The sequence below is a fragment of the Equus quagga genome, chromosome 7 (genome assembly GCF_021613505.1).
Source record: "Equus quagga isolate Etosha38 chromosome 7, UCLA_HA_Equagga_1.0, whole genome shotgun sequence".
Taxonomy (NCBI): Eukaryota; Metazoa; Chordata; class Mammalia; order Perissodactyla; family Equidae; genus Equus; species Equus quagga.
This window is the reverse complement of record NC_060273.1, coordinates 83,921,843-84,415,298: the sequence shown is the minus strand read 5'-3', so window position 1 is coordinate 84,415,298 and position 493,456 is coordinate 83,921,843. Positions and strand designations below refer to the sequence as shown.

Here is a 493,456-nt window from a genome sequence, read left to right as displayed (position 1 = left end):
GTTTTTTCTACATGCACTTTAAAATATACTGGTCTACCATTCAGTTAAGACTTGGCTAATGCTTGGGGAAGAGAAAGCTGGAAACACTTGGAAAACCATCTCAATGGCTCAGTTTTTGAGATGTAAATCCCAGCAAAGCATTTCTGACAAGCCCAATTAGTAGATGTCCCAGGAAAGGGTGGCCCACGCGATTGGGTACCTTTCAGCAAGGCCAGCAGGGCTGCTTCTAGGACTTCTGTGATGTTGCCATGAGGAGAGCTGCGTGGCATAGGACTCAGAATTGAGAGGGCCCCTGCAGTCGAAAGGAAGCCCCACGCTGGGTGAGGGGCCTTTCCTCTGTGCCTGGTCCTGTCCTTGTCTATTCTACATCCTGCAACTAAGGATGGACTCTGCCTAGTTCACAACCGCCCTTCTGCAGCCAGCTTTGAAGCACGGAATGTAGAAGGCGCCCAGTGAACACTTGAATACACAAGTGCAATATTTTCAATGAGTAAAAAACTCCAGAACACCAGAACTACAGTACCTGAAGTCATATCCAACCCTCCACTTTCTGGGTAGGAAAGGGTCAAAGCAGGAGAATCTCATGGAGCAGGTGGACGACAGAGCCAAGAATCCTGACTCCAGCTGTTTTGCAGAACATTAATCTTCTGGAGAGTTGCGTTGCTAGAATATGGAGCTTTTGCCTTCCCCAAAAATCCCTCTGAATATAGCGTTATTTGGGGTAGTACTGGCTCCCTGAGAATCTGAGGGCTATCCTCCAGCCAGTTCTGACTAGGCCTTGTGTGAGCTGCAGTGTTTAAGCTGCCACACGAGGGCGCTATCATTCTTCCTTTGCCTTGGGTCAGACCAGGACAGGCTTCACTCCATCAGGAGTCCCAGAGTTTGGAGAATACAGAGGGTCATCTCCTTTTCTCAGGATAGCTAAAAGCAAAACAGATATGGTTTAACAGAGACCTCAAGCTAGAAAGCAGGAGTTCTTTTATGGGGGTTTGCTAGTAACCCTTTAGGTGCTTAGCACTCAAAGTATGGCATCACTTGTTATAAAAGAATATTGGACTGACTCCAGATCTTGGGTAAGTGCCCACGCCAGTGCTTCTCAAACTCAGCCGGCGTTCCTGCTAAAAGGCAGATTCTGACTGGGTAGGTCAAAATAGGGCTCGAGAGTCTACAGATCTAAGAAGCTCCCAGTGATGCTGATCTTTGACCGTATTTTGACTTCAAAAGAACCTTGAAGGAGCCTCAGTTTCTTCATCTGTAAGATCAAGATCACACCAATTCTGTCCATCACGTGAGATGATGGATGCGGAAGCGATCCAAGACAAACAAGAAGGATAAAGGTATTGTGAACAGTAGGAGTGTAACTTGCCTTCTGAAGCCCCACTAGCAGTGCAAGGAGCAGCTGACCCAGGTATAAGCAGTCCTAGGGCTGCCAAGGAACCTTCTTTCTTGTCCTTACCCTGCTAAGAATCCAGACTCCTGAGGAGCAGTATTAGCTAGGCAGCTTAAAGAGCAGAGAGACCCTGCCCGCCTCCTGGGGCGCGTGGCCACTAGCCCCTGGGTGGGCGAGGGAGTGTTGTTTCCTGCCCCTGGACTGACATATGAATCCTGTTCTGCCTAGTACTAGAGGTCCTACCATTCCTTTTGACTTGAGCCACTCCTCTTGACTCTTGGCGGGATCCCATTAGTAGCCCCAAAAGAGGGCTGACACGAGCTCTGTAGAGGGTAGGGATCTCTAGTGATGGATAGAAAGTCCCAGGAAGCAGCTGTTTTGACTCTGAATCGTGGGCTCTGCTGCAGAGGAGGGAAGACCAGCTTCAGGACAACTGGGGTAAAAGTGAGCCTCCTGACACCCATTTAGTCTCCTCTTCTTGCCTTGTGGTAAAGATCCCAGTTCTGAGTGCCGTGAAAGACGCAGGGTTCCCTGGTGTATGAGGGCCCCCAGCCCTTCTCCACCCCCATCCCTTGAAAGAGGATTGTCTCTTGCCATTGCCCACCCTCTGTGAGTTCTGTCTTGGCTGACTTGTTTTCCTGATTTCTGTAATGCCAAATCAGGAGAATGGGTACAAGAGTCTGAACTGAAGTGGCAGGGGAGAGAGGGGTGGGGAGGACCCCGGCTTCGAATCAGCTCCTGGGCTCTCCTTTGAGGTAAAACGGTGGCTCAACTGTGCCTCTGAATCCCCTGGGGGCCTTGTTAAAACACAGGTTGCTGGCCCCACCCTGAAGGTTTTTGATTCCCCAAGGCTGGGTCCGAGGATTTGCACGTCTAACAAGTTCCCAGGTGGTGCTGATACTTCTGTTCTGGAGGTAGAGAACCTGAAGTAAATGAGGCTGCTGATGGATGTAATAAACAGCTGAGGCTGAAGGTTGTTGTGGGTGGAGGTGGGAAGGGAGCGACAATTGTGAGGAGTAGGAAGAGACGAAAACGCAGAGTTCCATAAGAAATGCCAAGTCTGGCTTGGAATTTCTTTGAAACTACTTCTGAGGGCAGGACTATGTGTCTCTTTGAATCCTACATCCAGTCTACGTGGGCCCTGGGGGTGATTTGGCCTACATGAATTTGCCCTGACTTGCCTGTCACTAGTGTGTGGTGCTTCTCTTCCCTGGGGGACTGGCCTTGGGCTCGTCTCCATGGTGCATCCCGCTTCCAGCCCTCTCGGGGTGGGTAGGTCTGTGGCTGTGTGGGTCTTTCTTGTGGCCATTTGCTGAGTCCAGTTCCCTTCTCTAATTGGGCCCACGGCCTCGGCAGCCCAGCTGCAGGGATGCACACCCTCCTCAAACTGGAGGAGAAGTCCTCACAGCTCAGGGGAAAGGCCTCGGTGTCTTGATGTTCCCGGGTGAGACAATGTCATGCAATTTCCATTAAGCCATACTCAGCTCTTCAGGCTGCTCCACATGGCTTTTAAGGACACTTTAAGTCTTGAATTGGAAGAACTCATCAAGGAGCACTATCTGTTAATGAAATTGCTTCCTGTTAATTTGAGTTTACAAAATAAATGGTGCCTGACAATCTGGCATTGCTGTGATGGCGCCTACCTCCCAGGAATGGACTGCGAGTAGTGGCAACAGGAGGACTTCATCTGGGAGCCATGGCAACCCTCTGAGGGGACCCGGTGGTTGCAACAAATGGGGAGCCCTGAGCAAACGTTCTCTGAGCAGCCACGGGCTGTGCCCTGGCCTGGGGATGTAGACATCAACAGGGCCCACAGCTGTGTTCCTGTAGCTCTTAGTTTAGTGGGGCCTACAGATAGATAATTAACAATCAACACAGCCCGAGGACGTGAGCCAGGAGCTGAGAAGTGAAGGATGAGTGGGCGGTGGCTGCACATGCACGTAAAAAGAGAGGGCTTGGTGAGGGCGCTCAAGATGGAGGGGACAGCTGGACCAAAGGTGTGCAGGAACCGACAAACAGCTCGGGGTGGAAAGCACGGGGCAGAGAGTGACCAGGGATAAGGCCAGGGGCCAGTGGATGGAGTCACATAAAATGCACCCCCACCTTGGCAGTCATTATTTTATATAGGAGTTCGGGGCCTTTAAAATTGAAGATGATAAACACCATCAGAGTTGGGGGTGATGGTAAGCAAGGTCAGATCATAGGAAAGGCCACAGGACCCCTGAGATGGTCTAAAAAGCGAGTTGGAATCTGGCCTGGCGATACAGCCTCGAGGGAGGAGGACAATGCGCCTAGCAGCTCAAGGGCACCTGAGTGTGTGCTTGGAGACAGTTGGAGGGGCGCTGTTGGCTGAGTATGGCTTTCTTGAACAGGAAGGACAGAGGGCCAGGCAGCTCAGTAGGTGTCCCATGTCTTGGAGGCTGCCTATGGCTACAAGCCTGGCCTCAGGGCCTGTGCTGACACCTGGTACCCCTTGCAGGGCAAGGCAGGTAGTTGTCCATGCAAGCGGCATCCTGGAGGAGGCCTGAAGTACTTGGGGAGGGAATTCCTGGGACTTGGGACCCTTGTCTCTTTCATACTGAGGCACAAGAGGCCTTGATATTCCCCTGATGGTGTTGATGAGCCCAGATAAGTTTTTAAGCTAGGACACAATGTGATCTGATTTGCCTTGCAGAGACACTGGGCGTTTGGGGTGCGGGGGAGGGCCAGGCTTGAAGTAGGGCTGGTGAGGAGCTGTGACAGATGTGGGGCCAGAGCAGGGGGCTTTTTCTCTGGCAATAGTGACTCTGGGGCTAGGTGGTTCACTGTGAAGAAGGAGGGTGGCCAGAGATTCTGGCCAGTTTTCCGTTGTTTAAATAGAGGATCACGTGCTATGAGTAGAATCAGAGAATCTGCTTTTTAGGAAAAACACAGTTTCCTATGTTAAGAAAGGCACGGCATATGTCCAGAGTGGGGATCCTGTGAGCCTCAAGCAGAGTAATCCGTTTGGGAAGTGTCTTCTCTCCACAGCCCCCACCTCCTGCAACTCCTGGCCCTCAAAGCACGGGCAGTTGAGGGTGGTGGGGTAAGGGGAAGGGGAGCTCAGGCCTCTGTGGTCTCTGAGCGCTCACTTGAAGACACGTTGGCCATTTGTTGTCCATGTTCAACCAGGCTCCCTGATTTCCACCATCCAGCTATAAATTGCATTTGGCTGAGGTTTCTCTGGAGGGGCTGGCTCCCACTCATCATTGTGGCGATTAAGGTCGTTCACTGGCTCTCTGACAAGTGAGTGACCTCATCTTTTCTCTAACACAAGGCGGGAAGAGGAAGGCCCTGTCCTGATGGCCAGGAGAACGGTCCAGTGTGGTGGCATCAGGGACCACAGGGTTGCCGTTCCTCGTAAGAGGACACATGGACAGTCTTCTTTGGGGCGGGCATTTGTGTCTCTGCTTGGCCATCTCTCGCTTTGTTCCTAGCGGACAGCTGTGCTGTTCATGGCCATTTTCTCTTCCTGGTGAAAAAGTGGATTGATGTCCCCACCTTCTTCTCACTCTGGGCTCTTGGAGAACAAGCCCCCTTCATGCCATCTCAGGCCTTTTTCTTTCTTACCTCATAGGCCAACTTGATGGTGATTAAATGTTTCTTTACCGGCTGATCTGGTGGCGCGGTGGTTAAGTGCGCATGTTCCACTTTGGCGGCCCAGGGTTAGCCGGTTCAGATCCCGGGTGTGGACATGGCACTGCTTGGCAAGCCATGCTATGGTAGGCGTCCCACATATAAAGTAGAGGAAGATGGGCATGGATGTTAGCTCAGGGCCAGTCTTCCTCAGCAAAAAGAGGAGGATTGGTGGCAGATGTTAGCTCAGGGCTAATCTTCCTCAAAAAAAAAAAACAAAACCAAAAATAACCGTTCCTTTCCTTTCAGCCCTATTTGTTTTAAAATGGCTCAGTTTACAACTTCACCAAAAACACAGGACCACATGAACACCTTGCTAGGGCCCTTCCTGGGGCCTAGAGGAGGCTCAAGGTAGGTGGTCTCCCTCTGCTCTGGACCTTTGATGGGCCAAGGACAAAGCCATGCCCCCTAAAAAAGCCAAATGGTCTGTTTCTGGCTTTGTTGTTGCTGTCTAGCATGGCGTCCCAGGGAGAGTGGTGTATCGTTTCCTGGGGCTGCTCTAACAAAGTACCACGTGGGGACTCACACAACTGAATTTATTGTCTCACAGTTCTGGAGGCCAGAAGTCCGAAATCAAGGTGTGGGCAGGGCCGGCGCCTTCTGAGAGCTGTGAGGGAGCATCTGCTCTGTGCTCTCTCCTGACTTCTGGTAGCCTTGGGCGTTTCTTAGCTTGTGGAAGGTGTTCTCCGTGTATCTTCACAATGTCTTCCCTCTGTGTGGGTCTGTCTGTATCCAAACTTTCCCTTTTATAAGGACCTCTTATAAAGTCATTTTATAAAATCATCTTGGTTTTGGGTCCACCCTAATTGATGAGGATCAAGGCTGCCCCAGGGAGCAAAGCCCAACGTGTCCTGCCCTACATACCGATGGATCTATATCACCCTCCGGGAAGCCACAGGACGTCCAGACCTGATCTGATTCTTATCTAAAGTTATAGGACCACCCCATAACCAGACCCCACCTACACTGATACCATTTCAATGACTTCTTTACGTAATCTTTCCTTTGTCTTGTAAAGAGATAACTCATATACCTATGCCTTATAAATTTAGCCCTACCCTCAACCCATGTTTGCAGCTCTTACTCCCCATGGGTACTGTCCCCATGCTGTAAATGTTCCCTGCCCATGGGTACTGTCCCCATACTGCAGCCCTTCCCTGCCTATGGGTCCTGTCCCCATGCTATTCTCTGAATAAAGGAGCACTGCTACCAGACCTTGAGAGTCCAAGAAATCTTTCTTTCGACTCCTTGGCTCACGGAGCCGACATCACTAATGAGCTCATTTTACTTTTAACTCTGTAAAGGCCCTATTTTCAAGCAAGGTCCCATTCTGAGGTACTAGGGCTTACGACTTCAACATATCTTGTTTTGGCAGACACAACTCAACCATAACAGGCCCCTTTATGTGTGGGTTTCTCAGAAGCTTCCAGAGCCAACATACTCAGAGATGGGGCTGGGTTAGGATTAGGGTTTCCAGGATTGCCCTGTGAGCAGGCCCAGGGTCTGGTCTGGGCTTAAGCGAAGATGCCAAGAAAGTTGTTGAGAACTCTGAGCAGGGGAGCTCCACTTTCTCAGACTCCCTTCTCTGAGTCCCTCCTGCCTCTACACCTCCCACTTCTGTCACTGACTAGTTACCCCAAGGAACTCAAGGGTGGTCTGGGATATGTTAACTGTTTTTCCAAATTGTTCTTTTTCCTTTTGTTAAGGAGATGCAGTCACCAACCTCCGTGATCCAGACCAAGCCTCACCTCGAGAGCCAAGCGTATGACCTTTGCCTTATTTTTAATGCTGAGATCTCTCCAGGAGGAGCTTAGCCCTTATTACCCTGACCTGCAGTGTATGTGGAAGCGTGTTTTCCAACGGAGCCTGTGCAAGAGAACACCCACTTCTTCCTTTTGAATATTTATTCCCCATCCGACATAAATGTCCCTGCTTTCCTTTGTTCGGGGACGCCACGACTCTGGAAATGATTCTGCTTGGTCTCCTATTTGCCGCAAATACACTTCACTTTGTGAGACAACTACTTCTGGTGGAGAGTTGGATTGAACTGGCCAGGAGGGAACCCACTTTGGTTTCGGTAACACTTCTTCTGTGGGCAGTTGTGTGAGGAGGCTCGTGAGCAGAGATGACTGCGCAGCTGGCTTCCTGGAGTCCATGCTGTGGGGTCCCAGAGGACCAGGTATAACCCTACATGCAAATCACGCCCAAATGTGCAAGAACTCACCTTCCTTCTCGGGCTGTATAAATGTGCCAAGTGTCAGGCTGATTTGGGTTCTGGAAGGGTGGGAGGGGCCCAGTAGCTGGTCCAAGTTTGAGTCCTAAAGTATAAACTCCAGAGGACAGGGGCTGGTGACCCCTTCTACCTGTCATCCAGGACCAGGGCTTTCAGGGGTGAGCCGTGAAGTGGTGGCTTGTCCTCTGCCGCACTTTGTGCCAGGGAACAATGAATTTGGTTCTTTTCTGCATGTTGTTCCTGGAGTTGCAGAGTAATTACCAGGATGCCACCAAATGTAGCCTTGGCTTCAGAAACGTAGGACAAAAAGGCAACCACTAACTTTCAGATGTAGCTCTCACCGCATTTAACATTTATGAGTGGCCATAAAAGGGAAGGCTGGAATTGCATCTGCAGTTCCCAAACACAAGCCATAATTTTACACACTCAAACATCTGTTTTAAGATCATTGTAGAGAATGTCGGGTAATTGGCTCCCTTTTGTCCTGGGCCCATCAGTTAGGCCCCATCAACTTTAGTATAAATTCTCAGGGATTTATTAGTAAACAGCATTTGGGGAGCCCAATGCTGCCACACTGCAGTCGGGGAGCTTGAAGTCTCCCAGCTTGGGCCTCTCTATCAGCACTTTCCTGGGCAGCCGCGGAGTTTATAATCTGGAGAGTGGCTGCTCTGCAAGGAACCCCAGGGTGGGAGGTCAGGGAAAGGAGCTAGAAGGTGCAGCTCCCTGGGAAGGAGGCAGTGAGGGGTGGTTCCCACCACCCGATGCACCCTGGGGTCTGGTGCTCTGGAGATTTGGGGGCAGAGATGTCCTGTGGAGCCTGGAGGCCGAGGGAAAAGCTGGAAGGCTTTGGAATGGTGCAGGCCTGGCCTCAGTCCCAGCTCTACCACACGCAAGCTGGGTGACTATGGGCAAGGCATTTAAGTTTTCTGTGCCTCAGTTTCCTCATCTGTAAAATGGAGATGATAACAGTCCCATCTCCTGGGGTGATTATCAGGAGTAACAGGAATGTGTGTGAGGGCTCAGCACCTTTCTGGGCACATGGAAAGGCCCCACAAGTGGGATCTTAGTCCTGGAGAAGTGAAGGGGGAGGGCTGAACCAAACAGCTGGGGAGCAGACGGCTCTCACAGACGCACCCAAGGGCGCTGGGTTTGCTGGGTGGAAAGAGCTGCTTCACCCTTGGTTCCATATGGCTTCTTTCTCTATGGCAGGTGTGGGCCTGCACAGGAGAGGGAGGGGTTGCTGATCGCACACTGCTGTCTGGGCTGGGAGAGAGGGCAGTGTCCCTGTACTGCATGGCCCTCCTGGCTTGTTTGGGACTCCATTCTAGCCCCAGGGCTATCACGTTGTACTTCTAGTCCTTTGGCCAGACCCCACATCCACATACTGGTCCACCTGCCTTGCCTCAACTCCCACAGGAGCAGAGGTGCTGAGCAAGGCCCAGTGTGGGCTGTGGTTGGGTAGAGGAGACCTGCAGGGGCGGGGGGTCCAACCTCAATGTCCTTTGTTTAGGAGTGGGATTCTGTCCAAGCTCTCTCTCTGTGTTCACATGGTGGGGCATTCCCAGGACACAGGGATAATTGGGACCCAAGAGGTCTGCAAGCCTGTGCTTCAGGGTTTGAGGTGCTTTGGGGAGAGGGATTGCCTGGCTGGGGGCCTCTCCTTTGGGTCCGTTGGCCTTGGCACAGCTCATCTGGCTGGCCTGCCTGGGGAGTGGAAGCTGGAGCAATTCCTCTGGGGAGTGCATGTCCCAGGACGGCTGCTCCTCGCCTGCCATAGACAGGCTTAGCCCTCCTCATCATGACTGAAAGCTCCGGTCTGGCCTCCCTGGGAGGGGGATGAGGAATCCCTGACTCCAGTCTGCCCCAGAGCACCCCAGGGTAACGGGTTCCCAGCAACAAACACATGACTGGTCGTGAAGCTCAGACAGTCCTGAGCCCAAAGGCCTGCTCCCCTGTGACCCAGCCCTGGAGCCTATAATTAGCTTCCTAATGTGTGCAGTGGGCGTAATGACAGAATCTACCTGCAAGGATTAAACCAGATAGTGTGTGTCATGGGTTTAGCACCACACCTGGCACCTGGGTAAATGTTAACTATTGCTATTCATCAGGCTAGCCGAGGCGTATTGGCTCTAAGTGTGAGATAAACCCACTCTGGGTCTCTGTTATAAAAAGATCCTCGTGGTGAGGCATAAATAATACAGACTCTGGAGTCAGATAGGGCCCAGTTCAAACCCTGTCTCTCTCACCTGTGTGACCTTGGCAATGTTACTTACCCTTTCTGGGCTCCACCTCTTCATCCACAAATTGGACTTAAGAACACTGCCTACTTCAGCAGGTGGTTGTGAGGCGTCAATGAAACATGATCTGTAGGCGTCCGGCTCAATGAATGTCAGTTTTATTGTTGTTCATATGATTACTCACATTTAAGGGAGCTGGTTTTTTCCGAACGCTGTTCCTCCACCCTCAATCTCCAGTGCTCCAGTGTCTGTGGAGGGGCGAGTGAGGAGGCCAACGCTGTCCGTGTGAGGTATGGGCAGTGATGATGAGATGAGGGCAAAAAATTCACCCCTAACTTCCCTGTAATCAGCATACATCCACGTTTTTCTCACTGTAATTCTAGACTGCCGAAGAAAACCTTGGATCTCACGGCGCAGAACCGTGGTGTGACTAGCTCTCAGGTACTTTCAGGTCTGGGAGGGGAGAGACCTGTTTTGCCCCAATGGGAAACTAGTGGCAGGAGAGGCCAGCTTGGCAGGGGACTTGTGCCAAACTGTCTGCCAACTATATTCAGAGCTGCCCTCACTGGCAGGGCTCTGACCTCACTCAAGAAATGAGCCCGCACTTCCCACCCCTCACCCTGGGGCGGGCTCCAGGCTTCCTTCTGTCGTCTGGCAACCCTGGGAGCAGCTGCCCTGAGAGGCTCCCAACACCTTCCCTCTGACCCCGGGACAGTGCAAGAGACCTCTGTTTCCCACCAACAATACGGCTTTGTTTTATGTGCTCTCCCCAAAGGCCCTAGAAGGGCCAGGGCCCCACCGGCAGATGAGGAAATGGAGCCCAGTGTCCAAGGGCCTGCCCCCGCCACCTTCCACCAAGATGAATGACAGCGTGTCCTTCCCCCGGCTCAGGGCATGCTCACTGTGGCTTTGAGTACTTCAAATCAAACTCTTCCTCTTTGCCAAGGAGAGCTGGGTCTGGCCTCCTCTGCGGCCTCACGCCCTTCCCCTGCCTTCCTCCTGCCCTGGGCTCCAGCCTCCCAGCACTCCTTTCACGCCTTGATTGTGGCCACACTTGGTTTGCAGCTGGAGCTTTGTGTTAGAGTTTCTGCTGCCTGGAAGACTGCTCCTCAGGCGCTCCCATGGCTCCAGGGCTCCCTTCCTTCAGCTCTCTGTCCCTTCTCAGAGAGGCCAGTTGGTTTCCCTAGGTAAAAATAGCTTCTGCCAATTGCTCTTCCCCATCACTCTGTTTCCTTCACAGGTCTCAACACAAGAGGTGCAGAGTGAGGGGGCTGAGAGAGGACTTAGAACCAGACACGACTGTGTTTGTTGTTCTTGATCCCCCACTTACTGGCCATGTGACCTCAGATGAGTTACTGAACCCCTCTGTGCCTCATGTGTAAAATGGAGATGATAACAGAACTTTCCTCATAGGATTAGATAAGTTAATACACGAGTTAATGCTGAGAATCATACCTGCTGTAGAGTCAGCGCTTGGGAAATAGAAGCTGTTTTGATTATTGTCACAGTCTGTACTTATCTTCCAGCGGGGCAGGAACCAGGTCTAACCTGTTCATTGCTGTGCTCTGTCGCCTGTGACACACTCAGGGAGTCAATGGTAGTCAATAAATTCTCGATGAATAAACCAATGGTACCAAGGCCATCACAGGGGGTGGCCAAGTGGGGCCTCGGATGCGAGAGGCTTGTTCCAGGGTCTGAACTTTGTTCAGTCCACACTAATGTTCCCAGGCAAAAACATTCCAAATTACTTTAACTCAATTATTCTGGCTCAATTTTATGCCTTCCCTTGGGAAAGTAATTTATAAGATAAAATAAAAGGCTGTCCTTCCTTGCAGACTCAAGTGTGGCATCAGCTTTGCGGTAGCAGGAGAGTGTCTTGGTCACCAGTGGGGAGGTGAAATGGGGGTGGGGCAGAAGGCAGGCTGGTCCTCGCCTTTGTCCATCACCACAGTGGTCCTAACAAGAGAACCTCAGTGATGCTGGGTGGGGAGCTCTGCCTCACCCTCACCCCTCTGGTGCTAGCATTCCCATGGGGTCTGAAAAGGCTTGGCCTTTCCCTGGTGTCCACTCCAGCCTAGCCTGGTGCTCGGGGCCTGGAAGATGAGTGGGGAGGGGCGCTTGGGCAAGGATGGAGGCACCCTGAGGAGTGATTCAATGTCCAGTTCCCTCTGGGGAATGCCCTTAGGGTGTGCCCAGCCCATGTAGGGGGACATTAGGAAACGCTGGCATCTGCCACCTCAGCAGGAAGTGAGGCAGGTGGCTGAGCCCACTGGCCACCTCATCTTGGATAGTTCACAGAAGCTCTGAGAGCCTCAGTCTCACATGGAAAATGGATAGAGGAATTCTGTCTTCTTCTCCTCTGTCCTCCCACCGCACTTCTAGGCCTGGGGTGGCACCAGGACCGGTGATTCCCCAGTTCAGGGATCATCCAGGAGGGTGAGATGAGGTCTCCCTGTTGTCACCTCAGCCCCTCACCAGTGCACCCCGGAAGTTCCTGAATGGACTTGGGGCAGAGCACCCTGTCTCCTCCTCCTCTGGGAGGGGATCTCCACAGTTCGTTTCCCCTTCTGAGAAGTCCCTCTTTCTAACAACCCTAGCTTGCCTTCTCTGGGCAGGAGGGCTGGCAGGGTGGACAAGTGAAGGGCCTGCTTGACCACATTTGGTAAGTGGGCAAAGCTGTCCTTTTAGGAATGTGTGGGCCTTTCTTCACAGTGACCTGAGCTTTGGGGCTCAACCCAAACTCTAAAACAGGCAAATTCCATCTACCATCAGTTACTCCCCTTCCCCAGCAGACTGGCCTGCTCTAGGAACCACTCTTTTGGGGCTTTGATCCTCCCTCTCCCCACCCTGGCTGGGGGCCTTTGCCAGGGTGTGCAACCGCAAGGACTGCCAATAGTGTCACATTCTGCACTCCACAGCATTTACTCAGCACCTGCTGTAAACCAGACTCTGTTTCTGCATTTCCGAGCCTAACATCCAAGGGTAGAGGGGTCGAGGTGGGTCTGGTTGGGGTCGAGGGGGAATGAAGCTCAGGCCTTGACCTTTCCCTGTCTCCTGCCCACTCTGATCCAAGTGTCCATGAGATTTCAGTGCTGCTGGCCCTTGTCCAAGTCTCCTCGTTACTAATGGGGCCACAGTCTCATTTGTCTGATTTATGTCTAATATTCTCCTGGTTTATACCTTTTCTCAGCAGTTTAATAATGATCCATAAACCTGTCTGCCTGGACTTAGATTTGGAAAGTCTGGGTCTCTGGGGACCATTTTGATTTTACAAATTTTGTAAAGTAACTGGGGGATTTATTCTATCCTGGCTGGCACATGTTCACACAGGTTTCTTTGACTCTCAGCCCATCAGAACCAGTTCTTAGCATAGTTCTGATTCCCCTTTATGTCCATGAAGAGGTTGAGTTGGGGACCGTGGTGGTATCTGGGGTTGTGTCCCCTTCTCTTGCCCCAGGTCCATCTGCAGGGTCCTGGTACGTCCCTTGGGTCCTATTGACTCTGGCTGGGCCCTTCTGGTCCTGAAGGGCACGATCATCTCTTCCTGGAGCCACTTTCTTGGGTATTTCTGGTTCGTTACGTGGCCCTGAGCTCATGCAGAAGTAGAGAAGATACCTCTTCCCTTTTCATGTTCTCTTCACTCGAGGGAACTACAGCCAGGCTGCAGGGATGGCCCTGCAGTGTTTGTAGGAGAGGGCCTCTTTGGTTTTGATTTGTAGTCCTCTCCTCCCTTGCGTCCACCCCGAATCACCAGGGACAGAGATGGTCACACCACTAGGCTTTGTCCCTGAGTCAGGTTCATTACGCTTGACACTTTTTCTCTCAGGGCAGGTCCTTTCCTGGGAGATGCCTCAATGTCTTGGCAGAAGGACACCTGTGGGCCCATCCTACGAGACTGTAAATCCTGTTGGTCATAAGCCCAGCCAGCCTCAGCCTGAAACATCTCCCCATATACACATTTTTTTCTTGGGATTGTTTAGGGTTGATGTTTTCCTCTGAAAGATGTTGAGGGGCCTGCAAGATGAGGGCTGCATATGGGAGTAGAGAGAGACAAGGGAAGACGGAGATGCCAATGGGTGAATAGGCAGTTCTGGTTTAGTGGACCCTGAATTTCTGAGAGAAGCCTATGGCTAATTGTCCTGTGGTTGTCACTGGTGTTCCTCAGAAGGGCCTCAAGGGTATGTCTTGGAGAGCTCTGGAGTGTATGTCTCCAAGTATATGGACAAGTCGTTCTGAGTCATCCATACTCTCTCAATCAAGGGAAGAATAAATGGGGGGCTGGTGTCAAGAGTTAGTTTGTTGTTGGGGTCAAGGGTCAGTCTAGGGCCACTGAGGGCTGACATTTGGGGTGAATCATGTGGAGAGTATGTACTTCCTTTGAGAAAAGATGCTTGGCCCATGGTATTGGAACTCTGATCTTGTTCTTATTCATTTATACAATAATTATTCACCAGAGATGTGACGAATAGACTCTGTGGTCCCTTCCCTCATGGAGCTTAGATTCTAGTGGGTTAATAACCCACTTAGAATAATAAGCCAGTTAATAACCACACATATAAAAGCATTATCTTAACCTGTGATGAATGCTTTGAGGAAAATGCACATGGTGGGGAAAACTGCCATGGGAAGCCAGGTTTAAGTTGAGAGCTGAAGGATAACCTTGAGATAATTAAGCAAGAATGGTGGGGTGCAAATGTATGTAGGGCAAAGGCCTTGTGGTGAGAGGAATCATGTGACTTCAAGGGACCAAATGAAGGTTGGTGGCTGGAGTGAAGGGAGCAAAGGGCCATGGTGGAGGTGGAATGGGAGAGGCAGGCTGGAGCCAGCCCGTGCAGAGCCGTGAAGGCCAGAAGAGATGTGGTCTTTATTCTAAGAGCAATGGGATAGTATTGAAGATTTTAAGCAGAGAGTGACTTACTGTGGCTCCCGATTGAGAATAGATTGCACAGGAGCCGGAATGGAAGGAAGGAAACTAGTCGGGAGACAACTGCAAATGTCCAGGGGAGAGACAGTGGTGCCTTGGACCAGGGTGGTGGAGGTGGAGATGCAGAGAAGTGAATTTAGTTGAGGGATATTTAAGAAGTAGAATCATCAGGACTTGGTGAGGGATTAGGCATGTGGTATGAGGAAAGGGGAGGTGTTGAGGGTGGCTCCCAGGTATTTGGTTTGCCCAGTGAGATGGCTGGATGGATGAAGACGCCACTCCTTTAAGTAGAGAATGTCAGGTTTGGTGGAGAAAATCACTAGCTCAGATTTGGATGACTGAGTTTTAAATGTCTATTGCTTTGCCATGGTGTTGAAATGTGTGAGAGGAAATGTCAAGGTGGCAGTGGTATTTTAGTCTGGCACTCGGAGCAGAGAGCTGGCTGGAGATAGACATCTGAGAGTCATGTGGTAACAGAATCCACAGGGGTGAGAGAGAGGGCCTAAGGGGAGCATCTAAGGGAGGAGGGATCAACTGGCTGAGCAAGGGGCCCAGTGCCCGGCTTTCTTCCTGTCTGTCCATCCCAGGCTGTGTAAGGCTGCTCACTGTGGGATTCCAGAACACAGGCATGCAAGTACTGGCATCTGGGGGCTTTTCCAGGCACCAGGAGTAGGTTCCTTCAATGTGTGGGCTGTGGCTGAAGAAGGCCAGTGGCCCTACCTCCTTCTTTCAGTGACCGTGGCCAGCCTCTGTGTACTTTGATGTCTAGACACTCCCAGAGTCCATCTCTGTCTGGGATCTGGCTCCCCACTCCAGCCAGGCGCCCTTCAGCACAAATACGCCTGGACTTTGAAGACCAAGGATGTTGACCCCCAGAGTCCAGGGCTCTCTGATGGTCTGCATGAGGAACACTGCCATGCTCACTCCTCTGGGCTGGTCCAGTGAGGGACATCTGGCCCTTAACCCCAGCAAGAGGACTTGGTGGCTTTCTCTGGGGATGAGGGAGGTGAAGCAGTGTGGTCACGCAGTGTGACTGTGGTCAACCCCACTCATCATTTTAGGTGGGTTGTGGCCACTCTGGAAATGATGCCCTGCATTTTTGCTTGTGGGGAAAATCATTAGTGTTCAGAAGGAAAAATTTCTCAGCAGGGCTGAAGATATCCTTTTTCCTCTTCTTTATTCATTGTTATGAATTCCAATCAAAGACAGTTTAATGGTAAAATTGCTATAAAACGGCAGAGAAAACATTTCTTTGGGTATTAGTTTTGTTTCAGTAAATTACAAAGTAGTGATTTAACTTGCCACCTTCAGGATTATTTCTGCCTCTCGGTGGGGTAATGTAATCAACAAGATCTACTACAGCCTTCATTTTCTAGAAAATCCAGATAAATAATCTCCCAATGTGGTTTTGAGCAAACTAAATTACCTGTGACTTTTGATATCTTCCATTCAGAGCCAAGGGGATGTCACTTTGGAGTGTGTGGGTGGGCAGGGGGAGATGCTACAGATTCATGAGAAGTGTGCTGCAAAGGGGACAGAGAGTTAAAGATGGAAGCTGGGACCCCATGAAGAGTCATGTCAGGAGGGGCCTTGCATGTGCAAATGTGTGCAGGGGTTTCCCAAAGGTCCCGCTGCACCAAGGCTATAGGTTGATGCTGGCTGGGTTCCAGAGAGATGGAAAGAGGCTGAGTCTAAGAATGGGGGCGAGCCAGCCCACTGACTATTAGAGCACCATAGACACCATTAGACACAGGCTATTAGTGCACCATAAGCTTCTCACCTGGTTATTTAATAAACATTTTCTCAGTCCCTACTATGTGCCCGTCCCCCTGCTTATTGGGCACTGTTTTTGTTCCATATCTACCCTTTGGAGAGCTCGGAGTGTGGATGGGCAGTGAAACATGAGTACCAACAAGTGTCTTGTTATAGAAAAAAATGCAGGTGGAGCAATCGTCCTGCCAGGGGCTGTCAGGGAAGGCTTGTCGTGATGAACTCTGCCTGAGCCTTGAAAGCTATAAGGATTTTTCAAAGCAGAGAAGAGCAGGAAAGGAAGAACACTGCAGGCAGAAGGAGCAGCATGGGCAAAGGCACAGGGGTGGGAAGTCCTGGAACTGGTTGCAGGCAGCTTGCAGGCTGGGAGGAAGGCAGGACCTGATGGTAAAGGGTCTTGAATGATAACTCAGTCTGGACTCCTCTTTATAGGCCCATCTTGGAGGTGGAATGGCTCTGGGCCCTTGGAGGAGACCCTCTGAGACCCCTCTCCTCAGCCTGGTCTCCTTATCTAGAGGGGCTGCCTGTGGGAACGGGTAAGAGGGAAGGGGGAATCAGAGTGGGCAGCAGGCAATCTGGGATCTTATCTCCTACATCACTTTAAAGTCATATACTGATACCCTATGTGACTTTGGGAAGTTGCTTAGCCCCTTTGACCCTGAGTTTCCTCATCTCTACAATGAGCCAGTCTTCCCTACCCACCTTAGGTTGCTGGGATGGTCTGTTGAAGTCATGGGAGCCCCAAGTATGTAAGAACTGGGCAGTCTCTGTTGTGTGGATCCATATCTCTATAATTCTCCAGCCTTATGTGCTGGTCCTGGGGAAGAGAGAATTTACCCTAAGAGAGAAGACTCAATCTGAGAAGTGATAAAACTGGTTAAGAGATGGGTTGGCTGGGTAGCATCCCAGAGCCCCATCTCTGAGAGGAGCTAACAACACCTTGAACAGGCAAGATGATGGAGAGAGCTGCAATGACAGAAAAGCTCTCACTGCTTATGGTTGGGGGGAACTACCTTGAGGGGCTTCCAAGAAGCGGGGACAGCCTTCCAAGGGGCACAATTAAGTAACAACCGAGGTGGCTAGACTGTATTTGGAGGAGGCCAGTCTGGCGACTGCAGGGCCTGGGTTTTGCTGAGAGGGTGTGCAGGTTTGAGGCTGGACCAGAATTGCTCTGGACAGCGGAGGAGGGGTTGTGTGCGTCATATGTGGTGGCCTTTGTTTCCTTGTCCTTCCTGTCACAGTGCTCAGCTATTCTTCTGATTAACTGCTAAGCAAATATTTAGCAAATACCAATTTGGAGAGGACCCAAATTATTAGAATGGCCTCATGTCTTGATCTGGCTTTAAAATAGCATCAGTAAGGTCTAGAGCTGCACTGTCCAATACGGTAGCCGCCAGTCACCAGTGGCTACTGAGCACTTGGGAAATAGGGCTCGTCTGAATTGAGACATGCTGTAAGGATAAGATACACAGTGGATTTTGAAGTCTTTGTACAAAAAAATTGTACACTATCTCATTAATAATTTTATACTGAGTACATGTTGAAATGATAATATTTTAAATTTATTAAGTAAAATAAAATTAATTTAACATTAAAAAATTTTTTTTTAATATGGCAACTAGAAAATTTAAAATTAAATAAGTGACTTGTATTATATTTCTATTGGACAGCGCTGGCCTGGAGGCTGAAGGGGGGACGTGATGTAGATGAGGGGCCTTCTGCACCCATAAGGAGTACCCCTCCTGCCTGGTCTGGGCACTTGAGTGGCCGTGCTCTGGAGGCTGGGCACTTGGTTCTTGGCAGCTCCATGTGAGATGTTGCTCCCCGCTTCTGCCTTCTGGGCCTGCTAGGAAACATCCCTGGGCCATGCTGTGACAGGGCTAAGCCTGGGGCAACCAGAAATGCTGCTTGAGGATCCCAGACAGAACACCTTCCAGAGGAGAACACTGGATGGGCTTTATTCACAAAGGCCCCTCTTCACTGTCCCTAGAGCTCTTTATGGGTGGGGGTCAGCTCACGTTCATTTCTGTAACCACAGAACTTAGATCTCACATGCAGTAGGCTGGTTGGATGTGTGGGGGATCAGAATTGGCTGCGCCAAAATGTGTCTCTTTGGCTTGATTATTTTTAAGGAAAAAATACTCTGAAAGAAACTTGACATTTCCCCTAACTGCGTAAAAGAATTTAAGATAGGAGGCTTGTCCCGGGACAGGCCATCACCATGAAACTCTGGGTACGATAAACTAAGAGGATCCTTGCTGAGCCTATTTCTATCAAAATTCTCTCTCTTGGGTCACATTGTCTATAGATGGCCCAGCAAACATTTTTTTTTAACCAAGCATTTGCTTTTCCCTCTCCATGTGAATTGCTTTCCTCCCTTTTGAAGCCCCAAACCACTGCTTCCAACATCCTCCTTTGTCCTTAGCTGAAGATGGTATTTAAGGTGGTGGCTTCTGCCATTTTGGTGAGTCACTCAGATTTCTTGGGTTTCTTCCAAGTTATACATGTTATTAAACTTTGATTTTCTCCTGTTATTCTGTCTCATGTCAATTTAATTCTTAGACCAGCCAGAAGGACCTAGAGGGTAGAGGAATAGCTCTTCTTCCCCTACAGATGGGTAGATAGATGAATGAATGGATGTGTGGCAGGATGGTTTGTTGAGGATGTAAATGAATATAGAGAATGAAGACAGTGCAGCTGGATGAGTGGATGGCTAGATGGAGCTTAGACAGATGGACAGATGGATTGTTGGTGGAAAGATAGATGAATGAAAGTGTGATGAAAATAGAGGGTGGTGAATCTGTGGATGGATAGATGAAAGGAAGATGGGTGGATGATTGAATGGATAGATGGATGCATAGATGGAGTGGGGAAAAGGAAGATGGATGATTAGGTGGATGGATAACTGGATGGTGGGTTGGTGGAGGATTGAGAAGGGACGAATGAAGGGGACTCACTTCAACACATGCGTTGGTCAAGGCCTGCTGAGGACATCACCTCTTATGATCAGCCTGCACAGCACTTCCCCTCCTTAACTCTTTCTGTCTTGCCCAGACGTGTCTGGAGCTTCTCCAGGCTTTCATTGTATTCTCCAGAGAGTTCTTATTGCTGTGGCTATGCTAATCAAGTTTCTCTCCCTAATTAGAACTGTCTGCTCCCTGGCGACCCATCTCTGTCATTTTTGGGGCGCAGGCTGGGACATGACGTGTGAAGGGGTGCAGATGACGTGTTTGTTAGACTGTGTGGAATTCTTTATGACTTTCCAAATAATCAAGGAATCAAGAGTGTGACTGAGAGAAAAAGGAAGGAGAATGTGTCTCAAAGGATTTTGAGTTAATGGGATAGGGGAGAAAAGAAGGAAAGAAATTTCTTTTTAGGATGCTATTCCTGACCCATGTGGGCATAATAACTGGCCTCATATATGCAGATGAGGACCTTCCAGAAATTGTGTTCTCTGATAGCCCATTCCCCTTTCTTAGCAGTCCTAGAAGGCCGCAGGGAAAGCCCATCTCCTTTGGGGAAAATGAGTCTCAGTGACTGCCCAGTATCTCTGGATTTGAGTAATCTCTACAGAGGTGGCAAGAATGGGTGCCACCTCTGGGGAGAACAGAGTCATCCATCCTAGTCGGGCTGCATCACTGCCCAGGACATATGCTAGGTCTGGCCCTTTCAAGGTTCCGGATTTTCTGCATCAGCAAAGGCTTTAATCCTTGTGAGCGGCAGTCAACTCATCACCATTAATCGAGTTACTTTTCAAGCAGGATTCCTGGAGAGGTTCTGTTGCAAGTGGTGCAGAAGGAGACTGGGGCCTTCCCGCACCCCATAGTGCGTTCTGCACTCTGGGGAGCTGTCCGAACGTGCAGTCACCTGCGGTGCTTTCCTCAGAAAATGCACAAACCTTTCTGTGGCTCCCTTTCCTCTTATTTTCAGGATTACACACACCAGATCTCATCCTCCATACTCTAAGTAGTGCATGGCTCATTTTCTCCCCCTGTGAAATCAGAATAAAACTGGACCGCCTTTCATTAAGACAATCTCAGTGCAATTAAGCATCCAAAAGAAATGCACAAGGCTCCAAAGGCCTTGATGAGGGTAACGAAAAGCTTTCCTGAAGGTTTTCTTAATGGGACTGCCAACCAGGAGCTATACAGCAAACTTCTTAAATGTTCTCTTTTACCCATTCATCTCTTTGAAGACTGGATCATCTGGCAACTGCTCAGATCTCTGCTTTCTCTTCAAAATGCCCAATCTCTGGATTAGCTTTCTTCCCCCACTACTGGCTCCTTCTGGCTCTGGCCAAGACCTTTCCAACAACTCCCAGCTCCAAATTTCTGCTTTCCTTTCAGTAAAGACAAGTCCATTCTTCCATAGATGGCTTTAGGCTCTCTTGCTCGCTTCCATCCTCCTCAGGTCCCCTGCCGTGACCAGCCCAATGAAGGGAGCTAGGAACTCACTGTCACCAAGCTGGTTTGGCCAAACTTGCCTGGGGTGATTCTAGCTTGGTTGTGCAGGCTGAGGTACAGGTTCAGCCTCTGGGAAGGTGAAGGCTGAAATGGACAGAAAAGACATCAGAGATGCTGAGGGCGAGGTGCCCTCAGATTGCCCATGGCACCCTGCAGTTTCGCCTTCAGAAACGTGTTAGTAAATCATCCTTGGTTCTGAGTATCAGAAACCCACTCAAACTAGTTAGTGGCAAAAATTATTATGAGGACATCGGAATTTCTTTCAGAATCCAAGGACAAGGAGGGAGCATGGACTTGGGAATAGGCTGAGACTAGAACCTGGAAAGTTTCGTGCTCTCTCCCTCTCCCCTTCTCCCCCTCTTTCTCCACCCACTCCCTCTTCTCTCCCCCACCTCCTTCCTCTCCCTCCACTCTCCTCTTTCTCTGCAGGCGTGCTTTCTCTGCTTCTTTGGCCATGAAGAGGAGGATGGCCATCTCCACCACTTGAGGTCTTGCTTGGCCCTAAGTTCCAGTCACATGAGGAAACTAACATATACATTCTGAGTCCAGATACTTGGAGAAGATTCTCACTGACTCAGCCTGGGTCAAGTAGTCTCCCCAGGTCTAGTCAACTGTGATTGGGGGTGGGGGTGGGGTCGTGAGGCACAAACATGGCTGCCAGGACCCACACTTGTCATGTGGGGAGGCGATTCTCAGGGAAGACTGGATGACTCCTGGGCTGTGCTGACATCTCCAAGCTGTTTGCCGTAGGGGTACTCATTGGACAAATAAAAGGAATTGTTCATCCAAGAGGAGGAAATGCTTACGGAACTCTCATTGCTGTTAATATGGCTATGATCAAACTACTTATGGTTTTGTAGTATTGCATTATTTTCTTAGTTGTTTTCCGTTTTATTACAAATATTTTATAGACTTCAAGTGGCTTTATTACAAATTACTTGATAATTTTCTCATTGTGGGACATTTAACTTGTTTTAAATTTTTTTTTCACCATTACAGATAATATAGCAATAGTCATCTTTATGTATAAGGCTCTTTCTGGGTTTTGGATTGTTTTCTTTGGAATAAATTGCTAGAGGTGGAATTATAGGTTTGGGTTCTTGTTTGCAAATGAGAGAACCTGCTGTAGATATTTAAGCGGAAAGGAATCTTTATGTAAGATATTAGGTAGCTCTGGAGAGTGGGAAAGTGATGCAGAGAACTAGGCTTGGATGCGACAACCAGGAACAATGCAGCTAGGATCACTGCTCCATCCCATTGTGGAACTTTCTAGTGAAACACTATTGCTGCCGCTTCCTGCTGCCTTGTTCTAATAACCCCAGGTTCCGGATTCCAGAAGCTCTGCCACAGATTCTCTAGAAGGACCAGTTGCCTCCAACAGCACACTACTAGAAAACTGAGCTCCTTGCACATGGGTGTCATTTCACCTCTCCCTTCTGAATTCAAGTCCCATATGGCTAGGTCTGATTGGCAAAGCCTGGGACACATATCCTCAGCCTAGCAATAAAGAAGTCTGATAAGAGATTTTTGGATTCCTAGTACAGAAAGGTAAGACTTGTGTGAAACTACCAAAATATCTGGAGGTTATTAAAAAGATGTCAGATAGCCATGAGTGATGGATGCCAATTATGTGATCAGATGCGTATTTAGAGGAAAGGCTCTACAGCCTGGAACAGTGGCTTTGTGATATCATCAAAAGCCCAGACGCCTTCTATTTTTCAGCATATTGACAATGTGTTCCCTCATGGTCTAAAATAGCTGCCACAGCTCCAAGCATTGCATCATTATTTGATAGAATCCCAAGGAGGAAGTGAATGGGTAGGAGCAAGAGAGATTTCTCCTTAAGAGCTCTTTCCAAGGATTAAAGTGTCCAGGGGACCTTCCTTTACATGGCCTAAGTCAAATGCCTACTCCTAGACCCATCACTGGCAAAAGGTAACAGGACTATGATGGCTGCCTTAGATCTGGCCTGAGGACGTTGCTCCCCAAGGTTTAGGTTCTCTTAATAGGAAAGAAGCAGGAGTAGGTTTTGGGAATGCAAAAGTATCTGCCATAGGGATATTAACTTTTAGTTATTTATTTTTGTGTAAATATTTTAAGATTTCTGACACAGATAGCCAAGTCCTCTCCAAAAGGGTTGTACCAAATTAAACTCTTACCAACAGCATATGAGTATGTCTGTTTCATCACCCCCTTGCCAACTAGTGAGTTTTGCATATTTATTTATAACCTTAGTACTGAACTCTCTTACTAGCTCTGATTGTTTTTTAGATTAAATTGTCTTGAATTTTGTAGAAATACAATCTTATCATGAGTGAATGAATGAAAATGACAGCATAGTCTCATTTTTAATAGTTGTATTTTAAAATGCTGTTTCTTATGGTGTTGATCAGGCCTTTCAGAACAGTCTTAGATATTAATGGTGATAACGAGATCCCTGTCTTGCTACTGATTTTAACGTCAAATCTCGAGTGTTATGCTGGTAGGTGGAATATGAGCTGTTCATTTGAGATACATCTTATTTCCTCAAATTGAAGATACTGGTTCTAGGATGCACCAACTTGATGATAGCTTGATGGGAAGGCGTGGGGAAGGAATTAATGTCAACCATACACATTGATTGAAAGAGATTCTTATTTCAACAATGTGAAAAAAATGTGCCTTAGAATATATCTATATCTATCTATCTATCTATCTATCTATCTATTCTTCCCATCGATATTGTCATATAATTAAATACACAATCATTTGCTATAACCACTATCCTCATAGAGGGTAAATTCTTTATACAATATGTACTTTATTATGTTCAGCAAATATCATTCTTTTCCCAGGTTTTAGAATTTTTATGAGGAAAAGATGTTGAATTTAACAAGAGTCTAAGTACAAGGCTATCACTAAAATATTGATTCCCTGATCTGAGAGATTATATGACTAATTTCCCAACGGTAACCATTTCTGCAATCCTAGGATAGACCCTACTTTATTGTTCTATATTACTCTTTTAATATTCTCTTGAATTCTATTTTCTGGTATTTTATTTAGGATTATTATACCTGTTTTCATAAGTGAATAGGATCCATAGTTTTTTGTTTACTATTTCTGTCAGATTTTGGTGTCAGAGTTATGATAGTTTCATAAAATAAATTAGATTGTTGTTCATCTTCTTTTCATGTGATAGAACAGTTCACATGACAAGAATTAGCAGTTTTTTGAAAGTTAAATTCAACATGGGGACTGGAGCCTTTTGTGAAAGTAAAAAATTGGTTACTTTTAAAACTTTTTCCTTGATTATTGATCTTAAAATATTCTTACAGGGTCGGTTTTGATCATTTATATTTTCCCTGGAAAATCATCCATGTCACTGAGATCTTCAAATTCATTAGCCAAAAATAATAGCTAAGTACCTTACAATTTTTAAGTCTCCTCTGCATCTGCTTCAATTTTTATCATTTAAAATTACCCTTTTTGGTTATTTGTTAGGCATTTGACTATTGTAAGTCTAGTTTTCCCTAAAGAACAACCTTGAATGCATTTATTAATGTTCTTGTTTTATCATTTTTGAATTAATTTATTTGATTCCTCTCTGTTTTTCTTGAAATAATCTCATGTTTTCAAGCCAAGTCAGTGTCACCTTTTTTAAACACAAGTGGTGCAAGTTTGGCTTCCTGTGTGGTCCGTGACTATTCTGCTGCTGAGTTTGGCATTTCTGGATTGTTCCACGAATAGATGCTACAAGGCTGGGATCTCTGCCCCTTTTCTCTCTGCTGTATCCCAAGTCTCTAGAAGAGCTCCTGGTGCAGAGTTGGGGTGCGATACAGATTTGTTGGGCAAATTGAAGAATGAATCTGGGGCAGTGATGGGAAGCTGCCAGAAGCCTCCTCTCCTGGGAGAACTCCTAGGGGATGCGGAGGAGGAGACAGGTCACAAGCCTGATGGCAACAGGCTCTTGCTCCTGGTGCTCCCTGCCTCCCTACCCACAAGCAGCTCCCCTCACAGCGCAGAGGAAGTTCTTTCCTGGAGTTATGGTAGCTAGTGCTAGGGGCCATCCTCTTTTAAGCTCCCTTCTCCCGTGTCTGTGACCGCAGGTGGTGAAGTCTCTGGTGGCCACAGCTGGAGAGGCTGGCAGGAGTATGAAGGTGTGGAGATAAGGCTGTCTCCTGGGAGGTGGAGAAGGTGAACCAGGGCAGGAGAGGAGTCATCTGGATGGAGGGGCTGGACAAGGGGCAGGACCTGAGGCAAGACGACACAGTTGTTTTGGTGAAAAAGACCTCTGAGTAAAGTTGCATCTCTGGTCCTCAGAGCTCCCGTATTGAACCCAGAATACCTGACCTGTGGCTGCTGAGGATTGGGGTGACCATACAGAGACTATGCCTCAGGAATGAGGAGACCACCTGCATGGTCGGGGAGGCCCTGCAGATGGACACCTGTCTCCATCTCATCTCCGTCTACAGCTGCCAGATAAAGTACAAGAGAAATTGGCATTTCAGATAAACAGAGAATACCTTTTTTTAGTGTAAGTTTGTCCCACGGATTTGAGGCCTCTCAATTTATCCAGATCTAAGGTAGGAGACTCCCAGAACCTGGGAGGGACTACTCACCAGGGAGGCAGTGAGGCGTGCGTCCCCTACACCCCAAATACACCCCGAGCTTCTCTCAGCAAGAAGCAAAGTTTTTAGGCGTGAAAAAGCGAAGTCCCTAATCCCCCATCCAGTCTTTGTCCTCACGGGCGAGTGCCAACTAAGCAAGCTGTCTACACTGTCCTCCACTTGGTAATGGCCTTTTGGACTAGCCAGGTCTGGCCTCATGGGCTCTGCTGGACACAGGGGTAAGTGAGATGAGCACTTGCCTTCCAACGGCTCCCAGCCAGTCATCGGACATGGGCCAGGGCCCAGGAAATGGGAGTTCGGTGGCTCTGGTGGCTTATGTAACTGAGGGTTAGGAGCTCGGCCAGGAGGTTGGGCTGGCAGGGTGAGAGGAGTGGGAGGGCCCTGCAGGAGATGACCCGAGGCTGAGGGGGGCAGCCTATGGCCACAGGGGGAGGTGTGGAGCTGGTGTGATCATAGGACCCTCCCTTCCAGGTGCTTCCTCGGTATCATTTGCTTCCAGGGGCTCTGCAAAAGCTGAAGGGCGAGTTCCAAGTTTCTGGGCTACACCATAAGCTTTGGGAAGTAAGTGTCCTGGTGGGAGATAACCTCTAGGTATTCTCAAAGTTTGCGTTACCCTTAGACTAGCCTCATTGATTTCTGGCAGAAGGTTAAAAACTATACAAATAATTTTAATGGACATGATTATGTTCTCATCACAAAATAGTGTGGTGAAGTTCCATAATTACTCAAAAGTGATCATTGTGTGAACAGCTATTAATTAGTGAATAGCTTTGGAAAAAAATTTCAATAGATTTGGGAAGCATTGTTAATAACCCATTACGATATGTCTGGGGGTCAAATCACCATGTCGTGTCAAAGCATAGATTTATGGCTCCGTTTTTAATCATTTTGAAAGAATTAAGAATGTGCCGTGCATCTGACTGGGCAGATCTGAGGCACAAAAACCATACATCTGTATTCGGAAGGGAATGGATCATTTCCGGCCAAAACGGAGATCAAAGCTCTTTCGACATCCATTTGGCAAGAGCATGCACATTTTATAGCTTTTCAAAAAGTATTAGTGATTTTAGATAAATAGCTTTCAGCTTTTCTTTGTCTTTCCCCATAGTCTTCTCTCAAGCCAAGGAAGGAAAATCACAAATTGCCAGGAACTTCTGACCTTGACTTAGAATTTTGGGAGGCCAGCCATACGCTGTTGCTAGTAGAGTTGGGGGTACTTCTGCAGGACACGTTGACTTTCCCCAGAGTGGGTCTAGGGGGAAGCAGCTCTGCCCTGCCTCTGAGGGCGACCCTACCCTTTTGAGAGGTGGGGTGCCGGAATCCCTTTTAGGCCAGCAATCTACCTATCTCCCTGGAACCTGGACTATTAGGTCATTTGCAGCCTTTGGGCGCAGCCCCCCTCCTGGGCGTCCCTGAAATCTTTGTTGGGGAGAGGGAAGGCAGTTGATGCTTACTGAGTGTTTGCGTATGCCTGGCACTGTGCTGGACGCTGTATGCACATCATCTCAACCCTCCCGTGGAGCAGGTATTCCAGTGAGGAAACTGAAGCTCAGAGAGGTGAGGGGATCCTGCAAGATTATTTATCTTGGGAAGAAAGCCCAAGGTTGGAGAGAACCTTTGGTCTAATATGCCATCTCCCTTTGGTGACTTACCCATGAGGGGGTCATCTAGCCTAGGGTTCACCACCTCTTGCAGAGGGGTGCTCACTACCAAATGACCTGTCCCATTCAGTATGCCTAATGAGTATACTTGCTTATTAAACCAAACATGCATGTAAAGTAAAAAGATGATAGCTCCCCCTATGCCCCTTCTAATCCTAGTCATCAGAGTAAATCATTGTTAGTCGTTGAGTGTGTATCATTCCAAATGTCTTCCTATGCATGTATAAATATGTAATTTTTTTAGCGTAAGTGGGATCATAAGTACTGTTCTATGTTCTTCTTCTCACTCAGCAATAAATTGTGGATGTGCTTTCAAATATGTATATGCAGCTACTTCATTCTATTGATCTATCATCTGTCAGCTCTCCAGCTATCATCTATCAGTTTATCTATGCATCTTTGTATCTATCTCTTTATCGTTATGTGTCTAACTGGTTCTACCTTCAAAATAGATCTGACCACTTTTCACCACTTCCACCTCCCTGTCCATCTCTTATTTGGATCACTGTCACAGCCTCCTACCTGGAATTCCTGCTTCAGCTCTTGCCCTGCCCTATAGCCTATTCTGAACCCAGCAGATGAGCGAACCTTTCAAAATGCCAGTTGGGTCTTGTCACTGCTCTGCTTGAAACCCTCTCATGGCTTCCCACCCGTCAGAGTAAGAGCCACAGCCCTCACATGGCCTCGGAGGCTCTCCACGGTCCGCCTCCTTGTCAGTTCTGCTCCTGCTATGCTGGCCTCCCGGCTATTCTTTGAACTTGTCAAGCATGCTGCTGCCTCAAAGCCTTTGGATTTGTTAACACTGCTTGGAATGTTCTTCTCAGAAAGCCATGTGGCTCCCTCTCTTTCTCCCTTTCAGGTTTGTGCTCAAATGTAGTAAACGGCTTCCTTGACCACTCCTCCATAGATTGAGATCGAGAAGAGGATTTAAAAAAATCATGTACACATACACTCCACATCAAAGCCAGCATTATACTTACTGATGAGATAATAAAAGCATTCAAATTTACATGAGGAAAAAGACAAATCTGTTTAATTGATCTGTCTGTTAATGCACCTGCAGTACACTGATGAATTGGGAAGAAAAAGAAAGGATGAAGAACTGAAGGTCCAGGACTGGCCAAAGAATGTCCCTAGAGGCACTAGTCTCACAGGCTAGAAAGAGAGGAGGGTGTGATCAGAGTCTGATATTTGAATCAATAATGTTGACCAGGGAGTACTATCAGTAGATGACAAGGTCCAGGGAGTGACTCTGGGTGGCCGAGATGGAGCGGAGGAGGAGGACACTGGAATGAGGTGGTCAAGGTAGTGGAGGTCAGGGTACAGGATGGGTCATTCATGTGGACACTGGTCGCCTAGGAGGAGGGAAGGAGTAGGGGTGCAGGGGAAGATAGGTGCCAGGTGCCCAAGTCTTAGGTGAATGGGTTACCAATCGTTGGGCGACACCATGAGGAGGCTATTGGAGGTGGGGAGTATTGATGTGACAGCAGAGAGGAAAGGGGCTCCAATCTGCATCCCCCAGAGCCTGGGGGGGTGGCATCCTCCATGAAATCCAGCCTGCAGAGAAGGCAGGAAGGCTTTTGAGCAGAGGCCGAAATGGGAGACTTTTTAAATTATGGAGTTGTAGTTCTAGAAGTCCCAGCAGAAGGCTGGGGTGTTAAGAGAGCTCTGTTTTAAAGAACTACAAATATTAAAATTCCTAATTGACAATTTCAGACATCTTTAATAAAATAGTCTATTTCTAGCATTTTATACTTATTTCTCTTCACAGTTTACCAATTTAAGAATCATTAATATCTGATTGAAGCCAAGGAAATTGCCACTTTCTTTCTAGACATTAATGATTCCTCCATTGTCTCAGCTGGTGTGTCATCTCCCAACTCTGAATGAAAGCACTCTTGGCTCTGACTGCATCCCCTCTTTCCATAAGCTCACACCCGAGTCCATGAGCCCAGCTGGACAGTTTCTAGCTGGATTCCCTCTGCCCAACCATCCTCTGAGCAGCAGAGCCTTGGCACAGACATCAGCACCATGCAGAGGGCACTGGCAGCTAAGGCAGGGTCAGAGTCACCTGCCACCAATTCTTGGCTGTGGACATCAACCAGACTCTCAGAGAGGGCTGTCTGAGCTCATGAGAGATTTCCCCAGAGACTCTGTTTTGACTCTAGTTCCAGGGAAACTCCGCTTACTCGAGGATTCTATGGGAGAGAGCCTAAAAATGACCGGTGGGTTTTCTGGTGCACAGTAGGCTGCTTTTTGTTCATCAACAGGCATTCTGGGGGCAGCAGGGTGTCCACGCAGTTTGCTCAGCCTCTGTGTTGTGTGGATGCTGCTGGCGGCAGGCCCATCTATCAGAGCCATTGCTGTCGTGGAGGAAGTTGCTGATGCACAGCCATGAATCATAGTGTGAGAGCTGCTCATAATTGCCTTATATGTGTTTTCAGTTCTCAAATTTAAAACCATTTACTGCTGGGAACAGATGTTAAATTCAGGACGCTTGTCAATTGTTGGCGCTATACATAAAAAAGATGCTTAAAATTAGAAGCCTGATTGAATTTTAAGTACAATGATCTCAGTGGTTGGAACTAAAATAATTGAAACAGTAAACAGCTTATTGTGGGAGATAAGAGTAAGCAACAGAGAGAGAAGCTGAACTTGAATTTGAAAACCCATGTTGTAGAGTTATAATGGGGATTCTACAATGATTGTTAAGTTAATTATTACTTAATTGTAATAGAAACTCTCTAGCAGTACTTAAGGAATATTAATACCAAATGCACTCATTTATAACTTAGGTGATCACAAGAAAAGCCATGTGGACTCAATAATAATAACAAGAATGATTACTGTCATGTACTTGGCAGCTACTATGAGCCAGACGCTAAACTTGAATCTTCATATATCCGGTTAATGTCTAGACTGTTGATTATTTTCTGGGGTCACAAAGAACTGGCAGGTTAGGTTATCCTCAACTTTGGTCAATTTTTAAAAATTTGTGGTAAAATTACATAATGTAAAACTTAACCATTTTAACCATTTTTACATGCACAACTCAGTGACATTAAGTACTTTCACATTGTTGTGCAACCATCACCACTATCCATCTCCAGCACTTTTTCACCATCCCAAACAGAAATTCTGCATCCATGAAACAACAGCTCTCCATGTCTCTTTCCCCCAGCCCCTGGTAACTTCTGTTCTACTTTCTGTCTCTGTGACTTTGCCTTGGCGACATCTCCTAAGTGACATCATGGGGTTGTGATGTCACCTCTGTCTCACCCCCGACTCGAAACTGCTCACTGATGACAAGATCTGCTATTCTGATTGTGGTGAACCTTTATGGGATGCAGGGCCAGACAGGCTGCCTGAGACACCTCTGGACCCCTGGAGCATCATAAGGAGGGCGTGCTCGGAGAAGGCTGGGTCTCGGCAGCCGGGCTTTGGTAGACCTGCATTCCCCACAAAGGCCCCATGCCAGCTCCCTGCTCTGCTCCTCATCCTGTCAGGGCTTGGCATGGAGCGCACGCTGCATGCCAGCTACAGCAGTCTTGTTTTAGTTCTTTGGACATATTGGTCCTTTCAGGAACACTGGCCCCTCACTGTCTCCTCTGCTTTACCAAGCTAACCTCTAATCCTTCAAGTCTCAGCTTAAAAGTTCCTCCAGGAAGCTTTCCCTGATTCTACCATGATGCCCCTCCTCTGCTGGGTCTGGTGACCCCCTGTCTTCCCAGAGGATTCTGCACATCTTGCATCACAGCTCTGAGCACACTGGGCCATCAGTGTTTGTTCACTTACCCATCTGCCCCACTAGCCCATAGGGTGGGTGAGGGCAGGCCCAGGTCCCACTCAGCTGCAGCCCCGGCATCAGCACTGTGCCTGGCATGTGGCAGATATTTGGTAAGTAAGTGTGGGACGAATCCCCTCCACAGCTTCCCAGCCCTGGAAAGAATCACAGTGTGCAGCCCCTTCGCTGCTCTCTTTCACTGGCATCTGCCTTGTGTTTTCCCTGGTTCCTGTGCTCGAAAGCACACAGACGACTGGGAATAGGCGTGTTCGGAGGGTGTGTGGAGGAGGTGGGATCTTAGAGCTGCAAGAGGCCTAGCCCAATCTCAGCTGCCAATGTCCCTGGCTCAGGGGGACCCCTGACTCCTTGATGGGGAGACGTGTTATGTTGTGTGGAAACGGGTGTTTGTTGAAATTCAAGTGCGTTCAGGTCAGCATTCAGTTTCCCTGTTTTGTTCTGAGGTTTGCTCCTCAACAGGAATTCCTGGCTGTGCTCGAGGGCTGTGTACTTCCCAGGCCAGCTTGTTTCCTGTTGCCGTCATTGGTGGGCTAAGAGCAAAGTGGATTTTAATTGTCCTAAACCTCCAAGTGTTGTTTTAGTTTGAAATGAAACAGAGAGACTCTATTTCTGCCTTGTGATGTGCTTCGTGGAGAGATCACGATAATCATTACACCAACACTGTGTTTTAGGCTTGGATCTTGCAAGATGAACTCAATGCAAAGCACCAAGAGAGTTCCAGCTTCCTGGGAAAGTCCTTGGGGATGTTGCAAGTTAGAGATCAAGTCTTAAGCATGCGGGCCTTGACGTGGAAGAAGCGTGACCAGCAGTGTGCTTCGGTATTAACAGAGGAATGACGTCTAGCTTAGGAAAGTTATGGCCCCTCACATCTGCTTCCATTTAACGCGTCCTCTCACAGGAGTACAACTTAGAGGTGTGTACGTTCCTTTTTAATTGCTGGAAGGTGCTTAGTGACGAAGACCGAGCTAGATTTGAATCCAGGTTCCGTCACACACTGTCTCTGTGACCCTGGGCATGTCACCTTCATTTTTTTTTTTTATTAATGTTATGATAGATTACAACCTTGTGAGATTTCAGTTGTACATTTTTGTTAGTCATGTTGTGGGTACACCACTTCCCCCTTTGTGCCCTCCTCCCACCCCCCCTTTTCCCTGATAACCACAGATCAGATCTCCTTATCAGTATACTAACTTCCACCTATGAGTAGAGTCATATAGAGTTCGTCTTTCTCTGACTGGCTTATTTCGCTAACATAATACCCTCGAGGTCCATCCACGTTGTTGTGAATGGGCCAATTTTGCCTCTTTTTATGGCTGAGTAGTATTCCATTGTGTATATATACCACATCTTCTTTATCCAATCATCAGTTTCTGGGCATGTAGGTTGGTTCCACGTCTTGGCTATTGTAAATAATGCTGCGATGAACATAGGGGTGGAACGGACTCTTGAGATTTCTGATTTCAGGTTCTTAGGATAGATACCCAGTAATGGGATGGCTGGGTCATAGGGTATTTCTATTTTTAACTTTTTGAGAAATCTCCATACTGTTTTCCATAGTGGCTGTACCAGTTTGCATTCCCATCAACAGTGTATGAGGGTTCCTTTTTCTCCACAACCTCTCCAACATTTGTCGCTCTTGGTTTTGGATGTTTTTGCCAATCTAACGGGTGTAAGGTGATATCTTAGGGTAGTTTTGATTTGCATTTCCCTGATGATTAGCGATGATGAACATCTTTTCATGTGTCTATTGGCCATATTCATATCTTCTTTTGAGAAATGTCTGTTCATGTCCTCTGCCCATTTTTTGATTGGGTTGTTTGTTTTTTTGTTGTTAAGCAGTGTGAGTTCTTTGTATATTATGGAGATTAACCCTTTGTCGGATAAGTGGCTTGTAAATATTTTTTCCCAATTAGTGAGCTGTTTTTTTGTTTCAATCCTGTTTTCCCTTGCCTTGAAGAAGCTCTTTAGTCTGATGAAGTCCCATTTGTTTATTCTTTCTATTGTTTCCCTCAACTGAGGAGTTATAGTGTCCGAAAGGATTCTTTTGAAACTGATGTCAAAGAGTGTACTGCCTATATTCTCTTCCAAAAGACTTATTGTCTCAGGCCTAATCTTTAGGTCTTTGATCCATTTTGAGTTTATTTTGGTGTGTGGTGAAAAAGAATGGTCAATTTTCAATCTTTTGCATGTGGCTGTCCAGTTTTCCCAGCACCATTTGTTGAAGAGACTTTCTTTTCTCCATTGTAGGCCCTCTGCTCCTTTGTCGAAGATTAGCTGTCCATAGATGTGTGGTTTTATCTCTGGGCTTTCAATTCTGTTCCATTGATCTGTGGACCTGTTTTTGTACCAGTACCGTGCTGTTTTGATCACTGTAGCTTTGTAGTATGTTTTGAAATCGGGGATTGTGATTCCGCCGGCTTTGTTTTTCTTGCTCAGGATTGCTTTAGCAATTCGCGGTCTTTTGTTGCCCCATATGAATTTTAGGATTGTTTGTTCAATTTCTGTGAAGAATGTTCTTGGGATTCTGATTGGGATAGCATTGAATCTGTAGATTGCTTTAGGTAGTATGGACATTTTAACTATGTTTATTCTTCCAATCCATGTGCATGGAATGTCTTTCCATCTCTTTATGTCATTGTCAATTTCTTTCAAGAAAGTCTTGTAGTTTTCATTGTATAGATCCTTCACTTCCTTGGTTAAGTTTATCCCAAGGTATTTTATTCTTTTCGTTGCGATTGTGAATGGGATTGAGTTCTTGAGTTCTTTTTCTGTTAGTTCATTGTTAGTGTATAGAAATGCTACTGATTTATGCACGTTAATTTTATACCCTGCTACTTTGCTGTAGTTGTTGATTATTTCTAATAGTTTTTCTATGGATTCTTTGGGGTTTTCTATATATAAGATCATGTCGTCTGCAAACAGCGAGAGTTTTACTTCTTCATTGCCTATTTGGATTCCTTTTATTTCTTTTTCCTGCTGAATTGCTCTGGCCAGCACCTCCAGTACTATGTTGAATAGGAGTGGTGAAAGTGGGCACCCTTGTCTTGTTCCTGTCCTCAGAAGGATGGCTTTCAGTTTTTGTCCATTGAGTATGATGTTGGCTGTGGGTCTGTCATATATGGCCTTTATTATGTTGAGGTACTTTCCTTCTATACCCATTTTATTGAGGGTTTTTATCATAAATGGGTGTTGGATCTTGTCGAATGCTTCCTCTGCATCTATTGAGATGATCATGTGGTTTTTGTTTTTCATTTTGTTGATGTAGTGTATCACATTGATTGACTTGCGGATGTTGAACCATCCCTGTGTCCCTGGTATAAATCCCACTTGATCATGGTGTATAATCTTTTTGATGTATTGCTGTATTCGGTTTGCCAAAATTTTGTTGAGGATTTTTGCATCTATGTTCATCAGTGATATCGGCCTGTAGTTCTCCTTCTTTGTGTTGTCCTTGTCAGGTTTGGGGATCAGAGTGATGTTGGCTTCATAGAATGTGTTAGGGAGTACTCCATCTTTCTCAATTTTCTGGAACAGTTTGAGAAGAATAGGTATTAAGTCTTCTTTGAATGTTTGGTAGAATTCTCCAGAGAAGCCGTCTGGTCCTGGACTCTTATTTTTGGGGAGGTTTTTGATTACTGTTTCTATTTCCTTACTTGTGATTGGCCTATTCAGATTCTCCATTTCTTCCTGATTCAGTTTGGGGAGATTGTAGGAGTCTAGGAATTTGTCCATTTCTTCCAGGTTGTTCAATTTGTTGGCATATAGTGTTTCATAGTATTCTCTTATGATCTCTTGTATTTCATTGGTATCTGTTGTGATTTCTCCTCTCTCATTCCTAATTTTATTTATTTGCAATTTCTCTCTTCTTTTCTTGGTGAGTCTGGCTAAGGGTTTGTCAATTTTGTTAATTCTTTCGAAGAACCAAGTCTTTGTTTCATTGATCCTTTCTATTGTCTTTTTTGTTTCAATATCATTTATTTCTGCTCTTATTTTTATTATTTCCCTCCTTCTACTGACTCTGGGCTTTGTTTGTTCTTCTTTTTCTAGTTCTGTTAGGTGTCGTTTGAGGTTGCTTGTGTGAGCTTTTTCTTGTTTAGTGAGGTGAGCCTGTATTGCGATGAATTTCCCTCTTAGGACTGCTTTTGCTGCATCCCAAATGGTTTGGTATGTCGTGTTCTCATTTTCATTTGTCTCCAGATAATATTTGATTTCTTCTTTAATTTCTTCAATGATCCATTGTTTGTTCAGAAGCGTGTTGTTTAGTCTCCACATTTTTGCACCTTTCTCTGCTTTTTTCTTGTAGTTGATTTCTAGTTTAATAGCATTATGATCAGAAAAGATGCTTGATATTATTTCAACTCTCTTGTATTTATTGATGTTTGCTTTGTTTCCCAAAATATGGTCAATCCTTGAGAATGTTCCATGTGCACTTGAGAAGAATGTGTATCCTGCTGTTTTTGGATGAAGAGTTCTATATATATCTATTAAGTCCATCTGGTCTAATTTTTCATTTAATTCTATTATTTCCTTGTTGATTTTCTGTCTGGATGTTCTGTCCATTGGTGTTAATGGTGTGTTGAGGTCCCCTACTATTATTGTATTGTTGTTGATGTCTTCTTTTAGTTCTATTAAGAGTTGCATTACAAATTTTGATGCTCCTGTGTTGGGTGCGTATATATTTATAAGTGTTATGTCTTCTTGTTGGAGAGTCCCTTTTATCATTATATACTGTCCCTCTTTGTCTTTCTTTATCTGTTTTGCTTTGAAATCTACCTTGTCTGATATTAGTATAGCGACACCTGCTTTCTTTTGTTCATTATTAGCTTGGAGTATTGTTCTCCATCCCTTCACTCTGAGTCTGTGTTTGTCTTTGGGGCTGAGGTGTGTTTCCTGGAGGCAGCATATTGTTGGATCTTGTTCTTTGATCCATCCTGCCACTCTGTGTCTTTTGATTGGGGAGTTCAATCCATTTACATTTAGAGTGATTATTGAGACGTGGGGGCCTACCACTCCCATTTTGTGTCTTGTTTTCCGGTTTTCTTCAATTTCCTTTGTTTCTCGTCCCATGGTTTAATCTGTTCTGATGAAGAGCTGCTACTCTCTGTTGTTGTCCTTCTACTTACCTCCTCTGCTCTTGGTTTTGTAGCCCCTTTCCTTTTTTGGATTTTTCAGGAATGAGGGTTTTTCTGAGGATTTCCTGAAGAGGAGGTTTTGTGGCAATGAACTCCCTTAATTTTTGTTTATCTGGGAAAGTTTTTATTTCTCCATTGTATTTGAAGGATATTTTCGCTGGGTAGAGAATTCTTGGCTGTAGATTTTTGTCCTTCAGATTTTTGAATATATCATTCCACTCTCTTCTAGCCTGTAAAGTTTCTGCTGAGAAATCTGCTGATAGCCTGATGGGGGTTCCTTTGTAGGTTAGTTTCTTTTCCCTGGCTGTCCTTAGTATTTTCTCCTTGTCGTTGACTTTTGCTAGCTTCACTACTATATGCCGTGGAGTTGGTCTTCTTGCATTGATAAAGTTTGGAGATCTATTGGCTTCTGTCACCTGAAGATCCATCTCTCTCACCAGATTTGGGAAGTTCTAAGCCATTATTTCTTTGAATAGGCTTTCTGCCCCTTTCTCCTTCTCTTCTCCCTCTGGTATACCTATAATCCTTACGTTGCATCTCCTAATTGTGTCTGATAATTCTCGGAGCGTTTCTTCATTTCTTTTTAGTCTTGCTTCTCTCTCCTCCTCTGCCTGCAGCAATTCTATATTGCCATCTTCCAAATTGCTAATTCTTTCCTCCATATTATTGGCCCTACTGTTCAGAGCATCTAGATTTTTCTTAATCTCCTCTATTGTGTTCTTCATTTCCAATATTTCTGTTTGGTTCTTCTTTGTCGTATCAAACTCTTTTGTGACATAGCTCCTGAACTTGTTGAGTTGTCGGTCAGAATTCTCTCTTAACTCATTGAGTATTTTAATGATGGCTGTTTTGAAGTCATCATCATTTAGGTTATATATCTCATTTTCTTTGGGATTGTTTTCTGTGTATTTGTTATTTTCTTTCTGTTCTGGAGATTTAATGTATTTTTTCATATTGCTTGATGTTGTTGAGTTGTGCCTCCGCATAGAGATAGAGTTTAGTTGCTCCTTTCACTTGTTTCAGCTGCTGCGGTGGGGGAGCCGCTGTTTATACTGCACCAACCAGGAACCCTGTCCGCAGTTGCTAGCTGGGCCTGGGCCCCTCCTCATAGTCACAGTGGTCCTTTGGATTCCCTCCTCTGCCGTGGGGGCCGTCACAGGGGGGCTTCAGGCTGCTGGTGCCTACTGTTGCAGCCCACCTAGATGTGCTCCTTCCTTGGGGTCTGCAACAGTGTTATGAGCTTTTCCAGCGGCCAGGGGTGGGATCACTTATATTTGTCACTCCGTCGCTGTCGGCACCCACAAAATCTCACTTGTCCACTGTGGGTCGCAGGAGAGCTATTGGCATCTTCTACAGTCTGTGGTTAGTTCACCTAGTTATGCTACTTTTGTCCCGGGGTCTTCCAGCCTTGTGGCTGCCGGATGGGTGCTTTCTACTAGTGCTGTGCAGAGGCTTTCCCTGAGGCTGCTGTGAGCCTGTAGGGTTTCCCCCTAGGCTACGGAGCTGGGTCACTGGAACTCCCCCCAGCCCCAGTCCTGTTCCCCAGGAACTCGGGGAGCCCTTTGCCCTGTCTTGGGGGATAGCCAGAGATCCTGATTTCAGTGGTAGCTGGTCAGCTGCTACCCTGCCTGATATTCTCCTCTCCGGGACCCTCCCGGTATTGTGGATGCTGGGTGTAGCCCCTCCGCTAATAGCAGACAGAGAGTTTTGTCTGCTGCCCGGGCAGAACTCTGGAGCTTCCCCTCTGGGGCACGGAGTGGGCCTCTGGAGCTTCACCCTGTCCCAGTCCTCTCCAAGATCTCCTGCAATCCCTAGCCCCACGGGGCGGGCAACGGCAGCTGGGGGTCGCCCCGCCCTCTGGGATTCTCTCCGGGACTTTCCCGGAGCCGTGAATGCTGGGCGTGGCCCCTCCGCTAATGGCAGACAGAGAGCCCTGTCTGCTGCCCGGGCGGAACTCCGGAGCTTCCCCTCCGGGGCGCAGAGCCGGCCTCTGGAGCTTCCCCCAGCCCCAGTCCGCTCGGAGATCTCCGGCAATCCCTAGTCCCACCGTGCAGGCATTGGCAGCCGGGGGACCTCCGTACCCTCAGCGACTCTCTCTGGGACCCTCCGGGCACCGCGAACACCAGGCGGGATCTCCCTGCCAATGGCGGGGAGAGACTCTCCCCGCGGGCCCAGGTGTGCAACTCCAAAGTTTCCCTCTGCGTTTAGGAGTAATTGCGGGGGGGTTCGGTAGGGTTCTGGTCACCTGTTTCCACCATTGCTCCTCTGTTGTGTGCTCGCTCCTGCCCTAGATGTGTGTTGATCTTCTGGGGGCGTCCGTTGGAAGAAAGCCGCTTGCGGGTACTAGGCTGTTCGGTCGGGGTCGGAGAGTTTTCACCTATTTCCACATCCTCCCGGAGGAAAGTCTGTCCGCCTTCGGATGTATAGTCACGTGGGTCTCTCAGACGTCCTGAGATGCTGTCTGGATATCCTTTGTTAAGCAATAAGTGTCCAAATAATTGTAGACTCGAAGGGGGAGAGACAAAGAGGACTACTCACGGCGCCATCTTGGCAGTTCTCTGTAAGCCATCGTCACTTTCATTTTTAGGCCTCAGTTTTCTCATCTGTGAGTTGAGTGACAACCCCGGCCTCCTAAGGTGGCCATAAGGATGAAATGAGATAAAGCAAGGGATCCCCAATAGACCTGGCGCTTCAGAGAGGTTAAACAGAGGACAGGTGTAGTTTTAGTTCACTTGTTATTTAGAATCTCCAACACATAATGAATTTGGATTTCAGTCTTTCATGTGCTACCGGACAGGCTCTGATCTCTCTAGTCTCTCTTCTTCCCAGAGTAGAATCATCCACGATTCTGAGAGTAATTTCCTCTGTGGCCCAATAAGACACCTGTGAGAGGGGATCCCGGGCAGCTCTATGCCTCTTGCTTGGGAAAACTCTCTTCCGCTTCAGGTTATCTCTGCCTAAAGGTTCGACAATATGACCATGAAAGAAAAAGAAATCTTCGGTGTGGTTAAGGGTTCTGTGCATGGTTGGGGCAGGTGAGACAGGATCTGCTGGTGGCAATTCTGAGTGGCTGTATTGTCAGCTGTGCTCTCCTCAGCAGAGAGGTGCTGTGCATGCGTGGTGCGTGTGTGTGTGGCCCAAAAGTCTTCTCTGTGCCTGGTAGAGGCCTGGGGTTGGCCCAGCGGTCTAATGTTGACTAAACTGCTGCTGTGACAGATGTTCTTCTGTTTAGAGATTCATTTTGGGATATTTAGTACAAAAACTTGAGGTAAACAGTTACTGCTCAAAGATTCATACTCTACATTAAAACTTCTTTATTAGCAATCTGATTTAATGGGAAGATAACCTAGAGTCCTGAAGATAGTCATCTGCCACTGATTCAACAGATTTCATCAGATTAATCATGGGAGGATGGGCTGGGCAGCAGCCCTGCGAGGTCTCAAGTTGCTCTCTGAGTTCCAAGGATCCGTCAGAAGCTGTTTATTGAAGTGTCTCTCGGCACCCTCCCCTCTCCATCTGTCTCAGGCCTGCTGGTTTTGATGGCGCACAAGCAAAACCCCAGGTGAGAAGAGGTGGAGGGAAAGCCGGGCCTGGAAGTTAGGCTCTGCTGGTTGTTTGCCCTGTGACTACTTGTTCTCTTTTCCTGCCTCATACCCATGCCACCACCACTCACTGTATGGTATCGAAAGTTCCCTCACTGCCCCTCTGGATGTGAAGTTCTGCCTTCATGGAGGAGAATGGGTGATCCATGGCCTGTGGTGGAAGCGCTTCAATCTCTAGAAGATTTCTCTTCGTCTTCCAAACACCCAGGGTGATAAATCCTGTGAGAAGGCTGCTGCCCAGGTTTGGCTCTTCTGGGGCAAGGAAATTGTCAATGGAAATAAGATACGGTGTTTATCAAAGTCCCCTCATGTTTTGCCTTCCGGGGTCTCACTCTTTCTCACTGCTGTTTTGTCCTTAGTAGTTTCTGAAGAAGTCTGAAGGATGGTTGGCAAATGCAGCTGCAATGCCCATCATTTCCACAAATATGTTCCTTCCTCGGGACACTGGAACTGGTTTGCTGGTTAACCATAGAGCTCCTTTTTCCATAGAAAACACTATTGAGGGGAACAGCATTTCTCCTCAAAAGTCTCAATAGCTAGTTTTCTTAAAACAAACAAGAAAAAGAAAGATAATTAAAACAAGCCAAAGTAGAAAAAGTATAGATGAGTGAAATCTCCATCTAGTTTATCTAGCTTTGAAAGTCTTACTTATCTTGACTAATATTTCCATATTTCATCTCATTCTTCCTTGTGTATTCATACATCAAATCAACATAGTATGACTTGCTCTAGGAGAGTGGAACAGAAGGTCAAGAGGTTCAGTTGCGGGGGCTGGCCCCGTGGTCGAGTGGTTAAGTTCACGGGCTCCGCTGCAGGCGGCCCAGTGTTTTGTTGATTTGAATCCTGGGCGCGGACATGGCACTGCTCATCAAACCGCGCTGGGGCAGCGTCCCACATGCCACAACTAGAAGAACCCACAACGAAGAATATACAACTATGTACTGGGGGGCTTTGGGGAGAAAAAGGAAAAAAATAAAATCTTTGAAAAAAAAAAAAGAGGTTCAATTGCCCCGTAGCCACAGGGACACTTTTTTGTGTAACACCTGACTGGTTAACAAATGGAAGTCTGGTTATGGAATCTATTAGGGCGTGTGGTGGTCTTCACAGTAAGTCTCACAACAGAAGCACGGCTGCTCATCTGTTAGACCCATGCCCACCTTCACTTGTTTCCCAGACATATCCCTGGACTTGAGGAGCTGGTGGCAGGTGTGTACATCTGCTTTCCCTTCCCCTGTGTCAGACCTTCTTCCTGGTATCAGGAGCCATGTCCTGGTCCTTAGTGTGAGGAGTGGGCCCAGCAGAGTGGTGTAGACACTTGCCAAAGATCAGAGAGTGTTGTTGGCTTGGAAAGGAGTTGTACCAAGTCACTGGTTATCCCCCTTCACCTGGGCCTAAGTCTACAGAGGTATGCAGCCTCTTGTGGCGAAGTTTGAAAAGGCACCAGAAAGGTCTCTGGTTTCCCAGAAACACTGGCTCCACCAACTTGCGTTCGTGTTTAACTTCCTAGAGCTCTGTCCTTTTTCTGTTAAGGCAACCCCCACTCAAGGGAGTACCTGTAAAGCTATGATCATGGCACTGGAGGGCATGGATGGTTCAATTCCTTCCTCTGTGCTCAGGGCTGGGCCCTGGGGCCAGAAGGACAGAGGCCCTCGAGCCCCACAGAGCCTGGGAGCTTTGTTTGGTGCTATACCCATCATCCTGTCTCAGAGTGAGGCAGCTCTTACCGTGCTTGTAAAGGACTTGGACACCAGGGCGAAGGTGTTTCCTAGGGCCCTGCAGTGTGAGCTGCTTGACATGGGGCCAGTGATACAGTAAATTCTGGGATTATAAGAGCTGAAGAGAAAAACAACAGATATTTACCCCCGAGAAGTGACTCTGAGAGTGTCTCTTATGTTTCTGGATTCTCCATGGAGTCTGTTCATGTTTGCTCTGGACTTAGCCAATTTTAGCCCCAAAAGTCTCATGTGTCACCCTACCTTGGGGTGCCCAGAGAGGGCTGGTTTGCACTGTCACAGGGCTGTGTTTGACCTTGTGTTAAGAGCTATGGCCAGGATCCAAGTTCCTGACAAACCTTAAATTCCAGAGATGGGAAAGTGATCACCGGGCCAGGGGCTGGGCATTGTGTGGAGACAGCAAGCCTCTGCTCCCTGACCCCTTCCTGAGTTCCTTGTGCCACCACCTTCTCCGGTCTCCCTTAGGAAGATGACCGCACTGGCTTGGCCCCTCTTCTCCTCCATGTCCCCCGCCTCCTCTCTAGCTCTGTATTGGCCTCTGCCAGCCCCTCCTCAGTTTTTCTGGCTCAAAAAACATTTCAGGCACATGTGTTCTCCTGTTGTAGGCCGTGTTTTTTTCTCTTGGGGTTTTCTGGTGGTTATGGGGGCCTCAGGTGGGGCATCTGTGTGCAAAGGGGCCAAGCTTCAGGTGGAGGATTGGCTCCACTGGGAAGGATCAGTTTTCCTCAGTGTCCTTGTCCTGCCTCAGTGACTGTGAGGGGCTCTAGTCCTGGGCTCATGAGCCCTGACATGAGGCTGGAGCTTCCAGAGCAGGGTGCCTTGTAGGGGTTGATCTTTTTAACCCCAACAGCTCGTCTGCGGTGGGGCTGCCAGAGCCCTTCGTGTGCTGGTAGTGTAATAAGCCCTGCCTCGAGGCCCCTCCAGCTCGCTTCTCCTCTGTGTCTTGTCCCTCTCTTCAGGTTGTGAACTCCTCATGCCTGCTCTGTGTCACCTCAGAGCTGGGGCCTGTGTGCTGGCACCTGGCACTGCCAGGTGTTAACGAAGGTGCCCAGATGGAGACTATTTGGGGATGTAGGGTGAGGGACACGGGTGTTTTCTTTCAGAGTTAGTAAAACTGTTGTGCGTAGAAAGAAAAATTTCCCAGAGCCCCAGAACTGAAAACAAGGGGAGCATAAATAATCAGGACAAATTCCTTTGGGGCTCATGTCTGAGGTGGGAGATGCAGATTTGATATTCAAATTCCATCAAAGTGCCACACGCAGGCTGGGCGGGCAGGCCTGTGAGCACCAGAATCAGGACATTGCTCCAGCCTGGAGTTCAACACCGTCTGATCAAGGGAGCGTGGTGATCCAGCTAATTCCTGTAATTTCCAGAAAAATCAATTTAGGTGTCACAATCAGAGCGTAGAATTGGAGTGAAGAAAGTGCCCAAGGAGCTGATGGGTGTCTTCAGAGGGAACTGGGATTTCAGGCACGGATTTTACATTCACTGAAGATGAGCAAAGTGAGCCCGAGAAGTCGGGTGTCTCAGCTTCTCCTTCTGTGTTGCATCCTGGACCAGACCCTCAGCCCTGCCTGAAAGAGCCGCGGGAGAGGGTCAGGACTGAGGGCTCCTCTCTGCGGTCAGACTCCTGGCACCAGGCCCCGGCACGGAGGGAGGCCAGCTTCCTTCAGGGAGGAGGCAGGCTTCTCTGTGTGAGGAATGGGGTTCTCTTTCTGCCGCCTTCAGTCACGGCAGAACCATTTTGGAGGACTCTTTCTTGGCCTTTTTGCCCTTCTCAGGCAGGGTTGGTGCAGGTCCTGCCTGAGGGCTGGAGCCCTGAGAGGGGGCAGGGAGGGGCCGCAGGTAGAAGAGGGTGGGGGCTCCTGTGAGTTGGCTAGAAGCTCATGGCCTGAGGTTTCAGCAAAAGCCACAGGAAACAGGCAAGCGCTGTGGGTGTCAGTCCCAAGGAAGAAAAACGAGGAAGCTACAGGGAAGAATAGGCTGTAATCTTCCCACCCAGAAAAATCCTGTTGATATTATTAAAAAAAACTAAATCATTTTTAAGGTTAGAAAACTCAAGCTACAGAAAGGGAAAAATGAAAAGAGCTCTGAACCTACTCCTCCCACCCTCTCCTCATAGACAGCTATTGTTATAGTTTCTTATGGATTCCCTTTGGGAAAAGTTATGCATATACGCATCTATATTCTTTTCTTTTTAAACTCAAAAAGGAGTATAATTTTCTACACTTTGCTTTTTTTTTTCTTAAAATAATGAAAATTTAGCCTGGTGAGTTCTCCTTGTCAGTACATACAGATCTACTCATCCTTTTTCATAGCTGCATAGTCGTCCTTGTGTGAATATAGTATAATTTTATCTAATTAGTCCAATTGGTGATATTTTTGTTGTTTCCAATTTTTTGCTCTTACAAACAATGCTGTAATAATTTTATGTATATTTCTTGGAGAACCTTTGCAAATAAGTTCAGAGAGTAAATCCTAGTGGTGGAGCTACTAGGTCGAATGGTATATGAATTTTTTATTTTGGTAGATATCCTCCTGCTGAAACTAGCATAGGCAAGGAAGCAGGAAAATAGCATCTTGCTGTTTTCACTCAGTAATATCTTTTTTTTTGATGATCTATTCTTTTTTAACTGCTATAAGAATTGCATTGTGTGAATGTACCGTGCATTTTATCGAACCATTTCTGTGATGAATAAACATTTAGATTATTTCCAACTTTTTTTTCTATTCCTGGTATTTCATATAGTCTGAGATGTACCTTTTTTCTCATTATAACAGCTCTGAAATTCATGATGTCTTACAATTATCTCACAGTATTATTCTTTTATAGGTGCACAAAATAATGGTGCATCTTGTAATCTGTATTGTCTGAGATTTGATGAAATGTGGTGTAAATGCTGATGGACGTCCTGCTTGGATTGATCTCCAAATCAGTTGTAACTGTCTATACTCTCACCACTGTTCTCTATCCTTGCCAATAATTGGTACATTGTTAGACTTTTTCGTGTTTTTCCAACTTGATAGAAGTGAAATGGGGGGTTGGTGTCAGGATGGTGGTGTCGGCAGACTCTCAACTCACCTCCTCCCAAGATCACAACCAAGTTACAGCTATTCTTGGAATAATTACTCCTGAGAGAAAACTGAAAACTGGATAAAAAGAACCTCCACAAGAAGGGACAGTGCTGACTGAGATGGAAGAGGCAGAAATTCCGTTCTGGACAGAAAAAAGCCACCTTCGAGCTGCAGAGCTTCATGACTGGCCAGGAGCAACCCCAAGGTATGCAGCCTTCCTTGGAGGAGAGGAAGGCCTGAACGGGGGAGCATTACTGCTATAGGCATCCTTTGGACTCAGCACAACTGAGACAAGTGTCATAATGTCTGGCTTTGCTGGCTGTTAACTACAATGGGGAATACCCCTAGAAAAGCTATCAGACATAAGTGGTAAAAAGCTAGCTCTTAAAAGGTCCACGCACAAATTCACCTGTTTTGGAAAGCAGAAGGTGCACAGTCCTTTGGTGAAAAGAGACTCACCTGATAGGCTCTGGGATCATCTCGGTGAGAAGTGAGACCTCCCCATGGGCTGAGACATTGACAGCAATTATTGTGACCCGGTACATGTGTGCTGACACAGAAGCTGGCAGACGCCACTGGAGTTCTTCCTCTGGCCTGTTAGCCCAGGATCTGCCCAGCCCACTAGAGCTACAATTTAATCCAGCTCAGCCAGGACAGGCAGCCTGCCCTAGGGACCAGCCACACCCAACAGCAAGCCTTTGGGCAACTTTTAGGCCTGCATATACTGGGTGCCTGGATCCTCTGCAGATGGGTGAGTGGGCCCACTGCTGTGGGGCAGGGTGTGTGTGAGGAGTGGGTGGAGTGTGTGTAAGCCTCTGCAGTGGGGTAACTGGGTCTGCTCCAGGGGGTTGAGACATACGCATGGGCCAGGACTGTGTTGACAGTGTATGTGGACCTGTGGGCCATGGGGCTTCTCAGTGGCAGAAGACCTGTGCTTTTCAAACAGCCACATAAGGGATTGTCCCCATCTTCCAAAGCCTGAAACAATTGGGTGCACCCATGCCTGTGGCCAGCCCCACTCATCTGCAATCCTGAGAGAGCTGACAATAGCCTTGTAGGCTGGAAGCCCACAGCAATTGTAAACCCCTGAGCCTAGCAACCAGCCACACTCGGTGCCTACTCACTTAACAGAAAAGCTGCAACAGGAACATACTATTAGACCTTGCAGCCAACTGTGCTGAGGCTCCCCAAGCCTGGTAAAGTGACTGAAAGGTCCAAAGCAGCCACACACAGCTGAGCATTACAACCAGCCAGTCAGGGTGACAGCCTTGACTCCCTGGGCACCTGCAGCTAGAGCAACCCTGCCACAAAAGAAGGACACACGTAGGGGCTGGCTCGGTGGTGCAGCAGTGAAGTTTGCATGTTCTGCTTCTCGGCAGCCTGGGGTTTGCTGGTTCAGATCCCAGGTGCGGACATGGCAATGCTTGGCAACAGCCATGCTGTGGTAAGCGTCCCACATATAAAGTAGAGGAAGATGGGCATGGATGTTAGCTCAGGGTCAGTCTTCCTCAGCAAAAAGAGGAGGATTGGCAGTAGTTAGCTCAGGGCTAATCTTCCTCAAAAAAAAAAAAAAAAAAAAGAAGGACACACAGAGCCCACACAGAGGTCACTCCTGAATATTTGGATGAGAGGGAAGCATACTGCTGGGCCTCAAAAGGCATCTCTTACATAAGGCCACTTCTCCAAGATCAGGAGATGTAGCTGACCCACCTAATACATAGATATAAGCACAGAGAAAGAGGTAAAATGAAGAGGCAAAGGAATACATTCCGAGCAAGGGAACAGGACAAAACCCCGGGAAAAGAACTAAATGAAACAGAAATAAACAATCTACCTTACAAAGAGTTCAAATAAAATGTTGTAAGGATGCTCACTGATCTTGGGAGAAGGATGGATGAACACAGTGAGAACATCAACAAAGAACTGGAAAATATGAAAAAGAACCAATCAGAAATGAAGAAAACAATACTGGAAATGAAAAATTCACTAGAGGGATTTAATAGCAGAGTAGATGATACAGAAGAATGGATCAGTGAGGTAGATGAAAGACTAGAGGAAATCAACCAAGCTGAACAGATAAAAGAAAAAAGAATTAAAAAGAATGAGAACAGTCTAAGGGAACTCTGGGACAACATCAAGTGCACTAACATTTGTATTATAGGTGTCCCAGAAGGAAAAGAGAGAGACAAATGGGCAGAGAATCTATTTGAAGAAATAATAGCTAAAAACTTTCCTAACCTAAGGAAGGAAACAGACATCCAAGTACAGGAAGCACAGAGAGCACTAAACAAGAAAAACCCAAAAAGGCCCACACCAAGACACATTATAATTAAAATATCCAAAATAAAAGATAGAGAATCCTAAAAGCCACAAGAGAAAGGCAACAAGTGACATACAAAGGAAACCCTATAGACCATCAGCTGACTTCTCAGCAGAAACCTTACAGGCTAGAAAGGAGTGGCACAATATATTTAAAGTGCTGAAAGGAAAAAACCTACAGCCAAGAACGCTCTATGCAGCAAGGTTATCATTCAGAATGGAAGGAGAGATAAAGAGTTTCCAAGACAAGCAAAAATTAAAGGAGTTTAGGGGCTGGCCCCGTGGCCGAGTGGTTAAGTTCGCGTGCTCCGCTGCAGGTGGCCCAGTGTTTTGTTGATTCGAATCCTGGGCGCGGACATGGCACTGCTCATCAGACCACGCTGAGGCAGCGTCCCACATGCCACAACTAGAAGAACCCACAAGGAAGAATACACAACTATGTACCGGGGGGCTTTGGGGAGAAAAAGGAAAAAATAAAATCTTTAAAAAAAAAAAAATTAAAGGAGTTTATCACAAAGAAGCCAGTTTTACAAAAAATGCTAAAGGGACTTATTTAAGTGGGAAAGAGAAGACCGCAAATAGCAATAAAAAAATTATAAAAAAGAAAAAGCAATAAAATCACTGGTAAAGGCAAAAATACAGGAAAGGTAGCAGATCAACCACCTATGAAGATAATATGAAGGCCAAAGACAAAATTATCTATTTCAATGATAAGAGGGTAGTGGGCATACACATACAAAATACGAGGTTAGATATGATGTCAAAAATATAAATGTAGGAGGAAGGGAGTAAAAGAGTAGAGCTTTTAGAAAGAGGTCAAACTAAAGAGAATATCAACTCAATACAGATTGCTATATATGTAGATTATTATATATGAACCTCATGGTAATCACAAGCCAGAACCCTATAATAAATGCACAAATAATTAAGAGAAAGGAACCCAAACATAAGACTAAAGAAAGCCATCAAACCACAAAGGAAGAGAGCAAGAGAAGAAAAAGGAACAGAGAAGAACTACTAAAACACCCAGAAAAAAGTAACAAAATGGCAATAAGTACATATTTATCAATAGCTACTTTAAACCTCAATGGACTAAATGCTCCAATCAAAAGGCATAGGGTGACTGATTGGATAAAAAAGCAAGACCTATATATATGCTGCCTACAAGAGACACACTTCAGACCTAAAGATATTCACAAACTGAAAGTAAAGGGATGGAAAAAGATACTCCATGCAAATGGCAAAGAAATAAAACCTAGGGTAGCAATACTTACATCAGACAAAATAGACTTTAAAACAAAAACTGTAACAAGAAGGGCACTACATAGTGATAAAGGGAACAATCCAACAAGACGATATAATACTTGTAAATATCTATGCACCCAACATAGGATCACCTAAATATATAAAGCAATTATTTACAGACATAAAAGGAGAAATAGATAGTAACACAATAATAGTAGGGGACTTTAACACTCCACTTACACCAATGGATAGATCATCCAAACAGGACAATAAGGAAACATTGGCCTTAAATGACACATTAGACCAGATGGACTTAGTAGATATATACAGAACATTCCATCCCCAAACTGCAGAATACACATTCTTTTCAAATGCACATGGAACATTCTCTGGGATTGATTACATATTAGGCCACTAAACAAGTCTCAATAAATTTAAGAAGGTTGAAATGACACCAAGCATCTTTTCTGACCACAAAGGTATGAAACTAGAAATCAACTACAGGAAGAAAATCAGAAAAGTCACAAATATGTGGAGATTAAACAAAATGCTACTGAACAATGATTGGATCAATGAAGAAATCAAAGGACAAATGAAAAAATATCTGGAGACAACTGAAAATGAAAATACAACATGCCAAAATCTATGGGATACAGCAAAAGCAGTTCTAAGAGGCAAGTTTATAGCAATCCAGGCCTACCTCAACAAAGAAGAAAAATCCCAAATAAACACTCTAACAGCACCTAAAGGAACTGGAAAAAGAAGAACAAACAAAGCCCCAAATCAGAAGAAGGAAGGAAATAATACAAATCAGAGCAGAAATAAATAGAGACCCTCCCCCAAAAAGAAAAAAATCAATGAAACCAAAAGTTGATTCTTTGAAAAGATAAAAAAAAAAATGGACAAACCTTTAGCTAGACTCACTAAGAAAAAAGAGAAAAGGCTCAAATAAATAAAATCAGAAATGAGAGAAGTGAAGAGAAATTACAATGAACACCTCAGAAATACAAAAGATTATAAGAGGACTTTGATTATATGATTATAATCTTATAGGATTATAAGAGACTATGAAAAGCTATAAGCCAAGAAATTGGATAACCCAGAAGAAATAGATAAATTCTTAGAATCATACAATATTCCAAAACCGAATCAAGAAGAAACAGAGAATTTGAAAAGACCAATCACCAGAAAAGAGATCAAAACAGTAATAAAAAACCTTCCCCAAAATAAAAGTCCAGGATCAGATGGCTTCCCTGGTGAATTCTACCAAACATTCAAAGAAGACTTAATACCAATCTTTCTCAAACTCTTCCAAAAGATTGAAGAGGAGGGGAAGCTTAGTAACTCATTCTCTGAAGGCAACATTACCCTGATACTAAAACCAGACAAGGACAACACAAAAAAAGAAAATTACAGGCCAATATCACTGATGAACATCGATGCAAAAATCCTCAACAAAATCCTAGCAAATCAAATACAACAATACGTTAAAAAGATCATACACTATGATCAAGTGTGATTTATTCCAGGCATGCAGGGATGGTTTAACACCTGCAAATCAATCCTGATCCACCATATTAACAAAATGAAGAATAAAAATCACATGATCATCTCAATAGATGCAGAGAAAGCATTTGACAAGATACGGCATCCATTTATGGTAAAAACTCTCAATAAAATGGGTATAGAAGGAAAGTACCTCAACATAATAAAGGCCATACATGACAAACCCACAGCAAATATCATTCTCAATGGAGAAAAACTGAAAGTTATCCCTCTAAGAACAGGAACCAGACAAGGATGCCCACTTTCACCACTCTTATTTAACATAGTATTGGAAATCTTAGCCAGAGCAGTCAGGCATTGAAAAATAAATAAAAGGGATCCAAATGGGAAAGGAAGAAGTGAAACAGCCACTATTTGCAGGTGACATGATTTTATATATAGAAAACCCTAAAGAATCCACTAAAAACTTTTAGAAATAATAAAAAATATGGTCAAGTTGCAGATTACAAAATCAACATACAAAAATCAGTTGCATTTCTATACACTAACAATGACATAGCAGAAAGAGAAATTAAGAATACAATCCCATTTACAACTGCAAAAAGAAAGAATAAAGTATCTAGGAATACACTTAATCAAAGAGGTGAAAGATCTGTACACTGAAAGCTATAAAATATTGTTGAAAGAAATTGAAGAAGACACAAAGATATGGAAAGATATTCTGTGCTCTTGGACCGGAAGAATTAAGATCGTTAAAATGTCCATACTTCCTAAAGCCATCTACAGATTCAATGCAATCCTTATCAAAGTTCCAACAATATTTTTCACAGAAATAGAACAAAGAATCCTAACATTTATATGGGACAACAAAAGATCCTGAATAGCCAAGGGAATCCTGAGAAAAATGAACAAAGCTGGAGGTATCACACTCTCTGATTTCAAAATATACTACAAAGCAATAGTAACCAAAATGGCACGATACTGGCACAAAAACAGACGCACAGATCAATGGAACAGAACTGAGAGCTCAGAAATAAAGCCACACATTTATGGACAGCTAATTTTTGACAAGGGAGCCAAGAACATACAATGGAGAAAGGAAAGTCTCTTCGATAAATGGTGTTAGGAAAACTGGACAGCTCATGCAAAAGAATGAAAGTAGACCATTATCTTATACCATACACAAAAATTAACTCAAAGTGGATTAAAGACTTGAATGTAAGACCTGGAACCGTTAAACTTCTAGAAGAAAATATGGGCAGTACACTCTGTGACATCAGTCTTAGCAGCATATTTTGAAGTACCATGTCTGACCAGGTAAGGGAAACAATAGAAAAAATAAACAAATAGGACTACATCAAACTAAAATCTTCTGCACAGCAAAGGAAATCATCGACAACCTAACAATTGGGAGAAGATATTTTCAAACCATATGTCTGATAAGGGATTTATATCCAAAACATACAAAGAACTCATACATCTCAACAACGAAAATACTGACAAACCCAATTAAAAAATGGGCAAAAGATCTGAACAGACGTTTCTCCAAAGAAGATATACAGATGGCCACAGGCAGACGAAAAGATATTCAACATCGTTAACTATCAGGGAAATGCAAACCAAACTACAATGAGATATCACCTCACTCCCATCAGAATGGCTATAATTAACAAGACATGAAACGATAAGTGTTGGAGAGGATGTGGCGAGAAGGGAACCCTGAAATACTGCTGGTGGGAGTGCAAACTGGTACGGCCACTATGGAAAACAGTATGGAGATTCCTCAAAAAATTAAGAACAGATCTACCTTATGATTCAGCTATTCCACTGCTGGGTATTTATCCAAAGAACTTGAAAACACAAATGCATAAAGATACATGCACTCCTGTGTTCATCGCAGCATTATTCACAATAGACAAGACTTGGAAGCAACTTAGGTGCCCATCAAGGGACAAATGGATAAAGATGTGGTATTTATACACAATGGAATACTACTCAGCCATAAGAAATGATGAAATCCGGCCATTTGTGACAACATGGATGGACCTTGAGGGTATTATGCTAAGTGAAGTAAGTCAGAGGGAGAAAGTCAAACACCGTATGATCTCACTCATAAGTAGAAGATAAAAACAACGACAAACAAACACACAGAGACAGAGATTAGATTGGTGGTTACCAGAGGGGAAGTGGGGAGGGAGCATGGTGAAAGGGGTGATTAGGCACCTGTGTGTGGTAATGGATAGTAATTAGTCTTTGGGTGGTGAACATGATATAATCTACACAGAAATCAAAATACATAACGATGTACACCTGAAATGTATATAATGTTATAAACCAATGTTACTGCAATAAAAATAAATAATAAATAGAAGAAAAGTGAAATGGTATTTTACTGCAGTTTTAAATGCCTTTCCCCATTGCTATTTAGGTTAAACACCACTTCATATTTATTGGTCATTTAAGTTTCCTTTCTGTGAACTGCCTTTTTAAATCTGTTGCCTATTTTTTATAGGGTTGTCTTTTTCTTGTTGATTTATGGGAATTTTTTGTACATCGTAGATTCTAATCTTTAATTAGTGCATTGCAAATATCTTCGTGCAGTCTCGAGTTTATGTTTTTGCTCTATAAAGTTCTTTATTGTATAGAGAATTTACACGTTAATGGAGTTGAATTTTTAAAATCTATCTTTTCTGCTTTTTTTTACAATTTGGGCTTTTGTGTCTTGCTTAAAAAATCCTTCAGTGCTACTACTACTACTGGCAGTAGCAGGTACCACTTCTTGGGCCGTTTCTGTATGCCAGGCACTTTCCTAAGCGCTTTACACGTATTAACTCATTCCGCTATCACAGCAACCCAGTGGTAGTTACTGTTAATCCCACTCTACACTATGGAGACTGCGGTCAACTAGCCCGTGGTAGGTTGAATGATGCCCTTTCCCTTCCTTCTACTTTTCCTCACTAATTTTCTTATGTGGTTTCTATCTTTCTATTCCTTGGCGCCCTGTTCTGGAAGAGTTTGTGGCTTCTGATTCATTCTTTAGATGTGTCCATTCTGCAACTCAGCCCTTTTGTTGAATGTTTTCAATATCAACAGTTCAATTTTTATTAAGACTAGTGATTTTTTCATAATCTATTCTTTTTATTTAATGGACATACTATCCTCATATTTTTCTAACCATATAAAATATTCTTATGGTAAAAAATCCTGTCCCAACTGCTCTGCTGACTCTATTTCCTTTGAATTAGCTCTCTTGTTTTGCTAATTTTGTTTCTCATGGTCGTGATGTTTGGCCATCCACCACTGTGCACTGATCTTTAGTTGAGCATCCTTAGTTCTGTCTGCTGTCTGCGTGGTGCATTTGTCTGAATGAGTGGGGACCACCCCTGCTGCTTGTGCCGAGAAGGATATCTTGGGGGTTGATCTTCTGGGCATGGGTGAGACTTGTTCCCTTTTCACTAGCTGCTGATTTGGGATACCACCCTATCTCTCTTACCTAAGCATTCATATTCTCTCCTCCTGCAGGGAGGCAGACACCTTCATGCTGATGCTTGGCCCACTTAGGGTGGTGGTGGGCATGTGCAGGGTCACATCTGCCTTCTTGGTACAGTGTCCCCATTAGTCACTAGTGACCCAGGCCTTCTCTGGCTCTGAGTTTCTTAACCCATGAGCATGAAACAGCTTCTGTTTTGCCACTAGTTTCCTTTTCTTTTGCACCCGAATTGCTTTTCCTCCTGGCCAATGGCATCCCTCTGCAGTTTTTCATTTCTCTTCCTCTCTTTTTTGCAGGGATTCTCACATTTTGTGGTCAACTAGAGTTTCCTTTCTTCTTTTGAACACAAGTGTGTATTTATTATTAGAGATTTTTACCAATATTTTTATGGATTTGTTGCAGGAGAAGACTGTAGCCTTGATTTAGTTTATCATCTTGAAACTGAAACTTCATTGTGTTTTCTCTCTTCTTTGCTTTTTGGAATTCTGAAATGAATTTTTGTTTATTGAAAAAAAGATTAGAAAATTATACCCACCATCCAGAGCCATATTTGTATTAAAGAATGGATTATTATAATTTATGATGTATACTTGTTTATTTGCTTTTTAAGAAACAAAAAGTATAGCAATGAGTTAATTTTTAAAAATAGGAAATATAGTGAAGCCTAAAGGACAGAATTCTCTCAAGATGCTTGAGTTATTTACAGTCTGGGTCTAACTTTAAAAATATGCTCATTATATAGAAAAGTATAGAGAAGCACATGGCACACCCCGATGTGCCCATCACCCATTAGCCGCTGCTTTGATTGATCAAATGTCAATATCTGGCCATATTTTCTTTACGTTAAAAAACAAAAGGATATTAAAGATATAGCTGAAGTCTCTTACATGCCCTTGCCTTATCCTGTTCTCTTCAGTCTCCCTCCTGAGGTAACCACTGAGATGGATTTTTTGGTTGTCTTTATCGTGTTTTTGTATTATCACTACACATGAATGTATCAACAGACAATGTGTAATATAATATTTTCCATGTTTTTAAAACTTTGTATAAATGCTGTATTGTGCTTATCTTTATGTAATTTGCCTTTTAAAGTCAACTTTATGTTTTTGAGATTTATTCATGTTAATGCACGTAACTCTAATTATTCATTTAACATTCCATTCTGGGAATATACCACAATTTATTTATCTGTTCTTTTGCTGATGGTCATTTAGGTTGTTTCCAATTTTTCTTTATTACACACAGTGGTACTGTGAACATTCTTTAAATGTTTCTTTGTGCATATGTACCAGAGTCTCTCTAGGGTCTATACTTAGAAATGTAACTGCTGGATTACAGGATATACACATCTTTAACTTAATTAGATTTTGCCAAATTGCTCTCCAAAGTGGTGGTGCCAATTTGCACTTGCGTCAGAAGTGTACGAGAGACCCTATTTCTCCAGGAGCTCATCAACACTGGGTTTTATTGGACGTGTTAATTACTGCCAATCTTATGAGGGTGAAACTGTATTGCACTGTAAACTTAAACAGCATTTCCCTGATTATCAATGAAATTGAGTAACCTTTCATTTTTTTATTGGCTGTCAGGTTTCGGTTCTGTGATTTGCATGTTCATATCCTTGCCCAGTTTTTACTGGATTGTCTTTTTCTTATTAAGAATTTCTTTAGGTAGTCTGGATACTAACGCTTTGTTACATGACTATAAACATCTTGCCTCATATTGTAGTTTGTATTTTCACTTTGCTTATGGTATCTGTTGATGTATAGAGATTTAAAAAAATTTATTTTTTAAATAGACAATAAAGCCACATGGTCAACAATACTGTAAGGATAAGTGAAATGATTTCCTGTCACTCTTGTGGGCAATCAGTCCAGCCCTTCAGCACTGTTATTCATTTCTTATGCATCCTTCTTGAATTTCTTTGTGCAAATACAAGCAAGCAAGCAGAAATACACGTCCCTCTGCACAGAAAATGTAGTCAAATATGTTTATTTTTTCCTTTATGATTTGTGTTTTTAGTTACTTGTTTAAGAAATCTTTCTTACTCTGAGTTTTGAAGGTATTTTATATTTTCCTCTAAAGGTTTAATAGTTTTGCTCTAGCTTCATCTTATTTTAATATGGATAGTTAATTGTCTTAGAACCACTAATTGAATTGCATATATTTTCTCCCTGATTTGTTTTTAATGCTGCCTCTGTGGCATGTATCTGGCTCCCATATATATGCAGGTCTGTTTCTGGGCTTTCTACTCAGTTCCATTGTGTATTTATTCATCCCTACAGCAATACGACTGTTTTAATTACTACAGCTTTATAAGAAATCTTATCTAATGAGATCAACCCAACCATTCCATCCTACCCCCTAAATTGTCTTCATTGTTTTGGCCTCATTGGAATTTGATTGGAATTACATGAAATTTATGATTAATTTTGGGGGAGAACTTTTGTCTTTGGGATATTGGGTATTCCTAATCACGAACATAACATATATCATCATTATGTCTTTTATAAACATAATTTTCTCTATAAAACATACCTTGCATACCTTTGGGTTAGATTTATTCTTTGGTGTCTTGTATTTTTTGTGCTATTATAAATTATGTATTGTTTAAAAATTACATTTCCAAATTGTTGCTATTATATAAGCTCACAAGTGACTTTTCTTATTTATTCCAAATTTTCTTATTTATTCTTAATAGTGTGTCTTTAGAAACTCTTGGACTTTCTATATATTTACATGTACTATAAATAATGACCTTTTTGTTTTTCCTTTTCAATATTATGCCTGTCTGCCACCCACCCACCCATCTATATCAATCAATCATATTACTGTACTTGTTAGGGCCTCCAGCACCATACGGAAAGGAGGAGAGACAGTGAACATTCTTGATTTGGTGCTGATTCTAAAAGGAATGAGTTTGACATTTCAGCTTAAATATGATGTAGGTTTTTGTTACCTCTATTAGTTAAGATAATATTAGCTGCTATAACAGGCCTTAAAATCTAGCGTCTGTGACGAAATAAGTTTATTTCTTGCTCAATTAACTTTCAACTCATGTATTTCTGTTGGGCGGCCAGTTCTCTAAGTAATCGCACAAAGGGCCCAGGCTTTTTCCAACAGGTGGCTTCCAAGGGCCCCGTGGGAGTGGAAGGAACATGGAGGGGCAAGCGTGGGAGCATTTCATGGGTCAAGCCTGAAGTGGCACACAGCACTTAGGCCTGCTTTCCGGTGGCCAGGACTCAGGTATAAGGCCACACGTAACTGTGAAAGGAGGCTGGATTCTGTAGTCTGTCTGGGTGCCCAGAAAGAAGAAGAAATGATGTTTGTGAGGAGCCAGGCAGTTTTTGCCACAGTCTGCCCTTCTCTTCACTAAATATCCATTTCAATCTTCTTCACACGCATGTAACATCATACCTCTCCCCAAGGGACACACCCCAGTCACATCTGATTGCTACCTCCAGATCGAATTCCAGGAGATCTCCAGGTGATGTGCAGGCTTCCCTTTAAGCTGTTTTGTTTTTTTTCAAGATTGCCTCTGACCTAACATCTGTTGCCAATTTTCTTCTTTTTTTTTCTCCTCCCCCAAACCCCCCAGTACATAGTTGTATGTTCTAGTTGTAGCTCCTTCTGGTTGTGCTATGTGGGACGCCGCCTCAGCACGGCTTGATGAGCGGTGTCATCTCCCCGCCCAGGATCCGAACCAGCAAAACCCTGGGCCACCGCAGCAGAGCGCACGAACCCAACCACTTGGCCACGGGGCCGGCCCCCCTATCTTTGAAGTCTTGATGTAGTTCCACGTCACTGGTGATCTGTGAACTCAAAAGACAAATCCTGCCACTCTCCCCACCCACCTGCCCCCAGCAAATGACCACTGGTGAAGCAAGAGCAGGTTGGAGCCAAAGAAGAATTCCTATTCAGGAAAGGGAAAAAGAGAAGACACACAACAATCCCTGGGCAGCAGCCATGATTAAATGCGTCCGGGTAGACACAGGGAGGTCCCTTTGCCCACTCAGTTTCAGGTGCCAGTAATGGCACCCAAAGGGCGTTTCTAGAGACAATTCTCAAGATGGATTTATTTCCTAAGGGAGTTCTCTTCTATTCCCGATTTGGTGAGTTTTTTTTTTTTTTTTAAATCATGAGTGGATGTGGAATGTTATCAAGCTTTTTCTGTATTTACTAAGGTGGTCACAGATTTTTCTTCTTTAATGTGTTAATGTAGTGAATTACATTAGTAGATTAGAATTTATCTGCACTTGCATTGCTGGGCTATGCTCTTCTTGGTCATGAGGTATTGTCTTGTAGAGGCTGATTTTCTAGCATTTTACTTAGAATTTTTCTGTCTATTGTTCATAAGTGAGATTGGCCCATTATTTTCAGTTCTTTTACTGTTCTTATCTGGCATTTGTTTTAAGCCTTTACTAGCATCATAAAATGAATTGAGGAGCTTTCCCTTCTCTTCTATTTTCTGAAACATTTTGTATACAATAGAATTGCCTCTTAAACTGTCTGGGAAGGGTGTTTTTGGTTTTGTTTTTGTGAGTAGATTAACCATTGATTTACTTTCATGTATAAGCTTATTCAGGTTTTCCATTTCTTCTTGAGTTCATTTTGGCAAACCTTTTTTCTAGGAAATGGTCTATTTCATTTAAGTTTTCATATGGATTGTATAAAGTTGTTCATAGTAATCCATTATGTTTTAAAAATAATCTCTGCTAAATCTGTGATAACTATATCTTCTTTTTCATTCCTGATATTATTTATACTCTTTCTGTCTTGCTCTGAGTTTGCTCTTTTATTAGTTTTTGCAAAGAACCAGCTTTTGGTTTTATGAATCCTTTTTATCATTTGTTTTCTATTTAAAAAGTTTCTGGGGGGCTAGGCTGGTGGTGCAGTGGTTAAATTTGCACGTTCCGCTTTGGTGGCCTGGGGTTCGCCGATTTGGATCCTGGGTGCGGACATGGCACCGCTTGGCATGCCATGCTGTGGTAGGCATCCCACATATAAAGTAGAGGAAGATAGGCATGGATGTTAGCTCAGGGCCAGTCTTCCTCAGCAAAAAGAGGAGGATTGGCAGTAGATGTTAGCTCACGGTTAATCTTCCTGAAAAAAAAAAATTCTGCTCTTACCCTATTTTTTACATTATATTTTCTTTGAGTTTACTTTGCTGTTGTTTTCCTAGTTTCTTGAGTTGAATGCTCAGATCTCTGATGTTTAGCCTTTTATTTTTTTCTAACATACCTATTTCCCTCTATTGCATTATCTGTATCATACAAGTTCTGATATATATCTCTAATATATATACCAAATAATATATATATAGATGAATCTCTAATAATTTAATTTGAAATATTTTCTAATTTCCATTATGAATTCTTCTTTGACTTATGAATTATTTACAATTACACATTTGAGTCTCCAAAGGCATAGAGATTCATTGGTTATCTTTTCTGTTATTGATTTCTGTTTTATTGTACTGTGGTCAGAGAACATGTTTTATGATTTTGATTCTGTGGTACTGAAAAATTTTTTTGTGATGTTGTACCTAGTACATGGCCAGTTATTTATATAGTTTCCCATGAGTTTGAAAAGATTGTTTTCTCTAATTGCAAGGTTCTGTATTCATCAATGGATCAAATTTATTTATTGTGTGGTTCAAATGTTCCATATCCTATCAATTTCGGTTTGCTTGAGACAAATATTGAGAGAGCTATGTTAAAATCTCCTGACGTGATGGTAGAGTCGTCAGTTCCTCCTGGTAACACCAGCAAATTTATTTTATATATGTTGAGGCTTTGTTTTCAGAATCTGTTTTATCTGCCTGGTGAGTCGTTACTTTTATTTTTAGTAACTCTCTTTATCCCTGTTGTACCCCTGTCTATGGTCAGGTGTTAATATGACCAGAACAGTTTTAAAAAAAATTTGTATTTGGCTTATGTTTCTAATCCATTATTTAACATTTTTATTGATGTGTGTTTTAATTGAGATATAATTCTTGTATATAAAATCTATCCTTTAAAGCGTGCGGTCAAGTGGTTATAGTGTGTTTGCACAGCTGTGCAACCATCACTGCTATCGATTTCCAAAACGTTTTCATCTACCCCAAAGGAAACACTGTACCCACTAGCTGTCGCTCTCCATTTTCCCCTCCCCTGTGCTCTGGCAACCACAAATCTATTCTCTGTCTCAATGGATTTGCTTATTCTGGGCAGTTCATATGATCGGAATCATACAATATGCGGCCTTTTGTGGCTGGCTTCTTTCACCTAAGTCTAATGTTCTCAAGGTTCATCCACGTTGCAGCATGAATCAGTACTTCATTCCTTCTAATGGCTGAACAACATTTCATTGTATGGATGTACCATGCAATGTTTACTCACTCATCAATTGATGGACATTTGGGTTTTCCGATCCATTATTTGTATCTTTATGTGTGCTTGGGTCTTACAAGTTTCTCTTACAAATAACATAGAGCAAAATTATATTCCTAAAATTTAATCTAACAATCTCTGTCTTTTAATTGGTAAGTTTCTTCCATTGTGATTACTGTCATGGGGATTTATTTCTAGCATCTTATTTTGTCGTTTTTATTTATCCTGCTATTTCTTTGCTACTTATTTTCCCTCATTTTTCGCTTCTATTTGATTGACATAGAGGTGTATTTTTTTTGAGTGTATTAATTCTCTTTCACTCTGTCTATTGGTTTGGAAATTTTACATTCAATTTCAAAGCCAAAAAATCCCTTTCTACCTCCTGAGCAATCAAAGGGCTTTAGATGCTTTAATTGGATTGCTCCTCTCCCAGCTGATGTATGATAGTTGTCCAGCATTTTAATTCCTCTTCGGTTTTAGGTCTCTCCACTTGATAATTCTTAGTTTTACTTATTTAGACATATATACTTATTTACCAGTTTCTTGAATTCCTTTCCTTTCTTCCCAGTTTCATTTCAGTCTTCTGGAAGTACATGCTTTAGCAGTTTTTCCTGTGATAATTGTAGGTCAGCTGGTATTTTCTCTAAGCACTGTAAAGACATTGTTCCATTGTTTTCTGTATTTTCCTGATGCTGTTGAGAAGCCCATCGGTTTGAAAGCTGTTCCTTTGGAAGGCAGACTGACTATCTGTTTCTCTTTGGTTACTTTTCAGATCCTCCCTTTGGTGATCTGCTCTTTTACCACAAGTGTGCATTTATTTTTATTTTTCCTGCTCAGCGGTGAGTCTGCTGACTCCTGTATTTCATCACTTCTTAGCCATTATTGCTGAATGTTGCCTTTGTCCAATCTCACAGTTTTTTACATCCTATTAGATGTGTTGATATTTTCATATTATCTATTATATATTTGAATCTCTTTTATATTTCCCATCTCTTTATCTCTTTGTGTTACATTCTGAACTACTCTAGCTCTCAATTCTAATTTGCTCTTTAATGTATTTGTTGAACTTTCCATTTCTTTGTCTATATTTTTCATTTATAGAGGTTCCACTTGGCTCTTTTTTTTTTAAATCTCTGCCTGATCTTTTTTCACAGCCTATTTTTTTCTCTTGTGATTTTCAATTCCTCCTTTTGATTTTAATCCTTTTTAACATGTTTTCTATCAGATCATTTTAGTAGCTGAAGTTCTTGTGGGTTTATACTGCTCTTTCTTATGCTTGCTGACTCTTGTTCATGCTGGGATTTCCTCATGTAGTTTAGTAATTTTTTATTTTGGGCTCATATTAAGCATAGGTTTATCTTTGAGAATCTCGTATGGCCTGGTTTCACAGCATGTCCCTCAAGAGTGGTTTTGTATTTGCTTCTGTGAGATGACCCAGTGGGACTGCTGGCCCAATGACAATTTTAAGCCTATTTCTCACTTCGGGGGCTCCTGAACCACAAAGATGGTCTGAATTTGGACTCCAGATCTACAAATGCAGTGGGTCCATGGTTCGGAATTCTTAAGGGAGGCTTTTTCTCCCTCCAGATACAGAGGCAGATTTTTTCCTGGTTCTCTGAAGCGATGGGTAAACTTCTCCCTAGAGCCCACTCTCCTTGAGGATGTACCCCTTTGAATATTGCACATTTATTCAAGAGTCCCGTTTACAATTCCTCACCTTGCTTGGGTCCAAGATTTTCTCTCTCTTTCTACTTGTGTATCAAAACCCAAGGCCCAGTTTGCACATAATTTCTCTTCTGATTTATCTTTTTGATAGTTTCTGTTTTCTTCAGTTGTGCATTTAAGAGTATTTGTTATATTTTCTCCAGCATTTCCAGATGGTAATGGATTTTTTTTCTTGGTAACATGGTTCACTATATTGCCAGAAACAGAAGTCTTTTAACAAATATTTTAATGTAAGACCTAACATAATACAGAAATAATACAGAAATGGCATGTTTTGTGAAATTTCCAGTTTTGCTATTACAACCAGTGCTGCCATGACTACTGATGAACATGCATCCTGGTGCACGTGGGCGTGGGTTTCTATTGTGTGTATATCTAGGAGTAGAACTGCTGGGGCATAGGTTATACACATCTTCAACTGTTGAAGATAATGCCAAACCATTTGCCATTTCTGTATTATTTTACACAGTTTAGTGAATAATTGTAATCACTGCCAGGTCAAGGAATAGAACATTGCCAGCACCCAAGAACCTCTCTTTGTGCCTCTTCTCAACAGCGATCTCTTCTTCTCCTGTTACTCTGACTTTTGCGATAATTTTCTTGCCTTTCTTTACAGTTTTGTTACTTATATGTGTCTCTGATAAAGTACAATTTAGTTGAGTTTTGGCTGTTTTTGAACTATATTTAGTCTTTTGTTCAACATTATGTTTATGAGACTGATAATATTGTATGTAGCTGTACTTAGTTCATTTTCGTTGCCCTGTTCCATTATATGAATATAATTTGTTTGTCCATTCTGCTACTGAGAGACATTTGAGTTGTTTCCAGTTTTGCTATTACAACCAGTGCTGCCATGACTACTGATGAACATGCATCCTGGTGCACGTGGGCGTGGGTTTCTATTGTGTATCTATCTAGGAGTAGAACTGCTGGGGCGTAGGTTATACACATCTTCAACTGTTGAAGATAATGCCAAACCATTTGTCAAAGTGGCTGCACCAGTGCACGCTCTACCAGCCTGGGGGAGTGCTCCTGTTGCTCTGCAGAGTCACTATCATCTGTTGTTATTTTAATTTTTGCTAATTGGATTGGAATGTATTTGTAACTCAAATACCTTTGCATTACTTGATTACTAATGTGAGTGCGCATCTTTCTATACGTTTATTGGCTCTCTGGATTTCCTTTTTTGAAGTGCTTTTTCAAGTCTTTTTCCAAATTTTCTATTGGATCTGTAAGTCTTTTTCTTATTGATCTGTGGGAGTTCTTTATATATTTTGGATATTAGTCCTTTGACGGTTATATGAGTAGAGAGTGTCTTCTTCCACTTGAAGCCCTGCCCTTTTACTTTTTATGAAGAGTATAAATTATTTAATGTAGTCAAGCTTATTGATCTTTTTGTTTAGTAACTTGTTTAAGAAATTCTTTCCTACTTCAAGGTCATAAAAGTATTCTTTATTTTCCTTTAAATGTTACTTTTTAAAATGTACTGAAAATGATTTTTGCATATGGGGTAAGTTAGGGGTCCATTTTTTTCCCTTATAGATACCCAGTTGACCAAGCACCATTTATTGAAAAAGTTTCATCTTTTCCCCACCAATTTGCAGTGCTACCTGTGCTATATATAAAATTTCCTTGTCTGCATATATCTATTTCTGATTCCTTTATTCAGTTCCATGATCTGTTTGTCTAATCTTGCTCACTTCCACACTGTCTTAGTTACCATACTTTTGTATTAATTCTTGTTATTTGATAGGGCAAGTCCTGCTAGCCTTTTTTAATTCAAGAGTTTCTTAGCCATTTGTGGTCTTTCAAACTTCTATATAAATTTTAGAACCAGCTTACCAAAATCACCGCTTGAAATTGTGATTGAGATTGTAATTATTCTATAGATCAGTTTGGGGAAAATTATCGTCATTGTATTATTAAATCTTCCAATCCACCAACGTGTTGCATCTCCATTTAATGCATTTAATGTCTCTCATTTAGAGCTCTCTTCAGAGGGATCTTACATATCTTTGTGGATTTTATTCCTGGGTACTTTTTGTTATGCTATTGTAAATGATATCTTTCAAAAGAATAAATTTCATTTTTATTGTTTGTGCTGGCATGTAGAAATAGAATTGATTTTATTGCACTAATTTTTTTATTTAGTAACCTTACTAAGCTTTCATTAATTTTAATAATGTATCGTGTACAGTCATTTTAATTTTATACCTACATAATCCTATAATCTTGTTTCTTTCTTTCAAATCCTTATACTTTTTGCATCTATTTCTTGTCTTATTGATCTGGCTAGGACCACAGCATTCAGGGCTGAATTGAAGCAGCAATAGTGGCATCTTTGTCTTGTTCCCTATCTAAAAGGGAGCACTTTTAATGTTTTACCATGAAGAATGTTTGCTGTAGATCTTCAACTCTAATAATTAAGAAAGTTTCTTTCTGTTTCTATTTTGCAAAGAGGAAACTATGAATATGAATGAATTTAGAATTTTTTCAGTGCCTTTTCTACATCTCTTGAAATGCTCGTATATTTTTCCTCCTTCAATCCGATGATGTGGTAAATTACATCAGTTATTTTTTCCTAATGTTAAATCAGCTTTGGCCTTCTGGGATCAATCCAACTAGGTCAAGATGCATTAGCCTTTTTCTAAATTGCTGGATTCAGTTTGCTGATATTTTATTTAGGATTTTTGTATCTATATTATGAGTAAAATAGGCTTGTAATTTTCCCTTTCTCGAACTAATCTTGTTGGGTTTTGGTATAAAAGAGTTATTGCAGCATCATGAAATGAGTTGGAATTTTTTTGTTTTCTTTCTATTCTCTGGAAGGGTTTGTGCAAAATTGGTGTTACAGCTTCCTTAAATGTTTGATAGAATTCACTGGCCACACCGTCTGGGCCTGCAGGTTTTAGAATTTTTTAAATTTTGAGATAATTGTAGATTCACATGAAAGAAATGTATGAAATACGTTCTTACAAGAAATGTAAGAAATAATACAGAGAGGCCCCATGTACCATTTATCCAGTTTCCTCCATACAAAATGGGTAGCATATATTATTATTAATATTATCTGCATTATTTACTGGATGTACAGCATGTGCAGGAAATACATCTCTGTTGTTTTAGGTCACCTAGGGTCTGCAGTTCATCATTATTGCAGCAAAATCTGTCCTTTCCTGATTGATACTATTTCTTATTTGCTTTATCCTGAGACGTACATAAGACAGCTTAAAAATAGCAATGCAAATAATATTAATAATAATACATCATTATTATAGTACATATAATAGATGTATTACTCTAATAATATTGTTAGCAATAAAACTACCAGGTGAAGGTTAATATTTCTTTTGTGGTTCTTTGAGCTCTTAATATGACTTACTAGGGATGAGCAAACTATCATGTCTCAAAGGCCTTTGAAATTATTATTTTCGTACTGTGATGATCTTACCCACTTTAAGTAATGCTGAGACATCTTTAAACTAAATGTGAGGTTTTTTGAACCGGGTGGGTGATTTGAGTTTGGTCTGCACACGTGATGATGACCTCTCAGGGACTTTTCCGCCTGCTCTCGGCCACTTTCCTTGAAGTTCCCTGGGGCTGGGGTGGGGATAAGCTTGTTGGCTTCTAGTTACCCTTGGCCTTAGGGGCAGCCCTTTGAGGCCCCAGCTTTTCTGGGGGAGAGGGTGTCCTGTTAGACTCCTGCCTTGAGCGGGTCCTGACTGTTTCCCTGTGGCACTGTTGGAAGGAAAGCCCGAGTTTGCCTGGGTAGACAAGTTCTCTGGGGAAAAGAGCAGCCTTGCGGCCCTGCTTCCATCTCTGGTGCTCACTGATTTCCTCACTCTCTTCTCATCACCTTGAAGTTTAAGAAGGTGTTCTCTTATAAAAAATTTTATCCAGTATTTTCAATGGCAGAACTGTTCTGAGTAATCGAATCTGCTCAGGGCGGGAAGTTCCTGAGGCGGGAAATGATGACGCGTGTATATGGAGGTGGTCCACAGGAGAATTTCTGGCTGGATGGTAGGAGTGATTCCATCGTCTTTCTGTCAGCTCTCATCTGTTTTGTTTCTCTTCTTCAGTTGCATGGGAAGGATTCGGCAGGTTCATCTCTGTCGTTGCTGGGAGATGAGTCTCCCTCATAGAGCCTCCACTCGCCAAAGACGTGAGTCCTCGTCCTTGCGTGCCCCAAAGGGAGGAAGAGAGGATGTGCAACCACTGCTCTCTGCCTTGTACCTGTGTGACTCATGAGTGGGCGTCCATGTCAGATTTCTCTTCTTAATACAAAAGTGATGCAACAGCTCATTGTAGAAATTTTAGAAAAAAAAAAAAATAGAAGAAAATCAGATTCGCTTATAATCCCAGAATTCAGTGATTAACATTTGGGCCTATTTTCCCCCTAGTATTCTACAAAAATGAGAATATACAGCGCAAGTTCTCTTATATCCTGAAGAATATTTGTGTGGTTACCTAGCAGTACATCAGCAAGTGCTGATTTGGATTTCCTGGGGTTTTCAGAAAGCCTGGTTGGTGTGAGCACAGGGCTGTGGCTCCTTTTGGGGTTCAACATGACCTCTGTGAGTCATATTCTTTCTTGTGCCCCAGGGATGCTGAAAGGCTCCCCGTTATTGGCCTGTCTAGGGGGTGCATTCTGCCCACTGCACGCAGCGTGGGCCCTATTGATTGTCACTTCTCATCCCATCATCCTGGACTGCTCAGCCCCTGCCCGGCGGTTCTGCTGGTCACTGCTGACCAACAGCTGCTGTCTGGTACTGGGTTTCACTTTGGCAGGAAACTCTGGCTCGAAGAGATGAACTCTGATGGCCAATGGCCTTGGAGAAGTGGATGCTAAAGAAACTAATTTTCCTTGGACAGATAAAGATGATATCTTTGTAAACATAAACATGATACTGGTCTAGACTTGAAGATAATGTAATGTACTACTTATTGCATAAATAATATTTAATTTAAAAAACTTTGATATTAATCTTAGATCCAGGCGTAGCCAGCCCTGGCTAATAGAGAATTGTGGCTCTGGGACCATCTGCTAGCTGCCCTTCAATCTTTCTTCATGGCCCACCAGCTCTCTGCATATTGGGCTATTTGTACTCTAGGCCCGTCTTAGTCTTCTCTTCTCAGCACTCCCTGGGGCCTATATACCCTCTATTTCTCAGTTCCCTCTCTTCTGTGTGGACATTCTCCTCCCTCCTGGGACCCCATTCTCCATCCTTGTCTGGATGTGCCCCTGCCTCACCCTGTGCACCTCCAGCTTGTTTGGACACCCCTTTCCTACCCATCTCCTGCCCCCATAGTCCCAGATAGAAGCTCCTGAGAATCCCAGGGCTCTGTGCTCATAGGAAAGGAACCATGCCATGGCCATCTGTCAGCTTCTGCCTGCCTCCCCTGGGGGCATCTGCTTTCTCTGTCTTTTCTCTGATAGCCTTTCCTGGCTCCCTAAGACAGCCTCCCCTTGAGTAGAGTGATCCCAGGCTATGGTAGCTGGGTGCTCTAGCTTTGAGACATTTGGGTCCTGGATGCAGGCTAGCAGACAAGGTCACTGTTCTTGGTAGCATCTCTCTTTCCTTCTTCCACTTAGTCTGGACACTCTGAGCCCCAGTGCCCTGTTTGGGAAGATGCTCCCCAGAGCCCAAAGAATACTCTCTATCTCTGTAACAACATGGCACCCCATCATGCAGCCCTTCCACCTTGGGCTCACTGTGTGCAGCGACCTCCTCCACATAGCTGTCATGCCTGCAGAACCAACATTCCTGCTGTTTCTTCACGTTAGCCCTTTGCTTTTGCTATTCCCATTGGCAAGCAGGCTCTCACCCCACTGTTCTTCACTCGGGCCTTCCTGCTGACTTCCACACCACTTCACCCAGAGGGCCTTTCCTCACCAAGCCCCCTGCACACCCCCTCAGTGATCCGGTGTGCCAATGACTCTTCTTGGGTCTGTTTCACTCCTGCAGACTGTGGGCTCCTTGTGGGCAGGACCTGGGTACAGAGATGGTCTTTGGGAGATGATGGTTGAAGATGAGAGTGGGTACATTGCAAAGGCTGTGACGGTGTTCTGTCTAGCTATGGGCAGAGCCGAGCCGAGGAGTCTGCCCTCCTCCCAGATCTCCAGACCTGGGCATGTGGGGGCTGGGCCCAAACACTTCTCTCTAAGTGGCCTTCTTTGGCCTGGTTAGGAGGGAATGGGTGGAACACTGAAAAGGGTGGAAGCTTCTGCCCCCTGTTTGGGGCGGGTCTTGTGGCAGGCTGCACCTTTGCTGCCTGCTCACCCCCAATCCCAACACCTGCCATCCTGGGGCTCGTGAGCAGAAAGGGGATATCTGGAGTGTGTGCGAGGATGAACCCAGACTCTTTGGGCCGTGAGCAAACTGACTCCTGCTGTCTGCTTTCTACCAAGAGTTTTTGGGTTCTAATCAGATGCATTTCCTCCTGTTCAAGGGGACTGGCCAGACCCCAAATCTTGAGGGCTGGTCCGGGCAGTTGGCTTTCTTGAGATGGAAGTGAGAGTAGGGCAGATCCCCTACCAAATGTGGCCTGTGCTGTCCGGGGGATCTGCAAGGAAGCGAGGCTGGAGCAGCCGTAGTTCAGGCATTTTGTTGAGGTGGGTATCGCAGACAGCAGGTTTAGCGCTTAAGAGCATGTATTCTTGCCATACAGACTTGAATGTGAGTCCTGGCTCTGTTGCTCTGAGCCTCAGTTTCCTCTTCTATAAAATGGAGATAACAGCCCCACCTGCCTTGTTGGGGTTTGGTAAAGTTTAAAACAGATGCTTATTAAGTGCTTATCAAAGGGCCCTGCACACAGCAGGTTACTCCCCCAGGAGAGAGGGGAGCAACATCTTGTTTATGTCATCATGTTAGTTAATTTTATGTGTCAACTTGGCTAGGCCATGGTATCTAGATAGATATTTGGTCAAACACTATTCTAGATGATTCTGTGAAAGTATTTTTTATTAATGAGATTAACATTTAAATCAATATACTTTGAGTAAATCAGATTACTCTCCATAGTGTAGGTGGGCCTCATCCAATCAGTGGAAGGCCTTAAGAGAAGTCCAGCCTCCCTGGAAGGAGAGGCAATTCTGCCAGCAAACTGACTTTGAACTCAAACTGCAGCATCAGCTCTTCCCTGGTCTCCAGCCTGCCAGCCCACCCTGCAGACTGTGGACTTGCCAGCCTCCACAACTGCATGAGCCTATTCCTTAAAATAAATCTCTCCCTCTCCCTCTTTCTCTCTCCATGTCTGTATCTATACCCTTATTCATCATCAACCTATATCCTCACACACACCCACCTACCCTATTGGTTGGTTTCTCTGGAGAACCTGCACTCATAGTCAGTGAACTTGAGGCTCACCAAGGGCAGGGACTATGTCTCCTTTGTCCAGCCCTCCATCCCCCATACCTAGCACCGTGCTGGCATAGCAGGTGCTCCACATTTGTATCTTGGTGATTACTGAGCTCTTTATACATATGACATTCTTGCTGAAAAGTCTGCCCCATTTAGAACCAAGAGTGACTGGAGTCAAGAATGGATTAGAGGGGGCTCGCCCCATGGCCGAGTGGCTGCGTTTGCGCTCTCCGCTTCAGTGGCCCAGGGTTTCGCCAGTTTGGATCCTGGGTGTGGATATGGCACCACTCATCAGGCCATGCTGAGGTGGCGTCCCACATGCCACAACTAGAAGGACCTACAACTAGAATATACAACTATGTACTGGGGGGCTTTGGGGAGAAGAAGAGAGAGAGAAAAAAGAATGGATTAGAGTCTGGGGTCTGCCAGGGCAGATGATGAGAAGTTTTGAGCCAGATGTTGGTTGTGCGTTTTGGGAGCTGACACTTGAACATGGGGAAGAGAGACTTCTGGGTTCCGGCGCCTGCCTTTGTCCAGCAGCTCTTTGGATGGGGCCAGAGCAGGGCCCATTTCACCTTGATCGTCCTGAACCCAGTGGTGATGGAGAAGGCGGAGAAAGGCTCTGAGTGGTCCTGCCTGAACCAGTTCTCGCTGTGACAACTGTGAACAGACTGGGACCAGAACAAGGTAACTTTTCTCAAGTTTTATTGTAAAATCCTCAGAAAAAGAGCATTTACAATGACAACACTTTATGCTAATTTGTGAATTGTCTTCATATCAAGTGGTACTGCAAATACACGGTGTGTTCAATACTGTGTCACACGTCAAAGGAAACACAAACTCATTTCAAATGCCACATACAGTTACTGTGTTGGTACAAATTTCTACTAAAGTTGATGTATTAAAAATAATTTATATATATTTTATAAATAAGGAAAAATTCACATGTATAGTAATTACAGGAGGCCTTTTGAGAAATACCAGTGATTACAGAAAATATATTTTGGAGTCTACACAACTGCTCAAAATAATGTAATCTGCCTTGACATAAGAGATCTGAAAGTTTTCTGAGGTGGGAGATGACGAGAATCTTAATGGGACAAATGGTGGGTGTGACTTCATATCTTGAGGGTCATTCAGCTACACGATAGCATAAAACAGTGTGTGTGACCACTGCAGCAAAACTCCATGCCCAGTTCTGCTTTTAGATCATCTCACATGGCCTTCAGAAAGCACGAGCAGCAGGGGTGTGGGAGAAAGGTAGGGTGTGAGGGGGCCAGACCAGGAAGGGGGAGGGGCTGGCCCACCCCAGGAGCTGGGCCGTGAGGGTGCAGGCCACGGGGGTGCCACGGGGGGTGAGCTGTGGGTCTGGGGTGGGCAGCTTGCAGACCTGTTGTCCCTCACCTCTCTGAAGAGCTTAAGTAGCAAGGGACCAACAACCCACGGCAAATGCCACGTGGGCAGTGGATAAAGGTTTAGATTTAGGAATGTTCTCATTTGAGAGCTCTCGGGCCCCATAACCAGTCAAGAACTCATTGCCCTTCCTCAGAAACAAAGCCCTGATCTTGAAGAGAGTGCCTCCAAAGGGCAGAATTCTCTGATCCTGCCATGGTGACATGTGGAGAGCCATGTATCACCAGGGTTGCAGTAGGGGCGAGTCAACAGTTATTGCTCTGTGGAGTGCAGGCTAAGCCCTCTAGGGCATGACCGGTGTTCTCTGGGGCCACAGGGGAAAGGGATGGTCCCATATTAGTCAAGGTGAGCTTGGAAATCTGGGGTGCATAAATTGTGGCTTTGTCAGAAAAAAAACAAGGTACATGCTCAACACTGGTGCTAGCTAAAGTAACCTCACTGTGAATTTTGGAGGTTAATCCCCACTCTCCCCACATTTTCCATAATTTCACACATCATGTTTGGCTAAATTCCCACTCACTGCCCAGAGCTCCAAAGGAGGCATGAGACCATGCGTGCTGGGCTCTGGGTGTCTGTGGGGCGGCTGGTGCCTAAAGCCTGCAGGCCCACATAAGACGCTCAGATCCTTAAGTAACTTGGCAGGTAATCTGGTGTAGACAAAGGTAGGAAGCGGGTTGCATTCCACCAGGTGTTTGGGGTCTTGCAGTCACACCTTGAGGATAGGCACTATATATTTTTTCCCTTGAATCTGTTAGCCTCTCTGTCCTATGACTCTATGATTTTGGAGAGAAACCAAGGCAGCTAGTGACTTTCTTGAACAAAATTGCTTTGCCTACATGCCCTTCTGGGAGCAAATAGCAGCATCCGGCCCCATGAGTGACTTCTCACTCGTACCCTAAAGCAAGGAAGCAGTGTGGGTAAAGCCCATAGGGGGCTGGTGTCACAGTAAGGTCAGTTGCCCCTTGAATTGTAGGGGCTGTAGAGTGGCTCCTGAGCGGGAGGCCCGAGGCATAGGAAGGGAGCAGGAAAGGCAGAGAATAAAATAGGAATGGACAGGGGTCCAGCTCGGGCCCTCTAAGGGATGAGGCTTGGCTGAGATGTCATGGTCTCTGTTCCTGTCTGACAGTTCCTGCCTGACAATATCCAATTTTCTGGACAATTCTGAGTTCTCTCTAGTCTTGGTCACATAACTCAGAAGGGCTGTGAGCTAGGATTTGGGGGGTGTGATTCTGGGTGGCAAGGGGCTGTGTCCCAATGGGTTCTGATTACACTTGGAATGGGATCTGAGGTCCTGGGTGGGGGAGGATGGCAAAGGACTTCATGCCAGAACTGCTGTCATCCTACGTCACCTGTCTGGCCTCCTGGCATGGGGGCAGCATTCTGGCGGTGCTGGGTGCAGGGAGGAGAAAGTGAGGTAGCTTGGTGGATGTGTCGGAGGGAGGCAGGAGCAGTGTCGTCTCTCCCGGAGGCTTGCTTCTGCAGAGGAGGACCAGAGAGAGCGAGCTGCGGGATTTGGTAATGAAGATGGTTCAGCATCCCTGGTATTTGAATGAAACACGATGTGAAAAATGAATTGATTACTTTTTAAGCCCCTTGTAGAAAAATATATCCAGAATGAATCTGTTTCACATCTCAGTTCTGAAGTCTCCTTTAGGTCACAGATTATTGGTCAACAGAAAACAAGAAGTTGTGGCCATCTAAAGCCGACTCCAGGCTGCTTTCCTAAATGAAGACTCAGCAGTTACAATTCCCTCGGGCAGGAGGCAGTTGTCTGCTTTATTTGGGGGTGGACAGCTGTCCTTCAGGGCACCTACCTGGAGTTCAGAGCCCTTTTCTGCACAGGGGAGCCAGGAGATGGGGAGACGGCTGGGATGGGAGTGGGAACTGGAGGGCCTGAGCTTCTGTCTCTGGTGAGGCTGCCTCTGGATCAGAGTCCCTGCAGCTTGATGTCAGTGGTTGGCCCAAACAAGACTTTACAGGGCTCTTCCGGCTACATCCAGGGGCTTGGGGGAAGTAGCAGAAACCTTGAATGACTTGGAGACTTAAGAAAGAAGCCTGGGCCAGCCCCAGGCAGGGCTTGCTGGGTCCAGGCTGCCGAGGCCGGCATTTGCCACGATGCATGTGGTTCACGACCGGGCCCACTGTGCAGAAAGTCCATGCAATCCTCTAGAAGCAGACAAACCCCTCTTCCTACCCTCAATCTGTGGATGGCTGGGCTGGCTTTTGGACCCACACCTCCACGTGGGGTTTTGTTCACTTGCTCAGGAGGAGAATGAGGGCTTCCATTTCAAATTCTTAATGTCACCACAGGTGTAGATTACTTGTGTGTTTGTTATTCTGAAAAAAAAAAAATCTATGCTTTTTGTGAACTTAACTCTATTTCAAAATTCAGTAATTTTGAAAGAGTGAGTTCCTTATGTAAGTGGCTTTTTGGTGATTCTTTTGGTGAAATGAATTCTTTTTCAATAATGTGAAATAGTAGCAGTTGACCTTTTGTGTTCATCAGAAGGATCGCCGCCCGGGTTTACTTCAAGACCCACCTCTTGTGATGACTTCTTACACCAGTGGCTTTCAAAGTGTGTTCCATGAGCGTCTTCTGGGGCTGAAGCGTGGGAGGAAGGGCAGGTGGGGTTCCGGCCAGCCTTTCCCCTGCCTCCCACCTGAGCAGTTCTCTTGATTGCACTGCTGGAAAAACATTTACTCTCCTGCCTTTGTGAACTTGCAAGTTTTAAAGTTTTCAGGCCTGTGATTTCCTGCTCCAATTCCATCGTGTCTGGCATGCTGGCAGTGAGACCTAAGCCGACCGTCCCCCATCACTGCACAATGAGGACAAGGAGAGGCAGATCTGCTGTTCAGCTACACCGACAAGGGGAAGGAACAGCGGAAAAGGAGCAGATGCCGCGGAAGTCACTCCCAGTTTAGGAGGCCAGTTTGGATTGGATTGGTCTTTGACTTAGGAATCCTGTGACCCAGAGGGGACAGTGTTCGGGGTCGGGTGGGCTCTTCCTCAGGTAGGCTCTGAGACTTCTTTTTCTGACAGAGGGTGCCACAATTTAGAAGACTTTAAGGGAGGAGTTCATGAAAGCTGAAGAATTTTGGTGATAAAACTGGGAGTTTGGAAGGAAATGTGTCAAAATACTGAGGCAGGAATAAAAAGAAAGGATGAGCTGCGATATCCACCCACCTCAGCTATTGTGAAACTGAATATTAGGTTTTTAGGGTCAGTTTCCTTAACATATATCTACATATTTTACCTTAAAAAAATCTAAAATATGAATGTTCACGTCTAGGCACACTCCTGGGAGTTGTAGGGGATGAGCATTTGGTGGGCCAAGGTACATGGGACATTCCAGGAGACTGGCTGACCTCAGGAAACTGGGGGCAGGTGGGTTGGGCAGTCAGGTGGGAGTGAAAAGGAGGTGTGTGTATTTAGAGTGAGACCCACCCTATGTCTTCCTTTCCCCAAAAGGGGCCGTCCATCAGCAGCAGGGGACCTCGTGGCTGTGTTGGCAGGTGAAGGTGGGTAAACTAGCTAAGGTGTCTCTCCCAACCCCAGGTGGCTTGAAAAATGATGACTTAAGCTAGAAAGCATCCAAGTGAGCGAGGGGAAAGGGGTGTTCTGAGAATCCAACGCAGCCTCTTCCCTGCTAAGATCCTTGGACACAGGCTGTCTTCACAGGGCTGGGAGGGTTACACTTCTTTGATGCCAGCCTGAGAGCCCACCACAGCCTGAGACAATTGGGAATAACACAGCAGTGCCAGCCCGCATCCTTCTGAGTTTTGGGGTGTGTGTTACTGGGGAGAGGGGTCCCGTGTGTAAGAAAACACTGAACTGTGCTCTCTGTGCCGTGATGATGTGGGGACAGGGGCACCAGAGCTGAGGGCAAGGGACACAGGCAGAGAAGGAATCAGTTTCTAAAACGGATAGCCTAAGGAACCCTCCTGGACCCCACTTGTGTCCTTGGGGTTTCTCTGTTGAGCCTGGAGGACACTGTTCTGCAGGCCACCCACACTTTGCCAGGTAAGCCCAGTCTGCCCTGAATCTGGGCCACTGGACCTGGCTAATAAAATGTCCCCCATTAGTGGTGAAAAGCAGGCACGCAGGGTTTGTCCTGGTCTCTTGGGGTCCCAACCCAGAACACAGTCTTTACCCATGGGGTGGCCTGGTCTGCACTTGGGGGTGCCAATGGTGTAGAAGACCATTACTCTTTGATGACCATTGTCCTTCCTTCTGGCTGTGGGAAGTGGGGTGGTGACTCTGAGAGACTTGGCCTAAGGCAGGACAGAATATAGCTGGACCTTCGGAGAGCGTCTTTCTGCTTACTAGCATTTGAGATTATAAAAAATTATTTTTCGATCAAAATTTCCAAAATAAAGTGAGTGATTTCCCCATCCCCCAAGATGCAATAAGTCTTGTTGGCTCTCCCTCAGGCGTACAAATCAAATGGAAAGAAAAGCAAGAAGCAGCTGCGAAGGAGAAAAATAAGGTCCAGAGCGAGGGCAGCTGTGGCTTTCATGCCGGGAGGGAAAGCCCTGCTCCTGGTGAGCCCGCGTTTCCAGGCCTGGTTTCAGGCCACTCCAACAGGGTGAAGCCTGGCTGGATCTGGCGGTAAAGGAGAATGACTACGTGAAGGCAACCGACAGAAGTGTCAGCCTGGAAAGCGGCAGCTCTTGGTTCCACGGCGTCCCCAGGTAACATGGTGTGTGTAGCTGGGCACACAAATGATTCCTTTACACAGCAGCATGTGTTCTTGTCGTAGCTCAAGGCATAAATCATACTTCCTAACAAAAAAACCCCAATCTTGTTAGCAGCGCATACCTTATACTAGGAAACTTGCAAGGAGATCAGTGTTGAACCACAAAGCGAATACAGGTTTTTGCTTTTGTCTGTAAAAATGTACAGGGCGCCTGCTTGGGGCTGTGGTGTCAGGACTCGGCAGTACTCCTTGGCCCAGGCCTCTGCTCTGGGCTCCTTCATACCTCTCCCACCCATACCACCATGGTCCCCCTCTTTATGCCCGACACCTCACACCGCAGTGTGTTTTGTCTCCCGTTGATGAGAAACAGCGACTCTTGGGCTGGTGTGAGGAGGTACTGTCCAAACAGCCCGCTATCCCTCATGATCCTGCGGGGCCCTCCCCAGGGCCAGGCTGGCCCTCTGGGCGGCTCCTTTAAGTTCTTCAGCACACCCGTCTTCCCTGTGGACAGCTCCAGGAACAGCAGGGCTGGCTCTGTCTCCAGAGTGGCGTAGACGTAGTACTGATTGCCCTGGGTGAAGGACCGCTGGAAGGCCACGTCGGAGATGCCCTGGCTTATTGTCAGGTCATAGAGGGTCTGGATCTCCCCCCTCAGCGTGATCTCCTGCACGTGCAGCTTGGGGCTGGTGGCAGCAGCGCTGACTATGAAGCGTCCATCGGGGGATGTGTGTGGGGTGCCGCTTACATCACCATTGGGGCCAATCACGGAGTCCGTGACGCTGTCGATCAGCAGCTGCGGTGCGGCTGAAGTGGAGCCGTCCTGTCGGCACTGGATGAAGAAGTAGCCGCCCAGGTGGGTGTGGGCCATGGCCTGTGGCATGCAGCCGTACCTCTGCAGGCCAATGGTCTTGAGGAGCATCAGTCTTTCCAGGTCAACTTTGTGAACCACAGGCTCAGACTTGTTGAAGATGAAGCCAAACCTGGGAAGGGAAGAACTGAGGTCAGAGGTTAGGAAGCCTCTTGGGGTAGGGGATCTGTCATCGGTCACAAACAATTGCATCCTTTCTCTTTGCCTTTATCATAGCCTGTCAATGATCTAATAGCCTATTAATAAGAGCTACTATTCTGCAGGGGATGGGTTCATAAGTGATTCACCTATGATATCAAACCAAATGCAGTTGAGTTACAAACATTCCTGGATTTATGCTCTCGTAACATGCACTCATCTTTAGAAATGGTAAAAAAGGAGGTCAAGGTGCCTTCAACAGCAGCTCCCTTTGGGGTGCCTTTGACTCAGCTTCCCCCAGGCCTTGTGCCACCTGGGAAGTGGTGGGCCTGTGCCTGGTAGGAAAGGACGGGAGATGGCTGCCCTGTCTCTGCCCGCTAGGAGGACAAGATAGGAGAGCCCACAGCCTAGCTGTTCTCTGGACTAACTGGAGAGCCAGAATTTGAGGAGGCAGATGCAACTGAACAAGGAAAGATTTCCTATTAGTGTTGCTTTATCCTGGGAGGGGGATGTGAAAGGGCAGCTTCTTCTCTGGCCACGTTCATCATGCTAGCAGGAGGAACCTTGGGCAGGGGGCTGAGGACGGTTTTTAGCTTTGGAGACAGACGCCCTGGCACAGCTGCAGTGTCCTGCTGGCTGCAGACCCTGGGCCACGTTGCTTGCCTGTCTGAGCCCCTGTGACTCTAGGAGGGCAGTTCCTTCTGAGGGCTGTTGGGAGGACTGAATCTAGGAGGGAGCTCAGCAGGTGGTAGCTGCTCACATCTGGACTTTCTGAAATTCCTCTTCAGAGGCTGGCTGCAAGTTGCAAAAAGGCCTGACTCCAGACTTGAGAAGCTCTGCCTGAGTCCCTTGCTCCCAGCGGCCTCTTGGTGCTGTGTACACCTCCAGGAAAAGAGAGGATCTCCTCCATGGTTTTCTCTTGGATAGCTGTGCCTCAGGGTGAGGGAAATGCCCACTTTAAAGCATCCTTAAAGGGCCAGAGGATGGAACCAGCAGGAAAGAAAACCCCACTCTTATAAAGAACTTGAATGTAAAAGTCACACACGGGGGCTGCAATCCTCGGAGTTTGCGCGGCTTCCGGCTGAAGGCAGCTTCTCGGAGGGGGCTTCACCCTTTAGAACCATCTCAGAGGCTCCTCTCTAGTCACTCTCTACACTGAGGGGTTCATAAAGTGGCTCTTTTCTTCCTCGGGCAAGGATAGATGGGCGAGTCCTATAAGTCCAGCCTTGGCTTGCAAAAATGAATCATTTCTTCCTGGAGAAAGGTGCTTGATGTCAGACTAAAGAAAGGCGTAAATAGTGCCACCAGACATTCGGGTCCTGATGACTTTATAAGAGGGCAGGCAGTGCTGACTTTACAGAAAGCGATGAGGGTTCTCTGAAAGGAATAGGGAGGGGGAGTCTGCAGGCTGGGGTGAGGTTTGCAGTGGAGGCCGTGGCTGTGATTGTTAGGCTGTTCTTTTGAATGGTGCCCAGCCAGGCAGCCAGGAGGCCTCGGTTCCCTGCGGCCCCTGCACGGCTGCTCTGGGGGCTCCGAGAGGAACCGTGGGCTGTGGTTCGCAGAGAATAAGGCAGAATGGGGCTCTGAAAGGAGACCTGGCTTTGCATTTAGTCTGATTCTGTCAATTCCTGGCTGGCTGACCTTGGCCAGTGTCTTAACTTCTCTGAGTCTCAGTTTCGTCATCTGTAACATAGGGATCGAGACCACTTATACTAGTTTTTTGTGTCTAGCAAGTAGAGGGTGGTCAATTAACCACTAATTAGCCACTGTTGTTTTCTTCTTTCCTCTATTTTCCTCACCTTGAGATAAGACTTCCTGACCTCACTGGGTGTCTTTCATCTTCTTCTTTTGTTTTGTTTTTTTTAAAGATTGGCACCTGAGCTAACATCTGTTGCCAATCTTTCCTTCCTTCCTTCCTCCCTCCCTCTCTCTCATCCTTCTCCCCAAAGCCCCCCAGTAGATAGTTGTATATTCTAGTTGTGAGTGCCTTGTTTGTGCGATGTGGGACGCCGCCTCAGCATGGCCTGATGAGCGTTGCCATGTCCACACTCAGGATCCGAACCAGTGAAACCCTGGGCTGCCAAAGCAGAGCACAGGAACTTAACCATTCGGCCATGGGGCCAGCCCCACGGATGCCTTTCTTAACTCTAACAATTAGGGAATAGGGATGGGTCCGTTTCTCTGTCCCTTCCTGATGGGGTCCAAAGCCAGCCCAGGATGGATAGGGGAGATAGAGAAAGGAGCAGGTCCCATCCTGGGTGAAGCTGCCCCATGCAGGGGATTCCGGAGTACTTTAGGGCATCGCGCGCTGGTCTCACCTGATGTGGTTGATGATGAGGTTTGTTGGGGGAATGAAGAAATCGTCCACTCCTGTGAAGGGGGTGCGGATAAGGTGCTGGCCTTGGCCTGTGCTGGCTTCCGTGATCACCTACAACACAGAGTGGGAGTCCTTGTGAGGGCCTGTTCAAGTTGAGGGCTGGAAACCCAGAGACATCTGCATGCCCTGGTGGAGACCCCCAGCAGACAGGCTGCTGGAGTGACAATGGACAGGCCACAGTCTTGGGGAGGGGCAGGAGCAGAGTGGGAGCTGCTTGGGAATGTCATAGGCAGGGATCCATCCTTCCTGGAACAGGAAGTGGCGGGACCGGAGCGAATGCCTGAACTGCTCCCTCCGCATGGTCAGGCCCGACCGTGCTGCACATTGTCACCTGCCGCCGTGACCGCAGAGTAAGGCTTGTTGGGACTTCTGAGGGAGGTCCCCAGAACCAAAACATCACTCCACTTGAGAGAACCTCCCTCACAACAAAGAATCCCACCTTCTCAACACCTAGGCCACCCTGGGAAAAGAGGAAGAGAGCTTTTTAATAAGGAAAATGTTAAATGGTAGATTTGTTTGTTGGTTCTTTCTTTTCTTTGATGCCAGGTTCCTGGGCCAGTTTGTTGGGACTCTGTCATATACTGCTCTTAGAGGCGTTCTCTGAGAGCACTGACTCCGTAATTTATTAGAGCAGAAATCCCGCAGGGATGCCATTCAGAGATGCTGGGCAAGCCATTTAGATGTCTTGCAATTAGAATGCTGGGGAGAGCTTCCAGTTTCACAAAGGGGACTTGCTGTGAAAAGTAAAGAATTAGGCCCTGTGTTTTGTACAAATTGGTAGTGACAGAGCATGGCTGCCTCTGTTTCCCTGGAGGTAACACTTTCTCCTCTGTGGACTTGGCAGGAGGGGACTCCAGCCATTCCCTGGTGTGTGTCCCTGCTGTGTCTGTATCAGGGAAGGGCATGTTGGCAATGCAGAGCAGAGCTGAGGGATGTCTGAGGTTACAGAGGAAGAGAGAGTGGTCTGGAGGTCCCACCAGAAAGCCCCCTGTGGTCAAGTGGGGCTTCTGTCCATCAGCTACTGACACTTGGGCCAGGGCAAGTCAGAGACATGGAGCCAGACAGCCTGTGTCCCCTTGCCCTTCTGCATGTGCTCATCAGCCTCCAGATTCTAGGCCATTTCCCGGAAAGGTGGCAGACCTGCAGCCAGATGTGGGGCTTGGCCGGCTTATGGGCAATTTTGGCTCTAGGGCCCCAAGGACAAGCCCAGACCCTCTGAGCAGGACACACACATGATAGACCTTGAACAGGGAGGTGAGACACTTTTCCTGATCATGATATTGTGGCCATGTGTTTAGAAGGAACGATCCAGATTTCTGCAGCCAGGACAGTGTCTGGTGGGGTTTTGTGACTCACATGGCTTGGAGCTCTGGATGCTTCACCTTTTAAGAATGGGGCTGCCTGCTGGCTTTACTTTTATGACAAAACAAACAGCACCTGGCCTGCCTCCTCAGGCTGGTTTGAAGTTTGAGTCCCTTTCAGATCCTGCTTCCCGTGGGGGGGTCAGCAGGCAGACTGCGGGATTGAAATGATAAAGGCTGTGATTTTCAGTCTTGGGCAGCTCTAGAGTTCTGAAGTTGCATTAGGTTATTTTCCTGTGACTTAAAAATGGCCAAATGACACTTCCATGGCAAGGCCCTGGGACAAAACTCAGAGAACTGGGCATTAACAAAAAATCAGCATTAGGAAATTGGATTTTAGAGAGTCTGGGGAAAATGCCAGAGAATTCCAAGATGCCAAGCAATCATGGCTTGATATCAGGCCTACCATGTTAGCTTGTAATAGAGATGGAAAATTACAGGCTGTCAGTGGTCAGTGTCATTCATGCTTCAGCTCTCTGACACCCTATATTCATCAAAATGTGGTACCTTGGGCCCTTGAACTGATGTGGGCATGTCAGCCTCACTTCTCTGAGTCATGAGTTTCTTCTTGGCGTGTGTCCTGGCACATGGCCGGGCACACCCATGCCCAAAAGATAACTGTTGAACCTCTCAAAGTTGCTGGCTCTGTGGGCTTGGTTCAGGAGACGTGCATATGTAGCTGGTTATCAGAAGACGTCAGCAGTCAGCGTGGGGTAAGGAAGGCTGAGCATCTCCCTCGGAGGGGTGGATGAAGCCATCCAAGAAGTGACAATGGGGAAGGGCAGGGGACAAGGTATCCAGTGGGACAGGCTGAGCGGCAGCTAAAACCTGGGCCTGGGAGAGGGCAAGACAGTGTGGGGCAGGATTGATGAGGGAATGGGTCTCATTTACAGAAATACCTTCATGCAGTCACAGTAAAGTTTATTTAACCAGTTCCTTAGTGTTGGATATTTAGAAGCATTAGGATATTATTTTTAATGTTTTGCAAATATAAACCATGCAGTAACACATAATGCTGTAGCTAAGTCTTGTTTATATCCATGATCACAGCCTTTGGATAAGTTCTGAGCAGTCAAGTTGCTGGATCAAAAAGCCTTATTTTGAGGCTCTTGTTTCATTTTTCCAAATTGCTCACCACAAAGGCCGTGCCACTTGACATTTCCGGGAGCAGTTTTTGCAAGTGCTGGTTTCCTGAACCCCAGCCCACAGTGACGAACGTAGGCTTATTCAATCTATTTCATTTTCTTGTCATAGTACATTTCCGAGACTTTCCAATTACGGTGATGGTGGGCATCATGGTATAATTCCTTATATTAATTAAAATGCTCTTAGTGTTTTGGCCTTAAGGCAAAATTTGCTCTTGGTTTCTGGGAAATATTCTTCATTATATTTGAGGAATTTCCTTCTATTCATATTTTTAGTTTTTTTATTAAGAATGTCTGCTGTATTTAATTAGATGCCTTTTAAGCATTTATTGGAAATATCATGGGTTTTTTGCTGTTGTAATTTGTTTGTGTTATGAAGAATATTGACTGATTTCTGGATAGCGAAACTTGTTGTAGCCGGGGGTTTGTTCCCTGCATCCAAATGCCTCGCTGGAGTCCAGTTTAAATACCATGTTTAGAACTTTGCTTCTGTATTCATAAGCGAGATTAGTCTATAGTTTCATTTCTTATATTTTTGGTCACTTTTCATAATTACAATTATACTGGCTATTAAATACAGACTAAGGAGCTGTATCTTCCCCACTATGGTCTGGGATAGTTCAAATAAGACTAAAATTACCTATGTTTTGAAGGTTTGGTAAAACTCAGCTGTACATTTTTCTACAGGAGCTCTTTAATCTTTAAAAAACTTTCTATGGTAATAGTTCTATTGAAAGTTTTCCTTTTCTTAGGTCAGTTTGTTTTTTCTACATTTCGCAAACAATCATCCACTTCTTCTAGGTTTTAAAATTTGCCGCCCAAAGTTGCAATGTATTATTTTACAATGATTTCGTCCTCCTGCATCTGCTGCAATGTCCCTTGTCTCATTCCTCTTTTCATCAGGCTTGTGAAAGATTTACCCGTTTCCCTTTTTCTTGTTTTGTTTTGTTTCTGTTAATTTCAGGCCTCGTAGTAATACCTTCTCACCAGTCGCTTTGTTCTCTTTCTAATTTCTAGCACAAATACTTCCTTTGCAGGCTTTTAAGACACAAATATTCCTTGCGTACTCTTTCTCTGTGTCCCACAGCTTTTGATGTGAAATAGTCTTTTTCATTGCTTTTGAGACAGTTTGTAATTTCCCTTTTAACTTCCTTTTTGGTCCAGTAGCTATCTAGGAGTGTTTTCTGATGAAGCCATGTTTTAATTATTTCTAATTATCAGATAATGCCGCCTATAACATCTACTTTTACAAAACTTGTTAACCTTTTCTTTGTGATTACTGATACACTTCTGTGTATGTGAACATGTGAAAAAATTCTATTTGGCAGATGAAAGGTTTTCCATATATTTATTAAACCAAGTTCCTTATTCATATTGTTCAATTTCCCTATGCCATTATTTTGTCTCCTTGGTATGTAAGATTTAAGTGCATTTTTAACCACATTCTCCTTGTATTTGTAATCACTCTTGTTTTATGTATTTGATTGTTAAAGCTGTTTGCTCTCTATTAGCTGTTCATCACGTATTGTTTCTTCTGATGCTGTTTAGTGCTTTTCGCCTTAAATTCCACCTCGTCTGATGTTAATATTGCCACTCATGGATATCTATTGTTCACTTGTCGTCACTCTTCCTAACCCTTTAAATTCAACCTTTTATTATCTCTTTATTTCATATGTGTTTCTTGTAAACAAGTTGTAGCTAGTTTTCTTTTTTCTTTTTTTAAAAACCCAGTCTGATCATCTCTGCTTTTATGAGAGAGTTCAGTTTGTCACATTTGGAATAATTGAGATACTCACTTCTCAACTATTAATTTCAAACAACATTCTCTATATCCTCTCTTATCCTAATAGCATGGCATTTTTGAGCATTTTTACTGTCGCCTCTTTCCTTCACTTTCTACTTATTTTTACCAAAATAATTTATCTTTAGTTACATCCTGGTATCAGGATTTCTTTCACTGTCTCTGTCCTAATTCAAACATCCTTGTTTAGCACTTACTGTACATTTTCCATAGTCTCTCCTCACCCATCTTACTTTTAATTTGGACCTTTCTTTCTAGTTCATTACGTGCAACTGTCTCCTCTTCATCTTTCTCCATCCTGATGTCTCTGATCTGGTTCATCTGATGTTTTTCTGGTGTCTTTCCTTAAATATGTTCCTCAGACGGGGCACATGAGCGATTCGCTGTCTGAATTCTCGCATATCTTTATGTCTTCCTTTTGTCCTGACAGCTAAATGCTATCTTGGCTGGGAATAGGATTCTTGGATTCAGCTCTTTTATCTTAGTAGCATATAGATTGCAGGGTCTTCCAGGTAATGTTGCAGGTGAGTAGTCCAATACTAACCTGATTTTTTTTTCTTTTATAGTAACTTGCTCTTCCTGCCTTGAAACTTGTAAGATTTTCCCTTTATTCTTGGAGTTGCAAAATTTTACCAAGAAGTGCAGAGATGTGCTATTTCTTGTCATTCTAGCCTGGAACTTGTGAATCCCTTTCAAACTATATGATTAAGTTTTCAACTTGGAGATTTTACTCCAAATTTATTTAATCTCGACTCCGTTACAACTATTGTCTTTTCTCTTTCTAAACTTCTGCTGACTTCTGAGACCTCACGTCTTAATCTCTTCATATATTAGCTCTGTGATTTGAAAGAGATTTTCTTGCTTTTTATCTTTCAGGTGACTAGCTTGGGTCTCAGTAGAAATCACGCATTTTTTTCTACTCATCTACTGCAGTTTTAATTTAGGAGTCATTTTTGTTCATTTTTAGTTCCAGAAAAATCTGTTTTGCTGGCCCTTCCCCTTGAATTTCCTTAAGCACTTTCTTAGAGTTGGCAAAGTGACCGATAATTCTCTGGGCTTATACTCTGTTCTGAGTAACCTTTATTCTGGCTCCTAGGCTCTCTAATGGGTTATTTTTTTTGTTAGCTCCCTGGGGCCCAGGATGGTTGATGGCATCCATCAAGTGGCAACAATCCTGGTTTATAGGAGGTGAAGTAGTGTCTCCCCGCTGGCCCAGCAGTGTGGAGGTGGGCAGACAGGTGGTCAGTCCCCAGGAGGAAGCTTCTCTAGACCTGGGTGTCCCCGGCCTCCTACCAGTCATGGGAACAAGGTGAACTTCCTTCCATCTGCAGCCCTTCTCAGCTGGGGTTCTGAGAGAGAATGAAACCCTCATGTCCCAAGGCAGCCACTAAATGAATTAACTTCTCTTCTGTGCATCTAGAATGGTTCTATGTACCACCTTAGGGAAAATTGCGAAAATAGGCATTCAAATCACATTTTATGGGGCTTAATCCTCTCATGGATCCCTGATGAGAAAGGCTCAGCCGGGCATACTCAACACAAGGGGGGTGTTGACCTTCCCTGGCTAGTGGATGGAGGAATCCCACAGATTTCCTGGGCCCAAGCTCTTCCTAGGAGGCAGTACAGAGCGGTGGCTGAATGTGGGCTGCAGAGCCACACTGCCTGGGTTGGACCGTGGGCAAATTATCTGGCTTTTCTGTGCCCTAGCACACTGAAAGCACTCAGTAAATGTGCTTTCATTCTCCTTCCTTATTGACCAGCATCTAGCCGCCTGGACTCCAGGGCCTCCCTCTGTTTTGCAGGTGTTGTGGAGCTGGGCTGGGTGGGGCCTGGGAGCCCCATTCTGGTTATCATGACATCAGAATCCTATCGATCATCAGTATTTATATCCTTAATAGCAGACCTCGCTAAAGACACCCTGTTAATTGCCCGAGAGAGGCATTGTCTTGAGGCCGTTTCCTAATCTCTCCTTGAGCCTTTCTGGACATATTTTGGATAAATAAGATTATCCACCTAGGGAAGTGGGAGACATTTATTAGACAAGGAGAGAGTTCTTTCCTGCGGGGTGGGTCTCGGCCTCCATATGCTGAACATACCTGGAGGCTTGGTTGGGACTTGTGCACATCCCCCCAGCTCAGGACCCACACTTGGTCATGCGACTTGTCATAGGACAGCTTAGCTGGCAGAGGGTCCACACCTATGGACTTGAAAAAAAATAGTGACAAGTTGGTCATCATTGTTGCAAAAGCTGACCCAGTGGTCATTTCTTGGCTTTGTGTGCATGGCCATCACTCCAGGGTGGGTGGAAAGCCAGCCTAGCAGCCTTGGCAATGAGCCCATTAGGGAAGCCAGCACAGAAGCCTCCCTTCTCGTTTTGTCTGCAGAGACATAAAATTGGTTGCCAGTAATTTCTCCATTTTAAAAACTTCTTGTGTGTTTTACTTGAAGAAGACCCGGACCATCTTGGCAAAAGCCTAAACACAGAGGCTTTAAGTTTTCCACTCAAGAATCAGCTGAGGACTGATTCTTCATCACTTCACTTCTCCTGGGAGCCCTCTGGGCCTCTTGAACCCTCAGCTTCCTTCCCTAGGCTGCCCTGTGGCCCTGATTCTGGTGAATTGGCCCTTCCCCCTGGGTCATCTGAGACTGACTTTGAGATCATCCATCGTCACCTGTCTCTTATCTTGGCGCAGCTTCTATCTAGAACATCCTTTGACTGGAGCGGCTGGGACTGAGACTACGGCACCAGGCCAACTCTTTTTTTATGGCTGTAATTGAAACTCTGGTCTCCCCTGAGGATAGAGCTGCCCCTGTGGGCCTGTGCAATGCAGGCTGTTTTCTCTTCCACTTCTTATAATGTGGTTTTATAAGTTCCAAAACTCTGTTCTATGATGCTCATGCCACTAGACTATGACCTCTGCTCTTCTTGTCATTGGTCAAATGTCCTAGCTACTCTATTTGTTCACTAAAGACATTAACACATGACTCATTGTCTTCTCTACCCCTCACTGGGTTCTCAAGATCGGTGCCTTCAGATCCACACAGATGATTCATCTAAAGGCCCTTTCTCAGTTCCTCCTTGGTTTCAATGATCTCTTCCTTCTCCTCACCTCAGCTACCATAACTTAGACCATGTCAATAAAATTTCTGAAATTTCAATTTTGACTAACCGTATTCTAGCCTTTTTAATCTGAGGGGAAAAAAACCCCATCAGTCAAAACTTCTCTAAAGAACTGTCTATGGAGTTCCTGAATCCACTTCTCCTTAACTCATTCCCACTAAGTTTCTGTCTTCATCACTTCACTGAACTGTTCTAGACCTTCATGTCAGAGTCAGAAGTCACTTTGTGATCATCCTCTTACTTGACATTTCAGTGAGATTCGACGTGGTTAACTAATACCTTCTGGAAACATTTTCATCGCTCAGCCTCTCACATCCCTAGCTTATCTTCCTCATCCTGACTTCTAAATGTTGGCATGTCCCAGGTCTTCATCTTTGACCTTTTCTCTGTCCACATCCTTTTCCTTGTAGGGTGAGTTCATCCAATACCATGGCTTCAAATAACTCACTATATACTCTGATGACTTTAGAATTCATCCCTTTGTTGATGACCTCAACTGAACTCTTGATTTTTGCACATCCCTGCTCTCTGCCGAAATATGCCCTAGGTCCTTTGTTCACGCCCACAGCTACTCCTCCTTGTTTCTATCTACCAGCGTCCTGGCTGCTTCCCTTAATTGACCAAAGGCTTCAAGATCTGGCACTGTCTTCCTCTACTCAGAGCTTCTTAACCCACCAGTAATGATAGATTGACAGTATCTCTAGTTTCTTGATATCTTTCTCTCTTTTAAAAACCCTCTGGACTACGTCTACTCTTCCAGCTACCCCATCTGTCTACCCTCTTCACAGCAAAACTTCCCTAAAGTTTAGGCTGTAGCCATTCTCTTAACTTTCTCCCATCATAAACAGGTAGGTCAAATAGAAACACAGTAGGATGATAGATATAACTATAGAATTAATTAAATATAAATGGATCAAATACTCTAAGTGAAAGACCAAGATTATTAAACTAGATAAAAGCCAAAAACCAAAAGACAACTACATGTGGCTTTATAAAAGACTACCTTAAATATATGGACATAGAAAGGTTGAAAGTTAAAAGGATGGAAAATTATACCATGATAACACTAATCAAAATAAATCTGATTTAGCTATACTTATATTAGACAAAAATAGACTTTCAGGTAAGAAGCATTGTCAGAGATAAAGAGGGATATTTTGTAAGAATAAACGAGTCTTTCCTCAAGGAAGTTATTACAATTTTAAAGCAAAAATGGATAGAACTCAGATTTACAATCATAGTGGGAGATTTCAACATACTTCTTAGTAGCTGATAGACTACACGGACAAAAAAATCACTTAGAAGATCTAACAATACAATGAACTTGACATAACGGACATATATATAGAATACTGTACTTACTAACATCAGAATACACATTCTTTTAAAGTGCACATGGAACATTTACCAAAATCGATAAACTGGGTCATAAAGCAAACTTTGGTAAATTTCAAAGGATTGAAATTATTCAGAGTATGTTCTCTGGTCAGGGAAATCAATAACAAAGAGACAGCTAGAAAGTCTCCTGTTGCATTTGCCAGGAAAAACCAAACCTTGGCTACATTCAACTTTCTTCCTACAATGAGCCTGCACCAGGGCAGCTGAGCATTGCTAGGAAAAAAGACACAACACTGTTCCCCAGTCTCACTTTAAATTTACATCCACCATCCTTAAGTGAGCCTTCACTATTGCCCAGCAGTCCTATCACAGTTGCCTGGTCCACTCAATCTCACATGCAACTTTCACCTCTCTCCTCAAACCTCCAGCCTTGGTGATAATTTTCCTTCTTGTATCACTGAGAAAATAAAAGCAGCCAGAAGAGAGGTTCATCCAACTGCCTCCAATTGTATCACCTATTTGCACCTGTGCCTGCATACTTTCCATTTCCTCATGTTATAATGAAAGAAAGTGCTTTTATCTAAAGTTAGCATCTCCACTGTACACCCTGGATTTCATTGACTCCTGCCTATTTCTATGATTCAGAAGAAAGGGAAGAATTGTGGGAACAGTTGTTCCCATTAGCAACAAATGCTGTAATGTCACCTAGTCTAAAAAAGTTACTTTGGCATCCTCTTCTAGCCACTGCCTCATTTGTCTACTTTTACTCACCTTTACAGCAAAACCTCTCAAAATGGTTGTCTATATTCACCGTCTCCACTTCATCTCCTACCATTCTAACTTGAATCCACTCCCTTAGGCTTGCATTCCACCATTATCATCTTTCTGTTCCTGCCAAGGTGATCCATGTGGCATCAAATCCAATGGTCAATTCTCAATCTTAAAAACATACAAATTCTCTCAGCAACATTTGACATCATGACTACTAACTCTACCTTAAAAGACTCTATTTTCTTGGCTTCTGGAATTCCCTCTTCTCCTGATTTTCTCCCTACCTTTTAGGCTACTCCTTTTTGGCCTTCTTGTTGGCTGCTTCTCTCCTTCCTGATCTTTAAGTGTTGGAGGGCTCCAGGGCTCAAACTTTGACTTCCTCTCTATCTATACTACCCTCAGTGATTTCATCCAGTTCTCTGGATTCAACACAGTTCACACGGTGATGATATCCACATTGACATCTCCAGCCTAGACCTCTCCTTTGACTTTAGATGTGTTTATCCAACTGCTTACTTGACATCTCTACTTATATATATAATAGTAGCTTAAACTTAACAGCTCCAAAACTGAATTCCTAATTTTCCCTTTTACCTGCTCCATGACCTACCCCCACCAACCCTCACCTTGCTCAAAGTCTTTATCACAGCACGTGAGTTTTATATTCCTGCAGAACGTAATACCACAACCTTGGTGACTTAACACACATCTATTCTCTCACAGTTCTGGAGGCCAGAAGTCCAAAATCATTTTCATCGGGCTGAACCAACATGTCTACATGGCAGTGCTCCCTCGAGAGGCTCTAGGGAAGAATGCGTTTCCTTGACTTCTAGCCTCTAGAGCTGCATTCCTTGGCTCACGGTCTCTTCCTCCAGTCTTCAAAGTCAGCAGTGTAGCATCTTGCTTTAGCCCTCCTGTTGCCTCCTTCTTCTATCCAGTCAAATTTCTCCCCGTCTCTCCTTCTTATAAAGATACTTGTGCTTGCATTTTTGGCTCACCCAGATAACCCAGGATAACTTACTGTTTAAAAATCCTTAATTTAATCGCATCTGCCCAGTCTCTTTTGCCATAGAAAATGACATTCACAGGTTCCTGGGGTTAGGATGTGGGCATCCTGTGGGCTATTATTTAGCCCACCACACATCGTAAATGGCATCATCATTCTACGGTTGCTTAAGTTAAAACAAAAAAACTTGATTCCTCTCTCTCAAACTTTACGTTCAACCCAGCAGAAAACATTTTGGGCTCCACGTTTAAAATATATCAAGAATCTGATCACTTCTCACCACCTCCACTGCTGTCATCATCTCTTGCCTGGATTATTTCGGTGACCACATCCCTGCTCGTTCTTCCAGTCTGTTCTTAACACAGCAGTCATATTGACTTGTAAAAATACGTCAGATGATGTCAGTCCCCTGATGAAACCCTTTGGTGGCTTTCTAGTTCACTGGCCTTGTTTCCCCGCAACTTCCTTGCACCCATCTCCCCTTCCTCACTGTACTCCAGCCCCACTGGCCTTCCTTTTGCTGCCAGAGTTGGAATCCCACTTGGCATTTAGATCTCAGGTTCTGTTCACCTCCAGAGTGAGGGCCAATTTAAAATAGTATTCCAGTTCCTCTGTCACATTTCACCTGTAAATAGCTCTTACTATTTATGACTCCCTATAATTCTGATTTATGGTCTGTCTCCACAATTAGAATATAAGTTCTAAGACTTCATTGCTCAATTTTGGCTGTTTTCCAAGCACCTAGAACAGTGCTTGGCACAGAGTAGGCAATAAATACTTGATGAATCACTGCACATGAATCCTCTTTGCTGCCCCCTGCCCCCACCCCCATCCCCCTAGCCCGATCACCTGTCATAGTAGCCAGGGAGTGTGCACGAAGCAAAGAAGAATTTGGCTGGCTGCACCGCTGAAGTAGAAGTCCCCCTCACTCCCTTAGAGAGATGTACCTGCAGGACTTTCTGGGCTTGAACGTCGACCACAAGGACTCTGCTCAGTGCCGGCTGCGCCACGTAGATGTACCGGTGCCTGACGTTCACTGCTGATGCCCACTGGCAGGGCTGGGTGGCATCTCCTTCCCCTTGAGGGCAGATTTCTTCCTGTAGGAGACAGGCTGCCATATATCTTCTTCATCTCCCTTCCCCTGACATCTCTGGGCTCCCTCTCCGCTGACGCTCCTCCGTCCTTTCTTCCCTCTCTTAGAATCCTTTGCATACACAGAACATGGCACACGAACCCTCCCACCAGTTTTCTCTTCACGTTCCTTTCATCTTTCACTGCCTCCTACTTCTTCTGAGCCTGTAGCTCCCTTTGTGGCCCTCTCAGTCAGCAGCTCCCGGGGCCATGGTCTTCAGGCTTGTGTGCTACCTTCTCCCTCTCCTCATCCCCATCATTTAAAAAACTTCTGTCAATGGGCCGACTTCTGAAAGAAAGAGTTACTTACACTCTTTCTCTGCTTCCTCACCTCTCACATGCTCCTTAACTCTCTGGCTCTTGTCCTTACCACAAAGTGGGCACTGTTCTCACCAAGGTCAATATTGACTCCTCAGTTATTAAACTTCCACCATCATTTTATTTGAACTTGGGGCATCCTCTGACACTGTGGTGACTATCCATTGGTTCCTGCCCCTCCATCCTGCCCAGAGACTGATCCTTCTCTGTTGCTCCATCGTGAGGAGTTTGCTGATCTCTACATGTCAGAGTGCTCGGGGTTCGCTCCTGGATGACTTTTTTTCCTCCAAAAGCCACTCCCTTTGTTAATGTCATGCAACCTATGGCTTTACCTGCAGTCTACATGCTTACAACTCCGAAACTGATATCTTCAGCTCAGGCCTCTTCCCTGAACTCCAGACTTATACAGCCAACTATCTAGCTCTACTTTGGTCCTTTAATGACCATCTCAAACTTGTGAGTCCAAAATCAACTCTCACTTTTACCTCCCAGTCCTGCTCATTCCATTCAAAAAATGGCAGCTCCATGGTTTTATTTCCTTAGACCAACAACTTTGAGCCCATCTTTGACTCCTCTTTCTTCCCATACCCTCAGCCCTCATCCAGTGTATTAAAAGTCATTTCAGCTTTACCTTCAAAATATATCCAGAATTTGTCTCTTTCTTACCATTTCCACCTCTATCACCTTAGCTCAAGCCCCATTATCTGTCACCGGAGTAACTGCTATAGCATCCTGATTGCCCCTTGATTCCACCCTGGCCTCCTCCTACCTTTTCTTGACACAGAAACCAGGGGGATCATTGTAAAGTGTAAGTCAGCCCACCTTAGTCCTCTTCTCAGTGCCCTCTCCCCAGTAGCATTCTTTCTTGCTCAGAATAAGATCCAAGTCTCTCCTGAGCTCAAGGCCTTGTACACTCTGGCTCCTGCGACTCCTCTGACCCATCTCTGGCTTTTCTCTCCCTTACTCACCCTACTCTGTGTACATGGCATGCTTGTTCTTCTTCACTCACACCACACTCCTGCTCCAGGGCTTTTGCATTGGCTGTTCCCTGTGCTGGGAATGCTCTTCCCCAGATACCTGCATGGTTTCTTCTCTCACATCCTTCAGGTCTCTGCTTAAGTGTCACCTAACTAAGAGGCCTTCTTTGACCTCATCTAGCTTGGCGCCCCCAGCTCCTTACTGCCTTACCTTGGCGCATCATTCACGTACTTGACTTTATGCATTTATTTGTCAGTTTAGTCTCTCTTCTTTCACTAGATTGTAAACTCCTTGAGAGCAGACTCTCTGTTGGTTTGATTCACTGCTACATCCTTAGCACCTAGTATAGTGCCCAGCACCGAATTAGTACTTAAAATAGATTTGTTGAATGAAGAAAAGAATGAAAAAGGTGACCTTCTTTTCCCTTGTCTTCCAAGATATACAATCCCATGTCTTCCCTCATGACTCTGACCCAACTCTGTCTCAATCTTCTTTGCAGTTCCTCTTGGTCTACCTCTTACCTGTTAATGACCTCCAGGGTTCTATTCTTGGTGCCCATCTCAAATCACCTACACACACCCTTGGTGACCTTGTCTAGCCACCTGGCTTTATCCAACACTCCATGCTCATGGCTCCCAGATCTGTGTCTTTACCTCAGAACCACCTTCTCCAGTTCCCACTTGGTTCTATCTCGGCCACCTCATCCTCAATCATCCACACCTGAACTGTTTCTTGCCTCCATACCTGCTCCTCCCTCTGGGTCCTCATCTCCATCTATTAGCCCAGTCCAAAGCATGAACGCCATCTTTGATTCTTCGTACTCCCATGAACTCACCTCTGATTAGTCATTGAAGACTACCGAGACTACCTCCTAGATCTCTGAGTTCATCTACTTTCCATCTCCACCCTGTTTCTCTCCTAGAAGACCGCAATAGCTTTGAAACAGCCTGCTTCCTTGGACCCTTGCCACTGTCATCACATTTAATTCTCATAATAACCCCAATCTGCATATGAGAAAACTGAGGTTCAGGTGGGTTACATAACTTCCCTAAAGTCACTTAGCCCGCTGAGTGACAGAAGTGGGCTCTGAACCCATGTCTGCCTGACTCTGAAGTCTGTGCCCTTCTCTATCAATCATGCTGCTTCCTGCTGGACAAAGACAACACTGAATCCAGCAGAGAAGCCTGAGAGAAGATGCACCAAACTCCTACTCATTCAGCACTTTAGAAAAAGGGTCATTCCATTGTAACCCTCGTGTGAGGTGTTTGGCATTTTCTAGATGAGAAAACTGTTATTTGGGACTGCTCCACAGCTCGCCATGGTCTTGTGTTGCCTGAAATACCTTAGGACCTCTCTTACTGTGTCTTGTTCTAGCTTCTTAGGAAAATTGAGTCCTGGTTAGGATTTAAGAGATTTCCCCCAAGCTACAGCTGAGATTACTGCAAATATATGAGAAATTAATGCCAATGTGACAGGGTGCAATTATTTAAACCTAATTACCAGCAATTAACTAGGACCACTCTTTCTAGGTTGTTTCATTGTTATTATGTGGAGGGAAAATTCATCAGAGGTAGTACTTTTAAAAAAGATTAATTCAAATAAAATAGCCTGGAAAACAGCTGGTTCCAAGCTACAAATGTGAGAAATACAACAGCCTGAGATACACCAACCCCAGCACAGCAATGCAACAAACTTGTTTTAGGAACTCGTTTGGGCTGAGCCCACTGCCTTCGTGAATCTAAGCCCGTCACTATTCACCAGGTCATTCAGTGTATGTCCTCAAGGAGAGGGCATGTGGGGGCTTTTAGATGACTCTCTTGGATTACTGCCATAGTTCTACCCTCAAAGCTAGGGTTTAGTAGAAGAGGTCAGATCTCATGCGAGAAACTGCCAACACAAGGCCAAGTGGGATGCCAGTGGGGGAGAGATGGAGCCCTGGGTTAGCGTGGGGTGGGGAAGCACAGCCCTGGGGGCTGCCTCCTGATAGCTGGGTCTTTCCTAAATCTACTACCAGCAATCACGTCTTCTGCCTCTGCCCACTGCGTGTTACGTTGACCCTTTGTATCTGGCCTCATATTTTGTTCATGGCACGTCTGACACTCTGGGCATTCACATGTTTCATGCTCTCTCCCCTGGTTCTTTGAGGGCCACTGAGGACCTCCAAGCTCACCTCGTCTATCGACTGGTTGAGCATTCCTTCCTTTCGTAAACTTGGCCTTCCTTGGGTTCTGTGACTCACATTCTCCAGGCTTCCTTAAAGCTACTTTTGCCTGCCAGAGTACCTAGGCCTCTTCAGTTCAACATTTCTGTTTCCCCCACTGCCTTCTGGATGTTTCTGTGCATGTTTTCCATGGGCACCTCAAACTCAGCCCATCATAGGCCAACCTCATCTGCTTGACAGGGAATCTATCTGTCCTCCTCCTGGGCTTCCCAGGACCCAGCCCTGGGCCTGGTAGAGTGTTAGAGAATGAACTGTGTCCCCCCAACCTGCTCTTCCTCCCGTGTGAAGGGCATTTTCCTCCTCCTTGCAGCACTCTGGGTTGCCCTCATGTCCCCTCTAAAATCTACTCAATTATCCCCATTCCCACTGCCACTGGCTTAACCCAGGTCACCCCCTCTCTCACCTGGATGATGACAACAGCCTTTTCACCTACTTCTGTGCTTCTAGTCCAGCGCTTCTCACCATTGCCTGCACGGAGGCCCTCGCACACGTTCTAAAGCAACCTAATCAGATCTTCTTTCGCCTGAAGTCCTTCATGGATCCCAGGGCTTTCAGGATACCATTAGAACTCCTTGGCCTTGACCTTCATCTACTATCATCCTAATCTTAGGCCCCTCCACATCCATTCTTCCCTCGAGGCATACAGAATATTTGTGGTTCCCTGAACGTGACATGATGGTTTACGCCTCTATTCTCCATGTTCATGACATTTCCTCTAGAAACCCACCACCTACTTGTTCTTCAGAACTAAGTCCAGCATCCCCTGCCCCAGGAGCCTTCTGGGACTTTGTCCTCCCCATGTCTTGAGAGGCCTCTTTCCTCAATGTTCCAGTGCACCCTGCACAACCTTCTCATAGCACCTGTTTGGCACCTGTCCACATTGCTGTCTCCATCATTTGACTGTGAACTTGAGGCCAGGAATCTATCTGAACACCCTGGGCGTCACCTCAGGCTCAGTGCATGGAAGGAATGAGAGTTTAAACTTAGCCTCATACATTCCTTCCTTAGCCTTGGGACACATTTGGAACCACACAACAGATAGCAAATGGAACTCAAGAATAAAATGGCACATAGGGTGAAAGACTGGCTTTTAGGACTTTGTGTGTGATGGAGACATGCCATAGGCACAGAAACTTACGTAGCTCATGAAGATCTTCTCAGTGGGTTTGAGATGCCTCTGGATCTCACAGTCCACTGGGTGCAGGATGATAATGCCATCGTCGGAGAAAACGTAGAACATGTTTCCCACACTGAGGCCTGGGAGGAGCAAACATAGCCATGGTCATGCTCCTTCTAGTAGCTGACCCCCAGGCAGGGTCACATGCCACACTGGGCACACACAAAAGCTGCAGTTTGGGTGCATCTGGTACGGGCACAAAGTGCGAGTCCTGGTCAAGGTCGGGGAGGCCAGGCGAGCAGGTGGTGTGTGGGGAGCATGGGGAGAATGTGCCCCGAGGGCAATGAATCAACACAGCACATCAGCACTCTGCAGTCCCTGGGCCATCCTCCCAGACATGCACGTCTGCCCCAGGTCATCTAGGGCTGGCCACCAACACAAGTGTTCAAATAAGTGACAGCCTTGGATTTGACGTACATTTGACCTTTCCTGTTCCGAAAGGTAAAGCTTCCCTTGGCCATTTGTTGTCAACTAAAATCAGAAAGGATCAGGTGATGCCAAAAAAGCAAAGACTCTTATTTCTAGACACATTTACGGACAGTGCCACTCCCTGGAACGTGTGGTCCTAAGGATGCTGTGTCCTTTGTCCAAACTTGGTCCTGGCCTGTCTGTGTGGTGAACCTCTTCTTCAAGGCAGCTTCCTCCAACCTCAGCCCCACCAGTTGCTCTCTGGCAGCCCCATGCTGGGCAGCAGAGCACACAGCCTGGTCATGCCTGCCTGACGCCATCTGGCCCCGGGCTGTGGCTGTCTGGGGAGAAAAGGCCTTGGGGACCAGATCGTTTAGCTTCCTTATTTTAAAGACAGAGAAATTGAGGTACAAGGTGGGGAGGGGCTTGGCTGAAGCCACTTACCTTTGTGCCAGAGCTGGGGTTAGACCCTGAACCCCTGCTCTGGGCTCTGTCCCCTCACTCTGCCTCTCCACAAAAAAGTAACAGGGCCAAAGAGGTAAGGGTTGATTTCTCCCTCCCCTCCCCCCATTCATTTCTCGTGAAGGTAGAATACTAAAAAGATTTCTGTAGATTCTAAGAAAATTAAATATACGGAAAACTCTCTCTTTCCTAGCATGCTGCAAAAACCAGTGTACTGACTTAACTGACTCTGGGAAAGTTTTTAGTAAGTTAGAAACCAGTTAAACAAGCAAATAAGAATTGCTGTTCCACGTCCTTTCAATGACTCTGCAGGTAGTGTTCTGGGCCTCAGGCCCTTGGTGATGGCACCAGTGCCTGTGCTCCTGGTGTGGACAGAGGTCTCTGAGTGACTCCATGACACAGCCTCACTGCCTCCGGTTCTGTCCTCAGAGGGGCTCTGGGAAGAAGGGCTCCTGCCACTGTGAACAGCTTGACTCCAGCCTCTCAGAAGCGGGTAACACATGGCAGCATCTGCGTAGGCCCTAATGGGAAACCTGGGGTGCTGGGCAGCCCGTCCCTGAGGGCCAGAGGAAGCTGGCTGCCACGAGGGCCTCATCTCGGCTGCCTCGGCATCACAGCATTTGGAGTGGGGCCCTGCGGCACACATTTGCTCCAACCCCACCTATCTAGCTCCCAGCAGGACCTTCCCTTCTATACATTCTCACTTGGCAAAACTCTCTCACTCAAACCTTGGGGCCAGAGGGGTCAAAGTCCCTGCAAACCACAGACCCCACAGGAATTGCCTCCCAGGGCTGCTTGGAAAATCGATAGCTGGAGGAACCAACCTAAGATTGAAAGCTTAACAGAATCTACATGAGGTTTGCAGCTGTAGCTACATTTCAGGCTGAGCCCAGTGCTTTGCTCACAGTCGGCAGCAGAACGTGAGGCTCAACAAATACTCGCTCAACAAATAATTGACTTCACAGGAGACTCAGCCTCCTGATCCAGGCCCCTGGAAGGTTCTATCTGAGTTTAGCTTCCACTAAGGGGGTTTGAAGATGCTTTCTTTGCTTTTGTGTGCTCTCATCATCTCACTGCTCCTATTGAGAGTTGGGCGTGCCTTGCGGCCTCTTTCTTTTTGCTATTGTATTCCCCTTTCTCTAGGCCTTGAGTTTTAGCAGCGAAGGGCACAAGTGGCCAGGTCCAGGCACGATGGAATTTGCTCACTGCTGGACTGTCTGATGCCAGTGCAGCATGGGCCAGCCCTAAGCCCTCAGGCAGCTGTGGGTCATAAATGGGCATTGGGACCTCCACAGCTGCAATTTCACACATGCAAGGCCTCCTGTGTTCTTTGCAGGTCTCCACTTTTGAAGCTTGAGTGCCTTGAGTGAACTCACCTTAGAAAAACACCACCTCTCACAGACACAGAGCGAAAGCCCTCTGTGTGCATCGTGGCCTAGGAGCTAGGTTCAGGCAGCATCAAGGGACCACTGTCCACGATGAGTGACTGTTGCTGTGACTTCTTCTTCCACAGGTTCCTACAGCCTATTGGCAGCAATTCCTCATTTTCCAGGTTCTGCCTTTGTTTTGCTCCCACTTACTGTGACTGATGTTCAGAAATTATTGTGTGTATGTGAATGCATGCACGTGCTAGACTGTAGGTGACACCATGCAAAGTTATTGAGGAAAAAATAAGACACGAAATACGTTGGTTTTTAAAGAGGGAGATTAGTGCTTAACTCTGAAGTCACATGGTGCATTCTGCTCTCTCATACTCTCCATCTGTGCAGCGAACTGCACAGTAAGTTAGCTCAAGGGGATTCGGACTCTGCTCTGGTGAAGGGGTTCAGAGGTGGGGCGGGGGTCGATGCATGCACACGCACCCCAAGCGTGACTCTCTAACCCAGCTCCCACATGTGCCTGCTGTTTTGAATCATATCAAATTGTCAGTATTAGATCATTTTTGATGTACAAAAATGGCAATTTTGTATGGGCCAACCTAATATCTAAAGATTGTTTGATAAATACAAATTAAAAAATTCTACTCATTAAAAATATACATGTACATATGTATTTACAGAAACCATAGTAACTTTTTTCTTCAGCATTTCCTCAAAGTATACACTAATCCCCAACACCAATATCAGCTACTGGAAAAAAGTTTAAGGTCCAGATCTGACCAGGAACCCTGCCAACTGGCCTGCTTCAGTGGAGGTTTCAAATAGCGTTCAATGGAAACTTTCCATTTTTCAATTCTAATGGTCTAGTGTCCATTAATGACACTAGTAGGTTTTAAGTCTGCTTCTCAGTATGTGCCACTTGAGTTTGACCTTGACCTGCTCCCTCCCACCTGATTTGGCACATGTACCCCACTTGTGGGGACTGCTTGGTGTCTGGAAAAGCTAATGGTGGCTCATGCAGAGATGACCCCTTATGGAACCATGAACACACATGATCAGAGGCACAACACAGAACAAGTAAGCTGGATACCTTCCTCTCGCCACAGGATGTTTGCGACTGCAGCAGCAGAGAATTAGGAAACCAGGAACATGATGGAGGGAAGGGAAAAAAGAAGAAAGCAAGGTCAGAACCTTCACCGTAGTGATTCAGTGAGTGACACACTGGTCTCTATTCCCGCGTGGACAGAATCTGCCCCACTCAGTGCCCCAGCAATGGTACTTGGGGGGAACTCTGGACAGGGACAATTGCTTCTGGGTCTCAGAACCCTTTCGGTTCCTAATAAATCTTTGAAATCAGGTCCCAGGCTCACAGAAGCTAATGGGATTCTCCAATTCTGTGGATGATAAAGAGCGAGCAACATTTCTCCCAGACCTGGATTACTTCCAGGAGCATGCTGATTTCCCACTAGGGTTCTTCTACGAAGACCATCTGAAATACTTCTGATTATCACCTTTGATGATGAAGACTCAACTTGGAGTTTTTGATCAAGGGAAAGAGACCATGTCCAATAGCCATGTCCATGAGATCACACCTGTAGACCCATTTGGGGAGCAGTGGCTACAAGGGAGAGCACATAGCACAGCAGGAGGGCTATAATCCCTGGAGTAAAGGAGTGTATGTGTGTGTGGTGTGTGTGTGTGTGTGTGTGTGTGTGTGTGTGTGCGCCTGCCAGTTCCTGGCCATGGCGGGGGCGGCAGCACCTGGTGCGTGGATAGTACGAGGAATTTTGTGCGTGAGGGGTGGAGGTTCTAGTCAGACAGCAGGTAGGAAGCAGAACTGGGGCTGAGATATGAGAGCTTTCTGTGGTCCTGGGTTCTGTCTGCTGTCCAGAGAGTTTCCCTGTCTATGTTTCCAGAGTCGTCTAGGTTGCTAGGGGAAGGTCTGCTCCCCCTGGGCACTCTCTGTCCCCAGCTTTGATCACAGAAGAATATGGGATTCATCCCATTTCAGGGGCTCATAGTGGCTGTGACTCTGGTTAATTAGTTCCCTCCTTGACACCTGATACCCCCCAACCAGCTCAGTAAGGTGCTCAGTGCTCAGAGGCAGGAGTGAACTCACGGGTCTTTCTAGCTGAGTCTTCAATGAAGAGTGAGGAGATATCTTCATCCACGCCCACTTCATTTTTGGCAATGCAGGTATATGCCCCTGTGTCTTCATACCGAACACTGCTGATGTGGAGTTCACTCCCATTGGCTGTAGAGAGGACAGTGCTCAGGGTGGCCTGCTTAGCTGGGACCCCCACTCCTCCCCTCCCCATTCCCTTCACAGGGCTATTGAGAGTGTTGACATTGAAAACACAGCCCCTCGACAGGGCCGAGGGCAGCCAACATCCCTGATATACACCCAGGAAGAGTTAGAACAGCTGAAATGAACTGAGGGGGACGTGGGACCTGATTGACAGCTTCTCATCTTTGCTTTCAGAAAGCCCACAAGACCTATGTGAGCCCACACAGCAGAAAAATTTGGGGAGACATTTGTTCACTTCCAATATGTCTGACTTTGAAACAAATCACGCCTCTCATTTCCATTCCTGGGGAGAGTGTAAGCTTGAACTTGATGGGAAGAGCACAGAGACACCGAGGGCGGCTCTTACCTAAAAGCGAGAGCTGTTTCGACATCTGGGTTGAGACATCCACACCATTTTTCAGCCAAGTGATTCTGGGCATAGGAATGCCTTCTGCATGGCATCTCAGACTGGCCGCCACCCCAGGCTCCTGTGCCTGGGTCTCCGGATAGACGCGAATGACTGGTGGCACTGTGGGTGAGAGTCACTGCTGATAAGAGAAGGCCTCAGATGGCCTTGGGCCCGTGGTCCAACCCTGAGACCCTGCTCCAGAGGGGTGAACCGACAGGCAGCTCTGGGATTCTCTTTGTAAGCAGCTTAGAATCATCCTGTTCAGCAATTCAAGCCCTAAAAGAAAGGGCTATGAAATGGATTGTAGGCAATAAACATGTCAGCCTTCGTACCTTATTATTCATGGCTTTCATCATTATTGTAAATATGATCAGAAAGAAATCCAAATATTTAATGCTGTTCAGCTGCTACATGTAAAGAGCAACAGCCACTGAAATTTATTTCTGAATGAATAAAATTCAGATATATTATTTCTTTTATCGGAAAGTCATTGGACAGGGGCTTAATTTCTTGCAGGAAGTGCTTTACAAAGCACTTATGGGCACTGACTGGCAGGGCTACTAATTACATCACTGCTCCAGGGCAGTCCATTGATTTTCCAGGGGGTCATTTTCATTTCTCTACTTCTCACCCCATGGAAGATGGGTGAAAGGCAAGTGTGCCCTCCTTGGCTCTTGACTCGCTCGTGGTCCCTGGCCCTCAAGTTCAGGGCTGGGGATGTGACCTGGTCCACTCATCAGATGAGTGTGGGGGGCAAGGCTCCAGCACCCTCCATAGAGCTCTGGCCTTTTTTACACAGGCTGTCTGTGGGGGAGGCACCTGGAAGAAGTAAAGATTGTCTGCAGGATCTTCTCTCCTAGCCCTAGTTCTGGGCCCAGGAAATAAAATACTTGTCATTTTCAGTGGACTTAAGGACTCTTACTTATTTGTACATATTAGTCTACACAGATCCAAAAGGGTTCGTGAGTGCTTATGTAAAGGCACCTGGATGTCAAACTAAACAAAAGAGAAACATCACACAACTTTTGGGAAGGTAGATATGGATTCTCCCTGAAGCAGGCAACTATATTTTCCCAGAGTTATCTGGAAGCTCCTATTGTCTGATAACAGAAAGCATCCCAGTACATTAGGAGAGAGAAGATTTTTCTTGGGGACCAGAGTTTAGAACAAATTGATGCTCATCTAGCAGGGGGTGATGGTGTTGATTCTGGAAGCTGAGCAAGATTTCTACTATCTGTGCTTGGGAGGACAATAGCAAACTTGTCTCATTATGAGAAATGGACTCTGCAATTCCTGTCAAAACTCCTCAGGAGGCTGCTAATAGTCTGATCAACTCAGTCTGAGTTTCAAGTCTTTCCTCTGGTTGACCTGTAGGGCAAAGTTGGGGGGCGAAGGAGAAAGCCAAATGGACAACCTGCAAAAGGCGTGCGTGATCCCACCCTCAGAACGGCCCTGAGCTGTTTCCAAACATGAGCTCAGGGGCACCCTCTGCCAAACTGCACAGAGATCCAACAAGTCGTTTCCCCGGTTTCTCATTGTTTGCAGTTCTAGAGAGTTCCAGGGTGTGGCAGAAGGGCCTTGTTGCGGATGAGGCCTCTGGGGATGGAGGAGCTACATGGGGCTCCAGGTGAGGCATACCTAGAGGGCTTCTGAGGACACCAGGTAGATCTCCCTGCCCTGACTCCCCCTGGGTCAAAGAGGAAGGAAATAGTAACTTATCTAGGAAACTTCCCTATACCCTGCATTTGGCAGACGGACAAATGGGGTTTAAGTTGAACAGGTAGTAGTTTTGGTCAGGAGGTGGTAATTCAAAAGCAGAGAGATCGAACTGGGAGGCCTAGGAGCACTGGACTGGTAGGGACATGGTGCCAGGACCTGGGGCCAATGACCCTGGGCTCCTACCAGATCACTGTTTATTTACACAAGCTGGCTGAGCAACCACAGAGTACACCCAGACAGTGTGGAAAGAATCAACAGAGATGAAAGCAGAAATGAATGAATCAATGAGCCAGAAAAGAGTGGAAGTGATAAATCTAAGAGCTGGCTGTTTGTAAAAACCAATAAAGTAGCCAAATTTCTGGCAAGTTTGATTAATGAAAAAAATAGAGAAAGAACACAGAGGAGAGAAAGCAACATGAGAATATGTATTCAATTACGGATAATAAATGTGAAAATCTCCATGAAATGGATCATTTAGAAGGAAACTTTAAAGTATGAACACTGAATCAAGAAGAGACTATTAAAAACAATTTTAAAGTGTTACTTTTCGGTTATGCAAGATGAGTAAGTTCTGCACATCTGCTGTACGGCACAGGGCCTATAGTCAACAGTACTACTTTGTGCACTTAAAAATCTGTTAAGAGGGTAGATCTCATGTTAAGTGTTCTTACCACAAACAACAACAAACAAAAAAGAAAAACAAAGCAACACAAGGAAACTTCTGGAGGTGATGGAGATGTCTATTACCTTGATTGTGGTGATGGTATCACAGATGTGTGCATATGTCCAAACTTATCAAATTGTATACGTTAAATATGTACAATTTTTTGTATATTAATTATACCTCACTAAAGGTGTTTTTTAAAAAAAGTGCTACTAACCCAAAAGGCAAGTTCTTTAGTACATGTAAGGAATGAGTAATTCCTAGAGCATACAACACAGAAGATGTTCCAAATTATATCTGAAGCTGGTATAAGCTACTATAATCTGGACACCAAAACCTGCCAAAGAGAGCACAAAAAAATGACTACAGACCTATCTCACTTAGGACTAGATATACCAAAATCCTGAGTGAAACAGTGCAAATCAAGTCTAGCATAGTATTAAAAGAACGTACTGTGACCAAGTATAGCCTGTTCCAATAGCTATTAGGAAATCTAGGATTAGTCATATCCAAAGTCAAAGGCGGGGAAAAAGAAAAATCATTTGATTCTCCCACTAGACACTGAAAGGGCCTTTGGAAAAAAAATCAAATCCATTTCTCGGGGGAAAAAAACCTCAGTAAAACAGTAACAGAATGATATTTTCTTCCCATGATGAGGAATATCTATAAAAAGAAGAAACAGCGCCATTCTTTTCAGATGGTGAAACATTAAGTCAGGAAAAGAAAAAGGAAAAAGGAAAAGAGGCAATGTCAGACAGCATTGTGCTAGATGTTGCCGTCAATGGAAGGCAAGAAATGAGAGGTACAAGTATTAAAAAGATGGAGAAATATGATATTTTACCTGAACATGCTCCAGATAATGAACTACCAAGTAGTAAGTATTAATAAGCGAGTATAGTATAGGGGCCAGTGTCAAAACATACAAAATTAATAGCTTACTTATATATCAGCAGTGACCAGACAAGAAAATACAGTGGACCTAAATGAAGAAAACTATAAAATCTCACTGAAGACATAAAAAAGGACTTGAATAATGGGAGAGGTACATTCTTGGATAGGAAGATTTACTCTTGTTAAGAAACAAGAGATTGCAAATTAAGCCATACATTTAATCTCATTCCAATTAAAATCAGTTGGTGGGGTCTTGACAAAACGATTCTAAAGTTTATCTAAAAGAAAAACGTGCAAGAACAGCTGAGGAAATTTTGAAAGACAAGAGTGATGACTGTCGTTTTCCATACCACACATTGCAAAGCATTGCAATACCAAATGCTGCAGAGTGCGGAGGGGGAAGAGGATGAAAGGTCGGAGGGAATTCCTATCTGAGTCCAGCACCACGTTAGTGGTCTCGATTGATTTTACAAAGCTCTGTCAATTCAATATTGTGCAGCCAACCTTTATTAAACACCAACCGAGTGTCAGGCATTATGAACAGAGCAGTGAATAAGATGAGCTCAGTCCCTGCCCTCATGGAGCTTTCTGTCTGGGGGAAGGTGATTAAACAATTAACTGCAAGTGTGATGAGCATTACCAGAGGGACTTTGGGGCCATGCAGACAAAGGTCTGGGAAGACTTGTCAGAATAGAGCAGAATCCACTCTCTCCACCTCACAAAGGAAATACTGACCTTACTTAAGCCTTTGGTGCCTGCCCCTTCATTGATGGCAGGTTTGTCCAGTAAACTGGGGACTTGGGAAGGGCCTGGCCTCTAAACTGGTGGTTTGTGGACTGGTCTCCTCAGTGAGATGGCCAGTGGCCAGCACCAGCCTTACCTCTGAACTTGAACAGGAATCTGTGGGCCCAGGAAGTTTTCATACTTGAGTGTGCATCTGAATCCCCTGGCTGGGGGGTGCGTGGTATGCCTGTTAAAACAACACTGGGCCCAGCACCCAGTGTCTGATTCTGGAGATGTGGGATGGAGTTGGAGGATTTGCTTCTAATTATCAGGTTCCAGGTGAGACCCTAAGTCAGCCCTGACTTGGGAGCTCTCGCTGACCAATTCAGGGCTAACTGTGAACTGAAATGTGTGCCACTGTTTTGGAACAAAATGAAAACTGCCTCAAAGTCAAGGGTGTGGAATGAGTCACTCATTTAAAAAGATATGAGTATCTACTAAATGTAAGACACCTGGGCCTCCATCGTCAGCCGTTAGAGACTGCTCACGTATGCTCAGAGTGACAGGCACCCTCTGCTGGCCTTGAGGTCTCCATGAGCCAAAGTCATCCTGGGGACTAAGACTACTCCTCCCCTGGCCTCTGTGCCTCCATCAGCAGGACTACAGAGGGGGCCTTAGACCTCTGCATGCTCCTTCTCCCAATGCCCCCCCTCCTCAATCTTGTCCCAACTCTCCAACTGGGGATCATGGGGACTCTTTCCTTCATGCCCTTTGTTTAGGATCATGTCAGCCTCCACAAGAAGCCTAGGCCTCATCCCCAAAGCCTTCTGTTGTGCCTTCTGGAACTCATGTTCTGCCATCAGCAAAATGTCCTATATCCTCAAACTCTTCTAGGAATGCTCCTTCACCTTCTTGCTCAAATGGAAATCTATCGACCCTTCTTCCCCCTCTCCCACCACTGGATTGGGCTGGGAGGTGGGGGAGGTGACCTTGGCCCTTGTTACCACTGTCAGGCCATTCTCCTTCCCCCTTCAGGAAAATGCCCAGTTTTGAGTTTCGTGTCATGCTCAGCCTCCTCTCTAGATTCCAAATGCTCCGGGACATTGCTCTAGCACTTGTCTCTCGCTGCAGCAGTCCCCCACTTTCTGCTGGATCTTTCCTATTGGTCCATAAAATGCTGTTAATTTCCATCTTGGAAAAGAACCCCAAACCTCTCTTTACCTCAACTTCTCTCCCCAACTCTGCCCCATTTTCCCCCTTGGAAATACCCTGAAGAGTTCGCCATTCTTGGTCTTGGCGGCTCTAACTTCTCTTCTCCATCCCTCTCTTGAGCCAGTTCCAGACACACTTTTCTCCACCACGCCATGGAAATGCCTTTCCTCTAGTCACAGGGACCCTCCTCCCCCACATGCTGACCCCCACACAATGGCCAGTTCTGTCCTCATCTTCCCTGGCCCGTCTGCAGTGTTTGGCACAGCTGTCACTCCTCCTCCTTGTCCCCCAGACACCACACTCCTACTTTTCCTCCTGTCTCTGTGTCTTCACCTCTGTCTTCCTTACTGTTTCCCATCTCCAGGTTCTAAAAGCTGTCATGCTTGGTGGTCGGACATTCTCTATCTGCCCTTACTCCTTCAGTGATCCACCCTAGTCCTTTGACTTTAAATACCATCCACCCTACAAGGCATCTGAAATTTATATCTCCAGTCAAACTCTCCCTTCAGCTCCAAGCTCAGATACCCAATGGGCTGCACAACACCTCCCATTTATCATGCCCCCACGAGCCCCTCGTCTTTTTTCCCAAACCTGCTCCTCCACCCTCCTTCTCGTCTCAGTAAGTGGCCACTCTACTCCTAGGGTTGTTCAGACCAAGATCCTTTGGAGGCATCTTTGACTTTGCCACCAAGTTGACACTAATGTCACTTTTTCAGTAAGACCTTCACCTGCCATCCTATCTAAGATTTCCTCCTTGTGTCTGACTCTCCTTATCCCCTTCTCTTATAGTTTCCTCCCTAGTACTTCCCAACCTTTGACCTGATCCATGAGGATGAGGACTTTTGTCTCTTCATTGCTATATTTCTAGCGCTTAGCCTGGTGAGTGGCTTGTAGCAGAAACCCAGTCAATATTTGTTGAATGAATGATGATTACCCTGAGACCAAAAGAATGAGGGGGAAGAGCATTTTCAGCCCTGAAAACAATCAGTGTATGGCAGGGAATCAAGGGGGCAGGTGTGTTGGGGAACTGAGAGAAGTTCAGAGAAGTTCACAGGGCTGGAGCATGGAGGAGGGGCGGGGTGACGAGAGATGAGGCTGGGAGGTGGGCAGGACCCAGAGCACGGTACACGTGCACGCGTGTACATGTCTGTGAGCATGAGCTGTGGACTCACAGGGACAAGAAGCTGCTGCTGCCCCTCTGTGAACCAGTAGTTCAGGCCTCCCCTCCTATTTTCCCAGAGGGATTGGCAAGGAGGAGACTGAAGGAGCACAGACAGGCCAGGAGCAATGGAAGGGGGCTCCTCAGACAGTCCTGGGGCCCCTGGGCTAGAGTGGGACCAGGCAGCCCCTGGGCCTTCCCAGCTCAATGCCCTGCAAAAAGGGGGCCTGTGATGTGGAAGGCAGACCCTGAGCACCAAGGCGCTCCAGGGAGAAGCCCATCTTGTGTGACCTGACCACTTGGTAAGGGAAAACAGGCACAAAGATGTTAAAAAACAAATCACTCCATCAGTTGGGTGGGGGCTCACCCACTGCCTCCAGGACCAAACTGTCCTCTTCATGAATGATGAGGCATCTGCTGAGCCTGCAGCTGGCGTGGAACAGGCCCCAGGCTCTGAGTGAGCGCCTGTTCACCTCAGGCAGAAGCTGCAGCTCCTATGGAAGCCAGGGCTCTGGATCCAGCCTCCCGCCAGGACAGGGAGAGCCTGGGAAGAACCCGGGCAGGGAGGCGGGCGTCAAAGACCTCACTGCTCTTGACCCTGGCTTGGACAGGCTGTCAGAAAAAGTTTTGCATTTTCACTTTTAAGAGACTGAGAAAGCATCCTCCCCTTCCCAGGTGGAGACATAGCTTTCTGCAGCGACAAGGCAAAGACGCGACTGTTTTTCTTGGGTCCTGACCTCCCCCTCTTCTCTTGTGTTAATTTACACTAAAAATCCTTTGAAATTAATACATCCTGGGTAAACACATTCATATCTTTTTACGTTTGCAAAACCTTCCAGTGAAAACCTAACTAAATTCCAGTTAGGTATTTGAATACCTAACACAGAGACCCATTTTCTTTGGGGAACATCGATCATTTCCAAGGTGAAAGGCAGCATAAATATGTCCTAAGTGAGAGACACATTCACAAAAGTATCAAGCTGGAGTAATAAACAGATTTGGGAGATGATTATTGTATTTTGGGAAATGAATTGCTCCGTGTCTAAACTGTGGGGAGGTCGAGGGTGTTTTTAATTTAATGGATTAATCATTTATGTCTGAAGTTCTTGCTCCTTCCTCTCAAAGCAATGCGGGAGGTTTGCACGAAGTTATAAATCATGTCAGTGTTTGGGGCCTCATCTCTGGGAGTCCTGGTCTATGGGGAAGAAGTTATACTAATGAGTTGAGAGAAGAAGTTGCCTGGAAGGATTCCCTTTAGCCAACCAGGTCAAGACAGTCACGGATGGAGAAGCCCCAGAAGATGGTGACCCAGCCTATATATGGGTCCTGCGCCTGCCAGGAAATGGGGCAGCTCCAGGGAGAAGTCTCTGTTTTATTCCTGGCTTGGCAAGTTTCTCTGGGTTGTGATTTTCCTATCCATATAATGGGTTGGAAGCTCTCAGAGGGGCCACCAGCTCAGACCATCTGTCTGACAATTATAGTTAAATATAGCTTGAGACAACTCAAAATCTCCCCCGTATCTGTCCACCTTGGACTTTGAACTATGTCTGTGTCAGGCATTTCACACGCATTGTATCTCATCAGGCCTATAATGCAGGAGGTACAATTGCTATTCCTATTGTACAGATGAGTTTAAATGCCCAAGACTGTATGTCAAGGAAGTACCAGGACTTGAGCCCATGTCTGTCCGGCTCAGAGTTTATGACTTGATCCTTTGTCGGGGGTGATGCCAGCTTGGGTCTGCCCTGTGCCTAGGGTGGAACAGCCCCAGACCAGCTCCTGTTCCCAGGAGTGGTATCTCTGTCTCTTGGGCCCACGGGCCACACATTAACTCTCCAGCACATCTGCTATTAACTTGGAGTCTTCTGAGCCCTCAGAGAAGAAGGCAACTGACCAGGGGACCCTCTCCTCCCTTCATCATTCTCCCCTTCCTGTCTTCCCTCCGAGGAGAAGCCAGCTGGAGGAACGGGCATAGAACATTGCTCCCTGTCTGTGTGTCCCAGGCACTGCCTCAGCTCAGGAGGCCACAGGCCATCTGCCAGGCCAAGAGGGGCCCAAACCACACCTCCAACAGCGCTGCTAGCAACCGCACGCCATTCCACCTGAGCAGCTCGGGGCCATCTTCCTCGTGCTTTAGACTCATGCTTGGGATGCATAGCGAAAAGGAAAAATCCCACAGATGAGTTTGTTACTGCCTTCTCATTTCTTCTTCAGGTGATTCCATAGCAAGGAAGCGTTCCTTCTGTCCTGAGCACCAACAGTACCTTCTCAGCTCTCCCTGGTCCTCCTGCCTGAAGGCTCTGGGCACCAAGCTGCAGCCTGCAGAGCTCCCCGTTGCCCACCGCCCCTATGAGCCTTCCACAGCAGCCCAGCCCTGCTGGGCCTGCCTCCTGGGAACTTGAGCAGCATCGGGAGCCTACACAGTGATTGCTGAGCCCCAGCTGGAGCTGGTTGACTGAGCCATGCAGTTCACCGGCTTCCATCCTGCTAAGGCAGGGGCCGAGGCTTACATTCACTGCTGTGGGTCCTTCATTGGATCCTCACTAGGCCGGCTGTTTCTGACCAGGCCTGAGCTCAGCACCAGGGCAGAGATAAATGAGGCAGGGTTCTTGTCCCCTGTGCCCCATAGTGTGCAGCCCACAGCAGCTCAATGCTGACCTGCCTACTGACCGCACCCGTGTCCCACATCTGGATTCTCCAACAGCCACAACACAATGCCCTGGCGGGAAGGGGCAGGCAGGGCAGGCATCGAGTCTGGGCTTTGGAGTCGAGATCTGTTCTGCAGTTAACAACTGTAGGGCTGGGGCTCCTGGGCAAATGACTCCATGTCTCTGAGCCCCAGTTCCCTCATCTGTGAAACAGGGACGGGGCACGGTATGTATGCAGTAAATGTCACTAGCATGACTGTGTCTTTCATACCGTTCTATTTTCAACATCTTCCCATCTTCCCACACAGGTATGACTTTTTTCCCTCTCAGTCCAACACAGCAAGCCTAACTTCTGGAACACTTTGAAACCCTTGCGTCTTGTCCCAGGTCAGCAGTCAATGGACTTGTGTCCTTGGGAAGAAACACCAGGCCTACTTTAGTGTGGTGCTCCCATAAGGGAGCTGGTTAATGGACCAAAATGCCATCCCAAGTGCCTGGAAGTCAGCCCAGCCTAGTGACCTATGGGCTTCTGGAGCTGGGCGCCCCGAATGGCCTAGTCCAGCTATGTGTGAGCTGAGCACAGTGAACTGACTTCATGAGGCAGAAAGCCCACCACAAAACACAGCGGTCCCAGCGTGCTTCCTCCGACTCTACTGATCGTACTTTGGCTGGAAGAGAACTCTTAAATCTCTCAGCAGTTGGAAAAAAGGATCTTAAGTGGCCTCTCTTTGGATCTCAGCGGGAAGGTTTTGCTCCATTTAGACTCCCCAGGTCCACGAGCAGCCTCTTCAGCTGAGACTAAGCAGTTGCTGGGCTGGGGGGTGGGAAGTGGAGAGGCGGGAGGTAGGGGTGGCTGGGGAGGGCCAAGTCAGAATTCTCCACTGCCATCTGCACAGTCTACTTGCCACCTGGTGGGAGGAGCCTCTACTCTGAGCCCAGCAGCACCTCAGGGGGTTGTGGGCATGGGCCTTGCTCCTGAATTCAGCACTGGGAGTGAGGAACCAGCTCATCCACATCAGGAGCCCAGTCTCAGAATTCTGGGGCGACAGGGCGCAGAAGGGCCCTCCGAGCACCAGAGACTTACCACTTACTGTATTAGGGCATTTAAGACCAGCTTCTCCTCCAGAAGCCGAGGGGAGTACACGCGCTCACCTGTGAGTTACTTGGGTTCCTCGGCAGGTGGCAGACCCTCCCCTCCTCACAGATTTGCTTTGGAGAAAATAAAGGGGACAAGGCTCCAGGCCTCTCCTTGTGTTCCTGGTCCTTGTGAAGCGGTAGGGGCAGGATGTGAAAGGCAGGATTGTGGATCTGGGAATATTGGTGGATTTCTCTTTTCCAGGCTTGTCTGAGGACCCGAGGGACCAGGAGCAAACCATGTGGAGTTGTTTGGCAACCAAAGATTCACAACATTGTACGGTGCTGGGCACCACTTGCCAGTTGTAGATGGTACAGCCCTGCTCACAGTGCACAGTGCATGCGCTGCCCCTGGAGCAGCCCCTGCTCAGGGAGAGGCAGACACTGCCTGCCGGCTGCACATTAGATCAGCCTCTGAATTCCAGCCTCTGAACCCCAGCTCGGGGATTGGCTGTTGGCTCACCCAGGGGGCATTATAACCGGGAACACCTGATTATTTCTGGTGAAATCCAGAGATCGCATTGTAGGCCTGGAATCAAGCTAACAGGCACAGCCATGAAGCCCCAAAGGATTAAGTACATCCCAGCTCAAGGGAAATACTAATAACATATGGTTTAGGCATGTATGAATATAAAAATCCCCAAAACATCCCACAGGGTAAATGCAGAGGCAAGCTGAGCTCACCCAGTTGTCCTTAAATGGCTTGCCACCTGAATCCCAGAAGTAAGCGAAATTGAACCTCATGATGCAAACATTCTTGACACTTGCTCACTTTATCTCAGAGCAGAAGCCCTGAACACCAGCTGGCACCAAGGATCTGGAACTGACTTGGAGCTTCCACACTGTTCCCTGATGCACAGACACCCTGCTCAGGCCTGCTTCGTGATAGGAGGGATGCCCAGCGGGGCCTAGATGGACGAGTGTAATTTCCCAGGGTGCTGATCCACCCTGGCACTGTGAAGGCTTGTTTGTTCTGATGGCTGGAGTGGCCAGGCTGGGGCAGCCAGCAGTGTGACACAGGTCAGAGCACACTCTCTGGGTCTAGAACACTACCACCTACCAGTGGGAGACCCCAGGCAAGTGACCTTACCTGGAGATTCATCCCTAAAGCGGGTTAAAATGGTAAAGTCCATGTGACATGTTAACACAGGGACTGGCCACAGTGAGCGCTCAGAAAACACTGGCTATTGTAATTGTTGATGTTATCATCAGGAGGGGTTAACTCTTGCCGGTTTCCAGGACTCCTGGTAACACAGGGACCTGTGAGAAGCAAAGAAAACCTGCCACACCTGCTCAGATTCTGTCTTGGCTTGGCCCAAGCTGAGGCTGGTGGAGCCTCTTGGGGAGGGAGAAGGAAACCAGCCCCTGTTGGAGGAAGTAATGCCTCCCAACTGGACAAGTGATATGAGTCCACACCGCCTGGAAGAGGAGTGGGGTGGTTAGACCGTGTCTGCTTCTCACTGGATCCAAGCCCACAGCAGCTCACCATGGCCATGTCACCTCTAGGGCACACCCCACATTCTAGGGGCTGCCAGAGCCTCAGCTGCGGAGCATGACTTGCCCAAATGACTCACCTCCCTTGCACCGGGATTCATTTCATGAGAGGAGGCTTTGGGTGAAGCTGGACATGGAAATTAGTGGGAAGGCTTTGCCCTTTCCCCTCTGCTCCCCTTTACTTATGAGACAGATGGGTTCAGATATTTCTTTAAGAAGACAGAATTTGGGGGTGGAGGTGGAAGTGCTGTTCTGAGCAGCGTTTTGGGAAGGCTTTGAGGGGGTGACATGCATGGAGCCATTTACTAACCATTCACCTGCAGGACGTGGGTCTGGAACAGCTCCTCGTGGCCGGAGGCGTGGCAGGTGTAATTGCCCATGTGGATGGTGGTCACCTTGGTGATGTAGAGGGAGTCGTCCTCTCCGAAGTCCTGCACGGGGCAAGGAAGACAACGAGATTGGTGCCTCTCTTGAGCATGCTGGGAAAAGTAGCCGGTCTCCTGGTTTTCCAGGGCAACAGAAACCCTGCAGCTGTGAGAGATTTCCATTCTGCCTGCCCCCTTGCTCAGCCAGAGCTACCTGCAGGGCTGTGCTGGCCCAGGCAGCAGGAGCTCCGTCTCTCTTCCATGTTGCTTGCCTGGACCCTGTACGCCCATTTAAGGCCTTGTTCACCTTCTCTGTGAGGCCCGGCTTGAACACTTCCCCAACACACTCTCTTTCAATTTCTACAACTGGGTAGTCTCGCCGCCTGCTAGCCTGCTCGCCCGCTTGCTGGTTTCCTGGGCTCTGGTCCACCTGCTGAGAAGCTCTGGAGGGCGGGCCTCCTTTAGAGTCAAACTTTTCTTAAAAGGCCAGATAGCAAATATTTTCAGCTTTGTGGGCCATAGGGTTTCTGTCAACTCCTCAACTCTGCCTTGTAGCATGAAAAAAGCCATAACAATGCATAAATTAATGAGTATCACTGTTACAATGAAATTTTATTAAAAGTAATAGATGGTGGGCAGATTTGGGGTAAGGGCTGTAGTTTGCCTGCCACTGGTTTAGACCCACCGCCATCCCAAAATAATTTCAGGAAGCTTGCAGAGATCTGGATAACCCCGGAGAAGGGAACTAGAAGTCTGAGAAAGATGGGCAAACAAAAAACAAGGGCAGGGACGTAAAAGAGAGCCACGAGGGGCTGACGCCAGCCATTTCTGGGAGAAACTGCTCAGTAAGCCTTGTCCTGTGAGCTCTGCAGCCTCAGGTGTGGGCTCCTATGGGTCCACTGCTAGGGCAGGGATGGGCAGGAGTGGGGTTGACTGGTCAGAGTCGCTGGGGAGCGTTCGGGCACAATCCCACCCCCACCTAGGGCCTTTCCAGTCAGCTGTGTTCTCTCCAGCAGAATGCGCACAATGGCCCTGTCCAGGCACCAGCTGCAGACGTGCTGGGGGATGGAATCAGCAGTGCTTCAGGGAGACCCCTCGTCAGGTTCGGCCTTAGTTACCAACATCTCCGTGGTGTGGTGCTTGGAGCTGACAGGACTGAGGAGGTCCCGGCTCACTGGGGAGGAACAGGAGGCGCAGTGCCAGCTCGAGGAGTGACGGGGAAGCCCAGCACTGAGACTCAGGTTCTAGCTTGAGCTCTGTCACTGTCCAACGTCCCCTCGTCCCTCTGGGCACTGGTTTCTCCACCTGTAAGTTGTGGACATGTGCCCTGACTGCTTTATGAGGTCTTGGGGAGATCTGGCAAGACAGTGCTTGTGAATATTTTCCAATGTGGTAAGTGTGACATACACGGGGAATACTACTTTTCTTGTTATTTAACAGAAGATGCAAAACACCTCTTGAGCCCCTGGAGATGACAGCAAACCATCCCTCCTGCCATTCCCCCTGTCCGTGTGAGTCTCCTCTTTCCACAGCAGCCTGGTGGCAGGAGGGAGGGAAGGCCACCACTCTGTACAAGGGTTGTTCAAGGACAGTCACAGGGCAGCTCCTTGTCCTTGTCATTCCTGCTCCCAGAAGTGCTCACCCTCTGTCTCGCTCACATTCCGGAGGGCTCGGCCACAACCATTGTGAGTCCTTTGAAGATGCTTTCTGGCTAATTTACCCAATGAGGGGGTGCAGGCCCAGAGGGAGGCTTGGGCTGGGGTGCAGGCTGGAAGGTGGAGAGGGTACGTGTGCAGCCTGCTTTCAGTATCAGGGAAAAAACACCCAACAGTGCACTCCCTGTGGAGTAAAATATTGGAGGGAGCTGCTGGCACTCTGCACGTTTTCTCTGACATTGCTCTGGCTAAGACAGCCCCATTCCTATCACTCTGTGGAAGCTTCAATAATAAAAATAAAACAGCAGATAGCTGATTTGTCCTGGGTCATAACAGAGTCATACAGGGTTCATACCTAAGTTGGTTCTGAAAAGGTAATGGTTAGTCAATTCTGGGGCTGACACATTTCTAGTCTAAGCTTTTTTCTGTGTCAAAACCTAAGTCTGGAGGAAAATATGTTTTGCTTGGAGACTCAGTGGCTGAATGGAATCTTAAGAAGGCTGGGAAGCCCAGCACAGTCCCCACCTGGAGAGCCCCTCAATACCTCACCGGGTTGGTTCCAGGGCAGACTCCATCCCAAAGGGCAACGCCAGAGCTGCTCACAGGGAGGCTGGTGCTGGGGACCCCCTGGTGCTGATCTCCCCTCCACATTACCTTCCCGAGCCTTCATAGCCCTCTGCCCTTCCTCATGGGAGGGCCCCTGAAGTCGGTCTTGGGTTCTGGCTCCCCATGTTCTTGTTACACCTCGATGGGGTAGTGTGGTCACAGGTACCACAGCCTTCCTCAGGCTGAGAAATGCCCCAAGGCTGGGGTTCCTGTGGACCAACTGCAGAGTGATGCCCCAGTAATAACACCAGAGCAGAGCATTCAAGAGCTAACTGTGTGCTGGGAAACTGGACATATAGTGCCTTGTTTAATCCTCAGAAAAAAACCCCTGAAAACCATAAAACCAAGCAAAAGCCCAGTCCGCATGGAGTGAGAAAGTACATCTTTCCTTCATGATATATTCAGAGTCTGATCTTCTCTTATCCCCTCCACCGCCACCACCTTGGGCCAAGAGGAACCACCTTCTGGTCTGGGGGCTGACAGCAACCTCTGCCTCTGCCCCTTTGCAGTCTGCCCTCTATACGGCAGCCAGAGGACACCACTCCTCGCTCAGAGGCCCAGCCCTCGAGGGTCTGCAGGGGTGATCTGCACCTCTCCTCCCTCACCCCATCTCCCTGGCTCATTGCACTCCAGCACTGTGGTTCCTTGCTGTCACTCTAACATGCCAGGCATCCTGCCCACTCAGGAATTTTTGATTTGCTGCCCCTTCCTCCCCAAAAGCTATTGGTCTGGTTTGCTCCTCCTCCTTCAAGTCTGCTCAAATGTTACCTGCCAGCCCAACTCCCATCCCCCTCAACCCCCACCACCTGCTTATTCCTCCTCTTGGCACATGCCACCATTGAGCGTACTGTTTGCTGTCTGTCTCCTCCCAGGAGAATATGAGCTCCTGGGGGAGGGGCGGGACTCTTGTGCACAGTGCTCATTGCTGTGCCCCGGCGCCTAGCACAGGGTTTAGCACACATGGGCCCTCAGTAGATATTGGCTGAGTGCACTGTACAGGGTGCTGAGCTGGGCTTTCTGTAGGAACTGTGTTCCGTTCTGGTTCTTTGGGTTTGACAGCTCAGGCCACACCTCCTGCCTTCCCAAATATTACCAGTCACACGGAGTCAAAACGAGGTGGCTGGCGGGAAGGCAGAGAACTGGTCTCGAGTCTCGTCCCTGCTTCCCCACCCTGTCTCCTTCTCCAGGCTGCGTTCCTCAGGCCAGGGCATGCCGGGATTGACCAAGGAGAAGGCTCACCTCAGAGCAGCAGGCAGAGATGGAAGAGCCCACGCGTGTAATCCCAGACCTGACGGGTGACTTTGGGTGAGCCCCTAACTTAGGGTAAGCCCTTCCCTAGAGGAAGTCATTTAACCTCTCTGTCCACTTTTCCTCGCTGCTCCTAGGGCAGATGCATAACTCTTGAGTGATCCCTCTGGTGCCGAGGGGTGTGCGCCAGCTCTTCAAGGACACGCAGGGCCGCTGGATGCGTTATGGCACCTCTGTGAGCACCTAACTCATCACCAGCCTGTGACTTAGGCTCTGGGGAGAACCTGACTCTGCGATAAATAAAATAATGTCTCTGGGCTAAAACAATAGGCGTCATGTAATTATAGAACAAGGTGCATATTGTTTTCTGGAACATGAATACTGGCTACAGAAATCAAATTTACCTCACTGGATGTGAGGAAATTACTTTAAAAATTGATTTAAAAGAAGCTACATAAAACTAAACCTGCAATCCTTCTTCTCCCGAACGTTCTTTGAGATGTGTCTGAATACTGCTATCAATGCTTGATTGCATCTCTGTAATTGTCTTTTTATGGATGGCTTTTTTTCTTTTTTTTGCTCTGATGCATTGAAATGTATTAGCAAAATCAAGGTTCCTTCCAGAAATAAACAGATGCCAGATTAGACCATTCTTTGGGAAAGAGACATTTTTACTTAAAGACATGGTTTTCGCCTTTTAAAAAGCTATTTTCTAAGTATCTGCCCTTAATAAAGAAAGTAATTGAATGAGACTCAAGTATTAAACCATATTTAAGCAGAGGTGAGCCGGGGGATGGCGTCACAGTGATACATGCGAGGCAGGTCTAAGTGATAAGAAAATGAGCCATGGATGCTGAATGTTTAGTGACTGAACCGTAAACACAAGGACTCCAGAGTGATTTCAGAGTTCAGGTGAATGATACTGTCAATGCTACAAGTTAAAACTCAGAGCTTTTCCAACTCTGCCCTTCTCAGGAGCACTTGCAGCTCTGTGTGGGGAGGACGGAGTAAAGGAGGGCGTCTTCACCTCCATGCTGGTTCAGTTCTGGCCCCTAGGATTTCACTAGCCCTAGCATCCCACCTGCACAAACATTTGAACACAATGGACCCAAACACTGAGCGACATGCAGGACCATGGCGATGGCCAGTCCTCAGAGGTGCCTGCATTCACCGAAGCACACATGCCCGTTACCCAGACCAAGCAAGGACCAGATGCATCACTGGTGGGCACACACAGAAAACATGAGCATGCATGCGCGCACACACGTTCCAACTCACTGAGTCTCTACAGCTGACCACCCTGACCCACACTGGGGTTCCTGTGCTGGTCACTCCTTCCAGCCCTTCAGAGGACAGACTTAGCACTCTGCAAGGACCCCTAGAACTAGTCCTCTTGCTCAGAGTCCTCTTAAAAAAGAAGTGCCTGCAACTTGAAGCAATTCCTAAGTAGCCACTGAGCCCCCAGGGGAGGCTGCTCTGGACAGTCACATTTGGCACAGGCAACCCAGAGTGGGTCTTTGCTCGCGCCCATTCCCAGGCCCAGGCCCAGGAAAGCGAGCCACGGCACGAGAGAGGGCACTGTCAGGAGGGTCCCTGGCTTCCCAGGACTCAGGGGGTGTGTGGTCACTAGTTGACTTGGGTTTATATGGTCAGTCTCCCCCACGACTGCGAGTACCACAGGGGAGGCACCTCATCTCTCTGTGCACCACTGTATTGTCCCCACTGTGTGGCATGTTGCCTGGCGCATAACTGGTGCTCAGTTAGTGCTTACTGGATGAATGGAGGTGTCTTAGCCAAGTGTGCTGGCTGCAGGGGAGCCCTGAGAAGGGTAGTGAAGGAGTAATGCTCCCCAGAGAGAGTTCCTGCTTTTGCCTTCAGCTCCTGGTTGGTGGACTCTAGGTCTTAGAATGTCCTGTCTCCTAGGAGTGCCTTTGTTTGCCTGGGGGCTTTGGCCACCAGACTGTCTAACTACATGATCTATGGTGGGGCTCTGGGCCACGTGGTGTTAGTTCTGCCTCCTAAGGGGCTGGTGGCTAGAGGTCAGCCGCGTGGGCAGGAGGTGATTGAGCTCTAGGAAAAGCTCTGGATACCAGGCTTGGGTGACCCTCCTGCTTGGCAATACTCTGTGCATGTTTTTACAGTCAATGCTGGGAAAGTAACACGTCCTTGACTCCAGGGGGCGAGGACAAAGAAAGCTCCATGTTTGGATCCTCCTGGACTCTGCCCCATGAGCTTTTTCCCTTCCCAAGAGGACAGATTTTAATCTGTACTATTTCCTGTAATAAACTGTAACTATGAGCATAACGGCACTCAGTGAGTTCCCTTGAGTCCTTCTAGCAAATGATTGAATCTGAAGGTAGTTATGGGAACTCCCCAAACTTGCAATTCGTGTCAGAATGAGGGTGGTCTTGTGTGGACTCCTGTCTCTAACGTTGTAGGTGGCTCCAAAACTCAAACTGGGAGACTCTGACCCAGTCATGTGGGTGCTGAGCATCTGACCTGGGGACAAACTTGAGTGTCCGAGTGCACACAGGTGTCTAGGCACCTGCAACAGAAGGCTTACATCAGAGACTCAGCTTGTCCATCCTCAGAAGCCAGAGGGCAGGTACCTCTTGACCGGGCAGGACTCCAGAGTATCATGTGGGTGGGTGGAGCTCATGGGCCCTCTGGTGAGTTGCGGCCTGAGCTTCTGAATGGGGCTTTGGATCCTTAGCCAATCACCCTCGGGTGCCCAGCTGGGATGGGAAGGGACTCAGGTGCTAGGCTGCGCTGCAACAGTCAACTGAAGTTCCAGACTGCCTTGAACCTGCTGCCTTCATCTGAGGAAACTGTGGCCCTCCTCTGAGGATGCTTGGATCATGAATCCCCTGGCTGAGAGGGTCTTTCTGAGGTTACCGACTCCTCTAACCTTGACCATACTCAGAGCGAAGACAGCCAACCAGCATCCTTGCTGCTCTTGAAACACTCTAGGGAAGATTTGATTAAATTTCCTTCTGTGTCTCACTTCAAGGTCCAAGAAGGCTTGTAATCAGGAACTTTCTCCTGATGTGGTGTTTAAAACTCCTACACACTGTTGGAAGGAGTGTAAACTGGCGCAAGCTTCTTGGAGGGAGATATGGCAATATCCATCAAAACCGAAAACGTGCCCACCATCGGACGTAGTCATTCCACTTCTAAGAACTTATCTTACAGACCTACTTATGCAAATGTGCAAAGAGGTATGTATGGGGATGTTCCCTGCAGTACTGTTTGCAGTAGATAAAGCCTGAAAATAGGCTGAATGTGAGCATCCCTGTGTGGGGCTGGGGAGGGGAGCCCAGGCAAGGCAAGTGCTCAGGGACAGCTCGAGGCTCTGCAGTCAGGGTCTGGAAGCTAGATCATAACCTTCCTTAGGGACCCTGGACCTTTGGGGTAGGGTCACAAATAGTCAGTGAGTACAAGGGAAGCCTTGAGGCCAGTACTACAAGAAAAGAAGGGTGACCCTCAGGAGGCCACTGAGAAAGCAAAGGCCAGTGGAGGTCCTTGGAGGGCAGAGCCCCCATGAATTGCACAGGCTGCTCTTGCACATGGGCCCGCCCAGCTTTTGGAGAGCTCTGGCCAACACTCCTTGTGGTTTGAACTCATCCGAAGCTCAGAGGAACTGGATGTTCATCTGCAACCAGGGTTTTTGATGAAAGCCAGAGAAAATTGGCCAAAGCCTTCAAGTGCTTCAAGTATAGTGTTTTCCAAGATTTTAAAACAAAATGTACCCAAGCGTTTAATGAGATTATTTTAATGCAGAACCTACAACCACCGTTGATCGTGTTGCAAACAGCTCTCCATGCTAATCAAACGCCTCTCATCTTTTTACAATGGATTCATGACTAGTTCATATATAGACAATAAAAATTAAATGAGTCATGAGCTCCTAAATCATTCTCTTTTGGTCTTTTTAATAACTCACTTCCAAAGAAGAGCTGGCTGAGAGCATATGCTTCATTAGAGTTATTTGTTCCTGGTTTCACAGCATTTAGGCATGGGAAAAAGTGAACCTTTTAACACATTCTTCAAACACTGCCACAAATACTTTCTTCTAATGGATTCTGTTTTTCTGCTTTTATCACTGTACTGAGCCTGCCGACATTTGAAAGCCCCAAATAGCGAGATTTGGCAAAAGAAAAAAACTAACAAAAAAGAGTGACTCTTTCAAGTCATTTGAAATATACTGGGTTTGTTATAGACCTTTTTTTCTTTCTCTTTTTTTAAAAGCAGAATACAATAGCAAAATGTTTCCTCTCCCTGGGAATATTCTGGCCAAACAATTCCGTGTGCTGGTCTCAGAGGCTTCTGCTCCCCGCCCTTGCTGGGGCAGAGCCCAGTGGCTACTGAGTACTGGCGCAGCATGCACATGGGCCTGCATCCTGAGTGGACACATCCCCCGGGGGCCAGGACACTGCAGCCATTACTGCTGGAGCAAGAGGCAGGTCCAGCTGCCCCAGAGTAAGGCCTGTACAATGCTGGGTGCTAGGTGTTGTGTCCCCAGAGCGAGGCTGGCTGCAGGCCCTGGTAAGTTCCTGGACCCTCTGAGTTACTTAACCTCTCTTGCCTCAGGGAGCTGTGGCAAGGATTAAAGGAGCGGATGCTTGTGATGGAGCGGATGCTTGTGATGGACCAGCATGGAACCTAGTCCCTGGACGTGGGAGCGGCTTAGGAGAAACACCAAACATGGCTGGTGGAAACACCAGCATCAGCGCTAGCAAGGATTCAGCAGGTCAGCTATTTTCTGTGACTTTGGGGATGTCCTCTCTCTGCTTCTGCTCCCCTCATGGGCAAGTCCCCTGTCCCTGAGGATCATAAGCGACAGTGAGTAAGACAGTTATGAGGGGACGGTGAGTGACATTGTTGAGGCAGGATGTGCACACTGGGTTTGGGGACAGTCACCTCACTTCACCCTGGGTGGCTGCTGTGTGGTCCAGGCGGAGGGCTGAGGCCTGGAATGGGTTTGCATGTTCAGTTTCTGCAGAAAGTGAGGCAGCCTCTGTGTCCCCCTAGTATGGAGATCAGAGGAGGGGGAGGAGCCTATGGACCTGGCTTGGAGATGGGCCCCCATAGCCTGGCTCTGAGCCCTCAGGAGAGGGGGCTTCAGGGGCAGTTCCCCGGGGAAGGTTGAGGCCCTGTGGTGCAGGTGAAAAAGCAGGGTGATTGGGTGGGATCAGAGGTGTATCTGGCTTCTATGCAGGACTCCCACGTCCGACAGGTCCCTGCCTCCCAAATGCCCTCCTTATCTGGACTATATCACCTCAGGGCTGGGAGGGTCCTCAAAGGTTAACCCTGTTGGTCCCCTTCGGCTTGGGTACCTGCCATGACAGGCATCTCACTGCCTCTTAAGACAGAGTTCGTCCTGAGGATGAGCTTCCCCATGGGCTCTAGCTGTGGCCTCTGGGAGTGATGGAGTCCCCGTCCCCCACGTGACATTGTGTTGTCTGAGCAGAGCTGGACCACAGGCCAGGTGGCTGACCACAGGCCCACAGTGGGGAACCTGAGGGGTGAGGGCTCATCCTCTGTCAGGCGCCAGCACAGGCACACTTCTGGACAGCAGCCTCGAGCTCAAGCCCCTGCCCGAGACCTGGACGAGCAGAGCTCAGGGAGCTGCTGTGGTGGCCCCCTCCTAGCTTCTGAGGTAGGGGCAGTGGGCTGTGGTTCCTGAGGCCTGAGGTGGGGGCCACAGGGCCAGGTCTAAAGCATGCCGACCCACAGCTGCTTCAGTAAAGAAACCAGCGGTTGGCCAGAAGTAAACAAATTATAGGCTGCCCTTTGTTAGCTCTGCGGAATGTGTGCGAGAGAGCGGAAACTATTGATTTATCATCAAACAACAGAAGGAGGCAGCAGGATCCAGAGACCCCCTGCCGAGAGGCATGGCAGTCAATTCCCCAGGCTGGGCTGCTGCCTCTGCTGGGGAGCGCCTCGTTTTGGGGTCTCTGCACTCAATCCCTGATGCTGCTCTTTGCTCGAGGGGGTTGTTTTCACAGGTGTGGCTGGGGCAAAGCCCCTCATGCACGGCACTGGGGTGAAGCTGAGGCCTCCTGCAAATGGGTGGCTCTGGCGTCCTCAGGAGGCACACGAGGTCCATGTGGGACTTCCTGGCAGCCTTAAGAAGCGGAGGGAAACTTGGGCAGGAGCCCCAGGCAGGCTGGGCTGCTGCTCCTCTCCAAACGCGCTGTTGGGGAAGTTAGAGAGGAGCAAGATCTTAGGGCATCGCAGGGCTCCCCCTTGTCTCTGGGTCCCACTTATGTGGGGTCCTCCTTGGATGCATGTTTATTCTGGCTGGAAGGGGCTCAGGACTCCTGCAGGACACACATCTGACCATGTCATGCTCTGATTAAAAGTCTCAGGTTCCCACTGTGCACTGGGAACAGCCAAGATCCTTTATGCTAACATTCAAGGCCCGTCATGTTCTGGCCCCAACCTGTCACTCAGACTCCTCTCTGTCTTGCTTATCCCTGTCGCCTGAAGCTCCACCCAGAAACTCTCCTCCTCTGGCCCCCAGAAATGACTCCCTCCCTCTAATGTTGAACCTGCCACCTGGCGCTGTAATTCTGTGTTTGTGGATACCTTGCCCCCTTGAGGCTGAGGAGTATCTTTGCTCCACGCCCTGGCACAGGGCTTACGAGTCGTCAGCACGTAGTAAGTGAATCCAGATGATGATTCTGCATGTCTGCCATCTGGACGGCTGTGCACATATTGGGTGACTCATGAATGCTCCTGACAGTGACATTGCTCGCTGGGGAATCCAAATGGTTCCTCCTCACTTGGCTCCAGGCTAGAGGGGTACATTCATTTTCTGATCAAATATTATTCTGATGCTCGAGGTATCCCTGATGTTTGCAAGCCAGAAAAGTTTAATTACATGTGTCATTAGGATGGCATTCTGTAATAGCTCTGTGACTGAATTCATTAACAGAATTCTTAGCAGATAAGACAAGACAAATTAATATTTTGTTGCCCATGAAAGCGTCTCATTAAGAGAGCAGTGAGAAGGTGATTAATATTTTGTTGCCAATCAAGATGTCTCATACAAATGACAAAGGAAGGAGGCCCGCACCTCTCCGTGCTTTCAGATCTCCCCGCCTCGGGTTTTGTAGGCTGATCAGCGTGCGGGTCTGCACGGTGCTGCGGTGGTGCCAGTTGCTAATTACAGCAGCGATCCTATTTCATCTCTGACTGTGGCGGTGGGGGTGGCGGTGGGGGTGGAGACACCACAGACTCAGGGACTCCAGGAACTCGTCAATCCCAATCTTTGCTCCATCAGGGTTGCCCTCCTGGGCTCTCCTCCCTTGACCAATCCTTGCTTCAAAAATGTCCCGCGAATCCTGATGACCTGGCTCTACCCCTCCCGGGTCTGATCCCCTCCTGGGGCTGCTCTCCACACTGTCCCCAGAGTGGCGTGGCCACTTACGAACACGTGCTGTGTGCCGGGCAAGAGGTTAGATGCTTCACACACACATTCAGCCCGAAATGCCCATGCAAGAAGGACATCATCACTCCCACCTCCCCACAGGCTCAGAGAAGTTACACAGCTGACCCAGGGCTGATCTGAGCTTGCTGGAGGTGGCTGGCCAGCGTCTCTCTCTCTCTGGATGGTGCTGCCCCATCCCTGACCACAGGCAGCAGGGGCACCCCAGGGTCGTATCTGCCTGACCAGGAAGCTTTCCTGGGCTGCTGCTGGCTGCTTGCTGGGGACTCAGCCTGCAAGGTGTTGAGAATGTTTTTGGCAGCAGCAGTAGTAATAATAACAATGATAATAATAATAGTAATTGTAATAATGACAATGAGAGTAATAACAGTTGGAAATGGAACACTATATGCTAAGAACTTCACATGTATCTTCTCATTTAATCCTTCCTATAACGTTTTGAGGCAGGAACTATATTATTTATCCCCCTTCCAGAAAGGAGGAAACTGAGGCTTATAGAAGTCAAGTGCCCTTTCCAAGGTCACTCAACCTAGTAAGTGGAAGAGCTGACACTTAACCCCAGGTTTGACCCCAGAGCTTGTGCCCTTCACTAGCAGGCTGTGTTGCCTCCCTTCACTTCTTGAGGCAGGGGGAGGTGCGTGCGTGTGTGTGTGTGTGTTTGTGCTGTGTTTTGTGTGTGTGTGCATGCATCAGGCGAGGATCCCTGTGGGGCTGGCATAGCCCTGCACCCTCACATGGGGGTTTCTGAGAAGCACAGGGCCCTGACTGTTAGTGGGCTGCTGACTTGACCACCAGCAGCAAGTGTTTCCTGGGAGGGAACGAGAGGCCATTAATCTCCAGTTGTACCCACAATTAACCCAAATTGCTAACCTCACTGTGAAAAATAGAAATGCAATTGAGTGGGTGCTCAAGGCATGTTTGAGGGAGGGGAAAGACACTCAAAGTAATTTAATTAACTGGTGGCAAGTGCATTAAGAGGTTTCTGCCTCTGCCTTTATTTCTGATGGCTTTAAAAAGAGCATCAAGTAATACCCATGGATGTTCAGGCAGATACAGGCAGACCTGTCCTAGTTCTGAGTCAGTCACCACTGGCAAAACACAGTCAAAAGCTGACATCCCTCTTTGAGAGCTTGTGCACGCACAAACCCGTGCACCCCAACACACACACATGCATCCTCGTCTTCACAAACAGGACACCTGCCTTTCCTTGCTGAGATCCCAGACAAGCCCTGGGCATCTTAGGCTCGGAAGACAAAGGATTCTGCCCACCCAGTATCAGCCCATCAAGCATGTACCAGGGTTGTGCTGGCACTGACATTCAGAGATGGGTAGGATACAGACTCTGCTCACCACAGTGGGAAAATCACAAGGAAACAATCCTGCCCGCTGTGAGAAGGGTGGGGGAAGGACAATCTTGCCCAGCTCTGCCCAGGGTGGAACCTCCAGAGTGGCCCCCTCTACCCCTCTGCTTCCCCTGTGATCTCCGGGGTGCAGCCAAAGGGCCTAGAAAGTAGCAGAGCCCCAGCTTTGGTGGTTCCTGCCAAATTCCAAGCTGGGCTTTCTCCCCGTAAAGCAGTCTCAGCATTGGAAGGGATCTTCAAGGTCCTGGGGTTTAGCTGCCCTATATTCTTGACCATGGACCTGCTTGAGCTTGCATGCCTCTAGGGATGGGGAGCCTCCTGTGATGGCTCACTCCATCATTGGGCAGGTCTGATGGCTGAAATGGTGTTCCACCTAAGCAGCCCAAATTGGTCGCTTTTTGAGGTTGCCCCTGACCCTTTGTGCTGGGGTCACACACTTAGGCCAGCTCCTGCTGCCCCAGGACCTCCCTCACCACCTTAGACATGTTAGTAGGAACTGGCCACTCATCCCACAGGTCTTCTTCTCTGGGCCCAGAGTCCTGTTTGGGGCCAGCTGGCCTGTCCTGAGCCCAGGAGACCAGGGCCTCCCCCTTTCCTGCCTGAAACTTATATTCCTGTTACTGTAGCTCAAGACCTGTCAGCTGTCCTGGTAGCACCTTACATGGGTGACATCACTGTCTTCTCACATGAACTTCTGAGAAGCCACTTCACCCCTTGTACCAAACTCAGGCCAATAAATATACTTGAATTATTCCCTTTATTCTTCAAGTCCAATAGAAGGGAGGTACCGCTAATGCTGCTTTTCTAATAGATCAATTCATTGAGGATCAGCCGTTTAAGAAATTGCTCAGAGTCTTAAACCTGCTGTTGGGGGGACACTGGGACCCCAGCCCAGACTGCCTGGGCCCTCAGAGTACAGAAGTACCCTTTTTGGCCACATTAGGCTGTGTGAGCTTAGCTGCTCTTTTCCACCCAACTCATCAAATCCACATTCCCTCCCCCAGCAAACAAGGGCCCCACAGCAGACCCCTCTGGCCTGATCTCCTTTCCTTTTCCTTTCTCACCTGGTCCCTGCCCTCCAGCCAACCAACCAACCCAGACAACCCAGCCAACCCAGCTCACCTCTGCCCTCCCCAGGGAATACCCACTCTCCCTCACCTAGGATATAGACATCCTACTCAGCTGTAGGGCCCAGAATCTTCCCTGGGTCCCCCAGCCAGATGTTCTCCCTGCTTGGGAGCTTCCTGCCTGGCCATGTGGTCTGTTGGCCTGTGGTCCCTCCCTCACACAGCCGGCTCCTCTCACATCCCGTTCCCACACCCACCTCCTGGCCGTAGCTGCTGCAGCCTGCACAGAGACCTCCTGCCCTGCCCCCATGCCCTTCCCTCATTCTGGGCCTGGCTGGCAGGATTACAGCCACCATCCACCCTCTTCTCTGCACGTGGTGGGACTTGCATTTTCTGATACCTTCAGCTATCAGACAACAGGCTTGAAAGGCACCAAACATGGGATGTTGAAATAGAACCCTCCGGCCCTGCCACTGCCACAAGGTGTCTTGCACACTTTACTTCCCTGGGGGGTACATTCGAGCTCAGAGTCAGAGCCAGGTGACTTACATTGATGTCTTCCAAGTCCAGGAAGTTGAGGGCGAGCCCATTACGCTTCCAGATGATGGGTGGCCGCAGGTCTCCGCGGATGGCACAGGTCAGCACCGTGCTCAGCCCCACGGTCACCGTGGCCACACTGACCCTCTCCTCGGGGGCGAGGCTGAGCTGAACCACCTCTGCAAGGAAAAAGGAGGAGACCATCAAAGGCAGGCCTGGGGGCGGAGACTCCACTCAAAGGCAAACGGTCACGGGGTTTTACTGCAGGGCAGGGGCCCAGGCAGCTTCAAGGTTCCCTGAAAATTGTTCACAAGTGCTGACTAAATGTACAGCTGGACAGTTCTCTCGGGAGAGGGGCCAGGACTTACGTCAGATGCTTTAAGGGCTCTATGGGTCAAAACAGGTCAGGAACCACGGCTGGTGGAGGGGCGCCATCTGGGCTATGGGTTTGTGAGTTGGGCTGAGAAGCCCCACGTGGACTGTCACACAGAGACCAGGGAGCCAGATGTGCGGCGGAGGCCCTGCATCGTCCATGTGGGCCCCACGAAGGCTGGGCCTTGCTAAGTGCAGTCAGGGTCTGCTGGCTGCAGAGCCGACAGCTTTCTCATCCATCTGGGAGCAATTTAAAGGTTGCACTGTCTGAAGTCCGGGGAATGAACTGGCTGACCTTTGAAGGTTTGTTTCTGTCTGAGTCTATGAACTTGGATCTGGATTTCTGCTCAGCGACCATGCTCTGTAGCCTTTAATTTTTTTGAAGTGTACTTCAGGCTGCACAAATTATTAATCCTTGCCATTTTACACTTGATAACTGACATTAAGACCGATCATTCTTCAGGCAAATGGGAATGGTCTAAAATATTTCCCTGCAATCACAGGCTTTTTGAAATTCTCAGGATTCATGGAAAAATTAATCAAACTTGGGCTGTACAAATGCCAAAATGGGATCAGGCTTGGAGGGAGAGTCGCCAGCCCACTGACGGGCCTGCCTCCTCCCTGCTCCTCCCCCAAATCTACTCAGGGGGCCTGGGGCAGCAGCCGAGGTGGCATGAGCTGAGGGGGACAGCTGGCTCAGGGGCTGTGCTCGTTCTGGCGTGCCAGCAAAAATGCTGGGAGCCCTAGCACTCTCACTACTCTGTTGGACCCTGGGGCCCTGACAGGTGCGGAGCAAGGCACAGAGTTAGGAACTGAGCTCTGTGACTCAGCGGGACACTTCTGAGCTGTGACCAGGCAGCACACGTGTGCTCACATGCTTTGTGGTGTGTGGGGGGGAGGGGGCGGGAGAGCGAGAACAGCGGCAGCCGTGACGCACTGCAGAGCACGTGAGGTGAGGGCAGGTGCGGGCAGGTCAGATGCTGAGCTGCAAAGCCCTCCCCCTCCACAGGCACTCAGTGGCTGGGCCCTGGGCCCAAGAAGATGAACAAGATATACACTAGGTGCTTAATCAGCACTTGTTGGTTGGATGGATGAAAAATGGAGAAAATGGAAATAAAGAAGGAAAGGGGCCCACAGGCCAGTGGAGAGGGAACAGCCACACACAGGAAAAACGTGACTCCTGGTGAAGGAGCCGTGCGAGGAAAGATAACACGAAGTGATTGATTCAGACGCAGCCGGCATAGCATTCTGCAAACATTCAAGCGATGCATTTCAAGTTCCCTCCTAAATCATGTCTGCTTGCTGCTCTCCCATCTCTGAATCCTGAGGCTTATTGCTGAGGGTGGAAGAGAGAGGGTATTAGCCCTCTGTAGCAAGACCCAGGCTTTGGAGACGGGGAGGCAGAGACAGAGAGGGAAGGGAACTTGCTGCAAGCGTCTGGCTCCCCCTCTGCTGTGCTGGCCCTTAGGCCTCAGAACTGAGTTCTCGGAGTGTAGACGAGGCCGCCTTCCTCAACACACGAGCCACAGGGGCCACGAAGCTCTGTGCTCTGTGGAAGTAGGAAAGGGTATGGAATGCCCCTCCTCATCCTGGAGGATTGTGGGAATGAGAAGGAAGATGATGACAGGGTCAAAAGTGTGCCTAGTGGGGTGTAAGTGAGGGGAACAAAAGGGGGGCTCTGGAATGAGGCTGATCTCCCGCAACCAGCCTGCCCCCTCCCCACCAGGGCAGATTACAGGTGGCATGGCAGAGAGCCAGAGCCCCCTCAGCCCCCAAGTGGCGCGGAGGGGCCCAGAGGTTCCTGGCCACATGCCGGCTGGGCTGCGAGGGGCTCTGTACCTCTGTGCCTGAAGACCACGTTGGACTGCCAAACTGGGCCCCAAAGGAATGCCCCGGGACCTCGAGGGGTGCATAGTGCCAATGGGGGCTGCAGAAGGCCGAGCTGTGGGGGGGAACAACAGACTCTGGACTCCACCAGGCTGAGGGAGCCCAGACCAAGAGCACAGCCCTGGCTGACCTCAGCAGAGAGCACTTGTGACAGGGCAACTGGTGTCCTCACAGTGGGAACCAGAGGTGGCAGGGGATGGCCGTTTGCTTCCTTCTACACTCAGAAACCAGCTTGGGGAGCAGCTGGGACGCCAGGTGGGAATCGGAGACAGGAAGCATCTTCCTTAGATAGAGCATGGCTTATGTGGACTGTTAAACTGATCAGCTCAGAATAAGCTTTACAGCGGATTGAAAATTTAGTTGCATTTACTGTCCCAATGGCTGGTGGGTGGGGCTTGTGAAGAAGTCAGGCATGTTACAGAAGGAACCTATATTTTCTCTGCACGTCTGAGCTCCAGTCAGACTACAAGGAAAACCTCAACTGGGCATCCGGAAGGGGCCCTCGGAGGAGACGGGACCTCCCCTGGGCCACAGAGCTCCCCTTCCCCAGGTATGTTCCACCAACACCTGCATCACTTCTCTGGGGGCGACTGATGGAAACAGATTCCTGCCCCTCCATGCCAGGCTGATGCTGACTCTCTGGTGGCAGGGTGGGCATCGGGTTTGAAGAAACATCCCAGGGGCTTCTGTGGCCTACCCTGAGGCCTGAGAACCACTGCCTTAATAGAACAGGGTCGGGGGGGAGGGCGGTGAGGTAGATGGAGAGGGGAGTGCAGGTGGGTGATGGGGAGGTGAGGCATTCTGGTTGGCTGGGGTCTCATTTGGAATGTAGGGTCCCCTCTTCCATGTGGTCCCGAAGTCAAATATTTCAAACAGTTTTAGAAAAATGTCTGGAGGAGCCTATAGCACAGGGCTAAAAACAAACAAGCAAAATCCTGAGCAGGAAGGCCTGGAGCACTGGCTTCACACCCCTCCTGAGGGTGCCGCTCATCTGTATGGAGGAAGACGTGTACTTTGTGCAGGAAAGACTTGTGCAAAATTAGAATGCGTGAGTACCAACAGCGCCATCATAATTCTGCTCCTGTCAGCCACACAAATATTAACCAAACAGCAAATATTTGGACCATTTAAAGTTTAATTAAATGAATGTTTTATTGGATTTAATTTGTGTCAATATTCCCCAGCTCACTTGAAAATTCTGAAGAGATTTATGGCAACTGAAGCTGTCCCTTGCCCTCATTCCCAGTTATTTACCGTTCAGCACACCTTCCCCGCAGCCTCGCTGCCCTGCCGGGTGACCTCTCAGCGTGATTTCCCGGCCAGTGAAAAATAAGGCAGCGTCATGTGCGGGGGCTCGAGGTAGCAAGGCAGACGCTGGACTGTGGCTCTGGATACCTGGCCTCCAGGCCTGGTTCTGCTGGTGACATGCCAAGTGGCCTTGGGCAGGTCCCTCCCTGTCCCTGGGCCTCAGTTTAGACATCAATAAAATGAGGGATGGGGCCAGGAGGGCTCTGCAGGCCCATCTCACTTTTCGGCTCTGGGCCTCTGAGCACATGGTTCGAAGTGGACATGCCTGCAGATCCTCCCCAGTGCCACTAGGAGCTGTCCGGCTGTGCCTTCCCTTGCCCCCCAGTGCCATCTGCCTCTGCTCTTGGCCCACTTGCATGTGATGGTATAAATGACACCTCAGGTGGCAGCACCAACACATGCCAAGCCCCACAGGCGCTCCCCTCACGACACCTCCTGGATCCTCCCCTTGTTCTCCATCCCAGGCCCTCAGCAGCCTCCTGTGGGTCACCCCTCCAGTTTGCCCCCGCTGCTCATGAGTCTCCTGGTCACCTTTTAGAGAATAATGTACGTCACAGCCCTGCTCACACGCCACCTGCGGCCGCCCATCACCCACACATTCACCACGGAGAATTCAGAACGGTTCCGACCTTGCTCCAACTTCACCTCTCACCTTCCCCTGGTGCCCGCTGGTCCCCGTCCCATTCGTGGATTTGGGCCTCAGCATGTGCCTGCTCGGCACCTTCTGCTTGTCTATTCTGAGTCTCTCACACTCTTGGTCCCACCTCCGAGATGACCTCATAGGACCTGAAGTTTTAACACAAGGAGACACTTGCACGACATTGGGTGAAGAAGATTGAAAGAGACTGTCTTGGTGAATTTGTCAGGACTTTCTCAGGCTTAAGTAACAGAAACTCTGAGGAATGCTCAACCAGCTTAGGAAAAAAAAAAAAAAAGGAGAGTGATCTTAGTTCCCATAACTGGGAAATCTAAGGGGCAGAGAAGGCTGCAGGCTCCAGGGCCCTAAACAAAGGCATTCCTACTCGGCTGCAAGATGTCCAGTGGCGGCCCCACACTCACCTTCTCCCTGTCCAGGAGATCCCAGAGAAAGGGACCACATCTTTCCTGAGAGTCCTGGAAAAGAGCCTGGGAGAACTCTGATTGGCCAGCTTTGCCTCCTGTGTTCTTCCATGGAGCCATCACTGAGGCCAGGTCGACCGAGAACTGTGCAGTCACAGGGCTGACTGACTCGTCACGCCTGGACCCGGGAGCCGGATGGTTGGGGTGGGGTCAAAGGTCCTGACAGAAAGGGTGTGTTGGGCAGATCAACACCCTATGACCACCACAGAAACACAGAGAGGGCCCCTTCTCTGCCCTCGATCCCTTCACAGCTCCATATAGAAGCCTTAACACGGCGCAAGATGATGAGGGAAGAGAGGGGGAGCCATATTGTGAAGACAAGAGTCATCAGAACAGAAACCTCATTTTGGTTATTGCAACCTGCCCCCCACCGGCCCCTTCTCTGAGGGGAGGGCTTGGTGGTGGTGTGACCCATAGTCTTCTTGAGCCTCACATTGTGATGAGGACAGGAGGAGGGCCAGGCAGCCTGGAATTTGTGGGGATGGCCCTAATATGTGTTCAGTGAACACACACTGAAGTTCAGAACTTATCTGAACTTCTACCGTGGGCTGAACCTCACCCCTGCCCGGGCAGCCCTGTGGATCAAGGGACTCAGACACCCAGATGTGGACTCTGCTCTGGTGGGGCCAAGGGTCATGCGAGAGGGCAGTGAGGAAGTCACACTGCAGCCCTCCAGGGGAGCAGCCTGTGGGAGGGCTAACGAGGGGTCCTTCCAGGCCCTGGCTGTGGCCCTGCTACTCCCACAGTGCCTGACCCTCTGCGGCCCCATGGCCACTCTGTGGGAAGGTTCCCAAGGTTTCTGGGCCATCAAGCAACAAGATCTGCCCTGTGCTCAGAGTGTGGTCGGGGCAGTGACACAGGGCCGGGCTGCGGCTCCTGCCAGGTCTGCAGTGAGAAGGCGTCTGTGGAAAGAGGCTGATGTCCTTGAAAAGGGAGGGCTGGGCTTGGGGTCAGAGCAGCCCAGTGGGGAGCTTGTCTGGCACTGCTGGGCAGAGGTGCCCCCAGAGGGACAGTGCCCCCGCTATGAGAACTGGCCCTGGAGGGCTGCCTGGCGAGTAGGGAATTTGAGGAGGGCAAGGGAGTTGGGGCAGTTCTTCACAGCTTGGGACACCTGTCTCCCTGTGGGTCAGGCCTTCTGACATCAGTGGGCTTCCCTTTGTTTCCCCCTGGGATAAAGAAGCACAGGTGGCATCGTGACCACCATCAAAGTTGGCGTGGGTTGGTTAGCACAAGATGGCCCTTCCCAGTCCACTGACGAGGCTGCCTGTCTGGCAGTGGGATCCCAGGCAGGGCTGTTTGGCAGTCCAGTGCCTAGCACACAGTAGGTGGGCTTGAGGCCAAGTCCGACTGACAGCAGTCTCCTGGGAGACACCTACCTCTCTCTAGGCCTGTGAACCAGAGCAGTGGCACGCCCTTGGTTTTCCAGACACCAGGTGTCGCAAACACCAGCCCTTAGCCTCCTCCCCGCTGACACACGCGCTCCCTGCTCCTTGGAGCCTGGAGGGAAGAGGCAGCCGTGGGGGATTAATGGGCCCACCACACGCAGGCTAACAAACACCCTTCCCGAAAGCAGGAGCCCATAAAATTTCAGTCGCTGGAGAATTGGGTTTTCGTTTCTATTACAGCTTTCCCTTAATCTCGGGCGCTATTTCTCACACTGACTTGAACTCGATGAGACACTCATAAACCCATCAGCACCCTCTCCAGCAGGGCTCTGGTGCTTCACAGCAATAGAAATTAAATTTCTCAAATTCTTGTCAAGTTGGCATTAGTTTCCTTATGTTAGAAACGCACTAATGGAACACATTCCTACCTGGACATTTGCCATTTTTCAAATAACGCTCTTGGTGAAAAGACCCCGTCAAAAGCTCAGTCAGCCTGCCTGCACATGGAGAGGTTTGACTGAGCCTCAAACGACAAACCCAGCTCGGAGCCTGCTTGGGAACCAGGGCCATCTGGGGAGAGAGCCGAGGCCAGGCGCCCAGACACAGCTCTGGAGCCTCTTCTCACACTGTCCTCCTCGTCAATTAATGTACTCCCCATAGAACGAAGCCCTCAGCTGGCCTGGGAACCCCCAAAGGAGGTGTGGGAGCTGTGTGACAAGCTCTATGGATCTGGTCTTGTGCCTGTGACCAGGGTCACACTGTGAAGTTGGTGAGTGGGACACAAACAAAGGGAAAGGGTGCGTGCCCATGTCTCCTGACCAAGTAAGGGACAGGCCACATCTTAGCATCTCCTGGACCCAATGATTTCATCTTGCATTTACAGGGTAGAGTTACTGTGGCTCGCCCTAGGAGGGTACTTGGGGGGGTGCTTTGTGCCTCCTCTGTTCCCCTCCACCAGAGCCCGCCACTCTGGGCTCCTTTCAAATATCTGCTGAAACGCATGGAGGCGGGAGGCTGGGGCAGGTTGTCCTAGGGTCTTTCATCTCGACATGCACGGTTTGAGCACTGGGGAGCACTGGCCTGCACAGGTGGCTCTGGACTAGCCAGGCTTGCATGTGTCCAAAATTTCTTGTTTTCTTTATGCATAAGATCATTCAGTTTTTCTGCCATTGTCATATTCCCTCCTGCTTACTTCATTTTGGGGATGGCAGTAAGCTTATTACTTAATTACCCGCAAATCTGCGGGTATTTTACTTTTTCAGTTGACTTACGTTGCTTGCTGTTGCTTCAATCATTTTTACAGTTTAGTTATCAAGTTCCGCTCTCTGGTATAAATGAACACCTTTGTGAGATGTGTGAAGACAGAGGTCATGTCTGTTTTCCTTCTTTTGTATTCTGAGCACCCAATACAATTCCTAGTAGACAGAAGGACTTAATAAGTAGTTTTAAGCAAGTGAACTGTTAGCGTAGTGCTCATTTAACAATTATTTACTGAGTACCTCCTATGTGCCAGGATACAGTGGGAATAACCTGGCAAGCAGAGCAGGCCCCGTGCCTGCTAACCTGGAGCTGGTGGCTTAGCAGGGAGGACAAGTGTTAAATGGGGGCGGAGTTGGGGGGGCGGGGGCAGGCCCCTGAAGCCTGTCCACAGGCCCCAGGGGAGAGCCCACAGCTCCTGCAGAGTCAGATCACCCCTTCTTGGCAGAGTCCTCCCCGTGTGTCCAGTGCTGGGCCCCGCGGGGGTGGATGTAGGAGGCAGACCCATATCCCACTCCCAAGGAGCCCGGGTCTGGTGCAGTGTTCTTGTTTGCAGGAGGGCCCCCAGCTGGAGCCAGGTGACTTGGGCTTCCTCTGAGCTCTAGGGCTGTTTGCTTCCTCTGGCCAATGAACCTTTTTGGCTTTGGGAAAACTAAATCGCCATGTGACCCCTACGTGCAGAGGAGTGAGAAGTTAGAGCTGAGCTCAGTGCCCAGGGGCTGTGACATCACTGTCTCAGGGTATCCTTGGGTGCCACGGCGGTGGCAGGCAGCAGAGGCATCAATAGGAAGCACAGGGTCAGGGCCAAGGTGGGAGGCCCGGGGCCTTCTAGTCAGCAGGGTGTGTGGCCACCACTGTGCCATTCACCAGCCCTCCCTTTCTGGCCTGTCTTTGTGCCTGGGGTAGCCTCGGCCAGGCCGCCAGTCTGTGTACCTCCCACACCCTGGTGAGTCTACTCCCAAAGATGATGGAAGCACCTCCGCTCAAGATATTTGCAAAAGGAAACTTCTTTTTTTTTTGTGAGGAAGATTGGCCCTGAGCTAACATCTGTTGCCAATCTTTCTTTTCTTGAATGAGGAAGATTTTCGCTGAGATAACGTCTGTGCCAATCTATCTCTGTTTTACGCTGCCACAGCGTGGCTTGATGAGCGGTGCTAGGTCTGCGCCCGGGATCCGAACCTGAAAACCCAGGGCTGCTGAAGCAGAGCACGTGAACTTAACCACTACGCCACCAGGCCAGCCCCCAAAAGAAACTATTTTAACTGCTTAGTCCTTTGGTGACTTTAGGGGAAAGAGTGCATTATCTTGCGCAATTATATACCAGTTACTTAGAATTTACAAAGATTCATACAGATCGCTGAGGTTGGATCTAGAATCTCCTGGACAAGCTTTCAGTGGAGATGAGCAGACAGCTTTTACCTAACCAGCAAGAGGGTGCCATGCTGTGTGTTCCCAGATACTGGTTCATTTTCCAATTCCTGAGCTCTCACTAAGACTACTGAGTAGTCTTGGAGCCTCTCTTGGAGCCAGGATGTGGTCATGTGACTGGTTCTCACTGAAGGGATGTGAACATGCCTGGCCACGCAGCCTCCGTGTTGTCGTGGTTAATTTTATGTGTCAGCTTGATTGGGCCATGGATGCCCAAATAGTTGGTCAAACGTTGTGCTGGGTGTGTCTGTGAGAATGTTTCTGGTTGAGATTAACATCTGAGTCAGCAGACTGAGTACAGCAGACTGCCCTTCTCAATGTGGGTGGGCCTCATCCAAACAATTGAAGACCTGAATACAACAAGAAGGCTGAGTAGGAGAGTTCCTTCTCCCTGACTGCCTTCAAGCCGGGACCATGGGTCTTTTCCTGCCTGTGGACTTGAACTGAAACATCATCTCTTCCTGGGTCTTGAGCCTGCTGGACTGGAACTTAAACAATCAGCTCTCCTGGGTCTCCAGCTTGCTGATTGCAGGACTTCTCAACCTCCATAATTGTGTGAGCCAATTCCTTATAATAAATCTCTTCTCTCTCTCTGTCCATCCATCTACCCACCCACCCATCCATCCATCGATCCATCCACCCGTCCATCCACCCATCCATCCACCCGTCCATCCATGCATCCTATTGGTCTGGTTCTCGGGAGAACACTGACTAATGCAGTCATCATCCACGCTCTCTTCTCTCCTGTGAGGATGGTATGGTCATGCATTTTGTGAGGGCAAAGAACACAGCCTCCTACTTGCTGCTGGAGGAGAGCTGCCTGACCCTATCAGACCTGACAAGGGTGAGAAATCAGTCTTCGCTGCATTCTGCTATGCTGAGATTTTGGGGTTTCCACAGCATCTAATGTTGATTACCTAATGCACCCTCCAGAAGAGAAAGAAACACAAGTTAATGTATTTCCATGGAAGAAATTCTAATGAGATGTGGAAGGACCTGTGAAGGGCCAAGTCCATCAGGTCAGGAACACTCAGAATCCTCTGACAAGAGGAGATCTCACTTCTGTTCCAATCCCCTGAACACCTTCTGTTCAGGGAGCTCCTTTCTCATCCCACAACTGCTTCCACTGCTTTCATTATTAGATAGTGTCCACACTCCCTGCCCAAGGGAGGAGGGTCTCCGGGTGGGCTAGGAGAGAATGTGTAAATAAATTAGACAGTGTAATATGTACTATGGGTGGAAAGAACAAGATGCCAAGAGATAGAATAGCAGGGAGGCCTTTCAAGATGCAAGTGGGGAGTGGTGGTGGAAGCCTCTCTGAGGAGGAGATACTAAAGTGGAGATCTGTAGGATCAGAAGAAACCAGCCAGGCCAAGAATGGTGGAAAGGGCATCCTAGTCAGAGAAACAGGTTGTGCAAAGGCCCTGAGGTAGGATGGGGGCTTAGAATGATCTGGGAACTGAAGAAGGCCAGTGTGGCTGAAGCACAGGGAACAATGCAGGTGTGGTGTAGAAGCAGTCAGAGAGGTGGGAAGTGGCCAGGTGGAACAGGCAGAGCCACAGCTCCTTACGGAAGACTTAACTGATTTTAATTTAAGGCAATGGAAAGTGATTGGAAGGATTTTAAGTCAAGGAGGGATGTGATCTCATCTGCATACTAAAAGGATCACTCTGGCTATTGTGTGACTAATGGACCATTGTGGGAGAGGAGAGGATGTGGGGAGACCATTTAGGAGGCTGAGGCAGTAGTTCAGGGAAGAGTCAGGTGGTGACTGTGGAGATGGAGAGAAGAGGAAGGGACAGGGCTTGAAAATTGTTTGGATGAGGGGGCAAAGGAAAGGCATGTCAGGAACGACTCCTGTATTCCCGGCTTGATGCTCTTGCATAACATGGTGCCATTTCCTGAGGCGAGGCACGCCGGGAGGGGAGGTCCAGGGAGGGAGCCACACACAGATGTGCCCTCTCTGTCTTGACTGACCACCCTCTAAACCTTCCCAAGGCATTGGATCTGAAATGTAGATGACAAACACATTCTTGGTCTCCTCAGTGAGTAAGACTTGAAGAGGATTTCTAAACTGTGGCATGCTTGTTACAAAGACCCCTCAGTCAAGGAAGAGGAACTGACACAAGTCTCCGTTGTCCAGGCTGCTCTCCCCACAGCAGGCAGCTGGAGCAGCAGAAGCCAGACAGGGAACCCACCCCCGTTGTGTCCCCTCACCCCACCTCCATTCTGTGGCCCAGGCTGTGCCCTCTCTGAGTGAGGACCATGCTTCACACTGCAAAGGGGAGAAGACTTCAGGTTTTGCAAGAACACGAATAAATATAGCTTGTTTTCTGTTTAATTATCTAGTCTCCCGAGCACGCTGTCATGGCTGCGTTTTGTAAATAGGCATCAGCAGGCCGTTTTGGAGAACAGCTTACATCAGTGTATTTGTTTTTGTTTTCAGGAAAATTCCAGTTTCCTGAGCGCATCATGGCTCCGATAAGCAACTGATGAGGGGTCCCTGAGCCTGGTCCTGGGCTCTGCTGTTCCCAGGGCCCACAGAGCTCCTGCCAACTTCCATCTTTAAAGGAAACATTGCTCACGGCCTCCATCCCTTTCCAGCATGGCTCCCAAGGGCCTTGGCCCAGCACCTCCAGGTCTGGGGTGAGCCGTGTTCAGACTCTCTCCTCCCTCTGGGGCACCCACTGTGTTCTGGTTTTAGGGCTCATCTGAGAAGCTCCCACAGCTTTGGTCACTGAGTGTTTATTAACACGGTGGGGAGCTCAGCTGAGTCCAACTGTTGGAAGGAGAGGTCAGTGGGGGGCATTGGCCCCTGGCAGCGTGGTTTGGGCTTTGGCAGAGGGGGTTCAGGGTTGGAATTTAGAGGAGCCTTGTCCCTCACCAGCTGGTGATGCTATGGGCACAGGCTGGGAAAGGGCAGCACAGAGGTAGAGAGGAGGTGTCTGGGCAGTGGTAAGAGGTGAGGCTGGCAAGGCTTGGCCATGGTGAGGAGTTTGGGTTTTATTGCACGAGCAGCCACTGGAGGATTTTAAGGAGGAGACTAAAATGGTCTGATTTACACTCATAAAGACCATCTGTGCATTGGTTGAGACGACTTCAGCTGAGTTAACAGAAAGCCTTGACTGGCGATGGGCTGACCAATAAGGACCAGCTATTATCTACACAGGGAGAGGTTTCCTGGTGGGGGTTTCCTGGGTGGGGTCATTTCCTGGTTCCAAGATGTCATCAAGCACTCGGGCTTTCTTCTTGCTGCCCTGCAGCCCTCTGTGTGCAGCCACACTGTGCAGCTCCAGGCATCACGGGAAGCCACCACATCGCAGGGTGGGAGGAGGGACGCTTTCTTGTGCATGAGCTGTAAGAACACGGAAGCCTTTCCCAGAAGCCCCCATGCTGACTTCCTTCCCCTCAGGTTTCATTGGCCAGATTTCTGTTATGTGCTCACCCCCAGAGCAGTGGCTGGCAAGAACCGCCATTGACTGGCTTGGGGAGGAGTGTGGCTGTGGGAGGAGGTGGGCCAACTGAAAGGGGTGCAGGGTATTGGGGTGGCACTCTGGCGCTTGTGTGGAGGGCAGACAGAACGGGGAACCGAGCAAGCCGAGAGACCTGTTAGGAGCCTGGGTCCAGGAGTCAGTGGCTTGGGCCAGAGCAGTGGCCATGGAGGTGCGGAGAGGCAGACTGATCCAGGACGCCTGTTGGAGGCAGGGCCAACAGATTTACTGATTGATTGGAAGAGGGGATTGAGGGAAAGGGAAGAATCAAGGATGAATACTGGAATTTTGGCCTGAAAAATTGAGTGGGTGTTGATTCCATTTGCTGAAAGGCTGAGGGAGAAAGAGCAGATGTTTAGGTAAAACCCAGGTTCTGTTTTTACCACGGTAGGTGGGCTGGGGGGTAGGCAGTTGGCTATGAGTCTGGGACTCAGAAGATTGGTCCTGGCCAGAGACACAACTTTGGAATTCATCAATGTCTAAATGGTATTTAAAACCCTGGGCCGAGTTCGATCACTGGGGACTATGTTGAAGAAAGGGGAGAGGTCTAAGAACTGGGTCCTGGTACCCCCCACGGTTTAGAGGTGAGGGGTTGAGCAGATGCCACAAAGAGCCTGGGCAGGATCTGTGAGGGTGGGCGTGGGTGCGGGCCCTCTGTGTCCAGGGCTGCCAACAGCTCGCAGGAGACCAGGACTGAGATTTCATCACGGCGTTTGGCGACATGGAGGCCACTTGGGACCTGACAGTTTGAACCTCTATTGTTTCATCAGAGCATCGGGGAATGAAGTCATCTTTGGAACGGACTGAGAGAGAACAGGAGGTGGAGGGGAGGAGATTTTAGAAGAATTTTGTCATGAAGGGGAGCAGAGAAATGGGATGGTGGGTGGAAGGTCAAGGAAAGATTGGTTTGCTTCTTAAGGTGCTGTGTTTGCGGGTCAGGGAGAATGATCAAATGGAGAGGGCAAACTTTGTGATGCAAAAGAGAGAAGGGGCAACTTTAGAAGAAAATCCTCTGCGTGGATGACAGTGGGGAGGTCCCAGAGGGTAAGTGGAGGCCAGCCTCTGACAGGCAGGGACTTCATGCTTTGTAAACAGAAGGCGGGTGCGGATGGAGACGCGGGGAAGTGCACCGGCTGGGAGGAAGGTGAGGGAAGGTCCATTGGGTGAACACTAGTGGATCTCAGCCTGGGTGTTTCTCCTCCCCCTGGGACATTTGGTAATGTCTGCACATATTTTTTGTTGTCACAACTGCAGGAGGGGGTGTTTCGTACTGGAGTCTAGTAGGTGCAGGCCAGGGATGCTGCTAAACATCCTACAATATGTAGAATAGTCCCCACAACAAAGAATTACCTGGCCCCTCATGTCAATAGCAGCACCACTGAGAACGGTGGTATATATTAACAACCACAATTAGCAATAATAATATGACTTGGACAGCCCTAAAATAAAATCCTTTATCATTTGAAAGGGAATGTCCTCCCGGCCTTTTCCCAGGCAGGGCCTGCTTGCACATGTGGACACAGCCCTGTCCAAACTTGTCTTGGTGGTCACGCTGAGGGGGTTAGAGGAGGCTCTTTGCTCCTCACCCTTGCTCGACAAGGCTAAACCTTACACTGGGGCTTGGCCATCATGCTCTCCTGCTGACACTGGGCTCGGTGGACCCATCTGCTGCTCCTGGTGGTGGCAGGGTCTCGATGCGGGCAGGTGACTTCGGGAGGGGCCACCTCAGAACAGTGGGTGTTACGATGATCATAGTTGTGACGTAGAAACCATTTGCCTTTGTTGAAACCTTCCCTGTGTAGGGAAGATGCAAGATGCATGACACCAAAATATTGGGATGTGAGAAATCTCCTTCCCTTATATGGGGTATTTATCTTGGTTCAGTTCTTTAAATTATCTTTCAGTGAGAGCCCTATAATGTATGCTTTGTCCAAGGACAGATCTTGGTAAGAAAAATGCTTCCCGTTTCTTCTCCAAAGGCTCCTCCGCCATCTGTCAACTTGGAAATCTCTACATCTTGACCCACGGCAAATTGCTTCTCGCTGCACTCGACGACACGGCGCCTGCCTGGCGAGGCACGTGTGGAGGCTGCAGGCCGGCTGACTGAACGGTCCATTTTAGGGATGAATGAGCCAAAGTCTCATCCACCTCTCCCCAGCTTTATAATTACAGGCAAACTGCCCTCGCACCCCTCTGAATGCACCCCTTTCTCTTCCTCTCCTCCAAGGCCGCTCCCGGTCAGGACCTCATTATTGGTCAACGCAGCAGCCTCTTTCCTGGGAACGTCTCCACAGGCAGCCCCCAGACAGGCCTCCTCCCCTCCCACCGTCTCGGGAGGGAGCCCAACCCCTCTGCCTGGCATTTAAGGCCCACTAACACCTACTTCCGGCCTCATCTCCCATAACTCCCTTAGCTTGAGCCAAAATGAACTCCAGGACACTTTCTCCATATGTCCTGGGCTTTCCCACACTTGCTGGCCACGCCGACACCACCTCGCAGAGGAGCTCAGCATTACGCAAAGATGCCCACAACACCTCAACTCAAACCAGTGACACTGGCGGAAATCAATGTGAAAAGCTCTAGGCTTTGTCACTGCCCCACCCTGCCTCTGGGGGTGAAACAGGTGTGGCCACTGCCCTGGACTGACTGCGCCTGTCCGGGGCAGGGGTGGCTGGGGCATAAGGCCTCAAAAATAGAGAAATTCCAATGATCACAAGAGTAGTGGTGAAACTAAAGGTTTAAAAAATTATCTTTCACGGCCTGACGAATGCATCATTGGGTGGGTTGAGTTTTGGAGAACTGGCCTGCAGACCAAATGCAGGGGAGTCACTGCCCCACCCACCAGGGACGCACAGGCTGGCAGGAGAGGCCTGGCAGGCGGCCCAGCTCCCCTGCAGGGCTGGCACTCCTGGATCTCATGCCACTGGCAGGCCTGTCCCCAGGTGGATGACCGGGAAACCCAGGCCCAAAGAGTTATGGTGGCAGGACCAATACCTTGCAGTTTAGCACACTGTGATTTTCTTCTTAGCACCCCATTTCAATGAGGTTGGAGGGAGATGGGGGCAATTATAAATTCCAGAAAAAATCTGGATCTCATCCTCAAGCAACTAACAAGTCAGAGAAAGGTAATTTAAGAGTTAAACACAGCGGCTCTGCACCCTCCCCGAGAGCCCCTCAGCCAGGCTGGGAAAGGTTGGCCGGGACAGCCCCTGGGGCTGAGCTCTGGCATCACTGTCCCTAGCAACAGGGGGACCCATTTATCTTGATCTCATGTGTGTTTCGTTTGTGGCTATGGTGCTGAATGACTTCACAGTTACAACTGGATGGTCTCATGCAGACCCCACTGCAAGGGTCCCAGCGCCCCCGGGGGTGGGGGCACACGCACAGCATGCTGACAAACGGCTCCTGCATCAGGAGGCCTGCACGTCATGTGTGGGGACGTGTTTGGGCCTCACCTGTGATGGCAGCCCATGTCAGGAACCTGCAGCTGAAGCTGTGCTGGGCCCAGACCCTGACTGTCTTTTGTGCATTGTAGACACAGGCTCAGATTCACATTCAAAGGGGTCAGAAGTCTTTGGGATAAATTATCTGGGTTCTAGGACTCCTTTATAAACCCCATGCCCATAAACAAACCACACAGACACCCTGGGACCCTGTCCCCACTTCTCCATGCCTGGAGAGCCCAGTTTCACCGCCCAGGTACCATGCTTTCCACCGACATCCGGCTGTCTGGAGCACCCCATGAGGCGGTCCTTCCTGCCCATTGCAACCCCATCTGTACCAAGATGACCCTTCTCAGCCACACTTCCCATCTCCACTCTGGCCCATCAGGAAGGAAAGAGTTCTGAAAAGCTAGTTCATGCGGAGGAGCCAACAGCAGCCAGGTGTGTCACTCTCCCAGGTCCTGGTTCCAGCTGTTTCTGGTCTCACCTCACCTCTCTACACTAGAGCCCTCATCAGCAGGGGTCTTGGGAAGGCTGGGATCGGGGAAACGGCCCTGACACCAGGAGGCTCCATGGACACCACACACCATGGTCCCTCTGCAGACCATTGGGCCAGCCCAGCGGTCCTCGGGAAGCACTGGAGTCATCCGTGTCACAGGCTGCTTCTGTTTAACCTACAATGCTTCAGGAGAGTGGAGTTACCAGTCGAGCCCTCCGTGGTTAAACCAATATGGCATGGTTGGAAAGCAATCAGTAATATGAAAATCCAACCATGCATTTATACCGTCACTCATGCTACCCCACCAGCTGAGAGCCTGCTGGGAGCCAGGCTCTGTGTGGCCCCAGGGGCAATCTGACCCCTGGCATTCCCAGCTGGGCCAGCCTGCGCTCCTCTGGACCTGGTGCTCTGATGTCCATGGAACCTCCACCCTAAATGGCCTGTCCTATCCCTCACCTCATCTTTTCCTGCCAGTCCCCCTTCCCAGGCCTGGCCTCACTGTCCTTTGTCATTCCATCAGCCTCTTGTCCCCACCATTCCCAGGTCTGGTGACTGCCTCTTTTCCAAGCCTTTCAGCTCGGCCTCTCCTCCACTCCCAGAACCAGAGCCAGGGCCCCTCCAAAGGCCTCCTGCCTCCAGGCCCATATCCTGACCATCCCCCTTGCCTCCTGGGGAAAGTCTGGAGCCCCGTGGGAGCTGGCGCGGTGTGCCACTTCCCACCTCAGCCCCTCACCTTTCCATACCCTGTGCCTTCCTGAGGCTTCTGGTGGCCTTTCTGCCACATCCTCTCTCGCACCTAATGTTGGAACCACAGTCTTGTCAGGGTGCCCCATGCGACAGTGTGTGCTACCTTCTGTGGAGACCCAGGTGAACGGGCACCCTTAAGAGGCGGCATCAGCCGAAAAAGGGGCATCCAATGGGGCACTCTAGGGTAGGGCTGAGGGGTAGGCGGGGTCAGGAGAGGCAGGAGCTCTCCCTGCCTGGTTTTCAGCCGCCTCCTCAGCACCCCGCACCGGCCTGGCACTCAGTCGATCCCGATGAATACCAGCTGAATCAAGGAATAACGAGCTTGCCAATTGAAGAGGGGGCAGATGGGCAGCCTGGGCACAGAGGGACAGAAAGCTGGGCACAGCTGGGAGCTTGAGGTGCCTGGGCCGTGGAGGGTGGTGGGCAACCCGGGGATGGATCACCACAGCCCTGGTTTTCCAAGCCCCCTATGCGTAGGCACCACAGGAGGTGCTCCACCCCATGGCCACCTTGTAGGGTAGGTGCCTTATCCCTGTGGCTCAGAGAGGTGAAGGGAGTGCTCAGGGCTGCACAGCTGGGAAGCAGTGAGGCTGCGGCAGAGCTCAGGTTTATCCACCAGGCACGCTGCCTCCAGCAGTGAGGTTGGAACACACAACGAGTAACCTTATCTTGCAGTGGTAAGTGGATGGGACTTCATCCTTCCCCCTGCATACTCACCCAAGGAGTGGGGGATTGTTTAATGACTCCAACCAAAGTGTATTCTCTCTGAAGGCTGGCAGCAGCCTTGCAAGTCCTGGTCATGTTGTTCCCCAACTGCCGGCCCACAGTGGAGCATCTGAACTCTCGTTAAGGGTGAGCGCACAGTGACTATCGAGCATGGTGGCCCTCCAGGGCTGCCAAGCTCAACGGTCCCACAGCCGGTGACCACAGTGCTCCCATTAGCTCCTGGCTGGGCACTGTGAACCCGGCCAGTACCCACTAGAATGCTCTGGGCATGCACCCAGGTGTGGGGGCCTCTGTGTGCAGACATGGGGTACACAGGAAGTGACACGTGCAGCCGACGTGCCTGCTGAACGCACTTTCCAGGGCACTGACCTTGGGAGCTGGAAATGAGTTTCCTTTCTCCTGGTGGTTCTACAGACAGGCCGGGAAGTCGTGGGCAGAATGGCTTCCTGCTGTCCTAAAACAACGCTGGCTTAATGAGCTCCTGCACACACGGGGCAATGACCAGTGAAATGTGTCCATTAAAATGTATGTGGTTCAGGAGGAGGCCTGGCCCTCTCCCGGCTGGGGAGCAGCTGAGGGTGGATGCCTGGTGAGCCATGGGCCTGCCTGGCTTAGGCAGGGTCCACTGAGCAGCTGTTGCCTCATTGTCTGCCCCCAGAGCCACCCTCCACAATGGCTCCTGACCTAGGAGAGAAGGTGGTGAGCCAAGCATGGCATGGAACAAATCCCTGCATGTCAGCAGCGCCTGGGAAATTTGGGAGGGCCAGGGCTTCAGGAGTCCTTTGTCCTTCTGTGAGAAGGGGGAGGGGCAGCCACCTGCCTCTGCCCAGCCCCTCACTGACTAGGAAGTGGGGGTCCCTGGCAGCAGAGAGCAAAGGACACCAGCCAGCCCTGTCCTCTGCTCGCCTGGCAGGCAGGGGACACAGGTGTCCTGGGAGTTGGGCATCTCCCCTTGCAGGGCAGGCTGAGGATGCTCCTGTGGTCAGCCTGCAGCAGCTGCAGCAGTGGGGGTCACTGGCCCAGAGCAGTGACCAGGGCTTCCCCTTTGGCCCTGGCTCCTGACTGGGTGCCCTCAGCCTTTAGAAGGGTCATGACCCTGCTCACCCCCATAGGGACCAGAAAGGGGTAGACGTGCCACTTTTTTCCTGCAGTGCCCTCTGAGAGCACGGAGGTCCCCACAAGTCACAAAGGTGGAGGGTCTGGCCTGGCCTCTACCCCTGGAGTCTCCGTGACTCCATTTCTCAAGACCACTCTCCTACGTGGAGGACTAGGAAGAAAATCTGGTGATTTTGATTCCACAGGTCCTGTTGGGGAGGGGCAGGAAGGGAGGGAAAGACAAGAGACTAGGGGAGGGGAGGGGAGGAAGGTGGCTCAGGTGCCCTGCAGCTTAGCAGGATTCTTGGGGTCGGGTGAGAAGGTAGCCGCAGGGCAAGCACAGAATCAATAGGATCCGAAGGAGGTGTCAGCCATCGGAAAGTTGCAGCTGGGCTGGCTGCGCGTCAGAGCTGTGTGTGCAGGGGGCTGAGGGCCTCTTCCTGAGCCCAGGCTTGAGGGCCCACAGGACAGGGGAGACGCATCCTGGGGCTGTGGTTGACCAGGCAGTGGCAATAAGGACAACCCTTCATCACAAAGGGCTTGCATGTCCATGGTCACATCAGCCCCATGGGGAGGCTGAGGGGGGAGCATTTGCTCATCTCACAGATGAGGAAGCCGAGGCCAAAAGAGGTGAAGCAACTTGTCCAAGGTCTTAGACTGGATCCTCTCTCTGTTGCCCAGGATGGTGAGAGTGAGGAAGGCACCAGTGCAACAGTGAGGCCTGTTTGGGGAAGGACTCAGTGTTGCTCCCCTGCCAATGGCTACTTGAGTCCATCACTGAAGGTTCGTTTCACAACTGAAGGTACCTTCTGGGAAGGTAGAGTCTACCATGGCCATTGGTCATTAATGCTCAGGAGACTGCTAGATGGTCTCCAGCTGGTAGGAAGTTTGGATTGCTTGGGGCAGAGGAGGGGTCCAAAGATCAGAAAGGGTGCTTCCAGGAAGAAGGTCATTAAACACAGCAGGCCCTTTCCCAACCTCCAAATTTCACCAGCTTGGCTAGGGTGTGAAGGGCTGAGGGCTTCTTCCTGCAAGTCTCTTTTTGCCCCAGAGGATGGCTTCCCAGGGAGCGTAGCTAATACCCCATACTTCTGCTCATGTGCACCTCAAGTGTTGTGTGCCAAGGGTTCCCAGGCTGTGTAACCCCAAACTTGGCTCTAAACAGTGTCAGGGCTGGGGTTTGGCTTCCTAGATTAGGTCATGGGCTCTGGAAACTTCACTTGTATTTTTAAAAGCCACTTTTGTTTGCCAACTCTCTGTAAACCAACAGGTTAAATGCTAGAATTCAATCAACAGTGCTCTAACCCTCCAGATAACACCTGCATCCCTCTGTTGTGTTTGTCTCGGACCAGGAGACCTCCTAACTCTTCCAAGGATCATGTTGCCCTGTCCTTCTACCTCTCTGGCTGGCCCACTCACTCTCTCTGCAGCTACCTGCCCCCACGCACCGCTCCGCAAACTGACCAGGACTGACGTGGCTAAGATGCCAGGAGTTCGCTGCATGGAACGAGGCTGGCTGGGATGAGTGAGGCCTTACCACTTCTGGTCTGCTAACCAAACCAGTGGAGATGTCAGACCAACCTGAGGAGGGTGGGTGGCGAGGCTGTCAGGGCTCAGTGCTGGCACCTGCAAAAATCTGGGAAGTCCACCCTGGCATCCAGATGTTTCTCTCCAGATGTGACACCCAAATCAAACTCTGGTCTGAGGGCTAGTGCTGCTCTGTGAAAGACGGCTTCTCTGATGTGCAAGGAGGGAGGTGCGTGTGTGTGCGTGCATGTGAGGTTCTTGCTGCTGCTGTAAGGCTGCCAATGGACCTTCCTATAGTCTGAAAGTATTTTCGTTTTGACTTATGCCCTTTCTTTTATGATGTTATGGTAACAGTAGGAGCTACTAGTCCTTCCTTGGCCAAATGAAAAATTGGCAAAGCAACCCTAAATTAGGCCTCCAAGTTTGTTTGTTTAATTAAAAAATTACATATAAAAGAAAGAAATTTTTTTTCAATTAAAAAAAGTAAGATTGTGAAATCTGGGGACCACAGGTGTTGATGTGACATTGGGACACCAGTACTCATCTCTCACTTGGTCTGTCTTCTGTACCTCTGGTGGCAGGGATGGCCGGTGGGTTCAATGTGTGCACCAAATCTAATCGGCTGTATTGAGGAGTCTGGGCCACATCCAACCTCAGCATAAAAGAACAGTATCATTGATGGGCCGTGTCTGCCAGCGACCTGGTGAGGAATGTGCTTTTATTAGCATGAATCCTCAGATTGAAAGTGAGCAATTTTGCATTGAAAAAAAGAAGCCAAACCAGTTCAATGGACTCAAATGAAATCTTAGCCAATATGCAGTAGTTTCTGAAAAACCAGTTGGTGATAACTCAAGGGGGCTTGGAAACCTAGATGCCAGAGACATCTGGGTTGGTAATTACATAACCAGAACATGAGGATAAGTCAGGAGAAATCCACTCAGAAGGCCTTAGCAAGAGCACTGTTCACCAAGAACAGAGGCTGGATTCTCTCTTCCTGGGAGCTTTATCTGCTGTGGCCCGAGCTCCGAGGTCATCAGGTTATAATGCAGAAAACTTTTGGTTTTAAACACAGAGCTGGTCAAAGTTGTGCCTTCCCACCTACGTGGCAGACAGTTTCATGGCAATACTCAGAGCTCCACCTGCCCCACTTTCTGTGCTGTTGCCTATTTTGGGCGAGGAGTCTGGTAAGCCACCCCTCCCTGGCACAGGAGATGGTCTGAGAAGCTGGGCTGATGCACATCTGAGTTCCTGGATGACTGAAGGGTCTTGGGGGCTTCTAAAGCCTCTGCAGGTCAAACTGGAGGTGGCACGGTCCCTTTGCCTTTGTAGCCCAGCCTCTCTGGAGCAGATTCTAACTGCGAATCTCAGCTGCCCTCCTCACCCCAAGACGGGGAGGAGGGAGTGGGCTGTTTAGTCTTTCTCTAACGTTGGAAACCATAAAACATAGAGAGAAGAGCCTGTCATTTTTGGAGGGGCTGCCAGGCACCTGCAAATCAGACTCCTCCAGAAGTCTCTGTCAATTTATCCGATATTATACTTGCACCAATGTGCCAAGATGTCTTTGACTAATGATGCCAACTGCAGTATTGTTCGTGGTAGTGAAAAACTAAGAACAACCTGAATGTCCACCACCAGGGGATTGGTTAAATATACTAAGTTCGGCCCAAATAGAATATTACACAGCTATTGGAAGGAGCCAGGTCAATCTGTTTGTACTGACATGATAGGGGTTTCAGTGAGAAAAGCGAATTGTAAGGCAATGTGGAGTCTAGTCCTAGGTCACAGAAATACCTGTGTGGGTGTTTGCACATGCTCGAAACAAAGATGGATCCCGCCAGGTTGTCAGTGAGGTTGTCCCCAGGGCAGGGACTGGGGAGGCAGTGGGTTTGGGAGGAGTGGTCTTTCAACTTAATGTGCAATTGTGTAAAATTAGCATGTATCGCTTTGAAGCAGAAGATATAATTTCAAAAAGAAAGTGAAAGAAAGCCCTTGGGAGCATTGCTCTTTCAGGGTCTCCTGGTGACTGGACAGGCGCGCTGCATTTGAGGGAGGAGTTCTTGGGAATTCCTGCTCCTTTGGGATCTGGATGTTTTCAATCAGCCAGATGCTCTGGTGAAGCCCTCACCAGAGGGGAGACCTTCCCCCTACTCCACCGAAGGTTTGCTGGACGGGCTAATGCTGCTGGCCCCTGAGCTGACTTTGGGGTCTGCAGAGTTCTACAAGGCACGGTAGCGTGCCGTCTCTCATCTTGTTGGGTTGCTGGCTGCAGAGCTGACTGCAGCTTGGACTTTCATGAATATTGATTTGGGAAACACTGTGCTGTAAAGCTGATGGAGAGAGGAGGACAAATTTGACGGCATCAGTTGTGCACTACCAACCTCCGGTTGGAAACCTCAATGCCCCCACACACGGTCGTCTTCTCTCCCTCCTCCCTCTCCAAGTCTCTAATTCAGGTCAACCTTCCCTGGTAGCCCCCAACTCAGTAGAGCGTGTGTGCCTACCATGGCTCTTCCCGCAGGGTTCCACTTCATTATCTCCATAGAAAACCAGCGTGGAGACGGGGAAGAAGAACATGGCCACTCACCGAGTGATTTAACAGGATGCTTTAATGATGTATTGAAAATGAACACTGACCCTAGGTAAGAGGTGCTAAACTGATACTTTAAAAGCACACCATCCACTTCGCTCTGATGGACTCTCCTCTTTAAATCACTGTATTGTCATTTTTACGAGGCAGATCTAGCTATTGAGGCTACAGGACTGTGAAATGTCATATAAAAAAGCCAATAAGAAAAAAATAAAATTAAGTTGCAGGGAGCGTGCATTAGCATTTCAAAAATGTTCTGTTGTATTATGCTATTATTCTCTCTCTGTCAAGGGGCACCGGGATCCCGTCCTCCCCATAAAGAGGCTGTGCCACAGAATGTATTAGCGCTCTATTCCTGAAACGGTGTGGCAGCTGAAGGGCATAGCTACAATAATGGTGAAGCACATTCTGGACTAAATTTGATAGGACATTGGGGCTGCCCGCCTCCTCTGATGTTGAAGTCTTGATTGCTTCTCTCCTTGTTGGCTCAGGCCTGTGGCTTTCGGAGTTTTGACAAATTAGTGTTTTCAGCATTTCTGCCCTGGAGAAAAGTAAGGAATGAAATCTGCTGAACTGAGAGGCTGCCTCTTGTGCTTCAGGTGACAATGTTGGGGGCTGGGATTCCACGAGGCCTAGGCCACCACCACCCGTGCTCCCCTGCCTGGCAGCCTGTAACGTACCCCAAAGTACCCAAGGCCCAGACCACTTGAATTGCTGGATTTAGGGCTGAGGGGGCATGGCCAGCTGTGACATCTGGAGAGGATGAGTTTAATAATCATAATGGGCCTCGGCCTTCAGGACTGGCACCCTCTGAGAAAATCTACTCCCATCTCTGGAGTTCAGATCCTGGGCTCTCTGAGGGGCCTCTTACGTTCTAACCTGGAGTCCAGCTAGTGCTGCTTCCTGAGCTGTCTCAGTTGGAAGGATGATTGTGCAGAGGGAGGAAGCCCTGCCAAGGCCGGCCTCGAAGAGCCCTCTGGTCTCCTGGGTAGTTATGGGCATGTGATTCTTTTCTAGGGCTCTGAATTTGCCAAATTGGGGAAGATGAATCCAGTGGCCCTGGCAGTTGATTACACTAAACCCTGAGACGCTTGCCGTGCTTTACAGGGACTTTTCAGAAAGCTGACTTGTTCTTTGGGAGACATCGGCTTAATGGAATTCCACTGTATTATTTTCCAACGTGATGTGCTGCAAAAACGGGTCCGCTCAGCACTTTAGTTTGGGGAATATATTTTCATTTGAGAAGATGCCTCTGCTGGACTTCCTGCAACATTGGTTTAGGAAGCAAAAGACTCTGAAACCCGCCGAGGGAAGGGGGCCTGGGGAGACCACCAGGGAAGTGCAGTGTGGGCATGAGCACAGACTTGCTTAAAACTTCCAGCCAGGCGTGGCTGGAGCCTTTCTTTTTCTTTTTAAATATATTCAGCATCAAGTCCAGTAAGTGAGACTCTGCTCTGAATTAAATTTTACCCTTAATGAGATACCATGTCCCTTCTGTTCTCTGTAACAGAGACCTTGAGAGTTTTCATTAGAGAGTGGAACAAAACTTTTCACTGTTTTCATGTTTCCTAATAACAGCTTGAGTCGTAACCTGAATTTTTATGCAACTAATTATGAGTGTGACTTGGGCATGAAAGATTTATATGATCAGAAAAGAAATTACCTGTGTTATCTCTGGGCAGGCGGGGGATGAGCTGAGGAAGGAAGTTAATCAGTTTTCTAGGTCATCCAAAAGGCACCTGCGCGGGCTGGCAGGCCAGCTGCAGAGGGATGGAGGGACGCAGAGACGCCCTCCTGGGACACTCTCAGGAGCTGCTTGCTCCTCCCCCACCCCGAGAGCTTTGGCCAAGAGGCTTCTGGAATCAGCACTTATTCCCAGCATGACATTTCCATCCTCTGCTTCCTGAGACCAGTGTGCCCAGCTAACGGTCCTAAGCAAACTAAATAAGCCAGTGGAGATGGCTGGGTTAACAGGAAACAAGAGGCGTCTCAAACAGCTGGGAGGGCCAGGAAGGTCAATTCCTTTGATCAGAATGGAAGCCAGAATTCTATAAATGTTTGCCCCTTAAAGTTTCATCTCAGTTAAAAACAGACTGAAAATTAATTATGTGGCCATTCCTTGAAGCAAAAAACAACCAAAGGAATGAGTGTTTGCCAAGAAGCAATAGCTTTTGTGACCATCACACTCACTAAATTACCAGCGTGTTGTCTATCTGTGGAAAAAGCAGCTCGCCCAGCGTGGCGGTAAGGAGCGCGTGATGGAGAGCCAGCACGGGGAGAGTGGGAAGCTGTGCGTGTTTAGGGCCGTAATGCGCATTTAGTTACACGGCTGTTTGCTGAGACCCACAACTGATTAATATACACAGGCTTGTTCATTTACTCAGCATTATGTTTAATCATTTAATTTCACAAGAGTTTTCAGATCTTTTAATCATCCTAATATTCCTCTTATTGCAACATATTACTAAGCTGTTAGTTCAATTCAATTAAAAAGTGTCATCCAAAAGTAATTTACTCCATGTGTGTCGTTAAGTGGATACCCCAGATATGTCTGCATTTTAAAGCAATAATAACTCTCCGATTTATTAGTCTGCAAACGACTGTGCTGTGTTAGGACTGAAGGCAATATGGCGCGTGGTGAAGGTCTGCAGGCACTGAGGAGGTGGCAGATCTGTGACTGTTTCTCCAGATTTTCAAGAGAATCTGAAAACTTGGACCATGTGTTGGTACTCAGGTGGCCCCTGAAAACCCAGTCGGACTTTCTGATCCTGATAATATTTGTAATAGCTCAGCCCGAGGTCCCCCTTTGGGGACCTCTTGGCAGGCGTCCCCAACCCCTCTGCCTCTCACTTCAGGAGCAGGTGCAGGAGGCCTTGGAGGGTCTGTGTTGGGGAAAGTCCTGCCGGGGGTCTGCTGGGGGAGTTTAGTCTTCTCTCCCCTTGTCAGAATCCTGACTTTCCTGGTTAACTTTTGAGATATTTCCTCTGTTCTCTCTAGAGCAGTGGTGTCCAGTTGAAAGGTAATGCAATGCAATGCAAGCCACATATCTGTTTCAAATTTTCTAGCAGTCACATAAAAAAAGGTAAAAGAAACAGGTGATAGCAATTACCTCAATACATCTAAAATATTTCAACATGGAATCAATATAAAAGTTAGTTAATGAGATGTTTTACGTTCTTTCTCCACATAAGGCTTCCAAATCTGGTGTGCATATTTCACTCTGGCCTAGCCTCATTTCAGGTACTCGGCAGCCACATGTAGCTAGTGGCTACTGTATTGGACAGCACGGCTCCAGAATCCTCAGGCCTGGGGCCCTGTGCAGCCAGACTGGGGGTCCCCTGTGCCTGTGGCTCCCCTGGATTGAGGTGGGAGCTGCTTGGGGTCAGGGTTACCTGCGGATCTGCCTGTAGAAGTTGGTGATGCTCCCACAGGGGTACAAAAAAGGGGACGCTGGCCACTGATAACCTCTGAGGCCCATCTTACCCTGAGGTTGCTGAAACCCAGAAGACCTGGGAAGGGGTGGCTAGTGGGAAGAAACAGCTGCAAAGATGCCCTGACCAGACTTCCTTGTTTCTAGGCCTTTGTGCAGCCAAAGGGAGACCCCAGTTTGCAGGTGGTGGAAGGAGGAAACCACTCCACAGGAAACACTGATGTGGAGGGTCCACATCCCACTCCTCTGCCCGGCCAAGAATAACCCTGGGCACACACAGGGGGTGCTGACTGATGGGGAGGTCCCTTTTGCCTCTCAACCAGGAGCCCAAGCCTGATGGCTGATTTTCAAGCCCAGGGAGTAATCTTTGTCCTTAGCCTGCCGTGTCCCCCAAGGAAAGATTTACTTTCCTTGTGGAGCAAAGTCCTCCATGATAAGGACACTTGGGATATTAATGCCTGTGCTCCAAGGCCTAAGTGTTCCTTTTTCTTTGGCAGACTCCTCAACAAGGCCAGGGCAGGGGCCAGGGGCTGACACAGTGCTGTTTGCAGAGATGTGCTCTGGGCAGGCAGGGATGTGACTTGAGTCTGGCGACAGCAGCTAAATGCCGTTTCCACATCCTAGAACTTTGAGCAGTTAATCTCCCGGGTCTGTGCTCTATCTGGGCCAGCGGAGGAGCCTGGAGAAGTCAGGGACAAATAGAGAGACCTTGCGAAATCTTAATGCCCTTTCCTGCTCTTGCAGAATGCAGTGATTATTAATATCTTACTCTTGGAGAAAGGCTATCTGTGCTGTTTTTTGGGAGAACAGCAATAAAAAAGGGAAATTAAATTAGCAACTCTGTGTGAGCCTCTAATCCATTAAATTGTCTTCAACTCCATAACCTGTTAACTTAAACTCTGGCCACCTACTTAAATGGTTTTGAGAAAATAGCAGTCTCCCACCTGGCCCCATTTTGCACCAGGTATGATAAAAGTGATTGAGTGTCCATGAAGCCTGGGGGTCTGGTCCTGAGCGAGAGGGCTCGGGATGGGGTCACTGTGCTCAGCCTGCTCATGTGATGGAAGATGCTAATCCTTCCATCAACACACCTGTGTCCTCACCTCTGTGCACACACCAAACTCCGAGAATTAGTCAAAAACAAATGACACATTTAATAGGGAATCTCTGGTCCCTATTAAATAATAGGAAGATAAAACCGTCTTCAGAGGAAAACAGCACAAAGCAACTGCACTTAGTAACAGGGACAAGGTCCCAGTAAATAACCATTATTGAGCGTCACCTGTGTGCCTGGCTCTGTGTCTTGCAGGGGATCTGCTATGTAATTGGTGGGGACCAGTGCAAACTGAAAATGCAGGGCCCTTGTTCAAAAAAGTACCAAGAATTTCAAGATTGTGACAGCCGAGCATTAAACCAAGTGCCGGCCCTTCCGAGGGCAGAGGCCTGTGTGGCTGCCCACGTGGCCGGCCCTGCTACGCACTGAGTGTCCATCAACTGGCTCAATTCTCACCACAAATATTATTACCTACTCTCTCCATTTCACAGATGAGCAGACGGAGGCTCAGAGGTCCGGAGACTGAAGGAATGAATGTTCTGAAATGGTTTGAATGGAAGAAAAGTGGCGGGAGGGCTGTCATCGCCCAGCACATGATGAAGTCACAGAAAACCCCAGAGAACGGCAGCAGGTGCCCCAGGGTCACGCTGTGAGTGCTGATTTAGTTTCAGGAAAACAATCTCATTTGTCACATTAAATTAATGTTGTTAATTTGAAGTTTATTGGTTTTGCAGTTTGTTTTTATTTCATTTATAAATTTGTTTTAGCTTTATGGTTTTAAAAGAGCTCTATGCAGAAGGAACGTGTACTTAGTTTTATATGTGTGCATATTTAACTAACATTACTCTAAACATAATTTAAGTCAATAGAGAGAAATCACAATGTTTCCCCTTTAAGTGGGGTCTGCACGTTACCCAGAGAGGGAAATGCATCTCTTGCTCCCAATTTGGGAGATGCAGGGGGGTTCACAGCCCTGCACTGGGCTGGCTGCCAGCAGGGGCCATGCCAGCTGGATGCTGGACCCCAGTGCAGAGGGAGGGGAGGAAGCAAGAGGGAGGGAAGGGAGTGAGAGGGAGGGCAAGACAGGTGGCTTCTCCGAGCAGGTGGCTGCCTAACGGCTGGCAATTGAAGGGCCCCTGAAGATCTGTCTGGCTCTGGCTCCCCATCTCTTTGGCTTGTCCCAGGGAGCCCTGACCCTTAGGATACAGAATCCTGGAGACTGTCCCTGGACCAAAGGCAGGGAGGGGCCTGGAGGAACACCCAGGGGCTTAAGGCTGTGGTGGGGGGGAGCGCTCAAGGTTGTGTTGCTAGCTCACCCTGAAGAGGTGCCTTGGGGCTAAAGGCCATTGTCCCCCTCCCCACCATGGTCTAAGTCCCCATCCTCACAACAGGAGCATGTTTAAAACTAGCAGTTAATATCTTATTACTCTGCGCATACTCTTGGCCAGCAATTTCACACCAAGATCCATTTCCAACAGAAACGCATATCAAAGACTTGCACAGGAATGTTCATAGGAGCGTTATTTATAATTGCCCTAAAAGGGAAACAACCCAGGTACATCAACTGTGGCATATTCTTACAATGGAATATTATATACCAATGAAGAGGAACAAACTCTGTTATAGATGAACTTGGAATAGATGAATCTTGCAAAACTATTTTTGAGGAAGCAGCCAGTCACAAAAGGGTCATATTGTATGCTTCCATTGATGTAAAGTTCAGAAACACGCAGAATGACTCTATGGTATGAGAAAGCAGGATAATAGTTACAGTTGGGAAGAGAGAGGGTGTCTGGGTGCTGTAATGTTCTAATTGTTCATAGGAACTGTGATTACACGGGGGTGCCCATGCCTACTTCACTGAACTGTGCACTTTTGATTTGTGTACTTTCTGTGTATGGTATACATCAATTACAGTTTAAAAAATGACAGAAACATTATAATTTGAAATGTAGGGCTATACGGTAAATAAAAACTATAAAGAGAAAATAATATATTGTTGCTCCCATCAGCTTCCATCCAGCTCCCCACGGGAAAGTCCCGGGAGGAGCCTGCAGGGAGGCCGGGCCCCCCTGGGCCTGAGTGGCCCTGTGGAATGAACCCCGGTGCTCTGGGTGAAGCAGCCCATGAGCATAGCTGACTCTCCGGAGGGTTCTGGAGGCCCCAGCTCTTTTCTCCCCCAACACAATTTGAATGAATTCCTGTTCTGAATTGTTACTGGGGGTTGCTCCAAGGACACTTACTGCTGCTGTGAAGCAAAACCTGAAGAACAGCCAGTCTGGGGTTAGGCAGGGACTCCTTAGTGAAGATGCCCACGTGACAAGGGACTTCACTCCCTCTGTCCATCCCTGTGACCAGAGGTGTGAGCTCCTCCAAACTCAGTCCCATGGCCTGGACCACACGGCCCTCCACAACAGCAGGAAGCACGCCTACGTCACAGATGGAAAGACTATCCCCAGGGACCTCCAGGGGCACCCCCAGCTTATCAGTGGTGACCTGGTCACACGGCCTAGGCAAAGTGCTACTGGGCTGATGCAATTAGCGTGGCAATGTTCACAAGCACTGAGAGGTCCCACAACTGCCAGCTGAAAAGTGCCAGTCCACGGGAAGGCCAGGCACCCACACCTTGTCCAAAGGCCTGCCTCCCCCAGGGCTCCCAGCTCCAATGTGGTGTGTGTGTTTGGAGCTAAAGGGATCTTGTAAGACCCTGTGTAACTCTTGCAGTGGCTCCCACCCGCCTCGGCTCACCAGGACTTGTGCTGCGCCTCAGCTGCAGTCTTGGTCTTATTCTCACACCTTGCCTGCCTGTCAGCCCCATGGACAGCCTGCCTGTTCTCAGGCGTTCCAGGAGGGCTCTGCCTCCATTGGAACTTTCTTTCCCACATCCTGTCAAAGCTGACATCAGCTTATGCTTCCTCCTCTGTCATGACTCAGACATGTTTTAATGATAACTTTCCCCCAACACAGTCTAAGGGAGCCAGGACCCCTTACCCTGCCCGCCCTAGGAGGCCATCGCAGCAGAGGCTGTGTCAGGAACTCCTTGGGGAACATCAGAGGTGCAAGGAAGCTCTTGGTGGAAGGCTGGCCACCAGGTCCTGGGCTCAGAGGGACATGCTGGAGGAGAGCAGCCCTCCTGGAGGGGGCTTCTCAAAGGTCTGCAGGTCGCTCTCATCTTGAAAACTCCAGCTACTTCCCGACAGCTGAGTAGGGGCATTTCTGTGCTTCAGACCGAGGACATCAGGGAGGATGGGACCTTGCAGGTCATCTGGAGTCCTGCTCCTTGTGTGGATGAGTAAGCCAAGGGAGCCTCAGGTATCAGGGCACTAACAGCCTTGCTGGGCCTGAAACTCAGGCCCCTGGGCTCCCAGACCAGGGTAGGGGTGCCAGGCATCATTTCCTGAAGATGTGGCTGCACACCTGTCTAATCCCCACGCACTGGGAGGCCCCAGCCCTGGCCAGCACTGGCCACACTACTCATATTGGGTGGTTGTAATTCAAGTGCTGCTGTGATGCTGATGGTTCATGCAGAGGAATGTCAGTTTCTGTGGAGAAGTTCTTTAGAGCTGATGGTGTATTCTCTGGACTTTTAGTACCGTAGACTGTAGCCAACACTTGGGTCCCAGGAGCCTGGTGAGGAGGTTCAGGCTGAGCCTGGGCTGGTCATTACATATCTCCTAGGAAGCTCAGGGAACCCTCGAAGGGGCCCCAGGGAATGTGAGAACGTGGTGATGGAGTGGGAGCCACAGAGCATAGGAGTGATCGGGGGTGGAGGTGCCACAGGGGTAGCAAGCACCCGTGAGGGCCAAGACGGTACACGGCAGACGTCCCACACCAACTCCCTGCCAGGGCCATCCTCCTTGGGGGCTACAGTGGGTAGAATAGCATCCCTCTCCAGTCTATGTCCACCAGAATCTCAGAATATGACCTTATTTGAAAACAGGATCCTTGCAGATGCAATTACCCAAGGATCTTGAGATGAAGTCATTCTGGATTTTGGGTGGGCTTTAAACCCAATCCCTGGTGTCCTTTTAAGAGGAGGAGAGGACCCAGGGAGACAAAACGAAAGGCCATGTGAAGATGGAGACAGACACGGGAGGTACATTGCTACAATCTAAAGAACGCAGGGAGCCAGTGAAAGTTGGAAGAGGCAAGGATTCTCTCCTGGAGCCTTCAGAGGGAGCATGGCCCTGCCAGCTCCTTGATTTCTGACTTCTGGCCTCCCAAGCTATGAACTACGAACACATTTACACTATTTCCAGCGACCTTGTAGCAATTTGTTACAGCAGTCCTGGGAAACTCATACAGGGGCCTTTGTTGAGTTCAGGGGGGCAAACTAACCCTCAGCATCCTCCAGGCCTGCATGTGGCCACCACTCTGACCCTGGACAGTCACTTCAGTGCCCCTGGCCTCCAGCGGCCACATTTCTTAAGCTGGCGCAAGTGGAACATGGCAGGAGGGCATGGGGAGGAAGCGCAGGAAGACCTTGAAATCTCAGGCCTCAGGCTCAGTCCGGGCCTCTCAGCCAGCTGCAGTTAGCTCAGAGCTCCCTACCGGAGCCCAGGCGTGAATATTCATGAGCCAAGTTATGGAAAGAGCATCCCAAACTCCCAACCAAGGTCCGTGCCACTCTGGAGGTGGACTGGCCATGGGGTGCAAACGAGGCATGAAAGTCATCCCCACGGGCTTTGAAAACTGCCTCTGAAATGTGGCCGCACTGAGCCCCAGCGGTAAAGGAGGACATCAGGACACTCCACTGGGTCGGAGGCTCCCCAAGGGCAGGGACCTCGGCTGCCTGGTCTCGCAGGTCCAGCACAGGGCCTGGCACCCCACACCACCCAAACCAGGGTTCTTAATAAGCAGCTGGCCACTGCGCGCAGAGCAAAACCCACCCTCATTCCTTTGTGAGAGCTGCCTGCCTACAGCTTCCTTTCACCACCGCGCACCAGGCACGCTGGGCTGCCTTCCATTCCCAGAACACAGCAAGCTCGTTCCCCACTCCAGGTCTTCACATGTGCTGTGTCCTTTGCCTGGACTTAGGGCTGGCTCCTTCTCATCCTTTAGGTCTATTCCTTTACATTACCCCTCAGAGGGGTGCCCCCATGCCATAACTACCCTGTCTAGAGTGGATCTCCACTGTTTCTCTGTCTCTCTCCCCCAAGGATGGTAAACACTCTGAGGGCAGGAACCACACCTGGTTTTGCTCATCACTGAATCCCAGCAGCCTGCCCTGTGCCTGGCGTGTGCAACATGCTGGATAAACACTTGGTGGGTGAGCAGTGAGGCTGTACGCTGGTTCCCTGGCTCTGGGACACTCCTGGGATGCTCTGAAAGGGGGGGCGGTCACACATCCTGCCTCTTCCGCCAGCCCCACCTCGGGAGCCCGGAGCCAGCCAGCTCTGCCCTTTGCCTGGTGTTTGTGATCTGCATTAATGGCCCTGAGGGCCACTTGAAGGTCATGAGTCCAGAGTCCCCAAAAGACCCTGGCTAACTATTGCTTGGAACCCTCTTTCTATGAAAATGCTCCCAAGTAGGTTAGATTTAGGAGGCTAATAACAGTAGTAATAAAGGCTAATATTCCCTGAGCATCCTGCTGGCACTCAGCCTAGCCCTTTACACGCGCCATTCCGAGCCCTGAGAACAGCTCTCTGAAGCAGCTGCTCTTAGGACTCCCATCGTACAGACAAGAAAACTGAGGCTCAGAGAGGCAAAGGACCCAGCTCTGCAGGACTCCCTGACTGAGCTCCCCAAAGGCCACTGCAGCCCTGGTCCAGGACCCTCCTGAGATGTGAGCTGAATAACTGGAACAAGAGAATAAAAGTGGAAGAGCATGATGGGATAGGCGATGGAGGGAAAATGGCCAAGGAGGGGTTGTCTTCCCCTCGTGAGCTACCAGTTGAGGGTCTGCACTGGGCAGGACCCCCGTCCTGGTACTTGGCTTTTCCAGGGCTTGAGTTAGGTTTCCAGAGAGCAGGTCAGAGGCAGCGTGGCCAGGCCTTTGATCAGGACGTCCCAGCCACGTTGGCCAGGATTTTGCTGCATGAGCGGTTGGCACATGTGGATCTGGGGTCCAGGGTTTGTGGCTCTCAGATTATGGGCCGGGCCAGAGCCTGGCCTCTCAGGTGGGTGGAGCTGGTCAGGGACATCAGTGCCTAGTTTTTCCCTGCAGCATGACTTTAGGGAGCGCCCACTGTGAGCCAGGCCCCGTGCGGGCTCTGGGGAATGGGAGATGAGGGAGCCCAGGGGAGGGAGCTGAGGAGAGATGTGGGCAGCGAGGAAACACTTGATGGAGCACCTGCTCTGTGTCCTCAGAGCCACCCTGTGTAGAGGGCACGTGAGCTGAGCCTTAAAGGAGTTTGACCAGAGGAGGGGGTTCCAAGCAGTATGGACGAAGGCCCAGTGTCCTGCTGTGGGGACAGATGAGCAGTGGCAGGAGCACCAAGCCATGTGCTGAGGCCTGGCGGAAATTCCTTAAACATTCGGCATGGAGAGGAGTCTTCCTGCGTGTCCTGGTGCGTGCTGGTGTAGGGCACGTGCAGCCACTTGGGGGAGAAGCTGCAGGTTCTGGTTTCCTACCAGTTCACAGTTACATTGTCAACTTCTAATTAACATTCATGGAATAATTGAGATACGTAATTGGAAAACTCAAAATGCATCTTAATCCCATTAGCAGTAGGACTGTTTTCTCCTCATAGGACTCTTCTTGTGAGATGAGATGGGGGGGTAGTAGTGGCTCCTGGGGGTAGGAGGAGGGGCCTTCTGTCCCAGGTCCCCTCTTCATGTCCCAGGGGCTTGGGCTGCCCCTGGGGTCCCTGAGCAGACACTGGAGTCACTCTGCCCCTGGGTGCAGACAGCTGATTCTGCCTGGTCAGTGGGACCTTCTCTGAACACTTGCCTGGGTTCGGCCTCATTGACCAGGATTTCGTCACACTCCCTCTGGTCCTCTGAGCCCCTGGATCTGGCTTTGAGAGGGTCTGTACTGATCTTGTGACCACAGGGGACAAACAGCCTCTTTAGCAGGAAAAGAATTTTCTCTAAACAAACACTACAGTCTCGCAAAGCTCATCTGACAGTTGCCTCTTCTCGGAGAGACAGCCGCTGACGCTCAGCATGTTCTGAGAAGTGATTTGGGAGCAGAGGGGCACGGAATGCCTGTTAGCGCAAGGTTGGGGCCCTGGGCAGGGGAGGTGCCCCCCATCAAAACAAACGTGCCACTGCCTTCCCACCAGGCTGCAGAGAGCCCTGCCGCCTGCCCCTGAGGGCTCACCACCACAGATTTGGGTGAAGGGATTGAGCGTCCCAAACCATTTGCCCCCTAAAACCCTGTTCCAGGAGCTCTCCCTGGGGGCCTTTGGGCCCTGAGCCCAGCTTGTGGGGCTGTGTGTGTGTATGTGGGAGCCTGTCAAGGCTCTAACAGGGCCATGCGTGCCTTGAGGATGCAGCTCTGGGGCTGGCCTTAGCTGTCCTAGAGGTGGACAGTGACTTGGGCCCTGTCTTGGAAAGCCATGTCCATCGGGAAACGACAAATAAAACAGGACAACCCACAACTAGAAGGACCTGCAACTAAGATATACAACTGTGTACGGGGGGGCGGGGTTTGGAGAAAGAAAGCAGAAAAACAAAACAAAACAAAAACAGAACAAGTCACTGAGGCACACTTGCAAGAACTCTACCCCAAGATATATAGATCTGGGGGCACAGCCTGCCCTCCACTTCTTTCTCACCCTCTTGCTCATAGCAATAATGTCAGACACCTGGCGGCCTTCCTCCCCATACAGACCCTGGGCAGCAGATCCCCAAGCAAGCAAATTCTAGGTGTTGCTTGGGGCGAATTGCGAGCGGGCCCTGGAGGGGTGTGGCCAGATGTGCAGATGGAGCTGATGGACACTCACTGCAACCATTCTGAGGATGATGGACAGCGGGTGTTGGTTCACAGCATTGCCTGAGCAGGAGGCTGCAGGGGAAGATGAGGTCTGATCTGTACAGACACCAGGAGGGGTGGGGGGCTGCCAGCACTGGCCCTCCGCCTACCCCGATCCAGCTGCACCCGGAGAGAGGCCGTGTGCACATCTTGCACTCCAAGCACAGCACAGGGAGCAAACCTCACAAGTCCGTGCCCCCAGGTCAGACTGCTGCTAATCCAAGTGTTGTTTCCTTTAATTAGAGCGAGTCAAGTAATGAACCCTATCCTGCTATTGTTGAAATGTGACATTCCTTCATGATCTTAAGACAGGTGTCCCTTGGGGTGGAAGCTGAGGGCAGGATGTGGGCAGCGGGGAGCAGACTCTCCTTTGGTCTCTGGAGCTGGGACCCCCGCAGCTATGAGCAGCTGCCCTCTGATTCAGCCTCCACCTCTCCCACTCGCCTGCTTGCCCCCAGCACCCTCCCTGTTGTCTTCTTCCTCCTCCTCCCCAGCTGTGCAGACCCAGAACCTGGCACAGCTCCGCCCAGCATGTGTGGCTCTATAACTGCTCTGGGCCCTGACACTATTTTGGGCACTTTATCTTTTTCTTAAGTCCTTGGCCGACCCTCTTGGAGAAGACTCAGGCATCCAAGACCTGGATGAGCCCCCCACCTGCAAATCTCCTTCCCACTTCCTGCTTTGAAATGGTTAATAAACCGACACTCTAAAATCCGCGAGGGTGTCTAGCGTGATATACTGGGGAGACAGGTGAATCAGACACAGTTCCTTCCCTCCTTGAACAAATTAGCTTTTTTTTGGGGGGGGGGTGAGGTGTCAGGGGGAATGAAAATAGACCCATGGGAAGAGACAGGCTGAGTAATTGTCAGTGAACTGTGAACAGGGCTGGCTGGGGCATGAGACCTAGGGAGCAGGCAGAGGAGTTCAGACTCAGTAAGCCAGGAAATAGGGAGCCACTGAAGGCTCTGGAGCAGGTGTGTGTGAGGTGGTGGGTGATGCTTTGGGAGCCCTGCCAGGCAGCCCGGGGAATGGTCAGAGCATGGCACTGAGTCAGCACAGGCACCTTTGATGCTGTCCCTTCTATGCCCAGCTAGTTCATGAGGGGACAAGGAGGTCTGCACAGGTTCATTTTCCCTCTTATTATAAACAGGCAGAGCTCAGTTTGGGAGAAGAGAGAGAAGGCAAGAAATACTTATGGACAACAGAAAGAGAAACGAGAAGACAAACGGGAACCGCGATGCAGATGGAACCGCTAAAACCTGTCATGGGAATACTACCACAGTTCTGAACAGAGCCTGGGCAAGGAGGGGCTGAACAAGGCTCCAGTAAGGTCCAGACAGATGCCAGCCCGCGGGGACTCTGGTCCTTTCCCGAAGGCTGCCTCTGGCACAAGACCCTCTCCCACCTGGGCAGGAGAGACCTGCCCCCTCTCTTGGCCCTGAAACCTCACCCTCAGAGCCACCATAGAGTATGGTCTGAGCTCTCACATTGTCCCCTCAACAGTTTCAAAGGAGCCATTTCCCAGCGTTCCCCAGCTCCCAAGGGTACAAGTGCTGCCACCCCAGGGAGCCTGCCTGAACCCCCAGCTCACCCGGATCTCCGTCCTCCAGCAGCACAGAAGCAGGGGCTGCATCAAGCTTTCCACAGACCCCAGGATGGCCCTCGGGCTCGGCTGTGTCCAGGCATAGTCTCTGCCAGCACCTGTCTTTTGGGCTTTCAGGGGTAACCATAAGCCCTGAGCACAGGGTTCTGTGAACGGGGCCAGATTAGTGGCCCCATTACCCAGGGCACCAATAACTCAGTTCTGCACCAAGCGTTGTCCTTGGTGCCAGAGCACAGCAGAAGCCACCCTGGCCTTCCTACATGGAGCTTGCAGCCTGGGTGCGTGTGTGACGTGGTCATAACACTAGGCTGACTGCTAAGTGTCCCCGCGTTTGATGTTGAGCAGTGCTTAGGAGCCTGGGTTCTAACCCAGCTCTACCAGTCACTGACTGTGCAACCTTGGGCAAATTCCTTTACCTCTCTGGGCCTTGGTTTCCTCTTCTATAAAATGGGAGTCATACTAGGATCTACCTCACAGACTGTGAGGATTTAATATGTGAAAAGTATGTAGCATTGTGCCGGGCTCCTCGTAAATGCCTGTTAACTTGTGTTGCTCTCTGAGGGGGACGACGGACCTAGAACTTTGGGAGACCTTCCCAGATCTCCAAATTCACACACATAAGAACACCTGTATCGAGGCCTAGCTTTTTTTCCAAAGAGATCTCGTTTCTACAGAGCACATTTTAGACATACATCCACCCACTGCAAGCTAATCACCTCTTTAGTCTTGACAAAAACCTTCTATCTCACCCACAGGCTGTGGTTCAAAAGAGCTTTTTAATTTACTTTATTAAAAAAAAAATGACCTCAGAGAAGCTGCTGCGTGAGGCGGGAGAAGCAGCCTGGTGGGATATGGTCACGGGGGTAAAGGTGGGTGAGCTGACTGCCCATGAGCCTAGAGACGGTGACCCAGCTCAGGGCCATGTCAGGCATTGGGGACCTTCCAGGAAAACATGGAAGCAAGGAAGGGCCAGAGGGAAGGGCGTGAGGACAGCTTCTTGGAGGACGTGGCATTTGAACTGGCCCTTAGTGAGTGGAAGGATGCTCACGAGCAGGCGGGCCCTCCCCGGAACCTCTGTGGTCCTCTGTTTCGGCTCCGAGTGTTTGTGAGCATCTGGAGGTCAGGAGACGCACTAACCACCTCAGTGCCGCCCCCAGACCACAGGCTCCCCTGGGCTTGAGCGGAATGTTTTTAATCCCACGAAAGGAGAACTTAATTCGAGAAGTATTGATTTTAAATTTCTTTCCGTCTCTTTCACTTAAAAACAATCCCTCGACTCTGGGGGCGGCGCCTGCCTTGCCGGGTGGCGTGGATTGGCGATCACATCTTTACATCCACGAGGCCAACACCAGGCTTCTTGAGAGGCAGAAGTCTCAGCCTTGGGTGTGTCACAGCTTTAGAGAGAGCCCGCTTTACGGAGGAGGGGGCGTGCCGCTGGGCCTGTGTGAGTTATAGCGGGTGCACGTTTGTTCAGTCAGCACTGGTCTGGGGATGCTACTGGACTCTGGCCTATGATGGGGCAGCAGTTTGGATCATTTCCTTTTCTAAGATGCAGGTGTGGGAGTTCCACCCAGCTCAGCCCGGATGCTACTTCTCTGTCCAGAGCCTTGGATGGCTGTCCCTGGCCTGGCATTCGAGGCCTGTATGCTCTAGCTGACCTCATCACTATGGTTCCCCATGGTTCCCACTGAGCCCTACTGCCCGTGCCCTGTGCTCTGGGATTATTCTATGCCCTTTGCTAACACTGTTCAGTGTCTTTGCTCACACTGTTCTGCCTGGCATTTATTTCAATCACGATATCCTTCTGGATGCCACTCAAATGCCAAATGCCACCTCCTCCAAGGAGCCTTCCATGACTGCCACACCATAAGCACTCTGGGTCTCTCCCTCACCCATCCTCTCCCTGGGAAGCAGAATAGTGTAGTAGAAAAGCTGTGTGTTTTGGAGTTGGACTTGCCTGGGTTTAATCCCACCTCTGCTACTACTGCCTGACCTCGGTCACCTCATCTGTGAAATGGGGTTAAGAATAGTACCTGTCTGAGGACTGAACAACATCAAATATATAAACTATACAGCACAGAGTAACAGCTCAGTAAAGAATAGTTATTGCCCATTAAAAAAATCATTAACTTATTTTTAGTATCCCAGTTCCACCCATTACTGGCTGGGGAGCCCTGAGAACAGTGACTTAACCTCTCTGAGGTTGGGGCCTTGTGGAGTCTGTGGACCTTAGATGAGAGTCTTGGAGACGGGCACAGCCAAGGAGAAGCACGGCCTGCCCTTCCCCGGGCCTGTCCGGGTCTGCCCAGGCCCCACGCCCGGCCGGCTCACTATATTGAGCTGTCCAAGTTGATGTGGCTGCTCATCCGGAAACAGTGTCACATTCAGTATTCACAAGACCAAACACAGACTCTGCCCAGCCACGAGCAGCTTAAAACCTGTCACAGTCACAGTGCACAGAGCCCTACAGCAGGAAACTCATCAAAACAATGTACCAAGCTTTTAACGAGCCCCTGCCCTGTCCCCGTTGGCCCTGGACGCTGGGACAGGATCTTCTTGGGGAACCCCTTGTTCCTGCAAAGTGGAGGTGGACCCAAGGCCTGCTGGTCCCCTGAGAAGGGCTGTGGCTCAGCTCTATTGATCTACCCAGGTGGCAGGCCCTGTCAGGACAGCACTGAAGGGACTACGGGGCACTCTGCCTCTCTGGGTCTCATGCCACCTTGCTAATTGTTCCTGGGTCAAAGGAACAGCTCCCTGCCCTCGCCCCAAAGACAAGTGTGAGGGTCCATCGGTGGCTGCTCCCTGTGCCCCAGAGGTGTTGCTGTGCCCTCCTCTCCTCTCCCTGCAGCCTGGGCTCAGGGAAGCATGCCAAGGCCCGTAAGAGGCCCTTTGGTCAAGGGAGCTCCAGGTGCTGCCTCTCTTTGATGGAGCATTCTTCAGGAGCAAGGTCAGCTCAGCAGCACTGGCCTCCCAGCCGCTCCACCAACATTTTCATGGTCCCAGAAATACCAAGGGAACCAGGCATAGGATAGCCAGGTCCCTCCCTGCCCATGGGGTGAGCGCAACCCCTATCACCCCGGGGGCTGGGAGAACAGTGGGGACCTGGAGGCTGCCAGGCCTTGGAGCCCCAGGGCAAGGCAGGACAGAGCTGGAGGTCGCAGGTCTCAGCCTGGCCTGGAGGCCCAGCTCTGACCGTCCCACCATTGATCATTCAAATTCAGTCCTATTTCACACTGACCAGGAACACAGTAGGTACTTAATTAATGTTGAATGAAAGTATATTCTTGAACCCTCTCTCCTAATCCCTCCTCTGAACCTTTCTCTCACCTCAAGGTAGAGCCCTTTCCTTCTCTCTGTCTGCCCCATTCCTCAAGCCCGGCTCAAGCCCCTCTTCCAGGGAGCCTGCCGACCTTCAGGATATTTCCACTGCACCTGGCATTCAGACCCCGTGGTTGAGTATTCCACATCCCTACACTTCTGCCCAGGGGCCTCATTTCCCTGGGTGGGTCAGGAGCTCCGGAGTGCAGGGTCTGGGCCACCACTTCCTCCCAGTCCCACATGAGTGACTGGGCGTGTCTCCCTTTCCTAGGATCTCTGCAGAAGGAAAAGCCCTCTGAGACTGAGTTTCAGACCCCAGAAATGAATAAGGGACCACAAGACGGGAGGGCAGGTGTCCTGCAGTTGGGGGCACCTGTCTCAGTTTGCACGACTCCTGGGCCGTCTCGCAACCTGTCCTGGCACAGATATAGCCCCCAGCCTACCATTCTGCTTCCAGAGCTGCCCAAAGCCCGGCACCAGCCCTTGGCTGGTAATGCAGCAGGACGCTCGGCTCCATACCGTGGTGAGGGGTTGGGGAGCAGTTCACCAGGCACTGCGGGCACAGGGTGGTTTATTTCCACTCCCCTCGGCCATCAGTTCACCTGATGAGAAACAGAAATGGAGCGATGGCTTCTGAAACAAAAGAATTTTGTCTCAGTTGAATTTATTTTCAAATGGGCGGTATAAATTCCAGTGCCTTCCTGAGTATGCCAGGAGCAGGGCCTGCGTGCCAGGGGGTGCTGACGGCCTTCCACCCCCAAGAGAGGGGCCGAGATGAGAAATGAGCCCTCCGAGCAAACCTTCGCCGTCAGTCTGTTAGCAGCCGCATGGGCGTGGCACCGGGAGGGGCTGTCCTCCAGCCCGGGTGTGCCCCTTGCGAAGGCGGCTTGGTGATTAATTATCGCATATCATGGCCCTGGACGGTGAGGAGAGTGAATGAATAAGATGGAATTTTATCTCTGCATGCGGCGGGCGGGAAGCAGGTGAGACTACTTGCCGCTCCAAATGAACAGAATGTTTAGAGCAGCATCAATCAGAGGCACATTCAGCACCCGTACCCCTGCTTAACCCCTCCCGCACCAGCACCAGGTGGAGCTCCAACAAGGGAGCTGGAGGCTGGAGCTCCTGTGAGCCCATGGGAAGCCTGCCAGCCTCCTCTGTGTGGGAACAGGAAAAAGCCTTGAGTCTGTCTTCCCTCTTAGTCCAGCATCTCTGCTTCCCGGCAAGTCAGCAGCCCTCGGGGAGGTGGTCCTACATGGGCAACTAGTGGTCCCCATTGAGTTGTCCTTTCTGTGGGGTCTGTGGATCTTGACAGAAATGACTGAAGCCCCTGAATTTTAGCTGCAGACATTGTTGCTGGGCCTTGGCCATATGGCCACTGGGGTGAGGCAAAGCAGGAACACAGGAAGGGAGGGGCTGTGGCCTCAGCACTTGCTGGAGCATTCATAGATGGCTGGGAGAACGAGCCTGCCTTCTGCTCAGTGACCATTGGAACACCTGGAGCTGGGCAGACCAGGAGACAGGTGCCCATGGCTCCAGGATACCTGCCCTTCACCTGTGGTCTCTTGCTTGCACCTGGCAAATCCGTCCACGGACTCCTTTTCCTTCAACGTAACTCTGTGGGTCCCCATTGAAACCCCAAGACCCTGGCTTGTGGGCTGGCCAGCCTGTTGGCAGGCAGCATCCCAGGCCCAGCAAGCCCTCAACGGTGGGCTTCCCACTCCGGCACCACCTCTCCTAGCACTGCAGTCTCTCCATGGGGCCCTCAGTCTCCACCTCCCCCTCCACCCCCTGAGCCTTCTCCCACTGACACATACAGCTTCTCAAAGACCCAATGCCCCACTCGGAAGCACTTGGCAATCTGACTACAAATGAGGTACATTTGAGGGAAAATGTGAAAGTACAGGTGAGACAGAAGCAGGAGGAGAGCTGGGCTTGGGGGACGGTGGGGAGTTTGGCCATACTAAGTGTGTGGTGCCTACAAGTGATGACCAAGGGGATTCCAGGGTCAGCTGGGAGCTGAGTGTCTGGAGGCGTGGGTGGGGCAGGACCCTCCTGAGGAGAGCGTTGACTGAGGAGAGAAGCACATGTAAGTGTCTCAGGAAGGCCCTCTGCCTGCTTTTGCGAATAAAGTTTTATAGGAACGCAGCAAGACTCGTTTGTCTATGGCTGCCTTTCACTACAATTTCAGAGTTAAGTATGCGACAATGCTGAGTAATGTGTCTAAGTAAGGCAAGTTAAGTAATGTGACAGAGGCTGTGTGGCTTGCGTAGCCTAAAGTACTTGCTACCTGGCCCTCTATAGAAAAAGTGTAAGGGGCTGACAAAAGAGAGGAACTCACTCACCAAGGACAGGGAGAAGAGGTAGAGGGCAAATGAGTCTCAAGAAGAGAGGGCAGTGGGGCCCAATGCTGCAAAGAGGTCAAATCCGATAAAGACACAGGCGTGCCCATTGGGTGTGCCCACAGTAGGTCATGAGTATTCTTTGTAGGCCTCAGTTTCCTCAGCTGTACAAGTGTGTGGTGGAGGTGGTGAGGGAAGTAGACAGGCCGCAGAGGAAAGAGCCAGGAGTTAGGGGTAAGGCCATGGAGTCAATGAGAACAAATGACCCCTTTGAGATGCTTGGCTAGCTCAGGGAGGAGAAGAGGCTGCAGGTAGAGGGTGTATGGGGCAACCAGCTAACCCTTCCATCTGAGAGCCAAGCCTTGACAATTCTCTGAAATATCTGAGTCTGCTTTTCCACCTTGGTTACAATAGTCCAGCCAACTTCACAGACTTCACCTTGCCAGGCCCTGAGTCTCCACCTCGGCCTGTAGAAATGGGAGCTGGGGTGTAGAGAAGGTAGAAATGGGAGCTGGGGTGTAGAGAGAGGAGAGAAGCAGACTCAGGGCTGAACTTGGTCGGTTTGTACTGCATCGGTTCCGGTCCTTGCCAGGGTCAACTCATTGATTTTTTTCCCACCTCTCACCCCTTTCCTATACCAGAGCCCAGAAGACAAGTCTACTTAGTTGAGGCTTTGCCATTCAGGCTTCTCTGACCTGGGGCTCCCATCCCTTCCTCCTGGGGCTGCACTGGCCTCTGGATTCTCTGGGTGCTCAAGAGCTCAGTCTGCCAGGCCTGGTCCCAGGTCTCCTGCCTCTAAGCACTCCCGTCCAAGACCGTGCCTCCCTTTACCACGTAGGTGGGCTCTGGGGTCTCTGTGCCCCCTTGCATAGCCTGAGCTGGCTGGTCTACTCCAGGAGGGGTCGAGGCAGCCTGCCAGCCTCCGAGAGTGTGCCATCATGATTCATCACAGTGGTGCCACAGCCAGACCTGGGGGCCAGCCTGTGAATCTAAAAAAAAATGAGTGTGAAGTTAAGTAGCAAACTCATCATTTGAAACTCTCACGTTTCCCGAGATGAGATGATTCCCATTAACAAAACACCTTCATTTTCAGAAAATCCATGTTCACAGCTTACTCTGTAGAGCCTGCTGCCACAAGTTATGATTTATATTTTATTACAAGGTGAAAAGAGACAAAAAAAAAATCCTCACAAGGAAAAAAAAAAGCCCACTGACTCTTTACAGCAACTCCCAGGGCATTTGATTTAAAGGGACATTGTCATCTTTAATGTTTTCATCCAGAGGAATTAGAGAGCGCCACCACGATAATTTAGAAGCTCCTGATTTAAGGGGCAGCCTCCGTGGCCCGGCTTCACTGTATTTCCCTTTTTATGGTTCCAGAGAGTATTTTCTGAGAGATAATAATGTTGGGTGATATTTCTCCTTTGTCATGTAGAAGCCCAAGAAGAAAATTAAAATAGGTCCGTTCTTCCCTCCTCTCTGAGGCCAGGCTGTGGATCGAGGAGGACTGTCATGGGCCACCTGCAGCCACTTCATCTTCCCAAGGCCTGAGCCTGCATTTTGGTGGCCCCATTGCAGAGACGGGGAAGCAGGCAGCCATCTTGGCCCCAGGGGTCACAACAGCCTTTCAAGATCATCTCTTTTTGTGGCTCCCACTCCCACCTCTGTGTTCAGGTCTCCATCACCTCCTGAGTTCTCCAGGCCTGTCTCTGCAGTGGGTGTCTCTAGGTCAGTCCTTCTCAAGTTGGCTTTGATCACACCCCTCCCTGCTTCCCTGGTTCCCTTGACTTCCTTCACAAGCCCAAACCCTGTGGCCTGGATCTGGGGTCCTGTGGCAGAGGCTGCTTTGTGTTCACCTAACCTGCTTCCTTTCCCTGCTGCGGATACAGCTGGACTACATTTCCCAGCTGCCCCCCGCGGTTGGGCGTGGTCATGTGACTGAGTTCTGGCCAATGGAATACGTCAGCAGGGATGAGCACAAGTCCTTGCTGGGTTCCTAAGAAATCTCCTGCAAGATCTCCTACATTCTCTATCCCTCTATAGAGTGGCCAGATGCAGGGCATCCAGTAAAGGAATCTGAGGCCCTTTGAGATGGTAGAACCACAAAACTGAAGATGCCTAGGTCTCTGTGTCACCCGTGTCCACAGTGAATCCCAGCATTAACCTCTTGCGTGGAGGAGGAATAAATCTGTACTGTGTTAAGCCCCTGAGATTTGGGGTTGTTTGTGACTGCATTTAGCCTCCCTGACACAAGCCCTTGCTGCTTTGATTCTAATCTTTCCCTCCAGCATCGTCTTCTGCTTCTCTCTGACTTGTCCATGACACAAGGGACAAGCTGGCCATGCTTGATGGCCTGGGGCCTTCCTATCTCTGCATTTTCGCTTAGGCTGTTCCTTCTGACTGGGATGCCTTTCCCTACCCCCATATCTGCATATCAAATCCCACCCATCCTTCTCTGAAGATTTCTGGCATCTTTTAGATTGGGGGTGTTACACCCTCCTCAGTTTCCAAGGCATTCTTTTGGCAACCATCTCATAGCCTTTTTGCCTCGTCTTTGCACATGTATTGATTTTCCACAGGAGTGTGAACTCCTTGGGGGTAGGGACCAAATCTCACTCACGCCCAACCCTTCGGTGTTGGAAGGTACGCCATGTGGTGGCAGGGGTGCCAGCTTTGGAGGCAGCCCCCCTGATTTGAGTTTCGGCTCTACCACTACTTACTGACTCTCTGGTTGTCTCAGTTCCTCTTCTGTAAAATGGAGATAAAAAGAGGACTCCCCCTCAAAGAACCTGCTCTCAGGGGGAGAGAAAACACCCATGCTGCTCCATGTGCCGCCACCACCACCACCCCTCTTTACTACAGTCATTTATTGACTCTGGATCACTCTCCACCCCGTTTCTGATGACTGTAGCCTTTGGTTGACAAGAGCCTCTCTGACACTCCTCCTGTGTTAACACTGGGTAATGTAAACATCCAAGTTGATTACCCTGCCCACTCTCCCCATTATGGGCCCTCACTCTCATATATCCTGGAGTCTAGACATTGTCATTACAAATAATGGCAGCCTGAAAAGTCTTATCTTCAGGCGTCCTACTGTCTGATCACCCCTCATCTCTTCTAATTATTCCCTATGGTATCCAGATTCCAACAATTCTGCAACTCCACTGGGACCCACATTCTACTGACCAAGCATTTAATTGTCTGTCACCCCATTTATGATGTTACTTCCTTCTCACCCAGCTTCAATTCCATGGATTTAAATCACTGGAATAATACCTTGCACACACCCTCATTCCCTGCCCCTCTTGGGACTACCCCAGCCCTGGTTAAACCTGTCGGTGTACTCAGTGCTTACAGCTGTGTAGCTGAACCTGGCTGGGGAAAGCAGACCACCCCGCTGACTGGTTTCCCTTTAAGTTCATGACTCTGAGCCTCAAGTGGGCCCTTGATGCTGCCCAGTGACCACAGTGCCTTCTCTCCCTCTGTTCACCTTCTTACTCTCCTAGACAATTGTTCCAGACCTTTCTTTCCTCAAACCTCTACCTCTCCTCCCTCATCCTCACTTCCTCACTCTCAGCTGTGACTTTGCTTCCCGATTCATTAAGAAAACAGACATCTATGTGTGCCCCCACCACATCTATCTGCCCACCTGTACCTGCGCTCACACACCCAGGCTTCCCTCTTGTTAATATGGATCTGCCAGCCACGCTCTAAAGCGGCCTCTCCATCTGGACTAGATTCCACCTCCCCTCACCTCAGAGAAGTCATGGTATCCCCTCTTCCTTCCACAGCATCAATTTCCCCTTTCTACTTGATTATTCCCATCAATATGCAAACACGCTATTACTACCTTCTGATCTGACTATCCCTCTAGCTACTGCCCTATTCTTCTGTTCTTCGTTACAGTAAAACTCTTCAGAAGAGCACTCTATACCTAGTTTCTCCAATTCTTCTCTTCCCTCTTGCTCTTAAACCCATTCCAATGAAGCTTTTGCAACCCCTCCCATGTCATCCCATGAAAACTGCTCTTCAAGGTTACCAAAGACCTCCAAACTAACAATCCAATGCTCTCTTTGTCCTCATCTTAACTGACCTCTCAACTGCATTTGGCACAATGCCCACTTCCTGACTCATTCTCTTCTTAGCTTCCAGGACATGGCACTTGCCTGGTTTCTCTCCCACCATCTGGCATCTTCTTCTCACCCTTTCTTGCTAGCTCCCCTCGTCTCCCTGATGCCATTACATTGGAGACTCTTAGGGCTCAGTCTTGGGCACTCTTCTCCATCTACACCTACCTACTCAGTGATCCCATCCAAACTCACAGCTTCAAACACTGCCAATATGCTAAGGGCTTCCAAATTTCCATCTCCAGCCTAGATTTCTCCCTTGAACTCGGTTTCGAATATCAAACTGCCTATCCAACATTGCCACTTGGATGTCTGACAGGCACCTCAAATTCAGTGTGCCCCCAAATTAACTCATCTTCCCTCCCAAACCTACTCTATCCATGTCTTCTCCATCACAGTTAATGGCAACTCCATCCTTCTAGTCCTTATGCCAAAAATCTCAGAGTCATTCTGGACCCATCTCTTTTCTCATAACCACATCCAACCCATCAGCAAACCTCTTTGGCATCACCCTTCAAAATATACCCATAATCTGATGACTCCTCACCACTGTCGTGCTCATCACCTTGGTCTTTGGCACCACTCTCTCTCAACTGGATTATTGCAACAGGCTCCTAACTTGTCTGCTTGCTTCTGCCCTTGCCCTGCAATAGTATTTTCTCAAAACAGTAGCCAGAGTGATTCCTTTAAAATATAGTCAGATCCCCTCACTCCTCAACTCGAAACCCTCCAAAAGACTTTCTGTTTCACCCAGTGTAAAAACAAGTTCTCACGCTGGCTTCCAGGGACCTCTGACCTTACCCCTCCTTCCCAAGCCACTCCAGCCACCAGACCTATTCTTACCTGAGGGCCTGGGATGTGTCTTCCCCAGGTGATCTTGTGGCTTGTGCCCCTAGCCCCCTCAACACTGGCTCAGAGAGCCCCTTCTTGGCGAGGCCCTGCCTGGACTACCGTATTTCACTTCTGCTACCCAGCTGCCCACTGCCTGCTCCCTGCCCTCCCCGCCCTCTTCCTCTGCGTTGTTCTTCTTCAAAGCACTTCTCTTGTTCTGATCTGTGTTTCTGTTGTTGTTTATCTGTGTCCCTTCACTGGAATGCAAGTTCCCTGAGAGTGAGGAGTGTTGTCTGTTTTGAAACCTGCTGAGCCTCCACAGTCTAGAGCAGCGCCTGCCCGGAGGCATTTGTTGTGTCAATGACGGCACCCTGCTTCCCTGGCTAAGCACTTTCCACCTGCAGGCCAACCTTGGGGGCTGAGGGTGTTAGGGGTGCCCTGCAGGCTTAGGGGTGGGGTTTGCAGGCGGCTCTGAGGCACAGGCAGGACGCATCTGCCCATCTCGACTGCTGCAGGAGGCCCTCCAGAATCAGTAATTGCACACGTTGATGGAGGCCATTTTAAAAAAGGCCTCTTTACAGGAGCCAAGAGGACAATTTTCATGCCAAAGAGCATCACCAAAACACTGTCTTGCATTCATGTGTTCTCTCCCATATGTGAGATCTCAAAGCACTTTGCAAATGTGTATTGATTGATTTTTACAATATCCCTACCAGACAGAGGAGGAATCAGTCCCCTGATTAAATAAAGAAAACTCGGCTTTCATGATTAAATCAGGCACAAAGATGGAGCTCTGGAGCCCCGGGGTGCCAGGAGCAGAGGAGGGCGCTCAGATGTGCCCTCAAGCCGAGGCTTAGACTTAGTCATGTGTAGCCTCATCACAGATGTGCTGGTGGGGACACTGCAGCCACGGCACCAGGGTTCGAATCCTCTGCCCACTGGGTCCCAGCTGGGTGACCACGGGCAAGTTACTTAATCTTTCTCTGCCTCCGTTTCCTTAACTCTAAAATGGGGATAAATGGTAACCTTTTCACAAGGATGGTTGTCACTAGATCAGATAACGTTGAACTGATTAACACTCAACAAATGTTATTAGTAATAACAAATGTCATAGCAGAGCCACTGGCCGCAGCCTTCTGCTGCCTGCCCCCTACATGTGAATACTGTTCACCTGACTGACCCCAGCTCCCTGTCCACTCATGGCCCACAGAAGCCCAGGGCTGGACACATGGAGCCTCAGGAAGTACTTGCCAGATGGGTCCTGGCCCAGATGGGATGAAGGCCCCTGAAGCTGCACTGCATCCTTCATAGGCTGCTGGGAAGGGCAGCAAAGGTGTTCTAGTGGGCTGGCCTTTGTGGGTCAAGATGCTGGGAGTGGGAGTGGGTGGGGTTGGGCTGGCAGTGCCCCCTCCTCTGAATATACTCCCCCTCCCCAAACCACAGGTACCTAAAAGGCCAATACCTGCCAAATTTGAGCTACCACTGGGCCCTGCTGAAACGTATGTTGGATACTGAAAGTGTATAGAATTACTTGAGTGGTAGTATACCTTAGCTTGGGCTCTGAAGCCAGACTCCTGGGTTCAGTCCTGACCTACAACTCTCTACCTCTGAGATGTGGGCAAGTTACTCCTGTACTTGGTGCCTCCAGGCCTTTTCTGCAAAAAGGGGCTAGTGAGAGCTCCTCCCTCACAGGTGGTGTAAGGATTAATGAATTCACTTAGAACAGTGCCATGGCACGTGGTAAGCACTCAGTAAGCATCAGCTACTAATGCTATTATTATTATTACCTGTGATGACTTGTGTGGCTTCAGAAGCAAGCTCTGTAACACGTCATGGGCCCTGCCATGCTCTGCCTCTGGCCCTGGTCCCTCTGCACCGTGTCTTGAGTGCCCTGTCTGTCCACATGGCATTCACTCCATCATGGGAGAGATTCCCTGTTGTGCACCCCGAAATATTTCCTTAGTAAGCAACTTGTACACAGGGTGATGGGGCCAGCCTGCCTACCACTGTGTTCCCAGGGCCCTACTCAGCACTTGCCCGAGGCAGATTTTGGCACGACTGAACACAGGGAGCAAATATTCACCTGCTACTTCAATGAAGGAGCTCCCAATTCCTTAAAGGAGTGTTTACTCTGAGCTTCCTAACCTGTTGGTTTTGTTACTTCAAAGACCATGGCTGTCACATTCAAAGCTTCCTCCAGTAAATTAAGCCATAGTGCTGAGCCATTTGACACCTGCCAGGGGCGTCTCGGTTCACTCTGGAACTTACTGTCCTCTGCAGAGCCCGCAGGGACAGCTGGCTGCCAGGCCATCACCCTGCAAGCACACCCGCATCAGAGCAGCCCTGTCTGAGGATGAGGAATAGGGACCGGAGTCTGGGCGGCCATCCCTGTACATCGGGGAGACTGAGGCCTGGGCCAGGGCTCTTGTGGCTGTGCCATCGTAAGGACCACACTGCCCTCCTGTGATGCAGGCCAGTCCCATACCCTGGCCATCTTGGTGACATTGTGTTTGCAGACATCACAGAGCCTACAGGGTGCAGTCATCCTAGTCTGACACGGGCCTTTTAAAGTCGAGCTGCCCAGACTCTGAGCCCGTGAATATTTCATCTACCCAGCTGCCCGGCCAGGCTGCCCACAGCGGGGCTGGGGCCTACTGTCTGGAGGCCAGGGACCATGGGCTTGGGCTGGGTATGTGCTTTTCACTCCAAGCAAAACCAATAACCTCTCCTGACTTCAAAGGGAGGCAGGCACATGAGTGTGGAGGCTCAGGCAGGGCCCACACAGACAGATAACCCCAGTTTCTCCTCCTACGTCCATTTAACCCTGGGTTCTGTCCTCCTCTCCAAACCCACCACCACCCAGAGCCATTAATCAGCCACACAGCCAGCTGCTTTGAGTCTTCCCTCCTCCTGTCTCTGCTTCTCCTTCACAAGGGCTGCTTTTGAACTCTAACCAAGCAGCAGCTGGCAGGCAGGGAGGCAGGCAGGCTGCCGGGGGTCTGGGCATGAATAATCCAAAGTGGACAATCAGCTTCCAAATGATGGAGAGCTGACTCCAGGGCACCGGGAGCCCTGCTTGGCCCACACCTTCATTGGTAATTTAGAGAATGCAAGGAAAACATCCAAAGCGGAAGTGCATGGACGTCCCTCCCCAGTGAGATGCAGCTACCAACTGCTTCTCCATCCAGCAGCAGCCGCTGCTCCCTTAAAGGCTACTCTGACAGCGCTTAGGTCTCCCACAGCCTCCCCTCCTCTTTGGGAAGGTGTGTGCACATCCTGGGCTGAGAGCAAGAGGAGTTAGATGCTCTGTGCTGGGTGGAGCTGGGGAGGGTGGGACCCAGGAAACATTCTCAAGACTTGAGCTGTCTGTACAGGATGCAATAAGACAGTCTGCAGGGTGGACACCTGCATTTAAGGGAAGATGCACCAGGCTGCCTCCGAGGTTCGCTTTGGTGTGACCACCACTGTCTCTTTCCAAACCCCACCTTCCTCATAGCCAACCCCCCTGCCAGCGAACAGTCTATGTTTTCTGTTTCTTCCCAAACCCAAAAGCCCTGAGCTTCATCAGGAAGTGCTAGCCATCAACTGTCCACCATTCTGCAGGATGGTAATTCTGGACGTGCCCCAAACCCTCGGGCCTCAAGGGTCCCTGGGGAGGGAGCTGCATCATTGCAGGTGTGGTCATGACACAACTGGATGCTGGATTCAGCCCTCGTCTCACACCCACCCCTTCCCTGCAGGGTGGGGCTGTGGTCTGGGAGACATAACAACCACTGAGTCCACTTGTCCACTCAGCACCTCCAGGTGTCAGGCTGGCTGGGCCTCGGGCCAGCGTTGAGAGCTTTCTCCGTGACTTTATTTAACCTCTAGTCTTTTTCAGCCCAGCTCCTGACCCACCCCTGTTTGTCCTATCTGAGCCAGCCTTGGGTGGCTTCCTCTGACCCCTCAGTCCCCCACTTTGCCCCGTGCCCTGGGCGATGGTGGCCCCACATGTGGCCCGGGGCAGGTACTGCCTGGACAGAGCTCATCCTGGCAAGCTCCTCCTTGGCTGTCGGCTCACACGAAGGTGTCCCCAGGGTGCCCTCGGAGGGGTGGTCTGAACACACATGAAAGGCGGTGTTGTTCCTAAGCTGTCTTCTCCCCAACTGTGAACTTGCAGTCGAGCCCCGGCACGTTTCTACGCACAGGCGCACAGAGGTGGACATTGCAGGTGGGCACTGACACCAGGGCTAGACAGGGAAAAGAGGAGTCTCTGGGAGTGCTTTGATTTGTGGGAGCTGAGAGGGGGCAATATTTGATGGGTTTTGGGCTTGAAAGGACAGTACCCTCCATGGGGGACCTGATCACTTAGGGAACATGGGGACACCTGTTCTGAGTGACAGGCCTGCTCCCTGGGGCCCATCCTCCCCTGTGGAGCTGAGGCCCATCAGTCCTAAGGGGCTTTCTTCATGGCATCATGGGACGGGACATGGGTAAAGGCCTCTGAAATCACCTGTGGCATGCGGCCTTCGGGATGCGGAAAGAAGATGCGGTGCAGGGGCCCTGCCCTCTGCAGCAGCACATGATGAAGGCCCTCAGAGAGTCTGCCTCACTGATCCCCCCTCCGCCCAGCCCGATGTCACAGGTCATGGGGTCTCTCTGGATCTTGGCCTCTAGGGGAAGAAATGGAGACTCCAAAGGATCCTTTCTAGAGCAGGGCGTGTTCCCAGGGCCCTGAGAGCTCAGGTCTGCAATCTGCAGACCTAGCTTTGTGTTGGGCTCTGTGTTAGCCCCCTTGCAGGCCCCCAGCCTCCCTGGACCTCAGTTATCTTCAGACCTCAGGGTGGGGAGGACAGGCCTGCCAGGTGCCTGGCACAGCGGCTGGCACCCGGCGACTGCTCCCCCAGCGCTGGTTGCAGGAAGCAGCCTGCTCTGGAGGGCCATCAGCACCGCGCCAGCTGCAGGGCTCTGTCTGGAGAGGTTTGAGAGCCTTCAGGAAGACAGGTGAGCCCAGAGAAGGCACTCCGAGGAGCCGCCCACCCCTCCCACTTCCTGTGGAGGGGGCAGAGTCCTTTGGGCCCCATTTCCACTCCCACCTGGATGCGATTTGCAATCCCGACAAGTGTACAAACAGTTGTTGTGCCTAAAGCATCTGTCTGAAGACAAACGCCCGTGCCATCTGGAGAAGAACTGTTCTCTGAGGGCTCAGCCCGCAGGCTGCCTGGGGCCGCTCACACACCAGGCTCCCTCCCACCTTCCCTGGGCAGATCACAAGGACTGTGGAGTGGGAAGTGGGATGGGGCAGTGCTGGAGGGGTGGGAATTCTGGCCCAAGCCCGAAATGGAAAACCATTGCCAAGTAGCCTCATGTTTTGAAGAGCGACAGTAGGCCACTTAGTGGTGGTGCCCAAACCAGTCAGTGGCCCTCAGAGCATCTTCCCTGTCAGCCTGCAGGCAGCAGAAACCTCGGGATTCATCGGAAAGTCTGTGCAGAGGAGAATGAGCCTGACTTCCTGCTTGTACCTCGGCTGAGTCCAGCCACTGGTTCAACAAACTGGTTACGTGTTTCCTTATCCCAGGACCAATCTGGATACCACGGGTCCTAAGATGACAGCAGCTTTCATAAGTAGAGGCCAAAGTCCAGGGCCCCCAGAACCCTACCAAATCCTGTGCAAGCTAAAATGGGAACTCGGGGCTCGGAGCATATGGCTGTCACAGCAGGCTTGCCTCCTACCCAGAACCGGAACATGTGCCCCTCCATCAGTGGGGAACACTCCCACATTCCCACTCCACTGCAAAGGGCATTTTAATCCCACTCTGCTACTTGGCCTTGGGCCTCCTCACAGCATCCAGCCTGGCTGCCTCCAGGAGGCATTTGGTAAGGACTTGTCAGATGCCATAAAGGGATCTAAAGGTGGCTTTGCACTATCCAGGGGAAGGCCAGCTTTTGGGGAAGAACGAGTCCCGCCAGGACAGCAGTGAGTGAAAGGAAGCATGGGTGGGAACTTCTCTCCAGACCCAGACATCCAGCTCACCCTACACCCCTGTGGAACCATGGTGGGCTGCTAACCCTGGCTAGTGCCACGTGTGGGCAATGGGATCACCTCCACTGCCACAGAGAACCCCTGACTCTGTTCTTCATTCTCTCCGGGAACTGCCACAGCTGCTCTCAACCTTTTCTCTTCACTACAATGAAAAAAAACCCATCACGGTCTTTAACCCTTTCAACAATGTTTATCAAGCACCTACTACACACCAGGCTGAACATCCACCTTATGGAAAACTTTAGGCTTCTCTCTCCCACTCCTTGGCCCTCCAGCTGGAACAAAAGGCCTCAGGCATTAACAATGTAGCCTGCTCTCAGATCAGCCCCTACTCTCTCTTTGCCCTTTTTGCCTTCTGGTTTGATACTGCCCGGTCCCTTCTGCTGCTATCTTTGTTCAGGCACTCTTGGTCCCAAGGCCTCTGCCTATATTTCAGCCACCTACCACCTACCTGGCCCTCCGCCCCCACCCCCACCCCCACTTCAGCCCAGAGGGAGGGACCGGTAGGGGCTGGGCTAGAGGCAGCCTCAGCCTTTGGGGCTGGAGAGCTGCTCAATGACAGTCCTGCTAAGGTAAGGACCAGGAGCTGGTAGTGTTGCTGATGCAGAGGAAACCTAAGGTGGGTCAGTGGCCTGTGGTCTGGGGTCTCCAACTAGCCCCTCATGTGCCACGTGAGTGCCAGCTTCAGGCAGGCAGCAACAGTTTGGGCATGCTTGCCCTTCCCTTTTCCTTTCCCAGGAGAAGAAGCCTCTCTCTGCCCATCCAGGTTCTGTCTTTCCCCAGGGCCTGGCTCTCCAGCCACCTCCTGCCAGGGGCCACCCTGGTGCCAGGCTTCTGAGTGCCCTCAATCCCGAGTGTGGCCCACATGCTGCCCCCCGTTAGTTGCTATGCCTATGTGAGGGGAGGTCTCTTGTGTCCTCTGCCCCCTAGCACCTTGTTCCTTGTGTAGCGGGGCCCACGTAGTGGTGGTGGGGTCCTGCAGGGCACTGTCACAGAGCCTGAAAAAGAGTGGGTAGAGAGGAAAGAGAGACCACAAGGCAGAGGACAAGTGATCTGTGCTCCAAGAATCCTTCCTGGATACATACAGCCTTAGAGAGGGCTCGCCTCTCAGAAACACACCAGGTAGGCCTTCTCCACACCTCAGAACACTTGGGGTCTCCACGTGCCACAGAGCCCACACCACCCACCTGGGCCACACCTGCACTGAGGAGAGGGTGCTGCTGGCAGGACCAGGAAGCAACGGGGCTGGGGCCCTGCATTGCCTTCATCTGGCTTTCTGGGCTCTTCCCTGGAGCCTAGGGGGCAGCTTCAGCATTTGAAGAGCCCTTTGGAGGTCTGGGCTCTGGATGGCTCAGTCATTTACATCCTAAGCCTTTCCAACACTCCAATCGCAGGGAGGAAGCTTGGAAATCGGTAATGTGACCTTCAGTGCTTAATTGCATGTTGAAATCCTCACAAAAGCTTTGCAAAAGCACTGAGATTTACGAGGACAATACTGCGCTATCCTGATAAAAAAGCTGACATTTAAATGCTCTCATTTTATATCTTTATAACGAAATTCTTTGTTTCCTCTCCATTTCTGAGTATTTACTAACATTTAGAGAGCTCTCTGTTCCATGCAAAATTTCAGGTTTCTCCGTGGTGCATAACACGAGACTGGGCTGTGTGACCCGTGAGCATAAGACCCAGACCTTGATCTGCAGCCCTACCCAGAATGGTGAGAAACAAGGTATCCAGCCACCCCGCGCCTGTCTCTCCCTCCAAGAGGAGGGTTTAAAAAAATCACCAAAATATCATGTTTTAATGAGTTTTCTTTGCAATTTGTATATAATAGATTTTCAATAACAACCTGTAATTAGTTCATTTTCTACTATTCAATTGCTCTGCATAGAGGCCATTGACAGCTTCCAGCTGGGATCTTTAAAAATGGAAAGTGCTTGAAGACTCAGCTCCAGACAATGAAAGTGCTGGGCCTGACAATGCAGCTGTTAGGAGCAAACCACTGGAGATGGGAAAGAGGAGGTCTGGGTTTGAAACTTCCAAGAGGAAGAAGAAACTGGCAGAGGAAGAGATGGCCAGCAAGCAGCAGTTCTGGCTCAGACCTGACAGCTCCATGGTGTGATGAGGGGTGAGACTGTCCCACCCCAGAGCCCTGTACATGCACAGGGGGCCCATTCTGTCACCCCTGCTCAGCATGGGGGTGAGGCACTCATTGGACACTCACTGGGCTGCCCATGGCTTTTCAAGCACAGCCAGTGCCGTTGGAGGCGCAAGCACACCCTCAGTCGTGTTTCTGCCTTCACAGAGAAGAGAGAGCCTGGAAGGACAGAGTTCAGACTCTGGAGCATTGCTTCCTTGAGGTCTTAGACCACAGCCCTGCCCGCTCTTTGGTCCTGGCAGTCATCACTAGAGATCTGAAGGCTCTGGTGGTGAGCGGGGTGTCTAGGGCCAAGTCCAGCTCTCCAGCTGATAGTCAGTGCCCTCTCAGCGTGTTGCCTGAGCTGGCACACCAGCAGTGCTGGGGCCTCCCCAGCAACTCCCACAAGGCTGGAGGCAGCCTCTGCAGGTCCAAGCCACGCCTGCCTTCTCCTGGCCCCGCCTCTCCGTCTGAGTTGTGTCCTCTGGGGCCCCGCCAGGCAGCCATCCCCACTCATGTGAGGCTCCTCGCTCAGCCCGAGCCCTCTGCCCCTCCCTGTCCGGGTCGCCCTTCTGCTTGCCTGTTGCCTGGTTTTCTCCAACCCAGTGTCCAGTCCTCCGCTCAGTGTCCCTTCCTGACCTCTCCGTGGAGAGCAGGTCCTCCCTGCCAACCCCGCACCCCATTATTCTCTGTCCCAGTTCCCACTTTGTGTGGTTGTTGTCTGTTTCCCCACTGCCTCCCTGCTGGACCTGCAAGCTCCCTGCCGCAGGGCCTGGGGGTCTTGCCCACAGCTGTGTCCCCTGCCCGGTGCAGGCCATGGAGTGGGCTCTGCGAGTGATTACTGACCTCACACTTTTTCCTCCTCCAAAGCTTCCCAGTCTGTTTCTGGACCTTTCCTCATGCAGGCCTCCCCGCCTGGCCAGGCTCCTCGGAAATGTTCTGGTCAGGTGGCCTGCCCCTTAAATGGACGCTGCACTCCGAGTGTGCATGAATGGCCAGAATGGGCCTGCACCACCTGCCCGAGCGCTGGCCCTCCTTCCATAGTGCCTGACCCACACCAGCTTCAGGGGCAGACATGCCCATTCTTCTCACAGCGACCAACAACGGTGCTGCTTCCTGGCGCTGACCCGAGTCAGGGAGCTTGGGTCTCTGTGCTCAGTGGTTTTGCTCAAGAGGCCTGCCCTCCCATTCTGCCAGGGCCCAGCTTGGGAGGCCTCGAGCTGTCAGGGTCTCCAGTTTTCAGCAGGACATGCTGTGTCTTCCCTTTGTGAGGCAGCCTCAGGTGGGAGGGAGGTGGCCATGGGGTTGTCCTGAGTGTTTCAGGTTCCTAGGAGCAGAGCTCAGAGGAAATATAAAGCCACATTCTATGCTAATGAATTATTTCCCTAGATGCATGGATTTGCACAAAGACGGCAAAGCAGACCTCCTGGTGGGGTGGCAGGAGCCAGAGGGCCTGAGGATCGACCTCCGCAGCCAGGGTCTGCTGCCTCCACCTTGGATGTGGCCATGGGCTGCAGGTCTGAGAGTGGCATGGAGCAGGAGCCCTTATCTCCACACACAGTTGTCGGAGGTGGAGGGAATTAAGCAGCAGGCTGGTGGCCTAAGAGCCCAACAGAACACTCACCCTGAGGAGGGCTGGGCCAACTAGTGGCTCTGGGAGCTCTATGGAACGAGCAGTTTTGTCCTTATTAAGGGAGCATTAGGCCTATGTGGGCCTCAGGGGCTCACCCCACACCCTGGTCACTCATCCAGTGGATCAGGGATGTTGGGGCTGCTGGGGCAGCCACAGGGGTGCCTTTGGTGGCCTGGTCTGGCCAGGCTGGTGCTTCCCCACCAGGGGTCCTGGCTGTGGGGCCCCAACAAGGCACTTCCTCTGCTCCCCCTGGGGACATGCAAAGGCCCTCTGAGACCCTTGGTGACAGTCACATTGTGTTTGGCCCCCTCTGCTTGCCAAGGGTATTTCTCCATATACTTTATCCCCCTCACTGAGCGAACACTTACCAAGGGCTTCCTAGGTGGCAGACCCCATGCTAGGCATGAACACATGGTGAGCAAAACAGCCTCTGCCCTCATGAAGCCTGTGGTCTAATGCAGGGCCACATGACAATGACATGGCACAGGGTGACGGAGGCTGGGAGGAGGGGCTGCGGGAACACACAGAAATCTTTGTCATCACCATCACCACCTCCATCACTGACCTACTGGGTTAATGTTAACTTAGCACATACCATATGCTAGGTATGATTCTAATCCCTTTACATGTATTATCTCATGTAGTCCTGAGCAAATTTATGTGGTGGTTTTATGCCCATTTTACAGGTGAGGAACTTGAAGCCCAGCTTAACCTCCGGTAAAGAACTATCCAAGGTCACATAGCTGGTAAGTGGCAGAATGAGGATTCGAACTAGGTGTGACCTAGTCCATGCTCTTAACCATCAGGTCACAGCCTTGTTACTGTGCAGAGATGAACCCAGGGCTATGGGCACACAGAGGAAGGTATGTGGGTCGCGGTGGAGGGAAGAGAAATTGAGGAAGACATCCTGGAGGAGGAGACCTCTGAGCTGGGACTTGAAACTTAGGGAAACCCGCTGAGGGCACAGTGAGATTCTCCTCACTGGAGAATGCTGATGAATTGCAAAGTGTGTTTAAATGCATGAGAAGGTTCTGTATTCAGGCATTTGGGTCTAATCCTGGTTCTGCTAGCTGCTGGCTGTGTGACTTTGGGTTAGCTACCTAACTTCTCAGAGTTTCAGTTTCTTCATCTATAAAATTGGGACATAATACACAGTGCTGACACACGACAAATGTTAGGTATTGCTTTACACAACCAGAGTATAAAGAGCCCATTATTAACTAAAGCGATATTGACAAGTGAAATCATTCAGATGGCACATTGACTTTGGCTGCAGGGGCACACAGTAAGCTCACACGGAAGCCTCCTTGGATCCCCTCTCTCTACCCTTGAGGTGATGAGCAAGCACCCCCACCTCTGTCCTTGGGAGGGGTGGCGAGACTCACAGCTCCTTCTGTCTTCTAATTCTCCACTCCTCCTCTGGCCACTCCAATGTAACTGTTTAATGCCCTTGTAAATGAGGCACCAAGGGCAGTGGCTCAGTTTTTTTGCTCGATTGATTTGCAAGTCCTGTGGGAGGTGACCAGTTTCTCCCTTTGGTGTTAGGGGAGTCATCACACGAATAGTCTTAGCCTCAGCCGACACCGAGACCAGCGTACCGGTACCACTTGCTCACCAGACTCAAGAGCCAAATAGATTCAGATAAAATTTTTGATAAACCCCATGCTATCTGAAATTTTGTTACTCATGATCCCAAACCCAGTAAGCAAATGGAGTGGGATAAAGTGGTACCCTCGCCATCTAAACTCCTTGTCTGAACTCACCCACACGGATAAAAAGCCAGATTGATTCGGGGGAGGGAAGCTTCCCGTTGTTTTATTTTGCCATCCTGCTCATCACCGCAGGGCTATGAAAACTGACTAAGACAATGCGTCTGGCATGGTGTCTGGCACGGTGTTTGGCCTGTGCCTGCCGTTATCCCTTCCAGAGGATAATGATGTGTGAAGTGAAGCTGCAACATCCTTTCATTTTGCAGCAACAATGGCAGAAAAACAGCTGTAAATTCACCAGTGACCATCTCATCTGTTTCACAGAGTTGCCCTGGATACAGAGGTATTGCAATAAGCAAATTACATCACTGTTTTCCTTTCTGCTTGACTAGAGCTAAGGGAGGGCATCTGACTCCCGCACAGCCAGCTCCTTGTGGTCCTCCTGACACGGGTTCTCCTCCTGGACACTATGCATTGTGATCCCGGAACATTAACATGGGAAGCCCTTTATCCTGCACTGCTAGGTGCTCAACCCTTCCTTTGCATCCAACACATTGCTCTCACAGGATTAATTAAAAGGACAGGTGTCTTTCTAAAACACAGAAGAAACTTATAATGAATTTAAAGTGAGAGAAAAATCCTCCTTTAAGCAACATGTTTTTCCCATAATCCCAACCCAAGCATTCAGAAAAGTGCAAAAACATGCATTATTGAAAAGCTTTTTAAATGAGCAACTTTTAGATTAATTTATCATGAGGAACAGACAGGGCTGGTAAGCATCTTGCTCCCCAGTGACCATGGAGCCTGGGTCTCTGCCTCACAGCAGGGACTGGTGGTCCTGCAGCTGGTTTGGGGAGGAGGGAAGGGTCGAGGGCACGTGCTGAGGGGTCTTTAGTTCCAAGTTCAGCCTGTGATAGGGAAAGCCAAAGCAACCTGAAGAGAGGAATGGAAGAAGGAATGGAATGGAGGAAGAGAGGGAGGCCACCCTTATGTTTCACTCCTGTCACTGCACAGAGATGGGTGATGAGAGCCGTAGCGCCATCTGAGAGAAAGAGACTGAACTGCCTGCCACGGCTAAGGGACCTGGCCTCTGCCCTCCTCTCTTGGGAGGGGCCACCTGTTCTGCAGAGCCAGAAGGAGGGTGCAGCCCCACTGTGAACCACCTAAGCTGAGTATGGCAGCCCCCAGCCATGGGATTCTTGGCACTGGCGTCAGCCACCTGCAGACAATGGCAAAGAGTGGCCCAGCCTGGGCTAGGCCAGCTGCATGAGAAGACATCATTTAGGGGAGACCCCCCCCAACACCATGAACTTGTAAATACAACCCACCTGTCCAGGAAAAAGGCCTCCAAACACATCCTTTAATAGAGCGACTGAGCCCATGCCAGGAGTCACCCCACAGACTCTGCCCTGCCTAGTACCCAAGGACCTGGCAAAGTAGACTAGAAAATACAATTTTAAAGTCTCAACCTCTGCTAGCCCATCAGCTCCAGTATTTAAAATTAAATCCAAAATGTTGTTGCTGAAACATTTGAGATATTACTTTCTGAGTTTTAGTGAGATTTCTTTAATGCCCATTGATTTCTGGGTAATAAGCTGTACCTATAAGTCTCATTTCAATTACCTATTTAACATTCACTGAACCATAAATCCATTCCCAGAGCTATGTGAATGCAGAGTTCCCATGACTTTAAAAAACCATTGATCCCCGTGTGCTCCTGGTGGCCACATGTCAAGTCTTTATAGCGGATTAACTCATTCTGTGGCTTTCTTCATGGCTGCGAGTTTACATTTTATTGCATATTTATTATTTGGGTAGGGCTGTGATGAATGGTTTGGCTGTCTGGTTCAAAAGAAGTCCAAGGCGACAGTAGAACCTAATTTGCTTTAAAAATGATGATTATAAGGCTTTTCAAACAATAATCCAGGGATCAAGGACAAATAATCCACATTGCTCTCTATCGATACATGGCTGGAGGTGAGGTGACGATGTCCCTTCTTTCCCAAGGGCAGCTCAGGTTTATAATGACCCTTGTTAGGGAGGCCAGGTGGCCTTCTCTTTCATCGGGGGCAACAGGGATGCTTCCACCTCCTCAAGAGTAAAGCCAACAGTCTCCTGTTCAGCCCCAGACTGATTCCCAGGAACAGAGCTCAGGAAGCAGAGGCTTCTGCAATACCGGGTACCAGGATGGTGCCTGAGCAGTGCCATTCTCTGCTTAACGATGCCACCGTGGGACATCTGAGTGGTGGTGACTGGTGTATACCCCAAATTCCTGAAGGCCAACCTTGGCCCCTGACTCTTAAAATGTACCCACCTTTTCCTTCATAGTGCCTTTTGCAGAGGGGCCTGAGCACAGAAAGCATTGCTGGGAATATCTCAGAACTGTCCCCAGGACACACGCTGCTGCTTTCCCCGATGGGTAGGGCTGCTCTCTTGGCCATCTGCCCTGACATCTACTCTTCTTGTTCATGTCTGTGGGATTGGAATCATCGGGGGTCTCGGTTTGGGGGAAGGTGGAGGGAGAGGATACTGCAGGAGGTGGACGCTGAGGACAGGAGGGAGGGTCTTGTCCAGTGTGTGCAGGTCAGTGCTTAACAATTGGCTCTCCAGAGGAAGAAAGCACCTCTCCTCTGCTTTTGTAGCATTTGTATGGTGTAAATTTCCATGGTGTAAATACTCCCACTACCGCTGATTTGAAGCTACCAACTATACAATTATTTGCTTTGTGAAAGTCCTGAAGATCTAACCATCGGCTCTCATGAGCTAGGTCTATGGAGTTGCTGGGTTCTTAGAGATTTATTGCATGGAATAAGCTCCTTGATCCACAAAGCAAACACCATCCACATGCAGGTTAAGCCCTCCAGACGTTCACACCTTATGATGAACTACTCCACGTAGACAGGCGTTTTAATAGTGAGCAGGGAGGAGGAGGAGGCTGGGGAACTGAACCGCATCGTGGGATATCAAGCAGGGCCCTGTAACTGGGGGTTGGGCTTTGGTCCTTGGCAATAAGGATGCCATGAACTGGAAAGGCACTGCTTGCGTCAAGCTCACGGGCATTTCCCACAGGGAGGAATCACACTCGTTTCTCTCCTCTTATTCGCAAGCACCTCTTCTACCTGCCACAAGAGTCCTTCTTGCCAACGAATCACAAGGGCTCCTTCTCAGGCCTTGTGAATGGAATAACAGCAGCACAAAGAGATGTCAACAGGAAGCAGGAGTACCTTTCTGAAAAACAGAACTCCAGGTAGCGGTTGGCATTGGGGGTGTAGATGCCGGGGTCTGTGGCTCAGGGTACTAGTGCAGCCTGGGAGTCTCGCACCTACTTTCCAAATTCCAGGGCCTGCAGTTAGGAGCTGGGAGCTTCACACAGGGTGCATACGTTACCTGCTTTAAGCAGAGCCTGAATGCTGTCTGACATAAAGGGGCTTCATCTCTTGGGGCCAAGAATGGTCCCTCTTGTCTCAAGTTTGTGCTCAGCACTGCTTTTCCCTCTCCTCGCTGCTGACCTCTGTCTGGAGCCTTCTGGGGCTCGTTCTCGCATCTCGCGTCTTTTGGAAGCCCTGTCCCAGCTCCATCTACGGTTGACACGAGCTAATCTCTTGGAGGAGCCCCTCAAGGAAAGACACAGGTCCTTGGCTCATCCTACCCACTTGCGATAGGCACCGGGACGCCCCAGAAGGTCCACTCCCAGCACTTCCTCTCTTCTCACACAGAGCATCTCCCTTCTGTTCTCCAGGGATTCCCCGCCTCTCTTCAACCTGGACCTTCACTCTCCATCGTCCCTCTCCTGCTGGCCGAGTCTCCAGAACCCTCCTGCAGGATTTGCCTCCAGGCAGGGATTCCCAATGGGGCCAGGCCACAGCCTGGGGATACCCCTAAATCTGCTCCCTCCATGTGCAGTTAGAGAATCCCCCAGGGGTGTCCCGCAGTGCCCTCCCAGCCACACTTAAATCGCAGTCCTGGGTTCCTCTAACGACAGTGAGAAGAGCTTTTATCCAAAAGGAACAGAGCCAGCGTCCCTCTCCCCACCCTTAAAGCTCAGGCTTGTGGCAAAACAAATTCAACTGCTTTCACCTATAAAAGAAGCCAATCTTGGACACAACTGAATACAGACTCCAGACCCTTGACATCATTTTGGTGCAGGAATGCCTGTGGAAACAATCCCATTTGCCCACTGGGGCCTGACTTACGGAAGGCTGTGTAGAACTCATGGAGGGTCAGGGAGCCGTCCTTGTTGTAGTCATCAAACCGGAGGAGGTCACCCGGTGAGCACCCCAAGAAGTCCTCCTCCAGGTCCTGCTCCTTCAGCACGTGCTGCGGGCAGGCAACAGGGCCAGAGTCAGAGCGAGTTCAGAGCTGTGGGCATTGCTGGGAAACGGCTCAGGCTGTGCCACTGCCTGAGGGAGGGGGAGGACTCCAGCACCTGAAGCTTTGTTTTTGTCTTGTCTGAGCCTCTCATTTTATAGATGAGAAAACTGAGGCTCAGAGAGGGCAGGGGACTCTCCCAAGATCACACAGTGGTTGGGGCAGAGTTGGGATTAGTGTTCAGTCTGGGCTGACAGACCCCAGACAGTCTGAGACGGGAAGGGTCCTTGAGGCTACCAGTCCATCCCTTCATGCTATAGATGCAGAAACAGATAAGAGAAGGGACCTGATGAGATAAACCCAGCAAACAGTGGCTGAACTCAGCATGGGAGCTGAGGTCTCCTGGCTCCCAGCTGTGGAGAGCTGGAAGGTCGTTGCTCCACCAGTGTGTCCCTCCCCACCCTCCACCACCTCTTAGCAATCTCTGGGCAGCTCCTCCTAGCTGCAGCACAGCGTCCCAGAAAGGGGCAGCCGCTGTTCTACTGACATAGGCCCGAGGCCCCATCTCTGCCTGCCCTGTCCTGCCGGGGACACAAATGTTTGCTCTTGGGATTCTGACACAGGGGCCATGGGTGGGCCCTTGTGAACTCCTTCCTGGACGTGGCTTGGGCCGCAGGGCACAGAGGCCTCCCCAACATGACCAGCCACATGCCACGAGGTGACTAAGGATAGAAATTCCAGGCGCCCTCACTCAGCTGGAGCCAGAGGCTGGTGGTGCATCTGGAACTAGAGTCTTGCCAGGAAAATGATCAGAATAAAATCTCAGGAGAGAGGAAATAATTTCATTTTGTTTTAAGGGAGACAGAGGCATTTTCTCTTTATTTAACAGTCTCAGCTTGGCCTGCTATATTAAAGGCAATTTAATGTGATAATGTTAAAAAAATGACCCTTCACCCGGCAAGTGAGAGTGTTCGATAAAAGGGAGATCAACCAGAACGCCCGAAATCAATCTCCCAAAGATGTAAATTTCCCTTTGTCCATTTCTGCATCGGAAATTGATTAACTTTTCATATGACCAAGTTTTTCCCCAACGCATTTGATTCAGTGTCAAGGAAAGGCCCACATTAGCTGGGCTCTGCTTGGCAGGTTTATGAAATGGATTTTAAATACATTAAATTTTAAAGAGGAAATCATAGTCCAATTACCACGCCTGTTAATGGCTTCAGGTGCCACAGGGCATGTCTCTGCCAGGTTAGAGCAACACGCCCAGGAAGGTTCTGTTTACTTGGCAGTCACCTGGGAGCCACGCGGGGCTGGGATGCCAAGAGCCCACAGCTGCCTCTGTCCAGGGCAAGCCAGAGCCGCCTGCCCAGGGCGCTGCCTGCACAGGGCATTGCCTGCACAGCCTGTAGCGCGGGGAATCGCCAGATGGCTCTTCCTGTAGGTAACTGTCACTAACAGGACCTAGGCTTTTCCCAGAGCACCTCAGGTCATCTGTGGGTCCCTGCCCCTGCCTCTGGGGGTCTTAGCCATTGCTGGGGACCAAGTGCTGATGGAGGTGGTGACAGGCTGGCTGGCATGGCTGGCATGGTGTGTGCCTGAGAGGTTGTGGGCACCAGGCCGCCTGGCATGCAGGCCCTGCATGGACTTGCAAGTGTTGCCCAGGTGTGGGTGTGCAGAGTGGAGTCTGCAAGTGCCTTAGGCTCTGTGGTTCCCAGTGTGCTGCCTGGAAGCAGGCTCTGCACTGGCTGAAGTAGAGGGCCTTGAGAGGGGGACCCTGCATGACAAAGCCTCCAGTGACTGCTCCATACTTGGGTTTTGTGGGCACTTGCTGGCCCCACAGACCTTGAGAGGACCAGCTGGAACCTCCTGGTGGGAGCTGTTCTCCCCCAGGGAGACCCCATACTGGGAGGAGAGCAGGTGACACACATCTGACCGCCTGGGTTTCGTTTTAGCTCCACCAACTCAGGGCAATCGATTGATTTCCTGGAGCTTTGGTTTCCTCATCTAAAAATATCTGTGGAGTGGGGATCACAGTGGTACCTACTTCACAGCAGAGGATGGCTGGAAGTTTAAGGAGGAAATAACAATGAAGACGATGATGATGACAACCATACTGACCACTGTCACCTGTTGGGACGCACTATGTGCCAGACACTGTGCCGAGTACTTCACATGTGTTAGCTCATTTAACCCTCCTGATTACCTGGTGAGGTTCACAGACAAGAAAAGGAGGCACAGAGAGGAGAGGCTTTTTCTCAAGACACTAGCTAGTAAATGCTGGAGGCGAGACTGGAGCTCAGGCCGTTTGACCGTAAAGCCTACATTCTCAGCGCCTCTACTGCATGTTAGTAGTGTTTGTTGCATCATAGGTAAAGGGCCTTGCTTAGTGCCAAGCACACAGTGGGTGCTCAATAAATGCTAGGGCACTCCCCAGCCCAGTCCTTCCCAGTGACTTGGCCTAGCCTTGGTAAGGTCACTGTGTGACGTGAAGGATTTCTTTTAAAGTGGCATCAAACTTGGGGACTCATTCTTGTTACTGTCCTCTCGGTGGGCACTCTGTGGTCTCCAGGAGGAGCTGCCCCCGCCCCACCAGCCAGCCTGGGGAGGCTGATCTGGCCCACCTTGCCTATCTTTGCACCTTCCTGGTGTGGCTCCAGGGCCCCAGGCCTGTCGAGGCAAACGAGCAGAGCAGGAGCAGGAATGCAGGCCCTTCCGGCCCACCCAGCCTGCCTTTCTGCCACGGGACCCTATAGGCCCTCCCTGCAGCTGGCAGTGGCTGGTGCCCCGGGTTGCTCCTTCCTCGCTTTTTCTGCTGTAGACACTAACTGCCCTCACATCACCTCGGAGCTGGACAAAGGGACACGGGTGCTGTGTTTGGAGAGGGAAGCAAACCACAGGGCCCAATCCAAGTGATTTCCCAGCAGAAGAGCAGTGTCTGGGTCCGGATGCAAGGCTTCCTGCAAGCAAGCAGGCTGGGGTTTGGGTTGTTGATATCTGGATACTAAAGAATGGCGAGATCCTAGGGGAGAGGACTCGGGGACACCCAGGTCACAGCCCCAATATTTGGTGGAAACCAAACCTGTTTCCTTTTCACCTTCCTGCTCAGGAAAGTAACAGACTCAAGGAAGAAAAGATGTATTTCCTAATGAAAACATCAGAGACCAGCCCCTTTGAAGTGTGTGTTTGCCAGCTAGCTGAGATGCTTCAAAGCTTGTTTGTAAATATTGGCTGAAGGTGGCTGGTGGGGAAAAGACACTGACATTGTTTCGTTTGTAAGATATTCTCGGAGGCATTGAGCACGAGCTCTCCGGTTCCCCGGGAGAAGAGTTTCTCTTGCAGGAGAGAGGCCTCCTTGGTGTCCTGTTACAAAGGACTCTCCTCATGTGCATCTCCCCGGTTCGTGCTGAGTGGGAAACCAGATTCCTCCGTAATACCCACCTGAGCCAGTTCATTGCTGCTGAGGTGGCCGTCGCCATCTGCGTCCAAGTCCTTAAACAGAGATTCCACCAGGAGGCGCTTCTGGGAGGCAGGGTCTTGTCTGCTGTCCCCTTCTTGGGGTGGCTGCAGGCGGGTCTGGATCGCCAGAAGGACATTCTTCAGGCGGGCGTAGTCGGCCATGGTGCACGGGTCACCTGGAAGAGGAGATGAGGTTATGGCAGCAAGACTCCTCCCTTGGTCTTGAGAGAACAGTCATCCATCCTGTTCATACAGGGTTACTGGGCATTTACTCTGCAGTGCAGGGGGCAACTGGAGTGGACTGGACCTGTTTGTCTGTCTGCCCACCAACCCATCCTATCAACATTTACTAAGCACTGGACACGTGCTGCGCATGACGCAGATGCTGGAGGGGGCCTGTTCATCCCACAGGTGTTTCCTGAGCTCCTACTACCTGCCAGACACAGAGTGATTGCCGGATGGAATGGGGGAGTTCATCTAGGGGAACGCACAGCTGTGGCCCCACAGAGGCTTTAGGAAAGCCGGCCCCAATTCCACTTTGTAAGAGCTCATTTTTGCCTTAATCCTACCTTAGAGACTGCTTTTGAATACTTGGCCTTATAGATTAGGGAGTTTTAGTTAACAGGACTAATAAGCCCTGCTTTAGTTAATTAGGTACACTCCCCGAGCTGGATTACTTCAAAACAAACATGGGTACACAAGTCTGTGACCAAGAAACACAAGGAAGCTTTACGGAATTAAAGCCGAAGCACACAGCCCATTATCTCAGGCCTTTCATCACAGGCGTGCTTGCCGAACAGCATCAGAACCACACAGTGTTCTGGCAAATGAGGCCTGTGATGCACTGCGACATGACATAGTTTATCTTGCTGGCGACAGGCCACTAGGACGAACCCCATACAGGGCTCAGCCTATAAACTGAGGCTGCGGGGCTATTAGCAGAGCAGGACAGCCCCTCCAGCCCCACATCCCCACCCCCTGGGGATGCAGTACTTCTGGCACCTGGCTCTGCTGAGTCCTGGAGTCCGGGCACAGGCTTCTCACCATCCATTCCAGGTGGAAGGCCTATGCACCGCTGGGGATGGACTGTCTGGGGCCTGACGCTCCTCCCCTTAATTCTAAGGCCAGTTTAGGGCACCAGGTAATAGCTCAGGGTTGGAGACTCAACACAAAGCAGTGCTGGAGAGCACTGGTTCCAGAGTCCTCTGGGTTTGAGTCCCAGCTCTGCTGCTGCCTGAAGTGTACCTTGGACAAGGAGCCTCAGTGATTTCATCTGTGAAGTGGGAGAGCTGTGCCTCCCACAAGGCTGTTGGGAGGATCAGATAAGAAATGCATATACAAGGCTTAGCACTGGCTTGGCACCGAGTAAGGGCTCATAAAATGGTAACTACTCTCCCCTTATCATTATCGGGACCACGTTTGCTGAAGAGCAACAAACAAGGAAGCTTCTTGGTGAGGAAAGGGCTGATGGGGAAGTCAGTCTGTCTGTCTGTCTGTCTGTCTGTCTCCTGCCCTCCTTCCCTCACTAGACAAGCCTGGATGGCCCGATCACTTTCTCTTGTGCTTGTTTGTGTTTCCAGATTTTCTTCCAATTTGGGGTCAATTGATTCTTGTCAGAAACAGATGCCCGTTACCGTTTCCTCCTGCATGTTTATTTAGAAAAAAATCAATTGCTGTGTTCAATATAATCAAATCTATTTGCTCTCTGGGAGTCTCCGTGCTCTGACGGAATGGCTCTCTCACCCCCTAACCGTGCTAGCGTCCCTCCTTGCCCTGGGAGGATACCCATTCCCAGGAGCTCTTAGGGCCACCCGTTGGTAAACCGTATTCTCAAGTCTGTATAGCTGTGCAGGTTTGAAAACAGTGGCCTTGTCCCACCACAAAACCACTCCCACCCAGGGGACCATGTGGCAGCCCGCTGGGTTTCTCTTCCTGGGCCTGGATAAAGGCCAGTTTTGGGAAAGGAGAAGAATAGTTTTGCCCAAATCTTGCCCCTCAGCTCCCAACAGGGTGAAACTAGTCCTGGCAAATGGACAGAAGTTGAATGCGGTAGACCAGTGGAGATAGCTCTGGTGTCGGTGGTGATGGAAGTCTCTGTGTGGAGGATCTGCAGGGACCTGTCCTGGAGGGGCCCATCAGGCTTTCCTGGGGACAGGCATTCAAGCCCAGATGCTGGGAAGTGGTGTGCACAGCAGATAGATATGGGGTTGATAGGAAGCTCGACTCAGAAATGCTAGTTACGATTAGGCTCCTAAGAACATGCCACAGCAAGGCCACCTGAAAGACGGGCCAGGCTGAATTGGGTGAGAAGACAGGTCTCATCCTCGGTGGTTCCCCCAACCCCCCAATCTTCCTTATAGAGCTTGGAGGTCCACAGATATCCTCTGAGCTGCTTGCTGCCCTGGGCCAGGGGTCCGCAGCTAGTCAACACCTCCCACACGGGCAGGCTAGGGAACCCATCGAAGTGGGTCCTGCTGGGTGGGCCGCAGAAACCTCCCCAGGCTCTGCCCCTCCCATCACATCCCCACAGTTCACGGTGAGTTTACAGGCTTCTCCACCCTGGCAACTGCAAGGCACACACCTCCTGGTCAGGAAGGTATGCACATGTGTAGAAATCAACTTGGGGGAGAGGGGTGGGTGAACCCAGGCTCCAGGGTCTTGCCCCTGCTAGGGCCCACACCGGACATGCCCCTCCCATGCTTTTACCCACATTTCCTTACAAACTCTGTGCCAGATGCTGGGTGGCATGCTGAGGATACGATGGAGCTTCCAGTCTTGGGCATCAATGGAGTCCATAGAGGGGGTCTAACGAGGCTGGGGTGAAGGAAGTCTCCCCAAGGGAGGGATGTTCAGGATGAGAACTGCAGGATGGGGGAGTCTGTGGGAGAAGGAGGCAGAGGGAAGATATGCCAGGCAGCAGGGATTGCATGTGCAGGAGCAAAGCTGTACAGCGTGTCCAGAGACCTGAGGAAGCTGGTGTGGCTGGGCCCGAGTGTGTGGGGGAGAGGGGAACAAGACAAGGCTGGAGGGAAGTGTGGATGCTGGAACAGGATGCCAGGGTCTGCAGATCACACTGTGCAAAACTTCCTCTGTCCTCCTTTCCTTCACTGTAGCCCTCACGGTGCCCGACCTATGCTGGGCACAGGGTCCTGAGATGAATCGAGGGGCTCCTGCAAGAGAATCTTAAATCCTTCTTTATCTCAGGAGCAGTTGTGCTTTACATGAGTCTCAGCCTCACTTAAACCACTGGCCCATATTACTGAGCTCCTCTAGTGTCCCTGTAGCTCTGGGGGGTCACGAGCACCAGAGGAAAGACACCCTAATGGTGGCATTTCCGTACTTGTGGAGATGGTCACTTTAGATTCCAAAGTCCAGACTCTCTCACTGGGAAGCCCTCCATCCTTCATCTCCAGTCAGGACGGCCCCCGCAAAAGCTTCCCCTGAGGAGGCCCTGGTTTCCAGGATGCACAGCTTCCTAGCAAGGCATGTAAAAGTGGCAGTTTCCCAAGTCCCAGTTTAACTTTTTCATTCACGACGCCCTGGTTCCACCGTGGGGTCACACAGGCGTGGCTCTCCGAGGCGAGCTGTAGGCCTTTGTGAATCTGCCAGACCCTGTCTTCAGCTAAAGGCGTCTCACCCTGCTGCCAGCTTTAAACCTTTGTCTTATGAAAGAGATACATGTCCATTGGAAAACACTCAGAAAGTGCAAATGAGTATAAAGAAAGAAAATGTCACCCATAATCCCTGTCCCAGAGGCTGGCTCAAGGTCAAGCCAGGCCCTCTGCACAGGTGATGCTGATCCCATGAGCCAAATGAGCTGAGCCCCTGGCTGGCCTTGTGTGCCGCATGGGGGCCCTGAGGCCTGGCCCACACAGCCTCTGATTCCTGTCTTCCTCCTTCCCTTATTCAATTTGGGCAGAGAGGTTCATACCCAAGGGTTGGGTCCCTCTCATCAGCCAGCAAGGTGGGGTGTGGAGGGAGAAACAACCTCAGCAGCACTGGCCACTAGAGCATGCTCTTGCCCAGGTGGTAGCATTTACTGCTCCCTCCATCTGGAATGCTCTCCACCCAAATCTCCACACAGCTTACTCTTCACTTCATCTTGGCTATGGCTGAAACATCTCGGGATCTAAACTAGCCTCCCCCAGCTTCATGACTCTCTGTGCTCAGCCCCTGCTTGGGGCAGGCCTGGGTCCCAGGGAGGGACCCTGGACCCTTTGAAGGGAAGCTCCCTGGAGGGGGTATGGCAGAGCCTTGGGGACCACAACACTGTTTCCTAGTGCACCTGGGGGGCTGACCATGATGATGGTGAGAATGGCAATGGCCAACGTTTCCTGGGAGCCCTGAACAAGGGCCTGCTCCCATTGCCAGGGCCTCTGTGGCCTAGCCCGGAGTACAGTCAGGCTTCCTCACCAACTGATCCACGGATGGTGGGACATCTGAGAGGACTCTGGAGAGGAGGATGCTTGTATCAGATGTGGAAGTCTGTGTCTTGAATGAGCTCACCAGGGGCTGCCAGTTTGAGACCTGTAGGGACCTGCTGCATGACTGGGCAGGACTAACATAATTTATATTGCAGAGGTTTCTACCCACACACTTGGAAAGTCATTTAAGCATTTCCTCTGTGTCTTGGTGGTTTCCAGGTAAAGAAAATTTGTGTCATCATAAATAAGGGGATCTTTTTGTCTTTTTAGTGACCATAGAGCCTTATGACAATGCCTCGAGAATCCAGGGAAGTCCCCTCCAGACCTGTAAGCTTCCTGTGCTCTGACTGCAGCAGGCACAGCCTGTGGGGGCCCCCTCTCAAATGCTTTCTCCCTCCGCTCCTTTCCCCTTTCTTTGGGGCCCAGCTCCGCCCCCTCCCCCTCACACACAGAACCACTTCCCTCCCTCCATCTTCTCACTCTGCCTGGTACCCAATGCTTTTTGTGTGAGGCTTGTCCTCTGTCTTAGTTTGGGCTCCCGCAAAGAAGCCCCCAAGACAAGGATCTAAGGTGAGTAGTATACTTGGAGATGATCCCAAGAAGTGTGGGGAAGAGGGGAGTGAGCCGGGGGAGGGGAAAGCCAACAAAGGGTGGGTTGCCACTGTGGGGACTGGTGCTGGGTCCCACGGGACCTGGGAGAGACTGTGTCAAGTGCGCCTCAGAATCACTGCACAAGAGGGATCTGGTCACTCTTCTGCCAACTTTCATCCCTCCTTGGCTGCGTGTTGCTCCTGGAAGCGTTAAGCCCCACTTCCCCTGCCATCCAGCACTTGTGGACTCACCAGATGAGGACCCAGCACACTCCTGAGGCCGAAGATACAGCTACCTGAGGTTGGATGCTATTGGCGAGTGTTATGGGGAATTGTCCACCAAAGCTGCACATAACCTCTGCGGTTGACTGAGGCAGTTGGGATGGGGTGTTATCAGCATCTGCTACATCCCCTCTGTGGGACTGCAAGTTCCAAGCAGGTGGGACTGGACTGGACAGTTACACATGCAGCATTACAGTGTTAAAATCTTGTGAATTAATTAGTGAATATGGTTGAGAACCGAGTCCTGTGGCTCCAGGGCAGACTGTCTCAAAAAGAAGCCAGGGTGACAGGACACCCCTGTAGCAATCTTGCCAGGGGTCCTAAGGTAGAGACGGATTTCCTCATGGGCTGCTGTGTCTACCTGATACCAACTCCAGTGATGACAATCATTGCAAGACTGGATGGAGCACTGGATGGGGAGTCAGGAGACTGTCTGGCTCTGCCTTCGACTGGCTGTGAGACCCTAGGAAAGGCCTTCTCTGCCCTGCCCTTCCCGTCTCCATTTCCTACCTTAGAACGAGGGCAATACTAGCCCCTTCCCACCTTACAGGGTCATGATGTAAAAGGAAATGTGAGAGGACTTTGCCATGTCCGAGTGGTCAGTCAGGCCCAAGGGCTTCTCTAGATGAAATAAGCTCTAGGCCCCTAGTCAGCTGGGGCATGGCTCATGTGTCCTTGTCCCCTTCACCAAAGCCTGGCACAGGTGGCCACTAAATCAGAGTTTGTGGATAAACAGAAGATTGCCTCCTTCCCTTCCCACCACCTGTGGACATTTCCTCTCTGGGCCTCTCAGGGAGGGAGGCTCATGTCCCAGTCAGCCTGACACTGATGAGCATCCCCAAAAGGCCCCTGGAAGGGCCAGCCACCTTCCTGCCAGCCCCAGTGCCCTCCCTGCGGCCATGCCGGCTTGGCTAGCCCCCAGCACTGGCCTCGGGCTTCCCGCCGGCACGTGCATGCAGGGCTCCTGCTGTGCCCAGACCAGGCCTGCTTTGGCAGATAAAATATTGATCAGCCTGCTGAGGAGCCCAGAGTGTGATCCTATTTTCATGTCAGAACTTGGTAATGAACTACATTTATCAAGCCCGTTCTCCATGAGAAAGGTCAGCTGCAGATCTGGCTAAGTTGTTATGACACCTCATTAATCTAGTTCCCTCAATAATTGTCCCTCTTTGAAGATTCTAATGTTCTCCCATTGCAGCCGCACTCCCTCCACACCAAGAGGCATTATTATAGCAGGAACACGGGCACACCCGCATTTAATTTTTTGAGCAAAGAGAGATAGGAAGCAGGTAGCAGCCTCTGGAATTAAACGTCCATCAAAGGAACACTTTCTATTGCAAAACAAAGGGAAGCAAGGGAGACACTGTGTGCCCCCGCTAGCCCGTCCTCAAAGGGACCATCTTCAGTCTGTGGCAGGCAAAGCTTCCTGTCCCAGGTGTGAATGGGGCAGGGGACCCCAAAGAGTGAAGTGAAGGGGGGGTTTGTACAACATGGGCAAGGTGGGAGATGCCACCCAGGCAGCAGGAAGCTCAGATTCTGAGAGTGAGACAGGCCGTGCGGTCAAGGCCCTGGATGGAGGCCCAGGTCCTGGACATGGGAGGCACCTGGAGGCAGGTGAGGGGAGGCTGAGACACCTTGTACTAGGAAAGGAGGGTGGTGAGGAAGACTGGAAAGGGGCCAATTCTGTGTGCCTCTCCTCCTCCCTCAAGTCCGTTGGCCTCCCTCTCCAATGTGCCAACCCCTGTCTAGAGAGGTCCCTCCTGCTCCACTCCTGCCCTCTGCCCAGTCTTCCCCCTCTGGTGCCTATTCATCCACTGCTGACCATCAGGCTGCCCCTTACACTGGAGCCCCTTGAGGCCAGGGACTTGCCTTGCTGCAGGTGCATCCCAAGCATGTGGCCCAAGCATCTGTATATAGAAGGTCCTCATTAAATGTCTGCTGGATGGACAATGTGGAATCCTTAGTGGAGACGGCAGCAGTTGGGCTTAGAGAGGGGCTGCAGCCCTGCCCTGAGGAGAGGACAATCTCAGCTGCCCTGAGCCACAGTGACCAAGGTCTGGAACTCTGGAGGGAGCTGGGGGCCTGTGTCACCCATCTTGTCAGCTCCTGATGGATGGTGGGGATGCGTATGTGAGATGTGGGTGTGGCGGGGCACCCCAGAGTGCGTACACAAAACTGTGCTCACCAAGGCTCAAGCTGCCTCAGGCTTACCAGGGGGCATGAAACCTACTTTACCCAGTTAGGGGCACCCTGAAACCTGCAACAGTGGCCCCACAGAGTGAAGTCCAGCATGGCCAGTCTGGGGGTGGTGGTGGCAAGGTGGTGAGTCACACAGGGCTGTGGCCCTGCTGGACACTAGGTTGCGCAGAAGCAGCTCCTTCAAGCCACCTCTGCACATGCAGCTCCTTGGGAACTGCCTCTGGAGAGGAGGATAAAGAAGGGTCTGCCCTCTTATTATGCCACAGCTGGTCAGGACAGCCCTGGAGACTGCAAGAAGGCCAGGCGGGGGGCATATGCTTGGCACAGCAACCCAGGCAGGGAGGCCTGAGAGTGGATTCAGCCATGGCACAGCTCCGGGAAAGGTTCAATCCCATACCAGGGCTCTGATCCGTAAGTGAGCACAAAGCTGACCGTGGGGACCTTCTGTGCTCTCAGGGAGAGCTTTATACACAGGCAAAATGGGGTGGGGGTCTGGGCAGGTGGGGGGAATCCCAAGGCCGCTGGGAAGACCCCAACCCCTGATGGCCTTCAGGGTGCTGGCACTTCCCTCACTGGGGCACGCCTACACTGCAGGAGTCCCCTACCAACCCCAAATTTACTGGAGAGGGGACTGCAGGACCCTGATTAGTTGACATCATGAAGGAACTCCTCTGCCATTAGCAGGAGCAAGCTCTTTTGGGGACGGGTCTGGGCTAAGGAGCAGGGGGATAGGAAGGAAGGAAGGAAGGGCTGGGGCGGGGGTTGGTGGGCCATGCTCTGAGACACCAACATGTGGATGAGGGCAGCTCCTTTCCCAAACCATACACAGGCCATCCCTTCAGAAACACACAGCAGCCAGCACTGTCCTCGAGCCACGCCCACTGGACTCCAGTCCTTCTGCCACCTTGCAAGGTGGCCCAGCCCCTAGGCTCAGATTCTGAGACCCTCACCTGGGAGAACCCCCAGAGGGGCCCAAGGGAGAGGCGGATGTGCCCACAACCTCGTGGCTGCTATTGGGTCTGCTCAGGGATAGGCTCTCTCCCCACTCCCACCCAAACATTAGCAGCCTTAGTTTCCACATTGTCCCCAGCCAGTCTGGTAAGTCATGTCATTGCTGCCTGACAAAGCTGTGATCTTTACCACCAAAGTAAACACTTGGCTTAATCGTCTGGCACCGACATCACAGCTGAACGTGGCTGTGTTACATGGGCCTTGCTTGCAATGTGTCATTCTGAGATCTATTTTGAAACCGCTAAGCTGTGCAAAGAGCAAGAAGCATTTTACTCCCTGATCTAATTTATGAGCCGCCGTAACTTTACTGGAGTTTAGCTTAAGAGGAACAGATGTTTAACTTGATGTAAATTCATGAACATTAACAATCTTTCTGCTGCCATTTCTGGGAAAATTCAATTAACAATAAATGCCAAAACCAATGGGTTTATCTTTAGGATACATTTTCACTATTATACTGTAGTTTTACGGAGGGCGTTGACCAAGCCATAAAATTCTGGAAATTCCAGGAGATTGTTGAGCACACATGATACTGTCTCCTCAATCCCCAAACACGAACAGCTGGACCCAAAATCAGGCCACCTGGTGACTCCCTGCTGGCTCTCCCCTGGGGCCTGTGACTTTGGGCAGATGGGTCACCCTTGCCCACGCTCAAGAACCCTGGGGAGGAGTTTACACGGCTGTGGCCGAAGCTGCAGCCACTGGCTGCTTTCACCAACTGCCAGAGGGGCGGCCTTTCTGCAAGGCCCTTTCTGCAAATCTCGCTTTTCTGCCAAGGCCCAGCTCCAAGGAGCTGCTTCTGTCTGCTCTAAGCCACACACTGTTGTCTTGTCTCCATCTCTGCCCTGTCTCCTCTACTGACTGTGTTGCAATGCCTTTGCATCTCCTATGTGAGTTTCTTTACTGTCTTAGAGAACCTGCCAACAGGGACCCGTGTTGGACACTGTCATGGGCCACGAGGGCACTGGTGAGCCGCTGCCTGCCCACCATTTGGGGGTGCCTGGCCTGCCTCCCACTCCTTCCATCACTCCGAGCTCCACCTGGGTCCCCTCCCCACTCACTACACCCAATCCTAGAACCAGTAACAGGCCCACCACATTCATTAGCAGCCCCTCATCCTCCCAGGCTGCTAAGGGAGCCTAGCATCAGGCTAGACACTGTCTTTGGTCAGTGGCCTCTGCTCTTTTCCCTGGAGTGTCCTTTTTGTCATCCCAGCTTCCTTTGAATGTTCTGAGTTGAAGGTACAGGGCCCACTTTGAATCCACAAACAGAATCAGCACATCTAATGCTTCACATGGCCTGTAGCCTGGCTTGGCCCAACACACACACCACGCAGACCACACCCCTCCTTCCCCACCTGCTGTACCAGCACGGCTACGCCCACCCCACTTGCACCTGAACTTCCGGACAAACCATCATCTCAATTTTCGCCCCAGCATCAGGTAGTTTAAATTAACAAAACCACCCAGACCTTTGTTAGATAAATGGTACATTTGCTCATGAATGCCTGGTTCAATTGATGTTGCTATATAATCTGCCGTTTGACATTTACAATCCTTTCTTCTATTCCTATTAGAGAAAGCAAAATTGGTTGGATTCCTGGGAGAGGGATCCACATACACTTTTTATGGTTGACTGGCACATCTATCAGGTGGCCCCAGACTGAAAGAGTAATGTTTGAAAACTTGAATAAATGCTAAAGCCCTCCTGACATTAAGAACTTTAGTTTTTACTCTTGTGTGAGTGGGAAACCCATGCGCAATGAGGTTCCCTAACAAGTCACCAATTCTTTCTGGAAGGAGGACACTGATTCCTTACGGACTCGGGCTCCTCCACTGCCCTCTCCAGAAGCTTAGGCCCCTGTCCACTCGCCACCCCGCCCCTCAGACACCCCCAGAAGAGCAGCAGTAGGCTGGAGCAAGAGGCAGCCCCTGGATGGGGACCTCGGAGTGGACGAGGGAGGAGAGAGTGTGGGCACCACCCCACCTCCTGTAATTCCATTGATTTTCTTCCTGAGACTTCCTGGGGGGGCTTCATCCCCTCAAACTCTTAACTAAAGGGAAGAGCCCTGCTATTGAGATGGTGAAAATTTGGCTCCTCAGGTGTCAGTGATGTCCAGAAATGTCACTGCTTTGAGCTTTGAGCTGCTATGGTCCTTCAGTGGCCACTGAGCTGAGGGGGACCTCACCCAGAGACACAGTGGGGTGCTTTTAGTTCTCACAATGATTGATGGGGCCCTGGTGGCACTTAATGGGCGGGGCCAGGGATTCTAGGGATCCTGCTATTTGTAGCACAGTCCAACACAACAAACTTTTGCTGGGCTACCATCTCATACAAGTTTTCAAATGTCCCAGTGGACAGTCACGGAAGTGAAAGATTCGTCTACTATTCTCTGAGCCTAGAATCTAACACAATGTTACATACAAAGTATTTTTCCCCCAGGGCTTGCCAAGGACTTTCCAAGGAGGTGCTTATGCTGCATATTATAAGTTTTGTTTACAACTTTATCAAGAACTGTTCACCATTTTGGAGAATCACACTTCCAAAAACATGTCTCTTGAGTGCTCAAACTGTCAACATAACACGCCTGTTGCAGGCTCTGTCTGCAGCACTGTGTTCACAGGATCCACGGGTAGCAGCTGACGTCTGGCCGCTCTGAGCCAGTGTATGGAGCTGGTGTCCCAACATTTACATACTGAAAGGCATATTTTATGTGGACCACTTTTCTTATATTTTGCCATTATAACCCAGTTTGGGATAAGACATATTCATTTCAAGATAATACAGGGGCTTTATGAAACATTTGCTGTGAAAACGTGGCTTAGGGTCTGATAGGGTTAAAGACGAGTGACCTGTGTGAACAACTGGAGTCTGTGGTCCTCTTTTTTTCCCCAGATTTTTTTTATTGTGGTAAAATACACATAAAATTTACCATCTTAGCCATGTTTTTGTTTTTTTTAAAGATGGGCACTTGTTGCCAATCTTTTTGTCTTCTTCTTCTTCTCCTCAAAGCCCCCCCCAGCACATAGTTGTATATTCTAGTTGTGAGTGCCTCTGGTTATGCTATGTGGGACGCTGCCCCAGCACGGCCTGACGAGTGGTGCCATGTCCATGCCCAGGATCCGAACTGGTGAGACCCCAGTCAGCTGAAGCAGAGCACGCAAACTCAACCGCTCAGCTGCGGGGCCAGTCCCTATCTCAGCCATTTTTAAGTGTAGAGTTCAGTTGCATTAAATGAGTTCATAATATTGTACAATTATCCCCACCATCCATCTCCCTAACTCTTTCCATCTTGTAAAACTGTAATTCTGTACCCATTAAACAGCAGTCCCCATTCCCTCCGCCTCCCAGCCCCTGGCAACCACCATTCTCCTGTCTCCACGAGAGTAATTTGACTACTCTAAATCTCTCTTATAAGTAGAATCATCCAGTATTTGTCTTTTTGTGACTGGCTTATTTCACTTAACAAAATGTCCTTGAGGTTCACCCATGTTGGAGCATGCGTCAGAATTCCCCTCCTTTCTAAGGCTGAATAATATTCCATGGTACATACACCACATTTTGCTTATCCATTCCTCAGTTGACGGACACTGGGTTGCTTCCAGGTTTGAAATATTGTGAATATGTTGCTATGAACATGGGTGTACAAATCTCTCTTCAAGACCCTGCTTTCAATTCTTTTGGGTATAAACCCAGAAGTAGAATTGCTGGATCAGATGGTAGTTCTATTTTTAAGTTTTTGAGGAACCGCCATACCATTTTCCATAGTGGCCTCACCCTTTACATTCCCACCAACAGTGCATGAGCATTCCCATTTCTCCACATCTTCGCCAACATTTATTATTTTCTTATTTATTGATAGGAGCCTTCCAAGGGGTATGAGGTGGTGGCCTTACTTCTTCGGACACTCCTTGGTTCTGAGATCTTTAAAAGACAGTGGGAACAGTGTGGGAATGCACCTGAGTGTGTGTACTGGTGAAGTGTGAGTGTGCACCTGAGAGTGTGTGGCCCTGTGGATAAGCCATGTACACACATACACCTGTGTGCAAGCCCAGTCTTCGAAGGCCAAGTGGAGGGAGGCAGAGGGTGCAGAGCCACGCCCTTGGGCCCTGGAGCCCATCCAGCCCCAGGAAGGCTCTGGCAGTGGGCTCTGAGGAAGAAACTTCACCTCTGAGCGAGTGGGCCCCACTTGGGAGGAAAGGGGCCCCACGTGAGCACCCCTAGGGCACGGGGCAGGACTCCTCTTCCTCCTTTCTCCAGAACTGGGCTCCTCCCTGTCTGTTCTTCCAGGACACTCCCTGGCTGGGCACAGACACTCTGGGCGGCAGGAGCGAGCCTGGGGTGAGGGAGGATTCTGAGCCGGGTCTCCGTGCCTGGTGCGCCTGCGGGGTTTTTCTCTCCTCGGTGTTGTCTCAAGGTGGTTCCTCAGACCCAGTAACCTTCAGCTCCGAAGCCAGCCAAAGAGCCACCAGGCTTGAAAGGCAGCAAGCAGAGACGTGGTGTGAGGGGTGTGTGGACTGCAAATCAATGCGGTCGAACGAGGGTCTCCAGGCAAGAATGCCCGAACATGAACGCATTCCGCAGTGCTACCTGCAGAAGCTTTGCTGGGCTCGTGGGGACACTCATTTTTGAAGGAAACGCATTAGAGGAAAACTGCCTGAGAACGGTCTCAGATCCCGGGGTCTGCTGTAAGCCGGGAATTCATGCCATGGCGTGGGCTTGTCAGGAAATGGCATTTCAGAGAAGAATCACCTGAACAGAGTGTTTTAGACCTGAGAGGACTCACACAAGTTTCCTGAAGTGTGAAGATTTATCTGAACCTCTCGGACTTGTATGATTGACAGTAAATCCCAAGTCAAAACAAAACAAAACTCCACAATGACGCTGAAAGAGAGCAGCAGCCTTTGAGGGAGAGTTCTGGAGCGTTTCCAGGGCTTGAGCTGCTGCAAGGAGGACGAGAAGGCTTTCTTTCCCCATATCAGCACCGCTACTCCAGGATTATCCACACTGGAAACTCATCAAAATTCGGGCTGCCTGTGGAGGGAGCACAGGAACCCTTGTCTCTGTGAAAGTCCGCCCCAGGCAGGACGTGTCTGAGCTGATGAGCAGGCTGTGGTGGGTCTGGCTCCACGTCCAGACCTCAGAGGCGGGCAATGAGAGGAGCCGGGCAGACAGGCAAGGGTGGGCAATGGGGACTGAGGAGGAGACCAGGGTGTGGCTCCTGTGAGCGCTCAGAAAGCAGCCCCTCCTCCAGTAAATTGAGTTATTCCAGACACAGCTCAGCTGAATCACATCTGTTCCGCTCACTCCCCAAACACCGCTGAGGCAGCAGCCGGATGGGCACTGAGATGCGCTGACTCTCACTAGATAGACATGCTGGGAAATCCCTTGGCCTCTCTTCACTCTCCTTATTCCTAAATTCTTAGATCCCAAGAATGGCTTCCATATCGCCTTATCTGTCTTGAAAATGGATTCAGATGCTTTAAGAGGGTTCAGGACCCACAAGAGATGGCAGTGACAGGGACCCTCCAGCATTCTCCCAGGAAGAATGTATACAGCCCGGAGCATACCTGGGGGTGGACAGGTGGGGCCAGTGGCCCACAGCTTGAGGCTCTTCATACCTGAGATTGTGGGCAAGAGCCCTGTGTGTGTCCCTGTGGATAAGGCACAGCCTGCATGTGTCACAGGATTAGCACATCTTGCCTCAGCCTCAGGGAATCTTTATCTTTCTTCTTTTGAGTTGGGCTTTGAAAAAAGTGGTTAAAAATTTCATAAAGAACTTTCCACGTCGAAGGGCTAATCTGAGAAATCACCTGGTGAGGCTAAAAAAAATGCCACTGAATGGTCCCTAATAAAAACAGGAGCTATCAATTAAATAAGTCAATGACACTCTCACCTTGATTGGTGTTTTTCTCACTAATGGTGCTCTGCTTGATGAGTGTAGTGTCCTGGTAAGATTTTCAAGAGTGTGGGGTGACACCCTCTGTCTTTCATTTCTTTTGAGGCCCACAGCACTCAACACAGGGCCAGTACACAGAGGACACTGGACAGAAAGTCCTTACACATGTAGACAGACAGACACATACACAGCTGTGGATTCAGATGTGTAGCCCAGTGACACTGGGCCTGGGCTATCAGCTCAGCTCCAGGCTTGTCCTCTGACCCTGTTGCCTCTTGGAGATGCCTACAGCCCGCCCAGCACAAATGATGGGCCACAGGCCCCAAGAGCAGGGGGTAAGGCTCTGGTGTGACATAGTACACACTCCTTATTTTATTGGTTAGAAAACTGAGGCCAAGGAACAGTAAGGGGCCTGCCTCAGGGCCTGGGGTATTGGTGATGGAGCCGGGCTGTCATCTGCCTGGCATTTAGTGCCCACACTCTCGGGGGCTTTTCCTGCCCCCGCTCCACCTCCCCCCTCTTCTAATTGCAGTCTTCTAGCTCTTGCAGAGAAGCCCCACAGGATGTAAATAAAGCCGTGGAGAAGGATCAAGGAGACTGGGACGGGGGAGAGAACAGGATTTTCTAGCATGAGGAGGATGTTGAAACCCTGCTCAGAGGTGAGGGCCTCTTCCTGGGCAAATCTCCTATCACTACACACTGGCAGGTCATGCCTTTTCTTGCCATCGGCCTGGGCTCAGAGATCCAGGGTCTGAGCTGTCCCTGTTATCCAGTGCCTGGAAAAATAGAGGACACAAAGAATTCTAGTTCCTTCAATTGAGAGAAGTGACCTGCAGCCAGTTCCCAGGGCCAGCGTCCCTTCAGGGGGAGCAAAGCCACACTCAGTGAGGGCATTTCCACAGGAGCCAGAGGCTGACCTGGGTCAGGAGGAGAGTGGTGTCTGAGAGTGACGGAAAGGAACATCTGGAGAGATCCATGTGCGGGATGCTCTTCAGACACAGAGCCACCGAGTACAGCTGCTCTCGGGAAGGGCGGAGTAGATTGGACCCTGGCCCGAGCGTGAGGGGCTTCCGTGCCCATGTCTGACCTCTGCACACTGGAAGGCCCAGGCCCCACCCAGGTCCCAGGGCAGCACTGAGGGCAGGCAAGGCCTGAGAGCCAGGAGGAGATCTCTATTTTCTACTCCATGGATTATTTTTACTGCTTCCATTCAAAAGTCTCTCCTCTTCTGGGTGTAGAGTCTATAAGTGGCCGAAGTTCTGAGCTGATATTGCAGCCGATACTACAAATTCCCAGGTGGTCACTTTGTGTTCTGGGTGCAGCGCTCCTGTCCCGGCCGGCCTGCACCTGCACACGCACTGGATCACTCTCTCCCACACTCACGTGCAGCTCTTCGTAACCCTCCGGCCTCTGCCCTCTTCCTGGTGCACCCCTTGTCCTGGGGCCTCTCGAAGTGACAGTGTTGGCTTCAGCCACTTCTCCAGTTTGTCATGTCTTCTCTTTCAAAAGGCAACCTGAATAGGGCTATGCTTGGGTAGGGACTAGAATGGAGGCGAGGCTGGGGCTTTTGGGTGCTGGTAAGTTTCTGTTTCTTGTTCTGGGTGCTGGTTACAAGGTATGTTCTCCGTGAAAATTCACTAAGCGATCCACTTAGGATTTATTCATTTTCTGGATGTGTTACACTTCAATAATATGCTTATTTCAAAAGGGCAACTTGACGTTTCTCAATATACAAAAGTTGTCAGTGGCTTTGGGTAGAGTCTTTGTCCTTGGCCAGGCAGAGGCCTGAGTACGTGGAGGAGGGAGTGGGGGCTCACAGGAGAGGGTCCCTGGGGTGGAGCAGCTGTAGCTGATCTGGTCCCTGAGGCCTTGCTGTGGGGGCATGGCTCTGGTCAACAAACCACCCTGGACCGGGCACCCCTTTGGCCAGGTGCCGAGTTGCCCACTTTCCCTGGCCTTGTTTGACAGATAGCTCAGGGCTCGGTCTCTGGGGAGGAGGCTGGGGTCTGCTGAGCAGCCTTAGGAATGGGAATGGAAGAGGCTGAGGGTCAGGGGATTCCCACTGCCCTGGAGCATCCTGGCCTCCCCCTACAATCAGCTCCCAAAGGTATCTGACCTACACTCTGTCCAAGAGCTAAGACGACACCCTCACAGGCCACTGTCCACACCAGCCCTCTTGGCGATGCTCTGAAACGCCCTTGTGTGGAACACTGCCTCATGTTGCAGGCCCAGCTGGCGGCGGGTGGCTCTTGGCTCAGAGGGATCGTGTGGAGGTGGCTGCCCTATCAGTTTGTTCTAGAAGAGGGTTTTCCATGGGCCCCAGCACCAGAGGCGGCCTCCTTGGAGGCCCCTGAGGGTACAGGGCTGGTGGGTAAGGCCCGAGGAGCCTCTCAAAGACCATGCCCCGGCCTGCTCTGGCCCCCTCTTCCCTTCTGGGCTCCCCAGGTTGTGAAGACTGAAATGAGGGCTCAGACCCAGCTGAACTCGACCTCCAAGACCTTGACTTTTTGGCTCATTTGGCCCCAAAATGGGCATTAAGCATCTCCTACTCAGAAGGGATCAAGATAGAACCTTTTGCATCCTCACCTCACCGTCCACTTGTGCCTGACTCACCAGCCAGGATGGGTGGCATGGTTGACCCTGCAGGCCCAGCCTCACCCCTCCACGCCTTGCAGACTTAGTCTCCTGTACCTGAAACCCCTCCCTGGCAGAGTCCTGGCCTGCCCTTCTGGGCACAGCTCAAGTCTCCTCTCCTGGCCACCTCCCCTTCCCCTTTCTACGGCAATCAGGGTCCAGATGCTGCACTTGACTTTCAACATTAACTGTCCTGTGTTGCTCAGTTTCTGATGTGTGGTGCACTCCTGTTGAGCCGACAGGGTCTGATGCACCAACAGCGGGGGCCTCAGGGACAGGAAGGGTATGCATCCTCTCTGTAGTTATTGCACCTGCCAGGCCCACGAGGGATGCTCAGTAATGGGATGAACAATTGATCCTCAGCAATGGGACTTTCGGTTAACCTACACTGAGGGAGCAGAGGGCGGTTTACTCCGCTGTGGGAGATAATTTATAACTATTCTGAATGTCTGGCTTAGCAGAGATGGACAACCCCATAGCTCACCCCTGCTCTGTGAATTCACGAGCACATTTATTCCCGCCAGGGCTTACTGTAACTCTAGATCTCAGGTGAACGCAGGCCACAGAGGCAGCAGGCCAAGAGCTCTGGACCCTCGACATTAGGTGGCAGCCCCCTCCTCTAGAGGCCCCAGAAAACACAGTGGTATCCTCTCCAGCAAAGCTGGGCTGTCCAGCTGGGGGGAGGCAGGGTGGGGAAGTGGGGAACGAGCACAGCCAGCCCCAAACAGTCCTTATGTCCTGTTCATTCCCTCAGAAGACATGCGCAGACACCCCGTCACACTTGGGGTATTGACAAGTCAAGCCCTGGCATCAGGGCAGAGAGGGGAGGAGGCAAGGGCTCTGCTCTCCAGAAGGCCAGGCCCCAGAACAGGAAAAGGTGAGCAGCATGGCTGGGCTGTGTCCTCCTTTCCTGCAGCTGGGGCAGGTCTCTATGCAGGGGGTGGGGGATGCAGGTTCACAGTGCTCAACTCAGGCAAGTGTCCTCCCAGGAAGGCCCAGAGTGCTCAAGCTGCCCTCACACGAGGGTGGGGCTGGGATGCACACACTGGGTCTTACCTCTGGAGCAGCCTCACACGACTATCGGGAAAACTATCCAGAGAAATTCTGCTTGCATTCTGGGTGGGGGCTTCTGTCCCTGTGACCCAAATGACAGAACCAAAGGTACATTTTCCAACTAAGAAGCAGGCCCTCAGGTATCTTCTGCAATGAATTTGTGCACATGCTTTATTTTTTAAAAGGAGATGAGGTAAAAAAAATTGGCAGCAGCTGGCTCTGCCTGCTTAATTGGGGTGCATTAGTGCTGAATTTGAGCCTGTGGCATCTGCATAGAGTGGATCTGGGTCCACTTATTTGGACCACATCCATCTGAGCAAACGGCTGTGATTATAACTTCTAAATGACTTAGTACAGCTAATGGATCACAGAAAATAGTGTGGGACTAAAAGTAAATATAACACGAGGGAGTCTGCTGGCTTGAAAGCAGGGGCTGCTACATGGGAACACCAGCAATAACCACATTTAAAATGCCACCCGTGTCTTAGGAGATTCTTCTCCCGGCTCGAGTCTCCAAGTTTCAGGCTGAACGTTAGAATCGATACTGCACACCTCTCAGAGCTTTAAATATGCACCAGGTAGCGAAGGATGGTCATCCCATTCATCAGAAAGCAAAGATAACAGCTGAAGAAGCAACCCTCCAGGGTCAGCTGGCTCAGTGGAGTTGATTTAGCTTTTCAGTGATGCATAGTGAGCATTCCGGGGGTACTGTTTGTAAAAACGGAGACCAAGTACTGAGAACGGTCATGGCTCTTGCTGACAAGTCACTTATGCTTGTGTGGCCCTGGACGAGGGTGCTGGGGTGGTTGGACTTGTGTGGAGCGCAGCTGCCTGGGGAGTTCTGGGCATGTTTTTGTATCACAGGTTGTGTATGAGTGCGAGACTGAGTCCCTGGGTGTGTCATCTCCTGGGTCACCCAGAGGGAGACGTCTGGTCAGCAGGTGAGCTCAGGAAAGGAGCCAGGGTTGGATGGAGCAGTGACCTCTGGCCCCTCTGCCTGCCTCAGGCAGTGCATGAGTAGGTGCCGGTGGAGCTGTGTGTCTGCAGGAGCTGTGCTTACCCTTTCTGCCACTGTTGCCCTGGGCCAGCCCCCGATGCGTACTTGGGAAGCTGCAACTGCCCAGGGATGGGGCAACTCGGCCACTTGCTGGCCCTGCCCATCAACACCCCCAGGTATGTGCCCCCATCATACTCTGCTCTTGGAGGCCCTGGTGGGGTGAGCTGAGCTGTTCATGCTGGCACTCCTTCTGGACCAGCTCTTGTAGGCGAGACTGGCTTCTCTGCCACACTCTATCTTCCCGCCCTGCTCTCCGCAGGCCCCTCCACTTCTGGAGCAGGAGAAGGCTGGAGAGCCCTGTCCAGCGCAGACCCTCTCCTGAGCTCCAGACCTCACACACCCGCCCTGGCCTGACATCTCCCCACTTTGTCCTGTAGGCCCCTGCACTCATCATGGCCCAAACTGAACTCACCATGGAGATTGCTCCTTCTGTTACATCCCAAACTCTGCCACTGGCTGCTGCGCCAAAGCCCCCAGCTGCTTCAGCCACACACCTGACATTGCCCTCACCATCCTGCCCATCCCCAGCCAGTCACTCCTGGCTCAGGCCATCTCTGCCTCCTAAGTGTTTCTTGACAGCACCAGTTTTTCTTCACTGCTCCTGCCTCTACTCTAGTTCAAGGAAACCATTAACGTGACTGGGATGACCACTCTGCCCTGGTGAGCCCCCTGGGCTCCAATCTTGCCCTGACCAATCCCCTCTGCTCAGCAGCTGGAAGAATCTTTGGGGGTGACCCACTGCCCTCAGGGTAGAGCCGAGCTGCTCCCTTTGGCCTGTAGCGCCCTCTTTGATAGGTCTGGCCCCCTCTCCAGCCTCACCTCTCCCCACTTACATACCCACTCCAGGACCCTGGGCCACCTCCAGTATCTCCAGCCGGCCAGCATCACCTCTGGGCCACTGCACCACAGCATACCTTGCCCTCTCTTGGCAAACTCCTCATCATACTTGGGTCTTAGCTGGCACATCACTTCCTACGCACATCACTTCCTTGACTGCTCCTGGCTGGGTCACTCTCCTCCTTGTATTCTCAGAGCATTTGTTTTCTCTGCTTCTTCTTGTCCACCATGCCCCCCTGCCCATGGCCTGAGAGCCAGTGGGGGGTCCTGGCACGTGATTAACATTCACAAAGCATGTGCCAGATAAATGAAGGAACAGTCAAACGGACAACCAAATGACTTTTGTCCACAGTCCCTTCCACTGAGACACACATGGTCTCTAATTTCCTTCTGACCCCAAGTCCAGGATGCCATAGAAGAGCTGCCAGTTTAACTGAACATGGATATTCTCTGCTCACAGGCCTTCCTCTGCCTCCACCTGGAACCTTCTTTTAGCCAGACCCACTCCTCCACATAAGTGGGGCCAGGAGAAGAGAAACGGTAATAACCAGGTGTGAGCTGCTCTGGCTGTGAGCCCTGCCCCTGTCTGGAACCACCTTGGCCACCTACGGTCTGCTCTTTCACGATGGGGAGGGAGCTCTCTCAGGGCAGACACGCAACGGGATGGGCGTCACGGTGGCTCGACAGTCCTCCCTTCCACTTCCCTCTTTTTCACTTCTTACTTTCCCTCGTGTGTGCTCCCAGGACAGGCTGGAGGGCTGGGCTTGCCCACTGCTCCCATATGCTCACGTTCTGGGTCTGTGTGTGAACGGGACAGCACTGGCTTACTAGAAACTCAGATCTTCTTTCCCTAAGCCTTGTTTCCTCATCTGTACAAAGGGACCGATTACCTCTGTCCTCCAGGGTTGTAGGAGTCCGTGGCCCAGGATGGCTCCTCCGGGGCACAGAGGAGGAGCACCCTGGATGCAGGGAAACCCTCTTTGCATTTTACTGGGTCGGATTCTCAAGACTCCTGGGGTGTGGGGTGAGTGTGGGGTCTATGGAAGGTTCTGGGAGTCCAATCTCCTTCCAGAGGGCCTCAATCTCAGAAAGTCCACAGGACCCAGGATAAACATCCCTGTCCCTGGTGGCACTGGGGGAGGGCTCCGTGAAGTGACTGTAATGGAAATATAAATTGACCTACTTCAAAGCAAGCACTTTAATATTTTGTAATGACCATTATAAACCTGTTCTCTGTGCACCGCTAATAAATACCTCAGCCCCACACTACATTTCCCGGTATCTCTAAAGACACCGGGAGAAGGCAGGGGAGCCATAAAAGAAACATAAAAATACTGTTGCAGATGAGCCTAAAACTCATTTCTCTGAAGTTTAATTGATGGGAAAAGCTTCTGGCCCCAGAGAACTTAAAGGCCCATCATGCAGATATTTGATTAAGCGTCCCCATATCACGGCCACACGAAACTGGAAATCATTACGCAGTAATTGCAAATACATTAATAAAATGATGATGTGGGTTTGTTCAGGACATAAAAAAGGGATAAAATAATTCACTCAGATAACTCAACAAAAATGTGTGGTCTGCCCCTGAGATGGCTGGGAGCAAGGGCTGTCTGGTCTGTCTCACCAGTGCTTGGCAGATGGGCCCGGCCTCTCTGTTCAAAAGCTCTTGGGGTAGACGGCAGCGTCGCCAGCCTCCAGACCCCTGTTTGGGTCCAGGGATGTGATACCTGAAGGTCCTCTGAAGTTATCGTCCAGGGACCCACCAGCCCACTTATGCTCCTGTCACAGCCAGGGAGAGAGACCCAGGCTCTGATGACAGGGCTCCTTGGAAGCTCCTTCAGCCATTGTCTCTCTCCTGAACTTCTTGAGGAGAAAGTGGAAACGCTGAGCAGGAATTCAGTCATGTTAGTATTGACTACCTAAGGCCTGAGAGAGGCTGAGATGGCCATCCTTAGCCAGGAGCTGGCTTCCCAAAGAACAGGAGCCAGGCCTAGCGACTGACTCGTACCCCAGAACACAGCCGAAGAGAGCCCCAGGTTCTTCTAGCAGTTCACTTGCATGTGCTCCCAGGTCTCCCTGCCAAGCCGCCATGTGAGAGTGTGTGTGTGAGTGTGAGTGTGTGTGTGTGAGGGGAGGAGCAGGGGTGACAGAAGCATCGCAGAGACCTTTCAGGGAGGAAACCACCTTCCTTTTTACCCTGTTCTTATCTGCAAGTGAAGTGCACCCAGCTACCAACACCTTTGCACAACGTCCAGATTCTGTCACCTCTGCACCACTACCCCATGCCCTGCTGCTTGTCCATGTCCCTTCTATCCTTCCGGGTCCACTTTTGAAGCATTCTCCCTCTAGGAAACCTGAGGAATGAACCCCGGATATAGCACTGAGAAGCCGTGTGACCTCAGGTAAGTCACTTAACCTCTCTGGACCCCATCCACAAAGCAAGAACAGTAAAAGTATCCATCTTATTGACATATCTGAGGCCTCCAATGCACTGTAGTCCACCTCACCATTCCTCCACCCCTCCAGGCCCACAAAGGTCCAGGTATCTGCGCCAGGTGCATGAGAGTGCCTAGCACCTGCTCTCGCACCATGTCACAGGCACCCACAGCTTTCCATGTGATCTCCCCAGGACCTCAGCCCCCTCATCTCCAGCTCTGGCAACTCTTATAGTGTTCACACAGAGGGGGGCCCCCAAGAGTCCTAGGAATTCACTCCAGGGAGCTGGGACTAGACGACAAGCGGACAGGAAGGACAGTTGGTAAGGACCATCCCTGAGGAAGACGAGACTGGGAGACTGTGGTAGCGTCGCTAGAAGCTCAGGGAAAGGCAGGCTTGGGACCAGGAAGGAAAAAGGTGCTGGACCCTCACGTGGCCCCAGAGAGAGAGGCAGGAGGAGGAGGGCCAGGAGGGGCCTCTGGGGGTCGGAGGGCACAGAGAAGAGGTGAGAGCAAAGAGAGCCCAGAATGAGAGCAAACAAAACTGCCCTTCATGAAAGCCAAGCGCCCCAGCAGCAGTGTGGAAGTAGTGTGTAATTCATCCCTGAACGAGCAGCACCGTGCGGCTTCAGCTCACAATGCCTCAAGGAGGAGGAAAGTTGTCGGCTTGCTCATTTGCTATGTTTTTACCCCAAACACCTGGGAAGGAAAGACATTTGGAGTCGGCTTCTGCCTGCTGGTTCTGGCAGGGGCTGTGTGTTTCAGTGAGTCTAGGAGTGTGTGCACGCACGCATGCACACACACACATATGCAGGAAATGAGGACAGTCCTTCTCCTGTGGCCTCGACTGACACCAGGAGCAGGTGGAACAGACGGGGCATTGGGGCAGGGCTGCCTAGCGGCCAGGGACTGGGGCAGCTGAGTTCAGCCCCTACTGAGCTGAGTGTCCCTGGGCCAGCTCATTCTCTGAGACAAAAATGTGAAGCATTCTCTTCCCTGAGTCTACATTTGTGGGTAGTCGGGGTGTCTCCCCTGCCGAGAAGAACAGGGGAGAGCCGGAGAGGGCTTCAAACCAGGCAGAGTGGCTGACTCTCATCCCTGTGCCGTCCTGGGGCTCATTTGGTTGTAAAACTATATAAAAAGGCATGTGAGGCAGCTGGAGTTTCGCCTTTTTAATCACCTCCTAGAAGACTCCTGTTTCCTTCCACCACAAAGGGAGCACTTCCCACCATCCCTGGAAACCCCAGGGCCCGCCATCATCCCAGTGACTATGGAAGTTGGGCCTTTTCTTTCTTCTGAGGAGAAAAAGGCAGGGAGCACATTGCCTGCCCATCAAGATGAAAGATGCTCCTGTCATGTGGGTTATTATTATGCATTATAATGAGGGCACAGGCCACCTGCCCTGGAAAAACCCATTTTATTTCAATTAGCAAGGAGTAATGCAGGGTACAGATTTCCATAGCAACTCTGGAAAAAGAGAGAAAGTTGCTGGAACATACTCTGTGAGGAGGACAGAGAGACAGTTGAGGCTGGTTCCATATGGAACGTCTCCTTCGGGCCACCAGCTGTGTCAACAGAGGGCTGCACTCTCAGATGTGGGGACTGCCTGTGGCCTCTCTGGGCTCCCTGGGAGGTTGGCCCGGAGCCACCGCTGTGTCCAGGGAACATGTGAGCAGCCCTGGAGCTTCACACAGAACATCACACAGTGGAACACAGGTGACTTTCAAAACACTGCGTCATCCTTCTAAACCTTCAAACTCTCAGATCTCAAACCACACAGGCCCAAAATACACTTTTCGGTCAAACTGCTTAGCACATTTGAAAGAGAACTCTGACCCTATACTTGAAACATACGGTTTTTATAGCGGGGGCCGCAGTTTGGTGATGCTTGTCTTGTTGTGTTCAAGGCAGTAAGAGACATTTTTATTAAGGATGCAGTTCGCATTTACTGTGTTCCTATTTACTCTGCAAGACCTAATTCTGTATTGTCATTCTGAGAGCAATGCCACTTGAATTCAATCGCAAGATTGTGAATTTCCTCCAGCAACTTCTATTTAGTCAAGGCCAGAATCTCAGTGGGTGGTAATAAATATCAAAGTCCAGGCTGGTTGGGGGACACAAAGTAAAAAACCCAAATCCAATATGATTATTGATCAACACTTAACTGCCTTAATCATCTCTATGCTAATTCCAGATATATACAGACATATTGGCATTTTCATTACATAAATACATTGACATTTTCAGCTGAGAAAAAATATCGAGCAATTCAAAACTGCAGTCTTTGGAGAACAGCAAATAAATAAAAATACAGTAAAAGACATGGAACAGAAAATGCAGTGAATTCTTTAAGGCATGAGACAGCCTGGGAAAATTAGCTCAGTAAAAGCTCTTCAGATATTTAATGTGGCGCCACTTTTAAAAAAAGTTTTGAAAGCAAAACATGCATACCATAAAAACAAAAAACCAGATCTTTGAATAACACATGAAGACGAGTTCGTCTTTCTTGCCCCTTCACTGTGGAAGAATCTATTCCCTGACCCTTCCTTGTTACTTCTGATTTAAATGATCTATAACATTAATTTTTACCTTGTTACATTTTGTAACAATAAGTAGTAAGTTTCTATTCATTGACTCTAAAAGCAAAAATGAACACAGAGCATCACCAACATTCTGATGACATACCCATCATCCTCAGCAGAAAGACATAAGTAGCCTCACCTCAGGGAAGGAGGTGGCGGCCAGGTGGCTCACCTGGGCTGTTTGAAGAAGATTGTTTTAAGCTCTATAGTCACACAGTTCTCTTTCTTTATCTTCCTTGTGTTACTCAAAACCGTGACGTATTTTAGTTTGCCTGATATTTGACCATGCCTTTCTTGTTCAGCAATTTGTTTTCCCCAGAATTTTTAACTGCCTTAAAAATGTATTATTTCTTTCCTTCTTTATCATATTGTTAAGGTTGTAGAGTTTCTTAATCTTATTTTTGTGAAATGGAATCTACTGGCTTCTTAGGACTTTCTTCTCAGAAACTTCTGACTGCCTCATCTAACTGGAATGGATAATCTCCGGGTTTCTTACATGGTTGTCCCACTTGTCCTGCTGGGATTTCGTTTCATTGTACACCTGGGTTAATTCTGCTGTTTCTTAGACGTGCTCTTCTTTTTAGATTTCTTTTCTGTTTTACTGGATTCCATCTCCCCTTCCTTTTTTTTTTTTAGTCAGAAAGAATATTCTGTGCCCCTGCATGTATGAAAATATCTTTATTTGGCATAAGATTCTAGGTAAGAAACGGTTTTTCCCTCAGAAATTTGAAGGCAATTCCCTCACGGCTTTCCAGCTTTGATAACTCCAATCTGATAACAATGATTCCTGATTCTTTGTTGATGACATGTCTTTTCTCTTTGGAAGCTTTTAGAATCTTCTCTTTATCCTTCACGTTTGCAAATGTCAAGAGGATATGCCGCTGTGGGTCTTTTTCTGTTTCCCCTTCTCAGTTCCAACCAGGTCTTCCCATCTGAAGGTCTCTATCTTAGCTCAGCTCTGGGGAGTGTTCTTCTGATACTCTGTTGACCATTTCCTCTTCTCAGATTCTCTGTTCTCTCTTCTGAGTCGACTAGTCTGAGTGGATGGATATTGATACCTCTAGATGGATCATCCCTGTCTCTCAGTTTTTCTTTCACCTTTTCCATCTCTTCTCTCCTTTTTTTTTTGAGAAAGATTGTGCCTGAGCTAACATCTATGCCAATCTTCCTCTAATTTGCATGTGGGATGCTGCCACAACATGGCTGGATGAACAGTGTGTAGGTCCGTACCCAGGATCTGAATCTGCGAACCCCGTGGAGCAGACGAACTTAACTTCTACGCCACTGGGCCAGCTCCTTCACTTTTTAATCTATATTATAGGATACTTCCTCGACTTTTTCTTTGATTCTTCTATTGAATTTTTAATTTTAGCAATTGTATTTTTAATTTCTAAGGAATATTTTTTGCTCTAGTCTTTTTCACAGCGGCCCTCTCTTATGGAAACATTATCTTCTCAAGTCTAAGGGATTTTATTAGATTTAAAATTGTTCTTCTGTTCCGTATCCTGCAGGTTAGTTGTTCTTTTTTTGATCTTGGTTCTTCTCCTTATGCTCTTGGTTTTCTCCAAATGTCTCAGGACCCTGTGTGTCCATCCATCTGCGTGTGATCAAGTGGATCAATGCAGTCTCAACCCCTGCTTTCCTCAGTGGCTACAGAGGTCTCTCTCCCTGGGAGGGCTGGCCGTGAACTCTACACATGAGGGAGGGTGTCACTGGGGGCTCGCTTTAGGATGGATGCACAGGAGGGGAGCGGGCGGCAGACAGACACCCACACCCATCCTCTGGGATTTTCAGTCCCTTGAGGTCAGATCAGCACCATGTAGTTTCCTCTCTTTAGTCCTCAAGAGGACCTTGAACAAGACAATTATTAACTAATAAAAACAAAAACAAATGAACGATCCTTACTGTTCATTAAGGGCCTACTCTGAGCCAGGTATTTCATAGCTGCTTTATTTCTATTCACCTTATTTAATTCCCCAAACAGCCCTATTTTCCATTTTACAGATGTGGAAACAGACTCAAAGAGCGCGAGACACCTGCCCAAGTTCACACACTTGTGAAGTGGCAGAACCAGAAGAACCCAGTTCTTGGCAGCCCCAGAGCTTTGCTCTTTCCAGCGCTGCCTCCGCACTTGTGTGAGGCCTCACAGACCCACCATTACGACCTCCAGAAGCCCACGGCCACTACAAGCTGCCCCTCACGTGATCACCTCCAGGCCATGTGTTTTATAAATTCATAGCAGAGAGATTACACCCAGTATAATCTCCAGGTCTGGTCTTGAGCAGAAACAGCCTCCTTTTTGGATGTGTGGCCATGTGGCAAAGTCCCTGTTATAACATGGCCAGGGACGTAGGTGGTTAACCCAACGTTCTGGTTAGTAAAGAGTTTCCAAGAAAGACCTCACTAGAAAGAACCGAGACCCCTCCCAGGAGCCGCTCACAAACAGGACTCTGGGCTTCAGAGCCAGGCCTTATCTACCCCATGGGGACTTCCAATTCTCTGAACACAAGAGCACAAAAAAACGTTGCAAGGCAAACCTCGCTGGTCTTGCTCTGATGACCTAGGTCAGAGCTGTCATTAACAACATCAGCAGTAGCAATGTCACCTGCAGATGTCCTGGCTCAGAGAAGCTGGTCACAGGTGGACTGACTAGCCAGCCTCCTGAGCACCAAGCCTGATTCTGCACTTTGGTCAAAGGCCCCAGAGCTCCTGGAGAAAACCATCCACCAAGAGGCCAAAACACATCCAAAGCAGTCAGTCCCCACCCTAACCAGGGACAAACCCCACACACCACATCTTTGTTGTGAAACTTGCAGGCCATGGTTCCAGGGGCTTCCTGCTCAGCAAAACCCAGCAGCTTGTAGGGGCCAGTCCGGTGGCGTAGTGGTTAAGTTTGTGTGCTCCCCTTCTGTGGCCTGGGGTTTGCTCGTTCAGATCCCAGGTGCGGACCTATGCACCACTTATCAAGCCATGCTATGACAGATATCCCACATATAAAACAGAGGAAGATGGGCACGGATGTTAGTTCAGGGCCAATTTTCCTCAGCAAAAAGAGGAGGATTGGCAGCAGATGTTAGCTTAGGGCTAATCTTCCTCAAAAAAAAAAAAAAAAAAAGCAGTACCTTGTGGACCAACGAGTTAATGCAGGAAATAACAGAGAGCCTGGGGGGCTCTATCATAGATTCAGAACTACCAAAAATAACTGCCGGGGTCCTGACGTAGCTCCCTTCTCCCTCTGCAGCTGTGAATACCCTAAAATCAGCTCATGCACGGACTTACTGAGAATCACAGCAGCCTCGGGAGGCAAGGAGAGCCTGGGCAGTACCCGCATCTTACGAAAGACAAACTGAGCTTAGAGGTGAGTATATTAGTCAAATGCTTCCAAGGACATAGAAGAGTAGCTTAGGAAATTAATTTTCTTGACGAATTCAAGTTTTAAATTTAAATTACACTTTGATGCAGAAAGTTGCCCTAGGTGCCATCAGAAGTGTAATAACTTTGATAAAGAAAAGCTCTTCCCAGAAAGGATCTAAGATGACTTCTACTCCCTCAAAATGTGCTCGCACTAGAGTTGAGCCCCATCAAGCTTTCCCGTTCTTCTTTGTCAGCCTCAAAGCTTCCCTACTGGCCTCTCGGGGCCCCAGCTCCAGCTGCAACCTGGACTCCAGGCCTCTTCCCAACACTTCTGCTCACAGGACCTGCAGCCCTTTTGAGAAGACCTCTCCCTGACCAGGCCTGGAAACAGAGGATGCACTGAGGACAGAGGTGGGCAGAGGTGAGACCAGCATTCAGCTGCAAAGCTCCTTTTGCTTTCAAAACTCCACAAATGAGGCTAAAGCCCCCCCAGGGTCTGAGGAAATCCCTCTGAGGGTTTCCCAGGAGAAAGCAGGCAAGAGAGGACCCTGGTGTAAGGCAGTGGGAGGCTAATGGGAAGATCCTAGTAATCAAATTCCCGCTCAGCAGTGTGGGGGCTGTGGTTCTCCTGCCCTGGGCACTCTCCCCACCCCCACTCGCATCCTCCTGCCCCCACCCCACCACGCTGCCCTTCCCACACTCCACTCCACTTTATTTTATGAATGTGTGGAATGTGAAATCACCTCTTCTGAGAAGATGGAAGATGGAATGTGTTAGCTGCAGCCAGAGACAGCAATGAATTTTACAAATAGCTTTCTAGAAGTTCTCATTCAAGTTCACAAATCAGGCCTATAACAACCCCAATTCTACACCCCGGCAGATGGAGATGGTCGACTTCTCATTTCAGGCAAGTCCATTTGTCTTGGCCTAATCTTGTTCATGCAGTGTGGAAGGCTCATACTGATCCTGGATTTCCCAAATTGCCTCAAATTGCAGGGGAGAGAGACCCTTCCTTGCAGGTGTCTGCTTTGAAAGGGCCCCAAATAGCCTGCTGGAAAATGCCAGAATCATGAGTTGTCATAGCCGGTAAGGACCAAGAGAGCAGCACATTCAACTCTTCACTCAAAGGACAAGGAACAGAGGCCGGGTCTTATCCAAAGCCACAGCCAGGTGGGCAAGGCAGTATTTCAAAATGATAGCTGGTGGCTTTTCATTTTCAGCAAATTATTTTTTCTCCTATGTTCTTCCAGCATTAAAAGCAGACACGAGGCTGAGTGTTACAGCCTCAGGGAGAGTATGGTGCACAGAACACAAAGGCGTCAAATTCTTGGCTCTTGAAACTCATAAGAGAGACAATTTTCTGGAAACGAAGCCTTTCAATTTGCAGAAGACAGGCTTTTTGAAAAATAATTTATTTCTAAAGCTCTAAAGTCTTGGTTTTTAATAGGAAGAAATAAAGCTATGGAGTCAATAAAGTTTAGAGCATAAGCAGCTGAGCCAGGGAGGATACAGGGGAATTTAAGAGCTCCTTCTCCCTCCCCAAAGGACAGCAGCTCACGCGGCTGGGAGAGGAGGGGAGAGGAATTGGCCCTTTTCCTTGGAGATGATCAAAACCCCATAAAATTTGGTGGAGCTCCCAGAAGAGAGGAGAATGGTGCCACGGAGAGGGGCTGCAAGCCTGCTAGATTAGAGAGGCCCTGAGTCCGCCAGCTGGGGAGCTGGAGGGCAGAAAGGGCTGCGGATGTCCCTGAGGGTGACTCTATGAGCAGGAGCAGGACGATCTCAGCTGTGTTCTCCACCTGGCTTCCCAGGACTTTCAAATTCAACAGATCTGAATTCCCCCAGGTCTGCCTCCTCCAGCTCCTTATGGAGGGACTGTGGGCTAGTTACTTACCTGTGCCTCAGTGTCCTCATCTGACAAATGGGGGTAATACTGGAGCTGACCTCCCTGGGTAGCCCAGGAGGATTAAGTGAGATGAAGCATTAAAAGTCCTTAGCACAGAGCCTGCCACAGAGAAAGTGCCAGAAAAATGTAGCTTTTATTACCACTGCTAACGACGACACCCTGGCTTTGAAATCGGCTCACTCAAACAAGCAGAAGCAGGGCACTTGTGCATGCAGGGTAATTAAACCATCTCAGTCATCATCGTCTTTTCAATAACTGCCAGAGCCAGGACACAAGTGGTGGGGTTTGTAATCATATTCAGTGAAATCTAGAATAGCTCTCTCAAGTCCACAGGCCAAACAATGAAACACATCTTGTGACAACTTTACTCCTCTTTGCAGAGGGAAGGCTGGGAGGTAGACCCCTGCTCCTGTGTGAACCCACGAACCCAGAGAGGAACGGTGGGTGGTCCCAAGGGGAAAAACCCACACTCTTCTAATTGGTAGAAAATTGAGTTCAAGGCTGCTACCCTTCTTGGAAGCTTGTACACATGAGAGATATTGTGTGTGTCTGTGTGTGTGTCTGTGTGTGTCTGTGTCCTCTGCCTCCCTGAGCTCCCAGCTCCCTGAGGAGCTTCAAAGAGTGCAGAAACCGCTGACCTCCAGGACACAATCCCACTGCACCAAAGAGGCTAAGAGCACAGCCAGCACAGCTCAGGGCCCTGAAGTGGAAGGCTGCGATGCCAGCTCTGAGTTGTCATGCCACAGAGGACCCACGGGGTGGACTGTAACTTTTTTTGCTTTCGGAGAGGGTATCATGCACTTCCCAAGGGTGACAGGTATTAGAGGCCCTGAGGCAGAGCCCACGGGGGCCCAGTGCTCCAGCCCTGGAGCTACAGTTGCCGTCTCCCTTCCTCCCGCTCGGTGAGGACTTGCTGTTGCAGGAAGGGCCCCCGTCTGGGAACACAGGCGGGTCTTCCCTTCAGCCCCCTGGGGTCCTCAGGCCAACCACCTCCCTTGACTCTTCCCTCCCTCTCTTTCTTCTCAAGGATTAGGTTCCTGTTTTTGTTCCTGCGGTTAAAAGCTCTTCAGCATCAGTTAAGATTAAATTTGCTGTAATAGGCACTCCAAAAGGGTGACTTTATACAACTTAATGACACTTCTCCTTCATCTGATTGCCCAGAACCTGTTGCAAGGCCGATTTAGTAAAACGTAGGGCAGGGGGATGTAGTTTTTCGTCTGAATGGCAACATGTCCAGATGACTTTGAGATTTTGTTAGTTAAGCAGGAGGTGGGGAGATGGATACCGGAAGGCAACTAGCAGTACCTGCCCTGTCTACATTTTTTATTGGCAAACCAAGGGAATCATGTACAGATCTTTCCACTGCCCCCTCACTGCATTTCCCCTCCCTATGGGAGGCTGCCGGGCAGTTTCTAGTAGTGTTCCACTGTGTTCCAGCATCTGTTGCTGTCTTCTGCCAGTCTAAGTGTTGTCCCTTTGTAGGTAACAGTTTTTTTTTTATCTCCAGTTAAACTTTTCTCTTTGTCTTTGATGTTCTACAGTATTACCATCGTTTGTTTAATCTTGGATCTGCTTTATCCTCTTGCCTGGAACTTGCTGTATTTTCTCAATCTGAAGATTAAAGTATTTCTTCAGTCCTGGAAAATTCCCAGGCATTGTCTTCAAACATTGCCTCTCTTTCATTCTTGTTGCTTTCAACTTTCCCTCCCTCCTACTGGATGTGTGTTGGATCTTCTCGCTCTGCCATCTGTATTTTAGCTACTGTTTCCTGTTTTCCTTCTCTTTTCCTCTTGACACTGCTTTCTGGGTTATTCCTTCAGCTGTCTTCCAAATCATTAATTCTCTCTTCAGCTGTCTAACCTACATTTTGAATTCTTAGTTATAATGGCAATTAAATTTTTTTCCTATAAATTGCATTTGGCTCCTTTTTAAAGAATTTAGTTCTCTCAGGATGATTTCCACTCTTTCTAACATCTTCAAATATTTAACATACTTTAAAAACTTATATTTTAAACAAAGTTACATAAGCCCATAATTTACAGAATCCAATAGTTACTTAAGGCTTTTAATGAAAAACAGCAAGCCTTGGCCTCTTCCTTACACTTTTCTTCCCCAGAGGCAATCCCTTTCAGCAGTTTTACTTGGGTATTTTGGAATTAACCTAAAAAACATTCTACTTCTTGTTTATTTTTTAGTGTTAGGCATTATCTCTTAACGTGGAGTATGGAAGATGAGGATTTAGCTGCCTTTTGTACAACTCTTCCCCACTCTCCACTACAAACACGTGCCCTCCTGTACCCTCCTCCCCCCCAAGTAGAAATATACTGTATTTTGGTTAACTCAGTGTTTGGTGTTTATATTATTACACTTTATAAATGCCATTCTCAGCCATGCCATGAAGTACACTGCTTGCATCCTGGTCTGCGGAAGGAGGCATTGGGAACTTTTCTAGACATTTTTTTTTTTTTCACTCTGGAGATATTTTTTGGTGACCAAGAAATAACCCCTATGCAGAGAAGGAAGCAAAAGTCTGCAGGTGGGCTGGAGCCGGCCTTCCCTCCAGTCTGCGGGGGTGCACGAGGGGTCCTGTCTACATCCAGAAGGAGGTGAGGCTTTCCTCCTTACTTGCTGGGGTTTGGTGGGAGGGCGTGTGGGGCATGGTTCTCAGATGGCAACAACTGGGAGAGAGGATGAGAGTGTTGCACAGATAACTGGAGGGACCAGTGCTCGGATGCTCGGTGGAGTGGGGTAGGGGGAACGGGAGCCATAAAATAACAGATCAATACTTTCTGGAAGGTTTTCTTTAAAAAGTTGCCACCTGACAGTGTTACAGCGGAGACTGTGAGGAGCTGTACACACACACATGTGCGCATACACACATCTGAAATAACAGCTTCAGAAACAGGGAAGAAGCGTGCTGCGTGCTGGGACTCTGTTTTCCACTGTCCTTCCTAGGGTTCAGTTCTTAGAGCAGTGGCAGGAACCCCAAACACGCTGGGCAGTGCAGGGGGCGCTGTCCTCCTTGACTCTCCCCCTGCTGAGGATCAGCCAGGGTCAGGGCTGCTGACCAACAGGGACAGGAGACTAAGGAGTGGGCTTCTGAAAACAGGCGGCCATGGCCATTCTGCACCGTGGGCTGGCTCAGGAGGCTGGTTCCAGTCTGGGCTCTGCTCCTGCTGTGTGGCCTTGGTCAGCTCATGCATCCTCTCAGAATCTTAGTTTGTCCATCTGTAAAATGACCCCTATTAGGCAGGACTAACCTAAGGATTGAGAGAAATGATATCGGCAAAATAAAACAAAACCACCAGAGTGTTAAGTGTTAAGTGTACGGTTCTGCCCCTACCAGGGTGGACAGAGAGGAGAAGCTAGGACAACACATCCACAAGCTAGCCCTCTCTGGCCCCGGAAAAAGAGAGAGAGGATCCCTGCTGTGGAAACGGGAACACGATCAGCTGATCCTAAAAGGGCTCCCATGAATGCTTTCAGATCAGGGTGGGTAGGCTGGCGAGGTTACCAGCTCAGCCCTCCTGGCTGAGTGTGCAGTGAAGCTTTGAGATGGAGAGGACGTCATAGAGAGCCATGGTGACCCAGGCCCAGGCCTTTCCACCTCCTGCCCCCAGCAGCCCTGTGTTCACCAGAGCCTGGCCCTGCTGGCTACACCTGGGGGTGGACTCATTTTTACCTTCTCAGTGAAACCACATAAACCCCTTGTGCACAGACTGGACTTATGCCTCCTGTGGCCCAAGAAGGAGCCCCAGAGAGTAGGCCAGGACAGGGCTGGGCACTGGGCAGGTAATTAGTGAGCCCTCCTATAGACATTGGTATAACTAAGTAGAGATGGCACCAGCCCTCCCGCTGATGGCTTTGTGACAATCCGGTAAGCCAAAGGCCAGAGCTATGCCCATGCAGATCTCATGTCCCCTACATCAAACCTGCAGCCCCATGAGCACTATTTTCCCATGAAACGGTGAACAGACTGACAGGAGCCAAGCGATGGCGGCAATCTCTGTGTGCGCGCAGATGTGAGAAATGTCACTGCCCATGCTGGCGTGGGCCTCATGCCTGCTTTGTGCCTGCTGGCTCCTGTCATGCCGATGGTGGGCTGTGTCCACTGCTAATTGAATTTAGGGAGCCCCACTGTCAGCAGCAGTGTCTCTGGCTGTGGTGTAGACTTCACTGGGCCTGAGCAGCTGTTGGTAAGTAGTTTGCATGTGAAAAGACTGGAAATACAGAATACATAGTCACAGGTGGCAGCAGCCTGCGCTAGATGCTCATCCAGAACAGCTGAGGGAGCAGGGTTCTAGACACCTGATCATTCTAGGTAACAGATATCCCCAGAGGGCTTATCAAGTTTTAAAGGGAGAAAACAAATAGGCAATATTTAGCACGGAGCTAAACTGAATAGGACTCTCAGGAGGCATGCCAAGTTCTAGTAGAAACTGAGAACCAGCATTAACGATGCCAAATTTAGCTGCAAAGGAAGGTCAGAAATAAACCCTCCAGCTATTTAGGCTTAAGCGCCAAGAAGGGGTTTCTAATCTGTTATTTCAGACTCAGCATTCCCTTTTTTATGCTGATCCAAGATCCCCTTGGCACTCCCGAGGCCTTGAAACCGACACCCAGGGCTGCGCCCTGGTCTGTGGGAGGAAGCATCTGGAACTGTCTGATGCCCACAGTCAGGGTGGGTGTCCAGGCCTCTTGGGCAACTCAAGTATAGGTGGCTTTTTATCTTTTAAGAGGAAGAATCTCAAGGCCTTTCAGGGAGGCCTGGGGGCCTGGGTCCCGCGGGGCCTTCAGGGTCACGGAGGCAAGTTATGACTCATTCCCCAGATCCTCTCTGCAGCCAGGGGCTGAGGGGGCCCTGCTGCAGGAAGTCCTCACCGTGAACAGACAGCCGCCGCGAAAGCAGACATGTGGGGGAGGTTATCTACACGGCACAATAGTTCTCATTTACCACAGATTTGATCACAAACATACTGCGTGTCTACTGTGTGCCAGGCCCTGGGTATGCAGCTGGGTCATCATGGCCACAGCCCCTCTGGGCACTATGGGCATACCCAGGTGGGGCACTGAACCCAGATTTGGGGATGGGGTCTGGGAGGGCCTCCAGGAGGAGGTACCTTGTGGGCATACCTCCGATTTGAGAGGAAGAGGCAAGTCATAAGTACCAAGGCCAGGCCCCTGACCTGAGGTCCAGCTGCCTCCCGTGGCGGGAGGAGGCCCCTTAGCAAATTTCAAGAGCCATCCCAACCTTCTCCAGGTGGGAACAGGTATGAGAGAGGCCAACGGGGGAATCTGTTGATGGGTAAACAGCGGTAACTCGACAGAGGGAGACCAGAAACCACTTTGTGAGCAGCAAATGCAGGGCAGCAAATGCCACAAGATGAAAAACTTAAAGGGAAGATGAGTGGAGGGCCCACCGAGCTGGTTCCAGGCACAGCCGCCCCGGTCTGCCCCGAGCCTGCCTCACAGGGATGCTCCGGCTTACGGAGTCTGGGTCTGGTCTTTTTGGAAAGGGGCCCCCTGAAGCTTCCTCTGGGGCTTTTACGAGGATGCTGGGCATGCAAATGAGACCCCCTAAGCCACATCACACAGCCCCTTGCCTGTAACAGTCCACCCTAAAGTGGATTCATTCACGGCTGAGCTAAAAAAGGGGCGCTTAATCCTCTTTCAACTTCAGATCAGTTTTAAAGTCCAGGGCTAGAGTGGGGTGCAGAGGCCCCAAAGCTGCAGTAGCTCTGGAGTCTGAGCCCATGGGGCCTAAGCGTGGATCTGGGGTGCACTGGGAAACGGTGGGCAGACATTGGGCAGGAGCCTGCAAGCTGCTGGTCAGCCAGTCAGGGAGGAAAGAGTGTGCTTGAAATTGGCATGATTAGCCTAGGCCAGGGCTAAGAGCAAATAGGACTGTTTCGGCATTTGTTCACTTCCTTCCACTTTGTGCTCTCCCAATGATGTCCTGCCCTTCCCCTTTCAGGACTCCCTGTCTTCCTGTCTGTCTCCTGTAGACTGGGTGCCCGAGGCAGGCGTGCGGCCTCAGCACCGCTCCGGGACATGCCGATGAGTAATCATACAAATAACAAACTGGCAGTAAGTAAGAAGGCACTCGGCCCCGTAGGGAGCCAGGGAATTGATTTCTAGCTGTGTCTGGCCTTTTGCGGTCTATTTTATAGAATGCAGTACAGAAGGTGCTGATTTCAGCTAAGGTTTCAAGCTCTGACATCATCCCTTGTTAAGCAGAAGTGAATTCTCCCCTTGGACTTTGCCTTCCAAAATGACCTACTATACGAACTGCCACCCACCCCCCTCACAAACCGCAGGGCCCTCTCACAGCCTTCCTTGCCTCCCACAGGCTTCACAGACTCAACTGCACATCCAGGGCCAGCTCACACTCAGGATGACAGTCAGCTCCGACTTGGCATGGAGCTCCCTCAAGGCCAGCCAGTCGTGGTGTCAGCTCAGCTCAGCAAAATGTGCAGCTGACCCAGAGCCACCTGTCTTCCCAGCCCTCCTGCCTCCCGGGACACCACCTCACCCTGCTGCTCTCTGCCTTGTCCTCTCTCAGGGCAAGTTGGCTGCCTGCAGTGGCTTCCTGTGGCTGCTCCAGCAGATTGCCACAGACTTAGTGACTTAAAACAATATAAATTTATTATCTTTCAGATCTGACGGTCAGAAGTCCAAAATGGGCTAAAATGAAGGTGCTGGCCCTTCTGTCTTCCTGGTTCCCTTGTGAGAACTCTTGTGATTACACTGGGCCCACCTGGATCATTGCCCCATCTCAAAGCCTTAACCGAATCACCTCTGGAAAGTTCCCTTTGCCGTGCAAGGGAACATACTCAGAGGTTTGGGGGGTTAGGTGTGGATACCTCTGGGGAGGGGCATCCTTCCACCTACCACGCTGCCCAGTTCATCTCACCAGCTCCAGCGCCATCCAGTAAAGGCTGATTGGAAGAATCATGGCTGCACATGTCACTCTCCCAAAGGGTCAAACAGCAGGGGTTGGACTCTCGCAGCACAGGAGGCCCCCAACGGAGGGGCTGTGTGGGGAGACGCGGGTGCCCAGGCTGGCTGTGCCCAGGGTCCTTCCGTGACAGCTGGGGTTCCCTGGGGCGATGGTGCCTGTGCCGCTGGGGTGTGGTCCCTTCTCAGGCTTTGGCCTGGCCTGGCTCCTCTTCTCTGAGGACAAGCCTGCAGAAGGCCATGGATTTGCAAATGCTTTCAACGTCTTTTTTTCAGATGAAAGAATTTTCCTGGGATGATTCTTTTTAATGGAAGTTTACAAAATAACACACACTCCCTGAAGACAAGTTGGAATGTAAGGAAAAGCACCAAAAAGGAACTAAGTCTCCTGTGATGCCAGCACCTGGAGTGAGCATCCCGCCGCGGCTCCACACATGGGAATTCTTACGGGGGATGCCCCTGTACATGCTGCTCTGTAACCTTTTTGCCCTTAACCTGCTGTCAACATCTCCCCGTGTCACCGGACGCTCTCAGAGCTGGAACATGATCTGACACAACATGGGAGGAGTCTGTTCTTCCCTCCACCACAGAGCACTTAGTCCCAGGTGGCCGTTCTGGAAGGTTTTCTCATTAACGGAAGTCGTGTCATCACCTAAGCCTTTTTGCATTGTTATGATGGTTTGGGACAGATTCCTGGCCATGGAAAACCCAGGTCAGAAGGTGCATAGTAAACTCCAAGAAGGCAGGGACCGTATCTATCTTTGTCATGGGCTGTCCACACTGTGAAATACTATGGATGTTTGACGACTGACAGACGAGGGCACTGATGAACAAATGTCATGATGAATCTCAAAACTATTCAGCTGAATGAAAGAAGTCAGACAGGAGAGAGTACATCCTATATGATGATGTAGAAGCAGCTTTAGAATAGGCAAAACTAATCTCTAATGAAAGAAGTCAGACTGGCAATTGCCCTGGTGGGTGAGGTGACAGACTGAGAAAGGACCACGGGGGAACCTTTTGGGGGTGATGGCAGCATTCCATATCTTGATTGGCATAGAAGTTACACAGGTGTGATGCATTTGTCAAAATTCCCTGAATTTAGCCACTTATTAACAGTGTTGTGACTTGATTCTTACAGATTTAAACTGCCCTCTGCCTCACTCTCTGTCTCCCATTCTACTTTTTACAGCATTTCTTTACTATTCTTTGGCTTGATTAAAACTCTCCCAGGACGCTTTCCCTCTCTGCTCCTCTGCCTTTGGCTCAGCATTCCTCCTAGGAGCACTCCTGAAGAACTAGAGAGGGCAGGACAGGTAGAGAGGAATGCTCCCTGACCCTCCCAGCTGCTAGGTCTTAGATTCAAAACCACCCTTGAGAGATGGAGAGCCAGGTGCCCGGAGCTCCAGCCTGCTCGAGGCCTCTGTGTCCACTGCTTTCTAAAGCCCAGGAGGCACGTTCCAAGAAGAGCAGATTCTCTACAGTGCTGCCCAGGAGACACCCGGTCCTAACAGTGATGGAGGCTCAGGAGGGCTGCCCGCTCTACCATGTCCAGGGCCTTAGGGGCACCACACGCTCTCCCGCTCCTCTTCAGCCCCAGTCATTTGCCTCCATCATACACACCAAGTACAATCTTCTCTTAACTTTTTTATTCAAAATAGGAAGCAGGGGGCTGGCCCAGTGGCACAGCGGTTAAGTTTGCACGTTCTGCTTTGGTGGCCCGGGGTTTGCCAGTTCAGATCCTGGGTGCGGACAGGGCACCGATTGGCAAGCCATGCTGTGGTAGGCGTCCCACACATAAAAAGTAGAGGAAGACAGGCACAGATGTTAGGTCAGGGCCAGTCTTCCTCAGCAAAAAAAGAGGGGATTGGCAGCAGATGTTAGTTCAGGGCTAATATTCCTCAAAAAAAAAAAAAAAAAAATAGGAAGGAGAACTTGTGTGACTTCCCCCCTACAGGCACCTAGCTGTTCCCTGACCTTTTAAAACCTGTTTTATGATGAGAAAGCAAGAACCGATTGTTTAATTCAAAGCTGGCTCCAAGATCTGACCTTAACGCATGGAAATGGGTTTTGGTCCAATGATCATTTTACGGAATCTAAATCTTAAAATATTCTCACTTCGAGTCTCAAGTTAAAAAACGTAAACATTGCTATTGGTATCTCTTCAAGTTTGTTCTTCAGGCAATAAAAAGTTCTTGCAATAAACCAGCTTCCATTCTTTGTGAACAATCCTTAAACTCAGTTGATAGGCTGGAAAAGGAAACTAGACAAGGCAATAAAATCCCGATAGAAAAGTTCCTCCTGATGTGATTACAGTTTGAGGGAAATAAGAGATGACACATTTAGAAAGCAAACTTCTCTTTACATCATCCAATTATGTTCAGTCAAAATAAAAATAAGCTCAAAGAAGAGCTTCAAAATCCACTTTAATTTCAGGCAGTTAAGAGCAACAGTGCATTTACCCTTCAAAAATAATAAATAAAGTCCCAGAGTAATTGAGAAGACTCTTCATCTCTTCCGAGATGGCACGTCCCATTCTGTCACGTCTCCCAATGATCACTGTGAGTGACGCTCCCTAAGTCTGGGAGTTTAATTGCCATCTTACCTTGTGTAGCACTGTTTTTTTTCCTAAAGCAAAATTTAGGGAATTAAATCTTTGAGAATAAAACTGTTCAATCACAATAACACAATTGTGTATTAACTTCTTTCTCTCCTTGGAGTTTATAAACCTCAAAATTCTGCTCTGAGGAAGAAACCCATTTTAGAAATGAGTTAAATGACCCAGAGTGAGAAGACCATCAGATTAACTTTTTCTGGGCCGTTGCAACTGAGAATGAGTCTGAAACATGACTCCTGACCTCTTCTTGTTCTAATAAATTTTCCAAGGAGGGGTTCGCATTCCAACTGTGCAGTGCTGGCTTCTTTCCAGAGCTTTCTAATAACTGTCTGGATGGAAACCATCATGTCTAGATGAAAACCATGCTGGGAATGGGAGCCCCTTACCTCCGACCCTTTATCTGTCATCTTGAGATCTTACGGTTGATTACAATAATTCTTTATATTTATTTACTACTCTAATTGAGAAACATCCTCTTTTCTGTCGTCTGCTGCTCCTCTTGTAACAGCAGCAGGCTCCCCCAGCGGGGCCTTTGCTCCTGCTTGACCTCACATCTCTCCTCTTTGCCAGCTGCTGTCTTCTGTCTACAGGAGACTCATTTCACCGTTCTCTGCCCAAGAATCCACAGGGCTCCCTGGAGCATCAGACCCACACACCTTGGCCAAAACTCCTAGGGCTCTCTTGCAGGGTTTCCTGCTCTTGCTCTTAAATGTTCTTTCACCAGAAAAACGTCCCCTGCAGTTTCTGAATGTGCACCCAGATAGTCAGGAGGAGCCCAAGGGAGCTGTCAAATGCCTTCTTGTTCAGCCACTTCTCCCTTAAGACAGTGGTTCCACGTCCAGCAGAACTGCCTCCTAGTGGTTGTCACAATGACTGGGGGTGTGGTGTGTGGGGGAGGCTGCTGTTAGTACTGAATGGACAAGGACCAGGGACACCGACATTTTGCATTGTGTAAAATAGTTCTTCACAATAATGAATTGTCAGATGTCTCCATTTTTTTTCAAAGAAGAAGAAGACTGGCCCTGAGCTAACATCTGTGCCCATCTTCCTCTACTTTATATGCGGGATGCCTGCCACAGCATGGCTTGCCAAGCGGTGTGTAGGTCCGTACCTGGGATCTGAACTGGCGAACCCCGGGCCATCCCAGTGGAACACGTGAACTTAACCTCTGCGCCACTGGGCCGGCCCCTCTCCATTGTTTTTTTTCAATGTCTCATTGGATATTCATGTAGGTGAAAGCGTATTTATAGTTATTCGAGCCTAGAACCTGACTCTGGTTATACATAAATGCAAAGAATCTTGTGCATGGTTTTAATATATTTGGGATTTTCCTGGGATCCAACTTCTACAAAAACCAAGGGAAGGGGATACATTGTTTCATTCAGAAATTTATCAAAAGCTGCTCACTGTGATCTCATTGCCAATGGCAATGCGCTGTTTGCGGTGCGAGTTGCCGATTCAGCACACCTGAATCAGCCACTGTCAGGCCAACAGCTGGCTCCCTCATCACGTATGCTGTTGTGGCCTTGCATGAGCACCCACATGTTGAAATACACGGTATTTGCTACAAATTACCTTCTTTGTATTTCTCATTTATATTTCAATTAGGGCATCCTGCTTTGAAATTATAGGTGTAAGTAGATTATATTATCTATAATTTTCATTTCAGGGTAATAAAGGAGGTATTACAAATAATTTGTTATAAAAGTGGGCACCGGATCTGAAAGAGTTGAGGACCAGGGATGGGCATTTGGCTGTTGGACCCAGTTGCCCGGATTCGGGGGCAGGGGAGCCTTTGTTTGTGTGCTCATGTATTTCTATTAGTTCCCATCCACCCAACACCCCCTGCCAGGGAGCTTTCATGGGGCTGTGAGGGGCTCATTGTCTATGCGGTCAGGGTTTCTCCGATGGGCCGGATGCTGAGGCCTCTGGGCCTGGCCTGCTGTGTGCTGTGTGGATTGGAAGGACAGCCCTCTCCCACCCAAACTGGAAAATGCTGCCCCTCAGTGTGGGAAAAAAGGTCAGGGGGTGGGCTGTGCACAGGAGGTGGTCCCGGGGCTGGCATTCCCCCCTGGGACATCCTTCACATGCTCTCCCGCCCTGACACTTCCAGCCACTTCCTTTTCTCTCTCTCTTTCTCAGCAGCTATTTCTTAATGTAGTTACCTCCTATTTCAAAAGCCTTATCTCTTACTTTTATTTTAACTTCACTAATTTCTATGCTTTTTATCTCTTTTTTAATACTTAATTTTGATATAGGGTAGGGTTGTTCTGGGAAGACCCAGCCTCTAGCCCCAGCGCTACTTCTCCTTGGGGCATATCAAGCAGTGGGGGGTCATCCACTGCAGCCCCCCTCAATCCTTGCTTTCCCCCATAACTCTAGAAATCCCCACCCTAGATGACTTCCTTCTTCCACTTGCCCCCAACCATGCCCTCCCGCAGCTCAGCCCCCAGGGACGTCTTCCTGTGTGGGAAGCTGCCCAGCCCTCAATTCCCATGGCAGCCACAATTAAAGTCTTTAACTATACTAGCTGCCTTTTCATTTTGCCCCCCATTCTCTCACTTTTCAAACAACAGCATTCAGCATCCACGTAGGGGGCCAGGCAAGGTTGTTACTGAACCTCCAGCCAGCAAACTCGGTGCTATAAACAGGAGACACCTGGGCTGTGGGGTGAGGGGCATCTCAGAGCTGGGGGGCTGTAGACAGCAGGAGGGAGCTCCCACACACTAGCTGGGTCCAGCTGCCATTTCACACACCAAGAGTTGCCTAAAATGAGGGCTGCCCACACCCTGCTCCACTCCCTGTCTTCCCAACAGTGTTAACAGCTTTGTGCAGGCACTAGCTCCACTGAGACCACCTCACACTGGGCTAACAGTTTCCTATGGCTGGGTTAATTCACAGACGGGGTACAGAGGACATTAAATTAACACTCGCCACTTTGCAATAACTCCCCAGCCTTCCTGCCGATTTTAGCCCACCTCTGGGCCTTAAATGTGCCATTAGAAAGAGATCTTTAAATAACCCCTTCCGACTGAACAGGGCAGCCTGGCTAAGGCCTCACACACCACATTCCAGCATCAGCAGGCAGAGTGACAGCTTAGAAATATGGAACCAAGCACGCCGTGGGATGGACGGTTCCGTCCCTGCCCAGCGGGGACGTGTTCCAAGCACATCTTGAGCTAGACCCTGTCTCTGAGAGTTCATGTCCCCAGACTGCACTTAACCTCTAAAGCCGGGTTCTGCTGGAGAGGTGAGATGGGCAGTGGTGGTCCCTAGTGAGGATTCCTGTCGCAAGGCCTGTCACTGCAGAGGGAACACCAGGCGTTCTTCTAGGGGACAAAGAACCTCGGGTCTAGGTGGCAGTGGAGCTGTGAAGGGAAAACTCAGCAGGGGCTGCCCTGTGCCAGGCTCTCCAGCTCCTGTTGAGCCCTGACGAGACCCCACGGCCCTCCCGCAGGAGTCGTCCCTCACGACACCCATTAGCAAACAGCGTTTGGGAAATTGTGCGGTTACGAGGCAAGCGCCTAAATGAATCCTGAAGGAGATGGTACATTTTTTTTAGCCACTTAATTGAATCTGTGGCAGTAAATCTTTTAGTCTTCTCTTAGCATTTAGAATTTCAATTTACTCCATGGATTTTTGTGCTCAACCCCTGGTGAAAATGAGCATTTGTTCCGAAAAGCTTTTAATCAACTGTTCTCAAAATGTCAGTCCCTCTTATCTCCAAAGCCCGCTGAAATCTTCGTGCCTATGGTTTTAAAAATATATTCTGTGTATCCTGTTTCTCCCTTTTAGTTCCCAGCATCCTTTATCGTGGCTTAATCAGAGTCATTTTTGATGTTCATCCCTCTCTTAATCTTCTTAGATTTCTTTTTAAGGTAAGCTTTCCACTTCAATCTGGCTTCGCTGATCTATTAAGATTCTCCACAGCCACTGCCTCCAAGATGAAGATATGCTTCTGTGGAAAGCCCTCGCAAAGCCCTCTATTTTAGTACACAGAAGGTTAATTGCCCAGTCTTTAATTAAATCAGTCATTTTTCTTTACTGTTGTTTGCAGAACTTCATAATAAATGAAGCCATAAACCTGTCCTCGTTTTATGAGGAGTTTGGAGTGTTCTTGCTCACTCTTTTTCCAAAGGCTGGTCACGGCAAAAGCTAATTTCTAAAAAATCTTTAATGGAAAAAAATGGAACTTTAGGGATTTTAATGGCACGTGTTTTAATTAGCCATGGTTTAGGGAAAGGTGCTTTTTAATACTTTTGCGGCAAAACAGAAAAGGCCTCCAGCTGAGCTACTGACTTGGCGGGACCGGCAAGACAGGACCTGCCTCCCTGAGGGCTGGAGAGGTACCAGGCTGCTGGGCCTTCTAGCTCACCTGCAGGCGCTGCTGCCACATGAGCGGCCACCAGGGGGCGGCATGCCCCCCCTGCTGACTTGCTAATCAGCACCGCTGCCGCCTGACCCCCTGCATGGGGCAGAGATGCTCTCCTATCGATTTCTCCCTGGCCCTCTGATTTTCGATGAGCCTAATCAGCTGTGCAGTCTTCAGTCCTTGCTCCTTGATTTGTCAGGAGAATGAGTTATCTGAGCAGACGCTCTCTGTGATTTGGAGGTTGGAGGACTCAGCTGTACCGCTGTGACCTTTTCAATATTCTGTTATTAGATGGGCTGGCCATTTCAACTTCCTCCTGAACAAAGTGTCTTCCACGTGTGCTGAACAGGGAGAATGGCCAGATAATCAGAACACCCAATGCCGAAAAGGTCGAACCAGGGCCGTGGGTATTAACATTCATTGTCTGCATTAGCATTTTGCAGCCTGCAAAGTTTACAACCCATAGGCTCTGGTGGAACCAGACAAAGGGATGAAGCTGAGTCTTCAGATCCTCTCCTACCCCTAGCAGACAGGTCTACAAGGCCCCATCCACCTGGGCTCCTGGCTCCTTCCCTGGCTCATCTCCCTCTACCCTTCACTTTCAATGCTCCAGCCACAGTGGCCTTTCTGTGCCTTGAGCCTTCTAAGCTCCTTCCAATCTCAGGGCCTTTGCACATGCTGAGCCTTGACTCGGATCTCTCTTTCTCCAGATTTTTGCATCGCTGCCTCCTTCTGAACACTGAGCTCTCGACTCAAATGTCATCTCACAGAGGCCTTCCCAGGATCCCCTAGCTGTGAAAATCCACATTGAAATGCTGCCCTATTTACTTTTCTTTAGAGCCTTTATCATTTATCACACTTGTCTCTTCATGTGTTTTTCTCTGTCTTACACTACACGAATGTAAACAACTCAAGGGCAAGGATGCAGTCTGCCAGGGTCACCACCATATCCTCAGTGCAACCTGGCACTGTCACAAGGACACGGTAGGTCCTCCATAAATGTTTACTGACTCTAATGGACTGAATGTTTATGTCCCACCAAAATTCATATGTCGAAATCCTAACCCCAGTGTGATGCTCCCAGGAGGTGGGGCCTTTGGGAGATAATTAGGTCCTGAGGGTGGAGGCTCATGAACGGGACCAGTGCCTGGATCAGAAGAGGTGGCAGAGCTCGTGTCCTCTGCCGTGTAAGGATCCAGGGAGAACACGGCCGTCTGCAAACCAGGAAGCAGGCCCTCTCCAGATATGGGGTCTGCTGGTGCCTCGACCTTAGACTTCCCAGCCTCTCAAACTGAGAAATAAATGTTTCTTGCCTAAGCCCCCTAATCTCTGTAATTTGTTATAACAGCCTGAGCTGGGACAGAAAGAAAGCAACAGTGCAGTTCATCAAGCATCATCCTCTAACTCAGACTCCGTGTGGCCCCCTGCAGGCTTCCTGCTGCTGCTGCCCCATGACCCCTCTCCCACCCCTTCTTGAGAGGACCCACAGCACAGGCTCCTGGGACACAGAGGCCAGGTGAAACCCTGCTCCCAGACTTCTAACTCACTTCAGTTATTCACTCAATGTCACAATGAGTGATTCATCTAAGATAGACGTCTCTTATACAAGGACAAGGCAGCAGCATCATTTATAGTGATGAAGCCATTTTCAAGATCTAAGGTTTGAACTTAGGCCTACTTAAAGTACCCTAGCTTGAAAAGGCCAAAACAAAAAAAAATCCTACAAGTTCCCTTTGCTTAATTTTTTGGTGTAGGGCATTCTAATGCTGTTCAGGGATACATTTAAACTTGGATTTGTATTGAAATGCGGAAGCCAAACAGCATCCGAGTGGGAGGGAGCCACTCTTGTGATCTGATCCCCTCCCCTTGAGGGCCTGTCCTGAGCGTGACTCTGTTAGCCTCTTTGGGGCAGACCTCAGTGCAGGACAGCCATCCTCCTTTCCTGGAACAGCTGGGCTCAGGGCCAGCAAGGGACGAGCAGACCTGACTGCATACCTGCCTAAGGCCGCTGGGGAGGAGTGGACCCCAAGTGCCCAGAATCATCTGCCCTGCAGCAAGCGGAGACTCAGTTCAGCCTGCCAGGCCAATTCCCGAGGCCTGAGATATGTGTCTACATCCCCCAAAAGCGGAGGGGGACTGTTTTTAGCACTACCTAAAATTGCGCGCAGTGGGGAGTGCTGTCTCTGAAACAAGGCGGAAGATTTTGGCCCAGAGTGTCTCCCTTCAGCCCTAAGGTAAACCAAGAAACATCTATATGGCATGCTTTCTTCTTTGAGGCTTTGCTAGAATCCAATCAAAGCCTCAAAGACAGGCCTGTGTTGTTTTGATTCTACTCCAAGCAGACCCTGGGTTTTCAGGACGGCGACGTGAAGAGGCTGCACCGCCACAGCATGCAACATTTCTCCATGAGCACTTTCACCCCAGATTTCGTCTGCAGTGAGCAGAACCATATGAACAGCCGCGGCTCAGCCAGGCTGCCTCTCCCCAGCTCTCCCTCTCCTTGAGGATGAAAGACGCTAAGAAGTGCAAGGAAGCAGGTTTCCTGCCTCCGTGGGGTTTTCTGCAGTCGGCCACACCAGGAGTTTGGAATCAAAGATCAGGAGAGTAGAAAAGGAAATTAAAGCTAATGGTTTTAAAGGGCCTGCCAGCTATGATCCTTGGGAGAGAGCAAATCAAACACAATTCCACAGGTGACAGGGGATGTACCTGAATAGAAACCTAACACAATTTCACATTGCATTTGGCTGGTTGGGCTGGAACTTTGTTCTCTGTGCTCTGTTGTTGATAAACCCAGGCTCAACTGGCAGGATCAGGACCCTGTGCCTGGGACCTTGCAGGAGCCAGGAGACCATCTTGTTTGAGCCCTCCTTGTGCAGATGGAAACTGTAGTAAAGGATTAACCTTGGGTGAGGAGGGTTTGGCCTTTGCTCCCTGGCTTCTGGGAGGTGATCTCTAAGGCCCTGGAATGTCCTGCCTGATAAGTGTCTTTGTTGACCTGTGGGCTTTGGGCCACATCAGATAGTCTATGCTAACAATGCGTTTTGTGATGGGGGCCCATGGGCTGCACGGTATCAGCTTAGCCTCTGAAAGGGCTGGAGACAGAGTCAGCCACGTGAGCAGTCAACCATGGCTATGTGACTGAGCCCCAATCAAATCCGTGAACACCAAGGCTCAGGTGAGCTTCCTTGGTTGGCAACACTCCATGTGTGTTGTCGCACATCATGGTGGGAGAAGCAAGTGCTGTGCACACAACTCCACTGGGAGAGGACAGAGCTCTGCCCTTGGAGCCCTCCTGGACCCGACCCTGGGTGCCTCCTCCCTCTGCTCATTCAGTCTGCATCCTTCTGCTGTAATAAACCATAGCTACAAGCACGATGGCTTTTCTGAGTTCTGTGAGCCCTTGTAGCAAATTATCAAACATGAGGGTGGTCTCGGGGACTCCCAAACTTGCAGCTGGTATCAGAAGTTAGGGTGGTCTTGGGGACTATCTGACTCTGTAGAAATTGAGGTTCAAAGAGCAGGAGGGAGAGCCAGGGGAGAACTCGGGTCCCTGATGCCCAGGTCAGTTCCCTAGCACCAGGGGGAGGATCACATGCAGACAACTGCACCATGAACAGAGCGATGAGCGGAGCTCCTGCAATCTGGCCCCATGGGCAGCCGTGCCCTTGGCCTTGCTGTCAGATGCACCTGGACCCTCACAACCAAAGTCCACTAGGTCCTTTCCTTGTGCCTCAACTGTGGACACATTGTTGGCTTGTCCTGGCCCATTCTAATCATTTTATTTCACTGAATGAAGATCAATTGGCAGGCCGGGATTTTTCCTGGTGCCAACTGGCTTTTTCTGAAAAAGGGGATTTTCTGGCAGACGGTGCTTCAGGGACTGAGTTTTTCTTATAGTGGGAAAAGGCAATCTTGAGCCAAAATATAGGTGACCATCCCAATAGATGGAGAAGCTGGAGAAGCTGCAGGTGCTGGCTTCCAGGTTGGCTTGGGCTCCACACGGGGTTCTGGCAGATACACCTGCACGCGGCCGGCTGAATGCCACCAGCCTCCAAGCTACCCAAGCCTGCCCTTTCCTTGTTGATGTTAATCTCTTTATATCTTCCAAAGCTCAGTGCCCATCTGGCATTTGAGAGTTGGCTGAAGAGAATCATGCCTCTTAATACAACAAGAAGCCGATGATATAAGTTGTTGCATTTGGCAGCGGGGGTCTTGCTAACGTGCAGCAAGCACTGCCCTCCGTCAGTCACCTTCCTGGGGCTCCTCACTCCCGTGGCTCCTCAGCAGGACCTGGGCTGAGACCCACACTGACACATCTAAAGCCACTCACAGCAGAGTCACAGAACGTCACGATGAGAAGGGGACAGAGAAAACAGGCCAACCCTCATTGTACAGAAGGAGAAAGTGAGGCCAGCAGCCAGGGGCAGGTGGGAGAACAAACTCATTCCAAGTCACAACCTCATTAGGTTAGAATGCCAGTCCTGGCACCCGGCGCTGTGCAGCTCTTGTCCCCACCCCAGCACTTGCTTTCTTATTCTCCACAAGAAGCTCAGCTTAGGAGGCCCCATTCTCACAGGGGTTGCCTCCCACACAGCGAGGTTTTGGAGACTCCAGCAGATACACGGGGCCTGAAATGACGCCATTAAATGGCAACTGTGTCATTCGATTTCCTGGGTGGCCTCTCCGTCACGTGGTCACCCAGCATCAGGAGGGCTTAGTGAATCCATTAAGCCCTCCCCCGCCGCCAAAATCCACAGAGAGTCTCAGAGCTGAGGACAGAGCCCTGGTGGTGAGGACACAGGACAACTAAGTTTTGACAGAGGGGGAAGAGTACCACTTCTCTGCCCAGGTGACAGTGAGGCCCTGCTCGTCAGTCCCCTTTGTTGAGGCTGGTCCTGTCTCTCCGCCTCTCGGACCTAAGACCATCCTGCTGGGTTCCAATCCCACCTCCTCCAGGAAGCCCTCGCTGCTCCATCTCCTTTGACTTTTCATCGTGTGTGTGGTCAGAGCTCCACAGCTCTCTCTTGGCAAGCATCATCTTGAATCACGCCCTAATTACTTTCTGTCTGCCCAGATGAGACTCAGGGCTCTCCATGCAGAGGAGGGAACTGGTTGCTGCCAAGAGTTCTCAGCTTGTGGCTGTGGGAATGACAAGGTAACTTGGGTAACACAGCCGTGGTTGGCAGGTCGGGCAGTGGGAGCCAGACAGGGGCTGAGACTGACTGTCCCAGCCCTGCCACCTTGCCAGAGCCCATCCCATCCCTTGGCATCTGACCCCCAGGCCATCCCATGAGAGTGAATCATCTGGACCACTTAAGGAGCCTATCACTGGGGCAGAGTTATGATCTTTTAAAACATTAGGCATGGGCCCCACAGGAAGCCTGGTGGAGGACACCCAAAGGAAAAGAGGCCCTGGTTCAGCCCGGAAGAAAGACAGGTCAGGCCTGAGTCCAGGGCAAGCCGGGGTGGTCAGGGACCAGCCTGGTCTGGTTTCCTAGGTAGAGATGTATGGGGATGGGTCAGGGAGAGAGTCACATGGGCCAAGGAAGGCTGGTCTTAGGTGGCATCGGACTATAGTTTCATCAGCTTGAGAAGGAGGAATGAGAGAGAAGGCAGTGCTGTGGGTGGTAGGCAGGCACGTGCTGAGGCAGGAAGCGAGCAGGTAGCCAGAGAAGGTGTGGGGGTAGCTTAATGAATGGGGAGAAGGAAGGGATGCCAGAGTTCAAAGGAAGAGCCACCAAAGTCAGAGGTGAATGGTCCCAGGGAGTGACAGGGAGAGACAGGGCAGGGGTGGCGAGGGGAGCCTGGGGTGCTGAGTCAGTCTGGGGGTAAGAGGCTGCTCTGCCTTAGATGAGATGACTGGGTGCAAAGTGGGCCCCCGGCATGGACGTGAGCTTTGACATCAGACCTGTGATTAGAGAGATGGTAGCTGCTTCCCCGGACCAGCACCAGGCCCGGCTCTCAGGACCCCTGGGTAGCCTTGGGCAAAGTCAGGCTGGGCCCATGGAGGGACTGGCCACTGTACCAGCTCGCCAAGGCACTCAGAGGGGTGACACTCCTCAACCATCAATACAGGCCATTCTTGGGGGACTTAATGAGATGAGCCCACCCAGCCTGGCTTCTGCATCCACTGACCAGGTAGGTGCTGCCCACATTTCAGGGCTCCCTGGAAGCCAGCCCTGCTGTCCCACTGTCCTCACAGTAGGCAGCATTCCTGGCACGGAACACACCTGCTCCTGAGGACCTTCTCCAACCTGGTTCTCGTGGAACTGAAAGCTGGGGCAGGTGAATGTCCCTAAAGCCCCACGATCGGAAACGCAGTGTGAGTGATGGGACCTGGGGAAAGCGTGGGACTCCTTGTGGCAGATTGAGACCTGTCTTAGGGGTGAGAAGCTGCCTGGGAGTCCCTAAGGCAGGGTTGCCGCTTGTCTGTACAATGCAAGAAGTCCCCGGGGAGGGGAGAAGCCTCCTATCCATTTGAAGAGCCGCAGAATAATACAGAAAGTGGCATCTCATGCCTGTGCATAAACATCAGCCCAAACACAAGGAAATGCCATCTTCCCCTTTGTTCTCAGACTCCTTTGAAGGGTGATGGAAAAAGACGGTCACACTGATCACCAGCCATTGTTTGTTATGGGAGCATCATTTAAATAAAACTGATTTGGGCTTGAAAAATACTGAGGTCCAGCAGTGTCTCTTGGAGAAGACCCCTGGGCTCCAGGCTGGAGGGCCCCCTCCAGGTGACATCATTAGCCGTCCCTCCCAGGGTAGAAAGTCCGGCACCTCTTCCCCGACAGACGTGGCCTTGCAGCCTCCGCTGCTGCATTCCCAGGGACCGGACCTCCTGGTGTTGGAAGGCTCACCATTTTATGGTGGAAACTGCTTCCAGAGAAAAGGCAACAAGATTCTCAACACTGACAAGCAGGGCGTTTGAAACCTGCCTCCCTGCCACCCACCCACAGGCCCAGCATCTGCCCGCGGGCTGCCCAAACACCCCACATCAACTTCCAGGCACAAGCCCTTCACACCCGGAGACAGTTTTCTTGTTTCGCCTACTGGGGAGACAAGGCTTCATGCTGATTCTGGGGACCATTGGGGAAAATCTAGTGTTGTTTTTACTGTCTCATGGGATGAAGTTCCAAGACTGTGGAAACTTATCCTCCTCTTCCTCTCCTGGAGGCCATGTACTTGTCAGAACCCTCTAAACACACAGAGCCAAGGAGAGCACACAAGACGCAGCCTGGTGAGGCCGGTGGTCAGTGGGATGTCTCCTCCCCACCGAGGTCCCTGTGAGCACTGGGTCTTGCTCAGGCCTCCTGGTCTCCACCCTCCAGGCCTTCCAACAGCCTCTCCTGCAACCAGCAGGAGCCCAAGCTCCAGGCTTCCGTGGAGGGACGTTGAACTGTGGGAAAAAGCTAATGGGAGAAATCATAGAGATGCCACTTCACTTGGACCAGTTCCAAGTGACACAGTGAGAATAATAAAACCAGCCGGAACGAAAGTCAGGCGTTGTAGCATTAACATCGTTTACACAGGAACGGACTGGGACACTTTCTGAACAGCACTCTCTCCAGACCTCTGAAGGGTTCCAGGAATCTGTATTGTATAGCATTTTATGGTGGAAACCAGGCTTCCAGTGGGGAGAAATGGAAATTTATGACACCAATAAGCAGGGCATTCTCTTTAAATGTGCCCAGAGGGAGGGTGGCTCCTTGTTTCGGGCTCTCCCCCCAGCTGCCCCCTTGCAGGAACAGCATGGCTGACCTTCCAGGCAGGGATACAGGTCATAGGAAGAGCCCCTGGGGCTTTCCGGTCAGCAACCACCCTGCTGCATTTATGGGGTCACACAGGGGGCTGTCTGTACTTTAAATCCCGGGCCTTGGGAAGTTATGGGGGTTGGGAGGATGTGTTCCAGTGGGTAACTCCTCCTTGAAACGCATCAAGAGAGTGACAATGTGAAATCCACAGTAACAGCGCTGTGCGGGAGGGCTGTGTAACGAGCTGTCTACAGAATAAGAGACCCACTGTGCGCACACGAGAGGGAATCAGTGTGGACAAGTGGCAGCACCAACATGAGAATGTGTGAGCTGGAATATTCTGCTTCTGTGGCCAAGCTGATCTATGCAGTACCAGCCCACTGCACTGGCTTCCCCATAGAGATGCTGAAGCAGCTGGGAGGTCTGGCTCTTACAAGGTGACAAACACCACCTAGTCTTAACGACCCTGCTCAGTTGGAATGGTCCTTGAGCAGGTCTGACATGAGTCTGGGAGGCTGGCCCATGTTGAACGACCATTTGGGACAGACCCCACAACTCCCACCTTCTCTGCTCCCACCCTGATCACAACCTAGGGCATGCAGTCAGGATGGGGCCACGGTGCCCCTCAGTCCCCCTGGGTGGGGCACTAAGGCAGGTGACCAGCACAAGCACCTGAGTAGCGGATGGTCCCCAACCTGTCAGTGTGAAGCACCGTTTGGCCCTAACTACAGCATGATGCTCTTCTCTGTCAGCATAAATGGACCTGTTCACAGAGCTTCTGAATTATCCCCCACCCTTCAGGAAGCTCGGGCAGTTCCTCCCATAAGCTCTGCCTCCCTCCGTAGTAAGCACACGCAGTAGCACAGATTGAGGGGCCAAGTCATCTGCCTGTGCTGGACCTGCAATGGAGGTCGGTGGCAAGGGAACCCTGAGCCCACCCCCAGGCGGTGACTTAGGAAGGGTGACTTCAGGGCTCTGGGAAGTTCCTTCTCCTCCCTTCCCCAGCTGCCCACCCCCAGGCTTACCGGCCTGGCCACATATGAGTTTATTTCAGAATTTAAGGCAGTTGTACAAATTTCTCCCATTCAGTCATTAGGAAGGCAAGTTTATTCACACTAAGGTTCTTTGGAGGAGGGTTCCCATCAGCGGTGGAGCTGAAGGGAGGAGGGCAAGGTCAACACGGGGCCTAAGCCCACAGCACACACTTTGCTAGAGACAAGTTCTGAATCACCATCTCTTATCTGTAGAAGTAAGTCATGCAGATGGAAAGGATTTGTAATATTTCCCTTCTAGACGGAACTCGTGACAACACTTCCATCCTGGTTAAACACGGGCTCTTCCAATCATGTTCTTGGTGGAAAGCTAAACAAAACATCCTCATTTCAACAGTCAGGCCAATGACAGAGCTGGGTGGCACAGGGCCACAGACTGAGAGGGAGATCTTGGAATTGCAACATTTTAGAGTTGGAAGGAACCTAGAGGCCATGAAAATCATGTCAACCACCTAAACCAAGCACAGGATTTTCAAAATGTTTATATGAAGCAGACCTGTAGGGGCTGCCTCTCCTGAAGGAATTCTCTGCTGACTTGACCTGACTCCTGAGCACCCACCACCTGTCCTGCCGGGACTGCGAGCCCTTTTCCCAAGAAAAGGAGAGCGTGACTTATTGCTGAGTGGAGAGATCAGGTTACGAAGAGCTATTTTGAAAAAAGAAAGTGTGTGCGTGGGTACATATACACACACAAAGAAAAAACTCTAAAGTTAGATATCAAAATATTATCCATGGTTCTCTCTGATGGAAAATAACCCTTATTTTTCTCTTTTGTGCTTTTCTGTATTTCCTAAATTTTCTGCACATAACACATAATACCTTTGTCATCATAAAAACAACAATAAAAAGAAAGCAACAGCAGTTACTTTAAAAAAACCCCAATCAAGGTTTTTCTGCCTTGATTGAAATGACAAAGCTTCACACTAGTTCCCCATTGTCAGGAAATAGCTGGAACGTTGGTGAAAGCATGAAAGGAAACAAACTGGGTTTGTAAAAAGTGGTGGAGGAGCTTCAAAGGAGGTGCTCCTTTGTGACAAAAAGTACCTTCCTCTAATCTTGCTCCTGTGGGGTACCCAACACATCCACCTGTCTGGAAAGCTGGCTTTCTGTCACGTCTGGATCAGTAATAGACTCTAAGGTTAATTTGTTTCTCTCACATTGACACAATGTAAAGTGAGATCAACTCTTGCAGAAAGGAGTGGAGACAGCAGAAAATGTTACAATCTGAAATCTTTCTTCCTGAAAGATCCACGGCCTGGAGAGCAGACATCCTGCTTGTATTAATTTGTATTAAGACCTAAACAAATGGAGAGAGAGCCTATGTTTGGGGATTAAAAGATACAGTTGTGTAAAGATATTAAATCTCCCTGAATTGACCCATCGATTCAATGAAGTACAAATCAAATTTCCAACAGGGTGTGTGCATGTGCACATGTGCATGAACTTGACAAGCTGATTCTACAAGTTATAGATAGGTGCAAAGGGCCACAGACAGCTGCAGTGCCCTCACAGAGGAAGAACAAGGGCTTGCCCTTTGCGATATCAAAACTTACGAAGCTCTAGTAATTAAGACAGTGTGGGAGCAGAGCAGCTGAACGGAAGAAAGGGCTCCACAATAGGCTCCTGAAAATATGAGCATTTGCTACAGGACAGAAGTGTTATTGTAGCTCCCTAGGGAATAGATTGGACCTTTTCATAATTGATGCTAGCACAAGTTGGGATCCATGTGAAAAACAAATAGGCCTATGTTTTATACCAGTCATAAAAAATTTTCTTCCAGGTTGACTAAAAAATTAAATATGGAAGTCAACTTCTGGAATGATGGCATGAGGAGCTCTGTAGACATATTTCCCAGAGAAACAATCATAACTGGTAAAGGATTATAAAAACCAAACAGCAACCACTTAAAGTGCATGGAAATTGTCTTACAGACATACAACACATGGAGAAACAGTTTTTCAAGATCTACTAAATCTCAGTAAGAACAGCGAGGTCTTACTTGAGCCATGACCTGCTTACTTTCCCCTCTCCACTCTGGATGGGAGTGGCCCAAGAGACAGAGCTCTTTTTCTCCCAGCTCTCAGTCAAGGTCTATAATATCTCCCTTGGAGGGTAGGACACCAGCATTTCTCATCCTTCCTGGCTCCATGTTGCATAAGCTAAATTCCAGGAAAGTGCAAGTGAGGGATCTGGGGCTCTTTTCTTACAACCAGCCCTGACTCATAAGATAGAAGCACTACTGCTGGCAAGGCAGGCCAAGATACTGTAATTCCAATTGCTCTCACCCTGGCTCACTCATGGGACAGAGATTCCATGCTGGGAGAGGCAAGCAGAGAAGACCAGAGGCTACCATCTCCACCCAGCACCCTACTCGTAAACCAGTGGTGTCACTGAGAGAACTGGGCTGCTATGCCTGCCCCAAGACCTGGAGCAGTGGCTTAGAGATTTTGCCCAGAGGGAGACACAGGCCTCAGAAATGGAGAACTCTGACTGAGAAAATGACTTTATTTGGAAAGAATATGGAGAAGTTCAGCCTAAGGGTACTCTTATATAACAATGGAGATTTTGGCAGTAAGTGATTAAGAAGAGGCTGGTAGCTCTATGAGGGGATAAACTACACTATAGCCCAGCTAGTTTACCAGGGGAAAAAAATGAACAAAATAAAAATGAACAAAGCCTCAGAGAAATATGGGATACCATCAAGCATACCAACATATGTACATAATAGGAGTACCAGAAGGAAGGCAGAGAGAAGAAAGAACAGAAAAAATATCTAAAGGACTAATGGCTGAAAACTTCCCAAACTGGATGAAAAACATTAATCTATAAACTGAACAAATTCCAAGTAGGATAAACACAAAGAGATCCACATTCAGACACATCATAGCAAAAGTGTTGAAAGAGAAAGCAAAAAATTTGAAAGCAGCAAGAAAAAATAACTCATCAGATCCAAGGGAACCCTCAGTATGATTAACAGCTGACTTCTTATCAGAAACAATGGAATTCAGAAGGCAGTGGGATGGCATATTCAAAATGCTAAAAGAAAAAAGAAACTGTCAACAAAGAATAAAACAACAAAGTATAGTCAACAAAACTATTTTTCAAAAATGAAGGGAAAATAAGGACATTCCCAGATAAACAAAAACTTAGCTATGTTGCTAGCATACCCACCTTACAATAAATACAAAAGGAAGTTCTTTAGGTTGAACACAAGTGACCCCAGATGGTAATTTGAATCCACACGAAAAACAAATAGCACTGGTGAAAGTAATTATGTAATTATAGAAGACAGTATAAATGTATGTTTCTTCTCCTTTCTTGTCTTAGCTGACTTAAAAAGCAATTGTATAAAACAATATGTATATAATTGTATTATTGGACCTACGACATATAAAAATGCAATATATTTGACAATAACAGCATGAAGGAGGTGGGTGGGTGCAAAATTGTATTGGAGTAAGGAAATGATACCAAATGGTAACTTGAATTCATACAATGAAGAGAACCAGAAATGGTAAATAAGAAGATTAATATAACAAATTCTACAAATATATACCTGCTGTCCTTTCTTTCTCTCAGCTTCTTTAAAAGACATAAAAGTATAAAAAATAGTAATTATAATAATGTATTGTTGGGTTTGTAAGATATATAGATGTAATATGTATTATAATAATAGCCAAAAAATGGGAAGAGAAAAATAGAGTATAGAAGCAACATTTCTGTATCTCACTGAAATTTGGGATGAATCTGAAGTAGATTCTGATAAATTAAAATGTATATGGTTGTCATAGAGCAACCATTAAGAAAATAACTACATGGGCTGGCCCCTGTGGCCGAGTGGTTAAGTTTGCAGGCCCCGCTACAGTGGCCCAGAGTTTCGCTCATTCGGATCCTGGGCACGGACATGGCACTGTTCATGAAGCCATGTTGAGGCGGTGTCCCACATGCCACAACTAGAAGGACCCACAACTAAAATATACAACTGTGTAGTGGGGGGATTTGGGGAGAAAAAGCAGAAAGAAAAAAAAAAAGAAAATAACTACAAAAATATAGTAAAATTTCATTAACGAACTTAAAATATTACACTAGAAAATATTCACTTAATGCAAAAGAAAGCAATAAAGGAACAAAATGACACAAGACATATAGAAAACATAAAATGTCAGATGTAAATTCAACTATATCAATAATAATATTAAATGTGAATAGATGAAGCAATCCAAATATGTGCTGTCTACAGAAGACATGCTTTAGAATTAAAAATACAAACTGAAAGAAAAAGGATGGAAAAAGGAACTGTAAGAAAACCAAAGTGGCTACATTAAGAGAAGACAAAACAGATTTTAAAACAAACAAAAAATGTTACTAAAATAAAGAGGGGGGGACTGGCCTGGTGGTGCAGTGGTTAAGTTCACACATTCTGCTTTGGCGGCCCAGGGTTTGCTGGTTTGGATCCTGGTGCGGACATGGCACCGCTTGGCAAGCCATGCCGTGGCAGGGGTCCCACATATAAAGTAGAGGAAGATGGGCACAGATGTTAGCTCAGGGCCAGTCTTCCTCAGCAAAAAGAGGAGGATTGGCAGCAGATGTTAGCTCGGGGCTAATCTTCCTCAAAAAAAAAACAAAAAAGATAAAGAGGGACATTTTATAATGATAAAAGGATCAATTCATCTGGAAGATTTAACAATTATAAACATGTATGCACCTAACAACAGAGTCCCAAAATACATGAAGGAAAAATTGACAGAATTGAAAGGAGAAATAGATAATTCAACAATAATAGTTGGAGGACTCTATATTAACTTTTGATAATGAATAGAACTAGTCAGAAGACAAACAAGAAAACAAAAGACTTGGACAGCACTACAAACCAATTAGGCCTAACAGACCAGCAGCAGAATCCACATTTTTTTCAAGTGCACATGGAACATCCTCTAGGACAGAGCAAATTCCAGACCATAAAGCAAGGCTTAATAAATTTAAAAGGACGGAAATTATACAAAATATGTCCTCCTATCACAGTGAAATGAAATTAGAAGTCAATATCAAAAATGAAATTTGGGAACTTCACAGATATGTGGAAATTAAACAACACACTCCTAAATAATAATGGGTCACAGAAGAAACCACAAGTGAAATTAGAAAATACTTTGAGATGAATGCAAATGAAGATGCAACAGAACAAAACTTATGGGGGGCAGCTAAACGAGCGCTTAGAGGAGAATGAATTTACAGCTGTAAATGCCTACATTAAAAGAGAAACAAATCTCAAGTCAGTAACCTAAACTTCTACCTTCACACACTAGAAAAAGAAGAGCAAATTAAAGTCAAAGAAAGCAGGGGAAGGAATAGTAAAGATAAGAGTAAAAATTAGTGAAATAGGGAATAGAAAATAAAGAAAATGGACAAAACCAAAAGTGTTTCCTTAAAAAAAATCAATAAAACTTTTAGCTAGATTGATAAGAAAAAAAAAATACAGAAGGCTCAAATTACTAAAAAACAGGAGTGAAAGAGGGGACATTACTATTAACTTCACAGAATGAGAAGTATTATAAGGTTATAATATGAACCACTTTATGTCAACAATTTAGACAACTTTGATAAATTGGACAAATTTGTAGAAAAACACAAACTACTGATACTGATTCAAGAAGAAACAGAAAATATATACAAGTAAAGATATTTAATTATTTAACAATTTCCCACAGAGAAAAGCACAGGACCAGATGGATTCACTGGTGAAGTCTACAAAACATTTAAAAAGAATTAATACCAATTCTTCATAAACTCATCCATAAAATAGAAGAGAAGGGAAGGCTTCCTAACTCATCCTATGCTGCCAGTATCATAGATACAAAAAAATCCGCAAGAAAACACTAACAAACCAAATTTAGCAACAACAACAAAAAAGGATTACATACTATGATCAAATAGAATTTATCCAAGGAACCTAAGGGTGTTTTAACATATAAAAATCAATTAATATAACACACAATGTCAGTAGAAAAAAGAACAAAACCATACAATCACCTTAATTGTTGCAGAAAAAGTATTTGATAAAATTTAATGCTCCATTTTGATTAAAAAACACTCAACAGTGTAGGAATAGAAGGGAACTCTCAATCTGATAAAGGACATCTATGGAAAACCCACAGCTAACATCATGCTTGAGTGAAAGACTGAATGCTTTCCTCTAAGATCAGGAACAAGAAAAGGATGTCTTCTTTCACCACTTCCATTCAACACTGTACTGGAGGTTCTAGTCAGGGCAATTAGGCAAGAAAATGAAATATAAGCATCCAGATTAGACAAGAAGAAGTAAAACTAACTTTCTTTATACTCCCTTATCTTTTTATAGATAATCCTAAGTCATTCAATAACAAACCTATTAGAACTAATAAATGAGTTTGGCAAGTTTACAGGGTACAAGATCAATATACACAAATTAATTTTTTTTCTATATGTTAGCAATAAGCATTCTGAAAATGAAAACAATTCCATTTATAATAGATTTTAAAAGAATGAAATATCCACGGATAAATTTAACTAAAGAAGAGCGAAAGTTATATTCCAAAAACTACCAAAAAATGTTGAAAGAAATTAAAGAAGACCAAATACGTGGAAAGACATCCCATGGTCATGGATCAGAACACTTAGTATTGTAAAGATGGCAACACTTCCCAAACTGACCTACTCATTCAATGCAATCCTTACCAGAATCCCAGCTGGTGTCTTTGCAGAAATTAACAAGCTGATTCGAAAATTGACATGGAAGCCTAAAGGACCCAGAATAGCCAAAACAATTTTGCAAAAGAACAACAAAGTTGGAGGACTCACATTTCCTGACTTCGAAACTTACTACAAAGCTACAGTAATCAAGACAGTGTGGTACCAGCATAAGGATAGACATATAGATCAGTGGAATAAATTAAGAGTCTAGAAATAAACCCTAACAATTATGGTTAGTTGATTTTCAGCAAGAGTGCCAAGACAATTCAAAGGAGAGAGTAGTCTTTTAAAAAATGGTGCAGGGAGAACTGGATATCCACATGTAAAAGTACAACGTTGGGCCCCTATATCACAATATATGCAAAAATTAATTCAAACTGGACTTAATGCAAGATCTAAATGGAAATGCTAAAACTATAAGACTCAAAACAAGTAGGAGTAAATCTTTATGACCTTGGGCTAACCAAAGCCTTCTCAAATATGACGCTAAAAGCTCAACTGACAAAAGAAAAAATAGATAAATTTGACTTCATCAAAATTAAAAAGATTGGTGCTTCAAAGACTAACATAAAGACAGTGAAAAGAGAACCCACAGAATGGGAGAAAATATTTGCAAAGCATATATCTGATAAGAGACCTGTATGCAGAATATACAAAGGACTCTTGCAACTCAAGAAAAAGATAAATTGCCCAATTGAAAAATGGGTAAAAGATATGATAGACAGTTTTCTAAAGAAGATGTACAAATGTCCAATAATCATATGAAAAGATGCTCAATATCATTATCCACCAAGGAAATGCAAATCAAAACCGTATGAGATACCACTTCACACTTGCTTGCATGACTTTAATGAAAGAGACAGATAATAACAAGTATTGGCAAAGATATGGAGATATTGGAACCCTCATATTTTGCTGGTGGGAAGGTAAAACAGTACAGCTGCTTTGGAAAACAGTTCCTCAAAATGTTAGAACATATGAACACAGAGTTACCATATGACCCAGCAATTCTACTCCTATGTCAATACCCAAGAGAAATGATAATATAACCCCACACAAAAACTTGTACACAAATTTTTATAGTAGCATCTTCATAATAGCCTGAAAGTGGAGATGACTCAAATATCCATCAGCTGATGAACGGATAAAATTTGGTATATCTGTGCAACGGAATTTTATTTGGCAATAAAAAAGAATGAGGTACTGATACATGCTACCACGTGGATGAACCTTGAAAACAAGAAAGAAGTGAAAGAAGCCAATCACCAAAGATCACGTGTTGTCTGAAATGTCTAGAACAGGCAAATCTATAGAAACAGAGTAGGTTAGTGTTTGCTGGGCTGGGGGAGTGTGGTTGGAGGGTGGGGGAGGAGTGGGGAGGGACCGTTTATGGGTGCAGGGTTTCTTCTTCTACAAAAATGTTTTAAAATGGTTTATAGTGATGGTTGCACAACTCTTTGGATAGTGTTTTTGTTTTTTGTTTTTTTGTTTTTTTTGGAAGATCAGCCCTGAGCTAACATTTGCTGCCAATCCTCCTCTTTTTGCTGAGGAAGACTGGCCCTGACCTAACATCCGTGCCCATCTTCCTCTACTTTATGTGTGGGACCCCTGCCACAGCATGGCTTGCCAAGTGGTGCCATGTCCGCACCCAGGATCCGAACTGGTGAACCCCAGGCCGCCGAAGCGGAAAGTGTGTACTTAACCGCTGCGCCACTGGGCCGGCCCCTTTGGATAGATTAAAACCTGTTGAATTGCATACTTTAAATGGGTGAATTGAATGGTTTGGGAATTATATTTTAATAAAGCTATTATATTTTTACAAACATAAGTGTGAAGAGCAACACTGTAAAGTAGAAGATGATATAGAGTAATGTGGAGCCTTGGGGGCAGGAAAGGATTTACCAAAAATGGCACAAAATCCACTAACCATGAGGGAAAAGTTTTTTTTTAATTGGGATATAATTGACAGATAACATTATGTATGTTTAAGGTGTACAACAAGTTGATCTGATACATTTACATATAGCAAAATGAAGGAAAAGTTTGATAAATTCAGCTACATTAAAATTAAGAACTTCCATCCTTAAAAAGAAATCAAGACAGGGTGAAAAGTCAAGCCACCAGTGGAAGAATATGTTTGCAATAAATATAATCAACAAAGAATAAGTATCCAGAATACACAAAGAACTCCTGCAAATCAATACAAAAATGACAAACATCTGAATAGAAAATATGCAAAAGACTTGGGGAGGCACTTCAGAAAAGATGAAATCAAAATGATCAATCGACAAATGAAATGATGCTTAGTCTCATAGCGATCAGGAAAAAGTCAATTAAAATCACAATGAGACGCCATTTCATACTCACCAGACTAGCGAAAATTTAAAAAGTTTGGCTGTCACAAGTGTTAGTAATGTGAAGTGAAGGAACCCTCATACACTGCTGTTTTCAGGGTAAACTGGCCAAGAAGTTTGGAAAACAGGATGACAACGTCTGGGAAAGTGCTAAAGATGCACACTGCCTGGGGATACACACTAGAGAAACATGCATGTGAGCAGCGGAAGACACAGATAAGAGTGATTCTAGCGGCTTCCCTGGGAACTGCCCCAAACGGGAACTGATGCCGGCTGTCAGCAGTAGAATGGATAAATCGTGGTGTATTCATTTAAGGGGATTTTCAGCAACACAAATGAACAAGCTACAGCTATACGCAATATGCACGAGTCTTACAAATATGTTGTGTGAAAGCAGGAAATCAAAAAAGAACATCTACGGCACAGTTCCATTTATATGAAGTTCAAAACTAGGAAAAAGCAAACTGTGTTTCAACACATATTTAGGTGAGACAACTACAAAAAAGAAAGCTAGAACATGACATCACAGAAGTCAGAGAGGACAGTGGTTACCTCCAGGGCAGGGAGGAGGGCGTGGGTGTGGGCACAGGAGGGAGGGGTGTCTCTAAAACACAGCCCAATTCCTAAATCATGGCTCTTCTTAATAATTATTCTTTTGATTGCACTTATGCATGTTGTATTCCCTTCTGTATGTCATATTTCATAATAAAAAGAAGAAAAAGCTTTCGTTTTCAAAAAGTGGCTTCCCTTCCAATCTTTGAACGTGCCTGTGGGTCAGCACTGCACGTGGGCACATGTTTGTGCAGGGGATGCCAGGACTTATGGAGCCTGATGTTGGAGGATGAGGTGCACCTGTGGGAGCGGGCATGGACTCAGAACACCTCTGTGACACCGGAGCACATCCTGCAGTAGGTGACACTGCATGTGAGCAACAGAGCTGAGCCCTGTGCATGTAGGTTTTCTCAGTTCCTTCTTGGCTTTGCAGCCATCAACTGTGTGCTGTTCTACTGACCGAGGTGAGAGCCGGGCTTGCTTCCATCCAGTCCCTCCCCTGCTCTCCCTCCCTCTCCTGAGCAAGTGTTTATTGCATGCTTACTCCATGCCAGGCCTAGGACACGGCAGTGAGCAAGGCAGATCCGGCCCCTACAGTTTGTGGAGGGACGTTACCTATTTCCCAGGTAATTGATTACTATTGTGCCAAGGGATATCGGGGAAAATTTAGGCTTCTGTGCACTCACGCTCCTTAAACCAAACCCACACCCGGGTTCAGGGCAGAAATCTTGGAAAACAATTTGAAGTCTTTTAGTCTTGTCTACAATATATTGATTTTGTGGATATTCTTAAACACTTGGAGCCTTCGGGGAGGCAAAATTTGGTCATTAGGAAGCAATTTGTGTATGACTGATGTAACTGCTTTTGTTATGCTAAAAATTTCAAATTGCTCTAATATGAAACTTAAAAGAACAGCTTCTTTTTCTGGCTTCATCATTCCTGTTTGCGTATTCAGCATACCTGGTGGGCAAAAAGGGTAAATGTAGATATAATAACCAGGAGGTACCAAAACTATCTGTAAGGAGATTATTTTCTTCTGAAGCACACAGAAATAAGTTTTAGCCTTAAATCCTTTAGCCCTTATGTTCTGTTTTTAGGACTTACAGCCTCTGTAGGGATCTTCCTTAGCCCTAGAGAGGGGCCAAGACATGATGAAGAATGTGGCTTATTGCTTCTCCAACATGCTCCCATCTGGGAATGTGTTCTGATGGAAGTGTACGTACCCTTTTGTAGATATGGTCTCACATGCAACTTTCACTAAAGTGTTAGTGGGAACCCCAGAGAACAGTCCAGCCAGAGCTGTTCTCACCACACCCCACTCCCCATCAATGAGAATCGTGGAAGCTGGTTGAAGAGGTCCGTGTGGCTATGCTGAGCCGAGCCGCTGCTGACCCGTGCTGGATGTGCAGTGTGAGGGAGAGGTACACTTTCACTCAGTTACATAGATTTTGTTACTGCAACATAACCCAACATGCCTCTGAAGCGTCGGTCTTCTCTTCACAACAGGGGGATTAATTCCCACCTACCCACAAGACTGTTAGTTCCCATCATCCTCTTCTCTTCCCATTTTAAACTGGAGGCAAGAACACTGAGAAATAACTCACTAGTTTGTGAGTTAGTCATTTGTTCATAATCCAGACTGTGACTGAAAAAATTGGAGGGATTCCTCCAACAAAGGCAAACTCGCTAGCTCATACAGAGTTGACAACGTTTACACGACCGCGAGAAGTCAGATGGCAGTGGTTCCATCCCCCTGCCTCACGCTGGTGGAAGATGTTCAGGGGACAGTGGACAAGTCACTGTTTCAACTGAGTCCAAATGCTGTGAGACAGGTTAAGGCATCAAAATGTCAAAACTAGTAGCTTGTGTCACACAGTAAATACTCCTAGTGCGCTGAGAAACGTTATTTTTCAGCCACTTGTTTTAGATATGTGTGGGCACGCTCAAGTCATACTTCCTGGGGAGAGGGGTGGAGACGGAAAGTGAAATGGGAGAGGTGAGAAGATGAGGGGGAAGTGAGGAGGAGGAAAGGGGGCATGGGGAGAAGAGAGAGAGGGAGAGACTATAACTGCCTGGTAGATACTTAATCTGCTTACCCCACTCCTAACCCAGCTCCAGCTGGACCAGGCTGCATGTGCCCACATGGCCTTTACTTATACATTCCTCCTTGGCCCATTCGGAAATGAACCTCTCCATTGGTGCGACCACCCCCTCCCCATCAGAGCAAGCCCAGCCCACCTGACCTTGCCCTACCCTGAGCTTCAAATGTCTCCCAGTCACAGTCTCTCCTGTGGCCCACATCCTGCACTCCCTCCTGGTCATCCCTGGAACCTAGATCCTAGTGGGATCCTAGCAGGGGCTCCCCAGACACCGCCAGGAGTGGGGAGGAGAGCTGCCCTCTCATGGACCACGGAGGAAGCTTGCTTGGCACAACCCTCTCCTGCTAAAATTCTCCTGAGTCCTCAGATACCCAGCCTCGCCCTCTGGCTCTGAGATTCCCTGGTGGGAAGCTCAAAGCCCAGAGTTTCCATGGTGGTAGGGGGTGGGGAGAGGGGAGCCTATCTGAAAGATGTGTCCTTTCTTGGGTCAGGCAAAGACATCTGTCAAAAACAAACCTTGGTCCCATTAAACGACAAGCCAGCACCCATTTCCCTTGAAGGAGTTTTTCTCCAATTAACTTAAGTCATGTACCTGCCTGTCTGACTGACTGGCCCCCCGGGGGCTCTGGGAGAAGACAAGACATCCCATCACCGGCAGGGACACCTCAAACATTTGCTCTGTTAATTGGCTGCTGCCTTATTAAGAGATGGGTCTCCAGCTGCAGCCTTCATTACCCTTTTCCAGGAGGAACCACGGCTCTCTGTTGCCTCTCCCCCACGCTCCAGTCAACCAAGGCGGCTGATTAAATACTTTGATTCCTGTGTCTCTGAATGTGGCAGCTCACTGGCCAGTGGTGCGCAGTTCCCAGACAAAGGTATCCTTGGAATGGAGCTGCATTAGGATCTAATCAGCAGCCTTTGTGCCCTGCTCCATCTCCCACCATTTGCGCATCTTTCTTGTTCTGAGAAATCGAATGCCTTCGTTCCCCTTTGATTATTCTCCCCTCCAGTTTGCATCTTCAGCTATTTGAGTGTTTAAGTCTAATTTCAAGCAGTTATTGTTTAAACTATCAAGTTTGTGGAAGAAAAGAGTTTTCCTGGGGAAACAGCCCCTGGCAGTCAGCACCTCTAAGGCTGGTGGGGGAGGGGGTAGGGCCTTCTGGGGTGGAGCACCCCTCCCCCACATCCTGGGAATTCCTGACTGCTGGGAGGGGGCGTGGGGAGATGGTTTGCGACTCAGGGCAGGCAGGTGCAATAGCCCCAAGAGCTCAGCGCTTCAGCTACAGCCCAGGGACACGGACTGAGCCCCACAGTGAGGGAAGCACACCCTGGACTGGACGTCCAAGCAGCGTTTCCCTTCTGAGTCAGCACTCTGCTCTCCAGATGGGGTGGCTACGGCTGCGCCCCGACAGTGTGCCAGCACATCCTTGGGGCTGTTCAGGGCCTGGCCAGATGGGACATTTGGCTCCCATCAATCAAAGGACCTCATGCAGACCCATCCTCGATAGCCTGTACTTCTGGTTAGACAAGGACCAGCTAAGGTCTGAGGAAGGCACTTCGAACAATCCTGGGAGGAGAAGGTGTGGTGGTTAATTTTATGTGTCAAATTGGCTAGGCCATAGTGCCCAGATATGTGATCAAACATTATTCTGGATGTTTCTGTAAGAGTGTTTTGGATGTGATTAACATTTAAACTGGCGGACTTTGAGTAAAGCAGATTGCCTTCCACCATGTGGGTGGGCCTTCTCCAATCATTTGAAGGCCTGAGTAGATCAAAAAGACCAACTCTCCCTCAAGTAAGACAGAATTCTCCAGCACACGGCCTTCGGACCCCAACTGGAACATTGGCTCCTTTTGGGTTTCCAGCCTGCTGGCCCACCCTGCAGATTGGGGACTTCTCAGCCTCCATAGTCACAGGAGCCAATTCCTTATAATAAATCTCCTTCTATATGTATGTACATCTTTTGGTTCTGTTTCTCTGGAGAACTCTCACTAATACAGTGGGGGTAGGAGGTGGGGCTGACCCTGCCAACCCAAAAATGTTTGAAAGCCTCTTCAGGCAGGAATGGCTGGAGTCTAGAAAGCAGGCTCTTCACACAGAGTGAACTCCTCTCCCCTAGACGTCCCACAGGGCCTTAGACTCCACAGCCTCACCTGGGGGCCAGTCCTAACATTTCCCACCACTCACACGGCTCCTCCTCCTGCGTTCCCATCTCCATAGAAAAGGCACCCATGTCCGTCTGGAGCCTGGACCCCATCCCCGTGCCTCCTTCTCCCTGTGTCTCAACCAGTTGCTGGTCCTGCCAGATTTACGTTTCCTGAATAGTTCTCCAGTCTGTCCACCCCCTTAATTCAGGCTCCACATCTCTCTGCTAGACGCCTTAAAAGCCTGCTCTTGGGCTCTGCCCCAAGCGGCTCCCCACGGTGACACTGGGCGATCTTTCTAAACACCAGCAGACTGTGTAAAACCCCAGAATCCTGCCTACAGGAGGCAGTCCATGCCCCTTAACCTGACATTCAAGGGCAGGCCCTGGCCTGGTCAAAGGCCCCCAAGACTCAGCTCTTGCTGCTTTCTCCCCACCTTGAGCCTCACATTTAGGAAACACCTGTGGCTCCCCATACTAGCTTCACACCCCAACCCTTGGCCTAAAAGGCCCTTTCCCTTCCTCTTTGCCTCACCCATTTCCACTCATCATTTAATACTCAGCCCGGATGGCACCTCCTCCAGGAGGCCTCCCTGGTTCCTTCTATAACAGACGGGGGGCACTCTGTCATGGTGCTCACCACCCTGGTTAGCACACCCTTCTTGAGTCCCCGGTCCCTAAACTATGCCTGGTGCACAGTAGGTGCTCAGAAGTGTTTGCTGAATAAATGAAAGGCTGAGTTGTTGAAAGCTGCCACATCATGAAGAGCCCGGATATAAGAATCACAGATTTTCTGACAAATCCTGAAACATAAGAGGGAATCTTGATCCACACGATGCTGAGGGCAGGACCACACTTCACTTGCCCCAGGAATGCAAACTAGCAGGTGGAATGAAGCTCAGGGCACACCTTGGCTCCTGAATGATGTCACCTGGACCGCCCTTTCCCTGATCACAACCACTCTGACTCCTTCTCCAGGGCTGCCACTCGGGGCTGCCCCCCAGACTGCTGGTCCCCCCAACCCAACCTGGGGCCACCGCGGGAGGCCGAGTGCACAGGCAGCAGACCTGGTTAGTGGCTCCGCGCACAACCCCCGGCTCCTCTGAGATGAGCCACACACAGTTCCCGGCCAATCCCGGCCAAGACCACGCCGGGCAGCGCTCACTGCGAGCTCTCTTTCCTTTTTGATTTATAAAATCACGACAGAGACAGAAGGTATGGTGTAGCACAAGGAGCAAAGACAATAGCACAAGGAGCAAAGACAACAAAGGAACAAATGTTTTCAAAAAACATCACGAATCCTCTGCTGAGGCAAGCGTGGCTGACAGCAAGGTGACCTCACGCTACACGTGCAAAAACGCTTCCTTCAGAACAGAAGTGTGAACAGACACAACCCGCCAAGTTGTGGAACAACAATCAGTGGGTGCTTTAAAAATCAGATGATTTCCATGGCTCGTTTTCTTGTATTAATTATAAAAATCATTATACGTACAAGAGATGCGGCAGAGCAGAAGGAGCAAAGTCAACATTCAAAATTTAAAATCAAAGAGCCATGTAGACGTGAGTCTGAATTGCAGCTGCCCCCTCACCAGCTGGGTGGTCCTGGGATAACAGTCATCATCCTGAAGGGCTGCTGCAGGACCCAGGGGACGGAGAGAGCGTCTGAAGTGCCTGGCACACAGCCCCGACTCTGGACCTTAACTGTTACCCTGGCCTCCTTTCCCGTCCAGTCTCGGGTCTCTTCAACAGGTGAGAAGTGTAAAGTCACAACAACTTGCCACAAATTTGGATGATTGTCATCTCAGTCAATTGAGTCCCTAAGGAGCTGTACCCAAAGGAAGCCGGGAGGTGCCTGGCTTCGAGCTGTTGCCCCGCAGTCTTCCAGACGAGCACATGCCAGGGGGCGTCTTGTTGCCGCAGCTGTTTCTCTGAATTAGTACATGGGCTCCTGCTGGCGTTTCTCCCACTTGCCAGCGGTGAGTGCTGCCTTCCCTTATCTATAGATCCCGCTGTCCATTAGGTCTTCCTGATACCCACAACTGTTTGCCCTGAGAGCCACGAAACTTTTTAAAATGGCAAATTTGTTCCTCTAAAACTGTTCAGAGAGTGTTTATTGGGACAAGCCTGGCACGTAAACAAGATCTTCATGCTACTAAAATTTGGCGGGGGTGAGGGACACCGGTGAGAACAGACATGAGGTGGACACGGGGTTTCCCTCCCTCTGAAATGAAGGCTGCTTGCCCCTGTCTCACCAGCAGAGAGCGGGCACGTCCTTCCACTGAGGTGGTCACGTCACATGTCCAATAGGCACGGTCACTGGCCTCTAAAGCAGAAGGTGTGTGAAGGTGATTCATCTCATTAAATGACTGGATGTGATAATGCTTGATTTCTGTGAAAAACTCGACCTTCTATCCATTTCCCTTCAGGGGAAGATCATTTTTAGGCCTATGTTGTCTGAGAAGTCACAGCAGCAAGTCTGAGGGAGGAGGAAGGAATGCTGTTGGTAACTTAGCAAAGCTGCACTAAGTATTTCCACCTGCTGCTGCCTTCCCCCCATACCTGGTGACTCGAGTCCTGCCCATTCTTCAAGGTTCAGGTCAAGGCCCCCTCCCTCAGGAAAGTCCCTCCCAACTGCTGGAGTGGCCACTGGAGTACAGCCAGAGAGGAAGGCAGGTCCCAGTTGTCGTGCTGTCATTTATAGGCTTAGTGACTGGACAAATTATTTGGCCTCTATGTCCCTAAGCCAAATGTCAACTGGGAGAAGAATTACATGAGATAATGCCCATAAACTGTCTGCTATGGACTGGGAACCTGGCAGATGCTCAATGAACGGTGGCCATTATTATGTTGACCCTACCCCGATGGCCATCCTCTTTTCTGCTGTGCATGGCTATATGCCATGGTGGCCCCTGGCTGAGTCAGGGGTCTAATCTCTGCCTCCAAGAGGTCAGCTCTTTTGCCTTCTTGACCTTTTTTCTTTTGCCACAGGGCTCTGCTCTCATGCCTTCCTTGCTCATTGATTAACCACATATTTTCGATTGGAAAGTTAGAATCAACAGTCCAGGCCACGTCAACGGTGCACTGACATGTGCGCATTAACAAGGGCATCATTGCTCAAAGAGAACATGTTATGACACATCAGAGTTTTCTTCTACTCTGGTTACAGCCCAGGCATGCTTCCTGGGTGGGCACACTACAGCCAGGGTGATGAAGGTGTGGGAGGCCAGACCTTAGGGAAGGCCACCTCAGTCAACGGCTGATCCTACACATGGTCTCGGAACACACCAGCAGAGGCAGGAGCAAAGCCTCCTCGGTGTGGCTGGGAACAACCAGGGATACTTATTTGGGACCAGTATTGGGTTCATGCTGGGCAAAAGGGAAGGAGTTAATGGAAAATTGCCTGGTTGAGCTGATATGCTTTTTAACATATTTAGTCAAGAATTATGCAAGATCTGTTGAAATCCCCACAAGTGAGTCAAGGAAATGAACTGTGCTTAACTTCATTATTCACCCTTTGCAATTTTTGCTAACTATGTTTAAAACAATTACTTAGGCAACTTTTGAGTAAGGGGTCCCTGTGCTCACCTGTAGGCCTTAAGCATCAAATTCTCAAATTCTTTGATTTGTCTCTAGATTGTTGGGGGTTTGCCTTTCAGTATTTTTTTCCCAGTCAAGAATACACGGGTGTGTATTACCTGAGCCCACGCCTACCCAAAATCCTTTCTGTTATTTCTACACATGGATCACCAATGGACGAGTGTAGAATTCTTGGGGTAGCGTCTTAACTCCTCAAAACTCTACAGACATTCTTCATTGCCTTCTTGCTTCTTAATGTTGCAGAAAAGGCTAAGACTATAGGAGGTTTTTTTCCTTCACAGAAAACCAGATTTTTTTTGCTGCCTGGACACTTTTATATATATATATATATATATGTTTGTTTTTTTTTTGAGGAAGACTAGCCCCTGAGCTAACTGCTGCCAATCCTCCTCTTTTTGCTGAGGAAGACTGGCCCTGAGCTAACATCTGTGCCCATCTTCCTCTACTTTATATGTGGGACGCCTACCACAGCATGGCTTGCCAAGGGGTGCCATGTCCACACCCGGGATCCGAACCAGTGAACCCTGGGCCACTGAGAAGCAGAACATTCGAACTTAACTGCTGTGCCACCGGGCTGGCCCCTGGACACTTCTAATATATTAAAAAAAATTTTGAAATCCTGAAACTTTAGCATTATTTTTGGACTTGTTTTAGGAATCTTTCAGCTCAGGACAATTGAAAACAAATCTTCCTTTACTTGTTGTGTCCATTTGATTTGCTCCGGGGCCTTTAAGATGACCTGTCACCACTATGCTAAATCATTTGTCTCTGTCCTGCATAGCTATCATCTTTTCTCACGTTATTATTATATTTTACTTTTTTTCCTGTGTATTTTGGTAGTGGGTTTTCAAGTTTGTTGTCCTTATTGGAAGGCAATTGTTTGATTTCTGTATCGTTAATCTTGTCCTTTACAGCTTGAAATGTGCTGGCACTTTGGCTATTGTATTCCAGATTCCTTCTCTTCTTTCCTTACCTCCTCCAGCTACCATTTTACTTTTGGCTGTGGCTCAGCCAATTCATAATCCCATTTTTTATCTCATTGCAGAAGTTACGTTTCCTTGAAATGAGAGTAGCACAGCTGCTGTCTACGGAGCATCTTTCTTTTTCTTGTAATAATTTTCCCCACAGCACGCTCTTCCTCTGCATCTTCAGTGTGGTGCTCCCCTCTTTGTGTGTGGCAGAGCCAACTTCTCTTTAATTCCTGTTCAAACCGGTCTGCGCAGGCTTCCCCTCCATTTACTCTCATCCCAACCCTGGCGAGACTGTCCAGATTGTGGAATTACAGAATGTCACCACTGAGGGGGTCATAACGTCCCTGTAACCAGCACTTTGTGACTAAACAGTTGAGAGACATCCTTGGAATCTGGAGTTCTGCTCATGTGAGCAAAGGAGAACCAGCAAGCTTACTCTCTACATAATTGGGACAACATGTGTTCCTGACGCTTCCTGCTACCACCTCTACCACTACCCCAGTGTCTCTGGGTGTCCCCTTTTGAGAACTCTTCCTCACGCTGGGGTTTCCTCCTTCTGCAGCTTGGCAGAGGCCTCTTCCTCAGTCCCCCTTTCCCCATCATCACCGCCTATCAGGAAAGCTTCGGCTAGCAGACCCGCCATGGCCTCGGGCACCTCTCACCTAGCGATCCCGAAATCACTGGGCAGGCTCGAATGAGAAGCTTAAAATCTCAGCCACGAGGGCCCACGCAGAGCTGGGCACACACAAGCACCACCTACCGGGTGAAGCTCCCTGCAAAGCCCATGAAAAAGACCTTGGATTTGCTATATTTCGATGGGAACATGAATCAGTGGGTGAGCCACAAAACATCTGAAAGACAGAGAGAGAGGGAGGGTAAAGAAGGGAGGTGGGGGAGAAAGAGAGAGAGACAGAGAACAAGGTCTGGGTGGAGGAGTCAGAGACGTCAGCCGGGCAGAAGGAGCGGGTGGGCTGGGGCTCACAGAGGCATTTGCTGGACAGCTGGGACCAGGCCTGCGGGCCACACCTTAGCTGACAGAAGCAGGGGGTTGGGGGGGGGACACGGACTAACAGATGAGAAGGGGGAGAGCAAACAGAAGTTCCCTCAGGGAGACAAGTAAACAGACACACCTGCCAGGCCACCAGATAAGCCATCCTTTGAGGTACAAAGAGAAATGCACAACGTAGACCCCCCTGCTCATAACAAATGGACAGAGGTCACTGTGTCCGGCAATTTTAATTACCTGTAAGCAAAGCGATTTTATTACTTTCATTTAGGTAATTTTTGAAAATAGTTTCACTCTCATCATCTTCATTAATGAAGGATCAGAATGCATCAAAGCAGAGGTGATCACAAGAAGGAGGCAGGCAGAGGGCAGGACTCGAGAGGAGGAGGTGCCCAAACCCGAGAGTCATTATGAAGCTCTGTCTTCCCTCATTAGCTTCGAGAATACTCCGTGTTCTGGACCGAGCTCTCCTGTGGCACCTGGTGCGGGACTGGGCACAAGTTCACCTACAACAGGAGCCACAGGTGGTCCTCTGGGCCCCAGGATGCTGCACAGGGCTGGGCCTCAGCTTTCTGAAGCTCTGTCCCTTGGCTGTCCTGGCTGAGGACTCAACTCCACAGGCGGAGGGTTGGGTGGTTCGATGTGGTCTCGATACTCATGCATCCAGTGAGCCTGCTCTGCTGGGGGATGGGTACCACGTGGACGCTCTCTGCTGGTGAGGACAGCAGTCGCCTACCTCTCCCTGGCTCACTGTGTGGGTTTGCCCCTCCGAACTTCCTTGATTTATGTCGGTTAATTTAACACAGTGGAGAATATTCCTCCCTTCTCTTTGGAGAAAAAAAAGATGGCCCAAACTGGGCCACTGCTTTCCCGTCCAGAAGAGCAGGCAGAGAGGCCGGGCCCCCATGCCAGCTGCAGGGGCTGTGGGTGAGGGAGGGTGGGGTTGAGAACCAAGAGCAGGCTGACCTGCAGGCCTCTGCCCGACTCCTGCACCCACTGTCCTCCCAGCCACTGGCCCCTTCAACTCCTTACATCATCAGGCGACAGAAGAACTTTGAAAGGGATTCTGCATGTACAGTAGAGCATGTTAGTAAGCAGAAAACGCTTCCAGGCAGGGGCCCAGCACCAACACACTTGAGTTGTGGCTGGTCTGACAGCTGCTGAGTTTGTCACACAGATAATTAGATAAACTGCTTGAGCACAGAGATTCAATATGCGGTGTCATTTAGCGGCTGCTACACAGGGGCCTTGATCTTAATTGAAGGCACGATAGGGGAGAACCTTAAAGAAGTCCCGGATCAACTTCTTCTCGCTCCAGTAATTAAACATTTGACTCCCGATCGTCATCCAAGCCTCCCAAGCATTGGCCGTGGCTCCACTAAATGGCTCTAAGCGGCCTGAGCCTCGGGCACCCCTCTCTCCAGGCAGGGCCTTCCTCATCAGCCTCCTGGAGGGAAGCTTGGGGGGCAGGAGGCTCCAAGACACCCCGCCCCTGCCTCCTTCTGGCCCCTTCCTTCCTTGTGCTCCCTCAACACCCTCGATGGCTCCGCCACCCCAGAGAACCCAACACGTCCTGGGAGCAGGGTCCTCCTTACGCATCCACCTCCTTCTCTGTGGGGACTCTTGGGTCTGCACTGCATGGAGGGCCTCTAACTAGGGCTTCTCATTCTCTCCCTTGGGGACCTCTAAGGGGTTGCATATATCCCATTTAATACATAATCATCAATTTGAGCATTCCTCTAAAAAGTGAACGGAACATCTCCAGTGACCTAGGGATAGAAAGATAAATCACATTTCCCCACTCGTCGGGACACCCAGTACAGTGGGAAGATAGGCCAGCTGACGAGAAGTTATAACAGAAGGAGGTCCCTGCTCTGGGCACAAGTTCTGACAGCAGGCACCTTGGTCAGCTTGGGGCTCACCCAGGAAAGACCCTCGGCCCTGTGGATTTATCTCAGACAAAGAATGAACCCAGAGGTGCTTGGCCATGAGCTCCGGGACAGGTCATCTCTTCCAGCCCCTGGAACACCCCTCCCAGCTCCTGGGGTGGTGGTGAAGAGGGCGGTCCCCTTCACCAGGCCATCCCTTGGTGGGCATGGTGGAATAATTAAAGATAATATAGCACAGTGGCTAAGAGTCTGGGCTTCCAATGGCTGACAAGGTCCTACATGGGTGATCACCCCTCTGACTCACACTCAGACCTCTCTCCTTTTCTTCACTCTGCTCCAACAACCCTGGCCTCCTTATTGATCCTCACACATGCCAGGCTAACTCTCACCTCAGGGCCTTTGCACCTGCTGTTCCTTCTGCTGGGACGTTCTTCCCCCAGATATGCAAATACCTTGCTCCCTAACCTCCCAGCCTCTTGAAGGTCTTTGCTCAAAAGCCACTTCTCATATTAGAAGCTCTTACTATCCCCATCCCTTGCTTTATTCCTTTCCATGGCACCTGTCACCACCTAACACACTTTACCTCTTGTTCACTGCCTGTCTCCCCTATAGACTACATGTTCCAGGAGGGCAGGAATCCTGTCCATTTTGCATACTGCTGTATCCCTAGCACCCAAGATAGACCTGACTCATAGAAGGTATGTGTTTGCCGGATGAATGGAGGGTTCAAGCAAGGGAGTACCAAGGTCAAAGTCACCTCTTGGAAAGCTCACTCATAAAGCCATAAGGAAGTTGGGTTTGAAGAAGCGTCTGACTGGGAGCTGGGAGGATAGCTAGGGGTTCACAGAGGTCATCCAGACAAGAGATGATGGCAGGATGGATGCCTGTGGTAGTAGAAGAGGTAGAGAAGAGGAGCCAGAATCAACAAATGCTAAGGAAGCAAACTTGGCAGGGTCTTGGCATGGGGCTTCAGCTTCGAGGAGGAAGCAAGGAAAACCCTAGCCTCCTGGGATGTGGGAGGCTGCTGCTGTCACTGAGACAGACACTGAGTGAGGAAGAAAGAATGACAGGGGCAGAGGGAGCAGGGAGATGGCGAGTTCATTTGGGACACACTGAATTTGAGGTACTGTGGGCCTTTGGGGGAGGGTCCTGGCAGGCAGCTGGAGACGTGGAGGAGAGGTCAGAGATGAAGATGCAGTTGGGTGTAATTTGCACAGGAGGCATGGCTGGAACCATGAGAGGGGGTGGAACGGAAAGAGAAGAGAGCTGAGGAGAGCCCCTTAGGGAACCCCCGTGTGAAAGCTTCTAGAGAAGGAGGGGCCTGTGAAGTCAGAGGAGCTCGGCTGCAGGAAGAGTGACAGAGGCCACCGTGGGAGGTATGCAGAATGACCAGGCCTGGAAAGTGCCACCTAGACTTGGCATTTAGAAGGATATGGTGATCTTAACGCAGACAGGAGCAGCCACAGACCCTGGTGGGCAGAGTGTGGGGAGCTGTAGAAGTGGAGGCAGCCAGAGCAGGTGATGCTTTGGGTGTGGTGCCTGGGAGAGCAGGGAAGGGGAGAGGTGAAATGGTACCCAGGGGGATGCTGGGACAAAGCCATCTCTTTTGGCTTTAGGATGAGAGAGCCTGAGCCTGTCAGTGGCTGAAGTGACCAAGGATCATAGAGGAGGAGGAGCTGGAGATAAGATGGAGGAGGTGCCAGGAAAGAACAAGAAATACCCTGGGGGCCTCGGAGGCTTTGGTTAGTTTCCATAAGCGAAATCAATGCAGTGCGAGACTTTCTCAGCTCAATAACTTATTAGCAATTTTTAATTACTGGATGTAATTAATTCATCCGAAGTACAGCGGTTCTGTGAAGCACACCATACGTGCTGCACTGATAACATTCTTGCACATTTGCAGGGTGCTCATATCAAGACATTTTCTTGCATAAAACCTAGAGGAAATAGCCAAAGAACACACATTTTTGTTTTAAATCGTGTTTCTTGATCCTAGAAACAGATAACTATAAATGGGATGACTGAGCTCGAGGGCTGCTGCACCAGGGGGGCTGTTGGTGAACCCCAGCTGTTCACACTGATGATGACAGAACCTATGTGGGAGGCTGCAGGACAAGAGACAGTCCCTGAAGATTCCCACTGGTCCTCGAGGTCTTGGGGGTGTCTCTGGCTAAAGCAGCCCGCACATGATGGCTCAGAGAGTGGGGGTGCTGGGGACCTGTCAATTCCACGAGGTCAGGTCTGGCATCCTGATCACACTGGTATCCTCAGGTCCTGCACAGCCTTGGTACCCAGAGAACATTCAATAATGTCCGAGAAGCTGGGCGGCTCAGAGGAAAATGGTCACAGACTCTGCTATGGAGGTCAAAGTGAAGGCCCGGAAGGAGGCTGGGTGCAGAGGCATTACTTTGCAAGGGCTGGGGGAGCAGCAGTGGCCTCTGGACAGAATGTGGGTGGGGCCAGGAGTGGAAGGACAATTGGAAGACACTGGAAACAGGAAAGCAGGTCTGGAGAGAAAGTGGAGGCTAGCACCGGAAGCCAGCCCAGGCTGAAGGAGGGCTCGTCCCAGAGGCTCTGCTGTTTTGTCCCAGGCTCTTCCTGGTTACATATTCCTTCCATGGAGGGGAGAGAGTGGTCTAGTGTTCTGACGTCCGTAGGCCCTGTGACTTTAGGGTGACTGAGCCAGCTCTCTTGGAGAAGCCCTGAGCTGGGCTTCTTGCTGACCTGCAGAGCTGAGAGGCCCCGCCCAGCAGTAACCAGGCCCTTCCCACTGACCATGGCTCCTGCGCCCTCCTTCCCCGCCAGGACATCTCCTGGGAGAAAGGATAAAGCCATTGCATCCGTGGTGAACACGCTTCGCTGGACAAACAGCCCCAAAGCTATGGGTGCTTTTGAAGGGAGGGCTGCAGGGGCAGAGCCTGTGTGACCTGGGGCCGGTACTAGCCCTCTCTGGGCCTCAGGGTCCCTGTCTGGGAAACTGGAAAGTTGGACTAGCTTATCTGACACTCTATGGCTTGAGTTCCAATTGTCTAGCTTGGCACACAGGCTTCCTCAGCTCGCTCTTCTGTACTTGTCTGCGTTTATCCACAGGGCACCCCTCCCCATGCTCCAGGCTCTGCATGTTAGTTCCTTGCTCTTCCCTGAGTCTGCAGGTGCTTCACGCCTGCTCCTGAGGACGTCCTCGCTCACCTGTGCAGATGCACCTCCATCGTCTCTTCTCTAGACCCTTCCCTAGATACTCCCCCTCTCACCTCCCAGAGCTGAGTCTGTGGCTGAGGCTGGGCTCACTCAGCTGGGGATGCAGGCAGCTTTCCCGGGCAGGGCAGAACACACTTGCAGAAGCGTGGCTGTGCCCTGGAGGCGGGGGCTTAATTTATGTTTCTAAAGCAACTAGACTCAAAGTAATGTTGACAACAAAATAACAATAAGAGGAAAAAAAGCCGAGTCTCTTTGACAGTAAGATCTCTCTGCTCTGTTAACTTGCAACAAAAGATTGGGTTTTTATTCCTGTGTTTAGTAATAAAAGTTTGGTTTATCAATAAAATAAAAATTAAAAATGGATTGTTAGTAAGCCTATTAAAAAATTAAAAAATTTTATTTTGGCCAAAAATGGAAATTATTTCCTCAGATTTCCTGAGCCTGGGAACTTCCTTCTGAAGCCCCCAAGGGCACCTACAAACTGCGTGCAGGATGAGGAAGCTGAAGGTCCATTTAAAACAAAACCCCTAACAGGCTCCTTTCCTCCCTAATTTCAAGGTTTGTTTGGAAAACTGCCCAACGATGACACTGTATCATCTGAGATACCACCACCCTGGTGTGGAGGGTGACTGCTGAAAGGCAAGCTTGGCTTCTCAAACAGCGCGGCAGATAAAGTGTGAATTCAAAACCGAGTCAGAAAAATAATTTTAAAAGTGCCAACTAGTACACAAATAGGGACGCATGTCATAAGATAACTTTTAAAACACAAACTCTATAAGAAGTTCAAGTTACAGAGAATTCCACCCGCTATTTTGGTACTCTCTGGTGGTATTTGGTGCTGAGGATAAATGTGACTCTAATTTTGCCCAGGAAGAAAGAGATACAACAGCCCACATCCCTCTGTCTGCTTGATCGTCAGCACAAGAGACTCTGCACGGGACTTGGGGAGGGCTGGTCTCAAGCTGCAGACTCGAGCTGAAGCAATGCTTTTGAGTTCTGTTTTGATTTCCTCACATGCTAATGATCCCTAAATGATGTTATATTTCATTCCGCATTCACAAGGAACCCCATTGCCATGGCAACTGGAATGTGATAGCAGAAGTTTTCTTGTAACTGGGGCTCAGAATGCCGCCTCTCCTCCTTTGTGGAGTGGCAAGGGCTGTGTCCCCACGCAGTGCTCAGGAGGAACCTCCCCCACAAGGGTGCGGGGACTCGGCCAGCAAAATCCACCTCGTCTTCCCTCTGCTCTACACACACTGGCCCCATAAGAATTGTCCTAATAGTGACTTCTGGGGACAGATAAAGCCCCAGAGAACAAAGTCATAACTTTACCTTTGTAAAGTCTGATAGGGAAGGAGAAGGGAACATGGACGATTTTATAATTTTTGTTTGTATGGAAAAAAGGTGTTTTTAAGTTTCCCGTATCAATAACTTTCTGGAAATTTGGGATAAAAGACAAATTGTCATCAGTGGAACTCAAGGTGGCATTATTCTGCCACCGTCTTGGGCTAGGGACTGAAGGATGTTGTCCTTTACACCCTCCTTTCTTCCAAGACCCCTCCCCGCAGCCCTCTGTCAATCCGTTTCCTCCTGCTCCCTGTTGGAGCAGCCTCCTTAGGGCTGGCCTCCTTTCCATCCCGTTAAGGCCCCTGCGACCAGCGAACATGTCATTCCTGTTTGCTGGGCACTCCCTATGGGAATGCTAGAGAGGAGAGGCAGGCCAGCTCTCCCGCCCGCCAGGGACTGAAGCTGACCCTGAGCATGAAGCAGTGAAGCCTTCTGCATGGGGTCCAGACCCACAGGGCCAGGTCTGCAGGAGGAGGAGAGCTGGATCCAGGTAGGCATCTCCAGGACAGCAGTAGGACCTGACTCTCAGCGCCGTCCTCACCCACACTCCATCTACCAGCAAGCTACCTGGGACCAGACCTGCTAGGCAGAGCCCTTGTTCCCACCTCTGCATTCCCTTCAGTTTGTGCACCTCTCTGCTCTAAGCCTGAGGCCACGTTGAATTAGAGCAAATGATGACAACCAGGTGTCATTAATAACCAACATTTGTAGTGTGCCAAGCACATGCTAAGTGGTTTCTGTGCAGCATCTCATTTACTTCTCTCCACAGAGCAGGTAGGTATAGCCGATAGCCCCATTTTACAGCTGAAGAAAAGGCCCAGAGAAGTGGAGTGATGCACCCAAGGCCACACAGCTGGGAAGTGGCAGAGCCAGGCTGCAACCCCAGGTCTCCCCAGGAGCTTGCAGGTACTTCTCTCCTCCAGGAGAGCAGCAATGCCACACCGAGCGGGTGGGAATTCACAACATCTGTGAAAAACTCAATGAATCAGAAGGATTCGGTGGATAAATTCAATCAGCATGAAGCAGAACCGAGCCCTCATCTGCTTGCCCCCACCCCTATCCTCTCTGGCTCTCCCCACCTCATCCCTCACCGCGGCAGGTTTTGTGGTGGTTCTCTGTTCCCTTGCATGAAATGAGAAATGCTGTTTGAATAACCGATGGGGAGGGAGGCTGTGCACACTCTGATGCAGAAATAAAAACCTTTAGAAAGATGCAATTTGGAGGATATTGGAAACTGGAGAACAGAACATCAGTCTATAAAATTCAACACGGCCAATAAAGCTGGAGCAACTGGTCAAGCATTTTAGTGCTCACGGTGCTGGGAATCGGCAGGCGTGCAGCTGGGCAGTGCCTTCAGACCAGGGACATTTTTCCTGGGCTCATTTTGGCCTCATTTCCATAATGTGCTTCATGATTTCTGAAGCACCTCCACATTAGTGTCATAAGTGCAGCCATGAAAGTGTCCAAGACTATTTCCATCACAGGATAAACTTGACCTTCCAAAGCCCCACCTGCTCTGGGACCCCACTGCCATGGTCTGTGGGCGAGGGTGGGAAAGTGGCTCTTTATAGGGTGCAGTTGGCATGGGTAGAGGCTGTAGGAGTCCAACACACCTGTGCTCCACCAGTGAGAATGCCCAACATCCCGGCCGCACCATCCTGGGCCTGGAGCCTGTTGGAGTGAGGCTGGAGCTCTGCCCTCCCCTCTGGGCGCCCAGGCCCCCCACAGCTCGGACCACTTGGAAGCCCTATTCTGTCAGCCCTGCAGGCACTTGGTGGGCTCCATCCCAAGTCTTCTCTTCCTTTCCCTGCCCTACCCCAAAGCAGGTCTCTGGCCTCATACAACCTCAGGTGGGCTCTCCTACCTCCAAAGTCCCCCAGCTCAGGTGAAGTGGGCCTGCTCCCCTCTCTCCACATGCTGCTTCTGGCTTTTCATATTTCCTAATTTATTGATGTGTGGCCAGTTGGTTTCAGCATCACAACTATCTCTACAGGCTGTGGCATGTAGCATTCACGGGGCCGCATCAACACAGGAATTTGGATTCTAACACTCACATCTTCAAGTAGTTGTGAGCCGCTGCGCATCTACTTGGTGCAAGGCACTGTGTCAGGTGCTGGGAATAAAGTAGCACGTGAAGAGCTGAAGGCCCGTCCCTGAGGCTTCCCACCGGCCGCTGGGAGCTGACATGCCCTTCTCCTCTGACTCAACCCCAGCACGGAGCATGAACCCTTTCTCCCCAACTCCAAGGACATGTTCTAAAGTCCACGCAGGGCCTTCCTTGTCTTGCTCAGAGGTAATCTGGACAGGCATGGAGGGTCTGAACCGTCAGCGACCGCTCCAGGACAGAGTTTGAGTGCCTGCCATGCTGGGAACCACTGTGCTGGTATCCATCCGGCCACATTCTATACATATCATGGCCTCCTGATTCATGCAACTCCGTCCCTAGGGCTAAATGTGGTCCCTGTCACCAGCTTGCAAGGGCCTATCCTGCAGGAGAGACCTGGGCAACCCCTTGTGATCTGGTTCCTGCTGGACAGGTGTTCTGCACCAGCCAGGGCTTGGCTGGGCCTGCCTGGATTCTGCCCTCCAAGGGCCTCCTCTAAGGGCGGGGAGCCTCTGGAGGTGGACACAAACAGAACACGCATCGTGGAAATGCCACTGCTGCCGTTTTGTTAAGGCTCCAGGCTTCCTCTTTCTCTACTGCCTTTACATAGTTAACCTGCAGACTCAGCACCCAGGTCATTTGTCAAATGGCATTTGAAGATCCAACACAAAACCCAAAAGCATAGGGGCAAGAAGCTGTCTCCCTACCTTTAAGGAAACAGTCCTTGCTGTGGACGATGACGATCTTCTTCTCCAGCAGGCACGCAGCACGGTGGAGCTCACAGTGGTTTTCATAAAACCTCCCATCGGAGCCGCACACGGGCACGTAGCTGGGCCTGCACGCCTCCAGGCACCGGCATTCGGGCTCCCCCGTCTCCCTGCTGAGCACACACCTGCTCCCACGGCTGCAGAACTTCTTTCCGCAGGAGGTTGGCAGCCCACTGTGGCCGGAAAGCCCTGCCAGGCACACAAACACAGAGGGTCAGCTGCAAGTCCTTGAGTGCAGGAGTCACATGCTTCCTTGAGCAGAGGCTCCACTCACCTACGAAGCTGAAGCCTGGGGGGCTCAGAGTGCCCAGTGGAGTCCCTGCCCCTCCAACAGGAGGTGAGTGTGGGTGCTAGAGCAGGGCCCTGCTGTGTGGAGCTCAGGTTCATGGCTAGCTCACCCTGCCCATCCTGGGAGGGAGGAGGAAACAGGGAGGCCATATGGAAGTGGCAAACCGCCAAGGGACCCTGCCGGCTGCGAGAAGGGTGTTCCAAGAGTCAGAAGGCTTGGGCCAAGGCTCCCCTAACCACGCCACAGGAGTGTCTGCATACCTCTGGGCGAGACTGACGTGAGGAGGAGTTTTGTGCAGGGGTGGGAGCAGGGTAAGGGGGCCAAGGTGTGGTTCTGGGAGACTTAGAGAGCCACCCTGAGGAATTTCGTCTGATATGTTAGGAACTGGGGAGCCATCATGGAGTTTAGGGAGTAAGTGGAGTAAGGAGAAAGCAGTACTCTATGTGTTCCGGAGGGGAGCTGCCAAGGCAGGAAGGCCACAGGTTTACCCTTTCCTTTGGGGAGAATATGGCTCTCCAGGACACACGTCATCCACAGTGGCACCTGCAGCTTTTCTCCACAGTCCAACGTTTTCTAGCACAAAGCTGCAGCCATGGGCAAGAAGGCTGAGACCCTGGAAATGGCAGCTGCCATGTTACTTCGGGTCTCATACCTGCCATGTTGCTGAGTGTCCGCTGCACCCAACACATTACATGACCTCAGGCCATGGTGCCCAGAGCGGGCAGGGCAGCTGGTAGAGTGACTTATTGCTGAAAGGGCACACTTCACTGAAAGGCCATGCGAGCATCTATAACCAACATAACACTCTATCACAGGGGTCCAGAAAGTTGGGTGATTGCCATGCAGCATTAGTGGCAACAGAAAGGAAGTTCAGAATTATAAAAGGACACCAAAATACAAATCATTAAAACACGAATGTAGATTTTACAGCCATTCAAGTCTTTGCTTTTAAGTTTTAATTAAATAGTCTTCAAAATACTCAGGAAGACAGAATGGCCCTGGCACTCAAGACCGAACTCTCAGCCCCAGCTCCTATCCCATGGGATTAAAATGTCTAAGGAAAAAAAAACCCTTCCTTTGCTTGTTTTTGGTTAAGTCTGCTTTTCATCATTGTAGATTTGAAAGGAAAAAAAAATCAGTTATTGGTAGATTAACTGCTTGGTTCAATAACTCATTTAAATTCCTCCAGCCTTGACAAGCTAAGAAATATTGACTTTTTCTTGAATCATAATAAACTGGAAGGTCAGAATACCTCTGAGCAGTGTAAAAGTACAGATCCTAAGTGGGCGTGTGACTCTCTTTTATCCACTTTGCTAATTGTTCGCATGTCACGGTAAAGGCTCGGTGGCATTCATTGGTCCCAGTGCACATCTTCCTGACAGGTGGAGGGAGCCAAAGGCACCTGGCGGTGGGAGGCTCTGGGCTGGAGGCCCTCCGCCCGTGGTGTTTATGGCTGCTTTGCCACAGAATGTGTTTGATTAGCATGACTCTCCTGGGTGGTTGGAAAATGGGTTACCCTGGAAAGCGCTGGCGGCTACTAGAAGAAACTAATACAGCTCTAAAAATATCAGCTTTTGTTTCTTTCCCAAGACAGAGCCAGGACACAAAGCACTGCCATCACATCATGGTTCTAATAAACATCCACACACGATGGGAAGGGCACCCACTAACCACCCCATTTTGAAGAAGCAGCCCGAGTTTCCGAGCCTCTGGTCTCAGTTCCTGCCTCTAGCACTTTGGCTCTGCTGTGCTGCCCACCCAGACTGCCCTCTCCTTCTGCCTGAGCCAGCTCCAACTTGCCCTCAGGGTCCATTTCCTCCGTGAAGTGGTCACTGCCAGCTCACTTCTGAGCACCTCTCTCAATCTCCCTCCCTGAGCATCTGCCCCAGTCTCTGCCCAACTGTCTGGTCTCAGGAAGCCCTGCAGGTGGGGGGCCTTTGTCCTCATGTAGCCCCCGCACACTAAGGCTTTAAGAAACACAACAGTTTTAAAAGCTGATCTCCTTAATTCTGATTTGGTGCTGCTTACGAAAGCCCAGGTTAGAGACTGGGATGGGGAGGGTCACGGGGGCCCTGCGTGCAGTGACCTCTTGAGGGGTGCGTCTCCCCTTGCCTTCTCCAAGGGGGTATTTGGGAAGCGGGAAGGATGCAGGCTTGAAGGAGAGACAGATGTCCATGGAGGTGGGCCTTCTGGGGTTAAAGAGGACTGGAATCTGGAGCGGCAGAGCAGGAAGGGGCTTCAGAGGCCACGAGTCCAGCCTCAGCAGTCAAAGTGAAGCCAGCTCCCTGTGGATGCGGGGAGAGCCCCCTCTACCTGGCTCCTCCTTTGAAGCGCCCGGGGGCCCAGATTGCAGTGGACGCCTCTGAAGACAGTGTCCTGCGCTGTGCCTCCAATGCCCACGCTTGATTAGCTTGCAGGTATGACTGAGGCCTTCCCCACGGGCTGTACTCGAGGGCTCAGTGTTAAGAAAACACTCGTGCCAGCCTGTGCTCATTGAAGTTGTCCAGAACACTCAGGTTCTCTCTGACACAGAAATCGGCTGTCAGCAAATATTTGATCGCTAATTATTTGCAATTAAGACAAAAGTAGCTTTCAAGCCCTGAGGCTGCCCTTCCCAGTCTGTAGACAGCAAGCCTCGCGACAGCTGAGAAGGCCTTGCACAGGGGCGGGCCTGGAATCCGGGGCCCGGCCGCAGAGACACCGACTGACCGGAGGTTTCCTCATTAAACAAGCCCCTTGTCACCACTTCCTCCTTGTTATTAAAACAGAATGGATTCCCCACTCCTGGCAGGACGGTGATCAAGCAGTAATGGGAAAGGTAACCGAGTGAAGCCGCCAGCAACTGCCGACAGTGTTTATGAGGATGACCACGAGGCACTGAAAAGAGAGAATGGGCTTAATTCATAGCCATAAAGCGAGTCGCTGGCCCAGGTTAGAAACTGATCATCTTACCAAACAAGCTGCTTTTCAACGCTAATTAAATTTACTGAATACGGTCAGGAATGGGAACTGTTACATGAAAGTTATGGCCGCAGGAGAAACAAGTCCTCTTGTACAGTGGGTGCTAGAGACTCCCCCTGCGATTCAGAGGAGGATTCCTGATGGGGAGTCACAGATGGGGCTGCTGTCACCTCGGAGAGCAGGTGAAGGTGTGCAGGCTGGCAGGGGCAGGGGGCAAGCCCGCGTGATCCCAGCGGAGGGGTCAGGCAGAGACCTGGACAGAGGAAGGGGGTCCTTCTTCACTGACCGGAACAGGAAGCCACTGCCTGCTCCACGGAGCACACACAACTGGTTCTTTTGCTTCCAAACTCTGACTCAGTCTCTGTAACTGGCTCAGGGATGGGGCCCTGAATGGCCCCTGAGGAGAAACCCATTAGCTTTCTACCCCAGTCAGCTAACGGCCACAGGCATGTTTGCGAAGGGCAGCCTTTTTGAGAACTTGTCCTCGGCTCGACTGCCAAGAGAACCCCCACCCCCTTGCACGGCCTCGGATGTCTCCACCGCAGGTCGCAGTCCGGCCTCCTGCAGGCCTCAGTGCTCCAGCAAAGGACAGGCTGAAATCCCCACTACCTCACCCACCCGGCCATGAAGCCACTGTGAGATGACAGCTTGGCTCTAAGGTGGCCGCACACTCTGCAGGGCCCCAAATGTGCCAAGAAGAGTGAGACATGGATGCAGAAGGCACACACAGTGCCAAGAACCAGCCGCCCTGTGCACCGACGGCCTCACTGCCGCCTGCTGTGATGCCCAGCCTGGAATGGCAGTGGTCTCCAGCTTCTGCGGACAGAAGGTACTTGCACAGGAACCAAGTGCCCTTCTGTTGGCAGACACAGCCCTTTAAACATGGATTACATGTTTACTTTCTGTGTAACAATACCAACTCACCAGGGAGCTGCAGCCCGTACCATGGGTCATGTTTTTTAAAGACCTGGAGCTGAGGACTTGCCTCTGGAAGAGTGGTGTGTGTACAGAGGTGTACAGATGTGTGGGGTGTGCCATCCAGGAGCTGGAGGTAACAGTTCCAGTACTTTCCCTACCATCCCAAGAAAACTTATACTCTCAGACATGCCCAAGGTGGTCCGGAGACAAAGTGTCTGGTCAACTTTGACTCCCTCATTGCAGAGACCACCCCAAGTACCTTGTATGTGGCTGCAGAATTCGGGTTTGTGTGAGAGCCATGCAGAGACCCAGCTCTGCAGGCTGCGCAGTTTCTACACCCGCCACGGGTGTAACAATGGGCACTTCAGGAGTGCCTGTCTGCCTGCTCTCCATCCACCTGTTCATTCAGTGACTAGTCACAGAGCCCCTCCTATGTGACAGAATTTATTCTAGGTGCTGGGAACACAAAGCAGACTAGGATACTGTCCTCAAAGTACTTCCATTGCAGTGGAGGAAGATATACAAGAGTGAAGAGGCAAACAAAGACGAAGGTGGGATGTGGGAAATGCTGGGAAGGCCATAAACAGGGAGCTGCACTGACTTGAATCTGGAAGTCAGGGGGGCCTTCCTGAGGGGGTGAGATGTGACCTGAGACCTGAAGGTGAGGAGGCAGAGCCCCAGGGCAGGGGAGAGTGCAGCAGCCTGGGGAGCCCAGTGTGCAGAGCTAGGGGCCTGGCACAGGAAGAGGCCTGGCTCGCAAAGCCCAGCTCCCAGGCAGACCTCCCCAGGCAGACCCAGTCTGCAGGGAGCTCTGACTGCAGAGGCAACGCTGCCGCCTTGCCCCACTGTACCCCTGGGAAAGTGGCGTGACTCTGGTTCTCCAGAAGCCTTTGTCAGCCCCTGGGAACTGAGTGTCAGAGGGAGGTCCCATCACCCCAAGCTCCACTCCTGGCTGAAAGGGCCCCGTCCTCAAACATGCCCTTAGGCCAGAAGGCTCTTGGCACCTCCCAGCCTGCTGCTGGGGAAGAGATTAACCCTCCTGGGCTGTTACCACTGGCCACCTTGGTGGGAACCTCTACACCTTCTGGGGGCCCTGAGTGCTGGGTCCACCTCTGCCCTGTAAAGTCTCATTCACACTCAAGTATCGAGAAGAGACTTGGTAATTCCTCCCAGGGAGAGGTGCATTTCTAGTACCCAGCCAACAGAGGGCAATGCTTACAGAACTGCTATTTACTGAGGCATGCCAAGTGCCAGGTACCATGCTAACACAGAACACATGAGCTCATCTAATCCTTATCACATCCTATGAAGTAGACACACGGGCCTCACTCTCAATGCATTTGTAGCATGTGTATATGCCCATTTTACAGATTAGGAAATACGAGTCAAGAGGTGATTTGCCTATGGCCAGACAGCAGGCAGGTTGTAGGTGGCAGAGCCTAGATTTAAATCAGTCTCTCCCCACATCCCTCAGACTTGGGATCAACTGCTCACCCAGGGATACGGTCACTGCCTCAAGGAACTCATGCCGGGATGGTCCAGCTGTCCATTGTTGGAGCTTCTCCAACATCAGGATCCTCCAAACATCAGCACACCTGGCCTGTAGGATCTCCACTGCTCACACACCTTGAGAACACACAGCTCGAAGGCCAATTTAGCAACTTTTCTAAGGGCTGGAGGTTTACAGTGCTAGAGGAGGAAGCCCTGCTTAGATCTTTGAACATTGCAGGCCTTAACCCATTCCTTGTCCTGCCCGAACACCTGGCCAGTGACACCCCTCCCTCCATTACCATGTCTCTCAACTTCGGCACCTCCCCGTCCCCCTGCCCTGGCCTTTTTCCCTGAAATTGTTCAGGTGACTGCTGTCCTCTCAGTGACCACAGAGCAAAGGCCTAAGCTGAGGCAACTGTGTGGTTCATGAAAGCGGAATTCTGACCAGCTCTGAAAGACTTGGCGAAATTCTCCAGGTCCCAAAGCTTAACAGAAACATACTGTTGCCCATTACCAGGAGTTAATGTAACTCGTCACGTGTGCTGTCACAGATCCTAAACCCAGGTCTGACAGATTGGCTTCAACAACAAACCACAAAGTCCAAGTCAGAAATGCCGGGAACATAGAGAGGGGAGGAGGACCTCTAACCTGTCAGCAGGCTCTCAATTCTGCTAAGGAGTTTGCACCTAACCAACTTTGTATCCAACCAAAGCACAAACTAGGCTCCCACATATTGTCAGGGGTCCTGGGCAGGGCTTTTGGAATGGTTATTTCCAGTCACAGATGAATACAAGTGCTAAAATATACTTTTCAATATCTTAAAAACATGACTCGCTTTAATTTTTTCTTTAAAAGACAAGTGTTGGAGAAGATGTAGAGAAAAGGGAACCCTCATACTCAGCTGGTGGGAATGTAAACTGGTGCAGCCACTATGGAAAACAGTATGGAGACTCCTCAGAAAATTAAGAATAGAACTACCACACGATCCAGCTATTCCACTGCTGGGTATTTATCCGAAGAACATGGAAACATGAATGTGTAAGGATGTATGCACCCCTATGTTCATTGCAGAATTATTCACAATAGTCAAGACTTGGAAACAACCTACGCGCCCATCAATGGATGAATAAAGAAGATGTTGAATATATACACAATGGACTACCACTCAGCCGTAAAAAAGATGAAATCTTGCCATTTGCAACAACACGGATGGACCTTGAGGGTGTTATGCTAAGCAAATAAATCAGATGAAGAAAGTCAAACACTGTATGATTTCACTCATAAGAGGAAGAATAAACAACAACAAACAAACATATAGATACAGAGATTATTAGATTGGTGGTTACCAGAGGGGAAGGGGGTAGGGAGAAGGGCCGAAGGGGTAAAGGGCACATATATATAGTGACAGATGGTGATTAGACTTTGGGTGGTGAACACAATGTAGTCTATACAGAAATTGAAATATAATGATGTACACCTGAAATTTATATAATGTAGAAAACCAATATTACCTCAATAAAAATAAATAAAATGCAAAAAACCCCCCAAAAACCCCCAAACAAAGCCCATGACTCTCATGAGAATATAAAGTGAGCTTAAGGTGGAGATTTATTCAACTCATTAATGAGGGACCCACAGGGCGGTGAGGCTGGTTCAAAGGAGAACTGGAGGGGGTATACAGGTGCTGGAGAAAGAAGGTGGGGTGTGGGGCCAGGTGAGGCACACAGCTGGTTAATGACCACCATAACCTTTGGGGTAATTTTTAGCACCAGAAAGAGTTTGCATCTTTACTGGAAGCACATCTGTAAGTTCACATGTAACTGCATAGTCTGGGCCTTTAGTCAGCAGTAAATAGTGACTTGAACAAAGATGCAACCCCCAGCCCAGATCAGTAAACAACCTTGGGTCGGCCTGTTAAATGACGCTCCAATGTGACACTGGGAGGACTTGCCACCCTCCCTTTGCCTTATTCCCAAGTTTTGGATATTTACCCCAATACCACAAAGTGCCTACAGTGACAGATGTCACCTGAGCAGGCTGCCAAGGACTTTCATCTTTATCCCCTACCTGGGGCACCTCGTTCCTTTGGTGCTCCCAGCCTCACAAAAAGATCCCAGAAGGGAGGAAATGAGGCCCGAAACCACTGAGCTCAGCTTTGCTGAGACAGACGAGAACTCTCTTGTGGGAGAGGCACCTGGCGGAGCAGAGCGAGCCGAGCTGGAGTCGGCCTGCTGGCCTGGTGGGAGCTGATGACGCAGCACGGCTTCGGCTTCACCGTGGCGAGTGCTGCGTCAGAATGCGTCCTCACAATCTCGGAGCGCCGGCTGGGTTTCAAGAACAGACTGCGTGGTTAAACCTGGATATTGACCCAGACCTGTGATCCTTGCCCTTGTTAGCTGTGTGATCCCAGGCAAGTCCCCTACCCTCTTTTCCCTCTAATCTAAAAACGAGGATAACAATGGTTTGCTGCTCACAGGATTGTTTCGGGCATTTAACGAGATAATTGATGTAAAGAGTCTAGCACAAAATAAGTGCTCAATTCAGACATTCAGGATTACTGATAGATCCAATAAATGGGACTGAGAGATAAGAAGCCCTGGGATTTTATGGAGGCAAGTATACACACGCTTGGGCTCGTTCCAGTCTTCAGGAGGCCTGCCTTAACAAAAGGGTGAGCATATTTGTATTGAAAGTATTGACTGGTTTTAAAAGGCAGACTCGAAATAGCACGCTTCAAAAAGATCGCAAGGAAATGCTTCCCTTGCAGTTTCCCTCGCACTGGGGATTTGCTTGACCCAGGTAAACTCTGCCCAGCTTCCAAGATGGGGGAGTCTGAAATCACACATACTCAGGGCGTAGTGATGAGAACAGACCTGCGGGCCAAACTCTGTCAGCTCCACCCCCCACCTCATGGCAGTGTCGGGTGGTCACCAGGGTCCCTGACCCGCCAGGAGTGCCCAGAGCTCACTTTCAAAGGCAGCCCACAGCATGGGCCCTGGTGGCCACAGATGTCTCAGGTCCACTCACCAGTCAGGTCCCGGTGCTTCTCTTCCTTCTGGGAGCCCTTTTGCCCTGTAATGCCATCTCCCCCTCTACACAGTGTGACGACAGTGAAGCTAGCTGACTCATGATTTCTAGAGCTTTCTCCCTGAGGCTTCCCACAGGCATTCTCTACCTAAAACAGCCTCCCAGGCTATTGGCCTGGAGCTTTTTCTGGCTGCTTGCCAGCCCTCAGCACTTGTCACCATGAAAGTAGAGATGCCCTGCCCTCCTTTGTCTTCTCAGACAGAACAGCAGGCCCTGGGGTAGGGCCCTCAGCAGCTGGACTTCACAGTCACTCAGAGCTCCAGGGTGGGCATCCAGGGAAAGGACCAGGTTCTACTTCTTGTGTTCAGAGCCCCGCACAGGGCCTGGCACAGCGCGGGCTGCAGACAATGCCAGGTGAAAGATTGACTCTGATCAAGACTCTGCCGATACCTGAGATTGCTGGCTGGCGATCTGAGTAACCAGAAATCACTGGTGTTAAAGAAACAGACCCGGTGACTCATCAAGCAGCAGAAGGAGCGGAGATGGTGGAAAGCATTGGGTGGGAGACAAAAGACTTGAGTTCTGTCTGGATTCCACCAAAGCAAGTCCCTCTCACACGTGAGCCTCGGTTTCTTTATGGGTAACATGAGGGGGTCGTATAGACATTCCTCGAGATTAAAAAATAACCTCACATCTGTGAATTTAGGGGATATATAAAAGCCTGTGTTCTAACTTGCATGTCTTTTGGCTACAATAAAACTACAATAATCTCTTCTTCTTTTTATCTCTATTTGCCTTGTCAGGTTATCTCAACCGGCTTTTGAAGAGTTATTTCAGAGACCTTCTCAGGAAGAAAAGCTGCAAAAAAATGTGAAGCATGATAGGATTTATTTTTGCCCTTGGTCGAGTTTCTTTTACAAAATGGTTTTGTTTTAGAGCATTTTCTCCAAATACATTCCTATCCCCAAGTTCTTGTTCTTTGCCTAAAGCCTCTTCAGTTTGTATCTGTCTTCATCTCTGCCACCAGATCCCTCATTTTTCCTCCTGGCACCAAGCTCCCTTGTCACTTTCTCTAGCACCTCAGGGCTCCCTGCATCTTCGAGCCGAGGGGGCGAGATGTTGCTGCTCTCGATGGGTCTTCACTCTCTTGCTGGTGCCTCATTAGGTGGGTTCTTTGCTGCTTCTCAACCAACTAACGATTCAAGGCCGTGACACCGTGGGCTGCCTCCAACTGTTTCAGGATTATTTTGGAGATGCTCAGCAGGAGTCCCCACAATGCTCCTGACACTTTGTACTCCAGACTTACAAGCACAGAGGGGATGCTAAATTTTTCTGAGGCCCTTGACCTGCTATCCGAATGCTGCCCCTGGGTTAACACCTTGCCTTGGTAGATCACTTGTCATAGATGTGTCTCACAACCAGAGAGAATAACATGCTCTTCTCCTAGATTATTCTTTTAAAGAAAAAGAAATGGAGCTCCATTAAAATATCTAATATTAGCACATAAAAATTTAGCATTTTCCACTTCTCCTCTCAAAGACCTGCCTTTCTCGCTCATGGAATTATCAGCCATAAAAATATGTACTGGATAATACCAAAACAAAGCTTAGTAAGAGTATCAAATAGATATTTTCATTCCGTCTCTTCTCGTCTCAATTCCCATCCTCTGGCTTGCCTGAGCCGAGTAGCTGCCAAGGCCTCTGGCAGGTGGGCTGAAGGGCTCCAGGGAGGCTGGCTTTCTTGGCTGAATGGGTGGGCTGGGTCTGCTCACCCTCCCAGGCGGAGAGCACATGTTGACCAGAGAGTAGCAGGCTTCCTCCAAGTGAGTATTGAGTATTGCCACAAGGGCCTGACACCTTGTGCACTCCCCCCAGGGGTCCTCAGGGTGAGCCATCCCCTATCAGGCACTGTCTGTGAGACCAGATATTGCCTTAAGGTACTTCAGTGTCTGAACTTGAGCCCCAGGGAGCAGGCAGTGGAAAATAACCATTGACATTAGGGATCCAGCCTCCAGAGAAAGAAGAATGGCCAGAATCAGGGCTGCTGGACGAGGAGGATGACGACTTCCACAGACAACAAAATATCAAAACTCCAGGAGAATCAAGTACAAAGAGGGTTTTCAAGAGAATCATGATTTTTGAACCAGAAAGAAAATCAGAGGAATTTAAGGAGAGAATGGTCACACTGAGACTCCAATTAGTGGGTTCCAAGATCAAGAGAGGACATAGCTCAAAGCCCAGAGCGAAAACAGAAATAAAAACTCCTAATGTAGTAGTCATTCCAAATAAACACTTTAAGGAAGAAGGAATAGAGGAAAACTCCTTAAATGTGTCATCTTACATGGCCAACCACTGTTCCAGTTAAAATCAGGAGCCAGACAGGGATACGTGTCATCACCATTTTAATTCAAAAATAAAATATACTAAGACAAGAAAATACAATAATCGGTAAAAATTTGCAAAAGGCAACTGACAACTATCTCTTTTTGCTGATTGTGCACCTGTATACTTAGAAACCAAGAGATTCAGTGAAAAAATAATAAAATTGTAAGAGGATTATGATGAGGTGGTAGGACAGACAATAAATATGCCAAAATCAATCATTCTTCTCTTCATTAGCAATAAATAATTAGAAATGGCAAAGGGAAAAATACTCCACTCATAATAATGGTAAAAGCCATAAAATATTTATGAATAAATTTAATAAGAAAGCCATAGGACTGATATGAAAAAGACTATAAAATCTTATTGAAGTTCATAAAATAAGATTTGAACAAATGCAAAGACATTTCTTATTCTTGGGTGGGAAGACATTACCATAAATTTACAAATTTAATGCAATCCTTTTGGAATTGGATAAAATGATCTTAAGAAGTTCATTTGGAAGAATAAGTGCCCCCAGATAACCAAGACAAATAAGAAAAAGGATAGTGCAGGAGAATGTGCCTTACCAGATATCAGAAGATCAAACCAGAAGGCTGCTATGATAAAATCAATAAGATATTGACTGAGGAATAGACAAATCAATGACTGTAGATTTGGCAATAAAATAGAAGAGAGGATCCAGAAATAAATCCCAGTGTATATGAAAATTCAATGTATGATAAGAGTGAACATTGCATTGGGAAAAAAATCGCCATTTGATAAATGATGCTGGGGCAACTAGCTAGCCACCTGGCATAAAATAACATCGGAAGCCTATTTCACACCACATAAAAATCAAATTCAAATAATTATAAATGTTTAAATAATTCTTATTAAATAATGAGTAGATATAAAAGACTCTTTATGCATTTTGTGGATAGCATCAGCATTACAGTACAATGAACACCTATGTACTCATCTACCCATTTAAAGAAAAAGAACAGTTTCATTAGTTTCAAATTTCTCCATGTTCCCCTCTCCAGTTCAATTCCCTCATTTCCACTCAGAAGTAACCATTATTCTGAATTTTGTGTTTATTATCCTTTTGTTTTTCTTTTATCTCATCTTCGTATTTCTATGCAATATATTGCTTGTTTTATATGTTTCTGAACTTTGCATAAGTGAAACATACTGTAGGTATTTATCTGATACTTATTTCTTTTGCTCTTACTCTGTGTTTTGTTTCATCCACATCTTTGCATCTACCTGTAATTCATTCATTTTCACTTATGGTGTCCATTGTATACACATATCACTACTCATTTATATAGTCTTATTAGGTTGTTTATTGCCTTTTTCTACGGTCCTCTTTCTCTCTTTAGTTTCCTTATTTTGGATTGAATACTTCACCTTTCATTGTTTTCTTCTACTCATAAAAATTAAATACAGTCATGTGCTGCATAACAGTGTTTCAGTCAACAACGAACCGTATACACAATGGTGGTCCCATCAGATTAGCACCACATAGCCCAGGTGTGTAGTGGGTTATACCATCTAGGTTTGTGTAAGTACACTCTATGGTGTTTGACTAAATCACTAAACATCACATTTCTCAGAACGTTTCCCCATTGTTAAGTGACTCATGACTGTGTACTCTTTTTATTCTTCTACTGTTTACTTCATAAGTTTTAAAATGTATAATTAACCCAAAGTCTAAGGTTAATCACTACTTCTACCCTCAACGTGAATAACCTTAGAACATATGAACTCCAATCACTCCTTTCCTGACATAAATATGACAACAGTATATATTAATTCCATATTTATTCCTCATAATTCCTTCCTATACCTCAAATTCTCTTAGTGATGTGTGTCTATTTTATCTTCATTTTGAAGAGTTGTTTCGCTGTGCAATTCACAGATTTTTCCTCACGACTCGATCAACATTTTATTCCCCTGCTCTTTGGCTTCCACTGTTGTTGAGATGCCAGCTCACAGCCTTCTCACTCCTTTGTAGGTAATCCATCTTTTCTCTTTGGATAATTTTAAAATCTCCTCTTTGGTTTTCTCCAGTTTCTCTATGATGTAAGTATGCATATTTCTTTGCATTTATTCTGCTTGTAATTCATTGGGTTTCCTGGAAGTGAGGATTGTCTTTCATCAGCTTGTGAAAACTCACAGCCATCTTCCTTTAAATATTATCTCTGCTCCATTATCTCTCCCCTTTATTAGACTGATGTTACAAGTTCTCATTCTATCTCAATATCTCTTATCTCTTTCACATTTCCCATGTTTGGTGTTTCTGTGCTGCATTCTGTGTAATTTTTTCAATGACATCTTCCAATTCCTGAATTCCTTCTTCAGCTTTTTCTAATCTACTCTTATATTCTCCCACTGAGCTTTTAACTTTGAATTTTTATTTCTAGAAGTTCTATTTAGTCCTTCATATAGATGGTCATTTGTATAATCTCCTGATTTTTAATAATATTTTCAGTCTTTTAAAAATATTACACATAGATATTTTATATTGTGTCATTTTGGTGTTTATGTTGGTCTTTGTATAGTGCTTTCCCCATAATGTTTTAAGATTTTTTTTAAATGAGCTCACATTTCCTGAAAGTTTATTTGCGAAAATTTTGGAGGCACAGTTTGAAGGTAGGCTCATCTTAATTGTGCCAGGTACCCAAGGACTCCACCATTCTGGGTTAAATTAAATTTTATGTTTGAGATTTTTCAGACTATGCTGGTAGTTTGCATCTGTGCTACAATTTCTTGTGGAGATCCAGCATACAGTTATACATTATTGGGGACTCTCCCTCCCTAATCTCTAATCTCGTGCCAAGTTTTGAGATAAACATATTTTTTTGCCGTTCCTTGGGACAGAGTGAGTTTTTTCTTGGTCACCCTTGTCCTGCAGATGGAACCCTTTGGGATCCCAGGTATATATCAGGGGTGGGGAAATTTTTCCAAATATGTCCACCTTGGAAGGACCCCTGGGACTTGTCCTTGTCCCCTGAATTATGCAGGGTGCGCAAATGAAAGCTAAAGTTTGCCCAGTTCAGCAAAAACCCTTGAGGTAACACCAGCTTCACGGCTACTTTACTTCTCTGGGTTTCTGATTTCACTTGCTTTTTCAGCCTCTAAGTATTCCTTATTCTCTTATGAGCACATCAATGCTTAAAAGGATTTAAAAAATATTTATCTGCCATATTGCCAGAGGCAGAAGTCAGCTTCTGACTTTTAAAAATAGAATCCACCAATTATAAAACACTTTGAGACTTTCAACACACCACCATTTAGCTCTTTAGAAGGGGGATGAGCACAGTTCCTGCTGCAGAAGAGACTCAGGAAAGGCCAGGGTCAAGGCCACATGGCCTATTTTAATTTTCCTGAGTCTACCTGCATGTTTAAAGCAGATTGAAACTCTTCCATCACCAGAAACTTAAACTATAAAGAGAAGTCTATTAATGGGGTACAGTGGAGGAAAAAAAGAAAAGGATGCAGTTGTCACCAATAACCTATGCCCCAATCTTCCACCTGGAAACCCAGAGTAGGGGCCTCTCAAGAGCAGTACTTTCCTCTGTATCCAGATGTGTCTGGTGACGAGTACAAGGTAGGTGACTGACCCCTTTTGAACCACTCCTGATAAGAGAAAAAAGACTCAGTTGAGTGTGAAGTATCTTCTGAGTAAGCAGTGCCTTACTTTGTGCAGGCTCACACAGTGTGGGTTTCCAATCTATAATGTCATCTGATCTCTAGTTTATATTGACCAGAACAAGCCTGTTTTTGATGGTCCTGCTCTCCTGAGGCAGTAGCATCAGAAAGTGGGGGCTTTCCTCTCATTGATATATTTCTACCAAAAGGCTGGGCAGAAGTCATTCTGTAATAAGGATTGGCTCAATCTTATTTAGAGTGGCAAAAATTAGACAATAGTAAAAATCAAAATATCCTTCTAAGCAGGTCATATTAACCAAAACAAAATTATCTTTGATGTGTGACAACAAGCATACTTATTATCTTAACTCTAAACATGTCAGAATGACTTTGGCTTTCCTATTCCAAGGAGAGAAAATTCTAAAAATATTTTAGCTTCAAAAATTCATAGTTAAGAGGAAGGGAGCAGAGCACAGTGGTGACCAAGTGGAGGTCAGGCCATCACAAGGAAGGAGCCCAAAGGGATGGTGGTCTCGTCGGTTCTGGCAGGCAGCTGAGCTGGGTAGAGGTAAGATGGGACCCACAAAGGAAGGTGGCTGAGTCGGGCAGCAGCCTCGTGGAGGTCAGGAGACTACTTTACGTACAGGGCACCTAGCAATAAACAAGTACAGTGAGGATAATGGGAGCTAGGTTTCTCACTGAAGAAGAGAGTTACAAATACGAAAAGAGGGGAAGCTAGAATGAACCCTGTGATTGGACTGGCATTGGAGGTTGATGTAAACTCATGGTTTTCAAGATACATATGCACAGGTACATATGTATGTGTGTGTGTACATATACGGAAAATTGCAAGAACAACACAAAGAACTCTTATGTATCCTTCACTCAAAGACCCCATTCAAGTTTTGCCAACTGTCCTAATAATGTCCTTTTTAGTAAGAGAATTTAAACCATCCACCAATATATCTATACATATATTTCCTATATCTCTTCTCGGAGAGGATCTGGGAGCAGCAAAACCCTAGTAGCAAGGAGCACATTTAACTCTCAAGTCTTGATTTCTAAATGCAACTGACCATAAAGGGAACAAGCCTCTTTGAAGAAACAGCTTATTCCAGGGGAGGGGCCGGGGAAGCATAAGAGCAGCCTGGAACATCTTGTTGCGCCAGAAAGTAAAGAAGCACTTAAGGAATCATGGAACACACCAAATGGACACAAGAAGCCAGTTTGAAGAGACTCCTACTGACCAAATCTGGGACATTTTTGTCCCACACTGATTTTTAAAAAGTGAGTAAATGAGGAAAAGAAAAAAACTCTTCCTTACAGTAGAATTTCAATTAATAAATGTAGAAGAATGATGGAATTAGAAAATTTTCATTTGGCAATCATAGTACTAACTAATTCAGGCAAAAAAATCAAGAAGTACTAAAACTCGTGGGTAAAAGAGGAATAACAGACTATTCACATAGTTTCAAAATATCAATAGAACATTCACGTAGTTTCAAAATATCTCACCACAAAACATTTACTAATTTTAAAGGAAAACAGAGCAACTTTACAATGGAGAAAGTTGGCAGATATCACCTTATTCAAGTGATGAAAGTCAACATTCCCAGTGATGAGACAAGTGGACATCGGGTCCTACATGCTGGGATGCAGGAGAAGAGTCCGGCATAACTTCAGTTACATTCTTGCCAAAAATTCATAACCTCCATGTGGTCACGAGAAAACATCAGACAAACCCAAATTGAGGGACATTATTAGAATGACTGGCCTAAAATCTTCAAAAAAAGTTAAGGGCAAGGAAGTGAAGAATTGTTCTGAAGCAGACTGAGGATAGATGACAGCTAAGTGAATGGGTGGTCTGGTTTGAATTCTCTTACTAAAAAGGACGTTACCAGGACAGTTGGCAAAACATGAATGGGGTCTTTGAGTGAAGGATATATGAGAGTTCTTAGTAATGTTCTTGCAATTTTCCAGTAATATGGACAATATTGGGAAAAAACAGGGCATCTAAAATTTCATAGATAGAATTCTACTTCTGTCTAGGTTATAGAAGTTTGCAAAAGATTGTTGTTCCCACATGGATGGACCTTGAGGGCATTATGCTAAGTGAAACAAGTCAGACAGAGAAAGACAAATAACATATGATTTCACTCATATGTAAAAGATAAACAAACACATAGATAAGGAGAATAGATAAGTGGTTGGGGGGGGAAGGAGGTGGGGGAAGGGCAAAAGGGGTAAAGGGGTACACATGTACAGTGATGGATGGCAACTAGACTCTTAGTGGTGAACAAGATGCAGTCTATACAGAAGCTGAAATATAACAATAGCCACCTGAAATTTACATGATATTATAAGCCAATATGACCTCAATTAAATAGTTTTAAGAAAACATTGTTCCCATTATAACAAGAAAATACAAGATAAACTAAAATTCATATTTTTTTAAAAAATCATGGGATAGTAATGAAGGAATACATATCTAAGTGAATCAAATTCAGAGAAGAACAAGCCTTTAATAAAACTGAAATAAACAATATCTGAAATAAAGGATTTATTAAATGGACTTTATTAGGAATAGGCTATCTGGACACAGCAGAAAATGAGATCAATAAATTCAAGGACAAGTCAATAACAAAAGAGGACCAAACTGAGGCACAAAGAAGAAAAAGAGTGAAAAAAAAATGAACAGATCATTAGAGAACTGTGGGATAACCTAAATCGGACGTACATACCTGTAATTGGAGTTTCAGAGGAATATTAGAAAAGGCGTTGGCTAAAAATTTACAAAGCTAAAAAGACATCAACCCAATATCCAAGAAGGTAAGTCATCCCAAGAAAAATAAATGTAAAGGAAACCACACAGGCAAACCATCATCAAACTACTGGAAATCAAAGATGATAAGAAAATATAAAAAGCAGCCAGAGAAAACAAGATACATCACCTTCAAGAACACAACAAGAATGATGTTTCACTTTGCATCAGAGACAATGAAAGTCAAAAGACAATGAACTAAGCTTCCACTTCAAGAAGAAGAAAAAGAAGAAAGAATACCAGAAGAAAGTAGAAGGAAGAAAACTAAAGGTAAGAAAAGAAATCACCAAAATAGAAAACATTCCCACCAGCAGTACGTGAGTGTCTGGTTCCCCCACATCCTTGCCAACATTTGCTATGGGCAGTCATTCTAACAGGGGTGTATGGTATATCACTGTGGTTTCAATCTGTATTTCCCAATGATGAATGATGTTGAGCATCTTTTTATGTATTTGTTTGCCATCCATAAGTATTTATCCAAGAGAAATGAAAGCCTATGCCCAGAAAAGGACATGTGCAAAAATATTCACAGGAGCTTTATTCATAATGGTCCCCAAATGGAAACAAATCTAATGTGTATCAGCAGGAATGACTAAGCACACTGTGATATAGTCACACAGTGAAATACTACTCAGCAATGAAAAGGAACAAACTGATCTACCAACAACCCAGAAAAAACCCAAAAACATGATGTTGGGCAAAAGAAGCCAGACACAAAAGATTCCTTACTGCATAGTTCCACTTACATGAAGTTCAAGAACAGCTAAACTAATCTACAGAGATGGGAATGGGAACTGTGATTGCCTGTGTGTGTGGGAGGGTTGACTGCAGCGGGACTGGAGACCACTTTCTAGGATGATAGAAATGTTTTATGTCTTGGTTTGAGTGATGGTGTATACATTTGTCAAAGATCGTTGACAAAGATCTATCCATTTCATTACAGATAAAGTATGAAGTGTTAGATACTTCAGTTTAAAAAATCTACATTCAGGTTTTACTTCTTTTCAAGACAATACTTGAGATTAAATGATCACAAAAGAAAATTTAAGAAATCTTTTATGCTTCTTCCACATCTTACCCAATAATCCAACGATTCCCACAGCTCCTAGGACACAAAGCTGGGTGGAAGGCGGCAGCAAGCTGGGGTGGGCATTACTCCTGCTCATTCATTATTCATTTGTTCAAATATCTATTGCATATTACTGTATGCCAGACCCTATTTTGTATACTAGAGATATAGCGGGGATCGATACTTACAAAAATCCCTGCCCTTATGGAGCTCAAATGGGAGCAGAGGAGACAGGAAGTGATCAAGGCTGTGGAGGTAAAGAAAACTGGGAGAGGGGACGAGATCGAAGGGTGAGGGGCTACTTAGATAAGGTAGTCAGGAGGCCTCTTAGAGGAGGTGGCTTTTCAGCAGGGACTTGCATGAAGTGAGGGGACAAGTCCGAGAGGATCTAAGGACAGACCATGTGCCAAGTCCCTGCAGTGGGAAGAAATTTGGTGTTTTCAAGAAAGAGCAAGAAGAGAAGCTGGAATGAAGGAGACGAGAGGAGAGTGGCTGAAGAAGAGGTCAGGAAGCGAGGTGGGACAGAGCCTGCAGGGCGGTGTGGGAGCTTTCACTGCATCCTGCACGTGATGACAAGCCGCTGAAGGGTTTGAGCAGGAAAGTGATACAACATAACTTAGGTTTTTAAAGTGGATTCCTGCTGCTGGAGGTGGAAGAGATTGATTGAAATGGTGGAAAAAGGAGAAGCTGGGAGACCAGTTTAGGAGGCTATTGGAGTTGTCTAAGCAAGAGATGCTGGTGACCTGGACCAAGGTGGGCTGGGGCAGGGTGAGGTGGGGTGGGGAGTGGAAGGATTCCTGTGCTGTCTTAGGAGGGCTTGCTGATCCAGCAGATGACGCTGTGAGTGAAAGAGAGGAGTCAGGAATGACCGTGTAGGTTTTTGCCTGAATAACCAGGTGAATGCTGCTTACTATTCACTGAGATGGGGAAAATGGGAGAGGATCAGGTTTGGGCATAAAATCAAGAGATTCGCTCCAACTACATTAATATTGGGATGCCTATCAAGTGTCTAAGTGGAGAAAATCAGGGGCAGTGGCTTTGTGAGCCTGGAGTTCAGGAAAGAGGTGTGGACCGGAGACAGATTTAGAAGAGTTTAAAATCATGGGACTAGACGACATCACCCAGGGAGGGAGAGCAGATAAAGACAAGAGTGTTATCCTAAAGAAATTATTCTTAGAGAATTCTCAAGTGTGGAAATTTGTGAAATTTAACAATTCCACCTCTGCATTAGAAAATTTGTGTTTAATTTGATAATGGTGTGTTTAATTAGGTCATTCAGGCTACTTTAAAAGAAACTCTTGACAAAGTTATTCTATTCTTCCTTTATGTGCTATAAGTTGCTATAGCTTAGAAACACCATCCAGGCTCCTGGGACCGAGGTTATTGTTCTCATGACTGAGGCTCTTGGTCCAGTGTTCTGAGAGCATGAGGCTAAATGAACAGGGACAGGTCAGAGCCGCACGGGTGCCCCACAGCCTGGCTCCAGTTCTGAAGTTTCCTTTGTACAGTTGCTGTTTGAGGACAATGAAGGAGAAAGAAGCGGTCCCCTGGTATTTCCGTCACAACAGGTTGGAGCTGGCACACTGGCTTTGTTCTGACTACACAGATTAACAGGCACCTTGTTTCCTGGCTGGCACCTCTGATTCTCATTTGTCTCCTCAGCTCTGCTCACCTTGATGGAGGCGTCAGCCCAGACCTGCATTTGTTTACGTCAGCAGAAACTGCAGTCCTAAACCCACTCGCACCGCACCTCCGGCTATCCTATTTGCATTTGCCCAGGAGCTGGAGCAGGCACAGCTTCCTCCCCAGGGGAAGCCTCCTGCCTTGCACCTCAGTTACCCCATACCCCTGGCCAAGGGACTGCACACCATGCTCCCTGCCGAGAGGATGCTCCACACATCTGTCCTGGAACCTCAGGGGCACGGATGCTACCCATTCTCCTGCAATGTGAGGAACTAAGCCCCTGCCACATGCAAACAGGAGCTTCCAAACAGCCTTTTGATGGAAAAGTGGTGGTGGTGGTGATGGTGGGGCTAGGGAGGGGTGAAGGGAGAGACCCAACGGGGAGTGGGATGGGAGGTGGGGGGTGGGGTGGGAGCAGTGATGTGGCGAAGGTGAAGATAGGTGTGGTGACTGAGTAGTGTTGGAGTGATGGTGGAGATATAATGGTGGTGGCCCATGGTGGTGAGGGAGTGGATGGTAGTGTGACGATAAAGGTAGTTAGAGAAACAGCCCATTTTCTTCCCTCTAAGAATGAGTCCACCTAAATGACTCATGACGGAGGCCATGGGACCCTGCACAGGGCAGGAAGAAGACACGTAGGACTGAGCCTAAACTTTTTCACAACAGAACACTCAATATGTGCATAAAGGCCAGGCGTCCACAGGCCGGGAGGAGAGCTCCTCAGTGCATAAGGCACATGCTGAAGGCAAGGGTGGCACTGAGGAATAGCCCTGTGGTTCCAGTGGTTAGCCAGCTCACCACCAGACGTCACCACTTGTTCAAAGGCAAAGGACACCTGCAGATGGGCAGGGCCATGCCTGCCTTTGTGGAGCCAGGACGGCTCCTTGTGGAGAAAGGGCCTTCTGTCTGATACCATCAGAGGGAGCACCTGTCCCCTGGATTCCAGGGACTACTCAGACCTGAGTCAGGCAGCAGCGCCTGGGCAGGGGGCACCCCTGAACTTCCTAGCAGCTCAAAAATTCAGTGTACAGGCATTCCACTCCTGCGGTTACAGGTGGAGACCCACGGGCAGTGCAGGAGGCCATGTCAGGAAATCTTATGAAACAGTCATGTCAGAATGTTGAAAACAGCCTCCAGGGACCGGCTGACAACTCAGGAAGTTCACGGAGAACTTGAGAAATATACAACCTGACAGGACTGTTTTGGAGATGGGGGGTAAAAGAGATGATGTTTTTATTCAACACATTAGAGATGGGGAAATGGCATATTTTGATGAGCTCTGCATTTTCCCAGCAGTCACACAGGCTGTGATGTTTAGAATGTCCAGGGGCACCTGGGTTCTCTACAATGCCCCTGGGTTTGCTGGCCCACGTGTCTCCCTGTTGGTGATGCTGAAATACTAACGGGCTGGATGACGGTGTCCTCTGAGGGCACCCTGCTCATCTCAGGCCAGAGGAAGCCTGGTCTGGACAGGGAAGCTGGCAGTGACCATGTGGTCACCCCAGGCCATTTCTGCTCAGAGTTCACCACGGAGCATTCCCATAACTGGCTCACTTCTAAACACCGGCTTTAGAGTCCAACAATCTTGAGCCTCGCTTCGGGAAAATGGGAGAACGAACCATGCCTTAGGCCAGCAGAGGAGAATATGAGCAGTAACGAAGGTCAAGCACAAAGACAAAAGATCCTTTATATAGCGACACTTCTCATCTGATTCAGATCGTGTCCAAATCTCAGACTGTGGATTAATCTATTTCAAATGAATATTGACATAAGAGATCTATGGGTTCACGTTTATTCAGCATTTACCCTGTTCCAGACACCATACGTGCTTGATGTCAATTTTCTTCATGGGTGATTTTCTTATCAATTTTTAAAAACACTTTACTACATAGTTTTTTGTGCATCTTTTTAATGTTAAAATTTCATTAAAATTGAAAAAACGAGCTTTAGCTAAAGCCCAAGCCTTGTCCCTGACACTGTTCTCAAGCTATTCTGATGGCCTGTCCCACCTGGTCTCGTCCTTCCGCAAGGACCCAGAGCGAGGCATCCTGATCCTGGGGCACACAAGACAAGGCCCGTCCCAGGCCGTGAAGCCATTAAACCGCCAGGCTGCAGGCTTGACAACTGTCCACAGCAGGAGTTGTGCTGAGATATTGAGAAAGAGACCTAAGGGACAACTATTTTGAATGTGAGTTTAGATCGCTCAGCAGAAAACCTGGAAAAGTTGTCAGCAGAGTCCTGTGAGGAAAGATTTAAGGCCTGACGGACCTCCCCAGACTCTCGTGACATCTGAATCTCCACTGTGGGAGGTTCACTTCCTTGAAGAGCCCTTCTGGGTTCCTACCTGAAAGTATAAATTTGAACGTTAAATTAAAGCATTAATGAATTAATTCACTCATTGAATAATTTTGTGTTCCTGCTATGGGCTAGGCACCACGTTCTGTGGATACAGCCGAGAACAAGACAGACATGGACTCTGCCCTCAAAGCTTAAGGTTCAGTTCATGGCTACTGTATACAGCTGTGCAGTTTGTGCACTGCACAATATGTCCAGTAGGGGATGAAATCCAGTCCATACTCTGCTTGCACATCTCTATACTCTGGTGGGGGCTGAATTTGCCTGGATGAAGGGACACCATTTTCTTTGCACAAAGATGCCATCCACTTGCCAAACCAAGAACTCACAGGGCTCTGTCTGCCTGCTGAGGGTGCTCCTATTCTGATTGACACAAAGGCTCAGAGCTGGCAATGGTCCTGGGGAGATGGACCTGAACCCGCAGTCTCCACAACCTGTTGGTGTGGCAGAGGTCTCCTCCCCGCCCGCAGCCAGGCCCTGGGGGAGGGTGGGCCTCAAAGCAGGGACAGAGACATAGAGAAGAGAGTCTGTGTCTGAAGTTGGGTGAGGGGAAGGGAAGCAGGAACGACTCAGGCGGGCTCTAGCACTCCTGTCCTGTGTTGAAGACCCCATTGGGCGAGCCCCTCCCTTCCCTTGCTTCGGCCCCCTCCTCTTCTGTTTGGGGAGGTGGAACAGGACTGTTTTCGACTTCCCTGTAGCTCTCCTCTGCCCTGACTGGTCCAACAGCCCTGAGAGTGGGACCCAGATCTCAAAGGAAGCCATCTTTCCCAACTGGAAATTCTTAAAACACAGAATGCGCTATTGGAATAGTGAGTGTTGCTCTTTATGTCTGACCAAAGGGAGGTCTTCCCCATGAAGGAAGGGAGCCCAGAGTAGCTGGGAGCCTGAGGATGCGAGAGGGGAGACCTGCCCCCCGCCCCTCCTCGGGCTGCGCTGACCCCAGGACCAGTGGACTTGGGTCTCCTGTATAATAAGCCTGGCACGTGTGGGGCTCGGGGCAGAGGAGCAGCGCTGCCCTGCTGGCTCTGCCGCTCCCTAATTGCAGAATGTCCCAAAGGCCGTCTTCCGACAGAGACCATTAGGGAAGAGACTTACAATCCTGATTACTCATAACACAGCTCCCACGGCCAATTAGCAGCCGAGGAAACTGAGCTGCACCACGGATTGTGGGATGATCGATACTGGCTTTGCGCCTCCTGGTGGGGTGGGTCAGTGGGTGGCTGAGGAGAGGAGGCGACCGTAGTAGAAGTGGTGGCAGTGGTGGGGCTAGAGGAGGAGTGATCTCTGGTGGGAGGTGTAAGCCTCAGTCCTGTTGTCCCCAACCCCTAGGTGGACAGGCTGCCCATCCTTGCTTTATCAGGTCATGGATAGAACCTCAGAGTCCCTTCTTTGGTTAACAAACACCACCTCCGCCACAAGGCAAGAATCCAAAGCCAGGCTAAAGTGTCTCCTCCTTCTAAAAGTCAGCAGAGATTTGGAAAAAGGAAGCTGAGATTTCAAGTTCTAAAACCTCCTCTCAGTCTCAGCGTGTCTTGTCATGTTCTCAGTGTTGCGTCTCTCAGATGCCCGAAGGCCCAGGGGAAGTTTGGTTTCACTGAATCTGAAAATACCCCAATGTTCCTTCTTATAGATGAGCTCACACCGTCTCCTCCAGAAGATTCCAGCAGTGTCACAGGGGAGAGTCAGCTAGCCCTGGACTACAATCCGACTTCTGCTTTTACCAGCTGTGTGGCCTGGGACCAGTCATATAACCTCTCTGGGCCTCACTCTACAGCTATAGAGCACAGATAACAACCAGGATCTTCCTAAGGATGAGAGTTGGTTCACATGCAGCACCCAGCACAGTGTGGGCCCACTAGAAGGTTCTCAGTACTAGGAAGAGCTCCTTATCAGTTTCTGTGGCCAAAACCTATTCCTAAGGGATGAACCCAGGAGCCTGAGAAGATGGAGCCCCTTCCGGCAGAGGAGCTAAAACCATCCATCTCAGGGGTTGCCTTTCCCCATCCGCAGCCTTCTCTAGGCTTCTCTCCCCAAACCCTGAGAGACACTGGACTCCTCTTGGTGGGAATATGTCAGGGGGAGGAATATACAGGAGCTTCCAGCCACAAGGCCACATAATTGGGGCTTGGAGTGGGGGTGGGGGTGAAAATGCAGATTCCTGGGCTCCACATCCAGCCCTGCTGACGCAGTGGCTCTGGGGCAGGGCCTGGGAATGTGCCTATTAACCAGCACCCCGACCCAGGCTGGGTTACAAAGCTGTGGACCACACGCTGAGAAGCCCCACAGGGCTATGGTTCCCATGGTCAGGACAGACAAGGCCTCGCCTCCCACCTGGGGGGCAGCCCTACTTGTGCCAACCTTTTCAGAGGTTCCATCTGGTCACATGGACCAGAGAAGTGTGGGTGTCTGGGTATCTCCTGGAGGTGCACAGCACATTTGCTTTCTCTGCCAGATCCTTCTGGAAAAGTTGAGTATGCACAGAGGGTGAGAGAGAGAGCTGGGGGGTGGTTATTTCAAGGACTCTCCTGAAGTCCCTAACGGGGGTAGAACCATCCTCTAAAACCAGATGTCAACTTTCATTAGTGTGAGGTCGCAAGTAATGTGCGAATAACAATATCCGAGGTGTGCAAATTGGGAATAAGTTACTTTTCAGATAATGAATTTTGAGAGGATTTAAATTTATTTCTATAATCATCTCATTCTCACACACTCGCACTCTGAAAAACTGTGGGGTATGTAAAAGAGATTGCAGCCAACACGTGTGCAACCAGGCAGGACTTCGTGTCTCTTGCATCTGGGTATGCTAGACAGATGACGTAACCTGTCACACATGTCACGGCAGAAGAAGGACCTGCTGCACATCTGGGCTGTGATCTGTGCCTCTCTGGTTTGTCCCAGGGTCCCTGAGCCAGCACCTTGCTGACCCTACCCTGCTTTCACCTCTGAATGGACCACAGGCGGGGCCTGCCTGGGGCCTTGCCTGACTGACTTGTGGGGAGCACCCTGCCCAGAGCCAACAAAACAGGAATGACAGAGGCGTGGGGGTGGGGGCAGGCCTGTTCCAGGTTCCCTGTGTCCACGGTGAGGCCAAGGACATCTTGTGTGTGAGACACATGAACCGGGATGCTGTGCCGGTGCTCTGCTTGGGAACAGCCCCAGGACCCTGAGCACCGGGCAGCCCTGTGCAAACAGGAAGTGACTGCCCAGAGGCTAGGCCGCCATAGGCAGGGACTCCAACCCTCACCCTCTGTAGACCAGCCCTGCCTGGCCTCTGAACACTGATGTGGGCACTCCAACTCTGGATGCCCCTTTCTCCTTGGCCGTTAAGCTTAACATGACTCTTAAAAAGAGCTTTTTTTCTGTTAATTCCTAAGTCTCAGCATAGGAATTAAGCTGGCATGCAGTGGGCACATAATGCAGGCAGCTGTCCTCTGCCCCTCGACTTGCTCCATTGTTAAGAGAGTAAACTGTGAGACGCGAGCAGGACCAGCTCTGTCACCACGTGAAATGCAAACGTCATCATTCTAAGCAGCCTCCTTAAGCCTCGGCTGTGGTTTTCAGAAACAAGTGAGTGCCACCTTGTCCGCAGGCAGGGATTTCATGCCTTGAGGTGGGCTCCTAAGGATACCACAAATGGGGGGAAAATCACACACTAAGTGTTCCATAGCACGTACATAATCTTGTGAAAATCTCGCCTCTGTAGCGGCCTAACCTGGGTCCTGGGTGTAGTTAAATTGGTTTGCCCCTCCGTGGCCCACGTCAGTGGAGATCTGCTCTCGGGAAGCCCATTGCCCGTACAGTCACTAATGCTGAGGGGATGCCCCCTTAATCCTCAACTCAGAAGATGGTGAGGATGATGACAGTGATGGCTCTGACGTGGGCGGGCTCTTACCCTGTGCCAGGCTGTGGCATGACCTCACTGCAGCCTCACAACCCTCTCACGAAGGAGGTTCTAGCATTCCCATACAATAGGTGAGAAGATGGGCATAGGTAAGACTCTACCCCAGGACGGCTTGGGCCTGGATCTTGTGCTCTGGATTACCACCCAGGGACAACAGGAAGAAACAGTGTAGTTGGGTAGTTGCACTCTGAAAAACTTTTCTCAAGCTGAGAAAAGATATCGAGGATCGGGCTAAGTCCAAGCTCACTCTTCTTCCAGAACCTGCCTTGCTCAAAATTAGGCCTATCCTTTGTGTATCTCCAGGCTCCTAAGCTTCAAAACATTTTAGGCCAGTTGGGGTCACTATACTATGGGTTTCTGTACTCCCCAGGTCACGTGTAGGAAGGAGGACAGAGCATGACAAGCTTAGGAATCCATTCCCTGTGAGGCCTCCAGTCTCAGCATGAGGGCACGGTTCCCCGGTGACCCCCCAGAATCCAGTGGCACACTCCACACCACGATGTAACTCAATTAGAGGATAAAGTCCCTTCTCTCCCATTTCAGGTTAACTGGATCTGTACTCTAGTTCACACGTTCTTGTTTTCGGATCTCTGATTATTGATGAATAGCGAGTCATTGGCTACAGACACACACTGCATACCACCAGCACTGGAGACGTGAGCAGTAAATAAATGCTCATAATTAGTACTCGAGAAAGAATGGATAGCACAAGGTACAAGAAGTGCTTGGGAAATGTGAGGTGCAATTTTTCCTTGTCTAGGCAATTTCCAAACTCTAGATGTAAAGCTGTCTGGGAGTGGAACATAAGTTGGAAGTGAGATTTTCACAGTAGGGGAAACTTTACAAGAGAAGAAACAATTGGAGAAAAACCAATTTCGTTAATTGCCTTTGTTTCACCTGTTGTTTATAGGTACATGGGGCCAGACATCCTTCTGAAGCCTAGTCTTGCTCCAGCCACAGTGCCTTGTGTGTGTGTGGGGGGGTGGTTCTTGCTGTTTCTGTAAACACTCTGCTATCTCCCAGGGGTTGGGCTTAATGGGAAAGTGGCATTTGTAATGGTTTTGGGGAGTGGCCCTAGGACACTGATGTTTGTTGCCATGGAAATGAACAGAAAGTCTCCAGTTCATCACTGTCATCTCAGCGGGACCTGGGGGAGGAATGGACGAGGCAGAGCCCTTATAAGTTCGGTTACAGATGCAATTGGGAACTAGCAAAAGAAGTGGAAGAACCACCGCTCAGGCATGCCTGAGCTCCCCGCGTGCCGCGTTAGCCAAACTCATCATATGAAATCTTACTCTACAGGGCAAAAGAGGGAAATATGGCTTTCCAAAACAATAAGCAGGTTGGTTTCTTCCTTCTTTCTTTCCTCCCTCCCTCCCTCCTTCCCCACTTACTTCGTTTCTTCCTCCATCCCCCCCTTCTTTTCAAAAATCCCTGATGTGCATTTCAATGAGTTCACTTGCTAGAATTAGAAGTAACATAATCATTTGTGTTTTTCACTGACTATTTATCAAAGGACACACCCATAGTTGGATGTAGATATGCCTGGTTGGCCTTTCTTAACTCTGACTTGGCAAAACAATAGAAGATGGGCGGCAAAGTCTTCAGAAAGGGCTCCATGAACAAAGCTTAGAAGAAAAGGGCACCTGGTGAAGACACGAGTCCCCAGCATAGATCTAAGCCCCCATCAGTCCTGCAAAGTGCTGGTGAACAATAAGGCTCCCTATAAAATTCTCTGGTAGACAACAGTTAAATGCAATCAGAATGAACTGTTGACAGGAAGAAAATAGGGTAACAGAGGGTGGGATGTGCCTTCTGAAGGAGAAAGTTCTAAGTCAGGGCTAGTAAATATGGGGTACTCGTGCTCCCACTCTCACGGCAGACAACGGGAGTCACCTCATTCTTTCCCACAGAGCCCAGGTGTGGCCTTCTCATTTATATCTCACATCACTCCAGGCAGACACTACCAAGAGATCAGAGTTACCACCTGTGGTAGATTGAAGACGGCAACAAATCCTCTGATGCCTCTGAGAGACAAGTCTAATTTCTCTACTGTGGAATCTGGTCTGGCCTTAGTGACTTGCTTGACCAATAGAATGTGACCCACATAACTAGACTTCTGAGGCTAAGAGGCCTTGCATATTCCCCAAGGGCATCTTGGAAGACTGCTCTTGGAGCCCTGGGCCACCCTGTAAGAGGTCTGACTATTCTGCAGGATAGACTGTGTGCGTCTAAGATTGCATGGAAGGAGAAGAGGGCTCCAGCCGAGCCAGCCTTCCAGCTGACCCTGCCAAAGTGCCAGACATGCGAGTGACTCTGGCTAGGATGCTCAATTATAGCCCACCTGGCAGCTAAGCACCACTGAGCAACCCCAGTTAATGCCACCTGAAGCAGAAGAGTCACCCAGTTGAGCCCTGCCCAGATTCCTGACACAATCGTGAGACATAATACAAAGGCGGTTGTCTTAAGTTGCTGAGTTTTGGGCTAATTTGTTACACCACTGTAACTAACCTGAATAGCATGTGTAGTGAAACCCATTGGCCACCCTGGGTATAGACAAAAATTGTCTTCAGGGACCAGCAGGAGTCTGTGGGGGCTTTTCCAGTAACATAATAGTGATACTAGTATTTATTGAGTGCTTACTATATGCAAGACACTTGGAAACATTTTCTATGGAATAACTCATTTATATGCACAACTTTCCCAAGTACCTAAACCCCCCCAAACTGGGCCAAACGCTGATGGACCTACCTCAGAGTTAATGCAAATAACAATTCAAGCCAACACGTCTTTTTTCTCATTGGCATCTCACTCTACTCCGTATGAGCTGGCAAGGCTGGTTTCATCATCATCATCATCATCATCATCATAATAATGATGATGATGTTAACAGATGAGAAAACTCAGGCTCAGAGAGGTTGTGATTTGTCCAAGTTCATGCTGGTTAGTGAAGGAGATGGAATTTGAACCCAGATATGACAACTCCCTGGCCAGCGGTTTTTCTGTCCATCACACTGCTTCTCTAAACATGTTAACTAGTAGAGAGAGGTTCTCCTCATCAGGACATTCCTGCCTCTCCCGCAGTATCGACTCAACACAAGGAGGATCAGACAACATCCTGACAAAGGAAATGAACTCTGTCAAATAGACCTGTGCTGCAGGAGATTTCGTAGCCCCTAATTTCTCAGGTGCAAAACCCACCTCGTGGGGGTGCTGTGATGACTAAGAGTTCACGTGGCTGTGAGAATTAAGCCAAGTGAGGCACACAGTGAATGATCAGTAAGTGGGGGCAAATGTTATCACTTGTTATTTAACTCATTTGACGTTAATTATGAAGCATTTGCTATGTGAGTGGGCTGTTATCGGCACCAGGAATTCAGCAGTGAACAAAACAGGCAGCGATCTGCCCCTTACAACTCTTACATCCCAGTGTTCAGTGGAAGCTTCTGTGAGATGGGGTGCTGGGGGGCTGGCTAGGCCCACTCACTAGCTAAGTGATCTGTTTTCACACAGCAGCCCTGGATCGCACTCAATTCAAAATTATTCCACAGCAACATGACAAATCACTGTCCTTTGAGGAACTTTAGAGTAAATTCAAGACCACAAACACTCAATCTGGCAACTTTTGACATGGTCTTGTGCCTCGTGGTGTGAGGTCGTGGCCTGGCTCTTGTCAGCGGTCCTAAAGAATGGCTTAGGGAGAGGGGAGAATGCTTCTTGGGTCCCGTCTCATTGAAGGGCCTCCCCCTCCACTAAGCTCTCTCTACCTGACTTCTCAGGCTGTCATGTTGGGAAAGAGAAATTCCTTGGGTTGTGAGGCAAAAAAAATACCTAAGCTGCTCTCTTCCAGTGAGCCAAAAGCCAGAGCTGGCGTCTTGCATGTTTAAAACTGGAGCTCATTGGAATTCTCCAAAACCTGGACGAGCTCCCCAGAGACCTGCAAAAGCCTAATAGAGCTATTTGCTTCTGAAGCAGGGGACGCTGCAAATCCATTCCACCGGCCCATCCACATTAATGTCATTTTCTGGTCTGGGAGGTTAGAGAGGGGAGAGATTACCCACTCTCTGGCCATGGCGCATCCACGTGAGGGTGGGACAACTCTCCTAGCCTGGAGATTTTCCAGAGTATTTTATTTTTTGAAGATTGTTGGTCAAGTAGCCTGTCATGATTTAACTTTCCCAGTTTTGATGAAATAGTTTTGGTTTCATTTTCTAGTTCATGCATTCCTCAAGCACTTATTGCCTGCTAGGGCAGGGTTCTAAGTGAATATATTAGGCTGTGATGGATTTACTATTCTAGTGGGGGAAATTTAGACAATACACGAAGAAATAGACACAGAAGAAAAAAGTCAGATGGTACTGAGGTGCTCTGCAGAGAATTAAAATACATTGATCAGGAGGCCTCTCAGAGGAGGTGACATTCAAGCAGAGACCTGACAGGAAGGAATCGGGTATGTAAAGGGCAGGGGGAAGTGTCTCAGGCAGAGGGAGAGCTAGTGCCAGGCCAAGATGGGGCACGTGAGGCAGAGAGAAGGGACCAGAGTGGCAGCAGGACAACGAGAGGGGACTGTGGCTCAAGATGAGGTCAGACCTGCAGGGTAGGATCTCGAGGGGCCTCAGGGCCCTGGAAAGGGAAACAGCTTTAGATTTTATTCAAGGTGTGAGGGGACAGCCCTGGAGGGTTTTAAACGGGAGGTAATGTGATCTGATTTACACCGAAAACAGATTACTCTGGCGACCTCCTGGAGATTGGCCCACAACAGGGCAAAAGAGGAGGGAGGGAGATCCATGAGAGGCTGCCGTGCTTGTCAAGGTGGAAGATGATGGTGACTCTGACTGGGGCGCAGCAGCGGGGATGAAGAAAGGACTCAGGGTATGCTTTGGAAGTCGAGTTGATAAGCCTTGGTTGATGAATTAGATGTGGACATGTGGAGGATGGTTATAAAATAAATGGAATGCTTTTCAGAGAGAATAACTCAGCATTTTAGTATATCTCACCTAAGTCTTTCCCAGTTATATAAACATACATATGTATTTTTATAAAATTGGAATCTAAATGTAGTCTTACATCATGTTTTTCATCTTAACATTCTTTTTGTGAATATTTCTACACGCCATCATTTGTAATGGCTGCATAATATCCCATCATATAGGGCATGCCATAATTTCCTTAACCAATCACTGCCTGACATTTGGGCTGCTTCCAATATTTCTGCTATAATAAGCAAGGCTACAGTAAACATCCTGTACATAAATCTTTAGGCAATCTCTGATTTTTTTTCCTTGCAATAAATTGCCTGAAGTGGAGTTACTGAATCAAAGGCATTTTTAAAAAGAGACTTGATAAATAGGTGCTGCCAAATTACTGGCAAGAGAGGTGGTACCATTTTATATTCCCCTTCACTGTATCTGATAGCTTCCATTCACTTTATCTTGCTCAAACTGAATTTTATCATTAAAAATGGCCAATAGTCAAAAAACGTATAACGCTACTGTTTTAATTTGCTTGATTTTGATTATTAATGAGGTTAAGCATCTTTCTCACATTTAATGATCATGCATATTTGGTGGATGAAAGTAAATGTGTGTGTATGCACTCTCCATTCATGCTCTTCGCAACTTTTCTATTTGAATGGCAATCTTTTTTTCATTGATTACTAAAGGCTCTTTATATAGATAAGTCATCCCTAACTCCAACTACCTTTTCCCAGTTTTTCTGTGCTTTGTGATATTCAGAAGCCTAATGGTTTTATGTCATCAAACATATCAACCATTTTCCCATTGGGTCTTCCTTTTTTGTTTGGCTTAGGAGAGCCTCACTTACCTGGATAGAAGCATATAAATATCTGTGTCTATTTATTTGAGGTCTTTTATGATTTTATTTACTTTTTAAGCTACCATTTCTCAAGTGATTTCTGTAGAACATGAAACAAGAGTCTCATGAAATATTCTGTGGTCAAGTAATTCTGGAAACAGTCTGTACTATAGTTCTCTCTGAAATCATCTACTGCACAGTAGCGACAAAGATTTTGCAAATTTTGCAATAAAGAAATCTGCTTACCTTGGCTTCACATAGCTTTTCCCAGACTAACTGGACTACAGAACCCCTTTCCTGTCATGATTATTAATGTCCTATATAAGAGGGTTTTGTACTTCAGAAAAGCCACTGGAATCATGCAGCAATCCTACTTTTTTAAAAACGAACACTTTATCATTTGTCCCAGCACCATTTGAAAATAATCTACCCCTTTCTCACAGTTCTGAAATATTGTCTTTATGCTTTTATTCTGTGTCCTAAGGTTTGTTTCTGGCCTTTCTGTTTAGTTCTATTGATACGTTAAAGCCTCATGCTACAACTGTGGTCTTATTTTTCCTTCTGTTCCTGTCAGTAATGGCTGACGTTATTTGGTGCATACAGCTCCTTGCCTACTGCATCTCCTTTATGGATTTTATCACCTCTAAAATGTCTCTTTTTTGTGTTTTTGACTAATAGATCTTTGACGACTTTTTTTCCTTTAAACTCCTCATGCCATTTGATTTTAAGTGTATGTCTTTTCATTTGCTCATTCATCAAAAATGTACTGAGTACTTCCTACGAGCTGACTGCTAGGCACTGGGAAATACAATGGTGATCCTAAAACAAATATGGTGTTACTCTCATAGAAATTAAAGTGCAGGATGAAAGACAGACATCAGTGATAATTTCCTAAGTACATGTAAAATCACAGTGGGGAGTACGTTTATGGTATATGGTGTCATGAGCTAGTAGGTGCTACAGAAGTTTACACTGGAACTACTCAGGGGGACTACTCAGGAAAGGCTGTCCTGAGGAGGAGACATTCAGGATCAGCTCTAAAAGATGTGTTTGTTAGCCAGATTGGGGCAGAGTAGGGGGGCCACGGGCAGCATTCCAGACAGAGGATGACCTCCTGGCAAGAAGGAGCTTATTGTCAGCAAGTGGGGCTAGATGCAGAGAACGAGGAGAATACGGTATGAGTTGAGGTTGGAAAGGTCAATGGAATCAGATCATGCAGGACATTTTACATCCTGCTGAAGACTTGAGCCTTTATTCTAGAAGCAATGAAAAGTCATTAAAGGGTTTTAAATACAGGGCTTACAAGCAGTGACGTGCTGCAGACTTCTGCACACCAGAGAACTACGCACATCTCTTCCCAACTCTGCGATCTGTGACATCGCTGAACTGGTCACTTGAGATCATCCATGGTGGTAGTATTTACACCATGGAAATTGGCAAATGCTACATATCAGGGCTTATCCCCTCTGGAGAGCCAGTTGTTAAACATTTACCTGCACATCATTGACTGACGTAATCACCAACCGCATTTTAAAAAGAAATCACTCTGGTAGCTGAAGGGATACAAGGAGATTGCTTAGGACGTGATGATGAGAGTCTGATTGAGAAACAACTGTTCCTTGACTTACAGTGATTGCCGTGGGGATGGAGAGAAGTGGATGGATTTGAGACACATATAGGAGGTAGAGGGGAGAAGACTTGGCGATGGATTGGACGGGGAAGCTACAGGAGGAAGGGTGATGAAGAGGGCTCCCAGATCTTTGGCTTGTGTAAATGGATGGATGGTGGTATCATTTACTGAGATATAAATGCTGGTCGAGGGCCGTTCTGTTTTTGTTTTGGCAGGAAGGTTGGTGATGGGGAAAGGCCATGAGTTTAGATTTGGACATTACGAGTTTGAGTTGCCTGTAGACACTCAAGTGCAAGTGCCAAGTATGCGGTTGGACTTACAGGCCTGGATATCAGAGCAGAGGTCTAAGTAGGAGTTATCAGTGTGGCAGTCACTGTGGTTGGTGGGACTTGAAACTCTGGGCATGGATGACGTGACTTTGGAATTTAGACTCAGAGGAGAAGACCATCTAAGAGTAAATCTCTAAGATTAGAGCTTGAGGAAAGAACATTTATCACCCAACATTTAATCAAATGGTTTATGGTCAGATTAGGTTTTGTTTTGTTTTGTTTTGAGCCAACTTGGGAGGCTTTGCCTTTTCAATGGGAAGCTGTTCTTTTGCTTTAAAAATTTTTTTCATTATTTCTGTTATTAATATTTCCTTGCTTTATCCTTTTCCTTTTATTATTATTTTTTCATATTCAGCTCCACGGGCCAAGTTTTTCTCTTTCTTCCCCTCTTATTATTAATTTTAATATATTACTCTAATTATATATGCGTAATTCTGTAAGTAACTCATTTGGAATCTGATGACCCATTCTTTTATGACACAATTTCTCTGAGTTGTTTTGGGTCATTTATCAATGGGGTGGAGTATGATTTAAAGTATATTTTTTTAAAGAAGAAAAAGCAGGAAGATGTCATATGTATTTGAACACTTGTGTATTGAGAACTTCTTTCTCTTGCCTTCACACATAACCACCACCTAGGCAGGGTACAAAATTCTTGGATGATAATCTTTTGTCCTCAAAACTCTCTAACTACTGCTCCAGTATCTTCTGGCATTCATTTTTTACAGGCAAGAAGTCATGAATTGATTTTTCTTCCAGGATGCTGGTAGAATTTGTGCATGTGTGTACTTCAAAACCTTTTCCAGGATGTGTCTATGGAGTGGGTAGTATTGATCAGAAGGAGAATATATTGTATTAGTGGAAAGAAATATATTAAGGGTTGTAAATAGAAAAGAATTTGTGAAAGTCCCTGAAGTCAGGGACACACGTACAGGTCACTAAAATGATGTAAAGAAACAGATATGGAGGATGGGGAAAGAGGTGGATGTGGTGGAAATTGCAGAATCTTTGCATTCATATGATCATGAATGTGGGATGCGTGAGGACAGAGGGAGTTTGAGGAAGGAAAGTTTTCAGTGAAGGCGGAACTACAAATCCATCGTCTTTACTGTCCTGACAATGGGGCTCACACTTCATGAGAATGACACTATAATGAGGAAAAAACATATGCAAATCAAATACAGTAGATGTGGAGGATGAACAGAACTGGTCTAGTTAGCTCCACCCTTGGGGAAGGTCTGAGAGGAGTTAGGGAAGCCTTTGGGCTGCAGGCAAAGAATGCGGTTTATGAGGAACAATTTATATTATATATAAAAGGGTCAGCCCCGTGGCTGAGTGGTTAAGTTAACCCTAACACTGTAGGCGGCCCAGTGTTTCGTTGGTTCGAATCCTGGGTGCGGACATGGCACTGCTCGTCAAACCATGCTGAGGCAGTATCCCACGTGCCACAACTAGAAGGACCCACAACAAAGAATATACAACTATGTACCGGGGGGCTTTGGGGAACAAAAGGAAAAAAAATAAAATCTTAAAAAAAAAAAAGGGTCAGGATGAGCTTGGGTGCTCAAGAGCTGCTGGAACCCCACACACCTTTTTTATTCCTCCTGCCCACTCTGGTGGAAGTCAGCGGAGATAATAAATCATGTACCCGTGAGGTCACATTGTCTCTCTGATTCCACAGATTGGCAATACTGTCGAAAAGAAAACTCGGACAGGTGACGGCCAGGGGCATCCCCTGGAAGCCTGGGTCAGAGGCCCGGGGTGGAATGGTGCTCCCTCTTCCCTGGGCCCTTGCTAACGTCTGAGAGGTTCGGGTGGCCTAGGGCTGGGGTGGGCTGGGTTAGGGAGTAGAACAAGAGTGTCTAGAAGTTTTTTTTCCCTGGAACTCTGTAAGCCCTTTCAATCTATTACCTATTGAATTTAAATAAGACATCCCTTTTAGAAGCCTTTTGACATGACCAGGCCCAGATCTGCCAATACTTGCTTACTCTTGGGGCCATGATTTCTACCTTAAATCACTATACAAGTTATTTCAGCCCTCTGGGTGAGCCTGAGGATTGATACCACATGTCAAAATTTTCGTCCTGTTGTTGTCAGGTGGGAAGTTGACTGTCTTTCTCACCACTGAAAACAAATAGTTAGGGTTAGCAGGTAGTTAGAATAGTTAGAGCACGCAGAACACCCTGCCTCCTTCCCGCCTGCTTCAGGAATCAAGTGCCAACTCACGGGACATCTTAGGAAAGTCCCTTTTTCTTGGGGCTGTACTCTCCTTGTTTCTGAAACAAGTACTTAGAATGAGGGGAGCTCTAAGCCCTGGCACTCATATCCAGGACTGCAAAGATAGTGTCACTGTCCGAAGACGGCCCATGCCTGACAGGTGGGCACTGGAGGCGCACCACGTGGAAGGCTCTGCTGCAGGCGGACACATGCAAGGGTTTTCATGAGCTTGGCTCACCCCTGGGATTGTTCTTCTTTGGGCCCAGACACCTGGGAGGAGTCAGATGTTGATCCACCTGTGCTAAGTACAGATGACTTGTTCAGTCACTCTAAGGACTGACAGTTCTTGGAAAGCAGAGCACCATGGATGGCGAATAGGTTGGGGGTGGAGAGGAGGGAAAGGAAGAACAATCTCGTAAAATGCAGGCCCTGGCCACGGGAGAATGGAGGGTCCAGCTGGGCAGGTGGCACAGGAGACAGCTCTGGAGATCTGGGGCCCCATCCATTTGCCGAATAACTCCTGGGTGCCGGTGAGGAGGAAGGGTCCTGGGGGCACGGTGGGAGGCACAGAAACAAGCTCCATCCATTTCCGTGGCTGTGGGCAGCTAAGGGTGCCTGTAAGAAGTCTCACCAGGCCCATTTTGGGGAGGGGTTTGGACTCCAGGCGCTTGCTTGTGGAGAGGGCCAGTCTGCCGGCAGCTGCTCCACAGGCCCAGGTGCAGCAACCCTCGTCAATCAACTACAGTGGCCTGGGGCTGCACTGAGCACTTCCATCTGCCTGGTTGACAAAGCTGCTCATGGCAATGTCAGGCTTGACCCCAGACACCAACTCCATCAAGGAATTATTCGGCGCTGGCCCCAGGTTATTGCCAGCAGGGCACTGGCGGCCCTAGGACGGACGTGCCAAGGAGTGTAATTGTTCTCCAAGCTGCTGGGTCACCTCCTTGGCGATGCAGCATCAGGGCAGTGGCCTGGCTCATCCCACTGACAGACACAACATCTAAGAGGCCTGGAAAGGCCAGGAGGAGAGAGGAGAAGACAGTGGAGATCGCAGAGGGCCCAGCCAAGGCCCAGTACGGAAGAAGGGTTTCAGGCACGGCATCAGAACCACACCCCAGCCCTCACCCATGGCTTTACCATACCTCTGCTGGGCCCATCATGGCACTGCAGAGAGAGGCATGTGTCCTAGGAACTATGCATACAGACAGCTGACCACACCATCCTGGTCTGGGCCGCCCATTTCTGTGAAGGGGTCAGCCCTGTTCCTGGAGTTGGCCAGGAAAAGGAAGAAAACAATCTCAGTGTCAAGGCCTGCATAGCACAGGGCCTGGCTTGGGATGACCGGTGCCTGTCTTGATGTGGTCCCAGCAGCAGACCCTGAGTCAAGGACTTGAGTACAAGCAGTTTAGTGGGAGATGATCCCAGGAAGCACTGGTAGGGGACAAGGAAATGAAACAAGAAGAGACAGAAGCAGCACAGAGTGTATTAATGAGCAGGTTACTGCCATGGCAACGAGGGCTCAGACCTGCTGGGCAGGCTCCTCCAGGTGACAGAGGGGAGCCCGCCACCTGTCCCACCTGAGTGGGGCAGAGCTATTACTGTCCATGGACTCTCGTTGTTAGTTGAAGGCTGCTCCTAGGGACATTAACTCCCCAGCACTTCTGGCCTGCCCAGTGCACTGACTGAGCATGCCCCAGGTCCAAGGAGAGGCCCAAGATGAGGCAGAGAGCACCAGTAGACGCCTTCAGGATCAAAGGTGGGGCACTGTCAGCATCTGCGACAGTGGCCAGGAACTGTTGAGTGAAGATATGCAGTTTCAGAGAGGGAGGGTCATGAGTGGACAATCCATCACCACAGAGGGCAGGGCAAGGGACACAGACCCAAGTGGGAGGCCTGAGGCAAGCATCTGGGACAGACAGGACTACTGGACTCTGAAAAGGGTCCAGGGAAATTGAGTCACTTGTACCAGGACACAGAGATGACTGGTGACAAGGTTAGGACCTGGGAACCCAAATCTGCCAACTCCTGCCCATGATGTTGCCTCACACCCTCCCCCAGGCATGCTCCAGCGACACTGATCCCCATACTGACAGCATCGCAGGTAAAGGTCACTGTCCACCTGCTCAGCCCAGCTTCTCTCGTGCATGGATTTCAGTCCAGCCCTGCAGGGCCTGGGACAGGTGGATGCCCAAGGGTGGAGCAACATGTCTCTGAGTGGGTGTGGGCAGCCATGACGGTTGGCTAGTGAGCTGCTGGCATCATGCCCCTGATAGTGAGAAGCTGGGCTGATGGGGACAGAGACCAACTTCCTGTCTGTCGCAGGAAGCCCAGAGGAGTCCCATTTCCTGGATGTGAGCTTCCAACAGGTGCTCCAGATGTGCACATCAGAAGCAGAGCCACACAGCATCCTCCAGGAGGAATGAGGAGGCGTCTCCACGCAATAGACTGATTTGATGATCTGAGGTGGCAATAACCTCCCAAAGGCTACCTGGCTAAGGACAGCTATACGTCTCTGTCATGGAGTAACAAGATTCTAGCTATCTTCCTCCCTCTGCTTACAAGAAGATGCAACAAGACTGCAAATCGATAGCACAAGCATCCCGTTCAGCTCCCAATCATTTCTCTTTGTTGCTAATTGTACAGCTGTGATATCTCGCCATTAAGTCACTAGAGTGAAAGACGCTAAACGAATCTATGCCAGCGTGGAGTCAGGTCCATTTTTATTGAACATTCTCTTCTGCTGCTTTTCTTGAGAGATGTGATGTTGATGCTTTTTATCTACCTCTATTTATCAAGATTAAGGAAAAAAATTCTCAGTTTTTGACCAAAATCAAAAAAAGCACGTTAAGTGAAACCAACACAATGCAACATGGGTGTCATTCTTTGATTTATTTTTTAAAAAACTCCCATGCAGTGGTACATCATCTTGCACTCTGGTAGAAGTAAGAAGAGAAAACACAGAGGCATCTGTGCTATGACCCCAGCAGAGTCACAGGACCCCCAAATCCACGTTGTCCCTTCTCCTGAGTCACAGAGGCTCAACCGGGCTTTCACAGTCACCAAGACAAAAACCACTCACTGATTAAGTCTCATTATACCATCGACCCAACACCATTAATATCTGCAGAATTTACACACTATTCATCTTTTTGCCGTGTATAATTGCACACTTTGGATCTTCCCTAAAGCAACAACAGGTACCTCAGATATCTTTTAAATGTGAACAAAGTACTTAAGTCAATCTGGCAATTTTTAAAGAATATTTTTGAAGATTCAGTTTATCAGAAAATTGTTACCTCTAAATATACCTGCAGAAATATCATCCTTGTTCCATATGGACCGCCTTTATTTCCGCCCATCCCCAACCTCCTTTGCAGAAGGTCTTCTGCACAACACCTTGTGTTCATAAGGGAAGCGTGACATTCTAATTAGAAATCAAACAAGGGTGGTGGAGTCTAAATGTGGAATTTAAATTCACTCAAGGTCCCAAAATATCCAACTGTTCCTATCTGAGAAGTTTCCAGGTGCAGGAAAGTGATAAGGGAGTTCAATTCTTTTAATGTGCCTTAAAGAAGAAATGGCAACATTTAAGGATTCCCATCTGGGAAAGGAAAAGCCCAAATGTTTTAAACATCCAAGCTTGAACAGACTTTTCATGCTTTCTGGTGTTAGGACAACTCATTCATGGTTTTGGGAGGTCCCCAACCCCTTCTATTACTGTATCTGCTCCTTAAAACCAGGCAGGTGACTAACCCTTCAGACACACATGCTGGAGAGGGGGCAATGTGAGGCTTCTCTCGGACACGGCTGCTTTTCTGATGATGTTCTCCAACCTGGGTGTGTCTGGACTGGAGCGGGGGTGGGGGTGGGGTTGGTGGTGTTCTGAGTCCCTTGGTTAAGGAATCCAACCTTCCCAGGCCAGCTTCTGTGCAGGTTCAGTCTGATGTTCTGAGGGGCCCCCAGCACTGGGAGGTCAATTCCTGCCCATGGGGACCCTCCAGCCTCGTAGGAGGCCCCACCTTGTCTCTGCCTCTTGCACCACATTCCAACCAGACTTCACTGCCTGCAGCAACCCCCACCTCGGTGCCAGGCTCTCTGCCCCCTGCTTTTGCACATCCCGTTCTCTCTGCTCCCAACACTCCTCCTCACTCCTCTGCCTTAGGCCTTCACTGGCTTTCTGTTGAGAGATCATGTCATCTGAGGCACCTTTCCTAAATCTCCTTTTCAGGATTAGGAGTTCCTGCTCCATGCTTCTCCAGCATCCCTTTTCCCCCTCCTGGCACCTGTGCTGAGCTGTTGCTGTCAGAGCAGAGCACTACTCTGTGCTGGTGACCACTCTATCCTAAGCTCCTTACAGTGTTTGCTAAATGACTAAAGAACTGAAAGGAAGGAAGAAAGGAAAAGTAAAAACATTCAGACAGACAGGCTAGCACCTTCTTGTGCACAGCCCCTGCTACACTCTGAATGTGTCCCCTCAGAATTCACATGTTGAAACCTCAACCCTAAGGTAATGGTATTAGAAGGTGGGTCCTTTGCAAGTTGATCAGGTCATGAAGGCAGAGCCCTCACAAATGTGATGAGTGCCCCTATAACAGAGACCCCAGAGAGCTTTCTAGCTCCTTCTACCATATGAGGACACAGCAAGAAGTCAGCACTCTGCAACCTGGAAGAGGGCCTTCACCAGAACCTGAGCATATCGGCGCCCTGCTCTCAGACTGCCAGCCTCCAGAGCCGTGAGAAATAAATATTTGTTGTTCATAAGCCACTCAGCCTGTGTATTTTGTTACAGCAGCCCAAACTGACCAGGACAGCCCCACAGGAGGGTTTTCTCACTGGACTGCCCAGGGAAAGCTGGGCCAGCTGACTTCTCCAGGGCCCCCCACGAGTGAAGGCTGGCCCCAGGTCCCATCTGCAGTCAGACTGCAGCCTGGGCTCCGTCTTTGGGGACCACACTGGTCCTCTGCTCTCACTCTTGCCCAGACACATTTGTGCTCAGATGCAACTCACTCTCTGCTCTACTCTGAGCATTCAAGAAAGGTCTATGCTATGCCCTTGTATTTTCTCTCTCTTGCTAGACTTTGTCTGCCCTGCACTGCTCCCTACCTAGGCCCTGGCCAGCTGTGCACCAGTGGGCTGCAAGTTCCCGGCTCTGGTTCCCTGCTCTATAGCCTATGGGCTTTGGAAAGTGAACTGGGGCTCCTGTAAATCCCTGGGTGAGGCTGTCCACATGTGGGGTCTCAAGCTGCCCCCTCACCCTCTCCAGTGAGCCCACGGCATCCTCCTCCTCAGCCTCCATTTCTGGGCCCCAGGGAGGAGGGTGAGATGCCTGACTGCCTGTAGTCCCTGCTCAATCTCCACTGTCTCCTTCTACTGCCACTGACCTCGGTCTATAGCTGCAGAGAGAGAGAGAGAGAGGCAGCATCAAGCTAGGCCCAGAGAGGGTGTGAGAAAATACAGGCCCTGCGCCCAGCACACAGGCCTCCTCAAACAGCCTGGACCCATCCATTTCTCAAATAGCAATCCAGATCCAGTGCTGATCCCATTTAGTTTTCACTTTGAAGTTAAAGAGAAAGTCTGCTTTCTTTTAACATGGGAAGCACCATCTACCTTTGAAAATCACAGAAGGGGAGGGGCAGCTGCCAGCTAATAAGGCCTTGCTGGGTGAGGGTCATCCTGTGGGGACGTCCACCTAGGGGACAGGTCTGGGTGCATGCGTGCACCATCAGATCACCACCTCTCCCATGCAGCACAGGCCATAGACCTCAGGACTAGCCTCGTCCAGGTCGCCTGAGGGGGGCTGCTGCCCCATTGGCTCTCCCTACCCTGATGACTGGCACAGTCCTGGGGCACGCTGTCTCAGCCAGGCTATTTTGTCCAGGGACTCCTGGGGACACCCCCCGGTGGCCAGTTGGCCCCACCTGGGGAGTCTCTAAGATACCAGCCAGGGGAAGACTGCTCCCTCCAACTACAGACTGGGATGGGTGGCTGGCCATGTTCCAGAATGGGCTTCAGTTAGGGTTTTCTTCCCCCTGAGTGGATGCGCCCTCCTGGTCCCCCAGACCTGCACGTTTGCCTGCCAGAGCCCTGGCAATGCCAAAACAGAGCAAAATTCCTGGGGACTGTCTGAGTTTTGAATTTATGCTTGAGTTTTGAAGAAGGAGAAAGAAAAACAACTCTTTAAACAATTTCCATGAAAGGTTATAAAACACAGATAATTTACATGTGGCAGCAGATGGCAGGCTGGGTGCTGTTCTAGACAAACCATGTGTCCCCTGGCAGTTCTTTTTTAATGGATACTGCACGTTTATACGTGGTTTATAAACTCAAGGGCTAGCGACTTCCCTGAACGATGGATTGCAGGGCATAAAAATGCTAACAGTCATGACCTTCATTTCTCCTGAGGAGACTTTCCTCCCTCCCCTTATTCCAGGGGCACCCAGAGCAACTCGAGTTCTATCAAAGCCCCGAGACCCTTATCACAGTTAGGTTCTGATGGCTGCCTGCTCCAGATGTGGCAACCCTCTTCCGTTCCTGAACTTGAGGACATCTATGTCCTCCTCCACCCAAGTCTGCTCCCCTCTTCTGAATGACTCTCCCTCCCCCCACCCCAGATCAGGACTGCCTGGCTGTGCACTACCATGCCCAGCCTCCTCCCTCCCAGGGCCCTCTGCAGATGGGAGTCCTGAGGCTGGTCTTCTCTCGGGCAGCCGTCCCACGGCCCAGCCCCATCCCAGGGTCCTCCGTGAAGGTCCCATTTCAGTGCAGGCCCCTGTGGGACATGTCTGCTCATCACGGATCCCTCCCTCTGGCTGGGTCCAGGTTCCAGGCCTGGCCCTAGTCCTCACTAAGCTGTGTGGCCCAGCACATCCTGTCCCCCGCCCTGCACGTTAGTCGTCAGGTGCTCTGACCACCTGTGATTCAGTCGTGGAGAAGCAGAATGGGGTCAGGAGGCATGAGAGGGAGAGAGCAGGTCTAGGGCGTTTGGATCAGGAAGACTAAGAAGTTCGTGTAGGTTGAAGAGAAAAGGGTTCCATTTCCTTTTAACTTTTCAGGACCCAACCAGGACCCTTCATTCCGAGTTCCTCTGCCTGTGTCATGGAGTCACTGTGTGCTGTGTGTGTGACAGCAGGGTAGTGGCGGGGGCAGCAGGAAGAGCAGTAATGGTCAATGTACAAGGAGGACTTGTGTGCTAGGCACGTGACAAGCCTCATCTATGAGGTCAGCGTCATTACCAGCCCACGTTAAGGTTAGGGAAACCGAGGTGCAGAGTGAGGACAGGACTTGCCCAAGGTCATATGGGATCCCCCTGGTGCCTAAGTTTCCCTCTCAGCCACTGTGCTGCCTTTTCTTAAGGCAGACATGTACTTGATGAACCAAAGCAGTACGTAACCCATCGCCTGGAAACTTCCGAACCCGGTGCAGGGGAGAGGACAGGCACTCAGGGAGGTCCAGGGTCAGGTCCTGCAGCTCCACCTCTGTAAAGCTCTAAGAAACATGCAAGGAGCAACTGTGTGCACAGGATTATTATTTTCAAAATACCATTTTAGTGTGAGCTACATAACCCCACCATTCTGGTGGAAACTTCCTAATTTTTCAACAGAACTTTCCTTTTTTTTTTTTCTTTCTTGGGACAGATGGCATGATTTTTTTCCCTCAAATAACTTCAAGGAGGAAATTGTTATTTCTACCCTTTGTTTGCGTGTGCGAGCACACCACGCTTCACATTAGCATGGAAGTAGCTGTTTAGTCTTTGCTCACACTTGAGATGCTGAGAAGACATTTTAAATTAAGCACTGTCAGTAAACAGTGATCATAAAGTAGCGGGAAGATAACATTTGGCTAATTTGCCCCTGCTGAAGCCATATGCCGCTTCCCTCCTGGGGGGCTGCCCTTCTGAATGGTTTCTGTTGACTCTGTAACAGAGTCAAGGCCTCCAGCCTTTTCTCTACACCCTCTGTCTCCTGCAGGCCCAGGACATTCCTCAGTGACCTGGGAGAGGCTGGGCCAGCACCCACCCCGTCCGACATGGAGAAACATCTAGGCCCGCCCTGCTAGGCTCTGGGCTTCCAGCTCCACAACCCTGTGGCACAGGTGTGTGGACGGCTGGAGGTGGCCTGTCCCCTCAGGTGTCACTCCTGTCCCCACGGGGCCCGTCCTCAGCACCACAGTGCTCACCTTCTTTAATGCATCCCCTCATCCACACTCGAGGTAAGTGTCAGGTGCTCCCGCCTCCTGGGGCTGACAGTGGGGCCCCACTGTCAAAAACTCTCCCAGCTTTTGTCAGTCCCCACCCAATGACACTGTTGGGAGCTCATCACTATCCCCGCTTCAGAGACAGAGACTGAGGCTGAAAGAGATTGCTGACAGCTCCCGAGCTCAGACGCTCCTCAGCGTTTATCAAAGGGTGGCCCCAACCTCCTGCCGCCTTTGTCAAAAAATGACCAACTGATTCAGGATCCAGGGTTGGGGGCTCTGCATGTCCTGTCTTGGGAGCAAATTTCCTAGGTGCACAAAATAGCTTGACACTCACTAAAGGTGTTACGGCAGGGATTTAAATTCAGTTCCCCGTATCCAATGCTCTTTTTAAAACAGCTGCCACCAATGTTTCAGGTAATTGACTAATTCACACCCAGATGTTTAATGGCCAATTGACTAATTTTTACTGGGGAGGTAATTCTGACAATGGTTTCACAGGTTTTCCCTCCCAGAGAATATTTACATTTTAGTGGTGGCCCTTAGGCATATAGACAAACATTGAAAGGGGAAGTGGGGCATCCTGGAAGCCCCTACTCGTCAGATTCCTTGGTGTGCCTGCTCTATGCATGTACACAGCATGGTGTCACCTGTTTTAAGCTGGTGGTAGGCCTGTGGTGTGGCTGTACCTTTGTACTACCCTGCATCTTGGTGCCTCCTCCTAGACAGCTCTGTAAGATGGCCTGTTAGCACCAGCAGCCTCTGCAGAATGCTGGCCCCAGTGCCTTGTTGGGGGTCATCTCAGCACCAGCATGTAGAGTCTCATGGAAAAGTCTAGGACATGTGGGCTTCTCTTCAAGTCATAAGTAGTGGGTTGTCTCCTTGGGGAGGAAGCTTTTAGGGCTTGAACCCAGGGGGATGGGGTCAGGAGACTGGAGGCTGGGGTTTGTGACTCAGTGAAGTAATCAGGAGTGACCTCTGCATGGAGAAAACCTAGGAAACAGCACCTGAGAGGATGGGGTCCAGAGAGAGCCTTCCACAAGTGTCCAGCCCAGGTGGAGTCTGGGGGGAGGGGTGACCCACAGTCACGGCCTCCTCTCTAGCATTTCAAGGTCCACACGGAGAGTTCCCAGATTTCTTTCTGAGATGGCTGATCTTCCCACTGTCTGCTCTCCTTTCTTCCCCCTCCCCCAACATCACGGTGCAATTCATTTTCCCTGCAGGTCTTTTAAATATTGGTAAATGTAGGAAATTCCAAGAAAAGGAAATGGAGGGCAAACTAGATTTCTTCCTGAGTGAAAGGGATCTGCAGCATCTGATCCCCAGGCCCTCTGCTGTTGGGGCTCCAGTATGCCTTTCCTGGGGACGTGTTGGGGTCAGTTGTCCAGCTGAAGTTACAATCCAGGCTCCTCCTTCGGGGTTTAGGTCAAGTTTGACTCAGAAATGTGAAAGGTCTTCTTGTTTGGCAGCTGCTGTACCAGTGGCTTTGGAACACCTACTTACCAGCTGATTTTGGAAGAAGAGTTCTTTCTGCTGAGAGCTTTAGCCAGTTTCTTCACCAAACACAAATACCAGCCTTTCCTCTATTTCTATGCCCTGGGGAAAAAATCCAGGATGCAAACCCACAACCACCAAGCCAATTTCTACGAGGGGAGACTTTTACAAGCAGGCCAGCTGTGGGATCCATTCTCTTCATACACCCAATCTGGATCTCCCCAAAAGGAAGCAGCAGAGGAGGTCACTTGACGGGAGACCTACTAAGCCCAGAGTGATGGGCCCCTCAGGAGCTAGGGGCTCTGCCAGGACTGCTCCTTAATGGCTGGGTGAGGCTCTGGGTCCAGCCTTGCCGCTCCCTCTTAGCCATCCGCGGATACCCAGAACAAGGGCTCCTCAGTGCACTCACAGCCCACAGGGCCCAGGGGAGCCCTGAGAACCATCACCAGTCTTGTCCATCTTTCATAATTCAAGAGAATCAGGGTTAAAAAAAGTGCATGAGCAATCGACATAATTTATATGCTGCAAGTGGACGAGCTGGCATCCTCTCGCATCATAAAGTTTAAATAACGGTGGTTTAACACCAGATGTAAGTGCAGTTGTCCTGAGCAGAATGCCATTAGCTCCACTACGATGGGAGATAGTGCTTTTCCCAGTTCAGCATCTCCAGGAAAACATCGCACCTGTCAGCTCAGCGCCACAAGCAGCTGACTTGATGCAGGAGTCTACCGGCGCCTTTTCAGATCAGATCCATCAAGGAGCTGGGGCGATGCCAGAGGAGGGGAGACCCGGGCTGCAGACCAACCAGGAGAGAGGCAGACCATACCAGCACTTAGTGCATACCGGACAAGAACTTGACTCCAGGAATTCCCAGGTGGCCTAGCTCTTCACACAAGATGGGGCATGGGGTGAGTGAGGGAAAGAGTGCAAGAAGAGGAGAGGGAGGGAGAGAGAGGCAGATGGAAAATGGAGAGAGAGGGAAAGGGAAAGAGAGGGAGCCAGAGAGAGGGAGACACTGAAAGAGAGAGAGGGAGGAGCACGGAGGGGGAGAGGATGGAGGGAGAAGGAAAGGGGGTGGAGGGGACGTGAAAGGGGAGAGCGAACTCTGGGCCTGAGCAACTGGAGAAAGAAGCCCTCCCCCAATTTTGGCAAAGTCCCTGGAGAGCAGGTTGAACTGGTCTAGGCAGGCAGGGACTGGACATGTTGATTAGTTCCACCTGCACTGGCTAATGGTCAATGCTTCCATTCCAAGCAAGAAATCTTTTGAGGGCCTACTGTATACAAAGGGAAAGTGTCAGAATGTCAACAGCAGCAAAAGGCCAACGGGGCTGAAACAGAGCCACCCACACATCCGTGGACAGAGCCACCAGCCCAGGGTCTGAGGAGCACCATGCTGGGTAGAGTGTGTTCTCATCTTACAAGTGAGAAACTGAGGCCCAAGAGGGGGAAGGGATTTCTCCAAGGCCCCTGGGGCAATTCAGAAGGAAGCAGAATTGTCAGAGTCGGGTAGACAATGAAACTGCTGGAACTCTTCACTGAGGAAAGAGAACATTGGGATCACCATGAGCTATGAGCACCAAGGTGGCCACAGCCAAAGAGAGAAGGACCATTCATTCTGCAGTCTGCCTGCCTTGTAACTCTCTGTGTCAGGAGGACTGCAGATGCAGACACAAAAGACATGGTCCCTCTTCCTCTAGGAGCCCACACCGGGCTGGGGAGACAGACCTGCAGAGTGCCTGGGGCTTCCGTGGGTCCCACGCACAGATGAAAGGGCCTCCCTGACCTTGCGGAGGAGTGGGTGGTGGTGGTGAAGTTCAAAGGAGGCCTCTGACAACACACCCAGGTTCCAGGGCCAGGCCAGTCTCATATCAGCCCCCCTGGGAGCCACAGCACACTCCTGGGTGACCACTGCCTGGGCACAGCCTGTAAGTGCAAAGCCTCTGGGGCCAAGAGCTGTGGCCAGGACCTTGGCTGCAGGAGCTGCAGGCCATGACCCTTGAACACCCAGGCTGCCAAGAGGTGGAGATGTCAGCAGTCCGTAAGGATGGCTGTGTGGCCCAGTGCCCCTTGGAAACATAAACACTCCAGTTGTACTGCAAAGTGTCGCTCCTGCCTGTCTGATTATCTGGGAAGAAGCCTGTCTAAGAAGATAGAGACTGTTCTTGTTGCATCATCCTTTGCTCATATCTCTCAAGCACCAAGTCAAAGAATCGAATTTTTAAAAGACGATAAAGGTATTTGCGTTGCACTGAGCAATGAGAGGAAAACAACACAGGAATATTTAGTGGGATCTGCAGCTGGGGAAATTTTCCTGAGCTAAGAGATTTCTGTGCAGGCAATTTCTATAGACATTTCTCATTTAAATGGAAATTCCTCCTAAAACATGAGGAAAAATGGCCAGCACATCCAGGGCTTTCTAAGTGCTGGGCACTGTTCCGAGAGGTTTATGTGTATTAACGCATTTAATCCTCACAAGAGGTAGGTACTCTTAGTAGATATACTTTACAGATGAGGGAATTGAGGCTCAGAGAGGTTAAGCAATTAACCTAAGATCACCCAGCTTGTAAGTAGCAGAGCCAGCATTTGAACCCAGGCAATCTGAGTCCAGAATCCATCATCTTAACCATGAATATGCCATGAATGGTAAATGGTCTAGTGAAAGTATCAAATTAACTTTCACAAGAACTGCTCTGCAACTGGTTTGGTGGGATTTATTTAGTTAGTCTTAATCGACCTCGATGTAATTAGTTTGGGGAGTCCATCTCAGAAAGAATTTAGAGAGGGCCTCTTCCAATAGAGCAGCTTTGTCACTCTGAGCTTCCTGAGTGCCACAGAAGGAAGAGATGAGTTGTCTTTCACTGGGAAAGCAGGGTGCCAGGGCAGCTGAGTGGGGTGTGCTGGTGCTATTCCTGCCTGGAGAGACCATACATGGCACAGCTCTGCTGTCCTCAGACCTCATCTAAAAATGGCAGACATGACAGTGACAACATTCTCTTTTATCACAGGCTCACTCTGTGCTGTGTCCCGTTCAGTCCTTCAACCTTCCCAACAGCCCTATGAACAACTGAGGTGCAGAGGTGAAGTGACTTGTTGGGGATGATACCAATAGTGCCTTGTAAACTTGGATTCACATCAGTGTCTACAAAAGGCCCTAATATGTGCTCAAAAATGCATGAATGAATGAACAAACGAATCCAGAGCCAAGCTCAGGTGTCATCACAGTGTGCTATACTGCATAGCCTATCCACTCTTCTCCTACAGCCAGTGACAACATAGGCAGCGAGAAGGCAGCACAGGACATAATTGCTTCTCTCCTCTGCAAGGCCTCCCTCATGGAAGGGGGGGCTGGAGGTGAGGTGAGACGAGCAGTAGATACTCAGTAAAGACTTACTGATGCCATCTTCTCCTGAAGTCTGTAGTCTATCATCATCATCATCATTGTCCCCAGGGCCTCCCTATGACAATATTCTGAGTGTGCAGTGATTGGATTATAGTTTTGCAAGTTCTTGTACTGAGACTAGATGGACTCTAGAATGCAAGATTCCATGCTCAGGCGATGGCCTGTCCCTGGGAGCAGCACCTCGCTGCACCTGGTGTAGGAACCTCACAGAGCAGACTATGCTCTGACTCCTCTCAGCTGTCTCAGGGTCAGGCCCTCCTGGGCCCAGGCCTGGCAGCTATTGATGAACACCTGGTCTGGGTGAGACCCTGGGGCTGTCGCTGACTCTTGCCCAGCCGAGGCTGCCAACCTGGGGAAGGAGAGGAGGAACAAGCCACCTCTCAGAGGTCTCCCAGCCTGAGTCCAAGGGTGGGAGCCACAGCACACACCCAGGCAAGGGTGGGCGGTCCCCAAGAGGGACCACCACGTGGAGCACACGGTTAGTGTCCAGTAAGGACCCTGAGGTTCATTGCATGACTAATTAGGAAGAGGGGCCAGATTGAGGGGCTGGCATCTCTGGGGAGACGGTGGCCACCAGGTCCGAGGCAGTGTTCTCACCGCTCTGAACGCCATTGCAGCCTTTTTATCTTTCAGAAGAAGTGGAAATGACCAAGTTGGATAGGGGATGGGGCACCCCAGCAACACAGCAGCTGTCAGAAGAGAACCATAAACCATTTTCGGCAATAGAAATATCACATTTCTTCCTCAATCAGCGAGTTTTAATTTATTTATCTAGCTGAGCCATGATGGATACAGTCTGCCCAAATATATTACATGAGGATAATGCAATCTCTTATCCAGAAAACCACCATATTATAGATACTATCAAGCTACTTTCTCAAAAGTGTTTGGTACCCTAGCAACCAAAAAAGAAAAAATGAAAACAACAACTAAGACATAAAAATTACATTGCATCTGCAATACTTTGTTGAAATTGGTTTCGCAATAAAGCATGTATTGTAAAAACAAAGGTTTAATGATATATCAGTTTGGTGAAAATCTGATTACAAAGCAAAAACACATACATCTAAGGAAACTTGCAGAGCTTTTAAAAATGAAACTTGGCAAGGAAGTCCTGGACAAGCTCCATCTGAAAGGGTGCTGGATATTTTTTTTTCTCCTTAATGGTGGGTCTGCATCAATGAAATCCTTTGTCCACACTCAACTCTGCGACGTTGCCTCGATCCTCAGTCTGAACTCACAGCAGCTACTGAAGTAGTTATGTGTAAGCTCACACAGATGGCAGATGGTGGCCCGGACATACGAACTGTTTGCTAAGAAAGTAAACTATCTCTGCCCCCAAAGGTGGTATTTCTCTTGTTGTGGAGTTATACGTGGCCTGGGAACTCGGAGAGGCCCCAGCAAGATGGCTGCCATACCCTGTTATAAGCAGCCATCCAATTCTGTTGACCCGGAATTTGGCTTTATGAGTACCACACAGAACCTGCCAGTCACCAGCTGGGACGTGAAGGCTTTTGTTTTGTAAGGGGTCCCTCAGCAACCAGACTGAGCCTGCAATTGCTGAGACCCCAAGATGTGTGGGCTCCCAATGCACTCTGTTCTACCCCTGGTCTCCCCGCTTAGCATTTTGTTCTCTACTTCTTTCTGTTGCCAACCTCCTCCACAGACCGGAGCACCTGGGGGGCAGGTCTGTGTCTTGTTTGACTCCGTGTCCCACCCCCAGCACAGTGCTTGGCACGTGGTAGGTGTCTCTCAACATGAGTTGGTTAAATGCATGAGTGGCAGGCTCCAACCTGAGGGAGGAAGGCAGAGAGGCAAGCAGGAGCCGGCCCTGCTGCGGGCAGCTTACAGCATAGTTGGGGAGAGGGGAGAGAGAAGTGCACGGGGAAGATTCAGCCATCTCCCTACACTTAGTCTTCCTTTCTCTTAATCTCTTCACCTTCCTAGGCTCCTCACCTCGCTACTTCCTAGCTTTCCTGCTACAAAGGATAAACTCATCATGTTAAAGTGCTGTCATGTCACCTTGAGAGGTATTTTTATTTCCTAAGAAAACTGTGGGCAGGAACTGCTTAACCCAAAAGAAGGAATGGGCGAAGGTCAGACCTGGCATTGAAGGTGGCTGAAGGTGATAGACTGCAGCTGGTACCGCTAACACAGCAAAAGGTGAAAGACATATATGTACCTGTGTCGTACTGATTATACTTCTTAACCTATATTGATTGCCTTGTCAGATTAATTCCACCTTTTGGAAAGGGTCAGGCACGCGGAGCCGGAGGGCAGAGAGTCTTTGAAGGAGGCCTGTGTGAGAGAAAATCTGGAGGGAGAGAACACAGAAAGACCTCGGGTGGGGGGTTATGTCAGACAGAGACCAGACTCAAGGAGGTTTCCATAGCAGAAGATGACACTCAAGGTCTTGGGAGAAAAGCGAAGAGGCAAAGGCAGAGAGCTGGTGATGAGGACTATGAACCAGACTCCTGGCCTGGTGCCACTCTACCCCATGGCCTGAGGACAGGGGCTTCTTCACAGGGAAGCCCCATTCAGTGAAAAGCTGTGCTGCCCCCCACTCCCTGTGCAGGATGGTGGTGCCTCAAGACTGGGCTACTGTCCAAAGGCCGTGTGTGTGCTCCCCCGAACTCGGGGAGGCCCCTAGAGGACCTCATGGGCAGTCAGCACTTCTCAGGGCCTCAGCCCTCCTGGTGTCTTGACATCAGCAAGTTCCACAGGTGCTGTTCTGTGCAGAGGGGCCCTTCTTCTGGGGACAGTGACATTGGTGGCTTAGGTATTTCCTGGAAAGAGCCTCAGCCACTTTCGGAGGTAATTTCCTGATTCCATGGTGACCTCAGGGACCCCCAGAGGAGTGCCTCAAGGCCCCTCTGTAGTTTCAATTTCCCCATCACATACCAAGCACATCACTCACACACATACATGCACACACACACCCCAGACCAAACCTGCCAGTGGGTGGAAACAAAGCACATTGGCTGGGAAGTGAAGTCCAGCTGGCACACGTGGACAACCAGCTGATCCTCTGTCTCCTGACCATGCTGCTGAGACCCAGACACAGGCCTTCCTGCTAAGGCTGACCCTTGGTGGTCACCGACACTTTGGGTTATGACCCAAGAGTAGGAAGCTTTTCTTCTTTTTTTCCCTAGGAAGACTTGTCAACGGTCAAGCCTCAGGATCACCTAAAGTTTTGCCTTAAAAGAACACCCCTACAGCATAAGTGACAAGCCACATAGCCTGAGATCCTCTTCACTGTGGCTCTGGCCCAGCATGGGAGCAAGGCCCCCTTGTGCCCGATTGCGACTCGAGAGGGTCTAAGTGGAGATGCACCTGAAGCGTACACACCCTGGCATGCTCACAGAGCTGGGAGGATGCACTCTGCCCCAGGTCACCTCCGCTCTTCCCACCTCTGGCTCCATTTCTGCCCTGCTGACTTCCTGTTTTTGCCCTTCAGATCTCTGCATAGTGCGGGAACTCGCTGACAGGACTCATGAAATATGACTGGGGAGATTCCATTCCACAGACCCTTGGGAAGGAGGGAACTAAATGCCCTGGGTGGAATTTACAACCTACAATTTTCTGTAACATTGTTCCCAGGGTGGCGAGGTAGAGAAGGAAAAAAAAAAAACCAAGCTAAGACAAGGAAATATAATTTCAAATTCATTCATGATTTATCTGTTCCCTCCCCGCGGCTGCAAGGGAATTTTAACTCTGCTGCAAGATGGCCTGGCTGTGCTGATGCCGCATGCCGTGGAGCTGCAAACAGCTCGGGCAACGTTAACCTTTCCTTTGCTGGCTGTTTCCAGCCCTCTCGCTGCTGCTCCCAGGTCTGGCATTTAGTTGATCTCAGCAACTGGACAGGACATCACAGGCCTCCTGGGGAACGCAGGTGGGTACACCTGGCTCACAGAGAAACTTGCCCCATTCCCCACAACAATAAAATTTCCTGGAGCCAAAATGAAACAGAAAATGTTTGAAATCTGTGTCCTTTCCACTTCTGTTGCTTTCTCCTTTATCCAATGCCTTTCCTTTGAAATGCTGTAAAGCCCTGAAGGATAGCGAGTGAGCCACGCAAAGGAGCCTTTTAGCAATGTCAGTTTCCATGATAGCGAGCCAAGGCAGCAGGGCCAATCAAATGCTTCCCAGCTGCCTGCGTTGTCTGCACCGATGGGCTCCATCTACAAAGGGATCATCAGCATCTCAAGCCTGCATTGCCCCACACAGTTCATAAAAGCCCTTCCTCATACACTTCCCCATTCTATCCACTTCTGCCATTTAATCAAGGATTCTTTAACTTCCAGAAGAAAAGGGGACACAGCGACCTTGGAAGGAGTAGACGAGGCAAGTGAGGAGAGGCCAATTCTTATAGCCCAGCATCAGATTCCAATTAGGGCGCAGGACCACGTCCTGGGATGAAGGGGTTAATGCCCATGTCGCCTGGCAAAAGAAACTAGGGGAAAATTCATTCCTGTAGCCTGGCCTTCGACAAGCACCCATCTATCTCCACGTTCAGCTGAGCTTTCCCTTCCCATTCTGCACAGCGAGCAGTCATTGTTTAAAAATGTCATGATAATAATCAGCTTTTGCGGCAAAGATATGAAAAATGTATTGCAAGATCAAAAGGATGATATTGTCTTCCAGCAGATTACACATTCCACCCACAGAAAGGGCTAATCTGATGTCCTCAGAGAGGAAACAGGTAAACATTTTCAACATTATCGCCATCTGTGTTTCATTTTTTTGGACCTGCTCAAGAAAACAGTTATTTATGGATAAATAAAAAAGAATGATTTTTGTCCTTAAGAAAACAGTAATGGAAACTTTGAAATATCTGCCTTGGGTTTTAGAATTCTGGCCAGTACACCCAAGAGGAAACGTAGATGCCATCACCCAACCTTCTCCTCTCATTTCCGTTCTGTCTCCACCCCAGCTTGAAGTTAGTCTTAGAATTGGCCAAGGCAGTGTCCCACCCCGTATCTTTCACGAGGGGAGAATGGGCTTTCCTAGGTGGGACCTCCAGAGAGGTGCCTGGGTTGCAATCCTGGCCCTTCTACATCCGGCAAGACATTTGTCCTCTGAGTGTGTGCCCCAGCTGTGAAATGGGGATGACCGGGTCTCGGGAGTGCGTCCCAAGATGATGGGATATGGTCGGCCAGTTAGGAGGGCCCTCACAGACAGCAGGAGGGCACAACTGCTGTTATCAGTAGGAGTATTATCATTAAACACAAGGACAGGGCAGAGGAGGGAAGAGTCCAATGCCTTGAAATCTATGATTTTTTAGATGATTTCAACAAGTGTTTCCTAAACAACCTGCTGTTTGTTTAGCCTTGGCCAGCCTCCTGGGAAGGAGATGAAACATCCTCATGGGGTGCTGGACCAGGGGACGGAGGACAGGTTCACACACTGCCACACCCTAGATGGAGCAGGTGGGGAGAGCCTGAGGGGAAGTCAGACATCCCAGCTTCTGTTGCCCTGAAAGTCGGGCTGGTGCTCATGAAGAGCTCAGATCTCTGCCTCTCTAAGGGGAGGTGCCTTGCTTATCGTCTCCCCTTCCCCCAAGAGACCCCAACTGCCTCAAGGGGGAGTGACCCATAGGGCTGAACCCTCCAGGGGTGCTTTCAGGCAGCAGACATCCAGAAACTGAGGGGATTTCATTACATACTCCCAATTCCTTGGGCCTGAGAGGCTAATGCAAAGGGTACATATGTTTATTCTGAAGCTAGAAACAAAGAGCAAGGCAAACCCACAGTGGTCTGAGTGCCCTCCCATCACCCTAGAGGGGCGGGGATGGTGGGCCCCAGCAACAACCATGTACCAAGAGCCTGCACATGAAGTTAATACCATAGCAAGTGTCGCTGAATACTCAGGACAACCAAATGTGATTAGGATTAGATCTTGAAAGTCCAGAATTTTTTTTGCTGAGGAAGATTTACCCTGAGCTAACATCTGTGCCAGTCTTCCTCTATTTTGCATGTGGGTCACTGCCACAGCATGGCTTGATGAGTGGTGTAGGTCCACACCTGGGATCTGAACTGGCAAACCCAGACCACTGAAGCAGAGCGCGCCAAACTTAACCACTACACCACAGGGCTGGCTCCTTGAAATTCTAGGTTTTAAAGAAACATTTGCCTAGAATTTCAAGTATAAATTTTAAATTTTGTTATTTTAAAAACATTGTTTTGCTCTCAGAAATCTACCTTAAACTTAGGTAAATTCAACCAAGAGATAGCATCAAACATTTGCTGAGGGGACCATGGAGAATTTGTCTTCAAGCAGTGGGCAGTTGAGGGAGGGGTCACACAGAAGAAGGAGACATGTGGGTTCCTGGCGCCCGAGGCTGCCTCTCTGACCAGAGGGTGTGGTGAGGACACCAGTGGGCCGTGCTCAGACTGAGCATCCGCTTGGGCTTTCTGACGTGAAACCCTTTGGCTTTTATTTCTTGTTTAACCTTGATGTGCTCTGAGTTATACACACTTGACCAGTGAACTACGTTTTTGGATGACCATCTCCCCTTTCCTTGGTCAGGACTCATGTGACACTCTCCCCCTCCCCACCAGGGACACAGCGTCCTCCATGCCACAGTGCGGCAGCAACGAAGCCGTGTGGGGCTGACGGTGCCATCTGGCTTGGAGACCTGTCTCCTCTCAGAGGCAAAGCCGTGCTCCTCTGGGGAGACCAGTCTTCTCCACAGTCTGTTTCCAGTCTCTTGCTGTTTCCAGCTCGGTTAGTTTCACACTGTTGTGGGTTCTCATGTGAACATCCAGTTCTTCTCTCTCCACTCTGCCTGCGAGCTCCAGGGCTCTCTTCCTGGAGAAGCTGAAGAGTAGCGCTAGGCCTCATATGCAGTTTAAAAGAAGGAACAGAACATGTTTTATAAGGAAACTGAGAAAAATAGACATCCAACGGGGCCCAACACAACCTGGAGGACCCTGCACGTTATCTGCTGGTGTCTTTGGAAACTTCCCACAGGCGTTATTTGCTGGGTGAGGGCAGGCTTGCGTTCCAGTCACACTAGCTGGCTGTGTGACCTCAGGCCAAACACCGCTGCTCTCTGAACCTCAGTTTCCTCAGCTGACAAATAAGGGCTTGAACTCAATATCACTCATACCCCTCCAACACTTGGCATGCTATGAGGTTAGCTTCTCACCTTCCTTCAGGTTACACCAATTAAGAAAAAAACCCAATTTCCTCTTCAGTATTACTGTTTTACTTATAATACTGGGTTCCCTGATACTAACCTCGTGTGTAGAGTATTTTTACATACATTAAGGGTTAAATAAAGTTTTGGAGACTTGTCTATAAATCAACCCACATGCTGGGGAATATGCCTGTGGAAAAAAATGTGTTTTAGTTTCCAAAGGTCCAAATAACCTTACGACAGACGACAGACTGCTGGGAACAAAACCCTCTTGTGAATTGTGGACTGCTTGCACAAATCGCTTACTCAAATTCCATCTGTCGACATGGCTCTGCTATTAAAATTTCCAGTCTAAAGGGAAAATGCCTTAACTAGTGTGAGTTTCAATCCCACGTCTCAATATTGGGACCTGCCATCCATCGTCCCGTCATAACAGACTGATTGCCTTCAGAAGTGGTTCTTCAAGAACAACGGGGTGATTCTCACATGCTCAGCAGTTTGGGCTCTTGCAAGGGACTTAATTCAATGCCTAAGGAGTTTACTGGGGCATTTACAAATTTCCCAGCTCCACAGTGTCATCTACCAGTTTTAGTTCACCAACATTCGTTGCTGCAAATCTGTCCTTGAAACATCTTGAGATGGATAAAGATTTGAGTCTTTCCCCCCCCAAATCGAAAAAAGTCCAAATTTCCAAAGAAATTCTGTTGCAGTTACAGGCTACAGATCCTGCTGGTGACCGACCAAACAAATCTGGGGGCTCAGAGATTCTACACCAGGGCCCTTGGAGAAGAGTTAGTTGCTCAATCCTATTCACTATTAGGCTATTCATATGTAAGCATTTTATACCACTTAGGTGACTTATTATGCCATTTGATCAGCCTGGGTAATGAATCCCATGAATTTTCTTCATTTGGGAACTCCATCCCCCAACAACATTTAAAAAGAAAAGACCAAATGGTCTAGGATACTCAGATAGGAAAATAATTACACATTTTCATGACCACACCTCGGAACCTTCAGTCTCAGCAAGGACAAGGCGAGCTCTAGGCATTCGCAGGTTTGGAGGAAGAGTCTTGCCCAGCACATAACCCCCTCTGCCAGCCACCATGTAAGAAGCAAACAATGAACGGTCTCAGGCAATGAGTGGGCCATCTACTTTCACAAATCATCTGGCTTCATCCTGAGTCATCCAGAGACGTCATCCAAGAAGGGGGCTGTTGGCATCGAGAAGTGCAAACATAGCTTCTCACAGCCACATCCTCACTGGGGCCCCACAGCCAGTGATGTCTGTTTCTGTGGCATCCTCTCCCGCCCCTGAGGCTCTGACGGCAGATGGAACCTTTTCAGAGACAAAGCTGGCCAAGTAAGGTGCTGACGAGGTGCTCATACGCAGGCCTGGCACACACAACCCTGGAGGGGTAAGGCCTGGACCTCGGCACTCCCTTTTCCCCGACCCTGGAGGCTCCCTAAGGAACCCTGCCAACCTCTGCACCCCTTTGATGCTGGGGCTGTCTCTCTCTCTCACTCAATCCAAGATGTAGAAAACATCTTACTTACCTTCTAGTCTATTCACACTCTACTCTGTGGCTCAGAATTCCATTCAACTCAGGTGGACTAGAGGTAGCACAGGTGAGGATGTGAGGGTTGACGCTATAACTTCCATTTCACTCCAAATGATTGAAGACACGCCTGACTCCCATTTCCAAGCCAATGATTGGTTCAGAAAGGGGCCCATATTCCCCCCTGGCCAATGAAGTGTGAGGGGCAGTCTTCTGGGCGCTGAAGAAGGATTAAGAGGAGACAGTCTTGATATTCCATCAGGTTTCTCTTCCTCCGCCCTTGATATCTAATCAAGGTCCTCTTCCCGCACACCTTTTATACCTAAACAAGTTCCTCTTGGCTATTTTCCACCCCTCCCTATTCTGCCTGCTAGCTATAACTCTCTGCTTGTCCCTGTTGTGTTGCAGTTGCATTCACTCTCTCTACCCTAACGTAATAGTCTTGAATAAAATCTTCCTGCTGTTTTAACAAGTGTTAGGATAACTTCTCCCTATCCTTGGCCATTCATCCCGCGTAGTATCCATGCTCTGCTTTTCATTCCGATGCCTCCGGCCCACAGCGATGCACAGGAAAAGGCCCCTCGCCAGAGCACCATCTCATCTCTCATCTCATCCTTCCTCCTCAACCTCCTGGCACAAAATCTTTCTTTCACACCACGACGAGGATTAAGGTTTAAGCTGCAAATATCCTATCTCAAGGAGTTTGCCTTTAATATACACTGAGGTGTAAATGGCTAATACCCTTTCCTGAGAGCAAATTAGGAGAGAGAATGAATACAAATGACTGCACAGGTGACTAAATTAATAGATTAAGGCGTTGAGCACCCGAAGGCAAGTAAGAGCATAGAAAGGACCAGAAAAGGTAAGGGAAGATTGGCAAGGCAAGGACTGACTTCTTTACCTGCATTCCCCATGTGCTGCAGGGCAGCCCCAAGCCTTCATGTGCCAAACAATTCCACTAAGTCTGTGCTGATTTGCTGTTCTGAATTCAGTTCCAATCAACTCTCGACAGGACAGTCACTGGACCTGCAGGGTGTGTTCAGTGATACATCGCAACCGTCCCCAGGGTCCCCCCAGATGTCCTCCCTAGAAGCTCTCCTCCCGACACCGCACAAGCGCCTCCCCTCCTGCAGCCACACGCAAGACTCAGAGCACAGAACCTGCCCCTGCTGCATCTCAGCGGGGGTCTACCAGGCCAGAGACGGGGGTGGGGACAGCCCCAGCGCAAGTCACTGACTTTGAGGCTGCTACAGTTCTCCAATGACAAATGACATTCTTTGCTGACTCTATATGAAAGTTTTTCTGGTTAAACAATGAGAAAGATGGCCCCCCCACCCCCACCACCAAATATCCTAAATAAAACTATAACTCAGGCTTAAAATGTTCGAGTTGTTCAAAGGAAGTTGCTTTCTCTTTCACAAAAGACACACACCCACTAGTTTTACAGCAGAGTGTCCCCAGAGGGGCCAGCTTCCAGGGGCATGTTCATTTGATTGCTGGGGCTGAAGCACCACGGACTCAGTCTGCCCTTCTCTGGCTGGCGGCCTCCCCACAGTGGAGGGACCAGTGCGTATCAGTCACGAAAGAGGAAGAGGAGCTGGTGTGCAGGGGGTGGCCTGGGGCAGACGGAGACTTCAGGGCCAGGAGCTGGGGAAAAGGTTAACCAACTGTAAAGTCTGATGGGGGAAATTCTCAGAGCTTATGCAAAAGAAGAGGCCATTTTCTTACCTTTTATGCTTTTCCTACAAAATGTAGCTGAGTGAACTAGTAATTTAAATCAAATCTTTCTATCAGCTGACTTAATTAGTCTGTGTAATAAACCACACCTCCTGGCATTTCTCCTCCACAGGGCAGTCTGGCGTCTCACCGCTAGTCCCTGGAAGGTGCCACCATGTTGGCCTCCCCTGGCTCTGCCCATGCCATGCTTGTTCCCTCCTCTGCCCATCATTACCTCCAGCTGGAGCACCAACTCCACTTTCCACCTACCCTTCAAAGTCTGCCTCAAGTTCTCATTGCCTCTCAAAGCCCTTCCTACCTGGCTCAGCCCACCTTCATCTCCTCTGAGCTCCTTCAGGCTATGTGACTGTTCCATGTAAATGTGGAAGGCACCTCGTGCTGTCTTGTATCACTCGCTGTTACTTCCTGTGAGTTGCATTTTCCCAAAACAGAGAGAGAGCTTCCTGAGGGCAGGTCCCATGCCACGTGTCCAGCGAGGCTCCCTACAGGGTGCTGAGCCCCCAGTGGGGGCTCGCGCATATGGGGCAGCAGGCGATTGAGGGGAGAGGCACACTATCCCAGGCAGAGAGCCTGAGTCCCCAGGCGAGTGTGACCCAGAACCAGTCCCTCCTTGCTTGGGGAGGGGGGAGGTGAGATCTCACGCAGGGGAGAACAGGGGGTGGCCCATTGGTGTTGTGGAAGTTGCCCTTGCTGCTCTAGGGCCATGTCATCTCCAGCCGGGCCTCACCATGGGACCCCAGCACAGGCTGGACCATGTGACAGCAGCTGCGTGAACCTGAATGAGCTGACAACGCAATCTGCGGAAGGCGGAAAGAAAAAAGCCTTAACAATGAGTCTGACAAAGTGGCATGCAGACACGCATGACTGAAATAAATTCTAACCAGGATACAGTATTTCCAAGTAATATATCGATGGTTGAAGACGCAACGTCAGTTTGAGGATGTGGGGAGAAGAATGTGTTTCTGCAGAGACAGAGTGGATCAAAGAGAAGGGGCTAAGGCTGCTGACCTCCGGATGGGTTTCCATGAGCCCAGGTCTGGGGCCTCAGAGGGAAGAGGATGTACGCGATTCAAGTTTCTGTCACTTCAAAGTCTTCTCCAACCACGTGGGAACCTCTTGGGCAATGAGTCTGAACCTTTCCTTGCATAAAGATCTCCAGGGGAGCTAGTTTAAATACCCATCCTGGATCCCTTCCCAGACTCTGATTCAGCAGGACTGTGGAGGCGGGGGGGGGGCCCAGAACTTATCTTTAAGAAATCCTCCCAGTGGTTCTGCTGCAGGTGGCCTGCATTCTGGATTCGAGAGCCATGTGAGTCTTGAGGACAGAACAGTTCTCTGGTGGCACGGTCCTCTATTTTCAACACATAATCGAGGAAATCTTAAATAGATGGGTGTTTCTGTGTTTCAGAATCTTCCTGTGGGGACACAGAAGGGGGTGGCTGGCTTGTCCAAGAGACCAGACCTCCACTCCTATGCCAACCAGGCTTCCAGGGCTTAACGGAGAGATTAAGTAGGGGTTTGCAAATTTTCTGTCCGTGGAGCATGGAGAAAGGCTAATTTGTGAACCTCACTTGGTTCTGAGTGGAAGGAAATAGGACGTGGCCTCTGTCATCCCACTGCTCATCCAGTCTTTGAACAAGTTTCTCACCGCATTCTGCTCCCCACACAGGAAAGGGTGGTACAGGGTGGGGAACAGAGTCCCTAATGGAAGCACTCAATCTCCCCCTCTTCCCCTGGGGTGGTTCCTGAAGGGGCTTGAGGTGGAGGAATTCGCGACAAGAGCGTTTATCAATCCTCAGGACTCCTCATCCATTCACTGTCCATCCGTCCACCCATCTGTCCACTTATCCATCCAACAAGCATTGAGTTCTCTCTGAGTAACAGACCCTTTGCCACAGGCCAGGAGCATGAAGTGAAGTAAGGTAAGTCCCAGGCACAGCATGGCCCAAAGGAGCTAGCACCTAACTTCTCCCACGGTGCTAGGGAGGGCTCCACGAGGCAAGGACGTCAGGCCTGAAGGCGGAGGAATGGGGAGCAGGCTAGGGTCAGAGTGTGTGCGTATGTGTGTGCACCACACCCCAGTGGGACAAAGGCACAGCCGCATGAAGCACAGAGCGACAGCGTGAGGAAACTCAAGGCTTTCCGAGGACCATGTGCAGGCAGGCTGGGCCTGCAGCTGGAGGCTGGCTTTCCAGCTCCCCGGAGCCAGGGGTTATCTGGTAGTTTACAGGAAGCCACAAAGCTGTTTAGACGTGGTGAATTAGGATCCAATTTGTGTTTCAGGCAGCCCCCAAAGGTGGCCGTGAGGAGGCAGCTGGGAAGACAGGGAGGTCAGTTGGCGGCTGCATTACTGATCCTGATCACAGGGTGCGGGCCTGAGCCCAGGCAGGGATGAGGGGGAGGGGCAGGAGGACACAGGGTCCACAGAACTTACAGGTGGGGCAGAGGGGCAGGAGTTCAGGATGGCTCCAGGGCCTTGGCCGACCCCGAGCACACTTGGAGATGGCCAGGAGTAGAGACCTGAGCACACTTGGACATGGCCAAGAGTGGAGACCATACCCAGGGGGCCTGCTGCTCACCTCATAAAGGTCCCAACCTCCTGAGTGCCCTGTCCCTTATGCTGCTTCCCTGCCCTTTGCTCAGACACTGCTGGCTGTGAACTAAACACTCCTGAAACGTTTCTTATACATTACAGATGTTTTTCTGGCTTGAAACACTCGGGTAGTTTAATTTGTTTTCTGAAATAACAAAAGCAATTAGACTAATTGCCTTCAGAACGGGGCACTCACAGGGAACAGCCTCGACACGGCACAGGAGGCACCCGGCAGACTCCTTCCAGGTTCATCATTAATGGAGCAATCTGCCTGTCCTGTCACAGGCAGGTGTCTCGGCAAGAGAAAGTTGTGCCAGGTGCCAGAAGCCTCACTTCGCAGCCCCTAAGTGGCTCCTCTTGCTGGGAAGATGAAAATAAGAGATGGTTACTCACCACCACAGGTGAGCCATGAGCGACAGCTCACCCACCCAGCACGTTACCTCTGGCACCAACAGGGCACCACACGCCTTGTCTGAGTGCCATGTGTTACTGTGCCAGGGTGTTGCTCACGGATTGCATATGACTCCATCCTATTGAGCTAGACCAGACCCCGGGGACCACCAGTCCAAGACGGCTGGGAATGACACCCTCAATTCAGTTCATGGCTGTTTGCATTATGGTTCACTCCTGAGGCAGTTAATAAGCAGTATGAGGGATGGCTATGAGTTAAGGATGCAAGAGGGAGGATGTGGCTCCATCACTTCCTTTGTTTTCCCATGGAGGCACATCTGAAGCTTCTCGGAGAGGCTTACTAAAGTCGCCTGCTGAGGCAGAGGGGCACAGAGCCATGGGCTGCTCTAGTCACATTAGCATCACAACAGCCATGCCCCTACTCAGGCACCAGGTCAGCTATCGGTAAGCCATACCCCCAGGCCTAGTGCCCAGGTTCCAGCCCTGCCATTCTTTGTGCTCCAGCCCCAGGAAGACTCCTCCCATCTGCTCCCGTGCTGCAAGGTCCACCAAGGGGCTCTTGGTTGGCAGGCCAGCCGCGACCAAACTCACTTCTCGGATCTTACAGCTCTCGGGGGAAATACACCTACCCAACCAATGCCCGAGAACAGGGCAGGATGACCTATGAGCTATAACAGGATGCACAAGGAAAGGGCTGAGAGACTTTCTCCACGGGCAGGAATTCAGGAGACCTTCCCGAAGGAGGTAGCATTTAAGCCAGGTCCTAAAAGATGGGCAGGACTTGAAAGGCAGGTATGGAAGAAAGGGCATCTCAAGCTGAACAAACGCACAGACAGGTGGAGGCAGATGTGTCTGAGGGTGGCTGGTGGTGTCACCAGGTCAGAGGGCAGGAGGCAGCGCAGGAGGCAGAGTAGGGAAGAGGGAGGTAAGACTGGAAGGACAGCTCAGGACCAGATTGTGAAAAGGCCGAATGGCAAGCCAGGAGACAGGATTCTCCTTGGTGTGTTGGGAGAGCCAGCGCCTCCGGTTCTGCAGACTGTGAGCTGCACTGGCCTGGGATGCAATGGAGTCAGGAGATCTACCAGAAAGATCCGCCCAAGGAGAAGTCAGCAGCCCAGGAACCCATAACCCAAAGGCTGAGTTGAGACCCACTTATGCTGAGCATCTGCTCCCTTCCTCCCTCATCTACCCATCAACACCTTGCTGAGCATGACTGGCCCTGGGTACCATGCAGGGACTGAGTACACACTGGAGAAGAAACCAGCACTATTCCCATCCTCTGGGTTCTTGGCATCCAGTGCACCACCTAACAATAAACTAGTAAACAAACACATCATGATATAAACCATTTGTATGTAGATATGAATTGAGACAGGGCTGTGAAGCAAATGAATAGGTACAGGGATAAGAAAATATATTGGGGGAACCTACTTAGAAGGAGTGGACTCTGAGCGGTGTCTAAGGATGAGAAAGAGGGTGCTCTGTGGAGAGTTGGGAGAAGAGGAAGCATGGCTCATAGGAGGCGGCCAGAGTGGCTGGAGCCAGAGGCAAAGAGGAGAGTGGGAACATGCCAGGATTCTGGAGGTAGGAAGGGGCTAGCTCATGCAAAAGGGTCTGGTGGGGATTTGGATCTTACTAAAAGGGTGATGGGAGAAGTGAGCTGGAATTACCTTTTAGGTTGGTCATGCTGCCCTGGGAAGAATGGGTTGTGGAGATAAGAATGGAAGGAGGGAGACTAATGGTGAGGGGATCAGAGTCTTTTAGGTGAGATGGCTTGTCTAGGTTGGTGGGCTCGGGGATAGAGATGTGGACAGATTGAGACACAAATACAGAAGTTAGAGCCAAGTGGACTTGATGCTGGAGACGGGAAAGGGAGAAATGACAGACAGATGACTCAGTTTCCTAATTTAAGCAAGTGGGTGGATTTTAGTGCTGTTCCCCGAGGTGGGCATGACCAGAGGAGAAGCAGATACTTCTGGGGGCTGGCAGAGGGGATATAACAGCTTTGCTTTGGGCATGTGAAGCTTGAGATGCTAAGTGCTGATACCAGAAGCCAGATCTTCCACAAACGTTAGAAACAAAAGAGGAAGGTAAAAAATGACAGAGCAGGCACATGCATTTATTTCCTCCTCCTCCTAAGACTCAATTAAAATGAGCTTAAAAGAATAAATCACAGAAATGAAGAGAATGGGAGAGGTACCATCAGTGAGCAATGGGTTTAAAGACATTTCTGGAAGAACATTCACTGGAGAACAGGGCAGAGGACACCTCAGCCCGCAGCCTAGAACACTCGCAGAAGGGGCAGCAGCTGGATGACACCTGCCCCAGAGGCACTGCTGAGATGGGGCTGGGGAAATTGAAGGTCTGCATATGGAAAACTCCCTCATGCAGAAAAATACCCAGAGGGTTCTTGTCTAAAGAAATGGAATAAACTGCCTGAGGAGAACCACGAGGTTAATGTGTTGCCAGCTTCTTTCCTCTGGCACCCACGGGCCACCCAGCATAATGTCCGGTTCACAGCCTGCTCATCCTGCAGCTGAAACTGCCAGATGACCAGCCCTGCCCCAGAACATGAGCTCCTGGTCAGCCTTTGTACCTTCCTCATTCTCACATTTGAATGGTCAACCAAGAATCGCCAGAACCAGAAAAGATAAAACAGAGCAAGATCACAAATAAGCTGAAAACAGATAGACAAAAAAACGCCAATTAGAGAAAACCATACACCAAGATAATCCATGTGACAGAAGAAAACTAAAAGTCAAAGGAGAATTCAAACAGAAAACCAAAAATTACTAACTAGTATCCTCAAATAGTTTCAAGAAGATGTTAATTCTAGAAATCTGAAAATGATAAAGTGTGCTTGGAAATTAAAAGCACAATTCTTGAAATACAAAGTGCGATACTCAGATTGGACAATAAAGCCAAAGGAATTTTCCAGAATATATAATAAAATATATAGAAATAGAAACTTTGAAAGAAAAAGTGAGACAGAAAATATTGACCCAGGATAACCTCCTGGGTTATATCCAATTAAGATTTCCAGAAAGACAGAAGAGAAAACCAGTAAGAGGGAATTGTTTTTTTTTTTGTTTTTTTGGTGAGGAAGATTCACCCTGAGCCAACATCTGTGCCAATCTTCCTCTATTTTGGATGTGGGACACTGTCACAGCATGGCTTGATGAGCAGTGCATAGGTCTTCACCCGGCATCCTAGCTGGCAAACCCTGGCCCACCGAGGCAGAGTGCATGAACTTAACCACCACACCTCCAGGCTGGCCCCTGAGGGAATTGTTTTTTTAAAAAAGATTATAATTGCTTTCATGTGAGGAAGCATAGATGGAAGACCCCAAAGAAGGGGCCACAAAGCCAGATATTTCATTGCAAAATTTCATAACACCAAAGACAGTAATTATCATTTTGTTCTTTGTGGATTTTATGTAATAATTTTTATTTTTTAAATATTGTTTATCATGATTACTGAGTTTTTGTTTTGGAGCCGAAGGCCTCAATCACCTCACCCTAATCCCAGCCCTGTCCTATGCCAGGTGGAGATACTGCAGATAAACGAGTGAAACAAAGTCCCCACTCTCAAGGTTCTTAAAGGACATAAAGAGATGATCCTAATAGCTTCCAGAGAGATTAAAACAGGTCACCCACAAGGAAAAAAAATCAAGACACTGCTGACCTGAAGGTGAAGCCTTTAAAAGCATGAGGGTGTGGCTTTCTCTTCCTAGGTATACAAACTACACTTTCCATCCCCCATGCCCCACCCCAGGGGCTATCTGACCAGTTTTCACAGAGAAGGTATGTTAATGAGATATCACTTCTAGGCTGGGTCAGTTAAGAGCTGGTGAGCATTTTCTATACTTTCTTATCCTTGTCCACAGTGACCTTGGAGGCCACAATATAGAAGGAGTCCACACAGGTCCCTGAATTATTGGATGGAGCAGAGAACCCCTGCTTCCCAATATTATGGAGGAATGGGCAGGCTGTGATATGAATGCACAATAAACTCTGTTTTGCCACTCACATTTGAGTTAACTTACCCTGACTATTAAAAGGAAAATTTTCAACTTGGAATTATACATTCAGACTATCTGTCAAGTACAAAGACAGAATAAATGCATTTTCAGATTTTGAGGAATAGAAAGTTGAATTCTCATACATGCTTTCTGATCTGTAGTCAGACACATTATCCATTGCGCAGCTGGCCCACACCCTGCACGTGCTTTCTTAGGAAATTACGTAAGGGTGTACTCCAGCAAAAGGAAAGTGTAAACCAAGAAAGGAAAAGTCAGGATACCCTGAGTGGTGAAACCCAAAAGAACATTCTAGATTAGGGCAAGAAAAAGAGGCTCCAAAAGAAAGGATTCCTGGCAGAAGAGACAACTGATGATAAAAGAGGTAACATGAATGAATGCAAGGATATGTGAAAGGCAATTCATGGACGGTAAAAAAGGAGAATTTATCTGAACCCGATGCCAGAAAAAAGTCTTCATTGAGTGACACAAGGGGACAGTATGCTAGACACATAGAGAATAAAATGAAATACTCAGAGACGTGATTTGACTCTCCAGGGAACAATATTTCACATTCATAATAATATAAATGTAATTTATTTGTCCTCAACTTTAAGAATCAGCTTGTAGACAAATGATGGGAGGCCATCCAAATGCTGGCATGGTAGGGACAGATCTTGGCCACTGAGTCCAACTCCAGCCTTTGCAGATGAATAAACGAGAATTGACACAGGAATGTCATTTCCCCAAGGTCCCTAAGAATGGAGCAGGGGCGAGAGGAAAGTGGCCTTGCTCCTGCCCTCTTCATGTCCCGTCTCTGGCACTGCTCACCTGCCTGGACTCACTACCAACAAGCTGTGGCAGGAGGAGCTCCTGCCTCCCTGCCTCTGTCCTCGCTTTCCCAGCAAAGGCTGCTCTGACTTCTGCAGAGTGTATCATCCAGCTCTGGTTCTGATCAGCCTCCCCCACCTGTTTCTTTAGACACTTTTCCTCCCAGTAGGGACAGCTGTTGATTTCCTCTCTAGAGAAGATACCCTTCCCTGTCCGACGTGTTCTAATCTAGTGTCTGTTCCTATAGTTTTCAGCTGCTATTGGAGAGGCTCCCATTTGAAAAGAGAAAAAAAAAAAAAAATCAATGGAGTGCTTTGTAGAGGCGACACATCAAAGCATGTCGGTGGTGCAGCAATCGGCCAGGCCGGTGCCAGCATACCTCCAGGGCTGCAGGGTGCTGGCAACGGAGTGCGTTGCTTGGCCTGTCAGTCAGCACCGGACAAAGCGGCTCTTAGCTGTGCAATGTGTCTCTCCCATGGCCTCTATGTGTCTGAGACCAGGACATGCTCGGGGTAAGGCCACCCTTGGCAGCCTGAGTTGAAGGCTGCCCAAGTGGTTATGGGGTCGAGAGATCAGCTAGGCCAGTCCTCTGCCTCCAGACCAATGCCACAACCTAGCTATGCTTCAAGAGAGGTGTCTTCCACATTTAGGAATTTAGGGAGGAGTAATAACCAAGACAGAATTTCTAGAGAAATCTCACCACAGGGGTGGCACAATCTACTCCACAGTAAAGAAAATAGATTTCAGGTCTTACCCTTGACTCTCCCTGCTGAACTTTCTTCTCATTCTAGGTTCAGCGAGGCTTAAGGAGACCTGGTCCCCATATTCAGTGCTACCTGTATCATCCCTGCAAACTGAGACCTGGGTGCGCTGCATCTAGGGCGGCATCTTGCACACAGGCGGTACGTAATAACTAGGGAATGACACACACCAACATTCACATGATCTCTCTACGCCCCAACTTTTGGCCCCTGCGTCATCCTCCCTCACCATGCCCAGTAGCTCCCATCACGCTGCCTGAGGAGAAAGGCCAAATGCGAGAGGGAGCCAAGTATTTGCTGAAGTAGCAGGCGCTCCATGCTCAGGGCCCAGCTGGAGAACGCGGCACCTCTGTGAGGTGGGCTCAGACTCTGCTGGGGTCAGGCCCTTCCTACTCCAGCCCACATGAGGGAGTGGGCCCTAGCTCCACCCACGCACTGGGAAGTGCACAGGCCAGCGGAAAATGCCAGGATTTGCTCATCTGTGCTAATAATTCTATACTGCAGCTGTCATCAAGGGCATTCTGTGCTCAGGGATGGACAAACCTCCATAGCTTTTATGACTTATAGGCAGGCATTGCAACATTAAGCAGCTATTTACGAAGAAGTGTCTTCATTTTCTGCTTCCCTGCCCTGGCATTAATAAGGAAGGCACACCTAATTGCCAAGAATGGTTGATGCAACGAGAGAAAACTCTGAATGCCAGGGTCAGTGGAAAGGGCTGGCACACCAATGATTACTCTTAAATTATCTTTCCTGGCTCTTAGGAGCTTCCTTTAAGAGCAATAAACAAACAACAATTTCTTTGTAGTTTTGGCTGGTAACTTTCTCATTGAAGTAGTCCTGTAATTTTAGTTGATGGTGCTCACTTGTGTCTACCACCCTGTGGGAGGAAATGAGTCACAGGGCCCAGGGCAGCCTAAGTCAACCCGTGGTCCTAATATTCGGTGCCGACAGCCTGTCTTCAGCGGCAAGAGACTGAAAGGGAAAGCATGTGTGTCTCCAGGGGGCAGTGAGCCCCATGCCCAGCCTGGCTTGTCCCAGGATATGGCCTTAGCAGACACTGAAGTCGGGCAGGGTTGGGAGCGTTCTTAGTTAAGAAGCAAAACTAAGCTCCAGGCTTCACTTCCTGAGAAGTTTGCTCTGTCTAGACAACTACTGCATCGATTTTTCCCAGTTAACCACCAACAGGTGGGCGAGAAGGGAACGCAACAAAATGTCATTTATAATTTAAAACTCATTATTGAAAAGGACTCTGCGGTAATAGTTCAACTGCAATCATTTCAAAGATGCCTTCACAAGGGAGGCACCTGCCTCTGGGGACGGGAGGTCCCTCGGGCTTTCCAGGGCTTCTCCGGCCTCACCCTCCCCCTGCCACAGCCCTCCTGTCAGAAAGCTATTTTATCTCCAGAGAAGTTTTATGCCAGGGATATATGACCAGAATACATGAAGGTCTTTTAAATTTATTTTCAACAGCCCTGCTCCTCTCTTCTCTATGAAATATTTAGCATTTAACTCGTTATTTCTGCTGCTGGCAAAGTCTCAGGTGCAGGTGGCTTTGTAGAGATGGCAGAATGTCACACCAAGGTAATTGTTTCTCTTTATTTCCTCTAGATAAAGAATAAGTAATAGGTAAGTCTGGATGAGCGGGCGGAGCTTCCATCACGAGCTTTAGTGATAACATGAACCGGGAGATTGAATTCGGAGTGGTCTGCATAATCACCTCGCCCTCCTCCCTTCAAAACTTTGCCTGAGAATGAATCCACACGCGCCAACCACTTCTGCTACCCTGCTCTTGTGTGTGTGTGAGATAGTTCCCACTTTCTAGAAACTCTGGGTGGCAGAACTGCCTTTTAATACCCATCCTCAAGAACCTCAAGAAGAGTCTGGGCAGGAGGAATCTGCCTCAGCTGGCTCTCTGAGAAGGCGGCCAGAGCGTACAGTGAGGGGAAGCCAGGAACAAAGGTCAGGGAAGGAGGAGGAGGTGAAGCCGGCAGGAGTGGAGGCCAAGAAAGATGCTGCAGGTCAGCAGGAAGGTGTGAGAAGGTGGGTTCAGGAGGCAAAAGCAAAGATCACAGCCCTGGACCGGAGTCTTGATGGGTATCTGAACCAGGTGGAATCAAGCTCCAACCTCTGAAGCTTCTCGGTCAGCTTCAGGTACGTCATGTTAAGCTCGACTACAAAGAGATGAAGGAAGCAGATAGCCAGGGGCAGACATCTTGGCACCATGTGTGTGGCTCCCTCAACTTCTTATCTCACGTAGACCTTATTGCAAATCGGTGTTCATACACAGCTGGCTTGGGCTTTAAATGGAGATTGGTCTCAGCACTTGGTTTAGCAGTTCATTGTTACTATCTTATACCAATGTTTTTATACCTCTCAGAAGAATTTGAGACGCAGAACAAAGTTTGGTTTTCTTCCCCCTCCAAGCATTTTAAGCAGACAAGCTATAAATATTCGTGAGTGATAGGAAAGCTAGCTAGAGAGAAGTTGTGCTGGAGAAAATGATTCTGTGAAATTTTTATAGCCCAGCCATTTACCTCTGTGGTAAACTCTCATAAAAAAGTGCATCAGTGGGGCCGGCCCAGTGGCACAGTGGTTAAGTTAGCATGCTCTGCTTTGGTGGCCTGGGGTGCATGGGTTTGGATCCTGGGCACGGATCTACACACTGGTCATCAAGCCATGCTGTGTTGGCATCCCACATACAAAATTAGACGAAGATTGGCACAGATGTCAGCCCAGGGACAATCTTTCTCACCAAAAAAAAAAAAAAAAGTGTATCAGATGTCAAGTTTACCACCCTCACCAGCGGATGTTCATTCTCTGAGGAAACATTCTCTGTCCCATGAATGTTTCCACCATGTTCTCCTGAGCCCTCTTTTCCCCACCACATCACAATTCCTCTATTCAGGAGCCAGAGGTTGTCCTTTCTATGGAGAGTGAACTTCATTGACCTCACACCAGTGGGACACCCATTGAGCGATTTTTAGATTTATATGTTACACAGATCATAACTGCAATTGGAAGACTAGTTTGTAAGTTCCGACTCAAGTCACAGTGTGAACCCCAGAAAAGGGCTGGATGTGGTCAGGGGCCAAGCTAAGCCTGGGTCAGGGACACTCAGTCCTTGGGGCTGAGGTCATGGGATCCTTCAGGTGGGTCAGCATAAACACAAATGACCTACCTGAAGATTATACCCATGACCTTGGCATCTTAATCCAGATCTGCGGCTGTGCCTGACACACAGTATGTGCTCAGGAAATCATTTTATTATTGAACACTTTTGTGTCCTATTGCCGTTCTGCTCAAGGAACCAGAAGACTAATAACATTGATAGGCAAATGTTTACCCACTATGTTTAAAGTTTGATTTAAAATATCTGTTCAGATGATTCACTAATTGTCAGTGAGAAAAGAAATCTAGGAAGGAAAGGAGGAAGGGAGAAAAAGGGTTAAATACATTCCTCATTCTTAGTTGGCCTGTAAGAATATTGCTCTGACTTCTCAGGGGAGGGAGTCAAATTTCTCATAAATGAGCAATAAACAGTTCTACCATTTTCTCTCACTCTCTGCTATTCTAACGAATTCCATTCCCTCACGTCTTTCCAACAGATTGCCATTACGGTGCGTATTTACTTTACGCTGGTTACTCTGCTCAGTGATGTTCATACTTCCCATTTAATTCCCCGAGCACACCTGTGCAGACAGGGCTTATGATATCGCCACCTTGCAGATGAAGAAACTGAGGCTGGAGAGCATCCGTGGCTTGCCCAAGGCGGCAGAGCTGGTTAGTACCAGGGCTGGGAATCAAACTGTTTTGCGTGATTCCCAAACCTCTGCTCTTAACCAAGTCCCAGTATTTCTCTTTTCAGGAAGATACAGGGCGACAGACATGACCCTTTAATGTTTTTTTCTGCTTCTCTTCTCTGAGAGAACAACCTGCTGAAATTTTAATTGGCTCGGGCAACAATTTTTCTGAAAGCATCTTCTTCAAACTTTATCTTCAAAACTGCAAAATCCCTTTTTTTTTCCCTGAGAAGTGCCAGTTTTCCAGAGAATTGGGATCGAAATTTGCCCAGATAATTGATAACTCTGTTTGTGGGTACTGAAGCACTCTTCTCACTGGGGGACATTCCATATTACTCCATGCTTCAATTACTGAAAAGTTCTCATTGTCTGGCATGTGTGACTTCCACACTGATGACATCTGAGGCAGATGCCAATCCATTAATGCCAGTGAGACAATTTTCTCTTTCTGAATCTCACTCTGGTACATATTATTGTCCGAGCGAGTTTCATTAGGAAGCAAATTATGTTCTTCCATTGAAGGTCCCCATTGAACCAAAACCACTTTTGATGTTCCTCCAAGACTTTACTAATGAAAATATGCGGGAATGAACTGCATAACCTATTCCACGATTTTTTTCTCTTAATAGAATTTATGCTGTCTAAAGCCCACATTGTGGCCCCAATTGGATTTAGACTCACGCAGCTACCTTCATCCTCACGATTTATGAAGACACTGTACACACACATGCACACTCTAAAAATATCTTGACTGCTCATCTGAAATTCTAACTTTACTGGTGAGCTCTAAGTCATCTGTCTCTGGTCTGCTTCTTTAACCTACTCAGGTTCAAACCACAGGAAGGAGCATCTGTAACTGTGGTAACAGGCAGGGGATAAATAATGCATTTTTAGGAGAGAGTCTTATTTTGCTGCAGTTTTAGAATGCATTCCCAATATTACAGGCTTGCAAATTTAATCTCAATTTCTTCTGTGATTTTTCTCTTTAAGATTCTCCATTGATCCCCTGAGTCAAGAAAATGTGTAGTTTATCATCTGCCTGATCAACAATAGCTGAGTTGCCTCATCCGTTTCCTTCTATCAGATCAGGACAAGATTTTAATTTTTCATGAAGAGCAAAACTGTAGCTTTCTACATGGCCAGATAACTGGGGTAATTTGCCCACACACTAATGCAGTTTCAGCTGGAGGCTCCTGAGGCCCCTGAGCTGCTCCCACTGCGGGATGAGAAGGAGGCCGCCTTGTCAGGTGGGGGAGGTGTGGGGGGGACCTGGTCGTGCACTGACTCCACAAAGTGTGGAGAGAAGCCACACCCCATCCACGAGGCAGTCCATGGGCGTGTCCCCAAAGTACACAGATAAAAACGAGTTCTTCTCTCTCAAATCTTTGAACATTTTCTACATAAAGTGAAATTATTTGGATAATTCCTTAAGTAAAATATAAATTTCAAATGCTGGGAAATAAGTCTAGAGAAGTTTAAATAAAAGTACTGAAACATTCTGAACTCCTGGCCATAGGGTCCCACATCACCGCGTGTTACTTCTCTCCCAGCACTCAGCACCACCCAACACTCTGTCCAGGTTGCTGACTTGTGGATCCACTCCCTGCACCAGAGCAAGCGCTCCCTGCTCAGAGGCAGGGGCCTCCTGAGTCCTGCTCACTGTGAGGCTCCCAGGGCTTAGCCCAGTGCTATGTGCACAGACGGAGATAAACAGGTGTTTGCTTGGATAGATGAATGAACCAGGAGTCACCAGCCTGAATCTAGGCTAACTCCACAGATGACATCACTGCAACAAGGGCACAAGGTTTCTCTGAGCCCCAGATTCTTTTTCCATCCAAAAAGGATGATAAAATAGCCAAAAAGTGGAAACAACCCAGATGTTCCTCAGCTGGTAGATGCGTGAACAAAATGTGGTACATAGGATGGAATATGATTCAGCAGTTAAAAGGAATGCAGCACTGATACACGCAACAATGTCGAAGAACCTCAAGACCCTTATGTTCAGTGAAAGAAGCATGAGTCCACTTAGACGAAATGTCCACAAGAGGCAAATCTATAGAGAGAAACAGTGGATTAGTGGTTGCCTAGGGCTGGGGTGGGAATGGGGAGTGTCTGTAAATTGGCATGAGGTTTCTTTTGGGGGTGATTGAAACTCCTAAGATTAGATTATAGTGATGGTTGTGCAGTTCTGTAAATATACTAAAAATCATTGAATTACACTCTAAAAATGAATTTTATAGTACATAAATTATATCTAAATGAAGTTGTTAAAAAAAAAAAGAAACACTATGTTAATGCCATGAGTTCTTTCTGTGGTCTTTTGGAAATGCTAAGTGGTGCAGCTAAAATATCTTTCATATGCTTAAACAAAATAAATTGCATATAAAACTCCAAAACATTTAAAAAAGCAGAGGGTGACACTCTCCCCTCCCTCTCCCTGAGGACTGAACAAGACAATGTTTGTGAAAGCTGATGTGGCTCCGATAGAAGGCTGACACTGCTGAGCGTGCCCACCCCTGGCACAGAGCCAGCTGAGTGGGAGGGACACAGATGCTGGAGCCAGACGCCTGGGTCTGAACCTCAGCTCTGCCATCTATTGGCCATAAGACCTCAGGCAAATCACTTCACCTCCCTAAGCCTCAGTTTGCTCATCTATAAAATGGAGATTTTAATATCAACCTCATCGGCCTCAGATCTGGACCTGGTACAGAGAAAGCCCTACATAAATATTTGCCATTACTCCTATTAGAGTTTCTCAGTGAAAATGAAGAGCTAAAATGCCCCCAAAGTGCTGACACAGTCATCTTGTGGCACCGAGGGCAAGAGGCATTGCCACAAGTGACCGCTAGAATAGCATGGAGCTTTCAAAGTCACCAGGGGCCTGCTGGGAGGCATTCTCTGCTTTGACCTGAGCTGCCCCCTTGCCCTGGTGATGCCTGGCTTAGGCCAAGGTTAAGCCCATGTCCACCCATGGCCACAGCTCTTAGAGAACAGGTGACAGAGCCCTGTGTGTGTGAGCACTGGGAGCCAGAGCCTCCTCAGTCCCAAACATGTCTGCCCCAGTGATGCCTCTCTGCCGTCCCCCAAGAATCTCACATCCAATCCTGAAACCTCTGCTCTCGAGGCTGCTGCAATGCTGAACGACCTTCCACATGACCTTGAAGAAATGCTTCACTATATGATGAGCCTCTGTTTCCCGAAGAGAAACTTGATTTTTAAATAAGATTCCTCCCCTGAAGGCTTTATCTACCCTTCTAAGAGAAGAGCAACCCCTGACACCGAACAGCGGGCCACGCACTCGGCATCTGAGGCCCATGGGGGAGGGGGTAACAGGTCAGACCGTGACACAGGAGCGGTCCTGACAATCCCAGACACCTGCAGAGGCCAGGCTGGAGGGCACAGTGGCTGTCCACCTAACAAGCCTAACGAGCTGGCCCGCCAGGGGCTGGGACCACACTGTTGGCTGAGGTCATTCTGAGAGCAGGCACACGTCTGGGGCCTCCATGAGCCGTGAGTGTGTCGTCCAGATCTCTGTGGCCTTGAGATGTTTGTGCCCTGGTTGGGGGTTGGGTTGTAGTTTTTCCTTCTTATCCAAATCACTCATGAGCTACCAAGCATTACTGTGGAAGGAACTCATCACAAGTTGTTAGCTGCTCAGCTCAAAAGAACGTTTGTTTGTTCATTCATTCAACAAATGTTTATTGAGTGCCCACCATGGGCCAGGCTCTGTGCCAATGCCTGGGTTCATGAGGGTGACAAGTCAGATGCAGTTCCTACCTGCAGGGAGTGATCCAGAATTGACCCACCATCCAAGGGAAGGCTCTGCTCCCAGACATGGCAGCCTAATGCAGGGATGATGTGGGAGTGCAAAGCTCCAACTCCTCTCCGGACACCCAGGAGGGCGCCCCCAGATGAGAGCGAGTGACAGACGTACGGGAGCAGGCAGGCAGGACTGGATGCTGGCTCTCGGGGCTGATTTGTCTTGAGAAGGAGGGAGGGATGGAGGGAAGGCAGCTGACTCCAGGTGGAAAAGAAAAACACGGAAGACGAGCAGGACTGCAGGCAGGCACTGTCTACCTGCAAACACAGTCCCAGTTTCACTCAAAGCTAATGCTAATTGATGCAAAGGGGAAGAAGATGCCATGCCAGTGTTTGTTTGAAAAAGAACAAGGAAGCTAGACTGCAATGCCAAGAGACACAAACCCAAATCCAGGTTTCTGGCTGGCACTGCTCAGGTATCAATGCTGCAGAGGAACACTGACTATGTGCAACTGAGGACAATGTGAGAGTCTGTGAAACATGGCCAGGCTCCTGTGAAACATTACTGGCAAGAGTGGGGGCTGCCTAGTAATCAACCAGGGCTCAGCTCTTGTTGTCAGAGGCCCTCAAGAGGCCACAGAAATGGCCGGATTCCAGAGAACACTGCCAAGGCTAGCAGAGGCTGACCCCTCACCTTGCCCATTGGAGCACATCACTTCCTGCCAGAGAACAACTGGGCCACTGAGAGCAGGGCCTCACAGCTCACCCGTGGTCCCAGGAGGAACACAGATCCTACAGGCCCCATCTGCCATGAGAGCAAGCAGGTGGCAAGGGGGCCTTCCCACCACAGCACCTAGTTGCAGGGTGGGGAGGTGGGAGATGCTGGTGTGCACGAGGGTGGGGGTCCCAAGGCCTCCCTTGAAAGGCAGAGGTTTAGGGATCCCTCAGCAAGTACAAGGGCCAGCTGCAATTTGGTGAGAGGAAGGAGGCTCAGAGCAAGCCCACAGGGGGCTCTCTCTCCTGGGAATGGTGACCCTCTGGCCACACGTGGATAATCCATAGGGGCCACAAGGGAACACTGGGTGGAGACCTATGCAGGCTCTTATGGACCAAAGCCATCTTAAGACAGAGCACAAGTGCCCAATTGGGGTATGTGGCTGATGGCAGGCCTTTGCTCAGGGGCTGCTAGTGTGCACATGCCCCTACCCATGGGCACATACCTCTACCTGTGTGCACTCGCCCCTACCCGTATGCACACACCCCTACCCACATGTACATTCTCCCACATATGTGCACACTGCAGTGTGCCCCTGCCCAGTGTCCACCACAACCAAATGACCAGGATATGTGGGCTGAGGCTATGGCTGGATTCTCTCTAAAACCAGACCTTCTAAGGTCATTCAAGTCCCTTATGAATGGGCCAGCTATCATCCCTGCTTTGACCACAGACCACGCGCAGACCCTGGCCTCAGATTGGCCTCATTCTTTAGCCTGGAGGTCAAGGCCAGTCCACCAGCTAGCCTTTTCCTTTTCATGCCACTGTTTCACAAAGCTTCTCACTATCAGTTTTTGTGGGGCACGGTACCAGTGGGTCTCGAGGGCAGGTGGGAGCCTCTGGGGAGGGGCAGAGAGGGCTCAGCAGAAGACAAAATCCTTTCCTGCTGTCAGTCCTGCCGCTCAGCCCACAGGCTGCTCCCTTAGCCCCTCACCCAGGCGAGTCTCCCCAGCAGTCTGTACTCGAGGTGCTGGCTGCAAAGTTTCCACTACCTCCAGCTCCCCCTGCAGCCGGCGGAGCCTCCCAGCACGCATGGCCACGCCCATCTTCTTTTCCCAGACCGTTCTCCCCTACCCCACTCCAAATCTCCAGCTTCAATTGCTCTCCACGCATGGCTCCAGCCACATGGCTGCCTTTCAGTGCCCCCACACTGGGCTGTGCCGACCCCTGCCCCCATCCACCCTCTCCCATATGCACCTCTGCCCAAGGAGCAGGTCCACGCAGCTTCTCTGTCCCCTGGATGTGGCACCTTCTCTGCTGGACAGCAAATCAGGCAATTTCCTCACCTCCCAGACATGGACTCCTGAAGCAAATGGAGGCGGCAGCAGAAATGGCATTATCACCATCTCTGAGCCCTCTCTTTGCAGAAAATTGAAATGTAGGAAGAAAAAAGCTTTTTCAGAAGGATGTTTCACTCAAAGGCCTTCTTGTGTAGAACTTTGAAGACAGCCCTGGAAGAGAAGCCACTTTCACAAATAGGATGTAATTTCCTTTTTTTAAGAAATAGAAAGAATAAAATTCCTATTTTCTTGACTAGCCAAGAAGGAAGAGTACAAGATACTCACTAGCTTATATGCATGAAGAACTATGGTTCTCCTATAAGAACCATCATGTGTCAAAGAAAAATACTCTTTTGTACAAGGTTTAAAACAGCTCATCTGAGAATTCTCCTGCTTTGACCATAAAGAGAATCCTCTCTACTTTCGAGGCCTCTGTTGCTTTATCTGCACATGGTGGTGGCATTTTCTACACACTGCTCAGCAACATTGTCTACTGTCTCTTAAGGGACAACACAATACAGTGACAAGAGCCTGGCGCCAGCATTCGGGAAACTTCAGTTCCAGCCCCACTTCTGCAATTGATACCAGCCTGAGGGCCTCAGTGTCCTTTTCTGTAAAACGGGGATGTCTTTTGCTCTTACCTCACGTGGTCATCAGAAGGATAAACTGAGATCATAAATGTGATGGCTTAGAGCTGTCTCAATGTTAGCACCTTATATTCATTCATTAAGTAACCATTTTTATTATTGCTGCAGGAAGAGTGCTATACAATCCAGGCTAAATCTCCATTCAGGCATGATTTGAAGGGTAACTTTACCCAAAAAACTTTGCTAGCTCTTCTCTTGTTTTTATCTCTTTGTCAAGGATTTCAATACATTTATATTACCCTTGACAGGAGCCATGAATTTTGGTTTAAAAATGAAATGTGACTGCCCCGGGGAGTGCCATTTCTCTGCCCAGAAAAAATATTTATGAGACATTCTAAAGCACTAATAATTTCTCTCAACGGCTGCGGAGAGGACCCTGCAGTAGACCCCGCTGTAGGAACACACGTTCTCTTAGCACGTGCTTTGAAACAAGGAAGGAGGCAGAGTTCACATTCCCAGCTGGCTCTCGGGAGCACATGCTAAAGAAATACCTGCCTGGAGACTCATCGAGGAAGCAGGAGGAAGCACTTTATGGGCAGGTAATGGCACTGTTTCTCATGCAGGCAAACCTTGCCAGCTCAGGCTAATTGGGAGGACAGCCAGCCTGTGTTAGCGTCGGTTGAATTTGGGGACACTGAAAGTGAAATGTGATTTAATTTCAGTATTGCAGCAAGTAAAACTAGGCTAAGAAAGACTGGCCAGGACTTGCTGCTCCGCAGAGGTCCTTTAAACCCACATTAAAAGAGGTAAATGATTTATAATCAGCACATTCTAAGCAGATATGCAGCTAAGGAAGCCACAAACAAGCTGTTGTCCTGAGTGCGTTGGCCGGCAGGCCACAGGCTCTGGTACAGGCTTACTGACACTGCTCAGGTCCTCAGCAAACGCTCTGTCCCTGGAAAACTCGACCAGTTCCCACTATCAGATACTGTGGATGAGGGAGCCTGAATTGCTGAGGTCCGCTGTACGTGGGCACAAGTTGGTCCTGCACCACGGTCATCTGAGGGAGTACATCCTTATTACCCCACCCAGATAGCTGGGCTTCCTGCAGAAGAAGAACTCTCCTTCAAGTGGCAAATCACTATTTTCTCCAATTCTGGACTATGTTGGCTATCTCCCCTTTGGTAAATGGGCATATTCCCAAGGTGAGCAAGAAGTCCTTGCCCCTGGGCAAACAGCAACCAGCTCAGGATTAGCTGACACTCATGACCACGTCACCTTCAGTAAAACATGGGCTTGTGTAAGAGAGAGTAAGCAAGGGGAGTGTGTGTGTGAGGGGGGCTGAGAGGAGAGACAGAAACAGCAAGAGACGGAGAGAGAGAGAGAGAGCAAGGGCAGAAAGGTAGGAGAGAGAGATTGTAAGAGAGTGAGGCTGGAAGCTAGAGATTGACACAGAGAGAGAGTGCCCGAGAGCGCAAGTAAGAGAGAGACCATGAGAGTTTAAGACAGAGAGACATAAGGAGAGGAGAGAGGGAAGAGAGGTGGTCCAGGGAGAGAAGAAGAGACCAAGAAGGGGCAAGAAAGAGAAACCTCAAGAAAAGCTTGAGAGCGAGACTCAGACTGAGAGAAGAGACCGAGAGAGGGGGAGGGAGAAAGGGGAAGTGGGGGAGAGATTGATTTCTCTAAGGAACAGGAGAAAGGGCCATAATTCCAGCAAGCATTCCCTCCCCTGTTCTGTCCTTCAGTTTCTTTAAAACTAGCTCAGTCATCAAGCATGTCTGAAAATACTTTTGAGGAGATAAGTTGAAGAAAAATCTGTTTCCCTATGAAAAATCCATCACCCCACACATTAACTCTCGCTGACTTGCACCAAGAAAGCAAAAACAACCCAAACTACTTTTCACTGCTGGTTGGCCTGTTACTGGAAGAGCTGAGTCCCCCCAAGACACACACCCTCAGCTCCTGTCTGCAGTCGAGGGGCTGAGGCCCAGAGCCAAGAGATGGCCTTCCAAGGGCCGGTGAGCCTGGGAGCTGGAGCTGGCCGTGGGCAGGCAGAGAAGGGAAGGAGCTTCAGACCACACTGTCTTTGGCACTGCGTCCATAGCAAACTCTACAAAATCATGCAAAATAATATTATCCCCATTTGACAGATGAGGAAATTGAGGCTCAGGCAGGATAACCTGCTTGAAGTTACACAGCTAGTAGGAAGAAGATCTGGGATGCCTCCACCACACCTGCAGGAGGCCCCTGATGCCTGCCTCCCGAGGAGAGGACTGTGCTTTGTCAAGGATTTCAACACAGTTACATTACCCTGACAGTAGCCGTGTCCAGGGGAACTGGGTCTGACCATGGAACCCAATCCACCAGTGAAGCAAGTAGAACTAGCAGAGTCTACACAGACCAGACAGACACCAAGCACACTCTTGACGCCTTTTAAGAGCACCCTGTGAGCTCGAGAGGACCCTCCACTGTGAGCCTTTTGCCGTCTGAGCACGGGGAGGCCCAACACAGAACTCTTGGTCTCACCATCCCAGCCATGCTTTCCCATTTCTCTGCACTTGGCGCTTAGCAGGCACCACAGCCAGGGTGCCGAGCTCAGGATGGTCACACATCAAAGGGCAGGTGCCTGTGATTTTTCTCTTCTTCCTGCAATCTGAGCTCTCACTTCTTTCCTTACAGATGATGGAGCATGAGCTGACCTGAGGTGAAGTCTCCCTCACAGGGGGACGCTAGATACATGATGGCAAGGTCCCCTTCTTGGTGATCTGTTCTGTTGTGGGTCTATCTCTTTGACCCCGGGTAAGCGACGGCCTCTGAGTCTCAGGTTTACACTATTAAATGTGAAATTCCTACCTGGTCGGGTCGTGGCGAGTGTGTCCTGAGCTGTTAATGTAAGCATTTTAGCACAGTGCCTGGTAGATGGCGAGTCCTCAGTCATTAAAGGAGAGTCAGCTACGGGAGGGGGCCGCTTCTCCCTCTGCGGGTGCTCCAACATATGGCAGGGCTTCCCCTCGCCCTCACTCACCATCGCTGGGCTGAGCCCTCCACAGAGCCACAGCAAAGGAGTGGCCCCTCGGACCGTCTCTGACCTACGGAGTATCCAAGAGGACTGGGTCTGCCTCCAACCCTGCTGCTGCGGGCGCTCAGGCAAGCCTCCCCTGTGTGGGCCTCTGCTTCTCCATCATTAGAAGCAAGCGTGGAGCGTGAGATCCAAAAGCGGTGGTGCAGTCCAGCACTATCATTTTACAGCTGGGAAATCCGATGTTCCAAGAGGGAAGGGGCCATGCCTCACACACAGATAGTGAAGGACTGGAACTCAGGCCTCCTGCCACCCAGCTGTGTTCTAAAGGAGGGGAAGCTAAACCAGAATATCTACTACCACCTATTTATATAGTTTTTAATGGGTGTTTTATAATTTTGATTTTGTTGACATAATTATTTTGTGTTATTTAGGACTTTGAAAAGCCCAGGAGAAAGGAGACAATCATCGTGGGAGGCCATCTTTTTGGTGAGAAACCTATATAGGTTGATGATAGAACATTTCCTTCTGTGTGCAGGGTGGAGAGCATATGTTTATCTCTGGGTGAGAAATGTTATTAAAAATGTGGATTTGGGGAAAAAAAACCCCAAACCATTGCCCATTTTAATTCTTGAGGAAAATGAAAACATTGAAGCAAGAACTTCCTTGGGGTGGGGGTGGGGATGGGTGCCAGGCTGTGACTGTGAATGAATCTGGTGTGCGCCAGAGGATCCACCTTCACCCTAATCTTATAGGCTCCAGAATACTCTTAACCTCCAAGCAATGCAGCTCACCCCTCCCATACCTCTGGACCCCTAACCCTGCTCCTCTGGCATCTGTCTTCCTTCGGAGACCGTCCAACAGAGAGTCACAGAACCTGTGAACCCCGAAGCTCCTGCTGCAGGACCCGCCCCAAAGGCCACCTTGCCAAGCCCGCACTGTCCAGAGGGTGGGACACTGGGAGGGACCACACAGCCGGTGTTGAATAAGCACAACTGGGCCACTGGAAGCTTGATCCTTCCTTCCTTTGAGGCCTGTCCTGACACAAGGTGCTACTAACCAGGCCCAGCAGCATCCAGGCCTCTTAAGAGAAACACCAAACTCTGGACATCTGAAATAAAGGAGCAGGCCCTCAAGGAAACCCACTTTTCAGCTAACCTTCTGTGGAACATCCACCCAGCCTAGTCTGCGGCGGAAAGCTGGTCCTGTTTAGAAATTCTCATTGCCCTGAGCGTTGGGAAGGGCCAGGTGTGATGTGGAGTGAGGGAGAACCTAATCAGCCTGATGATGTAATAATCCTATACACATGGCTGTTTATGCAAGGGACTTTCATTGTCACTACCTCAGGTGGCATGGAGGGAGGGCCTCCATGTTCCAAGTGAGGAACCCTCAACCATCTTTGAGGTCGCATCCAGAAAGCTCTATCTCAGATGTTGTCCATGACCCTCAGAACTCTGGGCTAAGACTCCTGAAACATCCTCAGAAGACATGCACAGGCTCAGGGACCAATGCCCTGGGGAGACAGCTTCCCTCTTAGAGCACACACAGCACAGTGTGTCTGGGCAGTGGATATATAATATGTCACCCCCAAAATAACCCCTAGCTTCTCAGCTCCATGTAGTCCAAGGGGGCTCTCTGACTCTGCCTGCATGGTCCTGAGGCCCTCCCCGGGGGTTGACAAAGGACAAGCAGCCACTCATCACTGACATCTGAACAGATACTCACGCACAGAAGCCAAGTCAAAGGTTTACTTCTGCCCCCAAAAGACTCTGGCCTGAATGATGTAACCAATGACATCATCTCCTACAGCTCATCCTTTTTGCCAGGAAATGCCTGTTTCTATCCTAATCCACTGCCAGGAACCATCATTTCATTCCAGCTTCTGAGTATAAGACATTCTGCTCTTTGCCAAATTTGTTTCTTCCCTTTTTATGTTTTATTTTACCTGCCCTGGTTTTACGTGTATCTCCTCATAAATCAACTCCTATCCTTTTTGCCTTATTCATGCTTTGTTTTTTGTTTTTGCTTTTTTTAAAAAAATCTATGTGATGCCTTAAAAAAACGCAGGAATGTACTGCAGTGGAAATTTTTGCTCAGGTCTCACAGAATACCAGTAGCTGTGTGGCAAAATAAGAAAAGTATCTACTGCTTAGGTTGTTTTGATCTTTAAGTTTGTTAAAATACATAAGGTACACAGAACAGTCTTTGGCACATAAGTATTATTATTATCAGCCTTGCCAGAGCTTAAGGTATTTTATTAGTTTTTTTCAGGAGGCCAGATTTTGGTTTTGTTGATTATCACTACTGTATCTTTATTTTGTATTAATTTCTGTTCTTATCTTTATTATTTTTAAAGTTCTTGAGTTGAATTCTTGACTCTTTAATTTTCAACTTTTACAATTTTCTAACATTACATTGAAGGCTATAACTTTCCCTCCAAGTATCACTTTAGCAGCATCCTATATACTTTGATATATAATGTATTATTGTTTAGTTCTAAACATTCAGTAATTTTCATTACGACCTCTTCTCTGACCCTTGAGTTATTTAGAAGTATGCTTTTAAGTTTCTAAATGTATGAATTTATAGTGGTCATTTTGGTTATTGATTTATAATTTTATTGCATATTGGTCAAAGAATATGGTCTGTCAATTACTTTATATTTGTTTAAGCATTATTGTGGTGTAGAACATGGTTAATTTTTTTTTTTTGGTGAGGAAGATTGGCCCTGAGCAAACATCCATTGCCAATCTTCCTTTTTTTGCTTGAGGAATATTGTTGCTGAGCTAACATCTGTGGCAATCTTCTTCTATTTTGTATGTGGGATGCCTCCACAGCATGGCTTGATGGGCAGTATGTAGGTCTACACCTGGGATCTGAACCTATGAACCCCGGGCCACCGAAGTAGGGCGTGCTAACTTAACCACTAAGCAACAGGCCTGGCCCCTAGAATGTGGTTAATTTTTATAATCGTATATGCAAGTGGGTATACTAGGTGCACAGTTTTACATATAGTGACTGGGTTAAGTGAATTGTCATTTTCAAATACCCAATTCTTTACAAATTTTTGTTTGCTTGACTTATTTTGTGAAACATATGTTAAAATATCTCATCATGAGGACCTGGCCTGGTGGCATAGTAGTTCAGTTTGCATGCTCTGCTTCAGTGGCCCAGGGTTTGCGGGTTCAGATCCTGGGCATGGACCTGCACATTGCTCATCAAGCCATATTGTGGTGGTGTCCCACATATAAAGTAGAGGAAGACTGGCAGATGTTAGCTCAGGTACAATCTTCCTCACCAAAAAAAAAAAAAAAGTCCCATCATGATGGTGGATTTGTCAATTTTCTCCCATAAGTCTCTAGGCTTGGCTTTATGTCTATTTAGCACCTATGTTAAGTGCATATAGGTCCATAATTGTTATTTCTTCCCAGTGAATTATTTCTTTTGTTCATGTGCAGTAAACCCAATAATGTTGTTTTGCCTTAAAGTATGCTTTGATATTAATGCTACTAAAAAGTGTTTTTTTCTTTTAGTATTTGTTAGTATATCCTTTTACATTGATTTCCTTTCAAATTTTGTGTCATTATATTTAGACATGACTCTGTAAGCAGCACATCTCTAGATTTTTAAAATTCAATCTGAGAATTGCTGTTGACTAACAAATGACTCTAATCCATTAATAATTATTACTGATATATTCAATCTTATTTTTGCCATCTTATTTTGTGTATTTATTTATGTATTACTATTTTTATTACTGTATATTATTACCATACAGTCAGTCTCTGACTTATAATGGTTCAGCTTAGGATTTTTTGACTTTATAATGGTGTGAAAGTTATATGCAGCACGACACTCTCTCATGACGCTGGGCAGCCACAGCCAGCCGCAGCTCCCATGAGCCATGCTATTGGGAGGGTAAAAAACCGATACACTTACAACCATTCTGTATCCATACAACCATTCTGTTTTCACTTTCAGTACAGTATTCAATATATTACATGAGGTATTCAACACTTTATTATCAGATAGGCTTTGTGTCAGATGATTTTGCCCAATTGTAGGCTAACGTAAGTGTTCCGAGCATGTTTAGGTAGGTTAGGCTATATGATGTTTGGTAGTTGAGGTGTATTAAATACATTTTCCACTTACGATATTTTCACTTACAGTGGGTTTATCAGGATGTAACCCCATCACAAGTCGAGGAAGGTCTGTATACTATGCTTTTCCTTTGCTTCATTTTGTCTACTTTCCTGCCTTCTATTGAATCGGCTGAGTGTTTATCCAACCTCTCTTACCCACCCTCTTGTGTTATGAATATAGACGTTATATTCTATTTCTATTATTTTACAAGTTACCCTTAATTTTTCAATATGCATTTTGACTTAAAATCTAAAGTTTACTAAGGCCTGTTATCTTCTCAAATAATACAAAAATCCTAACATACTTTAGTACTTGTCACCATTATCACCTCCCATCTCATATTTAAACACCTCCAAATTAGTCATCTTATTATTGCTGTTTTTCTATGGTTAATGTTTACTTATATTTACCCATATGTTGCCTATTAGTCTTTCTTGCCAGTGATTTTTTTTCCTGTGGAAGATTTGCTCTGAACTAACAACTGTGCCATTCTTCCTCTACTTTGTATATGGGTCACCACCACAGCATGGCTGAAGAGTGGCATAGGTCCACGTCTGGGATCCGAACCTATGAACCCGGGCTGCTGAAGCAGGGCATGCCAAACTCAACCACTACACCATGGGGCCAGCCCCTCTTACCAGTGATTTTTATATTCCATTATTATCTTCTGGGTTCAATTGCTTTCCACCTAAAGTATATCCTTTAGTAGTTCTCTCAGAGAGGATTTATGAATGGTAGCCTCTACAAATCTTTATCAGGACGTATCTTTGCCTTCACTCTTGAGTAGAATTTTAAGTTCACTATTTTCCCTCATAATTTGGGAGATACTCAGTTGCCTCTGGGCTCCACTGTTGCTGATGAAAAGTCTGCAATAAGAATTATTCCTTTGAAGTTAATCTTGCTTTTTTTTCTCTTTGGTTGCTTCTTTAGTATTCCGCAGTTCACTGTGATAGAATTTGTATTTATCCTGTTCAGGATTTGGTGAGCTTCTCAAGTCTAGGAATTTATATCTTCCTTTAAATCTGGGAAATTTTTAGTCATTATCTCTTCCAATGTTTCCTCTCCCCTATTCCCTCTATACTTTCCTTATGGACTTTGCTATTTTCTCTTCAAAAATCTTAACAATATCTCTTAACGTATCTCAATGTCTTAATATTCTATCTCAATCTGTTTTATATTTTCTATCTTATGTCTCTCTGAGTTCTTTTCAGGATAATTTCCCCAAAGCTATCTCTTGGTTCAATAATTCTCTCTTTGGCTATGTTGAATATGCTTTTTAACTCATCCATTGAATTATCAATTTTAATAACTCTAATTTCTAGAAATTCTAATTTTCAAAATTTACCTTTGTTTTTTCTCTATAATTCTTTCTTTATAATTCTCCTCTCTACTATTCTAATAATTTCAAACATGAATTTTTAAATAATCACTTTTGCATTGTTTTATTATCTGAAGATTCTGGAGGAGTTAACCCTCCAGTGGGCTGAGTCTGGTAACTCTTCCTCACAGCAAATTACTTCCTTATAATCTGGAATTTATACTGTGGGCTCAGGTGTTCTTTTTCCCATGGGTATCCCATACATTCTGGCATGGAGATATTCCTTTAAAATTGATTTATATGTGTTTCTTCTAGGATCCCTAGTGGTTTCACTAATCTGGGACCTACTTGCAAGTTAATTTCTAGGTTTAGAATTTCAGCGCCACGTAAGCACTGTAAATTCAGACCCCCAGACTGATGTGTGGAGCAACGTCCAGCAGATCACAAATTACTTGCCACTTTCCTAGCCCAATAGGTAAAATTCTCCTTGTCCTTGGCAGTCCCCCAGGTTTTGCCCTTCCGTAAGGACCTCTTTGTATTGTGCAGGGGCAGACCATGCTTGCTGTCCGGGCACGGATGTTAAAGCCCCTGCCACCAACCCTGATGGCTTATCTTTGGATCCCATCCTGCCCCTGAAACTGCAGGGGGCCATGACATTGGCTTGCTCACTAATCACTGCCTCTGAGAAGTCTTTGTTCATTTTTGGCACCTAGGAGTTTCCCTTACCTTCAGGTTAGCCATATATTTAGAAAACAAACATTTTTTTCCCCCAGTAATACTTCGTCCAGCATTTGTGTACGTTTGGAGTAGGGATAGTAGAGGGGTCTGGTGTCAACTCACATCACCCTTCTGTCAGAAGCTGAATCTTCCAGTGCCTTACTTCAATATTTGTTTTCTTCTGAGGTCAAAACCAGGCCCTAGTCAATTGTTGCTTCAACTTACACAAAGTTGAAAAAAGAAGACTCCAGCAGTGAAGCACAGAGCTCTAGCATGTGTAATCACAACAGCAGCCCTGCTCTGCGCCAGGAACTGTTCTAAGCACGTTAGCCGTCCCAAGACGTTCGACCTCCATGATCGCCCTGTGAGGTAGGGATCATTATCCATTTACAGTTAAGGAAACTGAGGAACAGAGAGGTTAAACATACTCAGCAGCCACATGTTTAATAACATCTAAACAACAGCAGAAAGGGAGAGAAAAGGCAGACACGTCCACTCTGCTAGAGTTGGGATGATGGAGTATTTCATACGTGACAGTCGCGCAACTTTTATCTGCCACGATGCTGGGTTATCCTGCCTAAGATGATACTTGTGGTGATGTCTTTTTTACAACATCGTGTGGTAATTTTATTTTAATTCAATTTCCTCGAAAGCCTTCCAAGTCCAGCGTCACAAAGGAGCGAGTTCATTGAATCACTAGTGCCGTTACTAACGCCCCAGTAGACATTCGTGCACGTGGAATCTCACACTCAAAATGCATCCACGGGCATTTTTGGATACCCTGCCAGCATAGAACACACTAACAAGTGGTAGTTTTTGAAGATAAAATGTTCAACAACTGCGCCTTTAGACCTTATGGGATTCCTTGCATAGAGTTTGATCAACTTAGCCTGAATTCCACGGGGCTAAACCATGTCTGAAAACTGTGAAATCCTGAGGTCCCTTTGAAGAGCAAGGTCTGGTTTATGCACACATTTATTTCCATTGCAACATTTAAGAGAAGGAGGCCTGCAGCCTGCACCCTGAGAAAACCCACTGGCGTGACTTTTGTGTCAACACACCATCCCAAGCAGAGAGGCATGGGACTTGTGTGCCAAGGCATCTTATGCAAAGGCTTTGATCAACCTGGAAAGTGAACTGTGCTTTTTCCTTCCTCTCAGTCCTGGAAATGCAGATACTTTTAGTAAATATTTTGACTGGTGAGGCTGTAAACAACTGTCTCCATTATGAGGCAGAAAACCAAACATGTCCGTGTTGAACAGACAGAGGGAAGATGGCTCCTACCTTGGCCCGTAGCATCCTGACGGGAATCAGCCTGGGAATGAGCAGCCAGAATCATTTATGAGAAGGATCAACACAAATGCTAGTCTGCTTATAAACCGGCTGGGACTGAGGGATTGCAGCTGATGTAGAAGATGGGAGATGGGTGCTGTTAATGAGCAAGGCTGGGACCTGACCGGGCCCCTCCAGGGAAGGGCAAGGCTGGGGCTGGGGTTGGGGGGATGGGGCAGTTCTGAGCTCTCAGAGAAACTCTGCAGCTAGTTTCCAGGCCTTCCACCCTGACTGTGGGTAAGGAGCAAGATCTCAGAGGTGGTGGTCACGCCTAGAAGGCAGTGGATCCTCTCAGTGAGGGGAGTGAAACGAAACTGGACTAACAATCCTGGGAAGTAAGTGCTACAAATCACACCGGAAACCTGGCACGTGTGTGGCTAAGGGGAGGAGCAAATAATCCAAATAACTGAGCTAAAACCTTCGCCCAGCAAACCTGGTTTTACTCCAAGTGTCCTCAGTTTGCAAGGAGCCCCTCTCTAAGGCATTATACACTGCCAGCCCTTTTACAGATTGAGATCTGAATTGCCTCTGGGGCTTTATGGGAAAGTCAGATCACCATAGTGAACAAAATGATTAGCCCAGGCTCTGCTCCGAGGAGCACCCCAGGGCCTAATGAGGTACTGGAGGGAGGTTTGAGCCAACTCAGTGTAAACCATCGACCTGCTGTCCACTTCTGCACTTTGCTTTTGGGCTGCCATCTGTCCCCTGCGCTGTGGCCAGAATCTGCCTCTGGCAGTTCCTGTCCTGCATCTAATTGTTCATGGGCTATGAAACTAGACCATCGAGGTGGTTAGAATTGTGTTTAAAGCAGGAGTCAGTAGGCTCTGAGTGCTCCGAGAGAGCTTTTTCCACTCAAGAAAGCATGAGCATTTGCACAGACAGTGGCCTCAGGATGGGCAGCTCAGGGATCTTGTGGGTTCCTCTGGGTTCTCTGATGTCCAGAGGCAGAGGAGGGGGAGATGTGCTGTGCTGCAGCTCTGCAGAAGGACCAAGGCCACCCTATCACATCACCGAGGATTCCATCCTCCCAACGACTCATTTCGATCTGTGTCATCATGTTCTACAACATGTGCCCTGAAATCCAAACTGTCTATACTTGATTTCTTTAAATAGATGCGTGAAACTGTGCGAAGTAAAGTGGGTGGATGTAGTGCACTTTCTGCAAGTGTGCAAACATTTGCACAAACAAAGCAATCTTGTAGATTAAAATGCAGCTTACTCTCCAAGATGTTAACCCAGAAAGAGAGGAAACACTGCCCATGGCCATGGTCTGACACTTGGCTCTATGGCTCATGCTAACCCCCTGCAGAGCCCAGGTCTGCAGAGGTCTAAGGTCTAAGACGCAAAGCCACAGTTGATTTAGCTTCTGCTCCAAACCTGGCCACATGGCCCTCCCACCGAAGGAGTCTTAGGCAGCTCTGGGACCTGTGTCATAAGCAAAGATCTATGTTCACTGAATGAGGTTCTGAGTCACCTAGAACCCAGCAGATGAGCCTGCCTACCTGCTCTCACATGGTGTCTCTGGCCACAATCGCCATGCAGATGCCCCACAATGCAAGTGATGGTGAGGCGTCCATAGAAAATGCACACACAATGGGGAACAAGAAGATCCTGCACCAGCACGGCTGCCTCTGCCTGACTTTCAGATTAGAGCTGCCCCAGAGGGGGAGAGAGGTTCCAGGGAGACTAAAACAACTGTTGACGGAGCTTTTGCTACCAGTTTCTTCCTCTCCTAGCTAGCGTATGGCACTGCTCCACCCTCTCCTGCTCAGGCCCTAGCCTTCCTCCTGTCCGTTGCCTGTGGGACCAGCCAGGATCACCCTCCCAGCCACTCCTCCCAGAGGGAGCTCTTGGTGCCAGCAGCCCTGAGTCTTCCTTGCTGCCACTCACACATCCTGCTCCTGCCCACCTTTTGGTCTTGGAGGGCCCCAACCGAATTCTCTGTCCTCCCCTGTCCCTCAGGGCCCAGCTCCCGCCTCCTCCTCCAGGGGGTCTTCCCTGTCCACTGCAGCCCCAGGGTCTCCTGCTCCCCGTGGACACATCTCCTTCTAGGCTACACTGCATGTGCTGCTCTGCCAGAGCAGCATCTCACACAAGACAGGCCAGCAGGTGCTCAATAAAAAGTGGATGAATTGGTGTGGATTGAGTACCAGGGAGGAAGGAATAATGGTCATTTATGAAATCTAAAAAAGGCTTTGGAAAGTTATAAAGGGCCTTAAAGGACATGATATATTATTTTTAAAAGGACTGCTTTAATGTACAGACTCTGTAACAGTAATCCCAGCTTTTATCACTGTGCTGTAATACTTACTAAGCAGGACCACGAACACTGAGTCCCAGCAACAGAAACCTTCCTCCAACATGACTTTAGTGAAGAAAGAGAGGAGAGAACATGGGATGAGCCCAATGGCAGTTCCGGAAGCTCTAAGGGGGAGGGATTGGGGTGCAGTCACCCGGGAGGGGGCGGCGCCTGAGGATTTATCTTGAAGCCACGTTTGCACAGCACGCCCACTGCTCTAACTCACAGTATGTATTTTTGAGGGAGGTGCTGCAGCCTCCCCTCCCCAGCCACCCCTCAGTGTCACCAGTGTGTAGGTTGGGTGCCATGCCTGGAGACAACGCCACAAATCACAGACAAGCCCAGGCACGGACTACTTAGCATGAATTTAGCAGAAGTACCTTCTGGTGTTCCTTTCATGCAAATTTCCTTCCTCTAAACCTTTCCCTAAATCCTGGCTTTCTTAGGAACATCTCCTACCTTAAAAAATAAATAAATAAAATTGTATAACTGTGTTCTATTCTGCCTTCCATTTCAAGAGCAAGGAAAAAAAATCAATGGGCAGAACAGGCAGACCCAGGGCCTCCTCTGGGAGCAGCAAGTTCATGCATCTCAGTCTGCATCACGTTCCAAATTTATCAGAGATGTTGGTAGACTGCAGCCCCCTGTGCCAGGTCAGAGGCTTTCAGCTCTAGCCCCTGCATCGGCCTGCCTTCTTGTGTGCATGTGTGACACACAGATTCTGGATCTGATAGAGACACGGCCTGATTTTTCCTCGGATCAAGGGGACTATGTCCCCCATGACTGGATGGCAGGGGAAGAAGCCTAATGAATGGGGTTAAGGAAGAATCCTCAGGACTACCTGGGCTCAGGCTGAGGAGGGAGCTGAAGCTTCTTCCCCTACAACTCAGACAAACAACAACAACAATAATATCAGCGACAGTGGCTACCACGTATTGAGCACATACTATGAGTTAAACAGTGTTCTAAGTGCTTCACGTTTATTATTCTGATTTCCGCAACCCCTCTGTGAGGTAGGCTTTATTATATCCAATTTACAGAGAGGAAACTCAAGGCAGGTGACCATCTCAGGGTCACACAGCTACTTAAGTGGCAGAACCAGGATTAGAACTCAGATCTGCCCGAGTCCAGAGCTCTAAGCCCGGCTCCCTCTGGGAAAGCTCCTCCTTATTGGGGAAGGGAAGCAGTGACCCAGTCAGAATGGATCCCAGTTCAGCCAAATGATTGCAGACTGACTAAATGTCAGCCCTTCTCATAGCCATGTTTAAAAAACCTGCACACAGGAGGTCAGCTAAGCAGCTCTCATTTTATCCCTGTCTTACCCAGTCCTGACATGGCTGGTTTAAAGCTCGGAAAAGAGCTCCAAGATTAATCAGAGGCCAAACCTTTGCTGAAATCTCTGGAGGGATCTGACCATTTGAACAGAGCCTTCTTACGGTTATTCACATCACTGGGTCCTGAAGGGGCCTAGGAGGTGTGCTAGGATTCCCCTGGTAACACAGGTGGAAGACTCATTTTGTTGGGGATCCAAGCAAAAGTCAGACTTCTTCAATCAGGCCTAGGAGTTGAGTTTCCAAGAAAGGCTTGCACAGATTGAAATTGCCAACTGCTTCCCCAAATCCAAACCCAGGAATGAAACAACCTCTCACAGTTTCAGTTCAGCTTAAGATTTGCTATTCATAACAGTGACAACTTATATTTGCTTCAGTGAAGCATGCTCTTGCATGATTTTAAATTCCTTCTGTGACTGAGCGCTGCTCAACTGATGAAACCATGTGGGGATTTGAGGCACCTGACGTGCCGCCGAGGCCATGCCACACCACGTCGCTCTCATCCCTTTGAAGTCCTTGAGGCAGCAAAGATCTCACCCATCCCTGCCTCCCATGGCACACATTTTAGCTTGATTATGGGATCCTGGAAAGGTAGGACCTAAATTCTGCCTTCTTGTATTTTGTCTGATGCGTTTATTCAATCAACAGATACATATTTAGTGCCTACTCTGTGCAAGTCTTATCTTTACAACAAGACCATGGGGGTTGCAAACCCTGCTGCATATTCCCTATTTATCACCTCTCATAGGCCAGCAAAAGGCTGGGATGTAGAGGGTGCTTCATAAATACTTAGAGCATTGAGTAAATATTTGTTCTGCTACAGGAATGGAGGAGTTCCAAAGAGCCATCACAGGCCCCACTTTAAGCTGAAGGGTTTTTATCTCATGAGTCTGACTCTCTTCCCTCTTCCCTGCCGCCTTCACACTTTCACGTCTGTGAACTCATGTGGCCCTGCCACTGTCCCTGTAAGAGAAGCTGAGCCCTTACTTTGCATGGCGGTTAGCTGACTTGCCCCTGTTTCGTACACCAATGAGCCTCAGAGTTGACACTAGTTCACGCTTACTGAGCCCTGGTCTCTGGCTCATTATACTGCATGGCTCTGCCATTTAACAAAAGGTTAACGGGACCAAGGTTGTGGGTTCAATTCCCTCCTCAGAAGAAGCCCTTCCTCATCCTATTTTCACACAATGACACACAACGAAAGCTTTGGTCCCAAAGGGTCCAGGTAGGAGCATGAGTGCCTGGAACTCTGCCTTAGCAGCAAGAAGGCCCAGCCTCCTGACTCTGGGGGTGTTATGTCATCTTGGGGTGCAGGGATCAGAAAGCAGAAACAAAATAATGAAGGTGCTTTTCCACGCGTGCACTCTGAGGCTATTTTACAAAATAGCCATGTTAAAAAAATCAAACTGAGTAACATGCTAACCTTTGAGAATATAAAAGCTGACAAAATAACCAAACCCATTTCCAAAAAGGATTTCCTAATGACTAATTTTCCTCTCTAACCTTTCTGGAGAGAGTAGACGATCATATGATAACTTAGCATAATTAAATTCTCCAAAGGAAATTGCCTAGAAGAGAACAAACTGGACACACAGTGGGAAGCCATTCAGCTTTCAACATCCTGTAAAACCCAGATACCAACAAGACTGCTGTTTGCTTCATAAAAACGTGTGTTTTAACTTTTGAATTTGCTTGACATAGAGAGGAGGGGGAGATAAAAGGAGACTCTAAGTGCCTTGCAATTTTGGCCATCGCTCACAGTGGGAAGTGTGCTCCTGGGAAGATGAAAAGAGAGGGCCGACTGCAGAGAGCTGGGCACAGAGATGACTCCAGCATGGGCGAACGCACCTCCAGGCGAGCCGCAGCATGGGTGCGGTGGGGAACCTAAAACATCCTCCAACCAAAGACACATGAGGGAAAATGGGGAGCAATTTGTTACACGCTTCACAATCTTAAGAAAAAAATCAAAAACAAGAGCGAACTCGCCTTTGCTGATGAGTGGAGCCCAAAATTGGTCATGTTTGAAGGATGGGGGAGTTCCTTCTAACACCAACTGTATCTTGTACCAACCACCTTAATCAGCTTGGGCAATAAGTATCTACTGAGCTTGCCCCTCAGGAAAGAGAACAGGACAGACCATGAGACAGGCCTGTTCAATAGGCAGACAACAAACTCAAAATTAGAAGATGGAAGAACAGGTACGAACGGAAGTCACCCAAGAAGGGGCCCTGGATGACATGAGATCTATTTTTAGGTAAGTCAGCAAATAAGGCAATTCCTTAAAGGGCATCTTTGGAGACTGTGATAGGCAGAACTCTAAAAGTGAACCCCAACCCCCAAATAGTCCATGCCCTACTCCCCAGAACCTGTGAATATGCTGAGATACCATTTCCGTGATTACGTTATGTTATGTTACATGGCACTGCTATTGGTTAAGTTGTGTCCCTCAAAAAGATATGTTGAAGTCCTAACCCATGCTGCTTGTGAATGTGACTTTATTTGGAAATAGGGTCACTGCAGATGTAATCAATTTAAGATGAGGTCATTAGGACGGGTGCTAATCTAACATGACTGGTGTCCTTATAAGAAGTGGGGGATTTGGACACAGACACAGAGAGAAGACAGCCATGGGAAGATGGAGGCGGATGTTGGAGCTGTGCTCCTCAAGCCAGGAAAGCCCTGAGGCCATCAGAAGCAGGAAGAGGCAAAGCAGGGCCCTCCCCTAGAGGCTTCAGAAGAAGAACGGCCCTGTCGACAGTCCAGTTATCATCCAGAACTGTGAGATTATAAATCTCCAATATTTTACCCTACCCAGTTTCTGCTACCCCGTCACAGCAGCCTTAGGAAACTAAGACAGGGAGAGTTAACCTTTAGATGAAGAGATCATCCGAGGGGAACTGATCTAATGACAGGAGCCCTGAAAGGCAGAGTTTTCTACGGCTGGTGGCAGAGCAACAGAGATTCGAAGCATGAGAAGGACTCGAGTTTCTGTGGCTGGTCTGAAGATGGAGTGGCCATGTGAGAGGCAACATCTGTGACCTCTGGGAGCAAAGAGTGGTCCGTGGCTAACAGTCAGCAAGAGAATAGGGATCTCAGCCCCACTTTCACAAGGAGCTGAATTCTGCCAACATCCTGAAGGATCCTGGAAGTGGATATTTTTCCCCCAGAGCCTCTAGATGAGAGCCCTGCCAGGCCAACACCTTGACTTTGGCCTCATGAGACCCTAAACAGAGAACCTAGCTAAGCCCGCGTGGACTCTTGACTTACAGAAACCTTGAGATAATAAGTCTGTGTTGGTTCAAGTTGCTAAGTTTGTGGTAATTAGTTCCAGCAGCCAAGGAAAATTAACACAGAGACTGAGGAAGTTCACTGGGTCAACATGTCACTTGCTTACACCCTCTGTAGAAGAGGGGGCTGGTAATTTAGAGCAAAATCAGAGACTTTCAAGAGAGACATCACGGTGATCACAGAAAACTCTCCCACTTGAATTCCAATGGAAATAACTCACAAAATAGCACTAGAAAGAGAGACAGGGGTTGGCTATCCACAGTGGTGTGCTGGTAAATGTTTAACAACTGGCTCTCCAGAAGGAAGGAAAAAACCAAAAAGCCCTGATTTTTAGCATTTGCCAATTTCCATGGTGGGAATGCTCCTGTGAAGGCCAATTTCAAACAATTGGCTCACAAAATTCCTGAAAGTTTAACAAAAGCTCTCATGAACCAGCATGAGCTGGCTTTACCACCCACTGGGATTCACAAAGCAGAACAGAGGGAGGTTGTCTTAAAGGGATCCAGACAGGCTTAGCCTGAGGAGGCCCAGCCCCAGTGCATCTACCCACCTATGGAGGAGTTCGAAGCTCTGGCCTTCTTCTCTTCAGACTCCGCCCTCACTCCCAAGACAATATCAGCCACTTGTGGCTTCTTTTGCCGCTCACATGCTGCTGACTCTCAGTCTTTGCCTTCAGCCCAGGGCCCTCCGCTGCATTCCACTCCTACCCAGCCAACAGCCTATGTGCTGTCTCCTCTCCCACAAGCACATCCAACTTGACATGGTAAACCAGAGTCCATTATCTACCCCCAAAGTCCCAGTCCTCCCCCAGACTCTCCGTCTCAGTGTCCAGTGCCTCTATCCAGTTTCAAAAGACAGAAATCCAGGGAAGCATCTTTGACGTCTCTTTCTTGCTTGCTTTCCATATCCAATAAGTCATCATACCTGATCAACATGCTCCCCAAACAGGAAAAAAATAGGTGGAGTCAACCCATTTCTCCCATCTCTACTATCAGATTATTCCAGACCACTGGCCTCTGCTCGATTATCATAGTAGCCTCCTAACTTCTCACAGCTACTCCATAGTCCCCATTCTTGGCAAGAGTAATTTCTCAAACCTATAAATCTTACCAAGTCACATCCCTGATTAAAAACCAGTGATGGTTTACCATCGCTCTTAGGATAAATCCAACATCCTTCGCTGGGGCTCTGGGGGCCCTGGTCCTTCTCTGCCTCCTGTGTCATCCTGTGGAGCCCACTCCCTCACTCTCTAAGATTTCCCCGGGAGTTCTTGTCTCCCTCCCCTGGCTCTTTGCTTAGACAACAATCCTTACTCAGCTGTCCGCTCCCAGCCTTCATGCCACTTCCTCAGGGAAGCCTTCTTGATTCTCACACTAGGGCAGGCCCCCTGTCCTTCTCCTTCATAGGTCTTATTGCAGTTGCAATCAAATGATGATCGATGCAATTATTTGCCTAATGTCTGCTCTCCCCACTTGAATGAGCACTCATTGTGGGCAGGGGTGATGGGGGCTGAATCATTGCTGTCTCCTCAAGACACCACAATGGCTTCTTCGGGCAGAGATGCGGAATGTATTTTTTGAAACAACAATAAATGCAAAATATAGTCGTAAGTGAAAAAAATCAGGTTACAGAATAGAATGTATAAGATGTCCCCAGTTTTGTGGAAACAATATAATGCTTTGAGAGAGAATAGGCTGGACATAAATCAGAACGATAACAAGACTGTCCCTGGGTGGTGGGATTACAAGTCACTTCTGCCTTCCTCTCTATGTATATTTATGTATTTGAATTTTATTTTATTTTTTACAAAGGATATGCCTTGTTTTTATAATTAGAAAAAACTATGAAGGGTATTGTTTTTAAATGTAGGCACAGAGCATGGTGTCTGAGGTTAAGGCACAGGAGAGTCCTGCCCTTCTCCCCATGGCGGGTTGTCGGCGGGTCACTGAATCAGTGAGTGCCCTCACAGCACACCCTCGGGAGCAGCAGCAGGTTCTCACAGGCCAACCTCTGTGTCCCAGAAGGCGCCTGCCCCAGGCAGTACCTAAGACAAGATTTTCTTCCTGACGTCTGACTAGCCCAGAAGACAAACAGTAAGAAAAGAAATGCCCATCTTTGCAGTTCCTTTTAATCAAAGCCCAGGGGAGATTCCTGGCCATTAAGCAGCGTTTTTATTTCCATTGGGATAAAGATATTTTAGAATAAATTCTTTCTCTTACTCCTTAGAAAGAATTTTTAAAAGATAGGATGCATTCCCTATAGCTGCCGGTTTTTTTTTTTTTTACAAGAGGATGAGAAACCGCAACTCTAACATCGACGTGATAAATTAAGGTTCCCACTAGCAGATGAAGCAATGGAAAGTTGTTTATAACCTTAGGACTCCCGAGGCCTGAAATCACAGCATCAGGGCCGCATATCAACGTCTGGCAGAAACAAATCAGTTGTGAGATAAAATCCAATAAACTACATCTCTTCTCGATCCCCATCAAAAATACCCATGCCGCTTGCTTGCAAATATATTCTCCAAGTAGGTTTATTTAAGGCAAGACAACTGCAGAATCCCAGAGAATGGGCAAAGGGCTACCTGCTAATCCCAACCAGGTGGTCTCTGTGGCGCTGGGGAAGGACCTTTAACTTCAGGAAGTCTTCATTGAATGACAGATCATGGAACTGTCACTTGACCCACCTCTGAGAGAAAATGCTGCCAATTATTTTATAAAAAATAAAAGCTGTGTCAACTCATTTGATTGCCCAGGGATTTGTGACACGGCAGAAATTCACTCAAGTAGTTATAAAGTTTTAGTGCAGGTGTACCCCCAACTCTAGCTGACATCGAGTCTCGTGGAGCTGAAGGGGAGAGATTTGTTTGACAAGTTGATGCCCTTGTTTCAGGGTAGAAGCAATGCACAGGAGGAGAGCAGGGAGCATTACCAGCTCCCTACCCATCAGCACAGAGGACTTGATTCTATCAGCTTGTTACCCTGCAAAGTCAATAGCTCAACCCTGAAGGAAGAAAAGAAGGGAGAGATAAGAGCTGATGAGCAGGGAGGGAAAGAAGACAGACCAGAAACTCAACTGGGTGGACGAGAGGGCATGGAGAACGAGGATGACAATTTTGGTTTCTGATTCACCACTCACTGTGATGCTTCATAGAACCGCTAAGCGCTCTCCATCTGTCTTCTCACCTGTGTAACGGGGGTATCTGCCCAGCATCATTGTCAGAGCAGATGTGACAGAAACACTCTGTGGGTTTGAGAGCTGAGGCAGGCCACAAAGGTGGAAATCGGGTGAAAGCAGAGTTGTCTACGCATTCATTTCTATTCCCAGGGCCTGGCACAAGTGGGGTCATTCAGTAAATATTTGCTGGAGGAATGGCGGCTGAATGAACACATAGCAAGTATTTCTGCAAGGTTCATCTGAAATAAATTAGACTGGAACTTAAAAAGGAGGCAATACAAAAATTGGTTTTGTTTTGTTTTAATAAAAATGAACAATGCAGCATGCTGCACCAGCTCTTTATAGTTTTCCCAATCAGGCTGAAAACAATTTGGGCCCACTAGGTCCTTTCTGCAGGTCGATCAGAAGGCTGCTTTGGAACTAGCTCAGAAACTGCCTTCACCATCTCAATGGTCTAATGCTCTCTTTTGAAAGTAACCACAAGACGAAAACAAAAAATCTGGCAATGATTTTCAGAATGCAGGCATTTTCCTGCCACGCTGTCACATGCATGTCCCCGTGGGTAAGCCTCCTCCGGACCTGGGAGGGCTGCCCCCCACAATGGTGGGTGAGCTCTCCTCCCGTGCTTATGCCCACGGCCACAGGCTGCCCACCCCCCAACCTCAGCTCCCTGGGACTTCTGAACTCTTCTGGAACAGAAGCCTCTCCTCCTTTTCACACACAGCAAAGACTTGGCTAACCTTCTCAGTTCCTTATTTCCATGTTCTGTTCAGATTTTTGCTTTTCCTAATTTCCTCTTCTCTGATTCTCTATCAAAGAGGGGCCTTGGCCATCCCAGCGCCTACCTCCTCCTTGCTCATTACAGCCAGCACCCTGAATACCCTCATAGAGAAGTGAATCATTCAGCAAGCACCAATTTATCCCAAGAAAATCTTTTAAGTGGCTGCAACTACTGAGTGCTTGTTCCTACTATTCAAATGGCTATTGCTCTCAGCCTAGGAAAATGGTTGCTGGAGCTTTCACTTGTTTTCTTCTGGAAATGATTCATTTCATAACAACAGAGTCCTTCAACCAAGGTCTGCAATAGCATCGGGACTGCTAAACACTCTGACTGTTCCATTACAGACAATGTGCCTAATATGGTAACACATGTAAACAACCAGGAAAGAAGAAAAGGCACGAAGTCAGCTGTGAAGCTGATCAGTGCACCAGCCCTGCTTCTCCTGCTGCCCAGGACAGTACCCACTGGCCAAGGGCATTGACCTTGCAGCTCCTGCTCTGAACCTGGGCAAGGACCTCAGAAGTGGTGCACATGTCGAATGTCTACCAGGCTTGGGGGAAAAATGTCCCAAATGCCAGGGTCATGCATGCAGAGCAAACAAAAGATCTGGTCCACTCACCCATACTTAATAATTGTAGCTAACGTTTGAGTGCCCACTGTAAGCTGGGCATTTATATATGTTATCTCCTTCAATTCTGCCAATAACCTAAGAGGCAGGCACCAATATTTGCATTTTATAGTTGGAGGAACTGAGATTTGGTGTGGTTAACCAACTTGTCGAAGGTCAGAGTTATTAAGCAGCATGGGCAGACTATGCAGCCTAGTTTGCGTGACCCCTATTACCGAACCCCTAACCAGTAAGCTACAGCCTATGCCAACACCCTGTACACAATGGTTCTATAGAAAACAACTTATTGGCATCATTTATTAACAAAAGCCACTGACCCCAAAAGACCAAGCAGTAAATCAAATGAGACTCTGCCCATTTCTCTATAAAAAATTACCTTTCAAACCCCAAAGACTGTGCATGAATATTCTGAGGTGGGGCTACAAGCTCATGTTGTTCAGTTGGTACCTTTGTGTCAGTTCACCGTGATTAATTTATGACTCTGGAGTTTATCTACCAGAGTTTACCTACCCAGCGATGTCCCCGGCCCTCCCTGAGAAACAGGCCACTCAGGCTTTCAAGAAGATCAATTTTCCCAGCAGAAGGAAAAACCACAGACTCAGCTCCCTACCCAGATTTTATCTCCTGCTCCAAGAGAATTGGGAGAAAACAAAACGTTTTAAAAGCAAATGGGAAAAAGTTTAATGTGTGCGCTACTGAGGGCACCGCCCGCATGCAGCTCCAGGGAGAGCTTTTTGGAGCTTCTCCACAGGAAGCTGCGTGCACCTGTCCTTTTGCCTCTGCCGGTGCATCACAGAATGGACCCTAGGGCAGGGTCAGAGCCAAAGCTGCATCCCACTCTATGAGGCTTCTGCTGCTCCTCTCCTGGCCTCAGAATCCATCTGTGAAACAGGGATGTGAAAGCCAGCTATCCATCAAAAAAGATTTCTGTACGGCCCTAGGGCTGGTGTCCTTTGCAGAAGCTGTTCTTACCAGGCCTCTATAGCAACTGATGTTTCTTTTGCTTGGTCATTTCTTAGCTCCACCTACAGGAGATTTTGTGAACTCAGTTACTGGGCCTGGAATATATCCCGAGTTCCATCAAAGTCATAGATCATGCTTTCAAGGACATCTCAAGTACAGCCAAGCCAGCTGTGGGGCAGGCTCCTCTGGACCCCCACGACCTAGGCTGGCATCTCTCTGCAGCATGGGTGGTCTACTATGGGCCTGCATCCTTGGGGTAGGACATTATCAGAAGCCTGAGACACCCAGTATCATCCACTGATGGAGTCATATGTGATCTTTTTCTTCCAACCAGATCCTTAAGGACAAGAATCTGGACTTACACATTTGTGCCACAGCACCCCCCTCTCTCCCAGTGGCTAGTGCAATTATACCAGTCCTGTCACCCACTGATCTTCCCACACCCACAGCCCCTCTTAAGGAAAACTGTCTCAACCACAGACCTAGCTAAAAGGGTAGCTCTAGGAAGCCATATTTCATACCCCATGACTTCCCAGGACCACAGCTAAATAGATCAGGTAGCACACATAATCCAAAGGCAGCAAATCCAAAGACTCTCCAGCGACATATTCCAAGAGATGAGCTGAGCCCATTGGATTCTCTGTTTTAGAAATTTAAACTGAAAAACAAAAAAGCCAAGTGCATGAATCAGTCTGCCCTGGATCTGAGACTTAGAGGAAGCGCCAAGATAGGTCTTGAGGGAGCCTAGGAACGAGAAGGGTCAGAGAAGACCTCAGCTACGAGGACGCAGAAACCATGAGGCAGAGAAAAGACACAGGGCAGAGGGGGACGTAACCAGCTGGCAGTGGTAGTGGTGGGGTGAAGCAAGAGGACACTGGGGGAGAAGTGAAGATGGAACCGAGTGTCATTCATGGTAGAATGAAAGAGTGAAGCATGAGGAACTGCTGTGCCGAGGTCCTGGGAGGGAAGTGCTTCAGATACAGTTTCTGTGTCTCTACGAGTTTGTAGTTTTCAGCATTCTGCAAGATCCTTACCTGCCTTCTTTCCCCTCGTATAATCACACCATAACTTCATGCTTCAAGCTTAGCTGAGAAAGACTCTGCTCTTGGAGACAAACATGCTGGCGAGAACAGCTGTGAGGGCCTGCACTGTGCAGCCGCATTGCCCCCTCCTCCAAAGCCACAAGCCCATGGCCTTGGTCCTGCCCCACCACAGGCTTGCCCTTCTCCCAGCTGCAGACTTCTCACTGAGTCCTACTCAGCTCTCTCTGCCTCTCTGCCATACACAGTCTAACACACAGTTAAAACCCAGTTCTGACCACACAGATCTCCCCATGCCTCACAGGTTTCCATTTTAGGCCCTCCATAAGTACTGCTGATTGGCAAATGCTGCCGGTTGTGCTGGTAGTGAACGACCAGGTATGAATAAAGGTCTACAGTCTTACTAGGAGGGCCTGGCTCTCAACTAGATTGGAGATTTGGAGATGAAAATCAGATACTGTCCAATGTATTTTTTCAATTTATTTTTTAACGGAGAGATCTGACACAGAAAAATGTGGTTACTTCTTCCAAGAATTTTACACATTAGACTTTTACAGTACATACTCAATTATATTTTTACATATCCAGAACAGTACTTTAGGCAGCATGCATGTGTTTTTTAATCCCTTTTCACTCTGTCATAAATTATGTATTATGTGCTTTAAAAAGAGACATATGTACATTCACACGTATGTATATACTTAGACACCCACATACTCAGGAAGAAGAGCAATGGGTTTTGCACACGATGCTGCAGTAGCCTTTGCCGCCAACAGAGAGGGAGAGTGGGATTAAACAGGTGATGCCAAGAAACTGGGTAAGATTTTCTACAATCCCATAGACTCCCTTCAGAGAGTCATGCCTTTACTAGTCCTCATTTGTAAGGGGTATTTCGCTTTGATGATGCCTAATCCTAAACATTAAGCATGGTACTTTTTGGTATATATATACCATACTTAAAGTTGGTGTTTGTGTGTGTGTGCACACCTGTGTATATTTAAAGTTTATATGCATACATGTATATGCATATATACACATGTACACACAAATACATATATACACATTTTCACATCATATGTATTCCAAAATGGCAGAACTGTTTCTATAAATAAGTATCATTTATTAATTATTATATGGGACAAAAGTTAAATTGTGTCCTTTGGTTGGAGAGAACTATGCTTACCACTAAACAAGCAGTGACACGTTGAACGTACCTTGACACAGTGAGTGAGAGTGGAGATCTTAGCAGCAGCACACTCTCTGAATAGTTTGTCCTGCGCCCATATATCCAGCATGTCAGAGCAGCAGCCAGCAGGATTAGAAGATGTACTTAATTAAACAGAACTGAATAAGGCGACTTCTTCCTATAATCGGCAGATGGAACTGGATTCTGGTGAACCTATCTTCAGTCATCCAAGTGGACAAACAACAAGGACAAGAACATCTAAATGCCCCACCTACTGACGAACAGTGAGTGGGAGTGGATGGCTCTTCGGTCAGGGGTGAGTAAAGGATTTAAATGCAACAGGAGGCCTGGGCAAAGGAGTGGAGATGGGTGTGGGGGTGGAATCTGAACATCAAGAGAATATCGTCCTGAAGAGTCATATCTGAAAATGATCTATTTTAGGATTCAGAAGAAAATTTAGGAAAACTTCTTCATCTCAATATAATTCAAGTAGTCATGGTTTCTGAGAGAGAAGCAGAAATCCATACAGAAGAAGAATAGATAAAAAGACAAGAGAATGAATCAAAAATTCAAGAGAAGGGGATGAAGGGACAATATGAGGAAATCAAAAGTGAGGTCGTTTAGAAAAAGGGAGATTATAAGCGGCAGAAAACGAATTTGCATAATTAACATCCACATAGGAGCCAGTAAAGAGCAGAAATGAAATGGTACAAAACTAACCCAGCGACATGGAAGACAGACTTGAGAAGCTTTGCCAGAGTGCAGAGAAGAGAGGGAAGAGAGGCGCAGGGCAGGCAGCAGAGATCCCACACACACAGCATCTCAGAAGACAAACCAGAACAAATAATTCAAACATAGCTGAGGAAAATTTTCCTAAAAACCAAAGCACAGATTAAAAGTGTTCACCATGTTCCAGAAGAAAAAAGGTTAAGAAATATATGCCTATACTTATCCAAACAAAACATTTGAGTAACAAAGTACAGGTGGTTCTAGCTTTGTAGCAAGAAAATAAAAGAACAACAACAAACAGATTTTCTGCAAGGAAACAAAATCAGGCCGCCCTTAGACTTTCATCCTGGAACACAGAATACTGGAAGATGATGGAACAATGTATATATAGTTGTCAGGGAAAATGATTTTCCTTAAGAAGTATAGCCAGGAAAGTTGTCTTTCACATATAAAAGTATTATTTTCTTGGCTATGCAACATTTCAGACAAATAACGCTCATATACTTTTGGATGATTTTCAAAAGCATTGCTTGAAAATGTAACATTACTTCAACTAACGCAAGAGAGGAAACTTATCTCCTGAAGCTATAAAAGAAGCCTCAATAAGCCATGCAACGAAATAAACAATAGATAAACCTAGATAAATGCTGTTATGTTGGTTGATAAGCTAAGAAAAACTGTCGAAATTTTTTTGAAAGGAAAGACTCAAAAAATTTTTTAAAAAATTGATTTGGCTCCAAATCCCTAATAATAATAGAAACTTAAAAGTGGTAGAGGGGTGGGGAGAGGAATTGGAAACAGAAAGGAGGTTAAAAATTCATTAAAATGAATTTATATTGGGATTCAAAAGGCACTGTTTCAAGGGATTTGAGAATTAGAGAAAGATGGATTTAAAATGCTTCAAAAATTTAAAAGGCAATCTGCAGGAGATTTAAGAACAGAGAATATACAATATAAAACACTGAAAGATGATAAGGAAATAGTAACAGTTCATACAGTGAAATATAGAAAACAAAGAAAGACAAAGGAAGCATAAATTCAGAAAGCAAAATCAGCGGAAAGTAGTAATTCGGATCATAACACATATTATAGTAAACATAAGTAGCTTAAATCCTCTTGCATTAAAATAAAAGACTGTCAGATTGGCTCAACCAAGAACGTCTGCTTTTTTCTTAAAATATGCAAAACATGGAAAACACAGAAAGATTAAAGGATGGACAAATAAGTATCAGTGCTTAAAACATAAGATGTGCTCCATAAATATTTGCTGCATAAATATAAGAAAAAACAAATAGCAAAAAGCCAGGGCTGGTAATAGTAATGTCAGACATAAAGTAGACATGGTGGCAAATAGTATTTAGCATTCCAGGGTATTGAAAAAAATAGAGTTTCCAAATTCATTTTACAAAATGAGCCACCACTGATACAAACGTATGAGAAATAAAACATATAAACTAAAAACTACAACTCTATCTCACGAAAATTTATGCAAAAAAAGCCCTAAGTGAAAAATTACCAAATAAAATCCTGCATCATTTAAAAAGAAAGAGTAGCACACCATGACCAAGGAGGACTAATTCTAGGAATTCAGTGACTATTTTTGAGGAATGAATTTCATATGCATAACAACAGTAATAGCAATAATACCTAATGGCCAATATTTACTGAGGAACTATTATATCCTGATTTAAGGGTGAGGAAACCAAGAAACAATAAGATTAAGTAACCTGTCCCAAACCCCACATATAATAAATGGCAGTGCAGGATTTGTAGGTAGGAGTGTGACTCTAGAACCCACACTTTTTTTTTGAGGAAGATTGGCCCTGAGCTAACTGCTGCCAATCCTCCTCTTTTTGCTGAGGAAGACTGGCCCTGAGCTAACATCCATGCCCATGTTCCTACACTTTATATGTGGGACGCCTACCACAGCATGGCTTTTACCAAGTGGTGCCACGTCCACACCTGGGATCTGAACCCGCGAACCCTGGGCTGCCGAAGCAGGACGTTTGCACTTAACTACTGTGCCACCAGGCCGGCCCCAAGAACCCACAATTTTAAACACTCTGCCAACACGGTGACAGCCCAAAGGTGAGAAACCACTTCACAGATGTAGAAAAGGCACTTGACAAAGCCCACGAGTCATTCCCAATGTCAGGTTCTCACCACAAAGTAGGAATATGGTGCTTGCTTTTATATAATAAATACTATCTACCTCAAAATAACCACCAATATCATTTTAACCATGATTCACTTAAAGGTATTCCTTTTACTTTTAGAATTAAGACAAAGAGGCTTGTATAGCATATCCAATGACTTTGTTTTCTGGAAAGTCTAGTCATTGCAATTAGACAAGAAAACAAAATAGCAGTCAAAAAATCATTAGAAAAAAGAAGGGAAAAATGGTCCTCTTTTTTGAAGAAAATCTGCAATTCACAAAATTACTATTAGAATTTATAAAGAATTTAGTAAGGCAACTAGCCACAACATAAATTAACAGAAAAACAGATATAATGGCAAAAAAATTAATCCAGTTTACAACAGCAACCAAAAATATAAATGTCTATGAAATATGCAAAACACGTATGAAGAAAATTACAAGAGTTTGAGAAAAATAAGAGTCTTGACTAACTAAAGAGACTGTCTCTGCATGGGAACATTTAAATGGTAAAAATTTTAATTTTCTCTACATTAACCTATAACATTAACACAATTCCAATAAACCCCCAACGGAGTTTCTTTCTGGAACATAAACTCATGTGGAAAAAATTTCCAAAAAATATCTGGAAAAGGCAGTGTGGGATATTGGCTTATTTGACATGAAAGTGAATTGTAAAACTAGGGAACTTTAAACAACAGAGTACGGGGTAGGAAGAGACAGATCAAAATAATAGAATGAGAAATCCGGGAAGCATACTTGTGCATGAGAAGGATGCCATTTCAGAGAAGAGAAGAGAGGATATGCCATTCAATTTATGGTGTTGGGACAACCAGTTAACCACATGGGGGATAATTAAATTAAATCTCTGCCTCACAGCAAACATTAAATTCCTGACAGACTAGAAAAATGTAAAAACCGACACTGTAATAGTGCTAGAAGAAAGTAAAGATGAATATTTACATCATCCTTGGTTTGGAAAGGACATAGAAGCAAATGCAGATACTCTGAGGGAAAAAGTATTGGGAAAAAAAAACCCTTCTGTATGTCAAACCTACCATAAATAAAATTAAAATGCATTGACAAATTGGGGAAATATTTGCAAAATCTACACTGAAAAGTTCATGCCATTAATATATTAAAATGTTATATTCCAAATCAGTAAGAAAAAGATGAAATATGTCAACAGAATAAAGGCAAAGGAGCAGTCAGCTGCAGAGGAGTCAACGTGTGTCCAGGGAGCCGACAAGGGCGTGCTCCTCACCCCCAGTGGTCTAGAAATGGACACTGACATAAGGAAATGCCATTTTCATGCTATCAAATTAGTAAAGATTTTAGAAATATTAACATCCAGCAAACGACAAGTGAGGGGGAAACGGTGTTACCTTCAATTTCTGGGGGAAATGTGAATTAAAATAACCTTTCCAAATGGCAGTTTGACACTACATTTCTCAAGATCTAAAACTGCATATATTCTGTTCCAAATCCCAACGATTTCACTACTAAAACGCTGTGTTAGGGAAGAAATTAGGAATATATAGATGACGCTGTAAATACAAAGATACTGAATGTCTGTTACTCTTAACCCATATATGGGGGAAAAAAGCCTGGCCAGGACACACACGCAAACAGTAATGGTGTTTAACATCTGGACGGGAGTTTAAAAATATTTTTTGTGTGCTTTGTTGTATTTTCCAAATTGACTACAATACAGATGTATCAGTTTGGAAATTGAAAACAAGTGAAAAGCTCTCTCAAAACCGAATTACAAAGGATATTATTCCCTGACCACCAGAGCGTGGAATAAAATTAACAATAATCTTTGTACGTGGTTAGTCCTTTTGTGAGTCTTTCATCACACCAGCAAGACAAGAAAGACTATGATTAGAACCACTTTATAGATAAAAGTTCTGAGACCCAGAGAGAAGAAAAAACTTCTGTAAAACCAAGCTCTGGGGTCCAGGGCTCACTTGTCAGGTGGGGACCATGGTCCTCCAAGCAAGGATGAAGTCCCCCTCCTGCCTCTGCCCCGTCCCATTACTTGTCGTTACCGTTTAATGTTGTTTATGGCAGTTTCCAAAGCCTAGCATTTGTTCTGATCATTGTAAAAACCAACAACACATCTCCCCACCAGGGTTTCCCTTCTACAAGCCAGAACGTGCCCACTGCTCCCCAGGCACACAACGTCTAAGCAGCAGCAACAGTCGCAGCCCATACAGCTGGCTCCCTCCCAGATGAGCACTCCCGGAGATGGAGATAGGCCTTGCCTGCTCCTACCCCAGCACCTGGCCCTGCAGGCTGCTTAGCTGGCCTCGGGAAGCCTGTGCTGGGTAATGCCTTGAGGCTCTCAGGTTATCAGTCCCCAAGGGGCCTCCTTCTTGCAATGGGTTCTCCCCAAAGTAGGAATATGGAGCCTGGGCGGCCGCAGGCCATTCCAAGGCAGCTGGGCGGCTGCACGCCTTTCAGAGAAGGGCAATGGCAGTAATAAGGATGCCTGCGCCCCTCTGGCATTTTTCATGCAATAACTAGCTGTACTTTTCCAACCAGATATTATCCTTCCTTCCCCGGTAAGTTGCCTTTTATAGAGAATTTTGTTGTTTAGCAAGAATCCATTCTGCTCTAAGAGGTGCATTCAGGAACGAGAATTCAAAATAAGTCATCGCTAAGATCTCCTAATCAGAGGGAGAGGGCACAGGGCCTGCGACCCCACAAGTCGCGCACATTCCTTCTGGGTCTAATTACAATCCTTAGGCAGCAGATGTAGGTGTTAGCCCAGCAAGGGGAGCTACAGAAGATGGAGAGTCGATTTTGTATAGAAAAAAATTACACAAAATTACTTGGGATAAACAAGCAGCTAAATTCTTCTGTGGGCACCACCGTGTTAAAAAAAAAAAAAAAAAGTCACACATAAAACAGATGCACATGAAAAGGACCTGGAAGGAAGGAAGCCAAAGTGGCAATAGAAAGTGGGTTTCCATGTTTCTTCTCTCCATTTTTCTTCTTCTCTTACTCTTCTCCCTTCTCTTTTCCCTCTTCCTCCCTCCCTCCCTTCTCCCCTCCTTCCTTCCTCTTTTTCTTTTTGCACTGTGGTTGTATTACTTATGTACTTAAAAACACAGGGTTTGGGGAGGAGAGGATGCAAAGGTAGATGGGCTGAGAAAGTCTCAGAGAATCACTAGACACCAAAACAAAAAATCCCAAGCAATGGTGAGGACGTGTGACCATGTCCTTCCCTGCATCCTGCAGAGCTGGGTGTGGCCTCAAGGAAGCCGTTCCAGTCAACCATCACAGTGAGCACGGACCACACACTGAGGCGTGCTGGGGGAGCCCAGGAAGAGAACCCCAGGGCCACCCCTTGAGATGCTCAGTGTTGGGGGTCGGGGGAGGATGGGCAGACACCGAGATAGCAAGTGACAGGCAGAGCTTTCACAGGACACAAACAACCTGCGAGGGGTGTGCATTACTCCAGGAGGAGCAAGCAGCCCATTCCAGCATTGAGCAAACATTCATGATTAGCCACTGACTGTCCAGAATGGTGCTAAGTGCCGAAACTAGGCAGCTGCTTGGTCCCTGCTGTTAGAAAGCAAAATGTTTCACTCAGGCACGGGTCAGAAGGAGGGGAAATTGGAAAGTGTTCAATGGAGGGATTTTTAAAAAACAGGGTTGCTTCTATGGAAAGTTGTATATACGTGCATGTGTGTATTATGTATATTTTTCATTACATGGAATAATATAGAATTATGCATTATTTTAGAAAACAAAGAGCTAGACACTGGAGAACGAGATGTGGACTAGATAAGTTCTGATGGGATGAAAAGGCAAGGGGGTGTGTGAAGCATCTGCAAGAGTTGATATGGAGGAAGATTCTTCTTCCAGAGAGTACCAGGGAAAATACTGCTCCTGCTGCCTCCTGGGGGAGCACAGTGCAGGGAAAGACCTGGGTCCTCCGTCCAACTCTGCTTCTTACTGTGAGACCCTAGGTGGATCAATTAGACTTGCTAAAGTTTATTTCCTCCTCTGAGAAATGGTGCAGTGGGAAGTAAGTGCTTTTTACTGTTTTTCCCACCAAGCATCCACTGTTCATCCTTGGGGTGAGAGTACCCTGAACCCGCTTCAGAGTATCCACCCAGCCCCACTCCTGGGTGATGCTGACCTTATCCCTAGTACCAGCGGGGAAACATGGTCTCCACTGGACCTTAGGTGCAATCTTGCCCTCTCTCTATAATGGGGGTTCAAGAATGGACCAGTGAGGGGAGATCTCAGGGTTTTGGCTCAAGCAGCTGGAGAGGAGCCATCTTTTGCTTCCCTACTGAGCCCTGAATCCAGTCATGTCTGGAGCCAGTTATCACTGGACTTTCCAGTTACACGCCCCTTTCTCTTTGCTTAAGACAGTTTTGGTTGGATTTCTGTCACTTGCAATTGGAAATCCTAATTGATGAGGAATTGCGAGCTCCACAAGGTCACGGACTCTGCACTGTTTGCTGCCCTCTCTTTAGCACCTATGAGTACCTGGCATCTAGTTGGCTCTCAAAAATCTTTGTGGAATCACTGGATTAATGATATAAGTGGGGACAATAGCATCCCTTTTGTAAATCTGCTATATTTTAACAGAAAAATTATCCTCAATAAACATTATTTCCTTTTCCATTTTCTTGCCCTTTACCCTATAAACTCTTTCTAAATTAACGCCCCAAGAGGGACCTTATTAACTCTTTATGGCCATTAATGTTTTAGTGGGAATTTTTATTAAATTCCCTTTCACGGAGAGGCAGAGTGGGCAACCACAATATTGTACCCATTGTTATATAAGTAAGAAAGTCACAAGATGCTTCGGCCACAAAGAGGCTTCATAGGTCATCTGGTTTAATCTCCTGCCTCCAGGTAGATGGATTTATAAACTGCAGGGTTGTCCAAGGAGGACAGTGATGCAATTGAGGAGAGACGCCAAGAGGCACAGTTAGATGATGTAAAGCTGACTTTACCACAAAGATGCAGAAATTGCAGGAGACACTGCATGAAGCGAGATAAGGGTACGGGTCCCCATGTCCCCAGAGTTTCCCACAGGGACATACAGCGGTGGGGAAATTACTAATGAGTAGCGAGAATTCCACCAGGTGAGGAGGTTTGAGACTTCCTGATGTTAACCATTGAAGACAAAGAGCTGCCTGCACAGGAGCACCGCTAGTGCAATTCTCTTGCTTCTCTAATTCAGCATTTAATCATGCTAAAAATCAAAACGATTACTTCTTTGCCTCCTTCATCTTTCTTTTGCTGGACTTGAGCCCATGACTCCTATTCAATTTTCCAAGAAAATGTTAAACAGCTGGTCAGCATTCTTCCTTTAGCCATCCTAGAAGATAGTAAATTACCGATTCGCCATAATCTCTTAGGCATTGGGATTTAAAAAATAAAAAGTACACTCTTATCACTTTTCCCCCATAGCATCATTTTCTGTCCCTTAATTCACCCTCGTTGTCCATTCCTGGACCCTCTCCAGCTTTTTCACATTCTGCCTAAATTTTGGAGGCCAAAGCATGACATAATGCTGAGGCAGACATCTCTCTGATGTGACTTGCAGCCTAAACAATTTTCAGTAGCATCTTTCACATCTAATATCTCAGTGGCTGCCACTTTTTAAATTAAGCTAATCGATTATCCAGCTGACACATTCTTAGCATGGGTCTGCCCTGGTGGCCCCTCAGAGCCCAGAGGCTTCCACAGGGGCATCCAGAATTCCTTCTAAAGGCCCCAGACTGAATTGTGTCCCCCCTCAAATTCATGTTGAAATCCTAACCCAGTGTGACTATATCTGGAGATAGGGTCTTTAAGGAGGTAGGGCCAGGTGAACCGAGAATGCCAGAAACTGGAGAGTGGACAACGTAGGAAGCTGTCCACTTGTTCTTTAGAGATAGTGCATGAGTTTCCAGGTCACACAGACCGGGGTTTGAATCCTGGCTATTATGTTTTCTACAGAAATGACAATGAACTTAAGCTGTATGAATCTTGGTTTCACCGCATGTAAAGTGAGAGTTATAGGACTGATCATTTGGGGTTGGTGTGATGATTTAACGTGCTAATGTATGAGCCTGACACATCATAGGTACTCAATAAATAGTAGCTGCTACTGTCATTACTGTCATTTCTTCATTCATTTAATATATTCTGGGCACCTAAGGTACAGTGGTCATGAATTCTGCCAGGACATTTTTCTCTTGGAGCTTACATTCTAGTTCACTGGACAGACAGAAAGTGTTAAATAAGATGATTCCAGGTAATAATAACTGTTCTGAAGGAACTAAAAGTAAGGGGCAGTGGAGGGAAGAGGGCACTTCGTGAGACATCAGGGACGGCCTTTCTAGGGAGTTAACATCTTAGGGGACATAGATGGCGAGAGGGCAGTAGCCATGAAAGATCTGAGGGAAGACGTTCTAGGTAGAGAGAGCAGCAAGTGCAAAGGCCAGAGGAGGATCAAGTTTCTTCTACTCAAGGGACAGACAGGAGGCAAGTCAGTGTGTCGGGAGCACGGGGAGCAGGAGGGAGAGGAGGGGAAATGAGTGGGGAGAGGCAGGCAGGGGTGAGATCATACAGGGCCTTGCAGTCTCTGGGAGGAAATTGGATTTTACCCTGAGCATAATGGGAGGCCGTTGGAGAATTTAAGAAGATAAATCATCATCATCACTCCGGGCTTTCCAAAATCTGACAAGACAAAGGGAAAAGGCTTTGTGATGACTGGAGGGTAAAAAACCAGAGTCACAGCCTCTGGCAGTGCAAGATGGAAGGGTCAGAGCGTGTCAACTCCAAGGAGTTTATGAGGAGCACACATCGTTTGTCACCTTGCCTTGTCACAGACGGCTGTAACTCAGGGAATAGAGGTTGAGAGCCGCCTGGCATAGATGAGCCTGCAGCAGACAGGGCACTGGAGATCTTGGGCTTTCTCCAACCTACATTGCTTTGGACCAGCACCACCACAAGACCTGGCACATAGAGGACGCTCGAGAAATGCCTGCCAAAGTGAGTTACGTGATACTGCAGTGACTCAAAGGTAGAGTCGAACTCAGGAAGGTCATACCCAACACACAGCCCTTCAGCGGCCTCTGCACACACGATTCAACAGGCCCACCTGCACTGCCTGTCCCGTGAAAGATGCCACCCACTGCGCAGACATCTTTGGTGACTCAGACTCTGGTGAACGTTAGATTTCAGGACTAAGAGCCACCTAATTTTGCTAACTTGTCTATAGATGCTTTAGATAAGGAATCCTTGAACAGACCCATATAGCACTAACCTCATGGATCAAACAGGCCTTTGAAACTCCACCTTTTTAACCTACTATGTGGAGTCTTCTCAACAGACCAGTGCTCCAGCCTTTCCACTGTTTTGACAAAACAGGCCCAGGGTCAATAAGCTCAAATCCAAGTCCACTTAATGTCTGGAGGACTTCCATTAATTATGTATCCCTTTGGTTAAAAATGCAAATGATCCTTGGCAGCCATTTAGATCTCCATGTGAATTAGCTTATCATACACTTTCCAACAACAAACCAAGCTGGCCAAGTGTGTCATTCAATGAGGGCTGGCTTCCTGGGAGCTGGATTCCATCTGTGTCCATATCTGTGGACTGTCTTGGCTTCTTCCTCATGAGGAGAGGCAGAGCTCCCACTCAAAGGCAGCTCCTTTATTTCACAATGGAAGGAAGAGATGCTTAGGGAGGAATTAGAGTCAGCTAAGTCAGGAGCATTGAAAACATCCTGCCCACTCTAATGTTCCCCAACTCAGGATCCATAGCTTTGTCATTTGATGGTGGATAGGGGAAAATTTTTATTCATCTTAAGCAATCTCCTCACAGCCTCTGCTCTCCTGAGACTAGCAAACGGTCATCAGTAACCATACCGGCCTTGGCAATGATGCCATCCTCACTAACAAGCTATGTCTCACTGTGTAATTGCCAGTTAAAGAGCACCTTGTCCTAATTAACCTCTTCAGGGAACAAAAATAAAAGCATCGAGAATTTCAGAGTTCGCAAGACCTGTGCACAACCCCTTGTCATACGGATAAGGAAATTGTGTCTGAGGATGATTAAAGCCCAAAGTCTCACAGCCAATTAGCAGAGAGCCAGACTGACTCCTACAGCACTGGGTTACTCCACCAGCCAGGAAGAGCCACTGACATTCCCTAACTCTTTATCCCTTCAAGCATGTTATTGAAAACAGATGAGTTGAGCACACATTACATGCTCTGACCATGCCAGGCACTAGGGTCATGGAGAAGAGGTAACGGCTTGTTCATTCTTTCAATAACTATCTATGGAGCACCTATCATGCACCACACACAATGAGGGTGCTGGTTAAAAGCAATGCTTCAAACAGCTTTGATTCCTGGCAACGTGACTTACGAACTAAAATGAGACATTGAGACTAACCACACAGAGTTACTGAGATTATTAAGTGCAGGGATACTTAAGAGGGGCTTGGCCCAATCTTTTGCCCATAGTAAGCAATCAACATGTTGTAGCTATTTTTATTCTCCTCACCACATAGCCGAGGAGATGAGGTAATCCATGAAACCGTGGGGGTGACGATGAGGGGTGGGTTTTGGCTGGTGAGGAAAAATCAGATGAACATGGAGGAAGTGAGATGAGACCTGAGCTGGATCTTGGAGAAAATAGAGAATGCATTCACAAATAGAGGAAGCCCAAATATAGGGCCAGAACAAAGGAAGCATGCCAGAGCAGGGCGGGACTTGTCACTGGAGAGGTATGTGAGGATAGAGTAAGAATGGCCTCAAAATTTGGGCAGAAAAGCAGGGAAGATTCCCAGCCATCTCCATGTGGCAGCCATTTAGGTCCCCATGTGAATTAGCTTATTGCCCACACTCTAACCCCAAACCAAGCTGGGCAAGTGCGAGGAGATAACATGGACAAGTAGTGGAGTGGCGCTAGGCAGATGGGAGCCAGAGAGGCCTTGTGGAGAACGGGGGTTGATGATAGCGGGGCTGAGGAGGGATGGAATTGACAGAGGAGAAGGAGCAGAACTTGTTGGCCAGCCTGGACGTGGCAGACACGGGACCAAGGGGCTCCTGTGAGCATGCTGAGGTTTTGAGCTCGGTTGGATGGAGTTGCAGGGTGAGGCCTCCTTCTTTAAAAGGCTCTGAGGAGGAAGTGTCCCAGAGATGAATCCTGAGTGCACCCTTTGTCCAGAGAGCCTCACCAAGCCCTTGCAGCCGTCTCCAGAAGACTACTAATGTGCTGCTTCTCAGTCACTGCGTGATCCCGCTGCCTCTTGTTTTGTTTCTACACCGCTGGAAAATGAGAGGTTTCAGTGGAAGGGGGAAAATTATCCTTAATTTTGATTCTGTGTTTGAACACCTTCCACTTCTCCGTAAATTGAAGGGTATATTTTGATACTCCTCCTAATGCTTGGCTAACAGAACCAGAGAATCAAAGATTAGTCAAGGTTCCAGGAAGACTGACATAGCTTGATGCCTCACAGAGACACACCACTCTCCCCAAAAACTGCTTCTGACTCTTCGTGAAAACCACGGTCACCCTAAAACCAGGTGGGGCTAGCTGGTGCTCATTCTCCCATCCTCTCGGTTATAACCTCCGCCCACCACACCCCCACATATGTGTGCATGAGTGCGCTCGCTGCGATACTCACCAATATCATAAGCATTCCAGACACATAATGCTGTTAACAAACCAGCAGTCATCTCTGAAATGCAGGCCAGAACTGATCCTACAAGTGCTGTTTAGTTGAGGGAAGTCAAAGGAGCAAGAGCCACTCACATTTTATTGATTTCCCCCTTATTTTTTCTCCTTATTTGGAAACATCAAGGTGCAAAATAAATGCAAGCGTGCACAGATGGAGCTTACTTGGCTTCCATCTCCCACCCCCAAGGAGCACTGTGCACTCACCTGGAAGTCTGTTAAGACACAGATCTCATTAAGTGAGCTCCCCTAAATCAGAGAGTCCACGATGGGAATGAGGGTGACCCCTGGTCATCAGGCTCAGTCCAAGCACCACACGTAACCTTGGGAAGTGCCTGCCACTTCACCTCAGGGATGTGGTTAACCTGAGTACGCTCGTGTACTCAGTATGGAGTGTCCATTAGGGACAAGTGAAGGAGGTCCTAGGGCAATGGCTGCAAGTCAAATACCACACGCTTTCAAGCTGCTCCAGTAACAAGTCCTAGGACACACCACTGCAGCTCCAGGAAACAAGCCACCTTTGACAAAGGCATTTCCCACAGGAAGATGAGTTACCCATGAGTCCTTACCCATGGCCTGTAAAGCTCTGCACCACGCGCCAACCACTCTGGTCTCGGCTTCCCCTCCCCCACCCAAGATCTGGCCACAGAGAGTTTCAGTTCCTCACTCAAGCTGTGCTCTTGCTCCCTTAGGACTATTGATCATGGGATTTCCTCTGCCCCAACACCCTTCCTCCACCTGGCCCTGCCCACCCTGCCCACTCTGGGCCAACTCCTTCTGTTCTCCGGTAGATGTCGCAGCCTTGGGAAAGAGGTCTTGACCGCCATGTCCAGGTTAGATGCTCCCATGTGTGCTCTCACTGTGCAGGTCACACTGTACTGTGACTCTAACACATCTGCTTCTTGTCATATGACCACTGTGTCCCCAGCACACAGGGCAGGGCCTGGCACACATTCCTTTGCGAACATTTGTTGGATTGATTTGTCAGGGGACAACACAGGGGTGGTGCTGAGATGCCCATTAAACTCCCACCTCACTCTCCTGCAAGCGAAGGCCACTGTACCCCAGGCAAGAGCTCCCCAGCAGCCCTTGTCCACGTGGCTCATTTCAGCTCAGCTGACTTGACACCCACCCATACGAGTCTTTGGACACAGAGCAGGATGCTATCTCCCAGCTGTTCTTGCCATTAGGTGTGGCCACGCGATTAGTCCTCTCAATCAGAATGTGCATGGCAATGAGAGTGCTGCCTCCAGGTCTGGTCCAGGGGAACCTGGCTGGCTGGGATGTTGACACCCAGGGCAATCTTGGAAGCTGCTGTCAGCCTGGGTCCCTGAATGACCACGTGGAAGACAGCTGCCTTGACAATCGAACATCTGTCCAGAGCTGTTCCTGGAGTAAGAAGTAAATTTCTATTGTATGAAGGCACTGAAAATTGCGGAACCAACATTATTGTGACCTAGCATACCCTAACAAATACTCTGAGGCTTGGAAAAGATAAATGACTTGCCCAAAATGGTAACAACCAATGGCAGCACCAGAATCCATGCTTGAGTTAAGAATCTTCACACAATTCTGTGCTGAGCTAGCATTCATCACAGGGGATTTTGTTCAGCTGTCTCCTCCACTGTCTTCTCCACTGGACAGCAGCTACCAGGAACCTACCTTGTACAGAGCAGGCTCTCAATATTTTATTTAGCATATACCTGTATGATGCTCACCATGTGCCAGGCTCCACTCTAAGGGTGTCATAAACCTTCATTTAATTCTCAACTTCATGAAGTACATATTGTCATCATCTCCATTGTACAGATGAGGAAGCTGAGGCACCACTGCCTCCCTAGTGACCAGTCAAGTAGATGGAAACCCCTCAACCCCGTGAGAGCATTTCCAGTCCTGGACCCACTCCCGAACCCACAGGGGCTCAGCAGACGGTGGAGTCCTGCTTTGCTAAAGACTCACTTCTTCAGAGTTGCTGGTTCAGAGCTCTGTTAAGCCTTTTTTTATATAACACTCTTCATCTATAATAACATTTATTTTCTATAGAATAGGAAAAAGAAACAGCAAAATGGTTTTTTAAAAAAAATCCTGTGTGGTTGCCTTTGTGCAGAGTCCCCAAAACACTGATCCCAGCCACTATGAGGAGATATTGGCTTCCTGTCACTGTTTCTCTTTTCTAAGGCAGTGAACCAACCTTTTGGAGTGTGACACTCAATTTGCTTGTTTGGATTTTGTGGCACTTTTCTTCTTCCCCTCCTCCAAACTCAGCGAAAACTGCTATATTCTGCATATTTGTTTTGTTTGAAGCAAATGGTGTTGAGAATTCTTAGCCAGCCCTTGAGACAACTGGAGACACCCCGGGGTGCTGTAAAACCAAGGGTGGGAATCACTGATCTAAGGAGGAAAAAAGGTTTTAGGAAAAACTAATGTCTCAGCATCTTCCACAACCGCAGTGTGATCCAGAGTGTGCTGCAGGCCAGCGCAGCCACTGCTCGCTGCTCATGCTCCATCTCAAGGTTAGAGCAGGTTAAAAACACCTTGCAGGACTCCCACCTCCAGCCTCTGCTCCGTGTCCTTTGTTGGCTGTTCTGGGTCAGCTTACCCAGCAGTTTCCAGATTCAAGTGTAACCCTGAATCACGTGACATGTGTTTTTGGACTCAGCACCAGCCTAGGCACCTTCAAGAGAAAGGCAGATAAATATGCACAAGCTAAGCAAAAACATTGGACCTGCCTTCAAGGAGACGGTAGTCTAGGCAAGAAGATAAGACACATGCACAGTATGCTCTCATGTGTCACTGAGAAGATCCAAGTGTACATAGACATAGACCCTCATATCTCCTCTTAGAAATCACTGTGTGCCTGGGCTGCTATGAGGTGGACCTACAGTTAGGGACCCTGCGCCAACCACAGTGGCCCCCACCCCCATGAAGTCCCCAAATACACAAGACATCTTGGCAGAGGAGATCCAAGAACCTTCTGGCTAATAGCTGGACCCAGACCTCACAACCCAGTGCAGAGAGCTGGGAAGCTCAGCTGGGCCAAAGATTCAGACCAAAGCAGGTCCTAATGGGATCTGTGCTTCAAACACGAACACCCACAAACTCTGGTCTGGAATCTTGCCACACTTACTTAGGCTGCAACGGCAAGGACACAAGAGAAGGTTTGCCCCAACGCCCAAGGCATGGACCTGGATCACAGCGGACAGTGCCCAGAATGCGGTGTGGGGCCAGATTCTAACATCTGAGATGAGCCTGGAGATGAGGCTGGGCCCTGGGTGGAACCAACAGTTTTCTTTGCCAGGAGATCTAATGCAAAAAAGGATGGGCCCCAGCCATCCTGACTGACCCTCTCCTAGCGTCTCTCTGGAGACCACTGATTCGACTTTGTCTTCACACTGTTTACTCCAAATCTCTCCATCAAAATCTTAACCTTCTCGTTGACATATTCCCTTACATAAATTGTTACAAGGTACCATTTTTGGAGAGAGTGCTGCCCCTTACTCCCCAGTGTTACCAGTGAGAGGCATGAAAAGGGAGAGGAGTGAGGTTGGGGGGCCTGGACCTCGGTGGTCACCTTGCCAGAGAGGGACCCACATTGTGAGTTTCACAATTATTCCTACCAGTGACTCACGAGGCCTTAAGCATCCTGCTTCTGCTGTTAAAGATGAGCTGGGAAGAATTGGGACTAGAGCTGTGTGTGTGGCTCTCCATGCACAACCAGAAACGGAGCCCCTCCAGGCTGTGCTAGTTCCCTAAAGGAACCTTTTTCCAACCAGTCGCTCAACTCTGGGGAATATACAGTGATAGGGTGAGCAACAAATCGTTTTATTTGCTAAGACTATGAGCCAGAACCTGAAATAAATCAGTGAAATGAGAAAACAAAAAGGGAAAGAGGATCCTTTTCAAATTGCCAGTCAAGTTTTAGTTTACAAAGTCACAGGTTAGTGCTAGGAATGGCAATCACCAGACTTTCTGGTCGCAGTCATATTCTCGAATGATATTAAAAAGTACTCCAGTGAGCTCCTTCCTGGCGTCCACCACCTCAATATGTAGCACTTCAATCATCTGCATCCTTTCATCATGGGAAGAAAAACCAAGAATGCTCCAGGAGAGGGAGCCGACCAGAGAGTAGTCCATGATCCGGCCCTGTGGTAGACAGAATACTGCCCCCAAAGATGCCCACACCCGATCCCCACAACCTGTGAACATGTGCCCTTACCTGGCAAAAGGGACTCGACAGATGCAATTAAGTTAAAGGCCTCGGGGGTGATTACCCTGCATTGTCCAGGTCGGGCCAACATAATCACAAAGGTTCTTGTAAGAGGGAGGCAGGAGGGTCAGAGTCAGAGGAGGGGATGTGACAACAGAAGCAGAAGTCAGAGTGATTTGGCACCAACGAGCCAAGGCAAGAAGCCTCGAGAAGCTAGAAAATGCAAGGAAACAGATACTCCCCTAGAGCCTCTAGAAGGAAGCATTGCCTCAAGCTTGTGTGAGGCCACACAGACCCACCATAGGACTTCCAAAAATCCATGGTCACTACCAACTGCCCCTCATGCGATCGCCTCTAGGCTGTGTATTTTACAAATTTATAGCAGAGAGAATTAGACTCAGTGTAATCTCCAGGTCTAATCTTGAGCAGAAACAGCCTCCCTTTTGGATGTGTGGCCATGTGGCAGAGCCTCCATTATAACATGGCCAGGGAGGTAGGTGCTCTGGTTAACCCAGTGTTCTGGTTAGTAAAGAGTTCCCAAGGAAGACCTCACTAGAAAGAACTGAGACCCCTCCCATGAGCCGCTCATAAACAGGACTCTGGGCTTCAGAGCCGGGCCTTATCTACCCCATGGGGACTTCCAATTCTCCGAACACAAGAGTGCAAAAGAACACATGGCAAGGCAAACCTCGCTGGTCTTGCTCTGATGACCCAAGTCACAGCCTTCATTAACAATGCCGGCAGCAGCAATGAGACCTGCAGGTATTCTGGCTCAGAGAGATTGGTCACAGGTGGGCTGGACAGCCAGCCTCTGAGAGCACCAAGCCTGATTCTGCCCTTTGGTCAAAGGCCCTGGAGCTCTGGGAGAATATCAGGCATTAAGAGGCCCAAACACACCCAAGGCATTCATACCCCTCCCCCCTCCCCCAGCACCCAACCAGGGAAAAACCCTACAGACCCCATCTCTCTTGTGAAACTTCCAGGTCATGGTTCCAGGGACTTCCTGCTCAGCAGGCACCCTGTGGACCAACGAGTTACTGCAGGAAATAAGAGGGGCCCTAGAGAGCTTTATCATGGACTTAGAGCTACCAAAAATAACCCCTGGGGTCATGATGTAGCTCGACACTTTGATTTTAGCCCAATAAAGCTGATTTTGGCCTTCTGACTTCCAGAACTATAGGATAATAAATATGTTTGTTCTAAGCCACCCAGTTGGTGGCAATTTGTTACAACAGCAAGGAGAAACTAACACAAGTGCTCCAGAACCCAGTTACCTCCACCTGCCTTTGTGCAGGACAGACATCCAGCAAAGCCAACTGAGGAGCAATTGACCCTGGTTGTGAACTCCATCTCACATTAGAGATGAGTCCCCTGAGTGTGTACCCCCAGAGCAGACTGACTGAGACCCTCAGTGAGGAAGATGGGGCAGCCGATTCCGCCCCTGAGGAATTGCCATCCTGCCTCACTGCCCTTTCCTTCCTCCTGAATTCCCTCTCCAGCAGCCCCATAGCTGGGGCTCCCTCAGTCCTCTCCTCCCACTACAAGGAAAGTGGCCTGTGGTAACAGAGCTGTGTCCCCTGCCCCACACTTCTACAGTGAAACCTCAGGCGAGAGCAAGTCGCCTTGGAAGATAAACTGGTTGTATTTTAAAAACAAAAAAAGTTAAAAATTAAACCCTCCCATGAAATAGGAGTCTGCCTGTTAGAGTTAACAAATCATTCTAAACTACTGGATGCAAATTATTTTTATATCCCCCGAGTTTCAGAAAAGGTCAGTCTCTAAGTAAGCCCTGTGCCATTTTCCAGTCAGCCAATGCCCACTCGCCTTTTGCACTCTGGTCCTAACAGGGACAAGTGCAGGCACGGGGAAGAACAGAGCCCCAGGAGAAGCTGCAGAGAAAATTTATTGTTGATCTTATCTGATACACCTAACCACAGTGACGAGTTCCTTTATGCTGATGTATTTCTCCTCACTGCCCTATTTCTTTTATTCCTGGTGATGGAGTTTCAGGTAACTCCATCCTCTGTGTATTCATAACTACTATTCTTGTGTAACCATTAAACCCAGACCCATAAGGTCCAGTCTTGGAAGAATAATGTGGTTGAAGAAACACAGCCTCAAGGTAAAAAATAATTTTAACAAATAACACAATTTCTTTACTTGCTTTTTCCTAAAACAGTTACTGAGACACAAATACATAATTTACGGTAACGTCTGTTAACATCTTGTTTTCTCCTAGCCCTCTCCCTCACCCCCTAGCTGTCCCAGGCGTCTCTCCCCACTATTGCCTTAACCTCTTCACTCCCAGCTGCTCTGGCTTCTCTTCTGTACAACCTCATCTTTGTCCTTTTAATATGTGGACCAACTCGCCTCTTAATGAGCAAGGAAGGACAGCAGAGGTGTTAGAAATGGGGTTGGAAATTATGGGACTTTCTTTGGTTGACTGAAGGAAGTGAAGAGGCAGTGAACACTCTTGCATTAATGAGTGTCATTTGGTGTCCTACTAGTACATATGACACTGTATTATTATTTGTACATAGACTGAAGTCCTCCAGGGCAGGGACCTGCCTTGTTCATCTTTCTTTCCCTAGCACCAAGCAGAGGGTCTCACACACGCAATGGATGCTTGCGCGATACACACTGAATGATGAAAGAAGCTGGGAGCGAACGAATGAGCTGAGCACACGGTGAAGTGTGTTCTCACTCACTAGTCAGATTTTACCCCCTCACGCAAGTAGCATATGCGTATTCTGCAAAAACATTGGAAAATACAGATAGTCATGAAGAAAAGAAAAAGTATTCACGTTGACTATTTAGAAATAAACCTCTTGATTTTTTGTTCTATATACTTCAATATTTACCTTATTTTTTTGAAAATTAGAATCCAACAATATTTTCCCTTTTTATTACTTGCTTTTTCTCCCCTTAAAAGCATATTGTGAACTTTCCATTTCAACAAACATACTTGTACAACACTGTTGTAAATAGCTGCTTAGTATGCCATGGCATGGATGTACCATGATTATTTTAGTCGATTACTTTTCATTATTTTAAAATATTTTATAATTGATGCTGATAGATACTTTAAATTTAAAATTTTTTAAAATTATCTTCTAAACAGAAACAATTTATAAAATACACATAGCATATAAAATAACAATACAATGATTGTCCATGTAAATTACTTAGTTTTGACCTATATACCAAGACATCCTTTTGCAAATTGCTTCTTTTTACTCAATGCTATGTTCCTGAGAATGTTGTATCAATGTTATTACATGTAGATATAATTAATTTGTTTTCCCTGTGGTATAGTATTTTGTATCTATCTTCTATATATCGCTAGATTCATTATCACTATAGACTATATCACAATTCACTTATATATTCTTCTGTTGCTAGACCTTTAAATTATTTATAGTTTTAAACTATTATACACAAAATTGCTAGAACTTTCTTGTTCATGTCTCCCAGCACAAATATGCAAGAAATTTTCTGAGAGTACATGCCTGGGAGTGAATTGTCTGGGTCTTAGGGTATGAACACTATCAGCTACACAAAGACCAAGCTGTCTTCCAAAGGAGTCGTATGATTTATATTCTCACCAGCAGTGTGCCAGAGCCCCGCAATGTGTGTTTTCTTCAGGATCGCCATTGCTATTTCTGGTTTTTTGTTTTCCATATAAATTTTAGAACCCGTTTGTCAAATTACACACACACATACACATACACCTGATAAAAAGTTCATATACTGATCATTTGGGGGGAGAATAAACTTCTTCGTAATATTGAGCTTTCTTATCCATTAATTTAGGTCCTTTGACAAACTGTCATAACTTTTTTCCATGAATATTTTACATATTGTAATTGTATTCATTCTTAGAAACTTTATATTTTTGATGCCAGAGGTTATGGTATCATTTAAAGTTACATTTTCTCTTTGTTGCTATTATATCAAAATGCAATTGAATTTTGTATTTAACAAACTTATTAAAATATATTAGTTAATCCTATTCATTTATTCACAAAGTCTTTCAGATTCTCTATACAACCATATCATTTGTGAGTAATCAGTTATGTTTTTTCTTTTTTTTTTTTTAATAATAAAAGCCATAGACATTGATCTTGTCTGATACACTTAACCACAGTGATGAGTTCCTTTATGCTGATGTATTTCTCCTCACTGCCCTATTTCTTTTATTCCTGGTTCCCAATCCTTCCTTAACTCCTGGATACCACTAATCTCTTCTCTATTCTATCATTCTGTCATTTCGAAAATGTTGTATAAATGGAGGCCAGCCTGGTGGCACAGTGGTTAAGTTTGCACGCTCAGCTTCAGGGGCCCAGGGTTCACCAGTTCAGATCCTGGGTGCAGACCTATGCACCGCTCATCAAGCCATGCTGTGGCAGGTGTCCACATAGAAAATAGAGGAAGACGGACACAGATGTCACCCCAAGGCCAATCTTCCTCAGCAAAAAGAGGAAGATTGGCAACGAATGTTAGCTCAGGGCCAATTTTCCTCAGCAAAAAGAAGAGGCTTGGAGGCAGCTTGGCTAGCTCAGGGCTAATCTTCCTCAAAAAAAAAAAAAATGCTGTATAAATGGAGTCATACAGTATTTAACTTTCAGGGATCAGTAGTTTTCTTTCAGCATAATTCTCAGGAGATTCATTGAGGTTATTGCACATATTAGTAGTTTGTTTCTTTTTATTCTTAAGTGAAACATCTCCAAGTCTTTCGTCCATTTTCTAATTGCATTGCTTATTTTTTCACTGGTGAGTTTTGAGAATTCCTTATATATCTAGATACTAGATCCTTATTGGATTTATGGTTTGCAAATCTTTCCTCCCAGTCTGTAGCTTGTCTTTTTATTCTCTTAACTAGGTCTTATGCAGAGCAAAATTTTTAATTTGGATGAAGTCCAATTTATCAGTTTTTCCTCTTACAGATCATGCTTTTCTTCCTTTTCTAGTTTTGTTTTTTTTTTTAACATTGGTTTATGACACAAATTTCAGGTGTACATCATTCTATTTCAACTTCTGTACAGACTACACCGTGTTCTACACCGAAAAAGTCTAGCTGCCATCGATCACTATACAAATGTGCCCCTTCACCCCTTTCACCCTCCCCCCAATCCCCTTCCCCTCTGGTAACCACCAATCTGTTCTCTGTGATTGCCTATTGATATTGTATCTTCCACATGAGTGAAATCATCCAATATTTGACTTTCCCTATCTGACTTATTTCACTTAGTGTAATAACCTCAAGGTCCATCCATGTTGTCACAAATAGCAAGATTTTATCTTTTTATGGCTGAGTAGTATTCCATTGTATGTATGTGTGTGTATATATATACATGTATGTATATATGTGTGTGTATAAAACATACATATACATATGTGCCACATGTTCATCCTTTCATCCATTGATGGACACTTTTATGTTGTTTTCTAGTCTTGGCTATTGTGAATAATGCTGCAATGAACATAGGGGTGCACATCTTTTTAAATTAGTGTTTTCGTGTTGTTTGGATAAATACCCAGAGCGGAAGAGCTAGATCATATGGTAGTTCCATTTTTAAATTTTTGAGGCATTTACATACTGTTTTCCATAGTGGCTTCACCAATTTACCAAAAGCATATGAAGGTTCTTTTTCTTCACATCCTCTCCAACACTTATTTCTCGTCTTTTTAATAATAGCTATTCTGATGGGCATGAGATGATATCTCTTTGTGGTTTTGCATTTCCCTAATAATTAGTGATGTTGAATATCTTTTCATGTGCCTTTTGACCATCTGTATATCTTCTTTGGGAGATATATTTTTTTTGGAAGATATATATTTTCTTTGGAAAAACGTCTGTTCAGATCCTCTGCCCATTTTTTAATCAGGTTGTTTTCTTGGTGTTGAGTTGTATGATTTCTTTGTATATTTTGGATATTAAGCCCTCATCAGATATATTATTTGAAAATATCTTCTCCCAATTGTTAGGTTGCCTTTTTGTTGATGTTTCCTTTTACCATGCAGAAGCTTTTCAGTTTGATGTAGCCCAATTTGTTTATTTTTTCCTTTGGTTTTCCTGCCTAAGGAGATATATTCCAAAAGATATTGCTAAGACTGACGTTGAAGAGCATACTGCCTATGTTTTCTTCCAGGAGTTTTATGGTTTCAGGTATTACATTCAAGTTTTTAATCCATTTTGAGTTAATTTTTGTGTGTGGTGTGAGATAGTGGTCTACTTTCATTCTTTTACATGTGGCTGTCCAGTTTTCCCAATATTTTCCTTTCTCCATTGTATATTCTTGGCTTCTTTGTCAAAAATTAGCTGTCATGGATGTGTGGGTTTATTTTTGGGCTCTTGATTCTTTCTGTTGCCAGTAACATGTCATTGTGATTACTACAGCTTTGTAGTATACTTTGAAATCAGAGAGTGTGATACCTCCAGCTTTGTTCTTTTTTCTTAGGATTGTTTTGGCTACTCAGGGTCTTCCGTTGTTTCACATAAATTTTAGGATGCTTAGTTCTGTTTCTGTGAAAACTGTTGTTGGGACTTCAATACGGATTGCACTGAATCTGTAGATTGAGAAGTTTGTTCCTTTCCAAGTTTTATACTGTTTCTTTCTTTTTCTTGCCTTAGTATACTAGCTAGGACCTCCAGTAAAATGTTCAATAGAAGAGACAGAGCAGGCAATTTTATCTTGCTCATGTCCTGAAGTTTCAATGTTTCTCTATTAAGAACAGTATTTGCTGTAGGTTTATCACCTTTTATTTTGATACAATTTTAAACCTATAGAAAAATAGCAAGAATAGAATAAGGAAATCTCACAGTTTTTGAGATTCACCATTTTGTCCTATTTGCTTACCATTTCTCTCTCGTGATACGTATATGTATATATTTATGTACACACACACTCTTTATATATATACATACATGTTAAGGTATTCATGTATATATGTACAAACATACTATATATGTGTGTGTTTATATATATATGAATATATATACATATACGTGATTTTGGGGGAAGCATTTGAGAACAAGTAAAAGGTATTATGTAACTTTAAATCTAAAGCATATTATTTCCTAAGATCAAAACACCTTTCTATAGTGAAATTGTAAAAATCAGCATTTCTTTAAAACTATTATCTAATCCACAGTCCATGTTCAAATTTTGTCTTTTGTCCCAATAGTGTGCTTTATAGCTGTTTTTCTTTCCTAGTACAGGATCCAACCCAGGATCACAGATTGCATTTAGTTGTTATGTTTCTTTAGTTTCCTTTTATCTGGAACAGTTCCTCAGCCTTCCTCTGTGTTTCTTGACCTTGATATATTTGAAGAGTACAGGCACGTTATTTTGTAGAATCTCTCTCAACCTGGATTTGTCTGATGTTTCCTCATGATAAGATTCAAGTTATAAATTTTTCACAGGAATACCACAGAACTGACATTTTTGTCCTCAGTACACCATATCAACAAGTACGTGATGTTGGCTTGTCCCAGTATGAGATGTTAGCTTTAATCATTCAGTTAAGGTGGTATCCATTGAACGTCTCCAAAGAAGAGTTAGTATTTTTCCTTTGTAATTAAAAAACAATTGGCAAAGAAGTACTTGCAGAATCTATAAATATTGTATTCCTCACCAAATTTTAACTATTGGCTGTCAGTATCTAATGACGACTTTTAAGACACCATCATTCCTTCTATATTTCTTATCTGGCATTCCACCATAAGGAAGAGCTTTCCGTTATCCTCATTTATTTATTCATTCATTTATATAAGAATGGACTCATGGATTCCCATTTTATTCACTGGATTATAATCCTCTTCCAGTTATATTTTATCGCATAACCAATCATTCAAAAATCTAGTGGCTTCACACAACAACATGTTTTATTATCTCTCACAATTTCTGTGGGTTGGGAATCTTGGAAGGACTGATTCTGGCTCAGGGTCCCTCAGGTGGTTAAAGTCAGACAACAGCTAGAGCTGGAGGAGTGAGGGACTAACTAGCTGGGGCTTGTTGAGCATCTCTCTCTCTTCATGTAGTCTCAGAGACTCTTCCCACATTGGCTAATATGGTTTCCCTCACAGGATGGTGACTTCAGGTTAGTCAGACCATTTACATGGCAGTTCAGGGCTTCCGTGAGTGTGTTTCAGCCAACAAGGAAGATTTGTCTCTTTTTATGACCAAGCCTTAGAAGTCAAGTAACATCACTTCTATCGTAGTTACAAGCCCGCCCAGAATTAAGGAGAGGGAAATAGATCCCATCTTTTGATGGAAGGAAGGTCAAAGTCACATTGTAAGAAGATGTGTGATGGGACATATTGTTGTGGCCATCTTTGGAAAATACCATCTGCTACGTTCCACCCTCTGACCACAACAATTCACATCCCTCCCACATGCACACATGCAATCCTCTCCCTAATATTCCCAAGTCTGTTAGTACATCAGCACAAAATCCAGGATCTTGTTATCCAAATCAGGTCCAGGTTCAGATAAAGCTCCTCAGGTAAGGTTTCTTTGGTTCAGCTCCTTGAGTACTGTTTCTCTAAATCTGAAGACCTGTAAACTAAAGAAACATATAATGCCCCCATCAGTAGTCTCTCCTTATCTGCAGGGCATGTGTTCCAAGACCCCCAGTGGATGGCTGAAACCGTGGATAGTATCAAACCCTATATATACTATGTTTTTTCCTATATAAACATACTTATGATAAAGTTTAATTTATAAATTAGGCACAGTAAGAGATTAACAATAATAACTAATAGAGCAATTATAACAATATACTGTAATAAAAGTTATGTGAATGTGGTCTCTTTCTGTCAAAATATCTTCTGGTACTGTACTTACCCTTTTCTTGTGATGATGTGAGATGATACAATGCCTACGTGATGAGATGGGATGAGGTAAATGACAAGGCATTGTGACACAGCGTTAGGCTACTACTGACCTTCTGACAATACATCAGGATGGATTACATCAAGCCATGACAGTGTTGATGGTTGGATGTCAGGAGCAGACATTATCAACGGTTGGGGATCCAACAAAGGGATGATTCACATCTTGGGTGGGATGGAGCGGTATGGTGCAAGATTTCATCAGACTACTCAGAAAAGCACACGGTTTAACATATGAATTATTTATTTCTGGAATTTTCCATTTAATATTTTCAGATCACAGTTGACCACAGGTAACTAAAACTGCAAAAAGCAAAACCGAGGATAACAAGAGACTACTGTACCAATCTACAATGGTGGGATAGGCATAGGATAACATCTATAGATATTTCCTTTAAAAAAGGGAGAAAAGGTGAGGCACATTTCAATTACTGATCCACAGCAGTTCTGAAATCTAGCAGGTAATTGTTTCTGGTTCCTTGATTAGGACTCAGGTCTATTCCCACCCAGGAATAATTCTCCAAGGACCTTGACTCCACTGTCTGAATCATTTTTCTTTTCCATAAAAAGTAGCCTGTGTTTGTAGATAAGCAGTTTTCTCAGCCTGCTTCCTACCCATAGAAGTTAAGGCATTGAGAGGCCTCTTCATTTTGCGCTATTCTCTGTCCCTTTCCATCTAAACTTGCATAATTCTTTAAAAAAAAAAAAACTCATGGGTTTTTAATGGTTCAGTTTATAATGTACTATGTGATAGTTAATTTTATGTATCGACTTGGCTGGGCCACAGTGCCCAGATATTTGGTCAAACATTCTTCTGGATGTTTCCGTGTAGGTGTTTGAATGAGATTAACATTTAAATCGGTGGACTTTGAGTAAAGCAGATCACCCTCCATAATGTGGATGGGCCTCATCCAATCAGCTGAAGTCCTGACTAGAACAAAAACCGGCCTCCCCTGGCAAGAAGGGATTCTGCCAGCAGACTGTCTTTGGACTCGAACTGCAACCCTTTCCTGGATCTCCAGCCCCCTGGCCTTCGGGATCAGATTTTGGACTTCATAGCCTTCAGAATCACGTGATTTAAGTCCTTAAAATAAATCTCTTTCTATATAAACACACCCCGTCGGTTCTATTTCTGCAGAGAAGGCTGACAGAAGTCAAACCCACAAACCTTTTCAAGATAAGCCCTGCTGGATCTTGGGCCCTCACTGAGGCTGCTCTGGGGCCATGCTCTTAAGATAACTAGAGGCCCTATTGTTCAACAGAAAGGCACACCTTTAAGATCTTTAGAAGATCTTTTTTCTTTTTTTTCTGGTTGGAAGGATCTCTGATTCCTTAAATTTGTCTGAAGTTTTAAAAAAGACTCTCACAGGCCCCCCCATAGGTTTGATCTTTGTCCTGAAATCTTCTCTTAATTGGACCACTTCTTGCCATCTTTGAGAGGTGGGGAATGAGAAACAGCTTTATTTTCAAAGCCAGTAAGTCCTGGCTCCCTTGTATTTAACAGTTTCCTCCTTAGCTCACTTTCTTCCTCCCAGGTCTTATCACAGGCGAATTTTATGACCACCAAACTAGCCACTCCCCCTTATCAAGGGCCCTCTTTTATCCAACTCTTAATAACACTTCCCTTTCTTGCCTTTGAGCTCCCACCAAGAGCCTTCTCAAGGCTCTTCAGGTTTCTGCTAATGCTCTTACTGAGGCCCTTTAAGTTTCCACAAACAATCTCTTCAAGCCTCTGCCTGCTTCTTCCTGCCGCCCAGTCCCAAAACCAATGTCACTCGCTTTGACTTTTTCAGTATGGCACCATTCCATATCCAGGTACCAAAATCTATTATGACCATCTATTGCTATGCAACAAATCACCACGCAACTTAGTGACTTAAGACAGCCACAGGCATTTTATTATTTCTCAGTATTCCTGTAGGGCAGAAGTGTGGGAGGGTTCAGCAGGATGGTTTGAGCTCAAGGGCTCTAACATGGTTGTAGCCAGCTGGTGGCTGAAGCTGCAACAGTGGGGAGCTGAAGCAGCAAGGGGCCGGTGTGGCAGCGTTCTTTCTTCACATGGTCTCAGGGCCTCACGGCTAGCTCTGGCTTCCTTATAGCATAGTGACCTAAGGACAGTCAGTTTACATGGTATCTCCAGGCTCCAGCACAAGTGCCCCAGCAGCAAGGTACAAGCTACTCTGCCTTTCATGATCTAGCCTTGGAAGTCACATGACATCACTTCCACCACAGTCACAAGCCTGCCCAGATTCAAGGGGAGGCAGCATAGACTATACCTCTCAATGAGAGGGGTGTCAAAGGCACAGTGTAAGAACATAATGTCAAATGGGAGATACTGTTATGGCTGTCTTTGGAAAATACAATCTGCCATAATTCCATGACTAACCTTTTTCTTTATTTTTTAAGCTGAAATTGTCTAGATGTGGTCAGTGTGAGCCCTTTCAAGCTGGAGACTGTATCCTTATGACAAGACCCCACGATTCTTTGAGCACTGCCTTACTTTCTGGAACTAAATAGTGTTCCACATACACTGTACTTTTTCTGCTCCAGAGCTGGAATCAGCCATTTCTCCAAGAAGCCTTGGTTCCCCTTAGTGGAGAACCTGGGTGCTAAGGGTCTTCACTGCTTTTGGGGTGTCATGCTTCTGGACCAGCTCAAGAGGCAAAGCTAGGAAATGATACTCACACATACACTCTGAGTTCTTACTGATACTTCCAACTCCAATCCAACAACAAAGGACACATCTAGACTTCCCTCTTTCCATATTTGTAACTCCCTGTCCTAACAGTAAGAAACCTGGTTCTCATTATATTCAATATATTTACTCATTTGTCTGCTGATGGGTTTTCAAAATTATGTTTTATTAAGTTGAATAAGTCTCCGTCTATTCCAGTCCTCCTTTTCTAATTACTTTTTGTAATAATGAATATTAGACTTTTCAAATGCTTCTCCTATATCCTATCTTTCCTAGTGAGATGATTACCTATCTTTTCTACTTAAAATTGTTGCTGTGGTGAAATACATCAGGACATTTCTAGTGGTAACTAAACATATTTTGGGGATAAACCTAAACTATTATAGCTTATTATCTTCTATTAACACACTGCTAAATTTAATTTGCCAATTTGTGCTTAGGACTTTCACAGCTATGTTTAAAACTTGCCTTTCTGTTTTTCATACCATTCTTAGTAGGGCCAGGTTGGGGTATCGAGTTTACTCCAGCTGCATAAGTATACCCACTTTTTCTGCATTCTGGAATAGTTCACGTGAGATTGAAATTGTTATTCCTTGAATGTTTGTCAGTATTCAATGGTATCTGGATCTGATATCATCTTTCTAGTAGGAAATCTGATTCTATTACTTTAATGATTATAAGACTGAGTTTTAAATTTCTACTTCAATAAGTTTTACTTTTTTTTTTAGGAATTTGATCACTAGAGCTTTCAAATTTATTGGCAAATTAAGATTCTGTTATTGTTTTAATTTCTGCAGCTTCAGTAATTACATCTCCTTTTTATTCCTCACATTACGCATTTATTCTCTCCCTCCCCGTCTCCCTTCCTCTCTCTTTCCTGTAGTCTCCTGCAGAGTTTTGTCAGTTTTGTTAGTCCTTTCAAAGAATCCTCATTTGGCTTTCTTTCTCCTTTCTACTGTGTTTTTTTCAATTGCACTCATTCCTTTTTAATATTGTTCTTTATTATTTACTTTCTTCCTCTTTATTTGAGTTTACCCTGCTCTCCTTCACCTAATTTTGTGAGTTGGATGTTTAATACATCAGCTCTAGGACTTCCTTCTACGCTAGTGCAATCGCTTAAGATGATGGATTTCCCTTGAATTTTTGCTTTAGCTACGTTCCACAAATTTCAATACATAGTATTTGTTTAGTTAGATTTTCTCATTTTTCTCCTTTGACTCATATATTATTTAGAAATATATTTAATCTTCAAACATATGGGAATATTTCTAGTCATCTTTTTAAAATTTCTGACTTCATTGCATCAAGGGCAGAGATTCTACAAGAACTGCTTTACGGTTCAGCTGGTGGCAAAATTCCTAAATTTTCCTCATGCGCTTGAGGAACACGTGTGTTCCCCACTTGTGTGTATCCTGGGGCACGTCTTCAGGTCTGTCTTCCAGTTCTCTTCAGTTGTGTCTAATTTGCTCTTAAATCCATCCATTATTTCTCACAATTATATTTTTCATTTCTAGAAATTATACTTGGTTATTTTTCAAATAATCAAGACCATTTATTATAGCCTTACTGTTTGCTCACATTTCAGCTTCCTTCTTCATATCTTACACTATACATAGTTACATTTTTATTATATATTTGTTAATTCCAGTATCTGAAGTTCTGTTTCTGCGGGACGTCACTATGGCATCTCTGTTTCCTTTATTATTTAATTTTTTTGACTGTGAACTCATATTCCTTGGGTGGTAACCCGTCAAAATTATTTGAAGCCTATGTTGAAGAGAGATTTTTCTAGACAGGATTTGGATTTGTTCTACCACATGCCTTGGAGCACTACCCACTACGACTGCTTTAAAGTAAATTCTTGGCTTGCAGTTTTCTCAGACTAGTCTGTTATATGAATTTGTTGAAAACCCAACTCACAGTTCTAGCTCTCACAGGAGATAGTCTGACCTTCTGTCTGACACCACGGTGACAGGCAGGCTGTTTTCTTCCCCCACCCCTGAGGGGAGACAGGGCGTGTTTACTTCCCTTCCACGCTTACACTCAAGATGTGGCCTGCTGGGGTCTCAGCTTGAGGTGGACGGGGTTTCCTAACAAAGTGACATGTCGCAGGCTTGGCTCCTGTCTCCCATCTCTCTTCAGGTCACAAAAAGCAAAGCTCAAGGTCACCTGCATTGGGCAAATGCCCTCAAAGCAAAAGGCAGCTTCAGAGCCCTGATTTTCAACTTTCACTGCATTTTTGGCCTTTTAAGAAATCTTCCCTTTCCTGCTTTCTCAGTGATGTCACTAAAAGATCACTTAAATGTTTTATCCATCACTTTAAATTGTTTTAAGTGGAAGAGTCAGCTAAGGTATCTATTTCCCCACACAGCCAGAAACAAAAGCCTGCACAAACAGTTCTAAAGTTTTCACCTAATTATTGCCCACTCCCCCTGAAATAGTGGGTAAATGTAATTACTTAGTTTTGATGAAAGAAAATGACTTGGCCCGCTAAACCCAAGGCTTTCTAACCCAATTCATTTCAGCAAGTGTTCACTGAAGACATCCGAGTTCCCAGTCCTACCGTTCCACTTGAATAGAAGACACAACCCCAGCCAACCCGGCCCCCAGTGCGGGTGAGTAATAGCTGGACAGAGATGGTAGTGCAGGGTCTGCTCTAAGGTGGGCCGGTGCTATGCCAGGCTTTTGTATATGTATTTAATCCATACAACTGCCGTATGCAATAGAATTATCACCACCTTTCGAGAGCGAGAACACCAAGGCACAGAAGATTAAGTAACTTGCCTAAAGCAACGTCACTGGTAAGTTAGAACATACTCAGAATGTCTGGCCTCATGAGTTTGAAAAGCCACACAGAAAAATTGAGAACACAGTAGCAGATGCTGCTAGATTACATGAGGAATAAGAGTAGGAGAGAGTCTCCGGGTGATGGCAGCCGGAAATGCTGTAGGTGAGCCGCTTTAGAGGCAGAAAGGACTTTGGGCTTCTCTGAACTGATGCTTCCTTGCACTGATCATGGCCTTGCCCTTTGCTGTAGTGTGCCATGTCACATGGTCAATGCACCCTTATGATGCCTGTCCCAAGCTGGACAGGCACATCTTGCTCCTCTCCTCCTGCACGGAGGGAGCTCAGTCCCCTCACAGAACCTGTTAAACCTGCCCTCTCACTATTATTTATGAGGTTTTTCGAATAAGTCTCCTGGGCTTCATGTGAGTCCTTTCACAGCACAGTAGCCAACAAATTTGGAATCATTGCTCTTAAAGACGAGGGGCGAGCCATGAGAAGCTGCTATAGCTCCAGCTGCATTAGAGGCGAGCGGTGTCCGCCTGCCTCTTGCCTTTCTCTGTTAATGACACTGGGGAAAGGAGTGTGGGAGGGAGGAGAAATCACAAGACGGTTTTTATAAAATTACCAATAAAGAAATAATGAGAACCCAATAACTACTAATTACAGAGGCAAGAGAAATAATAAAAATAATAAAGCAGAAAATGTACTAAAGCAAACAATTAAGACTATTTTTTTTAAATAATACTTGCTACTCAGCAAGCATTAATTCTCACCACACAAGGGCAGTAACTGTTTTTCATCTGAGTTCTGCACATTAAGAAAATGACACAGGGGAGTTAATAAGCTCCTCCCAGCTCCAGGACACTTTGGAGCCCGGCTTCCAAGTTTCCCATGCTCCCTCTCAGGCTGAGACGTCATCTTATGTTTATTATTTTTCTAACACCATGCGACTGATTCTGGAGGAGCCAAGAAAATCTTTGGGATAAATACACTGATTAAAAAGCTACTTTAAAAATGTCTTTTTTTTTCTTAACCCAGTGAACCAAAATATATAAATCAGAACTACTTCGGTCTACTGCGTACTGTAAATGTATATTTAGATGTAACAAAATATCAGTGGGAAATAGCTTCGAAAGTAATTACTTTACAATATATGAGGGAATGTCTTTGAAATGCTTAAAGCAACTGATCCATTTTGAAGACATAGCTCACATTAAGAGGCACAAATATTAATCACCAAGGTAGAAATTCACTTGTAAACTTACAGCCTGGAGTGAATGTTTACAGATCAAGGCATAAATATCAGAAAATAAGAGAGCTTAATGGAAGACGTAATGCCTAAACCAAGGACCCACTTCTAGACACCAGCTTCACTAGAGATTCTCAAGGAGGCCAAAGAGGTAAGGGTTACTCCAGCCTTTACTCTAAATTCCTTCCTGCAGCCCCCCCCCCCCCCCCCCACCTTACTGACATCTGGCTGTACTGTGCTGTGATTAACATGTTTTATATCTGAGTACAAAACAGGGGCTGAAAACTCAAATTCCTATAGAGACTGTTCAGGTAATTTAATGAGTGCGGTTCTTCTGAAATTTCAACTTGTTCATATTTATTTTTCAAAACTGCATCCGACACTTAGTCTCCGTCTCAGGGAGGCAATGGGAGCAGCGCGGACTGTGGCAAACAGGAGAGCATGTACTCTCTCTCCAGACACAGCTGCTCACTCCAGCCTGTTGTCGCCGTGAAGCCATGTGGGCCCACAGTTAACAAAGCATTTCACTTTGCAAGATAATCGGCCTATTTGGATCTGTATGTGACATTTCCTTGTTTTTAAATGTTGGCAACTTATTCCAGCGAAAATATAAAAACAAAAAAACTCTCTGTAGGCCAACACTATATAAGTCAAACAAAACATGACCACAGGCTGAATCGGGCCCATAGGCCATCAGTTTGAGACCTGCTAAAATAGATTTTAGATGTTCCATACAAGATAAGTATGGAACAGACATTGGGCTCGGGGGTCTTAGGAGAAGCCTGTGTTTGGTTTTCTTTCAAAGAGGCAGACAGACTTGATCACTTCCCCAGGTAGGGTCTGATGTAGTTTAGTGGAAGTTCTGCAACCCCCTCAAGACCAAAAATGACTGTGGGGGTGTTCATGAGGGAAAGTGGGCATGAAGCACTAATGTGGGGTTTGAACATTAGCCAGCAGGCAGGAGAGGCATGTGCGGGCAAAAGTTCTCTCCAGCCCCTTGAACATGGGAGCAGAGCCACAGAATTCCCAGCATCCACAGGGTATAGGGCAAGGCAGCTATGGGCAAAGCCTCCTGCTCCCGCCATTAACCATCAGGTCTCCCGGCCCACAAAAATGGAACTCTCCCTCTGACCTCCAGGGGGCGCGTGAGAGGGAGAGCCTGGTGTTCAAACGCCTGCCTGTAGTTCAAGGTCTGTATCACAAGGGCAGACACCCAGGTTTGTCCAAGACCAACAGACTGGACCAACATCCTCACATCTGTTCCAAGGCCAGGCAGCAGCTTCACAGTGTCCCACCTCTGACGTTCGGTCTCCCTGTTTACCTGGATCCTCTGCACTGCTCCCACTCCGGCAGGGCAGCCACAGAGGCACCTGCTCTTCCTAAGCTTTTCAAGGGCAGACCATTTAGAAACAGCCTTACAGATGTGCCTTAGAGCTGAGCGTCCTCAGAACAAGGATCCCAGGGAGACCACAACAGTGAGACACAGGGACACCCTATTACAAAGGACTCTGTTACAGTGAGGGCCACCAACTAATGAAGCACCCAGTCAGCCAGATCACTGATCCTTCAAAAGCCAGCGTTTCCTCACCTGTAAGAGAGAAGATCATGCTCGTCGCCTGCGCTAAGCTGCTGGGAGCACTGAAACAAGTTAACTCGGTGAAGCTGTAGCGATGACAGAGGTCACCATGTGCTTCTTTCTGCAGAGTCCTCTCCACCCAAGCAGGAAAATAAAATATTTATAAATATTTTAAACAAAAGTTAAAGCAGAGAATTTAACTAGAAAACTCAGCCAGAATGCCCATCACTAGCAAATGGTGGCTGAGTACCGAGGGTATGTTGGATATTGTGCCACTCTTGAGAGAAGGCAGAACTTGGCCCAAAGGGTAGGAAGAAAGGGAAGAAAAAGAAGAACCACTATAGAGAGTCCTGAGGTCCACAAATGTGGGCTGAGGTCCTCATACCCCACCTCTGCTACTCACCAGCCATGGGACCTCAGACCAGTCACTTCACTGGTCAGGTTGTGTCTTCACCTGTGAAAACAAGGGTGACCTTGCAGGGCTCTTCCAGATGTAGAGTTGGATCATCAGGATGATCCCATGAATAGAGGTGGCAAGAAGTGAGCCAGACCTCCAAGGCAGGCACGACCACCACCGCAGAGCATTCAGGCAGGCTGCTTGGGGGCAGGGGCACAGCCACGAAGGAAGACAGGCTGTGGGACTGGCCTTGGGAACTAGTGTAGGGACTGGAGGGGAGCGGCGCCTGGCCCAGAGCGCTAGGCACACACAGCGGGCTCTCAGAGCATCTAAATGGGGCTTGGCCGGCAGTGGCACATCCCTTGCTGTATTCTCAGTATCTCTGATCCGTGACACTGGCGTCCTAATGGATCCTGCTGTCAGCGATGGATAAGCATTGAGCTAATAGATGTCAAATAGCATTTGCAATTCTGAGATGACTTCGTCTGCCTCCTCTCCCAGGACTCCCCAAACTGAGATTTGAAATTTAGACGAGATGGGTCAGCTCTAGACAGCTCCTCTTCCAGAAATCTCATTGGAAAGAAACTTTATTTCCTAAACAGACAGATGATGCTGAGCTTATTAAACAACCACCAGGACCACAACCACAGCCAGAAGCTGCTTCTCAACCTTCTTGTCTTGGAAAGGCATGCAACTCCCCAAGAGACACATGAAAATGCTTGTCACCTCTTGTAGTTTAAATGCTTTCATTCATTCATTCAAAGCACCCCTCACAATGAATTATCCCATTTATTAGAAAATCTGCAGAAGGCCAGTGAGAGGGTTGGATTTGGAGGTGTCAGGGAGGTTAGCATCTGGAATGGGATGCGAGAATCCAACCATGCTGCGGCATTCACCCGAGCTCCCTCTGAATGGTGACAATGGTGACGGCAGGGTCAGAATGGAGTTCTTGGTTTGGGTTTCAGCTCCAGGGACATTACAGCTAGTAGAACATGCTGCAGAATCGCCTGTCTGGGGAGCATCTGTATTTGGGGGTTACTGCAGCACCCGGCACACGGTAATGAATGGATCTCCTGGCTCTACTTTAAACTGTCATCATTTTAAACTATGAAATATGCCAAGTGATAATTAAACCTCACCACAGACAGGTACTGTGAAAATGATTAACTTTTACCATTTTCTGAATCCCCAAGGTATGGGATCATTACATTGATAGATGAGAAAACTTGTCTTTACAGTAATTTATTTTTAAAAGAACCAAAACAGGACTAAAAACCCTCTGCTTTCCCACTGGCTTTTAATTTGAAAACGTCTGCTGTAAACTCACATTGATAAAGGAAGCCCAGTGGAAGGAGTGCCAAGCTGACTGTCAGCATCTCCACCTCTGCCCCAATTAGCTGTGTGACCTGGGACAATCCCCTTGTCCCCTCTGAGCATGTTTCCTCATCTGTCAGATACCAATGGTAACATCTTCTCTCTACCTAACTCACGGTTTTCTTGCACATATCAAATGAGATGACAAATGAGAAAGCTCTTTGAGAGCAAAAAGCGGCCTGGTAATACTACCCAAGTAGAAGACGTCATTATTCTACACTCTGCCTAAAGGGGGAAAGTGATATGTGAGCACAGCTTTACAGACTTTCTGTCTTTTAAAAAATAAAAAAAAGAAAACATAACAAAACAATTCATTTTATTTTCAGTTGAAGTTTCTAAGCGTGAGATGAGATCTGACCCTATCAGATAAATGTCTCCTCTTAGCCACAGGACTCCCATTTTGTGTCCAAATACGCAGTGACTCACAGAAGTGATAAAAATTCAAATGAGGCAGCCAAGCAGCTGGAGGGGAATGCTGCTTCCAGCACAAAGAGACAGCAAATAACTGCTAAAATTAGTGAGACAAACAGTTTGAAATGGATTTTTACTCCCCCAACTCACTTTCCAGACCTGTGATTTTTTTTCTTTAAGGCCAATTTCTTCTGAATGTGGACATCCCTGTTTCTCTGCAGCAGTGGCAGACCCGAAGGGTCCCACGACTCTAACCCTGCAGGCGCTTCAACTACAGAATGAGGAGTCCACGTTTGTGACCATGGATATTTCAATCAGAATTGTACAAACATCACTGAATTTCCATCAAGAATGTGCTTTCCTGAATGACCTCAGTTAAGCCCATTTTGATTCTTTGATCAATTTCCTATAGCGTTCAGAGGGGCCCCAATTTTTCCTATTTACAAAATAAGATTGCAATGCCTGTGTCAGAGGGTGTTTATGAGGATTACATAAGAGACTGAATGTGAGAACGTTTCCATCAAAAACTCTTCCAATCTAAAGAATTCATATTAAAGCAGTGAAGTAAGCCTTTGACTCTAAATTAATGTATGAACAAATGGGAAACTGCGATTGAGAAGAGGCTGCTGAACAACAGCACCGCTTATATGTAAGGCCCAGGTCCCCCAAGCCCCATCTGAGTCTCTGCCTGCCACACATACCCATTCGGAGGCAGCCAGCACAGTGAGCTCCCACCATCCCTTCCCAAGAAGGAAGGGGATCTCTCAGGAAAAATGGAAAATATGGCTTCTGAGAAGCCTCATGGAGGTAAGTACTGAAGTGGCCGCTGGGGGGGAATCTGTGCATTTGCTTTTGATCCTTATGCCCTTTTCTGAAGGGCTAAAGAAAGAGCATGTTGGGGGTCGAAAGCAAACAATAACACGTCCCACAGTTTGGGCCAGCAAAGGCTCACACCTCACCAGGTCACTGCATCGGTCATAGAGGAAGGAGGAGAAAGAGTGGGAGACCCAGTCACTGGAGGTAGCTGTGATTAAACAAAACAAAAGGCCCTGTATTTGTCATCAGGGAGCTGGGTTCCAATGCACACTCCCTTATAAGCTCCTGTGACCTCGGGTGAGCAGTGCAATCTCTTAGTCTCAGTTTCCTTCTTGGAAGATGGGAGAGACGCCCTCTCCCTGAAATACTAGATGAATGCTTGCTGAGGCTTAGCTTGCCTTTGAGGCACTCCAAGTCCCTAGGGGGTGGAGAATGTGATAGACAGCCAGATGCAAAATCATTTAGTAAATGGTAATATGCATAGTGGACTTCTTTGCAACCTTCCTGCATCCACGTCCCTCACTTGGGCACAGTCCCAGTTGTCATTTGGGGATCCACCTTCCTCCCACTCTCAGCTCACGATTTCCTGACGGCAGGGGCACAGCCCGACTCTTGCCAAGCCAAGCAGCATGCAGCACCCCTCCGGCCCCAGTCATCGAATCAGGAGGAGGCGCATGACCTGACCGCATCCGTTCTGGGTGGTTCTTAGCACTTTTGTGAGAAACATCAGACCAGAGGCTCTCTCTTCCACAGGACTTGGAGTTGTATTTGGGGGAGGCTGGCACTCACCACAAAGGGGAGTCAACTTCGAGGGGTGAAATGAAGGGTGAAACCAGGTCCTTGTGCCCTACATCAAGTGTGCCTGAAGCCAGCAGCCCCCCAACCCCTGCTCCTGCTGCCTGACTATCTAGTTACACAGCCCAATAAAGTCCTCTTTTTGTTTGAGCTGGTTGGATTGGGTTTGCTATTTGCAACAATAAAAAGTCCCCACTGATAGACTATGCCATTAAGAGTCAAAAGGAGACCCTCTGCCAATAGATCACACTTTGGAGAAAAGATCCAGGACTTAACCCCCGCCAGATCATTGAGAGAGTTGTTCTCCCAGGTCCCCCTATCCATCTACAGTGAGCAAATACTCTCACGCTTTGTTGTCGGTCCACCTGAGAGGTGCCTGGCCATGGTGCATACCTGGGTGGCCTTTCTGTCTACAGGGCACTCACACATCTCCTCAACTGAGACATCTTCATTGCTCTGTACAGGCAGGGACCAGGCCTTGTTACCGCTGCACACCAATCTACTCAAGGAAACTTCCATTAGCACCCAGTAAACCTTCAAGAAACACTAGGAAAGGTACCTTTCTGCAGGAACTATTTCTCTTTCAGAAGTAGTAATTCTCAAAGTAGTTTCCCAGACGTTGCTTCAGAAGCACTGCAGGGGTGAGGGGCAGCTGAGGGGCTGAGAACTCCCCACAGAGGCCTCCAGAGAATGGGGTGGGTGGGCAGTGACCAGGCTAGGTGCCTGAGAAACCAGCACCATGCACCATCCAACCACACTGACTGTGCTCAGACCTGCCCTCTGTTGGCTGCACCCATATCCCAGAAGGCTGGAGGTCACTGTCAACATTCCACGGAGCCAGTGAGTGGTCAGACCTGCTCATTTCTGTGGCACATATTCCTGGACTTCCTGGAGAGCACAAGGCAAGCTAATCTTACCTTATACAAGATTCAACATTTTGCAAAAAGCTTTCCACATGCAGACCCTAAAAGTATTTCTTGGAACCCAGTGGCAGCCCTGGCCAAGAAGAAGTCGACCTGAAATGGGAGTGTGCAGAGAACCAGTGGGTGGATGCACAGGATCTCCTGACCCTGGCGGCCTGATCTGCAAGGGCCCTCCAGGGGCAGTGGCTTGTTCACCAAGCCCAGTGCAGGCACAAGAGAACACACCATGAAGCCCTCACCCCAGCCACAGGGGAGAAACAGGTCAATGGCTCAGAAGGGAGTGGGGCCAATCAGAGAGAGAGCGCTGATGAGCTGCGCTCATTTAGATAAGATGTCGCACCTCAAAGACTATTTCCAGTTTTGGCTCTGTTTCCGCTCAAGCTGAGAGATTAAAGATTTGTTAAGAGACAACACAATCTGAAAAGGCAGCAGTTTTGTGTTTTTTTAAAGAGTTTTTAAAAGACGAACTAATTCTGATGACAAGAAAAGAATTAGAACATAACGGTCAGTTGGATTCTGTACCTCATTTCCCAATAAAGAAAGATTGCTGAGCAGCAATGAGACAAAGAGACAGAAATAAATGATTTTTAAGTCACAGATAATTAACCCCAGAGGCGTGCGGATAGCACATTAATATTGCTGGGGCAAATGGCTTAATGAGTTTGAAAAGGGCTTCAGTGTTTATATGCAGATCATTTCAAGGGTTCCTGAAAAGCAGAGAAACGCCTTCTGGCTTGGGGGCCAGGCAAGGAGTGAAGATGACAAACGTCAATCTTAACTACGAGGTTTCAGAGAAGAGAAGCAAGCCTCCTGGGCAGGGATGGGTCCTCAGCAGGTCTATGGAAGCCTCATCACCTCCTTTCTCCAGGCCTTGAGGGGCAAGCTCAGTGTGTTCCCGACAGCGCCGTCTTCTGAAGGGCTCGCCTTATTGTCCTTATGAATCTGCGATGGTTCCTTAGGGAACAAGACTCTTTCTCCATAAATTCCAGATGGGGACCTAGTTTTGCAGTGGCAGCTCCCAAGGAGACTCCTGGACAAGCTCACCGTGCTGTACAGGGGTTCATTACCCTGCCCAGACCCACCAAGGCCGACAGCTGGCCCATCACAACCGCAGACTTAGTCCATTTGTGTGAACTCCGTCCAAGCACTTTTTAGCAGAGGGACCCACAGGTTGTCAGAAAGAGCAGAGTAGCTCTCGGAGGATGGTCGTGAAGGAGAGTGAGCCTTCCAAGGGCACTGGTGGGAAGAGCAAGCACAGCAGATAGGCCAAGCGTGTCCGGAGCTTGGGGTCCACAGCCCAATAACTTGGCAGCTCTGATACCTATGATGTTACCTGATGAGAAGTGGAGATGTGACACAGCGCTGGGTCAGCCCTGGGATGTGCCAGGCGTCTAACACCTTTTTGGTGCTGAACACATGTCAGGGGCAGGGTCCCTGGGAGGAAGAGTCTCCATCTCTGCTTTCCAGGGACTCACCCGCCACCGCAGCATGAAAACCCTCACCAGAGCACAGGTCACAACCACCAGGTGTGTGGTGCTGCAGTCCAGTCCTGACTGAGGAGTCACACATGTGCAGTTCAAATAGCAGCATGGGTGGCTCCTGTCATCAGCCCTAATGACGCAGCAAGGTCCTGCTTCTTCCAAATTACCCGAGAGAGCTGAAATCAGACAGGGGATAGGATGGAATAGCCACTTACCCAGAGCCTGGAAAATCCTTAGTCAAGGAAGATCACGTGCAGGGGCAGGAGTGAGGACTCAGGCTCACTCCGGCTGTCTTAGTCCACAGCTCGTCTTTCCAGGTCCAGGCACTTAGAATTACCTTGGAGAAGCTTGGTGAACAGAACCTTGGAATTGTCCACAGCCTAAGAGTCCTCTGGCTAACACTGTGCTTGGTCCTTGGGAAGGGCCCTTGTCTGCATTCGCTGAGCTTTATTACAGTGCAACAATTGAAAGGAAATATGAAGGGTCAAGAAGCTGTGATGCTCAAGAACAATTTTTTATCCCAGTGCCCAGAAAGCCCCTAATTTGGGGAGAGAAGTTTTATGTGTGTTTGTCCTTAAGTTCTTAAACACATCCTCAAGAAGAGAGCTGTTTGGTTCTTCTGATTGCAAATGAGAGAATTTGAGGAGAAAGTTCAAGACTGTGACAGAGGGGAGGGATGGGAATGGGTCAAGTTAGGATAATTCTTCATGGGAAAAGCCAACAGGCCACCATATGCAAGGTCACATGTAAGTCTGCTTGCAGACAGAGGAATGGACTTGGTGACCCGAGACATTCCTCACTCTATGTCTAAGGCCAGATCTACAGATGCAGGATAAGAATCACCATAATGGAGATCACCAACCTCACTGGGCACTGATGCCACTGCCAACACTGTGGCAAGGGATCTCCAAGTCCAATCCCTCCCCACATCTCTACGAGGCTGTGAGGAGCATCGGTTGCATGCTGCCCAGCATCCTTCCTCTGAGGATGTCCCCGCGCTCCCCACTTCCCTGCGTTTGGATGAGGGTGATTTTGCAAACCCAAAGGGGAGAATGTGCAATCTCACCTGGCCAATCACAGCATTGCATCCCCTCCCTGCCACAGTGATTGGTATAGGGCTTGAGTCATGGTGCAAGCCCAGCAAATCAGAGTCCTTGCTGGGACTTTTTTGGTATCATTTTGGGGGAAAGTAGTTTCAATCTCTGAGACGGTGAGCAGACAGGACTTTGTGAGCTGCAGCTGCTCATAGACATCCTGCAAGCCTTCCTGGAAGAGGCTGACAAGCCAAGAGAAGGAAGGAGAGGGAGAACCTTTGTAGCAGATGTACTTGAAGTGATCCACCCTTGAATTCTGCAGTTTTATGAGCCTTTCAGGCTTCAGCCAGTTTAAGTTGGATTTCTACAACCCAGAGTTGGGACTAGTGTTCTTCATTATTACTATCCCCATTTGTTTTCAGATAAGATTGAGTAACTTCCCCACAGTAACACTGTGAGTAAGTACAGAGGTGGGATTCCACTGCCTGCCAATTGGTCCTGATCAAAACTGGGTATACCAATCACCGAGTTCAACCAGAACACACTAGCGAGCTGTGCCGTCCACTTCCCACACAACCTGGGGCAATTAGGTACAACATAGTTTTCGAGCTGCTGGAAAAGGGCAGCACTATCCAGAAAGAGTGCATTTCCCTGGGGTTAGAAGTGGAAGGAGACAGAAGTCCCCCCCCAACTTTTTGGCTCCCGGTGACTGTACGAAAGAACAAGCAAACTCCACTGTATGTGAGTGAGAGTGGGATGGGGAAGGAAACTCCATTTCTTTCCACAGATGGCAGTGTCGATTTGAAAAGGACGCACTGCCCCAGGCACTGGCAGATCTGGATGGCTCCTTTTTAAATTCTGTACACCTGCAGCCATTAAAGAAGTTACCTCAAAAGAAGCTAGGAGTTTCTTAATCTGTTTCATCAAAGAGAGTCAGCCACTTCATACTATACCAAGACAGACTATGCAGGCGACTGAGAGATCCAGAAAACATCTGCTAAACAAAATCAAAATTAATGGTAAACAGAATGCAATTCTTGATAGCTGAAGTTCACCCAGATGCAGAGAACTATAAAGGGACTATTAGAGGGAGCTGCCAATTAGGGACTCATTCCAAGGGCTTTCATAAAGTGAGTCTCTAGTTACACACTCAGGACTGGCAGGTCATGTTTATGTGGGAGATATGCATTGCTAAGGAGTTGGAGCCACCCTTGATGTGTGTGACTGTCACTCCCCTCTTTCTTTTTCCCTGAAGACAGCAGCATCCCTCTTCGCTCTCCCTCCCAGCCCTGCTGGAAGCCAGGCCAGGCTGGTCTGGACAGGAATGCGAGTGAGCCATCACTGGGAAGGCGGGTAATCCAACGTGACATTGGTGCCCACCCCAAAACTCACAGCCTCTAATCACAGCACAATCACAGACATCTGGAATAGCAGCAGATCATCCAGTGCTCCTAAGAGATGGCTGACAAGGACTGAATTATCCCGACCACTTGCTCAGCTCACTCAAGTGTTCTCTCATGGCTGTAATTCAAAGTGATGGGATCAGTTAGAGAAAAGTACTGGTCTGAGTAGATGAATTCTGGCGTTCACAATCAGCACCAGCCCTCAGAGTGGACACGGGAGTATCTTGGAGAGGTGAGGTTGGCACCTTTTGCTGAAGCTTCAAGAAAAAGCTGAAATTAAATTGTAGGTGTCTAGAGGGAGGTGTAAAAACACCTGCTCTGGAAAGCAGATGAAGCAGCAGCCGTCTCTCCTTCCCTGTGCAGCTAGCACAGGTGGGTCTCAGGGCACGAGGATAACACAGGACCGTGCTGAAGGAGGAAGGGCTTTGTCCTCTAGGGAAGGCATGTGCCCTTCCCCAAAGACATCCTACCAGTCTTTCAGCCCTGCCACAATCTCTGATACTCTATCTCCCTCCAGGTTCCCCTGAGAGTCCTTACCACAAACTTAACTCAGAAACAAAGCTCGTCTAGGAAGTTTTCTTCCAAGAGTCCCTCTCGGCTCTCTGGGCCTGGCAGTGGACACGTATGTACAGAAGCCCTTGGATGTGATGAAGCAGGATCAAGTCATTTAAGCCACACGTTGACCTCATTAGAGAAAGGTTTAGTGTATCAGAGGGCCATGGGTCCAGAGAGAATCTTTATTCCTTCTAAAATTAGCATGGAAAGGAAGGAAGGAGTCTCATGCATAAGGTGCTATCTGCTCTGGTTATGTCATGAGTTACTGAGAGTCAAGGGAGGTAAAGAATGTGAAAGCTCTCTGAAAACTTCAGAACTGAGAAGTTATCGTCATTATTACTATCTCACCATTCCGTCCACACACCGCCCTTGGAAGACGGTCACTGGTGCCATGGCATGTCCACACCCTGGGCTCTGAGGAAGTGTTCCCTCTTCATGGACTCTCTAGAGCATGGCGTGGAAAGGGCATTGCATGGAATCCAGCCCCAAGATGATCAAAAGCTACAAAATTAAGATGCCATGGGAAACTAAGTTTGGGAAATGCTACATATTACACCCCATTGAGAGTCATACTTAGCGTCTTAAAGACCTGAGAAGTTCTGCAGTAAAAATATCAACAACTAGCGCAATATTAAGTCCAGCATTTGCCCAGTGCATTTGTTTCTTAAGGCTGTGGTGACAAAGTTCCACCTAGTGGCTTAAAACAAGAGAGATTTAGGGTCCAGCCCTGTGGTTGAATGGTTAAAGTTCCACACAGTTTCCTTCAGTGGTCCGTGTTCATGGGTTCAGATCCCAGGCATGGACCTACTCCACTCACTAGCCATGTTGTGGAGGTGTCCCACATACAAAATAGAGTAAGATTGGCACAGATGTCAGCTGAGGGCTGGTCTTCTTCAAGCCAAAAAAAAAAAAAAGAGGATGATTGGCAATGGATGTTATGTTTGGGAGAATCTTCCTCAGCCAAAAAAAAAGAAAAGAAAAGAGAGAGACATTTATTTTCTCACAGTTCTGGAGGCTGGGAGTCAGAAATCAAGATGTGGGCAGAGCCACACTCCCTCTAAAGGTGCTAGGGGAGATCCTTCCTTGCTTCTTCCTAGCTTCTGGTGGTTGCCAGCAATCCTTGGCATTCCTCGGCTTATAGACTCATCACTCTGATCTCTGCCTCCATCATCACATGGTGTTCTCCTTGTGTGTCTGTGTCGAAATTTCCCTCTTCTGATAAGGATATCACTCATTGGATTAGGGTCTATACTAATCCAGTACATTCTCATCTTAACTTGATTACACATCTGCCAGGACCCTATTTCCATATAAGGTCACATCCACAATTTCCAAGTTAAGATTTCAAAGTATCTTTTTAGGGGACACAATTCAACCCATACCACCAAGCTTATCTGCACGTGGAGCACACTCATCAATACATCGGCTAGGAATACCCAATGGATATTCACAGAACACTCCTTAAAAAGTGCCTTTCAAGAACCAAAGCACTCAGTGCCTCTCTTTTCTATCACTAGGACAGGATCAAAGTGAAAAGACAATATACACAAAGCAATTTGTAGCTTTCACTTAATTCAAGAAATAATTGTTGAGCAACTACAGGCCCTGGGCTACGGCTGTGAGGGATTTGGGAGTGAATGAGGGGACGGTCTCTGCTCTCAGGAAATGAATGACCTAATAAGAGCAATATATTGCCTCTCACATAAGGTAGGGTAGGCTAAATGCTTCAAGAAATAGAGTTGGAAGGGATGATGGAGAGGTGGCATTTCACAAAGCTGAGGGACAAAGAGTATCCAGGCTGCAGGAACAGTCTAAGGCCGGAGTCAAGAAAGCTGCACTACAGTCTGGGAACCACGACATCACCAGATCCAAGGTTGGGAAGAGTGCAGGGCTAAATAAGGTAGAGATCAGCTAAGGAACACAGTGCATTCATATCACCCTAATGATCCCCCACCCCACTGTGATTTAGCCTGGACTCCACTTCCATCGCTAATGTTAGCTCCTCTCACTTCACAGACTTAGTCAAGAGTTTCCAAAAGTCAGAGTGTGAAGTTGCAATTGGTCATCCATTTGTAGCACTGAACCCTGGATGGAGCTGATACCTCTGAGTCAGGTGTAGTATTAAAACAGAACAAAACAAAAACAGGAAACTATCTTAGGTTTTGTGGTGAAAGGCTACCTCACCAGACCCCTCCAGAATCTCCTGGGCAGGGTAAGCTGAGCAGAAAAATATCAAAGTGTTACTTATTTGTTCCTCTTTCAGTTCCAGTTTGAGTCAGAGCTAAGGAACCAATCTTTAGTGTTTGCTGCTGGACAATAATGTCTTGTTTTTGTTTGTAAGAATAATTTATTGAAACGTTCACAGTGCCTCTATTATCTTTTTGCTCATACACTGTTCTAGAGAAGACGAACAACCCCACTACCCAAGCCAGTGAATCCTCAAACCCAAAAGTACTTGGAACCAACCTTCAAGGTCCCACTCTTCCTTCCTGCCTGTTAGGTTATAAGCATTGACATTAAGGCACAAGGCTATTTCATGAGGTCTCAGACACTCAACTTTGACAGAAACAAGCAAGAAAGACATCAGCTCACAACTGGAAGACAAAAGTTTACATGACGTCAGGACGAATTTGCCAGTACAAACCCAAAGCAGATGCTCCCAGTCAGCCAGTTGTGAAAGCTGATGCTTTCAGAGAGGAAGAGGTTCTGGATGAGTAGCGTGCAGCCTGAACATGCCTTTGTTCATCCTCAGACACATTCAATCTTTTAGAGATTTGGAGTGTTAAGTCCAACCAGGCCTTTTTATGCCTTTGAGTAAAAATGCACATGGTTCTCTCATGCCCCAGCCTTACTATTTACAGACATTTCTAACACAAGGACAGTAAGATTCCAAAACAAGTTTATATGCGATTCCATAACGTAAATTAATTCCAAACATTCACACTCAGGGGTACTGACACGAATGGAATAGTATTCAAAACCAAAGTTCATGTCAACTTCTCTCCTTATGACTACTTCTCTCCAATTTACATAGTCAGCATGCCCATTATGAACACAACTTCCAATAAGAAACATGCCTTCCTTGCCCCAGCCGCCCTCATCCAATTTCATTTGGTTTTGATATCCAAACAATGCAATTTACCCTATGGATGCAGTTCAGAGGACATGGAGTGCAAAACCAGAGATAACGGTAAATGGGAATGGAAGCCAGAAAGTTCATCCTAGAGCCAGACTAGCCACAACCTTTGAATCCAGGGTTTCAGAACCATGGACAGCAGCAAAGACCAGTTCAATTAGTCCACCAATATAGATAGTACGGAAAGTTCAGGTCTCCAAGCTGTAGAAAAACACTTTGATAACATGGCCATTCTCTGTCTTTCATTGAGATACATAAAATAAGAATGAATCAGGAGACAAGGATATGCTAGATTTAGGAGTCAATATGGATATTGCTCGCTTTTTAAGACTGCCACTCTTTCTGGAGACAATGCCACAGGGAAGGATGTGGTTAAGGCTAAAACCAAAGGCCAGATCCTAGACCAAGAACTCACTCTGGTTTCTGACTTCATCCTCCCATTCCTGCAATAAAGGGATGATTGGTGATGACACCATAGATCATACAAAAGACATCCTCTTATTAGAAACTAGATATTGCTGAAAGTGAATGAGGGAAACTTCAATTTCCGCTAAAAGATTTCAGAAATTACCACCCATATACACTTACCTCAGAGACCAGAAAACAAATGTGCTAGAGGCATTCTTTCAGGGAAAATAGAACATCATGGAACTGTTTTCAGAAGGGAAATTAATTGGTTATTTCTATTTCAGCTTAGCTAAAGCTGTAAAAATCTAATCAGAAATATTTTTCACAGTGGCATCTTTTCCCAGATATTGAAATACCTCAAACCATAAGCCATTTTTCATTGTTGATTTTGTTTTTGCTGAGTGAAACTAAATAATTACTTCAAACTTCACTCAAAAATGAGCCTTCTCTCAAGAGACTGTAAACTTGCTCATGAATGAGCCAGTTCCCCAGACTCCACCTCTGATGCTTGAAGGCAGAAGACATGGTTCTCACAAGCAAACTCAGTTCTTGCAGTCCCTAGAGGCAAGTGTCAAATAGTCAGCAACCAGAAAAGGCTGCATGAAATTTCAAATAACAGGCTTCCCACAATCTGAAGTTCATCTGAGCTTCAACAAACTATTTCCAAATGTCAACACTGAGAATGAAATGGGTATGAATGCATTTTCCCTACCTTCTCTTCTCATGACTTCAAAGCTCCTGGATTCCTGCAAGAAAAGAAAGATTTTGTGTTTTTGAAGAATAATTGATATGTACAGATACTTGCAAATATCTCACCTATTCTTAGCCATTTATTCACAGAAAGGTGAACAATCTCATAAGAACATGACATTCAGCAATGTTGGGTCTGCTAAACTCTCAACACACACATATCTGTAAATGTAAACAACTTGTTGCTTTGGGGGCTTAGGCAAAAAATATTGTTAATCATGTAGTTTTTAATGAGCAGAGCCAACTCTCATGGTCTTCTGTATGTGGAATCTGGGCTGGTACCAAGTGTTAAGGAAGACTTTTTTCCAGTTTGACACCCTACCGTCTACCTAGGCTGCAGGTGCTTGTAGAGCCTGGGGAAAACCTAAGCAGACACGGGCCAGAATTATCTGATTAGCAGCAGGTTCTGCTTTGTGGTGTCATAAGGAAGACCACCATTGCTCCCGTGTGGGTCACTGGCACGATCTGGTGATTGATTATGCTCAATTCAGGAGTTTCCAAAGGGTGAGCTCTTATGGACCACTTGGATAGTTAGTCCATGCCACTGGACTAAAATAAGCCCTTGGTTTTTCTTAATTCAATCCCATCTTCCTGCTACATGCAGGGAAATAAGCAAAGTGTTTCTGAAGTTACATAAATAAAACAGAATCCCTGCAATGAAGATATTCACAGTTGAACAGGAGACTACAGAACAAACACAAATTACTGAGAAATAAAGGATGATTTTGCTTTGATAAACACCAGTATATTCACATTCAGCTTGAAAAATAAGGAAGAGGGTTTTTAAAAGAACTTTGAAAATAGCCCTGAAGACAGGCTTTTAGGGCAGGATTTCAGACAGGAATAAGGGAGAAAGAGAGAATAGCTTAAGCAAAGGTAGGGTGAGGGTAGAGTACAGGGCACACTCAGGAAGCAGGAAACGGCCCAGTGAGAAGTAATAAGGGAAAAAGGCTGGAAATATTTATTGTGGTTTCATAACTAATAGAAAGCATCTACAATTCATCATAAATGACCAGTTTAGGATAAAAAGCCTAATATTGGGAACAAGCTGGAAATCCATGCTAGGAAATGATTGTTAGCAACTGAAGAGAAGATAAAACACTAAACTTGGGCCAACTCCTCACCAACACAACCAAGAAGACCATTCAGCACCAGCACTTTTTAAGCAAATGACAATGTCTTTCACACCTTAGCATTCTTATCAAACATCCATTTAGGGTCAGGAAGAGAAGGCAATATTAGAGAGAAAACTGAGGAGGCACTGAAAAGTTCATTCTCCCCAAATAACATTCTCTGACTGCCACCTCTGTAATGAGCAAAGGCCCAGGTGGAGACCAACCTAAAAGACATGTTATAGGCCAGCAGCCCATCAGCACAGCACAATGAACCAAACGAGCTTCCAGAATGCTGGTTCCCAAACGGGAATTCACCAGCTCAGGGTTCATAAGAGGGAGCATGGGGAGTGGTGAGCTCAATGAGAGATATGTAAGCCATGAAGCACATCACACACAAAGCAAGCCCAGTTCCCCCCATACTCCTCCTCCCCCTGCTCCAGAGGCTGGCACCTCCATCCCTGGAAATAACTAAGATTTGTGAAACAGTAGTTCATAATTGACTTACAGCTCTAGAAAAAACTTTATGGAAGTGTTATTGCAATTACACCTAGTTTATAAATTAACTTAGGGAAAGCTGACATAGGCATAACATTGTATCTTATCTAACAACATGGTATTTTAAATAATTTGTTCAAGTCTACTTTCATTTCTTTCAAGAGTATTCTATAATTTTCCTATATGTATTTTGAATTTTTTTTTTATCTTTTGTTATCATAAACGGAATTTCCCTTTCATTATATCCTCTATCTGGTTTTCATTTGTATATATGACAGCAATTGACTTTTACATATTGATTTTATAACCAGGAACTTGACTAACCTTGTTATTGCTTGGAATTGTTTTTCCATTGATTCTTCTAAGGTTTCCATTTCTATATTTACATAATCTGCAAATGGCAATGCTTTTCTCTCTTTCTTTCCAGTTCCTATGTCTCTAAGTTGCTTTCTCTTGTCTTATTACTTCAGCTCATTCCACAACTTAAGGTTAACCAGTGTGGACATAGTGGACATCCTGGTCTTGTTTCTGACTTTAAGAAGAAAATCTTGGAGGGTTGCTTGGAAGATGGTGGCATAGGAGGACTCTGAACTTATCAACTCCCACAGACATGACAAATTTACAACTACCCTTGTAACAATTATCCCTGAGAGAGAACTGAAAACTGGATAAAAATAACCCCCACAACAAGGGACAGTGCTGACTGAGGTGGAAGAGGCAGAAATTCCCTTCTGGAGAGGAAAAAGCCACATTCTTGCTGCAGCATGTCACAGCAGGGAGCAATCTTAAGCCACATAGGGGATCGCCTCCACCTTCCAATGCCTGAAACAATTGTGTGCTGCCATGCTGGGGGCCAGCTCCATCTGGCTGCACTACTGAGTGAGCTGAAAACAGCCTTGTAGGCCAGAGGCTTAGAGCAACTGTAAGCCCCTGAGCCTAGCAACCAGCCATGCTGGTGGCCTACTCACTTAACAGGAAAACTGCAGCAGGAATGTTCTATTAGACCTTGCAGCTAACTGTGCTGGGGCTCCCCATGCCTGACAGAGTGACTGAAGGGATCATAGCAGCCAAACACAGCTGAGCATTACAACCATCTGGCCAGGGGGATAGCCTAGCCTCCCTGTGCACCTGCAGCAAGAGCAACCCTGCCACAATAGAAGGACACACGTGGCCCACACAGGTGACACTCTCGAAACTTCTGGAACCGGTAATGAGAGGGAAGCACACTACTGGGCCTCATAAGGCATCTCTTACCTAAGGTCACCTCTCCAAGATTGGGAGATGTAACTGATCTACCTAATGTTTAGATATAAGCACATAGAAAGAGGCAAATTTAGGAGACATAGGAATATGTTCCAAATAAGGGAACAGGACAAATCCTCAGAAAAAGAACTAAATGAAACAGAAATAAACAATCTACCTGATAAAGAGTACAAACTAATAGTCATATGGATGCTCACAGATCTTGGGAGAAGGATGGATGAATTCAGTTAGAACTTCAACAAAGAATTGGAAGATATAAAAAAGAACCAATCAGAAATGAAGGATACAATAACAGAAATGAAAAATTCACTAGAGGGACGCAATAGCAGAGCAGATGTTACAAAAGAATAGATCAGTGAGCTGGACAGAAGACTAAGGAAATCACCCAAGCTGAACAGATAAAAGAATTAAAAAGAATGTGGACAGTCTAAGGGACCTCTGGGACAACATCAAGTGCACTAACATCCATAGTATAGGTGTCCTAGAAGGAGAAGAGAGAGACAAAGGGGCAGAAAATCTATTTGAAGAAATAATAGCTGAAAACTTTCCTAATCTAAGGAAGGAAACAGACATCCAGGTACAGGAAGCACAGAGAGCACCAAACAAGATAAACCCAAAGAGGCCCACATCAAGACACATTATAATTAAGATGTCAAGAATCAAAGATAAAGAGAGAATCCTAAAAGCTACAAGAGAAAGGCAACAAGTTACATACAAATGAAACCCCATAAGGCTATCAGCTGACTTCTCAGTAGAAACTTTACAGGCAAGAAGGGAGTGGCACAATATATTTAAAGTGCTGAAAGGAAAAAAACCTACAGCCAAGAATACTTTACCCAGCAAGGTTATTGCTCAGAATGGAGTGAGAGATAAAGAGTTTTGCAGACAAGCAAAAACTAAAAGAGTTTATCACCAATAAACAAGCCTTACAAGAAAGGCTAAAGGAACTTAAGTGGAAAAGAAAAGAGCACAAATAGGAATAAGAAAATTACCAAAAAACAAAAAGAAGCAATAAAATCACTGGTAAAGGCAAATATACAGTAAAGGCAGCAGACCAACCACCTATGAAGCTAATATGAAGGTCAAAAGACAAAAGTACTAAAATCATCTACCTCCATGATAAGAGGGTAATGGATACACACACACACACACACACACACACAGGTTAAATATGAGATCAACAACATAAAATGTGGGAGGAGGGGAGTAAAACAGCAGAGCTTTTAGCAAGAGGTCAAACTTAGGAGACCATCAACTAAATATAGGTTGCTATTTACATACATTATTATACATGATACGAACCTCATGATAATCACAAACAAGAAACCTATAATAAATACACAAGAAATTAAGAGAAACCCAAACATAACACTAAAGAAAGCCATCGAACCACAAGGGAAGAGAACAAGGAAGGAACTGAGAAGAACTACGAAAACACCCAGAAAAAAAGTCACAAAATGGCAATAAATATACACTTATCAATAGCTACTTTAAATGTCAATGGTCTAAATGCTCCAATCAAAAAATATAGGGTGGCCGATTGGATTAAAAAACAAGACACATACATATGCTGTATACCAGAGAGACACTTCAGATCCAAAGACACTCACAAACTGAAAGTGAAAGGATGGAAAAAGATACTCCATGCAAATGGCAGTGAAAAGAAAGCTGGGGTAGCAATACTTATATCACACAAAAAAGACTTTAAAATGAAAATTGTAACAAGAGACAAAGAACAGCGCTATATAATGATAAAAGGAACAATCCTACAAGAGGATATGACACTTGTGAATATCTATGCAACCAACATAGGAGCACCTAAATATATAAAGCAACTATTAACAGACATAAAAGATGAAATAGACAGTAATAAAACTGCAGAATACACATTCTTTTTTAATGCACATGGAACATTCTCCCGGATAGATCACATATTAGGCCACAAAACAAGTCTCACTAAATTTAAGAAGGTTGAAATGATACCAAGCATCTTTTCTGACCACAAAGGTATGAAACTAGAACTCAACTACAAGAAGAAAATCACAAAAGCCACAAACATGTGAAGATTAAACAAAATGATAGTGAACAATTATTGGTCAATGAAGAAATCAAAGGAGAAATAAAAAAATACCTGGAGACAAATGAAAATGAAAATACAACATGCCAAAATTTATGGGATACAGCAAAAGTGGTTTCTAAGGGGGAAGTTTACAGCAATACAGGCCTACCTCAACAAACAAACAAACAAAAAATCAAATAAACAATCTAACAGTGCACCTAAAGGAGCTAGTAAAATACGAATAAACAAAGCCTAAAATCAGTAGAACGAAGGAAATAATAATAATCAGAGCAGAAATAAATGAAATAGAGACTAAAAAAAAGAATAGGGAAAAAAAAATTCAATGAAACCAAGAACTGGTTCTTTGAAAAAATAAACAAAATTAACAAACTTTCAGCAGGACTCTCTAAGAAGAAAAGAGAGAAGGCTCAAATAAATAAAATCAGGAATTAAAGAGGAGAAATTTGTACTTCTGAGGTGTCTGTTGTAAAGATTATAAGAGACTACAACAAAAAGCTATATGCCAACAAATTGGATAATCTAGAAGACATGGACAAATTCTTAAAATCATATAACCTTCTAAGACTGAATTAAGAAGAAATAGAGAATTTGAACAGATCAATCACCAGTAAGGAGGTTGAAACAGTAATCAAAAACCTCCTAAAATAGATTCCTCAAAAAATTAAAAATAGAACTACCATATGACCCAGCTATCCCACTACTGGGTATCTATCCAAAGAACTTGAAGTCAGCAATTCCAAAAGTTCTATGCACCCCAATGTTCATTGCAGCATTATTTACAATAGCCAAGATGTGGAAGCAACCTAAGTGCCCACCAACAGATGACTGGATAAAGAAGATGTGGTATATATATATATATATATATACACACACAATGGAATACTACTCAGCCATAAAACAGAAGAAAATTGTCCCATTTGCAACAACATGGATGGAACTTGAGGGAATTATGTTAAGTGAAATAAGCCAGATAGAGAAGGACAATCTCTGTATGACTCCACTCATATGAGGAATTAAAAAATGTAGACAAAGAGAGCAGATTAGTGGCTACCAGGGGAAAAGTGGGGTGGGCACAAAGGGTGAAAGGGTGCACCTACAATGCGACTGGCAAACAATAATGGACAACTGAAATTTCACAAGATTGTAACTTATCCTTAACTCAGTAGAAATTTTTTTTAAAAAAAGGATTTTTACCTAAAAAAAAAAAAAAAAAAAAAAAACCTCCTAAGATATAGAAGTTCAGGACCAGACAGCTTCCCTGCGGAATTATGCCAAATATTCAAAGAAGACTTAATACCTATCCTTCCAAACTCTTCCAAAAAATTGAAGAGGAGAGAAAGCTTCTTAAGTCATTCTATGAGGCCAACATTACCCTGATACCAAAACCAGACAAGGATAACACAAAAAAAGAAAATTACAGGTCACTATCACTGATGAACATCAATGTAAAAAGCCGCAACAAAATGCTAGCAAATCTAACACAATACATTAAAAAGATTATACACCATGATCAAGAGGGATTTATTCCAGGGATGCAAAGATGGTTCAACATCCCCAAATCAATTAATGTAATACACCACATTAACAAAATGAAGAATTAAAATCACATGATCATCTCCATAAATGCAGAGAATGCATTTGACAAGATACAGAATCCATTTATGATAAAAACTCTAAATATAATGGGTATAGAAGGAAAGTATTTTAACATAATAAAGGCCATATATGACAAACCCACAGCTAACATCATTCTCAGTGGAGAAAAACTGAAAGCCATCCCTCTAAGAACAGGAACCAGACAAGGATGCCCACTTTTGTCACTTTATTTAACATGGTATTGGAAGTCCTGGCCAGAGCAATCAGGAAAGAAAAAGAAATAAAAGGGATCCAAATTGGAAATGAAGAAGTGAAACTGTCACTATTTGCAGATGACACGATTTTATATATAGAAAACCCTAAAGAATCTGCCAAAAAACTTCTAGAAATAATAAATGAATTCAGTAAAGTTGCAGGATACAAAATCAACATACAAAAATCAGTTGCATTTCTACACATGAACAACGAAGTAACAGAAAGAGAAATTTAGAATACAATCCCATTTACAATTGCAACAAAAAAGAATAAAATACCTAGGAATAAATTCAACCAAAGAGGTGAAAGACCTGTACACTGAAAACTATAAAACAATGTTGAAAGAAATTGAAGACAACACAAAGAAATGGGAAGATATTCCATGCTCTTGGATTGGAAGAATTAACATAGTTAAAATGTCCATACTTCCTAAAGTAATCTACAGATTTAATGCAATCCCTATCAAAGTCCCAATAATGTTTTTCACAGAAATAGAACAAAGAATCCTAAACTTTATATGGAACACAAAAGACCCTGAATAGCCAAAGGATTCCTGAGGAAAAAAAAACAAAGCTGGAGTTATCACACTCCCTGATCTCAAAATATACTACAAAGTATAGTAGTCAAAACAGCATGGTAGTAGCCCCAAAATAGACACACAAATCAATGGAACAGAATCGAGAGCCTAGAAATAAACCCACACATCTATGGACAGCTAATTTTTGACAAGGGAGCCAAGAACATACTATGGAGAAAGGAAAGTCTCTTCAATAAACAGTGTTGGGAAAACTGGACAGCCACATGCAAAAGAATGAAAGTAGACCATTATCTTATACCATACACAAAAGTTAACTCAAAATGGATTAACGACTTGAATGTAAGGCCTGAAACCATGAAACTTCGAGAAGAAAACATAGGCAATACGCTCTTCAACATCAGTCTTAGCAGCACATTTTCAAATATCATATCTCACCAGGAAAGGAAACAATAGAAAAAATAAACAAATGGGACCACGTCAAACCAAAAAGCTTCTGTACAGCAAAGGAAACCATCAACAAAATGAAAAGACAACCTAACAATTGGGAGAAGATATTTGCAAATCATATATTGGATAAGGGGTTAATATCCAAAATATACAAAGAATTCATATGTCTCAACAACAATAAAACCAACGACCCAATTAAAAAGTGGGCAAAAGATCTGAACAGACATTTTCCAAAGAAGATATACGGATGGCCAACAGGCACATGAAAAAATGTTCAACATCACTAATTATTAGGGAAATGCAAATCAAAACTACAATGAGATATAACCTCATACCCATCAGAATGGCTACAATTAACAAGACCAGAAATAACAAGGGCTGGAGAGGATGTGGAGAAAAGGGAACTCTCATACACTGCTGGTGGGAATGTGAACTGGTGCAGCCACCGTGGAAAACAGTATGGAGATTCCTCAAAAAATTAAGAATAGCACTACCATATGATCTGGCTATTCCACTGCTGGGTATTTATCCAAAGAACATGAAAACACAAATATGTAAAGATATATGCACCCGTATGTTCATTGCAGTATTATTTACAATAGCCAAGACTTGGAAACAACCTAAGTGCCCAGCAAGGGACAAATGGATAAAGATGTGGTATATATACACAATGGAATACAACTCTGCCACAAAAAAGATGAAATCTTGCCATTTGCGACAACATGGATGGACGTTGAGGGTATTATGCCAAGTGAAATAAGTCAGAGAGAGAAAGTGTAATACTGTATGGTATCACTTATAAGTAGAAGATAAAAACAAGAACAACAAACACACACATAGATACAGAGATTAGACTGGTGGTTACCAGAGGGGAAGGGGGGAGGGAGGAGGGCAAAAGAGGTGATGGATGGTAATAAGTCTTTGGGTGGAGAATATGATGTAACCTACACAGAAATCGAAATATTATGTACACCTGAAATTTATGTTATAAACCAATACTACCTCAATAAAAAAAAGAAGAAAATCTCTAGTGTTTCTCTATTAAGTAAAATGCTGGCTTTTGGCCCAAGGTATGTTTATTATATTAATGAAATCCATGCATATTTTATTGTGTTTTTAAAATAAGCATATGTTGTAGCTTGTCCCCTTGTTTATTTATTGGCTGCTTCCCTCCACTGGAATGTGAGTTGGGATGGTGCCAGTATTTTTTTCACTCTTGCAGCCCCAGTGCTGTAATAGAGCAGATGCTCAATACATATTTATTGAATGAAAAATAAAATAAATATGTGTTGAACTTTATTAAATACTTGTTTTGCATTTATGGATATGATCATATGATTTTTTTCTCTTAAGCTCTATTAATTTGATGACTTATCTCAGAGATTTCATAGATTTTTAAAATAGATTTCTAATAGATTTTCATAGATTTCATTCCAACTATCCCTGTATTTCTGGAAGAAGCTTTTCTTTAATCATGATGCATTTTTAAAAAATATGCTGTTGGATTATGTTTGCTTGATTTTAAATATGTTTTTGCATTAATGTTCATAATGAGATTGGTCTATAATATTTAGGTGCCACTTTTCTCAGTTTTAGGAAATAAATGATACCAGTTTCATATAAGGAATTTGGAAGTTTCCCTTTCACTATGCTCTGAAATAATTTAAACACAAGTGGGATTATCTGATCTTTAAAGTTTTTTCAACTTCATGCCTCAGATATTTATTAAAAGGGGAGTAAGTAGAAGGTCAGAGAGGTTAAAACTCGTCCAAGTCTCACATTTTGGTCAGTGGCCAGCTGAGATCTAAATTCCAAAGTCTGATTCCAAAGCTTATGCACAAAACAACATTCCACCTCTTTAATTCACAAAGATAGTGTGAAAATTAGATGAGAAAGACTTTTGTTTCAGACTACAAAAGAATAACTTCTACCAGACCAATCTTTCCATTAAGAACAGCTATAAAAGTTGGAGAAGAAAACAAACAAAAAGTTTTCTGAAGGCATATCAGGGCAACAAAGGCAGCCAGAACTTGAAGAGCCAGTATTCAGAGAGAAGAGAAGTCCATTGAAGGGATCCCCATATTCACTGCACATTTTCCCTGCAGAGCATTTGTGGTTTTGCACAAAAGCCAAGCAGAAAGTGATGTTCTAGAACTTAAAGAAGTCTCAAGGAGTTTGGAGGTACCTGAGTCGGAGCTACTGAAGCAGCCAGAACTTGAGAATCTAAAATCCTAGAAAAAGTACCAGAAAGAAGTGAGCCCAATATTCTTCACACAGCTTCTTTGAGTTATATAATTACACCTGAGCTGCACATAGAAAGGGCAAGAGGTTGAGAAACAAGCAAAGAATTAGCCTCACAGAAGCTAAAAAAACTAAGCATACATTTTGACAGTATCATGGTGCTGTCACCATAGGGAGACAAAAATTGGGCTTTCCAAGAAAGAGTGGCCCTGGCAAATGCAGTGGACTTTCAGTTAAGATCATATATTCTCAATTTCTATTCCTGAGCAGATCAAGGTGATCTGCCAGTATTCTCTAACAAAGACAAGTAAATCCCCTCTGGAAGACAATCAAGCTATCCACAGGCTTCACAATTTTTCATATATAAGGGGTCCAGAATCCAATACAAAATTACTAGGCATGGCATAAAAAGGGATCAAATGACTAAAATCCAATAAAATAGAAGAAACAGACCCACAGGTTATCCAGATTTTAGACTTATCAGACACAAGCTCTAGAATAATTATGACTAATACATTCAGGAAAATAGAAGAAAAGATGCTGAACTTCACCATAAAACTGGAATCTGTTAAAATAAGAATCAAGTGGAAATTCTAGAGCTGAAAATTAAGTGACTGAAAGAATTCAATGAATGCAATTAACTGCAGATTAAACACAACTAAAAAGAAGACAAGTAAGATGGTAGCTAGGTCAGTAGGAAATGACCAGATTGAAGATCTGAAAGGGAAAAATAAGGGATGAAAAATACAGAAAAGTGTATGAGAGACATTATGGGACATGGTAAAAAGGTCTAACAAGCATGCAATTGAAGTTTCACAGTGAAAGGAGAGAGGAAATTGGGTAAAATCAATACATGAAGAGATAGTGGTTGAGAATTTTCCAAAATTGATGAAAGACATCAAGCCAGACATTTAGAAATCCCTACAAACCCCAAACAAGATACAAAGAAAACAGTCACCAGGTACTCACAGAAAAATATTTGAATATTCAAAGACAAAAAAGAAAATCTTGTAAAAAGCCAGAAGGGAGGTGCTGGGGGCAGAGTGGACACATTACTATGAAGGCACAACAATAAGGCTGACAGCTGACTTTTCAGGGGAAAATGGAACCAGAATACAATGGAATGACATCTTTAAAATTCTGATAAAACTTAGAACACTACACCCAGTGAAAATATGGGTATTTATAAGGTAAAATAAAGATGTATAAAGACAAACAAAAACTGAGAGAATACATTTCCAGCAGATTAACACTAAAAGCAACACAAAGGAACGCTTTGGGTGAAAGGGAAATTTCTCAGATGAATGCATAATTATGCAAGAAGGAATAAAGAACACCAGAAAGGGTTTAAAAATGGATAAATCTAATTTTGGCCACTTAGCACAACAATACTGCCCTCTAAAGTAATAATATTTGTATAACTAAAATACATGATAATATGATCACAAAAGGTCAGGAGGTCAGATGGAATTGAAGCATTATAACGTCCTATTACGGTACAAAAAATTGTAAAATTAGTGCTATGAGGCAAAGGAGTGAGATAACAAAAAAAATAAAGAATCCAAAGAAGACAAGAAAGGATAGAAAAAAAAAAAAGGAATAAAGAACAAAGAGAATAATGTGTTAGATTTAAAAGAAAGTGGACTAAATATCTCAACTAAAATACAAAGATTGACATAATAGATAAAATCCAATTATATGCTGCTTACAAGAGACACAACATAAATGAAAGGATACAAAAAGGCTGAATGTAAAAAGATAGAAAAGCTAAACTGTATTAAATCCAAGAGAAAGTTGGTGTAGATAAAGTAGACTCTAAAGCAGAATTACTATTAGTGACAAAGAGGGGTGGTTCATAGTGATAAAAGGACAATTCAACAGGAATATATAGCAATTCTAAGCTGGTACACAGCTAATAGCATAGCCTACACATAAATAAAGTAAAAACTAAAGAACTAAAAGGAGAAACTGATGTTGACAAATCCACAACACCGGTGGGAGAATTTAAGAAACCTCTGTCACTAACTGATAAAATAAGAAGAGGAAAAAAACTAGTAGGGACAGAGAAGATTTGAACCTCATGATTACCAAACTTGATGTAGATGACATACATCGAACACGGCACCCACAACTGCAGACTGTACATTCCCTTCAAGTGTCCGTTCAATAGTTATAAAAATTGGCCATATGCGGAGCCATCAGGAAGTTTCAACTTTCAAATTATTAAAATCATATAGAGAACAAACATAGTTTTCTGACTACAGTGAAATTAAATTAGAAATCAATATAACAGAAGGATACAGAGAAAAATTTCCAAATATTTGACCCATGAATTTAGAAGCATATTGCATAATTTTCAAAAGAAAGTCACAAAGGAAACAAGAAGATATTTTGAACTGAATGACAATTGAATTACACCGTTTAAAAAATTGTGGGATGCCATTAAGCAGTACTTGGAGAAAAATTATAGCTTTAAATGCATATGTTGGAAAAAAAATAAAGGCTAGAAATTGATAACCTAACCATCTATCTCTAAAAGCTAGAAAAAGGACAATTTAAGCACACAAAAAAAGTAGAAGGAAAGAATTAGGAGCAGAAATCAATGAAATAGAGGAAACAAATATACCATAAAAATTTAGAGCCAAAAATTGGCTCTTTGAAAAGATTAATAAACTTGAGAAATTTTTAAGAAAGCTGATCAAGAAAAAAAGAGAAAATGTTTACAGAATTCAAAATAAAGCTAGAAACCACACATATTCAGTTTCTGGGTTTATGACAAGTGTCAGTGTAATACTTCGGGGAAAGGATGGCTTTTTCAACAGATGGTGCCAGATCTATTGGATATCTATATGGAAAAAAATGAACCTTGACCTCCTAACCTTCAACATACCTAAAATCATTTCAGGATGGACTGTAGATCTAAACATGAAAGATAAAACAATAATGTTTCTGGAAGATACCATAAGAGAATATCTTCATGACCTTAGTAAGTGAAAATTTCTTAAATGGGATGTGAAAGGCAGCACCATAAAGGAAAAGAATAATATTCTGGACTTTACTAAAACGAAGACTTCTGTTCATTAAAAGAGATAATTAAGACAGTGAGAAGTCAAGCCAACAAGGGAATACATTTGCAACGTATGTATCTGATGCAGGACTCATTTGGAAAACAGCAAGTACGTTTGCAAATAAATAGGACAAACACAAATAAACTAATTGAAAAATGAGCAAAAGACCTGAATAGGAAATTCACAAGTTAAACCACAATGGGATACTACTCTACACCAGAGAAAACATAACATTAAAAAAAACTGAAAATACCAAATGTTTACAAGGATATGGAGCCACTGCCATTTTCATATTCCTAGAGGAAACCGCACCAGCCAGACTCCCCTCCACCGGTCTGAGCCTCAGTTTTATGGGATCCTCCCCTGCAGACAAGAGGTGCTTCCCGCAGTGAATTGCTCTTAGTTATCTCAGTGGTTCCTTTTTTGGCTTTTTAACCCTTTACTATCTGTTTAACCAATTCCATATATTAAATTATATTAGCATAACTAGTGTGATTTCTGTCTTCCTGACCCAACAATTCCTCTGCCAGGTAAATGTCCAACACAAGTGCATCCATGTGAGCACCAACATATGTATAAGAATGCGACGTGCAGCATGACGTGTAACAGCCAAGAACAGGAGCAACCCAAATGCCCACCGAGAGTACAGTGGATAAACACAGTTTGGCATTATCCATGCAATGGAAAACTTCACAGCGATGCAGAAGAACAGACGCTGCAATATGCAATAACTTGGGTGAATCTCACAGACAAAATGTTGAGCGAAAGACGACAGAAAAGTACAACTTACAGGATTTTATTTTCATAAATTTCAGAAACAAGCAACAGCAATCTCCAGTGACAGATTAGCTGTCACTTTTGGGGGCTAATGACTGAAGGGACACAAAGGTGGCTTCTGGGGTGCTGGGAATGTCCTAAATTATGATCCTGATAGTAGTTACATGGGTATGTTTACTTGGTAAAAATTCATGGAGCTCTACACCTCAGATGTGTGCACTTTCCTACATGTTTGATTTGCTTCAATAAAAAATTAAAAAATAAAATAGGACAAAGTACCCAATAGTACCCATCAGAAGTTTGTGGAACAGAGGGAATAAATCGCACTCCCTAATTTACAGATAAGGAAGCTTCCACTGAGGGAAAGGCTGAGGCTCACTAACTATCACATGAGCAGTAAGTGGCCAAGTCAAGGCTAGACTCAAGCCTCAGAAGTCCTACTGCTACACTCCACTGCCTCAAAGCAAACACTTGATGAATATTCATGAGACAGAGGGCAGGGATTAAAAGTTGGGACTCTGAAGTCAGACGGCTCTGGGATGGATCCTGGCTTATTCCTGCCAGCTGTGCCCCTGCTACCTTTGGTGAATTATTTCACCTTCCTAAGCCTCAGCTTGTTCATCTGTAAAATAAGGGCAGGAATTGTACCTTCCTCACAGAGTGGCTGTGGTGACTAAGTGAAATAATAATAAGCCTATACTATCCTTAGCATGGCGGTCGGCATACAGGGGTCCTCAAATGGCAGCCATCACCACCATTATTGCCATTAATGAAGATACTGAGAGACAGAGACGATAGGATTGTCTGGGGGAGGTAAATGGGTTCAACAGCTCCATCAATTCTTGAGGCTAAATAAGAATCTACCCCCAAAAAGCTGTAGCAGAAGGGTACAGAACAGAGTTCAATGACACCAACGACAGCAAGGCCTGGATGAATTGCCTAAGGAAGAAATTAGTTGCTGCAGAAGCTTCAAACCAGATGGTTAATAAATGAGTTAGTGCATGGGCATTACTTAATGACTAAATTTCCTTAACTAAAAATATAATTTTATTACGGTATAAATCACACTTTCTTGAAGTAGGGAATTAATTTTAGATTTTTCATTCACTGTTCATAACCTTTCCACGAATTTGACAGCCAAATCATTTTAAATGTCATTTAACCAATACAATACAACAGCTTTATTCCTTACTGTATCTTTCCTGAATCTATTATCTTCTACTATAATGTAGAAGAACTGAGGTTAAAGATTACCATTCCATCAGGCTGTATTTTACTGTGCAGTTGAACTGCATAATCTTTATTTCTGAATCAACATAATGTGAGTGCTGAATAATACTTTTCATAATCCAAAAATCTATTACAGATTCTCAGCTACCAAAAAATAGTTCGAGAGCTGCTGAAAGAGTATGAATGAGGACCCTCCGACTCCATCCCAGATCCTTCTCACGTCCATCTTAGGCTGTGCTCAGCATCCTAGGCTGTGCGTGAGGCTCAGGAGAAGGACGGTGGAGCCGGGTCACAGACCAAAGTCACACCTCCTCATCCACGTATCCGGCCATCCTTGGTTAGAGGGTGAGTCTCAGTCTGTCACTCAAAATATTATGGGATTCAGTGCTTCTGGGAAAATGTTGGCTCTGCGGTTTAGGAAACGGGATCAAAAGCACCTACTACTAAGAAGAGAGTGCCATGAAAACAGCAAGCTGAATGGAGCTCCACATAGCCAGGTCTTCATCAACAAAGCAGAAGAGAATCTGGCACAGATGGGGCATGGCCTGCCGAGATGGGCAGCTGCCGGCTGTCTGCCCCTGCCAGTGTCCTGAGTGTGAGCCATGACCAGCAGCACTCAGCCCAGCTTGGAGGAGCTGAGGAAGTCCCCTGCTTCCGAGTTCCTCAGGCCCCCACTAGCTCAAGAAGCTACTAAATGCAGCCCATGTGTTCATTTTATAAACCCCTCAGTACACTTGAGATGGAGGCTTTGCTAACAGCCCTAACCACTACTGAAATTCTGACATCTAAATTCTAAGTTTTCATCCCTGAGATCCTCTTAAAACTAATGCTCCTTTAACAACCTTTCTTACAATTTGTCATTTATTCATCTTAATTTTAAAAATTTGACTCTAACCACTTTCATTTTTGCTAGTAAGATACCACTCTGCAATTAAAGCCTTCACGTGGACTGACAGAATACAGCTAAATACAGCGATGCCTTATGCAGCATGTATTCCATCACTGGCTCCTATTTACGGAGCCCACACCAAGTGTCTTATACACTTCATCCCATTTATATGGTTCAGTTAAAGGCAGAAGGAAAACCATCGAGTTGTTAGATTTCCCAGCACATCATGTCTGGGTCTTCAACGTCAGATGACGAGAGGATTAGGGGATTAACCCTAAACTCAAGAGCTAGCTTGAGAGCCAAGCTGAATAATCCAGCAAACAACAGGATTTTCTGCCAGTGCTGGGGAGCGGGGGGTGAAGGTGGGAGCTTCCCGAACATCCGATGCCTCCTTGGGTCATGTGAAGCCTGCAGCAAGTGCTCAAGGAAAACACCAAACAAGGAGGTGAGAAACGCCACCTAATTGAGGGGTGAGAGTTCATCTCGCACCTCACAGGGAACAGCATCACATGCCTGGAGGCCTCTGGAGCAGAGAGGGGTGTGTCCTCTCTGGTAGGCTGCCTTAATGCCTCAAAGGTGTGTTAAAGGCGCGAGAGGCACAGAGGGCACACTAACCTCAAGATGCTTAGATAGCTTAGCAAGTTGGGCACACAGCTTCAGCCCTTCCGCCTTTCAGCCAGCACTGCCCACAAGCTGCCCAACCAGGTGCGGCCTCGCTATCCTTTCTCAGGAGACCAAGAACTTAAGGGGTGGGGCTGGGCATGACCGCATGGGTGCAGGAAGTGGCCTTCCCAACACTTCGGGTCTGAAACACAGATGGTACAGGGACCAAGTTCTGTGCCCTTCTACTTCCTATCCAACTGTAAATGATCAGTGTAAGCAAACTGTTTACAGCAGACCAGGGAATTTAAAGGGAGGATTATCGAGACACAGGGAAGACACCAAGTATGGATGATTTTGAAAAATATCAAAGAAATCTCTCTACGATTAGGGTGCAAGACATCTGTTAAAAAAGATAAAAAACCACCACTCTTATGAACTGACCGCTAGCCTCCCTGTAGCACACTTGTGGGGAACATCAATTTTATTATGTCCACGAGGGAGACTAGGAAACAGGACCCTCACAGCCCCCAGGAGGTCTGAATAACTTGATATTATTAGTAACTGCTCCACCAGCTGCAGCCTTGAGGCAGCCACCCAGATATCTCCCAGTCCAGTTGACCATCTGTAAAACAGGCAGACCAGCCAGCCCAGCCAGGGCGAATTAAGCCAAGCCTTAGAAACGTGAGCAGAGTCCCAGATAACCCCGCCCAGTGCTTTCTGATGGGGAGCAGAGGGCAGTCAGTATAGGAGAGAGGTGCGATGCCCTAAAGAGAAAAGGTATTGATGGTGATTACAAGACACTAGATCAAAAGGAAAGCTTGAAGATATTTGTCAGGCCTTCAGAAATTAAGATGATTTGGATGCTAATGTTCTTGTTTTCAAAAGCAAAGAGTGAGTAGAATACTATACGAGGATTTGGGATTTTAAAGTCTAGGTATTACCTAAAGCTATACGTTAAAAGTTATTCATTTACAATTGAAAAAGAAAAAGTGGTCTGAATTTAAGGCAGTCTTCTGTGGCAAATCTCCCAAAACAACAATACAGGTAAACATTAAATCACATCTGATGGATTAAATGTCACTGACTAATTGATCCCTCCACCTTGTTAAACATAATCGCCTGCACACAGCCAGATTAAGAGACCAAGAAGGAAAGAGGGGCACTTTCCAGTTTTATCTCTCTGACAACCCAACAAATTAAAAACTAATTACCTTTTTTATTTGGAAAGTAATCCACATCTCTCCCTCAGAATAAGCAATCCTGGCGCGCAGGACTATCCTAACAGTGAGCAGCATGGGGCTCTAACTCGGCACCTAGGGACCACTTCACCAACAGTCCTCTCTCCAGCGATGCTAGCAGGGCTCAACAAAGCCCAGCCCGTTACTGCAGAGCTACTTAACCACAACAAGCCACGGTCGCGCTGGATTGTCATTACTCGAGCAGCATCTGTCTCCCCAACTGTCCACATCTCATTCATCTCTTACCCCAGCACAGGGCCTGGCATATTATAGGCCTTAAACAAGTTTACTGTGGGAATGAAATCCGATTACTTCACTATCTCCTAGCAAGACTACAGGGCGAGTGAGGTTCTCCTTGAGGCTCGCGGAACACACCAACTGTCACTGAAGCCTGGCTTCCTATACTTTTCCTTTTTTAGGTAAGTTTCCACAGAAACAGGGACCCCCTACGGTGCCTTCCTCATTCTGGGAAGCTTCATGTCCACTCGTTGTCCTGCCAAACAAGCAACTCTCTTGGGCTGGCTCTGGTCCAGCAGTCTGCCTGCCCTAGGAAAATCAAGACCATCTTGGGGGTGTTTGGGGAGGAGAGATGGCCCCTGGGAGAAAAGGGGACAGGTTTACACTTTAATTATTCATTATACCCTCCAAGTGCCATCCAGTAGACTATGTAACTTAGCATCAACCTGTTTAACACCATAGTCAAATCTGCCACTGTTTTTTTTCTTTCTGCCAGCTGTAAGCCCAAGATGAGTTTAGAATAACCTGTGTCTAGAAAATTAAGAGACAATAAAGGAAGAAAGGCTGCCCTGCAGCATAGTCCTCACGTCTAAGTCTATTTTTATTCTTATTTTTGTACATGGAGTATGTTGGGGCCGGGGCGGGAGGGGCTGGCGGGCAGTGTCACAGGTATAAATGATCTAATATAAAGACGCAAAAAGTTCCAGAGCTGTGGGGGGGCTGGGGTGGATGAGAAGGAGGGCAAGCGGAGAAAGGAGGATTGCGGGCCAGGGCAGGTGGGGTGCGGGGCAGGGCAGTGTCCAATAGGAGTGAGGCTGAAAATGCCCGAGTGGCCCATGTCTAAGGACAGGCACACTCTCTTCTCCCAAAGGAAACAGGGAAGACCCCTTAATCCCAGCACGCCAACCAGAATCTCCCATCTTGCCCAGAAACAGATCCCCTCCCTCTGATCCTCCTGCTTGGCCAGCAGCCCCTCTGCCCTCCAGGGCACCTTTGTCCCTGGGCATCTTCCGCGCCTCCTCTTCACCTCTTTTGTGAGCCCCAGCCTCTGTGGGTTCGGCTTTGTGAATGCTATTCCCCCCACCTCGATTCTGCCCGAGACACTCAGCCCTCACCCAGGCTCTCAGCAGAGCTCCTGATCCATCTCCTGACCTATTTATTTATTCATCCCTTCATTTGCTCATGTCGTCATTCATTCAATAAATATTTACTGTCCTGGGGATACAGTAGTGCCCAGACAGCCCCTGTCCCCGTGAAGCTGGTGATATTACACAGAAAGACAGACAACAAACAAGCAAATTAAATTTATAGGACACGTCATGGTAAGAAGTGCCACGGTGAAAAAATAAAACAGGGAAGGGGGCAGAACGACAGAGGGGCAGGGTCTGCTATTTTAGACAAGGTGGTCAGGGAGGTCCCCTCCAGGGGACTGTTATTTGGGTAGAGATCTGTTCCCTCTGAGCACAACCCTCCACTGCTCGGTCACCCCTTCTGCCCATCAAGCACGCCCCAGTCTCCATCATCGTCTCCCCTCTCTAGCTGGGCACCAGCAGTGGGAACTGGCACTGAGCATCGCATTGGCTGAGCCCTCTCTACACCTGCCGCCTTCAATCCTCACAGCTGCCAGAGGAACCTCTACCTCCGTGGCTTCCACTCAGAACTTGGTGATTTTTGATTGTTGTCTGAATAAATAATTGGCCTGGACTCCCTATGGGCATCTGCTTTTGTACAGGAAGATAAATCCCCAAACACACTTTGATTAGAAGGCACTTTCCTTGTACCACCATAAAACTTATATTAAAAATGGAACTTAAAGTAGTTTAAATGAGTTATATATAATTAAAAAGCCTTTAAGGTACAATAAGGCTCTTTTTCAATTTTCTTTTATAACAGAGTCAAAAAGGAAGAAAGGCACCCAATGGTCATCATAGCTGGATTGCTACTCACTTAGTAGCTGGCCTGTCTGAGAATACCAGGTAAAACCAACAGGTTTTTTCTGGTCCTTTCCCTGCTTCTTAGGTGAGAAGATCCAGGAGCTTCAGTTAGCTCAGCTATACAACGAGATTCAGGGCAGTGCCTCTGCGATTGTTGTGAGAATGGAATACAGGCTGTGCAAAGAACGCTCACCATCATCCTCAGCTGGAGAAATGCATGCCCTACATCTGCCAGGTCAGGAGCTAGGCCAGCCTCCGTCACCCACACCTCCCAGGGCGGCCTCGAACTTGGCACAAAGGCACTTGGAAGCTTTGTCCCCAAGAGCCTGAATCTCTGTCCCCCTGAAGAGCAGATGCTGAGAAGGACAATGTTGAGAGAAGTGGGTGTTTCGTCTGTGCTTCCTCCAGAGGCTAACCCAGTGGATCCCATATAGAGATACTTTGAACAACCCAGAGCTCAGGCCGCACCCCAGACCAATTAAATCACAATCTCTGCGGCTGGGACACAGGCATCACTATTTTCTTGAAGCTTCCCAGGCAATTCCAATGTGTGCACACGTTTGGGAACCACTGGGTAAACCAAATACCTTACAAACTCTCTCCCCAGAATGAGGCCATCACACCGCATGTCATAATACTGCTTACTGCAGTGCTGGGCAGCCTCCAATGGACCACCACAGCCCCTGCAGGTGCTGGCAGGGCTCTCCCAGGAGGAGCTGGTGGTGCTGGCACAGAAACTGCACACAGTAGCACCGATTTCTTTCCCAGCAAGATTTAGTGAAGCAGGGGGATGCTCCAGCAGGCCTGTGCTCTCTCTCCACAGGGAGTGACACCGCCTCAGCCTCCAGGGCTCAGCAGATCTCAAGAGCCACTGGGTGCAGGTGGGAAAGGCAGGTTCAGCACCCAGAACTGAGAGCCTCCCCAGTGAGGGGGAGAAGGGAATGACTGGCCTGGACTGGCTTTGTGCAGCCATGAAGGCATTCATCTGGGCCCCGGGCCCCCGCCACACTGGTCCCCAGCTACAAGGTGTTAATCTCCAGGAGCTGCAGTTTGCTCAGCTAAGATGAGATTCAGGGTAGTGCCTATGAGATTGTTGCAAGAACTGGGAGCAGAAGGATGCAAAGAGCCCCCGATGTTTGGTGTCTGCTGTAGCTGACCAGTTTCCACCCACAGACAGCAGCTTGGAGATTCTTGGGCATCACTTTGCCCCCAGCCCCGAGCATAGCGCCCAGAATGGAAGAGGTGCTTATCCATGTTTCTGGGCCTCTGGAGTATAAGGGAGGTTGATAGTTCTGCCGCAGCCAGCGGGCTATGATGGGGAGACAGGCAGGCTGCAGGAAGGCTCCGATGATGGGTACAGTGTCAACCGTGAACCATCAACACTTGGCCAGAGCTGTCCTCTCACATCTCTCTTACACCCACCCCAGGCTGTTGTCCCTGACTTTCTCTCACCCTTTGGGGCTGCCCATTGGCTCACTGGCTCCAGCACACTTAAATGCTGGGATTCCTGCCCCTCGGTGTTCTGCAGATTAGGCACTTTGTGTACCCTGGACCTGTATGTGCCCGGGGTATCCTTGCCCTGCCCACAGACAGCCCTTCCCTCCTTGCTCACAGGCAGCCCTGACAGCTCACCAGCCACGGCCATCCCATGGAATGGGAGCCGCAACTTCCTGATATGCTCACCCACCTAGATGAGGAAGGCATACCTCCAAAGCAGCCACCACCACACCTTAAGGAAGCTTCCTGCCCTGTGTGCCTGGGGCTTCCCTACCATGGCCGCCGCTGGGGAGGAGGGCGCCTTCCTCCATGACAGCCCCTCCATAGCAGGAGCACACAGGGCTTGCCTCTGGCAATAACCCAGCACTGACCCCTTTGCTCCCTTCCAACGGCTGGTGGAAGAGTGAGCAAACAGCCACGTTTTCCCACTGGGCTTCCCGACCCTCCAAAGACCTTTATCTGACAGTAACCACCTTGGTCACCGACACTGGGCGTCTTGCCTCCTCCCTAAGGTCAAGGTCCCAGAGCAGCTTCTGAAAGGGAGACAATTCTCATCAACCCTTAGAAACTTCCCAAGGCCAATTCTGGGGAGCTGAAACAAAGACCACCACACACCATCACACTTAGGTCTCCATCCAGAGCCCAGACACTCGCCTTCCCATGTGTCCAGGCAGGGCAGTGGGCCTGACGAGGCCCTGCCCTCCATGAAGGGGCAGATGCTCAGGGACCCACAGAGCAGTGGCAGCAAAGTCCCCACCAACCCCCCTGGAACAACTGGAAGGAAATAGCCAAAAAGACATTAATTCTCACAGGTTCAGTGCTGCCCTGCAGGCTGTTCCCCATGGTGGGAGAAGATAAGAGAAAGGTGTGCGTGTTGGGGAGCTAGGGGGTGAATAGGGGAAGGATGTCCTCTACCACTCCCCACAGGGAGGGTCAGAGCTTGGCCACTCAACTCTGCTGCCCTCTGGGAGGTGAGGAGGCCTTATCTGGGTAATAGGGTCTACTTTGGCCTCCAAAGCTCAAAATCAAATGTCCTTTTAATAGCCTCAAAAATAGGTGAGGGGGTGGGCAGTAAAAGCAGAGCTGAAGTTTGTGAGGAGCACAAGCTGGACAGTCAGAGGGCCAGAGGCAAACCCCGGCTCCACCACTTCATAGACAGAGACCTCAAACAACTCGCCTAGCACCTTGAAGCCTCTGCGTCCACAGGTATAAAATAAGCAAGTTAATAGTACCTCATAGAATCTTATCGAAAAGTCAAGGAGGTAATCCACTGAAAGCTTTGACAAAACGATACCTGTTTATTAGTGTTATCATCACTAATAGCTACGAAATTCAAAGAATTCCATATCAGGACTCAGAATTCCTATCAGGAATCTGGTCCTTGTTCCTATGAGAGAAGAAGAGTAAATGGCATTCAGACACGCAGCCCCAAGCTCCAGAGGCCTCCCTGCCCTGTCATCCCCACCCTAGAGGTGTCCCTGGCTCCCTAACACACCCCAACTCTTGGTTACACGGAAATAGACATCATAGCAAAAACCAGGTTCCTAATGCAACAAGACTTTGCACCTGGCTGGGAGCACAGCTCAGCCCCAGAAGTAACAGAGCATCTTTCACGTCTCATCTTCCGTGATGACAGGCCTAATTATCCCACAACAGCTCAACCGCAGTGGTGCTCACTGGATTCCACAGGGTGGCAAACCCTCTAAGAAGAGACATGTGGTAAAGCCATGACTCCCCTCCCATGAAGCCCTTCTCTCCTCCCAAGAACAATTCCAGCTGAACCTCAAAGCAGCTGCACTAAGGAGCTCCCTGCAGCCACAGGAGATGGGACCCTGGAGTCACAGGGCAGTGTCCAAGCCCCAAAGCCTGTTCCCCTTGAGTCAGTTTGGTGGGCAAGGCCTAGACTCAGGCACCAGGAGGGAGGGATGGGTCAGGGTGCTCACTGGCGAGGTGTGAGTCAACCCGTGGAGGTCAGGCCTCCCTTATAGCCTGTCTGCTGGGATAACCTAGGAATGGATATGCTGGGCTTCCAAGCTGTCCAGCTGCAGGCAGGCCAGGTTGGTGCGGTGAGGGTACCATTGGGGTAGATAGAAGAAGGTGGGCAGGCAAAGCAGAAGAGCAAAGATTTAAGGCCATGTAGGTAGGCCTGAGCCTACCCCGACTCCGGCTCTGAGGATAGCAAAGCTTGACTCATAAAATGCCACACTTCTAAAATCTCAGCTTGCATTGCTCTGAGTGCTTTCCGAGAGGTTGGAGGCTGGCCCCTCAGTCTCGCCTGCCCCCTCTACCCACAATACTCTACTCTCCCACTCCTCCTCTAGAATCACCCAGCCCTGCACCCACACCCTCTGCTCAGAGGCCCTGGATGTCACCTCACCTATGGGGACCTGTCCCCCAGCCACACGGAATGAACCAGAGCAGACGCTTCTTCAAGTTGAGCCAATTGGGTCCCCAGAGACTAGACTTCCACTGAGTAGTCCAGGGCCCTGGAGCTGCAAGTTGGTGTGTTGGCAGGGCCAGGGCCACGGGGCTAATTTTACCTGATAAAGGCCACGGGATGGGATTCACAATGTCTGGAGAGAACAGGCAGAGGACAGAGAAACGGAAGCTGGAGATGGTACAGCTGGGAAGAAGTGAGATGAGGGACAGGCTGACCGAAGGCTCTATGCCTTGAGCCCACCAGGCAGCCTGTACTTGGCTCCAGGAGATCTCTGGAGCCTCAGGATAACCCTTCTTTCTATACGGGCATATTGGAAGGTGACTCTGCTCCTGGCCTCCAATGCGTCCCTGAGAAATCACTTTGCAAGCAAGCCCAGATATCCACCCCAGCCAGTCTCTTCTCTCTTCCCCTCCCACCAGACATGGTCCTATTCCACCCCACACAAATACTCGGAGAATTCCACCTCCTTGAATACTTAAATACTCTGCCCACCCAGATCTCCACCATCCTCTCCACGGCCCTCCACCTCCAAGAGGTCCTTCCCAATCCCGCCTCCCACCCAGCACCTCTCTGCTCCAAACTCTCACGTCACCCACGGTTCGCCCACACTACTAACCAAAGACATTTTGTACCATATTAATTGCTCACCACGTGTGAGCAGACAGGTGATTTCTTAAAGCTCTGTTTATGATTCTTCTTTCTCCTTTCTCATAATCTCAAGGTGAGACATCAGCCCACATACAGGAATTTCCTGTAGAATGCAGCTCATGCCTATCTTTTCTTGTAACACAGAATAGTTGTTTTGAATGAGATTAGGTTTAAATTTTATTATACTTTTCATCTAGAATGTATAATAAATCACAGATAATTTTGTTCCAGTCAGCATGGCCATACAAGTGTTTTCATTCCTAAAAGTTACCAAACCAATTGGTATACCTAGTTGGACCGGAATGGCCACCTAGTTCAAGATGGGACTCTAAAGCAAGAGCTAAGACTTCCAGTATGACAGTTTGGGCACTGGGGTGGCAAGATCACACACTGCAGTACCCTAAGCAAGATGAGGCAGTCAGAGCAGTAAAGAGCAGTGCCCCCTCCCCACCGCCAGCCCAAGTCCTCTGAGTGGGACCTAGTATTCACTGAGCCAACAAGAGTGTCAGGCCTTACAGGTAGAACCACCTTAGGAGAGGTGTCCTGCTCTGGTGGACATGTTCTGGAAGGTTGGGGAGCGGCTCTAGTGAAAATTCTGAGCCCTGGACACCATGGGGCTGCTGCAGTCAGTACTCTGTCAGCCTGCATGGGTGACATTCTGAGACTTCAGCTTCTTCCAGCCCCGAGCCAAGCCTCTGAGGTCTCCAGAGCAGCTGAGTCATTGGCCAGGACAAACCTGTGACACGACCATCAACCACGTCCCCTCTAGGGAGGAGAATGTCTGAACCATGAGAACAAGCATCCTGTTCTGGGACCAGGGGTGGATGAATGGGACCAGAGAAGACAGGAGCTCTTTCTTCCTTTACTACTTAATAAATATATCTAATTTCCTTTAGGCTAAAGTTGAGAATATGATCACTATACTCAGGTTAGAAGAGATCAACAATTGACATAGGTGTTTAATTCCTTTTGCTAGGTCAGATTCCTGTTCAGCAACAGCTAATTGCTCCATGCCCCTCCCAATTTCCCCATCCCACTCTCATGCCCCGCTAGTCCTCAAGCCCAAAGAATGGAATCACAAATCTCATTTCTCTTGAACCACTTAGCCCTAAGACCAGGCCAAGTGCACAGCTGAGTACTCGGTGGATACCTGTCGATGACTAAGATTTAAGAACACCAGATGTCCCAGTTGGCCCTGACAGCCCAGGGCCAAGAGACCCATACTAGGGAGGTAATAGTGTCCTAAGAAGGTCAAGTGGGAAGTTCTGCTTTGGGACACAAAGACATACTCCTAAGCTATATTGCCAGGCGAGGAACACCCAAGCATGAGGCAAAGAGTCCCATTCTTCACAGCCAAACACTAAAGTGGAAACAGCATATGTAACAACCAAACAGAGGAGAGTGGAGAAGGAAGAGGAGGAACAGTGAGGCATATATTAGAAGCACTTCAATTAGAGCATCGCCTGGCAGGCCTCTCCCATCTGACATCTCCCAGTGTGCCCACATGAAAGTCTCCGCCCCTGGGATGGACACACAAAATGTGGCATCCGCAGAATCACAGAACCCTGAGGTCTTTATTATAGAGGAAGGGAAATAAATGGAGAAAGAGTTCTGTTTTCTATATTTAGACAGAAAGCTTTAAATGATGGAACAGCTTAAACAAGCATTTAATCCAGTTGTCCTAAGACTAGCACCAAGAAAAGCCATCAGGAGTCTTACACCTACTTGATGACATCTCCAAAGAGAACTTTTGTTCCTACCACCCTCAATCTCTTCCCTCCTTTGTAGGAACAGTTGGTAGCCACCCTCCTGGAGCCACAGACTATTTCTGCTGACCTGAAAATTCTAAGCACAAAAGGAACATCATGCATTTCTTCGAGTTTCTATTTCACTCTATGGGTTCCCATTTTGGGTGAGGTTCTGGTGGGCCTGTCCCAGTGATGCTGGCCTTTTTGAAGAGGGGATAGCCAGGGCCAGGCAAGCCCCAAAGACCACTCTAGGAAGAGAGAGCAACTGAGTCAGGATTCCTCCCCGCTCCTATACATGTGGCCCATAATACTCTCTTAGGCTTCTAGTGATTCAATAAGGATATTGGAAAGACTGAAACTGTGATGGAATCCTACTATACATGGAAACCAAAGACAGCCAGGTGACTCTCACCTGGGATTTCTTCTCTAAGGAGTCCTAGAAACTCAAGACACTTTGTCCAAACCCCATATCATGCCAAAATAAATAATAAAAGATTGCTGACTCATTCACTCAGTTACAAATATCTGAACATCCTACTGTGTACCAGGCTCTCCCGGACACTGCAGACCCAGGGGGCCCAGACCCCAGGCTACTTACCATTCCAGCAGAAAAAGGACCCTCCCACTCCAAGAGCCACCCTGCTAAACACTGAGTGACAAGCACTGCAGCTGAGGTTGACATGCCAGGCCCCGGTGCGGGAGAAGCGCACAAGGGTACTTAGTGGGGTTGTGACGTTATGGACACAAAGCCGCAGCTCCCACTGCCACGTTCTGCACAGGCCCTCTGGGCCAGGTATTACGTGCACCATCTGAGTCAGTCCTCGTGACAAGTCTGAAATCAGTGCTATTATCGCCTGCATTTTATTCACTGCTAACCTGAAGGTCAGAGAAAGTCAGTGACGTCCCTCAACCACACAACTGCCAAGAGAAGAAACAGATTTGAGCCACGGGGCCCCCTGACTTCAGGGGCTCTTAAGCCAAAAGCAGAACTGGAGATTCCTCAGGAAGCAGTGCAGACAGGCAGCCCGAGTGAGGGATTTAGCCCTAGCAGGCAAAAACCAACTCTGGGGTCTTAAAACAACAGATATCCTGGAGGAGAAAGAGGAAATGTAGAACATAGCACTTCACAGTTAGGCTGGGGGCTAGGGGGAGAAAGCAGCCATTTCTCCTGGAGCCCAGAGAGCTGCCTGCATCAGGCTGCCTACGCCACGAGCTTGCCCCACCACAAACCAAGCCAGCAAGAGCACAGAGGACTCAGCCTGAGCAGGGAGAGATGTGTTGTCAGGAAAGTAGGCCATGCTTAGGAGGCCCAGGCCACTTGTTGGGGCTGAAACCTGGGCTGTCATGTTGGTGTCTGTCACTTCTGTTGCCAGGCCAAGCTGCCAATTCCTGCACAGATGGTTAGGCGGCCAGCAGAGGTGGTCCTTTAAGCCAGTGAGTGGCTCACTGGTGATCAGTGGTATTCTCCGGAGAGGACTTTTGTGAGAAATAAGGGGATGACTTCTCAACTCTTAAAAAAAAAAATACATACACATGCTTTCCTCTCTCAATCCAGACCCAGATAAGTCAAAACCTCAAAGTTTAAAGTATTTTAACAAAAGTGACAGTGGCAGCTTTCCTTTCCAGCTAAGACCTCCAGAAGGGTTTCAATTTGAACTCAAGTCCCTCTTGGAACACTGAGGAGGTCGGGGGGAGGGAATCAGGGGCCCAGTCTCCAAGAAGCACCAAGTAATCACACAGGTGACTTCTAAGAACTTCCCACAGATGGAGAGAAGCCAATGGTCTCCAAGGTGATTCCCTGTTGGCCAACCCCAGCCTCTTGTCAACACCGGCTTCTCCACCCCTCCCCTGGGCAGAGTGAAGCTGACGTGCACCTTTGGTTGAGGGAAGACCCACGTCCCACAGGCCACTCACCCTCCATTCTTCACTCCAGCCAAGAGCAAACTCTCTTGAGTTTTATTATTCCCTATGAGGAATAAAACAAGACTTCTTTTTATTAGGAGGAAGAAATCATCAGGCAAATAGCAGTGGTGTGTCATTTTTCATGAGCAGATTAAAGAGATGGCAAGAAATTTCAAAAACCATGAGCAAGAAATCCTGCACCCCACTCTCCCTTTAAAATCCAGTCACACCTGTCAGTTCCACATAGAGAGGTGCTGGATCTGACAATGAAAACCTGTCTGCAGGTTGATCCCCCGCTCTTGTGCAGAAGGCTTGGGGGCCTCTTTCTGGGATAAGCACCCATCCCATCTTGGAGCTAGGTCTTTCCAGCTATGAAATTAGGACAGATACCACAGAGAGCACTGGACCTGGGTCTTAGGACCTGGAATCTCAATGTGGCTCAGACTCCAGCTCATGGGCCTCAGTTGTCAATGATCTTTGTTCAATGTCCCTGTGATTCACAGCTACGTTCTGACTAGTCCTCAGACACAACACACCTACCTGGGCAACATAGAATCTGCCAGTGGAAGGCTTCCATGGGATGGACTACCCTTTGTTCTGAAAGTATGGCTTTTTATCTTTTTTACAAATAAGAAAGGATAACAAAGGTGTAAATAAAGAGGTGATAGGGATTTCAGGAGGTAGTCTAGTTGTGTCTTTAAAAGAAAAAGTTTTCACTTTTCTGCTCTATGAAATTGAAAGGTGTGGAAACCACTTCTCTGAGCACAGTTTCCAGCACAAAGCAGACACTCAGCTCTTGCTAGACAATGAACAAGAGAATCATTTCAAGTTCCTTCCCAGCTCAGTATGCTGAGGACTCCCTCCTCCTCTCCCTGACACCAGCAGGTCCCTGGAGTTTGTGGCATCATCACACAATGCAGCGGAGCCTTCTTTGAACCCAGGTCTGCACTGAGGGGTTGGAGAGTATTTCTGGTCAAATAGACCCAAATGGTTCCACCCCCGAGGTAAGTGATGGAGAACTCCTCAACCACCATCGCTTCCCAAAGGACAACACATGAAGTGACTTTAGACAAACAAAGATGGGCCAGACCTTCAGACCGCACACCTGCTGTTTGCCCACAAGAAAGAGAGGTAGAACTCTATCTGAAAGAACACTTCAGGACTTCCTACAGGCTTCCTATTTAAAGGAATCCAGTCAGCAGCGAAAGATTTCAGATCTGAAGACAACCTCAAAGGGACCCGAGTTGGCGTCTTGACCACCCACTTGCTTTCCAGACGAGGAAACGGAGGCCCAGAGAAGAGAAGGGAGTGGCTCAAGTCCACAGAACTAGTTCATGCCAGGCTAGGCCTGGAATACAGAGCCTAAATGAGATTCCTGGGGTCTCATTTTGAAATAAGCAGACTCCTGGCAGACTGTGCTTCTTAGATGGTTCCTACAGTGCTTAGGGGGCTCTGCATGGTTCTACCTCACTAGGTCATCGTTCAAGTCTTGGAAATGGGTAAAAGGACTAAGGGGCTTTCGTCGGGACTTCAGAGAGAAGGTCAACCCATAAAACACAGGTGGGCCACTGGCATTCAGCACATGCCCGGTGTCACCCCCAACTCAACTGCCAGAGCTGGGCACTCACTCACTGACCCCACAATCGCACTTCAGAGCTCTCTTCCCCCACCTCCCCTCCCCTCAGCCTCCACTTCTGTCTGACCTCACTGCAACCCGGATCCTCCCCACAGGAACTATTTCCTCCAAAACAGGACTGGATGACACCATCCCTTGGAGAAGAGGAGGAAGTACCAGGTAAACCACTAGCTGCCCCTCCTCGCGATGCCCCTGCTAGAGTTCTGGTTGGCTCTCCAGCCTATAGCCCATTCGTGGCTGCGTTCTGTATCTCTACTCCCTACTAAGCCCAGAAGTGCTGTCAGGGAGACAGATTTTAAAGTTAAACTGAAGGGAAGTTACTTTTCTTTTTTGAATTTCACTATAGTCCTTGAAATATCTGAGCACAGCATGGGGCTACAAGGAACTGCTGGTCTCCAGGGTCAGCTGGATGCCCCGTCAAGATGAATTGTTAAATGAGAATAGGCAGGTTTTACTTTTTAAAAAACCTCTTGGTGTTAACATCAGGATCCCATGAGAAAAGAGATTAGGTTTCTCTTGGTGCACGCCTTCCTGCCTCAAGGGAACACCTAAGGCCAAAATGCAAATGTGCGTGCATGGCCATCCATCAAGAGAGATGTCAGGCTGAAGGGACAGACAGCTTCTCAGCCACTGGGGCACATGTCCTCCACCCTACACGAGTGCGCCCAGCTCTCACTGCAGTTTGCTGGGGTGTTGCCTGCTCAGAGTACAGGGCCTGCCTCAACCGATGCCCTCCATTTTTAGAACCAGTGCCCTCCACCTCCCAGGTGGCTGGAGACAAGACGAGCCCCAGGAGCCTCATAGCAGAAACCAGAGCAGTGGAGGCAGAAGGATGATGGCCCTAGCTTGGCAGGACAGAAAAGTGGAGTCCACTCACATAGGGCCTGTTAGAGTCTGTCGGACAACCACATGGCATTTACTTCTCTCTAAATGGGAGGCAACAGCAATAACCCACAAGTCAGAGAGAATAAATCAAGCAGATGATTGGGGCCTGGCAGATCTGATGCTGCCAACTCCCCGAAAAATAGAAATCAGAGCCCATTTATAACGCATGGCCTGATGTCCTGATTACAGGGGTGGAAAGTTTCCTAGAGAAGCATGGATTATTTAGCAGCAGAGGCATAAATAAAGTAGCTAGATGAGTAAATGCTAAATTAAGAGGAAGAAGAAGAATGGTTTTCTGTGAACTCATAAATGTTCATTTTCCTGAGTCACAGAACTTTTCAGAAACAATTAAAACTCTGTCAACTATCATCTCAAAACCCTAGCACCATGCAGCGTGCTAACTGGTACAGAGCAGAAGGCTTGCGAGGAACCATGCAAGAGGAGAAACATCCGACACAAAGAAAAAGACGGTGACTCCCCTGTCTGAGGATAAAAATAAGACCCCAAAACACAGCAGCTGGCAGCTGTGGTCTCCAAAACAGCCTGGCTGAGCCCTGGGGACAGAAAGTGGGCAGGACACCAGCATGGGTGGCATAGAGGTGGCGATGGGTGGAAGCATGAGAGTGTGGGCTGCCCCTCAGGATTTAATCCCCTGCAGACAAGCCAGGGAGGAAGCCCAGGCTCAGAGATTAAGTTTACCTGTTCACCTGCTTGCTTGAAAATAGGTGAAAATGACTCTTGAACCCAGGCCACTTCAATTCACTTTTCCCCTCGCCTACCTGCCCCTGCCCTCAATAGTCTCACGTCAAGCTATTTCCTGGCATGACTTTAGCCTACCCACTTCTCTCCTTTTCTTGACTGCAGTCAGCATCATCATGTTGGCAAGAGCTAAAAGGGGTAGGGTTAATCACCAACGGGATGCTCATTCTGGGGAGTGTGCATGGGGAGGGGGGTGAGGGAGGGGAACACCTCTAGAGTTTTTCTGCCCAGAGTCCTCTGGGTCCAGAAGTAGCAGCATCTCCTGGAGCTCATGAGAAACGCAGAATCTCAGGAGCCGCCCCACATCTACTGCATCAGCCTCTGCTCTTAACAGGACCCCTAGCTGTCTGCAAGCACACTGAAGCTCAAGAGGTCTAGAGCAGGACACAGCTAACTCAGGAGGTGGAAACAGCTCATCCAACGCCCCCGGAGAACTTGGAGTATTTGTCACCATCTTGAAAATGATGGATTTACTCACACAGCTGCAGGTGGGAGTTGTGCTCTCCCAATTTTACCTGAGAAACTAAAATGCACACCCTCTGATACAGAACAATCAGCAGAGAGCCACGGCCAAGTGTTCAAAGCCTAGAGAAGAGGCCGGCCGCCCTGTCTCGCAGGCCAGAACCACACCTGCAGCACACCTCATAAAAGGAGTACAGTCTGCAATCCCAGCGCTCCACACCCCGTGAAAGGACACTCGCACCTCTTGCTGAGACACCTCGCCCAGTCGCATCTTCTTTGAAAGCCAGTCAAATGCTGGAGTTGGCAACTGTGAGTGTTTAGAAAGGGTGATACTGCAGAAAACACACATAGGAGGTGCATTCAGGCCTGTCCTGCAGATGAGGTGTAGGAAATGCTGAGCATCCAGCCTGGACCCTGTCTGTTCACGGGTCGGAGGGAGCCAGTGCTCTGCATGCCTGCAGACAGAGTGAGGGGCGAGAGGGAGCAGAGATGCCAATGGGCAGACCTCACGCCCCACAGAAGATCAGCTGTCCTTCCCCAGAAATCAATAAAAAAGAAGAGGAAGGGGCAGAGGTGGGGGGAGAACATTACTAGAAGGGCAGGGGAACCTTAAATTCAATCAAATATATAAGAACAATGACACTTATTAGAAAAATATTTTCTAAAAAATTAATGCCCAGTCAGCAGCCCAAGTCTTGAATGACTAACCAGTGGAGAGAGAAGTTGGCGCATTTAAGGACTCTGCAATCAGGAGTCACCCTCACAGGAACAGGAGAGCCCCTGAGTGCAGTGAGTGTCTGGGGCCAACATTTGCAGGAAGGGAAAAGGACCAGTCAGCCAGGTAGGAGCTGCGCTGTCTTAGGCTGACCCCGGGGGTAGGGCGGAGGGGAGTCATATCGATGATTAATAGCACCCTATGTGTTTTTTTCTTGAAGACTTCCCTATGAAAGTTTGCAAATATTGAAAACATATGGTATCTGACCTCAAAGCATCCCTCTGGCCTGTAAGCACTGAGGCATATGAAGCCAACAATTTTAAAAGGAACCAATATTAATGTTTGCAGTTATTTAGTACATGTCTAGAAACTACAGGTAAGAGCAAATTTAGAAAAAGTTCAGTAAAATGCATGAAGGATGCAAAAAGCTGTGTAATGGCCACCATCCAATCCCAGAGCCCACTGCATGGTGGGCATGCAGGACCCAAGGTGGGGGACCCTCCACAAATGTCTGCCCCTCAAGAGGGGGTGGCTCTCTGCGGGCTGCCATCACATCACTTATAAAACTCTACCGATACTGATTTTACTACTGCATCTATCTATAACCAGGGTATAGGGCAAAGGGGAAAAATACAACTCTTCCAGAATTTCAATAAGTTGTATCTCTCAGAATTGTTTCCTCTGAATTCAGAATCGTATTAGTATTCGAGGCCACACTAGGCCACTCAAATCTTTATTAAAGAGGCACTCCACCCAGCTTCATTTCTTGTTATCTACATGTGTAAAATGGTAAACTCTTTGAAGCTATTTCAACTGCAGTCTTTGTATATACAACAATTTAACAAAATTCACATGTGCTATAATTGCTTTAAAATGCGTGAACACACACATATTGGTCATTTAATCCTTATTTACCCTTAGGACACTCAAGTAATTGGTATAATAACTTTAAAAGCAAATCAAATCTTATTAATGCTTTCCAAGTACTGTAAAAATCTTAAGTCAATGAATGTTTTGTAAAGTACGACTATCAGGAAGAAAACACACACAAATATTTTACCATTTAGTTCCTGAAAAGGCTTTTTGATTTATTTATTGAATCTTAGGAGACTCTGTTGAAAATAAGACCGTCTGAGGAAACTGCTAGAGGAGGTTAACATGGTTTGGGCAGCGAGTTATGGATATATTAATAGCTACAACTCAAAGAAGAAACTACCCAGAACGTATAACACACAAGGACTATCTTGGATGTTGACAAGCTGTAAGCCTGGCTTGGCCCACAAATTGCTTACAGGTTTGCTGGGGAGACCATTCAGGTCTCCACAGGAAATGCACGCGCTGTGTAGGGGGGAATGTCACGCACTTAAATATTTGCTGGTCTAGTCTGAATTTTGACAGTACCAGGGTGACTTCATATCTAGCACCAAATGTTGAATAATTATCTATTGGCTCAAAAACACACTGAGCTATTTTGCTCTTAAAATTATTAAAGGAAGATAGGCTTCATCCACATTCTAAAATAAAAATATAAGGGTAAAAAAAGGTAGCAAAGATGAGGAGTTCAGAGAAAGAGATCAAAGGTGGTCGAAGAAGGTTCTAGAGAAAAGATAAGAAGCAGAGCTGGGCCTTGGAGGACGGATGACTCAGACATGTGGAAAGAAGGGACAGCATCCAGGCAGGAGGACCCTAGAGAGTAAGGGCATGAAGGGGCCATGCATCACATGTGACCAAGGTCAGCAGACAAATGAGTTATAAACACATGTTCTGCACTCCTTATCTGAACGTCTGCTGCAGCTGTCCTATGTCTAGGGCCCACGCACATTATCATCATCTCATTCACTCACTGACACAAGCGGACTCAATGGGTAGAAGTTATAACACTTTACAAAAACTCAATCTATAGCAAAGAGAATTGGATCAATAGGGCGGCTGTTCCTGCATTCGAGAGCCTGCAGAGGCATCACTTTCTTTTCCTGAAGCAGCAAAATTCCTGGACCTGGGAGGCAACGGCATCTCCTGGGCTCTATCCCAACACGGGGAGAGGGCGGAGTAAAATTACACTCCAAAACAAAACACCGTGCTTCCTCAGAATGAGCCGCATCTGCTCTGTCTTGTTGGTACACAAAGTATTAGGGTCTTAAGAGCTAAGATAAAGAGGCCCTAAATTGGTATTAACTTACCTTCAATTTACCTCCAGCTAAATCCCCCCTTAATTGGCTTGACTGTTTTAATTGAAATAAGTGATTTAAAACAGTGGGCCAATGAGCCGCAACAGTCAGAAGACTAAATAACCCTACCTGTGGGTTTGCCTGTTTGCTTTGCTCTTAAATATTCAACAATATAGTTGTAAGATAAGTGATCGTTTTCCCTCTGCATGGATATGAGTAAAACGATTAAGCCGTTCCGTATGGGAAAAGCTGTGCTCGCTGGCAAGTTGGCCTCCAGACTCTTTCAAAAGAGCATTAAGTTGTGTCCTTCATGGATTTAGATGGGAGAGATAGTGTTTCTATTTAATCGTCTGCTCACCACAAAAGGAAGCCACGCTAACTTCAGCAGGAAAAGTGTGCATTAAATTACTTCTGAAGCTCCCCGAAGATTAAGGCTTGTAGGTTTGGGATTGCATTACAATTAAGTAATAATGGAAGAGAAATAGTGTCTTTTGATCAAATAATGCATTAATCCTACCATACACTGCGTCCCGTTATTCACTCTCCGGTAATGTTGACTTTTTGAGGTAATGTTTCTTTCTCATTGCACAGGACAAGAAACACGCGCGGAGAGGAGAAGCATGTGCACCGGGGAGGACAATGGAAGTTAAAACGCCCTGAAAAGCTCTCCTATAAGAATTAGTATTCACCACATCACAAAGAAAATCCCAGGTAGTTTTAGTGACAGGGTGTAGTCATTCCTTAAGGCTCAGCATATACGCAACATTTTCTGCAGGAAACCTGCATCCCTCATGAGCCCCAAATTCGTGAGGCCCACTACCTCCCGAGCGGAGCAGGGCTTGGCTGCAGGCCTCGAATTCTCCTCAGTACTTAGGACCAGAGTTCACTAAGCAATTAGCATATTGAGACCCCAGGGAGGCGTAGGCGAAGGAGTTTTTCAAGCACTTTAGGAGCATTTATACACAGCTAACACGCCATTAATCACTCTCATCTGCTCATTAAGGCAGTCTCCCTTAGGACCCCCGCTTGTCCGTTCTTCCTTGGCTTGATTCTTTTTATCCATACACCTGAAAAGGAGTCCATTTCTTTTCAACGTATTTTATAATTACAAGACTTCATTAATTCACATGGGTATGCTCCACCAATGAGTCTGCATTTCCTGAGTTTTATTAAATATACAGAAAGGCCATTCTCTTGAGGGTCTTTGTGGAAGACAAACCACGGAACCCCAGCTTGGCTTTGGAATCCATTTCAGAATTGGAGAGATCCGAGACCATTCCTTACAGCAGGCTATAAGCCTCTGTCCATATCAACACGTGCTCCCTCCTTCTGTGCCCTACCAGAAAGGGGTACGATTTTAATTCACACTAATCTAATTGATCTAAACTAAAAATGGAGGAGAAATCAGATACTGAAACATTGAGACGCAATCAGTTTTAAATATCATCAACATCAAATGACATCAGCTGTCAGGGGACTATACCTCTGCCTGGGACTCCCCCACACCCACGCTGAGGCTTCTGCGGGTTCCTGGGTCCATCCATCCCAGCGCAGCCGGCAGGGAGGCCCCGAGCAGTGTGAGATGCAGCCAAAAACCTCCTGGTTTCATTTTGTTGAGCCTGTTGAGAAAATGACAAATGCTCAGAGTTAAACACTGCAAAATATACACAAGTCACGGGGTACTTAGTTAGTACTTGTACTCCAGAATCAGATAAACCTGAGTATAAATCCTGGCGCCAACCCTTCTGTTGTACCAAGGAGGAGCTATATTACTTCTGAGCCTTAGTTTACCCACCTCTAAAACGGTGTAAACGATATGTACCTCATAGGGTTGCTGTTACGATTGAAGGAGTCAGTGTCAGGGACGTAGTAAGAACTCTATAAATGCTGGCTGTTACGTAGAAATCCACTTGAAATGCCACCTACCACTACGTCTACAAGAACAAACCATGGGGAGAAAGCCGGATCACCTTTCTTAGGTTACCACGCTTCAGTTTCCTCAGAAAGCCTCTGGGGCTGGGCACACAACCAGTGCCCAATAAATGCTGGTGAGGAATTATGTTAATGTACGGCACCCGGTGTGTAGCTGATGCCTCAGTTTACAAGACAGGGAGCTTCAAAATGGCATTTTAAGGTCTAACATTTTTGTTTCAAAACTAGTCATTCTTGTAGCAGAACCCAAGCAGCCAACGGATAGATACTGAGATTTCAATAACATTGAAAGTGTCTCCCGAGGCTCAGTTGATAAATTGTCTCAAGTCCTAGAAGACAAGAAGTGGGCAATTCAAAGTAATCAAAGAATTACATGGATAAAAAGAACTAAAGATCTGCTACCAACAATATTCAACTCCCTATCATGTGCTGGGCGTTGTGCTAAGGGGACATGGACACGGGCTAGTCCATTTGTCCAAAGCCATACTTTTTTTTTTTTTTTTTTTTTTTAGGTCTCCACTGTGAACATATATCCAACCTTAATTTCAGTATCTCTAAGAAACACAGCCAGATAGAAATCATTGTGTGGTATTTACCATTTTTACTCAAGGAAATTTTAGGAGTTACTGATTTCTGTGAGCACCACACAATTTAGCAGTGAATTGGTTGTGGGCCACACTGCATCCTGATCATGACTGGGAGATGAAAATACACAGAGCTCCTTGGGGGCTGGTACCCCATGTGACCTGGCCCAGGGCTGGTCCAGAGCAGGTGTCCCAGTCAGAAATGATTAGCTGCTTGAGGGACATTATAGGCTGTTTGAGGAGTCCACCCCTGCTCGCCCCCTAAAGCCAACAGCTCTGGGGGATCCTTACTCTAAACAAGAGGGGTTGGAGGTTCCACACGACCATTAGTGCTGATGGCAGGGCCACCAAGCAAATGCACTCCTGCCACATTGCAGGTGTCTTTTGGCTGCCTTCCACTCCCAAACAGAGCTGCCTCTCCAGATTTGCTTTATGTCCTCAGCTTGAGACAGCAATGCTCACAGGAAGAAGTCAGACTAAAAATAGTATGCATGTAACACCAGCCTACGAAAAGGTAAGGGTAAAAGTTATGGCTATCTTTTAAGAGAAGGTGTCTCCTTGTTTTAAAGGGAGTCCATAGGCTCCCACTCCTACATCTGTTTTTTCAGCCATTCATCTTTGACATCTGTTGGCAAAGCTGAAGCTACTTGGGAACTAGTCCAGGTGGCCAGTAAATATAATCTGAAGGTCGCAGTCTCGCCACCATCAACACCTGCTCCGTGCTCTGAAGAAGGCGGAGTTGACCAGAATGGTGCAGCTTGGGCTGCTACCAGGGAGAGGACTGGAGCGTTATCAGCAGCCACTCAACTCTACATTCCCGATCTGGTGCTCTAGCTAGGGCATGTGAGCTCTCAGAAGGATGGGGAGGAGTGAACAATCACATTCAGGACTAAAAGAACAAAAATGTCTTTCCCTAACTGCAACCAGTTTTTCTAAAAATAAATAGGGCAACTCCCTACTCTCCATAAATTATTCTCTTCTGAATGCAGAGCCATGTCCCAGGGACTGCAGGAAGCAGTTACTGGATTTTTGGGATTGTGGTTAAAACCAGAGACAGTAACTCGGGCTAGAACTAGAAAGACATTGCTTCCTATTCCACTTTCATTAATTCCTCCCTACTTATCCGCTATCAAACAGTGCTCATGGGGTAAGCAGACATATAAAAGGTCTTCTTTTCTCTCTTTTCATGCTTTGAGCCCAAAATAAACTAAAAACAGCATGATAATCAAAACTTATTCTGGATAACACACAGATGTCAATTCCTGGAGTCATGAAATATTCAAGTTACAATATCTAGTATTTAGTTTTCAATTTTCCTAGTAATCCAAGACCAATTATTTTTGATGTTTTATTATTAATGGATAGCATCAAAATAAAATCCAGTCATTTCAACAGTTATTTTGGCAAGCGCCAAACCACTTCATTTACGAGGGTGCACCCAGACCTCCGGCGTGAAGCCAGCTGTCTTGAATTGTTTTCCAGGAAGCTGGAGATCCAGCCCCGCCGCACCTGGAGTCGTCTCCGGTTTCATCTGGTTTGTGTTGAGAGTCCCCATAAGACTTTATTTGAAGACAGGAAAATACATGAGCCAGGCCAACCACTGACATATTCCCAGGTGGCCCCTTTGTCAAGTTTAGCTCAGCTCGGCCACCACTAGATAGGACTTTGTTTGCACAGCGGATGTGTCCTAGATGTCATTTTATACTCGCGGTGATTGACCATTACATCTACAGCAGTAACAGCCTAAAAATTTATAACTCAAGTTTTATGACAGTTCAGTTCATAAAAAAGAATTAATGTGAGGTCTAAATCAATTTTGATGGTCTAGTAACTAAAGAGACTACGTATTTAGTTAAAACTTATATAGCAATTACTACATGTTAGGCAGTGTTCTAAATGCTTTACAGGTATACCTCATAATCCTCATTTATACGCCACGAGGAGAGCCATGATTACCCCTTAAAAGATGACAAAATGAGAGAGGAGAAGGGTCACAGAAAGGTAAGCACCCTGCCAAGGCCATGTGGCAAATAAGCGGCAGAGCTGGGACTCCGAGCCAGGCGAGTGGCCTCGGCGTCTGTACTCTTAGAACCCATCCTCTGCTGCCTCTCAATACTTAGCAATATTTTATTTTGATGAGCAGTTGTTTTTAGGATGATGGGGGAAAATCTATATAGAGCAAGATAGGAGGCTCGGGGCCCCAACTGTCTCCTTTCCTCCGAAGGCTGCCGAGAGCTGGGTTCCTCCAGCTTCCACGGCTCCAACCAAGGCTAAAGGAGCAAAGCCAGGGGAAAGCCACGCTGCTCCCCCCTCGTGAACCCCGCCCCAGGATCGGGCCACTCGGCCTGCTCTGCTCAGCCCTCATGGCTGCTGTCTTTATGGACCAAGAAGGTCTGTGGTTGAAGAAACCATGAGGAGATGTACAGAATGCTGGGCAGTGGGAATGCCCCTCAGCTCACCGGGAGCACCGGCATGGTAAAGACAGCCACTTGGGGGGAAGTGGCTCTGTTGACTAATTACTCCTCAAATTCAAATAGCCCGACTAGCCTTCAGACAGAAGAAAATACAACAATCTCCCCATTATAGAAACGGGAAAGTACCACCAATAAGATCACAAACCCTCTTTGTCAACCTAGAGTTCCTTTTGAAATCAACTTAGGTTTATAAGCTTCATTCAATCCATGCTAGAGTCCTAAAATTGGTTATAAATCTACCTGAGATTGTTCTCATACTAGAGTTGGGAATACCTTTTCTTTCCAACAACTTGAAGCACCATCACTTGATATTTAAGACACCTCGTTTCCGAGAGTGCTTCACTGCTTCCCCCGGGGGTTCCCACCTGAGACGCACTGTCCCCATGCTCAGGAGAACAAGATGCCAGCCTGGCCGCTGCACAGACAGGACACCACAGGCCCAGAAGGTTAAGGAATTCACCCAGTGTGTGAAGCCAACTCAGCAGTCAGGCCTATACTAAAACCCAGGCATCGTGACCCCTAGGCAAATGTTTTCTTTCTTACATGATCACAAACTTACGTATGGAACATATATGCATTCTCTGGCTAGACAGACTTTATTTCGCTCTTTGTTTTTGCAGGGCCTCCATTTAGTGCTACACGAGCCCCACTAGATCATCTACCCGCTTCTTGTGAAACCACAGGATTTCCTGGTGTTATAATGTAAGCTGATATTTGTACTATTACTTATTTGTATTTAAAATTATAGAGGTACTACAAACTTGTACGATGTAACGTTCCAAACGCTGACCTGCTTTTTGAAGAAAGTTGAAAAAAGATGACATAAGAATATAAGCAGTTAGGGAGGAATAGGTATGAATATGTAAATTCCAAATCTGCACCATCAGAGAATACACACCAGCCTGTAAGCTGTCTTTATTGAACAGGGTCAGAGGCCAGAGAGAAGCACTGATATTAAATTGTAAAGGGTTTAATTCAAATTTCTTTTTTCTCCTCTGGGAACCAGCCCTATTTGGGAAAAGTGGGAATTCTGATCCTTCGAGTTCTTGGGGAGATTGTTTCCCATACTCTGTCTCAGCCCCTCTCCCAGAATGTGGTAAGACTATCAAACCGGACATTATGGATTAGCCACATGGAAATGGCTTCTCTTTGTAACTGACAGGACCAAAAATTATGAAAATGATTTGGCAGAAGCAAGCGACATCACCCAACCTTGAAGAGAACAATAAGGTTTGTGACACTGAGGCACCTGCATTTCCAACCTTTGTAACTGAAAAAGCATATGCACTAGCTGGTTACTTCAGGTGCATTTTACACACGGGATACTGGCAATTAACAAACAGAAACCAACTAGGGACCAGCAAAATCCTGCAATCCTCTTCTGTAGTCTGCCCAATGTTAAAAGGGGGGAAAAAAAGGGCCATATAAACCCTAACCCAAAAACAGGAAGCTATAGATTAATGTCTTCTGAAAGGTTTAGGACCCTAGTTTTGATTTGTGAGTGCTGTAGGAAAAAAGAAGAGGGTTCAAAATTCCTAAGATAGTCCCTAAAATAGCAACCCAGGGAAGTTAGGAATACGGATATATCAGGGTAACCCTGCAGCAAGTCATAATGAAATTATATTGCATGTTCTATTAATTATCTACCTTATATCTTTGGTTAATTGTTTCAACATTTGATAAATTAGACCCCTAAATTTGTGTGCAATATATAAACCTATGGCATTCTGATTTACCATGAAGTGTCACACACACACGTATGACTTTCAGGAACTCTCAGCCTTCCAACATTCAGATTATACCTCTTAAGCACCATGTTCTCTCGACAGCAGTTTTATTTTACTTGAAGTTCCATGCCTCGTGTTATGCATCAAGAGATAGAAAACGTAAGAAAAGATGTGCTCTAAAAATAACTACCTAATTTCATTAAGTTAATAAGCACACAATTGATCACACAAGTAACACAAGAAGGTTGACTTTGCAGAGAAATACCAAAAACGCAAAACAGGAATTAAGGTAGATTTTTAAGAAATCTTGACTACTCAATGCCAGTTTCTGGAATACAGTGTTAAAGTCAAACAAGAAAATCACAACATGAAGATCACAAACACACACACACTCACAAAAATCCTGCAGCCCTTAGAAGGGGAAGGGAAGAATCCGGTGTGAGAGACAAGTGAAGGTAGGAAGCACCAGCCAACCCTCCCTTAACCACCTCCAGGACACAGCCAACATGATACAAGTTCTCCCAATGCCCAGACAAACAAGCTGGCCCCTTTCTGGAAGAAAAAGAGCCTCCCTGGAATTAACAAAAATTGAGGGTGATTAAAAATTTCTAAGAGAGAAAAAGCCACTGGAACAACTTTAATGAGCAATTTTAATACACTACAGTGCATATAAAGTAGACTATCTTCTTGCATGACCTTTGGCTCAGCCTGCCGTCTGAGGAGAGGAGGTGTCTTTTTTCCTAGGATGGGAAGAAAGCTAACATTCAGCTGAGTATGTCTAAACAGAAATGGTCTAGCAATGCTGCAGTGTCTTCTCACAAAACCAACTCAGGAAGCAGACACGGGCCCTGTGGGGCATCTGCTCACATCTTCTGTCTCAGCTACTGCCTGACGGTTGCTGGGGCTCTGGTGTCGTAGAAGCCAGGTCATTCACTCCCCTGACCATTTGCTTCCCAGGTGAGACCTCCACCTGACCACTGCCCAGACCAGAGCCTGTCCTGGGAGCCAGAGGGGCAAGTACAGAAATTGGTCCACTCCAGAATTAAGAGGACACTGTTAAAAGTTACCTCTGACTTTCCCGAGCCTGGTGGTAGGAAAATAACTTGGGACTTTTGAGAAAAGTCCGAATTTCTTCCTGATCCCTCGCAGATTGTGATATAGGCTTATTCCGGATGCACATTTTGATTGACAGTTATCGTGCCACCTCCAATTGAAATTCTCTTTATGTTTTGCCCAGAGAAAGTGGACCGATGTTTGTATCTCAGGGGCCCATCTAGTACAATTCCTGGCGCACGGGCTTGCAACAAATTTAGGAAGGGAACAGACCAAAGCTACCAGCACTTTCACTCGCCGGAAACCTCAGCGGAAGCGACACCTAGAGGAGAGGCTGCGGAAGCGCTATTCATCAGTGTCGGCGACAGTTATCAGGAGCTAGGTCGGCAGGACAGCGCATGGGGACCAACTCTCTGGGCTAGATGCAGACCTAGCAGGACCCAACTCCGCCAGGCCCCAAGAACTTCCAGTAGAAAGATGCACAGCACGGGATGCTCACCACGTTCCCGGCTTCGTGAGAAGCCCTACTGCTTCCAGCGGGTTCTGCTCCGGCAAGAGTGGCGGGCGCTGAAGTCCTCAGGTGGCAAGCCTCCGGCGAACGCACTCAGTGCGCCGATTTGTCAGCTGAAGGGAGCCCCGAGGGCTCGCGCCACGCTCGCCCCCAAACTCGAGGCGACACGCGCCCAAAGCGTAGCGCTCCGCCTGCGTCGCCCAGGTCCCCCCGAAACTTGGAACAGGTTTCCTTTGCTGGAGCAAAGAGGGGCGGAGATCACCCACAGTAGGAGATCTCTTAGGATCAAGTCCCCTGCCTGAACGTCCCCAAAACAAACTGCTCCCTAGACACTCCCCAGCAAGTAACAGTCGCCGCTCGCTGGGAACAGCGACCAGTCCGGCAGAACGAGAGCCGCGGGCTGCCCGGAGCCGGGTTGTGTCCTGGGTCCCTCCTCCGCCGAGCCCCAGACGCGGCGAACCTAGGGGTAGTGAGGGCCAGGCGAAGCGCAGCCGGCCCTTCGGGCTGCAGCGAGGAGACGCAAGTTTACCGACAAAGCTGGAGGGAGGCGGTAGTAAGGACGCCCGCCCCGCGCCCAAGCCCGGGGCCAAGGGCACAGGTCCGTGCCAAGGGGCCGCCGCTCGCCTGGCTCGCCGAGGCCGCTCCGAGTCCAGAGCCAAAGAGCAGCGTCTGCAGGGTCTCGGAGCCTGGCGCGGGCTGCGGGTTCGGCCCGAGCGGTTCTGCGCCGCGCTCCGCGCTCCTGCAGGGTCACTCTGGTCCCTACTGCAGACCCGGGCCACAAGCCTCTGCGCCCCAGGCTTTACCCCGAGTCTTGGCCTCGGCCAGGGTAGCCCTGCCGATCCCGGAACCGGTGGTCCCATGCCCGCCGCCCGCCAGGCGGGCAAACTTGGCTCTCCCAGCGCGGGCGGTGAGGACAAGCAAGCGCCCGCGCCCGGCCCTGCAGGGAGACGCGGGGCCGCGGGCGCCGGGACCCCAGCCGGGCGCAGCGGGACCGGTTGGTGGCGGCGGCGGCTTGGCACCCTCCCCGCGCCCACTCAGGAGCTGCGCCCGCGTACCTGCGGCGGCCGGGGCCGAGGGGAAGACCAGCTGACCGGACTTGGGCGGGCGGGAAGGAATGCCCCTTGGCGGCGACCCAGCTCCGCGTCCTTGGGTCAGTCTCTGGCTGTCGGCAGGTCCCGGGCACGCTGGAGGCTGTCGTGGCTGCAGCTCTCTGAGCCGCCGTTGCCCGCTGCTGTGCCACTGCTGCCGCGGCTGCCCTATTTCTGCCGCCGGGACCGGAGCCCGTGACGTCACCCTCCGGGCCCCGCCTGCCCAATCGCCGCCACCTGTGCGCGCTGCGCGGGGCCCGCGGCAGGTGCGCGGAGCAGCCGGGCGCGCACGCGGGGCGCGAGGACTCCCGGCGCTCCCGGGACCCGCGGTGGGGGAAGGGAGGATGTGCGTTCCTGCTCCGGGCTCGCGTGGAGCTCGGCAGGCGACAGTCCCCTCCCAACCCCCCACCTCCCAGCACGCCCCTCCTCTCTTCTCTTCCTGTCTCCTTCCCGGGCCAGGTTCCCCAAGGCTGTGCTCTCAAGATGCACAACTGGTCTTAATCAGCGGCCAAGGCTTGTGGAGCCCAGGCGGGCCAGTACACCACACCAAGGAAGCTGTCCCTGGAAGGAAAGTCAAGTGACACTCCCACTCGCAGAGAGCCAACAACCTGGGAAAGAGCAAAGTTTTTCTTTTTCTCTTTTAAATCTGCCCTCTCTCAACTGCAGAATCTTAGGAAATCCTGGGCATATGGGGGTTGGGGGGGGGGTGGGGGAGTCCCAGGTGACATTTGCCTAGCCTGATCAAGCTGTGACCAGAGAGTCCCTTCTCCCTTAAAACAAGAAATTCTCATGGCCCTGACCTCACCCCCAAACCTAGGTTCCCAAACCTTCCTGGATAGCTTTTCAATATCCACAATTTTCAGATCCCCCAACCAGGTGGTCATTTTGCTTTTATTAATTGGCCTGGAGATCAGTCCTGGGCCCAGATAAACTGGAAACAACTTTGTAACAACGAGGGCTCCCAAATGGTCATACTGTAGCCCCATGCTGGCATCCAACTTAGGAGGGAGGCCCTACGCAGGCCATATTGGTGGTAACTTTGGGCGGGAGCCTCTCTGGGGATGGCCTCCTGCTCTGGCTGTGTGGGCACCAGGTGACTTTCTGGTTAGGGGAACAGTGTCTTATCCATGCCCCTGTGATCTCTCCTGGCCTAGAGGAGGGGACAAGGAAGTCTTTTCTGAGGATAAGCTTAGTTAAATATCAGGAGAAGGGGAAGAATAATAGAAAGCTGACATGGAGGAAGAGGTATTACACTTGCCCTTCCATTCAACGGATATTTACTGGGCTCTCCTATGAACCAGGCAACGTGCTAGGTACTGGAAACACAGCATGGATGGGCCAGCAGGGTCCCTGCCCTCACACAGGTTTTGGTCTGGGGTCCAGCCCTCCCTCTCCCACTGCCCGGCTTGTAACCCAGAGTCATACGTCTGCTATAGGTATCAGTTTCCTCATCTGTAAAATGAGGAGCTGGATGAGACCTGGGTCTTCTGTGTCTTCCCACATAGATACCATGATTGGAGCTCAGAAGGATATAGGCCACTCCATCCTCAGTGCCCCCAGGCCTTGGCAGGCATGATGCTTTCTCAGATTTGACCATGAATCTTTGCCAAGGCCACCCATGACTGAAACTCTGAGGCTGGCTTGAGGCCAGATTCTCTGCAGCTGGATCGGGGAAGGGATAACACTTTCCATGTTGGGAAAAAGAGAAGAAAGACTGGGCATACAAGGGAGCAGGGAAATTTGGAAACATGCTGTGCCTCCCTCCGAAATTTATTTCTAAATCCATGGTCAAAATGGAGCTTAGAGGCTGGGTTCAGCTCCCTCCCACACTTAGAGGAATTTGGAAAAGCAAATTTCAGTTTTCAGTGCTAAGTGCAAAATCCCTGAGTAAGCCTAGAGGCCCTATTGCATAACCAAGGCAGGCCTTGGGGGGCTGTTTTTAATAACTCAGGGTCATATGTAAGTGAGGGTCTGTAGATTGACCAAGATCAGAAATAGCTCTATTTGATGCAGTGAACAGAGACTGCACTTCCATAAACTTCCTCTGCTTCCTTGAGAAGGGGGGAATGCAGCTGCTGCAAACCAGATGTACGGAATATCCCTTAGAGATAATGCTAACATCTGAAGTGAGCTATTGTGACTACTGTGCATAAAATAAGAGCTGAATTAAAAGTCACCTTGGAATAAAAAAGGTGAAGTGTGAATGACGAAATCAAACAAGCCTTTGGGGAAGCAGCATCAGATGCCAGTAGACCTTGACACCTCTTTGAATTGCTCTGTGCTTTCACCTCTCAGGGCAATTCTTGGTTCAATAATACTCCCAACTTGTAAAATAGGCTAGATTGCACACAGAGAACTTCAGAATTTGCCTGAAACTCTGTTTCAGAACTTGCAAGCATACTGATGATTCTCAGTAGCCAACTAGGATGCTTGGCAAAAAAAAAAAAAAAAAAAAAAAACCCATGGCTAAGTTTTGAATTCATACAATTCAGTAGGTTTGGAATGGGGAAGTTCAAAGGAAACGAGTTCAGATCTCTGCTCCCAGCCCCCATTCTAGGTTACTGGTGAGTGATTTAGCCAGGCACACTCAGAGACATGCAAAAGGAAGTTATCAATGTATTTTTATAAGATCAAGAAGTTTAAAAACTCACATATATATTTACTTTACCAGTTTTAAAACTTTTTTCTATTTCCATTCTTACCAAAAAACACAACCATATGATCAGAAACTGCTGCCAAGAGATATGTCTCCTCCAGGTCATCTCAGATTGCACCTGCACATCAGGATCCCCGGAGATGACGCAGCCACGGATCAGCAGGAAGCAAGGCACCTCCTCCAGTTTCAACCAGAAGTTTCCCTGTCACTAGCGATGGGTCAGGTCCACCCTGGGCTGGTCAGACAGTGCCCAAAAGTACACGTTAGAAGCCAGACTGGGAGGTCGTATGAGAAAGTAGGAAAAGGCAGGAAATTGTTCTCTTTGTCTTGCATAATTTAACATTCTGCTGCCTGTACAAAAAATATCTTACTAAATCTTCAAACCAACCCATGCAGTTGATTGAAGAAGCAGTCTAGATCTTAGGAGGGACCTGGACAGAGAGGCACCAGGCCTGGGTCCTTCGCCTGCCTCTGCCTCTCTCTGACTGGGTGAGGCTGGATCAGTCCCACCCTCTCCCGGCCTCATTTCCTCATGGCTCAAGTGAGAGTTAGGCATGGGTGGAGTGGGAGGCAGTCATACTCAATGAACTTCTAAGGCCATTTTCAATTCTGCAAGTCGCTGCCTTTATGGTGCTAGTATTTATAGAAGTTAGAGCTTCTCTCATCTAAAAAAAACTATGATGTTCAAGGTTTCTCCTAAGTCTAATCTTAATGCTGATTTCTTAAATGATGATTCATTTCGTCATTATATATTAAGGGAATGTAGGCAATGAATTCAAAATCCTAGACCTAAAATCACACTCAGAAATAATTTTTAACTTTGATTTAGGAAAAAAGTAGCCAGCATGGAGATAAGTAACGTATTCATTCAAGAGAACTGTGATTTGGGAAATTTCTCAAAGCAGTGAAGAAGTGGTTTAGAGTAGGAATTTTAAATAAGAAGTTGGAATGAATGAGAGGTGAATTGTGACTGGTGAAAGAGGAGGGAGATGAACACTAAGACCCTTTGCCAGAGTGTTGTTTCAGGGACAGAGTCTCATCCACCTCCCAGGGTCTGGATTGATGGGAGGGGGGCCTAAGAAAGAGACTGATGACAGGAGGAAACCAAGTTTGGCTACTCTCAGCATTCCATGTGCACAGGGAGAATTGGGGATGGGAAGAGCATGCCTGCAAGCCACAAAGCACCGCATCCTACTGAGGGTGGGGGAGAGCAGAGGGAGGAGCCAACCTCCTTTGTTCAAAAGGGAAACACAAACCCACGCATTTCTGCCATGACCCTGTTTTCTAACTCATCAGTACAGAGTGGTAAATAACATGACAATCTGAAACAAGATCATTCCAAAAGATGAGCGCCCACCTTATGGAGATTCCAGTTTTGTGAACACACGCTTCATTCAAATGAATATGCAGTATTGCGTTGGGTCATCTTAAGTGCTGTGAAGAGAACTACACAAGATGAGGATCTATAAGATGGAACTGGACTTATTGATATACCACCCCAAACACGAACAGCCACTCTGACCTCTCTGCTCCGCCCCCACCAGGGCTTTGGCTACTTGCCTTGCTTCCTGGTCAGAGGGGCCCTGATAACTGTTCCATGCTTTTCCCACAGTCTGAGAGCCAGGTACCTCTGCTGTTACCACCACTACCTCAGATCAAAAAGCCCGGCATCTGGCACCAACTGACAAGGAGACCCTGGCCTCCAGGCCTATGCATTGGTCAGACTGGACCCCTGCGGCTCTGGCTTCTCCAGAGGCTGCCTAGAGGGCTCCTCACCACACATAGAGGTGTGAGGAGTCTCCTGCCTGAGGGGTGGACTTGACCAGTGGGAAATGGGGAATAGGAGAGAGCCAACAGATAAATTCTCTCTTCCTTCCCTGGAGGGTCTGTCCTGAGATACAGTGCTCCTTACGTCCTGTCTGAAGACATCCCTGGAAACCAAGCCCTCAGTTCCACTTGTTACAAAGTAGGCCCTGTTCAGTATTTTCTCATCTTCTTCCTTGTTCCTGCTTCCCTGGGATCGTACTCTTCCTCAATAAAGGGTTAGCACATAAGTTTTTGCCTCAGGTTCTCTTTCCTAGAGAATCCAGACTAAGAGAAGGAGTAACTGAAGTAAGAGTGGTGACTGTTTTTAAGAGGGAGGATGATGAAGTTCTCTCTGAGGAAGTGCTTAGAGCAGAGACCTGAATAAATGAGGAAATGAGAAGTGAGAAGATTCAGTGGAGAGAGTATTCAGGTAGAAGGTACAACAGGCATAAAAGATGTGAAGTTGTAACTGGCTTGATGTGATTCAGGCCAATGTCACCTAGCAGGGTGGAAAGTTCCAGAAGAAGGCAGAGAGATAGATAAGGGCCAGATCACAGAGGCCGTATAGGCGGTGGTAAGCGAGGACTTTGGATCTGATATTAGGTATAACGGGCGCCATTGGAGAGTTTTGAGCAGGAGAATGACATGACGTACTGTGCGTTTTTAACAGATCTCTCTGGATGCTGTGTGGAGAATAGACTGAGTAGAGGCGATAGCAGCTGATGGAAAAAGTGGAAGCAGGGAAAATAGCTGTTCAGCTGATGAGAAGTCCAAAGTCACGTCTAGCTCATTATCACCATCGCTGCTGTCATACATGCAATCATGTTTATTGATTGCTAACTGTGCATTGGGCACTAGGCCTAACCTTTATGTGTATTGTTTTGCCTAATCCTCACGACAACTCCATTTGGTCCCCATTTTGTAAGTTAAGTTCAGAGAAGTTACACAACTTTTCTAAGGAAGTTTGCCTGGCAAATGTCAGAGCTAGTGTTTGACTCGGAGCCTGCCGTTGTAATCACTCTGCAATTCCGTATTGGTTACACACAGTTTATGTGTATGTGGGGGCTAACACATATCTCAGAATTCATATCCTACAAATAGGTGCCTGGAGAACCTTCTATTCTGAACCTGTTGTTATAGTTAATTGCCATCATGAACCCTTGTCATATCAAAACCAAACACATAGTCTTTCTCTCTTCTCTGCCTATAGAATGTCAATTCCCTTCAGCATCATTGTAGCCAATCACGGAGCTCCCATCCTCCCTGCCAGGAACTAGCTAAGGGGTGAGTGTGGGGCCCACTTCTGGCCAAGGAGAGATGAGAGAAAGTCAGCCGGGGAGATAAAGAGATGCATAGGGAGATGGTGCCTCTCTTCCCTCTTGATGCCATCATTAACTACGAGGGATCCTGAAACCCATGGCCACCATCTTGTGACCCTGAGAGCAGCCAAATTGACCCATGGAAGATGGAAGAACAGAGAAAGAGAAAGAACCTAGGACCTGAATGACCTGCTGAAATGAGCAGCTGAAATAACCAACTCTGAAGCTGCCCTACCTCGCGATTTCTATTTTCTTCATGACTTAAATCAATTGAGTTGGGATTTTCTGTTACTTGAAGTAGAAAACATATCAAATGAGAAAGAAGCTAAAATGTAAATAAAAACCTGATGCATTGTTTGACTGGCTTCAGACACATCATGAGAGATAGGTAGTATTAATATTTTCATCATCCCACTGTATTTGTCAGAGAATCCTAGGCTAGCCAAAAGCTGAAGTCACTTAACTCCTATCCAGTGCTTAGATGTATAGTAATTTTCAGTTATGGACAACATTTAATTAACCAGAACCCTCCATTTCCTTACTGCCCTAGATAAAAGACAGCAGACACATAACAACTGACGTGTACAGGATGCTTTAAAGCTGACAAATGCGTACATACCCATCAGCGTTGCCTGGCCATATGTGACTGCAAATGCCTTTCACTACTCCCTCCTCAAAAAATTTTAAACTGGTTTTGCAGTTTTTGTGTGGTATGTGACAAAGGAGTGATTTGAAGTTTTAAACAGATTATTTAGCAGTATCACATTAAATATCATATTCTAAAGTTTCTTTTAATGCAATCATTAATAATATTCATAATAAATAGTCATTACAGACAAATTTCCACTTTGTATCGTTAAACAAAAAATGCACAATGTTTGACTTTTATTAAATTCTATAAGAGCAGCATAATCTTCTGATAAATATACTAAGAAGATAATATGTCATATCTGGTTTGGGACTGAACATATGCTAAAAAATACTTTGGGATTCAACTTCACAACACAGTACCAAGTATAGGTAAAAACTGTTTTCTAAGAATTGATATCTGAAATTATGGCATTTTATGCTTAAAAACACTACTGTTTTATTTTTATAATTTCTATGTTTTGTTTACAAATGACAGGAGGGGAAAGACTTCAGACCGCTATTTGCAAGCACTCTGCAAATAGCACGTTGTGGGTGTGGAGAGAGCCTTTATTCTCTATAAATGAAAAGCCAAATTGGATATAATTGTCATTCTATTTTCTCTTCCTAACACTGTGTTTGAAGTACCAAAGACATCTTGATGTTCTATATAAGGATTTTTATCAGATGAATGCAATTTACAGATTGGTGAAGGTAATTTTGAAGTAGGATTGTAGTCTTACCATTTTTTGCTCTTAATTATCTTGTATTTCATCATCGGGTTCCTTATGTTTCTAGCCTTTAAACACAATCTATTATGGGCACGAATCAAACATATATGACTAAGAAGAAAAACAATTTAAAATGTAACGATCTCCACCATCGCAGCAGTCAGTACTGTTCAGCCAAGAGAGAAATTGAGTGGTGGAGTCATGAGCATCCTCGTCTGACCTCCAGCTAACCACTGTGTGTTCTCCTTGTTACACACTGACAGGCTCACAGTCTTTTATTATAAATGGGAAAAAATTAAATCATGTATCATTGATTTTTTAATTAAACCTTTTATTTGGAAGTAATTGAAGATTCACATACAGTTGTAAGAAACAATACAGAGTGATATGTGTACCCTTTACTCAGTTTCCTCCAGTGATAACATCTTGCAAAGCTATAGTACAATATCACAACCAGAGTATTGGCATTGATAGGGTCAGGATACAGAAACCTTCCATCACCGCAAGGATCTCCCCTGTGGCCCTTTTATAGCCACATCTACCTCCTTTCCCTCTGCCCCTTCCTTCTCATCCCTAACCCCTGGCAACCACTAGTCTATTCTCATTTGTATAATTTTGTCATTTCAAGAATGTTATATAAAGAGAAGCATACAATATGTAACCTTTGGGATTGACTTTTTTCACTCAGAATAATTACCTCAAGATTCATGCAAGGTGTTTCACGTATCATACCAAGAGTTTTTCCTTTGTATTACTGGGTGGTATTCCATGGTATGGAACGACTACATTTGTTTAACCTCCTAGGTTGTTTCCATTTTTGGCACTTGCAAATAAAGTTGCTATAAACATTTGTACAAAGGTTTTCATATGAACATAAATTTTCATTTCTCTGGGACAAATGCCCATGAGTGCAATTGCTGGTTTGTATGATAGTTGCATGTTTAGTTTTTAAATAAATGGCCGAACTATATTCCAGAGTGGCTGTAGCATTTTATATTCCCACTAGCAATGCATGAATGATTCCATTTCTCTGATTCCTTGCCTACATTTGCCAGTGTCACTATTTTTTATTTCAGTCATTCTGATAGGTGTGCAGTGAAATCTCATTGTGGTTTTCATTTGCATTTCCCTAATGGCTAATGATGCTGAACATCTTTTCATGTGCTTATTTGTCATCTGTATATTCTCTGGTGAAATGTCTCTTCATGTCTTTTGGCCATTTTCTGATTGGATTGCTTGGTTTTTCTGCTATTGAGTTTTGAGGGTTCTTTATACATTCTAGGTACTAGTCCTTTGTGGATATGTGGTTTACAAATATTTTCTTTAGCTTGTCTTTTCATCCTCTTAACAGGGTCTTTTGCAGAGCAAAACTTTTTAATTTCCATGTAGTCAGATTTGTCAGTTTTTCCTTTTTGGAGTTCTTACTTACAAATCCAAGATCCCAAAGATTTTCTCCTATTTTGTTAATAAAGGTTTAATAGTTTTGCATTTTTCTTTTAAGTCTGTCGCTCATTTTCAGTGAATTTTTGTGCAGGGTCTAAGACTTAGATTGAGATTCATTATTTCCCCCTAAGAATGTCCGATTGCCCCATATCATTTATTGAAAAGGCTGTCTTTCCTTCATTGAATTACTTTGAACCTTTGTCAAAAATCAGTTTGGCAGGAATTGCAAGGGGCCCCCAAAGGCCAAAACAATCTTGAAAAAGAAGATTGTAAGAAAAACAAAGTTGGAGAACTCACACTTCCTGATTTCAAAACTTACTACAAAGCTACAGTAATCAAAACAGTGTGGTACTGGCATAAGGATGGACAAATAGACCAAAGGAATAGAACTGAGAGTCCAGAAACATACATCTATGGCAAATGGATTTTCAACAAGGGTGCCAAGACTATTCAGTGGAGAAAGAATAAGCTTTTCAACAAGTGGCATGGGGACAACTGCATATCCACGTGTAAAAAAATGAATTTGGACCCCCATCTTACATTATATATAAAAATTAACTCAAAATTGATCAACAACCTAAATATAAGACTAAAACCATAAACTTTTAGAAGAAAACATGACCATGGATTTGGCAATAGATTCTCAGATATAACACCAGAAGTACGAGCAATAAAAGAAAAAAATAGATAAATTGGATTTTATCAAAATTAAAAACTCCTGTGCATCAAAGAACATTATCAAGAAAGTAAAAAGACAGCCCACAGAATGGAAAAAAATATTTTCAAATTATATTTCTGATAAAGGATTAATATTCAGAGTATGTAAATAACTCATAACTAAACAACAGAGAGACAAACAACCCAATTAAAAAATGGGCAACATACTTAAATAGCGATTTCTCTAGAGGAAATAGGCGAATGGCCAAAAAATGCATGAAGAGATGTTCAACATTCTTAGCCATTAAGGAAATGCAAATCAAAATCATGTTGAGATACAACTTCACACCTACTAGGATGGCTATAATAATATATATTTTTTTAATGGAAAATAAGAGTTGGCAAGGACATGGATACCTGGAAAGCTTGTACGTTGCTGGTGGAAATGTAAAATGGTTCCGTTGCCATGGAAAAGAGTGTAGTGGTTCCTCAAAAAGTTAAACATCGAATGACCATATGATCCAGCAATTCTGCTCCTAGGTTTACACCCAAAAGAACTGAAAGCAGGCTCTCAGACAAAGACTTGTTATGAACACAAATGTTCATGGCAGCACTGTTGACAATAGTCAAAAGTCAGAAACACTCAAATGTCCCGTGGATAAATGGACAAACACATTGTGGTGAATACGTACAATGGAATGTTATTCAGCCATAAAAAGGCATGAAGTACTGAGACATGCTACAACATGGGTAAACCTCAGAAACAATACGTGAAGTGAAAGAAGCCAGACACAAAAGGTCACGTACTGTACAATTCCATTTATACGAAATATCCAGAATAGGTAAATCTATAGAAAGCAGAGTGACAGTTGGACAGGGGAATGAGGAGTAACTACTCCACGGGAATGACGTTTTATTTTGGAATGATGAAAATGTTTGGGAACGAGATAGAGGTGATTGCCACACAACATTGTAAATGTGCTAAATGCCGCTGATTTATTTCATTTTAAAATGGTTAATTTTATGTTATACGAATTTCACCTCAATAAAAATAAAACCATCAGTTAGGCATATTTTGTAGGTCTGTTTCTGGGTTCTCTATTCTGTTCCATTGATCCATATGTCCATTCCTTGACCAATATTGAACAGTCTTGATTACTGTAGCTATATATTGTCTTGGAGTTTGGTAGAGTGATTCCTCACACTTTATTCTTTTTTTTCAAAATTGTTTTAGCTATTCTCAGTCCTTTACTTTCCATATATGTTTTCTAATGATCTTGTATATATTTACAAAAATGTGTGCTTGGATTTTGGTAGGAACTGTGTTAAATCTGTATATCAATTTGGAGAGATTGAAATATTTACTATGATGAGTGTGTCTCTCCATTTATTTAGATCTACTTTGATTTCTTTCATTGGCATTTTGTAGTTTTCTCTTTCTCTTTTTTTAAGAGATTGTAAATAGTATTGTGTTTTAATTTTTGTGCCCATGTGTTAATTTTAGGTACAGTCATCCATCAGTAACCATGGGGGAATAATAACAAGAAATAATAACAAGAAAAAAGTCTGTACATGTTCAGTACAGACACAAGAATTGTAGGCCTTTCAATCTGTGGTTGGTTGAATCTGCAGATGTGGAACCCATGGATACAGAGGGCCAACTGTATATAGAAGTACCATTGATTTTGTATGTTTTTCATGTATCCTATAATTTTGCTGAACTCATTTATTATTTCTAGGATTTTTTTTTTGAGGAAGATTAGCCCTGAGCTAACACCTGTCACCAATCCTCTTCTTTTTGCAGAGGAAGATTGGCCCTGAGCTAACATCTGTGCCCATTTTCCTTTATTTTATATGTGGGATGCCTGCCATAGCATGGCTTGATAAGTGATGCATAGGTCCCCACCAGGGATCTGAACCAGTGAATCCTGGGCCACTGAAGCAGAGTGCATGAACTTAAACCACTATGCCACCAGGCTGACCCCCTCTAGGAATATTTTTTTATAGATTCCTTGAGATTTTCTATGTAGATAACCATGTCATATGCAAATTGAGACTATTTTAATCCTTTACAATATGTTTGTCTTTTATTTCCTTTTCTTGCCTTATTGCATTGGCTAAAATGTCCAGCAATATGATGAATGAGAGTAGTGAGCGCAGGCATCCTTGTCTTGTGCTTGATCTTAGGGAGAAAGTGTTCACTCTTTCATAACTATGTATAAGATTAGCTATAGATTTTTGTGCAGATGTTTTTTATTGAGTAGAGGAAGTTCCTCTGTATTCCTATTTTTCTGAGAATTTTTATAATCAATAAATTGAATTTTGTCAAATGTTTTTCTTGCATCAATTGATATGATCATACCATTTTTCTTCTTCTATTATTAGGCTAAAGCCTGTTAATATGGTGAATTACATTGATCTTTTAATATTGAACTAGCTTTGCATCTCTGTAGTAAACCCACTTGGCCATGGTATATAATTTTTTTTAATATTTTGCTGAATTCTCAGATAGCATTTTGTTAAGGATTTTTGTGCCTTTATTCGTGAGGGGTACGGATATTTAATTTTCTTTTTTGTCGTGTTTTTGTCTGGTTTCGATATCAGGGTAATATCAGCTTCATAAAATTAATTGAGACAAGTTACCTCCTCTTCTATTTTCTTGAAGAGATTGTGTAGAATTGGTGTTAAGTCTTTAAACATTTGATAGAATTCTCCAGCAAAACCATCTGAGCCTAAAGATTTCCTTTGGGAGAAGTTTTTATTATTATTTATTATAGTATTTTATTATTATTTGTCATCAGTTATTAATTCAATTTCCTTAATGGTTTAGAACTATTCAAATTATCCAATTTGGGGTGAGTTGTGGAAGATTGTGTTTTTTGAAGAATTGGCTCATTTCATCTAAGTTTTCAAATTAGGGCATGTCAAGTTGTTTGTAGTATTAACTTATTCTCCATTTGATGTCTGCAGACTCTGTAATGATATCTGTTATTTCATTCTTGACATTGGTAATTCATGTCCTCTCCTTTTTTTTGTCAGCCTTGGTAGAAGTTTGTCAATTTTATTGATCTTTGTGAAGAACTATCTCTTTGTTTCATTGATTTTCTCTACTGGTTTTCTCTTTTCAATGTCAAGAATTTCTGTTATTACTTTTATTATTTTCTTCCTACAGCTTGCTTTGGGCTTATTTTGTTCTTCATTTTCTAAGCTCTTCAGACGTGTACTTAGATTATTTATTTGGAAATTTTCACCTTTTCTAGTGTATGCTCTCAGTGCTATAAATTTTCCTCTCAGCACTGCTTTGTGTCTCACAAATTTTGATATGCTGCATATTAATTTTCATTCAGCTTAATGTATTTTTTATTTCCTTTGAGAATTCCTCTTGACCTATGGATTATTAAGTATTTTTAGTGTATTTCTTTATACAGGTTTTTAGTTGCTGTTTTAAGTATTATATCGTCTATACATAACATTATTGTCTATGGTTTCATAATTTTACCAGTCCAAGTATAGGAACCTAACTTTCCTTTCCTTCACTTTACCCTCCCATTTATAATTGTCTTAAATATTTTCTCTAAATACATGTAGAACCACATCAGACAGCATTACAATGTTTTCTTCAAACATCAAACGTAATTTAGATAACTCCAGAGGAGAAGGAAAATCTGTTGTATTTACCCATATTTTTGCTTACCACATTCTTCCTTCCTTCCTGATATTCCAAGATTCCTTTTCTATTATTTTCTTTCTTTTCAGAAAACTTTCTTTAGACATATTTTTAGAGTAGTTCTTCTGGAGACAAATTCTCTTCGTTTTCCTTTTCCTGAGAATGTCTTGGTTATTCCTTCATCTGTGAAGGATGCTTTCTCTGGATATAGGATTCTGGGTTGACAGTTTTCTTTTATTGGTTCAAAAATGTTGTGCCACTTCCTTCTGGCCTCCATAATCTCTGATGGAAAATCTTCTGTCATTCAAATTGTTTCAGCCTTATAGATAAAGTGTCGTTTCCCTCTTGCTGCTTTCAAGATCTTTAGTTTTCAGAAGTTTGACTATGATGTGTCTTGGTGTGGATTTATTTGGACTTATCCTGTTTGTAGTTGCTAACCTACTTGAATCTATAAATTAAGTCTTTTACTCTCTTTGGGATGTTTTCCACAATTATTTCTTTGAGTACTGTTTAGCCCTGCCCTCTTTCTCCTCTCCTTCCAGGACTCTGGTAATACAAATGTTAGCGTTTTGTCAAAGACCCATAGTTTCCTGATACTCTGTTAATTTCAGCTTATTTTCTCTAGGTAGTTCAGATTGGGAAATCTATTATTCTATCATAAAGTTCACTAATTATTTTTTCTTTCCTCTATATTTTGCTTTTGAGCCTATCCATTAAATTTTTTATTTCAGTTTATTGTATTTTTCAGCTTTAAATTTTTTGTTTGGTTTTTCTTTGTATTTTCTATGTCTTTGTTAAGACTTTTGATTTTTTCCTGTTTCAAGTGTGTTCATAACCACTCACTGAAGCATTGTTATGACAGTTGCTTTAAAATCTTCTCAGATAATTCTAACATCTCTGTTGTCTCAGTGTTGGTATCATGATTTTTTTTTTATTGTTTGAGATCTTTCTGGGTCTTTGTATGATGAACGATTTTTGAATGAACCCTAGACATTTTGGACATTGTGTTTTGAAACTCTGGATCTTATTTATTTGTTTATTTGTTTTTCAGTTTTGTTGAGATATAATTGACAAATAAAATAGTATATTTTTAAAGTGTACAATGCAATGATTTGACATAAGTATACTTTGTGAAATGATTACCACAGATTAATTAACACACCTGGATCTTATTAAAACCTGTTTCATCTGGCTTCCTCTGACATTGCTCCAGTAGGAGAATGGGGAGGGGGTGCCATCTTGTTACTTCCAAGTTCTTGTAGAAGTGCAAGTGCCCTACTCAGCTTCCATTGACACCTAAGGGAATGGGAGCTCCTTGTTACCTCTGGGCAGTTCCACCTCTTTACTAGGCCTCCACTGAATCCTCCCTGGCAGAGACGGATAGGAGTACCTCCTTACAGCTTACCGTATGGCCTCCAATGACACCACGGGTCAAGGAGGTGGAGAGAGAGCAGCCTTGAAACCAAGGGAGAGGCAGTGGTGGAAAGTCCTGAATCCATTAGGACTCCTCTGACACCACCTCAGCAAGGAAAAGAAGGGGTTCTTGCTGGGTGGGAGTGGAAGTCCAGGCTCCCCACGTTACCTTCTCTGACACCACTCTGGTAGGGAACTGGGGCACCTTGTTATAGCCTAGTGAGTGTGGAAATCTGGGCTCTCCACTTGGACTTGATTGGTGTATATAGGGGCTGGACCACAGTTTTTACTGTGGTGTTTTCCTAGAGTAGAATGGTTATTGTCCGAAAGTTTTGTCTTGCTAGGCTATCCCTTTCCTGGTCCTTTGGCTACAGAGAATGGGCTTTTGTTGGGGGCTTTTTTTTCTGTACTTGTTGGAGTTTTAAGGTTGCTGGCTTCTTCAGTCCTAAGTCTGGGGCATATGAGGCAAAAAGAAAACTCAAGGAACTCACCACTGTGATGTTCCTTGGGTCCTAAAGTCCCTAGTAGGTCTACCTCTTTCCTTTCACCTTTCAAAGTCTTATGTTTGTTCACATATAATGTTCAGGGTTTCTAATTGTACTTAATGGGATGAATAGGGAAAAGAATCTGTCTACTCTATCTCCCTAGAAGTGGAAGTCCACTCATTGATTTTTAAAAGCAGCAATATAAACCCTCTAGAATGCTGCCAGGTGGGAGACGTTGCTGCAGATGACATCAGCTGACATTTGTGATATGTCAGACTTGCTATTAACTGAGAAAATAACTGTAGAGAGGGGTCCTCATTTTCTATTTCTCCACCATTCTTTGACCTTCTCCAGAGAGCACCCTTATACTCTACAGCAAGCAGTCTGAAAACAGATTTCCCCCAGGATGCCTTGTTCACCCAGAGCTCAGTTATATATATATTTATATTGTTCTAAAAACAAGAGACTCCAGACAATGAGATCTCTTATTTATTGCATGTTTGCTGGAGGGTAAGGAACAAATAGTTTCTCTGCTTGGCACTTTATTGATCTCTTGCCCATTTTAGTCTTTTTTTTTAAAACATAGGAAGGAGACCATAGACACCAGACTGCCATCCTGTCTGTGCTTTATGTCGAAGTTGGAGCAGAAAGCAGCGCCCTGCTATTTCGCATGTGAAGGCAGTTAGGAAGTGAGGGTTCAGTGGCCTTGGGAGGCTTCAATGATGAGTCGTATGCATGATGTACTCTGAGGACCAGAACTCCCCAAGGGAGTGGATGACTAAAACTCAATGGGACTCCCATGCTCCGAGAAGACAGGGTGGCCTCCAGAGAGCACCTTGTTTACGTGAGGGTCTGGATATCAAGTGCGCCAGCTGCTTCCACAATGAATCTGGGGAAGGCTGAGAGACGCATCTTTGTTGTTTGCATTTGGGAAGGTGTGTGGACGAGGAACACTATCAGATCCTTAAAACGGCCCTGGCTCCTTCTTCCTGAGTTTGCAAAACAAACCGTGAAAAGATCACCACTCCTTTTCCTTCCCCCATCAAAATCCAAGTGACTCCAATTTAAGTCAAAGGGTGAGAGAATTCCTGCTGTGAGCATGAATGCCCCTGAGTGAAGGACGGAGACAGTAAACCCCTGCAGCACAATGTCCCTCATAGTGCATGGCATCGCATGGGCAGGGACTCCGGCTTGTCCATCACTGAATCCCCAGAGCCCAGGTCAGCACCTGGCCCATAATAGTCCCTCAATAAATAAGTGTGGAATGAATGAATAAATAACCTTGAGAGGGTGTTAGGACAAATGGCTGCTTCAGACAATATTTCCTGAGTCCTTCTAGTATGCAAGACAAGACTAAGATTCAGGCTTGTAGTCCCAGGACAGAAGCCTGACCTCAAGGAGTCTACAGGCTTACACATCAGGGTAACACTCAGCAGCCTGGGCACTCCAGGAGTAGGGTGGGAAGTATGGGCTGTGGGAATTTAAAAGACGTGCGTTGGCCCTAAGTGGTCAGGAAGGCCACAGCCGTGGGCTCCTGGACACATACAGGGTCTTTTACATTTCTTAACCCCCAGTGTCCAGCAAAGGGCCTGGCTTACAGTGAACATTCAATAAAGGTTCACTCAACGGTGAATGAATGAAGCAATCTGTCTCTTCCACCTGTTAGCTGTGCAACTGAGACAAGGCATCATCCAACCACTCAATTTCCTTTTCTACAAAATGGGAACCATAATCGAACCTACCATCTTGAATTGCTTTAAGAATTAAATAAGTTCATATATGTAAAGTACTTGTTTAGTACAGAGCAAGCACTACATAAGTATTTGCTGTTGTTATTAATATTATTGCTATGCATAAATGAATGGACAACCTTGAATTGGATGTTGGAGAGGGTTTTAATAGATGGACTGTGGCAATATGGAACTAGCACAAGCAAATGAGCAAAAACAGGACTAAAAATTACTGCTATTTTTTGAACACCAACTGAATACTAACACTTAATTCCCTTAACAATTCAAGGAGGAAAATATTGTAATTGTCCCTATTATACAGATGAGGAAACTGAGGCTCGGAAACATTAAGTGACTTGCTCATGGTTACACAGCTGGTGAGGGGCACAGCTGGGCTCTACATTATTTGGCTGGAATGAAAGGGAATGTAGAAGGATAGCAAAAAGCAAAGATGAATGGCAGCTGGATTGTGACAAGGGAGTTTGGACTTTATTCTGTGAGAATGCAGCTGTGACAAGATGAAAGCCAGGATCTTGGAAGATGCCCCCCATTAATGATGTGACAGGACAGACAGGACTCGATGCCATACTTCCTCCAGCCACAAGCTCACTTTTCGGTTCTCTGCCTTGTGCCTGGACTCCCTCTCCCCGGAAGCCCGCCCCAAACAGGCTGTGGTCCTCACCCTTTCACTGAGACTACTCTTGGAAGGTCACCACGACCTCCAAGCTGCCACATCCACTGGCAAGTTCTCAGTCCTCGTCTTACTTGACTCGCTTATTCATTCAACAGTTTTCTTTTCTTAAGTGTCTATTATGTGCCAGGTCCTAGTTTAGGGCTGGAGATCAGGCCTAGAATAAACAGAACAACATCATGAATTTGCAGTCCAGTGACCAGCAGAACTGAACACAGCCAATCACTCTCTTGCTTTAGCAACACTTCCTCCACTTGATTTCTAGGACATCACCCTTTCTGGGTTTCTTTCTCCCCCCACCCGGCCATTCCTGTTCAATCTGCTATGCTGGTTCCTACTTGCATCTCCAACCTCCAAATGTTGGGGTGCTCTGGGATCTAGTCCTGGCTTCTCTTCTTCTGTCCTCACTCGTTATGTTGGAGAGCTCTTCCCCTTCATGGCTTGTATCTGCTAGTGTAAGATGACGACTCTGAAACTTGTGTCTCCAGCCCAGAACTCTCTCCTGAACTCCAGACTTCCGTATCCAACTGCCCTGAGCACCTCCACTTGAATAGCTAACGGGCATCTCAGACTTAATGGGCGCAAATCTGAATTCCAGACTTTTCTCTCTCAAAGTGCTCCCCTCAGTCTTCCTCAGATCAGATAATGGCAGCTCTAGCCTTTCATTTGCTCAGTCTTAAACCTTAGAGTCATCCTTGGCTTTTCTCTTTCTCTCATATCCCAATCCAGTCTATCAGCAAATCTTTTCAGCTCCACTTTCCCAATAGATCCAAGATCAGACAGTTTGTCGCCACCTTTATAGCCATCTCACCACTGTTGCAGGCCACCATCAACCCTCAGCGGCATCCCTGAGCTCCTGCTCCCCCTGCCCCTAGGGACTATTCTCAAAACAGGAGCCAGATGGAACAGAAACCAGAGCCCAGAAATAAACCCACACATCTATGGACAGCTAGTTTTTGACAAGGGAGCCAAGAACATACAATGGAGAAAGGAAAGTCTCTTCAATAATGGTGTGGGAAAACTGGACAGCCACACGCAAAAGAATAAAGTAGACCATTATCTTACACGGTGCACAAAAATTAACTCAAAATGGATTAAAGACTCAAATGTAACACCTGAAACCATAAAACTTCTAGAAGAAAACATAGGTAGGACACTTTTCAACATCAGTTTTAGCAGCATCTTTTTGAATATCATGTCTCACCAGGCAAAGAAAACAAAAGAAAAAATAAACAAATGGGACTACATCAGACTAAAAAGCTTCTCCACAGCAAAGGAAACCATTAACAAAATGAAAAGACAACCTAACAATTGGGAGAAGATGTTTGCAAATCATATATCTGATAAGGGGTTAGTATCCAAAATATATGAAGAATTCATACATCTCAACAACAAGAAAACAAACAACCCAATTAAAAAATGGCCAAAAGATCTGAACAGACACTTCTCCAAAGATGTACAGATGGCCAACGGGCATGTGAAAAGATGTTCAACATCACTAATTATTAGGGAAATGCAAATCAAAACTACAATGAGATATCACCTCACTTCCATCAGAATGGCTATAATTAACAAGACAAGAAATAACGAGTGTTGGAGAAGATGTGGAGAAAAGGGAACCCTCATACACTGCTGGTGGGAATATGATCTGGTGCAGCCACTATGGAAAACAGTATGGAGACTCCTCAAAAAATTAAGAATAGAACTACCATATGATCCAGCTATTCCACTTCTGGGTATTTTCCAAAGAACATGAAAATACGAATGTGTAAAGATATATGCACTTGAAATTTATACAATGTTACAAACCAATGTTACTTCAATTAAAAAAAATTATTCAAGTGAGAAATACCTTGTTAAAAGAATGAAAAGACAAGCTGGGGAGAAAATATTTGCAAGCCGCATGTCTGACACAGGACTTGTATCTACAATATATAAAGTACACTCAAAACTCAACAATAAAAAAACACAATTTGAAAATGGGCAAAAGATGTGAAGAGGCTTTCACTGAAGACGATATACAGATGGCAAAGAAGAACATGAAAAGATGTTCAACATCATTAACCATTAGGAAAAACAAAGGAAAACCACAATTGTATATCACTACAAACCTAAGATAATGAGTAAACTAAAAAATAGCGATAACACCAACACTGACCAGAATGTGGAGAAACTGGATGACTCATTGCTGGTGGGAATGTAAAATGGCACAGCCACTTTTTAAAAACTAAATATGTACTTGCCATATGACCTAGCAATTGCTCTCCTGGGCATTTATCCCAGAGAAAAGAGAACTTATGTTCATGCAAAAACCTGTACACAAATGTTTATAGCAGCTATATTCCTAATAGTCAAAACTGGAAACAACCCAAATATCCTTCAATGGGTAAATGGCTGAACAAACTCTGGTATATCCACGCCATCGGATACAACTCAGCAATAAAAAGGAAAAGAAATAGACTGTTGATGCATGCAACAATTTGGAAGGTTCCCAAGGGGATTATGCTGAGTGAGAAAAAAAATCCCAAAAGGTCACATACTGTGTGATTCCATTTATATAATATTCTTGAGTTAACAAAAGTATAGAGAACAGATTAGTGGTGGCCAGGCATTAGGGATGGGGGGTGGGGGGGATGAGTGGCTATAAAGGGGGCAGCATGAGGGAGCCTGTGATGCAGCTGTACTGTATCTTGAATATGGTGATGGTTACATGAGGCTCACAAAGGTGATAAAATTGCATAGAACTAGACACAAAACGTGCTTGTAAAACTGGTGACTCTGAATCTGTGGATTATACCAACGTCACCTTGCTGGTTTTGACTGTGTACTACAGTTATGCAAAATGTTATCATTGGGAAGGACTGGGTGAGAGGGACGTGGAACTTCTTGTACATTTTTTGCAACTTTATGTGAATCTAAAATTATTTCAAAATAAAAAGTTAAAAAAAACCCCAGAAGCCAGAGCCATCCTCTTAAATCCCAGTTGGGCCATGTCACACCTCTTCTTGACATCCTCCCCCAGTGACTTCTCATTTCACTCCAAGGAAAAGCCCACCTTGTCACAATGGCCTATAAGGTCCTACAGGATCAGCCCATCGCCTCCCTGACTTGTGTCCTCCTTCTCTCACCCTCCCTCACCCTGCTGCAGCCACGCTGGCCTCGGCCTCGTTGCAATGCCTGAATACTCCAGGCACACTCCTGCCTGAGGACACCTCCCCCAGACACCCACTGGGTCACCCCTCCTGCACAAGGCTCTGCTTCTCCACCAGCCTCTCCTGACCAGCCTACTTCCCCTTCACTCCTCCCCGTCCCAGCATAGCCTGCCCTCTCCCTGCTTTATTTTTCTCCCACGCATCCTATTTTCTTTCAATGGTCTCTATATTTTGCTTTTGTCTATCTCTCCCCACTAGAATATAAGGTCTATGCGGGTTGGACTTTTATCTATTTGCTTCATCGTTATGTCGACAATCCCTAGACCAATGTGGTAATAGACCGATAAATATCTGTCGAATGGATCATTTAATACATGAACGGGGTTTCTGAGATTCAGAGAGGGCAGGGTCTGTGGCCAGCCCAGCAGGTCTTTCCCAACCTCAATTGAACAGAGAAGATGTGAAGCTCCTAGGGTGCCCTGGAGCGGGTGGGAATTCCCAAGCAGATTTCCAAACAGCTTCAGCCCTTCCCTGAGAGAGGCCCTCGCCCTGACCTCAGAGCTCACCTTGCTTCCGAAGCAAACCCCGAACTCTAGATAAAGTCAGGAGGGTCCAGGCAGGGCAGAATCCCTGGGGGAGGAAGGGAAGGGCCGCCTGCCCTTGGGCCATCCGAGGAAGGACCATTGTGGGCAGGGAAGGGCAGCGGGCAGGGAGGAGCCTGCATGGAGTGGAGCCTGCGTGGAGTGGAGCCTTCAGTCAGGCCTTTCTCGGGGGAGTGACTTCCCCTTCTACTATGTCATCTCTGAGCCCCCACAACCAGGGAGACAAACGAGCTTTCATCTACCATCTCATGTGCTAGCAGCCCAGGGCTGAGCCTGGAGGGGAGACAGATGTGGTCACCCCACCACCACCCCACCCACAGTGGTCTTTCCCACAGACTCTGAAGCCTCAGCACCTGCGACAAGGACATTCCCCAGGCCCAGTCCCCTTGCACAGACACTGTGAGCCAGGAAAAAGAGTTAGAACAGAGTTTTTAAGAACGAGAGGAAAGAATCTGCACTGGTTCTGATTAACATTAAAATGCGGGCCACATTTACCTCCACCATAGGTATGTTAAGCAAACACAAAAGTGACAACAGGCACGGTACAGTGACAGAGGAGCCTACGGTTATCACGGTGACAAGGTGCACCTTGCCCACATGCCATTCGTTAAGGCTTTTCACTCTGATGATGCATGAAATTATCCAGCCTGATGGAGCTGCGCCTACATTCATGCCAACTAGCGCCATGGCATCCTCTCATTATCCCCTTGGTCACAAATCCACCTGGAGAGGTGTGATTAATGAGACTCTCGTAAAACCTGGGGGAATGGGCAATCCCTGGTGCCCTGTAAGAGTGAAATTGCCATCCGCAGCCACATCAATCACCACGTGTCAATCCTCGCTTCCTGACTGTCACGCCGTGTGAGCCACCCCATGGCCTCCAAGATGTGACACGGTTTCTGGGACAGCAGACTCGGCTGCTCTCAGGGACACCTTGTACCCAACTTTAAAGCGAGGTCAGGGTTTAGCTCTAATTATCCTGGCACACTCCTGGGCTCTGAGACCTCCTCACAGGGCGAAGAAAGGAGCAGGGCGTTTACTTCAGGGGAAATACCAAATGTGGAGCCATGGCCTGATTCATTTCACAGCTGTAGTCTTTTTAGATTTGTTCGTAATTTTCTACACTATTGCTTCCAATTTGATACTGTCTGGGCCTAGGATGACAATAAGAACGGGATAACAGATGATGAGCTCAAAGTACTGAACACAATCACAGTCACCCTGCGTGTATGTACAATCAATATGTCACTTGGAAGATGGAACCATTGGCCGCCGGGCAAAGTTGGGAATGTAAAATGTCACAGAATTCAAGATGCATTTCTTATGTACTTAAGAGCTGTCACTATAGCTGCCTTGCTGCTGTGGAGGGGAAACGGGCTTAATGTTTCATAATCAGTGGCCTTAGACAAATGAATTAAAAGTCCAAAAGGAGTATTGGAAGGATTTCCAAGTGACCTCCATCTTGCTTTGCTTGGCAGGGGTGCTATGTACTATTGTGCAGGTTATGTACTGCACAACTCCAGGGGGCACAATTTCTATAGACTACATTGTAAAATAGCACCTCCCAGAGTTGTGAAGTCATAACTGGACAACCATATGCAGCAGCCCCATGGCTGGTTGAATAGTTTGGAGCTACTATTCCTAAAGGCTCATGGGAGAGCCACAAAAATGGATCACAAAGACCCAACCACACAGAGCACACACTGATAGCCTAGAAAATCCGTGCACAGACCCATGAATTACAAGTACAGTTAACTTTCTGTCATCAGGCTTAGTAGGGCAAGGGGCCATTCCATTTATTCCAGATCTTCTGGGTAATAAAGCGACCATACAGATACATGAATGGGCTAACAATTTTTGAATTACTCGAATATTATTAAAACTTCCTGAACTTGACAACTCCTTTAAACATGATCTATCTTTGTTGAGAGGCACTTCAGCAAGCTTTTAGGAAGACAACCTTATAATACATATTAAAATATGAGATTTTAAATGTCCTGTGACCAGCACTTCTACTCCTAAGAATTAATCCTATAAAAATAAGTTAAAGTATACAAATACACTTGCATGTTTGTGTATAAATGTGTTTGTATATACACACAGAAGAAAGATGTACATTGTAGCATGATTTTTAATAGCAAAAATAAAGGAAATTATTTGAGTGTATGCTAATAAGGGATTTGCTAAATGAATTATAGTATATGCATAAGATGAAATAGTATGCAGCCTTTAAAATAACCCATATAGCCATTTATACTTATAGGGGACTTTTTTTTTCCTGCATTCCCAGCAGCTTTTGAACATCCTTTTAACATTTGGAAAATTAACTGTCTTATGATCCCCGCTGCTCAAGGTAGAGTCAGAAATCCCCCCTTCCAGCCTCCTTTGCAGCTAGGACCCAAGTCTGTAACCTGGCTCAACCACTGAGACACACCACACAAGACTTCAGAAAGGAGCTGAGGACGCAGGCTCCGAGAGGGCGGTGTTTTGCTGGCGAGGAGAGTGGTGGAGACTGCCTCCTTTAGGACTTGAAGGCCCAGGTTTCTGACACAGAAGTGGTACGGGGTGGGAGGCAGCAGTGGTTTCGGCAAAGAGGAGCTCCCAGCAGAGGCAGCCGCAGCACCCAGGGCTTCCTGGGGCGCTTTCTCATCAGCGCAGCTCTACAGCATGGGTTTGGCTACTACTCCTCAAAGCAGAGCTCCAAACCTAGTTCTCTGGCACCCAGCCCCTCCGTGAGCTGCCCCGTCTCATTTTAGTAAGCTCCTTTTCCTCTTAAGGGGCTGAGTCAGCCTCCAATGCCTGGAAAGACATCCACAATACAGGTATCCTTGACCTTCTCATTTGAACTTTTGAATAACCCACACTAACGCACGCCACACATGGAGAGACTTGAAGCCGCCACTCAACTGCCAGATGTGGACCTTTGGAACTCAGCAGAAGGATGCGTATGTGAGTTCTGCAGGGTAGCACTGCCTGCAGCCACCCATCCAGCTTCAGGAGTGTGGCTGGGCTGGTTTGTACAATTATCCCTGAATATTTGATTGCATCATTCCCTTTTGTTTTATTAAAATGAATAATAAAAAGAGAAA

General features: G+C 47.4%; 1 protein-coding gene and 1 long non-coding RNA gene across 2 annotated transcripts; one reads left to right on the top strand and one right to left on the bottom strand.

The window, feature by feature from the left end:
• Positions 1-74,690: 74,690 nt before the first annotated feature.
• FSTL4 (follistatin like 4) lies at positions 74,691-461,628 on the bottom strand. The gene is made up of 15 exons (XM_046668053.1): positions 461,503-461,628; positions 425,116-425,149; positions 273,526-273,774; positions 191,790-191,983; positions 188,234-188,357; positions 125,058-125,224; positions 111,064-111,184; positions 99,068-99,229; positions 98,533-98,667; positions 97,504-97,530; positions 94,126-94,244; positions 89,287-89,436; positions 84,200-84,307; positions 77,738-77,847; positions 74,691-75,393 (listed from the first exon to the last, which is right to left on the bottom strand). Exons 1-15 carry the CDS (start codon positions 461,626-461,628, stop codon positions 74,691-74,693), a joined length of 2,529 nt encoding a protein of 842 aa, XP_046524009.1.
• LOC124242773 (uncharacterized) lies at positions 119,027-153,122 on the top strand. Its single transcript, XR_006889499.1, has 3 exons — positions 119,027-119,106; positions 119,218-119,377; positions 152,892-153,122. It is a non-coding gene; the product is annotated as an uncharacterized LOC124242773 (long non-coding RNA).
• Positions 461,629-493,456: the final 31,828 nt, after the last annotated feature.

Excerpts from the sequence above, each read along its gene's own strand:
- FSTL4 (XM_046668053.1), bottom strand. The coding sequence starts at position 461,628 with ATGAAACCAGGAGGTTTTTGGCTGCATCTCACACTGCTCGGGGCCTCC. Across the intron at positions 98,668-99,067 it reads GAAACAGCTCTCGCTTTTAG|CCAATGGGAGTGAACTCCAC; the intron begins GTAAGAGCCGCC and ends TCCTCTCTACAG. Across the intron at positions 89,437-94,125 it reads AGAAGATCTTCATGAGCTAC|GAAGAAATCTGCCCTCAAGG; the intron begins GTAAGTTTCTGT and ends TGTCTCCTACAG.